The sequence below is a fragment of the Orcinus orca genome, chromosome 12 (assembly GCF_937001465.1).
Source record: "Orcinus orca chromosome 12, mOrcOrc1.1, whole genome shotgun sequence".
NCBI lineage: Eukaryota > Metazoa > Chordata > Mammalia > Artiodactyla > Delphinidae > Orcinus > Orcinus orca.
The window spans coordinates 70,268,800-70,845,515 of NC_064570.1; the positions used below are offsets into that span (position 1 = coordinate 70,268,800).

A 576,716-nucleotide genomic window follows, 5' to 3' on the forward strand; every position below is an offset into this window, starting at 1 on the left:
CAGTGCTTGGAATTTCAAAGCCATCTGAGAATTCTTAGAATGGGTTTTGAAAGATCTAGGTAGTAACTACTTAAAGGTATTTGGTGACTAGAAAAATTAACTTGTGTGGGGAGGAAGCTAGGGTGATTGGTAGGGCAAGACTCTTCCCTGAACCTTACAAGAAACATGTAACATTTCAGCTCCTATAGATAACAGTGGTTAGTTGAAAAATCTACTCTGAACCAACTGCTCTACTGGCTGGCTTATGTACATCATCCCATAGTAATTAATGGGCTGTTCCTCTGTTGTCATGTGTATCACCTAGCAAGAGTCAAAGCTCAGATTTGACCCACATGTCCCTGATTCTAAATTCAGAGCAGTTTACATTGTGGTATACTACCCTCCAAACCATAAATGAATGAAATTCATGATAATGTTTCCCCTGAATATTTCTATTTCTGTTCCCACTCCTCACTTGTGAAGTAGGTACGCAAAGAGACTCTCAAACACAGCCAGACAGAGAAAGATCTGGATGGTGCACAGGGAAGAACCTACTTCTGTCAAGTTTCTGATTTCTGGAATGAATTTTGTGATTCTTCCTCAAACTTTTTGTATTTAGCATTCTGACACTTGGAACTGGAGGATGCCCAGAATATCAGTATTTGATGTGCTGTTTAAGATCTTAACACATCTTTACACAAGAACCTCAGAATCACTGAAGGAACAACATGTGGCTAGGAATTACTGATGAGGATTTCAGACAGTTTTCACATCAAAACACTAAGTCTTCAGAGTCTCCTACCCTATGAGGAAGTTGCAATAGGTACCAAGATCTAATTAAAAGCAGTAAGAGGTTATTTCACTGGTCACTACACAAACAGGGTTGTTTCCTTCCTATTGAGTTCTTGCAATGCAAAGCAAACTTCTAAGGACCCTGTCTGGGCCACAGATTTGGCTTTACCACAATCCTGCCTCTTCAATATGCACAATAACTTCGCCCACTTAGCCCTCATCATACACACCTAATAACTTCTCCTCTCTGAGTGTTGAGTATGCTTCAATTTTTCAGAAAGTTACATAATAATACAGCAGAGGACCTTTAATAATGTTACTGAGCTTGGGCCTTGACAGAGGTCCTTCTGCCTCCAAGTGTAAACTTTGAAGGCCATTCTGAGGATGTTGCCTGGCAACACGGTGTGGTGGTGGTAATGGTGGATTACACATCCTGAAGCTGTGAGGAGCAAGACTCGAGGTAGAGTGGCATCGATTGGGGTTCAAACCCAGATTTCCTTCTCTCTAGTGTCTATAACCCTTGGAGTGAGGGAGAGGGAGCATGAAAATGAACCATAAAACATGGATAACCATGATGACTTCAAGTATGGAGATTATTTTACAAAGAAAGAAGAAAGCCATATCCGAAATGATGCAAAATTATTTCTGAAGGATAAAGTGAAACTTCCATTTCAATCACAGGATTTGCAAGAACAAATGGTTTGTATTTAACACGCATCATATATTTGACATAACTATTGGTCCTCGCTTCATCTAATAACTCAAGGTGTATTTTCCCATGAAAATTTACTAGGTTTCTCTCTGTATTCCCCACCAGGAAATTAGCTGACTACTATAAACCAAGAAGGTATTCCCAAACAAAAATTTACATGAACTTGGGGAGAGTGTGTTCCACCCCTTCAAGTTCAAGACCAGTGCTGCTGTGAAATCAGGACTGTGTCTTAAATCCAGACTCAGGGGCATATGACTGGGAGTGGAAAAGAAGACTGTATTTAGCATAATTGGACCAATGGAAACATTGGTTCTTGCCCTAAGTCTAGCTGGTCGCGATGTGCAACTCACAGCCTTGATCCTTCCCTGAAACCAGTGTTCCTTTGTTGCTGTCCTTCTTCCAAAAGCCAACTCTTCTGCCCTATTGGTTCCAAATTCTGGCAATTTCTTGCTGATTTTCCCTAGTCACCTTTGCTCCTGGGCCCCAGCTATGTGAGGGTGAGCCCTTCCTGGATGTTAACATTGATATATTCAATAAGCAAGAGTATATGACTTGAGAAGACAGGGTCTTAACTGAATCCTGAAGAAAACCGGAGCAAACCACATCCACTGCTTAGTATGTCATGTGCACTTCCCTCCAACAATAATGAACACGATGATTTTGAGAATGTATTATTCTTGTGATATACATTCTAGTGTTCATTTAATATACATCTTGTTTTGATTCTAATCTTACAGAACGCTGCAATTAGTTCCATTTCACAGATAGGGAAGCTCAAAGAGCTTAAGTGGCATATCAAAGGTCACACAGCTAGTAAATACAATAACTGAACTAAACTCAGCCCTGACTGCAACCCTTGTGTTTTTTTCTCTGACAAAAGCAATACAAATTCTGTATTGTTTGGTTGTTGTTGTTTTTAGCAGACTGAGACAAACATTTCTAAGGAGTATCTCCATATTCATCGAGTATCGACTTCACTGAAATCTCTAGCATGGTTGAACAGTGAACAGGAACCTCTTATAGAGGTCTTCTAGAATAATTCTCTCACCTCAAAATAGAAATAAATCTATGGAAGACTTCAGATGGATGGAGCAAGCTGTGTGAATACCAGTTTTAACGTTGGCTCAAAAACTAAAATGTGTCTCACGCTTTTGTTCAATTGGTGTTTAAGCAAATTGTGTTGAATATCCACGTTTAAGTCAATAGTGATTTTTGAAACATTTTGGTATTCTTATATAAAGTCTTAACTCCATATTATTATAATATATCAGGGTTGGTCACCAAATGCATAAATACTGAGTGCAGCTGTAGAATTTAATAAAACCCAAAGTTTGAGCTAGCAAATGAAAAATTATATATTATGGAAACTTGTGCTCAAAGTTGAAACCTGAAGGAAATATTTTAGCACTATCACAATATTACATTGCAATCATTATTTAATTTATCTCCTCTGAAATGACTTAGGAGAAGTACTCGCAAAGCCCTATTTACCTCAGCCAGGAAGTAAAGCAATGGTCAGTGAGTGAATGAAGTCATGGAAAGCTGACAATGCCACCATTGTAAGAGCACCTCAGGGTATTGTTTGACGTTGACCAAGTGAGGAATAAGTGTTGGGAAGTTTTTGTTTCATCTTAACAAAAGTTTAGGGCCCGAGCAATAATATAAAACTAGCTTTTTCTTAAATTCTGTTTTTTTCCTTTTAACTGAAAAGTATCAACTTAAGTGCACCTGGAAGAAAGGAATGTCTTAGTAAATTATGAAGACTTTGGGAAAGAGGTTTACATTTTTAAAACATACCTTAAATAAATAGCATTTAAGACTTATCTATAAGTATATTCTACAAAAATATTCATAAATGCTATGTATCATTCATATATATTTAGATACACATATATATAATTTATATATTCACCAATTTTTCCAGGAGAAACTTCAAGAACTCCTAAGCAACCTGTGCATTTCAATTGTCACTTTGAACTTTGGAACAAAGGAGAGATTGTAAAACCAGTTTATAAAAAGTATTATGAGATACCACAACTGGCATTTTTACCACCTTATTAAACTACATTCAAGTGGCATAAATTATACGTAATGAAAGGGAAAAGGATCTCTGACCCGATTTTAATATTGGATGCATGCTTATTAGTTTGAGTTTTTTTCTGAATAGAAACCTTTTTTCAAACTTTAGCAGTTGATATTATGTGGAAGTCATAAATGTCAGGTTACATTACACTATTTTAGTTCATAGAACAACACAGCCATTAAGTTACTAGAGAGTAATGAACAGGTCTTCTCACAAAGTAAAGCCAAAGGTGTTAATTTAGATTTGAAACATTCCACCTCATTATAAAAGCCAAATTAATCTGCCATGTGTAGAAGCAGGAAAAGCCAATATTTGAAATATGAAAGACCTCCTTTTTGCAGGAGAATGATAGAAATGAGCATTACAGAGTTTCTATTTTTGAAGAGTAGGCATACTGGTCCCTCAGAGGTTAATTATTAGGTGTTATAGAGTCTCTCATTAAGAATTTCTATTCGAAAAGTTGAATTGATAGAATTAGTTAAATGTTAATGATGAAAGGAAGTCTGGGCACTTCCTAGTTTGAAAATGTGTAGACAAACATAAATGCAAAGTGAACCTATTTTATCTCCTCCAATTCTTATAATGTATTATGAAGAATGTATTTTCATCTGGTTGTAGAAATTTTGTTTAGGCATTAGTCACAAGATCTGAAAAAGATAAAAGGAAAAGCCCCACTAATTTGGAGGACTATAGAAACAAATCATAGAGGATCTTCAAGTGTGCATTTATTAAGGCCAGGCCAAATGAATAATACCTAAAACATAAAGAAATGAAGATGCTTCACAGAAAGTGTCAAAACAACAGCCTTTACAAACCTAGACAACATATTGAACAATGGTAAAGTGATAAGAAGAATAATGTTGAATTAGCTTATCATTTTTAAAATGTGAGGAAAACCAAAATACAAAAGCCAATTATGAAAAAAAAAAAAAGGCTAGTTCATAGTAGCCAAGCCCAGAGACGGACAAAAATACCAATCATCGTGTCTCCAGGATCAGGCATACAGAATGCCTGAACCTAAATGAAGTTGTTCTGGTCAGGATAGCAGGCATTACTGAGGCATCAGTAAAGACCCCACAGGGATTCCTAGAATCTCCACTCTGTTCTTAGCAGTAAAGGTATCAGGCAGTGGTATTAGATCCTGAGAAACTGGGAAAGGGAGGTCATGCAGAATCATTTAAATTTAGAGTAAAAAGTAACTGTAATACCTTTTGTTTGTATTTTGCTTTCTAGCTCAGAAAGTGCTTTATATCATCACCGCAACCATGCCAAATGACCAATATTTATATTTTATTTTCCATACGAGGACACAGATTCAGAGAATGTAGATCACCTACCCAAGATTACTCAGCTCGTTAATATCTGAGACATTTATAGATTATCTGGCCAATGGCCATATCATATTGATTTAAGTGTCTCCAGCAAGAATATTTCATGATTTCCTGGGAAAACTCACTTCACTGATAAAAAATCTTGTACAACAAACTTCTTATAATATTTTTTTAATATCTAGCCTTTTCCATCTCTAACACAACATTCTGGATCAATAATAATGTACTAACATTTACGTGTCATTTTACAGTTTGCAAATTGTTTTAATACCTGTTACCTAAGTTAAAACATGTAAGAATGCAGCTTCTGCTTTCACGCTGCAAACGTTTTTCAAAAACATACAGGCATCTTGTATTTCTCCCTTAACTTTCTCACGTATTCAGACTCTTCACTCTTCTCTAGGTGGGCTCCAGTTTGCCCATCCTTTAAAATGTGGTTTCAGCTATAGGGATAATATTCCAGAAGCACTCTGAGCAGAATGGAAATGAAAGAAGAAGAGGGACAGAGATGGTTGATCCGATACCAACCATCAGGGAGGGAGGAAAGGATGTAGAGGATTAACGGATCATCTGTGTTTGCCTTAACAGATTACTGCCAACTGGTGTCTTATGACAACAAAATTTATTTTTAAATGAAATAAAGAATTCTTTTTAATAAAATAAAGGAATTGGTTTATTTCTGAAGAAAAGGATAATCATCTTAAAATAGTACCTCAAAGGCGTGTCAATCAATTTATTCAAATAGCTTCTTAAGGTAGGCTGGTATAATCGGGATTATAATAATGACTAATGACATTTAAAGAGGGCTTAGTAATTTACAAAATAATATGATGTTGTAAGCCAGCAGTTTGCAGTTCTGGAGTCCAGAAGGCTGAAACCAAGGCATCATTTCTTTCTAGAATTTCGTTCCTTCTAGATGCCATGCCTCCCTCCTAGAGTCTGGTGGTTGCAAGGCAATCCTTGGTGTCCCTCGGCTTATAGACACATCACTCCAATCTCTGCCCCATCTTTACATCACCTTTTTCTCTGTGTCTCTGTGGGTCCTTTTTTGTCTCTTAGAAGGATACTCATTGGACTTGAGGGCCACCCTAATTCAGTACGATATCATCTTGATTCTTAACTAATTACGTCTGTAATAACCCTATTTCCAAATAAGGTCATATTCTGAAGTTCCAGGTAGACATGAATTTGGAGGGGACACTGTTGAACCCACTACAAGGAGGAAAAGGTTTTGAGAGCTTCATGCCTGCCCTCATTCTCAGACACTAGGTGATTTTAAAAACTACTGATTGAGGGGGATTCCCAGGGGCTTCCCTTCCCTGGTGGCGCAGTGGTTGAGAGTCCGCCTGCCGATGCAGGGGACGCGGGTTCGTGCCCCGGTCCGGGAGGATCCCACGTGCCGCGGAGCGGATGGGCCCGTGATCCGTGGCTGCTGGGCCTGTGCTTCCGGAGCCTGTGCTCCACAACGGGAGAGGACGCAATGGTGGGAAGCCCGCGTACCGCAAAATAAAAACAAAAAAAAACAAACTACTGATTGAAATGAGCAAATTGACTACATTGATTTTTCGGTGTCTTGAAGACAAGAGAGAGAGAGAGATTAGAGATATCATGTTTCTATCCAGTAAAGTGATTTTTATTAGTAGAGGTGGTACAGTCTCAACGGTAAGGAACCTGGTGTACAATGTGGCAATTTTCAGTGAGGTGCCCATCATTCCATTGGACAGTCACTAGATACTCAGTCACAGCACATGGAGAAGGGCCAAAATGAAATGGAGGAAGGGCAACAACTGAACATATGGAAGCAATGCAGTGATTATATTAAGAAGTGACAGATAAAGGCCATGGGGATTGCAAATCCATCACCCAGTTTTCAATAATATATAAAGAACAGAGACCCTAAAACACCACTCATTTATAAATGATGTTTTTCCCCCTTGTCTAGATTCCCTGAGGACCTTGGCTAACAGTACAGAATGTCAATGGAGATTGAACGTGGGATCTCAGAAAATTCAACAAATTTAGAAAATAGAGAAAGGGAAAATTGGTGCTCAGGACACTGATTGAGAAAAGTGTGGGTGTCAAACAGCTAAACATTTTCTGGACAGATCTTACCAGGGAGATTGGTTATAAGTTTGGAATCTAGACAATACATGAAGGTGAATATGGTTGGGATTACTTGTCAATGGAAGAAGAAATGAACTCAGTGGATGTCTGTCTTTCATAAGACGTAAGTGGTGGAGTGAGAGAAGTGCTAGTAGTTATAACAGAAGTGCTAAAAGTCAGTGTCTAGTGGAGGAATGGCATTTATTGGCCTCTGTACTTCCTCATTGTGGAGCTGGCTAACCTCAAGTTTGGCCTGAACTTCTCTAGAGAGGTAGCATTGCTATAAAATGAAAATCATTTAAGCCTGGGATGATGGTGGAACACAGGCATTAAAACCACCAATTTTCTCTTTCATTTTACTTCAAATCATTGTTGTTGTACAACTAGAGTTCAGTGAAAACAACATGACAAATTAGAGAACTTACAAGAAACCACGTTCTTTATTTTATTTAAAAATGTGACCTGTAGCATGTTTGTGTTCTATACACCTAGAAAAAATATATATCATAAGAGCTCCTTCTTTGTCCTCAAATGGAAAGTCACCAGAGTCCGTCCATCCCTTAATAACTGGTTTTTCAATGACCATTGCTCAAGCCCAAGTGGTCACATGTTCATGAACAGCCCAAGTATCATGGAACTCTAATGGATGCTTCAGAATCACTCAAGGCAAAAGCTTTTTTTTTTTTCTTTCAAGAAAGGAAGACAGGTTTGCAACCTCACTATTTTCAGAAATGTCTTCATTCTGTTCTTGTGTGCACTAAACACAACCAAGGTTTTATGATGCCTTTCTTAAAAGTATGGAAGTATGTTATGTATTTTAATAATATATGTTAAATCACCCCCCCAAGTCTTACCTAGAAGCAAAATAAACAGTCTTCTGATCTATAGTATCTGCCATAGCATAAAAATGTATTAAAGATACAGCTGACCCTTCTGAATACTTGCAAGAATAAGAGGTGAAACGCTGTGAACGCAAAGCAGATTGAGTGACTGGCTCAAGATAGAGAATAAGTCAAGAGCAGAACAGGCCTGTATGTTCTATTACCCCAGAGATTTAGTTACCTGCAGATTGAAACTTTGTTTCCTACTACCTGCTATGCTTTTGATGTTATCACCCACTGGTCTTAGCGTGGTGAGCCTTCCCAGAATGCTCTGCATCTCTAGCATATAAAAGCAAAATGACTACACCTGGTTTTTCATTCATTTATTCCATAATAAAGGGTAAGCTTCTCATATCTCTTAAGGACAATGTTAGTTTCTGTGATTGCAGCAAGGAGTAAAAGGGAAATAGCACCTGACCTCACAGAGCTTATTCTTTTGTCCAGCTATCCAACACATACCCACTGAGTACCCACCAGGCACCATTCTAGGTGCTTGGGATATGGCAATGAACAAAACTAAGATCCCTGCCAACCTAGAGCTTACATTCCATTAGAATACAATAAACAATAGATGTATAATAAATATGTGAATTTTACAGTATGTTCGAATGTGATGCTGTATGAGAAAAGTAGACCAGGACAAAGGGAGATCTGGAAGAGTTAGGACCAAGAGAGGGGGTAGGACCATGTGAGTTGCAGTTTCAAGATAGGATGGTCAGGGTAGACTTCACTGAAAAGGTAGATTTGGGTAAATACTTGGAAGAAGAGAGTTCTTGTAGCTATCTGGAGTATGAGGATTCCAAGCAGACAAAATAGCTGGTACAAAGACTCTAAGGCAGAAGCATGCCTGGAGTGCTGGAGAAAGAGCAGAGTCTAGCTTAGCTTACTACCTTGGAAATGAGAGAGAAAATGTACTCTGGATGCATTTTTGCATTTTTGCAAACTGTCCCAATAAGTACCAGATCATTTCTCCTCAATTGTTTGAGATGTATGTAAGTTTCACTTATTTTAGAAGGTGAAATTATTTCTTTGGGAAATCTGGAATTAATATGCTACTATAATCAGAAACCTCTTTTTCTTGAGTTTTATCATATGAGTCTTCCAATGCAGTTAGAAGAAGCATCCTTGGCTATTAATAGTAATGTCCCATACTTTCTATAGTTCCTTTTAGTAATTTTCTTTATCATCAATATAAATAAACATCTCAGCCTATTCCTTCCCATGGCAAGGTTCAGGCATTTGGATTCAGCTATAAAAGCAATTCTCCACCCCCGATGTTAATCTAGACAGGAATTGACATCAAAACAGGGAACTCACAGAGGTTATATTAATGAACAGATATAGCTCTGGTCAGGACTCTTATCACCACCATACAATGACCATTTTACATGCATAATGATTTAACATAAAGCTGACTTGTGTTAGAACCCAGTTCTTCTTTCAACCACATGTAGACTTTTAGCAATGTGTCTGATTCTTCAATGAAAAGCATATTTTGAAGAAAGAAAGTGGATTAGTCAAGATACCCATCATACCCTTGTTGGGCATCTTTCACTGCTGCTTATAAAATACCCACCTAGTGTTAAGATGAGACTCTTAAACCTGGAAACTATAGCAAAACACGCAATCTGTCAAGGAAAGATTAAGATTTATACTTCCTTTCGAAGTAAAATTTCTTCACTTTTACCACCAGGAAAATCTAGATCCTGGGCCACTTTTGCTCTGTGAGAAATTTTCACAAGGGTATGATTTCAAGTTCCTCTAAATTCAAGGACAATTGAGTCATTGAGATTCTACTGTTTTTCTGTAGAATGCAAGGCAGTGGGAACTGAGATCTTTGCTTTACTGTCACAGCTCAGCAGTTGTGTAAATCTTGAGGGGAAAATGAATTCCAAGTGCCTGTCAGCCACTTTTTCAGTCCAGAATGGAAGGTAGAAGAGACACGTCTCTAAAGCGAAGAGCTGATGGCTTCCCTCACGCACCTGTGTGGAAGGAGGCTCTTGCATGGCGGTGGTTCACTCTCAACATCTGCTCCTTTCATTGAACAGAGCTGTAAATTGAAATTCCATTGCAATGTTTTTAGAACGAGTTGAAGTAAGGAGACTGTCAGAAATCCTCTTTAAACTCACCCTTATCCAAACAGGAAACTGACCCTTGGCCCCTGGACGTAACAGTACACCAGTGGAAATTTCATTATCCTGTTTCAGATGAACTAAGTGAAAATTAATTGTGTAATTATCTGAATGAGCGCATGTGTAAAATTTTACAATGTGCCAGTTAGATTAAGTAACGTGTTAGTGGCATGGTTTAGTGCAGAGTCAAAGCTGTCATATAAAAATGGAATAAAAAAATCCAACAAGGTTGAAGGAAGGAAAAAAAACCATATCTCAGAACAAATGCTTCACATGAGAAAGTCAGGTTAGGCTTAATTCCATAACCTGATGAAAATCTTACTCTTCCGACCCTAGGTAAATCTGGCAGGGTTGGACAGGGTGTGTGCGTGTGTGTGTGTGTGTGTGCGTGTGTGTGTGTGTGTGTGTGTGCGTGTGTGTGTGTGTGTGTACACATGCACATGCCCACACATGGGACATTTTGTAAATGACTTCTCCATTTATTGTCATTTTTAAGTGAAGTTATTACTAAAATACTTAACCTGCCGACTATTGTATTTTTCATATTTAGTTTCCTTTACCAACCACATAAGAAAATGCAAGCTATATTCAGTAGATGGGATCATTTGTTTCAGATATACTTCATTCCCCTGTTCAATGAGCCTCTCTGACTTTCCTTCTGGAATTAATTCTTCAAATGACGAGATAAACGCTGCATCCTGACTTAAGATCATTTCATTAAAATATACAGGCAAAGCATGAACCGGCTTTAACATCAAATGCATGGGGAATTTGGATTTGAAGTTTTATTCGCTTTGATAAAGATTTTAAGGAACATTTTTCCATGAGAGTTTGGCCTCCCCCCTAAAAAAATATTGCTTTATGGAGACAATTTCCATTTCAAAGTCTCCGAAATGTTTAGATAGTAGAATTTCTGGATGAAAGATACAACTTGGGTAGACACTCTTTGAAAGTGAGGACCATCTTTAAACAACATTTGAGTAGTGCCTTGAAATCCTAGCAATTCTGATTGTCAGATTTCACGATGTCTGTGTTGTCTTGGCAAATCCAGATACTCAGTTATGTATCTTGCCAATGAAACGGTTCTCCTGTTTTTCTCATTCCTTGTACCACACATTGTCTCCATAAAGCTATGTTTATGGTAAAATTCTACTGAGATTTTTTTTCCACTACTCCCCTCAAAAATGAAAGTTCCACTAGACAAAAATAGTAACATTCTCAAAGAAAATACACTCAAAATGTGTTTCAACATTTTTTAACCTTGGTTTAATATAATGCCATTAGATATTTGTACTTTGGCTTCCCAGCGCTTTAAGAGAGTGTTAGTACTTTAAGAAAGCTGTAACAAATATGTCTACATTTAGTGGAAAACATTCTAATGTATATAAACATGATTAAAAGAAAGCACCGGTGTGATTTATAGAACAGGACAAAGGGCATTTAAAAATAATCAAGACTATTCAAAGGGAAAAGGAGAACCTCAGATCAGGGAACATTAGCCTCAAAATGAAAATGAGACTCTGGTATGAAACCTGCATTTTACCATAAATTAATGATCAGGAAGGCTTTGGGACTGGCCGTTTTACTCTGGAACAGTGCCCTTCTCACCAGTTTTAACACGTCAGGAGTTGGTGGGGAGGGGCGGTTGTTGGTCAAACCTTGGAGAACAAAATGGCAACCAGGAGGTGGCCTTGGGGACCGCCCCAGAGCCCAGGGTGGAGCTGGTGTCTGGGGATGCCCTGGTCACATGCTCTATCAGGAACCACGGGCCCCTTCACTGAAGCCACAGTGTTTGCTGCCTTTTCTAAAGCCTGGCCTGGGAATTACTTTGTGCCTTTCAAGTAACAGTTTTAAAAGATATATATATATATATGTAAAATATTAACTAATAAATATGAAGTTTTTTCAGTCATAACTGTCCTGACTTGAGAAGAATTAAATTTTTAAATATATTTCAATCCATATTTAACTTTACAGCTATACTTGATATGAACACATTTTAAAATGTAATGTTTTTGTATATTCCTTCTTTTTGAATAATGGAAAAGCTTGGAATATAGCTTCCAGCACTGAACCACTTATATTTTTAAATTATATTTTATTCTTATTGGTTCCAATTAAGATCATTTTATTACCACAGAATTTCAGAACTGAAAGAAGTCTTAAAACTCCCTTTGTCCATTCTGCAGGTAAGAAAACCAGGCCCTAAGGAATACCTTCTCTCTTAGAACAGTGTTGTTTTAACTAATCGACATTTTCTGGTTGTGTGAGTGTTCCCCCACCCCAAAAAAGGACAAGAAATAAATATGTGACTATGTAGACAGTCAGATGATAGGTTTAATAGACAAGAGGAGGAGCATGGGATTTAAAGCCAAGAAGACCTAGGTTCGAATCCTTGTTCCCTGTCTTGCCTTCTGTGCGACTTTGAGTGTGTAACTTAACCTCTCTGAACTTTACAATCTCTCGTTTGGTAAGTGGCATCTACTTCACGAGTTAGTTGTGAGCATAAAATTAAACAGTGTATTATGGTTTTCTCGGGGTATATGGAGCTGCCCAGCACTTGATGGAGAACCAATAAAATTCAAATATTTTAGAAGAAGTTTTCAAAGTGACAATCTATTAAATTTATGGTCAAAAGCATATGAAAAAATCTTTGAGAGCAATCGGGGAGGAAATCAGTTTAGCAGAAATTTCCTTTCTAATAAGATTTACTATACGTATCCCCTATAGAACATGTTTATTCAGTGCGCAAGTAAATTTTTCATTTGGATATATGGAGAACAGAGTTGGAGCGGAGAGAGAATACCTGATAACTCAGGAGAGAAATGTGTGTGAAAAATATGTATATGTTACTTTTATTATGACTCATTATTTGTACCCACATTTGCTTCCCCAATGAATTCAACGTGGCAATGTCATTGTGTTTTTATTTCTCATTTTGCAAACGTTCATAAAATTTTTAATTTCACAAGTGGTAGACAGCTTTGGATTCTCTTTTTGTCAAATGCTGATATACTTCGCAAGACCAGATACTTCTGCAGAATTTCAGGAAAACCCAGGGAAACAAGACTAGGATATACAAAGTCCAGAGAACCAAGTCCTTTGAGTGAGGAACAAACACTAGAGCTCCCTACTCAGGAGACAGAAGGGGAGAGGGAGGGAAGGAGGAAGAGAGGGAGGGAGAGAGAGGGAGAGGGAGGATACTTTCACTTCAGTCATAAAAGTGAGTATACAGATTTGCTCTCATTGCTTGTGGAATTTGTGGAAGATTTTAATGCAAAGCAGAGCCAGAATTATTTAAGGTGAGAACTTAAGAAATTGAATAATAGCTTTGAAGCTGATTTCAAGTCAGCATTCAGTTTTCTTTAAATATACAAATAGGCTACTCCTCCCTACTGTGGGGTCATTCATTCATTCATCAATTTTTATGCACCAGAAGTGCAGCAGAGGTAAAATCCTTTCATTTATGGAGATTTCATTCTAGTGGACAGAGACAGACAATAAATAAACAAATACGATGCTAGGTGTTGAGTGCTATGAAGAAAACTTAAGCCGACCAAAGGTGACAGAGGCAGGGGGCGTACCATGTTATAAAGTCAGGGAAGCACTTTCTCATAAACTCTCAAGCAGATAGTCTCAAACTTATTCTGACAGTCCACACCTCAAAAACTTCTACTATGAACTATTTTAGGGTATACTAGAAAGGTTAATTACTTCATTAGTTTTTAACTGATTATAATTTCTACTTACGATGGACCTGTGTCCTTCATTTCTACATCAGTCAATAAGCCTATGATGTGTGAAAGGCACTATACCTGTATTTTAGCCAGAAGTGGAATCCCATGAAAAGATCCAAAACAGGAAGAAGCAGAGGGGGAGATATTCCTTTGAAAAAAATGGGGACTGGGGGATGTAAAATAATACAGTTACCAATGCTAAAAATAAACGACAGAGTATCTGATCTTAGAAAACATAACATATTTTCCTGGAGAACAGAAATCTAAGACAGCAAAGGGAATTCTTTTCCTTACTGTCCCACTTTTATCCCAAAGATCTGAGGGAGCCAAATGAAAATTTCCTGGCATCCTGGGGCAATAAAATAATCTTGGTCTTCTTGTGAAACCACATTAGTATGGAGAGGGAACAGAGGCTCTTTGAGCGCTCCTAAGTGCTGTGTAAGCTGCATTTTTCTCCAGGAACTCAAAGCTTTGTTTATTTGCAGAGTTGTGCTACGAATACATGGAGGCCTGAATGGCCCAGGTGACAGGCTCGCATCTGAACACTTATCAAAAAGAAGCTCTCAATTAAATGCTTGTTCAAGAGCTGGGAGAGATGCATCAGTTATTATTGGTTTTTTCAGAGATGTTGATGAGAAGGAAAATGGCATTTCTTTGGGGAAGGTCGACTCAAGATAAAATGTCTTTGGAAAGATACAGCTTATGGGAGCCCTGGGTGATCTGAACCAAGGTTTTCTTCACCTTTACCAGCTTCAAGCACTTAGATCCATTGACTTTCCCATTAAAAAGGACGTTAAGTTTAACTTTTAAGTGACTGAGCTTGTGAGTGCGTGCATGAGCATGTAACTGAGAGAGAGAGAGAGAGAGAGAGAGAGAGAGAGAGAGAGAGATGGGGTTCTTTGGCCAATAATAGAACTTTGTGAGAGGGAGAAAAGTTCCTTTTACTTTAAAGTTGCCCTATAGAGCAACACTACTTATATACCAAATGTTGTAAGATCAAGTGCTCAGCTGCAGGAAGTATGTGGATTACTTACCTCCTCAGAAACATAGATACACACAGAGTCGCTGGTATTACTTAAAATCTGGTCTCTATTATTTAGGGCCTGGGTTACCTCCCATCATTCGTTTCTAGCTATAACGTTTGAGTTGAAGGTCTAACTAACATTTTGCTGATGAATTTAGTGCCTGTAACAAAGCTAAATTGATAGCCCACAGAGCAGGTCCCTGTTTATGGAAGTTGGTGTTCTCTCCTCCAGTCCTGTTGCTCAAATTCATCCGTGAAGATATAAGGATCCCACATCGTCTGCTGGGCCACTGGAGGTACGGGTTGTGGGAAAAAGGGGTGGATTCAGTCCCAAGTCAACTCATGATGGCTTTTCCTTTGTTCAAGGCACTGTATCTTCCAAGGAGGGCCAGGGGAATGCCTGCCAAATGTCCTAGATTTTCTAGCACAGTTGTGGCTTTGAACATTTTGCCCTGACTCAGACCTGTGTCCCGACCTTGGTTTAGAAAACCTAGTCACCACGGTATTACGTTGCTAACCTTAGTTTCCCCACTGATTTCAGATGCACTTCAGACTCTCCTAACTTTGCAAAGTAACTCCATTCCCAGCATTTGATCCTTCCTGAGTTCTTGCATCTTCACTTTCCAGACCTGGCTTTCTCATTTCTTGGCTGGGCTGTCAGTCTTGCTTCCTGAGCTCTACCTACACCACTTATTATATAATATTGCATTTCCTTTATCTACTAATTTCTCTTACTGAAATCATTACGGGAATAAAATTCAGATTTGGAAATAACCTCCCGTTGAGACCCCCAAATCTTCTAGAAAGAAAAGAACATGTATAGCCAGGGATAAGAAGCAGTCTTTCTTAATGATTGTGTATGGTGTCCACCCATTCCCAATGTATTCCCAAAGGATACTAAGGAATCTTGGAGGAATCTCTGAACCATCCTTGGTCTACTCTCACTCTCCACATATTTCCTGAGGAATTCTATCCACACTCCTATCTGATTTTCTCTCTCTTTTAACTTTCTTATTGTGGTTAAAAAGAAAAAAAAACACTAATATTGAATTTACAATCGTAACCATTTGTAAGTGTACAGTTCAATAGTGTTAAGTATCTTTATATTGTTGTGCAACAGGTTTTTAGAACTTTTTCATCCTGTAACACTGCATCTCTAAACACACTACACAATAATTTCCCCTCCTCCCAGCCCTTGGTAACCACCTTTCTACTTTCTGTTTCTATGACTTTGATTTCGTTGGATGCTTCATGTGAGTGTAGAATCCTACAGTATTTGTCCTTTTGTGACTGGCTTATTTTGCTTAGCATAATGTCCTTGAGGGTCATCCATGTTGGAGGATGTGACAGGATTTCCTTCTCTTTTAAGGCTCACCATATTCTGTTGTCTGTATATACCACATTTTATGTACCCATTCATCTGCCAATGGACATTTAGGTTGCTTCAACCTCTTGGCTCTTGTGTAGCCAAGACATGGAAGCAACCTGAACGTCCATCAACAGATGAATGGATAAAGAATGCGTGGTACATATATACAATGGAATATTACTCAGTCATAAAAGAGAATTAAAAAATGCCATTTTCAGCAACATGGATGGACCTAGAGATTATCATACTGAGTGAAGTAAGCCAGATGGAGAAAGACAAATATCGTATGATATCACATACATGTGGAATCTAAGAAGTATGATACAAATGAACTCCTTATAGGTTATGTGATTTGCCAGTATTTTCTCCCATTCCATAGGTCGCCTTTTCGTTCTGTTAATTGTTTCCTTTGACATGCAGAAGTTTTTGTTTGGGGTAGTCCCATTTGTCTCTTTGTTATTTTGCTGCCTCTGCTTTTGGTGTCATATGCAAGAAATCATTGCCAAATCCAGCATCATGGAGATTTTACCTGATGCTTTCTTCTAGGAGTTTAATAGTTTTAGGACTTATATTTTGGTCTTTAATCCATTTTGAGTTAAAGTTTGTAAACACTGTAAAGCAAGGGTCCAACTTCATCCTTTTGCATGTGGATATCCAGTTTTCTCAGCACCATTTGTTGAAGAGATTGTGCCTTCCTTATTGCATAGTCTTAACATCCTTGTCCAAAACATTTGGCCACATATGCTAGCATTTATTTCTGAGCTCTCTATTCTCTTCCATTGGCCTATATATCTATCATTATGCCAATACTATACTGTCTTAATTACTGTTGCTTTGTAGTATGTTTTGAAATCAGACAGTGTGAGGCCTCCAACTTCGTTCTTCTGTGTCAAGAGTGTTTTGGCTATTCAGGGCCCTTTAAGATTCCATGTGAATTTTAGGATGTTTGTTTCTTTCTTTTTTAATTGAAGTATGGTTGATTTACATATTGTGTTTGTTTCAGGTGTACAGCATAGTGATTCAGTATTTTTGCAGATTATATTCCATTATCGGTTATTACAAGACAGGGGTAAAATTCCCTGTGCTATATAGTAAATCCTTTTTGCTTATTTATTTTGTGTATAGTAGTTTGTATCTATTAATCCCATACTCCTAATTTGTTCCTTCCCCCCACCTTCCCTCTCCCGTTTAGTAACCACAAGTTTGTTTTCTATGTCTGTGAGTCTGTTTCACTTTTGTTTTTTTTTTAACTTGGGAAATGATTTTTTTTATATATATAGAAGTATAGTTGATTTACAATATTGTGTTAGTTTCAGGTGTACAGCAAAGTGATTCAGTTATATACATATATATATATATATATATATATATATATATATATATATTTCAGATTCTTTTCCCTTATAGGTTATTACAAAATATTGTGTATATTTCCCTCTGCTATACAGTAAGTCCTTGTTGGTTGTCTATTTTATATATAGTACTGTGTATATGTTAATCCCATGTTTTGGTTTTGTGTATACATTCATTTGTATTATTTTTTAGATTCCACATATAAGTTATATCATATAGTATTTGTCTGAATTATTTTGGTAAGCATAATATTCTCTAGGTCCATCCACATTGCTGCAACTAATAGTATTTCATTCATTTTTACAGCTGTTTAATATTCCACTGTATATATGTACCACATCTTCTTCATCCATTCATCTGTTGATGGGTACCTGGGTTGCTTCCATGTTTTGACTATCAGAAATAGTGCTGCTTGGAACCTTAGGGTGCATGTTATCTTTTCAAATTCGTGTTTTTGTTTTTTCTGGTTATATAGCCAGGAGTAGAATTGCTGAATCATATGGTAGTTCTATTTTTACTTTTTTAAGGAAGCTCCATACTGTTTTCCATAGTGGCTGCACCCCAGGACATGGAAGCAACCTAAATGTCCATCAACAGATGAATGGATAAAGAAGATGTGGCACATATATACAATGGAATATTACTCAGCCATAAAAAGGAATGAAATTGAGTTATTTGTAGTGAGGTGGATGGACCTAGAGACTGTCATACAGAGTGAAGTAAGTCAGAAAGAGAAAAACCAAATACTGTATGCTAACACATATATATATGGAATCTAGAAAAATGGTACTGATGAACCTTGTGACAGGGCAGGAATAAAGACATAGATGTAGAGAATGGACTTGAGGACAAAGCGGGGGAAGGGGAGGCTGGGATGTAGTGAGAGAGTAGCATTGACATATATACACGACCAAATGTAAAAAAGATAGCTAGTGGGAAGCTGCTGCATAGCGCAGGGAGATAAGCTCAGTGCTCTGGGACAACCTAGAGGGATGGAATAGGGAGGGTGGGAGGGAGGCTCAAGAGAGAGGAGATATGGGGATATATGTATACATATAGCTGATCCACTTTGTTGTACAGCGGAAACTAACACACAATGTAAAGCAGTTATACTCTAATAAAGATGTATTAAAAATTAATAAAAGCAAAAAAATAAAAGAACTTAGCTCTGACTTTGCTGAATGGCTGATTTAAAGTAAATTTAAAGTTAAAAAAAAAAAAACCATAATGGCTGCACCAATTTACACTCCCATCAACAGTGTATGAGGGTTTCTTCACATCCTCTCCAATATTTGCTATTTGTGGAATTTTTTTTTTATGATAGCCATTTTGACAGGTGCAGGGTTATACCTCATTGTGGTTTTGATTTGCATTTCTAGGACTTTTTTTCTATTTATGCAATATATGCTGTCACAATTTTGTTAGGGATTTCATTGAATCAGTAGATCATTTTGGGTAGTATGAAAGTTTCAACAGTATTAAGTCTTTCAATCCACAAACACAGGATGTCTTTCTATTTTTTTATATCTTCTTTTATTTCTTTTAGCTAGTAATATTTTATAGTTTTCAGTGTATGAGTCTTTCATCTGATTGTTTAAGTTTATTCTTAAGTATTTTATCCTTTTTGGTGCTATAGTAAATTGGATTGTTTCCTTTTCAGATTGGCTATTTTTAGTGTATAGAAACACAATTTATTTTGAGTATTGTTTTTTATCCGGCAACTTTATTGAATTCATTTATTATTTTGTTGACTGTACTTTAAGTTTGCTTTTTTAACAGCTTTTTGGTGGACTCTTTAGGGTTTTCTACATATAAAATAATGTCAGCTGTGAACTGAGGTAGTTTTACTTCTTCTTTTCCAATTTATATGCCTTGTTTTTTTTTTTTTCTGCCTAATTGCTCTGGCTAGAACTTTCAGTACTATGTTGAATAGTTGTGGTACAAGTGGGCATCCTTGCCTTGTTCCTGACCTTAGAGGAAAAGCTTTCAATCTTTCTGCATTCAGTATGATGCTTGCTGTGGGGTTTTCATATATGGCTTTTATTATGTTGAGGTAGTTTCCTTCTATGCCTAATTTGTTGGCTATTTTTATCAAGAAAGTGTATTGAATTTTGTCAAATGCTTCTGCATTGATTGAGATGATCATATGGTTTTTGTCCTTCCTTTATTTTGTTAATGTAGTGTATTACATTGACTGATTTTCATGTTGGATCATCCTTGCATCTCAGGTATAAATTCCACTTGGTTATGATATATGACCCTTTTAATGTGCTGTTCAATTTGGTTTGCTAGAATTTCGTTTAAGATTTTTACATGAGTATTCATCAGGGATATTGGTTTGTAGTTTTCTTGTTTTGTCTTCATCTGGTTTTGTTATCAGGTTAATGCTGGCTGCATGGAATGAATTTGGGAGTGTTCCGTCTTCTTTGATACTTTGGAAGAGTTTGAGAAGGATTGGTGTTAATTCTTCTTTAAATATTTGGTAGAATTCCCCAGTGAAGCCATCTGGTCCTTGGCTTTTATTTGTTGGAAGATTTTTTTTTAATTGCTTCAATCTCCTCACTACTTACAGGTCTGTTCAGATTTTTTATTTCTTCATGATTCAGCCTTGGTAAATTGCATGTTTCTACAAATTTATTCATTTATTCTGGATTATCCAATTTGTTGGCATATAATTGTTCTTAGTAGTCTCTTACAATCTTTTTTATTCTGTGACATCAGTTGTAATGTCTCCTCTTTCATTCTTAATTTTAGCTAGTTGAGCCTTCTCTTTTTTTATCTCAGTCTAGCCAAGAGGTTCTCAGTTTTGTTGATCCTTCTGAGAAACTTTTCTTGGTTTTGTTCATTTTTTTCTATTATTTTCCTATTCTCTATTTCATTTATCTCTGCTCTAATCTTTATTATTTCCTTCCTTCTGCTGACTCGACCCTCATGTTTTTATTAAGACATTCATATGCTGAAATTTTAAAATATCTTTACATCCAGCCAAGCCCTTTCTCTGGAACTTCAGATGAACATATCAAACTAAATACTGGATGTCTTCACATGGATTCTCAGTACCAAAATGTCTGAGGCTGAACTCAGCCTCTTGCCCTTTAAAACTGTTCCTTTCCCATGATGAAAGTGGTAATTACTTCTATAGTACTTGCTGTGTGCCACCGTAATTTTAAGTCCATTACACCTATTTATTAATTTAATCCTTACAAGAATCTTAAGAAATAAATATTATTAATACCAACCCCACTTTACAGATGAAGAAACTGAGTCATAGAGAGATTAGGTCACCTCCTCAAGGCCACACAGTTAGCAGTGGCAAAGCTGAGATTTGAACTCAGGTCACGTGGCTCCAGAGACAATGTTTTGAACTACTATGCTGTCTCATTCTTACACCAGTTACCCAATCACCAAGGTTGTATACCCAGGGACCAGCTTCATTATCTCTCCCCCTCACCTCTATATCTAAGCAATTTTGTCTTCCTCAAATCCATCCTCCTCCTCTCAGATACAGTATTCCATTTTTGCAAATCTACTCAAAATTCTTCAATAACTCCTCAACAAAGAGAGAACAAAGCATGATTTCTTTGTATGATCTGAGCCTGCCCTGCTCCTCCAGCTTCACCCTTTCCCATTCCCCACCTGAAACAAGATGCTCTAACAACACTCAGCTGCTTCTCTTTGCCCTTGAACACAAAATTGTTCTTGTCTTACAGATTTTCTCATGTTGTCCTTTTGCCTGAAATGCCCTTCCCATTTTCAACTACTTACCTCCGAATTCCTGTTCATTCTATAAGCTTTAGCTCAGAGTTCCTTTTCCAGCAAACCTTCCCTAACATCTCTACCACTGCTGTCTGCCCAAGTTGGTTGTTTAGCTCAATCTCCTTCATGCTTCCATAACAACTGATGCATGTTCCCCTCATTGACTTTTCTGATTTCACAATTCTTCTGTTCATTTCTCTGCCCTTCCCACCAGAAACATTTGCTCCTTGAGGGCTGTGACAGTACTCGATCAATCTGAGATCCAGTATGGTGACTGGAAAAATTATAAATTTAATGAATTTTTCATGTGTGAATAGACATGAAGAGAAGCTGAAAATTAAAAATAGATTAAATGTGCATATGTCTATAAGGAAAAGAATGGATAAAGCTTGCTGGATTATTTAACAAATATTTATTAAATACCTGCTTTGCAGCCAGCCCTGGTCACTTGCAGTGACTGACAACATGACAAACCATTGAAATATTTGAATTGAAAATAAGGTCATTCCAAATTAAAGCCAATACAGCAATTCATAAGAGGGTTTCCCAGAGCCTAAGTCACTCTCCAGATATCAACCATCCTCTTGGGAAGTGTCAGGACGCCTCTTGAATTTCTAGAGCTGCAGGTAATACTAGAAAAGAAGAGCCATTGCATCCGTGTCTTCCTCCTCAAGGTGGATGAGAAGCCAGAAACCTGCCTGCCCTGGTGCTTTTCTTCTGGAGTCTTTCCTTGCTTGGCATGTGTGCTCTGGACTGGACTTCCTTGAAGGTGAAGCAGTGAAAGCTCAGATGCAAAAACAAAAGAGGCTAAAGCCAAATTAGATTTTTCACCATGCTAATGACATATCCTAGATGATGGGATAACCTTTTAGTTCACCAGAGTGCCACTTTGAGATATAACCAAGAGCATAGCTGTTAGTACTTAATACTTCATAGAGTTATTTGCATGTAAAAATTAAGTCATCCATCCCAGATGACAGAGTGAGTGAGGCTTCCTTTTCATTTTTCAAAGAACATATGTGCCCTACAAGGCGGCCATTACTGGATGCCCAACCAGAGAGACTAAGGGGGTGGAAAGGCTAATGTCTGAGACAGAGAATGTGGACAAGACCTCAAATTTAGATTGGAAGTGAAAATAGAAAGAGGCATGACCAGAACAGTTTCTTGGGTCAATAACCATAAAGATTACACATATTATGCATCTGCCATATGCCAGGAAATGATGGTGCAAAGAGGGTCTTTAGTCCACCCCACTTTCACCTCAATCATATGGTTTAGGTAAGAAGAGTGGGATTCATCTGCCAACACAACTTCAAGGCAAATCCTTTAGCTATCACCCTCCTTACAATGAGAAGGTGGCCCGAAGATCTCTCCTGTATGTAGGTAACAGTCTTTGTTTATACCTGTCTTCCAGGAAAATTATTAATAGCACCTTCTTTAATTCTCAAAAACAGTTCTAATTTGGACTATAAATTATCACCTATACCAAGATTCTGGAGCCCAACTGTGCCAGGAACTGGGCTCAACACATTGCTTCCACTATGTTATTAAATTTTCACTATTATCATCTCTATTTTTACAGATGAGGACTTGAGGTTTGGAAAGTTTAAGGAGTTTTCTCAAAATCCTGCATCATTAAATAGAAATAATAGGAATTAAACTCAAGCCTATCTGAAGCCAAAATGTGGGCTATAGTTTACTTATGTTTCTGCAGTGAAATATGTCTCCCTTGCCAAGAGCATGAAGAACTACATTCCGGATGAAACTAAATAAAGAAGTACCTAAGGATTTAGTCATTCAAAATCAGTGTATGTTTGCCATGTTTCAAGCAACCATGTTCTAACTTACTTTAGTTGGGTCTCAGAGGATGACTAGTTTGACAGTAAAAGGAGGCTAGCATGGGGGATTGTATTTCAGGAAGAGGAAACAGAGATGAGGAAGAATGTGGCCTAACAAAGAACTTCTGCGTGTTCAGTAAAATGAGAATAGAAGGTTTAGGTTTGCAGAATAAGCAGAAAACAATTATTAAGCCAAACAATTCACAAGGGCCAGAACTAAAACTGTAACAGTGGTAAATGAGGGGAGAGTTATGGTGTAAGAGATACTTGGTAGATACAGTGGACAGATCCCAGTGACCAAATGGGTTGTGTAGGAGCGAAGCAGATGGAAAGGGCAAGAATGATGCCCCATCCTATCTATGCTTTCCAAGCTACCCACCGCAGTCAACTGAATCAGAATTTCTAGGTGGGAGGCCTTGTAATCTGGTCAACAGGTGTTGCCAGTGATGCTTATCATCTGGGAAGTTGGGGAAACACTGGAGAGTGGATAGTGGTTCCATTAATAGAGTCAAGGATAGAAAGAAGAGCTTTCATAAAAAATATAATAAATTCATTTTGCAAATAATAAATTTGATCCAAGTGGAAATGTTTAACAGGTAACTGCATATCTGAAACTAAAGAGAGGATCATGCTGGAAATTTTTTTACTTTAATTTAGGAAATTACCCATGAGTGAGTGATAACGGTTAAAATCATCCCATGAGAACAGATATTGTGATAACAGTGAGGAACCAAGTACCAAACCTCAAATAATGGTAACATTTAAAGAGCAGAGGTAGAAAAAGGAACCAATTAGAGAGAATGAAAAGTTCTGGAGTTTCAGAAAAAAATCAAGAAGGGTTGATGGTAGAAGGCAAAGAAATATGTTTCTCAATGAAAAGGGAGTGGTCAGCAGTGTGAAATGCCACAAAGATAAGGAATTTGAATTTTCCCTTGAAACTGGCACTTAGGAAATCACTTGTAACCTTCCTAAGGCCATTAGATTACAGTGAAATAGAAAGTAAATGGGAATGAGGAAGTGCAGACAAGCAGCCTCAGCTACACTTTATAAAACCCTGGCGAAGAAGGAAAGGATAGGAGAGTGAGAAGATGATAACTACAGAGGGATTTGGGGTGGAAGGAGAGCTTTTCTTTTTCCAAGTCCCCATCAAGGCTGTCAGGACTGGTCAAGGAAGCAAGGGATAGAGACTCCGGCAGAAGAGAAAAAACAGGAGAAGACCATGGCTTGAAACCTTCCATGGCTTGAAGACCATGGCTTGAAATCATGTTTTTAGGCCAAGAGAAAGGAATCATGAGGAATGAGAAGATTAACATGTAAGAAAGAGCAGATGACTAATGGGTGAATGGCTATGAGGAGGAAACAAGACTAAGTTATAGATAGTTTTAAGAGAAGAATGCATTGTTCTCTAAAAGAGGGGTAAAGAGAAAAGAATGGATGAAATCAAGGAGAACTTTTTGAAGGACAAAGAAGAATTCAAGGAATATACATGCCTGGTGGCCTGGTCCGAGGAAAGTAGGAAATCAGGTCATCCATTGAGAGGGGGAGAGGTAAGGATTGGATCGAGAGCCTAGGGTGACAGCTCCGGAGAGAAACATTTGGAAGACTATGGCAAATTGACACTTTGAACCCCTTGGCTCAAAACGCTTGCCTTGCTGCGTCCACCAAACCAATATTATGACCCTTACCCAACTGTATCCCAGCCCCACTTCACACACTAAACCAGATTTCAAAACGTCTGTAAAGATCCCAGCTTCATCCTCACTTCTCTGAGATGCTGGTGAGTGACCCTCTTGGGATATGCTATCCCAATATGGTATGCAGTAAACTTAGCTTTTCCTTATCCACAGACTGTTCTGGCAACGTTTTGGGGAGCCAGCATTCAACAGTTGTTTATTTTTAAAAAAAGTAGAAGATAATTAGACCTTTTTTTATTGAGGTAACATTGGTTTACAACATTATGTATGGTCATGTGTACAACAGTATAATTTGACTTCTGTATCCCCTACAGCATGCAGCCACCAAAAGTAATTAGACCTTTTCTTGATGACTAAAATACAACCATTCATGCAATAACACTAGGTTTCTAAAAATCGATTTTCAGAAACGTAAATGTTGAATAGTTTAGAGATTTCCTGATCAAAAGTATCCATTTTACAGATGAAGTAATTGAGACTCAGGGAATGCAAATATGATACAAAGAGATGAATAAATATAAACCTAAGAAGTGGCTTCACAGGGCTTCTCTTAGTAAGGGATCTTTGTAATCAAGGAAGCTGTTTTCCCTCCTCTTCGTCCCTGGCTCTCTGCTACCCTACTCACTGTACAACGGTTCCCATTAACAAGTCCACCAGCTGCCCCTGCTTCTGCTCCCTCCCCTAAAAGGCAAGCACCTGGGAGATGGGGAGAGTCCTTTACTAGCAGGCACAGTGCTTAAGGCTGAGAACAAACTTTGAAATATGTCAGAGAGAATTCTAAACTCAAGCCAAAGAAGTATATCCAAACCAGACTCTCCATCTACAGGGCATTCCCTTCACCCCAGATTTCTTTGTTGTATGTTGTTCTTCTATCTCTCTGACATTTTGCCTTTCTTCAAAATAGCTCACCTTCTCTAGTACCAATCAGAGTACTGTTTTTGTTCATATCACTGAACTAACCGATGACAGCATTATGAACATAATCTTTATTTCATTTCTTTCACTCTTTAGGATAAATTAGTTGATTTTTTTTTTTGCTCACAAAGACACTTTTTTCCATTTGTTCTGTTTCTTTGTTTTCTTCTTTATTTGCTATTCATTAAATCTATGCATGCCTAAAGTTTGGTTTAATTTCTAGGTAAATCAGTTATCCATCTCTCTGTCTTACAGCACTAAAATCATAGTTGGAGTTCAGCAAATGCTTTTTGGTTGAGAATAGAAATTTTTTTTAGCTGGACTGATATAGAAGTCCATTAATCCCTAACCTACATAACCCCTGTACCAGATTGATAAATGCTTTAACTATAACCACTAATGACAGCTTACAATGACAGAAAACTCCCTGTGCCAGACATTGTTCTAAGATGTTAACCTGTGTTAACAAATTTCATCCTTAAGCCAACCCTATAAGGTAAGTACTGTTATTATCAGCTGCATTTTCAGAAAAGGAAACGGAGGGCGAGAAAGGTTGAATAATTTGTCCAAAGTCAAGCATGTGAGAAGTGACTGAGCTAGGATTTGAACCTAGGTCATCTGGCTTCGGTCTCTTAACCACTGCACCATGATAAAGACCAATATAATTTTTTTGTGATTAGAAAATGTAAAAAAAAAAAAATTACAGGATTAAATTTGGAATTAATAGTTAATTTTAATTTTTTCTTTTGGAATAGATTTGTCCACATGACTTTTTACAAATGAATGGCCATTTTCTGTTTAACAACTTTTAAAGAAATATTATTTGATTTTGAATAATAAGAAATTAATGACTTTTAAATTCTATGAAATATATTTATGCAACTCTATCTTGTTTGCACAAAAGAATCAAAGTTCTTTCCTTACTTATGATTAAACTTGACTTTTGGGGTAATATACAAGGAGAGAGAGAATTTGATTTATTCTTTTAATTGCGAGAGCTAAAATAAAAATAAGATTGCAAACCTTACAACTAGTGGCAGAAACATTTGGAGATTAGTATCTCTGCATTCTCAAAAAAATAAGTGCTAACCCAGGAAAGTTCCTGGGCTCTATTTCTCCTCAAATGTTGGGCTGTGTTTTCTCTACCCCCATTCTATTTCCACCTGGGGAAATAGGGAAACCTGGGTGAGTGGCTGTGAAATTCCACTTTATTTTTCTTGAAATAAAATGTGTCTTCTTTGTTCTTTAAGGCACTGCCTCTGTACTTGTAATTCTTAATAATCTTTCCTTTACAGAGACTCTAAGTGGCACAGAAAATGGTTGCCAAGAATTCAAAACCATCACAAGTCATAAGGGATTATGTTTGAGTGAGAAGCTGCTAAAATTGTTTCAAATCACCCAATTTCGCGTAGTTGAAATGTGAACAGGGGAACAGAGGTGAAATGTAAGCTTTTAAAGGAATGTTAACTGCTATCATCAGGGAAAGATATCAAAAAAAAAAAAAAAACCTACTGTCAGTAAAAATATGGATATATTCACTAGGATATGGGGGAAAAAAGCCAGATGGGGGAAATGATGGAACAGAAAACAAAAGGGCAGACAATGTGAAATCTGTTTAATAAACACAGCTGGGATGCAGCTGAAGTTGAGGAGACATGGAAGCTACCTTTTTACTCACAAAGAAAATCTGCTAATGGTGGAAGTGAAATTGAATATTTGGTGAATGAATGGACATTTTCATGCCAAGAAATAGGCATGATTATTTATTCCCAACAGCTTGTAGGACTTAACATTAAAGAGAAATTGCAAGAATTGATGACTGCCAGCAGAGGATGTCTGCTGGCTTGCATGGGAAGCACATTGACTGTAAAAAGAAGAAATGTGCAAATCTTTGCAGCCATAAATGTGCTCAGAAAGGCAGCTATTGAGAATATCCTGATGCCCTTGGACATTATAATGTATGCATGATATTTTAATTAAGGAAGAGAAGAATTTTTTATTCCATAAAGGATTTCTTTTATGACCAAATTATTTTATCTATGAGATAAATCAACCAAAAGTAGTGCTTTATTGAAATATAGCTGTTAAAATATAGCCTCCTAGACATGAAAGTTGTAACTTTAGTAGATTTGCAGATCTTAATTTAGATTAATTTTAGTTATGAAAATGTCAACTGGCATGCGTGATATGAGAACTCTTTCTAACCCTAACTGTTATTCTGAGACATGAATTTGATTTTCACCTACCTGGATAATTTCATATGATAAGCTTTGTAGCAGCATGAATTCAAAGAGTCATCATCAACAATTATGAGATATTTTTATTCTTCAGCAAGAGTACACACCTCCTTCACCCAAATTACCTCCCTACCTTGGACAATACTAAGGCTAAAGCAATGCAAATTTGCTCATCATGCAAGATGAGAGTTGGATTTTGCATTAGCCTCAAACTGATTTAATCTTTTAGGAAACCTCAACTAAAAATTTCTTTATTCAGTTAGTATAGGTCATGAACGACCTGAATAAAAATATTGCTATACTAGTCCTTTAAATACTACCTTATGATAAAAATGTCCACTCTATAGAGTCCTTACAAATTGAGAGCAGAAAATAAGGAAATTATGAATTTTTCTTAGAGAGTAAGCTATGTATGTTAATAACAAATATTTGTTGGGTATCTACTATATATAAAACACTATTGTAGGCCCCTGGTGGATTCAAAGATGAATAAGGTGCAGTCCCTGCCCTCAAGGGACTTATAATTAGTAATGGTACACGGACCAGACAAGGCATATGGAAGGGGATGAGGGTGGAGACCAGAGGCTAGAAGAGTTTGTTGTTGAATATCATAGTAACCAGCCTCAAAATCCTAAATTTTGCTGTTTTGCTGTTTTGCTGCGGCAGTATTGGTTTTGTTTTGCTATGAGTTGTTGTAAATTCCTGTTCCATGCTCAGTATTAAAAGCCATCTCCAGAAAAGCAAAAAACAAACAAACAAAAGGAACGAAATAAAACAGGCTACATATCCTTGCAAAGGGGTGCTCATAAGAGTACAGGTGGAAATAAATGCCACAACCTGGGTGTCCGGAGATTAGGACATTAGTAGTCTGCTTCTGACTTCCTGTTTAACTTTGAACTAACCATTTAAACTCCTTGGACCACAATTTCTCCATCTTTGAGGTGGTGTTAATAACATCTACTAACAGAAGTTTGGGATGACAAAAATGATATTTGTTTATTTAATGAATTCTACTGGCTAGGTTTAAGTGATCTAAAAAAGCTCTCCAGGCATCATCTGAGGCTGTGTCCTATGTGAATGGCATCCCTGAAGTTGCATGTTTCAGCATCTTGCAGGAAATCCTTTCCCGAGGGAGTAAATGGGAATTCAAACCCACCAGCCTGGCTTGAGGATTTATGGTCTTTACCACTGAGCAACACTGCCTCTCTGAGGCTAAAGAGGAGATGATGCAAATAGGAATGTTGAAAGTGCTGAAAATACCGGAAGTGTTGAGATTAAAGCCCACTTACTTCCTAATTTTGCATGACAGAGAAAAGCCGTCCCATGTAAGGGCTTCTTTCAAGACTTCGAATATTTTTTTCAAGACTTAGTCCCCCAAATCCACAGTGCTTGGAGAAAAACCTCCTCACTAATAAAAGCATTGCCAAGTCACCGCTGAACGTAACTGTATAGGAGCGGGGATGCCGGGATATTGCATCTCAGGTAGGATGGATATGGTGGGTTTCCCTGTCCATAGGACCATGAAAGGATAAACTGCCTCTGACCGGGTCATTCAATGAACTGTAAGTGCACTAAAATTTTAACACAGCCCTTTATTATTTATGTGATGAAATAAAAAACACATAAGAAGACACATAGCTGCTCCATTTTAATAATCTCTACATTGATGTCATGGGGTGGTTAGGGAAAATAATGGCTGTTCATCCCTTCATCCATCCACCGTTCGCTCAAAAGGTCATATTTACCACATGCCAAGCACATTCTAAGTTCCAGACTTCAAAGATGATTGAGAAATGTCCTTGCCCTCAGGGAGCTATAATCTGACGGGGGGGTGACGGCAGGGTAGGGACAAATCAAAATGTAACTAAGATTTTGTGGCAAGGGCCAAAATAAAAGAAGGAATCATGTGCGATGAGAACACAGAGGACAAAACATATAAGCTAGTGGAGGCATAAAAGGCTTCATAGAAGCAGGGACATCTGACCTGGGTCTTAAAGGCTGTGTACAGCCTGTTTAGACAGGCCATTCTTTACAGGGGAAAAGCTCCTTCCACCTACACGTCCCACTCCCATCACCCCGCCAGATTAAGGAAAGCAAAATGGCTCTATCTGCAGCTGCTTTTAAAGAACAGGTGAATCCTTTTTTAGATTCTACGATGCTAAATGAACAGCTTAGATTAGTTATCATTAGTTAATAAGATTATTAGCCCAAGCCAGAATAAATATGACACTCTGAGATAATGAAGACAGAGTGGACCCGGCACGGGAGACCCTTTTCGAATCCCAGTCTGTACCAGCTTTCAGTGCAATCCTGGGCAATACAACTGATAGAATGAGAATAAAATTTTTTTTTAGTTGCCGTTTGAGCTGGAGCCCTAGAATGTATTAAGAATGACTCTTTGGAAAGAAACGCTCCCTCATTTTAAAAGGAAAGAAGGGAGGAACGAAGGGTAGGAGAGAGGGAGGGAACCATATTTGTTGTTATGTTCTTATTGAAAGGAGGTCCCCTGGGTGGGTTCTGAAAGGAAAGCCATGAACAGAGAGAAAGGTAAATCGTCCTTCATTTGGAAAGTCAGTCGTTCCCTGGAGACTCATGAGGTGGGAGGTCCTGGAGATGCCGCGGAGGAGTCTTGGGAGAGGGAAGATTTTACAGGCAGCAGCATGGAAGGCCAGGGCAGGGTAAGAACTGAGATATCTTGCACTCAACGTTAGATTGTTTCCTGCAGTGTGCTCTCTGTTGTGTTATGTCGTGGTGCTTTTGGGAAATTGAGAAGGGGGCTGGGGGGTGGCGGTGTCCATCCTGTGTGAGCCAAATGTGCCGCCACTTGAGAACAGGAACAGGGTCTGCTGTGTCCACCGTCGCATCCCGGAGCTGGGAACAGTGCTGGGCACACTGTGTGTCTTCACTGAGAAAGAAAGAGTGAAAGGAGGGTTTGTGAGAGAGCTTCATATGTGGGAGTATTATTTAGTATACACAATGCAGAAAATAATCTGGTAGTATCTATTAAAATGAAATCACTGCACCCTTAGACACAGCATTTACCACTTATGAGAAACTGTTTGCCAGAAATAAAATGACCAGCAGGAAAGAATTTGTGTACAGAAATGTTAATAGCAGCAATGCTGGGTAGAAGTCAGGAGATAAGAACAACCTGAATGCCTATCACAAGGAGAATGACTCATTAAATTATGTTTTACTATGCCGTCCAGTACTACACAGCTATCTGACATGCGGATGTATCTAAAAAGTGATGTATCCGTGTGTATTAAGATAGAAGAACATAAGTGAAAGAAGGTAGGCTTTAAAGCCGTGTATATAGGATAAGCCAGAGGAGGAGGAAGAAGGGGAAAGGAAGAAGCCAAAGGATGAGGCAGAACTCAGACTCTAGATCCAGCCTGCCTGGCTTTGAAGCCAGTGCCACCACTTACTATGTGACTTGAGCAAATTATTTAGACATCTCCTGACTCAGCTTACTCATCTGTATATCGAGGGTGATAATATCTACCTCATACATTTGTTATAATAAACAAATGAAATAATTCAGGTAGAGTGCTTAAAACAACGCTTTGCACTTAATAGACATTTCATTATTATTATTTATGATTACTGTTTTGTCATAAGAACACAGACCGAAGTGCAAAACGTTATTCATCAAACTCTAAGCCTTGTTTTCTCAGGAGAGTAAGACTATAGAAGGAGGAGGGGAAAGTCATTAGCTTAATCTTTACACCATGCTCTGTTGTTTAATTTGGTATAAGAGCATGTGTTCATGTAGTAATTTAAAAATCAAAACCAATGCAATATTTTAAAAGAGTGAAAACAAAAAGAGGTAAAATGTTGAGGTCCACCGGTATGACAATATATTGAGGAGTATTACTGAATCCAAGTGGCTCTAGTAATTAAACGTATTTTAATGGGATGTAATAGAAAGGTCTGAAACAGACCGAAGTAGATATCAGATTTCATTATAGGCTAAGGTTGGTATTTCTAATCATTACAGAAAAGTGGGATTACTTAAAAATGGTACAGAAAGAATTTGTTAGCTCTTTGGAAAAGATAATGTTAGATTTCTCCTGACCTCTTACATTGAAATAAATACCAGATGTATCAGAGATTTAATATAAAAAAAAAAAGAAAAGAAAAAGTAGAGGAATATTTTTCTGATATTGAGGTGAAGAGGGCCTTTTAAAGCATAAACAAACTAATTATAAGAAATAAAAAGAGAAATGGCTATAGAAGCATTAAAACTTCTGTATCTCTCCCCTTTCCTTTATCCAATTAAAAAACTATACATTAGAAGGCAAATGAATACCTGGAATGATTTTTAAATAATATGAAAAAAGTGAACACCACAGTAGAAAAAGAATTAGCAAAAGAAGTGACAAGACAATTTACAGAAGAAATACATGTGGACATACGAAAATCTGTTCAGTTTTCTTAATACCCAAAGAAATCTAAATCTAGACAACAGCATACCACTTCTGCTTATCAAATTGATAATGATTTTTAAAGGTTAACTTCTAAAAGACTTCTTTAAATGAATCCATTCCTAAATGCCCATGACATCATCCAAGTGGCAGCCGACGCCATCTGTTGGTGGCAAGCAGAGGTGACCTGCCTTTGGTCTGAGGCATCCTCTTCATGAAAGCTTGTAAATCAAAAGTTTGGAAGTATAGCAATGCCTGTACCTGTGTGGTTTGGTGTGTGGGGAAATGGCTTTCTCATTCTTTGCTGCGAGGGGGATAAAATGGTACAATCTATGGAGGGCATTTAGCACTAGGTATAAAAATCATTTTAAAAAATGTATCTACAATTATATATTCATGTGTACACATACTGTTTTTTTAAAACAATTCGAAGGGACTATTTGGATTAGTAGAAATCTTGTATAATCCATTTTATGTTCATATTAGTACAAAAGAGTTCATGCCATTCTTTAGGTAGAAGATAATTGAGCTAATATTGGTCACCGACTCTCTTCTAGAATTGGATCCAGTTTACGCATTTCTATAACCAGAAAATTTCCCATTTATATATCACTATAACACAGCCAATGTTGTGAACATTCAAATCCATTAGAACTACCAGAATTTATATAAGCTCCATATGTAAAACTAAAATGTACGCATACTGTTTTAATGAGTCAGTTAATATGAAATTATAATAAAGAAATAATCTCAAATGGGGAAATATTAATTGGAAAGTATTTCCATTGAAGCATTGTAAGGAAAAGCAAAAAAATGGGAAGAATCTACCTGTTAGCAATAGCAGATCCGTTAAATAAATAAATTCAATTTGTTGCACTCCCTAAGATGGTGATGTACACACCTCTGGAAGGTGGAATTATAAATGTGTTTATTTTCTTATTTCTGTGTGTGTGTTTTATATGTTTCATATTTTCTACAATAAGTACATACTACTTTGTAACCAGAAAGGAAAATTCTTGAAAAATAGCTGGAGTGGCAGGCAGGGAAGAAAGAGTCTACTGATTGCCAAGTTCTTTTAATCAATGTAATAGGTGAAAGTGACGAAATCAAGTTGCTAAAAGCCAGAAGCTCCCCCATGGCTGCTCATGGCTGCCTTCAGCTGCCTTGGGGCACTCAGTCCCCAGCTGCCCTCCTGCTCTCTTTCCTCCCCTGCCCCAGGCTGGGTCTCTGCTTCCCTCCAATAGATTTTACAAAAGTCTCCAGCATCTATGCTCCTTGTGCGTCTGCCTCTGTGGAACTACAAACCCTCTCCTACCTGCCTTTCATTCCCATTTCAAAGGCTGTTTCCTCTAAAAAGTTTTCTGGAGTTCCCCTAACTATTCGCTAATACACTAGAACAACCTGTGATCTTGGGTGAATTAATTAACCCGTGAATCAGTTTTGCTACAAAATGGGAATAATAAGAGTACCTATATCATAGGGTTGTTATGGTGTTTAAATGAGTTAATACATGTAAAATGTTTAAAATAATGCCTGGTAAATAAGTTAGCCACAAGAAGTGCTGGTTATTATTTAGCAATTGTTCTTATTTTACTATTTTTCCAGAGTCTATTCTATAGCATCCTTGTTCTATAAGATATTAATAGGTATAAGATTGCAAAAGTAAGTCCAAGCATATGAGGGTAACACTGGCTAAACAAAATTAATAAGGTTCTTTATTGCAAAATTAATAGAACGTGTGTTAAGTATGAATGAAAGAGTGTGTGGTGAGTTTTCCAAATTTTCATTTAAAAAAAGTCTCTGGACCCCTTTTCTTAAAGCATCTCAAGGAATGGTTCTTTTGGAAAGGCTAATTTGTTTGTTTATCCTTTATCATAGATTTGTCTTTCTCTCCCTATTCACTTCTGCTCAGTAAATTGAGGGCAAGGACCTGGTTGCTTTTATTTTTAAATTTTAAATTGATTCATTAGTTCTTTTGAAAGCACTTTGAAGTAAGAACCCCGTAAATGCAAGGTAATGGCTCCTTTCTAAAGGGTTTGCATTTCTGAGACATGAAAACTTTCTTTCCTGCCTCATATGAGTTTGCAATAAATTTTTACTGAATGGAAGAATGAACAGATGAATACAAGAAAAACTATTCCACAGTCTTAAATAATGAATTAAACTAGTTTTGAAGAGCTGACTAATGTGGTGGTTCTGGGAAGGGAGACTACATTCTAACATGAAATGTGTGTATTACACGTATAATTGACATTTACATCACACTACACGTTTTCAGAAATTTAACTTAAGAAACGCTTGGAAATAACTTGGAAACACAGCAGCACAATTGTGTCATAAAGAGAATCCCCAAAACCCATACAAGTGCAGATACAAGAGCTGGTTTAGGCAGTGATCTTGGCCGTCTGCTCTGTTTGGGTTCTTGGCATATTGAGATCAATGAAACAGAACCTTCTACTGATTCGAAGTTGTTCCAGTGGGACACGTGCAGCTGATCTGGGCTTGTAAGCTTGGAGGCTCACCCAGTCCTCAGCTTACAGTTCACACTCTTGTTTCACCCACAGGTAGGCTCTCTGGTCCTCTGACTCTTGGTCACCCAAAGAATTGTGTTTATACCCAGGATAGGAGTTTTATCTAAATCACAGGATGCTTGGGACTGCCTGCCCTTTGCAGATGATGGATGTAGATTAGCCGATCTAAACAATTAGTTAAGGAACAATCTGATCCCTGGTGACAATTAGGGTGTTTAAGGCATCTTGCTGACAGCTGTGGTGACAGCAGACGGACAGTAAAACTCCCCGTCACTGAAATCAAGAAACTGGGTCTTTCTGATTTACAAGCAGTTTCTTTGTGTTTGGTTTGGGGGTTTTCCTTTGTATGGGCTCTTAAAGGACTTAAAAATGACTGAAAAGATGGCTAAGTAGTGGAAATGTCTGCTACATAGTGGAAAATGTAGAAATGGTAACTTATAATTCTAGCTGAATCATTTCTCAGATCTGACTCTTCGAAGGATTAAGCTGATAAGAGAAAATGAAGAAAACTGACACCTTATACTTTCCCTGAAATAAGTCAAATTTAAAATTTAAGTCAAGATATTTTCAGAGACAGTACATGTGGGGATCCCCCCCGCCGTCTTTTAGCTTCCCTAAGTATGAAAGTGATCTGCAGCGTACAGAGCTATACACTTTTAACCTTCACTAAATAAGTTTTAGAAAAACAGTGTTTAGAGAAAATACTTTATTTCAGGAATCTAGAAATCCTAAGATGTCAACAGAGTACTACTTTTTTTGCTACCACTCTCAAAAAGGAAACATTTTAATTATAAATGCTCTGAAGGATGAATTAATTTTTAAAATTTAAACATTTTGGTATGTTTACATAGGATCTTTTCCCAATTCCCCCATCAGTTGAATAAGCCTGTGGATGTTCTCCAAGCTGGCTCCTTCCCTACAGAAAAGAACACATTTCTCCAGAAAGAATTTTGAGGAATGTGTCCAAATCTTAAATCCCTTCTTCCCCATGAGAAAAAATGGGGAGGGAATCAGGACATGGATTTCTATTTCAACTCTTCTTTCTTAGATCTTTGAATTACAGGATAATAAAAATAAACCTAGAAGACATTGCAGTGAATTTTTGGAGCAGCTGGAAAAGAAACCATAAAATGAGTGATTACAATCAGCAAAGTGTGATAACAGCTGAACGCATTAGACCCATCCTTAAAAAGCCAGACCCCACCCCCTTCCCCTCTTGGACCTTTTTGATAGAGAAGGGGGTGTCACAGTACAATCCAAACATGTTCTCTGTCCATATTGGGTTAAGAAAATATAGCGCTGGTCGTTGTCTCCAAATGACAGACATCCACAGATGGAGAGTGCAGGATTTTACTGTGCTGCTTATTCCACCAGGCAGATTCTGTTAGGAAAGCACCCACCTGCACCAGGGTCTGGCCTGGGTACTATAAAAAACAAATCCTTCACCGTGGTCACTGCTCTCTAGAAGCATAGGTAATTTCTCTTTGCCTGTCTTCCTTTGGCTATGATAGTAAAAGGAAAGTCCTAAAAGTATATAGCTTTTCTTGCCTTTTGGAGAGTTCTCAGTTAAAAGGGTCTTGTCTTCTTTACTATAGACATTTTAAACATTGCCCCGTAGAAGAAATGCCTTTTTTTGATGTGTGAATATAAAAATCACAATTTCCCAAGTTGTTATCTGAATGCATGTAAAAGTTATTTAAATAATGGGAAAAAAGTTAAAGGTGAAATTTGGTCTGATGAAAATAGTTGTAAGATTTTGAAATATCTGCTCTAAACTGTATTTGGTAATTATAACAGCCTAAGTGAAAAAATTTCGTTTTATGTTAGGAAAAGTCTCTTTTATTTTCTCACTGGCAAATATTTTTAAAAGGAAAAGTTTTTCTTCAGTGGGAAATTATAACTACAATGGGTGTAAACAGAAAGTCAAAGACAAGACTATGCTTGAATACCTCTGAAGAAATTCATGCCTAAATATAGAGAGAATTTCAAAGCAGATACCGTAGGCTTAACTCCATATTCAAACATAACCCTGTATATCTTCAGGTTTTTTCCCATTATTTTGAGATCATAGACAAATGTCTTCTGTATTTAGCAGCCTGCATGTGGGGAACTCATTTTCATGCACAAAATTAAACACGTGATCCTCTCAAAAAGAATGGCACTCTCCTAGAGTCGGGGCAAAAGTTTTTCCCAGCATAGCTCTTGGATTCCCTTTCAAATCCAAAAACTTCTGTAAAAAGTAACATAAAACATCAATATTTAAATACTAAACTAGGTTTCATATTTCAGATCTGTTGAGTATGAAACCTGACATAAACTGAGATATTAACAGATAGTTCCAGAGGTAGCTTTTATATTTCTAGAAATGCAGCATATCAAAATTCATCCAGGTCGTTTGGGTACCAGTTTACTCTCATTAGGGAATTTAACATCCAGACAAAAAGGAAAAAAGTGTCCATAGCCCATCAATTTTATTTTATTTATTTTTATTATTAATTATTATTTATGGGGTACGTGGGCCTCTCACTGTTGTGGCCTCTCCCGTTGCAGAGCACAGGCTACGGACACGCAGGCTTGGTGGCCATGGCTTATGGGCCCAGCCGCTCCACGGCATGTGGGATCGTCCCGGACCGGGGCACGGACCCGTGTCCCCTGCATCGGCAGGCGGACTCTCAACCACTGCGCCACCAGGGAAGCCCAGCCCATCAATTTTATATCATATAAGCTTATATGGATCTAATTCTGCATAAAGAATGGTTTCTTTAAAAAAAAAAAAAAACCTTTTTAAAAGATCAGATATATTATTTTTCTACTCAAAGAAAACTTCCTTTGAAATTTAAAGACAGTTGCTTGACAAGAATTTATGTAACTATCTCCATGAAAATTTTATTTACAGTAGTTATTAAGCCATTATTTAGAAAAATAGAAGATAGCTGGCCAAATGATTAATAAGCAAATTGTTAAAACAATTATGATATGACCATCAACAATCAGATTTTTTAGAGCATTTAATAATTTGGGGAAGTGCCCATGATACGATATTAAGTAAAACAGGGACTTCCCAGGTAATTCGGTGGTAAAGCATCCGCCTTACAATGCAGGGGACGCGGGTTTAATCCCTCGTCAGGGAACTAAGACCCTACATGCTGCGGGGCAACTCAGCCCGTGTGCCACAGCTACTGAGCTCCTCAACTAGAGAGCCTGCGTGCTGCAAACGACAGAGCCCATGCGCCCTGGAGCCTGTGCACCACAATTAGAGAAGAGAAAACCCACACGCCGCAACCAGAGAGAAGCCCACGCTGCAACGAAAGATCCTGCATGCCTCAGTGAAGATCCTGCGTGCCGCAACGAAGACCTGTCGCAGCCAAAAATAAACAAACAAAAATAAGACGAAAAATGGTAGAGCACAATACAAACTACGTATATGGGAGAAAATTTTCCTCTTGGTGATGGAAGTTGTTGGTGGCTGACCAGAGCACTGTCTTTAAGAAGGCTCCATTTTGAAATGAATCATATGTATTTTTGTAGCTGTGAACCTTATCCTCTATGCTTCTTTCCCTTTGAAAATGGAGCACTCTTTTTTCCCTCTGCATAGAGCAAAATATCTGCCCCGTTAAACAATAAAAATGATTGAGATTATTAGGGGAACAGAGTTTAAGTTGTAGTTTATTCTAAGACTTTACATGTTTCTTTAATACTTCTCATAGGGCGTAGTCCAAGGTGCTTAAAAAAAAAAAAAAAAAAAAGATGCTGCCCTGAAATCTTTATTTAAAATGTGGTCCCTTTTCTTGTTTTATCATGAAAAAAATACACACCATAACTCTGACTTCAATAACTTTGGGTCGCTTTGCGTCATTGGTTTTTAAAACTGTGTTGTATGGCATAATTTATTAAAAAGTTTAAAGTGGATCCCTGGGAATTTAGGTATGAAAGTTTTTTTTAATCTACTAAAATATTTTCAGGAAAAAAATTAATTCTAACTTTGAAATTATAGCTACTATTCATTTTATCCAAAACCTTCATTTCTATCACCTGTATAAACATAGTTGGGATAACTAAGTATACAGATGTCCAACCGATTTCTAATTACTTTGTTATTTTCATCAGTGCTGGACGGTCAGTGAGTTTTTCCTGTCAATATTTTACATGCACAGTGCGAAAGAGCTACGAGAGAGCTTAAGAAGTTTCGTTCTCTGCTGCCTACAATAGCTCAGAGGAGAGGGTGGGCAAATCTGGGCCTTAGAGCGCCACCCCATGGTAAACTGGGCGAAGGGCACCCCGGGGTGTGCTCTGCTCTTTCACTCATTCTCTCCTCAGTCACGGGAAACGGAAAAGGAGCGTCAGTTCACTGGATTTATTCAAAACGTCAGCAATTCTAAATAACTTGCTTTCTCTGCACTGGTGGCTGAGCAGTTGCTGAATTTAGGAAACTCTTTGAATACTCTGCAGTATAACTTAAAGGGCAGCCTTTCTTTTTTTCAGGTAGAATAGAAAATGTGTGAGGATCTGAGTAAATAAATATTGCTACAACAAAGAAAGCCTTGTGAGCCTGTGCCACCAGATTCACTCTCACAACAATTCTAGTTTAATTATCAACTTCGATACCTAAAATCAATATTCATAATGCTTCTTACTGTGCAAAGGAATCATAAGCTTTGCTAAAATTGCCAAAACCAATAAACAAGACTACAGGCAGTTGTACCTTTTGGGGTATTAGAATAGAATTTGAATGTGTAAGTCGCTAGATTTATGGATAAGAAACTTAGGAACACAAAGCAAGATATTGTGAAATGACAATTAAATTCTTGCATGGATTAAAAACATTTTTTTACAGCTACAGATCACCTTCATTTTCACCCCAGTGATCTCTTTTATATACAGTAAAGAGAACATTACCTTTCCTGTGTTCATTCCTAAATTACTTTTTTTTAGAGTAAAAGGGAAGAATACAATTGAAATTCTACTTGCCACTTTTAAAATCCACATTAGCAGAATAAAAATGTGTTAATCACCCTGACTCAAAGGCTATTTGTGTGTTTTAACTATATTAAATGTTTTTCTGTTGTTACAGTTTGAGATTAATAAATCCTCAAGAATTCCTCACACACAATGGAAAGAATCCATTTGCAAATGTAACAAGTCCTGGCAGAGGCATTTCTTCAGGCAATTCCCAAGGAAGGGAATTTGGGACAAGGGGCCAGATTCAGGAGTCTAGTATGTCTTTTCTGGAGCCATGCTCCATACTTTTTTCCAAAGTATCTTCCAGTTGACTTCACAAATGGCTTTTGCAGGCATAATTGGGGTGAAAACCAGCAGCAGTTGGGAGAAAAGACATAAACTCTGTAAGAAAAGAAAAAGTTAAGTTTTTGGAAAATTGGACAGGAAGACTAACTAGTTAAATGGCATTTTTCTGTCCATATGCCAAACCTCTCTTCTAACTGCCACTTTACTTATCTCTCAGGATTTCTTTTTCAGAAATGCTAATGATAATAAAGCATGTTTAATGAGCAGAGCTATTGTTTACCATGCTCTGTCCTCACCCCTGATGAGAACTTCCTTTGTGTTCTAAAGATGGGGGTATGACAGTTTTCAACTTAAAGATAATACCTGTTAAGGGAACTGTTGTTTACTGATTGACAAATAAATGTACAAATCAGGAAATAAAAGATTATATTAAATAAATGGAAGAAAAAAATAATATTTTTTATACTTCATAGTCCAAGTTAACCCAGTTATCTTTTCTTTAATTGTAGAGTACATCTTACATAGAAAAGAATATTACTGTATGAAACATTTAAAGAATTAATTAATTATTAATTAATAATAAAACACACATGGAACTATCAATTGACTAAGAAATAGAGCACTGCTCTACGTTAGAAGGCCTCTACAGCCACTTCTTCATTATATTACTCCCTTTCCAAAGAAATAGCCTTTATCCTGACTTCTGTGATATTCATTCTCTTGGGGTTTTTTTTAAATATAATTTTACTATCTATGTAAGTATAAACTGAATGATTTTGCATGTTTTTATCCATCTCCTCCAGGATGGAAATTTTAGAGAGTTCATATACTTCTCACCTCTTTCGCCTGGCCAAAAGACTCAAGTTTCCCAGGATCCGCGGCCCCTTCCCAAGCAGGCGTCAGTCTCCTTAATTCTAGTTTATTCTATGAGATTCTTAGGCTGTAGATGACAGAGTGCATGTACATAGCTAATAACCAGTGCATTCTGTGGATGCTCCAAAATTGCTAGTCCTGGGTGTAGGCTAATGTGTAGGAAGAGTGGGGGGATAGCTATGTTGTGTGATTTCAAGGCACCAAACCCCTTCATTCTGTTATTTCAACATAGGTCTCAAAATCAGGTCAATGCCTTAATGCGACAATTCGGGGCTTTATTGCTTTGACATAAGGCTGTGTTTTGAAAGCAAATAACCCTGGGATGTGCACCCTAATCTGCTTTATCAGTTATGCATTCTTCATAGTGAAAGAAGATCTTAGGCTGGTTTCTGGGATCATGTTTTCAGAGAGGACAAGGTGAGGTCATCAGGACCGATAGGATCATTGATGGGACCTCTTGAAGGCTTGCATTTGATGACAATAGCCAAGCCAAGTAGAAAAGAGCAGTGCATTGAATATTATGTGCATGTCAGCAGGAGCCCATTGTGTTTAAGCTTTGGATGGTGGTAGTACGCATTTGACTGTGATGTATGCTGGCTTCCTGAGGCAGGTGGCACTATACTGAGTTTCCTTCCCAAATTTCTTCTGGAGTTTTGCTGAGAAAGGAAATCTGTAACCCACGGAGAAGTTCAGTGTGTGAAACACCATTGAAAGAAAATAACTGAAAGAAGAGTTTGCTAACACTTCGGACAGCCCAACCCAGCAAACTTCACCTACACTAATTAACATCCCAAGAGCTCTTGCAAAAAACAGCGGGTTTTTTTATTAACATGATGTGCTTAGGAACTTTAGGAAGGGATTCTTCCAGCAATACTGTGCTCCCAACACTGCCTAAAGCCTTGGCTTAATTTAGATTTGGAGACAAAAGATTATGTCTAGATCCAGCCCCGTTGCAGAGTGCTCTTGTATCAACAAGGTCACGAGGCTGGAGCTTGATTTATCTTGTAACTTTCCATCAAATACCACTTTAAACCCTTCTATTAAACTCTACTCCTGCAGATGAGAGCCGGCACAAAGCACAGGCAGAAATGGTGTGTAGGGTGAAGCACCTTGATTTGCATGGGTGAGCTGATGAAACAATAAATTCAAACAATGTGTTCCTATTGGAGCCAAATCCAGCTTCTGTGCCTCAACACCAAATTAATTCTCAGAGACAGAGTTTTGGGTGAAGTAAAAAAGAATAGCTTTATTGCTTTGCCAGGCAAAGGGGACCACAGATGGCTAATGCCCTTAAAATTGTGTGTCCTGAAATGGAGGGAGTAGTGAGAAGTTTTATAGTAATGGTTCAAAGAGGGCATGATCAGCTCATGGACACTCTTCTGATTGGTTGGTGGTCTGGTTCCAACCGGTCTGAGGTCTAGTGCTTGTGGGCAGCATACTGTTAATTTCTCCCACCTGGTAGCGGTTTCAGTATCTGCAAAACAGCTCAAAGATATTGTTATGTATATCCCTTGAGGGAGAACCAGACCCCTGCCCCAAGGCTGTACTATTGTTTCTTTTGACTATTCCTCCCGAGTAGCCTCATCCCCTCCCTTCCCTAATTAGCAACTGTTTCAATCTGCTCAGAACTCAGGGAAAGTCACAGAGGCTGAATGAAGCCTATTTCCTGTAATCGAGAAATGGGGGACACAGAAAGGCTTTTGGCCCCAGGAGTCCCATAGGGTCCTGCTCGGTATCACTATATCCCAGAGTACTAGAGTTGCTAATAGATAAAACCCAAAGTTTCTGGATTAATTCAGAAAACCCAGGGTCTCTATGAATAGTCTCCAATTGTGCCCTTATCCAGCAGTTCCTAACTTTGCACTTTGGAATCACCTGGAGGACTTTGAAAACTACAGATGCTTGTGTTCTAATCCCAGGGATTCTGACTTAATTGGTCTATATTGCAGTCCAGGTATTGGAATTTTAAAAGATGCCCCCTGGTGATTTTGATGTAAAGTCAAGACTAGGACCACTGGGCTAGTCAGTCTAGAATTGACCACATTTTATGGTCTGAATCAAGGAGAATAGAAGTGGTAGACACAAGGGTTTGTTCCCAGCACTGTGCATAATGGATTGAACGGTGACCACCCAAGAAGATATGTCTACCTCTTAATTCCCAGAACCTGTGGATGTGACCTTATTTGGAAAAGGGTCTTTGCAGATGTAATTAAGTTAAGGATCTCAAGATGAGATCATCTTGGATTCTCTGTGTGGGCCCTACATTAGGACAAGTGTCCTTACAAGTGAAAGGCAGAGGGAGATTTGACATGGAGACAAGGGAAAGCCATCTGAAGAAAGAGGCAGAGATTGGAGTTATGTAGCCACAAGCCAAGGAACGCCTGGGACACCAGAAGAGTCTCTGAGGGAGTGTGACCCTACTTTCAGACTTCTGGTCTTCAGAACTGTGAGAGAACAATGCTTTATTTATTTATTTATTTATTGCCTCGCCACATGGCTTGTGGAATCTTAGTTCCCCAACCAGGGATTGAACCCGCGCCCTTGGCAGTGAAAGCTCGGAGTTCTAACCATTGGACCACCAGGGAATTACCAACAATGCTATTTTAGTTCACCCAGTTGGGTGCCATAACATGTTATGGCAGCCCTGGAAAATTAATACACAATTCAATTGCTTTACTCACATTATCTCATTTCATTCTCACAAAAATCCCTACAAGTGAGGTACTATTGTCCCCATTTTAGAGATGAAGAAACTAAGACTGAGAAAGACTGAAGAGCCTTCCCCAGATGCAGAGCTACCAGTGGTGCAACAAGCATTTAAAGTTGACCAGAGTCATGCTTGGTGGGCTAAAGCTCAGAACATGAGACTTCCAGAATGTTGTTGGCCACTGTGACTTGGACCCAGTGAGTCCAAACATACCCTGGTTCCAGCTCCATCTCTCACCCCCAAGGACAATATGCTTCATTTTAAAAAAATTTAGACACATTTTGTGTGAATGATTCTTCAATGTTCATACACATTACAATATGCAGTTGGAATTAGATACCTGGGAGGAAGGATATTAAAATACATTTATATTATTGCTGCTATGAAGGTTTTCCAGGCCTTGGGAAGCTCACACAACTATGCATGTTTAATGGTCTTTAAAATCACTAAATCTAGGCTAGGTGTCTTAAAACTTGAATTGTTTTTCCAATTCAGTTACTGAGATCTGGGACCTAGTGGAGATTACTCAACTCTTCTGTATCTCAGTGTTCTCATCTGTAAAACAGCGTGGAAACTCTGCCAACCTCTCAAGGTTTTGTGTGTGAAAACGCTTTGAAAATGATAAAGCTCTCTACAGATTTATGTTGTGACTGTGTTTGCCATGATACTTCTGAAAGCCATACAGGCTCTGTGATTTAACTATGGAGAATGGAGAAATCAAATGTCTTTTTTTAATTAAGAACTGGGTGTTGAAATAGTGAAGAACACTTAGCAATGTGCAGAGTCATTCATTCGTTATAAGGCTCAGATCTCTAGAGAGACTCACACAGTTGCCTTAATATGATTAACAATAAAAATAAACTTGTTGGAGAAGAAATTGTCATGATTCTGGTGGTTTGTGTAAGAAATTTATTTTTATTGTTTGTCTTTCTTCAATACCCCAAATCATTCTTCATTCTCATCTATTTTGAACTTAAAGCCAACAAATATGTTGAATTCTTAGATAAATTAAATGGAATGCTTTTTCCTCACATACAGAAGACAGAGAAATGGATCTTTTAAATAATCTTTAATAATTTTAATAGTACCCACTGTAATCATAAAGATCAATAGACAACACATAATTTTATAGAAAACTAATTAAAATTTTGTCAAATTTTCACATAATTTAGTTAAGAAGAGAAGAGATGGTAGTACATAATTTTATTTATAAAGTTACTGCCTAAAATAGGATTGGCTTAATATGCTATTGCTTTAAGTGAAGCTCGTTTTAATTGGAGATAACATAACATCTATACTTCTATACAATGGAGATCCAACCTCCCATTAGAATTACCTAACATGCTATTTAACAGTGTGAGAAAGGAAGGGATGGAAGTAAGATCTATGAACATATGTAGCAGCTCACATTTCTTTACGACACTTTTGAAGCACCTGCATGGACTTAAAACTAGAAATAATCTCCCACATTTTGACCATTTAAAATTTAAAAAATAAGCATCATTGTAAAACAACTGTTTTTATTTGTTTCAAATGACATTTTCATTTGTGTGCAATTCATTTCTTTATCAGATGTAGCCCATATTATACAATTTGATGATATTTTGTCATAATAAGATTATAAGAAAAAATGATTTTTCTTGTCAAGTGAGAACGAATGCAATAACTTCTTAGGCTTAATTTGATGTAGCAAAATAGGAAACTCTATAGTCACTTTCTCAAGAAACATGGTATTTTTTTTCCCTTATGCAATCACTCCACTTGTGCAATATCAGACCTCAGTTCTCTATAGAGTAATCCTTCTTGGGGAAATATCCAAATATTTGGTAATCTGAAATCCCTGGAGTGCAGTATCTTCAACCTTCATTACATATAGGGACTTTTTTCAGAAAGTTATCACAACACAGTAGAAAATAAATAAAAAAGAATAAGTTCAGAAACAAACACCGATCACAGTATTACGAAATAAATACACTCTGATGTTTCTATTTAGTTTTAGCCAATAAAAACACGGGAGAACACAATGATGAGTATGGATCAGAACGTATTCTTTTCTTAGATAACGCTAGGATTGCTAAATAGAAATTCTCAGATCCCTGAAGCGATCTAGGTTTTATCACTCCCTGATTCCCATCCAGGAAGTTACAAAACTACTTCTCTCGTTGTTTTACGAAATACACTATTTAGAAGTCTGAAAGGTTCTGTTATTTAATAATCAATGTTTTAGTTAGCTGTGAAATTGCCTGCTTGCATTTTTGAGGTCTGGCTGGATGGTGGATGAAGCGTGAGCTGTGAACCACGGGGTGAAAAAATTTCATGGTCACGTTTCAGCCTCCTTCATGTGGCACAGGCATTAATTTATGAAACCATATTTTACTTAAAATCAGGAAAAAATCCAAATTTTATGAGAGAATAAATTTGCCTTTGGATAATACTCTCTTTCCTGTGATCTGCCTAGGATTTGCTCTCTGGCGTCTTCTCTTTTAGCCGGTTTAAAACTTCAAAGCCCCGCAGTCCTGCTGCAGAATCCCGCGGTCCTCTACGCGGGGCTACCGCACACCTCCACCACCTCCAGAGCTTTCTCTTCTGCGGATCGCTGGTCCACTTGCCCCCAGGCATCTTTCAACAGTAGTATCAGATTTGCTTGTAGTTCTGAGTTAAATGTTTTCATGGTCTGTCACCTTGATTTTATTAAAGGTGTTGGGACTAAAGCGTTAAGCAAGGGTAAAAATAACTCATATAAAGGTTCTGAAATGTTTGGAATTTATATAATCACCAATCTTTCTCAGCCTTGTATCAATCGTTTTCACGTGGGGCGTATCTATAATTAATCAGAAGTTAAATAAGACCACAGATGTTTTCAAGTAGGTAGCATTTCATTTTTGTGCCTATAAGGCTTAGATCTTTAGGCAACTCAGCTAGATTTGGGATACTTTCAGTCATTTTAGGTGGAGCTTTGCCTCCCATGCTCTGGTTAGGATCAAGAGTTTTCAGGATATATAATCTGAGTATAGAAAGTCCTTCCAGTTGACTCCAGCCCTGGTTTCACAATCTCTTTAAAAGATTCTATTTCCAGAAAACAGCAGAATTAGAAACTGATTTTATTAAATTTGTATTGACTTTCCAGGCTTTTGCAATAGAGAGGTCTTGCTTTAGTCTTACTTTAGCGCTCTGTTCTTTTAAACGATGTGCACATATATTTCTTTTAAAAAAAGAGAAACTGCCCTGTACTTCAATTAAAAAAAAACAACTGCTCTAATACACATTACTATATATAAAATAAACAGCAAGGACCTACTGTATGGCACAGGGAACTATATTAAATTTCCTGTAATAAACTGTAATGGAAAAGAATCTGAAAACATATATATATATATATATATATATATAAAACCGTATCACTTTGCTGTACAGCAGAAACTAACACAACATTGTAAATCAACTATACTTCAATTAAAAAAATAATTTTAAAAAACTGGTCTAAAATAAAAAATTTTAAGATGAAAATGCAAGTTTTGCACAGATATATACAACCCTGTGGAATTTCAGAGCATAAATGTACCTCTCTATTTGCACACTGCCCCTGCTTCCCACCCCCCTTTATTTTTTCTTAAAGGAAACATCCCTTGAAAACTGACCTGCTTGGAAGAAATATAAACTTTTTAACAACACAGATTCTGAGTCTCTAAGTGCAAAATTTAATTAAGTGGCAGGAGCCATCCAGTCCCCACGTGAAGCGCTCCAGGCTGCTGATAGGTGGGCGAAACAAAACAAGTGTATGTTGCAGGACCCCTGTGCAATGCGGCTGAGTTGTGTGTGGTCCGGGTGGACATTTTTGTCATCCTGTTTGGGAACCAATTCAGGATCTGTTTCTGTTGGCACTTTCCTCCTGTTGTGAATGTATTAGTACATTTCTCAAAGTCTCTGCAGACCCAAAAAGCTGGTAATTTAAGCCCCGCAGCTATGACAGACAGTTCTTCTCCATCAGTTCATGCATGGGTGATAGGATTTCTCAGAAAAGAGGAGAGGATGGTTCGAAGCAGAAGGAAGTACTGGCCCAGTGCTATACAGTAGGACCTTGTTTATCCGTCCTATGTATAATAGTTTGCATCTGCTATTCCCAAACTCCTATTCCTTTAATCAGCTATACTTCAATTAAAAAAAGAAAAAAAAAAAAGAGTACTGGCCCAGCTTTAGCCGAGGGTTCTTATCAGCCTTTTAGTTTTTACCATAAATGTTCAAGAATGCTTTATCTCTGGTCTGGAAAAGTTATGAGAAAACCATGCCTTGTGCTCGGGTCCATCAGCTGATTTCTGAGCCACAGCTTGAAAAATGAGACGAGTTTTCCATAGGCCATAAAACTTCAGATCATTGTGAAAGTCGTATTTACGCCTACCCTGATGAACTGGTTTTTGCTCTCTTCATTCTGTGTTCTTTGCTAGAGCCATTTGAAGATTTCATCACCACCCTATCCTACGGAGTGCACTAATGTGCAGTTACGTGGAAAGATTCACTTTCATTAAACTCACATTTGTGCATAACTGTTTTCCTCAGCAGTAAGAAGAAAAGAAAAACTATGCAGCTATTCAGCTGTTTACAAACATGTCTACCGTATTTAATATAAAAATCAAAATTTTAAATGCGCTAAAGTTTCCTTCTATATCCTACAGACCCCCAAAATCCTGGGATCAAGTGAATGCCAACTATTCCATCTTGCGATGTTTTTGTAGATTTTTGAATATGTGAATGTTGACTTACTTTGTGCACAATGATTTATACATGTAGAGGCATAATTCTTTGTGTTTCCAAGAGTGAACAGCAGCAGTGAAAAGATACCATGTGGGTATGTGGGGAGATTTTTTTTTTTTTTTTCCAAAATGCCTAAGTAAAGGCAGCATGGAACATTCATGTGTCAGTCCTGGGGGTTCTCTGTATGTTCATTTATGTGAAATTTCGCACTCATTGAAATTAACTATCCACCTGACACCATAAAACAGTACAACCACGACATAAGCCATTCACACCAGCCACATCTGCAAATATTTCTTTCCTCTGAATTTTAGTCCCATTAATGAAGATGTGATTGCTTCTCCGTGACCTTTAGCACACTCCAAATCCTAGGAGACGAGCTGCTTCTCTTCCTGACCGACTGAGCCACAGATGTTCCCGTTCACACTGAGTATCTCTTATCTCACCAGTTAAGGGAAAGTTGCCCCCTCCTCCAGATTCAGGATTGAAAATGAAGCGTAAATCTTACGGGCTAATAAGCACGGCAGTTACTTCAATAAAATGTTACTTAAAAGTCAATAGGCTGCACATGTTAAAGACATTAGAGCTGTTAACAGACCGTTGTAAAGTAAGCAGAATCTTTAATAACCTGCAGGCAACATTGAACCATTCCATTTTCATCTCAGGGCAGGCTTAGCTCTGGCACTGAGGTACCACATTTGTGGTATTGAAGCTCTCTTGCACTCTCAGAATTAACAATCCAATGAGGCTGGATCCAGGACGAAAATCCCAGGCCTCCAGGAAAGCTTAAAATCTGGAGAGTCTTGCCTTACCCCCATCGTGAGCAAGAAGACAGCCAAACAGCTCAATGCTCAGATCACAACCAGTGTCTCTAATGCCAAGAGGCAAGAGACGCAGATCTGAAGGAAGTGAGACCCCGTTAACTAGGGCCAGCTGTGGTCTTCACTGGACCAAACCCAAGGGACACCCTTGGAGGGCACTCCAGAAACCCAACTGCAGGGTCAGAGAAGGGTCATATTGGGAAGCATATGACAAGAGCAAAAGAACAATTAGACAAAACTAGCTCTGAAGCATGTATGCCACTTTTCTCCCTAAGGAAAACAAGGTGCTTGTTCTTTTGCGTAAGGAACCTTCTTTCATGCTCTCTTAAACGGCAGCTACTTTGAAAGACACCTAATCCCACAGATAGAGAAGAAATAAAACGTAAGGGTTGAACATCTTATTCCTTAGAGAGCATTCCTGACTGCCTTTCTGATGATTCTGGGCTGTCCTTCATTTACAGAGTATGTCATTTTCTAGATGGAGAAAAAGGCAATGAAGAGAAACAGATTTTCTTTATAGTTCAAGTAACTTTTAAAAGTGACAAACTAAAAAATTTAAAGTCAGTTATTAAAAGAATGAGAACCGATTAGAAATTCTATCCATAAATTTAACCTAAGTGATAACTTTTTCCTTATGGCAATTCATTTTGTATCCCGATCATCATTTCCATTTGGAGATGGAATTTCTGGATCTTCCAAATTGTGAACTGAAAGCGAGTGATCTCAGTCTAACGTCGAAAAAGCCATGTTACTAAGGGTACTAATCACTTGGGTTGGGGAGAAAAGGGATAAATCAGAGACTGGGACAAAACTGAGGATTATTATCAAAAGAGCATGACAACTTTACAGAAATGTTTTACAGTTGAAAGTTCTGGTAATCTCATCATCTATATCATCTATATTCTTGTTTTACATATTCTATTTCAGGCTTCATCCATAGGCATACAGATTAATTGAATCATAATAAACCTAACATTTTGCATTGTATTTTTTTCACTTAACATTTTATCAAAACTATTTTTTTTCATATTTCTCTATTACCTTTATCGTGATCACTTAAAATTGTCCACTGAATTGAAGTATCCTAAATTTAGCCAGTCTTTAATTGTGGCATTTAGGTTTCATGTCAATTTTTGTGATATCTGAAGTACTTATTCTGAGATCAGTTTTTCCGATGGTTAATGACAAAAGGTTGAGCTAAATGGATGCAAAAGAGTGTGTCTGAAATAGCCTCCGGATAGGTCCTCCAAAACCACTGATGAGTTCTGAGAAGAGAGGCAAGGGAGACAGATGGTTGGATATGATCATTAAGAAGAGATATAGCAAGTAATGATGAGGCAATATGGCAGAAAGGGAGCATAGAGGATAAAAGATGAGGATATTCCCATGGTTCCCCAAAGGTAGGATCGGGGGGAAGGAAGAGAAATCAGCAACAACAACAAAACAAGGATAAGCAAAGAATCTTGGCATCCACCCAGGGAACAGAGCCAGATACAGCAGTGAGAGATGAGGCGTTCCCTGGAAATTTCACAAGGACCAACTCCATGCAACGGCTGGGAGAGGCTCCAGCAAGCGTTTGGGGAGGGAGTTGGATGAGAGAAAGAAGTGAAGGCCAGCTCTCCCTGTGAGCATTTAAGTATTTATTTAGTTGTCTAAAGCCTTTGGTCTCAGTTCCTGAGTAAGTACAACTAGTTAGTTCCGCTTCTACCTTTGACAGAGAGGGTGGCCGCGAGTAACCTCTTTCCTATTTAGTTTCTCCTCAACTATCTCATGAGGGTAACAGCTCCCTTGGTCTACTGTGCGGGGGTTAATGAGTGGCTGTAAAGATGGTGTAAAAGATTTAACACCTCTCTTGAGAAAGAAAATCCTAATTGTCCACCTGAAACTGTCTCCTACTCCAATTAATTCCAGTTTAGGAGATTCACCCGGTGGGTTCCACCAAAGCAAGTGCATGCCAAGGATGGGCTTAGACAGGTGAGGGAGTGAAACTACCCCTCTCAACAAAGTTATAAGGCCCTTTGGAGGAATTACTGCCTGCAACAGACCAGCCAACCTGACCTTGTGCTTTGCAGGTAATATTTTCAGAAAAGAGGTTTATTTTTGCCCAGTTTGCCTGGTCAGAACATTTAGGGAATACTGAATAGCTACTGAAGCTAACCAGGGACGTTTTTCCACCCAGGGAATTTTCCTTATGTTCAACATTTGAAAATTTTGGCTAAAGATAATTGCAGGTAAGTGTTCACCAACAGATGTATTCATTTTCCATTGTAGTTTCTTAAATGGGTACTTGTACACAAAAGACCTTCTTCCTGTATCTTTTCAGTTCTCCAGGGTACAATTACATGAAATTATTCAGCAGTGGCGTTTGCTTTGTATCACTTAACTGGGTAAGGACACAGAGAAAGCTGCTCTCTATGGCATGGAAAGCTGCAAATCTTTTTTACCTAAATGTTTAACAGCCACATTCATCACAGTCTAATAACAAGGCCTCCCACAGACAATGTACTTCACTTGTTTTCACCCTCCTGTTAAAAGAGTTTACCAGAAAGACCAACACGGGTCTTGATGTTGATTTGATATTCCAAGTAACTGTGTATTGGCTAAAATGGACTGGTCTAACACAAATTGGTTTTTCTTACCATTTGCAATTTTCCAATACCAGCTACAATTTAAACGTTCTTGCATAATATTTACATTTTTGAATAGCAACATCTTATATAAGCTACAATAAATTTAAAAACTGTAACACATCTTACACTTGAAAAGTGTTTTACTAGTTATAAAGCACACTGATATGTTGTACATTATTTCATTGGTTCCTTAGAAGAACCCCGTAGATATTATTCTTAGTTTAATGATAAGACCAGAAAATGTCTTATTTGCTTCTGGTCTCTGAAACCAGTAAGCAAAGTTAGGGAAAGAATTTATCCCTTTAACCTTCAAATCCCTGCTGGTGGTTCGTGTTTACTTATTTGTATTTTGTTTTTGTTTCCTTTTTCAGTTTGACATTGACTAAACACTATGTACCAGAAGCAAAGCCCTTTACATATATCATCACATTTAAGCATGAGACAAGTGAAGAATTTGATTGGAATTTATAGAAGTCCTTTAGTTATTTCCCTCCAGAGAATAGCAAATGTGATTTTCTATATGGATGACACGTGAAGGTAATAATACCCCCATCTCCACAAAGATCTTGGCTATGAAGGAGGGAGGTCTAGTTGCCTTCTGAGAGTTAAACAGTAAAACAAAAGAATAACAGAAGAACTTAGCAATATTAAAAAACAAAGCAAAACAGAAAAACAACTTTAAGGAGGACAGACTGCCTTCCAGACCAGAGCCAGAGCAAGACTGTTACCGAGTCCAAGCTTGTACTGCTTGTACTGCACAACAGGCCAACAGATCAAGAGACAAGGTGTTGGGGCCAGGAATAGCAACTTTATTCCGGAAGCCAGAAGACCAAGAAGATGGTGGACTAGTGTCCCAAAGAACCATCTTAGAATTCGGGTTTCTTTTATACTAAAAGGGGAGGGGGTGTGGCTGGTAGTTGAAAACTTTTTGTTGCTGGCCAGACCCCAGAGAGGATGTGATAATCTCGTTCTTGCAGCTGTCCGCATAGGTTTGGTCACCTGTTCCTATAAACCTCCAACAAGACAAATGTTATTCTCTGTTCTGCAACTTTTTACACCTATATGAACGAAAAGCGTTATACCTTTAAACATCAAGCCTGGGAGGCAGAGCCTTGAGAGCAGGCTATCCTGTGTATTTCAGGCTATAGGCAATGTGCTCTTACAAAAGGCGCAGAGCCAGTATGACAAAGCATAGGCAACAGAGCACAAAGGTTAGAGACAAAAGAATAGATCCAATATGGAATCAGATTTGTTTTTCTCTGTTACAAGACCTCATTGCAAAGACTTACGTGCATACATTTTAAAAAGGAGGGTCAACAAAGACATTGGTCAGCCATGGAAACTCAGTAGATGAGACTTACAGAGGCACATATTCAGGGGTGCTCCAGGATGTGACTTAGTTAGTCTCAAGACTAAGTTACTCTGAGGCAATCATGGTTCCTTGCTACCAAACATTTGAATTACAAACAAACCCCATGCCTTCTGATTCCATGGATTCCAAGACCCATTCATGAAGACATGGCTTCCCTCCCAGATGCTGTCAGGAAAGAACTCACTAACAGAGCTGCTAGCGGTGCTTATAGATCTCGTAAAATAAAGTTAGTGCTGTACTTATACACCCACCCCTGTAGGGTCTGTGAATTTGAGCATGCTCCTGAAAGGAGACTCACTAGCAATTTTCTAGGGCTGCAAACTTGAGGACTACAATCTGGACTGTGATAAAGTCACTAAGGGAAATGTCAGCACTGTGCTTTCCCAAGGTGCCTTTTTGGTTTTTTGAAATTTCAACATGATAAAAATATTTTTTAATCCATGAGAGCCTTACCTACTTCCATATAAGACTAAAGGTCATACTAAGGCCATTACAACAAATTTAAGATGCTTTCAACTATCTCAACTATCTTTTTGAAAAAACCTTCCAGAAATAAGAATAAAACCTTATTTTATTTAAAGATGAGGAAAGGGAATCCCAGAGAGATTAAATGATTTACTCAATGCCATGCAATTAATGTGTCAGAGTCAAAAGTAGACTTCATATCTCCTCCCTGTGCAAGACATTCATATTCTCCAAGGAAATACTAGTTGCTTTAAGTATTTTCTAACATGGATGTATTTCAGTTAAGTATCTGCATTTCCCTTGCATCTGCCTGTCATTTAAAGCATAATCAGCAGGACTTCCCTGGAAGTCCAGTGGTTAAGACCCTGAGCCCCCAATGCAGGGGGCATGGGTTTGATCCCTGGTCGAGGAACCTGCATGATGCATGGTGTGGCCAAAAAAAAAAAGAAAAAATTAAAGAATAATCATCATCTACCCTACTATACTCTATTCCTTCCCGCTTCTCCATTTTTCTTAAACCCCTTCATCCCTCTCCTGAAATCCCAACTTTAAGTGAAAAGAGACCCATGCTGTAGAAATACTCAGAGCCTTTATATTTTCACTAATAAAAAAGTTATTGAGATATTTCACATTACTTTGCTCATACCAGGTCTTTGAAATCTGGTGCATGTTGCCCCCCGACAGCACATCTCTACTCGGATGTCAAGTGTTGAGCAGCCACGTGAGGCTGGCGGCCAAGTACTGTACAGTGCAGGTGTGGAAGACTGGCTGTGGGTGCCGGAGTGGAGGCAGGAAGGCCAGTGGAGACTGCTGTCCAGGGCAGAGTTGTGGTGAGCTCTGGGCCCCCTCCTCAGATGTCAGTTCAGGTGGGACACACAGAAGGGACTCAGAATAACCGGTCCCAGCTTGCACAGAAGGCAGGACTGGGAGTGTCCAGTGAGCAAGTCGCAGAGCAGCAGAAATACCCAGAGCCTTTCATACGGTCATGTTAGTTATAAATCCACAAGGAGGATATAGGATGCCTTATCCTCAAGCTCATCTGACAAATTTTTGCACAGAGCATCTCATTATACTGTGAACACATTTTTCAGAAATGCTGCATCCGAATGTCATACTGCATGTGCTTTTTTCTTTTGACATTAGATACTCAGCCTCAGGAAGCACATGAGGTGGGAGCAATGGAGAGAGTTGAAAGATAACAAGAGTGGTGAGTGGAGAAAGTTAGCAGAGTCATTTAACACGCCTGCCTGTAAAACCAACCAACTCAAGTGCTATAGTATTTCTTCACACAGGTCCAGAGAGGATTCATTAATTAGTGTTTGAAAAACAGATCATTGGGGAAGGTACCATGTGAACGTGGTAATCATCAGCACCACTCACAATCACGTCAATAACATGTGGTGATGGCATGTTGACTCTGATTATGAACAGTTGTTGGTGTTGATAAAGCTGTGAACTTTGAATCATTAAATGTGCTTGCTTTGTGGTTTTGAAACCCCAAGGCAGATGTTATGTAGTAGAGTTAAGTTATATCTTGAATATGTGCCTGGAGTCCAAAGCTGAGAAAGAAAACCATCAAAAAGCCCAGAGCACATGACAAACAGGCTTTGACAAAGCATCTCCCAGGAGAGCCGCCACGGAGAAGTGATGTGATAGGTTAGTTCCATTGTCCTATTTCTCTTTCCTGTTAAAGAGTATTTTGCCAGCTCGGCTTGCTGTACATGGAAGTTCACAGTGCACTGTCAACCTTAATACATTTTCCATTAACTTTTATTCATTCTAAACACAAAGCACCAGGAAGAAAATCTTGTTGATCAAATACATTCCCAAATGACTCTTCACTCCTTAAAATGGAGAGAGCAATTTGAGAATCATTTTTGAAAATGGATAATCTTCTGAAAAGTCCCTGTGAGATGTTGCCTGCCCACTCCCACTTGCCAACTATATCGTCCTACAGAAGACTTATTTTTCATGCCAGAAAAGGGGGAGCAAGTAGGGGAGAGAAGCAAAGCACAGAAATGTAACTATCAGCCATTGAAATGAGGTATTTGGCTGGTTGAAAGAGAAAGACCAGCTATATTGCTTTGACCTCTAACTTCTATTTGTCCTTTGGCTATTAACCTAATTTTGGTTCACTCCTTGGCTTTTCCAACTAGTAACTGAATTGCCCCCAAATTAGGTTTTCATCGGTTTCCACACCCTGAAAACCCGTGTGTTCAATTTCTGGACCATTCACCTAACCTTTGATACTGGATTGTATTGTAACACCCTCCTAATAGACACTTACATGGACAGGAATATTCTAGCAGGACATGCCCCAATTTAGAGCACCCAGTTTTGCCTTGGCCTTCTTGGTTCTGCTGCCCACTGTGTTTTAGCAAACCACTGCTAACTGCACTCCAGACCTACTAAAAATGATTTCTGAGCGTTCCTCCATGCACTTGAAAAAACAGTGGCTAAACATGTGGCTGAGAATATAGGAGGTAGTATTCTTAATATATTTCTGGAGAAGAGAGACAGTTGTAATAACACACTGCAACATAAAAGTCCTTTATAATGAACATGTTGAAGGTTTCTGTGAATCCTCAATTTTTTTTTTCGACTTTCACATGATCATAGAAGATGCATTCTCGTTTTAAGAGAGATAAGCGCCCATGTCATCAGCAGTCTTTGAAAAATTGATCACTTCTGTGTCCCAGCAAGAAGGGCACTTTACAAATGGTGTTGCCTATAAACTGTGGGAAAAAACATTTAGGGAATAACAGTGGCAATCCCTGGGGACAAGATGGCTATCTCTGGTTGCTATGCTCCTTGCTCCTGCTTTAGCCCCACTCTCTTATCCCACCTTCTAAAAATGACTTAGTGGAAATGAGGGTGGGTGAGGTTAAGGTAGAATATGGGGTATGGAGTGGAAACTTGTTGATAACTGACTTCAGTAGTTTCCAAACCAAAAAGCCACCCTGAACGTCCCACAAAATGCAAAATGTCCTTCCATTAAAACAGTTAGCTTTATTGAGAGTGTTATAAGAGATCTCTCCACTCTTCCCCATGTTTTATTATTGGTAGGTATAGTTTGGTATATGCATAACAATGTCTGCAAAGATCCCAACCAAATTATGGAAGGTGTTTCTGAAGTCTCTAATAATGTCTACATGAAAGCCTCATATATTCATAACGCATGTGGTATGATTTGTGTCTAGATGAAGGGTCTGTCCTCTTTGTGCTTAATGCATTCATTTGTCTGCCTATTTAAGCAAATAATTTTAACTACACTCAACTTTTTAAAAGAATTTAGACTTAGTTATTTGAATATCAGTTAATGTGCTTTAGAGTAAGACAGTAGTCCATTCCAGGGATGTGGAACTGTTTGCACCAGCACAGTTGTGCTTTCAGAGTTTCACCTGTTTTTGCTTTTTGTTATTTTTCTTTGTCAACACTTGCTGTCAGTCTTTTTTTATGCTGTCAGTTTAGACTGTAACGGCCTCCTCCCCAACCCCATCCTTTATTGCCAGACCTAATATGTTGTGGGTTGGGAAACCTCTCTGTTTTGTCAGAGTTATCTGGAAGATAAAATCAATGGATTCTCTTTAGGATAAGCATGACATATTCATGTTTATTTTATGGACTCTGGGGTTCCTATCACTGCTTTTCAACAACTTTCGGGAAGGGAGCTGAGTTCCTAGTTCTCAGCTGAGTTTTGGGTGGATGATTTTATCATAAGATGAGTTCTGATTGGTAAAGGGTTCATCCAGTACAGTCCTCATATATTCTTTAAAACTTGTCATTTTACCATTTCTCTCTTCCATAGCCCTATGATATAAAATACTCAGTGCGGGAGAATTTAAAATTTTTATAGTTTAGTAATTTCCCTTTCACTCTTGTTGGTCTCAGTTTCCATTTTCTCTTCTTCTCTCCTTTCATGTTTTGCCCTGCCATTTCCCACTGTATTCTCTCTCTGTGTGTGTGTGTGTGTGTGTGTGTGTGTGTGTGTGTGTGTGGGTATCAGGAGCCTTAATTAGGGGGATCTAAAAATACGGGGTTCAAAAGAAATTGGTATGTTTTTAGGGAGTGAATCTGCTTCTACGTTTTTCCTGATTTCAGTTTATACCTCCTCATCATGCTTTGTCCTCTAATCTGCTTGATTTTTCTTCCTGGCATTCACCACCTGATGTATTATGTATGTATTTGTTTTGTTTACTGCTATAGGCTCTATATCTAGCATATAGCTTTCTTTTTTTTTTACAGTGAGGCCCTCAGATTCCTGAAGTCACTTTTAAGATGAGTTGTCATGCTCTGCTTTAGAGAAATTCAGAACATGCTTTTAATATCCATTCTTTCATTGGTGTTTGGGTTACTTGTAAGATTTCTATATAAATAAGATATAATGCTTACCATGTATATAAGCTCTTTATAAGTATTTACCCATTTAAGCCTCACAACATCTCTCTAAGGAGGAGCTTTTATTATCCCGTTTATAGATGAAGAAAATGAAGCACAAAGATGTCAAGTATCTTGCCCAAGGTCACACTGCTCTTACATGGCAGAGGCGGGAATTGAACGGGCAATCTGTTTTCAGTGTCCTTGCACTTAATCACTAAGCAGCACAGCCTAAAACTTCATGCTGGACTGCATAATAATTTATTATATACATCTTCAATTGAGCCAGTTTATTACGTTTCTGATGATCTCTCTTATGTTGGTGGACCTATTAGAATTATCACCACTCAAGGTGAAGATTTGTAACAGGCAAAGCTTTGCCAATTAATCTCAACGTTCATAATTTATTGAACAAGGGAAGCAAATGATTTCCTATTTTAGTTTCCTGATCAAAGTACTGAAGCCAAAGGAGGAAAATGTGACTTTATAATCTTAAAAACATTTCCCAAAGAAATTAGTGTCATATCTTCTTTTGTATAGGGGTATATTCTACCAACATTTTCCCAAAAATCCGAGAACCAATACTGAACAAAATTCTACTACAATTCTCAGCAAATTCTAGGCAGGGCTCAGCAGCAAGTATATACATAACTACATACATATGTATGTAGAAATTTACAAGCTACAATATCCAGACATCATGAGGTGAGGCTCATAATTTTCTCAACCTTGCCAGACTGTAGCAACATTTATGATCTGGAGGAGATTTATTGATTTTAGTTTTTATCCTCTCATAATAGGAAACCACGCTTTAGACCATTGACCTCCTCTTGTTATAATGAGAGTAGAGTAAAGAAATATATTTATAATACCATTCATGGAAACAGGCAAGCTTTTTAAGGCATTATGAAGAAGTGCTGGTACTATAATGGTGGTGCTTATAACAAAGGTTATAAAATAGCCATTTAACACTTGAAAATAGGAGAGCTTATTATATTGATTGGATTTTCCCTTGTCTTATTACTTGAGTAACTTCACCGTGTTTCATTTTGTGACTGGTTATTTAAATAACTGAGTGAGCACATTTCAGAACATTGTACTCTAGGAAGCAAATACTCTTCAGAGAAAATCAGATGTCAAAACAGGTCACTATCTAGTCTTGAGTATGGATTATTCTAGAAGGGATTTTATTAAAGAAATAGAGACAAACAGAGAAGGAGAAAGTATTCACCTCCACATAATGAAGATATAGAAACAACAATCTTTTAAACTTTTGTAGTGACCTTGAGAAGTAGGCAAGGAAAACAAGTACTACACAATGTTTGAATTCTCTTGAGTTAATGTTACAGTTTCTAGCTGAGGGATCTAGGCATATATAAATCAGTGAATCTCTCCATGGCTAAATTCTTCTATAAAAGTAGTCAAGGGTATCCCCTGTCTCACAAAAATATTTTGATTAAAAATAAATTCATTATAAATATAAGTTGCTATCATTAAGAAAATTTTGAAGCTATTAAATACCATCTGTTGCTATTAAATACCATCTGTTGCTAAATTAGTGGACTGATAATTTAAGATATGCGTGTCTACTTTCAGACCCCCAAACGAACGCAAGTACAACTTGCTTTTATCAAATTAGTGTGTGTAAAATAAGAGGAGAATCAAAGGAACTCTGAGATGGGTCTGATAGAAGAGGGAAATCTTATATCCACAGGAGGGTGAGGCTGCTGGATCTCTCAGCTCCCCTCAGCCATATCCTCCTAACTCATAAACCCATCTCAGCCCCAGATTTCGGGGGCCTCTCCTGACCCTGTACAGAGGGACCAGATCCAGACCTGCACAACCTCCATTTGAGCATACACCTGATGGAAGAGGTGAAAGCCAGGCAGGATATCTTACAAACATTCCACTAGCTGAGATTGCTGACCAGCATCCTCTCAGATCAGAGGGGACTCGAATACATTCAGAACAGCTGGCATGGCATCAAAGCAGTCCAGATACCAGGAAAAATCCTTGGAGATCTCTACCGGCTTTCTACTAACCTTATATAATAATTCAATAGAACTATATGACCTAGCTCTTTCGATTATTCATTTTGGCAAAGCCAAGTGGTTTGCTAGTATTACATCATGATCGCTCAGTTAGAAGTGCTAACATGCAAACATAGTGAAAGAGACCTCCTATTTTACCTCATTTGTAAATCAAATTACAAAGAAACATTTGAACATGTGATACCCTCTTAGAAGCTTAAAACTACAGCCTCTATCAAAGTTCTAAAATAATTCAGCGTTCACTGAGTAATTTTAATCGCTCTTGTCTATTGAGTTTACTTCATTCCAGGGACTGGGCTAAGTTTTTCCCATGTATCATCTTACTTAATCCCTACAACAACCTACTGCGATAGGGATCAATTTTATCTCCATTTATAAAATGGGAAATATGGCTCAGAGAAGTGGAGTCATTTACCCTTGATGCTAAGACAGTAAGTAGTGGAGCTGGAGTTCTAATTTGAGGTAATTGGGCTCCAGAGCCAGTGCAAAGAACAACTTCCCTCACCAACAGAAATACTCCTGGAAGGAATATATGCAGATTGTGTGTCATGCTGTAAGCTAATGATTGACATATTTAATGAGATTTGGATTTCTAATATTATTACTTACATCTGGAATGCCACATCTAGGATTTGCAAGCTTAATCCTTGTGGAGACCCAGCATTTGAACTGGGGAGAAAGCAGCATTTTTTTTTTTTTCAATTTTGCTCCACCCTCAGGAGCTTTAATTAAATCATTCTTTTGCCCAGGGCTTCAGAGAGAGGGTCTGTCTCTGTGCTTTTGTAACTCTTACCGTTTCTTCTGAGGAATGGAATATTGCCTGCCATATCAGTAAACAAAGGATGTTACAGTCATCAGCAATCGCAGCCACTGTCCACGGTGAGCTGGTGAGCCCTGAGGAAACTCAGTATGTGAAAGCACAGGGTACCAGATAGCTGAGGTGCATATCAAACGAATGATTTCAGTGAGCCCAGACTCTTGCATCTTCCCATACATAGAAAAGCACTAAATTCCTTAACTTGAGATCTCTGGTTTTCCTTTATTAACAGTAATCTTCTGTTCCTACTGCCTGCCCTTTGTTGCAAAACTCCTGTGTATCCTGGCTCCCCGCTTACCTCCTGGGAATTCTCTCAGGGTTACTTGAGATACTGCCTCCAGTGCATGAAGTCCTAAAAATTTCCGCCGAATAAAACATAACTCTCAACTTGTAGGTTGTGCATTTACTTTCTTAGTCGACACTTCTTACTTGATATTTGTTAGTCTAGAGGTGGGGAGCTTGCTCTGATGACCTGATTTTTGGGGGTATTTTTTTGGCTGTGTTGGGTTTTCATTGCTGAGCGTGGGCTTTTCTCTAGTGTGGCGAGCGGGGGCTACTCTTTGTTGTGGTGCGCAGGCTGCTCCTTGTGGTGACTTCTGTTGCGGAGCACGGGCTCTAGGCACGCGGGCTTCAGTAGTTGTGGTACGCCGGCTCGGTAGTTGTGGTGCGCAGGCTCAGTAGTGGTGGCACATGGGCTTAGTTGCTCTGCGGCATGTGGCTTCCTGGATCAGGGATCCACCCATGTCCCCTGCATTGGCAGGCAGATTCTTAACCACTGTGCCACCAGGGACATCCCTCTGCTGATTAATCCTCACTCTTATTTAGTGAGGCACCGTGTCCCTATTTCTTGGGGGTGTGGCCTTCTCAGAACTCCATCCCTCTCCCAGCTGTAGTTCTGGGTCCAGCACTTTATTCCTGCCCTTTGCTTAGGGCAAGAGGTGGTTGTTGTTGTTTATTTGTTCTCTGTTCACTTCTCTCTAACTGCAGTGGATTTTCAGCAGCATCCTAAAAGTGGCTGTGCTTCTGCACTATATACTTTTCCCCGCGTGCACACATAGTTTAAAGATTTTTTCCCATAGGGAAGGATTTGGGTGAGGTTGTGTGCCTTTCCCACAGTGGTTGCTCTTCCCTGCCCCTGGCTTGGGCCATGAGGGACCCTTTCTCAGGCCCCTTGCCAACCTGCGAGCTGTGTGGTGAACAGGCTGCAAGTGGGTGAAAACTCCCTTTATAACAGCCTCCCCAGAGGTTTCTGTATTTATCCCTCATTTTGCCTTTACTGATTTAATAACTTTAGCTAATTTCTTCTTACGGTGTCTGTCCCAGATAAACAGTGTTTCCGTCTTATCTCTCCTTGAAGTCTCTGTGAACTCAGTTTTCTGATGGGTCAATAAAACTTGTGAATTTGCAGTTTGTCAGGCTTATTTATTTTTTTGTCATTGTATGTGTTGGACCTATGCTCTTTCTGGCTTTCTACATCCCAAGGAGAAATTTAAAAGCAATACAAGTTTATTGCAAAAACCTGGGAAAAGGCACAAGAATATTAAAGAGAAAATAAAAATCACCCACAGCCTCCCTATGTAGGGATGAATGTTTTGGCATGTTTTTCATACAATAATATGTACCTTATAAAGAAAGTTTTGAACAGACCATGTATATTGCTTTGACATCTACTTTTTTTCCTGCTTGAGTGTCCTTGACTCTATGGACAACAGTTGATACGGGCTCAGGATAGATCCCTAGATCTACAGATGCTTTCTTAACTATTCACCTTAATACAACTATCAAAGCCAAAACTCTGGATTGCCAGAATTTGGCATAAACTCTTCGGACAACAGCCCGTGTTAAGGGTTTTGTTGTTGTTATTGTTGTTGTTTTCATTTCAGGGTTTCTACTTTCTCTTTATTTGGAGACTCTGCCCATTTCTTCCTTTTGCGCCAGCTTGGTGATATATTTTAAAAGATGAGTTTTAATATTTTAGCCACAATTTTTTTGTTCCTTTGAGTAGGATCCTTTGGATGATCTCTTTGGGAATAGAAGTCAAAAGTCAATTTTAGTCTTCCTGTGTTCCTCTTCAATCCAGCTTATTTGGCCTTACTAAATAAAAATACCTGATTATATTGTTAGCCTTTAGGTATGGATGGATTTTTTCCACAACTTGATTATAAATTGTTTGAAAGAAGGAATAGTTCATGTTTTTGGTTGTTTATAGTCTCTGAAGGCTCCAGCAGAAGATACTGAATGTAAAAGTGGTTAATAAACAGTTTTTTAAAAATAAGGCTTCATTGATGCAAGTACCATTTTTTTCTCTAGGTTGGAACGTGGACCATCAATATGAGCAATGTGGGGACTTCCCCGGTGGTCCAGTGGTAAAGAATCCCCCTTCCAATGCAGGGGACGCGGGTTCGATCCCTGGTTAGGGAAATAAGATCCCAAATGCCACGGGGCAACTAAGCCCGCGTGCCCTGGAGCCTGTGCGCCACAACTAGAGAGAAACTCGCGCACCACAACGAAGAGCCCGCGCGCTGCAGCGAAAGATCCCGCATGCCTCAGTGAAGATCCCGCGTGCTGCAACTAAGACCTGATGCAGCCAAAAATAAATTAAACAAATAAATAAATAATAAATAAATCTTTTTTAAGAATGTGAACAAACATGAGAAAACTCATGACAATGCATTTGCTATTTAGAGTAGAAAAGTCATGTTTCTTTCTTGTTGAATATGAAATTAATTTCTTACTTTGTAACACAGCTCTTCAAAATTTATCTTAAGGCTAGATACAGCATTATTTAATGGAAATTCCACAATGCTGAAGTTTGACCAACTTGGGTTTTGAATTCCAGTACTACACTAACTAGTTAAATGACTTTAAGTGAACAGTTGTTCATTATTCAATCACTCATTCAGCAATACATATTGAACATGTGTCATATGTCAGACATTAGTGCTAGGCATGTAGTTACCGGCGGCACAGACAAGACGCTCGTCCTCATGATGCCTACAAACTAGCAGGGACATGCACATTAACTAAGCGAACACATGAGCTAATATTACATAAACACACAATTAGTTTTTGTTTTTATTTATTTCATTCTATTCTTTCTTGCTCTCTTAAAACAGATCTTTTCCATCAACATTTTAAAAAGTGTTGGGCTTTCCTAGTGGCGCAGTGGTTGAGAGTCCGCCTGCCGATGCAGGGGACATGGGTTCGTGCCCCGGTCCGGGAAGATCCAACATGCCGCGGAGCGGCTGGGCCCGTGAGCCATGGCCGCTGGACCTGCGCGGCCGGAGCCTGTGCTCCGCAACTGGAGAGGTCGCAGCAGTGGGAGGCCCGTGTACCACAAAAAAAAAAAAAAAAAAAAAAACCAAAACATTTTAAAAAGTGTAAATGACTACGTTCCAATATGTAGCCAATGCCTCTCACTGGTCACACACGGAAGACGTGGGAGCGTGGAAAAGGCAGCCTGTGAGGATCAGTTCTCCTGTAAAACACAAGGTCATCCGTCCCCGTTAAAGTGGAGGATGGGTGAGAACTGGATATGACAGTAAAAAGTCCAAAACTGGCACAAGGTCCACTACTATTATAGTCACAATGGACCATAAACTTTCACTGATTAATTATATCTAAAGTTACTTATCTGAAAATAAAAGCTTCCTAAACAAGAGTTTCAGAACAATAACATTCTAGACAATAAAAGGAAGCATGTTTCCACATATAATTTTTAGGTAGTGACCACTTCACAAAATCCCACTTTTAAAGTCTGGTAGTATTGTTTTGGGGATTTTTTGAAATGCTATTTTAAACCATTTATTAGACTGGAAAATATGACATTTGACAATAAGTTCATCCTTACTCGAGGTTTGTTTATATTGCTTTGGGGAAAATCGTTTGCTCAAGACATTTTCTATGACTTGAATATATCAATTTATGTGATTCAGTGACTCAAACTTTTCAAAATAGTGATAGATTTCCATTTAGCAAACACTCTGTGTATTAACAGCCATTGGTCTATATGAAGAATTGGTTAAATTTCCCTTTTCTCCCAAGTTTTAAATAGAATTTTTCAATAGACTGATGACTTTTTTCCCAAACTGAAAATGGCATTTTGGAATCCTTAAAACATAGACTGCTACATCCAGGTTGCTCAGTCACACAAACAGACAATCAAAATGGACTTATTATACAACTTTAAACTGTTTTTGTCTCATAAATGATGGAGAGAGAGATCAGCCATTACCATAGAGGGGCAGACTCAGGAAATCCACAAACTTTCAAGGTCAGACATACTCATCAGTAGCTGCCTAACCCCAGGTCAGCCTAAGGAGTAAATTGTTTTGACAGATCTAGAAAAACAAGGACACTTGCTCCTCTGTGAAGCCTGCAAAGCCACAGGGACTGATAGCGGTGAAGTTCTTAATACCCTGTTTCTCCCTTAATTCAGAACTCCCCACAAGGTGTGTAGATATATGCTAAAATCATGATATAGAGACCATAGATACCAGCCTGAGAGAAGCATACAACCCTTAGAACCAAAATAGTGACAGATAACATTTATGCTAAATGCTTACACGTGTGCATGATATCATTTAATTTTTACAACGATCCTCTAAAGTAAATGTTATAATTTTTTACAGTTATAAGGATATTGAGTCAAAAAGAAGGTAGGTTACTTGCCCAAGGTCTCAGAACTAGTAAGATACAGAACCAGATTTTAATCCATTGTCTAAACTGAAGAGGATGAAGCTAAATGTAGTAGGTGTTAGTGCCTTTCCTATACTTCATCACTTCAAGTACGTAACACATATTTATTGTATTAGTCATTGTGTTACAGGCTGTGTCAGAGAGAGACAGGTTATCTGTCACTAAATTCTAAACTTCAGTGCATAATGTATATCATTTAGAGCACTACTCTAATAATAGTGGGAGTAATTTTGATATTACTTGATATTATTTGGCCACAGGACACAGGAAATTCTGAACCTTTCCCAGAAAATCCCTTCCTTCCACAAGGTTCCCAAAGGAGTTATACACACAAGGAGAGAAGAATCAAAGTATCACTTTCTTGTGATACTCATGCCCCAAATCCTACAGTACTGAATTCTGGTAAAGTTGGGTCAGAACATGCAGCTTAAACTTTAATTCTAAACAAAGCTTCTGTCTCCTTTAAACCAGAACTTCAACCTTGGGTTCTCAGACCCTCTGGCCAGCCACATGGCACGAAATCCAAAGCAAGGATCTAGTGTGCATGAGAAGGGAGAAAGATGCATGGCCTGCCTCAAGCTAAAACACACCTAATGATCATTCATGAAGAGAAAAGGAATCAAAAGATATTGAGACATGGCAGCACATGACCACTTAGCACACTGTGACTCCCACCCATCAAAACAAGGTCGAAGAAGTTCTCTGTGATCTGAACAATTGGATGATAATCCCCTCTTCTTGGGTAGAAGAAAGAAAAAGGAAGAAGGAGCAGGGACATTCCCTTGTTAGAAGGAGAGTGTTGAACGTTCTTCTCTCCCTGTGACTAATATAAAAAAAGTGATGCCCTCACAGTCATCACTGATAAGAAACAAATACTAGGGTAACAAAAACCCAGTGAGTAGCAGTGGGCAGATTAAAATCAATAGCGTAGAATCAAGTTTCCTGCCCAGTTTCCTATCCTTCTGGGACAAATCAGTTCTAGGTCTTGAGCAAGTTAAATAACTTTGGGGCTTAAGAATCTCATTTTTGAAACTAAAGAATTTTGTAAGCTAATAATGAAGCTCTAGAGAGAGTATGATTTCCCAACTATAAATAAGATAATACCTTGACAACCCATGAACTATAGAGACCCTGAAGTTACACAATAAGCAGGAACCTAGTGCCTCTTTATAGGAAGTTGTTATTGGATCCAAGTTAAGGAAAATGGAAACAGTCTTCCAAGATTTACAAACAGACAAAAGTAATGTAACTAAATGTACATAGACAAAGTCTCAGAGACATCACCATTCTTCGTGTTAAAACTAACTTGACAACTGGCAAAGCGTATTGTTATTCTGTATTGCCAGAGAGATCCTCTGCAGAAGCCTTTGGATCTAAATGCTGAACACATTCTCTAAGCCCAGGGGATAGTTCAAAATTCCCCTTCCCCCCAGCCCTACCCCCAAGAAGGAGAAACACTGAGACAGGTCAAGCATGTTCCATTGCAAAAGGCAGAGCTTCGGGTATTAGAGTAACTTTGCGATTTCTTGCTTCTCTCTCTCTTTCCCATCTATTGTGGGTGTTGTTCGTACCCTGCCAAGATTCCCTTGAGGTTGGTGTACCCATGCCCTAGCGGCTGTGAGTACTGACTGCAAAGGCTTCACAGCTGCCCTCTGCTCCAGAGAACTGCCCTTGGCCAAACAGAAGTGGGAGTTTCCCTACCCCTCTTTAGGGACAGCCAGGGGCCAATGACTGACCGACCTGGGGTACAAAAGACCAGACCCACCCACTTGCCTCACATTGACAACAACTCTGCAGTGCTCTTCTGTCTCAGGGCTTCCCCATGGAACGAGGTGGAAGCTAGTTTCCAGGCTAAACAACTTCCTCGCGTTGCTTTCTTTCTTAACCTACACTGCTTCCCTCACCCCTCTTCTTCTGAGGGGGTACCCCATCAATAAATCACTAAAAAGAATCCTCATCTCAGGCTCTGTGTGTAGGGAACCCAACCTAAGACACATCTATGAGGCTGGTGATATAAGACAGGCTTGGAACCATCTCTAAGATGGGAGTGGAGGCTTCCTTGCTTCTGAAATGTCACCGGACCAGGGTTGTCCAAGGATAGGATGCCTGAGGTTCTGCACCTCTGTGGGGAGGGGTTTGTTTCTGGTCAATTCTCAGGCTTCTTCTCATAATCAGAGTGAAAAGATCAAGAAGGCTGAGATCAGGATATGAACTAAAAGAAACAGAGTCAAAAGAGCCACTTGATCTTATGCAAAAAAAAAAAAGGCTTTTATGTGGTCCACCTTAGTTCAACATAAGACACATAGAGATTTGTGGTTCAAATTCTGTCCAGTAGGAAGTAACGTGAATTTATCCACAGGATCTTTGAGTATTAACTCTCCTTGTAATTACTGAACGGAAGAAGTGGCCAAAGTTTGTTATTCAGAGATCAACTGAAGATCAACTAATACAAAATACTGCTCGACACCAGGCTGCATACGGTGTAACGTGACTTTACACACACGATGCTTGGACCAACTCAGAATGGTTTCTTCTGTTTCAAGCTTGTGATTGGTCTAGTGATATGAAATTAGGCGAGAAAAATCTCATGATTAGAATCCACAGAGAAGCTTAGACTAGGAACAGATAGAGTTAATCTGTGTCCATCTGTTTTTATTTTTCTCCAACCCATTCTGTCAGCCACTACAAAATATTCCCATGTGTTCCAGGGTACTGCTGAACAAGACATCTGGAAACAAGCATCCTTGTTTTTAAACCATGATAACAATAGAGGAATTAGAAAAATTAGGTTAAATGCTTCATTATTCTGTTGGGAAAAATCTCTAGCCAGGGAAACTATGTTAATGTCCAGATTGGAAAGTGTTGTTCTCCTATGTGTCTTGTCCCAGTTCACAGGTCTGATGGGCAAACTTACAAAGGAGGTGGGATGGATGGTAAAAAAGGCAGGACCAGTCAGGTGGCTGTTAGAATCAAAACAGCCGAGCAATGTTCTGAGTTAGGAAAAAGAATCAAGTCAGTGGTTAAGGACCTCCAGGCTGTTGCCAATAAATAGCAAACACTAAAGGAATAAAAAATACCAAAGAGAGAACAATTAAACAAATAAAAACACTCTAATAGAGCACACTTGCATGTACTTAGTTATACATGCAAGATAATTATTCCCTAATCTCAGTTTAAACATAATCATGGAGTCATAGAATTTTAACCAGGGTAGGACTTTTGTGCTTACCGAGGATAACCCTCTCATTTTACATTGAGACCCAGAATGGTGAAGGAATAGCAGCTGATATGAGCACTCAGGGCTCCACCACCCAAGTCAGTACACTGTCCTGTGCTGCAGAATATGACAACTCCCAAAAGAATAGGACAAACCCCCAGAGTTAGCTGTGGTCACCAAAGCTGAATTTTAAAACTTTACAAAGGGACTTCCCTGGTGGTCCAGTGGTTAAGACTCTGCACCCTCAATGCAGGGGGCCCAGGTTCGATCCCTAGTCAGGGAACTAGATCCTGCATGCTGCAACTAAGACCTGGCACAGCCAAATAAATAAATATTTAAAAAAATAAAAACTTTATAAAACTGTGTTAACAATATCCTTTCTCAATAAAAATTAGTTCGGCACAGAGGTATTAGCTCTGTCTCTGTCATTTCTTCCTTGCAGATTGAGTGGTACTATCATTTTTCTCTGTTGTAACAAAAACTCGTAACAAAAAATGCAATGATATTTAAGAAAAGTTTTTTATTGAATTAAAAGAAATATCACTGTATTGTGAATGCATTGGTATAAATTATCTCCAGATCAAAGCCAGGACACTATGAGACTGGCTACGGCCTGTGAGGACAGGGTACAATTAAAGAGAGCCGTAAAGCAAGTTACCAGCCTGATAATTCTGCTCTCCTTCAGGCCAAGACCAGAAGGGTAACCTAACACTGAACTCCTTAATCTTCACAAGCTTCCAACTGGGAAACAGAGCTCGGCTGGCCCACCTCACTAACATTCTGTGAGGATTCATGTGTTAGAATAATTGCTCCAAATAAAGGCCCACCGTGGAGTCGATGCAGTGCAATTTTGTGCTGGGGGGATGACTGCCAAATACAGAGATGAGGGTGAAATTAAAATTAAACAAAATCCCCCAACTCCGCCAGAGCATCAGCAGCTTTAATTCCGTCCCAACCAAGTGGAAGGCTTGGGCCACCCTGCTGACATCGAATAGAGATGGATTAATTTGTACTTACCCAGGGTTGCCAGGTAACCACCCCTTTTCTCCCCACTCATTAAAAGCCCTCCAGATGTGTAAATTCCACCTTACAGCTATAGTCTTTCTGCGGCACATTAAGAGTCTCCTTTGTGGATTTTAATGGGGATGAAAGACAAGGCTGCACCTGGGCACCGCTAATGCTCAAAGTACGAGCTTTGGGATTTTCGAAATGGCCAGACACTCACAAGAAGAAAAAGGGCAGATTCCATCATCTTCTGCTTTGGAGACTTGTTCCTGACAACTCCCACTGAAAAGGGTGCATTCCCCTCAAGCTGAAGTCAGCCTGCCACCCTTTGTGAGCAGCATTCCTGAGGTCAAATAAAGGCCAGAAAGAGCCTTTGGGAAACCAATGGTGACATTCCCCCCAACCCCGCACCTTGCCACCCCTTGCCAAGCCACCTTAAGAAGGTGTTAGATTTAAAATCTAGCTTAGACTATTCTGTGGTCATACCAGGAAGGCAGTGTCTGCACAGTAAGGAACTCCTACCTTGCTGGCACTGGAACATGGCTTTCATTCATTCCAGAGACATTTACAGTGTGCTTATGAGATGCCAGGCTGTGCTAGGTGCCAGGGATTTAGAGGAGAATCAGAAAGTCTATGCCCACCCAGAGCTCAGCCTGTGGCACTGTAACAGTGTTCACTGGCCATTCTGGGTTTCATTTGTTCATTTATTTCGGTTTGCAGCCTTGGAGTAAGAACGTTTCCATCTTTTTGCCAGTGTAGGTCTACTTTTAGGACTCCTTGTCCCTTTTCTGAGGTTTTATTAGATCTGAATATCCCTATCTTTATGACTAAAAACCTTACTGAGGCTGAGAATCATGCAAGTTAGCAGACAAAGCAGGAGCTGGTGCCCTGAGAGGTGGTCAGGCTGAGGCACATGGACAGTGGGGAGGAAGTAGGGCAGCCATGTTTTCTGCAATGCCCCATGCATAGGGCTTGATTTCAGAAATCTACCTGGACACTTGCTAGATTAGTCATCACGTTAATACATGGAAGATAGCAAAAAACAATGCAATCATAAAAGGCTACATTTAAAAGGGCCTTAGGTTTGATCTAGCACACACCTCTTTTTATAGAGATGAAAAAACTGGATCATAGAGAAAGAGTTTTACAAGGTCACACTGACTGCAGTGAGACCCTGGGTTATTGGGTTGTTTGTGTTTTAATGGCATGCTCAGGCCTCCAGCCCAAAGGAGAGATGACGGGAGGATGCCAGAAGCCTGGCGGGCTGGAAGGGGAGAAGGGTGTCTGGATGCTTCTCGGATTGAACCAAATAGATGCTGCCCATTCCAAACACGCTGCCCTAGCAGCCGCCCTTGCTGGAACACCTTCTGTATCTGTATTATGGTTTTTCCAGAGAAATAGAACCCATAAGATTGACTGATTGATGGATTGCTTATTCGCTCATACAATTGTGGAGGCTAAGAAGTCCCACGATCTGCAAGCTGGAGACCCAGGGAAGCTGCTGATGTAATTTGAAGGCCTGATTGCTAGGGAGCTAATGGTGTAGACTCCAGTCTGGGCATGAAGGCCTGACAACCAGAAGCACCAGGACAGGAGAAGATCCATGTCCCAGCTCAAGAGTCAGTCTGAGAGCCAGCAATCCTCCCTTCCTTCACTTTTTTGTTACATGCAGACCCTCAGTGTCTTGTGATACCAAGCAGGGCCCTGTGGGTCTCCTGTGCACGAAAGCCTTTCTGTATCCCGCATTTCTTTGATTACAGGAAATAGACTTCAGTCAGCCTCCATGAACTTCCCTGAGTTCCAACGGGCAGATTCAAGTGGTCGTTAATTAGGGAAGGGAAGGGATGCGAGACCAGGGAGAAACAAACAGTCAAGAGAAACAGTAGTGCAGCCTTGGGGCAGGGTCCTGGTTCCCCCTCAAGGGATACACACAACAATATCTTTGAGCTGTTTTGCAGATACTGAAACCCCCTCCAGGTGGGAGAAGTTAAGTTATTGAGGACAGTACACTGCCCACAAGCACGTAGACCCCAGGCCAGTTGGAACCAGAAGGTTGACGATGTTGACTCCCACTTACCTCACCACCAACCCATCAGAAGAATGTCCACGTGCTAATCACGCCCTCTCTGAACCAGTATTACGGAACTCCTCACTACCCACTCCAGGTTGGGACACACAGTTTTGAGGGCATTAGCCCGCTGTGCCCCCCTTCGCCTGGCAAAGTAATAAAGCTGTCCTTCTCTACTTCACACAAAACTCTGTCTCCTAGATTCAGTTCGGCACAAGTGTACAGAGAAGCTGAGCTTTCTGCATCAGTTGTGTGATGCCCACGCACTCTGGGGCGGATAATCTGCTTTCTACCAATTCATATGCTAATCTCTTCCAGAAACACCCTCACAGACATACCCAGAAATGATGTTTAACTACTTATGTGGGCATCCTGTAATACAGTCGACACATAAAATCGACTATCACAGTGGCATAACTCATATCCCCTCTTGCTACAGAAGAAGAAAATGTAACAGATGGTGATGGTCTGTGCTCTACTTTTTTTTTTTTTTTTTTTGCGGTACGCGGGCCTCTCACTGTTGTGGCCTCTCCCGTTGCGGAGCACAGGCTCCGGACGCGCAGGCTCAGTGGCTACGGCTCACGGGCCCAGCCGCTCCGCGGCATGTGGGATCTTCCCAGACCGGGGCACGAACCCGTGTCCCCTGCATCAGCAGGCGGACTCTCAACCACTGCGCCACCAGGGAAGCCCAGCAAATCAAATTTTGAAAAGTCACTCCAATTGCTTTCCCAGTAGTAAAATCCCAAGATTCCATGGCATTACTGTCATCCCTTTGAATGCCTAGGTTAACATTTAAATTGAAAATCAATACAGATTTAAAGTGGTTTCACCACAGACTCCTAAAAAGTTGATCTGTTGTTGAGATCACACTCACATTAGCTGTGGTAAGTGGGAGGGAGAAAACACCTAAAAGGGGGGGTGAAGAGGATATTGGTTTAAGTGGGCAGAGCCTATGCATTTGATGAGGCCAAAGTTTGTGGAAAAAGTTAAACATAATTTGAACTTGTCTGCTAGGCAGCTTTAAGACAACACGAACTTTTAAAATATTTAATTTAGGTGAGTTGTTTAAAGCTGCTACATATGAGGCTACATCATAAGTAGTTGAGAAAAAAAGTATACCTATGACAGAGGTATAAAAGCTAAGATGAGACTTCTCAAAAGAGAATTGTAGTTTCGAGCCCTACAGATGGGACAGAAGGAAAGGATCTGGGCACAAGGTAATTCTTAATTTATCCATCTTTTTATTTTACACAGTTGAGAAGGATCCCATTTGACATATGTTTTCCCTGGCTTGTCCATCTGGCTTTGCTTCATCCTCCTGCGCTTTTTCTTTGATTCCCTGGAATGTACCAAACTCCTAGTTGACTTTGGCCCACATACACACGTCTTCCTTTTTCCTGAAGACTCTTTTCTAGTATCTTCACTGGCTGACTGCTGTATATCTTTCAGGTCTGATCTTACACAAGTTTGCCAGAGTTCCCACCACTTCTTTTACATCCTCCACACCTTTACTCATCTATATCACCCACCAGGATCCTAAAGGCTTTTGAATGTGAAGCTGAAACTAACCTAGGGGCTAACTCAATGATGTCCAATTGTTCTTTCATTTGCAATTTAGGGAAGATGTGACAGAACCTTTGCTGTATGGTGCTCATCTGATGTGGCGTTTTGACTGAGGCAAAGAAATCCAGAAGCTAGTTTTTTGGCTCTATAGGGATAGTGATCAGCTCCATTTAAACCCAGGAAAACGCTGGGTTCTTCTCCGTCCTTTGGGTTCTGAATAATACAGATATGTACTTAGCATTTTCTGCTTTACCAGTTTCCTCTTAAAGGCTTTTATTAAGTCCTTGTTTGTAGATGACATAGTCCTGGGCACCACTCAAAGAGAACAGATTGGAAATGGCAAAAAAGTTCAGACATGGAAACCTATCTATCTATCTATCTATCTATCATCCATCTTTACTATACACACACACTTTAATTATATCTATATAAAATAAATGTCTACTTCAGCATAATTCCTGCCCCTAAGTGTAGCAGGTATAATTTTCAGGCCACAGACTCAGGCGCACACACAAAAATTTTTTTGTTTTCCCGTAATTCAACTTCTATTCCCAACTCCATTCTCACAGACGGAAGAAACTCAAATTCTGGTGACTCCATTTACTTCAGTTCCGAGTTTTTCAGTTGTCCTAGGTCTGCATCTAAGTTCTAGGTGTCCACAGAGAGCCAAGGTGCCAGGAGAGTGGTGAAGAGAACCTCAGGTCTGATCGTCACCCCTTCGAGTGGGCACCTGCGGAGTCATCTGTATGCTGATGAGTCTCCTCCATTGCCTTGCACATCACTGTTGCCTTTTCCTCGTGCTGCCCTCGATGGGCCCATCAGCTTCCCCTGCCAAGTCTGGCCCCTCTCAGCCACTCTGCCCCACTTCCTCCTTCCCCACACAGAGTGTGAAGGAGCTCTCTCAGGCTGTCACAGGCTATTCTGCCTGCAGATGCCACCCACAGCCTTTTTTATCCATTTCCCATGACAGCTGGGCTAGAGGCAGGGTGAACTGCTACACTAACATCTGATAGCTGAAGAACAGTGGAAACAGCCATGAAGTGTCTGAATATATTCTTAAAGGACAGGAAAGATGGCATGTGACATGGGTTGGGTGCAGGTTCTGAGGCTGACAGGAGATAAACCAATAGAAGTGTTGCTGAACGAGGAAAGGACTAAAGTGGGATGTTGAAGGAATGGAAGAGATGGGCTCTGCTGAAGAATTTTGACAGAGAGGCTAAAAATGCTGTCCAGTGTCCTACAGAGAGAGGAGGAAATATAGCACGTGCTATTGTTTCTAGAAATGTTGAAACTTAAATGGACTTGAATATCGTCAAATCATCTGCTGGTCTCAAACACAAGAAAGGGTCCTAGAACTCGGAACGTTTGACTCATTTGCTACCCGTAATATGGAATTCCCATCAGCTCCTTGGTTTAGAGGTTCTAAACCATCCTAGCTACCCAGTTTTTACGTTTGTATTTAGATAAATATTTTGGAATAAAAAAGATAAGCACCACTTCTTAAGTATTTTTGCTCATTTTCTAAAGTGGTATCTTTTCTGGCTACTAAAATAAAATAACTTCATTGTAGAATATTTGAAAAATACAGAAAAAGCTTAAAGAAGAAAATAAAACCATCTATAATTCCATCACTCAGAGATAACCACCATTAACATTTTGATGTATGTACTTAGTCTTTTTCTCTATATAAAGATGTGAATTTCTTATCACAAAAATGTAGTGGTACCTCATACTATTTTCTAACCCACTCTTCCCCTTTAATTTATTGTGACCATTTTCCAAATCACTATTCTTCTAAAATAATTCTTAATGTTTGCTCCAGATTTAATTATGTACATACACCATAATCCATTAATCTAATTCCCTATGGTTCAACATTTAAGTTGTTTTCAATTTTTTGCTATTACCAAGAGTACAACTTTCCTTTAAAATAGTAAAGAAGAAATTGCTTTGTTATTACTACTACTTTTTTTCTTTTTTTTTTTATAACAGTACACAAATTGAAATCACGTTTACAGTTCAGGGAATGAAAGAACCAGAAAGAGAGGCTTACTTTGGTAAAAGTGATGAGAATTTTTAGAGTCTGTTTAACTTAGGATGAGAAGTTCTAATCATCAGTGGGGGAGATAACTAGCAGTTGGGCTACGGCTGTAAGAGGAGGGATTATCACAAACAGAAACATAAAGGCAAGTAAGAAGGATTGGAGAACAAGATCACGTAGAATCCAAAGCAGAGGTTTTTAAATGGTTTTTTAAGGAGCAAACTTTTGTTGACTTTAACGGCAAACAAATCAGGTGCTAAAGTCGATGAAAGGGCAGCAAGGCAACGTGATGCAGACAGCTTCCTGACAAGGACTGTGGCTTCCGTGCTCGCAGCTGTGCGTTGGGTCTTAGCCTCAAGCCAGTCCAGTGAACATACTGACCTGTGGTATTTACAACATGAAACTGCAGCTAAGCTAAGTATGATAAAAAAGAGTACAATTCTTCAAAATATCGTCTACATCCAAAGTATCTTTGTAAAGTCCAATCCTTTGTGACTCATTCGTCCTGCCCCACAAGGAACATTATTTTGAAATGATTTTTAGCACAAAGGATTTTCTCCAACTTGAAATGGGAACATGAAAGAATGTAAAGTAAAAAAAAAAAAAAAAATGAGGCAGGAAGTGTTTACTCCATGTTCAGGACATACAGAATTGCTTAGAGAGACCACGGATACCTTCAAAGAAAAGGAACTGGATATGATTCCCCAAGACTCTTCCCTCCTTCTGAGTACAGCCCAAGCAACAGCCCATTATGGAGAGCTCTGACTCTGACTTTCAATTTGTGTCATGATGTTGGAAAAGGCAGTGCCAAGATTTTTTCACTCTTTAGATCTTTGCAGAGAGATGTTTGCAGTTGGGCGAATGAAAGTGTTTGTGACATTAAAAGGCAGTGGTGACCTGTCCTGGACTACAGTTTGTATGGCAAGTGACTGGTCTGAATTGACTTCTACTCAGGCAAGCAAAAGAGAAAGTTGAAAAAGAAGTTCGAGGATTAAGTTTCCATGTGTGTCCCCATTCACAACAGATGGCCTCCACACGGACAAACTTTACGCATTTGGTGATCTCCAGATGGGCAAATAAAATGCCATTTTTGATCTTATTGTAAATTGGGGAGGAGGGTTTATTACATTCTCTCAATCAAACCGAAAAGGAAAATGAATTTTCTCCAGGCAGAGGCTTTAAGCTAAAAGAATAAACATTAAGGCTATGAAGGATCCTCCGTATCAATGTATTAGTTTTCACTGAAGCATAAGGTTTAATTCGCTGTAAGCCTTAAAGAAAAAAATATGAATAACTGTCAAACATTTTTGATAGGTCATACATACGGCATATTCAAGAAAAAAATTAGTATTCAACTTTTGGCAAATCCTATGAGACTCAACATGTATTGTGGAAATAAGCCCTTTTAATAGTTTCACTGAATATTTGATTTTGTAATTATCTTCACGATTATTTAAAACACACACTTTTAAGATTATCTTTTTCTTCTTCTCTCTCGAAGCAGTCAATTTTCCTCTTTATTCCTAAAATACTTCCTTTCCATACAACTAAACCACATTTTACAACTAAAACCACTGCCATATCATCTGGCGCCTCTCTGATTTACACAGTACAATAACAATGGACATCTTGTCTTTGATTTGGTGTTTCATTCTGCTTCCCCACCTGAGCCAGTCTCTCCAATATTCTTCTCAATTACGTGACACCCCCCATCACCCACCCACCCACACACACACACCCACACACACACACACACACACACGCACCTGAAAGCATCTGATTTTAGTAGCCACCCCATGACTGAAGTCCAGGATCTTGACGGCAGCAATGAAGCTTAAATCACAATTGAGTAAAATAATGTTCTGTACAAACTTCAATTCCAAAAACCAATTGCTCTGCTTTAAAAAATAGTACGATAATAACGCGCACATGTTTTGATTCTATAATTATGTTTAAATGTCACAGACTTTATATTTCACGCTAGGACACCCAACAGCCAACACACTTATATGGAAATATTTGATGAATGCTTACATCTTTAATGAAACCAAAATACCTAGCCCCGTGTCAAGCTTAAGGTCAATTTTCAGTGAATAATGATTAAAAAATATTTTTACTGCCTATTAAAATCTTAATTTAAAAAAATGCAGTCACGTCTGACAGCTACAGTGCAGCGTGTAGAAGTGAGGCCCAGATACATTTACCCATGGACAGCCAAGTGAGAAGCAGCGCCACCTACTGGTAATGACTATAGTCTCTGGAATCCAATAGATGGGTTCCCATCCTGGCTCTTAAACATTAGCTTTTACCCTGGGAAGTTCCTAACTCTCCAAGTCTGAGTTTCTAAAGGGATCAAATAGAGAAAATAATAGAAATAATAAAAAATAAACATCAGGTTGTGTGAGGATTAAATAATATGGCACATGTAAAGCCCTTTGTGCATTTTAGCAATACCCCCTCGCACACACACACAATTATGATTATGTTCAGGATCTACAAAATCCTAGAAGAGAGGGGCTCTGTTTCTGTCATGTTGGACAATGTTGAGCAAAACATCTCTTGGGTACTTTATTATGCCTTTGTTTTACCGTAATGATGAAAATTCTGTTGCCATATTCCCTCATTAACCCTCTACTTCAACTTCATTAAAAGTATAATCTTTCCAATAAATTTCTTTTTTTTCCGCACCTCCACGATTTCACCCCATTCTCTCACCTACAACACCATTCTCTTTCCTAAAGGTTCTGGGAAGCAGCAAGTCACACAATGGTTTTCTAGTTAGCACCCATTGTGTTAACGGTCACCTGGCTTTAGCATCTGTTACCTTGTCCATCACCAGGACTGATGGGGCTGCTTTGGGTTATCTGTGCCTATATCTCCTTACTTTTTCACCTGGTGGTCTCCTTTCCAGAAGTCACAGCTTCAGCCAAAGAGACCAAGGGTTCCTGGGAGACAAGAAGCATCCTTGATTCTAGGGTGTGGGAAGGAGCATAACCATATATGGCCCTTGCCCATAAGTAGGGAAAGCACTGGAATTTCACCCAGCTGGGTGCCTACCATTACAGCCATGTCACAGGTCACATCCTTGGCACATGATTGGATCTGCAGGCCCTAAGAAACTCAGAATTTCTGCTCTAATTTACTGAGAAGCTACTCTTCTAACTGGTTGTGGGGTATATATCACTACCTGCCTTATCTCCCCCACAAGCTCTATGTTCATCTGAATCTTTTCATTGGCTCTTGCTCTACCATATGCTGGCCACTCTTTACTCCAGCAGAAGAGTTGTCCGATCATCTGCTAGAAAAAAAGGGCTTTAATTTTAACTTTTAAAACCTTCATTAGTTGAATGCAGAACATCTCAAAGAGTCTTGAGAATATTTTAGAAGAAAAATCCCATGGGCGCTCATGGCAGAATGCAGTAGTGGAAGAGGCACAAATTTGGAGTCTTATAAACTCTGTGAGATCTGCACCTATTCCGTCACCTGTGAAAGGAAGGTTAGCATACTTAGGGTGCAGGGAGTGAAACAATGCAAGTATGTAAAGTACACGGGTTCGTGCCCCGGTCCGGGAGGATCCCACATGCTGCGGAGTGGCTAGGCCTGTGAGCCATGGCCGCTGAGCCTGTGCGTCCAGAGCCTGTGCTCTGCAATGGGAGAGGCCACAGCAGTGAGAGGCCCGTGTACCGCAAAAAAAAAACAAACAAACAACAAAAAAAAAAACTTGCAGTGTGTCTCTCTCTGTCACTGTCTCATTTCTCCCTAGTTATGGATGTTCATAGTGATTGACAGTTCTGCAAACTCTTGCTTTGTGCCAAACTTGCTCCTGATTCTCTAGAAGTCTCAGATGGAGAAACAATCAACTTCTCATAGGTGTATCTGAACACTTCACCCTGTGGCCTAGAATTTCTATATTTAAAAAGGAGCAAACTTTTTTTAAATGAAATTGGATTACAAACTCAAAATATTGTCCTCTAGTGGTAACCTCTACTATTCCCTGATACCCACAGGTAACACTCAAATGGGTTTCCCTGTAAGTTAAATATATTAGGTTTAATATATTTAAATATATAGTGCAGACCTTTAGGTTTTGGAAGGAAAAAACTTATGGTTCTTGGCAATTGTTCTTTTTCTTTCTCTGCAAAAATGACTGTGGAACCATCTTTGGATTCCTTAGTCTTAGAGACATACATATGCTAAGTTTATAATCTCATGATGTCTCCATATAACACGCGATTTGTTCTAGAACCTTAGCTCTGAATGCATGCTTCTGTGAATTAAAATGCCAAACTATTAATCAGCTTTTATGATCAAGAGAAAAACAAATAGATTATTATTATATTTTTAACAGTATACTAAAAGTGAAAGATGATCTTGTAGACTCTGTGGTCTGGTCTCAGCCAATGCAATCATGCCAGGAGTTCCCTGTAAAAGTAATTAGGGAGGTTGAAAAAGTGAGCGCTTCCCAGATGTGATCTTACCAGTGGCCTTAATATATGACATCAATGAGTTAAATGAGGAAACTACCAGAGGCTGAACAGCTAGGTTTTAAGTTTCAGATGAAGTTTTTGCTTGTGCTCACCTCAGGAAATGAATATTGCATTCATAAATTGTCGTTCTTATCCAGGAGATGAACCATAGCGGTTTCATTTAGCCCTAGAGTATTAAATTTCTCTAACACTTTGCCACATTAGACTATGTTTTCCAACTGAATGTGATGATGCTGTACTGGAAGGAAAAAATCGTTAGCCAAGTGACATTCCATAAAAAGCCATAAAAGTTTATGATGCCCATAGTAGGATAATTGCCACGACAGGAATTGAATACTTCCTTATGGATAATATTTGATAAGAAATGGCATGTATAACAATCATAACATTTCAATCGATCAATGATGGCTACTTCAGAATGCATTTATGTTACTGTTTCCACGATGGACTTTACAGTGCCAGAATTGTTTCTACTCCACTAGATAGATGAGGAAAAGGACCATATTCCTTTTCTTCCTGCATTTATTTTCTATCGTAATCATTTGTCTGTGCATTTTTATCCTCCCCCCAGCGACTAGAATGTTTCAGCACAAGCTGTTGACAAATGATTTGTTGAAAGCCAAAGCTAGTAGACAGCAATGTTTTCTTTTTCTTCTTGAGCTGGCATTCTTCTGCCTCAAGTCCTTTTGCAATATTAATTAAATAATTCATAGACAGTGTCCTTTCTCCCAGTTTCCAGATACTCTAAACCTCACACCTGTTTTTCTTTGGGTTTGTGCTCTCTCAGCTTATAAATCTTCCCATATTTCCCAGTATAGTTTCTTATGAAATGACACTTTTCTCCCCACAGCACAAACTTTGACCCAACTGTTTTCAATAGTGGCAGTCAAGCCTGAAGCTGTCAGTCAAAGAACAGCTTATCAGTCTGAGCTTTTCCTTTTTAAGCTTTTACTCAGTGACTTTGGAGACCCGTCAACACCCAGTTGATTTTAGCCCTAACAATAAAGTCACACTCTGTCTCCCACATAGAAGCTTTAAGATTAAATTCTGATGTCATAGACATCGTATTTACATAGTTAAAACTCATAACGAGCAACCCACAGGCAATAGGATGTAATAACCGTGCAACAGAGCCATTTCCTGTCCCCCTTTTTTCTCTCACTCTATGTTTTTTGCAGTTTATTGGATGTGAATGTTATGAAAATGAAAATCGTCTGGGAGAAACCTGCTGGCCAGGTCTGAGGTTTAGAAGAATTCCACTGGACGAGTACATTGAGTTGTAAAGGCGTGGCCACCTCTTACATTATAAAACAGAAACCCTTTCAACATTCTTTCATTTCCAGGAAAAGGAGAGATGGGAAGCCACCGTTACAGGCTCGAACAGCAGACTTTTAACAGCTTTAATTCTTCTACTATTAAAGGAAAACAACCAACTTAGAGTCAAAAACTGTGAAACACCAGGAGTTTTACAGTTTTCATTTTTAAACACAAAGCACCTCCTTCAAATGCCCTGCGAGGTGAACTTCCACCGTGGATGAGCTGTCACGGTGAAATCTGCCCTGGCACTTGAAATGGCTGATTTAGAGGAGTTAAGCATTTTCCTGGCAATCACTTTAGAGCGAGAAATGTGCGTATCATGTTAAAGTGGGAAAATGAAAGACACTGTCCCTGATTGAAGTCTCCATCCCATCAAAAGATTAGGCTCCAAGTAGAAATACCGACAAGAAAATAAGGCTCTGATGGAAGCATATGATAAACCATGATGTGGACACTTTTTGTAGTTTCATTATTTAAAGAGAAGCAGAATGAAATCGTTCTCTTAATAGTGTTACTTTGGAAAACCTTCTGTCTAAATAAAGCCTAGGGACTTCCCTGGCAGGCCAGTGGTTAAGACTTTGCCTTCCAATGCACCCCCAATGCAGGGGGTGCAGGTTCAATCCCTGGTCAGGGAGCTAAGATCCCACATGCCTCGGAGCCAAAAAAACAAAACATAAAGCAGCAGCAATGGTGTAACAGATTCAATAAGGACTTTAAAAATGGTCCACATCAAAAAATAAATAAATAAATAAACAAATAAAGCCTAAAATACCATTTTGAAATAAGGTCTTATTCTTTCTGGGGCTGATCTTTCCTACCAGTCATGTGAAAAGATGTTCGCTGAAATTTAAGTTAGGTTTGACTAATACGTTAGAACACATCTGCCTTGACTTTCTGTAATACATGAAAAGCACAGTCATATTCCCATATGAAATAATATTAAGAAAAATTCAATGGAATTAATATTCTCTCATGGTTATAATTCTATCTGAAAACAAATAGAGAAAAGGACTGTAACAGCGTTTTTCTTAAAGTCCCAAATTCCATAGCCTCCATACAAAAACTAGGTTCTTTCAATAGTTTTTTCTTGCTCAAATTATGTAGGAAGATAATTTTTGGACTCACAGGTATTGTTTCAGCAAATAAAATAGAATTCCTAGAAGTACGTAAGTCTTTTGTACGTTCCCAGAAATAGAAATCGTTTGTCAGTAAAAGATGTATTTACACACTTCCCCATCCCCTCTGTCTCATGCACACACATGCACATGTCTACACCACATAGTCATGGAATGACTGAGAAAATTCAGGAGAGGACTCCCGCATCCGGACCTAAGTGCTTTCTCCTCCCTGGCCCACCCCTAGGCCTGAGGTTCTGCTAACAGAATCCATCTCTCCTTGTTAGGCATTTTGCCTTTAATAATTCTCAGTTCAAAAGAAAATACTCCTAAAGTAGGAGTTTGTGGAGCCCCTGAACACCCCCCCCACCCTAAAGACCTAACACACTGGGCTCATGTTGGTTGCTGGTGCCATTGAGAACGAGTTTACATTTCACTGGAGAAACAGTCATCGCACACCCTTGAGTGTGCTGTTTTAGGCACTGTGGGGAATGCCGGGATGACTTTCTCTTACCTTCTGGGAAGCAAAACACAGGTAGATGCTGTCAAGGAGAAGGAGAGAGAGAGAAAGGAAGTTTACAGTACAAGGGGCAGAGGAGGAGAAACCAAGAAGGGAATTAAAATGGGAAACCAGAAAATGCCAAAAGCATATTTCCCCTTTTACAGTTTTGTGTAGTGTAACCAAAGAGCTAAAACATTGCAATAATTTGTCACGTCTGTATTCTAGGTCCCCTTTTGCAGGCCAGAGAGACTTTCAGAATAAGAAAAAAATCAGTTGTGCCCATGAATTTTTTAATTGCAAAATATCTGACATTTTAACCCAACTATTTGTCTACATGAGTAAAAGAATACTATTAAGGATTCTATAGAATTGTAAACTTTTGCATAAGGTTTTATGAAACTTCAGTTATTAATAAAATTGCTATGGAAACATGAAACCAAGACATACCTCCGTATGAAAAAACATAACCCCTTTGTCTCTGCCTGATTCTTCCACTTGTGTGTGAAAGTGAACTACCGCTGGAAGAAGTGCAAAACAGCTTCTCAGAACTGTAAACCCTGTTGAGGGTAAGACACTTAGAAAAAGGATGACTTGTCAAAGATTACTGGTCTCTTTCAGCTGGTATCAAATGTAAGGGCTAGATTCAACTCCTGGAGTCTTCGATAGCAATTACAGATGGAATGACTTTCAAACAATTTGGAGTTTGTGTTTAATTCAGAACAGCACGTGACATCTTGGACAGATCCCAATATGCTCATGAAATTTCAAACGGAGGTGGAAATCTCATGAAATAAGTCAAAGATATCACGCTTTACGAGGTATGACTGACTATAAAGTAATAGAACTGCTTTTGAAACCAATATTGCAGAACCTACACGTGCACGTTGAGTGTTGGCCCCTTTAAAAACAATCATGTGGGAGTCTCTGCATCCCTTCAGTTCTTGATGTCAGAACCTGAGCCACCTTCTTTCCCATCTTCCCTCTGCCTCTTCTTTGGAGTGTAAATTTGAACTCTGAAAATGGATGAAGCTGTGCAGCCTCAGTTCTTGTGATTAGAGTGAGTAATTAAACTGAGGGCTAGAATTCAATGGGGCCGTAAATAAATGAAACTCGTTAGGAAACGTTGCATCGTAATATGTAATACAAATAGCTAACACTTGCATTCTTACTATGTACCAGACTCTGTTCTAAGCATGTGACACCCATGATTTGTTTTCATGTTTATTTAAAAAAAATTTTATTGATGACACCTATGACTTTATAGCATGCCCACACTAATCCCATGATACAGGTCATACCATCACCATTTTAAAGTGATGGAAACTGAAGCACAGAGAGGGAAAATAAAAAGCCCAAGCCCACACAGCTAGTAAGTGGCAGAGTCAAGGATTCCAGCCTAGGAACTCAGTATCTCCAAAGCCCTTGCTTTTAACCACCATGCTCTGCAGCAGCGGTCCCCAACCTTTTTGGCACCAGGGACCGGTTTCGTGGAAGACAATTTTTCCACGGACGGGGGTAGGCAGGCGGTTCAGGCGGTAATGCCAGCGATGGGGGGCGGGGGAGCGGCAGATGAAGCTTCGCTTGCTTGCCCACCGCTCACCTCCTGCTGTGCAGCCTGGCTCTCAACAGGCCGGTACTGGTCCACGGCCCGGGGGACTGGGGACCCCTGCTCTATAGTCTTCCCTCAGTATCCGAGGGGGATTGGTCCCAGGGGTCCCCGCAGATACCAAAATTCACAGATGCTCAACTCCCTTATATAAAATGGCATAGGATAGTCTGCCCTTTCTATCTGTGGATGTGAACTGCACGGATAAGAAGGCAAATAGAGTGGTACTAAAGAGAAGCCCTGATTGAGTTCTGGTGCAGTGCCATGGGCTGTTGGACTTATTAAGAACATTTCCTCATTATCAACTCTAAACATTCATGATGTAATAACGTGCAGTTATTCCTCGGCTTGGGTTTGAATGTTTTTGGCCAGCTTGCAGGATCCTATCACACAACGAGTGACTGCGCCTCACTGACCTCCCGCAAGTCCATTTCAGTACAACTTTGCATCAGTTGTGGAGAAAAGTTTACACCATGATGCACTCTGAATTTGGGGATCTGAAAATTCTCAAGATACAGTGTTTGCAAATGCCAGACTCTCTTACAGGTATAAACTTCCGTAATGGCTACTTTCAAGGACGGCACTGACTCGGATGTCATAAATTCAGGGTGCTTGGACATATTCAAGAGAACGAGGGATCTTGGCACCGGCAAGCACATTTGTGAGGTGCCTCAGGTCTTAGGCCAGGCGAGCAGCGGAACAGTATGATATGCCAGTGGGACTGCAGACTTCGTAATCAACCAGACCTAGGCACAGATCTAGAATTTTCCACTTATCAGATATGTGACTTTGGGTAACTTGGTTAACTTCTCTGAGCCTCAGTTTCTGGGAGCATTGGGCGCCAATGCTCACAGGTGTGAGGATTAAATAAAATACAATCAGTCTAATTTTGCATGGCACAATCTGTAGCAATACACCTTCCATGAATAATGTTTTCTGCCTTTTTCAGGACTATACTTGGACTCTCCAATTGAAAACAAATTACCTTCCATATCACTGACTCCGCTTTCTGAGTGTTTAGGACTGTCCTTGCCATACTATAATTTAGCGGCATTGGGGAAGGTTTTTTTATGGGTCTTGTTCGATTCACCCCTGCTATTTTATTTGTCTTGAGTTTAGTGCCTGTTGCAGGCACCAACTGGGTTCCAACTGATAGAGACAGCACGTGGGGGGGGAGGAGGGGCTGACAAAGGGCTTGCAGCTGTTGAGAGAGCAAATGGATTAGGCAGCCAAGTCCGCAAGCATCTGGTAAAACTGACACTTTTTTTTCACAATATTGACGTTTCTATCATAAATGATAATTCCCAGCTTTCTTTTAACTATATTTGGAAACAGTTTTGTTTTTCTTTGGTTTTGGCTTTTTTTTGTGTGTGGTGGGAGTGAGGGTGGTGCGAAGATAGGGGTAGTTCTCTGTCTGATTATCCCCTTCTTCAGAGGAAGAGCCTTTCTCTGGGCACAGTAGAGGTCACGGAAGTCATGTGTGTGTGTGTCTGTGTGTCTGTGTCTGTAGCACAGAGAGGGCATGAGGGAAGACAGGGGCCCAGGGAGACTGGGAAAGCTCACTAGGGTGAATCCTGGGGAGAACAACAGAAATTTTACTAGTGAGAGGTGTGCATCATCAATCAGATATCATGGCTCATCAAACATCATCAACAGATGTCCTAGGATGTCCCTGAATTTGCACCGTCAAACGTTGCCTGGTTCTCCTTTCCTCATATACACCAAGTACCATCTTGGCCTTGAGGGGTGATTCCAGGTAGAGAGACATGGAAGGAAGTGGTCCCTCCAACAAGGATCATCCCACTTCTAAAGATCCCTTAGGAGGTGTTTGCAGGGACAACAGAGGGGTAATCTTGTCCACCCCAAAGATACCCAAAGGTTCAAAACCCAGGACCATCTGAAAGCAAAGCAAGACTTAGGCCTGGCCCAGGATTTATCTGGTCTAATGATGCTCCCCATTCCAGAAATAGCCCAGTGATGGCTTACTATTGCTCACAATAATTCATTCAGTAAACATTTACTAAACACCTGTGGTCTGCTATTAGTGTGGTTAGAAATTAGGAAATAATCACAAAACAAACAAATACCTCTGCCCTCCTGGAGGTGCTACCGGCTGTGCAGATATCATGCCTTTAGATGTTGCTTTGAAAACCTAAATTTAAAAGAGAGCAATAAAGGAAATGAGCCTCCTCTTTGATGGCATCCCAATTCGCAATGTCCTCTGGGCTGCTTTTGCCAATGAAAGTGCATAACAACTATCTTGGGTTTGTTTGGTGACTGTAATTTCATGTTTGTCACTTGTTTTATTGTGTACATTCAAAAGGAAGAGAGAAGATATACATGATAATCATTTCCATGTAACTGATTTTTACTTCCAGCTGGTAAATGCAGGGAGCAGTGCAGGGGTGATCTCTGCTTCCTGTATCTTGACATGCAAAAGGCTCCCCTGATACTCTACATTCAAACTGATGAGGAAAATGGAAATCTCTGATGAAGTTTAATTAATGAATAAAAACTGCTTGGGTGGTTTACTTTAAAAAACAAACAAAAAACCCTTGTGGTAGAGAGAGAAATAATAAACAAGCTAAATAAATAAAATATATAGCATAATAGATGATAGTAAGTGCAAGAAAGGGGAATGAAAGTGAGTGAAAGAAGCAGTTTCAACAAAAAGTAGGGAAGGAAGCCGCAGGCAGCTGGGGGAAGAGGCTCGTCCAGGTGCAGGGCTGGGGCAGGACAGCAGAGAGAAGGGGACAGTGGTAAATGAGGTCGGGAGAATGGCGGCAGGGACACAAGCTAAGAAAGGCCCTCCGGACTTTTACTCTGTATGATGGAAACAGAGCACCTACGGCTATTCCAGGCACTGAACGGGCTCTTTTCTTACCGCTATTCTCTCTAGTGCTATTGAACAGACAGAATTCGCTCCTTACTCAGACAAGGCAAGAGGAGCGGACAACTAACAATTAGGCCAAGGTCAGACTGCTACAAAACGGGAGAGCCAAGGACACAAACCTGAGGCCACGCCGGCGGAGCTTGAAGCCACGCCTCCTGCACGTAAGAATTGGAAGGCCTTCCAATAGGGTGCCACCTGCCGTATTGCAGGGCGGCCGAAAAGCAGTCCTGTGTGGAAGAGTTGTCAGAAAGTGTTGTCGTAAAATATTTACATCCCTCTTAGACCCCAGTGCCAGCTGCTCTGAAGCTCCCTGAAGTATTCATGGTTTCTGAGTCGGTATGTGTGTGAAACGCTTGAAGCATTTTTAAAAATACTTGATTTCAGAGCCCCACCCCCAGTCAACTGAACTAGAAAATTACAGTTCCCAAATCTTCTGATGCTGAAACTGTTTTTTTCCTAGAACACCTCGTAGATATGTGAAGAGGAGGCATTCTGGAAATGAAACCACAACTACAAATCTTGGGATTTGCAGACTTAGATACCAACAAATTAAAGGACAAAAAAAAAGCCTGACTTGTGGCTTGGTTGGTTGCAAACATAATTGACTCACTTTTTATTTTTACATTTTGGGGTCATAGCTATTGAGTCCTCAGTAAATGTGCTTGGCCGACAGGTTTTGAAATAACCTTTTTTGTGCTCCACTTACTATTTTAATAAATACAACACTCTACCTGTTAGAAACAAAAATCTGACGCCAAAGAAAACAATTGATATAAACTGCTAGAAAGTTTTCAGTTTCTTCCGTGCCTGTAATCTCACCATATTTATAACAGAGAAGTAAATTCTGCTTTCTCAAGAATAGAATAATCTCCAGCAATTGTTTTAAAAATCCAGACCAACAGACGTCTCTACGTTTCCTGACCAAAAATGTCTCATTTTTATAGTGACCGTGAGTTGGTTTTGCTTTCTGGATTACTGAAATGTTTGTTTGCTTCAAGTGGAATTATTTAAAAGATTATGCTACCACATGTAAGTAACTTGCTATTATTGTTCAGATGGGGGGAGGGGGTATGAGCAGAGCTTTGATTGTTGATGTTGTGGAAGATCCTGAGGATGTGTGTGCCCTGGAGCTGTCATAACTCTCAGGTCCCTCCTTCTACTTGTTCTGCTGCTCAGTGGCCCAAGGATAAATGAATATCTCTAAAAATAGACCGAGTGGTACCAATCCACTATGGCAAAAGAGCAGTTCTTTTGTTTTTATTTTGTTTGCTTGTTGTACATGTTTGTTGCTGTCAGATCACACTGCAATGCTTGAAACAGAGCAAACATTACAAAAATCCCTGCTCATTAAAGATCAATGAATATTCACTTTTAAAAAATCACTTCCAGAGAACATCACCCACTTAAAATTGTTTTAAGTACTTTAATGCAGAAATGGTTGAAATTAAAGTGACACTTTTTTGCTAGCTGAAGGAGTGTTAGTTTATAGAAATTATTTTAGTAAAGTAGTCATAAAAGCCACGGTCTGAAACACCAACAATCTTAAGTATGTGTTACAGATTAGTGGCACTCACAATGCACAGCCCTTCTTCCCTTGCAGTGAGGCAGGGCATATGCCTGGTTCTGGTAGATGAATTGGGAGTGGAAGAGTTGAATTGTCCAGGAAAGTGCTCCAGCATTTTCTCTCGCTCTGCAGCAATCACAGAGCAGTTAGAGGTGATGAAGCCCTGAGACTGAGATAACTAGATCCCTGGGTGACCACATGGAGGACAATTGCCCTGACAAGGCAATCAGACTTGCAGTAGACTTTACACAAATGAAAAATAAAACTTGTGTTGTATTAAGCAAGTGAGATTTGGGTGCTATTTGTTATTGCACCATAACCTAACCCAGCCTGACTAATACAGTGTGGACTAGATAAATATGCTTAACAATGGTAGCATGCCAACATCACAATAACTTCATTAGAGAGAATTCACCAACAGACATTCTGTGCATTTGGGCCCTACCCACTCCCCCTTTTTTGGGTAACTTTTGTTTGTATCCATGTATTATGGCCAAACATTTACAGTATTTTTTTTTAATTGTCATCTCCAAATGGGGTTCAAGATACCTGTATTAGAGCTACAAAAATGTTAAATCCTTCCAGTCTCTTACTGCTGATCCCCCACATCATTACTATTCTATTTCTTCTCCATGTTCATAGAGCAGTCTCATTCCACAGCATTTTCAGTGGTTAAGAGCACAGGCTTTAGAATCAAGTAGACCCGGGTTAAAGCCACTTACTAGCTATTTCAGTGCTTCCATTTCCTCAGTGCAGAACTATGATGATTGGAGAAACTTCCTCATGAGTTTTCAGTTTTGTTTTTCTTTTAAGATAAACAAGACAAATGCAAATAAAGCATTAGCATAGTGCCTGAATAAATGGTTCTTTGAGTTATTTAAAGAGGAAGAAAACTAATATTTTCTGGACAGATTTTACTGTTTTTACATGAATTATCTCACCTAAAACTCACAACAGGCCCTGCAAGGCTGGTATCATCCCCACTTTATAAATAAGGCAATGAAGACTCTGAGAAGTTAAGGAATTTGTCCAAGCTCACAAAACCAGTCACTGAACGAGCTGTGAGTGGGGTCACGTCTGTCAGGGGCCAGGCTGACTGCTCCTTTCACTGCCAGGCTGTCTTTCCTCACAGTGACATGGAGTTGGAAAGGAACATTTTCTGGGCACATGTTTTTAAAAAGCATTAAGAGGCAACAAACTAAAAAGTGTTAAAAATCTACCCACAATGACTAGACAGTTGTTTAAAACAAATATTTATATTATCCACTAAAAATATTTTTAATTATTTTCAAAAATAAATTGTTTATATAATCAAGTCAAGTTTACTGGTGTTTCCTGTTCCTTTAATTCCTTAGCTCCTCAATCAAGATCCTGTCAGTAAAGACTGTACCTTTTGTCATAAAAGTGGTTAAAGCCATTGGGGAAATTAATTAAATCAGTGGAACTGACATTTTTCTCTTTAGGCATATCACTTATTAAATACAATCTTTAAAAAAAATTTCTAGTAAAAGTCTTTTATTGGAAATATGAAGCAGTTACAAAGAAGTACCTCCTTTATTTGTATTTCTTCCTTCTGTAGGTGTTATAGTTTGTTTTTCTAGGTTTCTTAGGGGGCCTCTCCCATCATCTAGAGAACCCATTTAATAATGAACTATAACCTTCAAAGATTTCCCCATGTAGATCGCCAGCAACCAATATATAAGAAAAATCAACTACCTAAGGGAAGGATGTTACTTTGAATTTTGAATGTGTTTGGTTTTGAATTACCTCCGCCTCCGCCTGTGCCCTCATTTTTAAAACGCACCTGATCAGAGTGAATTATTCCTGAAATGGCAAAACAAACAGCACCTCCACGTACGTATTCCAACTGCAACTAAAGAGCTGCTAATTGTGATTTGAGGTAATTTTTTTAATGGCCAGTCCTGGCAATTTTTTATGAGTCCCAAATGAATTTCAGTCTGAAAGCGTTTGGAAATCAAGGTGATAAACAATATGTCTAATTGCCATGTTCATATTTTACACACCCTTAAATTTGGGGTTTCGTATAATAAAAATTTTATTTTTAAATAAATAATTGACCCCAAGGCCACTGCCAGTGCCAATGACATCCTTCTTGGAAGAAAAGCATAGTACCTGGGCTGCCGAAGTGGCGCCTGTGCATCGTTCTCAACTTCTTGCTGAGACCTGCTCCTTTCTCTGAACCAGGAAGATAAATACAGAATGTACCTGAGCAACAAAGCTTTACTTTGTTTCTTTCCATAAGTGGTACATATATTTTAGCTTTCAAAATAATCTCGTTTTTGGAGCAAAAACCATCTCCCTTTGAACTTTATGACCTCCTTTAAAAGGCTTGATTGTCAAACTAAAGGTTAGTTAATGTCTTGGCTTCAATAAAACTTGATTAAAGCTGAAAGACATAATAGTTACGAAATCATATGAAATAGAAAAATGACATTGGATTTTTTAACCTAAATCTCAGCAAATATCTGGAAAGTAGGATTTTCTAGAAAAAGCCATATAGTAGTTATTCTTTATGCAATATATTTAAATTGTTTTGTAATTTCCCTGCCCCAGAAGAAAAATTACTTTTAAGTTAAAAAAAATAGGGGCTAAAGGATATAGTATATGTGCGTTATTGATAAAAAACTTAAGGGATCAACTTTTGTAAAAAATTTCTGTTAACTAAACCATTTTGAACTTATCCCTAAAAAGGTATTATAAATGCCTATACTGTACAAGTAAGTGCTATATTATCTTGGAAGTTAAAACCCAAAATTTAATTGGGAACTAAATAAAGAGCTGAGACTATTTTTTTTTTTTTTTTTGGTTTAATGAACCTACTTAAAGTTTAGAAAAATGCATCCAATGAAAAACAACCCTCAATTTAAGCTGCAACACGAAACACCCACAGACCTCAGGAAATCACCAAGCTCTTTCACCTTGACCTCTGGCCTCTCACACATTCTAACATTTAGCTTTCTTCCTTCTGCCCATCTGCTTGAACCATTAGTAAAGTTCTTTTGCAACAGCTTGCACAAGTAAGCCAGCTGTCATCGAGCACATTTAAATTCTGCCTCTTAGTTTCCACCGAGTCATGCGTTTGCCCACAGGTCTCATTAAATACAAGGAAGGGCAGTCGTGCAGTTTCCAAATGCTGTGAGGGAACAGACTGTCTACATAACAGGGTGGTCCAAAGGCCCTTAGACTACTTTGCTTGCTTCCTTTTTTTTCTTTTCAATCTATAGCCGAGTTGTCTCTAGAGATACAAGGTAAATGGAAAATATATGCAAGGTGATCTCTAGCCAAAATGTTGGACAGGTACATTAACAAAAGAAAAAAAAAGGAATCTTTCCTTTAAGAATTGGCTCTTATAAAAAGAAAGAATTAAAAACCTCTTGCACAAACTCCCATTGTTTGATTTGATTTAGGAAATAAATGACTCATTCATGATAATTTCCTGATCTCACCACCAAGGGCCCAATAGAGGAGGAAATTCAAGAAAATGGTTAGATGTAAAGTCGGAATTGTCACACCTACTGTTCAAAGGTTAACTGAGCTGTCTTTAGTAAAGCCCCCAAATGCATCCACTTTCATACTGTGGAAATTGTTCAAATACTGGACTTCCAAGTGAACAGGATACGAAATAGAAAGGTCCATTCTAAGGGTAAGACCAGGAAGCAATTAACACCAGGTAAATCAGGCAGATTAGAATGGATATCAGGGTATTCGGGGTTCCATTTTTCATAGGTGCGGCATAGATATTTTGACTGGTCTCCTAAACGCCTTCCATTTTCACTGCCATCAGTCTGCTGAGACCTAGGTCAGACTGCACAATCAGTCGTGATGAATACTAACCAGGGCACACTCTGCTAAAGCCAGCCCATCAACAGAATGATCAGAAGCACAAATTAAGTAACCAGCCTAAGAGGTCTCACTTGTGCATCACTGGAATGGCTTTTCATCTGAACCAATATTGTCTAGTCCAAAGGTGAAATTAACAGGGGTGTTTCCCAGGTCTCTCCGAATTAGATACAGCTCTGATGGTTCGAGTCACATATCTTGAGCTTTCTCTGCTTTTGCTCTCCCCCCTGCCCATTCTTGTCAGGCACACTCATGCACATACTGCCCACCTGATCACCAGGTACTACAGCATAATGTGTCATTAGTGTTTTCATAGGGAAAGTTATTTCACCTAGAAATCCCCTCTGTGCTAGACACACATTTTAATTCAAACTTGGTTTGCAGTTGTTTATTTTTGTATATTATTTTTCTGGATTGCTTTGGAGACAACTTCTCAAGGGGAATTTTTTAGAATATTCAAGATTCGTGGGCAAGGGGGACCGCCTCTCTATGCTCTTTTCCTCACATTTAAACTTCTGCCCTTAAAAACTGCCCTTTCTCTGGGAGTGTGAGGTAGCAAAATATGGCATTTCCTCCTCTCTCCCTGGCCTTCCCTTACTTCTGAGAGACTGAGGATACAAAGGGACAATGCTCAGAAATGGAACTCTGACCCACAGCCTGCGGCAACCTTCCCAGGAACCCAACCCCTTTATCTACACCGTTAAGACCCCTACCTACGAACCTTCAAGTTGCAAACTTTCAAAGATGTGAACGTGCGTTCCATCAACGTCAGGCGTGAGTGAAATTGCAGCTTGCCCTCCCTCTCCTACTGCTGACGATCCTTCAGCTCTACCATGTCCCACCTCCTCTCCCTCCTCCAGTCAGTAACTCTTCTTGCCTGTTCACTCGATGCCAGCCCCTGGATGTCAGCTATTGTACTGTACTTTTCAAGGTACTGTACAATAAGATTAAAAACGTTTTCTTTATTGTTTGTGTTTGTTTGTTTTTTATGTATTATTTGTGTGAAAAGTATTATAAACCTATTACGGTCCAGTACTATACAGCCACTTGTGTTAGTTGGGTACCTAGGCTAACTTTGTTGGACTTAAGAACAAAACTGGACTTACGAACACGCTGTCGTTCCTAGGGTATTTACTGGAATATCCAGCTAGGAGGTCAGTCGAATGTAAGTCAGACTTGTAGGAAGTCAGACTGTTATCTCTAGTAACAATCCAGGAAGCGAAATAATCTGCCCCAAATGGTCAGGCCTTGATTAATAATTTTTGTTTGCACTTCCAGCTTAGGACCAACCAGAGAAAGCCAAATACGCGCCCTAACAAATCACACAGAATTTCCCACTACTAGTTACCCCACCTCCAGCTTCCCCAGGCTGCAGAGAGGGGGAGCCCTGGTCTGAAACTGAGCAGAATATAAAATCGGAGACGGAAGAAGCTGCAAAATACAAAATTGTGGAGGGGGGCATTTTGGGTGATGATTTATAGCAATGGGTATTTCATTTTAGGGAATTATTTCATTCATTGTGTTATTTGAGCTTGTTGCAAGGTCTCTGAAGAGTTTTGCCGGGTATTTTGACAGTGCGTAATTTGAAAGAAGTGTCATAGAGGGTGAATTTTGGGTTCAGCGTTCAGGAGGATAACATAAAAGTCCCCTCTGACCCACCTCAAAGGCTTTGGGACAGCAGCTGAATTGCCCGTCTCACCGACTTAGAACATAAGGGGCAAAGCTGGAGTCGGTGGAATTGAACCACATACATGGGCCAGGACTCACCTCATAAACTGCTGTCCTCTTCTTTAAGAGGACAGCTGCGCCCATGGTTTATAGTATACTTGGCCAGGAAAAAAAATATTTGGGCAGTGTAGAGAAACTGGGGAAATATTTATGATCTTCTTCTTGTGTTCTGCCTCTGCCCATAGAGGACAGTATTTTTATCCTCCTTTTTTAATACAGGGAAGAGTCTGGATAAAGCTCCCTTTCTTCTATGCCCACCTATACTCACTGCTGCCCCAGAGGTGTCTTATCTGATGTCCATGGGGCCCCATTTCAGTGTCACGATAGGTACATAAATGCATCCCATTCTTTCTCTTTATCTATCTGCAGCTGAGGAGTAAGTTCGAGGGGCTTATACCAAGCTTTCTCTTGCCTTCAGTTCAGAAGCTTCACTTAGGCCTCCTGGGTTCTACCAAAGCTTTGTACTGGAGTAGTAGGCAGTTGTCCAAATTCATATAATTGATCATTTCCCCCCCTTTGGTTAATTATGTTTACTTGTGAGCTCCATCGACCAATGTGCCAAAGTGGGGAATCCTTAAGTTCTATACTGAGGGATTCAATGATAATTTTTCAGAATAAAGATAAATTAAAAATATTAGAAGTGGAAAGTATCTTCAAAATCATCTCTTCCAAATTCCTCACTTTATGAAGAATTGAGGTCCAGAGAGATTATGTGCTTTCGCAAGGCACAGAGTTGATAAATGGCAGGTATGAAATCAGTGGTCATTATATGAAGGGATTTTACTATTGGACAGACCTGAATTTGCAAGCTGTCTTTATCCTTTAGTAGCTGTGGAATCTTGGGTGAGTTGCCTAACATCTGACAATAATTTTTCTTTTTTTTTTTTTTAAAAGGAAAAGGGAATTATAAATACTTACCTCACAGGGACATTGGGAGGAATAAATGAGATACTATTCAAAGCTTTTAGGCAACGTTTGATGCATAGTAATTTATCACCTCAAGGTAGTTATTAAGACTTAAAACAGCACCATCATTATCATCACCACCATATCCTGATTCTTATCACAAGTCCCAGTACGTGCCACCATGCTGATTCCCAGGAAACTCACACCATCTATAATTTTTAGAGGAGGGGTCGGCTCACACTAACCCAGGTAAAAGAAAGCAAATTGTTTTATTTGCAATTAATTGATTTGAATTTTGACTTTTTATGCCCACGGGTAGGAAATAAAAGGGAACTTAGATCTAATATTGTTGTGTCTTTCCATAGGATACATTAGAAATATTAGTTTGAGTGATTTATTTAAAGTCATTAAGCCTGATTAACTGCATGCCAAAATTACAACTCCATATTCCCAAGTTAATTTTTTTGCTTTTCCCTTTTTTATAATAAATATTTTATTTAAGAATACTTTTAGATTATGGAAAATTATAAAGAGAGTACAGAAAGTTTCCATATACCACATACCCAGGTTCCCTTATTATTAACATCTAACATTTGTATGGTACATGTGTCATAATCCAAGAGCCAATATTGATGCATTATTATTAATCAAAGTCCATCCACACTTTATTCAGACTTCCTTTATCTTTACCTAATGCCCTCTTTCTATCCCAGCATCCCATCCAGGGTACCACATTGCTTGTAGTAGTCATGTCTCCTGAGACTCCTCTTGGTCATGACAGTTTCTCAGACTTTCCTTGTGGTTTTTTTTTTTTTTTACGGTACGCGGGCCTCGCACTGCTGTGGCCTCTCCCGTTGCGGAGCACAGGCTCCGGACGCGCAGGCTCAGCGGCCATGGCTCACGGGCCCAGCCGCTCCGCGGCATGTGAGGTCCTCCCGGACCGGAGCACGAACCCGCGTCCCCTGCATCGGCAGGCGGACTCTCAACCACTGCGCCACCAGGGAAGCCCAGACTTTCCTTGTTTTGATAACCTTGATAGTTTTGAGGAATACTTGTCAGGCATTTTGCAGAAAATCCTTCCTTTGGGATTCATCCGATGTTTTCCTCATAATTTGACTGGGGTTAAGGGTTTGAGGAAGGAAGGACACAGAATCAAAGTACCATTTTCATCACATCATTTCCAGGGCACACACTGTACACATACCTTCCCACTGTTGATGTTAACCCTGACCACCTGGCTGAGGTGGTGACTGTCAGATTTCTTCACTGTAAAGTTACTCTTTTCCCCCCTTTTCACACTGTACTCCTTTGAAAGAAGTCACTATGCGCAAGCCCACGCTTAAGGAGTGGGAAGTTATGTCCCACCACATTGAAGGCGTAGTATCTACAGAGATTATTTAGAATTATTTTGTCTACTCTTTCCCATTTCTTTGCCTATTTGATAATTTCTTTATATCAGTGTGGACACACAAGTATATATTTTATACTTTGGGTTCTCATTCAAAGCTGCCATATATATATATATATATATATATATATATACACAAACATACATATATTGCTCTAATTATTCTAGTATTGGCCATTGGGAGCTTCTTCAGTTGGTTCGTGTGTCTTTTTGACGTGCCCCCATCCTTGTGGATTTCCTGAGCACTTCCATACTTCCTGGCACTACAAGATAATTCAGGCTCATCTTGCATATTCCCCAGCTAGTTCTCCTCCCACATTCCTGCAACAATAATAATGTATCTGGATACAACATTATGTCCCAGCGGACATCAAACAAGTTACCAAAATAAGGCATGTATTCAAATTCCCAAGAAAATTATAACTTCACATCTGGTAACTAATAGGACAAATCAAAAACACCAAAAAATGACAAAAATCACAAACATACTCCAAAGATATGCCAAGCATTGTGCAATTGTGCAAGTATCCAGAAGATATGAGATACAGAGAGCATCCTTCCTAAAAAATGGATCCTGGAAATTCTGTTTCCATATGGTTGACTAGAGATCCTGACAGAGCTTTCTGCTAACAATAACTTAAATTGCTGGGTAATTTTTAAAGTATCTTTTTGGATGCTTCTATAATTTGTCAAGGAAATAAGAAATTTTCAGACTCCAATAACCAAGGGAAAGAAGGAACCTGGAGCTGTTAGCCAAGAACTAAGAACAACTTGCATTCTGAAGACTGATCCCTGGTTAACTTGAGCTTCTGTTTTCAAGGTTTATCAAGCTTTGAAGACAAGAGATAAAGGCCAGGGCCCACCCACCATGTGCATTGTGTATTCCCTAAAGGCATCACCCATGTTACAGTGAGCTATAAATAAACACATCTTTCTTCTGTTCCCCAAGAAACAGCAAGAAAATTGTCTCAGACATTGGTGCTGGGGGAGGAGAGAAAATAAACTCCCTTGAAAATTTGTAACCACAAACTTGCCTTACATATGTTATAGCCCAAATTCACTCAACCTGGAAGATATGAAGAACCTCAAATCCAGAGTTCAGTTTAAAGTGATTCCAAGTTGGAGGTAACCCCAGTTGACTAGCAGAACAAATATACATCATTCCTGGAGAAATCCACCTTCAATCTAGTCCTCAAAGAATTTACTCAGATGAAATTCCAAAGAATTAGAATTCAAGATTTAATAAAATTCCTAACAGGTACTAGGAAATAAGGTACTGTTGTTAAAGAGAAAAACCGCAGGCCCAAAATGGTGTCACTTGTGCTAAATCCCATGATACTGTTGTAGGAAGGGGGACCCCTTCCAGGGCCCGAGAGTGGGCTCTTGTCTAACACTCAGAAATGAATTGTCTGAGGAGACACATGTGCTGACAAAACAAGAGACTATATTGGGAAAGGGCACCCGGGTGGAAAGCAGGAGGGTAAGGGAATTCAGGAGGACAGCTCTGCCACGTGGCTTGAAGTCTCAGGTTTTATGGTAATGTGGTTAGTTTCCGGGCTATCTCTGGCCAATCACTCAGACTCAGGGTCCTTCCTGGTGGCACGCACATCACTCAGCCAAGATGGATTCCAGCTAGAAGGACTCTGGGAGGTTGGTAGGACATAAGGACTGGAGTCTCCTCTCTCCTCTTGACCTTTCCCGAATTCTTCCGGTTGGTGGTAGCTTGTTAGTTCCGCATTCCTTACCAGGACCTCCTGCTTAAGGTAACTCATGCAAGTGGTCACTGTGGAGCCTGGCCAGGGCGGGTGGTTTCAGTCAGTGGTTCCCCTAACAATACCGAGCCTAGATTCAATACCTAACCTAACTGCAGTTTCCACCTTCCCCAGAAATGTAATCTTCATCAACAGTTTGAAATTTTCTTGTCAGCACCAATGAAGTGATCTGTCCATCCCCCAGAGGAAGAAGAGATGACCCATCTGGTAAAACACTTGCCATTCCCTCCCCTCCCCCCCCCCCCAAAAAGATGTCCTAGCCCGATATAACCCTTTCTTTTTTTGCTAATGACTTCCTTGCCCCACCCTCCTTTCTATAAAAGCCTTCCATGTTTTATTTCTCCTCCCAACACCCTTCTAGTTGCTAGATAGGATGCTACCTGATTCATGACTCATTGAATAAAGCAAATTAGATCTTCAAACTTACTCTGTTGAATTTTGTTTTTTGACACCATGAACAACCCAAAAAACCATCAGCTATTGGTATCATCAGGCAAATTATAAATTAAGGATGTTTTATATATTTAACCAAATAAAGTGAGAAGTTTTTAAAATAGAAATAAGGTGAAGGAGACTTTTCAAAGGGTCAAATAGATGCTTAAAAACTTTAAGAACTTCAAGAAAGTAAAAATATAATTATTAGAATTAAAACTCAGTGGAAAAGTTCAATAGAGCTGAAGAATGAATGAATAGAAAGACAAATCTAAAAAATTGTCTATAATGCAGCACAGAATGACAGAGTCAGAGAGAGTTGAGAGTCAGGAAAGACAGGAAAAAGTTAACACAGTTTCCAAAGGGAAGTGAGTGAGAACAGGAAACAGCTACATTTGAATAGATAATGACTGAGAATTTTCCACAATTGATCTTCTTACCCAATCTTCTTATTTAGGTGACCCAGAAATCCAAGACAGGATGAATATAAAGAAACCCACTCATATGAAAGTACACAATACCAAAGGCAAAAAAAAAAAAAAGAAAAAGTGTAAAAGTAGCCAGAAAGAAAAGTCAGTTCACCTAAAATGAAACGACAATCTGTGAAATGACCTCCCAAAAACAACAGAAGGAGAAAGATAGTGGAATTGTATCAACAACATGTTGAGAAAAAAATATAGACTGAGAGTTGTACACTCAACGAAATATATTTCAAGAATAATATACAAAGACATTTTCAGACAATATAAATTGAGAGAGTCTGCCACCAACAGACACTCAACAGGGAATTTCTAAATGATGCACCTCAGGCAGAGAGAAAGCAATTACAAATGGAAGGTCTGAGATGGAAGAAAAAAGAATGATGTGCAAAGAAAATGATAACTAGGTGGATAAATCACTGATTGTTGAGTAATAATCTCTTGCAAGGATGTGGTGAAAAATATACCTAAAATACCTGCCACCAATAGCATGTAAGTCTGCAATGAGGTGTCTGGAGTTCCAGTGATCTAAGGGGGCTGGGAGTGTTCAGAGGTAGATACAGATATAGATTAGATGTAGAGTTTGATAAGTTAGGTATGCAAGCTAAAATGATTAGGGTAACCAATTAGAATACCAATATCAAGTTTAATTTCCCAATAAATGGGAGACATGGAATAAGAGAAAATATTCTGTCAATCCAAAAGAAAGCAAGAAAAAATTACAAAAGAGACACAGAAAAGGTGGGAGAAAAGAGTACAGAATAAGATGATAGTACTAATCCAAATTTATCAGTAATAACAATAAGCACAAAAAGACCAAATATTCCAGTTAATTCATTTTTTAAGAAAGACTCAATATATAATAGCATCAAACATATAAATTTCCTAGGAATATATGTAGCAAAATCTGTATAAGAGCTTTATGGAGTCACAAAATTTTATCAAAATACATTAAATAAGACTCTGTAAATGGAGAGATATGTCTTGTTCATGGAATAAATTGAGTATATATATATATATATATACACACACACACACACAAAATGGGAAAAATAAATATGGAATACAGCAGCTGAAAGTGATAATTTTTAATTCCATACAAAACCATAGATGAATCTCATGAATCTCAAATAATACACACCATCAGTTGAAAATAATTCCATGCCTGCTACTTTTTTGAGGTAGTGCCCTAGTAATTAGAATTTTCTTCATAGTTGGTGGTCTATTCAAATATTCAACTTTTATAATTATTTAGAGTTCTAGAATAAGAACACTTATTTTATCAAGATTTTCAAATTCCTAAGTATATCAAAGAAGTGAGTATAGTATACTCTTATTTTGTAAATATTTATTTGTCTCCCATTCCTTGATTATATTTGTCATATATTTTTACTACGTTATTTCTGGCTTGTTTGTCTGTCTCTATTGTCAAAAAATCAATACTTGAACTTTTTCAACAGTTAGTCAGTGTAGAAATCAGTTCCCCAAAATTTTTCTACGCTGAAATATTTTTTAGTATCTGGATAGTTAACAGCTCAGGATGGTAAAATTGCTGAGATGTTTTAATCGCTCAACTGGTATAACTTGTTATTAACCTAAGTTTACAAACAGTTATTAGCAAACCAATCTGGATTAGCTGTAATCTCTAGGACAGTTAATCCACTGCTCTTTATAAACAACATATTCTTTAACTTTATAACAGCCTAGAGACCAACTAACCTGTCAGATGCCATAGATCAATATTTCAGATTGTGAAAAATAAAAGCAATAGCTGGAAACACCGATACTAAAACAGACAGTGAGAATTTAGGTATAATTTTAAAACAATCAAAATTCTTCACTATGTAAACCACATATACAACACATCGGGTCTGAAATGATTGTCCTATCATAAATTGCTCTGAAAGAAGCCACAGGTGGCCCAGAGCTAGCAACCACAAGCAGCTAACATTTTATAAATGCTTATTATCTGCCAGGCTTTTCACTAAGCACTCTTTAACTGCAACAAAAACTCTGTGAGAAAGATACTATTAGTATAGATGAAGAGACCCAGGCTCAGGTTAATTAACATATCCAAGAACAGAAAGTTCTAAGTGACAGAATTTAGATTTGAACCCAGATATATCTTTCAATAATATCCATTGAGTACCTGCTGTGTGCCAAGATTTATGCTAGGTACAGGGGATCCAGAGGGGAATAAGGCAGACAAGGCATCTATTATTATGTAGTTTTTGTTCTAATAGAGGGAAACAGATACTAAGTAACAGGTAAATATTTATATATATTACACACACATATTCTTTCAGAAAATGAGAGAGCTATGAATAACTATCTCAGACATATTCAGTTAATATGTAGGGAGTGAACAGGAATGCAAATCCTTGATTAAACTAACCCTTCCGAAGAGTTCAAAGGAACAGAGCTACTGAGCAAAGAGGTTTTATTGCTTAAAAGAAGAGACCGAAAATATTTTAAGGTAGCAATGTTAATTTAAATCATCTCCCAGAAACTGCTAGTATTGTTACCAAAGAAAAAAGAAAAAGATAACAGGATAGCCTCTTGAAATTCTTTCAACCCAAGGCCTGAGCGGCTTAGGAAAACCTCTATAGTCTGTTCTGCTCATTCCCCTTCCACCTCCCCACCCCTGTCTCTACACCCCATTCATCACTTTACAATAGTTCATCCAAGAGATACTGAGCACAAAGATGGCTCTGGCAGACTTTCCTGGCCAGAGGGTGAGGGTGGAAAAATAATTTAGCCATCGATGTCAACGAAAGTCAGGAGCTGGGAATGACTCTGGTAAGAACTTAAAGGACTTAAGACTTCCATCTCAGCCTCATGATTTGGGGGTAAACTTCCTCAGTCCACAATAAAGTCCTATTTCTTGCCAGTTGCTGAAGTTCTTTCCCCTGTCAATCAACATCATTTTGGTTGAATGTAAGACATGTGGATTTCATCAGGATCTCTTTTTTAAACAGAATCTCAAGGAAACTGTTCTGTTTGGATTTAGAACATATACACTTTATGCTCTTGTATAGAGTAACCCTACTCTAGAGGTATGTATAAGAGAAATTTATGATCTCTAGTTCTTCCATTGTTAAAAGTGAAATGGTACAATTGCAGTAATAAACTTTACACTTAATGTGAGAATGATTTCTGATCGTGACGTTCCTTTCACACCACAAAGACAGTGGTCACCGTTGGCAGTGTCAGGTAAGAAGAGTGTGTTTTCCCCTCAGAGTAACTCAGTTTCTAGTGAAAGGTTGAATTTTACCATATTTGATTTTGAGATTCCTTTCTTTCTTGCTTGCTTGCTTGCTTTCTTTCTCTCTCTCTCTCTTTCTTTCTTTCTTTCTCTCTTCCTTCCTTCCTTTCTTTCTAAATTTATTTATTTATTACTTTTATTTTTGGCTGCATTGAGTCTTTGTTGCTGTGCGCAGGCTTTCTCTGGTTGTGGCCAGCGGGGGCTACTCTTGTGGTGCGCGGGCTTCTCATTGCGGTGGCTTCTCTTGTTGCAGAGCACAGGCTCTAGGCACGCGGGCTTCAGTAGTTGTGGCTCGCGGGCTCTAGAGCACAGGCTCAGTGGCTGTGGCTCACGGGCTTAGTTGCTCCGTGTCATGTGGGATCTTCCTGGGCCAGGGCTCGAACCCGTGTCCCCTGCATTGGCAGGCGTATTCTTAACCACTGCACCACCAGGGAAGCCCCTCTTTTCTTTTTTAAAAAAATTTTATTGAAGTACAGTTGATTGGGAATGTTGTGTTAATTTATGCTGTACAGCAAAGTGACTCATTTATACATATCTATATTCTGCTTCCTATTCTTTTCCATTATGGTTTATCCCAGGATATTGCATACAGTTCCCTGTGCTCTACAGTAGGACCTTGTTGTTTATCCAACCTATAGATTCTTCTCTTGCTGTATGGAATGCCAGAATGCCTCCCATCACTCTTTCAGCACACAGACCCCCAGTGAACATCTCTCAAGAGAGGGTACCAATTAGACCAATGAGTCTCTGCATAATTCTGAGGTAACACCCACCTCCTAACTTAAAGGAATTGTTGGTCTGTCTAGATAAGTCAAGACTGATCAACAAATGTTAGCATAAACATACACATTTGTTTATTTGTCTGTTCTCTATTTCCTAAACTGATTTAAGGCAGCTTAAAATAAAAAGAACAGAAAACTTTGTGACACTAGCCTTGGTATCCTTCCAGTGCATTTTTTTTTTTCTTCTTGCGGTACGTGGGCTTCTCACTGTTGTGGCCTCTCCCATTGCGGAGCACAGGCTCCGGACGCGCAGGCTCAGAGGCCATGGCTCACGGGCCCAGCCACTCCGCGGCATGTGGGATCTTCCCGGACCAGGGCACGAACCCGTGTCCCCTGCATCGGCAGGCGGACTCTCAACCACTGCGCCACCAGGGAAGCCCTTTCCAGTGCATTTTTATTCAATCCAAAGTACTTGATTTCATAGAATGAGCGGTTTCCTTTGTTCTGGGCAATGTCATTATTTTTCTTCTTAAATCCAATTCATTTACTTAATTCATTAAGTGTGTATTACCTTAACATCTTTCAGAAATAAAATAAACAATAAGAAGTCATACAATGAAAAGTCCCTTACCTCTGTCCCATATTCGCCTACTTCCCTCTTCCTACTTTCAACCCATCCTAACTGGAACCACGCTTGTGAATTTTCTTATGTATTGCTTGTGAGTTCCCTTAGGCATATTCATTGTACAGACAAACCTCAGTGATATTGTGGGTTTGGTTTCAGACCACTGCAATAAAGCAAATATTGCAATTAAGTGAGTCACATGATTTTTTTGTTTTCCCAGTGCATGTAAAAGTCAGGTGTACACTATACTATAGTCCACTAAGTGTGCAGTACATTATATCTAAAAAAACAATATACATACCTTAATTAAAAATACTTTGGGGCTTCCCTGGTGGCGCAGTGGTTGGGAATCTGCCTGCCAGTGCAGGGGATGCGTGTTCGAGCCCTGGTCAGGGAGGATCTCACATGCCGCAGAGCAGCTAGGCCCATGCGCCACAGCTACTGAGCCTGAGCTCTGGAGCCTGTGAGCCACAAGTGCTGAGCCTGTGTGCCACAACTACTGAGACCGTGTGCCATGACTACTGAGGCCCGCATGCCTAGAGCCCGTGCTCTGTAACAAGATAAGCCACCGTGACGGGAATCCAGCACACTGCAGCAAGGAGTGGCCCCTGCTCACCACAACCGGAGAAAAGCCTGTGCACAGAAACAAAGGCCCAACACAACCAAAAAAAAAGAAAAAATAATAAATAAATAACTAAATTTTAAAAATACCTTCTTGTTTAAAAATGATAATCATCATTGAGTCTTCAGTGAGTCATAATATTTTTGCGACAGTAACATCAAAGATCACTGACCACAGATCACCATAACAAGTATAATGATAATGAAAATTTTGAAATACTGTGAGAATTACCAAAAAATGACACAGAGACACGAAGTGAGCAATTGTTGTTGGAAAAATGGTGCCGATAGGCACCACTCTAGGTATCCTGGGAAATGGAGCCAAGAGTCAGGAGTTACTGATAAGGTAGAAGATGAAGAGATGCACAGAAGGGAACTAGATACCAGCTGGTTTCGAAAGCAGATCAGGAACCAGGCTGGTCAGCACAGAGAGCCTCTGGGGTGTGGGGATTACCTACAGCAAGCAGGCAGTATTTTCTACGAAGCCTGGAATGGGCCTGTTCTGGGAAAAACAAATTCAGATCACCTGGGTAAAACTGGCCTTAATTATGAAAAAGTCTGAATTAGGGGCTTCCCTGGTGGCGCAGTGGTTGAGAGTCCGCCTGCCGATGCAGGGGATGCGGGTTCGTGCCCCGGTCCGGGAAGATCCCACATGCCACGGAGCGGCTGGGCCCGTGAGCCATGGCCGCTGAGCCTGCGCGTCCGGAGCCTGTGCTCCGCAATGGGAGAGGCCACAACAGTGAGAGGCCCGCATACCATAAAAAAAAAAAAGTCTGAATTAAAGAACATTTTAAATAAAATGCAATTTTTATGTTCTCAGTTATATTCAATAACATGGGTTTCTCTGTGCAAAGCAATTTGTTCTCTTACGCAGCATGATCTTATTTGTCCTCCTAATTTACCTACAATTCTTCATAGATAGTACAGAAATGAACTGAAGTCCCTGCCTTGTCCAAATGATGAAAGGTATTTTATGAATGAATTGCCATTAATGAGGTTTTCCCTGCTGTCTGGCTCCCTCGTGCTTCCTCTTTTATTCTGAAAGGCAGCTCTAGCCTGTTTTGCTACTTCTCAGCTTACTATCCTCTTCTGTAAACTCAGGTTGTTGTGGCAGGGACATCTCAGGACAGAGTTATACCCAGAGTCCTTCCAAGAGTGGAGAGAAGCGGTGATGCTTAGTTAAACAAGAAGTCAGAGCCCTCCGTGATAGCAGCGTCTATCAGATTCTCATGCTGGTTGCCTTCTCCTGGCTACTTGGAACTGGAATTCCCTATGGCTGGAAATGACTTCCCCAGATGTTATTCTTGCAGAATCCCTAAAGCCAGGTGCTGCTTTGATTCAGGAGGCTCAGGAAATAAGTATTTTTGAAGTACCTTCCAGCCGGGGGAATCCCTGTTCACCTCCTTCCATCCTGAAGAACCAGATTCGGCAACTCTGCAGAGACTGACAAGAAACACTGGAGCCAAAGGCTGGCAAAAAAGAGTCCTTTCATGTACCAGTTCTGATTGGTAGTAGCTGTCTGGAGCATGCCACTGAGAAAGATTCTGAAGGACACTCAAATCTATGGGAAGGCATATGCCACAATGGGTTAGTAATGTCTGCCGTGGACAGTGACGGCAAGTGGCAGCACGTGGGCTGGATCTGTGCTATTACAAGTCACAGTTGCCCCACAAATTACCTTCTGAAAAATCCGTAACGAGCATCTAAGACTCTTCTGGTTGTGAAAATAATCACGAGAATCGACGATTCACACAGAAACAGAAAATAGTAAGGAGCTACAGCCTGTTGAGAAGGTATCTGCCCACCCTGGAAAAGGGCCCTGATTCTGAGAGGAATGTTTGATTAAAAGAGGAAAAAAAATCCTTGTCTACAGATTCCTGGTGAAAAGAAGAGGAAAAGAAAACCAAGGGAAGGGTGATGTTTTCTAGTTGTTAAAGTTAAAGTTAAAGGAAGCTCGTGGCAAAAGCCAAAAACTCCACAAAGAAAAAAGTAAGGAATTCCCTAGTGTCCTACGTGCTTACCTCCCTCCTTTGCCACCATTTGGAGAACAGTACAAATGTTTAGGCGATGATTTTTCACCTCTGTGGTATTTCCATTCCTCTAGGTGTTGGTCCTTTTTCATATAACTCATATTACTTAATAAAAGTATGAATAAAATATTGAAAAAATGTTTAACTTTATTTATTTTTGGCTGCTGCATTGGGTCTTCATTGCTGCACATGGACTTTCTCTAGTTGCGGTGAGTGGGAGCTTCTCTTGTTGTGGAGCACAGGCTCCAGGCGCACGGGTTTCAGTAGTTGCGGCCTGTGGGCTCAGTAGTTGTGGCGCACGGGCTTAGTTGCTCTGCGGCATGTAGGATCTTCCTGGACCAGGGATCGAACACTGGCAGGCAGATTCTTAACCACTGCGCCACCAGGGAAGTCCCTGAAAAAATTTTAACACTGGCAAACCTTAACAAAGATGGGTATTTCATCTCTGAGGACAGCGAACTTTGCAATGAGGAACTGGGCCTTAGGTTTAGGAAGGATTCTATTTAAGTTCTGCACCGCAATTTCAACAAAAAGTGGCTGCACAGATCCAGTTGGTGTGGCTCGTACTCCAACACCACCACCAGAGTACCAGAGGCTTGGCCCGAATGTTCCCATCACAGGGCATCAGTGGCCAGAGGCAGTTCTCTTGGCCAGTCAGGACGACTGAGAAATCATGGATCTTTTTCCACTACAGGGTGCCGAACTGTGCACTCAGTGACTCAGAAATCAGGTCCGCTTCAACACACCGTGCTATGAAAGGAAAACAAAGTCTATCAAGTAACTCTTTTCATTTTAAGTTCCCATTTGTTCTTTTGCATTCTTTTAGCATTTCAACATGTTTTGGAGTGCGCGGCAGGAGACGGAAGCAAGAGTAAGGGGCAGAGACTTCCCTTAGATGCTGGAATCCATTTTTGCTGGGTCAGCTACACGATGCCAAAGTGGGTCACACCAATCATGGTATGGTACCCTAGAGCCGGGACTGCGCCTGAAGACTTGGACAGTGGTAATGCCAGATTCACTGCAGAGCAAGAGGGCTCTTCTGAGATCCACCAAGTAGGCTTGAGAGAGATGGATGGAAACATCACAAGGTACAAGAAAGGATAAGCAAGAGATACGGTCACAAATCCTGCATGGCGTGTTTGTTTCACTGGGATGTTCCAAGTGTGTTAAGTGATTATGGGTGTTTGGGTTTTGCTGGTTACTTCTAAGGTTTTGTCTTTATCCAGCAACTTGAAAGCACAATCTTCCAAGCTTACAGGAAAAAAAATGCTTAAATACTTTATGTTTGTCTCAACTCTGGTCTTCTTTAGGCTTCTAAATTAAATGTCTAACAGTGTCAAATGCTGATTCTCCATAAAAAAGCATGGGGGCGTTATCCTAATAGCCACCACTCTCTTCACAGCCATACCCTTGTATATGTGCTGTGGTGTTTGATTCATCAACTACTCCCCAGACCTTCAAACAAGATACATAATCCTGAAGTTGACCTCATTGAATGGAAAACTTTTCGGCAGCTTCATAGATTTACCAAAGGTTTTATTCAACCCCTGCTCCCAGATTTTGCTTGCAAATTTAGCAAGTGCATTGCATAGCTCCTCTCCAAATCAAATCAGAGTAAGAAGGTAGCTATCATAGTGTCTGCCCTAAAGAAATGCTGAATATGCCTGTTACAATATTAATTATCATAAGGCTGATTATTTTGTGAAAATGCTGCTATAGCTTGACAAGTCACCAATACATCAGTTTCTTTAAGACTGTTTTTGTTTTTTTTATTTTTAAACAGTCTGTCGTTATAGTCTTGGCTCAAAAACAAATATCCGCCTACGTGGCAGGCTGATCAATTCAGTGCTATTCAAGCTCAGCAATCAAAATTCATGCCATATTGTATGTAGCTGACTGTTCCCATTGAACCAGAATCAAGGTCTGAAAATCACAAGGAAGTGGTAAGTGACTACACCAGCCCCACCCACAGTGGCCCTCTCCCTAACCGATTGTATCAGAATTGCTCAGGAATGAGATACCTCTTGGGAAAAACACAAACTAAACAGAATCAGAACAGTGTCAATGGCTGCATCTATACAGACATGTCAGCTGAATTTAAGAAGACAGTTGAGAGCCAAATAGCAATGGAGGTGGGGGGAGTCAGGGTGCCTGAGGCTTGTCCCCTTATAGGGGAAGGAAACTTGCACATGAGCTGCGCTCTAGTGGAGCCCGAAGTTACAGGGAAGAGGGCCCCAAATATGGAGCCTGGCTCAGGCTCTCTGAACGTGGGTGAATGTGGCCACTGACAGCACGGTCGCCACTCTACTTAGTCACGCCTCGGGCTCACCTTGCTTTGGGATTTCTAAATGAAAACATAGATGGAGGCTTCTTTACATTCAGCAACTGCCCGGAACAGTCAGCAGGAATTCTCAGCCTGTGAAGGGGACTCTGCTCTGCAGAGACAATGACACACTGGCTGGCAGATTTCAGGCTTAGCTCACTCTGGGAGTAGCAGAACCTCTTCTGAGCCACGGCTGAAAATGTGGCAACAGAGAGGGAAAACCCAGACCAATTCTAGAGGCATGTGAGACCCCTCCTGGGACTCCCAGAAACACTCTGGGGAAAGTTCAGAGAGGGCAAGAGTTGTCATGCAATAGGATTTTTTGGTGATGGAACTTGCAACTCAAGTTCCAATTCAAACTGGTTTAAGCAGGAAATTTATTAGCTCACATAATGAGTAATCCAAGGGGGCAGTGCTGACCTCCAGCATGGCTGGATTCAAGGTTTCAATGTCATTAGTCTGTCTCTGTCTGTATGTTTGTCTCTGTTCCTGTCTCTGTTTCTTTCTCCTTCCGTGTGTCTCTTTCCCTCTGGTTCTCCCTTCTCAGTTCCGCTTTTCATTAAGAAGACTTTCCAAGTCAGGAAAACATCTACCAGGCTCATAACATATTTGTAGCCAGTGTTCCTAAAAAGGAGTGTAATCTCCCAGTATCCACATCATTTCTCAGAAGAACCCAAATCTGTCTGGATCGTGTAACTTGCCCATCCCAGAACCAACTGCTGTGGCCAAGAGTTTGAAATACTCTGATTCTCAGCCTGACCCATGGCCCCTACTCCAGGGTTAGAGGTAGTTGAGGCCTGTTGGCTGATGTGCTCACAATGGGAAGAGCCTGTCATCAGAAGGAAGGGGGAAAAAAAGAAGAGGGACAAAAAGTTACAAAGGACCTCTATACTGCAGAGGCAGACAGGGGCTTGGACCAAACAACTATACGATTAACAACTCATTGTACAGCAGAAACTAACATGATATTGTAAAGCAATTATACTCCAATGAAAAGAAGAGAAAAGAAAAGAAAACTTTTAGCCAGAATTCACTGTAAAAAAAAAGAGAGAGAGAGATTAACTACTAAGATAGTATCAATAACAAATCTGAGTACATTTGAGAAATATCTTATTGGCATCTTGGAGCCATTTTTACTATTTCGTTGCTGATAGCCATCCTACCTCATTCCCCCCAGGCAACAGCTACTTGGATTTCTTGCTTTTGCTCCTAGATGAAAATACCTCTCTTTTTTCTAAAATTTATGGACTTACTGAAGCACACCTGGATTGAACGTATACATGTCTATTTTCTTTTTCTGATTATGAGTAATGAAACAGTATGCTGGTCACCTTGCTGTCCTTAACACAAAAAGCAGTTTCTGCCTGAAGACCTTAGCATTGGCTATTCCCTCTGCTGAGATCACTCTTCCCTCAAAGATCCACGTGGTTAGCTCCCCCATCTTCTTCAAGTCTTTGCTTATCTTAATCATCCTATTTAAAATCGTAAACTACCCCCTTCACCCCCTGCCTATCCACACTTCTGTTCTACTTTTTCTTTTTTTCTATAGCACTTCTTACTTTATAAAACTTTATAAAAATTACCTATTTATTATTTTCCTTTTATACTGTTTGATCCTTATCCAAAAGCAAGCTCCAAAGGACAGGGATCTCTGTTGTATCCCAAGTACCCAGAATGCCAGAATGGTACCTGGCACAGAGTAGAGGCTCAGAAAATATCTGGTGAAGGAATAAATTCCCCCAAAGCACCGAAAGCGTAAGCAGACTGTGGTTAAAATTTTAGAAATGTTGGCACAAAACAAATAGCAATGACTAAATATTAGATATATATTCTAAAAATTCATTAAACAATTTCTGGCCACAGGAAATTTCTCTCCTTAGACCACCGTTTATTACCTTCATCATAGGCTTCTTTTTTTTAAAGCCTTCTATTTTCTCTTCCTCTTCTCCACTTTCCTCTGGAACACCACAGATTTGCCTTTTTATTAGGAAGAAAAATTCAGTCCTCTCTTTTCTCACCTACTTGCCTATGACATGCTCATGAGACCTCATCAGAAAATTCCACCGAGAAACATGATGGTGTTTCCCAATAAAAGAATCCCCTAGCTCTGAGATGGCATTGCTCCTCCCCAAACTGGAGTGAGTAGTAAGTTTTTGTTCTAAATAGAACTCTCTTTTGCTGCATATGTCAGTCTATCAGGAAATGTCAATGTCAGAATAATAACCTCAATGTAGAAGACTTAAAGGTGATTTTTGCTTATTTTCTACTTTTTTCCAAATAAACATGTAGTACTTGTATAATAAGAAGAACATTTTTTTAAAGTATTCTGCTTATAATATGAGTGTGTACATCTAAAAAGTAAGCAGGTAGCTCTTAAGACATCTTAGTCAGTCACAGATAAAGTAAGTAGGAAAGGACCATAGACAGGAAAGGATGGAAGGAAGGAGCAAATGACTACCCAAGATTAATGAAGCAACTACCACTTCTGGTCAAGATGAAGGAACAGAGACCTTCCTCTTTAAGCAATTAGAAAACTGAACATAACTTACATATTAATGGTTTTCAGACACTGGACAGCAGGCAGTACATGACAGTGATCTTTGGTGAAAAGAAAACAAATGTGGTGAGCCCTGCACTGGATGGAATAACAGGAGACTGAAAGAGAGTTTATGGAGAGTTTCCAGGCCATAGGGAAGGGAGGGGAGACTCAGACAGAGCCCATCAGATTCCCCGAGCTAAAGATACAGGCTTGAGAATTCAGGGACACAAAACAGCTAGGATTTGAAGAGTAGAGTACTAGCAAGGACAGAGCTTCATGGAAAGGAGTGAATACATTTCATGGAAAGGAGAGAGCTGCAGAGAGGGAGAGAGATAAAGTTAGAGATAGAGATGGAGAGAGAGAGAGAGAAAGAGAGAGAGAAACTACACAGAGTTCCCCAGGGCTCTCAGCTGAACTCTGGTCAGCATATGTGTGAGAAAGCTGCCTGATACTGGGGAAAGACTTGCAGGAAAGAAACAGGCAGAACAATACTTAGAGCTCATCCAAGATTGGGAAGAGTTTATGTTCCCATCAGCCATGGAAAAATCTTCAGAATATATAAGGACTCAGGTAGAGTACTCAGAAAGGTATTGCCTCAGTAGTGGGGAAAAATTAGCTCTAGACTAAATGCTACTTTTCCCCCAGCTAACAAAGCCTAACAGCATGCCTTGAAAGGATCAAATTGTTGCCAAGGAACTTAATTGCATTCTAGAACAAAGCTCAAGCATATTTAAAGAAATAGAAAAATATCCAGCACCCAACTAGGTCACAATATCTGGCATGCAATAAAAAATTACCAAACATGAAAAGAAGCCAAAGAATGTAACTCATAATTCAAAGAAAAATCAGTCAATAGAAATAGACTCAGAAATTATATAGATGACATAATTAGTAGGCAAAGACATTAAAATGTTTATTATAAATATATTCCATATGTCCAAGAAAGTGGAGGAAAACATAAGCATGATAAGGAGAGACATGAAAGATTAGAAAAAAAAAACCCACCCAAAATTGAAATTCTGAGCTGAAAATGACTGGATGGGACTAAAAGCAGATTAGACAGTGTAGAAGAAAAGGTTAGTAAACTTGAAGACAGGGCAATAGAAACTATCCAAATTGAAACACACAGAGAAGAAACTAAAAAAAGGAAAAAGAGAAAGAATAGAGAAACAGGAAACTGTGAGACAGCAGCTTGAAGCAGCCTAATAATGATGATAATAAGCAGCCTGGGTTCTAATCTAACCTCTTCTCTTGTTCCAATTATTAAAGGTCTCTGGGCTTCCCTGGCGGCACAGTGGTTGAGTGTCTGCCTGCCGATGCAGGGGACGTGGTTTCGTGCCCCGGTCCAGGAAGATCCCACATGCCGCGGAGCGGCTGGGCCCGTGAGCCACGGCCGCTGAGCCTGTGCGTCCGGAGCCTGTGCTCCGCAACGGGAGAGGCCACAACAGTGAGAGGTCCGCGCACCACAAAAAAAATAAATAAATAGAGGTCTCCAAAATTCATTATTTGTAAATCTATTAGAAATCTAGACTCCTCAGATATGGAAATCTATGGAATGGGAATGAAAACTCCCTTTCTTGTCAAGTTTTGTAATGGTTCAATGACTTATCTTTCTAGTGCCTGCGATGGAGCTTAACACAAAATAAGTAATCTTCAAATGTTCACTATGTTTTCTTCTTTCCCTTCCCCCTGCCTTTGCAACATTTCTGCTGAGTGGCTTTCCCTCTCTTTCATTTCAGCAGCCCTGGCCTGCATGCCATGTGCATCATCTTCTGTCTCCAGTTAGATGCCTTCTCCCCTCTGAGATGCTCCCATCGGTGGCTCCACCCTCCGCACCCTCTACCCAGGCAGGATGCTGTTTTTGTGGTCCATACCCTCGTTTTCTAAGAGCACTAAGAAAGTGCCCCGGCCCAGCCTCTCTGCTGGCTTCATTCTCATCCTCCTCTCCCTCTACTACTAAACCAGTTACAACTTGCATAAGGCAGGAATCAAAGGTCTGTTACAGGCCCAGCCCAGAGGAACAACTATAGGAAAAGGAGTAATAGTTAAGGACCCTGCAGTTAGTTCTTTCAGCATCACTGTGAGGTGATTTTCTCATAGATTCCCTAAAACTTCAGGTACCCTGGCTGCACCCATCTAATTTCCAGCCTCGAAACTTCCTGCCCTGTTTCTACTGAAGTGAAAGACTTATAGGAGGTGTTGTAACCCTAACCATGGCTGAGAGAAGGTAAGAGCCACCTTGTGATTCAATGATCCAAAACCCAAATTCAAGAAGGCTTTCCCCCATTTCCCTAATTGGACTTGTCACCTCTCATGTGTCCTTTATCTTCTCATTACCTAGTTCCACTCTTGCTTCTCCACATAATTGCCTCTTATTTTAACAATTGTTCTCCTGATTCAATGAGGGAAAGAGCTCATTTGAATTGATTTTTATGTTGAAGTCCTGCATTTCTGTCACTGTATTCTTGTACACTTGCTGTTTATATTTTGTAGGATAGTCATAAGTAAGCAGACTTATGATGTGTGACTGTCAAAAGTGAGAGATAAAGAAACTGAAGGAGGAGAATGAGAAGTAGGAGAAAGTGGAGGAGGAGGGCAGAGGGAGAAGAAGAGGAAATAGGAAATATATATGTAGGGAATCCATTGCCTTTGGAAGTTGGAAAAGCACATTATCAAGTTCTTTGGGAATTCTTTTAAATTCCCAGGATTCCTTTGGAAAGTTCAACCCTCAAAGGCAGTAACTGCACACATAACTAGCGTGCAACTAAAGAGCCATGTCCTTACTGTTATTTTCACTCATTGGCTGAATCAGTTACCTGAGCGTCTAGACTCAAAGCAAAAGGTTCTAGGTACTCCAGACATGACCAATCCAGTTCAGGTTGTGTATTGGAGTATTTCTTGAATACACACACACACACACACACACACACACACACACACACACAAACACAAACATTTTTCTATGTGGAAAATGACAGGTTCCCCAAACTATCCAGTTTCTGATTAAAAACCTGAGCAAAAGTTGGAAGTACAAAAATTGACATAACCTCATCTCTCTAAATGCTTTCCTGACTATATTAATTTAAATCAAAGCCAGAAAAATAGCAGAATACATTATAAAAGAATTCTGTAAAACCTGAGCTTCATATTTTTAACTTGTGGGGAATAAAGTGGTTTTACTTAATTTAACCTGACGTTGTCCTTCCAGATGAGCTGTGCAATATCTTTGGCAATTAGTTCTCAGATTAGGAAATCTGAATTTTTTCTCGCTTTTCCCATCTTTTTCTTTCTTTTCAAATAAGACTGTTTTGTGAGCCACATTTCAGGATAGACTAAGTTGCCTCTGGCGTGGGAGTTAGATAAACTAGGAATCCATTCAGATCTAAAGAGGTCTGCAGTGGATATTCAGTTTCATATATTGGTGATACAGTATAGAGGACGATGCTCCTGGGCTTAATTCCCCTCAGTCCCTCTGTACCTTTCCAGCTCTCTCTGTCCTTCCTTTCCTGAGCAGAGAGAAGGCAGGGTCACAGTATGAAAACAAAGATGAGACAAAGCAGGGACCTGTGATAACTGTCTTTCTCCACCCTAATGGAGACATAGGACTCAGAGTTTGGTAAACCAGACTGCATCAGTTAGCTGTAGAATCAGATTATTATTTTGGCAAACTGAATCGTTTCAATTCCCGCCACCGATTTTGGACAGTCAGCAACAGATGTCATGGCAAGTCTGACGTTGCTATTTGAAGTTTAGCCCATTAGAACTGGTATCTGTATGGGTTTTTTATTTTTGTTTGTTTGTTTTTGATAGAGACTGAAATTTTTAAACTTAAAAAGTAATATAATAAAGGACAACAAAGTATTTTACGATAAAAATGTGAGAAGACAAATGAAAAACTGTAATAAACCTGAGAAAAAGTAATTATTTGAACAAGATAATTCAAAGGTTGAAACATACGTGGCTCAAGGATTTCCTTTTTCTTCTTCAAAGAAATTTTGTTTTTCTTAATTCCCTTGACATCTGAATAAAATTCTCAAAGCCAAGAGGGACTTAGGGACAAAACCTGGAAAATTATATGAAATGTGCATTCTGGCTGCTTGGAGGGATTTCATGGAAAAATTGAAAACATAAGTCTTTTTTCAACATATTGATTTTTATTTAGTATGTTTCTATATTACTTTTCAATACAAATGAAAGTACGATTATGCTTTATCTTTTCTTTGAGGTAATTGACAGTTTTTAACACTTTCAACTTGTGTCTAGGCTTATTTTGTATTAAAGCTTACTTTATATAAATGTTTTAGAGGCTTTTAAAGGTTAAATCTTTTAAAGGTGTTCATTCTTACAAACAATATTGATGAGAAAAATAATTTTCGCAAAATACAGTTAATCTAAGACTTCTTTTGAGCACTTGAGAAAAAAGCACAACTTTGTAATAGGCTTGACAAATTTTTATTATTTCCAGCCACTTTTCGGGTCTTATACACCTGGTAGTATTTGTTCTTTCTAAACTCTTCCATCTAATTTTAGAAGAATTTTTATTTGGAATCCAAGGCACATTTCCTGAGGAAAGGATATCATTTTGAGTGACTTCACCTTACCACACCACACAGCCCCTCCATGTTTCAGCCTACACTTCCCTGGGTGACTTCCCTCTATTGGGAGCCATGCCTTGGTCATTCTGATTACCCAGGGAGCATCTTAAGTGGACTTCTCTTTAAGTAAATGTATACTTCTTCAAGTTTAAAGGAAAGTCAAATTCAAGGTTTCAAATTCTATTGTGATATTTCATTTTAAAAGATAAAACATGGTATTTCTTTGCTTTTAATGAGAAAAAAAGCTTTCAAAAAAGTAAGTGTATAACTAAAAGCAATACAATTATAGCCACTTAAAAATACTAAACTACACATCTATAACCAACAGAATGTCAGCTGTACTTGTGTTTGTGGGTAGATTTTCATTTTTTAACTTGATTCTGCATTCCAAATTGTTTTTAATACACTTGTATTACTTTTGTGATGAAAAAACACCCATAAAGATTCAAATAAATATTAACCTAATGAGATAACTTAACACTTCAAGTTCTTGCTATAATCTTTTTTTTTAACATCTTTATTGGAGTATAATTGCTTTACAATGGTGTGTTAGTTTCTGCTTTATAACAAAGTGAATCAGTTATACATATACATATGTCCCCATATTTCCTTCCTCTTGCATCTCCCTCCCTCCCACCCTCCCAATCCCACCCCTCTAGGTGGTCACAAACCACCGAGCTGATCTCCCTGTGCTATGTGGCTGCTTCCCATTAGCTATTGGTTTTACATTTGGTAGTGTATATATGTCCATGCCACTCTCTCACTTTGTCCCAACTTACCCTTCCCCCTCCCCATATCCTCAAGTCCATTCTCTAGTAGGTCTGCATCTTTATTCCCGTCTTGCCCCTAGGAGTTTTTGCTATAATCTTTTGTTCATAATTCAGATGCAGTAAACCATACCAATTTATACTAATGAATGTGAAAAAGCCTTCTCTAAAGGTTTTCCGGGTATTCTTCAATTTAACTAAGACTTTTGAGGATAAAATCTGTATCTTACAAACAGGAATACTAGTTTCTTAACATCGTTAAGGAAAGGAAGAGCTGTGCTTGGAAGAAAATATCCAGTGGCACCTAAAGAGCAGAGCTGGAGCCTGTAAATGCTCCCTAGTTTCCACAGGAAATGCATTCTGCCAAGAACACAGGCTGGACAAGAGAGGGAGGGAGGCTGCAAGTCATCCCCGCTGCCTCCTTACCTTCTGTCACTGTTGGAAATATCAGAAGCAACCCAGGAATTTTGCCCATTTCCCCCATTTCTGCTCTAAGGGGTGGGGGATGAAATACAATAACCGTTATCCATGAGGATACAAGCTCCAGGACTGCTCTCACTAATGAGCAGGCGAGAGCCTGACATCAGTAGATACCTTATAAAAGTGTGTTGAATGAATAAATGACATGGAAGAAACATGCAGTATTTCATTTAGCGTTTTTGGTTTTTGTTTTGTTTGTTTATTTTGTTTTGTTTTTGTCTATGTGTGCCCATTACAGAATAAACCCTCTTAGGGGCAAGAACATGACCTTCTCAGTATCTAGTACAGTATTGGTACATAACTAATTTTAAGGAGTGTCCAAAATTCTTAAGTCACAGGGTAACACTATGGAAACAGGAAGTACAGTATAGTGGTTAAATGTTTAGACACAGGGGCCCAGCCTGCCTGGTTTCAAATCCAGCTCCACCCCTATGAGCTGTGTAAGTCTGGGGCAGGTGACATAACTTCTTTTTTAAAATAGAGATAGTAACAGCACCCACCATACATGGTAGTTGCAAGAATTAAATAAATTGAAACACCAAAAATGCTTAGAACGAACCAAGCGCCTAGTGAGTATGATATGTGTCTCCTGTTTTATTAATTTTAACTTTTAGCCTAGGTTTAAAGTCTTCTAACCAACTCTAGCCTCTAGGATTTTTTAGTTCGTTTACTCTCAGAAAAACACAACTTCCTGTTTCTAAGGAGGGAGAAAAGCTTTTAAAAGTTATAAAAAGACTCAAAGCCTCTTGGACATCAAATAGCTCTTACAAAACAACATTTTGATGAGTTAAGTGTAAAGGAATCAAAAACATACGGATTAAATTTCCTTTATAATACACATGGGCTTAAAATGAAGAGAAAAGTGCTTAGCAAAACACACTTTGGGTCTGTCAAACCCAAAACATTGAAAACCACTTCAAGACATTCTGCAGACCCACAGCAGAACGAGATCCCCTGCCATCCACATTTAAAATCCCCTCCTCTGGACTCCTGAGCTCCCAACTGGTCCACAGCTTGTCATCTCTTGATCCATCTTCTCAAAGGATAAACTTCCCCCGATTTATGAGAAAGTATGCTGCACCTCAGAAGCAGGACATAAGCAATTTATAGATTAGATTTAGGCACAAATAGGCCATCATTGGCAGATGATTTTCATTTCAATATTTTATTGAAGATCTCTACCGCATGTGAATGCAACGATATGTGTTGCATATGCGAAAACTAAGATGTAGCCAAACGTCTTGTAATTTTTCTTTTTGCAGCATAACCATGAGTAAAAGGTAATTTGGACATCTGAAAGTATTATTCAGGATGAAATAATATTCTAAAAATTGTTTTCTGCATAAAAATAAGTTTTTCTAAGGTAATTTTCACATTGAGAGTCTTGATACCACTCTGCATGTTATCAGGATTGGAAAACATGCAGTTGCCTGACCTGGACACTCTTTTCCTCATGTATTAAGTCTATGAGGTGTGCTGTAGCTCTAATTTAAGGAAGTAAAAAAGTTTCAGGTTTTAGATTTCTTTTGAATAGTTTCCTACACTGAATCCCTTTACCCGCTTTCATAAAGGAGCAAAGAAAAGCAGCCTGCAAAACTAACTGATACCCCGGAAAAGCAGCCAGGAATACAAAAAAACCAATGTTAATATTAATGAGCTGGTCACATTTAAAGAAGCAATTTTTTAAATAACACAGGTAGCTATGATCATCTGTTATTTTTTCCTGCTAAGTCCTACTACCTCAGAGTCTTTCCTGTAGTAACCTGGATCCAATATCATAAGACTTTATGTATCAGTTAGTAAGTCTCTTTGAAAATAAAATATTAAGTTAAAATAGAAAAGAAGTTAATGTTTCTGAAAATATCTTAAGTTGAGATTGGAGGGTGGCAAAACTAACTTAAAACATATTTCTCTATTTTGAAATGTATTACTTTATTTTTTTCTTTTTTTGTTTCTTAATGATTTACATAAAAAGATACTGGCCTTGAAAGTATGTTTCCCTGTTTAAGAGAAATGTGGGTGACCCTTTCCTTTAGGGACTGTTGGATTCTCTTTGAGTGGGAAGTTTACCACTAAAAGAACTACTGTCAGCACAAAACGTTGGCCTGATATGCACATATATTGTCTCATTTTTAGAACTAATTAAAAATTTGATGACTAGAGACACTAGTTTGCATTTCATTCATTTTGTTGAAATATCACAGAACTCAGTACAGGGCCTATTATGATCTCCACCAATTCCCTATCCACTGCTCCAGTTTGCCTAAGAAATTTCTCTTTGATGAATTCATAACCAGATTTTCTGCAGACAGTTTATCTTGGCTCACTAGAGACTGGGAAGCACTTGATCAGTCATGGAAAGTGTTTCAGTTATAAAATACAAATAACCACTCTGAAAGTAAAATTTTATGATAACCATTGCACTTTATCTATATTTTGATTTCTTTTTTTAAAATAAATTTATTTATTTATTTTAGGCTGCGTTGGGTCTTAGTTGCTGTGCGCAGGCTTTCTCTAGTTGTGGAGGGAGCGGGGGCTACTCTTCATTGTGGTGTGCAGGCTTCTCATTGCAGTGGCTTCTCTTGTTGCGGAGCACAGGCTCTAGGCGTGCAGGCTTCAGTAGTTGTGGCATATGGGCTCAGTAGCTGTGGCTCGTGGGCTCTAGAGTGCAGGCTCAGTAGTTGTGGCTCACGGGCTTAGTTGCTCCACAGCATGTGGGATCTTCCCGGACCAGGGCTCAATCCCGTGTCCCCTGCTTTGGCAGGCAGATTCTTAACCACTGCGCCACCAGGGAAGCCCTGCATTTTGATTTCTTATAACCATAAAGGATAACCTATCTCAGATATCTACAATTTTTGCCATAGTAAAACATGTCAAAATGTTCAGATTTCACCTTTAGACAGGAGAACCAGTCAAAATTAGTGAAAAGACTATATTATGGATTATTTTCAAGAATATGCATTTGAATTAGTTTAAATTTTTTAAGTGACTCAAAATAATCTAATAAAGTTACCTTATACTTCAGTGATTACTTTGTCTGTGTTTATTATTATTCATATGTAAATAAGAATTTCTGGAATAACTAATAATGTATAATGCAAAATGAATAATTAATAAAGCAGGCTATTCTTTAATAGTATAAACATTTCCCAGAAATCTTGATTATGACATCAATCACTTAAGAAAGAAGTAAAAAAAAAAAAATTCAGTCCAGCCAAAACCATCAAACCATCAAAAATATCAAATGAATGAAAATCAAATTAATGAAGGTTTAGTACAACTAACATACATTATGCAAAGAAAGTGACCCCAGGCGCTCACTACTTGACCTATTTCAAATCTCATGAACTGGACTGACTTTTAAAATCAACAGCTATAAGAACAACTGTGGTCTCTGACTACTTGTAGTCACTCAAATATGGAAGTATAATGGCTATTTGATCACATAGAGATATTAAAATAGCATAATAGCAGTCATCAAAATAAAGTCTGTAGGTCTATCATGTCTTTTTTTTTTTGCGGTATGCAGGCCTCTCACTGTTGTGGCCTCTCTCGCTGTGGAGCACAGGCTCCGGACGCGCAGGCTCAGCAGCCATGGCTCACGGGCCCAGCCGCTCCGCTGCATGTGGGATCTTCCCGGACCAGGGCACGAACCCATGTCCCCTGCATCGGCAGGCGGACTCTCAACCACTACACCACCAGGTAAGCCCTGTCATGTCTATTGAGAAATACTGTAATTAACCTCCTTTCTCTTATGGAAGCTAATGAAAAGGACTCTAGGTTCACTTATTCATCAACTTTGTACTGAAGATCTAGTATATACTAGCCATTGAGGAACCTAAGAGAAATAAGATGTCATAGTTTAACCATAGGTTATAATTTATTTAAAATTAAGACTTAAAGCCTGAAAAAATATAGAGTTGAAGGAGACCTCAGAGGTCATCTAATTCTAACCTCTCATTTTAATCCCCAGAGCAGTCAAAAGATTTGTCCAAATTAAGTGCCATTTGGTGTGTTTAAAAGTTAGAAAAGAATGATGCATAATTTATGCTCTTTTGACATATATGTAAAGTCTAGTGCATTAATTTATGTAGCAACCATTTATCACTTCACAACCTCATAATTGTCTATGCCATTCTTTGGCTCAAAATAGGTTTGTTTGCAGTTTCCTTGAAGTAAAATCTCTGACTGAACATCCACTTTGCTAATTAATAGCTAATTTAATCAAGGCTATATGCTGATTCTTCTTAGGACCTGTTAATTTGGTTATGTGTCATGGTCTTAAATCTGACTAGGCATCTCATAAATACACTTGAAGTAATCTAGGCAAGACATCACAGCTAAATCAAACAAAATCCATTAGCCTTGCTAGAAGAACTACTCAGCCTTAATATCCTACTGAAAATGAATCTGTAGGTAGAACATGGACCTTGTTGATAGCTATGCAGAATTATTCCATGATTGTTCAAGGATCATTCAATTTTTTTTCTCTCTCTCTCTAATTATCTCCATATCAGCTTGCCCTGCATCAGCAGCTAAAGTCCATTCTCTGCTCATGTTCAGCCGAGTATAACTATTTTGAAAAAGACATTATCTATGGTGACTAGAAGATCTTGTTAATCTTCTTCCAGAGAACCTCAGTTTCATTCAGATATTCATTACTCAGGCAGGGTGATCCTGTAAGCAGCTGAAAGATAAATCTGCATTAGTTTAAGTCAGTCATGGTTTTCCCATTCTCCTCCCCAATGATAAGTGTGCCCATAGCTGTGTAAGAGGAAGTCTACAGGCATCTCTCTGGGAAAGGTTTCTATAGCTAGATGGTTAGCTGACCCCTAAAGTTTAATTTTCCCCTTTCATAGCAGGTTTCTAGGAAACAGCTGACTATCCAGGCACCATATTTCCAATCCCCCTTTTCATACATAGAATTATGTGGTTAGTTCTAGCCAATGGAATGTGATCAGAAGATACTCACATATGCAGCCTGCATTCCCCACCAACTCTTCCCCATTCTGCAGCAACCTTGGATGTCATGTCTGAAGAAGGCAGCATCATATAACTCTCCAGTCTGAGGTTTGACCAGAAATATCTGCACTGGAATTTGCATGAGTGAGAAATATTATGTGAAGATACTTCTCAAAATCCTACTTCTTATTCAAGGAACAGAGGCAAGATGTGGTACAGAAGAAAGAGTAAAGGTATCTAGTCTTCATCTACATATGCAAGCACTGTAGATGTTTTAGTCTGGATACTTTTTTACTCCAGGCTTTGGTTTCTTCATCAGTAATATTACAGGGTTGGGACCAATGGTCTTTAAACGTTTTATAGGCATTACATTCTATGATCTAGGATGCCAATGTATCAGTTATCCATTGCCATGATATTCATCAGTATTGAATATAATCTACTCCTATCCTTGTGAACTCTCAAAAGTGATGAAGCAGATCCTTTTTAGGACAGGGCTTTACAGTGAGCAAAAACTGCTGGAAGTGGAACGAAAATCAAGCAGGATGGGACAATGGAGGCAAAGAAAAGAAAACATCCAGATAAAGTGCAGGAGAGAAAAAGAATCAAGAAATCTCAAAAACCAAGGCACCATATTTTTTAATACCACGTGAAAACAATCGAAGAGCGTGCTCAGTAAAGTTAGAAAATCCATCTAAGCCAAGTCTCCTTCTGAAGCTCTGGAAAACTAACTCACATAAACTAAACTTCACAGAAAATTATGAAGGTCAAATCCCATGGTAAGTTACTGTAAGAAAAAAAAAAGAGAAGAAGTAGAATCACAGTCCCATAAATAATTACCATATTCCAGTAACACACTCAAAAACACAGATCAAAATTATAATGTAGCATTTCAAAATGAGCTAAAAGACATTAAGAAAATTATGGTACAAGACATGAACAACAGACCTAAATAAGAATTAGAAAAATTTGGAAATGAGATGATATATTTAAAGAAAAGTTGAAAATAAAGGAAAAAAATCATTTTAGAAATGAATACTCACAAAATAGAAGGATCACAAAAGTAAATAAACCCAACAAAAAATGCCTAAAGAAATTGGTGAAAAGAATGAAACATTTGACGCAAGAGGGAAGAGATATGGGAACATATGTATATGTATAACTGATTCACTTTGTTATAAAGCAGAAACTAACACACCATTGTAAAGCAATTATACTCCAATAAAGATGTTTTAAAAAAAAGAATGAAACATTTGAAAAGCAAAAGTAAATGAAGAGAGAGGAGGGAATGGAGAGTTACTGTTGAATGGTCAGAGTGTTTCAGTTTGGAAGATGAAAAAGTTCTGGAGTTGGATAGTGGTGATGACTGCACAACATTGTGAATGTGCTTAATGCCACTGGGTTGTTCACTTAAAAATGGTTAAATGGTATGTTTTACCTTGTGTATATTTTACCTCAATTTATAAAAACAAATGAAGAAAGAGGTTGAAAAATAAAAGGGAAAAAGAAGTGACAAATATTATTGATAGTCAAAAATTTTCTGAAAAAGAAAAAAGACTAGAAAATAAACATAACACTAAGATTCAAGAAAACTTTCCTGAAACTGAAAAAAAAATTTGAAACAACATGTTAGAAGAATGCACGTACCTGAGAATATTGACTCAGAACAACCAGTATCTACACATAATTTAGTAAAACCAATGGGCTTTTGAAAACAGAAAAAAAATCCTTTTTGCATCTATGCTGAAATAGCACATGATTTATAAGGGGAAATAAAGAGACTTTTTTGACAGGAGCATATAATACCAGGAAAAAAATGAGGAACACATTGAAGACACTCAAGGGAATGTAAAATGTATAAAGATCATTGACAAATTGCTGTCAACATGTAGGAACTCAGGGAATTTCATTCCCATAGGTCTTCCCTTTAGAATTTACGAGAGAGTGAGCTTCAGACAGTTAAAAGGACTAGAAGGACATGGACATAAGGACTGGGGTTGAACACTAAATATGTCATTACTTACAGAACTAAAATTTAATGAGAAAGTTGTTCTAGATGGTAAAGAGCATAGGAGCTGATAATATAGATACAACAATCATGAAAAAGGTAGGGGAAGAATAGGGTGAGAAGATGGAAACAAACCTAACTGCTTTCAGTAATCATGACGGTGATCTCAATAGACGCTTTGTTATTCTGAGACTGTCCATGTGTAACATGATATAAAGGAAGTGAGTAATTCTGGGACATTCTAATTTGTTCATCCCCTAAGTCCTTGAGAACTAAGATTCTCATTATAGACAGAAGAAAATACAGATGGAATATAGACAAGGTAAAGGATAAACCCTGTAGTCCTGTGTTTGAATTGGAAATATTGGAGAGAATTCTCTGAAAAAGCCTAGAAACAATGATAAGCCTAGTTCCATTGAGTGATCCTAAAGCATACATCCTATTAAAAAACTATTTCTTTTAAAAAACACCTGTGCTTCTTGGAGAAATGGCTGATTCTAAGTCAGGAGCAAGAAATATACAAGATGACCTGAAATATCTTGACGTACCAGAGAGCAAGGAAAGACCATTCTATAATGTCAGAAGACTTTGGAGCCAACTTGAAAGAAGCGCCCATTGGCCAAAAGCAGGACAAAGAATGTCGAGAAGGATAAAAATAATAATCAATAGAAACCCAACCAATATATTTATATTTTGTAATGATATTTAAGATAATCTAATTGGTCATAGGCACAGAATAACAGAGAACTGCTTCATTATCTTGAAAATTGGGTAAATAGAAAAAGAATCATATGCTTATGCTTCCACTCCTATCTGAATTGGGTAGCCAATTAGTAGATGAGAGAAAGCATCTCCTTATAAAATTATGCCAACTAATAAATGAAAAAGAAGTGATAGAATTAAGTATTACATTTTTTGCAACCTCAGTGAATTAATATACCTAAACTTCGAACATCAACTGCTATAAACATTACAAAAGAGCAAAAATCAAATATAAGGAACCTCTTGATGGAAACCATAGTATTGTCAAAGAGATTGAACCTGAGTCTTATTGTCAGGATCCAATCTCCAGGAAATACAAAGGACAGAGGAGCATGTTGAACTGTACTATGAGTATGAGTCAGCAAAATCGGGACTGTACTATAAGTATGAGTCAGCAAAATCGGGACTGTTGCCTCTGGACAGGTCAAATGCTCCGGCTTCTTCACAGATATATTATAAGAAGAAGAAAGAAATGGCTGAGGAAGATATAGATTAAAAGAGGCATAAAAGAGGGGTAGGGGAGAGAAAGATTGGGAGTTTGGGATTAGCAGAGGCAAACTATTATGTATAGAATGGATAAACAACAAGGTCCTACTGTATAGCACAGGGAACTATATTCAATATCCTGTGACAAACCACAATGCAAAAGATGATGAAAAAGAATATGTGTGTGTGTGTGTGTGTGTGTGTGTGTGTGTGTGTGTGTGTGTGTATGTAACTGAGTCACTTAGCTGTGCCGGAGAATAACACAACATTGTAAATCAACTATACGTCAATAAAATTTAAATAAAGAGGCATAAAAGATGTATCAAGTTTTATAAAATGGGCAAGGCTGAACTAAAGATGCTCACCTGGGTGATAAAACTATAAAGAAATGCAAGGAAATGCTCACTATACACAACAGGATTGTGGTTACTTTTGCAGGGAGGAAAATGCTGTGATTGGAACATGTTCCTGGAGGTATATCTAGAAAGGATGCTGTACTAGTCAGGGTTCTCTAGAGAAACAGAACCAGTAGGATATATAGAGAGACAGAGATAGAGCTAGAGATGAAGATGGAGAGACAGAGATAAAGATATAAGTTCATGCAAGTCTGGAGTCTGAGAAGTCACACAATCTGATCTGTGGTCTTAAGCTGGAGACGCAGGAGAGCTGATGGTGTAAATCGCAGTCTGAGGGCCGGGAGAACATACAATATGTTCCAGCTCAACAGCGAGGCAGGAGCAAAGGGTCAAGTACCTCCTTTCTCCGCTTTTTGTTCTATCCACACCCTCAGTGGATTGGATGGTGCTCACCCACACTGAAGAGGGCAATCTACCTTACTGAGTCCACAGATTCAAATGTAATCTTGTCTGGAAACATCCTCACAGACATGCCCAGAAAGCAATGTTTAATCTGGGCATTCTATGGCCTGTCAAGTTAACACATAAAATTAGCCATCACAACTGGCAATATTCTATTTCTTAAAATGAGTGGTGTTTCAAGGCTGTTGCCTTATAATAATTTCCTAAACTATACATTTTTGTGTATGTTTTTCTGTACCTGTGTTTTATCTTACAATAAAAGGTAATAAAACAAATAAAATACAAGCATATCCCATATCAAATATAATTTATATACCTATATGAAAGATACATTGTGTAGGCAAGAATATTTTTTAAATGAATCATTTTTTAAATGTTCCAACCTGCTGTGCAGAGCCCAGGATTCTTAATATAATAGAGAAAGTATTATTAATAATGTAGCCTCTTTTTTTTCTTTTTTTGGCCATGCCACATGGCTTGTGGGATCTTAGTTACCTGACCAGGGATGGAACCCGTGCCCCTGCAGCAGAAGTGCGGAGTCCTAAGGACCACCAGTGAATTCCCAATAGCGTAGCCTCTTTAAACATAGGCAGTATCTCGAATATCTCTTATGTTATCCCGTGGGCCTAGAACAATGGAGAGAATCTAACAGGTACCATTTACTGAGAGATCACAGTGTTGTCGGCCCTATGCCAATTGCTCTACGTGAATTAGCTCATTTAATCCTCCTACAACCTTAAAAATAGTGATTGTAATTACTTTAAAGAATATTCCAGATAAGGAGACTGAGGCTTAGAGAGGTAAAGTCCCATGCCTAAGTTCCTCCGACTTAAGTGGCACAGCTGGAATTGGAACCCCTATACTCTAGAGCAGGTTCTACCTCTGAAGTCAATGTTCAACAAATACTTGTCTAATTGAATTTTTTTCAGTGAAAAACATTTTGTCCACCTACTTTCTGTTCACTGCAACACACTAGACACACAAAAAGTCAGATAATTATATTTGTGTTGGACTTAAAATTTTATACGAAATTAATGTAAATAATATATCAAGTTAATGAAACACAATGTACCAAACAACATTTTGTAATTTTTACTGTCAAGATGAATCTTTGACTCAGGTGATTTTCATAATTTTAACTGCTTATTTAGGTAAATATAGGAAGTCGATACTGTACAGAAAAAATAGATAATTATTTTTATCAAATTAATAAGCATGAACCTTTTGAGTGGGGGTATCTTAAAAAGTTGTTCTTGGGCTTCCCTGGTGGAGCAGTGGTTAAGAGTCTGCGTGCCACTGCAGGGAACACGGGTTCAAGCCCTGGTTTGGGAAGATCCCACATGCCGCGGAGCAACTAAGCCTGTGCACCACAACTACTGAGCCTGTACTATAGAGCCCGCGAGCCACACTACTGAGCCCGCAAGTCACAACTACTGAGCCCGTGTGCCACAGCTACTGAAGCCCGCGCACATACACCCCATGGCCCGCAACAAGAGAAGCCACCACAATGAGAAGCCCGTGCACCACAGCGAAGAGTAGCCCCCCGCTCATCACAGCTAGAGAAAGCCCACGTGCAGCAACAAAGACCCAATGCAGCCCAAAGTAAATAAATAAAATAAAATAAATTAATTAAAAAAAAAGTTGTTCTACTCAAAACAGCATTTATATCATCCAGTTTAACCTTAGGTGTTCTAAGAACAATTCATATAGACTAGACTATTGGATAATGAACTATCCAGAAGAATGAAGACTCTCAAAATACCCTTACGTGTAGTTGCTTGAGGATAAGGAAAGTTCACAGTATTACTGGGAAAGGTAACCCAAGGAATTATGAATGTGAATACCTGAACTAACCTCCTCAATTAATAATTTTCTGGTGCTTTATTAAGAGAGGGAGCTATAAGAAAAATTCCACTCAAATAAGAGCCACAGTGGGAATTATGAGTTGACTGTTCAATATCTCAATTTCAGTAAGATGAATGATTTTAATAAAATTGTACATGGAATACTACATTCTAGAACCTCACTATATTTAAGGATACTTTTACATTATGCAATTAAACTTTGGAATCTATTATACATAAATATCAAATGGTCTTTATTTCACAGTGAGGTAGTTATGGTCACATTCTATATTTGCTATTACAAATATTATTACTAACCTCATTAGAAACCATTTGCTTTCTGTTTTTATCATTTGTATTGGGTTACACCCAGTAATATTTTGTGTGTTTTGTTACTGTTGTTATTTCCAGATTCTGGATCAGTTTAAAAATTCACTTACCTTATGATATCAATCTACCACCCTGTGACACCTTTTTCTTTCCTCCTTTCCTTCTACCTGTCTTCCTTTCTTTCTGTCATCTATCGATCAAATAATTATTAACTGCCTATAGTATAACAAACCCTATGCTAGACGAATACAACATGATTCTGCCTTCACGTATCTTAACGTAGAGGGGATACAGCAAATACACAGGTGCATATCACAAAATGTGATACTTGCAAAGTAGAAATAAACTCTGGATGGTTTGGGAGCATAAGAAAGAAGCTCCCAAGCATAAGGAAGAAGCGTTGAGCTCAGCCTGGTAGGGGGGGTGGAGAGTGGCACACTTCTTTGACATCACCACCCTCAACAATGAGGGCAACTGTTCCAAAGCCAGTAGAGAGAATCAAAATTCTCTCAAATGTCTGCAACCAGACCTGTTTCCTTCCATAGCCTCCAACTCATTGCTCTCCTGAGCTCGGCTACCCTATTTAAAGCACCACTTTAAAAATGTTGCCCTTAAAGGACTAAGATCAGGAAACTGACAGCTCACAAAGTAGTCTGCTGGCACCAGGGCTCAAAAGAACAGCCCCTAAAAGCAGAGGCTCCACTCGTTAGCCCAAACACAAGTTGTTATAATCCCTTGCAGCCTCCTGTGCTTATATAATACAGGCCTTCTTCGATTACAAGACACTTTGAAGATCTCACCTTCTCCCATTACTTGTCTTCTACGTAAAATGCCCACAGATGTGAGTCTGTTAGAATGTGTGAGAACTGCAGTTGATAATTTATAAACCAGTACTTCCTAAGGTTTGAAATTTGGGGGAATTCAGTGGCACTGAAAGAGGGCCTGTTGCTGCGGGAGCGCCCCCTACTGACCATAAGGAGAAGTGTTATAAAACTGGAGGTAGAAGCTGACAGGCCTGGAAAAAATATTCAACACTTCCTGTCTAATAACAAGTATTTATTGAGTGTTATTTTGCGATACAAGAGGACTGACATTATATGTGCAAATGGCCAAAGCAATTACATATCTATTTTTTAATTTTAAAAACTAACACATTTCGGGACTTCCCTGGCAGTCCAGTGGTTAAGGCTTCACCTTCCAGTGCAGGGGGTGCAGGTTCGATCCCTGGTCAGGGAGCTAAGATCCCACAGGCTTCCCAGGTAAAAAACAAAACAAAACATAAAACAGAAGCAATATTGTAACAAATTCAATAAAGACTTTAAAAATGGTCCACATCAAAAAAAATCTTTAAGAAAAAACAAAAAAACTAACACATTTAATCATTTGACCCCTTCTAGAACAACAATCAGTCACAAAAGGAACTTGTGGTTTGGCTGAATTCAAGCATCATGGGAGTGCTTTGTTTCTGTTTTGCTTCGTCTCTAAATGTAATCAGGTTATGTACTAACTGAACAAGAAGAGAAAGACACAGGAGGGCACCTAAATAGACCATGTTCTTGCATGGGGACATTCAATAATATGAAATTGCCAACTGCCCCAGATACTTCTATAAATGTAACATATTCTTAATCAGAACCTAAATTGAATTCTTTAATAAATATGACAAGTTGACTCTATAGCTCATCTCTAAAAGAATAGGCAAGGCAGTTTTTAGTTGATAAACCAAGTATTAGAACACAATAGAAAGCTATAGTAACTAAAACATCATGGTACTGGCAAAGTCAATACACCAGAAGCAGACCCAGGTGTTTGGGGGAATTTAGAATTTGATATAAGTATCTTTTAAATTAATTGGAAAAGGATTCAATAACTGATGTTGAGACAATCAAACATAATGCCTATCTTAAGACATGTATCAAAATATATTACAGCTGGGTTAAAAATCAAAGCCAAAAAAATGTCATAAAAGAAATAGAAGAAAATGTAGAACGACACTTGTACAATACTAGGAGGAAGTAGGTTTTCCTAAACCAAACATAAGTAAGCCATAGTTTCTGGCTCCAAGAAATATGTATTATCTTACGATGTGCCACAGCATTTAACTATATGAATAGTTTTAGGGTTTGTTTTTCCCTGTTCAGTTCTGATCTCTCTATCCTTACTCTTAACACATATTTTGCTATTGTTACTGATTGGCCACCTCTTTTTTTGAGATAGATAAAATAAAGCACAAGGAAATGAATTTGCTTGGCTAATAAGTGTGGAGCCATGGACAGAGTTTGAGGAATTCAAAGGCATAAATTGTCCTTTTAGATACTTGGACTTCCTCAAAGTAGTTCAAAACCCACAGACGCTAGCTGGAGTATCTAGGTGTCTGGGACTTGTTTTGAATATGTTATTTTTCCCAAAAAACTTTTATCCCAGTCCAGAAGACCAACCCCCCACCCCACAAAAGAGCCAGGAGTAGAGACTAAATCCTCTTCATTTCTAGAGAGAGAACAGGTAAGAGGTAAAAGGCTTCAGCTGACAGAAAACTCACTTTAAAGCTAATGTGTATGGGCACATTAACAACCACACTAATCTGCGGAAGAAGGCCACTTACAACGCCACTGTCAGAACTGGGTAAGGAATCAGCTGAAGAAGCCACTACCTGAAATTTAACATCCAGTAATCGCTCCATCAAAAGACCCTCGAGCCACGGTGTGAAGGAAACGGGTCTAGACAGCCACTCTCCAAGAATGTGCCATTGTGTGTGTAGCAGATTGAGTTCACACTCCACTCCTGGTTCACAGAGGAGGGCCAGTGTCCCAGGGGGCCACCAGCCAGGATGTGGGTGGTAAAGTAAGTGCTTTTGGAGGGAGCAGTGTTCCTCTGGGAACTGCATCAGCACACCAGCTGAGCAATGCACGCAGAAGTTTCGAATGAAGTTAGACAAGAAGATAAATTGGACGTGATTTTTCCAATGTGTAAAGGGTGGGCATCCACCACATTTCCGGACTGTCATATTTCTAGGCAATTCTGCATAATGATCAATGTTTCTCTGTGAGATTCACATGAGGAAGACTTGTCTGTGCCAGTTACATAGGGGAATTCTGTGACTATGCCTACGTTACTATATTTTCAACACTACCTGCATGATTTGATTGCACTTGTATATCTATGACTCCATTCCATTTATATTCAGATGGGAGGATAAAAAATAGGGACAGGAATTAATCTAGATGTTTCTAAGTGGATTTGAAATACATTAGGGGGAAAAAAAACCACCTCCTGCCAAAACAAATTTTTTTCTTAATTCATTACCAAAGAAACTTAAATCCCACCTCTTTCATGAAGAATTTCATTGCTTAAAAGAAAAAAAAAAAAAAAAGTCAGTAATTTCACCCAAACCCCAAGCTGTGCAAATTCATTTCTCATGATTATACATTTACTTAATACTTAAGGGGATATGTTATTTGCCTATGACTAATACAAGTACATTCATATTCGAGGTGTTTAATCTAAAGGATAGTTTTCTTATTTTTTCATATTGCTGCCTGGATTTTAAGGACAAAAATCATGAAAAAGTGTTTAAAATAAAAATTTCCCCACAATTTACCTTTTTCCAGCTTTGACAGAAATAATGCTGCTGTCATGGGCTTCACTAATGCAAAGTTCTTTTCCCCATCAGAAAAAACATGGGATTGAATAAAAGACCTTGATTTTATGCCAGTGAGTTGCATGACAGATGTCTAACCTACAGAACTGTAAGATAAGAAACGTTTTGTTGTGTTTTTGTTTTGGCCGCGCCGTGCAGCGTGCAGGATCTTATATCCCCAACCAGGGATTGAACCCAGGCCCCCTGAAGTGGATATGCAGAGTTCTAACCACTGGACCACCAGGGAATTCCCAAGAAATTGTTTTAAGGTACCATGTTTGTGATCATTTGTTTCAGCAACAATAGAAAATGAATACTAATAGTTGCAGAAACCAGGGCCATTAGTCATAGAGCTAAAGCAACACACCAGGCCCAAGACTCAGAGAAGCTAAGGAAAACCCAAGCGGAGGTAGGGCAGTTGAAGCCCAGCCACTGCTTTGTTCCAGGGTGAGTCAGGACATCAGCAGTCCTGTGTGTGTGAGTGTGAGAGTGTGTGTGTGTGTGTGTGCGTGTGTGTGTGTGTGTGTGTGTGTGTGTGTGAGCTACAAAATAGCTGCTGCTTCCTTTTGCTTCCAAATCTCCCAAGAAGCTCCCGTGTGGTTCATGCCATACAAGAAAGAGGATTCTGGGAAGTTTAGTTCAAGCCAGCCAAACTGACACATCACAAAGCCATTTAATAGGTTTTTCATGCCATACACTTCTCTGATTTTCCTTCCTTTCTTCCTTTTGAGAAAATTAATATCAAACTGATTTCAAAATGTTTATCTTAAAATGTTTAAATGAATTCAAGGTGTTTTATTTAGGAAGAGAAAAAAAATACTCCCCATGAGTCTAGAGTACTATGCATACGTATTAATGTACGTTTTACATACTAATTTACTTAGTTATTGACTTGCAAAAGGTGAGCTTCATCTAAGCTAACAACAGGTTCCTCACTGAGATCTAGGCAGTTTCCAAATGAGTGTTTTACGAAGATGCATGGTTTCCTGAAAATTGTCACTACCATAAAAAATTGTCTTCAAAGATGCAATGCATAGAACCTGGAAAATTAATAAAGTTACAAAAGGCAGAAAGAATATTTAGGTTCTAGCCCCCTCTCCACTCTGTCTGAGGTGGGCAGGCATATTAAAAAAATCACCTGTTTCTCTGAAATTTAATTTTCTCATCCACAAAACAAGAATGAACTCTTCAGCTACCTTCAATTCCAGGAAACATAACTTTGAGTTACCTACAATTTTCTGAAGTTGAAGGTATGTAATGGAAAGAATGGTTACTACGAGGTGGTTGTTCCGAACATGTTTCTTAACTGCTTGATATAATCAGCCACTATCTATAAAGAAAACAGCCAGAAGAGTGACTAGATAGATAGTAGCCATCAAGGTCTGTTTTTCAAAAAACTTAACTAAATAGAACAGTGAGATCTCTGGACACACTGAAGTTGTAGTCCCTCTCTGAGGGGCAATCACAAGCCTTTGAAACACGTGAAAGGAAACTGACCTTACCCTGAAAAGTAACATAGCCATGTTAAAAGAACCACAAGTATGTAGTAGATCAAGAGAGTAAACTCTTTGAATCTCTACTGTTTTACAATGAGCTGTAGTGACCTCAATCAGGTATGTGCTTTTCTGATCCACAACTCTAAAAAAGCAAATTTTGACTGTAAAATGTATTAAGAATTTAACTTATGTGCCATATATGTTATCTGAAAGGGGGCGGTGGGGAAACCTGCTGTGAAAACATTAAAAAAGAAAAAAAAGTTTGACCACATTCAAAGAGTAAGTAAGGCACACAAGGACAAAAGGATAATGATTTTTTTCTCCTATACTCCTGGCCTGAACATAAGTCCGCCTAAAGCCCCCCTTACCAGATGGCTAACCAGCGAGGGAAGACAGCCAACTAGATTTCAAATGTGAGGGTGATTTTTTTATTTAAAGGAAAGATAGAAACTGCCTCAACTCCATTATATCTAAGAGGAGAGCTCAAGTGTTCAGCATGTGGGTCTGGTCTGAGTAGGGAGTTTGTCTTTTTTTGAATAGAAATCATATGTAAACCCAGGCAGTGGCCTGAACCATTTACTAAAACTAATTGTTGGTGGTGGAAAGCAGAGTAGGAGATTGTTAGTCTTCCCTGGCAGAAACCTGATCTGTGGAAATGGACTTCACAGGAACTGTGATGAGGTTTGCAGCTGGCAGGAGAGGACGAGAATGTGGACACCTGCGTCCCCATCTTCCCTTTGGCAGCGCAGTCGAGACACTGAAACAGCTCTGGGAGGTGGCCAATGGCCCAGAATGCAGATTTGGCATTCTTTTCCTCCCCAGCCCCTCCTCAGCCCAGGATATGACAACAAAAACTGAAGCGGGTGTATTTCTAAGAACCTATATTCTCAAAAAATTATTTAAGGATGTGGCTATTTTGAACTATGATGAATATAAGTACATTTAAGATATACCATTGACAAGTTAGAAAACCACCAAGTAAGGCCAGATGTATAAACTGACTTGATGTTTTAATTTAAAACACCAGCATCCAGTTGAAAGGTCTACTGAGATATGAATCAACTCACAGAGAATTCATACACAAATGAGGCTGACCTCTTATTCCTGGAACCTAGAAATGATTGCCTTTTTTTTTTTTTTTTTTGGCGGTACGGGGGCCTCTCACTGTTGTGGCCTCTCCCGTTGCGGAGCACAGGCTCCGGACGCGCAGGCTCAGCGGCCATGGCTGACGGGCCCAGCCGCTCCGCGGCATGTGGGATCCTCCCGGACCGGGGCACAAACCCGTGTCCCCTGCATTGGCAGGCGGACTCTCAACCACTGAGCCACCAGGGGAGCCCATGATTGCCTTTTTAAATGATCATTAACTGGGACTTCCCTGGTGGTCCAGTGGGTAAGACTTCATGCTCCCAACGTAGGGGGCCAAGTTTCGATCCCTGGTCGGGGAACTAGATCCCACATGCATGCCGCAACTAAGAAGCCTGCCTGCCACAACTAAAGATCCGCATGCCTCAAGGAAGATCCTGCATGCTGCAACGAAGACCCGGAGCAGCCAAATAAATAAATAAATAATAAATAAATATTTTTTAAAATAAATAAAATAAAATGATTATTAACTAATCTATACATCATGAAGATAAGAGGACTTCATTAGTTAAGACATTGTATTATAAAAGTAAACTTTTGGTTTTATGTTAGTTATGACAATATTTGAGAATCCAGTTGTGTTCTATAAGCTGTAACATAAAGTATCTTATGTTTTAAATTGTTGTGCAACATGTAAAATTTTTGCTAAACTACTGTTACATTCTTTTCTAATTTAGCTTTTGTACACTAATACCTAGAAATTCCTCCCCCCCGGCCCCGCCCCAATCAGCACTGCAGATTCTGTATGAATCTACTGTTTCAGTGTTAGTGGACATTACCATGGCTTCTTCCAGATGATGGCGAAAGATACCTGAGCACAGCTGATTAGGGAGAACACATAATAATATCAAGTGGATATTCTAAATGTACTTTCAAGAATAAGGAGTGACGTCCCCACTACTCATACATTTATCAGCTGTTATTTAATAAGTATAAAAACCTGCATATGGTTCTTTCACACTTGTTAGAGTTAATACTCTAGCTTTTCAACCAAACACTTACTGTCACTGTTTTACAGACAAGGAAACACAGTCCCAGAGTCCTGAGCAGAACCGGGGCTCAACAGAACCATGCTCTTTCCATGATTTACTCATCTAAAAAAAGAGAAAAAAAGTGAAATTACAGATACTACTTTGGGAAAGGTGTAGAGTGGTCCACCCCATGAAAAAAAAGTAAAAAAATTAAAAATGGGACTTCCTTGGTGGCGCAGTGGTTAAGAATCCACCTGCCAATGCAGGGGACACGGGTTCGAGCCCTGGTCCTGGAAGATCCCACATGCCACAGAACAACTAAGCCCGTGTGCCACAACTACTGAGTCTGCTCTCTAGAGCCTGCGAGCCACAACTACTGAAGCCTGTGCACCTAGAGCCTATGCTCCACAACAAGAGAAACCACCGCAATGAGAAACCTGTGCACCGCAACAAAGAGTAGCCCTTGCTCACCACAACTAGAGAAAGCCTGCATGCAGCAACGAAGACCCAACACAGCCAAAAATCAATCAATCAATCAATCAATCAATAAGAATCAGTGTGGTTTATCAGTCATTTATCAGATATCGATCAAAAAATGTCAATATCTTTGTAATATTACAGATTACAACCCTATGAGAATGCTGCCATTGGCTTATAAAAGAAAATCCCGTCTGCTGTCTGGCAGAGCTCTTTAGTTCAAAACATTTAAGAGAAAAACGTTGTTTTTTCAAGTGAGTGTTCTTTTTATAGTATATTTTAAACAAATTATGTTAGCTAGAAACACATTGTTGTTTATAAGCAATTTTTTAAAAAGCCTCCTTGATTTGCTTTTGGATTTTGTTCTCCTTTAAAATGCTTAGCAGAGGCCAGAGTAGATAGGCTAAAGTAACGGGGTGCTGTACACAAGGAGGAAGCCAGTTTCCTGGCTTCTCATCCCCATCTAAGAAAAAATGTTTCCTCTAGTGCATGCTTCTAGATTTATGTTCCAGTTTCTCCAGCTACAACACATGACTATTATCGAATAGTTACCAGGACGTTGGCCTCTTCCTTTCACTGGTGCGCGTTTGAACCAACATCCGTACCCAGTCTCCAACCCCTCACCTCCCGCATCCTCCAGGCTTCTCCTACAATGTGACACACTTGAAGGCAGGGCCTGTGTCTTAGCCTGCAGGACCAAGCACAGTGTCTGGCATGTGATCGAAATGAATTGAGTTAATTAATTGGAACTTGCTGTTTCCATATACCAGGTAATCCTGTCTAATAGACCAGCGCTTCTCAAACTGGGCTGTGAATTGAAATCACGTGGGGAGCCTTAAAAACTGCTACTGCATGGCTCCCACTTCCTGAGATCCTGATTTAATTTGCCCAGGGTGTGACCTGAGCATCAAAATGGTTTAAAACTCTGCACGTGGTTCTAACGAGAAGCCAAGAGTGGGAATAGCTGTAACGATTAGATGCTTCCCGAAGTGACAGATTCTAATCCCATGTTTATTCCGTAACTGCAAAGTCTTAGGTTATACTGGACAATTATTTTCCCTCCCTTTATGATCCCATTCCCTGCTCTTTGGGAATAAGCAAAGTGACTGCTTTTTAGTTATTGGCTGCTAAACCAGTATTTAAATCAATGCAATATGAAATGCCCCCAAACTTCCAGTGGAATGTGTTTTGATTGTATTTTAAGTTGGTTTTGAGCAGTTTTTCTTTTAGAAAAAAGAAATCATTTTACAAGTCTAGGCCCAGGGAACACACAGAACATAATTTGTAACTCTCACTTACTCCCCCTGATATATAGATGTTTTCCATGCCAGTAATCTGAAAGATGTTTGTATGCTCTGGAAGACACACACACACACACACATTTTGCTAATATAATTTTATAGAGTAAGACCACACAGAGATGTTTGGGGAAGCCATTTTTGCAAATAAATTGGCATGATTCTTAAATCAATAGACAATGTTCCTCTGAGCTCACTGGGCTTGCACACCAGAGTGAAATTAACTCCCAGTCAACTATAGGATAACATGGCTTACAAGATCCTTTGTGTTCTGGCTCCCTCCTACCCTCATCTCTGCTGCTAGGCAACCCCTCACTTTCCCCTTCTCTCCTCGCCCTCCACTCTCAGCACTTCTTACTCTGTGGAGCCATCAGCCCATGAACGTGCTGCGAGTGCCGCACTAATCTCACTTATATTCTTGTCCCCATCACTAGACTGTAAGCTCCTCGTGGGGCCATCCTGTGTCTTATCTCTAACACCTGGAACAGAGCAGCGGCCAGGAATACCTTTGACCTGTTAAATGATTAAACTGCAAAGTCCATGCTCTTTCTGGGACCTTTTACAAGAGCAGTCAGAGAAGGTTAGAAGGTAGATAACTTGTTCTAATCAACCACAGCTCTGGGTGTGACTTGAATACACAGAACTTGGGTCAGCGTGTTAAGTCATTCAGAGAAAGGAAAGAACAACATGAAAAGTGGCTGTGTGTTTTCAGACAGCACCAGTAGACTGAAATAGCAGGCGTTCATTTTTATTATTAAGTTTGCCATTGTTTTCAACACTTTCTTGGTGGAGGAACTTCAAAGAATCATCATCTCTCCATTTTCATCTCCTTTGAAAACTGGTTGGTATTCATCTGTTTCATCTCCTTCATTTCTGCCAGAGAAGGAAAACTAGCAAACGTGTCAGGGTTTACCCACAGAGTACTAAGGCCATTTATCTGAGTGTGGATTCTCTGGTATGCATTCAGGTTGACTTGTTTACCTTGCATTGCCCTCAGGTGTTGTTGTTTTTTTTCATTTATAATTACTCACTTGCAATCAATCTGTAGCAACAAGAAGATACTCAGGACCCGGCTCTCATCTGTGGCAGACACTGCCAGCTGACCACCAAAGCTATTTCCTTGTCTTCCTGGGCAAAACAGCAAGACTACGCTTTCCAATCCTTTGCGATCCTGTGTGGTCACCTGACACTAGCCAATGATATATGTGGAAGTGATGTGAGCCCCTCCTTTTTCTTTCCTCTACCACCAGCTTGATGCCAAGTGGTGAAGACCGGCAGAACCACCAGGTGGAAAGAATCTGCATCACTGAAACAGCGCGGAGGAAAACTGCCTGCAGGAGGACTTCACGTGAGCGTGAGTAAGCACTAAACTTCCACTGCGATAATCAACTGAGATTTGGGGGTATATCAGTTACACTGATAATACACAATCCAGCCCTGGTTCCCCGTGTGACGGGGATTCTGCACAATATTGATGCAGAAATGAGCACTGCAGCTGCCGCCGGTGTCTGGGAAACTCGGCACCCTGGAACCCTCACTGCTCCCCCTCTGGGAACTGGACCCACCTGGGCAACACGCCCCAGAGCCTCTCCCTAGTTCCTATCACCTTGCTCATCAGCGGATAGGATCACCGCAGGAGCCCCTCTTCACCCACTCCGCTTCAGAGTTTAGTGGCGGGTGGGCAGGTGGGGAAAAGAATAAAGAGAACGTTCTTGAGCGTCCATTATGTATCAGGTATTGTTCACACATTATCTCATCTTCAACATCACAGACCCCACAAGGGAGGCATCCTTATCCCCACTCTCCATCCAGGGAAACTAAACACTCACACAGGGTTACCAGATGGTTGTGGCAGAATCTAGATACCGAGGGGCTCTTCTGTCTAGAGGGCCAGCGATGACTCCACCCACCATGAGCCCCATACAGATACACACCCATCCTGCTTCCCTGTCACGGGCTCTCCCTTGGAGCGCGCCCCTCTTGGAAGGGCAGTGTGGGAGCCTCTCCTTGCAAGCCAAGTCGTTTCACAGAGTCCAGAGTGGGTGGAGGATGTGTTACTAGCCTCCTCATTTAAAACTTGGAACACATTTTTCCATGGAAAAGAATATTATGCAGAGACATTCCATTTCTTTAAATGTATGCAAAAGCACTCTGCAAACCATGAAGAAGTATGCAGTATGCCTATAAGGAATTACTACTCTACAGTTCATTAGCACTCTAATTTTGATACTTTGTGGATTAAAGAGGCTTTTGTGAAGTAGTTGGAGAATTTAACCACTGTTACATTGTCTCAAAGGAAAAACACATTCCATAGCCAAACAGCTGACTTACAACAGACATTTGGAACCGAACCCATTCATAAACTGAGAGCCGCCTGGATTAACATGAAGAGGACACATCATCACCATCTTCATCAAGTATTATTTATTAAGAACAGTGCATAGGGTGAAGGCTTCGGGGTAGAGGAAAAAAAGAAGTGTTAATCTAATTTTTTAATGGCTAAAATTCCATATCCCCAGTTGTGAATGAACTCAAGCTGTCCCCAAACATCCCTCTCATCTTTCTCTTTATTTCCTTCCCTTCATTTTGCACTTATCTTTGACTTTCCTTTCTTTTTCTTTTCCTCTTGCCATTACATTTTTGGTCTGTCTTCCCCATTTACTCACATTTATTCTTGCAAGAAACAAACGTTTTTCTAAGGCTGACATCTCCTCAGACTTTGTGATAAAGTCTAGAAATACCAAGATGAGTAAAATGCAGTTCTCTGCAAACTCCCCAACCAGTAGGGGAGGCGAGCCCGTAAACAAATAAAATTCTGTCTAGTGTGATCAACACAGAGACCTGTCGGGGGAAGTGAGGGTTTTGTCTAGGCAGGAGTTAAGGGGCAATTCAAGTTCCCTTCATGCTCATCTTACACTTGCATGCCCTTTCTCCTGCCACGGCAGTTTAAACCTTTATTACTTCTCTTCTGAACCACTTTACAGTGGTCCTAACCCGTCTCCTGGCCTCTGCCTCTCTCAACTATAATCTAATGCATATATTGCTGCCAGAAATGTTTCATTGGGACAACTTCAATTGTACAGTGCCCCCTACTTATCTCACTGATACGTTTTGCTCTCAGAGTTTTATAATAATTCCTCACATTGCATTTGGAGGCCCTCCATGGCTATATCTGTAGCCCATCCCTATACAGAGCTCCCTTATTAGTTAATCAAATTGAACCACATGTTATTCCCCAGACATGCTTCCTTCCGTATGCTATTCTGTCTTCCTGAACAGTACTCTGCAAACCACTAGCATGAACTTCTATATATCCATCAACACCCTGCCCAAAGCCCACTTACTTGCAGAGCATTCCCTAATCCCCTCAGCTATGGATCCTTTATTCCTTGTTTGGAGGAATGAACCAATGTTTGTTGAGCATCTTTTATGTATCTAGTGTGGTCCAGGGTAGTTTTCATGGAATGTCCTATTCAGCATTCATGACATCCCTATGAAGTCACAGTGTCAGTTTCCCCACTTCTCAGGTAAAGAAAGCAAGGCTCTGAGAGGTAAAGTGGTGTGCTCTAGGTAAGGAAGTGACAGACCCAGAATCTGAACTGCTGTACAACCAGAGTTCAAAGCCCATGTTTGTCTCTTTCTGTCAAGCCTCATTGCCTCCTTCTCTTAGAAAAACAGATTGAAAAGTGGTGTGTGTACTCACCAATGTCTTTATAATCTTGTGGATACTTTCATGTCAGAAACTTGGTCTTAAACATCTTTGCATACCAGAGTACCAACTGCTGTGTGTGGGATAGTATTGATAGAAACTTAAATAACGTGACATTGATGAAAGTGCTCCATCAGCATAACATTGGGGAGGTGGGGTGGAATCAACAAGCCCTATCTTGTTGCCATATGCAACTTAACTCATTAAGTTATATTATTACATTACATCATTAACTGAACCACAGAATCGTATGTCCACAGACTCATCAATGCAAGGAATCAGATATGGGATTCTCACTGGTGTAATTCTCTAAAGAGATTCTAAACAGAACAGAAACTAGAGAAATGGGCCCTTGGTGTTTGCATCTGGCAAAGTTTGAGGAGGAAAGGATAGTGAGTGTCAGAAGATACTGAAAATGCTTTGTTTATTTGCTTAGATATTCAAAGTGAGCTATTTGCCAGATTTAGGGACCCAAGTACAAGACTGAGAAACAAACAAGTGTTTCTTCTCAGCCAATAATAGCTTATAATACCATCTGGAAACCTACACCAGTTAAGAAAGAAATAGGCCTTCTTTTCGCTTTCCTTCTAAGACCTCAAAGCTTGTAAATCTGGGATCTGTTGGGTAGGGAAAAGGAGAGAGTTCCAAAAATGGAGGCCCTCCATAAAACGCCAGCCCCCTGGCAACCAAGACTTCAGATCATAGAGGCAGTCAGAGACGATGTTTGTTCTGATCTCAGTGGTTCAGGAACAAAATAGAGGTTGCTGCTATCTCATTCCACCCTGAAAGAGCGTCATTGTGACCCAATTTAGAGTTCAGTCCAACCCTGTAAATTACTATGATATTTTTATTGATACCATGAAAATGTACCCTCATTTCTCTATTGTCACTAAAGCGTGTTGTTGAAACACTTAAAATATCTTGGCACACTTTAAAAGTGATTTTTACAAAAGAGACATGAAATTCATGGTGCATTTCAGTCAACATGTCCCTCACAGCGCTTTCTCTCCCCGTCCTCAAAGCCACAGGATAAAACAAAGTGGGTCCAAACAAGACCTCTGAACATTTTCTGATGGTAAGAACATCTGGGTACCCAGGAATGGCAATCAGTGTTACAATCTTCTCTCATATCCTAATGTACACAGGAACAGCATTAAGCTAGTTTTATCATCAGATTTCACTTTTCAGTGAAGTTTTAATTACCAACCCTTACCATTTCATTTCTGCGGGGAGTCTTCTAGTTCACCTCCCATTTTCTTGCTTTCCAAATCTTTCTCTTGGCGGGTCCCAGCCTACTCCTTTTCCTGCCTCCTCCTTTCACGCCCCATTCAGAAAGCTTCAGATCCGATGTGACTGCTCTCCATTCCCTCGGCAGGAGTTTTTTTTTGAATCCTGTATTATCCTAACCACACAACAGTTTCCAGCCATCAGGCACATAATCTGAGTTGCACATTAGCCTGGAAATGGACTTTTCCCCCATTTGGTTATCTTATCCACAACATGTGCAACAATTACCTCATTCATGCTTGTGCTGGTTCCAGAGATTAACCCCCAAACTGTCACGATAAATGTACAAATTAAAAAATAGTCAGTTTCCTCAAACTTTATTTTGTCAGCACTGTTTTAAATTTCATCCCCTGTTATGACGTTGCTACTAGAACTTGTCATCTTTCATACACTCTCATTTCCAAATGCTGGAGCCAAAGATGATGTCATATGTCCTAGTAGCACTGCACTTATCTAAAGGAAAAAGCATACCAAGAACTTTTTCTAATGTTTTTATTTGTTATAATAACACACACAGCACAAGTTGGAAAACATATTTTTAAGGGAAACCAATGAGACAAGCTTTAACCTTTAACCGTGAAAAGGATTCCTTGAGGATTTCAAAGGAAAGACAAATTCTATTCCTGAGACCGATTAGGCACTGACCGGCAGAGGTTTTTGTTTCCTTCATGAGTGTTCGGTACAAGCAAAATCACTCCATTTATTAGTCGAGCAACAATTTTGTCATAAGCATCATGCAGGTATTATGGAGGGTGTTAAGAAGTGAGGGATTGTGTTCATATCCAAAAGAATTTAACATTTTATCTTTTTAAAGAAAAGAAAATAAAAGAATACGAAGATTCTTCCATTTTCTAATTAACACTGGTAGCATCATATTTAATCAGCATAAATGGAAGGTGGTGTCATGGGAAACAGAAGACCAGGGCATGGTCTTGGGAATGTGATACTGGACAAGTCTCTTGCTTTTCCTCATTTATTAGAGATAATCTGTTTTATCTCAAAGTGCTTGAGGAAGATTAAACAAGTAACTCATGCAAAAGTGCTCTGAAACTATAAAGTACTGCTATGCAAATATATGGTATCATCTCTGCCAAGTTTCAACCCCGCTCTTAATTTTTAAAATTATCAATAAAGATGTTAAAAAAAAATGATCAGAGTTGGCACTCTACCCCATTTACAGCTTGTACACCCTTCTCTCCCAGCAGTGACCACCCTGTCCTGTAATCACATCTATCTGATTGTTCCTCCTACTAGCCTGCAAGATCCTTCAATTCATCTTTATAGCTCCAGTGCCCAGGGCAGTCTTGGTACATGTCTGTTGAATGATTTACTTGCCAAGTGAATCCTTATATGGAGCCCGCAATTTTCATTAACTCATTTCTCATTTTCCATCTTTCCATTACAGCCTAAGGCTCTTGTCTTTGCCTCACTACTATACTGTCTACAAGAATAATGCTAATTTTTGTTCTACCTCCCAAACCGCCTCTTCTTCTTCCGTACTTTTCTATGGAATTTTACTTTTGGCCAAGAAGAGAGAATTGTTACCATAACTGAAGCCACCACATGTTGGAAATTTCACTGAAGTCTTAGGAATTGCTCTTTCAAATTTCATGGAAATTTTGAATGGAAACTCATGATATAACTGAATTTATCTTAATAAAAATAGTATTTTTTCTCCTAAGTATTTGAGTAAAATGGGGGTTTCAGAAAAATGAGCCCGCATATTCAAAGACCCAATATCTTGGCTATACAAAGCACAAGAATAATCTATATTAAAAGTTTTATTAATGTATAAAGATTAAGGAGGAAATTTGACCTCAAAAGTAAATGTAATTTAACTGTATATTCTGAGCATATACCATTACCACCAAACAAATTAAAAAGTCTGGAGAACGTAAGTAAGCCTTTTTTTTTTTTTTAAATCACCTGGGAAGGCGTTTGTTTAATAGAATGAACAAGCCTACTCCTGCATTCTCATTTAATTGGTCTGTTAGACCTCACGGAAGCATTTTTTAAGCTTCCAGTGTGCCTCTACTGCACGGTCAGGGTGGAGAATTTCTGAAGCACACCCAGAACTGAGAAGCACAGAGGAAAATGTAACCTAAGAACCTGGGAATAAGAAACAAATGCCTCCTACGAGTTAAACTCCAAAATAGGAATCCAAAGTTGCAGAGTACAGATACCTAACTTAGAGAGAGAGAATGGCTCTCAGATGCAGGATTTATGATTAGGGTGTTGATAGGGCTAAAGAAAGGATATTTCAGTCAGAAGAGGCACTGATCACCCGTGGAAGCATGGGGAAAAGAATCAGAAAGATCAATATTGACAGAATGAGGACAGCATTGTTCTAGGGAGAGGAACTCTGACCTCCAGGTACACCCTCCGTGGAGGAGGCAACCCCATCCTTGGGTGAGGCACAGGGGTCTTCGATTCAAAATGACCTCGGGCTAAATCCTGGCTTTAATCACTTATCAGCTGTGTGATCTTATGTAAATCACCTAACCTCTCTAATCTTCAGATCCTCCTCTGAAAAATAGTTTTATCATATTCAAATGTAAATCCATGTGAATTAGCACAATGTCTCCTATATAGTAGAAGCTCAATACTGATGGCTATTATTATTATTATTAGCTATTGTAAGTTGATGACACAGTTATTGAAATCACTCAGTTAACACTCTCCTTTGTTTTCACACTTACTAAGCAACTATCTAATTGTAACTTTGCTTTCCATAAAGGTTTATCTATTGGAAAAGAATGTAAGGATCAGTGATCAGAAGTGGCTGATCTACCGAATAGCTCTATTTCTCATCAGAAATTAATAAATTAGAACTTTTGTTTTTATATATCAGTCTTTTGTGACTGTGGTTACTGAGTTTCCTGGGATAAAGTTACTTATACTTAATTTTAACATCAAATGTTTTAGCTTTAGCCTAATGTTAAGAATTAGCCCCTGGGCTGTAAAAACTGACCAGAGACCTCCTTGGATAACACTGGGCCTAACCTAGACAAGGGCCCTTCTCATTCTAGTTGCCTACTGCTCCAAACTGCGACACATGTGCTTAAAGAAAAAATATATATATATATTTTAAATTTTATAATTTTTATATTTTAATTTTATTGGACTACAGTTGATTTACAATATTGTGTTATTTCAGGTATACAGCAAAGTGATCCAATTATACATATTCATTTCTTTTTTAGATTCTTTTGTCATGTAGGTTATCACAGAATATTGAGTAGAGTTCCCTGTGCTATATAGTAGGTCCTTGTTGGTTATCTATAAAAAATTTTTTTCAATTAGATTCTCAGGATTCTCCCTTATAAAATGAAGATAACTTCTTTTCCATTTAGAAAAGACCCTTTACCATTTCTTTTAGGGTAGGTTTAGTATCGATGAACTCTTTATTTCTGCTTCTCTAAGATGTTCTTTCTCTCTCCTTAGATTCTATTGACAAATGACAGTCTTGCTGGGTAGAGTATCCTAGGTGTTAGTGGTCTCAAGCAGCAGGGAAGGAGGGAAGGGACAGCACGAGAAGGAAATGTCAGCTGGTTGTCACAGAGGGAAAAGAGAATTCAGGCTCCAGGGTTGCTGTTTCTGGAGCGGGCATTCATCTTTAACGCATATACTGTGCAGACTGTCTGCATTATGATTTTTGAGGTTTTTTTCTGTAATATTGGGGGGAGAGGAAATTTCTTACAAATTAATCTTTAATTCTGTTTTGGTATATTTTTTCTCTCTGTCCTAAAGAGTACAAACAGCATTTTCTTATTCCCATATGAAAAAATCACTGCGAATGTAAGTTGGTACAGCCACTGTGGAAAACATTGTGGAGGTTCCTCAGAAAACAAAAAAATAGAATTACCATATGATCCAGCAATCCCACTCCTGGACATATATCAAGACAAAACCATAATTCAAAAAGATACATGCACCCTGATGTTCATAGCAGCACTATTCACAATAGCCAAGACATGGAAACAACCTAAATGTCCATTGACAGAAGAATGGATAAAGAAGGTGTGGTACATATATACAATGGAATATTACTCAGCCACAAAAAGAATGAAATAATGCCATTTGCAGCAATATGGGTGCAACTAGAGATTATCATACTAAGTTAAGTGAGTCAGAAAGAGAAAGGCAAATACCATATGATATCACATGTGGAATCTAAAATATGACACGAATGAACATATCTATGAAACAGAATCACAGACATAGAGAACAGACTGGTAGTTGCCAAGGGGGAGAGTGTTGGAGGAAGGATGGAGTGGGAGGTTGGGTTAGCAGCTGTAAGCTTTTATATATAGAATAAATAAACAACAAGGTCCTACTGCATAACACAGGGAACTATATTCAATAGCCTATGATGAGCCATAATGGAAAAGGATATAATAAAAAGAATGTATTTTATGTATAACCGAATCACTTTGCTGTACAGCAGAAATTAATACAACATTGTAAATCAACTATACTTCAATTTTAAAAAAATGAAAAAAAGGAAAAGAAAAATCACTCCCAGAATTTGATTTCATTTTGTGACCTCCAGTAGCTATTTATGAATGATGTGTGAATCATCTGAAATATTTTTTCTAGAAATGTCATTGAATGTTTCATTTCCAGTTGAGAAACAGCTGAAGGATTCTGTGCATACAGCATACTTATTATATGTATTACAGAATTTTATGTCAACCTTTGCATAGCAAAAAGAAGTGGACATCTTCGTACTGATACACAACACACTACATGCAAAAAGAATAACCTTATCCGTGAGGAAACAGTAAAACAAAAGGAAGTGTGTATATGTGTAATTTCATTGTTGTGTTGTTGTTTTCATCATATTTGTCGCTGATCGAGAGACAGAAGGCAGTGTTGGTGGAATTTCCATGTATCTCTCAGTCATCCTTTCTGTGGGTCATAGGGCCTTTACAGACTCTGATGAATGTCATGGTCCCTTCCTCCCACAAGTAACAGACACAAAATTTTGCATTCAGTTTCTGGGGCTTATGGATCTACTGAAGTCTATCTATGTCCTAAAGGCCCAAGGTTAGAACTTCTGCTCTAAGAAATTTCAGAATCTGCCCACAGTGGGGTCATGGTCTCTACTACAATGGATCCAGATTCACTTAATTTATTTGTGTTTGTTGGATTCAATTTGTAGATAAAACTACGTTAATCTCTACCTTGTAAAAGAGGAAAGGCTAGACACCCAGTACCTGAGCTGTTTCCTCCTAAGAAAGACAGTTGAGAGCACACACCTTATGATGTCCATGAATCTGGAAAATAATGTAAGCGAGCAGAAGCCATATTGACGATGTACTCACAAAACAATGTGGACAGTAGCTCTAATGTGTATTTTATTATGTTTGATCATTTTAATCTCCCAAATTGAAAGGAAGCCCCATAATATAAAAATATGCATCTACATAGGCAATTATTGAAAATTTATTTCTATATGACTTGAACATGGGGAGCCTGAAATACACTGCCTTTTCTCTTTAATCCATTGCCATGGGAACAGGGTGATGCTTTCTGCACTGGCCCCTACTTGTGGCCTCTTATAAGTATTTAGGTCTGAAGAGATACAGTTAGAACTAAATAGAATATTTCTGAGAGTATGGATTTTTACTTCCTGCCAAGCATTCTATTCTCATATACCCTTGTGACCCTATGGAAATGGGAATGATGAAAATATTTTCTGGCTTGGAGGTTAATCTATAGTTCACTTTCTCCAATGTACTCCACCAAAGACCAGATGGGATACTAAAATGAACTAGATTCTAACTACAAAGCACCCTTGTAGCCTGAGGCAGGGGAAGGCATTACAAATATGTGTGCTATGTGGAAGTCCCAGCGGGATTTCCACAAAGAGCCTGTCTGAAGGCACATGTCCACTCTGGGAAGCAAACCACTCTGAAATTCCCAATTCACTCTCAGCACTGATCCTGCAGCCTGGGTACGAAGGCCAATTGGAACCATGTGTATGGACTACAGCTCTAGGCAGATTGCCGTGCCCTGGCCACACCGCCTTGTGGTTCTGGTCCCAGAGCCTTCCCAGTTCCACGCTTGCAGGACAAACTCTCTAAAGCCATTGACTTTGCCTTCCAGAAAAAGTGTACCTCTTGTGATGGGGAAACACAAGCTTTGGCATCATTCAGGCCCAGGTTGAATTCTGGGTCTCCCGTGTTTTAGCTATATGATTTGGAGCAAGCGACAATCTCTGGGGTTTATAACCTCATATGTAAAAGGGCTAATTACACCTGTCTTGCAGAATATTACAAAGATTAAGAAAATAGAGTAGCAAAGTGGTTAAGCGTTTTAAAGCTCTACATTGTCAGCTTCAGTTTCCTCATCAGCAAAGTGGAAATAAAAAAACACTTACCTAATAGGGTTCCTGGTAGGGATTCAGTGACTTAATATATTTAAAGGGCTTCAGCCAGAGTTTGACATGTATTAAACACTCAGTAAATGTTCATATTATTGAATGATGCCCCTACAATATTTAGCAGAATGCTGTGGTAAAGTAGGAGCTCAAAAAATGGCAATATTATTATCATTTTATTTCTTCCTAAACATAGTATGAAAGGAAACTGTAATGTTTATTTCCGTGATCCTACAAATTCAATGTTTAGTGTCCTCAAAAGCATCTCGTTTAAAATGTCCTAAAACGTCATATACCATATCCAGATTGTCTGTACCAAACTCAGCTTGTGTCTGTTCCCCAAATTTTCTAAGGATATAAAGCATAGGCTGAATTAAACAGATTCAGTGAAAGCTAAAGAAAAGTGCACAAGGGGAGAATGTTGGTCCAAGATAATAGGTATGTGACAGAAGAATTTAGTAATCTCTACCCAAAATACTCTGGTCCTTCTTGAAAATCTCAACAAGAAAAAGAAAATATTTTCAAAAAAGAATCTTTTCTTAGTGGCCAAATGAAAGATTTGTATAGTATTTTACTCAAAACAGCAATTTTTATTCTGCTTCGAGGATACTTTAAAGAGGAGAAAGCACAGTTGTGTGCACGGTCATGAAAATGATTCCAGGTGCAACGAGCCCTCAAGATTTATATAACTCAGCTCTTAATTTATTTCCTTTAATCCACACGATATTTCCCGGCTTCTCAATTGTCAGCCACATGTTTCTCAATAAAGACCATGGTGGCACCAAACTTCCAAGTTAGATGCTCTGAGTGCGTTTCTTGAGTGGCCAAAATGAAAAGTAGTTACTCTTTTTAATAATTATTTCTCTTGTGATATTTCCAGAGGAAAAAGTCAAAGGTTTAATGCCAAAACTTGTAATTCTGCATAGAACCCGTCAATGGACACAGGGGGGTACCAGAAAGCCGGATTGGCAAATTCTGATGGTAATGCCAGCACAGAGCAGCCCTGGAATTGATAAGAAACTATCTCACCAGTGTAATGCATGGAGCATGTAATGCATGGGGAGAAGGCAGCTAATTAAAATCGAAGTCCATTGCAATTTCAAAATAGAAGCATTCTTTGAAAAGAACTATAATACAGGAATATTAACCAATGGGCAACATGCTCTTATTATCCAAGTAACAAGGGAAAATATAAATCTGTGTAGATAACTGCAAGAACTATAAAACTATAATACAAGTTTTAGTGAATGAAAGTTCAAACTCAGTTATTAAAAATCAATCTTTTGAGAGATAGAAAAAAGCTTTTATCTAGAAGAAGTTCACTTTTACACCTGCCTGCTTGTACTTTACCTGCAAGAACAATTTCTTGCAGCCAATTAAATAAGCAAAGGTCATTATGCAAACAAAAATTTTATTACACTTGTTTAAAAATCATATCCATAAAAAAAAACTATGTAAAATTAAAATTTCAACCAGAGTGACACTATTAACACTTTCCTCTAAGAGGTCTGAGTAAGAATTCATTAGAATAGAAAGGTAATTTGTGAAAGTTTTATATGAAAAATGCTATAAATCCCCCCTTTTAATATTAAACATTAATTTATTACATCCCCACTTAAAATTAGTGAAATCTATTCTATACCATCAGCTACCATTCAAAATTCCAGGAGAAGCCCTTTTGTTACCTTCCTCGTGGTATTCCAAAGCCTTTGTTAATATAAGGAGCAGTCATTTCTAGTTGTGCAACTTGTGATGAGAATTTATTTTTTAGGATAAACGTCCAAATGAGCAATTTTCACATGCTCTGAGTGTGGTGTTCATGTCGACATCATGGCTTATGAGCAGAGGTTAAATGATAGATAAATCATTTCATGAGCAACATACTTAAAACTCTTTCTACTCTCCATGGCTATCAGTGCCTTGGTGCTGTCTTTATCTTTGCTACAGCCTGTGTTCTTTTTTTTTTTCTTTTTAATATGATTCCCAGCGTTTTGATGTCATATGTTTTGCCTTATTCAGCCATTTGGAGTACAGGTGTGCCACTGTGTTTCTGATGGAGTGTTGCTATTCCAGAAAGCTCCATTCCAAAACACAACCCCACACATGTAATCCAAACCCGAAGATGAGTCAGCCACGGTGCCTTTGCTCCAGTTCTTAAGAGAACGCCTCACATAGCTCCACAGAATATAGAATTAGTAACACACGCGATAGTTAAGGAATGATCCTGAACTTGAAAAGATCTCCATCTTCCTCTATGAATTTTCAAGGAAGAAATTTGGTTATAAATTCTGTGTGCATTCTACTAGAATTAGAGTCAGTGCTTTCAGATTACAAGAGTCTTTCCTTGGCGAATAAACCCCCATATACGTGCCTTATACCAGCTCCGAAATGGGGACATTCCACAATACTGGTTCAATTATTTTTTCAATAAGAACAAGAAGCTTAAGAGAATTTCTCGCCATGGAAATATTCCCTCAAGTGCCGGTCAAGACTCTATGGATCCTGACAAACACGTCACCCAATTCTTAGGTCTTTGAAAATGTTTCAGTTTCTTATCACATTAAGGAAACGACCACTTTCCCAAAGCAGGCAGCAACAAAGAGCACAGCCTGGGTTTTAGGTTAATCTGGGTATTATTTTCCAGGCACGCTTTGGAGAGAGCCTTTGAGTGCTCTGTTGGAGGCTTGTCTCTGCCAGTGTTTATTTCTTGTACTGATGCAGTTCAGAGGTGATTAGTGAAAAGGATGCTGAAAGAAAGGGAATAAACGAGTGGACGGGCGTCATAGTCTTTTTGCTCTTGTTCAGAGCCTGCACGGCCGATTCCATGGGGGCAGATTTGGCACTAGGTGGGTGGCTGCCTGACTTCAGATGCTCAGCTGCTCACGCTGCCTGGACACTGACAGACTGTCTCCTCCCTTTGGGACCCCCAGGTGATGAGTCTCTGACCCTTTAAACACGAAGGCTGAGTACCACATGGTGACTCGAAAAAGTGCTATCTCAAGATGCAGGACTTTATGAAGAACATTCGCATGCCGCTTCGCTGCCCGGGGTCGGTTTGTTACATTGTTTTTGTTGGTAGAAACTACCTTCCAGTCTGCATCCTATAATAAAATATAGCCATGGACGAATAGAAGTTTCAAGCTGGGAGAAACTGATAAACCATCTAGCCCACACTTCTTCAAGGATTCAAAAGATAACATGTGGGAAAATACTTTGTAAACTGAAAAACTCTCCCTAAGAAGAATGTATTTTATTTTGAAGATGGGGGCAACCAATGACAAGAGAATTATGTCTTGTCTACTATACTTTAGGCTGATTGATAATGGCATAATTAATTTTAGCATTTTCATACGAAGTTTTAATGACAAAGTTCATTTAAAGTTTAAAATTAGACCATCGGTTCTGTGACTTCTGTTTTGAATGTATATTTTTGGATGAGGAATTCAGGTCGTTTTCGTGCAAAAAGTCTGTCTTACAAAAATACGTGAAACGCCAAACAAAGAAGTTGTCAACACAGCCAGAACACTTCTGTAGAGGTGACCATACAATCTGACCTAATGGAAAAAAGTACAAGTGAGGAGTGAATTATTTCACAGGACAGACAGAAACACTTTGCCAAGGCATGTTCTTTGGGTAAAAATAAAAGAGTGATATAAACTCTTGTGTAATATTTTAATACTAGAAGTCTTCCCATGCCTTTGTCTAGGGGTATCTGCAATCCAAAAAGCAGAAAGGTGTAGGTGGCTGTCCAGAGACAGGCCATCAGATTTCCATTTTTGACTAGGATCCCTAAACTAACAGAGCCACAGTGGTATGGAGAAGCAAGTTCCAGGCCCTGTTCCCACACAGCATCACACAGGGAGGCACAGGAAAGAGACAGAACTGCCAGACAGGCTCACACCTGGTTGATCTCAGCCGAGGTGCTGGATGCCATGGTGGCCAGGAAGCCAGGTGTTTCTTTACCGCTACACTTTGGGCCCATCAGTGATGCTCTCGGGTTTGAAGGAGTGAGGGTGAAATAATTGTTCATTGACTTCTGTGGATGTCCCCCAGCACCCACAGCTGTCATGGAACCTGCACATCCACAGCGAGCAGCTCGAAGAGGCCTGGCTAACAGGTGGAATCTGGTGGACTCACGTCCCTGCTGGGATGTCGGCTGAGCCCACCATCCTGTTTCCTCATCCTCTTTGTCTTTTGTTTTTTTTTTTGGCCGCGCCTTGCGGCTTGTGGGATCTTAGCTCCCCAACCAGGGATGGAACCTGGGCCCTTGGCAGTGAGATCACAGAGTCCTAACCACCGGATCACCAGAGAATTCCCTCCTCATTCTTTTCTATGAATGCCTTCCGGCCCTCTGCACGGACCTCAGGATTCCCTGGCCCAAGCTTTCTCCAGTTCCTCCACTAAAAGCCTCTCCCACCTCCGGCACGGTGCCTCTTAGCTGCTCATAATGTGTTAAAGAAGAATCAGGGTATTGATCCACGAAGTGAGAAGTTGAGAATTCAGAGAGAAAAAAGGAAGGAAGTGTAGCAGTGCTGACTTTACTCAAAGCTAAGACATTAAATGCCTTATTAGAATTTGACTCATTTTAGCTTCTTCTTAACCGTGGGCATCAGCAAATTGGGAGGAAATGGGTTAAGAATTTGGAGTGATTTTCATGTTATTAACTAAAAGTGACACGTAAGACGATCTTGAACGGCGAGATTAAAATCCAGGGCACTTCAGTGACATCCCAAGCCCAGAAGGTGCCAGATGTCCATCCACCCTCTTGTGTTTCAGTACCAGGCCCCCTTTTATTTGTTTTCTTTTACAAAGTGGTGATACTGGGAACGGGGATGTATAGTGTCGTTTATCCAAGTAGCCCTGTCAAAGCTCTTGATGACAACTGTCAACACATCAACCACCCCCGCCTCCCTGGTTAGAGGCTGTCTCCTATTCACCAGGCCCAAATCTGGCAAACCCAGGAATCCGGTGGCAGAACTGAAACAGACTTCATTTCTCAACTCCGCCTGGGGGGAGAATTTCCACCCACCCTGACTCCCGTGATCCTCTTCCATTCCCATAATGGAGGGAAAAGACCGCATTCAATTCCTCCAATATCATATTGGGAAATTTAAAACAAATATCCACTTTTATAGCTTAAATTTGGTCCTGATTTACCTTCTAAGCTAATAAGAGGGATGAAAACTGGTTATGATGTTGAGCATGAATCTCTCATGTCTAGAGAGGGAATCTCTCTCAGTGTGGTGCTTAGGATAAACATACATTCACATACTGTTTGTTATACTTCAAAAATTAAAAAAAAAAAGTTCAGTGCAGGGAAAATTTTTCTAGCTGTATTTAGAGAGTGACCTGAGATGTGGGAAAGTTGTCTATTGCTTATGTTATTTTTTTCACCCACTTTTGAATTCTTTGAGGCTACATTTCCCCTGAGTTAAGCAGAGATTGCCACCCACCTTGGCTCTTCCTGCCTCTGCCCCAACAGAACCTCTTTGTTGTTTTATCTAATCAGATTCAGAGGCCCTGCTATGGTTGGCTCGCTTGGATTTTTCAAGGAGGTTATATTTCTTATTTCCCAGGCTTCAGAAGAACTAAAAATAACTGGGTGAAAAATCTGAAAGGCAAAGCTGCTCTATCTGCCAGCATTATAAGGAGATAGGATCCGGCTCAACCAGAAGAGAGCGTATCTCTGTCCGTCTGGGATGATTAAAGCAAACTGGTATCTGATACCAGTTTGGTAGCTACAGACTCTGGTTGTTTGAATGCTCATATTCAATAGGCTTATATTTTTCTTATTTGTCGGTTAACACTATTCATGTGAACACTCTGCTTCTGTGTAAAACTGAAATTGCCGTTGAGTCATGCTTGGCCTTCACCTTTCTGTATCTAATATTGAAAAAAAAATAAAAAAAAAAAAAACAGCTAGTGGAGCAAATTTAAAATAGCACCAATGGAAAGTGTTCCGAGTGGCCACTGTCACCATTAGTCCACTTCCAGCCACCTTCTACATTGTAGTCTCATGCTGATTCTTTACCACTCCCTGTCGAATCTCACCCAGAAACCTGAATAGTGTGTAGCCCTAAGGCTCATTATGAAGGATTTGCTAATCAAGACAAGCAGTCCTCTTTTCAGGAGGCTGTGCTGGCAGAAACATCCACCTCTGTGTTTTTGAAAGACGGATTATGCCCATGAAACACAGGTGAGAGAACATCTGTCACACGTGAAAGATAAAATATATCTGGCTTTGCCTTTTCATGTGTTATTTTTCAGAGCCATAAAACATTAAGAGACTAAGTCAGGGGAAAAAGTTCAAAAAAGGAGTTTGTACCATTAACTCTGCTAGGGCGTAAGAGGAGATATAGGATTTCAGTTTTGAACTTACAAATATGTGAAACTAGAGATTATGAAAATAAATATTTAGCCATATTCCTAGTTGTCTTTTTGTAAAGGTTAACGGTTTCATACTGAACTAAAAGTAAACGAACAGTGGTGAATTAAGAACTTTGTTCAAACTGCTTTCTTTGCCGTGTTCACAGTGATAATCTCGCCTGACAAAGCTAGGCAATAAAAAAAGTTAGACTCTCCAAGATAACACTGAAAAGTGACATTGTTATCAGAAAGCATTTACGTACGACATAGAAATTTTAATAAATAATCCATCTTAAGTGTATATAATAACATATAAATGAGTTCAATCATCAGATTTGCCAAATTGTTTCCTATAGCTGAGCTAAGTCCCAATTGATAAGTCAGAATAATAAAACTGACTTAAATGGGTTGTAGGGGAGTGATGAGTAGGACCCGAAGCATATGGGAACAGGATTATTCCCAATGTCTTTTGCGTTTTCCATACTGGATCACAAAAATGGTCGGCGGAGATTCTGGGTTCTCTGTGTGGTTTTTGCAAACCTTTTTCTACTTCTGACTCTATTTAAGTTCTATTCAGGGCAAGAACATCGCTACCCTATTCACAGCTCTTCTCCAGAGCTTATCAGTCACTGGTGCTCACAAAATATTTGTTGAATAAATAAATGAAGGAATGAATGTTTGAACAGCCTGGGTAGAATTGGTCTCTTTTGGGATGATAGATTTTAAATGGGAAATACAGTGTAAGAAACACAAAACTTTTTGTTAGTGTTGATGATAACATTTTCTTTTCCCTCTCACTCTAAAATTGTTTTCCAATCTAAAACTTTGCAAATAAAGAAGTAGAAAATTTAAGCCATTATCTGCAAAACGGAAGGCTTCTTTTACTAGCTATTCCATGCAAAGTTTTGTTTAAGAGGAAGGAAGGATGAGTGGATGCGCAAGGAGCAGGAAATCTCTGAGGAATTTTGTGTCTGTTATAAAGGGACGAAGAGAAGAGAATATGGTACAAAAAGGGCACAAGCAGCTGACAAAACGCTATTTAAAAAAAATGAAAACGGTCAATATCTGCATTATTTTGCCTTGTCCAGTAGCCCTAGTGCTTATTTTCATCCCCAAAGCTTGTTTTGCTGGAAAATGCTTTCAAATCATCACATTTTGTTTCAACCCTGCTAGGCATTTGGAGGCAAAAGGCACCAACACTTTTGCACAATATTTCCGTAGGTCTACCCTTGCTCACAGATTATAAGCTGGGAATATCATGACAATATCTATGCAGTTCAAGCCATTTTGAAATGGGATGTTGTACATACAAAGTTTTAAAAAATACATATCTCCATAATAAAGAAAAGACATAGTTCCCCATATACGTTAAATGACTTCACATACTCAATGTCTCTCTCATCTGTGTATAAGCACATATCTCTTCTGTAATACATATGTGCACGCATATAGGAGAAGTCGGTTTTGAATGAAAAAGTCAAAGAGAACAAAGTGGAATCCCACTTCAAAGGGCGTATGATAAGTACGCCCCTGTTAAATGTCTAGGAAAATAGATCAGACCCATTTCTCTTAATTATTTGCCAAGCGCCTAGCAGAGCCAAGTCTATTACCAACACTATCTTGTATTTTAACAGCCCTGAGAAATAAGTATTACTGTTATTCCCATCTTACTGATAGAAAAAAGAATTCTCAAGGAGGTGAAGTAACTTAAAGCCCAAGCCACGCAGCTCTAAATAGCTTAAATGAGGAGGCCTCGTTCTACTGACAAAGCCATTGCTCTTTCCAAAACAGTCTAGTTGTTTGTTAGATGTGTTCCATGTGTAGCCGGGCATTTTTGACTGGATACTGATGGTTTAGATACCATCCCACTCTCCCCACACACATTCATACCTATGCATACACACACAAGCACACACCTTGACAAACATATGTTTGACTTCATTTATTTGCTTTTTTTTTTTTTTTTTTTTATGAGGGTGAGAGACAGTAAAAGAAGTTATAGGTGGATGGGATGGGATGGTTATCTGTTCTCATCTGGATCAGTAGACTGGATTTTTAAAAAAGGCAATAGCTCTAAGCAGATGGAAATGTTCAGATGTGCTTTGGGTTGTGGAGAAAGGTATGTCAGAGCATGAGAGAGAAGACCCTTATGCCCCTCTGTTGGACACCCCACACTGTTCTGGGGCCCAGCTTAGGGAGCTTGGGGAATGCCCTGAGACAGTGCCCCTGGGGTGGACATTCGTGATTTCCTGGTAGCAGTGGCAGGTACAACTCCCCATCTGGCACTGCCAGCAGCTACCAGAGGTAACAGGAGCCGGGGAGGCAAAAGAGAAACAAGGCAAACCCACTGGGGAGTACAAGTAAGGAACTGGGGGACACTTTGGAGAGAGGCTGTGGATCTATGGTTACAGACCCACATATGTCTACATACAGATGTCCATTATACCCGGAGCCTTGGGATTCTCAGGAGGGGCCTCAAGGCCCATCTTGGGAATTGAGGAGGAGACCCAACAGGTGGGACTTCTGGCCTCTATGCCTATTTCAGCCAGAGCCTCTCTATTTTCTAATGTTTTATAAACTGGTATTCCACACAATATGTCATTTGAAAAAATACTCTGCTGTTTTAAACATGTAAATTACAAATCTAAACCATAGTACCTCTCTTTTTTCCAATTAAAATTGAGTTTGATTTCCCTTCCGCAAGTTATCCGACAAAATGACAGGAAATGGATGCAAGAGAGAGTGGTTGCTGTTGATATTCCCAAGCATATTTTCTTGAGCCAGCTCTTTACTTACCTATAACTCTCAAAGGTACTTCATCTACTCTGAACACCTAAAACTCATCCATATCATTCCATCCCTCACTTCTCTGCTCAGATTCAGTTTCTACATATGCGACTGCCTACTGGATATCTCCAACTGCACCTTACATTCCATAATTCAACATATATCCAGCCCTCTTTAGCTTACCTAGTCAATGGCCCCAGCACCTATGTACCCATCCATTCATCCAAGTTAGAAGCCTCAAAGCCATCATCAACTTCTCCCTCCACCCGACTCCGCAAGTCGGGAAACCAATACATTTAGCTTCTGGAAAATCTCTCAAATTCTCTTTCCCTCTGTCTTCTTCACTGCCCCTTTCTTTTAAAGCCCTTATTATCTCTCACCTGACCATTACAATAGTCTTCTACCTGGACTCCTTGTCTCCATCCTTCCTACCAATCTCGAGACAGACAACAGAACTATCTTTTTAAAATACAAATATGGTCATAACATTCCCTGTTTTAAAGGCTTCGATGTGAAAAAAAATATTTGGCATGACATATGAGACCCTTCACACTCTACCCTAACTTCTTAACTCAAACACGAGTGCTATTGACCTAAACAGGGTCATTTAGTTGCAAGAATTATGGCCAATAAAACAGGAAAGGAATTTATTACAGGATACATTGAGGAGCTCACAGAAATTTTGGAAGGGTTGAAGAACCAAATTCAGAAAAGGCAGAAAGAAAGGGAGGCAAAGCAGAAAAACCACAGCCCAAAGCAAACTACACAACCAAGAGAGGAGAGACCACCACTACTGCCAGCACAGAACAGGGGTCCTGGGCTTTGAAACTCCACTGCAGCGCTCTCTAGACCCTGGGCGTGGCACTGCCCCACAGCCACTGCCTCTGGAACCTGGAACCCCCGTGATGCTGTTAAGACCAGAATGATTCTCCATGCAATGTGTTTTTCTGCTTCGGTTGCTCCATCCGACTGGCAGCGCCTAAGTTAGCTATCCGTTCCTTGCCAAGAAAGGCGGAAGTGGGAAAGGCTGCAAAAGCAAGAGGCAGATTTTTCAGTGTCATAGGGAGAGGCTGGCCACAAAGAGTGGAATCAGATGCTAGACAACAAAAAAATCGACAGAAGTACAATCCATGCTTCAGCGAGTTGGGCTGTGCAACCTTCTCCAAAGGAGACCTGCTCCTTTTGCCTCTTTAAAAATGCTGTTCTCAATGTTTGAAAAGATGATTTCCTGTTTTCTAATAAGGGAGTACCTATCTACCCCTGGTCTAATGTCACCTCCTCTGTGAAGCACTGGCTGGTGTCTTCAGGCAGAGCTGGCATCTCTTTTGTTTGTGGTCATCACACTTAATTGGAGCACTTCTCACAGGGTGTTGTCATTATTATGTCATTTCACAATTCACATTATTATGTCATTTCACAATTCAATGTCCCATCTCAACAGTGAGTTCCTCATGGCAGGGACTGTGTCTTGATGTCTGTGCCTTCAGAGCCAGGCATTGTGCCTGGGACGAAATATGTTCTCAGTAAAGTTTGTTGAATAATTGTTGTGGCTCCCCTAAGGAGAATGTTTTGGAGTCTATGCGTGATCCCTAGGAGACACTGGCCTTGACTGCCAATAGTAGAGGCACCATCTTCCCCTTGCTGAGAAACTGACAGTTCCCAGAACTTTACAAGACAATTGCAAGCTGGAAGGCACTCCTGGCATGAACATTGCCCGTCAGCCTCATAATCAGCACTTCTCAACTCAGTTCTCAGCTCTAACATTCATTACGGTGTGGTTTTTGGCATAATACTAAGGTTACAGCTGTACCAAAACTTATATGCAGTTGTTTTATTGCCTAAACAAGTTATAATCTGGGTAGTATAGAAACTGTGAAAAGTTTTCTATTACTTCATAGGTGAAGGGTAGAGTAATTTCAAAAGTAATCAAATCCTGTTGGGTAGGACTCATACACACTAAAATTTATATTGTCTTCCCTCTGTTATAAAGACTGTAAAGAAACCATTTTCTCTGCCTAGATTTCAGATTTCAAATGAGATAAAATTCTTCTAACTTTTTTTTTTTTTATAGAAGGCATTGGGTCTTTTTTTCTAGTTGCGGCGAGCGGGGGCTACTCTTCCTTGTGGTGCACGGGCTTCTCATTGTGGTGACTTCTCTTGCTGCAGAGCACGGGCTCTAGGCGCGAGGGCTCAGTAGTTGTGACTCACGGGCTCTAGAGCACAGGCTCAGTAGTTGTGGTGCACGGGCTTAGTTGCTCCATGGCATGTGGGATCTTCCTGGACCAGGGCTTGAACCCATGTCCCCAACATTGGCAGGAGGATTCTAAACCACTGTGCCACCAGGGAAGCCCTCTTTTAACTCTTTAATGTTGCACAGTATGTCAGTATAACAATATAAAATTTGATAAATTTCAGCATATAGTATAACTATTAAATTTCTAAAGGCAATAAACTTCATACTAAGTATTAAATTTTTTGATCAATAATATAACTAGAAGATAACATATTCTTTATACTATTAATATTATCTGAAAGGTAACAGAAAGCATTTGTGAATAATGTACATTATTTTTAGGAATGAGATATTCTACTTGGTATCCACTAAGATGATGGCCTGAAAGTAACATGTTTCTTCAACAAGCTGGATGTCATTTATCAGCTGAATGTCTCTTGGAGGAACAGAGAACTATTGTTCTTCAGGCATTTGAGAGATAGGGGTCAAAAACCATGGTAATTATTCCACCAACATGCACCATTTTCCTTTGCCAAAAGGAAATTAACCTAAATAGCTAACTGGAAAAAGAAATGATACCATAGTTGAAATGGGAAAATTGTGTGAGGAATAAGTATACATAAATTTGGAGGGAATGTAATTATTCTCTTGTCGTGAGACTGGGTGCGATACTGTTTTTACACATCTGTAAACTTATTTTTTTCATTTCACAGCTTATGGCTTTCATCAGTGTGCTTGGGAAGATTTGACACTCCAGCAGTCCTCTGAAATTTATTTTGATAGAATTTCTTGACCTTGGTTTTTGAGAACCTTTTTATTCCCAATGATCTTGCTTGGGTTCTGTCATAATATGTTGGGCCAATGTAGGTGTGAGCAGTATTCTTATGAAACTATTAACATGTATTGTTTGTCCTTTCCCTACCTCTGTCTATAAACTGCATTTGCTTCTTTACCCTGGGGTCCCGTCTTTGGTCCAGGACGCCAAGAAATCAAATAATACGCGAGTCTCCAGCTTTAAGAGCAAATGCTTAGATTCACCGTGACCTAGATAAACAACAATGGTAGGAGGAAATCTGTTACAAGTCTCAACCCTCATACCCACCAGTCCTAGTTTAATATTTATTTATTTTGCTATTAGAGCATTATTAATTTGGACCCCTTGCACAACATGAAATCTTTATTACAAACATACAATAACTTACTTTATTTTCATTTAAACTATAAATACCCTTAAAAGTTTACTGATTGTTCAGTCTCCTGTGGATTTTTTAAAATATAAAACTCTCACATTAGGAACTGCTCATGGAAGAGGCATAAACATGGGAAATGCAACCATGTTTACAGTAACTTCTCAGAAAATTAAAGCTTTGATGGTTTTTTTAATGAAAAATGTATTTTTAAATATAAATTAAACAGGAACTTTAATTTTATCTGATAATTTTTCTTACCAAAAAATCTCAATCAAAACATTCACAAAATATAAACAAGAGTAATGCATACTTGCATGTTTCTTATTTTACTTTGTACTTTCCCTCTTTTTGCAAACTTGAAAAAAAAAAGACTACACTTCCAATACAGATAATTAGAAAAATATAATAAAATACCTAGAAAATTAATCAAATATGTCCCCCAGCCCAGAAAACTTTCATGAATGGCCTATGCATATTTTCTATGAGGTTATATGTGTATGTATTTAACAAAATTCAAATTATAAGTTCTAAATTTGATATTTGAAATACTATCCTATCTTCTGATTTCAGTCTTTAAAGATTAGAGAACTTTTCAAAATTTAAAAAGAAATGGAAAAGAAAATAGTCTTTTGTTCTTGAAGAGTTGCCAGAACTGAAAATGTAAAACAAATTCAGCTTAGTAGTATATTCTAGTTGTGTTACCCAGACTTTAAATGACTGTTGATCTGAGCCAAAAATATATACTTCTCTTCTAATGTCAGATGCTACCTTCTCAGTAGCCTGCCCGTAATTGGTTTTCACTCCATTTCCTGCTCACCCTGCCAGCCCTGCCTCTCTACCCCTGTGATTCACCAGGCTTTGGCTGTGCTGCATGGGGCTGGGAGTCCTCAACCGTCCAGTTTCATCCATCGTCCATTGATGGTAGATGTCTTGTCCATCTGTCTGCCGGATGTTTGGGTTCAAACAAAGTGTATTTGTGATGGTGACATTTCCAAGGTCTATACAGGGTCTACCTCCACAGTTAAAATCATATCTCGGCGGGCTTCCCTGGTGGCACAGTGGTTGAGAGTCCACCTGCCGATGCAGGGGACACGGGTTCATGTCCCGGTTGGGGAAGAGCCCACATGCCGCGGAGTGGCTGGGCCTGTGAGCCATGGCCGCTGAGCCTGTGCGTCCAGAGCCTGTGCTCCGCAAAAGGAGAGGCCACAACAGTGAGAGGCCCACATACTGCAAAAAAAAAAAAAAAAAAAATCATATCTGGGACTCTCATGAGAGGCCTTCCCCCCTAGTCAGCCTAGGGCCTCTTCTTAGATTTACACACAAAGTATGTTTTTGTGAATATGTGACTTTATTTCTTCTTTATTTCTTGCAGTGTCCGTGTTACATATTTTGAAATAAAAAAACTCAATTTCAACTAAAATGAACTCAAATGTGTCTCCTTTTGAAATAGTATCAAGAAATCAGAAACAACCTTGAAATGGTCATCACCTCATGAGTTTTACTCTTTTTTGTTTTAAAGAAAAATAAAGCATTAACACCCCTCTTCCCAGTGGAGAAAAAGGAAGGGGAGCATATATGCTGCATCTTTACCGATGTATTAGAAAATAGCTTCTCAGAGTAGGTGAACAGCCTAAATGCATTTACAGTAACCCTACATATGAACCTTCAAGTCGTGGACTTTCAAAGATGTGAACATGCCCCTGTATGCCAGCTGTCGTACTGTACTGCTGTACTTTTCAAGGTACTGTACTGTAAGATTAAAAATGTTTTCTGTATTTTGTGTTTGTTTGTTTTTTATGTATTATTTGTGTGAAAAGTATTATAAACCTATTACAGTACAGTACTCTATAGCTGATTGTGTTAGTTGGGTACCTAGGCTAACGTTGTAGGACTTAACGAACAAACTGGACTTATGAATGTGCTCTCGGAACAGAACTTGTTCGTATGTAGGTGACTTACTGTATTTTTATAAGAGGAAGGAAATAAAACTGCTGAAGTTACTTTAACTTTTTACGTTAACTAATGAGAAAAATGTGGCAAAAAATAGCAAAGCTTATTCAGACTTTTCAAAGACATTGGGACCGGGTACCTTATTCCAAAGGTCATCTCCAATGGTCATCCTCACTCTAAGGACTCTGAGGGACCCTCTTATGGAGCAGTAAGCAATTAGTCCAGGTTTTTCATTTATTCCAAGTCTCTCAGAATTAAGACACAAAACGAAAGAATTTTTCCACTGATGCGATATTTATCCAGATTAAGAGAAGCAACTTATTCATCCACTTACTAGACCCTGGGAGGGTACAGAACATGTGGGATGACTCTTAGCAACTGCTGAGCTGATAGAAGAGATTTTGCAGTTCCCACATCTCTCATTGTGCCTGGACATTTGGTTTTCATTGCTCTCTCTGAAATTAGAGAAAGTAATAATGGATCACCACATTTACAGTGTAATTGTAATTACTCCTACCTAGAAATAATGTGCTTACCCACGCTCAGGCCAAAGGACAGTCTCTCTGTCTAATACACAAAAGTGGGCTAGAAGGGTGGGGGCAGCACTACCTCCATACATATGACAGTGATTTTAGAAAAGTTTTAAGTTACAACTTAAACCATTAGACAATAGAATGGAACAAGAGACAATAAATCCAATAGTTTCAACAACTAGCTATTCTACGCCTACTTGTGCAAAACATTGGTATGATACAAAAATTCGTAACACAACAGCCACCCTCAATGAATTTATGATCTGGTAGGAGAGAGAGAAAGAGCAAGTATTCAATAAGTAAGTAAATAAATATTTTAAAACATAAATAACTTTTCTACTAGAAATATAAGCAAAGCAGAACTATTGTTTCCAACTTGAAGTATCAGAAGGTCACTGAAGGCTTGAGTGTGAGCATGAAATAAAGCTAAATTGGATGTTCTTTTCCTCCATATGCAGTTTTCTCAAAGTTAAACGGATTCCTTTAATAAGGTAGTGGTGTTATAGAACTAATGCTATTCTCAATATAGTTGATTATGGAATATGGAACAATGCAGATGGTGGGTTATTCAGGATTTGTCTTCCTTTGGCTTTCACCATGAGAACCAGTTCATTGCTCATAAAACTCCTGCAGAAAGCAAACAAGGGAGGGGATGGAGATGAAATTCATTTTGGAACTTGTTAGAAGCATTGGTGAAAGGTTTGGTGGAATTGTAGAAACAGACTCTTTATATATATTCTTTCTTTCACAGAAATCTTGTGAGATTTATATGGTGACCAGAAAGTGGTACGTGTGCTTTGGCTTTCTGGACAAAGGAGTTCTTCAAAGAAGGACTTCAAGAAAAAAATCAAAAATTTCCCCCATTTCATATCAAATATTGTTATATTTTTCCTCTTAAGATTGATTATATAACCCAAACAAACAAGAAACATAGTAAAATATTTTTCAACTAACAGAACACATCAGTATTCACACAAGTAGCAGAATCTATTTTCATGTTAAAATTGATGGATGCTAAATTTAATAATGAAGCAAGTGTGAGCATCAAAAAAATCTAAACACAAAAAATTTTTTTAAACCCAAAGAATGACTTTAAAATAATTATTATTACCAAGAAAGGAGTGTGAGTTAAAATAATAAAATCTGAGGTGAATATTTCTGAAGCTCCAGGTTCTAATCGGCCTCCCCCGGCCACCACACACAGATGGTCATCGTATGTAAAGATGATTTCAGATATAAGCAGCATGGAGGCTTCCAGGATTTGAGAGCCACTGGAAGATCAGAGATGAAACCCAGTAAGATAGAACTGACTCAAAAAAGAGGACAAAAATGAGGGGAGGAACAATTGTATGGACATTAGTTAAGACTAAAGTTTGGTTGTTTAAACAAATAATTCACAAAAATGAATTCCTCTGTTAGTCACAGACTTGTGGTTTTATTACTTTTAAGGCTTTTTGATGGTTCTGATGCCTCTGGGGCTCCAAGAGACAAATGAAAAGTGTCTTTTTATACACTAGGTTGGAAAAATGGAACAAATAATAATGGTGATAATCATAGGTATCAAATCATCGTTGACCGCATACACCGTACGATGTGCTTCATGCAAAACAACATGACAGTTAACGTGCATTGAGCATTATGACGTACAATCACTGATGAAAATTTTTATATGTTTTAACTCATTTATTCCCCACAATGCTATGGTGTAGATTCTATTGTTGTATTTGTTGGGTGAATGAGGAATTTGGGATGGATGGTGTCATGCTTTAATCCAAATTTCTTGTGTAAGTCAAATACAATTTCTCTCAACCAGGATTTTGATTGTCCAATGTCAACTCATGTGCCACAGTATTTTTTAGTCCCCATTTTTTAATAGTGGTAAAATACACATGAAATTTGCCATCTTAACCATTTGAAGTGTACAGTTCAGTAGTAAGTACATGAATATTGTTGTACAACCTTCAGAACTCTTCAAATCTTGCAAAACTGAAATCCCATACCCATGAAATAATCCACAGACCCACCATTTTACATTCTGTCTGTATGAACTTGTCTACTCTAGATATTTCATAGAAATGGATTCACACAGTATTTGTCTTTTTGTGATTCACTTATTTCATGTGCCACAGAATTTTTGAAAACATATAAAACTATGCCAATGCAAAAATATTAACAATCATTTTACAAGAAGGTTTTTCATTATTATTACTCCCCAAAAAGGGCAATGACAACTGATGACTTGTGTGTTTTATAATGCCAATGAAACTTATTGGTTTTTTGCATTTCTAATAGAGCAAGAAAGGTTTTAGGGACTTCCCTGGTGGTCCAGTGGTTAAGACTCCATGCTTCCAATGCAAGGGGCACAGGTTCAATACCTGGTTGGGGAACTAAGATACCACCGGCTGTTCAGCACCACCAAAAAAAAAAAAAAAGATCCATCCACCTCATTACAAATAACTCAATTTCGTTTCTTTTTATGGCTGAGTAATATTCCATTGTATATATGTGCCACATCTTCTTTATCCATTCATCTGTCCATCACACTTAGGTTGCTTCCATGTCCTGGCTATTGTAAATAAAGCTGCAATGAACATTGTGGTACATGATTCTTTTTGAATTATGGTTTTCTCAGGGTATAGAGTTTGTCATACAGAGTGAAGTAAGTCAGAAAGAGAAAAACAAATACCATATGCTAACACATATATATGGAATCTAAAAAACAAACCAAAAAATGGTCATGAAGAACCTAGGGGCAAGATGGGAATAAAGACGCAGACCTACTAGAGAATGGACTTGAGGACATGGGGAGGGGGAAGGGTAAGACAGGACAAAGTGAGAGAGTGGCATGGATATATATACACTACCAAATGTAAAATAGATAGCTAGTGGGAAGCAGCCGCATAGCACAGGGAGATCAGCTCGGTGCTTTGTGACCACTTAGAGGGGTGGGATAGGGAGGGTGGGAGGGAGGGAGACACAAGAAGGAAGAGATATGGGGATATATGTATATGTATAACTGATTCACTTTGTTATAAAGCAGAAACTAACGCACCATTGTAAAGCAGTTATACTCCAATAAAGATGCTAAAAAAAAACCAGACAAACAAACAAAAAGAAACATTTTAAATCAATGTGTGCTACCTATGACAGACAAAACACATATCGATAGTAGATATTTAAAATAAAATTTATTATCACTAAGATATTTGATACATTTTGCATTGTCAGTTTCTCAGGTGAAAAGTTTGTGCGACACACTTTACTATGCTTTATGAAGTAGATGCTATGTGCACTAAGAAATGTATTCCTTAACACTTCTAAGTTTTAATTTTATTTCCTTTCTTTTTTTAATAAGTGGAATACTTTTTGTCAATTATAGACCCCACAAACCAGATGAGATTAAAAATTATATATTCCCAAGACAAGTAGTCACCAACATTTTGCATTTAAAATTTTATTCTTAAACTAAAAATCGAGACCACCAAAGGCAACTAGAGCCTCATGTTTTTGTAACCTAGTGGATAATTTTATTGTTAAAAAATATTTTTCTTCCTTCAGAAATGACATTAAGTAGATTGTGGTTTTTTCTTTGTAAAAAGCCTCCTAAGAATGTTACAGGTCAGATTTCAAACTTAAGTTTTTTTCAACAAAGCTCAACTTTTCTGTTCAACATTGTTCTTTCATGACCTCTGATGGTGAAAATGTAAACTGACATTACAAATACTAACAGAAATAATACCACAAATTCCATTTACCTTTTAGTGAAGATCCTTTCCCTTCTTTTCATATTTATTTACTTTGAGAATGTAATGGTATCAATTATTCAACAATACAGAAAGAGTGTTAGACAATTTCCTACCACTTCAAAGCATAAGAAAGCCCTCTTCTTCGGTCTATAAATCTCTGAATGTATGTGTGCATAGAAAGAACATTTTAATGATATAAAAACTTACTACTGTGACTACTAGCTCTCAAATGGAAATGGAATAAAGTTTCAATAAAATTGAAACAATTATTTTAATTTACAAAATCATCACTCTTCCTAAATCTCTGTATATATGAATAAGGCAGCATAATTGCATATTAAGACCTGAATTATTTGGACTTATTTATTACTTCAAGTTCATTAATAAGATTACTCTCTAGACCTGAGCTCCTCCCTAAAAAGCTTCTACACAGGTAATTTATCTGGCAATATGACCCCAGAGAGCAGGAATAATGAACAGGGGAATAAAAAGAGGAAAGAAGGAAGAGCTGAAATAAGGATGCATTATCAAAATGATTATGGCCAACCTATGCCGGATTCCACAGGCCTTTTAAGAGGCCGCAATGAAATCCATGAAATAAATAGGAGAAGGGAGAATTCCCTGGAGGTCTAGTGGTTAAGACTCTGCACTTCCACTGTAGGGGGCCCAGGTTCGATCCCTGATTGGGGAACTAATCCTGTAAGTTGAGTGGCACAGCCAAAAAAAAAAAGAAAGAAAAAAAAGGACAAGGATTTTTCAATGGGCTTCCATCCCCCATGGATTTAGTGGCCCTTGGACTTTGACTACCACATACCCACTTGTAGGTTGCACATGTGTGGCACTTCAGTGGGCATTCCACACCTGCACTTGTTGCCAGAAAATGTCCAGGGAAGGAAGCGGAGGCTCACACCTTGGTCAGAGGTGAGGCACTCCCCAGTTGCACCTGCAGAAAGTCTACGAGAACTGATTGTAGAAACTGACTTCAGTTGAATGCAGGGCCAAGAGAATTTTAAGTGATGAACAAAGTGGTCACTGATGCACTAGAACCTTTGCACTACTCAGATTCATGTTTTCTCTCCATTAACTCCTATCTGTCACTGCAAGGTGCTAGCCAGCCACAACTTGTGCAAGAGGGTTTGTGAACTAGCTACCATCCCTGCTGCCACAGCTGGTCCCAAAGCCTTGTTGATAGTCATCAGCTCTCTTCTCCACCAGCGATTCTAAATTTTTCTCACCCGTGGCCAGCATCTCAGCTGATCTAAGGTTGTTTGCCTGGCAGAGGGATCCAGACCTTCTTCCTCTGGGTTGATTTGCTTTGCCTTCATCAGGGAATAGTTGCTGTAAATGCTGATTCACCATTATCACCTGGCACAAAACACCAGGAGATGCTTCAATCAAGCCGATGGCTATTCCTCCCTGCTTCCATCATAGGGCAGTGACCCAGGCTCTTCGCGTCAATAAGGGTAGGTTAGTCTTGCAAATATGCTAACATATGAATTATCTTTTGCTTAATGATCCAGGAACGAGGAGCCCAAAGAGGTGGTAGTTAAGCTCTGTGGAACTCTTTTACTTTGTCCTCTGGTGGCCCTGGTGAACGGCCATAAGGCCCTTTGTGGAAAGATAGGGAGAATGTTTGTAACTATTCTTATGACATTACAGAGTCCTTCCTCAAGGGCACTCACCCTCCCTTTGAACACTTGGTATCTGGGTCTGTTGAAATTAAATAAATCCAGAAATTGGATGAAGGATCTGATTTTCCATTGTGATAGCTAATGTCAGTATTCCACTCACTAGATCACTTTGTTATACACACACACACACAATCAAGTAATCACTCAATCAGCTGTCCATTTATCTCATCCCTCAAAACACCATGATTTATTAGCTATTGGCACATATCCCTACAGGTCAAGGCACCTGATTGCTACTAAAGACTTCTGCCCATTTCAGTAATTACAACCATCTTGCCTTTGATAGTTTTGTATTGCTACATGGGCTCTGCCATTGAGAAATCTCATAACTGCACTGATACTGGGGAGACTAGTTCCACAACAACATCTCCTGTTAATAACTCTGACCTGTGGAGGACAGACATCACCAAGTTTTTTCACAGATGCTGGCCTCTTCCTCACCAGTGAATTCCTTCTTGCCTTACTGAAGGGAATGTCCTATGAATCCTCCTGGGGAGCAAAGTCAGATGCTAGGTTCTAGATATCACAGATATCTACTCTAACATTCCCATCTCTGTGAGCCTTCTGACATCTTCCTTAGTACTCTGCCAAAGCAATTTTAGCATCTCTACCTCATTTTCCTATTGGCCATTATCACATTCAGGCTTCAAGGAAACATCCCAGCAGTGGACGAGGACCAACGCCAGGTGTTCTCACTAGCATGTTGAACCTCAAGACATGAGTGAGTGTTGCCATGTCAATAAATCCTTATGCAGCCTTATTTTATTCTCCCTACCAGTTCAACACTCTCAAGATTCACTCCTACATGTGTTCCCCTGGTTCCTTTTCGTATATATAACATGGGACCTGCACTTTCTGTAAACTATTTCCTCCCAGAGCAAGGATTATAGTTCTGCGCTCAGAAGATGTCTGAGACCTGACCTGATCACTGGCATGGAGATGGTTAATGGTGGCAGGGCTGGATCCTGAGGAGGACAAGTGTCATCTTGTGAGTTGCCTTCCTTATATGAGGGTCTCTAAGTCTTTGCAGGCTCTTCAGGCAATAGGAGGATGCTCTCTTTTAGCAAAGGGAATGGGACTGCTTCTGCCAGTGAGGAGAGTTCAGGGAAATTGAGAGTTCAAGATTCCCAGAATCATTTACCCAAATGTCTCTATTGCTGGTTTCAGGATTTAACTGTTTTCAACCAGGGCCCTAACTCAGGACAACCAAAGAGGCTGTGTCTTCATTCTCCTTTGCACCTATGCTGCAGAAAATGATGATCTCCTCAAATGCTGATAGAGGCCCTTGGCATTTACCATGTGCCTTGAATCGATTTTGGCTGACCTGAGCCAGTCATTTTCCTTATTTCAAAGAATTCAAAGAAATCAATAAAAATCCAACCATCCTTATAATTACCACTGCCACCATACCATTCAAGTATAACAGTAAGTATATGAGTCAACCCTTCACTTTCCACCTGTACCTACGGCCAATGAACCTCATATAAGAATCGTAGAGCTGTGCTCCATTGGTTATCACCACCCCATTTCCCATTAGCAGTGGGATCTTCATTGCCATCTGACTGTTGAGTTACTCAGTTCCTAAATCCCATCCTAATGGTCCATTTTCCAGGGCTAATCCTGATCTATCTATCTTTCCTAGTGTTTGCCTGAAAGCAGAACATGAGACAGAGCTCTGCATGAGAGTAATTTACTCAGGAGTGGGTTGCCAAGTAGCAGTAGCCATGAACAAGGAGACTGACGTAGAGAAGGATGGAAAGCCAATACCAGAATGTGCTATCAGGTTGGTCTCTGTTGTGAACAACTGGCTCTGGATCACAGAGGACATCATGATTAGTCTTATGAAACGAGTATCAACACTGTCCAGGGCCAGCAAGGGGAATCGTTTGTTCATCAGCTCCAGCCCCCACTGATCAAGCTTGGGCCTGTAGAGATTAAATCCCCCACTTCTAAGTTGCAAATGTTGAGTGCTGAATGGTTACCCTCAAGGATCAGAGAAGTCCCACGGATCAGAAAGCAAGCAGTTCACACTGCAAGCTCCAGGCAGGCACACGGACGAGCTACACCTGTGTGTAGCTAGTGACAGCCTGAATGGCAGTGGTCCCAGTAGCTGTGGCGAGAGTAAAAAACGAGGCCAAGAAGATCTGAGGCTACTACGTATGTGTGAATTAGTGGGAAGGAGGCTGAATTTGCAAAATGCTTCCTACTAGGGATGGGTGGAGAAAGCTTCCTAGAGGAAATGAGGGCTAAATTGAAACCTAAACCACCTAAAGGATGAGTAGAAGTCAGCAAGGGTTGATAAAGAGGAGACAGGCCATTTTCAGTGAGAAAGAAGCTTCCTCCGTCTTCTCAGAGGTTGAGGTGGCTTCTGATGTTTTCCAACCACACCCTACTTCTTCTACAATAGCAGTGGTCATACAGAATTGCAATTGTCCGATCACTTATCTGCTCCACTAGACCAAAGACTCTGTTAGGGCAGGGATTATGACTGTCTTCGCCCATGCAGCACATATTAGAAACAAAAGTATAAACTTAATTGAATTGTCTTGTAGATTGTAAAGATTAAGTGAAGTAATGCATGCACAGCTCCTAACAACTAAAGTGCTCAGTAAATAGTAGCTTTTAAAAATCTCTATTATTATTCAAATCTTTATCATAGGGCACAGTTCTGGCATGTACACATTTGTATCGCAATAAACACTTGCTGAAAGAAAAGTTCAGGCCGGACATGATGAGGTCCTTAACTATGTCTGCCAGCAGCAACGCTTTCAACTGCTGTCGCTTTTACATTTTGTATCCTAAATGCTGTCCTCTGAAACTCCAACGTGCGTTGTGTTCTTATTTTTTTTAGAGGAAGGAATAGCAAAAATAAAATAAAAATCCAAGAAAGTAATTGTAAGATGCCGCTGTAGAATGGGGGGAAAGGAGGGGTAATGGGAAACCATAGCGATGTTCTGATATGGGTAGGACTTGGAGTGTGTCTGTGTATTTTCAATTTCTTGTCCACTAGATGGTGGAACAGAGTCCCTATCCTGGCAACAGAGTTCTTCATAAAAGGTTACAGGTTCTCTTACAACGCCCACGCAGGGCTTTGCACGTGAAGGAAATCACCCAATAAGTTAATTTTTTTCAAGGCTTCCGCTTGTAAAGCAGAAAGCCGAAACGACACAGGAGGCAACTGTTAGGGAGAGGTGAGAAGGGATGAGAAATGCGGAAAGACAAGGAGCAGGGGAGCTAAACTACATTTCCCAGGAAGCCACGGGCGCACCTGCCACACCCACCACGCCTGTTACGGCGCTCGCGACCCTGTCGTCCATCCACCACCCCAAGAAGCACAGAGAAGGGCACGGAGTCTCCACTGGTGCAGCAGCGGCGGCGGCTCCAACCCGCCAGATCGTCCTGCTGAGCCACGACCACTCCACCCTGCGCTTGTAGAGCCGAAGAGACACTCACCGCTGCCCCTCTGTTCCCGCGAGCCACGTGACCAGCTCGGGTCATGTGACTCCGGAGCCTGGCGGCTGACGTCAGTTACCCCGGCAACTGCTGGGCCCCCTCAGACCGTCCGGGAAAGCGGGGAATTCAGAAGCAAAGGTAGGTGAGGCGTGGATACTTGCTTTCTACTCGGTTCAGCAGGGCCCAGACTGTGCTCAGACCCGCTGCTCAGGGCTTTAGTTTCGGGTCACTCCCTTCCTCCACCCCGGCTCCGCTGCGGGCGCGTCTTTGTCTTCCCGCCGACTCCGGAGCCCGCGCTTCCTGGGGCCTGGGACCCTCTGAGTGGGACCCGCATTTGACCCACAATTTGGGGCTAAGACCTTAACCGCCCACACACTGAACTGAACAGAAATGAAAATGAGGGGGAGGAGGTGTTACCGCGCAGGCTGAGCAACGTATTGACCAGATCTCCACACCTCCCGCCTCCACAAAAGGAAGCTGAGGTCGGAGCTGCCTCATGGAGTTACGGTCCAGAAGCTGACGCAGATCCGAAGTTGGGTTCTTTAGGGAGACTGGGGAGAGTTGAGCATTGCAAGTCACCATTGCGTAGTTTTTGTTGACCTTCCCTCCGTCCAAGAGAAACATAATTTGTTTTAATTTGCTCCATTAACTTTGTTATAGGTAGATTCTGAGTCTTAAGGTATTAATCCAGAAATTTGTATCTGGAAACGCCCCCATATCAGGAAACAGTCTATTTTTCAAAACTTTTTAATATGGATTGTTAAATAACTAGTGGAATGATAAGATGGCACAAACTCTGTCCTGCGCTTTGCAAAAGGGAAACAGTCTTTTGGATTTGCTAGTTTTTACTTTTTAAAAGTTTCCTTGAGAAGCCCTGGTTTATTTAAGGGATGTTAAATAACACACACACACACACACACACACACACACACGCTAATATGCATAGATTTAGGAAATATTCTCGAGGCCACTTTTTAACAACTATGTTAAGAATGAAAATGTAATTCTCAACTCTAAGTCAAACTGTGAAAGCTGCTTTTTCAAATCAGTTTTATTAATGAATTAAAAATCTCTTGTCCAATTTACTGGTAAGTAATTGTGTGTATATGCTAAATCATAAGAGAAATGTCTGAAGTTCAAGGCTGACGGTTTTTATGATGTGATTTGGATTTCCTTAAAGGATGTTTATTATCTCTTGCCATTTAGTGTTTCCAGTGTTGTAAATACTTTGGAATGTTTACTTTGGGAAGGGAAAATTATTGATAATGGCCCACTATTCCAAAGAAGAGCTGGATGAAGAGTTTGAACAGTTCATGAAAGAGGTAAGTTTATATTTTTAAAAGCTATATTGTAAATAGTCCTACAAGAAACTCAGTCTTCTAGGATGCAATCAGCCTATCATCAAGCTCTGTCACCTGTTTCCAAAATATATCTATCATCCCTCTAGTTCTCTCCCTTTTCACTGCAACTTACCTAATCCAGGACACCATCATCTCACTAGGCTACTGCAACAGTTCCCTCTGCCAATAATGCTGTCTATTCCTCTATCCTTTACCTGGATGGTGAAGATCTCTTTTTAAAATTACTACCTAAGAGAGGTTTTTTTCTGTTGATCCAGTAAAAAAGTAACTACCAAGTTCCTTCTTATACCATGTTCTTAATTTTCCATGTAGCTCATTCTCCATGTAGCTCTTAGAACCATTCATTATTTCACTTGTTTAGCTCTCTTTTCTGCCTCCCTTAAGAATGAATGGTTTTTGACATGACAGCTGTATTTTTTTTATTTAAGTAGAGTTCATGTACAATATTATATTAGTTCAAACAGTGATTCATTTTTAATAGATTATACTCCATTTAAAGTTATTATAAAATACTGGCTGTACTCCCTGTGCTGCATGATATATACTTGTAGCTTATTTATTTTATTCATAGTAGTTTGTGCATTTTAATCCCTACTCCTACCCCTATTTTGCCCCTCCTCCTTTCTCTCTTCCCACTGGTACCCACTAGTTTGTTGTCTATATCTGAGTCTGTTTTCTGCTTTGTTATATTCATTTGTTTTATTTTTGAGATTCCACATATAAGTGATAACATACAGTGTTTGTTCTTCTCTGACTTATTTCACTAAGCATAGTACCCTCCAGGTCCATCCATGCTGTTTCAAATGACAAAATTTCATTCTTTTTATGGTTAAGTAACATTCCATCATATATCTGTATACCACACCTTCTTTATCCATTCATCTATTGACGAACACTTCCATATCTTTGATAGTGTAAATAATGCTGCTATGAACATTGGGATGCATTTATCTTTTCCAATTAGTGTTTTTGTGTTCTTAGGATATATACGCAGGAGTGGAATCACTGGATCATATAGTAGTTCTGTTTTTAGTTTTTTGAGGAACCTCCATACTGTTTCCATAGTGGCTGTACCAATTCACATTCCCACTAACGGTGTACAAGGGTTCCATTTTCTCTACATCCTCACCAGCATTTGCTATTTGTAGCCATTCTGACAGGTGTGAGGTGATATCTATTTGTGGTTTTGATTTGCATTTCCCTGATGATTAGCAATGCTGAGCATCTTTTCATGTGCCTTTTGGCCATGTGTATACCTTGTGCCCATTTTTTAATCAGGTTGGGTTTTTTTGTTTGTTTGTTTTTTGATATTAACCCCTTATTGGTCATATGATATGCAATTGTTTTCTCCCTTACTATAGGTTCTTTTCATTTTATCGATGGTTTCCTTTACTGTGCAAAAGCTTTTAAGTTTGATTAGGTCCCATATGTTTAGTTTTGCTTTTGTTTCCTTTGCCTTAGGAGACAGATCCAAAAAAATATTGCTACAATTTATGTCAGAGTGTTCTGCCTATGTTTTCTTCTAGGAGTTTTGTGGTTTCAGGTTTTTTTTTTTTTTTTTTTTGCGGTACGCGGGCCTCTCACTGTTGTGGCCTCTCCCATTACGGAGCGCAGGCTCAGCGGCCATGACTCACGGGCCCAGCCACTCTGCGGCATGTGGGATCTTCCCAGACCTGGGCACGAACCCGTGTCCCCTGCATCAGCAGGTGGACTCTCAACCACTGCGCCACCAGGGAAGCCCAGGTTCAGATTTTATACTTAGGTCTTTACTCCATTTTGAGTTTTTTTTTGTATTGATATATGGTGTGCGAAAATGTTCTAATTTCATTCTTTTACATGTAGCTGTCCAGTGTTCCCAGCACCACTTACTTCAATAAGAGACTGTCTTTTTTCCAATGTAAATTCTTGCCTTCTTTGTTGTAGATTAATTGACCATAAGTGCACGGGTTTATTTCTGGGCTCTCTGTTCTGTTGATGGATGTGTTGGTTTTTGTGTTGTGATTACTGGAGCTTCCTAGTATAGTCTGAAGTCAGGGAGCTGAAGTCAGGGAGCTTAATACCTTTAGCTTTGTTCTTTTTTCTCAACATTGCTTTGGCTTTTCAGGGTCTTTAGTTGTTCCGTATAAATTTTAGGATTATTTGTTCTAGTTCTGTGAAAAATGTCATACATGTTTTGACAGGTATTGCATTAAATCCGTAGCTTGCTTTGGGTAGCATGGACATTTTAACAATATCAATTCTTCCAATCCATGAACACGAGCTATCTTGCCATTTCATTGTATCATCCTCAGTTTCCTTCATCGATGTTTTATAGTTTTCAGACTATGAGTTTTTCACCTCCTTGATTAAGTTTATTCCTATGTATTTTATTCTTTTGGATGTGATTTTAAAAAGGATGGTTTTCTTACTCTTTCTGATAGTTCATTATTAGTGTATAGAAAAGCAACAGATTTCTGTATATTAATCTTGTATCCTACAAAGCTGCTGAATCCATTTATTAATTCTGAGAGTTTTTTGGTGAAGACTTTAGGGTTTTCTATATGTAGTATCATGCCATCTGCAAATACTGACAGCTTTACATCTTCCCTTTCAATTTGGAAGCCTTTTATTTCTTTTCATGTCTGATTGCTCTGACTAGGACTTCCAATACTTTATTAAATAGAAGTGGTGAGAGTGGGCATCCTTATCTTGTTCCTGATTTTAGAGGAAGCGCTTTCAGTTTTTCACCAATGAATATGATGTTAGCTGTGGGTTTGTCATAAATGACCTTTTTTACGTTGCGATATGAGTTTAGATACCAACTTTGATGAGAGTTTTTGTCATGAATGGATATTGAATTTTGTCAAATGCTTTCTCTGTATTTATTGAGATGATCATGTGACTTGTTAATGTGGTGTATCACATTGATTGACTTGCAAATATTGAACCATCTTTGCATCCCTAGAGTAAGTCCTACTTGATCATGGTGTATGATTCTTTTTATATATTGTTGAATTAAGTTTGTTGAGGATTTCTGCATCTATATTCATCAGAGATATCAGCCTGCAGTTTTCTTTTTTTGTAGTGTCTTTGTCTGTTTCTAATATCAGGGTAATGTGACCTTGTAGAATGAATTTGGGAGTGTCCTCTCTTCTGTTTTTTGGAATAGGTTGAGAAGGATATTAGCTTTTTATATGTTTGGTGGAATTCTCCTGTGAAGCTATCCTGGACTTTGGTTTGCTGGAAGTTTCTGATTACTAATTCAGTTATACTACTAGTGATTGGTCTGTTCACATTGTCTGTGTCTTCCTGATTCTGTTTTGGAAGATTGTATGTTTTTAGAAATTAATCCATTTCTTAGGTTGTCCAATTTGTTGATATGTAACTGTTTGTAGTATTGTCTTATGATTTTATTATCTGTGATATTGGTTGTTAGTTCTCCTCTTTCTTTTTTATTTTGTTTGTTTGGGTCCTCTTTTTTCTTGTTGAACCCCTGGCTTAAGGCTTATCAATTTTCTTAATTTTGCGGGGGACTTCCCTGCCTGGTGGAGCAGTGGATAAGACTCCACACTCCCAATGTGGAGGGCTCGGGTTTGATCCCTGTTCAGGGAACTAGATACCACATGCATGCTGCAACTAGGGATTCACATGCCATAACTAGGGAGCCTGCATGCTGTGACTAAGGAGCCTGTGAGCCACAACTAAGGAGCCCATGAGCTGCACCTAAGGAGCTGGCAAGCTGAAACTAAGGACCCCTGGAGCCACAGCTGAGGAGCCCGCATGCTTCAACTAAGGAGCCTGTGACTACAACTGGGGAGCCTGCCTGCTACAACTAAGATGCCATGCAACCAAAAAAAAAAAAAAAATTCTTTATTATTTCAAAAAACCAGCTCTTGGTTTCATTGATTTTTAAAATTTATTTTATTTTATTTTTTTGGTCTCTATTTATTTCCTCTCTGGTATTTATTATTTCCTTTCTTCTGCTGACACTGAACTTTGTTCTTCTTTTTCTAATTCCTTTGGATGGTAGGTTATGTTGTTTGTTTGAGATTTTTCTTGTTTCTTAAAGTAGGCCTGTATCACTGTAAACATTCCTCTTAGAACTGCTTTTGCTACATCCCATAATTTCAGAAAGTTGTGTTTTTATTTTCATTTGTCTTAAGGTATTTTCTGATTTCCTCTTTGATTTCTTCATTGACCCATTGTGTTTTTAGTAGCATGTCATTTAGTCTCCACATGTTTGTGTTTTTCCCATTTTTCTTCCTATAATTGATATCTAGTTTATACCATGGTGATCGGAAAAAATGCTTGATATAATTTCTGTCCTCTTAAATTCGTTGAGACTTTTTTGTGGCCTAGAATGTGGTCTGCCCTAGAGAATGTTCTATGTTCACTTGAAAATAATGTGTATTCTGCTGGTTTTGGATGGAATATCCTGTAGATATCTATTAGTCCATCTGGTCTAATTTGTCATTTAAGGCCAGTGTTACCTTACTGATTTTCTGTCTGGATGATCTGTCCATCTGTCCAATTGGGTATTAACATTCCCTACTACTTTTGTATTATTGCCAGTTTCTCCATTTATAGCTGTTAACATTTGCTTTATATATTTAGATGCTCCTATATTAGTTGCATATATTTTAATGAATGTTATATCCTCTTTTGTATTGATCCCTGTATCATTATACAATGCCCTACTTGCCTTTTGTTATAGACTTTGTTTTAAAGTCTGTTTCGTCTGATATGAGTATTGCTACCCCAGCTGTCTTGTTTCCATTTGCATGAAATAACTTCTTCTAGCCCCTCACTTTCAGTCTGTGTGTGTCTTTATCTCTGAAGCGAGTCTCTTGTAAGCAGCATATAGATGGGTCTTGTTTTTTTGTCCAATCAGCCACCCTATGTCTTTTGAGTGGAGCATTTAGTCCATTCACATTTAAAGCAATTATTGATAGGTATGTTCGTACTGCCATTTTGTTACTCTTTCCTGGTTTTTGTACTTACTCTCTGTTCTTTTCTCCTTCTTTTTGTTTCTACCCCTGTGATTTGATGATTTTCTTTAGTGGTATGCTTGTGCTCCTTTCTCTCCAGTTTTTGTGTGTCCATTATTGGGTTTGTATTTCTGGTTACCATGGGGTTCATATATGTTGATCTATGGTTATATCCACTTGTTTTAAACTTGTTTCATTTAAGTTCAAACACATTCTAAAAGTTCTACATTTTTTTCTCCCTTCCCCAACATTTTGTGTTTTTGTGTCATATTTTACATCTTCATGTTTATCCCTTACCTTTTTATTATAGTTATAGCTGATTATACAATTTTTGTCTTTGAATCTTTGTACTAGCTTATTTAAGTGGTTGATCCACAGCCTTTACTATATATTTGTCATTATTAGTGGGGTTTTTCTTTTCCTATACATGTCTACTTCTTGTTGTAGCATTTTCTTTTCCACTGAGAGAAGACCCTTTAACATTTCCTTTAGGGTCAATTTAGTATTGATGAACTCTTCTAGTCTTTGCTTGTTTCAGAAGTTTTTCATCTGTCCTTTAATTCCAAATTATAATTTTGCTGGGTAGAGTATCCTAGGTTTTAGGTTTTTCCCTTTTGCACCTTAAATATATCATGCTGTTCCCTTCTGGCCTGCAAAGTTTCTGCAGAAAAATCAGCTGATAGCTTTTGGGGGGTGGGGTTCACTTGTATGCGACTCTTTGTTTTTCTCTTGCTGCCTTTAGAATAATCTCTTTAACTTTTAATGTTTTAATAACACTTTAATCGTGATATGTCTTGGTGTGGGTCTATTTGGGTTCATTTTATTTGGGACTCTCTGTGCCTCCTGTACCTGGATATCTGATTACTTACTCAGGTTCAAGAAGTTTTCAGCCATAATTTCATCAAATAAATTTTCAACTCCTTTCTCTCTGGGTTCTCCATCTGGGACACCTATAGTATGAATGTTGGTACACTTGATGGTATCTCAGAGTTCCCTTAAATTGTTTTCATTTTTTAAATTGGTTTTTTTTTCATGTCTGATTGGGTGATTTCCATTATTCTGTCTTCCAGATCACTTATGCATTCTTCTGTATCACCTAGTCTGCTGTTAATTCGTTCTAGTGTGTTTTTCATTACAGTTGTATTCTTCACTTCTGGCTGGTTCTTTTATATTTTCTAATTTTGTTAAAATACTCACTGTGTTCATCTATTCCTTTTTCAGCATTCTTATTAGTAATGCTTTGAACTTCTTATCTGGTAAATTATTTATCTCTGTTTCATTAGTTGTTTTTCTTGTTCTTTTGTTTGAAACAAGTTCTTCTGTCCTCTCATTTTGTTTAACTTTCTCTGTCTCTATGAAATTAAGTGAAACAGTTACCTATCCCCATCTTGAAGGGGTGCCCCTTTGTGGGAGTGTCCCTGTGCAGTCTGCACGTGCCTGGTGGCTTTGATGGGAGAGCTGGATCTGATGTAAGCCGGAGCTGTGTCTTTCTCCAGGGTGTGCTGGCAGCTATCACTTTGGTAAGAGGTGGGACTGGAGACGAAGGGGCTCAAGGCAGAGCCAGGTGTGAGCCAGGGCTTCTCCTCACTCAGTGGCCAGCACCACCCTATGAGGGGTGGGAGTGAGTCCCAAGGTGCTGGAGCAGAAGCCCTGAGGGTTGGGTGCCAGCTGGTTCTGTTCCCTATAAGCATGTACTCTTTCCTCTCCTAGCATTGTCACATTGTCATCTTTGCCCCAGAGAGGAGTAGTGCTGGAGCAAGAGGGGCTGGAGTAGGGGTTTGGCTTGGGCCAGGCCTTGTGCCAGGGTGGTCATAGGAAACCAGCCAGAGTCCCGTGCAGTTTCATTCTGCTTCTTCCACCTTGTTTCGGGAGTAAGGAAATATGTGCACACTCTTCACGAGCAGAGTCTCGGTTTCTTACAGCCCCACTGTTGGTCCCACTGGTTTTATAACCAGCTATGGGGACTCATCTTCCCAGTGGCAGACCCCAGGGCTGTGGCCCCCAATATGTGGTTCTAGCCACCTACTACCCAGAGTGGGTTTCCAAGCCTTTTAATCCCCTTCCTTTTCTGTGTCCCTTCCCTGGGGAACAGGTCCTGACCTGATCACTTTTCTTCCCTTCCTACCCGATTCCATATGTCTTTCTTACAGCTTGTTCTACTTAACGTAACAATTTCAAGGTTCATTTATGTTGTCATATCTATCAGCACCTCATTCCTTTTTATAGCTGAATAATATTCCGTCGTATGGATTTACCACATTTTGTTTACCTACTTATCAGCTGATGGACATTTGAGTTCTTTCCACTTTCTAGCAATTATGAATAGTGCCGCTATGACAATTGTATATAAGTTTTTGTGTGGTTGTATGTTTTCACTTCTCTTGTGTGTATACCTAGGAGTGGGAATGCTGGGTCATATGGTAGCTCTATGTTTAACCTTTGGAGGAACTGTCAGACTGTTTCCTAAACGGCTGTGCCATTTTACTCTCACCAGCAGTGTATTAGTAATATTAGTTCCAGTTTCTCCATATCCTCACGAGCACTGTTGTTAACTGAGCGGCCAGCTGTTTTGTTTTGTTTCGTGTTTAATGATAGTAGCCTAGAAAGCACTGTGGAAGATTGTCAGAAGTTAGAATACCTACTATGTATTAGACAGTAGGATGGGCATTCTCTGTTTCTTTGCTGATCTTTGCCACAGCCCTGCAAGGTCAGTGTCGCCATGCTTGTTTTATATATGTATAAACTGAAAAGAGGCGTAATTTTCCCTAAGCAACAGAACTAGCTTATTTTGAAGTTAAAAGTTTGAACTCAGATCTGTCTGGCTCCAAAAACTTATAGTCCTTATTTCACACTTTTACATAGCCATGGGTTTAGGAGGAAAAAACTGAATCTGAGGCAGATTGTCAGAGTTTGGTAAACAGCGAGAGATAGAAAGAGAGAAATGGAACATTTCAGCGTGACAGTGAAGTATAAGACTGTGTGGAAGGTGATGCAACTAAAATTCAGATGGAGTAAAGAATACTCTTTCTTTTCTCCTCCCCTCATCCTGCCTGGTGGTCAAGGAAGACAGTGAGTTCTTTTCGAAGATTTAAAAATGGCATTCTTACAAGTCACTGGGGTAGAGTTGTTTGGTTGGCAGGTGGAAATGTGTGTGTAGTCATCTCAGAAGTTTAAGAAGTGCCCCAGGTACCAATGTCCTAGTTGGGGACATAGAGTATTTGAAAGTGGACAGGCCTTAGTTAGAGAAACCCAAGTTTGAATCCCAGCTCTGTATCACTTACTGATAGTCACAACCTGGACAAGTTGCTTAACTTCTCTGAACTTACTTCCCCATCAGTAAATCTCTGCTGGATTATTTAAAGACTAAAATAACCTGAGTATAGATCCTGACATAGAGCAGGCAAGTAATTAATAAACGTTGATTTCTTCTCCAGAAAAAGCGTGTAGAATAAGGATAAAAAGGACCAAGAGCAGAGTCCTGGGGAAGTCTCGTGTTAAAGAAAAGGGCAAAAGGGCCAAGAGCTATTAGAGTTGGTTAGGAAAGGTCACAGAGGTGAAGTATAACCTGGAGGAGGTGGTGCTATGAGGTCAAAGGGCGAGATTTGCTCGAAGTGAGAGTTGGTCACCATGTCAAACTCCATGGTATGATCAGGGAGGTGACTGACAGTCATCCTTTATTTGTGGCATGTAGGAGGCCTGTGGTGACTGAGGAGAGCTCTTTTGGATGGGGACCAGATTTTAAGGGGTTTAACAGTGACCTGGAGAAGTTAGAATGTACATAAAGGAAAGATGATAGATAGAATGAAAGGGAGGTAGGAGTAAGGAACTTTGCCTGTTTGCTTTGTTTTGTTTGTTTGTTTTGGTTTTTTTAAGTAGGGTAGAGTTAAGTGTTCATTCTTTTTTTTTTTTTTTTGCGGTACACGGGCCTCTCACTGTTGTGGCCTCTCTCGTTGCGGAGTGCAGGCTCAGCGGCCATGGCTCACGGGCCCAGCCGCTCCGCGGTATGTGGGATCTTCCCGGACTGGGGCACGAACCCGTGTCCCCTGCATTGGCAGGCAGACTCTCAACCACTGCGCCACCAGGGAAGCCCAAGTGTTCATTCTTATACTATACAATTATGCCAGGTGCTGTGCTAGGCCCTGGGGATGCAGTGATGAGCAAGTTTATAACCTGAGGGGAGGAGGGCAAGGAGATTGCGGAGGGAGTGAGGTGCAGAGATGCATTAGGATAACCCAGCAAGCGAGAACTTGGTGAGGCGGGAGGTGGCCCCTCTGCAGGTTCTCCTGGGAGTGGAGGAAAGAATTGCTCTTCTGAGAGAGGAAAGCAGTGTCTTAACGGGTGAGTTTAGTGGTGGAGTGAGGGGAAGGAGAAGGAAGGTGGTTTTTGACCTAAGGTCTTTATTTTCTCTGTGAAGAGAGAGCCCAAGTTATTGGCTGAGAGTAAGGGTGGTAGATCGGGGTTAGAGTAGGGGTTTAGGATTGTAGTAAGATTTGAACCTGAAGAGTAGAAAAGGACAAATAAAAGTTTATTAAAGTTTATTATCATTGTGACAAATGCAAATTTCTCTGGTAAACACCTCACACTCAGTTCTTCCTGGTCTTAGAATTTTGTGTTCCTCTAGAGTGATGCTAGGTGATTTTGCACAATCATTATTTATTCTTAGACCCGAGATAGTGTCTAAAAAAGGATTATATCCTTTTATTCCTTCCTGATTAGGTTTCTTGATCAAGTTTTTTATTTCTTTGTTTTTATTGTTGATGTTTTTCTCCTTGTTTCGTCTGCTTGTTTAGTTCTGGGTATGAAATCAGTGTTCAGAGATGTATTCTTGATGTTTAAGTTATTTTGACCCTATAAGTCTAGAAATATATGAATTTATACATAATTGCTGAGAATGTTTAGGTGATAACTGAAATATCAGAGAACAAAGAAACATTTTCAGTGATAAATCTGGGATTCTTGAATTTAAAATTCACTAGCTTGTATATGATTTAGCTTTCAGATGATTCTTTTGAAAATTCAAATAAAACACCTAGACAACCTAAAGAAGTGAAGAAGAATGATACAGTGCCATGGTGGATAACTGAAGATGAATTTGAAGATGGTGGTAAATATTGCTGATTTTTAATTTTAAGTTATTTGACCACAGGGGGGCAGTCAAGACTTTTTTTTTTTTTTTAAACCCCACATTTGTTTGTTTATTTTTGGCTGTGTTGGGTCTTCGTTTCTGTGCGAGGGCTTTCTCTAGTTGTGGCAAGCGGGGACCACTCTTCATCGCAGTGCACGGGCCTCTCACTGTTGTGGCCTTTCTTGTTGCAGAGCACAGGCTCCATACGTGCAGGCTCAGTAGTTGTGGCTCACGGGCCTAGTTGCTCCGCGGCATGTGGGATCTTCCCAGACCAGGGCTCGAACCCATGTCCCCTGCATTAGCAGGCAGATTCTCAACCACTGCGCCACCAGGGAAGCCCAGACAAGACTTTTAATTCTGGATTTTCTTACCATGCTTTTAATAAATATATAAGGAAAATAATACTAATAGTGTGAATTTTTGAAGTTTGACTTGATTTTCATATTACTTTATGATATATTTTTTATATAATAGGGAATCTGTGTTTCTGCATTATCAGATTATTTTACATTGAAATAATTTATCGTTCCTCAATTTAAGCTGGTGAATACTGTTAGGTATATTTATATATTATCATGTTTAATGGTAAATTGATTTAAAGTGATTTAATAAAATATTCTGACAATGTATTAATGTCACTGCATTGGGAAGATTTTAACAAATATATAGATTTTGGTATTGCTCTCTGTTAATGACAGTAGAAAAAAATAATTTTATTACCTTAATAGTAAATAACTCATTATTGATCCTGTCTAGCACATGCGTATATCTTTTTTGGAACTATTCCTACTCACATCTTTACAAATAGAAAATTACTCTCTGGGTGTTTTCTTCAGTATAGCTACTATATATGATACTGCTGTATTCGCAAGGATCCTCAGACTACCTCTGTTAAGTACCTATGTTCACAATATTTGTGTATCACTAAGCACCATTTTATGAACTGATAGGATTTCTATATCTCTTCTTTTTCCTTGTGCTCCTTGACCCTCAACAGTAAATAATAAATGTGTTTAATAAATGTTACTGTGAATTTGATAGTCACTTCTCTGTTCTTCTTAATACTTTACAGTAAGGAATTGCCTTATTGAAAAGTACAATGTGTTTTCATAAATCCATAAACGACGCACAGTGCTAAAGTTTGCATGTGAAGAATTATGTTTTAGAATCTTTCCCCCTATTGATGCTTGAAAAGGATATTATATGATTAAGTACTATTGAAATAATTGACAATGATTTGTGACTTATTTAGCATTAAAATCTTTATCTAGAAAGTAATGAATCAGAGATGGAGTATGCAAACTCACCCTAAAGGGAAAGAATAGGTCCTAGACCAACACTTAAATGTAACCTGACTAAAGATACTAAATTGTTTTTAAAAAGAATGTATCGGGGGCTTCCCTGGTGGCGTAGTGGTTGAGAGTCCGCCTGCCGATGCAGGGGATGCGGGTTTGTGCCCCGGTCCGGGAGGATCCCGCATGCCGCGGAGCGGCTGGGCCCGTGGGCCATGGCCACTGGGCCTGCGCGTCCGGAGCCTGTGCTCTGCGGCGGGAGAGACCACAGCAGTGAGAGGCCCGCGTGCCGCAAAAAAAAAAAAAGAAGAAGAAGAAGAAAAGAATGTATCAATCAGAGTGGATTTGATTAGTAAAGGATGCAAAGGATACTTAGGAAGGAGACTTTGACAGTGTCCATTTAAACACAGCGGAAGAAGGTTCCTCCGCTTAGGGGTATAACCTGGTCCCTGGTTCAGTCACAAATGTTTATTGAGTTCATGTTATGTTCTGAGTACTTGGCACTAGTATGCAAAAACTAAATATGATTCCTGCCATCAAGAGTATAGAAGCTTCTAAGGGAGAATTGAACACCCCTTTTGAGAGGAATGCATTCCCAATCTTACATAGATGCCATTAAACATCAACATTGAGCTTCTTCAACCTTATAATTTTGCTTTCTCTTTCAGTTGCCATAAGGACAATATGTTCTGTCTAGTTAGTGAAACCGTCTAATTCTCCTACTGGTTATACTCTTCATTATAAATAACTGAATTGGATCTTGGTTTCAGTTATATTAGTCTCAAATGAGGTTGGTTAGTGTGGGTCACATCCCTGAGTCCATCTTCAGAGCCGGGCTGAGACCCTGGACAGATGCCCCGACGGCACCCTGACCTTGGCGTGTATGTTTTCATTTGAAGTGCCTATAGATATATCTCCTGATTTTCTCCAGCTGTTACTGGATCAGTTAAAACCATTATTCACACAGAGCCATAAAATAATTTGTTTCTAAAGCCTCTCCAATAGGATGCTAAGTAGGAAATTGAAATCACAATTTGTAACTTCTCAATAAGGCTTCCTTCTAAGCAAAAGTGGTATTTTTCTAATCTTATTATTTGTATCATATAATATAGTTATTTTTTCCCATATATCAGTTTTTTACAACAAATATATACTGCTAGGATAAAGAAATTTTGATATTGTATAATTTTTCCAGTGTTTTCTAGTGCTTTTAGAATGAAGAGCAAAACCCTACCCCCGGCCTATGTAGATGAGAGTGGTCTGACCGTTGACTCCTGCCCTGGGATTACTTCCCCAAGTGGCATGGTATACTGTATTAAGTACTTGTGCTTCAAAATCATTTTTAAAAAATCTCGTCTCATTATGCAAGTTGTTGAAATATTCCACTTAATAAGATGCACTGCAGTCAAATAGAATTATAATTTTTGTTTTGTGAATTTTGGGTCTGGTGGATTTTTATTTCATAGACCAGATTTATTTCATAGCTACGGTCTACTAGTATAACTAATATAACAGTACAACTAGTCTAAGCTAGTATAACAGTGCTACTGTGTTGGCATAGTAGTCAAAACAATTCTCTTAACATAAATATCCAACTATATTAAATCCCATCCCAGGACTACTTGGAACAAATGTAAGCTATTTGAAAACAAAGAAGACTCCTCAGCCTATTATGGAAATAGAAGAGGAATCTGCTGAAAGGATTCAGTTTCTTAAGAGCAGTGGAACCTCTATCTTAAGTATTGACAGCTTAGAGGCCAATGGTAAGAATTGTGAGGGATGTGAGTTGACAGGTTAATTACTATGCTTATAATCAGGACTTTTAGGAAAGTTAACTCATAACTATCTTGGAGCTTCCTTTACTGAAGCGTGTAGACAGATTTAATATCTTCCTAGAAGGTTTAGAATTATACCCCTGGAGAAGCTTCATAGCCTTACGTATTATAATGAATTTAAAGCTATATTTGAGTAAGAGATTAAGTGAAATATGTTTCAAATTTTTTGAAGTCTGACTATGTAATGTCAATAAATGCATCATTAAAATTAATTTTTTCAAAATTCTATGTGTTAATGAAATATATTTGTGCTTTCCATTTAGAGATAGTAGTTCCTGAGCTCAATCAGAGCATTCTTGGATTGGGATTGGACACATTAGCAGAGCAAGAGGAAAAAGAGCAATTTTTTGCCAGGCTTGAGAAAGGCTTCACATCTTCCATTGATTACTCCAGATTAAATAAAGAATTGGATTCTAATGACTCCACACATTTTAAAGCTTTACATAGGTAATGTAAATACAATATAAACTAATCATTGAGTGATTTTTGTGTCTTTATATTTTTGAAAGGCTGGTAGATGTATGGAATTGAAGGGGTAAACATATATAACAGGCAAAATTTAAATCTTAATTTTAATTCTATTTTCTCTTCATTATTTTGGTCAGGGGTAGCTTACGTGTGTGTGTGTAGAATATGATTTATATATACATATATATATATAGGCTGGAAAATGTTGATGTGTATTTGAGAACCTCTAGAGATCTGAAATTTCATGCATGAGGTACTTTTGAAATGAATAGCACATTGCCAAATAGACCTAACTAGGAAGATAATTTATTAAGTGATTTTCCAGAGGTAAGATCAGTAAGAGAGTCCAGCCTGGTAGCTATTATAAACTCAGGGGAAACAGGAACAAAAAGGGAAGGAGGAAACAGGGAGCAAAGACCGATTTGGTTTGTGTCCTCCCTTTGTGTATGGTTGACCCTAATGATTATTAGGGGACCTCATTTATCCTGGAAATTCTACTAATTGACTAAGCTGGTGCCTTGTAAGTGCCGCAGACCTTTGGCATTCTCAAGACTTCTTTGAAACCTTATATCTTTAATTTCCTCAGTTTCAGTTTTCCATTTAATTTTTTAAGTTATAAATGGAAGCCAGATTACAATTTTAAGATTTTAAGAACATCAAACTATATTTAAATTAAGGGTCAGGAGACTCATAGCCTCTGGTCATTAGAGTGCCTGGTCTCCTCAAGATGCTTATTTTCTTGGACAGCGGACAAAGCAGTGACCCTTATGAACTGTGTCTGAGATTTTTACCCTACTTGCAAGCTGACAAGTCAGCCTGCCAGTTTTATGAATGCTGACAATAGACACAAGATTCCTGGGTCAGAAACAAATGGACTTTATTTCTCATCACAAAAGCAGGACCTGAGGGTCACGTTTATTTGCCTTAGTTTCCCATGCCCCACAAGGTTCACGGGGTCCATGATGGCTGTTTGCCAGTGCAATGGGTTGCTTTACAGGAGAGGGTCACTGAGCTTGGGGAATCTTTGCTTTAGAGTAAGCGGAAACAAGCCTGCTTTGGGGGCAGAAACATTGCCTCATCTCTCAAAGTTACTCAGTGCACACAACCCTGAGAAATGACCTAGGAGGGGGAGGGTCTGTGCCTTGCGTTCTTGGCATACCCAGCAAGAACACCTAGGGACCATCAGGGCCCATGGTGGTTGCCTGTCCTAACAGTGACACAGATTAAACATACACAGGTTTGCTGGCCACAAGTTTTTGCCCCTTTGCAATATTTCTTAACATTTCTTTGTTGTTAACGATATTCTTAACTACTGGTATTTCTACGCAAGAACAGCCTAGTCAGAGTGCAGTAGTGTATTGAGTATGCAATGGTATTTTCTGCTAATTAGAGTTTATAGTTTCTTGATCTGCTAATGATCTCACTAAAGCCATGGTTGGGGGACTGAAAAAGGTAGAACTGATTCTTTGGTTTGAAGGAAGGCAGTATATGAACTAATATATCCAATATAATTAAAAGTAGCTCTCGTCACCTTGCTGAGTATTTACTGGCTCAAGGCTCTCTCTTTCAGCTTCCATTTCAGGATGAAATTGCTTCTTAGCATGTAAATGCTGATTCTGGCGGTTTTTTTCTGGTCTCCACATAGACTTCACTGATTCTTACAGCTTGTGGTCAGTTCCTAATCTTTAGCGTAGAAAGGCTGGCTGGGCCCTGAGAAATGTAAATGCACATATTTATGTATAAAATTGTGTATATTTGTGTATAAAATTAAGAAAATGGAATTTTTCCCCCTTTGTATTACTTTGGCAACTACAATTAGTCTTAGATCCTTTATTTTCAAAACATTTCCCTCATAGCTTCCAGATTTTTAGCTTTTGCTAGAACAAAAGTACTTGAGAAGAAATATGTAATGTTAGAGGTTTTTAAAAATATACACAAAATATTGCATGGTAATGTATTATTAACATGTAATACTAAATTAAGTAAATATTTTTCCAGTAATCAAGCTAATGTGGAACTGACTGAAGATAAACATGAGGATGAATCAAAACATGAAGAACTGGCAGGTAATTTCAATGGTTCTAAAATTTACAGTATTTGAAAAGATAATATAGCTTTTAATAAAGATATTGATAAGAGAAAAATAAAAGGAAAATCATATTATCTTGGAAAGAGCTTGAACAGGTAGAGTGAGTTGCCTACAGCACAATTAGAGCTACTAAAATTGTTGTAAGTGCAGGACTGCTTCATTTGTTGGGAGTGGGTAGTGGACCCATTTGGAAGACAGAAAAAGGACTTTTGTGCTAGGACCAGAAGAATGTGTGCAGTCAGGACAAATACCTCCAAAGCATGGTGAGGGAGGTGTGTCTTTTTCCATCGTTTGACTTTTAATGTGTCTGTGTTTCTGTATTTTAAATGGTTTTCTTTTGGTAGCGTATAGCTGAGTTTTGCTTTTATAGCCAATCTGACAGTCTCAGACTTTTAATTGAAATGTTTCTACCCTTTGCAAAAATATATTCATTGGTATGGTTATTTACTGTTTTGCCATTCATTTTTTTTATCTTCCCATCTTTTTTTGGTTATTGCTTTTGTGCTACATTTTATTGGATTGAGTATTTATACCATTCCATCTTAACCCTTCTTTTGGGTTGTTAGTTGTACTTCTTTGCTGTATTTTTTTCTTAGTTGCCCTGTGATTCACAATATGCATCTTTATCTTACTAGAGTCTACTTTCAAATAACATTATACCACATTACATGAATCTTAACAGTAAACTTCCCCCAACCTTTTTGCTATTTTTGGCATACATTTTTCTTCTACATGTCTTAAAAACCCCACAATACAGCAGTATTATTACTATTATCATTATTATTATTGCTTTTAACAATCTGTTAATCAAAATTTAAAGGAAGGTAAAAAAATGTATACATATGTAAAAATTTATATTTATCCATGTATTTACCGTTCCCAATGACTTGTATTTCTTTGCATAGATTTGAGTTTCTTTTTTTTTAACTTTTTATTTTGAAATGAATTTTAAAAGTTTATTTTAAAATTAAGATATAATCGACATATATAACATATTAATTTCAGGTGTACAACATAATGATTTAATATCTATACATTGTGAAATGAGCACCATAATAAGTCTAGTTAACATCTGTCACTTTACATAATTACAAAAAATTATTTTTTCTTGTGATGAGAACTTTTAAGACTTCTTCTCTTACCAACTTCCAAATAGTTGCTATCTAGTATTATTTTGAGTTTCTATCTAGTATTATTTTTGTTCAGCATGAAAAACCTCCTTAAATTTTCTTGCAGTGCAGGTCTACTAGGGATAATTTCTCTGAGGTTTTGTTTATCTGAAAGTATATTTTGCCTTTGTTTTTGAAGAACACTTTTGCTTGATATAAAATTGTAGGTAGTTTTTATTTCTTTGAGCACTTTAATGATTTCATTCTATTGTCCTCTGACATTATTTCTCATGAGCAGTCAGTGGTAATTCCTGTTATTGTGATTTTGTATATATATTGTCTTCTTTTCCCTCTGTTTTCAAATTTTTCTCTTTAGGCCAGTTTTGTGGCAATTTGATGAGGATGATCTTGGTGTACTTTTCTTGTATTTATCCTGTTTGTTTCTTGTATTTATCCTGTTTGGAGCTGGTTCAGCATCAATTGATTTGTGAATTCATAGTTTCCATCAAAATCAAAAAATGTTTTTGCCATTAATTATTCAAATATCATTTCTGCCACCCCTTGCTTTCTGATCCTAATTACAAGTATGTTAGAAAGTTAAATTTTGTCCCACAGGTCACTAAGACTATCTCATTTTTTAAACCTTTTCTCCTCTCTGCTTCAGTTTTTATTGCAGTGTCTTAAGTTCACTGATTTTTTTTCTTCTTTTCTTTAATGTTTTGTTAATTCATTGAATGATCCTTTTTTCCTTTGACTCTAGAAGTTTCTTTTGGATTTGTTTTTTCATCTCTTTAGTATGTTTACAAGTCCCCAACATTGAGTATATTCTGCTGATCCCAGTATTTGTTCATTTCTGGGTCTCGTTCTGTTGGCTGCTGCTTCTCCTAGTTGTGGTCACTTTTTCCTCCTTGTAATTCTAGTAATTTTTTAACTGAGTGTTGAATATATTATAGATTTTTTACATTGTTGAGTGTCTGGATCTTGTTTTCTTCTTTTAAGGAGTATTGAGCTTTGTTCTGGCAGATAGCTTGATCCTTTCAAGCCTTTTCTTCTGCTTTGTTAGGAGACGTCAAGAGGATCCTTACTTAGTCTAGCAGAGTTTGACCCTGCTACTCACACACAGCCCTCCTGAGATTTCCACTGAATGCCCCTACTGGACAATGAGGATTTTTTCCACTTAAGCTGGTTAGAGCTTCAGAATCTCCTTACCCTGTGCGAACTCTGGGAACTGTCTGTCTAGCCTGCAGCTTCCCAGTTATTCTCTGCTCCAGCTGCACATACATGACTCAGTATTCAGGAAAGACTCCAGGAAAGATTCAGAAATCTACTCCATGTAGATTTCTAGTGCTCTATTTCTGCATCAGTACCTTCTCTATCACTCCCCTGCAGCTTCTAATCACCTTGTCTTTTCTGTACTCTTATCTCTGTATCCTTAACACAGTGAGACCTTCCTGATCTCCTCCTCCCTGCTCAGCGCTCCAGGATGTACATACCTTCTAGTGAACGTAGGGCTCAGCTCACTTGTTATCTTTCTTGGGAATCATATTTTTGTGCTATCGATTGTCCAGTGTCTGAAAACAATTGTTTCATATATTTTGTCCATTTTACTCATTATTTACAAAGTCCTTGATATCCAAGATGGTAGAGGAGAAAGTCCTCTAGATTGCATCATACTTAAATTAAAATTCACAGCCAAATTTTCCAACAGAGAATGAAAAATGTCTCTAAAATGTATCTTTTAGATCTTTTACATTGAGAATTGTTTACCTATTTTCTGTTTACGCAAATAATCTTTTCAAAGTTACAAGGGTATGGAATATAATAGTAGAAACATATAACATGTGTAACATCTTCCTGTCAAAAGGTCAGAATGATAAAAATTAATATTCTCATTGTTTCCCAAACAGTGTGAAAGAGCTGGATATTATTGTCTCTGATATTTTTCATATGAGAACCACCTTTTCAATTGGGTTTTATTCTTCCATTTTTATATAAACTTAATCTCCCTTGGTGTTTCTTTCAGAAGTCTCTGATATGCTGTTTTCCTTCCTGTTATTTCTTGTCCTGTCTCATTTCTCTCTGTGACTACCAGTGGCATTTCCTTCTTGCTTCAAACCTAGTTTAATCATGACAAATTCATGAGGAGGAGGTTGGTCTTTTATATGTTGGACAATAGTATTTGCCTACAGACTATTCAGTTAGTAAGTGCAACTAACAAAATGTAGTTTTGAAAAATGCACATTAGATTAGGAGTTTTCTTAATCAGAAATAATATTTGGCTTTATTAACTTTCAATTCAGATTAAGTGCAACACAAGCTATAATAATACTAACAAAGATAATTACTACTGCTAAACATAATGGCTAACACTGATATATACTACATATTATATAACACTTTAACTGTTAATCTCCTCAGCAACCCTCTGAAATAAGTACTATTATCATCCCTACTTTACAGATGGGAAAAATGAGGCAAAGAGGGTTTGTGACCTGCTTTTGGTTCTGCAGCTGAGAACAGTAGAACCAGGAATTGAATCCAAGTCTTCTGGCTCCTGGTCATGCTCTAAGCACTATGCCACACTACCCAAACTGTTTCTTATACTGCTTCTTTGCAGTGACACAAACGCTGCATCCCCCTCCATTGATTTCACATAGTTCCCAAATCCCAAGTAGTTGTCTGAGTTCATTGTCATACCCTCCCTTGTCTCCTCTCTCCTTGTTTTATCATCTTTACTTAAGAAAGACTAATCACTGAGGTACTTAAAATTCAGTGATTCCCACTAGAATATTAGGATCTTAATCATCTGATATTGGTCCTAGCATCTAGAATTTGTCTAATACAAGGTAATTTCTCAGTAACTGTTTTGTGAATTGAATTATGTCTACTGATATTTAGAAAATCCCAGGCAGTGTTCTTTCTTATATAGAAGAGAAGGAAAGGTGTGCTTCTCGTCCTCAGAATGTAGATATTGATGTAGTTAACCAACTCACCTAGCTTATCTACCTAAGTCACAATACCCATGCTGTTCCACCATTGTATTCCTTATGAACTAACATGGAGATGTTTCTGTAAGTAGATCTCACTGAAAGCACCTCTGTTTAACTTAATTATTTTCAGACTTCCATCGTTAATCACATTCAAGTTGTCCCCTCTCTTCTAAGAGAAGACTGAAGGATGGCCATTCCAGAAGCAGACTCTCTTGTACCTCGTGCAGTCTTTCTCCCATCAGGCCATCCTGTCTCTGAATGTGATCTGACTTTTGAAATACAAATAAGATTATGAATGATCAGTTCCACTCTGAAAAGGCTATTCCTGTTCTATAGCCCACAAATCTCAGTCAGTCCTTTGATTTAACGGCTGTAAACAACGAATTAAAAATTGATGAAGAGATCCTGGCAGATAGTGCCTGCCCACCTTTGCCATAAGTAGCTTGATGGCATCATATTAACATGGACACACCTTTCCCTTCTGCTACAAAGCCATTGAGATATAATGTGGGACTTTAGCTGAGAAGTGCCCAGGATTAAGAAACAGTGGAGGTCATATAAGGCTAGTATTTACCTGAGGGAGGGGTCAGAGATAGACCTTTCATAAGAACTGCTTAAGGGTTACAGAAGAGATACCTATAAAGACAAAAAAAATCAACTTAAAAAAATAAGCAAAATCCAACCTTTTGTTTAAGAGTGTCAAGATTTCACAAAAGTGTTCCCTTTTATAAGTAAGCAATTTTGAGATTTTTGTCTTTAAAAAATCAAGTAATTGAAGTTTTCTTTAAAGATATAAAATTTCTTGAACAGCTCTAGAAATTTTCAGTTGGTTAATTATACAAAATATTAAAAATGTAAAACTGATAACTGTTTGAAAGTACAAAAATAAAACCCAAGTCTTACGAATTGAATTCTCTTTAAATCTTTGCCCAAAAAAGTATGTTCTTCAAGGTATCTTTATGTTAACATTTAAATAAATTACTCTTATGCAGACTTCTTTTGGAAATCAGTAATATTTTCATGTAAGTTGACTTTTTTGACAGTATGATCCTTGTATTTTTAAAACTATTTTCTTCAGAAAATTATAGTGATGATTTTGAAGATGAGGATATTGATGTACCTTTGACTCCTAAAGAAGAGACTAATTCCAAAGAAAATTCCAAATCAGAAAAAATAAATGTACCTAAACAGGTATGTATCAATTATATGTTTGACAGTTTGGAAACTTCTTTCATCACCTTAGCTGACTGCTGCTGTATAAAGAGCTCAAAATACAGAGTTCTTTATAATCTAGCTCGTTGTAAAGTTATAGGTCTCTTAATACTCAGACGTTTTCTTAACTCAGGTGTAAATTTAAATCTTAATGAAATACATGGCAGTTGATGATTTTCTGAAAGATTTCTTTTGGCAAGTTTCCTTAAGCTTTAGAAATGGAAAACTTCATTAAAATCTCAAATCTAATTTTTAAACAGGTATATTAAACTATACTTTTCTTTGGTAGGTCTTGTCCTTGTGAAGTGCAATACATAGCTGCCTCAGTATTTATGCTAATAGTGACATTACTGCCGGAAACTTACTGGGCTAAGATTGTAAACTAAACTATTCCATTCACATTAAGTGTTGTTGTACTCTAATTCTCTTGTTTCTCAGTTCTTACCAAGAATTGGCTACCAAGACTGGCTAAGGGTACTACTCCATATTGCCTGCCAGACAGAACTTATCCTTGAAGCTACCTAATAGTAACCAGTAGGACAATTACTATTTGTTATATTGGTTTTGATCTGGATACAGTCTCTTTTGCAACTGTATGTTAGGACTAGATGTTTTGAACATATTTGAAACCATAGACTCTAAATAAAAGCAGGGATCACTTTCTGGGTATTAAGAAATACTCTTATTTTTTAGTTTACCTAGTACTTTTCCTTGGTATCATTATGTCACTCAGTTTGTGGGAGAAAAGAATATGACCTTAGAAATACATGAAGGTTAAAGCGATCTGATAATTATGCTTAGAAAGTTAATGGGATTCATACTTGGAATATGGCAATTACAATACTTTGTATTACAGTAATTTCTACTAGAAAAACAAATAGGTCAGTAGAGGGCACAATAGTTTGGTATATTAAGAAAGTATAGTCTGTATAAAAAAGTGTCCACCTAAATGTGGAAGCCTAGTAGAGAGCCGTCTGAGTAAGGGTCAAAATAGGAAGGAATGAAAGCTCTGCTCTTATGGGTGGATCCTATACACTGCCTATCCAAGTGGAGAATACAGGTGACACAATTAGAAAACTTACTCTAAGGGAACCTATAATTTTGACAAATTTCAACTATCTTGCCATTTGATGGCCTGCCTTTTTTGAAGATTTTGTCTCAAAATGTAGATGAAATGATGAGTGCAACTTATATTTGATCATTAATTTTGATCAATAGGGAAAATGGTGATATTATAATAGCAGGAATCTTACGTGAACTAGCCATGTTATCTTGGAGTTCGAAAAGTAGGAGAATTTCTGAGCAAGGTGGATGAACAAGTGGCATTGAGATATTTTAAACAAGGCTTATAAAGGCCTGAATTAATTGCTGGTAATCACCAAGGTTCTGAAGAGACTTCTAGACATTCTCTCACAGCTACATTCTCTAGTCTTATAGAATTGTCGGTGAATGAGTGTGATGAAAGAAATCCAGAAAGCACGTTTCTTGATCTTTTCATCATGGAGTAAAGCACTGGCTTTCAAGTTTTGTTATTCTTTTGCATTGCAGTCATTTTGTGTAACTTCAGTTTCAAATCATGTAACTATTTTCTTTTTTTAATTTAGGAAGAAGAGAAAACTGGCATGCTGGCTAATGGTAAATATTATATATATTCATAAATTTTCATTGGCGAAAAATTGGTCTGTTCAGAATTACATCTAAATAATTCTGAATAAATTACTATTTTTGTTTTTAAATATTTTCTGATGAATTAAACTTTACACATTTTCTCAATAATACTTTCCTTATGCCTACCTTAAATTCTTCCTGTTGTATTTAAGAGTACTTATTTTTTAAAAGCCCAGCATGCCTTTATGGATAAATTGTACCAGACATTCAAAGATGTATTGATATCAGTCCTTGTTAAACTCTTCCAAAAAATACAGGAAGAGGGAATTTTTGCAGACTCATTCTGTAAGGCCAGCATCACCTTGATACCAAAACCAGACAAATATTCCTCAGGAAAACTACAGAAAAGCAATTCTATTTACAGTGACATCAAAAAGAATATAATGCTTAGGAATAAATTTTATCAACGAGGTAAATTATGCTTAAAACTATAAAACATTGAGGAAAGAAGTTGAAAACACACAGATAAGTGGAAAGATATTCTGTGCTCATGGATTGGAAGAATTAATACTGTTAAAACATTCATACTACCCAAAGTGACCTACAGATTGAGTGAAATCCCTATCAAATTCCAATGATATTTTTCACAGAAATAGAAAAAACAATCCTAAAATTTGTATGGAACCACAAAAGACCTCACATAGCCAAAGCAAACTTGAGAAAGAGCAAAGCATGGAGGCATCACACCCCTTGATTTCAAAATGTATTACAAACCTATAGTAACCAAAGCAGTATGGTACTGGCATAAAAACAGACATATAAAACCAATGAAGCAAAAACAAAAGCAATGAAACAGAATAGCCCAGAAATAAATCCATACATCTGTGTCACCTGATCTTCAACAAGGGTGCCAAGAATATACAATGAGGAAAGATAGTCTCTTCAATACATTGTGTTCAGAAAACTAGACATCCACGTGCAGAAGAATGAAATTGGATCCTTATCTCACACCACATACAAAAATCAACTCAAAATGGATCAAAGACTTAAATATAAGACCAGAAACTGCAAAACTATGAGAAGAAAACATAGGAAAAAAGCTTCTTGATGTTGCACTAGGCAATAATTTTTTGGATATGACCCCAAAAGCACAGACAACAAAAGCAAAAATAGATAAATGGTATTACATTAAACTAAAAAAAGCTTCTGCATAGCAACGGAAACAACAGAGTGAAAAGGCAACCTATAAAGTGGGACAGAATATTTGTAAACCATGTATCTGGTAAAGGGTTAATATCCAAAATATGCAAAAAACTCATGCAACTCAGTAACAACAACAACAAAAAATTAAAAGTGAGCAGAGGACCCAGATAGACATTTCTCAAAAGAAGATATATAAATGGGCAAACAGGTGTATGGAAAGATACTGAAGTTCACTAATCATCGGGGAAATGCAGATCAAAACCACAATGAGATATCACCTCACACCTGTAAGAATGACTGTTACCAGAAAGAGGAAAAAATAAGTTTTGGCGAGGATGTGGAGAAAAGGGAACTCTAGTGTACTGTTGGTAGGGATGTAAATTGGCACAGCCTTTATGGAAAACAATATAGAAGTTCCTGAAAAAAATTAAAAGTGGAACTACCTTATTATTCAGAATCCCACTTCTAGATATATATCTGGAAGAGATATCTGTACTCCCATGTTTATTGCAGCATTATTCATAGTAGCCAAGGTATGGATACAACCTAAATGTCCATCAACAGACAAATGAATAAAGAAGATGTAGTATATATAATATTACACATGTATATGTAATATGTATTTACATGCGTAATATTTCACTTTAAAAAAAGAAAGAAATCCTGCCATTTGCAACAACATGGATGAATGTGGAGGACATTTACATGAAGTGAAATAGGCCACATGAAGAAAGACATACTGCATATTCTCACATATGTGGAATCTAAAAATGTCAATCTCCTAGAAACAGAGTAGAATGTTGGTTACCAGAGGCTGGGGTTGGGGGATATAGGAAGATGTTGGTTAAGGTGTACAAAGTTTCAGTTATACGAGGTAAATAATGCACAACAATGTGCGAGGTCTAATGCACAACAATGTGACTATAGTTAATGTTGTATACTACTTGAAACTTGCTGAGAGGGGAGATATTAGGTGTTCTCACCACATACACAAAAAAGGGTAAATGGATATGTTAATTATCTTGATTTTGGTGATTATTTCACAATGTGTATGTTTATCAAATCAAGTCATAGATCTCAAATATATACAATTTTTAATTGGCGATTATACGTCAATAAAATTGGAGGAAGAAAAAATTTTTGTTATTTTTTGCAGACCTTTGCCTTTTTTACATATAAACATAAATTAGACTTGTATATAAGCATAGATATGTGTTGACGTAAGCCTACTCTGTTGTATATAGGAATAAAATGCTTCTTTTAGATCTATGGTTATGTATTCTTTATATGTAAACATTTATCTTTGTTTTTATACAGATTGCATACAATTTAAATATTTTGTTTATGGAACCATACAAGCTTCTCTATATTCCTAATATTTTTTTCTTTTATGTTATTCCAGTAGTGCTGCTTGATTCATTAGACTCTGTTGCAGAGGTCAACCTTGATGACCAGGAGAGAGCAACAACTAATCCAGAAGCACTGCCAGATATGACTGATAATGAAATGACAGGAACAGGTAAGAGGGACAAAGTAGCTGTTCTCTAAATATGTAATATTCTATGACTAATTGACTTCATTTCTAGGGAAATGTATGTGATATAATATATGTCATAGTTATACCAATAAAATTTTACATTTTTTATTGAAGTATAGTTGATTTATAGTGTTGTATTGTGTCACTGCTATATTCACTGAATACAGCAGTGATTAAATTATGTGTGTGTGTGTGTATACACATACATACGTATGTGTGTATATAACTTTTTCAGATTCATTTCCATTATAGGTTATTACAAGATCTGAATATAGTTCCCTGTGCTATACAGAAGGTCCTTGTTATTTGTCTATTTTACATACAGTAGTGTGTATCTGTTAATCCCAAACTCCTAATTTATCCCTCTCCCCCCTTTCCCATTTGGTAACCAAAAGTTTGTTTTCTATGTCTGTAAGTCTGTTTCTGGTTTGCTAATAAGTTCATTTGTATCAGTTTTTTAGATTCTCCATATAAGTGGTATCATACGGTATTTGTCTTCTCTTTGTGACTTAATTCACTTAGTATGATAATCTCTAATTTCATCTATACTGCTGCAAATGATGTTATTTTATTCTTTTTTTGGCTGAGTAGTATTCCATTGTGTGTGTGTGTATACATCTTCTTTATCCATTCATCTGTTGATGGACACTTAGGTTGCTTCCATGTTTTGACTATTGTAAGTAGTGCTGCTATGAACGTTGGGGTGCATGTGTCTTTTTGAGTTAGAGTTTTCATCTTTTCCAGATATATGCCCAGGAATGGGATTGCTGGATCATATGGTAACTCTATTTTTAGTTTTTTAAGCAACCTCTCTGCTGTTCTCCATAGTGGCTGGACCAGCTTACATTCCCACCAACAGTGTAGGAGGGTTCCCTTTTCTCCACACCCTCTCCAGCACTTATTATTTGTAGGCTTTTTGATGATGGCCTCATTTTAGTTTTGACTTGCCTTTCTCTAATTAGCAATATTGTGCATCTTTTCATGTGCCTTTTGGCCATCTGTATGGCTTCTTTGGAGAAATGTCTGTTTAGGTCTTCTGCCCATTTTTGATTGTGTTGTTTGTTTTTTTGATATTGAGCTGTATGAACTGTTTGTATATTTTGGAAATTAAGCCCTTGTCAGTTGCATCATTTGCAGATATTTTCTCCCATTCTGTGGGTTGCTTTTAGTTTTGTTTATGGTTTCCTTTGTGTACAAAAGCTTATAAGTTTGATTTGGTCCCATTTGCTTATTTTTGCTTTTATTTCTTTTGCCTTGAGAGCCTGACCTAAGAAAACATTGCTGTGATTTATATCAGAGAATGTTTTGCCTATGTTCTCTTCTAGGAGTTTTAAGGTGTCATGTCTTATAAGTCTTTAAGCCATTTTGAGTTTATTTTTGTTTATGGTGTGAGGGTGTGTTCTAACTTCATTGATTTACATGAGGCTCTCCAGCTTTCCCAATACCACTTGCTGAAGAGACTGTTTTTTTCTCCATTGTATATTCTTGCCTCCTTTATTGAAGATTAATTGAACATAGGTGTGCGGATTTATTTCTGGGCTCTCTGTTCTGTTCCACTGATCCATATGTCTGTTTTTATGCCAATACCATGTTGTTTTGGTTACTGTAGTTTTGTAGTATTGTCTGAAGTCTGGAAGGTATGCCTTCAATTTTGTTTTTTTCCATCAGATTTGCTTTGGCAACTCTGAGCCTGTTGTGTTTCCATATAAATTTTAGGATTATTTGTTCTAGTTCTGTGAAAATGTCATGGGTAATTTGATAGGGATCACATTAAATGTATAAATTGCTTTCAGTTACTAGTATGGCCATTTTAACAATATTATTTCTTCCAGTCCAAGAACATGAGATAGCTTTCCATTTCTTTGAATCATCTTTAATTTCCTTCATCAACGTTTTATAGTTCTCAGCATATGTCTTTCACTTCCTTGGTAAGATTTATTCCTAGGTATTTTTTTAATACATTTTTAAAACATTGTTTTTTCATTTTCTCTTTCTGATATTTCATTGTTAGTGTAAAGAAATGCAACAGATTTCTGTATACTAATCTTGTATCCTGCTACCTTGCTGAATTCATTTATTAATTCTAATAGTTTTGGTGTGGAGTCTTTAGGGTTTTCTATATAGAGTGTCATGTCATCTGCCTGTAATGACAGTTTTATCTCTTTCCTTCAATTTGGATCCCTTTTGTTTCTTTTTCTTGTCTGATTGATGTGGCTAGGACTTCCAAAACTATGTTGAATAGAAGAGGTGAGAGTGAACATCCTTATCGTGTTCAGATTTCAGTGGGAAGGCTTTCAGCTTTTCACTGTTGAGTATTATTTTGGCTGTGGGTTTGTCATAAATAGCTTTTATTATATTGAGATATGTTGCCTCTGTACCCACTTTGGTGAGAGTTTTTATCCTGAATGGATGTTGAGTTTTATCAAATGCTTTTTCTGCAGCAGTTGAGATGATCATATCATTTGTCTTTTCTTCTGTTGATGTGGTGTATCACATTGCTTGATTTGCATATGTTGAACCATCCTTGTGGCCCTGGGGTGAATCCAACTTGATCATTGTGTCTGATTCTTTTTATGTATTGTTGGATTCGGTTTGCTAATATTTTGTTGAGGATTTTCGCATCTATATTCATCAGAGATACTGGCCTCTAATTTTCCTTTTTGGTAGTGTCTTTGTCTGGTTTTGGAATCAGTGATGGTGGCATCATAGAATGACTGTGGGAGTGTTTCCTCCTCTTCAGTCTTTTAGAAGATCTTGAGAAGGATCAGTATAAGTTCTTTTTTGTATGTTTGGTAGTATTCCCTAGTGAAGGCATCCAGTCCTGGACTTTTGTTTGCAGGGCGTTTTTTTTGTTTTGGTTTGGTTTTTCGTTTGTTTGTTTTTTTTTGCAGTACACGGGCCTCTCACTGTTGTGGCCTCTCCCGTTGCGGAGCACAGGCTCCAGACGCGCAGGCTCAGTGGCCATGTCTCACGGGCCCAGCCGCTCCGTGGCATGTGGGATCTTCCTGGACCGGGGCACAAACCCGTGTCCCCTGCATCAGCAGGTGGACTCTCAACCACTGCGCCACCAAGGAAGCCTGGGAGTTTTTTTATTGCAAATTTTATTTCAGTTCTAGTGATTGGTCTGATCAAATTATCTATTTATTCTTGATTCAGTTTTGGTGGACTGTGTCAACAATTAAATTTTCAGTCTCATATTTGCTACTATATTTAACAACTTAAATAATCTGAACTTGCTAATTGTGACACATAATGCTAGTAGGCTGAGTAAAGTGTGTTTTAAGATATATACTTGTTAATAAATGAATGAATGCTGTTGTTACAAAGTATAGTACTGTAGATGAATATTGACTCATTTTCTGCACCACCCCCCCCCAAGTGTTCCATTAAATTTGCCATGCATCAGAGAATTGAGGCTTCGGTCTTGTGCGTTTCCATAGTTCCCTCTGTGTAGGCAAAAGCTAGATCACATCCTAAAATTCTGAAATGTCTAGGACCATCTAGACTTGACTAAAGGTTGTAAAGACCTTTAAGATAGTGCCTTTTCAAACTTTTTTTAAAGCAGTGGAACTCTTACCTCTAAATGGAATCTTAGGTAGTACCTCTATATAGATTAAAAATGTATTTTATCAGTATAAATATAAATGTTTACATATGTGACATTTACTTATAAAGTTAGAGTAGTAATGGTCCTTTAAAATTTTTAAAATTAAAAGTTCTAGATATTTGTTACATTCTTATATCATCAGACTTCCAATATGTTTGTATATTTTGTTTTTGTTGTATAATATGAACGTTTTCTTGGTTTACCAGATAAACAAGTGCAAATGGGAACTTTTCAACTTGCTTTTTTGCAAGTCTCAGTTGACCAGTATGGTCAACTAAACCAACCCAGACACTTGGAAAAAAAGAACAATAGAAATGATAAATCACTAACCAACTCTGAACATCTGCTTGCATTTTATTTTATTTCTTATTTTTTTCTACTTTTCTATGGAAGTATAATATACTTGTATAATAATTCACCTATCATCATAGCTTGATGAATTTTCAAATACTGAACACATCCATGTAACCAGCAACCAGATGAGAAAACCAAACATGATCAAAACCACAAAGTCCACTCAGATCTTTTATTTCTAGTCAGTGCCGTTCCAAGAGTCACCACTATCTTGTTTCATCCACTTCCATTTTAAAACGTAAAAAAAATTAGAACAGAATTTTTCCATCAAGACATGTTACTCATTTACTTGTTACTACCCAAGTGAATATTCCGCCATGCTGAAAGCATGTGCTGAGCACATGTTCCTCATTCTTACTGCTGTTTTTATTTAAGTACTTGTCACATATGTGCTGTGATGGTCAATCCACTTGCACTTCTTTCAGTAAGCAGATATGGATTCTTTTAAAAGACCAGTGTAGAGCTACAGCTTTTCTAATCAGTGATGCATAGTAGAGGGTTCTTTTATGTACAGGATGGCCAGAGAAGCTTTATTCTAAGATACACATGAAAACAAAGCCAGAGGCAAGAGTTATCACTCTGATGCTCTTTATAGTTACATAAATGGCACATTTGAGTGTGCAGATTATTTTTTATTACAGTTTTGTGTTTTAAAATGAAATTTCAGTCAAATGTCTGTGGAACCCGTGATTTTCTCTGAAAACTGTTTTGTAAAACTCAGTATGAAAACCGCTGCTGTAGGTTATAAGAAAAACTCAGAAATAAAAAATTATTGCTGGAAGCAAAAATTCTATTAAGATGATCCAGGTCAGTTATATAAAGCTAAATTTTCTTGGTCTTATTTCTTAAATGTTCTTGACTCTGAAATAATTTGGTAAGTCAATTACTAGAAGAGTGTAAGTATAATCTTACTGTCTTGTGGCCTTGGATTCATATTCCCAGCCTTGCCAGTTACCAGCTGCATGACACTGGACAATTAATGCCTCTAAGCCTGTTTCCTCTTCTTTAAAATGAGCTCTTGTGATGATCAACTGAGTTAATATATAGTGCCTAGTATATTGTTAAGATTCAACAAGCAGTGGCAACTGTGTGGTTCTCATCATTATTATTTATATCAACACTCTGTTAAGAGTACAGATTATAATAAAGAACCTGAAGGCATAGAGTATAAATACCTTTTGGTTGTGAGGTATTGAATTTACCTAGCATTTCAAAAAATACACTTGAAAATTTTCAAATCAGCACCTGAACTTGGTTTAAAAACTGAAAAGATCAGTGGCTTGTTTTTTGTTTACCAGGTGTCTTCCAGTATTAAGCAGGCTCCGTTTAGGTAATATGTTGTCAAAGATGATCTCTTTTTTGATAATACTATTCATGAAACTTGTGCTTTATTGTCTTAAAATGGTTGGTAACTGTAAAATGAGGGCCAGATCTGGCCTTTTGCTTGTTTTCATTTGTCTCAAGGGCAGGTACCATTTTGTGCTGTGGCTGCATGACCAGAGCAGTCACAGGAGGACAGTGTGGCTCCACAACGGGACCCTTGCCTCTGCCCAGCAGGATTTGACCCTTTTCAACCTCCTAAAGTGGAAAAAAATAGGGCGTTTTTGACTTGTGGTGATATATAAAATACATGCAGAGAAGTCAGCCCTTTTCTCTATAAAATGCATGAAAAAAGTTAACATATATGACCCTGGAATTATTTTTAACATCAGTTGGGTTAATGACTCAAATTAGGAGAAAAGTGCCTTTCCCTTGCTCTGTTTTCTGAGCAGCCCATGATACCACTCGATCTTCCATTTCTGTTTTCTAACTTTTACATCGTTGCTTTTCTGCATGTTTGCTCAGCTGTTGCTTTAAGCCAGAGCCTCTTCTTTCTGACACCTCACACGTGTTAAATTTGGTATGAGCATTCAGTGCTGCTGTGCCATTTGCCACTGGGATCATTTCTTTTATACATACTCTGAAGATAATTAAGCATCCTGGTATTTCTGTAGAGGAGACGAAACACCTTGTGCCTTTTCCCTTTCTTCATAAAAATTCATTCTCTCTCTCAGTCATGCTGCTCTGAATCTGACAGGTGGTTTAGGGCAGCGGTCCCCGACCTTTTTGGAACCAGGGACCGGTTTCATGGAAGATAGTTTTTCCATAGGCGGGGGGCAGGGGAGTATGGTTTCGGGATGATTCAAACACATTACATTTGTTGTGCACTTTATTTCTATTATTATTACATTATAGTATATAATGAAATAATTATACAACTCATCATAATGCAGAATCAGTGGGAGCCCTGACCTTGTTTTCCTGCAACTAGATGGTCCCATCTGGGGGTGATGGTAGACAGTGACACCCAAAGTGTGTTGCTTACGTCCAGCCTACTCTGTAATCTCATTTTGGTTGCTGTCCGGTAGTGGACAGCTAATGTCGCCGCTGATCTGACAGGAGGCGGAGCTCAGGCGGTAATGCCAGCGATGGGGAGCGGCTATAAATACAGATGAAACTTCACTCACCCGCCTGCTGCTCACCTCCTGCTGTGTGGCCCGGTTCCTAACAGGCCATGCACGGCATGGCCCGGGGGTTGGGGACCATTAGGCTTAGCTTAGCAGGCAAGGTCTTTTTCCTCAAGTCCTACTGAATATCCCTGCCGCTAAAACTGTCAGTGATTCTGATCTCACGGTATCCTCCACTTTTTTGTTTTTAATGTATTTAATCAAATCTATTCCTTTATTGGGCATGCTCCAAATAACAGTGGTGACCTGAAGCAGTAGATAGAAAGATATCCCATTGTGAGGCATCCTTACACAATCATATGTGGCACTTGGCTCCCTCTTATGTTTAGAGTTGAAAGTAGTTCCTCAGAATTTTATACTGTGCAACTTACACATCACATAGAGGAAGAGGAGGCTGTATATGCTCTTGTAAATATTTTTAGGCATTAATTGATTAGTTCATGGGTATCAAGGGAAAAGGAGACTGGTCACCATATTTCTCTCTTTTTGTTTTTTCCACTCTTCTATAGCACTTTTTTCTTTTCTCTAATTTTGAAAATTCCACTGTTAGTAGTGAAGAGTACAAAATTAGTAAGAAAATACTCATAAAAGTCTTAGATCATTGTTGTCATTAGATCCTTTGAATTATTTCCTCTAGAGTGTATTCATCAGTTGGTGGGAAGAGGAGGAGGTTAATAGGGAAGGAAGAGTGAACAGTGACATCACGTCTCCTATTTTGGATGACTGGGTGACTGATCATACCACAGCCAGAATAGCAGGTACTAGTAGCAGAACAGATGTTGTTGGGGAATATAATTAATTCACTCGAGGATGTATTAGATATGATTTGCTTATAGAACAGTCTCCTTGTCAGGAAGTTTAATGTTCAAAAAAGAGATAAAGACAAAAGACATAGATTTGGGAGTCACGTGCACATGGGCAGTTATTAAGTGAAGGGTCTTGATGAAGTTATCCACTCCACTGCCACCGCCCCCCCCCCCAGAAAAAAAGAGAGGTTTTAAAAAGAGATGGAGGAGCCCTGAGATGAGTCATTTACCATACAAGATGGAAAAGCAGCCGTCAGAGCAGTGGGAAGAACAAGAAGGCGCTATGCAGAGGAAACAGTCCCCAGGAAAATGGCAGGGTCACACGTCTCACAGGGTGAAGAAAATTTTTAAAAGTTGAAGAAAATTAAAGGCTGGGTTTGGCTACTAGGAAATCACTTTCTATTATAGCAGCTTTGGCAGGCTGTTGGAACATATTGGTTTGCAAAGCTAGAGGATTGAATTTCAGTTGAAGAAATGCAGAGTACAAGATGCTTGGTGGCCCCATGAGGCAGAGAGAGAGAGATGAGAGACAGAATCCTTGAAAAATTGTGTCAATTTGAGAAATTTAGGAATAGTTTTATCCAATGCAGAGAGGTCGATTAAGGGTAGTAGGAAGAGACGATAACTAGTAGAGTCATATTTTACAGTTAGCACGTCAGGACACATCTCAGCCCGCTACAGGAGTTCCTGAGCCTGCTGTGGTTCATGCTGGTAGGCTGTGGCCATGCATGACCCAGGTTTGTATTTCACTCTATTTTGATCATGTCAGTATTGTCCTATAGGCTTGTACACCATTCCTAATAGATTAAGGGACAATGTTAGTGTTCCATATTTCTTAGGTATTTGTGTGAATATACTAGAGATTACATTTAATTCAACAGGTGTTTCTTATGGACAGAGCAGTAGTGACATTGAAGCACTACATCAGGCTTATTGTCATATTGCCCATTCTTTGGGAGATGCAGATGAACAAAGACCTGAGAGTAATGCAGTGGAAAATACCAAGAACTCAGCAAAAGATCATCCTCAAGAAAATGAAGCGTCCTCTAAAAACGTCTCTACCACAGAATCTGGTAAAAGCTTCTTTGTTTGAGACCCTCTCTGGACAGTTTCCAGTGTGGTATAATTTAAATGCAGTTTGCTCTAGTGATTGTTTCTCAGTATCTGAATTTAAAGCGTTTGTTTAAATCTGGGAATCACTGGTTTAGCTATAAAGTTAGAGCTGAACATAGGATGAAATTTCAGTTCCTCCTCTAATATGCCTTGACCGAATTAAGAAATCAGTTGCATATTTTCACATTTTTTACACTTTTCCATGAACATATACTAAAGTTACTTTTTAAATAGAGAACAGTATTTTGGGATTAACTAAATATATAATTAACGTGTGTATGTGTGTGTGTATTTGTGGATACACCCATACACATATATTTGATGTGTGTATGTATATATATATAGAAAGAGAGAGAGAGATAAAATATGTAAATATATATATCAAATATAAATATCAAAGAAGATTTTCTTATGGGGGAAACTGGGATTATTGTATGTGCTGTTCTGTTAACTACGTCAATCAGAGAAAATGTGATTTTGGTGGTATTAGACACTAAGTTAAGCAATTTACATAAGATTTTTGGTTGCTGTTTTAACTTTTCTCCCCTCTCAGATCTGCCCACAGTAGAGGAGCTGATGAAGCCCATCAGAATAGATTCCTTTGGGGTCAGTGGTTTCGATTTACAACCTCTCAGGTATGACTTTTTTGGAATGGATTGAACAGGTTGTTTGTTTGTTTATTGTTTTGTCACTGGGGACTTTTAGAATCATTTGTTCTACAAAACCATTCCTAATGAATGATTAACGTGTAGCTGGTATGTGTCTACCTGTGAGTCACTCCTGTTTTTTTTTTTCACATTAGTCTTACTCAATTAGTTTATCAAAATTCTTCTCATGGTAAAATTTAAAAATAAATGCTACTAAAAAGTTGCTGCTACTAGGTAGGTAGTCTTAAAGCTTTCCACTGAAAAATAAAATCCCTTCAGCTCTAAATAGCTCAGGGACAGTTGATTTGAATGCTGAGAGGGAAATTAATTTTATTCTGTGCTGAGTCATCCATTCACTTCTTTATAAGCCAGTTAGTTTTACACTTAGTCACAGACCAGCTGTTGTCTTTCAGGGTGAGTTCTTGGATCACAAGAAAAATGGGCTTCATGAAAATGTTCCAGCTCTGGTACATTTTAATGACAGCTTGTGGGACATGGCTGTCATTCACCAACACAGAGAAGCATATCACAGTAGCCTCGTCGTAAGGCTGCACTTTGCATTCGTGAAGCACTTAGAGTGTCACACCCGTTATCTCATGAGATCCTCAGAATAAGTAGGTCAGGCATCTTTATCGATGAAACTGAGGTAAACCAACTTAGTGGTGGAGCTCTCACAGGAGCCAGTAATGACGACGATGATGGTGATGATAACAGCTAGCATTTTAATCACATGCTTACCGTGGGCCAGGTACTGTGCAGAGTTCTTTACATACTAGATTTTATTTAATCTTAAAGCACTTCTATGAGGTCTCTTCCATTATTATCCCCATTTCATAGATAAGAAACTGAGCTTAAAGAGGTTAAGTAAATTGTTCAAGATCATGTGGCCATAACCCAGGAATGCACTTGGGTTGTCAGGTCTTTGATCTCCATGAAATATTTCTGTGAAAAGCCTGTCATCCATGCATGTATTCATTTGTTCATTTGTGTTATCAACAGACAACTTTTTGAGCCTCCCTTGAACCCCATCCTCATCCTGTAAATCCACTTGCAGTGATTTCTTGGCCTTGTTCCTCCCTTTGTGCTAATTGAGAGAAAATGATGCAGCGTAGCTTACACTAAACCCCGTCGACTTGAATACTAAGCCTAGTATTCTTCCACTGGTCTGCAGTGCTAGTTAGTATTTTTAAAGCTCAGTTATGCTTCCTTACCATTGCTGTTTGGGGCTGTGCTAGTGTTACTGAAGAGATTTTTCACACATCCTGTGTCTTTGTTGGCATAGGTAGCACCATTTTAATAATGTGAGTTCTAAATAAGGATTTTCACATTGTGTTTTAAAAGCTGAGAGCCAAGTGTACTTACATTAAAGGCATAACAATAATTATAGAAATGTCAGTAGTATAAACTTTAGTACACATATCAAAAAACTTTTTAGTAAATTAGGATAAGTAATTCTAGCTGCTGTAACAAAAATATCCTTGAAATTTTAGTAGTTTAACATCATCAAAAATGTATTTCTTGCTCGCATCATAACCCCATGTGTCTCAGTGGAGTTGAGGCGGGACTCTACTCCACATGGTCATTTAGGGACCTAGGCTGCTTCTGTCATCAACACACAGTTTCAAGGTTCTCATGGCCTCATCTAAACAGTCGCTAAGGAGAGAAAAAAGATGGTTTACCATAATTCCTTTTAACTGCCTTAACACAGAAATGTTACATCACTTCAGTCCACATTCTATCGGTAAGAACCAGCACATCTAGCTAACAGAGTCCAAGAGGGCTGGGAAATATGGTTTGCTTGTGTGCCCAGAAAGAAAAGTTAAATGCGTTTGGTAGGCATCTAGCTAGTCTCCACAAGAATCTCCTCTTTTTTTTTTTTTTTTTTTTTTTTTGTGGTACGTGGGCCTCTCACTGTTGTGGCCTCTCCCGTTGCGGAGCACAGGCTCCGGACGTGCAGGCTCAGCGGCCATGGCTCACGGGCCCAGCCGCTCCACGGCATGTGGGATCCTCCCAGATCGGGGCACGAACCCGCGTCCCCTGCATCGGCAGGCAGACTCCCAACCACTGCACCACCAGGGAAGCCCAGAATCTCCTCTTTTAATAGCCAAATATCCATTCTACTCTTATGAATACAAAGACCTACTCAGCCCCTCCTCAAAGCGAACAGCTCAAGTCCCATTCAGGACTCTGTCCATCTGAAAGGCCAGGATTTCCAGGTGAAGCACAGTTCTCTTTATCAGGTTTGAATATAGCTCCTCATTGTCTACTAATCAGTGAATTAAAGAGACAAGTTACATACTTCATTACCCACACCTTCTCATTCAGAAAGGAAAAGTATGAAGAAAATACAGCCATCAGTAATGCAACTTTGAAATCCAGTGAAAGACCTTGTAAAGACCCCCTACCTTGAAGATGGGAATTTTCCTTAATTACGCCATTGTTCTGCTCTTAAGGAGAAACTACCATATATATGTGTGTGTGTGTGTGTGTGTGTGTGTGTATATATATATATATGTATATATATATATGTATATATATGTGTGTATATATATATATATATAGGGGGTGTGTGTGTGTGTGTATGTATGTATGTAGGTATGTGTGTGTGTATATATATATATATATATATATATATATATATATATATATATATGGTTCCATATAGCTCCTGGTTCCAATCCTTGAAGGATTTGTCTTGTATTTCATCACCATTGGCTTCAACTGAAGGGGGTTTCGGGGGGGAAGCTATGCCCATCTTGGAGGATGCACTGGTTTCTCTGTCCACTTTCTGCCTACAGGTGGTTTTAAGGCTCCCAAACAAGTCTCTAGTCTTTTTTTTTTTTTTTTTAATAGTAGGGTTGTGGTTTCTTTGTAATTAGTTACTTCAGAAAGTTTATTAGGCTTCTGATCTATTTGGTTCCAGTTAGTCCCATGTGCCAGCAACTACACTAAACACTCTTTGCTACACAAAGGTTTTAAATCTGCTTTATGTCTTTGCTTCCTTGTTCTTTTGTTTTGTTTTTTCTCTCTCAATTTAATTGCAGCTGTCTGGATATTATTAGGAACAATAACCTTGTGTTTGAAAATGACACTTACAATGTGATATTTGCCAAGGGACTGAGTCACTCTTTTCAACCACGAAGTCCCATGATGTCTTGCTTTTTCATAGCATTTTTCAGTGCTGAATCTTATTGTTTGAGTTCAGACACAGAGAGTGAACCTAAGAGGCCCTGAGTTTCTCGACTCTGTTTCCTTTGATTTCTTCTTAAAAAAATAGCCCATTCTATCTTGAGCTCATCTTTTTCTCATAATATCTTGTCAAAAGTAGCCAGTAGTAGCTAGCACCTAAAAACTGCCTGTTCTCTCCTACCATTTCCTTAGTACCCCACACTCGGTAGCCATGTGGTCTGCCTTATAAACTGTTATAGGTGACAGTTTAGCAAATGTTTTGTCGCTATAAAACATGGGTTGTCACCTCTCCAGCCTCTACTATCAGTTTCCTTGCCACCCAAAACCCAAGCACTAAGCCACTGCCTCATATTTTAGGTTCTTGTCGCCACAGCACTCACATTCTAAAGGCCAGAACTAGTGAATGGCCCCGTCTACATTGAAGGCGTTGAGGAAATGTAGTTTTGTTGGTTCACAGCAAGAACAGGGAACAGTTTTGATGAGCAGCTAGCCAGGTTCTGCTACCATTAAGAAGGAAAGAACTATTATATTTTCTGATGATTCCAGCTACTTCTGTTATTTCTAACAATTATCAAGAAGCCAATCTATCTTATATGAAAATGGTAGCTTCTTAAATTTTCTTTAATCTTATTTTATAAATTACAAAATTAAATGACCTAATTGACCATGATTTAGTAATTTGACAATGACAATATCCATATTTTGGGAGCTCCCATAATATGCTGATATTTAACCACATTTATAACATTTCCTTAAGGGACAGTTTCCATATTTTGAAAATCTAATGGTCTGAAATGTGACATTGCATTTAAGTGTTTTAAACCACAGAGATGATTTTATTTCAAAATCCTAGTGATTTTTCTTATTTTACTTAAAAATTTTCCTATACTGTGATGAAATTATGCATTTTAATATTTATATTTTATGGCTCATTGATGTAAATTATGGTTACTTACTTGGTTTCTTCTAGAAATGTGTAAAATGTTTTTAACCTTCAAATGCATGTTGACTTTATGAGATACTATAGATAAAAGATATATTACAAAAAGGCCACTTAGAAATTCATTTTTAAATTTTTCTTAGACAAAAGCAATCTCAGCCTTGTTTGGTTTGGCTTTCCTTTGAAGTAGGTCTCAGAGTCAACCATGAAGTCCTGTATATTATACTGCATTACAATTATCACCTGAAATTTAAAACAATTATGTGATGCTATGTGAGTATACTCTGTTAACCAGAATTATAAATAATATATTTAACATTAATGACCTAATTTGAATAGTTACAAATATTAGATATATTTAATACTCTCATATATTAATCATGTAAATGTATTTTATATGTATCACGTGTATGTGTATATTAATAAAACTGATATTTGAGGAGTTACATAGGGTTCATTCTCTGTGTCCTGTCTTGTTTTATAGCTATAAGAAACTGGCTGAGAATAAAGAATCTGAATTTGTTAGACCTTTACCCCTTAATAGGAACCAAAATGTTATGTCTCAAGAACCACAAACTGTGAACCAATTTTTGGACAGAAATGAAGAGAATGTAGTTTTAGAAAAGGCAACAAATGAAGGTACAGAAACTAACCATCCAAGAGTAAATGCTGTGGAAGAACAAATAGATAAAATGTACCTTGATATTTTGAAGAAAAAAATGTCTGTTGGTCCTTCATTATTACCTCAGGATGACAAAATAAATAAGGTAAGTTTTTGTAATGCAAATTGATTTGACATATTGATAAATGAAGTTATACAAATACTATTGATAAGTATGTACTTCTTAAACTAGTGGGATTGGTTACATACTAACCTCCACGTAGATCCTGGATATCTGTGAGCAGTCTATAACAACACCCTGTAGTCCCCAAATTTAAAAATAGCACTGTAGCATTAGCTTTCTTCTTGAAGCCATTCTTCATATTTTTCATTTTTTTAGTAAAGGTAGTCCAGAGTTTGAGTAACATAAGAAAATAAAGTGTATTCGTCATTCTAGTGCTTTTCAATCTTTCTAGTAGTGTTCTGCAAAAGTAGGTAAGTTGACATTTCCTGTAAATGCTATTAGCAGCTCTTAAGAAACATATATTTCATTGTTCCTTTTTTCTCTGTTCTTGATTTATTCTGATTATATAGGCTCCATGACCACAGTATTCCGTTTTTATTTTACAGTTCTGAGCTATGTGTTTACCATAAACTATCTCCTTGTATCAATAGAATAAGGCAGGGTACTAATAAATTTTTACCTTGAGAAATCTGGAGAAAAAAGAAGCTAAGACTTTTGTCGTTTCAAAACATGTTCTTCCCTGCTCTCCTCCATGTTGATTCTAGTAATTACATGTCTTGCTTTCTGGCAAGCTTATTTTGTTTTATTATTTTGCTTTGTCTTACTCCTGACTTTGAAGATGTGCTTCCAAATACTAAAATTCGGATGAATTAGAGAACTTTAATATAATGATTTGCCTTCTATGAACTATGTTCTTTAGTAATCAGTATGGTTTTGCTATCTGTTAAATCTTATTTGCAACTGTAGTCGAAGTTTAAGTACTAAAGAGCTTGTACTTGTACGCAGACTTTTAGATCTCAACTCAGTTCTGGAGAAGAAGGGGCTGGGATTGGTAAACAGCTACCATACAAGAAGGCCAGAAGTGCACCTCCTCTATTTAAAAGAAAACCCCAGAGTGGATTATATGCATCAGTTAGGAGCTCAGGGTATGGCAAGCCCAGTTCACCCTTCAAGACATTTTCTAATCTTGAAAAGAAAACTTCAAAGGACATTATGAAGAGCAAAAGCTTGAGATCCATTCCTCCCTCAAATCAGGCTAGGAAAAAAGGTAATCATACACTCTTTTCATGATAGAATTCTGTACATATAGTGTATTATTTTATTTTCTTTGTTCTCTACTTTCCCTGTTTCCTTCCTCCTTCCATGAACTTTCCTTATTCATAGAAAAAAATTATTCATAAGGTACTGCATTCCATCTTTGAAAGATTCAATTCAATTGAGTTCAGGAGGTTTTTCGTCATAAGTTCTAGGTTTTCCTGAACGAGACCCAGAAAGTATGGGAAGTGAATATAAAATAGGAGAGTCAAACCCCTCTTCATCTGGTTGGCTATGTAATATCCAAAATATTTGCCAGAGAAGAGCTATGAATTCAAAATGCAAATGGCAACGTATAAATGAGGGTCAACCATCTGGGTATTAGTTCAGTATAGACTTGGAGAGTAAGGATGTTTTATAGATCAAAGAATGCATACTTTTATACTCAGTGTCTCTGTTAGTTATTTCCTAATGTAGTTGCTTATCGCTATATTGGCAGAAGGAAAGGGTAATTTTCCTCTTAGAAGCCCATGCAACTAGTAAAAGAAATAGAAATGCTCAAGTCAAACCAACATTTCTGTTGCCTTAAGACTCCAGTGGGGAAGGGAGAGCAGTAGAACCAGAAGCGTTTTGTTCTTTTCTTTGTGATTAAATCAAATAGGTTACCAATTCCATCATTGTTTTCTGGTGATAGTTGTCGGAGGAGAACTAACCTCACTGGAAAATTCACTTCTAGCTTAAAAAGTAGGGAAGTGCCTTTCCCTACTACTGTCAATTCCAGGACCACTTTGTCTATATTTAAAATTCTTTCAGCATTAAAGACTCTCTTCTTCTGTCTGTTTTGGTGTGTCTTCACTGCAGCGATCTGTGTGTGTAAGATGGACAGGCTAGGGCTGATCTGTATGAGAGTGCAGGAGAACAGCAGTGGGGGATGGCTATTCTGGAGAGACAGGAATATGATTGTTGGCTTAATGCAAGCTTCCTTTCCTCCTGTTCTTAACCTACGGACCTCTGACCCCTTTTCCTAAGAAGTCTCTTGTGTTCTCTTATTTTCTCGTTTCTGTGGGACATCTGCTTGTGATGTTGTCATCTACTCATTGTTATTAATAATTAACTGCCCATTGGATCTAGTGCTTAATGTTAAGGAAAAACACTTGGAACATTTCCCAAATTTTAGAATCATCAAGAGGAGTGTGAAAATTTTTCATTAATGTTTTAGGAGTATTCATTCTGTACTTTCGGGATCAAGAAAATGAAATTTTGTTTTTAATATTATTTATTATATGTATTTTAGATAAACTAACCACCAACATTTTTGAAGTTTACTTTATCCAGATCCATTCACATAACAAATATTTTTTGAGCACCGACCTTGGTCCAGGCAATATTAGAGGCCCTTGAGATACATTAGTAAACAAAGTAGGCAAAGATATCTCCCCTCCCTCATTTTGTGAAACTTTCATCTGATGAGGAGAGATAAACTTTTAGCAATATGCATAATAAATCAGTAAATGAGGTTATATGCTAAGGAAAACTAAAGGTAGAGCAAGAACGTCAGTGGGGGAGGTCACAGTTTTCAATAAGATAGAGTAGGCCTCCTTGAGAGAGAGCCATTTGAACAAAGACTTGGAGGAGGCAAAGGAATTGGCCGTGTGGATAGCTGGGGGAAGCGTATTCCAGAAAAATGAAATGACTAAATAGTGCAAAAGTCCTGAAGTAGGGAGCGATGCCTGGCATGTTCAGGGAACAGCATGGAAGCCCATACGGCGTGGGCAGAGAGAGTAGGAGATGAGACCGGAGAGTCAAGGGAGAGGCACATGTAGGCTTTTCTAGGGCATTTTAAAGACTTAGGCTTTCACTCTTAGTGTGAAAACATGAGCCAACGAAAAGTTTGGAGCATGAGAGTGATTCATCTAATTATTCTTTAGACAGATTTCTTTGGCTGATACCTTATAGACCATATACATACAAACATATACACACACTGTAGAGGACACAGGAAGAAGCTCAGAGCCCAGTTAGAAGGTGATGTTAGGAGTGCAGGCTAGAAGTGATGGGGCTGAAACCAGTGTGGCAGCAGTGGTGGTGATGAGAAGCAGTTGGGTAAGGGTATATTTAGAAGACAGAACCAAGAGTCTAAAAGATCAGTTTGGGGTTGTGAGAGAGGAATCGAGGATGATGGCAACTGGGAGAATGAAGTTACTCTTTCGCTGGGATGGGGAAGGCTGAGGGGGAGTAGATCTGGGGGTGGAGAGAAGACCAAGAGTTCAGCTGTCGAGGTGATAGTTTTGAGGTGTCTGTTCTACACACAAGTAGAGAAAACAAGGAGGCAGTTAGGTAGAAAAGTGTAGAGTTAAGAGGGTGGTGTGGACTGTAGGTTTCAGACGTTAAAGATGAATATTTTTGAAGCCATGTTTGTCTGGGTTTTTTTAATTGAAGTATAGTTGATTTACAATATTGTGTTAGTTTCAGATGTACAGCATAGTGAAATTTTTTTTTTGCAGATTATATTCCATTGTAGGTGATTACAGGATATTGGGTATAATTCTCTTTGCTGTAGAGTGAATACTTGTTGCTTATCAATTCTATGTGTAGTAGTTTGTGCCTGTTAATCCCACACTTCTAGTTTGTCCCTCCCACCCCTCTCTCCCCTTGGTAACGACGAGTTTGTTGTCTATGTCTGTGAGTCTTTCTGTTTTGTATGTACATTCATTTGTATTAGTTTTTAGGTTCCACATAGAAGTTTTATATAGTATTTGTCTTTCTCAGTCTGACTTAACTTCACTAAGCATAATGTTCTCTGCAACTGATGAAGATTATCAAGAGAGCATATCTAGAGAAAAAGGAGCCAGGGCCTGAACCCTGGGCATGCTAACCTTAAGAGGTCAGGCGGAAGAGGAGTCGCCTGCAAAGAAGACAGAGCAAGGTTGCAGGAAACCTGAGTATGCGGGGTCCTGAAAGCCAGGTGAAGACAGTGTGTAAAGGAGAATTGATCTGCTCTATCAGTTGCTGCTGAGGGATAAAGAGAGATGGGGACTGACAGCTGGCCTTTGGGTTTAGCAGAAAGGAAGCCATCAGTATTGGACAAGCAGTTTCCGTGGATATGTGGCTGTGAAAGGCAAGCTGAGTGAGAATAGGAGGAGTGGAGTTGGGTACTTTGAGCTCTAGATGCCCCTGGAGGAAAGCATGTAAAAGGTAGGAAGAAAAAAATGGGGCAGTAGCTGACATGGAAGTGGAGTTAGGAGAAGCCTTTTATTTTGCCTTGTTTTGATTTAATGGGAGAAATAATAGTTGTGAATGAATAATAGTATGTTTATGCACTTTGGAAAGATGCAGTGGACAGGCAGAAATGCATGATGGAGGGGAGAATTGCTAGAGCAGTGTCCTTGAGTAGAGGAGCTGTCTTGGGATCCAGTGCACATGGGAAGAGTTGGCTTCAGAGAGGACCATGGACAGCTCGCCTGTGGGCAAGCCGATAGGAAGGGGGGAGATGTGGGTGCAGACTGGTGGGTGGGTAGAAGTGGTGAGAGGTTGCTTCCATTTACTCTGAGAAGTAAAGTACAATGTGATGAGGTGGCAGTGAAGTTGGGGCAGGGGTGTTGGAGGAGGGAAGATGTGAAAAGGCAATCCTGGAGGGTTAGACTGCAGCAGGAAGCGTCGGCGTGTAAGTTGAGACCAGGCAGGGTGTGTGTGTATTTGTATATGTGTGTGCACAGCCACATTCTACTGCACGATTGCAGGTGTTGGGTAGTTGTATAGTTGGGGTTGTCAAGAGGTGTGGCTTTTGCCAAATGAGTACAGTGAACTGAGAGAGAGCAAGAAGGGAGAGACCAACGTATGTGGAATGTAAGTTGAGTCGTGAAGGAAGAAAAGACATCAGGGGGGTGATACAGCATGACACAGGCAGGACCACAAAGTGAGTCCCAGGGGGTCCCAAGGATCGTGGGAATCCAGGTGGGAGGAAGGATTGATGGAGAGTAAAAATGCGTTACTGGTGATAGAAAAAGATCTAGAGCACCAGTGGGAGAGAGCAGCTGGGGCGGAGAGGCACGTATATACAGGGGTTGAAAGGATCCCCTGTGCGTGTATGTATGAGAGTGAAGAGAAGTAATGTCATGGGGTGGGAAGGAAACGAGGGGGTTGGTATAGAGGTTGATAGATTAAAGTAATATTTTTATGGATATTTTTCCCTATTTCACAATTTCATAGTGCTTGTGACTACCGAAATAAAAAAGAAACACATCAGTAAAATTCATATTAAAGTACAATGGTAAACTGTGACTGTCTATTTTTATACTGAGCTACTTTTTCTCATTAGACTATCCATTAAGTATGATTTTTTAATCTCTGTCTTTTTATTGGAAAATTTCCCAGAGTGACTTTAGTTTCATTTCCAAAGAACTGGAATTCCTTTGGGGTGGTTGTTACTTGTCACAGGTTGGGTCTTCAAGAAGCAGACCCTGAGGCAAAGATGAGTGTCCAGAAAGTCTAGAGACTGTGCTTGGGATCCACATTGGGTATGATGAAGAAGAAGCCCAATGACTGGGGCTTACGCAGTTAGAAGGCTTCTTTTTTTTCACGTAACCAAGAAACCAGGGCTCGTCAGTTCATAGCTGGTGCAACTGTGCAAGGACCCTTCTTTCCTGCTGCAAAATCCTTAGTCGGTGACTTTTGTCTTCCTTGTCACAAGATGGCTACACAACCTCCAGGCCTGTCAGGAGGAGAGGTGAAAGGTAAAAGGTCCCTGCCTGTTAACTCAGCAGCTTCTTAATCAGAAAAGTAGTCACTTTCTTGGAAGTGCCATGTAGGAAACTTCTGCTTTCATCTTATTGGCCAGAACTTTGATCCTGTGTTTCCTTCCCACCCCTCTCCCCAGTTGCATGGAGTCCAGGGAGATGGGTGTTTTTAACTGGCACACTGCTGCCCAGGGCAAAATTAGGTTTCTGTTATTAGGGAGGAAAAGGAGATTGGCGGCTAGTGGTGTCTGCACGTGGCAGTTTTCCTTTTTATTCTAAATTAATTTTCTTGGGCTATTGCCTCTTATATTTTTATCTTTAGACTGATACGTTTACTGTCACAGAAGGAATAATTGCTCATTCTTTAAATTTAAAAAACACAGAGAAGTAAAAAGAAAGCAGTAATTAGCCAGGAACAACTGAGGTCACACTGGGTGAGCCTCTTTCCATGCTTCTTGTATGTATGTCCTTGTCCAGGTCGAAGGAAGCGGGGATGGGAGCTGGAAGGAAGGAGACAGGCAGGACAAACAGACAAAGCATTTTATAAGAAACAGATCACACTTCATAAGTTCTTTTTAAATAAAATATTAGATTGAGTTTCACTTAAATCTGTAAGACGAGAAAGAAACTTCATCCTAAGAAATACTACATCTCAAAAGATCCCTTTAAGAAAATAGACTGTGGAAACCTCTGAAAGGTTGGCAAAACCATGTTGTTGTTTTTACCTACATTTTGTACATTATCTGTTTTCCCTTCTATGAAATATGAGGCAGTAAAACCCCCAGTCACATGCCTGCTACCCATTTTTGTTGGATTTATTTTTACTTGTTCAGGATATATTTAGTTTATTCGCTCCAGCGACTGTAATTCTCCTCAGCTTTTGAATGAGGGTCTTGGTTCTGGCTATGAAAGGGCCAGAATGCTTTTCACCAGTCCCTTATCCATCGCTTCTCCATTCTGGAATTATTTTGATTGGTTTCTTATTTGACTGAATTTTCTTAATCCATTGTTTTTTCAAGAAGGGTTCATGGGTTCCAAATTCTGCAGTGTTTTTTCACGTTTGAATTTTATATCCAAGCAAATTTTCTTTCAGGTATAAAGGGAAAAGATACTGTCCATGTACTATTATTGAAAATAATTACTTAGAGAAACCAAAGTTAAGAATCCAGGAAGGGAGAATTGTGGTATAAAAGCACTGGCTGACTGCAGCTTGAGCAAGAACCACCTGCCGCTCTTGGCCCCCACATCCTAGGGAGAATCACAATGCTAGCAGAATCACACCCCATTCGTTGGCCATGTTGATGCACCTCCAGTGTCTTGGAAGGATTGATGCCTGTTTTTACAGTGATTCAAACAGTTCCTTTCATTTCTCGAGAAAAACCTTCCACGTCAAACAATCCAATTAAATATGATTACTACTCTATAAGGAAAATCCTGTGTGCCCGGAAAAGATTAGAAGGATATCTCGGGCTGAGGTACTATTGGGGACGTGTTTCTTCTTTTGACTTTCCTGTATTTTCCAAATCTTTTAATGACCATGTATTTCACTTTAATGAAAAAGTAAACTCTGCATTTGAAAAGTTAGCATCTTGAAAAAATTATATTAAAAATATAAATATCAAATGCTTCATTTACATCTAAAGCAATCAAATAAATATTTACTCAGTGTGCAGTTCAGAATCTGTAATAATTGAACATGGGCCTCAAGACCTCTCTAGGTATTTCCCTTAAATGTTTATTTTTATTATTAACTGAATAACTTACTGGCCTTAGAATTATTTCCACTGTTTGAGGATTTACGAGGTACCTTTTAAAAGCTGAAAATCTCACCAGAATATATATACATTAATCACATTTTTTCTAATTTAATAAACAGGATATTATAGCAGTATTATCATTTGTTTTTTAATCAGATTTAAACTACTTGTTATAAAGTTTCCATGTAATCTATATTATTCCAGTGATACTATATCTTGATATACGTTACTTATAAAAAATGTGCTCTGAAAGCACACTTAATCTGAAGTAAAATGCTTCATAAAGTTATCAGCTGCTCTTTGATTCATTGTTTAGATATTTTTATTTGTTACTGCTGTGAACATTTGACAGAATAATTATTGAAAAATAATAAAACCTGAAATTATCCCAATCTACATTCTCCTCACGTTTATTCAGCTCCAGCTGTCATTTGACGTGAATCTTGTGTCATTACCCTTCTGTGTCAAATTGAGCAGAATGAGCAGGATTACGGGCAGGAGTTCGGAGTGCAGTGGAACAGATGCGTTGCAGGTGTCAGCCTGCTTCGTGATCCTCGTTTGTCTTAGTGTTCTCATTGTATTAGTACTTATTTGTTACATAATTGCTGAATACACACTCAACTTAGTTTGTATTTGTGGTGCTTTTATCCATTGCTTACAATCTTCAGAAATCTTATCTGGAACGAGACTCATCAGGCCTGCAGCTTTGGGTAGAGCAGCACCCCAAACGGAAAGTTGCCTGGCTACTCCTAAGGAGTCTGAAGGCCCTACAGAAGCAGATTCCTGTGCTCAGGTTCAGAATGTAGGTATTGGATTTCAAAATAATATTCATAATGTTTTTATGTTCTGTAATTATATATTGAAAGTAAATTATAAATAATGAAATATATGTAATTTCTTTTATGTTGCCTGATATTCTTGTCACGCAAGAATTTATTGATCTTCTTATACAGTAGAACATTGTTAACCATGTCATTTTTATTCTTTGTGGGTTTTTTCCCCCTAACCACCTGTGTTCAAACCTAATAGTATAACTCTACATAATGAAGTAATGCTTTTCCTTTAAAGGATTCTTCAGGATACCATGGTGGGAACAAGGAGACAGAATTGATTATGTTTAAAAGGGTTCAGGAAGCAGAGGAAAAATGGAGGGGTGCCCAAGCCCTAATTGAGCAGATTAAAGTCACATTCTCAGAAAAGGAGAGAGAGCTGGAAAACAAGGTGGAGGAACTAAAGAGACAACAGGAAAAGGAACTCTTCAGGCTGAATCAAGACAATTATATTCTACAAGCCAAGGTACTAGACACATTGTCCTACTTCTCCTTTTATTTAATTAAAAAAGAACTGGTACTCCCCGCTAAATGCATTGTCATTTGCTTGTCGCTGGGGCTGCTTCACTTGATATATTTGCTGTATAAAACATGAACATGGTTCCTGAGAGTGCCTCCTTACAGAAGAGCCTACATGGAACCCCTGGGGGGGAAATTGAAATTGAAATTGGCTCATTTTGATAGTTTTCTTGTTAGCAGTCCTTTCTGAAAACAAATCCCTTGGTTCGCTGTGACCTTCACGGAAGACAGAGTTTCAGAAAGAAAGCTATGGAAGGTCTAGGTTCAGAAAGTGACACTGTGTAGCATTTCTGAGTTACTTCCATCCTCAGAACTATCAGCACGAAGCACACTGAAGTGGTTTAACTGTAGTTGGTGTTACGATCATTCCACTGTGGTTATAAGGCAGTCTTAGGTTTATGTACCTTGAATTTTCTGTTATTCTCCCTCACTGCTCACTGTATCATTTCCTTCTCCAAACAAAACAATACCTGCATGTTCTCAAAGTTAAGTGGCTTTGAAGAATCAAACAAAAAACAAAGGTGGTTGCATTTTGGAGAAACAGCTGATCCTGTCACTGAAGAAAAATTGAAGCAAATCCAAAAAGAAATACAAGAACAAGAGACACTTCTGCAAGGATATCAACAGGTATGGCTCTTCAGCACATAGTGAGTTTGTCTTGAGATTCTTTGATTATAAAAATAAGGCATTTAAAAATATTTGTGTCCATTTAACAGGTAATGGGAATTCTGGCAATGCAAGGAAGTAATAATTTGACTAGTCTGTACATTTCTCATGGGCAGAATTAAAGTGGTGAAGGGCATGGGCTCTGGATTCAAAAAATCTGGTTTTAGACTTTGCTTCACTACCTGCTGTGCAGCCTTAGGCAGATCATTTCACCTCTCAGCCAGTTTCCTCATCTGTGAAGTGGGAATGAGGATAATAGTACCTGTCTCATAAGGTGGTTGTGAAATTAAAATAAGACAGTACAGATCAACCACTTCGTGCCTTCCACGCAGTAACCAGTTACTGCCTGTTGCCTGTTACTAATTGTAATAGCCATATTTCCTTAGAAACTGTCCTCTTTTTCTTTAATTTTCTGTAATTTTTTCAGTAGATAATATTGGCTAGTTTTGAGATTATATTGAGAAATATAAATCTGAAATCAATTGCCAATGCCCTGAGAGTGAAAAACAATTGAATTAAATGGGAGAAAATGTGTGTGTCCTATAGAAGCCATACATTTGTTCTCTGGGATGATGGAGTGTTGGTGGTGTTGACCTGACAGTCAGCCAGGGCAGGTTTGGTGATCCCCAGAATGAGACTTGTCTTAGTTTCTTTCCCATCACTCCTTTTTCTTAACTTCCCTCCCCTTCTTCTTCTGTCTCATTACCTTTTTCTTTTGTGACAACAATAGCCTAAGCATCCAGCCTACCGATAACCAGCATTTTCATTCCAGGGACATCCAGAGAAAGCATCACCACATCAGAGACTACAGCTTTTGCTGTAAATGAAATTGTACTGATTTTGCAGGACACCCCACCATAGAGTTAGTGAGAACCGTCCAAAAACCCTTCCTGCCATTCTGAGCTTGCTGTATAGGACATGGGTTTTAAGGAGGATTTCACAGACCTTTGAGTATGCCAACCACCCACTCTCACAAAGATAATACAAAATTTATGTGTCTGTGTATGTATGTATTTTTCGGAGTTTCATTAATTCTGCAGATAATCAAGCACAGACTGTGTGCCAGGCACTAGGCCAGACGTGGTGAGACAGTTCATAGTTTTCATTAGATCCTCAGAGGTCCGTGGTTTTCATCAGATTCTTGATTTTAAAGAGGTTACTAAGCCAGAGCATCTAAGCACAGATGGGTACTTTCTCCCCCTGATCTCACTGTTTGAGTCCCCCTTCAGCTCAAGTCAGGTGCTGTACTGGGTCTAGTCTCTGCTCTGCTCTGTCCTGATCTTCCACAAACACCCAGTCTCTAACTCCCTGCTCACAGAAATTTCCAGAAACAAACATGGATACCCACCGTGGGTACATCCAATTACCTCACGGCAGAAAGACGGGCCAAAAATAGGAAAAAAGAAGGTGCAAACAGTCCCACTGGCCTTTCCATCCCTGGTGCCTGAAGTCAGGATGTGGTTATTCCTGCAGTCTCTCCCCCATTTACTCCTGTGAAATGCGGTACATTATACTGACAGGCTCTTTGGCTTTGGGAATTTTTTTGCAACTTTTTTTTCAAGTAAGCGTTTTGATCATTTTAGAAAGAATTGTTTTCAGGTAACAGATTTTCTTCTGAGACAAATCAAAGAGTTTGAAAAAGATTTTGCTTACTCAAAAACTGAAGAAATTTAAAAGCTATTAAAAATGTTTAAAGGATGTATCTTTTAGAAGCAGATACACTTATGTAAGCACTACTGATTTTTAACTAAAACATAATTTCCCGTGTATAAAAAGGAAAACGAAAAATTGTATAATCAAGTGAAAGATCTCCAAGAACAAAACAAGAAAAATGAGGAGCGAATGTTCAAGGAAAACCAAAGTTTATTCAGCGAGTTAGCTGCCTTAAAGTAAGTCCTTTTAAAATTCTTAAAATCAAATATACTTGGACTATTTCTAAGCATTTTATTGTTATATTAATAAAACATTTAGGATACTTAGAAATTTTTAAAAATTGTACACTGATTTACAGTTCTGTAACTTTTGTATTTTTAATATTTAGTGGATTTTCCTTTGATATTAGATGACTAGTACATACTTTCAGTATTTTCAGTATATTCGTATTTGAGTTTGACATCTATTTCAGGAAACTGAATATTCCTTTTAAGCCTGAGATACTTGGGTAATACATCTTAGTAATAATGCTGTTAGTAATAATAGTAAAGAGAAAATACAGTATTATTTACTGTCTTAGGTCAGGTTCCATACAAGTAGAGCCTGAGGTGGGGATCGTCGTGGAGGTGATCTCCCGGAGGATTAGTCTCAGGAGATGGGGAGCCAGAGAAGCGAGATGGGGGCGGGTAGCAGGAGGGCAAGCAAGTAAGAATGTGGTCTCGGCTGGAGGCTGGCTTCATTCTGCTCTCGCCAGGAGGCTCAGGAGAACACATTGCATTGCAGAGTTGGCCCCTACTTGAGGCACGTGGGGGGCAACCTTTTGTACCCCCCAAGGCAGCCAGTCCCTGGCTGAGGTGGGCCCCAGGGAGCGAGTGGGGGTATCCTCTGGGCCAGGGGTCAGGGGTTGCTATTTGGCAAGGGCATTTCTCCAGAGAAGGAGAACCTGCGAGTTATTACAACCAGCGCTCACCGTGGCAGGCTGACGGGGCACCAGCACCCACTTAAGAATCAATCATACTTCAGACTATATGGCCTTTGGGATGTTACCACATCCGTCTTTAACACACTAAGTGAAAGAGCTGAACCAACACATGTGGGCAAGCTAGGGTACTGTCTTCTTTTGGGAAATGACTGCCAGCTATGCATCATTTCACCTAAACACCTAAAACCTCAGATAGGACCGCTATCAGAAGAAATTTCTTTGACTCTGAATGTCATGTATGTTTTATTTATTTACATACTTCTTCCATTTTTTTTGTAAGGTAACTTAGGGCATGTGAGGCAGGGCTGCTGTTAGCTCACATTCATCTTTCTTGCAAAATAGAAAAAAGCATATCTTGTAGCAGACAAAGCTGGAAAGTACACAGGTTGGCTAGTGAGGGCACTTTTGTGTAAATTAGGAAGGGGAAAATGCCCCTTTCTCCTGGTAAGTGTGACCCCAAGCCAAGGCTGATAATCTGCACAGTTCTGAGGCATGAAGGCATTTACATCTGCTTTCTTCCCAGATGCTTCAATAAAGTATTTTAAAATTTCATATCTGATAATGTTGCCTGGCTTTTTTTTTTTTTTTTTTTTTGTGGTATGCGGACCTCTCACTGCTGTGGCCTCTCCCGTTGCGGAGCACAGGCTCCGGACGCGCAGGCTCAGCAGCCCTGGCTCACGGGCCCAGCTGCTCCGCGGCATGTGGGATCTTCCCGGATCAGGGCACGAACCCGCCGTGTCCCCTGCATTGGCAGGCGGACTCTCAACCACTGCACCACCAGGGAAGCCCTGTTGCCTGGCTTTTAAGAGAGAAGATCTATTCCAAGATCCAAACCTGAAGCTCTGAATGAATTTTCACAATGGAATAAATGGTTTCTCTAGAAAGTAGGGTTAGGTAATCATATGTGTACTCCTAAACTTGTATAATATCTCTGGAAAAAAACAGAAAAATTGATTCTAAGGTACCAGTAGTAGACTGTGTTTGTTTTTGTTTGTTAGTTTCCATGGGTATGATTGGCAATTTGTGTTTCTCAGGAGTCTAGAATGATGTGACAAGGAGTACAGAACACCACAGGGGAAATACAGCAAGTCTTTCCGGGCGATTGATTTTTTTTTTTTTCTGAGAATTGGCAGGAAATATTTTTATATTACAAATAAACCAGTACTCTTAGGGTTTTGGTTCTTTTAGATTATACATAAAAATTTCACATGAAGTATACTTCTCTTTTAGTATTTTAGTATTGTAATCTTTAGTTTAAATAAACTTTCTCTTCAGTGACTCACATAGTTTCAACGTGCAAAGTGTTTTTAATTTTTAAGAATTGAATATTTTGTATTGAAAGGAGTACCTTGTAAAAAATATATTTTTTTTTATTTTCAAAATAAATCAGAGAACAGATGCATAAAAGTCGTTTCCTGTCTCAAGTAGTTGAAGATTCAGAGCCCACCAGAAACGAGAATTTTACAGATCTGTTAGCAGAACTACGGGTGGCACAGGTAAGTTGCATAAGGATTTTAACCATTAGCAATAGGAAAGATTGTTATAAAAATCTCTACATGTGTAAAAAAAAAATCTGCTTTTGTAATTTATGAAAAAATAAACTCTGCTTATAAATTTCATACCAATTAAAAATTAGGAAATATCTAAGGTTAGCACTGGGACACATGTGACCTTACTATAGAGGAGACAATGTGATGCTGGTTTTAGGTGGCATCCTCTTTATAATCCAACCTCTCATCAGGCATTTTTCACGTGGAGCCATGGTTGGACACATAACCTTATTTAGGGCATGTATACCTAACTTCAAATTCCTCATTGGAAATGTACAGCTAAAATAGGAAAATAATTTGAAGATAATCATTCACCTTAACAAGTTAGCTGGCTTTTCCTCTGTCTTCCCAAGTGGACTGTGCAGTTCTAGGGGCCAGAGGCTATATCTGCAAATATGTGTGTCTGATGTGCCTAACACAGAGGTGAAATGCAATAGCTACTGTATAACTTTTTTCTTTATTTGTATTGAATTGTTATAAAGAATATGGCCTAGAATTTTCTAAAGCAGTATTTATCAATAGGAGAAGTTTGGGAATTTAGGGCAGATTAATTCTGTCTTAAGCAGAACAGTTCTAGGCATTGCATGATTTTTATCACTCCTGTCGCCAGGAACTATGCTCATAGCACCCACCAGTCGCTGCAACACTCAAAAGCACTGCCACGTTTCCAGACATCTCCTGTGGGAGGGCAGTCAACTCTCCCCACTCCCTCCCATTAAGAACCACAGCACTAAACTAAAAAGTCCTTCCAGTCTATTTGAATGATTATGTAAATTAGAAAAATTCCAATTACATATCACTTTTTAATTAGAAATTTATTATATAAAGTTAAGTTATATAGCACTTTAAACATGCCTTAGTTCAATAATTGATGCTTAACAGACTTGTATGTAAAATACATCTTCAAATATGAATCCATTAGAGAACTTTCTTAAGATGCATGTATGTACAGAATGATTAGATAGGTAGGCAGATAAGTAGAAAGAAGGAATAAATGATTGGACACCCGCACTTATCAGTGGGCCTCAAAAACTAGCAAGTTAGGAGAGCAATTAACATTGCTGAAGTTTATGAAGACTTGGGAAAACATGGTAAGGTTTCAAGCACAGCATTAGCTTCATTTGAAGGCTGTTATTAGTGACCTTTTAAAAGTGCTACTTTGAACACACTTTTTTCTGACAAACGGGAAACTAAAACTGCCACTGAAATCACTGGAAAGTGCTGGCTAAAATATAAGAAACATCTTGTAAATGCATAACCCAGCTCTCAAGAAAGTAAGGGGAATCTCTAGGGGTCAGAAATGAACAGGGAACCTAGCAGTAAACATTGCTCCTAGGCTACCAGTTCAGTAACCACGAGCCTTGAGCTTTAACAACAAAGTAGAGATAGGACCCCAGGATTTCAAAGGGCCACATCCTTCAGTAAAACAGTGGTCCATGAAAAAATCCACCCACCTTCAGAAGGGGCTGAGATATCAAGAAAGCTTATCTGTCTTAACTTGATTTCTTTATAGAGAGGGGGGAAAAAAATCTCTGCTCAGTGTCTTACTAGTTGTTCAGTATAAATGTCATCCCTACTGCCTTCATTTGTGTTTTAGTATTTGAATTGACACTACTTTCAAGGTTTGGTCATACTCAAACTGGAAAAGGAAAATAGCATAAAAGGTGGTCCTGAGTTAGTGATCATCTTAAGTGTGTCTTAAGAAACACATGCAAAACACTCTTAGAGGTATCCATCCTTAACCCAGCTCACATGGTATTCCTTCAGATAAAATCCTGCTGACGGTACGCCCAGAATGCAGAATTACAAAACCCGGGGAAACAACCCACCGGGAGCAGGCATGGGATGGTTTAATAAACAGCAGGATTAGAACCCCAATCAAATTACTGAGTAGACTATGAAATAAATAGACTTTAAATGATTCAATATACAAAATAAGTGAGAAATTCAGTGTGAGGAAAGAACAAAACAGACTAGGCAAATTCAGAGAAAAATAAACAGAATAAGTAGAAAAATTAAATAGATCATACATAACTAAGAAGAAATTGGTAAACTAGAAGATAGATCTAAGGAGCTTAGAGTGAAACACAAAAAATAGAGAAATGAAAAATATCAGAGATGTGAGATACTCTAGTATGTAATTAAATTTTTTTAAAAGTAATGGCTAAGAATTGTCTAGAAATTAATAAAAGAGATGAATTCTCAAATTCAGGAAATACAGTGAGTCCTACGCAGGATACGTAATTTAAAATCTACATCTAAACCCATCATGGTGAAAGTACCAAAGGCAGGGAACACCTTAAAAGAAATCAGAAAGGGACTTCCCTGGTGGCGCAGCAGTTAAAAATCCACCTGCCACTGCAGGGGACACGGGTTCTATCCCTGGTCCGGGAAGATCCCACATGCTGTGGAACAGCTAAGCCAGTGCGCCACAACTACTGAAGCCCACGCGCCTAGAGCCCATGTTCTGCAACAAGAGAAGCCACCGCAAGGAGAAGCGGGTGCACTGCAACGAAGAGTAGCTCCTTCTCGCTGCAACTAGAGAAAGCCTGCGCGCAGCAATGAAGACCCAACACAGCCAAAAAAACAAAAAAGATTAAAAAAAAAAGAAATCAAAAAAAGAAGTGTTAAAGATAAAAATTACTTAGGGTTGTGTTTATTTGTGCAAATATTGAAAGATGGAATGTCATGCGTTAACTTTCATTCACTTTGGTTTTCTGAGTTTAAATAGTTTAAGAGCAAAAAATTCATACTGAGATAAATCTGTAATACAATACTCATATCAAACCTACTTACGTATAGTCTCATTTGTACCTTAAAAATTAATACCAGTTAGTGTAGTCTTAAAATGTGAATTGTTGTTTTGTAAACTATGGATGGACACATACTAAAAGCGAAGGTCCTGAGCCCTGTCCTTCTAGATTCCCAGGGTGGAGAGGAGGATGAGGCTGACTGCAGTTCGGCCAGTCAGTCAGGCAATCGTCCTGGAGTTGGAAAAAGAGTAGGTAAACAAGACAGACATGGGCCTTGCTCACTAGGAACCTATATTCTACCAGGGAAGACAGATAATAAGTGAACAAGAAATAGTTACAAATAGAGGTAAGTTCTTTGAGGAAAATAAGAATAGAGACTAACGGTAGGCAGGGCAGGGGTAAGGCAGCTGTCAGCCGTGTGGGCAAGGAGGTGCTCTCTGAGAAAGTGGTGTCTGCATCGAGAATGGAGGAGAAGCAGCAGCTCACTGTGCAAAGACCGAGCCTTCCAGCCAGGGGCAAGCACAGGCCGAGTCAGGGTTGGGCTTGGTACCTTCCAGATACAGGGGCACCTGAGGCAGAAGTGGGTGAGTAAGGACAAGAGTGATGGAAGAAAAGGTCGGAGAGACAGGCAGAGGCCTCTGAGTGTCCACACGGTGGGTTCTTGTAGAAATTCAATGCTCTCCTGAAAAGACACCCACAGAAGATCGCACAGAAGATTAAACAACGAAATGATACAGCTAGAACCACGATTATTCAAGCCCTTATGAATGGCTTTATTTTCTTCATAAGACTGTATTTTAGATTCTAAGGTAGGGTGATAGAAAGTTTCTAAGAATTTTCATTTTGAAAGTAAAATATACCAACTGTGCCCCAGGAGTTTGTTCAGCAGGTATGAGTTCAGCTCAGTATACATTTACTGAGTACCTGCCATGTGCTTGGTGCCAGAAAGCAAGCAGTAAAATCAGTCTTGGTCCCCAAAGAGCTCTCAGCCTAACAAAGAGAAAACGCTTGTATGCAAATAAGTGTTGTATGAAACAAAGTAGTAAATGCTGTGCTAGAGGTACACTGAAAGTTTGTGGTAATGCCGGGGCAGGTATTATCAGGAATAGCCTCATTTGAACTGTGCTCTGAAGGATAAGTATGACTTTGGCAAGGCGAGGAATGAGGGCAGTTGAGAGAGTGCGGCATATGAACACATGGAGAATTTAACTTTTTTAAAAATGTGCCAAGCATTTTTTTGCATTTGTGATATAGGGATGAGCAAAGTCAAGTTCTGCTTTCAAGTAAACGTCTATGTCAGGCGGTGATGAGTGTGTGAGAAGAAAAAATAGCAGCACCCCTGGGGGCCAGGATGAGGGTTGCCGTTTTAGAATGATCAGGGAAGGCCTTCCTGGGGCCTCGTTTGAACAGAAATCCTGATAAAGTGAAGGAACGAACCACCTGGCTGTGTGAGGGCAGAGGAGACAGTAAGTGCAAAAACACCGTGGGGTTGGAACGTGCTGGGCGGGTTCAGAGAACAGCCAGGAGGTCTCTGCAGCTGGCGTGGAACGCGAGGGGGAGATTTGCAGGAGGTGCGTCAGAGGAGCGGGCACGACTGGGTTCTGTGACACTGAAGGTCATGGTAAGAACTGTCGGCTTCCCCCAAGAGGGGTGGGAGCCACCAGAGAGCTTCAGACAGAAGACTGACATTAACTGACTCTTGAAGACAGTTCCTCTGGCTGCTGTGAGGAGAAAAGACTAGGTGCTGAGAGTGGAAGAGGCAGACTGGTTAGAAGGGTATTGGAGTAACCGAGAAGTGAGAACGGCAGAGTGGAAGGGCTTGGAAGCTGTGTTGAGTTACGTGATTAGAACTGATTCTAGTAGGCTCTGGGGAGCTCGTGATCGTTTGGAGGGGAATGGTGATGAGATCAAGCTAAAATTTAGAAAAATAGTTAGCAGTGTTTATGATGACGTGGGTGAAGGAGACTCTACCACAGTTTATTGTGGTTGGAAATAATTTGCTTTTGTATTTTTATGAATATCAAGAAAGAAAAAAACAGTTTATTGGAAGACATCAAAAGACTGAAGCAGGACAAACAGGCTCTTGAAGTAGACTTGGAAAAAGTAAAGAAAGAGAGAGACCAAGCCAAAGACCAGATTGCTTATGCCACAGGTAAAAGTCTGAGCTGAAATGGTTTACCTTTATACTCCTAACTGTTCGAATCTTGAGTTAAGTAATAGCAATTGGCTAGTATAATTAAAATGCTATTCCTTGAAGTGTATTGTAATTTTAGAAACTTAAAAAAATTAGTTAATAGGTATGTGCATTTGATTGGTTTTAGCAGCAATAATTGCGAGACCAAAGAAAGTCACAGATTGTTTTGAATTCATGGCATAGTAAGCTTAGTTGTTTACAGTCATCCCAGCTAAACTGTGACTTTCCAGGGCACGGTCTCCCTTTTTGTACCTGGGTCTGAAACATAAGCTCTCAAATATTTACCGAATGAACAAATGTTTGTAGAAACTATGTTTGTAGGAACACAAGGATGGATATGGTATACCCCACCAGGGAAAACACAGGAGAGTAAGATAAGAACACAGAAGGAGAGTAAGATAAGAAAGTTTAATATTAAAAAAATTAGAAATAAACATGAGGGTGCTAATAAGGGTTTCAGAGAGGAATGGCATTTGAGGGTCCTGACAGATGGAGAGATTCAGGAGTAAACGAGTGGAGGGGGCCGCTCAAGGGTGTTTCATTAGCGTGTTTTTGGATACACCTGGGGATTGCGGCTTAGGACGGCAGAACACAGGGCTAGAAAGGTTCATCAGAGAACCCCTTGTTTGCCAAAGTAAGGATCTTTCCTCTGCGATATTATGATCTTCAGTGTAAGATGTGTATAGTAAAATCCACTTACTGTTTGTAAGAAATTGACTTTCTTCATCTGTAAAATAGAATAACAACAATAGTTCCCATCATATGTTTGTTGTATTAAATAATGTTTGCCATTGTTACTTTTTAATATAATTATAGGAATTCTTCATTTTTATTATCTCCTGAATCCAACATTTATTTTCATAGAAAAGACTTTACTTTTATAATGAAAGTCAGTGGGAAAACAAGTGATTTATCAAAAATTTCTATATGCCAACTTTGCTACAAGTTTGAGGATTTGGACTCAACACAGTCTTCATCCTCCTTTACTAATACACTAAACTAGACACAGACTTACGTACATTAGTTGTTTTTGGCCTCTTTATTTTTTTCTTAATGCTTTCATTAGAGAGACATTGGTTTTCATTTAAAATCTTTCAATGTAGTTTATTTCCATATTTTGAAAAGTTACAGTGGAGTTATTGTATTACTTTATCTTATAGGTGAAAAATTATATGAAATAAAAATTTTAGAAGAAACACATAAACAAGAAATAAGTCGCCTGCAAAAAAGATTACAGTGGTACGCCGAAAATCAGGAACTTCTGGATAAAGATGCAGTTCGGCTTAAAGAAGCAAATGAAGAAATTGAGAAGCTGAAACTTGAGGTAATGATCATTTCAGAATGTATTTCTATAGATGAACTCTATTATCTTCAACACTCCTTCATAGCTTTGTGTCATCAAATCAGTATACTCAAAATTCTGTTCATTAAAATGGCCAGTTTGACTTTGGTTTGTGTTTATTTGTGTAGTCTATTTTAGATTAGCCTGAGAATACAGTCAGCCATCTGTATCCATAAGTTCCCTATCCAGCAGATTCAACCAACTGTGGATTGAAAATATTTGGAAGAAAAACAGAGTTTCAAAAAGCAGAACTTGAATTTGCTGTTCACTGGCAGCTGTTTTCATAGCATTTATTACATTGTTTTAGGTATTATAAGTAATCTAGAGATGATTTAAAGTATATGGGAGTTATAGGCAAATACTACACCATTTTATACAAGGGACTTGAGCATCCCTGGGGCTTCGGCATGCCCGGATCTTATTATCTGCAGGGGTCTGGGAACCGGTGCTCCATGGTTACCAAGGGGCAACTGTAAATCCAAGCTCCTTAGCACAGCCTGTGAGGTCCCCATGTGGTCTGAACCCTGCCTGTCTCTCCAGCCCCATCCATACTGCACTTCCCGGTCACTCTCCTCCCAACCACACGGGCCTCCCTCTGGTTCTTGAACATGCCGAGCTCGTTCCACTTGTTGCTTTGGCCTAGAGTGTGCCCTGACCTAGCTTCTTCCTGTGTCTCACTCCTTGTTCAAGTCTCAGCTCCGCTTTCTACTTCCCAGAAAGATCTTCCTGACCTCTTAATCTAATGTAGCTACCAGTCTCACCTCCTCTGACTCTTTCTTCTCATTCCTTGAGTTTATTTTCTTCATAGTACTTGTCACTCTCTGAAGTTATTTAATTTACTTAATGATTTTGTTTATTAGCTTTTCAACTGTCTCCTTCCATTAAGATCTAAGCACCATGAAAGCAGGGAACTGGCTTGTCTTGTTTGCTCTCCATATCTCCAGCTCAGTGCCCTATCTGGGATCTAATAAGTGAATTAATGAACTGCCATTACGCTTCCCTCTTGGTGTTTCTCTGCTGTGTTTTAAATATGCTTCTTAACATGGTCTTTCCTTTTTGGTAGGTTGAGAAACTGAAAGCTGAATCTGGAAATCCATCCATCCAGCAGAAGATACGTTTAAAAGAAAAAGCAACTGATGCCAAAAAAATTCAGGATCTAGAGCGACAAGTACGTGTTCAGGGTAAATTTTCATTAAGATATTTTATATACAGAGCATTTTTGTTTTCTCTTTTGTTTCAGGAGTTCCTACAGGATGTAGTCAACCTGGAAATTTTTGGGTTTATTCATTCATTTTAATACAGAACTGCCTCTGCATTAAACTTTGAATACAGTATTTAAAGTAACAATAAAAACACAGTAAACAACATCATTTTATGTACTCTGTGGCTTTCTGCATAAAGAATTTTTAAGAGTAGTGTGTCTCATTAGGTGGTAGACCTATTGATGAAAGGTTATTTGCATCCCAGCTCTATTTGACATCCAGGAAGAAGGAAACAGAACTTTGCCACTCTGGGTGTAGAGCTAGGATCCCTTCTCCTGATCACCTGTAGAGCTAGGATCCCTGAAACCAGGTGAGAGAGGAGGGCACAGAAGGAGACCCTCCAGTTGGGAACATGTTAGTAGCGCTAGGGAAGTCCAGCAGAACACCCTGGAAACCGAACATCCCCTCCCAGAGAGCTGGCCATAATTTTGAGCTCTGGCTCACTGGTTAGGCTTAGAAATACTCATTTCATGGTCATTGTGGCTGGAAGACTTTTTTCAAAACCCATGTAGTAACACTTACTAGGATAAAGGTTTTTTTTCATTGAAATAGTTGTTTTGTAGGCTGGAATATTAATTGTACCTTATGTTTTTAAAGCCTTCTATAACGTAGTATTTGTATTCATAACTAAATATTAAAACAAAATTAGAATTTCCAGTCCTGTTCATAAGAGAACATGATCCTGTAGTCAAGTCATGACCCTTAGACATACAGATATTATTCCATCACAAACCTGAGATTGTGAGGTCATCACTGGGCTGCATATCATCCCAGTTTTATGAGAAGGAGGAAAACTAAGCAAAAAATTAACTTTGTTACTTTACAGGACCTGATATATTAAAAGGTATGATTTGGTAGTTTGGTTTAGTGGCCAGGAAAGGAACAGGACTGAAGTGGTTTGAAGAGCGAGAAATATTCTGAAATAACTATAGTCTAGGTCGCTTGGCTTTTTTTTTTTTTTTTTCCAGTGCCTAAGACTAAGATTAGCCTATGTAGAAGAAGCTATCCAGAATTGTGAGAGAGGAAAGAACAAAGGAACCACTTCTCCACTAGATGATTTTATTTTAAGAGAATAATGTAGAAGTGAACGTATGAGAGTAAAGAGATTTTGAAATTTCTTTGAAACGGTGATCCATATGGATCAGAAATATAACGTTTTATCAAAGTAACCTCCCTCTTTTACTAACACTTTCATTAAAAATTTATTGGTTTACTGTCTTAGATTATATCTTTCTAAAATATTGTTAATATTTTGTATAGTTTGCTCACATACATTTCAGATCTTGTTCTGTTCCCTTGAACAGAACATTTCTATCCTAATAATTTTAAATCTTAATACATATTTTATAATCAAGGTATATCACAATATATTCAGAATCAGTTTGAGCCATATCCTGAAATAGATTAATTGTAGAATAAAACATCTTTTTTTCTAAATAGCACATAAGTAAAAGTGGGGCTAATTTATATGCATGTTATAGTGAAAATTTCCAATTATGTGTGTTCATTCATGCTTTTATTTAACGGAATATTCCATAGTTTAATTTCCAGTGAGATTTAAAAAACAACAACAACAAGAGCCACACTGGTATCAGAGACCAAAGAATAAATTCAAAAGCAAAATGAAAGAAGATAGAAATAAAATTAATTTTCTGCCAAAAATGTAGTATACTTTGCAAGATATCAAAGTCAGATTGAAAATATTGTTTAGCATTTTTAATTAATATGTTAATTGTAAATATGTTAAAACAAATTCATTTTTAAAAATCTAGTCTCTTTTTAATATACATCGTGTCTCTGTGTGTGTGTGTGTGTGTGTGTGTGATATATATACCTTTATATGCTTACATCTAATCTAGATTTTTAATACCAGGGGAAGCAAAATGAAAAAGTTTATAGATGAAATGATCCATTTTTGTATCTGGATGTATTCCACTTCATGGTATATCTATGAATGTGCAAGCAGTCTTCAGGAATGGAAATATTTGCTGTTAACTTTGCAAACGATGTGACCCTTAAGTACCTACTAGGAACAATATTCAGTCTATAAACAGGATTTTGAGCAACCCATCTTGCCTTAGGAAAGGTAGTTTTTGGGACCAGATCATATATAGTAAAAACCATTATCAGGCCCTCACCACATGCTGGGCACTCGGCTAAGCACTTCACCAAGATAAATGTCATCTGATCCTCACTTAAATATATGAACACCATGAAATCAGTATTGTTACCTCCCCATTTTACCGATGAGGCGAAAGAGATATATAGATTGAGGAGTTGACACGCTGCTAACACAGTCTTAACTCCAGACACGCTCTAACCTCTGCACTAGACCACCTCTTAGGTGCTATTTTATTTATTTTATTGCATACTCGGGGGTTAGAAGACTGTTCAACGAAGTTTTAGTCTCTTACTCTATGTTTTTCAAAGTATCTTAACATAACACCTTAAACAAAAGGAGGTATACACACGTATGTGTATATAATACCAAGCTCTAATTTCTGTGGACCCAGGTGCAGTTTTTCCTTACAGAAAGACTGTGTAGTATGTTATTGTTTTTAATAGACTAAATGAAAAGTTGTTTTTATGAGGACTTCATTAAATGTCATCTAATCTTTGCTTCCTGATTGAAAGAAGTCATTTTAAAGTAGATTAAACTTTATTTGGAGGAGGACTGGGGTAGCGGGGAGATGGTTGCAGGCAGGGGCAGGCACTTAGGAAGCTGTATGTTTATTATAAAAACTTTGCACATTCATGTGCAGATAAGTAATTTTTCAATCAGTAGACAGTATAAACACTTATCTGAGGGGTGTCTAGAAAAAAGGGAGGGGGAAAGAGCTTTGTCCTCACAAAGATTGGTTGTTACTAGTATAATAGGAAGACCCAAGATCTATTTCAAATAAACATAAGAGGATTTCTGTAAATTAACCAGTATTAGATTAGACATTATACTATAGTGTGTTTTAATCAGGATATAAAATTTGAAATTAATTTGTGCTGCTGTGCATTTGATTCAGTCTTGAGATGTGATATGAACATCTCTTTGAAACCTAGACATGACTGATAGAGCATAATCTAAATTTTTACATTAAGCTGCTTAATTTTAATATATTTGTGACCTTAACATACAAAAATATTTTAATAGGTTAAGGAAATGGAAGGAATTCTAAAGAGACGATATCCCAATTCTTTGCCTGCTTTAATATTGGCTGCATCAGCAGCTGGTGATACAGTGGATAGAAATACAGTGGAATTTATGGAAAAAAGGATAAAAAAACTAGAAGCTGACCTGGAGGGCAAAGATGAAGAAGCAAAGAAAAGCCTTCGGACCATGGAACAGCAGTTTCAGAAAATGAAGGTAAGTGCCAGGTAGCCATGGAGATGGGGCTCAGAGGTGTACCATGGGGGCTGGGGGCTTCTTAGAATGAGACTGAAGAGTATGTCTTTGGAGGGCAGAGACCAAATAGAGGAATGAATTCCAACCCCACCCCCCTTCTAATCTATCTAAACGTACCTAACTTTTCCCTTTTTCCAGTCCCTATCCCACCCCCCTCTCCTGCCCCTGCTCACTTCCAGCCACTTCCTCCTTTCATTTCTGATTCCCAGTGCACACCAAGCATTTCAGTTGCCTTCGCATGTGCTCTTCCTACTTCCAAAATACCCCTGCTTCCACTTATCCCCAAATTTACACACATCCCTCAAAGCTGAACTTGAATGTGCTCCCTCTGTGCCATCTTCCCTCCTCCCTTCCCTCAGGCCTCCAGACACACCCAGGTGCCCCTCTGCGCCGTGTTCATAGGCCCGTTATCGCAGTTATCATAGGACATTGAAATTTGCCATGTCACTCAGCTCACTGGGCTGTGGACTGTCTGAAGGCAGGAGCTGAATTTATCTCTAGGATCTGGAACGGTGCCTGGCATGCAGTTGTAGCGCAATAAATACATTCAGTGATTGAATGAACAAAGCTCTTTCGTGCCTCCCTCCACAGAGTAGACTATTAGGTTATTTTGTTAATAATAATAATAATAAAGCTCCAATATGCAGATTCTAAGCTGACTTATTACTCCTACGAGATTTCTAAATTGATGTTAGAAAGTTGACAATGTGCTATTTCTTACAGATATCAGTAACCCCAACTGCTTTCCCTATTTATTCTCAGGGAGTATAGTGTGTCAGTTTGCATAGAGAAGGGTACACAGTAATAGGTTTGCTTGTGAGGTTAAAGTAAGTTTTGGTGTATAAAAACTTGTAACGTTATGAAGCAACATATAATTATAAATTACATAACATATATTGAGAATATATAATGGTATGCCCTTCAAAGATAGGACTTCAATACATTTGACTGACTCAAGGAACATGGGCTTGGAGGCATCAGAATACACGGTGAGTCCCTGAATGAAGGAAAAGGCAGGACCTGGGAGAGTGCAGGGCTTCGGTGACTAATGAAATGTTTAGCAGTGGTTTGTCGTTACATGGATTCTTTTCTACAGATTCAGTATGAGCAGAGACTGGATGAGCAGGAACAGCTACTTGCCTGCAAGTTGAAGGAGGCGTCCCAGAACCAACATGACAGCTCCTCCAGAGTTAAAGCACTAGAGAAGGAACTGGATGACGTTAAGGAAGCCCATCAAATCACTGTAGGAAATCTTGAAGCTGAAATAGATGTTCTTAAACATCAGAATGCTGAATGGGAGCTCAAGAAAGATGATAAGGATGATCAAGATTTCCAGTCTATAGAATTCCAGGTGGAACAGGCTCATTCTAAAGCTAAACTGGTCAGACTCAACGAGGAGCTGGCCGCAAAGGGGAGAGAGATACAGGACCTTTCACAAACTGTGGAGAGGCTTCAGAAGGAGAGGAGAAAGATGCTCTCTAATCAGCACTCTAAGGCTAGGGAGGAAATGGCTGCCAAAAGGGTGAAGAAACATGTTCTGCACCCGGGTAAAAGAAATGCTAACTCCTCTGGAACCCTGGAGGGCAAGCTTTACCAACCACATACTTTTACTGATTCCGATATTTCAGAGGTTGTACAAGAAAACTGCAGATTGAAAAATGAACGGGAGAGATTAACTGTGGAGAGGAATGAGCTGAAGATGAAATCTGAAGTAGCAGTGAACCAATTTGAAAACTCCATGAAAAGGTAAAAATGTGACTTTGTCAGTATATGGAGACATAAAAAGATAAAAATTTAAAAATCATAGATGTATTTCCCCTGGATAATTAGCTTGACCCTGAACTAAGTTCATTACCAAATTTTAAGAACCTATATTACATTGCTAAGCACAGATCTGTTTCAGAGTTGGATCTTCTACCTATTGGAAGCTCAGATTCTAATGAACTTGAATCTTCATGTCAACCCAGTTCTTGGGCCGAGCAGTCTTACCTTTCTGCACTTATCCAAATGGTGTTGATAAGCTGACCCACTGGGCCTTCCTGCAAATGAATACCATCGTTTATGGTTGCTGTAGGCAGATAGCTATCAGAAAACAGCTCTTAGTGAAACTAGTTGACATTCTAAGAGGAAAAGGTCCTCTTCCAAAATAACTCTTCAGATTAGTCTTGTGATTACATCTCTTCATGCCTTGAAGAACTTCTGTACTCATCCCTTTCCTACTCAGAATCTCCAAGTACCATCTCCTGTCTCTTTCCTCTGAGCCTTCTTACATGCTCAGATCTTTTTCACCCGATCAAACCAAGTTCTGGTCCTCTGCCTTTCAGTAGCAGTTTTCCACAAGTAGCCTCTCCTTTTACTTCCCCCTGACTTCCTCTAAGCGTGGCTCTCATCCTCACACTCTTTTGAACCTGGTCTCTCAATAGCGTTTCTCAGCCAGTGGAGTTTTCTCCATCCTCATTTTCTGTGACGTTGTTGACTACACTGCCTTTTCTGAAAGGGTTTCTTCCTTAACGTCCATGAGTTGGCACTCTGACTAAAGCTCCTTTTCTGCTCCTTTTGACAGACTCCTGACTCCTTTTCCTTCTCCCTCCTCAAAAATCTGACTTTCTACCAAAGTTCAGGTTTTGGCTTTCTCTCTGTTCTCTGCTTTTTCTCCCTTGCTGAACTCATCTGTTCTCTATGGCTTCTATGAACCACGACTCCTAGATTTACTTTTCAAGGCTTGTTCTCTTCCCTGAGCTCAGGTGTTAAATCTAAAAATGTGTTGGATTATTCCTCTTGGATCAGTAGTATCACAGATTTTCTCTCTTTTTTTAACATAAACTGGCTCCACCTCCCAACTTCCCCATCTCTGTCTATGACCATATTTTCAGTTGCCAGGCCCAGCTTTACCACCTTTATTCCTTGGGTTGACAGTCTATGGGGTGCTTCCTTATAAGTATTAATTTTGCTTTTTTCCTTTTTATAGTGTGGTCTACTTGGTTTACTAGACTGTTTTCCCACCCCACTCTCCCTGATTTCAGTTTCCGTCTCCCCCAGTCATCTAGCTTAAAAACCATTAAAATTCTTTAAGTACTCCTGTATCTGAGTCACTCTGTTCTCCAGTGACTCCCAACTTCCTAAAGTATCAAGACTGAATTTCTCTACCTGGCATCTCAAGTCCCATCACCATTCTGATCCTGCGCCCTCAGAGTAGTGTTAGTTGCCAAATTTCTTTCCTGCCTTTTGCTCACTCATGTTTCATTTTCTAGGAAAAATATTACCTAGAATTTCTTAGAAATTTCTTGCTCCCATCTTCAACTCCTGTATAACTTATGTACCAAGAAGCACTAATTACACACCACCTAATAGCTCCTTGAGAACTGATGTATGATTATACTTCTTTTGCAACCTGTAGACAATAATAGGTTTGATTATGAAGTTTAAAATAAGGTTTGGGGCGTACAGAACATGTGTAGTTTAATGTTTGTGAAGCAACATATGAATTGTGAAGTTATATAACATATATTGAGAATATGTAACGTCATGCCCTTCAGAGATTAGGATTTCAGTACACTTGACTGACTTACGGAACCCAGAGTTGGAAGCATCAGAATACGTAATGAGTGCCTGAGTGAAGGAAGAGGTAGGACTTGGGAGAGTGCAGGGCTTCTACCAGAGAATGAGGATAGGAAGCACCTAACAAATGCTTATCGACTGCTTAGCAGCCGCATCTAATTGAGTCATCATGGCAGTCAGACTGCTTCCAAATTGAAACCTTGTGTCTTTAGTCCTGAATATGATAGTAGTAATGAAGCTGTTTGGAAAGAATCATATTCTTTCCTAGAAATAATTTAAAATTCAGGTTCTATAAATTTTCCTATACATAATTTTTTTAGTATTGTTAATCTGTTTTTCAGACAGCTCTGGGCCTGAGAAGTGAAAAGTGTTTCCTAGGCCCAGATTTAGGCTGCTTTTTACTATAGTTCAGTTATATCACGGGTGCTTTAGATTTTTATGCTTTTCCGAGGGTCCTGATCACACTGTTTCCATGAAGAAATGTAGTCAAGTAAGCAACTGATATGTTTGTAGTTTGGGGATTGCCATATTAATAAGTATCAACAGTGATTTACTAAATATCTGCTTTCAGTAAAATTGTCATTTTTTAATAATTTTTCCAATAAGGGGAAATGTTTATAAGAAATGTATCAGCTTTTTGGTATAACTTTACCATTTACTGAACTGCCACTGAATGCATAAATTTTGTCATAGAGACAAACGAGTAGTCTCAGGTTCAAGTAGTCTCAGGTTCAGCCTACCCTATGTCCTAAGAATTACCGTAAAGATCATTTTATTCTTGCAACCAGCAGCCAGCCCTGGAGTCATATGCATGGACCAAAAACTGGTGAGTGTTGCCTAGAAACAAAGCATTGGAGAGTCGAAATAATTGGGGCAAGAAATCTGAGTTTATCTTAAAAGATAAAATGACAAGCTCTTTGCCTTAAATCCAAACAGAACATTTAGAACCTTTGTTTCTCTCAGAAAGTGCCCCAGGCTGGGGGGTGTCCAGCTCTGCAACTTACTGATCTGGGACCCTAGATACATCACTCTTTCCTACACTCAAGTTTGCCTTTATAAAATTGAGTAAATAAGAGCAAGCTCATGGAGTGGTTGTAAGAACTCATAGGCAGTAATGTATAAAGCACCAAGCACAGTACAGTAGATATTGGTGCCTTCTCTCCCTTTGCTTCTTTAATTTCCAGGCTTCTTACACTATTTTTGTGCTGACTCTGAATTAGAGGTTGAAGAGCAACTTTTACGTGTGGTGTTCTTTCATTTGCTCTAAAGGTTCAAGGAAGAAACTGCAGCACACATCACATCCCTCAAAGCATCTCATGAGAGGGAAGTAGAGAAACTCCTTTGCCAAAACGCAGTCGAAAATTCTTCTTCTAAAGTAGCCGAACTAAATCGTAAAATAGCAACTCAAGAGGTAGGTGACTTTAATAAACTTTGAGTGTAATGCAATTTTTTTTTTCAAGACTGTTGACAAAGTATCTGGAAATATTTTAACTTCAATTCTTGAGGTTGGTGATAGGAATGGGAAATTACTGTCACTTTCTTTTTTTTAATAGAAGACAACACTCTTACCATATATGTGTTTAACTATTCTACTTTACAGTTATACTTTAAGTAAGTGTTTTTGCAATTTTGTCCCTATATTTCTCAAATATATCTTCCTGTAGATGGTTGAGGGATACATCCAATGTGATGGGGACCTTGTACTTAAACCTGAATGCTGAACCACCTCCTTCCACCCCAAGTCCCAGCTGCCAAGTCACTCTTCTTTCCCCATGACCTGTTGTTCATAAAATAATGTTTTGTGGTCATTCAGCCACTGGGGATAAAATAATGAACAGAGAAGTGTACACAACTACAGCCATTATGAAGCATAGTCTCCTGAGAATTTTTACAGGGCACGGTGACAGCTCATCTGCATTTCCTCAAGTGTGTCTTCCTTCTTGGATAGCATGTTTGTCAACTTGGAATAGTTATAAATATCTACTGTGTGGCCCATCTTCTGTGGTTTTTGCCAGTTGAAAAAACAGCATTAAAATAGAATTTGCAACTTACTTTCAAATGGTGTATCCAAGAAAAAAAGAAAAGAAAGCAAATATGGCAAAATGTTAGCAGTCGGTAATTCAAATTGAAGAATAGATGAATGTTCATTGTGCTCTTCATCTTTCTGTAGGTTTTAATACCAAACTGAGGGGGAAAAACTTCAAGAAATAATTATCTCATGATCACCTCTCCCACCCATAATTATTTAATAGGATTTTAATTAAAAACAAGTCCGTCAGTTGGGGAAGTTTGAGTGTGGACAAGACAGGAGATATTATGAAATTACTGCAAATTTTCTTAGGTGTAAAAATGTTATTGTGGATTTGTAAGAAAATGCATGTTGAAATATTTGGTGTATCTAAGGGTGAGATGTAATGAGGTCAGTAATTTAATTTCAGATAGCTCAGAAATAAAGAACTTTGACTGTTTTAATACTTGACTGAAAAAGATTTAAAGTGCTTTTTTGAAGTAACCATTATACAGCGTTGCAGAGAGCTTCTCTAGCTTTCTTACCCCCAAAGGAATGGGGTGTCAGTGGGCGGCAAACATCATATCAAGTGATTATATGATAAGGAGAGGTCTGGGAGGGATGGGGAAAGTAGTGTCATTAGGCCATAGTGCCGTAAGTATCAATATGTAATTTTCCCAGAGTTCTAAGTGTAATATTTTAAATTGAGAGGTAAATGAAGTCAGCATAGTCCAATTGTAGAAACAGTAAAAGTAAATCATTAGAGAAAAGAAACATGAATTTTTCCTGTTTTTGCAGCTTCTTGATGGAAGTATTTACTTACGTACTTCAGTTTCTTTGTCTAAAAATGAGACTTTTCACAGATGTTAGGTTTTATTATTTTAGTCACTAGCTCTTTAATAAAAACTATCTTAATTACAAAGTATAAAGATAATATTGGCCACTTTCTTCAAAATGTTTAAACTTTATAGAAGTTGATTTTAAGTGGTATTTTTCAGATCTTCAAAAGAAAAGTATTAGAGATAAAGAAGCCAAGTAGTTACATAGTTATTAATGTGTGTGGTGTTATATATTAAACTTTGAAAGAAACAAAATGATGAATTTATTCAATGAGTTTAATTTATTCAATGAATTTAATTTCTGTGGCAATGATGTTAGATTTTGGCAATTATAAAATATCAGGATCCTTTTTATTTTTTAATACAAACAAGTCATTAGTTCACTTTCATTTTTCAAATAATGTTCAAGGAAAAGCTTTATTAACTCAGTACTTCTAACATAATTTCCTAGGTACTTATAAAATATTTCCAAAATCAAGTTAACGAGCTGCAGGGTAAACAAGAGTCTCTTGTAGTTTCTCACGTTCGAGAAGAAATCCTACAGAAGGAGGTAAGAAATAACCAAAATATTCTGCTAATATAAGCTTTTCTTAACCATTTCAATCATATTCATATTTCTATATAATTCTTTAAATTTAAATGTACAGAGATAACCCAGAAATATCTTTCCCATCAAGAAAATATTAATAAAAGCCAGCTTTCCCCAGATGAAGCTCAAATGTTAGTTGATTAAGTTATTTATATGTTTGTATTTGTCATTGAGATTTTCTGGGCAGTAGGGAAATGGGGCGAGTTTGGTTTGGCTGTTTTGAGTTTTTAGGAGGTAAAATTGGATGGTTAAGGCCATTTCTGCATTAAGTACTAAGACTATTTAATTTGGTTAAGAAATAGGTAAAGAAATTATGACAGTGATGCTGGATCACTAAGAAGAAAACCATTATTGGAAATAGATCTTTCTAGAAACTCACCTTTTTTTTTTTTTTTTTGCGGTACACGGGCCTCTCACTGTTGTGGCCTCTCCCGCTGCGGAGCACAGGCTCCAGACGCGCAGGCTCAGTGGCCATGGCTCACAGGCCCAGCCGCTCCACGGCATGTGGGATCTTCCCGGACCGGGGCATGAACCCGTGTCCCATGCATCGGCAGGCGGACTGTCAATCGCTGCGCCACCAGGGAAGCCCCAAAACTCACCATTTTTATTACTCTGAGATTCTTTTGATTCTAGGAAGTATGAAAAACCAGATAAGCTGTGTATTCTGTTTGAAGCATATACATCTTTTTTTGTTATTCAAGGACTTACTAAATCACATGATAAAAGCAAAACATACAACTAATTGCATTATGGAAAGATTAATGTAAAAATACTCCACAATTATGCAACTATCTGTTTTAAAAATCTTGTTCTAGGAGTTGAAAGGCTATATAGTTCAGCACCGTGCATTCTTTTCAGTGTTCAAGAGGTACGTAAACTTTGTTGTAATAAGCAGTAAACGTACAGAACCTCACAGACCTCAAGTAAAATTTTTAGGAAAACAGTAAAAGGAAGTATGTGTTCATGTTTGCAAGATATAGAGCAAGGTCAATTTTGGTCAAGTTACAGTGTTCTTTGTTTGAGAATAGCTAAATATTTTGAAAATAGAAAAGCTATAACACATGATTTTCAAGCCTATTTACTGGAAAACTAAGTAAAGCACTCCGTCTCTTGAATAAAGCTAATGACAGTCTGCCTTTTGATATGACCCATATTTATCATAGCTGTTTTACCAGGGCTAATTTATTCCCTCTCTGGTGCCCTGTGTGTTACGAGGCATTCCGTCTCAGGCCAGTGGGAATATAAACCATTCCCAGCCTGTATGAGCTCCAAGAATCGTTCACGCTACTGTTTCCACTGGCTTCGAAACCACCTCTGGACAACAGACTAGGCAGTTATAGAGCTCATCTTGTTTGTTTCCTTCCTCTCATGAATTACAGCCCTGCAGTGCTATTAGCCAGTTTTGGGAAATAGTTGTTTCGTATATTGTCTGTTTTTTCTGGTTGTTTAAGAAATCCCTGTTGCTTACTCCACCATGGCCTCAGGTGAAAGCATAACAAACAGTGGTGAATTCTGTTTTATGACTGCTTTTTTTTTCTTTTAATTTATTTATTTTTATTTTTGGCTGCATTGGGTCTTCCTTGCTGCGCACAGTCTTTCTCTAGTTGTGGCAAGCAGGGGCTACTCTTCGTTGTGGTGCTCAGGCGTCTCATTGTGGTAGCTTCTCTTGTTGCGGAGCACAAGGTCTAGGCGCACGGGCTTCGGTAGTTATGGCACGTGGACTCTAGAGCACAGGCTCAGTAGTTGTGGCGCACGGGGGTAGTTGCTCCGTGGCATGTGGGACATTCCCGGACCAGGGATTGAACCCTTGTCCCCTGCACTGGCAGGCGGATTCTTAACCACTGCACCACCAGGGAAGTCCCTGACTGCTTGTTTTTAAAGTAATTTTATAGAGCTACAAGAACACTGAGTGATTTCAAAGTTTTCAGCATAGCTCAAGTTAGCTATTAGAGATTTTTAGTTCTCTTTGATGGTGTCATACTTAACCTGATTTTTTTTGATCCTTGATTCCTGCATTGGTTATCTGTGCATTCGAGTAATTGGTGTCCTCTTCCAGACTTTGCAGGTTTGCTATGGCAGAGACAGTTCTTTACCAGTCAGCTCAGTTTGGGTTTCTGGATGTGTCTGCCGGTCACATCCTTGGGCTTGCTTTCATGGCCTATTTTTGGGCAAGGCCACTGCCTGAGTTCTGAAGTTGGAGGAAGAGGGATGCCACTAGCTGAGTACAGTTGGACAGGACTCCTGGTTTGGTTCCCTACCCAAGTGAAGCTGTTGCCTAGCCTGTATCCAGAGTGCCAACTGTGGCTTATGATCACTGTATGACTCTAAATGTTTACTTGAACCTACATTTTATAATAGAGGAGTCAAAATAGTAATAATAATAGTTACCGTTTATTAAGTGTTTACTAGGCACTGAAGTGTTCTATGTGGTTCTCACAATAACCCAAAAGAGTAGGTACTACTATTCCCATTTTATAGATGAAGAAACTGATGCTAAGTAAAATGAAATAGCTTACCTGAGGTCACCAAGCAGAATATAGAAATGCAAGCATTAGGACTCAGGGCCTCTGGCTCCAGGTCCAAGGCTCTCAGTTACTTCTTTTTTTTTTAATTAATTTATTTTTGGCTGCGTTGGGTCTTTGTTGCCACATGCAGGCTCTCTCTAGTTCTAGTGGGGGGGGGGCTACGCTTCATTGCAGTGTGCGGGCTTCTCATTGCAGTGGCTTCTCTTGTTGCGGAGCACGGGTTCTAGGCGTGCAGGCTTAGTAGTTGTGGCTCGTGAGCTTAGTTGCTCCGTGGCATGTGGGATCTTCCCAGACCAGGGCTCAAACCCGTGTCCCCTACATTAGCAGGTGGATTCTTAACCACTGCGCCACCAGGGAAGTCCCATCAGTTAGTTACTTTTTTACGAATCCCCTATCAATGGACATTCAGGTTGTTACCAGTTTTTTTCTATAGCATTCAAGTAGCAGGAAGCATTTTTGATCATACATCTTTGCTTGTGTATCCAGTTGCCTCCAATGGATAAATTCACTAAAATATAATAATTTTTTAAAAGTAAAGATTCAACCTTAATTTATAGTCTTAAAGGTGCTTTTAAGTAGGTACAAATGAAGGGACGTTATCTCTATTCTTTGTCTAGAACCAAATTTCTGAACTTAGGTAGTTTACAAATGAATGTTTAGCCTCTGAAAGGTGACTCCGTTGATTTATTCATGGATAATTGTTAAACACCTACTCTCTGCTGTGCATGGCTCTAGGTGCTAGGAATACTGAGGAGAACAAAGTTAGACAAAAATCCCTGCTCTCATGGAGCTTACGTTTTATTTGGGGAATCAGACAATAAACAAATGTAACTTTTGATAAATCAGATCAACTGAGACAACATCTGTTAAGTACTTAGCCTAGCTCATGATACTGCCATAACTCACTACTGCCTGTCCTTTAAGAGTCAGTTCAGCCACAGCTGCCTCAGGTTGAGAATCCTGCAGCCCACCTCTCCTTCAGGTTCAGGACTCCCTCACTTACCACCTCACTGCTTCTTGGGCATCTCTCCATGGCAGCACATCATGTTAGAATTCTCATTCTCTCAAGTGCGCCTTCCACTAGACCAGAACTTCCCAGCTGGTGGACCTGGAATGGGTTACCTGTGGTCACAAGATGATGATGGCTGGAAAGGTCGTCTAATGACAAACTCAGTCATTTTTCAATTATTAAAAAGTTTATAGAAGATGAAGTGATATTTGACCATTACAAGTATGACAATGCCTCTGACAGCTTTCTTAGTTCAGTATCATTTTTTTTGTTTTGTTTCGGTGGGGGGTGGGGGTTGGTTTTGTTTGGTTTTTTGTTTTGTTTTACAATTTTTAGCAATCATAGTTTTGACATACTGCCCAGCACCCATCACCACAGCATGGTATGTATGGCATCTCCCCAGCCTTTCTGCAAATCATTCTAATTAAGGTCTGCTTATTTCTTTGGTCACTGATGATATCAAGGATGTCCCACACTTAAAATATTTAGATTTGCCTCTGATTTAATTTGCTTGTATTTTCACATTTTTTAAACTAACTTCAGAAGAGTATATGGGTTTTTTTTTTTTTGTATTAGTGTTATTAAGTACTTGGGTGTTTCCATGTAAAGCATAATTGAATTGTTAATTTTATCCATTTTCATTTGCTTGTTAATTATTTTGCCTTTTGATATTAACAGTTGGCAAAGTTATAATTTTATGGTATAAATAAAATACAATTAATTTTTTTTATGAAGTCCAATTTAAAGATCCCTCATGTCACCTCCATTTCACTCCCTGGTGCCATAAAAGTTTTACCATTTTCTCTGGGTCATGATATGAAAAAGGAGGTACTGCACTAAACTGTCATCTCCATGAGGACAGCGACTGTGTCTTTCATCTCTGCATCCTCAGATGACCTAAGAGACAGCCAGCACAGAAAGAGTTCGGTACTTCCTTATGTCTGTTTTATATGCATACATTCACATGTGGAATGAATTATTACAAGTGACAAAGTGATATGAACCAGAAGATAATTACAAATAGAATTATAGGGAGTTGACAAAAGAGGATCCATATTTATTGAACTCTTTCTTTGTATTGGGTGCTTTAAATGTATTATTTAATCCCAACAGTAATCACACTATTAACAAATACTTTGTAACAAGGCTGAATACATCAAAGAAAGTGCCCAACTTCATTTTCTGCACCACAACCAGCCTGGCATACCTGGAAGGGAGAAAGTGGTCCAATCATCTGGAACCTTTTGGAATGTGAGGTCACTTCAGAACAAGGATGAGCCTTTACTTTCTGGACCAAGGGAATGAAAGCTGTTATTTTAACAACTCCAGATACCTTTGATGTTAACAAAAAGCCTCTTATCTAGAGAAATTTTATACAAAGAATATGTAGTGACTGTTCTTACTTCTTATGACTGCCTGTTAAAAATGAATTATTTCCTTGTTATCATAATTTCCCATTTATTTCATATCTCAATTTTAGATTACAAAACTCTTGGAAGAATTGAGAGAAGCCAAAGAAAACCATACACCAGAGATGAAACATTTCATGGTCTTAGAAAAGAAAATTAAACAGATGGAAATGAGACATGAGCAAAGAGAGCAGGAGCTTCAACAGGTGAAGTAGTAAATCACTTTTACATATTTGTACAGTTCTTCATATTTAAGTACCTCCCGTTTGCTATCGTTTTGTCATCCCTAGCAAATTACTTAAAAAGTGTTTCCATTGTATACTGATTCTATTAAAAATAAATGTATAGCTTTTAAGAGAAAATAAGACTTTAATTCTTAAATACCTGAAGATTGGTTTGCCTTATATCTACAGAAATAGAGTAACAGCTTTTGTATTCTGTTCTTTATTGTTGATGGATGCCTGAAAGTTAGGCATTTTACCTTGGGAACAGGGCTCTTGGGAACCGTGTTCCATATTTAAGTCATTTCAATAAATGTTAGTAAGAAACAGGCTTATATTAAAATGCGATCACTTAAAATCTTATTTGCCTAGCACCAGTAACATTGGGGTTACTACATGTAGCTACAAACAGGTAAATTAACAGAAATTAAAATGGGCAGAAGGGCTTGATGTGTTTTTAGGCACTAGCCTTGGTCTTGATATTTAGCTTTGCTTGAACAGTGTATTAGTCTGCTTGGACTGCCACAACAAAATATCATAAACTGAGTGGCTTACAAAACAGAAATCTTCTCACAGCTCTGGAGGCTAAAATTTACAATCAAGGTTTCCAACTGGTTCAGTTTCTGGTGAGAGCTCTTTCTGACTTGCAGATGAACTTTTTTCTCCATGTGTGCTCTGTGGGGTGGAGAGGGGGAGTAGAGAGAGAAAGAGCTCTCTAATGCCTCTTCTTATGAGGACACTAATCCAGTCTAACTGGGGCTCCACCCTTATGACTTATGACGAGATGGACTTTATAACATATATAATATATAGTATCCAAAAGGAACAAAATACATTTTCGAGCACACATTCTTCTCAAGCACACATGTAAAACTCTCCAGGATAGATCATATATTGGGCCACAAAACAAGTCTTAATAAATTTAAGAGGAGATTAAAATCAATCATCAAGCATCTTCCCTGACCACAGTGGAATGAAACTGAGAATCAGTTGCAAGAAGAAAACTAGAAAATTCACAAATATGTTGAGTTAAATCACATGCTGCTAAACAACCCACGGGTTAAAGAAGAAATCAAAAGATAAATTTAAAAATATCTTGAGACAATTGAAAATGGAAACACAGCATACCAAAATTTATAGGATGCAGCAAATCAGTCCTGAGAGGGAAGATAATTGCAATAAATGCCTACATCAAGAAACAAGCCAAAGACAAAGAAAATTTTTAAAACAGCAACAGAAAAGCAATGTGTCACATACAAGGGAACCCCCATTAGAGGATATGTAGATTTCTCAGTGGAGAGTTTGCAGGTGAGGAAACAATGGATTGATACATTCAAAATACTGAAAGAAAAGACTGTCAATCAAGAATACTATAGCTGGCAAAGCTCTCCTTCAGAAACAAATTAAAAATCGTCAGGGAGTTCATCACCACTAGACCTGCCTTACAAGACTCCTAAAGGGAATTCATCAAATGGAAATAAAAAGATGCTAATTAACATCATAAAAATACATGAATGTAGTTGAAAAACTCACTGGTAATGCTAAATATATAGTCAAAGTCAGATTCTGTAATATTGTAATGGTGGTGAATAATTCTCTTACAATTCTAGTATAAAAGTTGAAAAAGCAAATGTATTAAAAATAACCATAACTACATTAGTTATTGCACACAGTATTAAAATATGTAAATTGTAACATCAATAACCTAAAATTTAGGTGGGAAGCAGTAAAAGTGTCAAGTTTAGTATGCTATTGAAGTTTTTATCAACTTAAAATAGGATGTTATAAATATATCACATTTTATGTAGGCCTCACATTAACCACAAAGGAAAAAAATCCTGTAATAGTTATCCAAAAGATTATGCTAATGGAGTCAAAGCATACCACAACAAATCATTAATTCACAAAAGTAGACTGGAAATGTAAGAAGCAAGGATCTACAAGACAGAAAACAAATAACAATAGTAAATTCTTATCAATAATTCTCTTTAATTTAAATGGATTAAATGTTTCATTCAAAACAGTAGAATTGCTGAATGGATGAACAACAAGATCCAAACAATATGCTACCTACAAGAGACACACTTTAGCTTTAAAAACACACGTAGACTGAGAATGAAGAGATGGAAAAAGATATTTCAAGCAAATGGTAACCAAAAGAAAGCAGGAGTAGCTGTAGCTATATCAGATAAAATAGAGTTTAAGCTAAAAATCACCAAAAGAGACAGTGAAGGTAATTATATAATGATAGAGGGCTCAATCCATCAGTACGATATAACATGTAAATATTTATGCATCCTACATCAGAGCACCTAAATATATAAAACAAACAGTAACAGAACTCAAAGTAGAAACAAACAGCAATACAGTAATAGTTGGGGACTTTAATATTCCACTCTCAACAATGGATATTTCATCCAGAAAATCAATAAGGAAACAGCAGGGTTTGAGTGCTACTATAGAAAAAATAGATCCAACAGATATATACAATACCTCCCCCCCCCCCAACAACAGCAGAATATACATTCTTATCAAGCACACAAGGAACACTTTCTAGGATAGATCACATGTTAGGCCACAAAACAATTATTGGTAAACTTAAGAAGACTGAAATCATAGCAAGTATCTTTTCTGACCTAAATGATGTGAAACTAAATATCAACAGGAGGAAAACTGGAAATGTGACATATACATAGAAACTAAACAGCACACTCCTAAATAAACAATGGACCAGAGAAGAAATTGAAAGAAAAAAGAAGTATCTTGAGATAAATGAAACGTGAAACACAACATACCAGAACTAATGCAGTGCAGCAAAAGCATTTCTAAGAGGGAAGGTTATAGAAATAAATGCATGTTTCAAGAAAAAAGGTATCAAATTTTAAAACCTAACTTTATACCTCAAGGGACTAGAAAAAGAACAAACTAAGCCCGAAGCTAAAAGAAGGAAGGAAGTAAAGATTAGAGCAGAAATAAAGAATAGAAAAGATTAACAGAACAAAGAGTTGGTTGTATTAAAAGATAAACAAAATTGACAAACCTTTACCTAGACCGAGGAAAGAAAAAGGGAGAGAACTCAAAATTATAAATGAAAGAGGGGACATTACAAATAATACCACAGAAGTACAACAGATCATAGGAGACTACTATAAAAATTAAATGCCGGGCTTCCCTGGTGGTGCAGTGGTTGAGAGTCTGCCTGCCGATGCAGGGGACATGTGTCCGTGCCCTGGTCCGGGAAGATCCCACATGCCGTGGAGTGGCTGGGCCCGTGAGCCATGGCAGCTGAGCCTGCGCGTCCGGAGCCTGTGCTCCGCAACGGGAGAGGCCAGAACAGTGAGAGGCCCGCGTACTGCAAAAAAAAAAAAAAAAAAAAGCCCACAAACTGAACAACTTAGAGGAAATCGATAAATTGCTAGAAACGTACGATCTATTAAGACTGAATCATTAAGAAATAGAAAATCCTGAAAAGAGCATGCTAGTAAGGAGATGGTATCAGTAATCAAAAGTCTCCCAACAAAGAAAATTCCAGGAACAGATGGCTTCACAGGTAAATTCTATAAAATTTTTAAAGAATTAATATCAGTCCTTCTCAAACTTCCAAAAAGTAGAAGAGGAAGGAATACTCTCAAACTTATTTTACAGGCCAGCATTACCCTGATAACAAAGCCAGATAAGGACACTACAAGAAAATAAAACAATAGACCAATTTCCCTGATGAATATAGATGCAACAATTCTCAAAAACAAACAAAAAAATAGAGACCCGCAAGCAGGCAGCAAGCACTGCCCCCTGTCCTGGGAGTGCACGGGCTGCAGCCACCCCTAGGGGACCCCTGAGCAGGCACCAAGGGCTGCCCCCACTGTCCAAGAAGCACGCAAGGGGCCGTGCATGCGCACCCCACATCAAGGGGATAATGGCCAGCATGCACTGAGGAAAGAGGCAGCAAGCGTCCAAACTAAAGACAGCCCCTCAATTCTGGACAAGGTGGCAGAGTAGAAGGACTTGAGCTCACTTCCTCTCACGAAAACACCAAAATCATAACTAACTGCTGAACAACCATCAACAAAAAAGACTGGAACTTATCATAAAGATGTTTTTACATTCAAAGACAAAGAAGAAGCCACAACGAGACAGGAGGAGGGGCACTTTCATGACATAATAAAATCCCATACATACCAAGTGGATAACCCACAAACTGGAAGATAATTATTATCACAGAGGTTCTCCCACAGGAGTGAGAGTTCTGAGCCCCACGTCAGTCTCCCAAGCCTGAGGGTCTGGCATTGGGAGGAGGAACCCCCAGAGTATTTGGCTTTGAAGGCCAGTGGGACGTGACTGCGGGAGCTCCACAGGACTGGGGGAAACAGACTCCACTCTCTGAGGGTGCACACAAGTTTTCCCAGCACAAAGCAGTAACTCCATAGAATCCTGGGCTAGACCTACCTGTGGGTCTTGTAGAGTCTCCTGGGGAGGCGGGGGTTGGCTGTGGCTCACTGGGGGGCAAGGACACTGGTGGCAGAGGCCCCAGGAACACTGATCAGCATGAGCTATCCCAGGGCTGCCATTTTGGCACCAATTCCCGGCCCTAGCCAACACGCCACAGCCTGCAGGCTCCAGTGCTGAAATACCTCAGGGCAAAAAAAACAGCAGATAGGAGCTTAGCCCCACCCATCAGCAGACAGGCTGCCTAAAGCCATACTGAGCTCACAGCCACCTCTAAAGGAACAACTTGACGTGGCCCTGCCCACCAGAGGGACAAGATTGAGCTCCACCCACAAGTAGGCAGTCACCAGTCCCTCCCACCAGGAAGCCTGCACAAGCCCCTGGACCAGCCTCACCCAGCAGGGGCAGACACCCAAAGCAAGAGGAACTACGATCCTGCAACCTGCAGAAAGGAGACCATAAACACAGAAAGTTATGCAAAATGAGATGACAGAGAAATATGTTCCAGACAAAGGAACAAGATAAATCACAAGAACAACTAAGTGAAGTGGAGATAGGCAATCTACCTGAAAAAGAATTCAGAGTAATGATAGTAAACATGATCCAAGATCTCAGAAAAAGAATGGTGGCACAGACCGAGAAGATACAAGAAATGTTTAACAAAGAGCTAGAAGATTTAAAGAACAAACAGAGATGAACAGTACAATAAGCGAAATGAAAAAATACACTAGTAGGAATCAACAGCAGAATAAATGAGGGAGAAGAACAAATAAGTGAGCTGGAAGACAGGATGGTGGAAATCACTGCTGTGGAACAGAATAAAGAAAGAAGAATGAAAAGAAATGAGGACAGTGTCAGAGACCTCTGGCACAACATTAAACACACCAACATTTACATTATAGGGGTCTCAGAAGGAGGAGAGAGAGAAAGGGCCTGAGAAAATATTCAAAGAGATTATAGCCAAAAACTTCCCTAACATGAGAAAGGAAACACTCAAGTCCAGGAAGTACAGTAGAGTCCCATGCAGGATAAGCCCAAGGAGGAACACACCAAGACACATATTAATCAAACTGACAAAAATTAAAGACAATGAAAAATTATTAAAAGCAACAAGGGAAAAGCAACAAATAACATACAAGGGAACTCCCATAAGGTTATCAGCTGATTTTTCAGCAGAAACTCTGCAGGCCACAAGGGAGTGGCACTATATATATATATATATATATTTTTTTTTTTTTTTTTTTGCGGTACGCCAGCCTCCCACTGCTGTGGCTTCTCCTGCCGTGGAGTACAGGCTCTGGACACACAGGCCCAGCAGCCATGGCTCACAGGCCCAGCCGCTCCGCGGCACGTGGGATCCTCCCAGACCACGGCACGAACCCGTGTCCCCTGCATCGGCAGGCGGACTCCCAACCACTGCGCCACCAGGGAAGCCCAGGAGTGGCACTATATATTTAAAGTGATGAAAGGGAGAAACCTACAACCAAGAATACTCTACCCAGCAGGGCTCTCATTTAGAGTCAACAGAGAAATCAATAGTTTTACAGACAAGCAAAAGCTAAGAGAATTCAGCACCACCAAACCAGCTTTACAACAAATACTAAAGGAACTTATCTAGGCAGAAAAGAAAAGGCCCCAACTAGAGACAAGAAAATTACGAATGGGAAAGCTCACCAGTAAAGGCAAATATAAGTAAAGGTAGGAAATCATCCACACACAAATATGATATCAGAACCAGCAGTTGCTGAGAAGAGGAGAGTACAAATTCAGGATATTAGAAATGTATTTGCAATTAAGAGACCAGCAACTTAAAACAATCTTGTATATATATAGACTGCGATATCAAAACCTCATAGTAACTGCAAACCAAAAGTCTACAAAAGAAATTGAAGATGACTAAACCCGTTGGAAAGATATACCATGTTCTTGGATTGGAAGAATCAATACTGTCAAAACAACTATACTACCCAAGGTAATCTACAGATTCATTGCAATCCCTGTCAAATAAATGCATTATCAAAATGCGTTTTTCACAGAACTAGAACGAAAACTTTTAAAATTTGTATGGAAACACAGAAGACCTCAAATAGCCAAAACAATCTTGAGAAAGAATAACAGAGCTAGCGGAATCATGCTCCCTGACTTCAGACTATACAACAAAGCCACAGTCATCAAAACAAGGTGGTACTGGCACAAAAACAGACATAGGTCAGTGGAACAGGATGGAGAGCCCAGAAATAAGCCCACACACATGTGGTCAATTAATCTATGACAACAGAGGCAAGAATATACAATGGAGAAAAGAAAGTCTCTTCAATAAGTGGTGCTGGGAAAACCGGACAGCTACATGTAAAAGAATGAAATTAGACCATTCTCTAACATCATATACAAAAATAAACTCAAAATGAATTAAAGACCAGATACTATAAACCTCTTAGAGGAAAACATAGGCAGAACACTCTTTGACATGAATTGCAGCAATGCCTTTTTGAATCTGTTTCCTAGAATAATGGAAATAAAAACAAACGTAAACAAATAGGACCTAATTAAACTTAAAAGCTTTTGCACAGCCAAGGAAACCATAAACTAAACAAAAAGACAACCCACAGAATGGGAGAAAATATTTGCAAACGAAGTGACTGGCAAGGGATTAATCTCCAAAATATACAAACAGGTTATGCAGATCTATATCCAAAAACCCAACAACCCAATAAAAAAAATGGACAGAAAATCTAAATAGACAAAGAAGACATACAGATGGCCAAAAAGCACATGAAAATATGCTCAACATGAGAAATGCCAATCAAAACCACAATGAGGTATCACCTCATACCAGTCAGAAAGGCCATCATCAAAAAGTCTATGAACAATAAATGCTGGGGAGGGTGTGGAGAAAAGGGGACAGGACCCTCCTACACTGTCGGTGGGAATGTAAATTGGTACAACCACTCTGGAGAACAGTATGGAGGTTCCTTAAAAAACTAAAAATAGAGTTATCATAATGACCCAGCAATCCCACTGCTGGGCATATATCCAGAGGAAACTAATTTGAAAAGATACATGCAGCCCAGTGTTCATAGCAGCACTATTTACAATAGCCAAGACATGGAAGCAACCTTAATCTCCATTGACAGCGGAATGGATAAAGAAGTCGTGGCATCTATATATATCCACTATATATAGTGGAATATTACTTAGCCATAAAAAAGAACAAAATAATACCATTTGTAGCAACATGGATGGACCTAGAGATTATCAGACTAAGTGAAATGAGTCAGACAAAGACAAATATCATATATCACTCATGTGGAATCTAATTTTTTAAAAATTTTTTTTAAAAAATGATACAAATGAACTTACTTACAAAACAGAAACAGACTCACAGATTTCAAAAAACAAACTTATGGTTACCAAAGGGGAAATGTGTTGGGGAGGGATAAATTAGGAGTTTGGGATTAACATATATACACTACTATATATAAAATAGATAACAACAAGGACCTACTGTATAGCACAGGGAATGCTACTCAATATTCTGTAATAACCTATATGGGAAAAGAATCTGAAAAAAAAGAATATATGTATAAATATATAAATGAATCACTTTGCTGTACACCTGAAACTGACACAACATTGTAAATCAACTATACTCCAATAAAGTTAAAAAAATAAAAAAGGAACAGTGAAGTCAAAAGGCTGCTCTAGCAGCACATATAGTGAAACCTTTGCATCTTCTGGAGAGACTTATTTCCTAGATTAACAGTACAGATGCTTGTAAGAAGCTACAGGGTAATGTTTTTTGGTTTTGTGGGGTTTTTTCAGAATTGAAATTACAGAACAAATTTAATGCTTGTAGCACTTGTGAAAGGGACCTTTTAAACCTGTGTTTTTCCTTTCTATTTGGAAGCTGCTCTCAGCTCTGAGTTCTATTATAGTGAATATGAGGGGAAGCCTTCATGACCCACCTGCACCAAGGCATACTTATACTACCAGTATTACCACTGTCAGTGTATAGAAGATGACCGTATCAGGATATAATTATTTCCCAAAAGGCATATATTCCTTGTTTAAAAAAAAATTAGCAAACCAAATTCAACAGCACATTAAAAGGATCATACACCATGATCAAGTGAGATTCATTCCTGGGATGCTTTAGCATATGCAGGTCAATAAATGTGATACACCACATTAACTGAAAGATAAAAATCATATGATCATCTCAATAAGTGTAGAAAGAACATTTGACAATATTAAACACTCATTCGTGGTAAAAAAAAAAAAAAAGTCTTAACAGATTAGGTATAAAATGAATGTACCTCAACATAATAAAGTCCATAGATAACAAGACCACAGCTAACATCATACTCAGTGGTGAGAGACTGGAAGCTTTTCTGCTAAGATCAGGAACAAGAAAAGAATGCTCACTCTCACCACTTTTATTCAGCATAGTACTAGAAGCCTTAGCCAGAGCAATCAGTCAAGAAAAATAAAGGCATTAGAATTGGAAAGGGTGAAATAAAATTGTCTCTGTGAATGACATTATTTTATATATAAAAAATCCTAAAGACTCCACCTAAAAACCGCTGGTCAACAAATACAGTAAAGTTGCAGGATACCAAAATCAGTATACAAAAATCAGTAATGTTTCTATATACTAGCAACAAATTATCTGAAAAATAAAACAATTGTATTTATAATAATATCAAAAACAATAAAATACTTGGAAATAAATTTATCTAAGGAGATAAAAGATCTGTACAGTGATAACTATAAGACATTGATAAAAGAAATTGAAGAAGACACAAATAGAAAGGTATTCAATGTTCATGGATTAGAAGAATTGATATTGTTAAAATGTCCAAAGCCATCTATAGATTCACTACAATCCCTATCAAGATTCCAATGGCATTTTTTACAGTAATAGAAAAAACAATCTGAAATTTGTATGGAACCACAAAAGACCACAAATAGCCAAAGTAATCCTAAGAAAGAAGAACAAAGCTGGAAGCATCTCATTTCCTAGTTTCAAACTATATTATACAAATATATAACTGTAGTAATCAAAACAGTATGGTCCTGGCCTTAAAAATAGACACATAGACCAATGGAATCAAATCAAGAACCCAGAAATAAATCCATGCATACGTATTTGATAAGGGAGCCAAGAATACTCTTTGGACAAAAGACAGTTTCTTCTATAAATGGTTGTGGGAAAATTTGATATTCACGTGCAAAAGACTGAAACTAGACCGTTACCTTACACCACACACAAATATTAATCCTAAATGGATTAGAGAAGTAAGACCAGAAACCATAAAATTCCTAGAATAAAATATAGGGGGAACATTCCCTGACATGTCTTGGCATACATCCTTTGTGGATATGACACCTGAAACACAAGCAGTGAAATAAACAAATGGGACCACATCAAACTAAAAAACCCTGCACAACCAAAGAAATAATTAACGTGATGAAAAGGCAACCTATGAAGTGGGAGAAAATATTTGTAAACCACACATCTGATAAGGAGCGAATATCCAAAATATTCAAGGGACTCACACAACTCAAGAGCAAAAAAAAAAAAAAAAAAAAAAATTAAAAATGGGCAAAGGACCTGAATATACGTTATTACAAAGAAGATATTTAAATGGCCAACAGCTACATCAAAAGGTGTTCAACATAACTAATCATTAGGGAAATGCAAGTCAAACCCACAGTGAGCTATATCCAAAAGAAGGGCTATTATCCAAAACACAGAAGTAACAAGTATTGATGAGGATGTGGAGAAAAAGGAACCCATGTGCACTGTTGGTGGGACTGTAAATTGGTGCAGCCAGTGCTCATTGAAGCATTATTTACATCAGCCAAGACATGGAAATAATGTTAAGTGTCCATCAGTGGGTGAATGGGTAAAGAAAATGTGATACATTATATATACATACAATGGAATGGTATTCAGCCATTAAAAAAAAAAAAAAAAAAAAGGAAACCCTGGCACTCGCAACAACATGGATGGACCTTGAGGGCTTTATGTTAAGTCAGACAGAGAAATACAGATTCTATGTAATCTTACATGTGTACTCTAAACAACCCCAAACACGCTGAAACAAAGATCAGATTGGCAGTTGCCAGAGGCAGGGTGTGGGGGAATTGGGGGAAGGTGGTCAGAAGGTTAAAACTTCCAGTACAAGATTTTGAAACTTACGTGAGGTGACAGATGTTAACTAAACTTACTGTGGTAGTCATTTCACAGCCTTTACATATGTCATGTCACTACACTGTATACCTTAAACTTATACAGTTATGTTAGTTATGGTTAAATGCTGTATTTCAATATATAATAGACATCCAAAATTTTCAAAGTTTAAAACTTAGAATTGAAAATTCATACAGCATTTTGTATTCCACTTAACTCAAGCACGTGTTTATACAGTACTTCTGAAATTCTTTCATTTTAGAATTATGAAGTTACTCTGTAGCCAGGCAGAATTATAAACGAAAATTTTATTGGGCTTCCCTGATGGCACAGTGGTTAAGAATCCGCCTGCCAATGCAGGGGACATGGGTTCGAGCCCTGGTCTGGGAAGATCCCACATGCTGTGGAGCAACTAAGCCTGTGCGCCACAACTACTGAGCCTGCGTGCCACAACTAGAAGCCACCGCAGTGAGAAGCCCGCACACTGCACAGCAACGAAGACCCAATGCAACCAAAAATAAATAAATTTAAAAAAAAATTTTATTGCAGAGGTTTAGCGGGTGTAATGTTTGGCGACATTATTGGCTTTGTTGCCCTAACTAATTGTTTTTGTATGTCTATAGCTTTCTGTGGTTTGAAGTGCCTGTGACTAACGATTCCCTTATGATGACGTATTTTGAAATTATAAGAACAGTATTGTAAGCTACTGGACAAGGTACACTCATTTCACAGTTGAAAAAAATTGACCCACATAAGCAAGGCAGTCTAGTGTGGTAGTTAAGAGCAGGGACTCTGGGGCCACCCTGCCTGGGTGTGAATCGTGACTCTGCCTGCAATGGGTTCTGTGTGAATCTAGGGCAGATTAATTTTTTGTTTATTTGTGCGTCTCTTTCCCTACCTGTTAAATGGGGATGAATATGTAGAATATCTCCTAGTGTGTTGGCAAGATGAAATGTTAACATATGTAAAATGCTTAAAGCCAAGCCTGGCACGTGATAGATGTATGTGCTTTTATCCTATATAATTCCTGCCGCTACAATGTATGGTTCATTAATGACATGTGTTGCATTAAAACTGTCTTGATTGCATCCCAAGTACTGTTCTTAAGAACAGCATTTTAGGGACTTAGCTGGTGGCGCAGTGGTTAAGAATCCACCTGCCAATTCAGGGGACACGGGTTCGAGCCCTGGTCCGGGAAGATCCCACATGCTGCGGAGCAACTAAGCCCATGCGCCACAACTACTGAGCCTGCGCTCTAAAGCCTGCAAGCCACAACTACCGAGCCCACATGCCGCAACTAGAGAAAGCCTGCGCACAGCAACGAAGACCCAATGCAGCCAAAAATTAAATTAAATTTAAAAAAAGTTTCTTAGAAAAAAACAAAAACAGCATTTGGGGGATGTTTGGATTCATTCCAAGGTATTGGATGCTTTAAAGGTACCCTTCCCCCCTCCCCCCACCATGGCTTAAAAGAAAAAGACTAAACTCCATAACTCCCTATCAGAATTAGATACTAAAATTCCCACTTACTCTTTACTTACAAGCCTGTTTATTGACCCAGCGGGGCCCGTTAGGTAATGCTCCCCTCCCTCTGCCTCCCTCCCCTCTGATATATAGGTCACAGGTTTACCGTCATCAGCATCGTCCCACTTGAGCTCTTTGAGGCTATTAGAGGTTCTTCACCCACACTATGAACTCTAAAAGTAATTCGGCATTTTTTAATTTGCAGATAATACAGCAGACACACCAAGTAGTAGAAACCGAGCAAAACAAAGAAATTGAGAAATGGAAAAGACTTGCACAGTTGAAGAATCGTGAGCTGGACAAGTTCCGCACGGAGTTAGACTCGATTTTGGATGTTCTCCGAGAGCTGCACCGGCAGGGGTTGGTCATGCCAGTTGCTTTGGCAGAAGAAGTGAAGGCACCAGAGCATTACTAGAAACTCGCATTTCATGTGCCCTCACAGAAAGGCCTGAAGATGGACGGTGGATGGGGTCTCTGTCAGAAGGATGCTTTTGAAAAAAGTGTTAACAGTATGTTGCCAGAACACAAAAGCAACATTTCAAAATAAATTACCCTTTACCGATTAGGAGGGAAAAAAAAGAGCAGCATTAATGGTGTATTTTACTGAAAATCATTAACCAGTCACATTTTAAATAATTTATGGACAAGTCCCTTTCTGTCAGGTGACTAGAACTAGTGAGATTTATTGCAAAAGGTCTCACTTTCGCGCTAGATATGCAAAGAAAACAAAGTTGCAAATACCTTGCCGTCATTGACTAAGTGTGTATTCTTAATTCCTGGCCAGAAGGACAGCTCCTCTTTCCCACAGAGACACAGAGGAATGTGAGCACAGGCTCGGACAGGCACTAGAGTAGTGGCGCTTCCGTGATCACTCTGAGAGTTGTAACTTCTGTACAAGTAGATGGGGAGTGAACTCTCGTGTTCTCCCAGATTTCCACTCCTACCTCTAGGTGCCTCATTTTGCACCTGATATAAAAGTGCAAAATATATTTCCCAAGTAATAGGGGAATTTGATTTATTCACTGTTTTAATCTTTCATGCTACATGTCTTAAATGTCAGTCCCTTTTTTGTAACTTTAAGGTTATAAACAGAATATAACATTTTTACTTCATTTAAAAAGTAAATATATGTTCACTAGAAAAAATTAAGAGCATGCATAAAGGTAGCCAGATTATTCTTTTGTTTTACAATTTCATTTCCAAAAGCAGATAGTGGGCATCCAAGATAACTGGTAAGTTAAAGCTGCAGCGACTTTGTTTTCACATGTTCTGGCCCAGTGCTGTCCAGTAGAAGGATCGTGCGAGCCACATGTGATTTTAAATTTTCTAGTAGCCACATTTAAAAAGATGAAGTTAATTTTGGTAATTTATGTAATATATCTAAAATAACAATATAAAAATTGGGTTCTTACATTCTTTATTTCATACTAAGTCCCCCAAATCTGGCAAGTTTTCCATTTATAGCACATCTCAGTTTGGACCAGCACATTCCAAGTGCTCAGTAACTACATGCCAGCAAGTGCAGTTCTAGAATAATCATTACAAAGTGAAATGCTTTATAAAGGACAGTTGAAATAAATCTTAGTGAAATTATAGGTAGCAAATGTGAAATGTGGAAATTAAAGGAATGCAATTTATGTCCAGAATTTTTAATGTCCTTTTCCTAAGAGGGTAGAACGCATTAATTATAGTTTGTTGTTTTTTATGTGAAAGAATTTTAAGTTATAAACTATTTTGTTATTATTTGAGTGTGCTTTTGTCGATTTTTTTATTTGCAAACCTGCTCATTTATAACTACACCCTGCCCCCGTTTGTTTTTTTTGACTATCCATGGGCCGTTCATTCTAAGCACAAACACAGCTGATTCTGAAACACAAGAAGTACAGACACTAGATTATCACTTACAGAGAAGGTGCATCCTACATTGATGAGGACTCCATATTCTGTTTTGGAATAAGCTGTGCACATGGCACAGCTTCAGTTTTACTTACAGAGTAAAGGTCCATACGTACTATCAGAACTATTAGTTACAACTAGAAACCTTGGGGACCATACCCCATCCCTTAGTTATTGCACTGAGGGTCTAGGATGAGAACACAGAAGGTGGGCACATTTAGGCTATCTTGAAAAGGAAAGCTTTTATGAAGATTCAGACTCCAGAAATTATCAGTCCTCTTCTACCACTTCCATCTCCCTCACAATGTCGTAGGACACCTGCACCCACAGGCCTTCCCTTCGGGAACCTGGTCAAGAGACATGGTTGCTGCTCTCACCGCTGCTTTTGTGCAGAGATTTCTGATTGGATCTATTGTGAGCCCACAGCGTTCCATAACTAGTATCTACCCATCAACCCTCAGAAATCCAGGCTTTAGTATTAGGGTCCCATTCTATATTAGAAAAATCCTAAATTTGTGACTAAATGCCAAGAAGATGGAAACATCTATTCCTCTTTCCCACTCATACTTCCTAAGGGCTCTAACTGGGTAGGTCTAATATCTGCAGGCATGTTATATAACAGGTAAGCTTACTTGGAATTGGACATTTTGTAGTTACATAACTATTCAATGGCCTCCTACTTTGAAGAGCCCCTTAGCAATGGTTGGAATAGTGAAGTTTGAAAGTTTTCTAATCCAAGTTGCGGATAATTCTACTTTAGTATTTGAACCTGTTAATTGTAGCCTTTTTCAGTTTCTATCGAAGAGTCTTTAATGAAAAGCACATGTATTCCTTCTCAGCACCTGTCCAGCTTGGTAAGGGATTAGTTCCTAGCATAAATTAACCTATTTCCTTCCCTCTAAACCAAAGTACGTCCAGTTTTCTCTCCAGGTTTGCTGAAAGCTTCCATCACCACTACTTAAATAGTGCAAACGGGGAAACATTTTTTCCCACCAACACCTACTCTCTAGGATTGTTGTAAGAAATCAGTTTGAAGGGCAGTATTAATCTCAGAGGAAAGGGGGAGAGGCACCAAGTTCCATTAGTAGAATAAAATGGGTTGTTAGTAAATTCAGTAACAAGAGACGAGACTTTGTGGAAAAGGGGACAAAAAACGGGGGGGGGGGTGCGATAATTGTACCAGGTGTGCATCCTTGGAGCACAAAAGCGAAGAGGCAGGAACACGGCAGGAGTCTGGTCCAGTGCAGCTAGTCTCAGTAAGCTTGGCCTGCTCTTGAACTCCTGGTGGCCTGCCAGTGGTCCCCACCTTAGGGTATTGATATTACAATGAGAAAGTCCTGATGCAGAGGACAGATCATAGAACTGTACGTGGTCTGTGTTAACTCCTTGGAGAAGGATCTAGAAGCTACTTGGGGGAAGGATCTGTGAGGCAGGCAAAAGTGAAGTCATTAGAGAAGGACTGTTGACAAAAGGGTTACATTGAGCCTGCTCATTGGAGAAGCCTGAGTGGAATGAAGCAGATTGGTTTTTTCTCCCACCGGATCCAGGCAGTGTCAGCGATCAAAGATATTTGCATGCCCATGTCTTACCTGTTTTGCTCATTATCAAGGCCACGTGCAAGGAACCCTAATGAGATCAGGCAGGTGCTCACTCCCCTGGCTTGGGGTCAGAGCCTCATAGCAGCCTAGTCCCTCATATATAGCAGGGGCTTAATAAATTTATCACCTTCTCTTGTCCTTTCACCTCCATCTGCATACAACCCTCTGCTCCCTCCAATCCCCAGAGATCACATCTACTCTCATACTCATGGTACAGCCACCACTACCAGCAGGGTAACATTGGGTCTGATCCCTACCTTTCATTTCTCCTGAGTGCCAGCCCCTGTTCCTAATTCCTGCCAGAATTACCCACTGTTCTCATAAAAGTCTGCATGTTTGAAAGCAGCTGCCCACTCCCCTGAGTTGCAGCATTCTCCAATGAGTTCCAAGCTCTAAGGCATTCTTGACCCTTTTCGTCAATCTGGGATGCTGTAACAAATTACCATAGATTGGGTGGCTTAGACAAGGAATTCTGGAGGCTGAGAAGTCTGAGATCAAGGTTATCTGGGTGGGGGTTTGCTTCCTGGCTGTCTCCTCATTGTATTCTCACATGGCAGAGAGGAGAGAGAAGCAAGATCTCTTGGGACCTTTATAAAGGCACTAATCCCATTCGGGAGGGCTCTACTCTCACAACCACATTGAAACCTAATTTCCTCCCAGAGGCCCCGCCTCTTAATACCATCACACTGGGGAATAGGTTTCAACAGATGAATTTTGAGGGGACACATTCAGTCCATACATTGAGTAACTTTTCCCAACATGGAGTCATCAAACCTGTAGCCAATTTCTTCAGAATAATGCTTATATCAATGTCCTTTTCCATTCCCATGTCCACCACCACTGAAGCCCTGTCACCATTTTACTCCTTATTTTTCTGGTAGAGGTTTAATTGATTCCTCTGCTCCAGTGTTCTCCTCACTCCAAATAGTCCGCCAAACAGCACTGCCAGCTCTGCTTGAGCATTTCCCCTTCCCACTTCACTCTGTTGTTTTTTAGGTGTAAATGTCCGAATCCTTACCCCGGCCTCCCTCTCCAGCAGACTTCTAATCTCTTACACAAATCCTCCCTATGTTACTAGTATTTGTACTACTGTAATAAACTTCCACAAACTTAATGGCTTAAACCAGCACAGATTTATCACCTTACAGTTCTGGAGGTCAGAGGTCCAACACAGTTCTCACCGGGCTAAAAGCAGGGTGCGTTCCTTCTGGAGGCTCTAGGAGAGAATGTTTCCTTGCCGTTTCCAGTTTCCAGAGCCCACCCGTATCCCTCGGCTTTTGCCCTCCGCTTCATCCTCACCGCCAGCAAGCTTGCATCTGAACGTTCTTCTGCGGTTACATCCCCTTCTGACTCTAAAAGCAGCTGGGAAGTGTTCTCTTTTAAGGACCCATGTGATTAGATTGGGCCCACCTGGATAATCCAGGCTACTCTTCCCATGGCCTCCTCTCAGGATCCTCTTTTCCCATCACACTCAGGTATTATGTTGATGTGACGCTCACCTTGGGTAATGTTTCCTCTTGTGAGCAATGTAAGGGTTGAGACACTTAAGAATGGCTTTTTTGTTTTTCTCCCTTAGCCTTTCCACATTCGTTACAGCTGGTGAGATTATATGACTTCTGTTTATTTGCAGCCGAACACTGATCTTCTTTTAAAGGATCACGTGTTTAAAAGGCTAATAGACAAGTTATTAGAAGGTATAAATCCTCTTAGATTTTTGTCCTAAAATATCTGTAGTCCCTTTTGCCATGTACAGGAACATTTTCACAGCTGGCCACCTTGGGGAGGAGGGAGGGGCATTATTTTGCCCACCATACTCCCCTCATTCACATCAATGTGCAGATCTTCTAACCGAGCCACCTATACTCCCACCTCTGCTCACTTCCTCCTCCTTTCCACGGGCCATCTCACTCCCACCACTTCCTTTGTTCACATCCATATCAGGATTTCATGATCAAATCTTCTCTAAATGGAACTTGTATCCTGCATCTAACGTCTGATCACTGTTCTCATTACATATGCACACAATCACACACACACATCCCCTACCCATCTCTTTATTTTCCTAGAATCTCCTAGAGGAATCAGTTCCATCATGATGATCATGATGATATTGACAATGATGGCAGGGGCCTCTCAAGGACTCTGATAAGGAGGGAATCATTTTAAGGCTGCCACAGAAACAGGCTTAACTGCTATAGTGTTTAATGGAATCAACTAAGAGTTCAGCATTTTTAAAAATGTTTATATCACTGTATTTAAGATTTTAATGTGAATTTTCTTTAGCCACTAACCAAGATTTTACCTTAGGACAAAACTCTAAGAGGATTTCTATCTTCCAACTAATTGTCTGCTAGCCTTTTAAACATGGGATCCTTTAAAAAATGATTAGTGCTGGGCGGCATATAAACAGGAGCCATGTGATCTCACCAGATGTAACGAATGTGGAAAGACCAAGGAAGAAAACAAAAAGCCATTCTTAAGTGTCTTGAACCTTACATTGCTCACAGGAGAAAACATTACCCAAGGTAAGTGACACATCAACGTAAGGCCTGAGCGTGATGGGAAAGCTGATTTCCGCGATCATACAGTTATGCCGCTAATTTGTTAGGTGCTAAAACAATTTCCTCATTGTACTTGTTCCTAATAAGTATGGAACAGTTTAGTCTCTACAAAAAGCAGGCTAAACATTTTCCCCTGCTGCCGGATCTCTGGGTTGAATGTCCGCATAAGAAGGACATGATTATACTTCATACAGAAACTCTTCCTGAGAAATAATAAGCTTTTAGAGGGCATAACTGCTGTTCCCCCAGTGGAGGGCTAGAGTAGGGTTGGAGGGAACTATCAGAAATACAGTAGGTCTGAGTTGAGGTACTGCTGCCCTGACAGCCAAAGATATCACTGATATCTTTAAGGATAGACATTTTCCCAAAAGTTCAATGAGTGAGGGAGTATGTGAACAATAAGTAGCTTGTTAAGACACAGCTGCATGTAGTTAGCACCACAAGTCAATTATACTATGTTTTGATATTTGGAAAATAATTATCCCATTTTTCTTTGAAAGTGCAGTAGTAGTAATAGAAATGATAAAGAAAGAGCCATCTTGGAGATAAACAATAGAATAAGCAATTCTAAATCTGTTGGATTCCTTGACAATATGCAGGAAATGAGCTGTTAATGCAGGGCTTACACCTGCAACGTATAAAACTAGTTTTTTCAGCAGACAAAGGGAACAAAGTCAAGATTCCTGATCTTGAAAGGTTTACTATATGGCAGGAAAGATCAGAAAATTACATCTAGCCAAATACGAATAAATGCAATAAAAGTATTATGAAGTGTGAATGGAGCACAGAAGAAAGAGAAATTCCTTTCACCTGGGTTCTGGAGAGCCTTTTCTGGAAAAGAGATGGCCAAAGAAATGGGTGGAATTTGGGCAGAACAGGATGTAAGGAAGTGAATTTAAAAACTGATTCTAAAATTCATATAAAAATGCAAAGGACCCCAAGTACCCAGAACAACTTTGAATAAGAAAAATGAAGTTGGAGGACTTACACTATCTGATTTTAAGACTTTTTGAAGCTACAGTAATCTAGAAGTATGATAGTGGTGTAAAACTGGCAAATAAAATAATGCAACAGAATAGAATGTCCAGAACTAAACCAACACATATACGGACAACTGATTTTCAATAACGGTGCAAAGGCAAATCAGTGGAGAAAGGATCTCTTCAACAAATAGTGCTGGAAGAATTAGATATCCATATGCAAAAAAAAAAATGAACTTTGCTCCATACCTCACAGCATACACAAAAATTAACTCAGAATGGATTATAGATCTAAATAGGAAATCTAAAACTGTAAAACTTCTAGAAAAAAACGCATCAGATTAAACATTTATGACTTGGGTTTGGCAAATATTTCTTTGCTATAATGCCAAAAGTATGATCCACTTAAAAGAGAAATTGATATACTGAACTTTATCAAAATGAAGACAGTCTTCAAAACTCTTCAAAAACATTGTTAAGCAAATGAAAAGACAAGCCGTAGAAACTATTTGCAGATCATATATCTGATAAAGAATTTATATCCAGAATAAAGGACTCCCAAAACTCAATAATAAAGCAAACTCCCCAATATGACAATGAGCCAGACTTGAAAACACACCTCACAAAGATATCCAGATGGATGATAAGCATATGAAAAGATGCTGAATGCCATTAGCCATTAGTGAAATGCAATCGAAAACCACAATGAGATAGTACTACACACATACTAGAATGAATTAAAAAGACTGACCTTACATAGCATTGGCAAGGAAGTAGAGCAATAAGAATTCATATACACTGTGAGGAATTTACAGTAATACACTTATTTTAGAAAACTGTTAAGCAGTTTCTTTAAAAAGGTAAACACCTTACCGAAAAAAAAAAAAAGGTAAACACCTATCTACCATATGACCCAGACATTCCTCTTCTAGGTGCTTTAGAAAATAAAAGCATGTGTCCATACGAAGAATTGTAACCAAATATTCACTGCAGTTTTATTTATAGTAGCCAAGATTGTAAATAACCCAAAGATCCATCAGCAAGTAAACGGATAAACAAATTAGGGTCTAAACAAGTAGGGTCTAAACACTACTCACAATGAACTACTCAGCAATAACTCAGCACTAAACACTACTCAGCAAAAAAATAATAAACATTAATACACACAACATGGATGAATCTCAAAATAATTATGCTGAATGAAAGAAGTCAGACAAAATAGAATAGATACTGCATGAATCCATTCATACAAGTATCTTGAAAACGCAAAGCAATATACGGTGATAGAAAGCAGATCAATGGTTCCAGGGGAAGAGATGGGGAGGGAGGGATTACAAAAGGGCAGGAGAAAACTTTTGTGGGTGATGGGTGTGTTCATTGTCTTGACTGTGGTGATGGTTTCTTGGAGAAACACTTAGGTCAAATGTATTAAATTGTATACTTTAAAAGTGTTAAAAATTATTTTGCCAAGTATACCCCAAAACTATTTTAAGAAAAAGCAATTCAGTCCTGACCCACCTCAATGCCTCACTGGAGTGAGATGATAGCCCCTCATTCTGTCTGCCTAACAGGAAGGGGCAGGGGAATTTCTCTCATGGAAGATAACATACGTAGCATCAATGGATTTTCACTCACAATGTCTGCCAAGTAATAAAAAATTTCTAGACATGAAAAGTGTCAAGACTGCATGATTGATAATATGAGAATAAGAAACATTAGACAACAGATGCAAACCCACAGATGATGTAAAGAGTTAAAAATAAAGACTATACAATAATTACCTTCAATATATTAAAGAAAATAGAGGCAATTATGGGAAAATAGATGACAGTATAAAGATGTTCACCAGAGAAATACACTGGCATCTATTTTTAAGAAAAATCAAACTGATACTCTAGAACTGAAGCTTTCAGTTCTGGAAAACATGGTGAATTGAGCTGATTTGGATCTCTTTTAAGTAAAACTTTTAGTAATGCTGGATAAAATACAACAACAACTAAAATAATATAGGGCTAACTATGAAGGAGAGAGAAGTTCCCAGGTAACATATAAAGAGGACACTTAAAGCCAGAATGGCAAGTTTGTAAGCTGATGCCACAACACTCTGGAGGGAAGGGGTTTTAATCTGCAGTGAATAGGGCTATAATGTCTATTTAGAAAAAAATAGGGTTCATACCAGATGTAGAGACTTCCTTTATAGAAACCTCCCTCATAAAAGTTATTGGATGAGCTGCCCCTTCATTGAAAGGGAGACTGAATGAACTACACACACACACACACACACACACACACACACACACACAGGAAAGGGATGAAGAAACTGGTGCTTCCAGGGTCTCTAGGAAAAAAGTCTCCCATAAAAAATCTAAACTCCAAGCCCACGTTTCATGTGGATATGGAATCCAAATGTATACTCTATTTATGATTCAGGAATTCCCAAGCAAAAAACATAACAATTCCAGATTGATCAAATTACTTGGGTCCTTAGGATAAGCAATACAAAATTGTTCTCTAGGGAAACTTTTATAAAGCAGAATGTATGGGACAATCATAGGAAAAAATAATGCTTGTGGAGAGCTCACACTACAGTACACATGCATACATGCACACATACATACACACACACACACACACACACACACACACACACGACAAAAAATAGAAGTAAATAACTGGCCATGAGGGAGAAGTAGCTTACCCCAACAACCAGGATGATTAGTATTCTGGAGCCTAAAATTATGAAACAATCTAAAAGAGAGCATAAAAGAAATATGAATGAGTCATTAAAAAAATAAAATACATCATAGAAAACATGAAAAATCAGGACATCATAAAAAAAAGATCAATTTTTTAAAAGAACTAAACAGAACTTATGTAAATAAAATATATATAACATCTGATATATAAAATGCAATGGTTATTGCAGAATATTGAGTAGAGTTCCCTGTACTACACAGTAGGTCCTTGTGGCTTATCTATTATATATCTAGTAGTGTGCATATGTTAATCCCAAACTCCTACTTTATCCCTCTCCCCACCTTTCCCCTTTGGTAACCATAAGTTTGTTTTCTATGTCTGTGAGTCTGTTTTGTAAATTTGTAAAGTTCTTTTTTATCTTTTTTTTTAGATTCAACATATAAGCGATATCATATGATATTTGTCATTCTCTGCCTGACTTACTTCACTTAGTACGATAATCTCTAGGTCCATCTATGTTGCTACAAATGGCATTATTTCATTCTTTTTTATGGCAGAGTACTATTCCATTGTATGTATGTACCACGTCTTCTTTACCCATTCCTCTGTTGATGGATATTTAGGTTGCTTCCATGTCTTGGCTACTGTAAATAGTGCTGCAGTGAACATTGGGGTGCATGTATATTTTCAAATTATTTTTTTTCTGGATATATGCCCAGGAGTTGGATTACTGGATCATATGGTAATTCTATTTTTAGTTTTTTAAGGAACATCCATACTGTTCTCCATAGTGGCTGCACCAATTTACATTCCCACCAACAGTGTAGGAGAGTTCCTTTTTCACCACACCCTCTCCAGAATTATTGTTTGTAGACTTTTTAATGATGGCCATTCTGACGGGTGTGAGGTGATACCTCATTGTAGCTTTGATTTGCATTTCTCTAATAATTAGTGTTGTTGAGCATCTTTTCATGTGCTTTTTGGCCATCTGTCTATCTTCTTTGGAGAAATGTCTATTTAGGTCTTCTGCCAATTTTTGATTGGGTCATTTGTTTTTTTGATATTGAGCTGCATGAGCTGTTTGTGTATTTTGTAATAACCTATATGGGGAAAGAATCTGAAAAAGAATGGATATATGTATATGCATAACTGAATCACTTTGCTGTATTCCTGAACCAACACAACACTGTAAATCAACTATACTCCAATATAAAATAAAAATTAAATTAAAAAATAAATAAAATACACTAATAATAAAACAATTCACAGGGTGGGTTAAACAACATTTTAACTTGCAATATCTAGTAAGTTCATTAAAATTCAAGGGTAATCTCTAAAATAATTGTTTAAAAAGAGAATAAAAATAAAGGGGCCAAAATAAAGCCTTCAGAGTAGGCCAGTCACTATTCTAAAAGTTCTTTATATATTTCATCACTTAAGGCTCACAAGCTTTGAGGTGGATAGTATCCCTTTTTATATATGAAGGAAGTGAATCTCAGAGAGATTAGGTATCCTGGTGAAGACTGCACAGTTAGCAAGTGATGGAACCAAGCCCAGACAGGCTATCTCTAGACCCCATGCTCTTAACCACAGCTGCAAGGTATAAAGCAGGAAAGGAGAAAAGCAAAGTAAATAGAAATCACAAAATAAAATGCTAGAAATAAAACATCATTGGTAATCACAGTATATTTAGATGAAATAAACTCACAAATTAAAATTTATAAATTTCATTTGTTAATCTGAAACAAAGCAACATTTAAACTTAAAACAGATTGAAAGTTTAAAAGAATAACAGAGAGAGGTCAAAAGTTAGAGATAGAACAAAAGATATACCAGAGGAATATTAACCAACAGAACGGGAATCATTCAAGCCTTCCCCACATTCACTATTTACTTGACACCCAGCTTGACTGGCCATTTACTGGTTCTGTGCCCGAGCAAAATACTGAATTTCCCAGAGCCTTAGTTCTCTGACCTGTAAATACAAGAAACAGTCTCTCCCTCCATCCAGCCAATTTTTATTGACCACTGACTGTGTTCCAGGCACCGGTCAAGCCACTTGGGACCTATCAGTGAACAAAATAAAGATCGCTGTCCTTGCAGAATTTATATTCTAGTAGAAGGAGCAGAAAATAAACAACAGACAGAATAGTCACGTGAACTGTAGAGTATGATAGGTGATAAGCGCTGTAGAGAAAGAGCAATAGAATATGGTCTGGGAAATGGGGGTGCCGGGGCAGAGATAAGGGAAATGCAGTCCCCAGTTTACAGTGAGATGGCCAGAGTTGGCCTCATTAAGAACATCGAGAAGGGGGTATTTGTTGCTAGGGCTTCTGTAACAAAGAACCACAAACTGGGTGCCTTAAACAACAGAAATTTATTGTCTCACAGTTCTGGAGGCTGCAATCTGTAATCAAGGTGTCAGCAGTGTTGGTTCCTTCTGAGGACTGGAATCGACACTGGGAGGGAGAATCTGTTCCAGGTCTCTCTCCTTGGCTTGTAGATGGCCATCTTCTCTCTACATCTTCCCATCCATCATCTCCCTTCTATGCATGTCTCTGTGTCCACATTTCCCCTTTTTATAAGGATACAAGTCCTATTGGATTAGGGCCCACCCTAATGAACTCATCTTAACCAGTTACATCTGCAACAATCCTATTTCCCAATAAGATCACATTCTGAAGTATTGGGGGTTGGGACTTCAGCATATGAATTTGGCGGGGGGGAGACACGATCTGACCCACAACAAAAGGCATTTGAGGAAAGACTTGAAATAAGTGAGGGAGGAGCCATGTGAATATCTAGGGCAAGAGTGTTCCAGACAGAGAGACCGGCCAGGGCAAGAGCCCTATGGGTACATGTCTGCTGTCTTCACGGGACAGCAGGGAGGCCATTGTGTCTGGAGCAGAGTGAGCCGGGGTGGGGGGACAGGAGATGAGATCAGCCGAGGGGGTGGGGGGAGGAAAGCTTTGAGGTTATTGCAAGGACTCCAGCTTCTTCACTGAGTGAAATGAGAAGCCATTGCAGGATTTTGAGCAGAGAAATATCCTGACTTAACTCCTATTTAAAAGGATTCTTTAAGCCTCTGTGTTGAGAGTTCTCACTGTAAGTTTACAAAAAATTAACTTAACACAGAGGCCACTTAGTGCCCAATAAATGTCACCTGTTATTGTTTATAAGGGTGCTGGTGGTGTCCTACCCAGATTTTACTATCCAGTGTGTTATTCCCAGCTGCTGGGGATGCTGGCCTACTAGTGCCTCCTTCTCTAGACAATTGCCCTTTGGTCAAAGTAGAAGTTGCCTTACCCTGACTGGCTTGGTTTACCAAAGGTCATGCCCCTGCCTCAAGAAAGAATGACTCTGTGATGCAATTTACGCCTCTTGTCTGATGGAATGAGCACATGTGACATATTGAGGAGACTCACAATGTTCTTGAGAATGTTATACCAGCAGAAACACTGCCAACTTGGGGACAGAGACAGAACAAGAGGAAAGAAGGCTGGCAGACTCCCCCAAATTTTACATTCAGGGAACAGGTTGATAAACTACTCAGTTACAAATACATTCTACCCTTCAAGAAAAAGGAAGGACAATTTCAAGGGTAGAGCTGCAGGCCCAGAGGGCAGCCATGCGCCACAGAAGATTATTTACGGGCCTTGCAACCTAATGGAATTAGCACGGTTGAATTCTGAAATTGCTTGGAACTGGTGACTCCTTTCTCCTTTCCAGTTTCTCCCTTTTTGGACAGGAATGTCTAGAACTGGTAACCTATGCTTGTCCCACCATTGCATTTTATGAACAGATAACTTGTTTCTAGTTTTACTGGTCCACAGATGGAGACTTTTTCCCCAGGATGGATCATACAAAGGGTCTCACCCATACCTGACTTAGATGAATAAGGTGATGTCATTTGGGACTTCTGAGCTGATACTATTTTGACTATATATTGGCCTTTGATTTCATGGTGTAATATTTGAGACTTTGAAGGATGTTGGGATAAGATGGATGTATTTTGCATGTGGGATGGACATGAATCTTTGGGGCCAAAGAGAAGAATGTGGTAGGATAATTCACGCCCCCCCCCCCAAACAAAATGTCCTTTCCTAATCCCTAAAACCTGTGCATATGTTACCTTGCATGGCAAAAGGGACTTTGCAGGTGTGATTAAGTTAAGGATCTTGAGATGGGAGATTACTGTAGATAATCCAATGTTATCACAAATGTCCTTATAGGAGAGAAGCAGGATGGTCAGAGACAGAGATGTAAAGTGGAAGCAGAGGTGACAGTGATACAGGGCCTTGAGCCAAGGAGTGTGAGCAGCCTCGGGAAGCTGAAAAAGGCAAGAAAATGGGTCTTTCCCTGGAGCCTCTGCATGGGGCACAGCCCTGAGGACACCTTGATTTTGGCCCACTGACACCGATCTTAGACTTCCGCACTCTAGAGCTGTAAGAGAATAAACGCAGGTTGCTTTAAGCCACTGAGTTTGTGGTCCTTTGTTACAACAGCAACAGGAAATGATTCAGGAACCGATGAACATGTTGCATGTGTTGCCTGCTGTGTGGTCATAAAGTTCTTTGTATCTGACCCAGGAGTCTTGTGTCTCCTGCCAGCTTCCACAGAACTGTGTCATGCTAACTTGCTAGCTTTCGAAAGGGGTCAAATCTTAGACCTGTCACAGTTCTTGACATTTAATTAACAAAAATGATGGTATCATCATGGGTATTTTTCTATCTTTTGAATATCCTTCAGTCTTCTAATAAATCTATTTCTAAATAAGATACCACTTAAATAGTTTTGAATCTTAATAATAAATAACCCATGGTTTAAATTTTGTTACTTAAGTTATTAATAATATTTGCATTAGTAAAAGTTATTAAAATCAACATTTTAATGAATGAAAATAGCAAGTTTAATGAAAATAGCAAGTTTCTTTTTGCAAGACTGTGTGTTAACTACAAGAAATGTTCCATGCTTTGTCCTACTGTTTAGTGTTAGATTCTTAAAGAATAATATTTTCCTCAAAAGACATTATGGGAAAGGGGTTTCTTTTGGTGGAATAATTCCTAAATGAAATCTGGTGCATGACTCAGACCACTGGGATCCTAGAGATGATAGAAATTGAGACACTATAAACATGGAATCATTTTTAAATGAAATTGGATGTGAAAGCAAAGAAGCTGAGAAAATTCTGGTGCAGTATATGGATTTATTTTTCAGCTTAAGCAAGACAGGTGGTAAACAAATCCATAATGAAAATGCCACCCAGAGATTAGCAGCTGGCCATGCATGCAGCATGACTGTGCAAAACCAAGTCGTTTCCAAAACAGTGTGCAGGTTTGATTCCTTCACGAAATTAACTCTGGGTTGCCCCAGGCCACCTTGAATATCTGTTGATGGGGTATTTATAACCCATTCACCATTCCAGCTCAAAGCCCACACACTAGCCACATGACCATCACTGCCACATCTGCCAGGTAAACAGACAGCCTAGCAAATAGCACTCTTCTTGTTCACTAGCCAATGGCACAGTAGTGTGACCAGACACAGTTACACCAACACAGAGACACAGGGGGCACCTCCCCTCACCCAGCTGACAACCTTCCATACATTTCTGGGGACAGGATTGTCCTACAATGTACCATGCATTGGTACTCATCCCAGGAGAGGAGGGGCAGGGCTGTCTCCAGGTTTGAGCGTGGGTGGCTGTAGGGTCTCAGAACTGCTGTTTCAGCACAAGCAATAGAAATGCTAGCCACAGTGACCATGAGAAACGAGACTCCTGACGTCCCGGTAGATGCTCAGGCCCCTGACAAAAGCTGGGCTCAGTTAAGGGTTGAGTGGGAGTTACAGACCTGGGGGATGCTACAACAAGAGCTAAGAGGCAGCGCCCTGGTTTATACTGCTTTGGGTATATCCAGCCTCATCCGAATACAAAACAATAAATTCACAAAATATTAGAACTGGAATGGATCATCTACCGCAGACCTTACAGTTAAAAAGGTGGCAGCCCAGAGAGGCAAAGCAACTTGCTGAAGGTAGAGCGTGGTAGTGGCAGGTAGGAATGCAATATGCCAAACCCCATTCAAGAACACTGACACTGAATACGTGGCCAAGTTTTTCAATGACAAGGAGGATGAGACAGTGTAAATACTCGGTTCCTCAAAAAGCCCCAAATGTGTTTAAAGGTATAAACACTCAGCTTAATCAACATTCTTCCGAGGGGGCTCTCTTCTCTCTCTTTCTGTCTCTCTGTCTCTCTCTCTGTATCTCATACACAACCACACATAATCTTGGTGAATGAAGATTTCTTGCTATACAAAGACAGACCCAACATCTTCAGGAAGACACTTTACAATACATGCCTCTCAATCCAAGTCTTTGTGTGAGGTCTGGGCAACTGGCTTATTTTCTAGAACAATAGGTGGTTCTGAAATAAGGAGATCATCTTCCCCAAAGGAGGAGTTCTGGTCCGTGTGGACGAAGTTGGGGATGTCAAATTTCATGAGCCTGTTCAGCTCCTCCTCTGGCTGCCCACTGCATCTGATGGCTTCCTGAAGTTGAACTTCACTGTCAAGGGCTGTGGTCTGGAGACCACCTTTGGCCTTGTCCAAGTGGTCCATTTCATTGATGTAGCAGTGAAAGAGGGACCTGGATTCCTCATTGCCCTGTCGAGAAAAGACCTTATCTGGTTCCATTGGCCTTCCAAAGTCTGACACAAAGCTGTTCATTCTGAATCTCTTCTCCGAAGACTCTGCATTGCTGTAAAGCAAAGCAAAAAAAAAGACTGCTTACACTCCAGCTTAGTTATCTGCAGAATCATGGTTTTCGGCATCTATGGAATGCAAGTCCCCGTACACAGCATGCAGACAAACATCAGAACTGTGAGACGTCACTTCTGAACATGCACAAATAAACCCAAGGCAAAAGTCACAAGGTGAGGGCCCTTGGACCATCCTGCAAAGAGACCTTTTGCTGAGGGATCCTTGATATGCTTCATCACACACCAGTGTTTCTCAGCGGGACCCTTGGATCATCTGCATCAGAATTACTTGAAGTGCTTCTTAAAATGCAGAATTCTGGGTTACAGTCCCTCAGGATCTCCGGAGGTGGGGACGGGTAGTCTGTAGTTTCATAGAATCCCCAAGGATCACTACTCGTGGTCAGGTTTAGAACCACTGGCCGACATCAGGCCAGACTGAACAACAATACTGTCTCACAGGGGTGAGTTTCATGTTTGTCAAAGCACTGTCATATCCATTTATCTCACCCCATTCTCAAAACTGACCCATGCTGGGCTTCCCTGGTGGCGCAGTGGTTGAGAGTCCGCCTGCTGATGCAGGGGATGCGGGTTCGTGCCCCGATCCGGGAAGATCCCACATGCCGCGGAGCGGCTGGGCCCGTGAGCCATGGCCGCTGAGCCTGCGCGTCCGGAGTCTGTTGCTCCGCAATGGGAGAGGCCACAACAGTGAGAGGCCCACGTACCGGAAAAAAAAAAAAAAAAAAAAAACAAAAAAAACTGACCCATGCTGTCACTTAGGCCAAGAATTATTATACCCATTTCACAAAGGCATAAGCTAAGGTAAGGAGGGGTCAGATTTCCTGCTTGATTGACACAATCAATTATAAGAGTGCAAAAATACTCCAGTTCCTGATTCCTTGTTTCATTTAGTGTGGAACAAATTAGCAATTCAATGGTAATAAATCGGTGAATGGATGAATAAAATAACTCTCAATGAGTCCCATGAGTGCCTGACAGAAAGAGCAGGGGCAAACTGAATAACCTGATAGCCCACCTACTTTAATCACCATTCTTTCCAGGTTTATAGAAAGGTGACTCCCACACAGGTAGTGACTCCATAAGGTCAAGAATCATGTCCGAACACTTGCAAATCCAGAATAGAACCTGACAACAATTAGGCTCTGGAGTGTGTAATCTCAGTGATTTCAGTACTTAAATCTCTTCTTTCCCATCCCATCACTCAAGATACAGCACTTATGACCAAGTTCTCATGGGGCAGGGGACATGGAATCAAGTTACAGGTATGAAAAATCTGATCTTAAAAACTAACCGCCATACTGTCTTGATTACTGTCGCTTTGTAGTATAGTCTGAAGTCAGGGAGCCTGATTCCTCCAGTTCCGTTTTTCGTTCTCAAGATTGCTTTGGCTATTCGGGGTCTTTTGCGTTTCCATACAAATTGTGAAATTTTTTGTTCTAGTTCTGTGAAAAACGCTAGTGGTAGTTTGATAGGGACGGCATTGAATCTGTAGATTGCTTTGGGTAGTAGAGTCATTTTCACAATGTTGATTCTTCCAATCCAAGAACATGGTATATCTCTTCATCTATTTGTATCATCTTTAATTTCTTTCATCAGTGTCTTATAATTTTCTGCATACAGGTCTTTTGTCTCCTTAGGTAGGTTTATTCCTAGATATTTTATTCTTTTTGTTGCAATGGTAAATGGGAGTGTTTTCTTAATTTCACTTTCAGATTTTTCATCATTAGTGTATAGGAATGCCAGAGATTTCTGTGCATTAATTTTGTATCCTGCTACTTTACCAAATTCATTGATTAGCTCTAATAGTTTTCTGGTAGCATCTTTAGGATTCTCTATGTATAGTATCATGTCATCTGCAAACAGTGACAGCATATACCCTGAGAAAACCATAATTCAAAAAGAGTCATGTACCAAAATGTTCACTGCAGCTCTATTTACAATAGCCAGGACATGGAGGCAACTTAAGTGTCCATCAACAAATGAATGGATAAAGAAGATGTGGCACATATATACAATGGAATATTACTCAGCCATAAAAAGAAACGAAATTGAGTTATTTGTAGTGAGGTGGATGGACCTGGAGTCTGTCATACAGAGTGAAGTAAGTCAGAAAGAGAAAAACAAATACTGTATACTAACACATATATATGGAATCTAAGAAAAAAAAAAAGTCATGAAGAACCTAGGGGTAAGATGGGAATAAAGACACAGACCTACTAGAGAATGGACTTGAGGATATGGGGAGGGGGAAGGGTAAGCTGTGACAAAGCGAGAGAGAGGCATGGACATATATACACTACCAAACGTAAGGTAGATAGCTAGTGGGAAGCAGCCGCATAGCACAGGGAGATCAGCTCGGTGCTCTGTGACCACCTAGAGGGGTGGGATAGGGAGGGTGGATGGGAGGGAGACACAAGAGGGAAGAGATATGAGAACATATGTATATATATAACTGATTCATTTTGTTGTAAAGCAGAAATTAACACACCATTGTAAAGCAATTATACTCCAATAAAGATGTTTAAAAAAAAAAAAGACAAGAAAAAAAAGTGTTTGAGAACAGCGATGAATGTGCCAGCAACCTGTGACCTAAGAAGCTAAAATGTCACCTAGGAAAAGAGGGAACTAACATGTTTGGAAAAAGTATTGTTAGGACTGCTGGGGTCACACCATCCCCCAATTCCAGGCTAAGAAGCTCTGAGTACTAGCTTTCCAGCTTGCCCGGAGCATCAGCTGAGTGTGAAGGCCGACCCAGAAACCCAGCTGTGTACAGCAGCTCTTCTATAACCCAGGCTACATGTTCTCAGGATTAAATTGAGTCCACTGACCACCATCCCCGCCGCTTGCTGAAGAATGAAGGTACAGAAGACTAGGAGTGTTTTTACCCTCCCCAGGGCAGAGCCCAGGCGATAGACACTAAGATGCCTTCCCTGTTTCACCCCCGCTCTTTTCTCTCCCCATGACCTCTGGGTGTGGTAACGGTGCAATCTGTCTGATTCTCCCTCCCTGAGAACAAGGGAAAAGCCCATCTTTGTTCTCTTAGAGTCTGGTAAACATTAAATACTCAACAGACCACCCTGTTCTTCCTCTTTTGTTTCCCTGATAAATTAAAAAACCTGTGTGTGAAAAATTGTGATCACGGACACGCCTTGCTTCTATTTCGTTACTATTCATCTCATCGTCGGGCAATATTTACGTACTGAAATCCATAGATCTTAAATGTAAACTTCAGTGTGTTTCTATTGATATATACAGCCATGTAACCACCCTCCCAGTCAAGACATAGAATATTTCCTTTCTTCTGGAAAGTTTCCTCCCGTTCAATTTCCAGCCCCTTCAGGTAACACTGCTCTGATTTCTATTTCCATTGATTAGCTTTGCCTGTTCTTGAACTTCCAGTCAATTTCCACCTCCCAGAGGCAATCTGTTTTGATTTTTATCACCGCAGATTAGTTTAGCCTGTTCTTGAAATTCATACAAATGGAAGCGTGCAATATAGAGGCTTTTGTGCCTGTATTCCTTTGCCCAGCATTATGCTTTTGAGGTTCGTCCATGATGTCGCATGCAGCAGTAGTCTGTCCTTTTTCTTGCTCAGTAATATTCTGTTGTACAAACACACTACAATTTGTTTATTCATTCTTCTGTTAAAGGGCATTTGGGTTGTTTCCAGTTTGGGGCTGTTATGAACATTCTTGAAAAGTCTCTTTGTAGATACACATTTTTATTGTTCTTGAGCAAATACTAAGAGTAGAATTACTGGGTCGTATAGTAGATGTTTCTTAACTTTATAAGAAACTGTGGAGTTTTCCAAAGTGGTTGTACCATCTTACACTCTCTCCACAACGCATGAGAATTACAGCTGTTCCACATCCTTTTCAGCACTGGGTGCTCTCCATCTTTGTAATGTCGGTCATTCTCGTGGGAGTGACGTGACACTCAGTGTGATTTTAATGAGCATTTCTCTGATGTCTAATAATATTGAGCATCTTTTCATGCCCTTATTGGCTATTGGTTTATCTTCTTTTGTGAGGAGCCTGTGTGTGAGAATTTTGCCCGTTTTAAAATTGAGGTTACCTTTTGTTATTGATCTGTAGAAGTTCTGTCATATATTCTGAATACAAGTCTTTTGGTAGATGTATGTGTTCCAAACATTCTCTTGACCTATGACTTGCATTTTCATTTTCTTAAAGATGTCTTTTGATAAGCAGAAGCTTTATATTTCAGTTAACTTCAAATTATTAACTTTTATCTTCTATGTTAGTGCTTTTTATATCCTCTCTAAGAAATAATTGTTGACCCCCAAATCACAAACCCTTTGCTTTCTTCTAGAACCAATACAATAGCCATGAACCACAGATGGCTATCTATTTAAATTTAAATTAAGTAAAATTTAAATTTTGGTTTCTCAGTCATATTACCCACATTTCAAGTGCTCCATGGCCACATGTGGCCAGTGGCCACCTACTTACTCAGCACAGAGAACAGTTCTGTCATCATAGAAAGTTCTATTGGACAGAGCTGTTCTAGGAGCTTCTACTTTGGGTTTATGGTCTATGTTGAGATAGGGGTCAAGGTTCATTTTTTCCCATATGTTTACCCTGTTGTTCCAGGACTGTTAAAAAAAAAAAAAAAAAGAAGAAGAACTTTCCTTTCAATTGACCTTATACAAAAATCATTGTATTCTACACATAGGTAATGAAGGATAAGAAAATGAAAAAAAAATTCCATTCACAACAGCATCAAAAAAAAAATAGTATACTTAGGAATAAATTTAACAAAGGATGTGAAAGACCCGTCCACTGAAAATTTCAATGTTGCAAAGGGAAATTAAGGAAGACCTTAATATATGAAGAGATATACCAGGTTTGTGGATTGGCAGATTTCAGGTTAAAAGCCATATTACCATAGACTTAAACTACTGAAGTGTCCTTCCTTCAAGGGCCAAAATCCCTTCTCCCTTCTGTTTTTGTATGCTAACGTTCACTCTCCAATACCTTCCAATAGTCATTCATTATATTTTGTCCAGATTTTATTTTATTTATTTTTTAATTTATTTTATTTTTGCTTGCATTGGGTCTTCGTTGCTGTGCATGGGCTTTCTCTAGTTGTGGTGAGCAGGGGCTGCTCTTCATTGCGGTGTGCGGGCTTCTCATTGCAGTACATGGGCTTCTCATCACGGTGGCTTCTCTTGTTGCGGAGCACGGGCTCTAGGCACACGGGCTCAGTAGTTGTGGCTTGTGGGCTCAGTACTTGTGGCTCACGGGCTCAGTAGTTGTGGCTTGCGGGCTCTAGAGAGCAGGCTCAGTAGTTGTGGTGCACAGGCTTAGTTGCTCCGTGGCATGTGGGATCTTCCCGGACCAGGGATCGAACCCATGTCCCCTACATTGGCAGATGGATTCTTAACCACTGTGCCATCAGGGAAGTCCTTTGTCCAGATTTTAAATTGTTATCTGCAAGGTTATACTGAAACATGCTACTCTGCCATTACTGAAACTGGAACCCACCTGCCTAATTCCTCTTGGCCCTTCCTGAATCATCTTAGGTGCCACCTTCTTCCCTGACTCCTCCAGTCTGAGTTGGGATGTTCTCCCAGAGGACTGGGTGCTTCTCTCCATCTGCCATCTCACTCTGTATTGAGCCCATTTCTTTACTTGTCTAGCACCTTCCTTAAGACGATCAGCTCTTGCTGCAGGTATTGTGTGTTTCTTGTCTATGTCCTCAGTACCCAGCACGGTACTAGGCATAGAGTAGGTGCTCATTAACTTTTTGTTAAATGAGTGAATGCATCAATCATGAAGAGATCACAAAACTAAAGCAACTCTTGCCTTGGCAGGAGGCCTCTCCTACAGTTGCAGAAATCAATTCGAGGGCGTAGCCAGGGTTGGCAATCAATTTGAGGGCATACCCAGGTAAGGCTGAAAATAGGACTGGTGAGCCTTAATAGACAGATGGTCTGTTACTAGAGATCCTGAGTGTGACTCCAGCTCCAGAGATACAAGAGATTCAGCAAACTAGCCACATCTAGGACTGCCCTGCACCTGTTTCTGGCCAAGGGAAGCACTGTCTCTGACTGTACCCTGCAGTGCTCCCCGCATCCCCAAGCTCTGTCCTAGAGTCTTCTATGGCACCAATGCCTTGCATTGCTGGAGCTCACAGACCACAGAGCTACTGCAAGGGCATCTTGCACCTTCCATAACTGGCCCACTTTGGAGGCTGCAGGAGACTCAGGTTCCACTGGGGAGACTTCCCACCATTTATTGGTAAGAATGGCTTCAATATAGCCCAGTGAACTCTCTCCCCGCCCAGTGGTTACCCAGTCTTTAAAGCAGACTAGCCCTCATGAGTCACACCTGAAAATGTTCTTGTACACTTAATGTTGGAATAGCAAAGGATGCTCACTAATTAGGCAGGGGGGATTCTGCTGCTGGATGTTGCCTTAATTCAGTTTTCAGGAAACATGTGCCATATTGTTAAGGCTGTCTTTCCAACCTTATAAAACATGTCCTGGTAGATAACCTGGGTGCCATGACGGAGAGAAGAAGGCTAGTTGCGAGTTTCCCATCCTCTGAAACTCAGTTGGCATATGGAAAAGTGATGCTCACTGGCACCTATCAGAGCAGTTAAAACAGCTGAAAATCAACTTGTTCTTCCACAACCTTGGTTACACCTGTGAAAATTTAAAATTACAAGGGCTAACCTCTTAAATACCATCTTGATTAAAATGATAATTAAAACCAGAAGGCATAAACTTCAATAACTGGAACACTGAAAGAACGAGAAACTGTGAGATGTTGACTGAGCTAGCAATTAATATCATGTTATAAGTATCATAAAGAAAAGAAAGGATACTGAAGAATATTTGTACTATAGACTGAATGTTTGTGTTCCTCCAAAATTCCCATGTTGAAACCTAACCCTCCAAGTGAGGCCCCAGTGAGATCCCTCTCTCCTTCCTCCATATGAGGACACAGTGAAAAGTCCATCATCTATGAACCAGGAAACAAGTCCTCACCAGACAGTGAACCCGCCAGCACCTCAACCTTGGACTTCTCAGCCTCCAGAACTGTGAGAAATAAACTTCTGTTACTTACAAGCCATCTAGTAAATATCTATGGTATTTATAGGAGCCTGAACATACGAAGACAATTAGAAAATTCAGAATCACCAAGAATTTTAGTGTCTTTCATTATTTTTGTCACATTCCTACCTATTCTAAATTTTGTCATCATGAAACTGAGATCTAGCTAGCATGTTTGCAAGAAGTTCTCCCGTGTCATCCTAACTTTTGAAAGATGACAACTGTTTATTTTGATAGAATCTTGAAATCACTTGTTTTACTTATTTAAGAATCTCTAGTCCTCATTTTCAGCTTGTTATAAGAAATGCAATTTGGACTTAACCTATTGATTGTGACATCCCCAAGCTCCACCAGCCAGAGTAAAAAGACTGTTCAGACTGTTCTGATTCTTGGTCTTTTCTCCTTCTCACTCTGGGTTGTGTCATGTATTGTCTGAACCTGTGGGATTTTCTGTACCAGAATAGAGATCCTCCGTCGTGAGCACCCATCCAGTCCTCTGGCATTTGCAGTGCATGTCATTTGCTTCCATGACACTCCCCTGCTCACAAAACTTTCATTGATTCCCCAAACTCTTCTCCCTGAGCTTTCAGACCATCCTCTCCCACATCACATGGCCTTTCCAGTGTCAGCTCCCACCAGTCCCCTCGCCAACCCTACCGTCCGGCCATATGGGACCTGACTGTCCCCCTCTGAGCCTTTGCTTGTGCTGTTCCTCCTACCCCTTCTCTGTCAAAATCAAATACGTCCTTTTCTGTCCAACTCAAATGTCCCTGCCTCCATGGAGACTCTCTGATCTCCCAGCAGGAAGGAATCTGCCCCCCTCTGTGCTCCTTTCGATTTTACTGACCTTGCCTTACAGGATGCAGCCCTTCCTGTCTCATGTCAGAGCTATTTGGTATGCTCTTTTCTCTCCCATATACTGCTGTGCTGTACGCTATTCATCTTTGCATCTCTCAAAGGGCCTTGCCATCATTCGACGCTCAATCAATGCACCGGACGGCTGTATCTGCAGGTAGTCCAGAGCCCTGATTCCTGTGAAAGGCACAGCCCCCTCCAGTGTTTAGGGATGTGCTCCTTCCTCTGGGACCCTACGAGAAGTTAGGTCAGGAGGGCAGACTTCTCCCACCTTCGCTTGGCAGAGGGAAAACACCCGTAAGATTCTGGGTTATTCCCTTAGGAATTTTCCAGATTTATGATGAGTTTTTACAAATGGAGCGCCTGCTGCTGTACTGAGTCTTAGCATGCCTCAGGTTCGCCCCAGTCATGAAAAGTGGGGGGCAGTCCAGCCTGTGGGAACCTAGTGTTTCCAGCAGTCACTTTCAGTGGACTTTTAGAGATGCGTAAGCCAAAGACCTACTGAACTCTGTGATGAACCACCAGTGGGAAAATAATAATAACCATTTCACAGGAGCCATAGCCTGTGCTGAGAGCCTTATCTCATGCAACAAGCCCTAACAGTGGCACCAACCAAATCCTTGCGTGTGTGTGAAAGTGCCTTTTGGTTGCTTTCGTTGGTAGTTCCAACTTGCCAGGCAGATGTCAGTCTCTCTGAGGCAAGAAGGATTCTGCTACCTTAGGATGGCCCTCAGCACACCCACAGCTGTGCACTCAGGATACACCTTGTAACTGATGGGGAATTAAAAGTGACTCCTGAACAGAGGTGTATAACTTGGATCAGATACATAAAGCAGTTGGATTTTTTACCTGTTGATATATGGAGACCTCTCAGAATGGCGGCTCTACCTCGGGAACCACTCTGCACTACATCTGCACTTAGCTGGTTCCTGTGACCTTGGTCATTAGCAAAGGCCTTGAGCACAGACATTCTCTTGCTATTAGCTTTTAGGTGCGCTGTACCCCTCCTTTAGTGAGTGTCATATTCAGGAAAATTGCAACTCAAGGTAAAATGTAAGTTCCATTTTTACAAGGTCACCTGTCCTCACCCCTAAACGAAGACCATCCCCACCTGGACAAAATGCACTTAGCAAAGGCTACAAAAGAGGGTATTTGAGGTGTATGATGTCTGGGGCTTGATCTTTTTTTTAAAAAAAAGTCCAAAATATTCAACATAAAAATGTGGTACAAGCCTTTCCCGTACTCTTTCTCTCTGGCAGATTTATGATAATGGGGTTATAATACTTTAACAAGACGGTAAAGAGAATAAATAGCTCCTTAGCAGAAAAAGCACAGGAAAAATGGTTCTTTTATCTTCATTGTCTTTAAAGGATCCAGGTAAGAGGGTTTTTTTCCCCACACACAACAGCAGATATTCCATGAGAAAAATAATCCCCGTTAAAGCTGCTTCTTGGACCTAGAAGCTTTTAAGAAAGGCGATGTCAGCTTTATAAGAGTCTTTCTCCCTCTTTGGTCTGCTTTACTAGTGCTCACTCATATCTGGTTCTTCTCTCCTCCTGGAAACACAGATTACCCTGCCCAGCCTGGTGGTCAGGTGGCTGTGGCTGGTTCTGGCCAATGATCTGTGAGAGGAAGGGGTGTGTGCCGCTTCCTGGCTGAAGGACAGAAGGGCAGGTGTGAGATCTCTTCATGCCCCCTTCCCTGTCACAGGAACCCGGGAGGCTGAGCCTTGGAGATGCTGCAGCTACAGTGGAGAAGCTTCTGTCCACCCCTTGCTGACCCTCAGAAGATGTGTAACTTGAACACAATGAAAACCCATGTTGTGTTTTACTGAGATTTGCGGAGCTGTTTGTTATTGTCTCATAGTCTGATTATGACACATCCTCTCCTGAACAGAAGCCAATGAGTAGGCAGTGACTCTAGAACTGAAGTTCTTATGCTAATATGATCCCAAGTTGGAAACTTCAGGGAAGAAGCCTATCTGTCATCCTTGTATCTTACTCCTTTCAAGGGAACGTTTGTGCTCTTCCCACGCATCAGCAATGATGAGCTCCTAGGGAGACGCTCGGCCTGCCCGGGACACCTCCATGGAGGAGGAGATAGAACTGAGTGGTAGATTCAACACTAGTCCATTTTGAGCTTGCAGACCTGATTGGGGATCTTAACCAGAATGTCGGAGTCATATTCCAAAAAGATACTTACTGCCTGATATCCTACTTGAGGAAGTTCTTTGTGACCAACTGCCCAGGGAGCCTGTTATATAAAGCAGTCAGAATTCAGACATCCTTCCGAGCCATCACCAAGATTCTCTGCTTAGTCTCCTTTCTAAAATCATCTTACTCTCAATAAGAGACACACCCAAGGTGAAGCTAGGGTAGAAGGCAGCCACACTTTGGCATGTGTAGCTCCAACGTGAATGCGTAGGGCCTGGCTGTCTCGCGGGAGGATGGGTGTCCTCTTCTCCCTCCTGCTCTTTACCTGCACCCCTCAGCTCTCCCCAGGATTCCACCAGCCACGCAGGGGTGGACTGATCTTCGCTGAGAGCTGCCCGCTGTGAGCCCAGCGTGTACCAGCAGCTCCACAGGCATCAGCTCACTTAACCTTTACAGTACTCCTAGGAAGCAGATACTATTTTATTTTTACAAATGAGGAATCTCAAGCAGAGAGGTTAAGAATCTAGTAAACTGTTCCAGTACATCTGGAAATGTTTGACTCCAGAGCCCATGCTTGATCCAATATGTGATCAAAGAAAACAAATCTGATTGCTTGCTAATATCTTTGTTGTAATACAAGAAGGAGATTTAAAATTACTGACATGAGATAATTTAATGTAGTGTTAATAACAGGAGCTTTAGAGTCAAAGAGACTTTAGTTTGAGGCCTGGCTCCGAAGGTTTTGTTTGTTTTGGTTTGGTTTTTTAACCTGTGAATCATCACATGAGTTGTTCAGCCTCATTTTTCTCATCTGTAAAGTGGGAAACTTTATAAGTTGAACACTTATAGGATTTACTTCATCTTTTTGTGAAGCTTGGTGAGGTTACACATATAAAATGATCAGCAGACCCTGGCATGTGGCAAATGTTAAAAAAAACTGCTTTTATTATTAGTCTCAATGATTTATCATTCTTTCCTCCATGCCTAATTATCACAGGCACACTTAAAATTGATTGTTTTATATTAAATTTGGCTGAATGGAAAAAATAATGTCTATTTTAGAAAAAATTCCTGTCAAGTAAATGTCAAGTTTACTAAGGTCTAAAATCCTTTTTAACTGCTCCATTTAGGGATTTTTCCACATGTCTGTTTCTTTCAGTTTGCTTATGATATACTACAGCCAAATGCCATGTCTCACACTGCCTCAGACTCAAGAAAGCATTTAAAATGCGGTCCTGAGGGCTGATCCCTTATTGTACTAAAAATAAAAAAAGGTTAGACTTTCTCCTTAGCCTCATTAAAAGCATGTAGAGTTACAATGACCCCTGTTTGAGATGACTCAGAATCACCATCAAGAGAGAAACCATCTACTAGAAGGATGAACTGCCTATTGGAAGACTGGAAACTCAAGTCTCAGCTACCCAGGGTCGATGTGAAATGTTAAGGAAATGTATAAGTCAGCGTTCTCCAGAGAAACAGAACCGACAGGGGGTGGGTGGGTGTGGGTGTGTGTGTGTGTGTGTGTGTGTGGGGGTGTGTGTGTGTGTGTGTGTGTGTGTGTGTGTGTGTGGGTGTGGGTGTGTGGGTGTGGGTGTGTGTGGGTGTGTGTATTTCTATATCTATCTATCCATCCATCCATTCATCCATCCATCTGGGGGAGGGGAGGGGGACAGATTTATTTTAAGGAATTGGGTCATGTGATGGTGGAGGCTGGCAAGTTCAAAATCTGTAGGGTAGGCTGGCAGGCTGGAGACCCAGGGAAGAGTTTGAAGGCGGGCCTCTGCCAGAATTCCGTTTTGCTCAAGGGAGGTCCATGTGTTTCTAGGAGCGCCTTCCTGTGACTGGATGAGGCCCACCCACATTATGGAGATGATCAGTTTTATTCAGAAATGGTATCTTATCTAAAAAAAACACCTTCACAGAAACATCTAGAATAACGTTTGATTAAATATCTGGGTGCCGTGGCCTAGACAAATTGACAAATAAAATTAATCATTACAGGAAGTCATGTTCCCTTTTGGGCTAGGGTGTTCCCATCTGTAAACTCACCTGCATCCTACATCAAACAAATAGATCTCAATAACCCTGCAAAAATCCATCTGTCCCTCCGAGGAGAAGGAAGATAAAGGGGGTTATTATTCCCTGGCCGCTCTACAAGATGTACCCTAATCTGAGTTTGTCCTTGGCTTCTCTTACTACTGCTGTAATCCACACCATATTTTTAAAGCGAGGTAAAGGCATGTTCAGATGTTTACGAGAACAGGAGATAGAAAAGGGAAAGTTCATATTATTTTAGTGGCTTTTTAGTGACTATTATAGAGATTCTCAACCATGCATCTCCATGTGCTTCAATAAAATGATCTTTTCTTTTCATTTAACATGTGTTTACATTTTTTTTCCAGACCTCAATGTCTGAAAATAGGTGCGTGATGGGCTGAACTCTTCTCTCTACCTACAACTAGTTGTTATAGCTCAAGTGCAGGCTGAAGACTGAACAGCAGATGCCGCAGACTGTGTGATGAGACACAACAATGAGAACGCCGCTGCCAGGCTGTGAGGATGAAGGGAGATGCCGATGGAAACGTGAGGATTTGTGCTCAGTTTCTTCCACTTACTCGCTCAGGTCGCTCTCTACCCATCCCCATCTTGCTCTGTGCCCCAGGAAACTGACCTTTGATGGAGGCTCTGGCCACCGGTTGTGGTGTGGGCTTCACCAGTGGGGAGCAAAGGTAAGAAAGGGGTAGGAGAGGGGAAGAAAGGTCTGGATATTTATTGGAGGCTCCCTCCCTGAGAGGTCACACTGGACTAGCTGTGACTCTTGACCATTGTTCCTCTCAGCCAGCCTCTCTGCAGGACTCCTGGTTGCCAGTCATGACCCCTTCAGATCTAGTGCATCTACTCCTCAGTGTTCTGAGCCCTGGCATCCTGCACTATCCTGGGGGCCACCCTCTTCCTGGGCCACAACTTGTGACTAGTCCCTTTATTAAAAGCTCTTCTATATATCCAGGCAAAACTCTAATTCAAAAAGATACATGCACCCCTATGTTCATAGCAGCACCATTCACAATAGCCAAGACATGGAAACAACCTAAATGTCCATCAACAGATGAATGGATAAAGAAGATGTGGTACATATATACAATGGAATATTACTCAGCCATAAAAAAGAATGAAATAATGCCATCTGCAACAACATGGATGGACCTAAAGATTATCATACTAAGTGAAGTAAGTCAGAAAGAGAAAGAGAAATACCATATGATATCACTTATATGTGGAATCTCAAATATGGCACAAATAAACTTATCTACAGAACAGAAACTGACTCACAGACAGAGATCTGACATGTGGTTGCCAAGAGTCAGGGAGGGATGGGCTGAGAGTTTGGGGTTAGTAGATGCAAACTATTACATATAGATTGGATAAACAACAAGGTCCTATCGTATAGCACAGGGAACTATATTCAATATCCTGGGATAAACCATTATGGAAAAGAATATTAAAAAAATGGATATATGTGTATAGCTGAGTCACTTTGCTGTACAGCAGAAATTAACACAACATTGTAAATCAACTATACTTCAATAAAAAATAAATTTAAAAAAAAGCTCTTCTAATTATCTAATTTGAGCGTGCTATCTGTTGCCTGCTGGGACTGACTGATAAGGTATCCAACATAAGTTATTATTTTTCCCTTTTTTGGAAGAGTTTGGATAAAAGAAAATCCTCTAAAACAGTTCTGAGTGTTTTGCAAACCATAACTGACCAAATACATTGTGACATTACTCAGCGTTCTTTAAGCATCCACGTAATCATTTCCTCCATAAATTCAAAGCCCAACATGGATGTCCTTTACCACGCCATGAAAATTATATAATCCTTAATGTTTCCGTTTTATTTCGTTTCAAGGAAACTTAATGCTGAATTCAGTGACTATTGTTAATAATTAATTCAGTCGTGTATCCAGTAACAACTATTTCTCTGCTCCTCAAAACGTTTTCTAAGCTAGTTTTCATCCTATTTTTGCTATTGTCTTTTTTCACTGTTTTCAGTCTGGTGAGTCATCTAAATTCTTTTGGGAATAAGGAGAAAATACATCCCAATTAATAATACTTTCAAAATAAAAATTGAGGCTGGATCAGCAGTTAGACTACTGGAAAGGACCAAGAAACCCAGGTGCACAAGGGTTCACTTGAAAATGAGCCCCAGAGGCAAGAGGCAAAGTACCAGGAGGAAGGCGGGTCCCACACAACAGGCACTGGGTCCAGACAGCACATCCATAACCAGGGCCATCTTTCCACCCACTGGAAGCAACCCCAGCCCCGGATCCCATTTCTGTTTTTTCTGGTCCCTGTGGAGCTTAACGGACATTTAGGAACAGCCCAAACTTACTCTTGGTGTGGGGCTCCTGTCTTGGTCAGCAGAGTCAGCACGAAAAACATGAAAATCACAAAGACTGCGAGACCAATCCAAAATCCAATCACAATGGAATCTACAAGACAGTTAATACTGGGATTAGAATTTCATAGCAGCATAAAACTTAAATAATTGAGGAACCTATGCTTTTTGATACATGAAATGAGAAAAGATGTCAACAATCTTCTGAGACAATCTTGACCCATCAGTCAAAGATGCAGGGATGAGGGAAGAGTCTGTGCCTCCGGATTTCTGTCTCAGGTACTACTAAGAGATGTCAGCCCTCCAGACTCTTGGTTTCCACATCCCAGTGGAGGAATCTAAGACAGAAAATGGGCTGTCTAGGTCCTCAAGATTCCACTGAAGTGTTTTGAGTTAGAAAATCCAATTTTAGCAGAAACTGCAATATGAAGTTTAAAATGACTTCTGATTCAAACCAACCCAATTTTGTATTTTCACACATGCTTCTGCTGGCATAACTCAGCTCTTCATTACATCTTGCAGAGAACATACCAATGACCTCCTGAGCGCTCTTCCTAACTTTGGCCTTTCCCTGTGCCTCATCTCTGTACAAATCTGCTTTATCAGAGCTCTGATAATATTGCTCTTTTATGAAAAACCCTTCAACGAAAATAGACCTGACCTTTTCAGATTAGAAGACATTCCATATACAAAGAACTTGTACAACGTCTGGCATCTGAGAAAAAGGTAACAAACATTTGCAGGCTATTATTGTTAAAATGATCATTTTCTCCCAGTTTACCCCTACTTTAAAACTCATGTTTCCAAGTGGACTAGGGGACACTGTGTCCCTGTACTTATCTGAACTCTTAGGCACAGCTTCCTAATACCCACACCTTTTCAGGGGCCTGTACCTTCACCAGCTGGAACAACTGTCCCCAGACTGGAGCTAATGGAAGTCTGTCTATCCTTCAAAGCCCATTCCTTACACCATCTCCTTCACAAAGCCTAATCTCCCCAACAGATGTGCTTGCTCCCTCCTGTGAACCCCATGACATTTTTGTCTGTGCTTCTCTACATGGGTCTCTCCTTGACCCTATCATGGGTAATAGTCACTAGCGTACGTCTCTCGGATGGGGATGAGACCAGGCTGTCTACCAGAACCTGGTACCTTCCTAACAGGGTCTTAAGTCTGGGAGAGGCGACAGAGTTGAAGTATTTTACATTTTCTGATCTATTCTAAGAAGTTTACCTATGTGGCAATACAATGAGGATACTTAGCAATTAAAAAAAAAAGAGGTAAACAGAACTTATGCACTAAATGTGTTTAAAATACAAAGCATTATTCTAACTAAATTATAAGTATATAGCACTCTAACATGAAGAAATCAGATTAGTAATTTACTTCACATAATTCATACTTTCATTCTACATATACTATAGCCTAGAGGTTAACAACTTTTATTCAACAGCATTTATTCAGCACTCTGGATGCAAAGCTAATTTATCTTTCCCGGGGTTAAGAGTGCCAAAGAAACAGGAATTGTAGATTTTGCCTTACGATCTAATGGAAATGAGGCCTAAACAAGACATAAGGACAAGTACCCAAAAAAACACATGTACACAAGTGCAGCATGTAACAATAGCATCTCAGTTATGGGGGCACAGACTGAAAAGCATCATTGTGCAGATAAACAACAGCTCAATACCCTACACTTCATCAACTGCCTGCACAGCAAAAGGAAATTCTACAGTGACCCACCAGAATCATAAAATCCTCAGCTGAGAATTTAATCTAGTCGTGTTGATTCATTTTCAAATCTCTTTCCTAGGAAGGGGTTCTCATGAGGACAGCTTTCACACCGCCAGTGGTGGCTGGACCCCTATGAGTCCTCCAGTCCCCTATCCCAGAGTGGGCAGGGATGGAGGAGGGTGCCTTTGACCCAGCCTAGTCCCTTGCCCCCGTCCTTCTAGTGAACCCAGGGAGCGGATCACAAAGCAACAATAACGTGGGACCTGGGAGGGTCTCAGCCCTCAGCAAAGTCATGAGGGAACAGAGTGGGAATGAAGAGAGCTTTGGTTAGAATTTGAAAATCCCCATGATCCAATGGCATTTTCAGATGTTTTCTTGATAATGTGGTATCCACGTTTCTCATCACAATATGCTTTAAGCAGCTTTGCTTATTCACTTTCTTCTCCAAAGGAAATTCTGCTTCCTCAGATTATTTCCATTAATTCTCCTCTACCTCATCCTCTGTCACATGGCCCAATCCCAGGGCACTTTCTCACCCTGAGCCCCTTTCAGAGAATATCAGAGATCTCCATCTCATCTCAGGAATAACCAAACCCTCTTGAAGTTTTATTTATATGCCAAGTTTCACAGACGTTAGCATTGCAGTAAAAGGAGGAATGCAGAGCCTCTGGTCTTCCCCAAAGCACCCTTTCTTGGAAGGAAGTCAGAACAGAGGTTTACATAGAGTGAGCGAGGCTCCAAGGAGCCCGGTTCGTTAAGGAAGCCAAGAAAGCCTTCCACAGGGGGTTCTAATAGAGCCGAACAGCTACTTCTGTCCTGCCTAGAGACTGAGCTACTTGGAGACCATTATAGTAAGAGGGTAGAGCAAATTGCCCAGAGGAATCCCAAATAGGATGTGTCATAATAAAATGACTTTCCCTTAGCCTAAGCTCTAATGAATGGAATGAAACGGAGCTGAAAGCTGACAGCTGCACGGTTTCCACTGGTATGATATGTTTCTCCATGTTTTCCACTATAGGGGAGGACGAGAGCAACTATCCCATCCTATTTCCCCTCCCCTCCACCTCTCACACCAGGCAGAATGGCCATCATCAAAAAGTCTACAAACAATACGTACTGGAGAGGATGTGGAGAAAAGGGAACTCTCCTACACTGCTGGTGGGAATGTAAATTAGTGCAGCCACTATGGAGAACAGTATGGAGGTTCCTTAAAAAACCAAAAATAGAATCACCATATGATCCACTAATCCCACTCCTGGGCATATATCCAGAGAAAACCATGGTTCGAAAGGATACATGCACCCCAATGTTCATTGCATCGCTTTTTACGATAGCCAAGACGTGGAAGCAACCTAAATGTCCTTCGACAGAGGAATGGATAAAGAAGATGTGGTATATATATATATAATGGAATACTACTCAGCCATAAAAAAAGAATGAAATAATGCCATTTGCAGCACCATGGATGGACCTAGAGATGATCATATTAAGTGAAGTAAGTCAGAGAAAAACAAATATAATATGATATCACTTACATGCGTAATCTAAAATAATGATACAAATGAACTTATTTACAAAACAGAAACAGACTCACAGACTTAGAAAACAAACTTATGGTTACCAAAGGGGAAGGGTGGGGGGGGAGGGATAAATTGGGAGTTTGGGATTGACATATACGCACGACTATATTTAAAATAGACAACCAACAAGGACCTACTATATAGCACAGGGAACTCTGCTCAATATCTTGTAATAACCTAAATGGGAAAAGATTTTGAAGAAGAATAGATATATGTATATGTATAACTGAATCAGTTTGCTGTACACCTGAAACTAACACAACATTGTAAATCAACTATAGTCCAATATCAAATAAATTTTTTATTTTATTTATTTATTTAATTTTTCTAAATTTTTGGCTGCACCATGCAGCATGTGGGATGTTAGCTCCCCAACCAGGGATTGAACCCACACCCCCTGCATTGGAAGGTGGAGCCTTAACCACTGGACTGTCAGGGAAGTCCCTAAAATAAAATTTAAAAAAGAAAAAAAAATTGTGACCTTTCCATCTCGTGGTTGTATGAAAAATGAGGGTTAATGCTTAAAGAGAGGGTTCAGGACACCAGAGCCAGCACTGTCTTCACACCACTTCTGGTTCCTACGGTGTTAGGGTCAGTTCTGTGGTATGAATTCCTGGCAAGGAGCCAACAGTGGGGCTCTAGTATTTGCCTCTACTGTGCTCCCCATCACACGTCTTACTCTAAGCCCTCACTAGCTCTAGCTCTGTTTCCTATCTTGATGAGTCAGCTTCCTGCTGGCTCATCCACGCATGTATCTGGCATTATCTGCAAGTGGGCACGTGACAAAAGTACAGACTGTGGCCACAACTGATGGTTCAGAATCAGAGGATGCTCCTTTAGTCTCACCTCAACACAGCTGCCAGAGTGGTCCTGCTAAAATGTAAACTCATTGACTCATAGGCTTCTGCTTCTGCTTATCTAAATGTCTCACCTAGCCAAGCCCTTCATAAATGCCCCATTTCTCTTCCTCCCTAAATTTATAACACAATTCTTGAGAGATCTGCCTGTACATACTGTCTCCAGTTCCTCTCCTCTCATTTTTTATTGAACCAATTCTAGCAGTGTTTACTCCTAACACTCTACTGAAACTGCTTTTAAGGTCATTGCCATTAATTTCTACACTGTAAATCCAAGAGTCAAGTCTCAGCCCTCGACTTACTTGACCATAATAGCAGCATGTGACACATTCCACGGTCTCATCTTTGAAACCCTTTCTTCACTTGGCTTCCAGGAAACCACAATCACACAATTTTCTTCTTACCTTTCTATAAATTCAATTCAAACTCCTTTGCTGCTTTCTTCTGAACATCCCCCAATTTCTAAACGCTAGGGTGTCCCAGGGCTCAATTCTGGGACCTCTTTAGTTTTCTAATCAATACTCATTCAACCAGCCTCTTGGGTTTGAATAGGCTGATGACTCTCAAATTTATACCTTCACTGTACACCTACCTCTCCCCTCATGTCCTCTTGGAGGTCTGACGGGTCTCAGTGGAACAAGTCCAAAAATGAGCTCCTGGTGGTGCTGTTTCTCCCAGTCTTCCCCATCTCAGTCAATGGCAATTCATACTGCCAGTTACTCAGATCACAAGTTTCAAATCATCCTTGGCCCTTCTCCTTCTCTTGCACCCTACTGCCAATCCACTGACAAGTCCTGTCAGATCTACCTTCAAAAAGATCCAGAGTATATGTACTTCTTACCACTCCACTGCCCCCACCATGGTCCAAGTCACCTCAGCAGCTGCCTGGATTTTGGCAATAGCCCCCTGCCTGGCCTCTGCTTCCAATCTCATCCCCTTCCTTCCCCAGCTGCAGAGTGATCTTACTGAAACCCAAGCTAGGTACCACGCTTCTGCTCCAAACCCTCAAATGACTTCTCAGAGAAAATGTCGTAAGTCATAAGTCCTTAGCTTGACCTCTAAGGCCCAGTGCCCTCTTCCCCATCACCTGACTTTGTCTCCTGATGTTCTGCCTCTTATTCACCCCTCTGGCACCAGGCTGACCTCCTCATTGTTCCTTGTGTGTTCCATTTTGCTCTTGCCATGGAGCACTTTCTGGAATGTTCTTCCCAAAGTATCTTATAGCTCAATCTCTCACTTCCTTTAGGTCTTTTATCATTTTTCTCCTTCTCAGGAAGGCCTTCCATGGCCATTCTAGCTATACTTTCACCTCGACTCTCCACATCTCCTTTCCCTACTCTATCTTTTATCACCATCTGGCATAGTTCATCTATTTAACTTACTTATTATCTCTCTCCCAGTAAAATGCAAGATCCATATGAGAAAGTGTTTTGTCTTTTCTGTTCACTGTTGTATCTCCAGTGCTTACAATAGTGCTGCACATAACAGGTACTCAACAAATACATGCAGAATGAATGAATGTCCATTCTGCTGGTACCCAGTGTATGTCAGATATATGTCCACTTCTGATAGATACAAGGTTTAATACCAGATCCAAAACTGAAGGCAAAAGGAGAATTTACAATGACCATCAGAGGTTGTTTCTCAGATGAAAGACCCTTTGGAGGTAGGAATCTTAATTTCAGCAGGCAGGAGAACTTAGTCTCACTAGAGATGTAGCTATTGCTATGAAGATCCATTACAGGTCAAATAAATGAAGGTAATTGCTATGGTCATTCCTATCTTCATAAGTGCTTCCCATTGAAATGACTCGCTTTTATTCTTTTGAAACTGCACCTAACTGGCTTTGAATTTTGCTCAGCCAAACAAGGAGACGCACTTGAACGCCAGAATTACAGCATTTTAAAGTGGAAGAGACTATACCAAGGTACACAGTACAATAGTTCACTTACTTTCCTGTATGTCTTGGGGTTTGTTCCTGAAGCTAAGGGCCTCTACTTTAATCAGATCTCTTAATCAAAACAGCAAGGACCCACCCAGGAATTTTTGGGTTTTCCTAATGGGAATGTTAAAAACAAAAGCACTCCTTATTAATGATATAGTGAGTAAAGGAAGTATGTAGTGTATCATACTTCTCCCTACATTTTGTAGGAATTTTTTTCCAGCTATAATCATTTCTAAATGTAATATGCCCCAAAGAGATTTTCAACTGTTTCTGGAAATGCACCAACCAAAACTAAAGCAGCAGGCTGTTTTCTCTGCCCCTTAAACTAAGAAAAAGAGACAGGCGCAAAATGACACAAAAATAAAATCTGTGTCACCAAGCTGTAAAAGCTTATATTACAGGGAAATATATGGCAATTTGCCCAGTCATTTTGATTTCTGCTAAAATTCTTAAGTATCCTTACCTACAGATTTTCCCAGAAAATAACAGATTAAAGAATCAAAGTAAGTTAAAGGGGGTGATTTCACACCCTGACGGCAACAGCCCTCCATCAGATAACTGATGACAGCACATCCTAATGGATTCCATGTACTTTTTTTTTTTTTTTTACTTCCACAAAGAACTACTGAGAAGACATCAATACAGGAATGAGCAAAAGCATTTAATTATTACTATTCACTTCAGGGGTAAATGATATGTGGTTTAGTTAATGATTTTTAAGGAACAAAAATAGAAAGCCCTTGATCCAGGAAATTAGTAACTCCGAAGCCCTTTACAGTCCCATCGCTGGAGACCAGAGGGCAGGAACCAGCCAGGGTATCACTGCTCCTGTCCCTCTAATTGCCCAGCCAGATGGTCTGCCGCAGCCATCAGCAATCAGTAGCATCCAGGCCCCAGGACCTATACATGAAGCCCCGGCTCTTGTGGTCCTTCCTGCAATGAGGGAGTGGGAACAAAGGCTAAGCACTTTATTAGCTGGAATGGGGAGTTGACCACGATGGGGACTCAGGAGGCTCCTGAGCTCCCCTCCTCCCACAGACACATGGAATATACAGCTACATATGGAGCAATTCCCTCTGAAAGAGATCCAGAAACTATCTGAGCAACTCCTACACATCTGACAAATGATTTCCTACTCACATCCAAATGAGTAGGAAAGGCTGAGACACACTCTTGCCATTAACCCCACCCCCAGCACAGCAACATAGCCATCTGAGGTAACCCCCAACTCCCACATTCTCTCTGAGGAAGGGTTTAGACCACACATCTAGAGCCCCACTGGAGGCAGTTCAAGACGGTGGTGTAGGAAGATCCTGAATTCACCTCCTCCCACGGACACAACAAATCTACAACTACATAGGGAATACTTCCTTCTAAAAAAGACCTGAAAACTGGACAAACAGAGCCTCCACAACAAAGGATAAAAAGACAGCATTGAGACAGTTAGGAGATGCAGAAACACAGTCTCACCAAAAAAAAAAACTTCACCCTGGTGCAGTGACCCACAATTGGGAGGGATCTCAAAAATACAGAACTGTTCTCTAAGGAGTGAGGTGGTCTGTGCTCTATAGCAAGCACCCCAAATCTTAGATCCTGCATAGGAGAGACAAGCCCCCAAAATGCCTGGCTTTGAAAACCAATGAGGATTACATCCAGGAAAAACATAGATCTGTAGGGAATGGAGAACCTGCTTTTTAAAGGGCTCACAGACTCCCTTGCCCCAGAATCCAGCACAAAAACACCCGTTTGAAAAGCACCTGGACTATTCATGAAGGAGACCCATTAACTAATCTTCAAGAATCTGCTGGAAAGGCAGGAACCTGCTGGGACTCTTTCTGGTGATGGACACACTGGCAGATGACATTCTTGTGATTTCATTCTACCTTGCTAATGCCAGCACTGGTGGGTGCCATTTTGGAAGTCTCCCTCTAACCTGCTAGTGCCAGTAGGTGTGCCTCAATGAGAGCTCCACCTACCCTTGTGCTACAGCTGCATGCCACAGCTGGGTTGGGCAAGACCCCTGCCCACCCCTGCACTGCAGCAGGCTGGCACATGCAGCCCATACAGGGGATGCCCCTTGAGTGCCCAGCTCTAGTGACCAGGGCATCTGGGGCCCACAGGATTTCCTACACAAGGCCACTCCTTCAAGACTGGAGGAGGCAGCTTTTTGGCCCAATACACAGAAACAAACACAGAGAGTTACTCAAAATGAGGAGACAGAGGAATATGTCCCAAATGAAAGAACAAGACAAAACCTCAGAAAAAGACCTTAATGAAATGGAGATAAGCAATCTACCTGATAAAAAGTTCAAAGTAATGGTCATAAAGATGTTCACTGAACTTGGGAGAAGAATGGAGCAACACAGTAAGAGCTTCAACAAAGAAAGAGAAAATATAAGAAAGTACTAAACAGAAGTTAAAGAGCTGAAGAATATAATAACTGAACTGAAAAACAAACTAGAGGGGTTCAACAGCAGACTGGATGAAGCAGAACACACCAGGAAGACAAAGCAATGGAACTCACTAAGACACAGGAGCAAAAACAAAAAAAAGAATTTTAAAAAGTAAAGATATCTCAAGGGACTTTTGGAATAATGTCAAGCAGAATAACATTCACATTATAGGGGTCCAAAAGGAGGAGAAAGGGCCAGAAAGCTTATATGAAGAAATATTAGCTGAAAACTTTCCTAGTCTGAAGAAGGAAATAGACATCCAGGTCCAGTAAGTCTAGAGAGTTCCAAATAAGATGAACCCAAAGAGATCCACACCAAGACACACCATAATTAAAATGATAAAAGGCAAAGATAAAGAGAGAATCTTAAAAGTAGCTAAAACAAAAACAAAAAAAACTTTACATATACAAGAGAAACCCCATAAGGCTATCAGTAAATTTTTCAGCAGAAACTTAGCAGGTGAAGGGAGTGGCATGACATATTCAAAGTGCTGAAAGGAAAAAATTCCAACCAAAAGTTCTCTACCTGACAAGGTTATCATTCAGAATTGAAGAGTTTAAGAGTTTCCCAGATAAGCAAAACCTAGAGGAGTTCATCACCGTTAAACTGGACTTACAAAAAATGATAAAGAGACTTCTTTAAGCTAAAAAGAAATGGCATTGATTAATAACATAAAAACATTGAGTAAAAATCTCACTAGAATAGGTAAGTCAGTAGTAAAGGTAATGGATCAATCACTTATAAAGCAAGAATGAAGATTAAAAGACAAAAAAATAGAAAAATTAACTAAAACTAAAATAATTAAAGTATGCATAAAATAAAAAATGTAAAAGATGTCATAAATATAGATATATAGATGTATATATACATCTATATAGATGTCATAAAGATGCCAAAAAATATAAAACATGAGGGAGGGAGTAAAAAAAAAAGTAACCTTCTGGAATGTGTTCAAATTTAAGTTGTTATCAACCTAAAACAGACCATTATATGCATAGGGTGTCATATGTAAACCATGGTAGCCACAAACAACAACTTATAGTAAATACACAAAAGAAAGAGGAATTAACCTAAACATAACACTAAAGATAGCCATGAAACCACAAGGGAAGAGAGAAAGAGAAAAAGAAACAGAGAGGAACTACAAAAACAATCCGAAAATAATTAACAAAATGGCAATAAGTACATATCTATCAGTAATTACTTTAAATGTAAGTGGACTAAATTGTCCAATCAAAAGACACAGAGTGACTGAATGGCTAAAAAAACAAGACCCATCTGGATGCTGCCTACAAGAGATCCACTTCAGAAGTAAGGACACACACAAATTAAAAGTGAAAGGATGAGGAAAGATAGTCCATGCAAATGGAAACTAAAAGAAAGCTGGTGTAGCTATACTCATATCATACAAAATAGACTTTAAAACAAAGAATGTAATAAAAGACAAAGAGGATATATATAATGATAAAGAGGTCAATGCAGCAAGAAGACGTAACACTTAAAAAATACATATGCACCCAATATAGGAGCTCCACAATACATAAAGCAAATATTAACAGGCCTAAGGAGTGAAATTAACATCAACAAACTAACAGTAGGGGACTTTAACACCCCACTTACATCAGTGGATACATCATTCAAACAGAAAATCAATAAAGAAACATTAGGCTTAAACGACACATTAGAGCAGACAGATTTAATAGATACATACAAAGCGTTTCATCCAAAAGCAGCAGAGTACCCATTCTCAGGTGCACATGGAACACTCTCCAGGCTAGATAACATGTTAAACAAGCCAAAAAACAAGTCTCAATAAATTCAAGAAGTTTGAAATCATATTAAGCATCTTTCTCAACCACAATGGTATAAAACTAGAAATCAAATATGGGAAGAAAATTGTAAAAACCACAAAAATGTGAAGATTAAACAACATTTAATCTGAACAACCAATGAATCTTTGAAGAAATCAAAGGAGAAATTAAAAAATACCTAAAGACAAATGAAAACAAAAATATGACATACTAAAATCTATAAGAGGCAGCAAAAGTGATTCTAAGAGGGAAGTTCATAGCAATACAGGCCTACCACGAGAAACAAGAAAAATCTCAAATAAACAATCTAACATTACACCTAAAGGATCTAGAAAACAAAGAACAAAGTTCAAAGTTGGCATTAGGAAGGAAATAATAAAGATCAGACCCAAAATAAATGAAAAAAATAGAAAGGATTAATGAAACTAAGAGCTGGTTCTTTGAAAAGATAAACAAAATCAACAAGCCAACAGCTAGACTAACCAAGAAAAAAAACAGAGAAGAATCAAATAAAGTCAGAAATGAAAGAGGAGAAATTACAACTGATACCACAGAAATAGGAAAGATTATAAGAGACTCCTAAGAACAACTATATACCAACAAATTCAACAACCTAGAAGAAATGGATAAGTTTCTAGAAACACACAATCTTCTAAGACTGAATTATGGAGAAATAGAAAATCTGAATAGACCAATTACTAATAAGGAGATTGAATCAGTGATTTCACAAAACTTCCAAACAAACAAAAGTATAGGACCAGGCGACTTCACTGGTGAATTCTACGAAACATTCAAAGAAGATTTAATACCTATGCTTTTCAAACTGTTCCAAAAAAATTAAGAGGAGGAAATGTTTCCAACTCATTTTATAAGGCCATATTATCCTGATACCAAAACCAGACAAGAATATCAAGGGAAAAAAAATCACACGCCAATATCTTTGACGAAAATAGATGCAAAAATCTTCAACAAAACATTAGCAAACTGAATTTAACATACATTAAAAAGATCATACACCATGAACAAGAGGGATTTATTTCAGGGATGCAAAAATGGTTCAGTATCTGCAAATTAATCAACATGATACACCACATTAACAGGATGAAAGATAAAAATCACATGATCATATCAATCGTTGCATAAAAAGCATTTGACAAAAGTCAATGTCCATTTACAAGAACTCTCAACAAAGTGACTATATTAATAGACATTTCTCCAAAAAGACATACAAATGACCAATAGGCACATGAAAAGATGCTCAACATCACTAATTATTAGAGAAATGCAAATCAAAACTACAATGAGGTACCACCTCACACCAGTCAAAATGACCATCATTAAAAAGCCTACAAATAACAAGTGTTGAAGACGGTGTGGAGAAAAGGGAACCCTCCTACACTGTTGGTGGGAATGTAAGTTGGTGCAGCTGCTATGGAAAACAGCACAGAGGTTCCTCAGAAAACTAAAAATAGACCTACCATATGATTCAGCAACCCCACTCCTACCCAGACAAAACTATAATTCAAAAAGATACATGCACCCCTATGTTCATAGCAGCACTATTCACAATAGCCAAGACATGGAAACAACCTAAATGTCCATTGACAGATGAATGGATAAAGAAGATGGGGTACATATATACAATGGAATATGACTCAGCCATAAAAAAGAATGAAATAATGCCATTTGCAGCAACATGGATGCAGCTAGAGATGATCACACTAAGTGAAATAAGTCAGAAAGAGAAAGACAAATACTATATGATATCACATATGTGTGGAATCTAAAATATGGCACGAATGAACTTATCTACAAAGTAGAAATAGACTCACAGCTATAGAGAACAGACTTGTGGTTGCCAAGGGGGAGGGGGGAGGGGGGAGGGGGGAGGGAGAGGGATCAAGTTAGAGTTTGAGGTTGGTAGATGCAAACTATTACATTTTGAATGGATAAACAACAAAGTCCTACTGTATAGCACAGGGAACTATATCCAATCTCCTGGGATAAACCATAATGGCAAAGAATGCATGTATGTGTATAACTGAGTCATTTTGCCATACAGCAGAGATTGGCACAACATTGTAAATCAACTATACTTTAATTTTTTTTTAAAGTATCATCTAAGTACCAAATAGAAACACCATGTTTTTCAGGGCTGTTTATAGGAGAGCAAAGCTTTTTTGGTACAACTTAATATGGCTTATAAACTTATATAATGTTCTCTTGAATGAGTTCTTGGATGCAAGTTGCTGAGATTAAATGTAACAGGATAGCATGGGGGAAAAAAGTGGGTATGGAGGAAATATACCTCAACTTAATAAAAGCCATGTATCAATATAACAAACCCACAGCTAACATCATACTCAACAGGGAAAAACTGAAAGCTCTTCCTCTAAGACCAGGAACAAGACTAGGATGCCCACACTCGTCACTTTTATTCAACATAGTATTGGAAGTCTTAGCAATTAGACAAGAAAAAGAAATAAAAAGCATCCAAACTGAAAAGGAACAAGTAAAACTTTCACTATTTGCAGCTGACATGGTACTATATGTAGAAAACCCTGAAGACTCCACCAAAAAACTGTTACAACTATAAAAATGAATTCAGTAAACTTTCAGGATACAAACTCAATATACAGAAACTCTGGTATTTCTATACACTGATAATGAACTATCATAAGTAGAAATTAAGAAAACAATTCCATTTACAATTGTATCAAAAAGAATAATATACCTAAGAATAAATTCAACCAAGGAGGTGAAAATCTCTATGCTGAAAACTGTCAGACTCTGACAAAAAAAAACCTGAAGAAGACACAAATAAATGGAAAGATATTCTGCATTCAAGGATTGGAAAAATTAACATTGCTAAAATGTCCATACTATGCAAAGCAATCTACAGATTCAATGCCATCCCTAATGAAATACCAATGACATATTTCACAGAACTAGAACAAATAATTCTAAAATTTGTATGGAAACACAAAAGATCCTGAATAGTCAAAGCAATCTTGAGAAAGAACAAACCTGGAGGAATCATACTCCCTGATTTCAAAATATACTATGAAGCTATAGTATCAAAACAGTATGATATTGGCATAAAAACAGACACACAGATCAATGAAGAAAAGAAAGAGCCCAGAAATAAACCCACACATATATGGACAATTAATCTATGACAGTGGAGCCAAGGACATAGTATGGGGAAAGGACAGTCTCTTCAACAAATGGTGTTGGGAAAACTGGACAGCCACATGCAAAAGAATAAAACTAGATCACTATCTTATACCATACACAAAAATTAACTCAAAATGGATTAAAGGCTTGACTATAAGACCTGAAACCATAAAATTTCTAGAAGAAAACATAGGTGATAACCTTATTGACATCATTCTTAGTGATGTTTTTAGAGATCTGACTCCAAAGGCAAGGGAAACAAAAGCAAAATAAATAAATGGGACTACATCAAACTAAAAAGCTTCTGCACAGTGAAAGAAACCATCATCAAAACAAAAAGGCAGCCTACTGAATGGGAGAAATCTGTAAATCATATATGCAAAAGGGGTTAATATAAAAAATATAGAGAACACAGACAATACAACAACAACACACACAACTCTACTAAAAAATGGGCAGAGGATCTGAATAGACATCTTTCCAAAGAAGAATACAGATGGCCAAAAGGCACATGAAAAGATGTTCAATATCACTAACTATTAGAGAAATTCAAATCAAAACCACTATGAGATATCACCTTACAACTGTTAGAATGGCTCTCAAGACAAGAAATAGCAAGTGTTTGAGAGGATGAGAAGAAAAGGGAACACTTGAGCGCTATTGGTAGGAATGTAAATTGGTGCAGCCACTATACAAAACAGTATGGAGATTCCTCAAAAAATTAAGAATAGAACTACCATATGATCCAACTATTCTACTTCTAGGTATTTATCTGAAGAATATGAAAACACTGATTTGCAAAGATGTATAAACACCTATGTTCATTGCAGCATTATTTTTTTAATTTAATTTTTTTTAAACAGCAGGTTCTTATTAGTTATCCATTTTATACATATTGGTGTATATATGTCAATCCCAGTCTCCCAGTTCGTCCCACCTCTCCCCCCCTGCCCCGCCACTTTCCCCCCTTGGCTCTTCCACATTTTTCATCATTAGTGTATAGGAATGCAAGAGATTTCTGTGCATTAATTTTGTATCCTGCTACTTTACCAAATTTATTGAGTAGCTCTAGCAGTTTTTTTAGTGGCATCTTTAGGATTCTCTATGTATAGTATCATGTCATCTGCAAACAGTGACAGTTTTACTCTTCTTTTCCAATTTGTATTCCTTTTATTTCACTTTCTTCTCTGACTGCCGTGGCTAGGACTTCCAAAATTTTGTTGAATAATAGTGATGAGAGTGGATATGCTTGTCTTGTTCCTGATCTTAGAGGAAATGCTTTCAGTTTTTCACCATTGAGAATGATGTTTACTGTGGGTTTGTCATATATGGCTTTTAATATGTTGAGGCAGGTTCCCCCTATGCCCACCTTCTGAAGAGTTTTTATCATAAATGGGTGCTGAATTTTGTCAAAAGCTTTTTATGCATCTATTGAGATGATCATATGGTTTTTCTCCTTCAGTTTGTTAATATGGTGTATCACATTGATTGATTTGTGTATATTGAAGAATCCTTGCATCCCTGGGATAAATCCTACTTGATCATGGTGTATGATCCTTTAAAGTGTCGTTGGATCCTGTTTGCTAGTATTTTGTTGAGGATTTTTGCATCTATATTCATGAGTGATATTGGTCTGTCATTTTCTTTTTTTGTAGTATCTTTGTCTGGTTTTGGTATCAAGGGGATGGTGGCCTCATAGAATGAGTTTGGGAGTGTTCCTTCCTCTGCAATTTTTTGCAAGAGTCTGAGAAGGATGGGTGTTAGCTCTTCTCTAAATGTTTGATAGAATTCACCTGTGAAGCCATCTGGTCCTGGGCTTTTGTTTGTTGGAAGATTTTTAATCACAATTTCAATACTTGTGATTGATCTGTTCATATTTTCTATTTCTTCCTGGTTCAGTCTTGGAAGGTTATACTTTTCTAAGAATTTGTCCATTTCTTCCAGATTGTCCATTTTATTGGCATAGAGTTGCCTGTGGTAGTCTCTTAGGATGCTTTGTATTTCTGTGGTGTCTGTTGTAACTTCTCTTTTTTCATTTCTAATTTTAATGATTTGAGTCCTCTCCCTCTTTTTCTTGATGAGTCTGGCTAATGGTTTATCAATTTTGTTTATCTTCTCAAAGAACCAGCTCTTAGTTTTATTGATCTTTGCTTTGTTTTCTTTGTTTCTTTTTCATTTATTTCAGCTCTGATCTTTCTTTCTTTCTTTCTTTCTACTAACTTTGGGTTTTGTTTGTTCTTCTTTCTCTAGTTCTTTTAGGTGTAAGGTTAGATTGTTTATTTGAGATGTTTGTTTTCTTTTTTTTTTTTTTTTTTGTGGTACATGGGCTTCTCACTGTTGTGGCCTCTCCCGTTGCAGAGCACAGGCTCCGGACACGCAGGCTCAGTGGTCATGCTCATGGGCCCAGCCACTCCGCGGCATGTGGGATATTCCTGAACCAAGGCACGAACCCATGTCCCCTGCATCGGCAGGCAGACTCTCAACCGCTGCGCCACCAGGGAAGCCCATTTGTTGTTTCTTGAGGTAGGATTGTATTGCTACAAACTTCCCTCTTAGAACTGCTTTTGCCACACCCCATAGGTTTTGGATCATCGTGTTTTCATCGTTATTTGTCTCTAGGTATTTGATTTCCTCTTTGATTTCTTCAGTGGTCTCTTGGTTATTCAGGAACGTATTGTTTAGCCTCCATGTGTTTGTGTTTTTTACGTTTTTTCCCCTGTAATTGATATCTAATCTCATAACGTTGTGGTCAGAAAAGATGCTTGATATGATTTCAATTTCCTTAAATTTACTGAGGCTTGATTTGTGACCCAAGATGTGATCTATCCTGGAGAATGTTCTGTGCGCACTTGAGAAGAAAGTGTAATCTGCTGTTTTTGGATGGAATGTCCTATAAATATCAATTAAATCTATCTGGTCTATTGTGTCATTTAAAGCTTGTGTTTCCTTATTAACTTTCTGTTTGGATGGTCTGTGCTTTGGTGTAAGTGAGGTGTTAAAGTCCCCCACTATTATTGTGTTACTGTTGATTTCCTCTTTTATAGCTGTTAGCAGTTGTCTTATGTATTGAGGTGCTCCTATGCTGGGTGCATGTATATTTATAATTGTTATATCTTCTTCTTGGATTGATCCCTTGATCATTATGTAGTGTCCTTCCTTGTCTCTTGTAACATTCTTTATTTTAAAGTCTATTTTATCTGATATTGAGTATTGTTACTCCAGCTTTCTTTGGATTTCCATTTGCATGGAATATCTTTTTCCATCCCCTCACTTTCAGTCTGTATGTGTCCCTAGGTCTGAAGTGGGTCTCTTGTAGGCAGAATATACATGGGTCTTGTTTTTGTATCCATTCAGTGAGGCTGTGTCTTTTGGTTGGAGCATTTAATCCATTCACGTTTAAGGTAATTATCGATATGTATGTTCCTATGACCACTTTCTTAATTGTTTTGGCTTTGTTTTTTGTAGGTCCTTTTCTTCTCTTGTGTTTCCCACTTACAGAAGTTCCTTTAGCATTTGCTGTAGAGCTGGTTTGGTGGTGCTGAATTCTCTTAGCTTTTGCTTGTCTGTAGAGCTTTTGATTTCTCCATCGAATCTGAATGAGATCCTTGCCAGGGAGAGTAACCTTGGTTGTAGGTTCCTCCCTTTCATCACTTTAAATGTCATTCCCCTCCCTTCTGGCTTGTAGAGTGTCCACTGAGAAATCAGCTGTTAACCGTATGGGAGTTCCCTTGTATGTTATTTGTTGTTTTTCCCTTGCTGCTTTCAATACTTTGTCTTTAATTTTCGCCAATTTGATTACTATGTGTCTTGGCGTGTTTCTCCTTGGGTTTATCCTGTGTGGGACTCTCTGTGCTTCCTGGACTTGGGTGGTTATCTCCTTTCCCAGGTTAGGGAATTTTTTGACTATAATCTCTTCAAATATTTTCTTGGGTCCTTTCTCTCTTTCTTCTCCTTCTGGGACCCCTAAAATGCGAATGTTGTTGCATTTAATGTTGTCCCAGAGGTCTCTTAGTCTGTCTTCATTTCTTTTTATTCTTTCTTCTTTATTCTGTTCTGCAGCAGTGAATTTCACTATTCTGTCTTCCAGGTCACTTATCCATTCTTCTGCCTCAGTTATTCTGCTATTGATTCCTTCTAGTGTAGTTTTCATTTCAGTTACTGTATTGTTCATCTCTGTTTGTTTGTTCTTTAATTCTTCTAGGTCTTTGTTAATCATTTCTTGCATTTTCTGGATCTTTGCCTCCATTCTTTTTCCGAGGTCCTGGATCATCTTCACTATCATTATTCTGAATTCTTTTTCTGGAATGTTGCTTATCTCCACTTCATTTAGTTGTTTTTCTGGGGTTTCATCTTGTTCCTTCATCTGGTACATAGCCCTCTGTCTTTTCATCTTGTCTATCTTTCTGTGAATGTGGTTTTTGTTCCACAGGCTGCAGGATTGTAGTTCTTCTTGCTTCTGCTGTCTGCCATCTAGTGGATGAGGCTATCTAAGAGGCTTGTGCAAGTTTCCTGATGGGAGGGACTGGTGGTGGGTAGAGCTGGCTGTTGCTCTGGTGGGCAGAGCTCAGTAAAACTTTAATCCACTTGTCTGCTGATGTGTGGGGCTGGGTTCCCTCCCTGTTGCTTGTTTGGCCTGAGGCAACCCAACACTGGAGCCTACCGGGGCTCTTTGGTGGGGCTAATAGCGGACTCTGGGAGCACTCACGCCAGAAGTACTTCCCAGAATTTCTGCTGCCAGTGTCCTTGTCCTCATGGTGAGACACAGCCACCCCCTGCCTCTGTAGGAGATGCTCCAACACTAGCAGGCATGTCTGGTTCAGTCTCTATGGGGCCACTGCTCCTTCCCCTGTGTCCCGATGAACACACTACTTTGTGTGTGCCCTCCAAGAGTGGAGTCTCTGTTTCCCCCAGTCCTGTCGAAGTCCTGCAATCAAATCCCACCAGGCTTCAAAGTCTGATTCTCTAGTAATTCCTCCTCCCGTTGCCGGACCCCCAGGTTGGGAAGCCTGACATGGGGCTCAGAACCTTCACTCCAGTGGGTGGACTTCTGTGGTGTAAGTGTTCTCCAGTTTGTGAGTCACCCACCCAGCAGTTACGGGATTTGATTTCACTGTGTTGCGCCCCTCCTACCATCTCATTGTGGCTTCTCCTTTGTCTTTGGATGTGGGGTATCTTTTTTGGTGAGTTCCAGCATCTTCCTGTCGATGACTGTTCAGCAGTTAGTTGTGATTCCAGTGCTCTCACAAGAGGAAGCGAGAACACGTCCTTCTACTCTGCCATCTTGAACCAATCCACAGCATTATTTATAATAGCAAAGATTTGGAAACAACCTAAGTGTCCATCAATGGATGAATGGATAATGAAGATGGTACAAACACACAGAGAAAATGGAATATTACTCAGTCATAAAAAAGAACGCAATGTTGCCATTTGAGACAATATAGATAGACCATGAGGGTATTATGTTAAGTGAAATACACTAGAGAAAGACAAATACTGTATAATTTCACTCATATGTGGAATCTAAAACAAACAAACAAAACAAACAAAAAATTGATAGACACAGAAAACAGATCAGTGGTTATCAGAGGGGAAGGGAGTTAGGGGACAGGTGAAATGGGTAAAAGGGGTCAACTGTATGGTGATGGTGGATAACTAGACCTTTGGTGATGATCACTTTGTAGTGTACACAGATGTTAAATATAATTTTGTACACCTGACACTTACATAATGTTATGTACCAATTTTACCTCAATTAAAAGTAAAAGACTCCCACTAGAGAGACAAGCCTCCTAAACATCTAGCTCTGAAAGCAGACAGGGCTTTTGTCCATGAGAATCCAAGTTTATAGCAAACAAAGGAGCAGTTCTTCATGAGCACACATGACTACCTCCCCAGGGCTCAGTGCAGGGGGAGCAGGCAAAAACACCCATTTCCCAGTCTTTCTCTGAAAGGGGTTTATCTGCTTACTTTAGAAGATGATGCCTGAGGGCCAGACTTCTAATTTATCAGGCATCTAGGGGCCAGCTGTGATCCTTCCCAGGGACCAGTGAAGCCAACAGATACTTCCCTGCCTTCTTCCTCTAGCCCACTCCAATAATAAAAAACCAAGTTGTCAGTATCTCGCTGGAAGGAGCTTTTATACAAGTCTGGTGCCCCAGCCTTTGCAGCTGCTGTCCAAGGGACTGCCTGATATCCCAGCTCTGATAGCCATGAGTCCGACAGGACTGTAGTTCTTAAAAAGCCTGACAGCACCCTTCCATGGCTCTCCACCAGGCTCAGCACAGTAGAGGCAGACAAAATGCCCATTTCCCAGTTTCTCCCTGGAAAGAATTTAACTATTTACTCTGCAGCTGCTGCCTGAGGTTCTGCTTCTAATCAAACTGCATCTAGGCACTGACCACAATCCTCTCCTTCCAGACACAGACAGGTCTCGACACACCCTCAGTTACGAGGAGCTACTGATACAAAGAAGTTTGCTTGAACAATCATACAAGTTTGAGAGAAAACTAAGATCTCAGGCCTGGCTGAATGACAAGGTTCATTTCCTATATAAGACTCTGCTAGACTGGGAGTGGTGGCTCTTTTATCTAATGCACAGAAACCAAAACAGAGAGTCAAGGAGACTGAAGAAATAGAGGAATATATTCCAAACAAAAGAATAAGATAAATCTCCAGAAACAGACCTTAGTGAGAATTCAAAATAACGGTCATAAACATAGGGGTAAGCTCCTTGACATCACTCTTGGTAATGAGTTTTTGGATTTAACACCAAAAGCAAAGGGAACAAAGGCAAAAATAAACAAGTGGGAGTACATCAAACTAAAAAGCCTCTGCACAGCAAAGGAAACCATCGACAAAATGAAGAGGCAAATTATGGAATATGAGAAAACATTTGCAAATCACATATCTGGTAAGGGGTTAATATCCAAAATATACAAGGAACGCATACAACTCAATAGCAAAAAAACAATGCAATTTAAAAATGGGCAAAGGGCCTGAATAGACATTTTTCCAAAGAAGATATCCAAATGGTCCACAGGTACATGAAAATGTGGTCAACACTGCTAATCTTTAGAAAAATGCAATTCAAAACCTCAAGGAGATATCATCTCACCACTGTTAGAATGTCTGTTACCAAAAAGCCAAGAGATAACAACCGTTGGTGAGGATGTGGAGAAAAGGGAGCCCTTGTGCATTGTGGGTAGGGATGTAACTGGTGCAGCCACTATGAAAAACAGCATGAAATTTCCCCAAGAAATTAAAAGTAGAACTACCGTATCATCCAGCTTTCCCATTTCTGGATATATATCCAACGGAAATGAAAGCGTTATCTTGAAGAGGTTATCTATACTCCCGTGTTCACTGTAACATTATTCACAATAGCCAAGGTACGGAAACAACCTAAATGTCTATTCATGGATGAATGGATTAATTAAATGTTATAGATAGGTAGATAGCTAAATAGATATTTGAGTATCATTTGGCCTTTAAGAAGAAGGAAATACTGTCATTTATGACAAGATTTGTGAAACTGGAGGGCATTATATGAAGCAAAATAAGCTAGACAGAGAAAGACAAACAGTGCGTGGCATCACTTACATGTGGCCTCTAAAAAAAAGAAAAGAAGTCGAACTCATAGAAATAGAGCAGAAAAGTGGTTGCCAGGGGCTGGGGGATTGGGGAAATCAGGAGAGGCTGGTAAAAGAGTATAAACTTTCAGCTATAAGCTGAATAAGATCTAAGGATCTAATGTATAACATGGAAAGTATAGTTGATAACACTGTTTTGTACAATTGAAATTTGCAAGGGAATAGAACTTAAATGTTCTCACCAATGAATAAACAATCAAACAAATACATACCTGAGGTGATGGATGTGTTAACTAACTCGACGGGGGGAATCTTTTCACAATATATAAAATATATCAAATTATCACTTTGTATACTTTAAATATATTACAATTTTATTTGTCAAGTATACCTCAATGAAGCTGAAAAAAACAGAAAGCCCACTTTGCAAGTAGGAGTGAGGAACCATGAATGCCAAGACAGCTTAGAGTGGCAGCGGCCAGGAAACACAAAAGAAGTGAAAGCATTTCCTTTGCCACATTTGCATCTTCAATTCTAGTCTCTCTTGTATTTCCTAACATGTTCCATTAAGCTGAGCCAGATAAGAACCTACGACTTTTATGGTGCTGCGGACATTCATTCTGAAACAAGCAAACATCTCTGGACCATTTATGGGGTAACCACGACAGGACCCGGTAGTGAGCAGCACTTTCTGCTTATCATGTCAACTCTGTTTAAGTAAACCGAGCTGCTTCCTGCTGGCCAGTCAGCAGGCAGTTATGACTGGAGGTGGACGGTAACCTTTCATAGAGTTATATTTCCTTGCTCTGTGCTGGATCATTAATCGCTCCAATAACACAAAGCACAACGCATGCCTATAACACAGAGCTGGGAATGACTGCGGGCTATTCTGGTCCATCACTACGAACACACACAGACAGACTGCTTTCCACAGCCCCAGAAACCCAGTGGGGCTGAAAGGATGTTGCGGACTGTTACAAGAGAAGGTTCTTCAAATTAGAGTTCCAGATTCTATTTGTGTACACATTTTTGATGGTCCAAATGTTCACATGGTTTCGGAGAGCTGGCATCATTAATTTTTTAAAAATCTCAATTTGAAAGTGACATTGATTCATGTTCCGCCACTAAGGGAATCTTTCAAGTTCTTCGTCACTCATATTATACATCCTTGAGCAATAAGCCTATATTTGGAGGGGTGTTTTCCAGGGATTTGGGGGTAGAGGACAGATTTCTATAAAAAGAATGTTCAGGAAAAGTAAACACTGGGGATTTCACAGGTTAAAGCGAACACACATCATGGTTACAATGGGGAATTGCACAAGACTTACATTTGTGAGCCTTCAGTCCTTCAAAGGAAACTGGTCCAATCTCATAATACTCATATTCCCAGGTGTAATCAGAATTAGATGCAGATTGATGGGACGTCCCATTAGAAACTAACCTCTGGGCAGACATCTCCACCTGCAGAAATGGAGAAAGGCGAGTGTAGAGTCTGTTAACGCATCCACATTGTCCTTGACCCCGTTCAGGAGGTCAGCAGGCAACAGCCTCAGGGAGGTCCTATCCACCAGGTCAGGGAAAGCCCTCCCTGGCTGCCTGCATTCCCAGTGGCCATTACTTCCTTTTATCTCTCCACGAGACTGGTATGCATTATTTGCAACCAGAGGCCATGCCTTCTTTCATGGTTGTTCCCCCAGAACTTAACCCAGTGCCTGGCACATAACCAACTTCCAATAACTGATGAAAGAAGGAAGTAAGAAGGGGGAGAGTGTATCAAAATCTCTGAGCTCACGACTTCAGCCACATCACCTATCACCACCTATGCGGAGCCTACAGAGAATAAATAAAATCAGTATCAGAAGAGAAGAAGTCCAGTAGACGTCTACTGGGCACCTACCATGCAAAAATAAAGACATGGGACCTATGTCTTATGAAATAGGGGTGGAGAAAAAAGAAGGGGACAACAAAAGTCACATCATTGGAGAAGATCCTCAGTGGAATCCCTATCTTGGTCACTGCTAACTCCTGAAATCTGTCCTATTTTCAGGATGTCCCAATGCCTTGTTTGTTATCATTTGAGATTTTAAAATGCTGACTTCTTTGTGAGACGAGGTTGTACTGTGCAGCACGGATACCAAAGGCAACAAGTGCACAGAGCCAATATTCAGTACTGAGCATCTGCTGTGTGTGAGGCACCATACATTGTGGGCTAGGAGGAGATGCTAGACCAGGACTCCAGAGACCTCCCCTAATAATGGGGAAAGAACACTAAGTGACAACAGTAATATAAGGGGGAATCTGAATAAAGTACCAGCCAAAACCAAGATCCACTGAGCAGTATAACCACTAGATCCCACTCCACAAGAGCTTTCTGAAGCTCCCCTTCTCCCACCCGCCATGGGGCAGTACCACCCACCACTGCCATTAGGGCACAACCCCCAGAGAAACTGAGGCAAAATCACCACCACCCCTCTGGCCCAAGGCACGAGTCTCACCTTTGCCTCTTCCGTTCTTCCCCAGGCCAGTCCTGGACTCCATAGGAACAGACTCCAACCCCTCACATTCTATTGTTCAAAAGATGGTGTGCTATGACCCAGAGACGCATGCCAGTATCAGAATTAGAGGGTGACTCTGAGTGCCCCCCCAGGCGAATCACTCCTCCAAAGGTAGAAGAGAATGTACCAATGATCCTTTGGGAAAGAAAGCTACACAAATTTTAAGAAAAGCTGACCTTTGAGTAAGGATTCAGTTACCTTCCTAATACCAGCACAAAAATAACATAAAATCATTACCACCATATCTTCTTTGGCATTTCTAGTATTTGAACAAGAGTTGATTTCCCTCGACGATGAAATAGATGAGGGTCTTCATCATTGATTTTCTCTCCATTTGCTATGCTGCCAGGGAAGACACTTCAGCTCTCCCAGCCACATTTTCCTCAACTGCAAAACCGACCATCCTGACTTCCTGTTGTTGGCAGGAAGTGGTCTGGCTACAGTCACTAATTGACACCATCACCATCCACCTGGCTCACTTCTTGAGACCCCTGCTTTTTCTGCTTCTACTCTTACGGATCCGTTGCAATCCATTCTCCACACATCAGCCAAAGATCTTTTAAAAAGACAAATTACCCTGTCACTCTTTTGCTTAGTACTTTTAAATGGCTTCCCATTGCTCCAAGGACAAAGTCTAAAATCCTTAAAATGTCTTACAAGGTCATGGCTTGAGCCCTGCTGTCTCCTCTCATCTTGCCTCCTTCCCTATACCAAGCCGCACTTGGATTTCTTGCAGTTCCTCAAATACTTCATGCTCCCTGGAATGGGCACACATACTGTTCCCTCCGGCAGGAGTATTCCTGCCTACCACTACCACTCCTACCACTTCATCCTAACCCACCCCTCCTTCTCTGCATACTCTTGTCATCTACACCGGAATCATCAAATCCAGCCCACTACCTGTTTTTGTATAGCCTGCAAGTGAAAAATATTTTAATACATTTAACGGTTGGGGAAAAAAATCAAAACAATGATATTATTTCATGACCTGAGAGAATTATGTGAAATTCAAATATCAGAGTCCATAAATAAGGCTTTATTGGAACACAGCTACCCTCGTTTGTTTTTGTATCTTTTGTCTTCTCTAGCACTATAACAGCTGAGTAGTAGTGACAGAGATAGTAGAGCCGCAAAAACCTAAAATATTTACTTTCTGATATTTTATAGAAAAAGTTTACCAACCCCTCCCCGCCTTGAGAGCCATGGGAAAAAAATGATCTGAGCTTCTGTTTTCCCATCAGGAGAATGAAGGTGATAACAGTACCTACATCATGGAGTTGCTGTACAGATTAAGTGTGATGTTGCATGAAATGTGCACAGCCAGGACCCAGGTTGAGGTCAATCAAGAGTAGCCAGCACTATTATTATAAGCTAAGAAGTGCTAGTCTGGGATAGAAAAGCCTAGGTTTATTCTTTAGACAACACCAACTCCCCTGTCAGCCAGTTCCTATCAACTTCACCATGTGGTTAATTGATCTGTGTGGTCTAGACAAATGAATAAAATGACTATAATAAAACATAAGTCAAAAGGCATTCGTTTCAATGGTTTAAAAATCATAATGAGAAACGTACATCATGGGATTCATGATGTTTCATCAAGTCAAAAATAAGGTAATAATGTCTCTTTTTTTAAGGAAAATAAGATGAAGTCTGGTTTGAGCATATCATTTTTATTGGAAATCAGCATTACAGCCAATGTAATAAGCAGATGGGCTTCATCTGGTGTCAAAAATAGAAAAAAGTACATGAAACAATGGAGAAAATAAAGATGAGAGAGTGTTTTCCATGCTCTGAGCATCACTCCCCATGGCTATGCTCTTCTCCACATCCGTGCACAGTGGTTCCCCATCCGTGGCCGCCCAGGCCCATGGGACCAGAGGGTCTTCCTGTCGGCTCAGGAAGAAGCATTAGCACCACCTGCACAGGGCCAGCCAGGAACTAGCAAGCAAATATCTGTATAAGAGTCAGATACCAAGAAGCATCAACCACTTACCTACCACAGAGAGAGTGTCTTTTCATTCCTCTTTTTCTCTCCCTTACATCATTCCTGTTCTTCTAAGTGAACTATTTAAGGATGGAGGGAGACCATAGGTGAAAAGGTCCTGAGAGTGCAAAGGCTGCCCTTTAAGAGAGGACACCTGACAGATGCCTGGAGACAAGAGGTTCTCTGGGGAAGCAGAATAGGATGCCGGCCACCCCGCTCCCACCCAAGCAGACACCGTTGTGGAGGACTTCAGATAAAAGGAGCTGCTTGTGTTTTCACTGGCTATTTCCTCTCAGTTCTTGAATTCCAGAGATAGATCTGGAGGACAGAACCTCTGGCTTCTGCTTTCACCTCGCACCCTTGAAAAAGTCCATGAGGTAATGTTTTCATGCAAGTCTCAGATCAACCAGCTTGGGCCATCACATGCACAAGGACGAACAACAAACAGAAGGCAGGGTTTTGTATAATGTCCATTGTCATAGTCCAGGGTTGCCTGTCTGAGCTTTGCAGACACAGAAGCTAGCACTGTTTCACCATTTGGAAACTGCCAGCATGTCTGGGTATCAGCCTCCAGAGGGTGATATTCTCATCACAGTGAGGAATGTCTGGGCCTTAACACACACTGAGGGAGAGGCAGGGGGTTGCGCACTGAGGCTTACTCACAGGGTGCTGGAATCAGACAGGTGCTCTCTTCAGAAAGCGGCAAACAGGAAACGCAGACCTCGGTGTGCGGCTGCCCTCTGCACCCACTCTGCTCCTGCACACCCCCTCCTGAGAGTCTCTTAATGTCAGCTTTCTTCATAATATTAGCATCACTAAAAATAACTTCTTCCAGAGGAAACAGATCCCAAACAAGCCTCCGGGAGCTGCATGGAGACTAATTGATCTTCTGAGCGTCTTGCCAACAACAATAATGAAAAATTATGACTGCACCTCACAGCCCCACCTGCAAAGGAAGTTTACCTTTTCCAGGTGTGCACAGGGTAGCTTAGGCCAGCTTATGGGGGTGGGAGAGGGAGGGAAGACCTCAAATACAAACAGAGAGGGCTATTAGCAGGTCCCAGACACCTCTCACGGCAGTCTAAATAGCCCTCTTCTCCCACCCACCTTCCCAACACTTTCATCTCTCCTTTCAATTATCCAGTCTTTCCTCCTCCAACCCAGATTCCCACACCACTCCTGGGCACCCTCTTGCCTTCTTAAAGACAGGTCAAGCAATTCTCTCCACCTCCCTGAATTTGGGAAGATGTATATGGACATGGGACTAAAAACTCTTCATCAATAGCCTTGGTGGGTCATGTTGGGTACACGGGCCAGGGGAGCTGTTTCCTTAGACCTGGACCTTTATTTCCATGTTAAGGGGTAGACATCAGCATGTGAGTTTTCCAAGTGGCCACCAACTCAGGCAGGGGATTAGCACATTAAAGAGAGAACCAAAAGATGCCTATAAACCCTAAAAAATGAGCACATATGCACGCACGCACACAAAACTGACAACACAGCCAGGAAGATACTCCAAGCAGCTGTTGGCCAGGCCACAGACCCAAAGACCCAAGGTGATCAGCTTGTATGGAGGCAGACCTAATGACCCATTTGGATTTGAGATCAACATTCCCAATTGCAGTCATTCTATCTTCTTTCTGTTCAATTCCCAAATTCCAAAAGTGGGCATGCCACCCAGGATGCCAACCTCCATTCTGACCTGGGCCATGAAGGTCTCAGTAATTACTTATTCTTATCTCTTTCTTCCTTCTATTCCTAGGAACAACTATCCCCATCACAACAGAGAAGTCACACTCTTGACCCATCACCCTTTCTCTCTCCCAGCCAAGACATCCAAAAGACCAAAGGTCAAGTGTGGCCAGGCTACATTCTGGTCACTGAGGAGCCCAAGGTCAGAACTTCAGAAGCACAGCTTTAGAAGCTTAATTCCCTCATTGCGCAGAGGTCTGACCAGGCACCCAATCAGAACTGACGGTGCACTCAGCTTACCTGCATCTATGTGGGGAGGACCAAACAGAGAAAATGAGAGTCTGCAAGGTTATGAGTCGGGCTCATGGTTAGACCAGAGCCAGCTGGATATGCCTAAAGCATTTCTAAAAGGCACTACATCCCAGCAAGGAATCACGTTTGACCCCTAAAATCAGAACCTCCAAGGTCCCCTCCCAGGGCAGTGCTTAACAAACGCTGACATGGTCTTCTTCCCAGCACACTGCTCTTTTCTATTGACTCCGTGCAAACCACATTCTACCTGCACTCGTCACTTTAATTCTCAAGTTTGCAGATTCCTTTTCTGTGAATCCATTTTAAGTCAGCAACTTCTTTTGAAGGTGTGGATTATTACTTTCTTCAGTTAAAGAGGCAATGCTTCCAGGACTTTAGACTTTAGTCCTCCTAACTATTTTTTTTTTTTTTTCCTCCTAACTATTATCTTTTGACTTGAGCCTGCATCTTACCTTTGAAGTCTGAGATTCTGGCCACTCACTTCAGGCTAGAGATGTTACACACACACACACACACACACACACACACACACACACACACACACAGGGTTCCTCCTCCCTTCTGAAAAGGACATACCTCCCAAATTTCTCTACATTATCAAGGTTTATGCCTTCCTGGGTATTTCCTAGAAAGTACTCAGTTACTCAGCAGACTTCAAAAACGTGGTGGCTGACAGCTGGCAGAGAAATTCTGGATGCATCTGCCCCCTGCCTCTCCCTACTTCTCCACTGCCCAGCAGCAACTTATTTCTAGGAACAAAACATGGAACAAAAAGTGTTTGCAAGCCTTAAGATTTCCTGCCTGAATATCAGAATCAATGCCAATAGAAGAACAACTTCTACAACTAGAGACGAAACTTAATATTTTGTACAGCTAGATATTCAGCCAATGCCTGAAATGCAGAGATGCTGAATTAACGAGCAGGCATCCTTCCTCCACCAGCTATTGCCTCAAAGAGGATAAGAAGATAAGGGGTGGGTCCTACACCCACCTCCTCCAGCTATATTCTGGGCACCTACATAGTCGTAAGTAGGCTGAAAAGTACTTTTTAAAATTGGTGCTTCCCGGCTCTGCGGTACTCCCTGGGTCAGCCCAGCAAACGGTTATTGCATGACCTACTGGAGGGGTGGGGGACACAATGGCTGTCCTCGAGCCCTTTGGAGGGGCCTCTGGCAATGGTAACAGACCTCTGCAATACACCACAGTACAGGCTATGCTAGGAGTGCACGAACCAATCCTCTGGTGGCATTCTCTTCCCTCTGGTCTCTTTTCCATCAGGGCAGGGGCCTCCCCTGCTTGCTCACCGCTGTATTTCCAGCAACCCACCCAAGACCTGGCTCATATCAGACATGAAGTAAGTACTTATCGAGTCAGTTTCTCATGATGTGGAAAAGCCACAACATTATTTTCTTTCACCCTTTCTCAACCCTAAACCCGAGAGCAGAGCTCTCCCATTCTAACAGAGACTTCAGCTGGACAGAGAGAAGAACATCAGGCCCACACAGGGAAAAACACCCAAGAGAGAGGCTGCAAAGGCTCCACCTGGGAAGGATTTCCCGAGAAGTGACAAGGCGCGGCTCTGAGATGCAGGTGGAGGTGGCAGGCACACTGCCCTCAGCTCTGCAGATGTAGGGGGCTGGGTTTCCGCAGTCCTCCAGGGCTGAGGCGGTCACGCTGACCAAGCAAAGGAGAATGATTTATAACCAGAGCATCCATTTGTGGAAATACAATAACCAACAAAACGGTCAAGCAGATCAGAGCACAAGTTTTACACCGTCTGGGAAACAAAATTGAAGATTACATTCACCACGTTAGCTGGTGAATGTGGAATTAGGGCAAAGGACTCATGTTACGTAATATACCCCACCGCACACAAGACAGGATGCTCCGCTGTTTGTCTTGTATCCCAACGTGGATGCCCTGTTGCAGCCACAAAGTGAGGACACTCTCACTGGTGGTGGGGTTGGTGTCCCCACCATGGAAATGTCATCCGGTTAGGGAACTCCTGTCTCTTTCTGGACTTGCTTTTCTTGGTCTGGACTTCAAAATAGTCTAGGCATGTTGAGGACACCAGTAGAATCCCAAGTTGACCACTCTCTTATAATTAGGTTTTTTTGGGTTCCTATTACTATTTATTTTTGCTTTACTCCTGAGCCTTCCAGAAAAGTACGGCAGAAGATCTAAATAGACGTTTCTCCAAAGAAGACATACAGATGGCCAAAAAGCATGTGAAAAGATGCTCAACATCACTAAATATCAGAGAAATGCAAATCAAAACTACAATGCTGGAGAGGGTGTGGAGAGAAGGGAACCCTCCTGCACTGTTGGTGGGAATGTAAATTGGTGCAGCCACTATGGAGAACAGTATGGAGGTTCCTTAGAAAACTGAAAATAGAGCTACCATATGATCCAGCAATCCCACTCCTGGGCATGTATCCGGAGAAAACCATAATTGGAAAAGAGTCACGTACCACAATGTTCATTGCAGCACTACAATGAAAAAGAATGAATATATGTATATGTATAACTGAATCACTTTGCTGTACACCTGAAACTAACACAACATTGTAAATCAACTATACTCCAATGAAATTAATTTAAAAATAAATTAATTTTTTTAAATTACTTGAGTCAAGTCAAAGAACCAGCTATCAAAAAGCAGTGCTTCAGGGCTTCCCTGGTGGCGCAGTGATTGGGAGTCCGCCTGCCAATGCAGAGGACATGGGTTCGAGCCCTGGTCTGGGAAGATCCCACATGCCATGGAGCAACTAAGCCCATGCGCCACAACTACTGAGCCTGTGCTCTAGAGCCCATGCACCACAGCTACTGAGCCCGCGTGCCTAGAGCCCGTGCTCCACAACAAGAGAAGCCACTGCAATGAGAATCCTGTGCACCGCAACGAAGAGTAGCCCCCACTCGCTGCAACTAGAGAAAGCCCACACGCAGCAACGAAGACCCAATGCAGCCAAAAATAAATAAATAGATTTTTTTTTAAAAATTGGTGCTTCATCATGAAATAACACTTCACACCCATTTGAATATGGCTATCATCAAACAAACAAAAAACCCAAAACCAGAAAACAGTTAAGTGTTAGCAAGGATGCAGAGAAATTGGAACGCTTGTGTGTTGTTGTTAGGAAGATAAAATGGTGCGGCTGCTATGAAAGATAGCATAGTGGTTCCTCAAAAATGTAAATATGGAATACCTTATGACCCAGCATTTCCACCTCAGGGTATATACCCCAAAGAACAGAAAGCAGGAGTTCCAAGAGATATTGGTACCTCGCCATTGCAGCATTATTCACAACAGCCAGAAGGAGGAAGCAATCCAAATGTACACTGCTGGATGAACAGATAAACAAAATGTAGTACGTACGTGCAACGGAATATTATTCAGCCTTAGAAAAGAAGGAAATTCAGACATATGCTACAACATGGATGAACCTTCCAAATATTATGCTAAGTGAAGTAAACCAGACACACAAGAACAGATATTGCATGATTCTACTTACACGGGGTATCTACAACACTCAGATTCATAGAGACAGAAAGTAGAATGGTGGTTGCCAAAGGCTGGGAGAAGTGGGGAATGGAGAGTTTTTGTTTAATGGATACAGAGTTTCAGTTTCGGAAGATGAAAAACTTCTAGAGATGAATGGTGGTGCTGGCTGCACAACACTGTGAACGCACCTAATGCCACTGACTTGTACGCTTAAAGATGGTACATTTATGTTATGTATATTTCACTCACAAAATGTTCTAAAATTTTTTAAATAAGAAAAGAATAAAAATCAACATTTCCTGACCAATGTACTAGGGCTGGGGGAGGGTAACTGCGAGCTCCCCAAAGTAAAAGACCACCCCAGGGGACAAAAGATGGTGCTGGGACATCCAGGCACCCTCCCCGTGTGGGTCCTTCCTCCACGGCCAACCTTCAAGGATCCAGCTTTGCTCTGTTCAAGAGCCCTTGTGGCACCTTCTTGCCAAGTAAAAGGAATACTCTGTCCAGGCTGTGAGGAATCACGCTTCCCTATGCCAGGGGAGGCTGGCAGAATATTTATGCTGTGCCAGCCGTGGTCTGCCAACGGCTAGTCCTGGAAATAGACTAGTCCTGCTTCCCAGTCTCTCCTTTCTGTAAGTTTCACCTCCTATGGTCCCTGTCATTAGCCCACTGCATTTCAGCATAAGTCCACCACCAGCTATTCTTCCGAAGCTTCCAGGGCCTTCTCATGGATTACATTTAAAGTCTGTTGCTTCCCCAGGACAAAAAGGAAGTGCCTCAATGTCATAAAACCGGCTCCAGTCTCTGGGAAATGCTTCCTGGAGACCAGCTGGATTTCACGGACCCGGAAAATTGGAATGCTGACGTTTATATTTTGCCAAGTAAGGAAATGTGTAAAAAACAACTATCATTAACAATTATTAATTCATAGACAAAAAGTTATTTTAAGCACCCTCCAAGTATGAGAGCTATAATCTCACAATAAAAATAGTCCTCTGCAAGAAAGGAAAGTCGGCTGTCTGGCATCAGTATTTTCACAGCAAGCAGACAGTTCCAGGCAGGTGTGCACTACATTGCCTCTGGCCACTGCACTCATGTGATAGCTACCTGGAATGGCTTAAATATTCACTCTCTCTGACAGCAAAGAGAAAGGACTAAAAGAGCTGTAATGAAATTCCCTTCCAGACCTATGACTCTAGGGCTTAATAAAAGACTAAGTTGCTTTCCACTTGCATCACAAACTCAATGATGTGTGTGTGTTTGTGACAACTGTGTGTGTGTGTATGTATGTATGTGTGTGTGTGTGTGTGTGTGTGTGTGTGTGTGTGCAGTACAATATGGATAAGGTTCTACTATGGGCTGAGTTGTGTCCCCCCAAATTTATAGGTTGAAATCCTAGCTCCCAATACCTTTGGATGTGACTATATTTGGAAACAGAGTCTTTAAAGAGGTACTTAAGTTAAAATGAGGCTGTTGGGATGAGCCCTCATGCCAGCTGACTAGTGTCCTTATAAGAAGAGGCGATTAGGACACACAGAGAGACACCAGGAGCATTCATGCACAGGGACAAGCTGGTGAAGAGGCAGCAGAAAGACGGTCATCTATAAGCTAAACAGAGAGGACCAGAACAGACCCTTCCCTTACGGTCCTCAGAGGAAACCAACCCTGCTGACACCTTGATCTTGGACTTCCAGTCTCCAGAGCTGTGAGACAATGAATTTCTGTTGTTGAAGCCACTCAGATTCAGGTATTTTGTTACAGTGGTCCTAGCATACTAATACAGCTGCTGAAAGTAATTTTTTAAAACCAATGTTCTCTTTGATGAGTTAGTTAGACAAACTCTCCTAGAAAAGCCATTAAAAATAACTTACTTTATGCCAATCCCTCTCACCAAATAACAAATACATTTTTGGAAAGAAAACCAAACGCCATTAATCTATCCCACTATATGCCATCTTTAGCCACTACATTTATCACGGCCTCATCACCATGTCCTTCAAGGAGAAAGAACATGAACATGTTAAAATTAGTATATGAGCCAATTCAGCCCAACAAGGATATTCTCAACACTGTGAGCTTGACTTTGAGTGATTTAGTGGCGGTTGAAAAGTCAAGGCCTGTACCCTCAAAGAATTCGGAGAATTCAGGCTTGAATTTAGAACCATGCTTTCCCCTGCTGAATTTCACCCTCTTAAACACACACAAACACACACAGGTTGGGAAGCATCAGGAAAGCCTGATGACACAAACAGATAGCAGGTGCCAACAGTCATTAAGAAAGGAAGGGCTCATTATGGCAGAGGAGCCCGGGGTGGGGGGACCCTCAGAGATGGCCCTCTGAGTCTCTGCCCACTCTGTCCCACCTGCCAGCCTGCACTGCCATCTCCCACTCTCCAGACTCCTGCCTACCTTTGAGGGTAGGGCTCAGTCACAGTTTCCCCCATGGAATTCTGTCCAACTATCTCAGCCTCCGAGGACTCTCTCCCTTTTCTCAAATCCCATCACATGGATTACTTAAATCTGTCATTTTAATAATGAGACGGTATAAATCAGACTCCCTTAGTGCCTCTTACTGAACCCTCATACTGATTTATATAGATGCTAGTATAAAGCATGACGGCCAGATGAATTAACATTTTAATGGCACTAGGGAAACAACTGCCCTTTCCATTTTAATTAGTGGAAGTTTTGAAACACCTGGCAGGAATAAGACTAAGGAGAGCGAGATTGGCCATCTCTTAAATCACTTTGAGGACGATTTGGCAAACAAGCTTACTTTGTATTTCTTGCTGATGGACTCTATCTCCAAGCAGCACACACTGTTCCTTACAGTCCTGAGCTGAATCATTCCTTTGACAAACAAGCAAGAACGGAAGGGGACCAGGTATTTCAATCTCTGCTCTACAGAAAAGGAAATTTAAACTAAAGCAGTGGTTTAAGAGCTGGAGACAGAGCAGCAGGAAAGCTACACCTTCTAATGATCATTTTCTAACGATCTAATCCCTCCTAGGTCTCCCCTCTGCTTGCCTAGGACTGAGGGTGTCAAACAGCCCCCAAATCTTGGGTCATACCTGGTTCAACCTCCTGGAGCATCAATTTTAAGAGAAAACTTGGAAGACATTTTTATATTAAAAAAGTACAGACACATTACAAAGTAAACTGCAAGTATCAAATGGAAGCTCATGGATAAACATCTACTTGCTTCTGGCAGCCTTGGCCTCCGCTTTGGACTCCCAGAAAAACGGGATAACTCTCCTCGCCTGTTGAGGTAATTTAGTGGAAATTTTAAAGAAGCTCTGGTAGGAATATACGTAGGTTTACATGATATAGTTTCTAGTAGTTTCCAGATTTTCAGATCTTCATCATAAATTTCTGTTTTTTTCCTTTTTTTTTTAACAGAAAATTATATTTGCTGGAAAAATCTACACAAAGGTTAGGAGAAAGACAGGTAATGTTTATAACCAATACCCTCACTCATCTCCTAATTATTTTTTTTTTCTTATTCAACCAGGCAAATTCAGAGCCAATCCTTAAGGAAGCAGCTCCCTCAGCTGCCCCACCTTTGCCTTTAATTGCTGTTTTTGCTGTTCCCAAGTACACGCATGAGGAAAACAAGCGCACCTTTAGGGAGAATAATTACTGGAGCCTTATAAATTATTTTCACTTGAAGGGTTATGAAATGTACCAATGTTCTCTAGGCAGGGGAAAATTACATAGATCTGGGTAACACAGACACTAGCAATAATTAAACCGAGACTTTTAAAAAAACATCCATCATTTTAGCATCTCATAGATCCTCTACGTAATCTTGGACCAAATACTTAATCCCTCTGTGCCTTAGTTTCATCATCTGTTCAATGGGAATGGTGATAATTATATTCCCTGCTTCATGGGGGTGCTACAGGATTGAGAAAAAATTACAAAACACTTAGAACTCTGCCTGGCACGTAATAAGCTCCATGAGAATATCTATTTTTTAAAAAGGCCCGTCCTTATCACTGCTATCACAACCCACGTTTGCTATTGAGCAGCTACTTCACACGATGGTTCATTCCGGCCTGGTGGGCCATTAAGACCCTCAGGTTTCTTCTCTCACATGAACTGCTGCTTAACGGGGCCACCCCATCCTTTACTTTTTTTATTGCGTCTTTGAACCCAAATGCAGAACAGGACCTTCAACCCTACTGTGAGCCAAAACATTCTAGTATTATTATCTCTTGTCCAGAGATAAAATGGGTCTCGGAGAGTATCCTCCCAGATCTGTAATTGCCACAGCTCTGATAAATGTCCCCTCTATGTCTCTCTCCTGATGAGTGACACCAGGAGATGCAGACTCAGGGACGACGCCTTGTGGTGTGTCCACTCTTCCCACACCTTATCCTTAGGGATAGTATGATATTTCGTAAAACGCCTCTGCAAAGGCAGGACACACTTTAGATCATCCATGATGGGGAGGGGGGAGGGGACTGAGAATTCCGATTGGCAAAATATCTCAACACCTGGGGGCCTAGAGAAATGGGAAGGAGGAAGGTTACATTTTCCAGAAGGTGTTGATGATATTATTTGCAAGGTAAAAGACAGCCCCCCAGTGTGAGCAGATGAAGTTAGCCTGGAAGAAACAATGGGGCAGCCGGGGTTAGGTAAGCACGCCCACGCAGAGGCAGTAAGATAAAGGACACACACTGCACACGCGCGCGCGCGCGCGCGCACACACACACACACACACACACGATTCATAAAACAATACCTGCCCTTGCACATACAATGCACTCTGATGCTTTCTCTTCCCTTCTATTGAATTTCATGTTTTAAAAAATGCTGGTGCAACTCACTGCACTGATAGCATTTCACTAGAGTCACAGCCCACAGTGGCTATGGCAGGCACCAATCTACAGCCCCAGTAGGTTGACAGAAAAGAGAAAGAAGTCCCTTTGGCATAAATTGAATTTGTAAATTCTCCTTTTCTAGGCGGTCTTGAGCTAGCTTCTCTAAGAATTTGCTCTGGAGGGCTGCCAGGATTCAGTGTTTCCTTCTTTTGAAGTCTGCTGGCTCTGCTCTCATTTCTCAAGCCTGCTCTGAGGGACTGTGAACGCTTTCCCTGCTCTAGGATGCCTGCTATTTGGGCCTTGAACAATCCAGCCTGGTTTCAGGGTTTCCAGATCCTCTTAAAGGGATTTGGGCTGCTCTTCTCACAATGAAAAGAAGGAAATCTATTGGTAGCAACTCAGCCTTCCCCTGTCACCTGTTAATATCGCCTCATCTTCCATAAACACTGGATGATATTCCCGATTCGAACAAAACTCTTTATGGCTGGGCACCCCAGCTCCCGGCAGCCTCTCCTGCAGGCTGGACCCAATCGTTACAGCCGGGGGCCTTTCCTGCCTGCGTTCTCAGTGATGCGCCCCCAAGCGATGTACCTAAGGGCCACTGGCTCACAGTCCTAGTTTCCAGTCCTCCCCACTATTAACTGGGGGATTCAACTGGGAAAACTTAATATCTCAACCTAATTTTCTTCACATGTAAACTGGAAATACGGCCACTTACCTCTAGGCTTTTCATGAGAATTAATTTACACGTGGGAGTTCCCTTCTCCTCCCTGGAGTAGCAGGGACATTTCCCCCCAAGCTCCCTTTGCTTTCTGAACACCACAGAAGGTTTCGTTTTCGTCAGATGAAATCCACAGTATTATCTGGGATTGCCCATGTCATCTAAACCGCGGCGGAAACCACAAAGCCTCCGAACAAGTTTCTAATGAGGCGACTCTTTGTCTTCCTCAATTGATTACGCAGAAAGGATGGAAACAGGGAGAAAAACGAAACCGATATTTCCCTCTAATCAGTAAAATGACCTGCAGGCAGGCGCCCCAGCGCAAACGAAATGAATTAACCAACCGTCAAGCCGGCATCATTCCCAGAGCCCGGCCCAAGGCAGGGGGCCCGCACCCGAGGGCTGCGGGCAGCGCGCTCCTCCTGGACCAGCAGGTCCCCCGCGCCCGGGTCGGGGGGCTCTCTCGCTTGCCAGGCACATCGGGGCTGGCCGTTCTCCCCCCGGGCGGGAGAAGGTGTGACTGGTCAGTAAGCGGGAGCGAGCGGAGGAAGCCCACCCTAGCCCCAAGCGCCGCGCTTTCAGCCTTTTCCGACGCCCTAGGGCAGGACACGCACATCATTCCGCTGCGAAGAAGGCTTTGAACTTGGGTGCTCTCCACGGGCCCGCACTCTTGCCCTGGGCACCCTCGAGCCCCAGATCTCCCCTCCCCGCTCCCACTCCCCAATTCCGCCAAACTAAAAACCACCCCCAAACCCCAGCGAGCCCGACCGTGGGAGCTGAAGGCGCACGCCCGCGGCGCCCCGTCCCGCCGGCGGTTACCGGCTCCTGCAAGGTGCGTGAGCGCCGCCGCCGCCGCCGCCGCCGCCTCCAGCCGCCTGGCCGGTGGGTGGCTCCCAGCGCCGCGGTGCGGCGGGGACGCGCGCTCCCGACCTACGGCGGAGGCTTCGCGGGGCGCGGGGCGCGGGGCCGCCCCCGGCCCCACCCCACGAGCCCGAGGGCGCCGGGCCGGGAGGAGCGAGCTCTGCGGAACCCTCTGCGCCCGGGAGCGCTCTCGCACCGTCTGGATGAGAGCCTGCCGCGAGGAAGGGAAAGGGACCGGAGAGAATTGTTCGCCCTCCCGGCTGGGCAGTGCGTCCCCTTGGCCAACTTTGAGTGACAGGAGCCCAAGAGCTGAGCGAGAAGGAGTGATGCAGGATGGATGAGGGTTAGGAAAAATCCTCAGCAGTAGGGTTCAAGTTCAGTTATGCTGGGACCCTCCATCATGTGCTACTTTAATTACTACCTCAAATTTATCTCCTCCTGCCTCCTGGTACTGGCGCCCACCCTGTCAAATATCCCCCAAACGGGGCCCCCAAAGGATGGGACTGGGCCGGGCGTAGTTTCAAATTAGCTACGTGGCTCACTCCTCCCTTACAGTAAATATTTATCGAGTCCGTATTCCATGCCGGACACTGATCTGGGCGCTGAGAAAATAGCCTCCTGGAGCCTATATTCTAGTGTGGAGACAGGCAGTCAACAGAACCAATAAGTACATGTCCCATATGGATAGCGACACGTGCTGTAGAGAAGAACTAACTCAGGAAGGGCACAGAAAATGTTGATGGTGGGGGGGGGGTGTAGTTTTAAACCAGGTGATCGGAGATGGCCTCACCGTGGAGATGGCTTTTGAGTAAAGATCTAAAGATGAGGGATCAAATCCTGCTGGGATCTGGGGCGAAAGCACTTGCTGTGGAACTCTTACTGGGTGCTGTGTAAGATCACTTCCAGCCCTGAGGTGCGGTGACCCTAGAAGTTATATAAAATGAGTTTTTCCTTTTATACAATAGAATAGAATCAATTACCATAATTTGGAATAGTTAAAAGCCAAGTTCTTTTATTATGGAGTGCGTTCATTTAATAAATATGCATCGTGCATCTATCATGATTTGGGCATTGTTTTAGATGCTAGGGATGCAAGAGTGAGCAAAACAGGAAGAAAAAAAAATGCCTTCGTGGAGGTCACAGATACCTGACACAGTCTTCAAAATGTTTTTGTGTGTTTTTTTCATATATGACCTCACGATGATGGCACGAGGTGAGCGGATCAGGGATTCTCCCTGCTACACACAGGAAGCAAAGGCTTAGAGTGTCCAGTGAGTGGCCCAGGAGCACACCTTGAGTCATGGGAAGGAGGAAAATCCAGCCTCGTGAGCCCCTGCCCCAGGGCTCCGTGCAAGCCACGTCCTGACCTGTGGGCCTGGATTTCTGCTGTCCCAACTCAGACTTCCCGAGTGGGCAACACATCCTGAATTCCCTGAAAATTACTGCATTTTTAACATAGCAAAGAGGTTAAACCTCAGAAGCAGTGCTCATTACAAGCGTCATATATTTTCTTTTCTAAGCTGTGAAGTTCTCAAAGGCTGATTGTATTTTATCCATGTTTTTAAACTCCATGCCCAGCACATAGCAAGTGCTTTATCCACATTTGTTCATAGAGAAGCGTACCTCATAAATATCAAATGCTGTTCTTACATTGTGTTTCTAAAGTATGCTGTTTTCATGAAATTACAGTACCTCAGAAATGGAAACTTATGCCATTTCATATGACTTCAAAGAAACTAGAAGAGTAACATAAGGATCTGAGTATGGATAACAAAAATGCTTGGTACAACAGAAATGCTGGTCCATGTGTAGGAGTGATGTCTGGATAAAACAGGGGTCTGACCTCATCTCCACCTTCAAGCATTGGTTATTTTGAGAATTGAATGATTATTTTTTTCAGTGATTTCAGTATGTTATGATTAATGAAATGCTGCCCTTTTGCTTTCCAATAGTTTAACTGGATTGTATAATCCATTATGACCACTGGATTTTATTTACCCAGAAGTGCAGTCATCTTCGGGCATCACAGGCATTCTCTGCACTTGGAAATTAAGAAAAGTAAACACATCTTTCCCTGGCAGGTTTCTAGCAGGTCTCTTTTTAGAGGGAGAAGTTAATGAAAAGATGGTAGCATGCTCCCTCTTCAAGTCCTCATTACCTGAGGGCAAAGCCAGATTAGACCTAGAATAGGAGAGGAGATATGTATATATGTATGTATATGTGTGTGTGTGTGTATATATATATATAAATGCACACACATATGTATATACACACATATACATATGCATATGTATGCATACATATATAAACATAAATGTATCATATTTATAAAAATATAGACTATATATTTATAAACTACATGTAATATACTATATGTAATAGATGACAAAGAGGGAATATTCAGTGGAAGGGAAAGGATGTCAGGTGAAAACAATGTGAAACTCACATCTATCTAGGCAGATGGGAAACCCTGCAAAAGCCCAGTCCTGAAGAGAGCTTGAAATTCACAGTGTATGTGCCCTAGCAAAATAATTGCTCACCCTTGTTCATTTGAGGGAAAAAAAAAAGTTAAAAATCAATGAATGGAATGAAGTTGTTTGGTGGGATCCGAGCAGTGAAGGAGAAGAATTGCAGCAGGCAGTGAGGAGGCAGGGGCCGAGTTAGAGAGACCCTAGGGTCGAATCTCTGTTCTGCCACTCACTTTTCTGTGCCTCAGTTTCCTCATCTGCAAAATGGGGATAAACACTGTCTCCAGGATTGTTGCAACTAGAAGGAGGTCGCTTATGTGAAGAGTTTAGGATGGTGTCTGACACAGGTAAATACTCATCAGGGGCAGCAGCGGTTACACCTCGCTGTGCATGATGTTGGCAGTAATCACATGGCCACAGTCTTGGCCTTGTGGAGAGAAGACGAAGTTTTGAGTCTGAGTCCAAAAGTAAGTAATTTTGTGCTCTGGGCAAGTCAACGAATCTGTCCATGCTCCTCTTGGTGACAAGGCATCAGCCATCCAATCCTCACAAGTAACAACTAATTTTGTTTCAATTCCAGAGTCATATGAAAAGTGGAATCAAGGATGGCCTACTTCAAAGCAGCCTCATCCCCAGAAAAGGGAACCCTCCTATACTGTTGGTGGGAATGTAAGTTGGTACAACCACTATAGGGAACAGTATGGAGGTTCCTTAAAAAACTAAAAATAGAACTACCATATGATCCAGCAAGTCCACTCCTGGGCATATATCCAGAGAAAACTCTAATTCAAAACGATACCTGGGACTTCCCTGGTGGTGCGGTGGTTAAGAATCCGTCTGCCACTGCAGGGAACACGGGTTCAAGCCCTGGTCCGGGAAGATTCCACATGCCGCGGAGCAACTAAGCCCATGCGCCACAACTACTGAGCCTGTGTTCTAGAGCCCACAAGCCACAACTACTGAAGCCTGCGCCTAGAGCCCGTGCTCCACAACAAGAGAAGCCACGCAATGAGAAGCCCGCTCACCACAACAAAGAGTAGCCCCTGCTAGCGGCAACTAGAGAAAGCCCATGTGTAGCAATGAAGCCCAACACAGCCAAAAATAAATTTATTTAAAAAAAAAGAAAGAAAAGAAACCTGCACCCCAATGTTCGTAGCAGCACTATTTACAATAGCCAAGATATGGAAGCAACCTGAATGTCCATCAACAGATGAATGGATAAGGAAGATGTGGTACATATATACATACAACAGAATATTATTCAGCCATAAAAAAGAACAAAATAATGCCATTTGCAGCAATATGGATGGACCCAGAGATTATCATACTAAGTGAAGTAAATCAGACAAATATCATATGACATCCCTTGTACGTGGAAATTAAAAAAAAAAGATACAAATGAACTTATTTACAAAACAGAGGCAGACTCACAGATGTAGAAAACAAATTTATGGTTACTAAAGGGGAAAGTGGGGGGCAGGGGGATAAAATTAGGATTTAGGGATTAAAATATACACACAACTATATATAAAATAGATAATCAACAAGGACCTACTACATAGCACAGAGAATTATATTCAATGTCTTGCTATATCCTGTATCTTTTCCATCATATATGTATACATGTACATATATCTATATCTGCATCACTTTGCTGTATACCAAAAGCTAACACAACATGGTAAATCAACTATGCTTCAATTTTAAAAAATTAAAAATAAAAAAAACAGCCTCACCCCAAGATCTGAGTGGGTTTTGCTTCCAATAGGCTTTCCATGAAACTAGAACCTCTCCCAGGGAGACAATGCAGCCGCTTGCTGTAGTTCATGTCCATGTTGTGGTTTTTCTCTGTGCCCAAGAACATTTTCTAGAGCTGGGTTGCTTCCTTTTCACAAGATGTGATAATGGCTTAGGGAACTCAAAGTCTGGCACATAAGCAAAACCTAATGAGGGGGGGAAAATCCCCAGGCAGTAGTTTTCAAACAGAAAAGAAGGTTTTCACTGCTGTTTTGGGAGATCTCAGAACATGGCTTTCCTTTGCTGAGAAAAATGGACTCTGTGACATTTGATCTCAGCATGGATTCCCCAGTGCAGGGCTCCCTCAGCTTTCCAAGGGAGGAGGCACTTTATCTCTGGGAGGACAAGATTCAACAGCAGGTCTGCAACCCACTCTCCTCATTAAAGGGACAGAGGTGCCCCTAGGAAACAAAGAAGGTAGCTTGGTCTAATCTCCTTGTAAAGATGCTAATGACAGGTCCCCTGCCAAGCAAAGTAATTGAATTCCTGGTGGGAGAGTTCTTCCCTAAGGAAAGGTTTAGCCTTGGGTACTAGGTTGCCTAGGATTGCTTCTGGTAAACAAACATGGGCTTTGTGAACTTCTGGGGCAGGGCTCCCTGTCACAGGCATTTAAGCTCTGTAACCAGCTAAGTATAAAAAGGAGAGATTGCAAGACTAAAACGGTCCTCTTCTGTATGTGATATGACCTGGGCACATCCCTTAGAGACCTCATGTATTCCCCTGAGCTAGAGTGGGTCCAGTACTTCAAGAAGGGGCCTGAAGACCTGTGTTGACAGTCTTAGGCTGGTCCCTGCTTACGCTGTGCCTTTTGATTAGTTGTCTCCTTGAAATTATCAGGAAAGCTTGACCCCCCCCCAACCCCCGGATAAAATCTGATTCCTTTGAGTCTGATTGGACAGTCTCATCTTGTGATCAGTCAGGAGTCTGGCAAAGGAAGAGGGAGGGGTTTGTTCAAGTGTCAAGTAGCAGGCATCAGTCTGCTAAGTGAGCTTCATGCCTTCTCAAGAGGTCCACAAACCCTTCGCAAAATGGGCAGGTGCCCATTTTGAATCACCTTTGAGATCTGCCAGAGGTAAGGACCTGGGACTTGGTCCACCAAGATAGGCTAGATGAGTATCAAAAGGAGAAAGGGATGGAACTGAGAAACCAAGGTGGAGATGTCATTCCCATCAGACCGGAGATCAGTTTTGCGATTACCTAGAGATGTGGGATAGGGAGGGTGGGAGGGAGGCTCAAGAGGGAGGGGATATGGGGATATATGTGTGCATATGGCTGATTCACTTTGTTGTACAACAGAAACTAACACAGTATTGTGAAGCAATTATACTCCAATAAAGAGCTATTAAAAATAAATAAATAAAGGGCTTTCATTATAAACTGCTCTTGGAATCTGAATTTAGCTAAACTCATAACATCAGAGCAGAACAGTTATACCAAACCGTGTCAAATCTAGACAGATGGATGGAATATTTGAATAAAAGCAGTCAATCAAGCAAGACAACCATGCCAAGTGGTAAGAGAGGTATTTTCCAGGTAGCACGCAGATCAGTGGGTCACTGGGCACCCATCCCTTCATCCCGCCTCCAGCTCTGCCTCTTACCGACCCCACCACCTGAGTCCACCTTTGTCCCTGGACTTCCCAATTATTTTAATTTTCTACCCATGTCCTCTTTCATTTTTAGCCCTGTGGGTTCAGCCTTGGTAAGTTATTTGCCCTATAAGAAAAAACCAGAAGTTTACAAAGCACTTTCTTCCTCATCATGGCGGGAAAATCAGTGCCCTTTAATCTTCTGGAGAGGATTAAGCTGTATACTGCTTAAGTGAATCCATAAGCAGCATGTCACCTTAAATTCAGACTATGAATGTGCCTGTAGTTCCTTTAGTCACCAGAAACAGTTATCCATAGAGGTTGGATGAGACACTGAGCTGTCAGTTCCCTCCCAGGACAGGTGAAATCATTTAACTCAAAAATCTGACAAATGGGACAAGCTCTGGCTTTAGATAGCAATTACATTCTTTGAAAACCAGTTTTTCCCTTCAGCTTCTGAGGAAAACTCAGGGCTTGTACTGCTGATTAGAGAGCACAGTTTTTGCCAAACTCTAATGGATGTCCCCCCAGATTTTGGAAGCAGAATGAACACCAAATCATCAAAGAGCAATCAACTGTGGGCTCCAATTCAGACGTCTCTTTGGGTGGGAGAGGTTTAGCTCTATACAAGATGGAAGGTTTAAATCAATAACTCATGCTTCCTTATTCAGCACCACCAAACCAGCTTTACAACAAATGTTAAAGGAACTTCTCTAGGTAGGAAACACAAGAGAAGGAAAAGAACTACAAAAACAAACCCAAAACAATTAAGAAAATGGTAATAAGAACATACATATAAATAATTACCTTAAATGTAAATGGATTAAATGCTCCAACCAAAAGACATAGACTGGCTGAATGGATACAAAAACAAGACCCGTATATATGCTGTCTACAAGAGACCCACTTCAGACCTAGGGACACATACAGACTGAAAGTGAGGGGATGGAAAAAGATATTACATGCAAATGGAAATCAAAAGAAAGCTGGAGTAGCAATTCTAACATCAGACAAAATAGACTTTAAAATAAAGACTATTACAAGAGACAAAGAAAGACACTGCATAATGATCATGGAATCAATCCAAGAAGAAGATTTAACAATTATAAATATTTATGTACCAACAGAGGAGCACCTCAATACATAAGGCAAATGCTAAGAGTCATAAAAGGGGAAATCAACAGTAACACAAAATAATATGGGACTTTGACACCCCACTTTCACTAATGGACAGACCATCTAAAATGAAAAAAAATAAGGAAACACAAGCTCTAAATGACACATTAGACAAGATGGACTTCATTGATATTTATAGGACATTCCATCCAAAAACAAGAGATTACACTTTCTTCTCAAGTGCTCATGGAACATTCTCCAGGATAGATCATATCTTGGGTCACAAATCAAGTCTTGGTAAATTTAAGAAAACTGAAATCGTATCAAGTATCTTTTCCGACCAAAACACTATGAGACTAGATAACAATTACAGGGAAAAAACTGTAAAAACAATACAAACACATGGAGGCTAAACAATATGCTACTAAATAACCAAGAGATCACTGAAGAAATCAGAGGAAATCAAGAACTACCTAGAAACAAGTGACAATGAAAACACGACAACCCAAAACCTTGGGATGCAGCAAAAGCAGTTCTAAGAGGGAAGTTTATAGCAATACAAATCTACTCAAGAAACAAGAAAAATCTCAAATAAACAACCTAAACTTACACCTAAAGCAAGCAGAGAAAGAAGAACCAAAAAACCCCAAAGTTAGCAGAAGGAAAGGAATCATAAAGATCAGATCAGAAATAAGTGAAAAAGAAATGAAGGAAACAATAGCAAAAATCAATAAAACTAAAAGTTGGTTCTTTGAGAAGATAAACAAAATTGATAAACCATTAGCCACACTCATCAAGAAAGAAAGGAAGAAGACATAAATCAATAGAATTAGAAATGAAAAAGGAGAAGTAACAACTGACACTGCAGAAATACAAAGGATCATGAGAGATTACTACAAGCAACTCTACGCCGATAAAATGGACAACCTGGAAGAAATGGACAAATTCTTAGAAAAGCACAACCTTCTGAGACTGAATCAGAAAGAAACAGAAAATATAAACAGACCAATCACAAGCACTGAAATTGAAACTGTGATTAAATATCTTCCAACAGACAAAAGCCCAGGACCAGATGGCTTCACAGGTGAATTCTATCAAACATTTAGAGAAGAACTAAAATCTATCTTTCTCAGACTCTTCTGTTCCAGACTTCTCTCCCAGCCTGTGGTGGTTGTCAGTAATCTTGGCATTCCTTGGGTTGTAGATGCATCACTCTGAAATCTGCCTCCACTGTCATCTTACAAGGATGCTAGTCATATTGAACAAGAGCTCCGTCTACTGTGGCATGACTTCATCTTAATTTATACCTTAATTACATGTGCAAAGACTCTATTTCCAAATAAGAAGCTAGGACTTCAACATATGTTTTTGTGGGACACTATTCAATTCACAACAGTCAGAAAAAAATTTTCCTGATTTTAACAAAAATGACTAAGGGGAAAGAAACAATTTTGTGTAAACTATTTTGTGGACCTATTCACCCCTAAAAATGTAAACCTTTGACTTAACCTATGAAACTTCAATATCAGAAAGTTACGTTTTATATAGAAGGCCAAAACAGATGGGTGGCTTTTAACTCATCAGGTCAGTGCCCTTTGGCCTCATTAAAATAATCCATTTGAGTTGCTACACTTGGGCAATATCTAGAAATTTCCTGTTTGAAGTTGACTTCTAGCAACGGACTTATCATGTATGATGAGACCAAAATTTAGGGTGTTGGAGTTTAGGCAACTCAGACATTAGAAGCTCAAGGAAAGAATCAAAGCTGGGTATCCACTTTGGATGTTTCCTACATGACCCACCAAACTTGGAGTGCTTCTGGTGGACTTCCAGAACAAGAATGCTTGGAAAGTAGTTTTTCTGATTTCAGAACAGTAACACGAGAGTTGCTCTAGCAGCAATTCCAGTGAAACGGGCTCCATCGGGTGTTGTTCCTGTCATCCTTGGAGGGATCCTGGCCAGAAGTACGTTGCCATGGACATTCAAGTTAAGCCAACCCAAACTGAACAAAGCCAGCCAATCAGGCAGCTTTGAGAAAAAGGCAGAGTAGAGACAAATCATCAGTCATTTGTGACTGACTCTTCCATTTTTACCTGTTGAAATTAAATGTATAAAGCCCTTAATTTGGGAACATTATAAGTACCATGAAATCAACAACTATATAGTAATTGCTTTGACTTCCACAATTTTCCCCAACATTTTACAGTGAAAATTTTCAAGCATACAGCAAAGTTGAAAGAATTTTATGGTGAACATCACCTGGATTCTATTATTAACTCTTCACTACACTTGCTTTCTCATATGTCTATCCATTGGTCCAACCTTCTATCTACCTATCAATTTATCTTATTTGTATGCATTTCAAAGTAAATTACAGACATTAGTTCATAACCTCCTAAATACTTCATGCATATCATTAACTGGGGATTTCCACAGCTTAAAGAGCTGTGGAACAGGCCACATAAATCATGAGACATTTATAGCATAGCACCTCCATAATGATAATTTGTTTCATGGTAAGTGTCTTAGATAGCATTCCCCAAGCACTTGAGTGAATATCTAAAATATAAGGCAAGAATGGTTATAAGGTTTATATTAAGATATTTCATCAAAAAATACTTAAGGGACTTCCCTGGTGGTCCAGTGGTTAAGACTTCACCTTCCAATGCAGGGGGTGCGGGTTTGATCCCTGGTTGGGAAGCTAAGATCCCACGTGCCGCATGGCCAAAATTGTAACAAATTCAATAAAGATTTAAAAAATGGTCCACATCAAAAAAAATCTTTAAAAAAAACCCCAAAATATTTAAAAACTCGTTGAGACATCTTACTCGCAAATATTGGTACTATATCCCTTCCTGGGTGTATATATAAGAACTTGGGTTGGTATTACTTCAGAATTCAGGCCTCACAAGTTCCCAGCTGTCCTATAACTACACTGAATGTGCTGACTTAAGTCCTCTCCAAAGACCAGAATCATTCTCTCTCTACCAGGGCATCTCTTACAATGTTTCTTCTACTACAATCCTCTCAAATACAAGTTTAAACTCTAGGTCTCACCAATAAAAATTTCATAAAGCATTACCTTCTATTTTATTAATATTTGTCAAACACTATCTTTCCATTAAAAAGAAAGCACTCTTGCCCCCTCTGTTCTCATGGGTTGCTGACATTGCAGGGATTGCCTGGATAACATAGCCCCATTCTGACAGAAAAAGATTCAAGTAAGACATAGAATTTCATCGATTAATTGGAGAGAGAGAACAAGGACAGGGAGACATTCATAAACTTAAAAATTGAATGAAGCAATTCCCTCTTTTTAAGAAGATCAATAAACAGAAATGTTATAGAAAACAAACTTACGGTTACCAAAGGGGAAATGGCAGGGAGGGATAAATTAGGAGTTTGGGGTTAGCAGATACAGATAAACAACAAGGTCATCCTATACATAAATCTATACCTATATTTTTATTATTATGCTGTACACCAGAAACTAACACATTATAAATCAACTATACTTCAATAAACAAATAAATATTCAAAAATTTAAGCGATCCCCCCATCCCGCCAAAAAAAGAAAACAGAAATGCTAGAACTCAGGGAAGAGATGGCAAAGCAATGGGAGGAGATGAAACAAGAGCTGGTGGAAATCGGCAAAGAACTGGAAAAGAAAAATCATAGAAATAAGACAAAATTGGAGGGAGCACAAATCAAATCAAACAGACACTTAAAGTAATCAGAACAGAAAAGAAACTTACTTCTTTAGAAGTTGAAAAGAATTAGAAAGAAAATGAGAAAGAAACAGGCAAAGGAAATCCAACACATTGTTAAAATTACCAAATAAGCAAAGAAAAAAAGACTTAAACAATATGAGGATTAGAGGGACAGAAACAAAATGATAAACATGACACACCCCCTGCAGTAGAGAAACTGTAAATGGTATGTGTCTGGCAATATAAAAGGGATTTAACTATCACAGAGTGGAATGGGAAGATGGGGGAAAAAAAGGTGGGAAGAAAAGCACAATGATCTGTAATATACCTGAGTCAAAGGATGTCATTTAAGGCTGTAAAATGAAGTAATATAAATACTAGCATATACAAATCATACAAAGATAAATTTTAAAAATTGTTTCTTACCAAAATTAGGAGGTGTGGGGCAGCAAGTTGAAGGGAGAACAGGAAAATAAGCTTGTTTTATTATTGCACATAGTAAGGAAAAACAGATATCGTCTCTAAAGAAATAAAGGGCTAAGGGTATTACATATGTATAATTACACAGTAACCACAAAACAAAAACACTAAACTTCCTAAATATCAGATGAATCATCCACAGTGTAAAATAAAGATCACAGACTGAAATACATTTTAAAAACGATAAAGGGAATTCCTTGGCAGTCTAGTGGTTAGGACTCTGTGCTTTCACTGTCGAGGGGACAGGTTCAATCCCTGGTCAGGGAACTAAGATCCTGCAAGCCATGCAGCACAGCAAATAAATAAATACTATGAAAACTGCATATATAAAAAAAATAACAGAATTAAGACTACATACGTCTTTTAAATCAATAAATATAAACGGACTGAACACGTCTATTAAAAGAAAAAGAATTGTAGACAAGTTCAAAAAGTAAAACACAACTCCAAGCTGTGTGTAAAATACTTATTTAAAACAAAGTGATTCAGAAAGACTGAAAATAAAAGCATGGGAAAAGTTATACCAGATAGATATAAACCGAAAGAAAGCAGGGGTTCCAATCATAAAATCAGAATAGATGGAGTATCAGAAAAAGAATATTAAATGAAACACTAAAAGGACATTTTATAATCCCAAAACTTGCAGTTAATGGTGACTGTATAAGAGCTATAAATATTTACTTGAGCATGAAAAAACATAGCATCAATTTTCATAATTCAGAAAGTAGGAAATACCAGAAAGGTTGACAAAAACATGTTTCTAGTAGAAGCTTAATTTTTCTCTCAGTCCATGAGTGAGAGTGAGAATTTAGAAGATTTGAAATTAATAAGGGAGATAAATTAATAAAAATTCAATACCCAGAAAATAGAGAATACGTCTCTTTTTCAAGCAGCCATGGTACAGTCAACCAAAATTGACCAGACTAAGCTATGAAGAAAGTCTCAATAAATTCTTTATGATAGTGAGTTTTGTCATCGAGAAAATGAATGCCTTTCCACTTGCCCAAGTATTTTTTCCTTCAGGAGTATTCTATCATTTACTTCACCTAATTAGGTCTTTGCCTAATTATTGGTACACTTATTTCTTGATAGTTTATCTTACTTGTCACTCTTGTTAATAGACCCATTCCATTAAATTGTTATACTAACTATACATACGGATACATAGAGAAATATATACGTGTGTGTGACTATATATACATTTCTGAATATTAGTGCTATACTATGCTCCTTTACTGAACTGTAGATTTTTCAGCTGATTTTTGTTGCCAAATAACCAGAAACTGCAGTCAACTCCCCAGCAGCCCTATAGTCCTGAGGAGGGTGGCCGGCAGGGGAATCTGGAGGTTTCTGCAGACTCAAAGCAGCTGAAGCCCACTCAACTGCCTTCACTGCTGGAAGAGAACATGATTCCTGCCTTCTTTCCACCTTCCAAACTCTTATAATGTGCATTTTATTCATACAGTATAAACTGCACCCATAGGGGCAAAGGGAGTCTAGTAAAAGTACTTTCTGGCTTCAAATTCACCTGATATAGGAGAGGGCATACCAGGGGGTGGGAATGAATGCTGGTTGCCCAAAAAAAAAAAAAAAAAAGAAGTATCCAGCACGAATATAAAATATATGAAAAGTTATTGAGATGTCAATAAGATATAGAAAAATGGTGGAAGGACATAAACAGTTTCCCAAAAAGTTGGTATAGGTATGAATAACAGTTCACAGAAAAGGATGCCTATTTAATGCCTCTCAAATATATGAAAAGGATGTCTATACTCACTCACAAGAAGAGGAAAGCAAACTGAAAGTATCCCTAGATACCAGTGTCCATTGTTTGGAAACACCATAAAGTCGGTAACACACTGTATTGGTGAGTGTATGAGGAAACAGGAACTCTCCATGTATGTGATGGGAGACTGTGATTTGGTATTACCTACCAAAATTACAATTGCACACAAATATTTCACTTCACTTAGAAATTCCACTTCAAAGAACTTATCCTCTAGATATACTTACACATGTGAAATTGAAATAGCAAACACCTGCATACAACCTAGCTGTCCATCAATAGGGGATTGGTTAAATAAATTATGGTACAGTCTTCAGTGGATGATTATGTATATTTAAAAATGGAGAAAAACTTTGTGTACCACTTTAGAAATAGTTTCAAGACATTAAGTGACAAAATCAAGGTGCAGGACTTTACGAAGAGAAATCTAACTTTTGTTTTAAAAAACAGAGGAAAAATCACATATTATTGCATTGGCTTTTAGATGCTAAAAATTCTGGAGTGGCATATAGGAAACTAACAGTAGTGATTATCTTTGGGAGAGGACAATAAGAAATGGGCAGATGGAGGACAGAGCGGGGAAGATACTATTGGGATTTATGGTTGAATTATATAAATGTGTTGCCTAGTCAAAAGTAAATAAATGATTTTTTTTTAATGAAGAAGACTGAAGAAGGAAAAGAACTTGGCAGAAGTTCAGTGGAATGCTAGAAGGGCAACATCAAAAGACCTGAGAATAAGCCCCATGAGGAGTGAGTGTGATTCAGCCTAGAAAAGGGAAAGCTGAGAGGTGATGGAACAGAACTCCGACATACAAGACGGCTGCTGGCCATTTGCCATCTTCCCTGAAAACACCAAGCTAAAATGCTTTAGCTTGAGTATCCAAATTAGACTCTGAAAACAGAACTAGGTTAGCAAAAGAATATATGGACTTGCTTTCACTAAAGCCAACCAGTCCTTGAAATATAGAGCTCTCGGTTCACTTGCTTAAATACCCTGAACTGGCTTTTGGTCCAACTGCTTTAGAACAGAATACAAAGCCCTTCATAATCCGCACCAGGCTACCTTTGAAACTAGGGCTATGGCCAGACACCTTCTGCATTCCTCCTTTCACATGATATACCCTCACCTCTGGTGTGTTTATACCTTCCTGTTTTTAAAATCTCCTATGCTTTTTCATGCCTCCATGCCCTTCCTGATACTGATCTCACTTTCTGGAATATCCTACTTATCTTCCTAAAGTTCCCCTACTCACTCTTGAGACCCAAGAAGTAACCCCTTTGTGAAACTGTTTCGGAGCCCTCCCAAATCATGGCATAATTTGCTGGGCCCTCCTGTGCCTTCCCAAGTCAAATGGTCATGTCTCTATTTCATTGTTCACGAGGCTACATGATGATTAGTGGAAGAGAGGTTTGGTGCCCCACTAAAGTTGGCAGATATCAGATGTTATATTTTTATCCTTAGAAACCAATATGGTGGCCCATGGTTAGCACAGGACCTGGCCTCAAATCATGCTTACTGTTTGGAGAGTGAGGTGTAAAAAAAAATGTATTTGAAAATAAGAAAATTTAGGCACTCACTCTGTGCTTATATATTTCAAACACTTTGATGGAATGATTACTGGTCTGCTCTCCTATGTTTACAACTTCAGAAACAGAATCCAAGGCAATCTGTGGGATGTACTAAACAGATCCTGAGCATACTGGAATATATTCCATTTCAAAAGATGCACAGTGGGTTTGACATCGATGGGGAACATAAATGTGCAAAAACGTGCTCTGAAAGTGAAGCTCCATCTGTTGTATGTCATTACTTGAAAAGGATGATCATTTGGGTGTGTATTTTCTGATAACATGTGTACTTAAAACTTCCAAACTTAATGTACCACTAATTTACTTTAGCATTTTAGTTCTTTTCCTTAAGGAGAAAAAGAAAAAAAAGCCCACAAATGCTTCTGCCTTGACCTTACCAGCACCCGTTTCCCCATCACCCATCACAAAATAAACAGAAATAAGTCCTCTTTAAGAAGCCTTGGTTTTAAAAATGGGTTTCTTACATGTCAGAAAAATACATTTTAATTTATAAGAAGGTTCCAATCAGCAAGTTCAATCTCAGGTTCATATTTTACATCCAAAGTCTTATTCAAACACCCGAGTCCCTGTGCAATCATTTTATCGTAATTGAGTAAATTACCCATAATTATTGTACGTGATCATATCATTTATCAGGAAATTGAATCAAGCAGAACTACCTATGCCTTATTTCAGTCCTATTTTATACTGAATCTACACAAAAGAAGTGGAAACACTCTCCCCTGAAGTTAGGCTGAGTTGGGTTGGACTTGTCATTCCAACACTATGGTTGGACCGTGGGCAAGTACTCACCCTCATTAAACCTTTGTTTCCTCCCTTATAAAAGAGGAACAATAATAACAACATGTCTTAGAGAGCTTTGTATTAGAAATGTGTTGCATGTAGTACCTGGCAATTAATAGGTTCTCAATTAAGTTTTGGTTTTTTTTCTAAATCATGGTTCCATGTGCTAATCAGTATTTTCTTTGACTTATTGTAGTTTCCTCAGTCTGGAGCACCTGTGCCATCCCCCTACCTTACCCTAATCAGGCAAATTCATCTTGGTGCTTAAATACCAGTGTCAACTTCCCTGAGAAAACTTCCTGATTCCTTCCAACTTTTCTAGGCCAGGTTAGTCATCCTTGAATATTCTGCTTACTTCTGCATTACCCTTATTATACCATTATGTATTATTTATTTACTCATCTGTCCCCCACTTTAGTGTAGGTTCCTTGGGAAGAGAGATTGTGTCTTGATCTGTGGTATCTTTGTACCCTCTAACACCATGTCTGCATTTAGAAGGGAAATAAAAATAAGCGCTCTTAAAATGCTTTTATTCAGACAGCTGGAATTAAAGACCCTGTAGGTATTAATGAGATTTTGATTAAGAACTCAAGGTGAAATTTCCTATTATGGTAAATATTTAAAATGTTCTAAGTCCTGAATTAGTCATTACTCTTCTTAAAAAATAAAATAGTGGTACCTTTTTTTGTTAATCTAGAGAATCTTAGGTTTTGAATCTAGTGTTTTCTTTGCCATATAAGTAAAATAAAAAGGCAACTCTGCTGAAGCAAATTCAAGCACAACATGGACAATGTCCACAATGTATGTCCATAATGTCCAAAGTCCATAATAATGTCTCAACAAACCTAAAACACAGGGTCTTTCATTTTAACCTTTGGGAGAAAGGTTAAAAAGTTTCAGTGATGAGTGCTTACCAGCTGTTTTATGTATTTAATTCCCTGATGAACTATGTTTCAGGGTGGAGTAATACTGGTTTCAGGACAGGGCAGGAAATATGTAAGAATCCTCAATATTTCCTTCAAATCCCTCTCCACACGGATATGTTTCATCAGTTAAGATTAATTTAATTAACAAGATCATTTTTCAAGATGGAAAATACCACTATTGAAAGTGAAGCAATCATTTGAATGCTATAATCAAGCACTCAATTAAAATTAGAACCACACCTTGCTAATTAAGTTGGAGGAATCTTACACTAGGAGTCTGAAAGCCTCAGACTCTTACTCTCTATACTTTTGGTGCAGGACAGTATATCCAGATTTTATTATTGTTGGAATCTGCAGAGATACTCTACTTCAAAAGCCAAGAAACCTGGTTTTTCAAACCAAAAGCATGCAGAAATCTAAAATAACTCACAGAATTTTTAACACAAACAGAGAAAAAGAAAGATTTTTTATTTATAAGTACCCCTTATTATCTAAAGAAGAAGGATTCCACCATGGGGAGGAGGTGAAAGGGTCTGAGCTCTGTAATATAAACCAGCTTCCCGACCAAGCCTTCATTAAAATGTCCATTTCTCACCAATGCTTGAGGGAGGGGCTTTTTATTGGAGAATGAGGAGACCCTCTGAGTTCTGCTCCCAGACAGTCACGGAGTGAGGACAAAAGCTGTCCCCAGGATCCAGCCACATCTGTCTCACACAATTATTTTAGTCTTTTGGTTTGATTCAAAACCCCAAAGTGAGCAACTAATTTCATCACTGACAGACAGAGCTGAAAGAAAAAGATAAACTAACTCCAACCAGCATAGGGATTATACATCCTACAGGAGTTTGCTCCTGGGAACTGATGAAAAACAGTGATGTTACCTGGAGTCAATAACGGAAAAACTCTTTAGAAATCATTGAAATCGAGTTTAATGGGCCACGCGGTCACAGTCTCAACTGGAACAGCTCTACCGACAGAGCTGTAAATATTTCCCTTCTAAATCACAACAGTCCAATATAGCATGGCTCTGTAGTAAAATCCTCCCTCCTGGCTGATGAAATCCGTTGCCGTGGTAACAGGGGAAAGCAGCAAGTGGCAGAAAATCATGATGCCTTCCCCTTTCACAAAATAACACCAGCACTCAGGCAAAGTAACAAAAAAGAAAAGCCCTAACTGTGAACACTCTAGAATGCACAGATACTGTCTCTTCCTTGCTCCACTCCACCCATCTCCCTACCCCACCCCATCACCTGATCCCTACCGAAAAATTTTTTTTTGATTCATCCTTCCCCTTATCACAACTCTCCCTTCTCTTTGGACGGATTTGATAGTGATAGTGTCATTTTGTAGTTTTTCACAAACGTTCACAGGCAGCCAGGAGCCAGGACAGACCCAGTAACATTCCCAGTTCCCAATTCATCCACCCTCCGAGTCCAAACAAGCCCTGCTAGATCCTTACCTGTGAAAGTGAATGCATCCCCTCCCCCTCCAAACTGATCTACTTTCCCAAGTTCCTCATTTCTTATCAAGGTGTGGCCACTTTTCCCTGGTCTCAGATTCATAATTCTGGTGTCACGTTTTACTTCCGATCTTCAGGCCACACCAGCTGCTAAGTTTTTCAGATACTTCTTTGTGGTGTCGCTGGACTTCATCCCTTCTTCCGCCCTCCGCAGCAACTTTCCAAATGCGAAACTTCGTGACTTACACTTCGTGTGCTAACCTCTCTCCTGGCATCATATTCTTTCTCTCTGACCTATTTCCTAACCCTTGTATTATAATGTAGAAGTCCAAAAAGATTTTTCTTTTCTCAGCCTTCAAAAATCAGAGAAATGCTTGGAAAGCAAGACCTGCCCTTGTTGAGGAAATGATCTGAATCAGAATCAGCTACTTTTGGCTAGAAGCTCAGTCTACAGGGCCTGAAAGTGGGTGGAACTATTGTGGTTGAGGTGAGGGGAAGGATTTGTCTGTTACTCAGTAGAAGAGGAAGGACATGGGAACCAGGGAGATGGCAGAGGCTTTGTACCCCACGGTCCCCGAAAACTTTAGGGAAGTGATCAAAGTCACAAAATGCCTGATCTTACTTAGATTTTGGTTTTGTTTATTTTGTGGGGTTTGTAACTGTGTGGGGCAATTGGTGAAAGTGCTGTGCTTGTCATCCAGGTTGACATGGCAGGCCTTAGGCAGCCAGTTTGTCTTCCTGAGACAGGGAGCTGAGGGAAAAACTATGAATATATGAGTAGTAAGAAATTCTCAAAAACATAGAAGGGCTCTGGACTCTCATTTGTCATGTTTGACTATCTGAAGGAGGCCCTGGGTGATGCCTAGCATAGATTTTAGTAAATTTATGTAATTTTATAACCTGCCTTTAACACTTCCTGGCCCGAGGGCATAAAAACAAACAAACAAATAAAAATTTTTAAATGTGAATAAGACACTTTATACATTGTGACTATAACTTTGTAAAAACTATTTATATGAAAAAAATTAAATCTACCAAAAGATCAACTGTTTGGTAGTGGAATTATGTATAAATTTTCTCTTTTTCAAATGTTCTGTAATATGGTTATATTACTTTTGCTTTACATTTTAAATAAGTAATTATGAAGGCTATATAATAACGTGAGGAACTGTTCATGATAGAGTGTATTTTTTAAATAGAATAAAAGTAGTACTGTGGTATGTCTGCAATAATGTAAAATAAAAATACAGTGCAGGTATCCTCCACTCTTTGAAAGCTCACTTTACACCACTTCACGTTTATGAAAGGCTTACATTAGCACCTGTTTTTGCTAATGGAAGGAAATCCTAAAAGGATTTTTGTTTTTGTGAAGGAAGGTGAAAAGCAACAATAGTGTTCAGCGTTTGTTTTGCAGTGAGCTGTTAGAGGCAGCGGGCACCCTGAGCAGAGAGAGTGGCACCACCAGCTCCTTCCCTGGAACTACACTCAGCATCTCACCATCAAGTTGCCTTAGCTTTAACTGTGTCTGTGAGCATCTGCGCTTTAATCTCAATTTGTTTTGTGCATCCCTTAGCTAGATGTGTTCTAGGGTAACTGCTTCTTCACTTTACGCCGTTTTGATTTACAAAAGGTTTTGTAGGAATGCTCGATTTTGTTTCTTTTTTAAAATTAATTAATTAATTAATTTTTGGCCGCGTTGGGTCTTCGTTGCTGCGTGCGGGCTTTCTCTAGTTAGGGCAAGTAGGGGCTACTCTTCGTTGTGGTGCACGGGCTTCTCATTGCAGTGGCTTCTCTTGTTGCAGAGCACAGGCTTTAGGCGTGCGGGCTTCAGTAGTTGTGGCTTGTGGGCTCTAGAGCTCAGACTCAGTAGTAGTTGTGGTGCATGGGTTTAGTTGATCTGAGGCACGTGGGATATTCCCGGACAAGGGCTCGAACCCGTGTTCCCTGCATTGGCAGGAGGATTCTTAACCACTACACCACCAGGGAAGCCCCTTTATTTTGGCTATGGAGGAAACCCGTGTATGGAGACAAGGGGTGGAAAAGTGTTAAAAATGGTCCCAGTTTGATTTTTATGGGAAGCAGACTCTGAGACAGAGTTGGGTTCGATATGTTTATCAGGGAGCCCTTAGGATCAAGATCTGTGGGAAGGAGGAGGCGGAAGCAGGGAGGGCAGGGAGAAGTGTAGCTGAACTGGTTCCTGGCAGTTGTCCCCGCTGGGCCAGAATCCCTGTCCTGCATTGTCCCTCCGCACCAGTCACTGGATGTGGGCCACTCCAGGGAGTGGCGGCCTCGGGAGAGGCACTTCTCTGCTGCATGGACCTCCATCTGAAGGCTGTCTGCTGACAACACTTCTAGCAGCTGAGCCAACAATTTCTTCCTTGAAGGGGGCTCTGAGCCACACATACACACATATATATGAATTCATATGTACAGCAAAGTGATTCAGTTATACATATATATCCATCATTCGAAAACATTTTTTGTGTGTAAAAATCCCTTTTAATTTTGCTACGTCAAATGTTTATTTCTATAGAATGGGGCTTTTAATAGTATCCATCTCATAGCGTTGCTGTGAGAATTAAGTAAGATAAGAAATGCAAACCACAAGGCCTGGCACAGAGTGCCCAATATTATTATTGTTCTTTGTTTCTAACTTTTCCTAAATTATACCCTGCTGAGAGGCTAGTCTTCTCCTTTGCCTTCCTTGTGTCACTAATCAGGGCCTAACTACACTTTTTTTGCACCTGCCTCTTCTCTTTCTGCTTTCTGGTATTGAAAATGACGTAAGGAGTTTGGGATTAACATACACACACTATATAAAATAGATAATCAACAAGGACCTACTGTATAGCACAGGGAACTCTACTCAATATCTTGTTATAACCTATAAGGGAAAAAAATCTGAAAAAGAATACATATACGTATACATATATGAACATATATATGTATGTATAACTGAATCACTTTGCTATACATATGTATTCATATATATGAATATATATGTATGTATTATATGTATTTATATATTGTATATAAATTTATGTGTTCATATATATGTATACATATGCATATATATATATGAATAACTGAATCATTTTGCTGTATACCTGAAACTAACACAACATTGTAAATCAACTCTACTTCAGTAAAAAAAATAAAAGTGAAAAATAATTTTCAAAAATTAAAAAAAGAAAAAGAAAATGACATAAGAATGTGATGCTGGAGTCACGCCAGCCTTCTTACGAGCACTGGAAAACAGGCAAGAGGAAAACAGGCCCACACTCTAAGGACGGTGAAGCAGAGAAATGAATGGTCTGGGTCCTTAATGGCGTTGTTGAGATGCCAAGCAACCCTGAGTTGTTTCACTCAGTAAACCATAAATATCCTCATGGTATTTAAGCTACTCATAGCTGGGCTTTACTACTTGCAGCTAAAAACATTTCTAACAAATATTTAGGTCAGTAGCGATAGATGGAAAGTTGGGAGGAAAGAAACACATGAGGTTTACAAACTGGCTTGAGTTCTGTGAATATGGGAAATTCATACGTAGAACTTCATGATGAGATCCCTTCTGACTGTGTCTGCTTCAGATTGATCCATGGTTTAATTTTCTGAATACCTCCCTGCTCATGACACAAACAAATTAAGCCCTCCTTTGCCTCTAGGCTATATGGAGCAGGTATGTGGGGAAAGAAAGGATACTGATGAGATTTTCTGTTATTGGTGGATACCAGTGTGGCCATTAAAAAACAAACTAGAGACCTGCTTCAATCAGTACACTGAGATTCCTAGAACTTTAGTAAGAAGACCTGCATTCTGACAATTTCCAACATCACCTATAATTTTAAGCTATTCATTCTCTTTATTATTCAGCAGGCAGGATCCCTGAGGAGCTGTGGAAAGACACTTTCATCTCCATCCTTAGGAGAGCTGTGTGAGCATGGCTCAGCTAGTGACTGACTGTGGACCTAGGGGGAAGAAATTCAGGAGCCAGGAGTTTAACACACTTGCCAGAATTCTCCCAGCAAACAAGGAATGGAGAGAGGAATAGACTTTACTGCTTCCCCAGTTTTTATGCTTCACGCTAACTCTCTAAATGATGCTGCTTATCAGAGGCAAATTTCAAGCTTTTGTATTGTCATAGATAAAAGAGACAGCTACAGAAATAAAAACGCCCTGAATGATTACTTTAAATGAATTTCAAGAACTGTAGAGTTTGGAATTGAAACATTATGAAAAATAAGACTGACTTCCTGGGTTGGCTTCTAAGAATAGAGTGAATCCATTTCCAAAGGAGGTGGATGAAATGACCCAAGCCCCAGGTCCACTGATCCCACACGCTCATACACACTTAGAAACGTCAGTTATTTAGCAAGATGCTCCCTCGTGTTAGTGACACACTTGGTTATGCGTATGCCCTAAATCCTGTTTTGTCTTGGCTCTTAACTTTGTGTGGGCGACTGCACACTTGTCCCAATGAAATGATTTCTTTGTGCATGGTTGAGGTCTATGGGATTAGCAGAGCAGCTCCCTGCTCTCCTCTGCTTGGGCTGTGCTTCTCTTCCAGCCCTCCACACATCCCAGCCCAGACATCCTGGCACGTCTTTCCAGACCTTTCTTTCAGCTGCTTACATGAGTGTGTGTTTATCTTTGACCCATCAAGTGCTGTACAATCAAGTCTATACATATAATGTCCATGTATCCTGACTCTACTGTAAGGATCTGTCTGCTGCTTCTCTCAGCACATTGGGTGAATCCAGAACCCTGAGGAGGGGCACACTGGAGCAGCTGGTAAGTGCAGCACTACAGAGCCTCACTCTGACCTGAGTGCTTCTACGAGCAGGCCAGCTTTCAGCTCCTTTGTTCATGCTCCCCTTGGGCCCTCTGCTCATCAGCAATGCCTCAGCAGTGCTCAGCATCACACACAAGTTAAGCAAGTACATCCTGCCCTTCAGGGTGCCTACAAGGCATGAAATCAGATTCGGTGATGAGAGCAGATAAAAAGGCCTGTATAAGCACAACCGTGCAAACCCTGAACAGACACATCAAATGCATAATAGACTGTTACTTTTTAACCCCAAGCCAAAGAACTTGGCACAGAAGGGACCAATTTTAATCTGTGAGAAAGAACAATAGTCGGCAAAGTGATTCCCTCTAATTCCTATATTCCGTGAACTGGTAGCAGAAGTAAAGCTATAGGACACTCCCCCAGATAACAGACTCTTCTTAGAGTTCTCTTTTTGGTCTAAATGTGGGTATGACAACATTGGGCAGTGTTTCCCCCAGTGTGGGCTGAGAGCCCGTTTCCCCATAAATCACCAGGGCGGATTATTTAAAAACATAATTTGGTAGACTCCATCTCAGAGCCAAATCAGAAGCTCTGGAGGGTGGGGATGCTGGCAGTGTGTATTTTAACCGGATCCCCAAATTTGAGACCCACCCACATAGAGAATATGGGGTTTTACTAACATATCAATGTTTCCCAAATGTGCCTGGAGCCATGATGATCTTTTTAAACAGACTCCCAGGCCCCTTCCTTGGAGATGCAGGTTCAGCAGGTCTGGGGCAGGGCCCTGGAATCCATATGCTTAATAAGTATTCCAAGTGATTCCTCTGGTGGGGCAAGTTTGGGGAACTCTGATAGGAGGCGATTGCAAAGCACATCCCAGTTAAACTATAAGAGTAAATCTGCCAGTTATTGCATCCTTACCACTAAACACTCTGCTGAATGTTTTCCAATGATAGCTCATCTCAAGACAATCTTAGGAGGTAAGTGGTATTCTGACTGCTATTTTATGCAGGAGGAAAATGAGACTTAGCAAAGTAATTTGAGGTCATAGAGCTCGTAAGTACTGAACTCAAGTCCTAGGAGTTAAAGGTCCCTGTTCTTTCCCAGGGGACCAGCCTGTCTCTCTTTACACACCAGGCAAGCACCAGAATGGAGTGCCTTCCCTCCTGTACTACACTGGAGAAATTCTCTTCTATGTGGTTTTGTGATGTTTGGAATCAGGACTTAGTATTCAAGGTCATAAAATACATTCCTCTTCATTTTGTAAAATGTTTTTTTGACCAAAACCTTTTTAGGTTTTCATTTTTAAAATTCTTGGTCTGATGCTCACACTTTATTCAAAATTCACTTCTTCATCAGAACACCTGAAGTTTCATACCATCAGGTTCAACCCCAGTGACCTTGTGGAATTCACCTCTATGTCATAACGCAGAACTCGGAATTATTTATTACTGCCAAGAGGCTAGAATGAACATCACAGACTCTCCCTCTGAGCAGCTTCAACAAAGATGCTTTGGTCTTAGGTGTTCTTGATCTTTTTTTTTTCCTAACTATATCTAATGTTCACATGAAAATTCCAGGTCAGGCTGAACTCCTGAGCTTGTAAGCTAATTTTGAAATTTGCTGGAGAAAATTTGTAAAAAAACAATCTTCAGAAAGCTACTTTCTGTGTGTACATATTGCCTGGGGCTGCAGTACATCAAAGAAAGGATTGTGCCATGGTTAGAAAAGGACATGGGGAGGTCTGGGTGAGGTGGGAGTGGGGAGGAGATGAAGTTGGTCTTATCCTAAATTAATGGACATTATATGTCATTTCTCATTCAAATTCAAAGGTGGAAAAAAGAACTTGATGGTGGGCAAGCCAAGCCTGATTTTCAGTGTGGCCACCATCCTAAAGGGTTATTTGGTTCTGGGCAGTCTCTGAGCTCCAGAGCAATGGATCATGAGTAGTTCAAATGGACAGGGAAAACAAATCAGGAACTGTTCTTAAAAAGTAATTGCATTTTTGATATACCATGTTGTTGAATTGGAAAAAATCAGTATTATTAAAATGACCATACTACCCAAGGCAATCCACAGATTCAATGCAATTCCTATTCACAGATTCAATGCAATTCCTATTCACAGATTCAATGCAATTCCTATTCACAGATTCAATGCAAATGCCTATTCACCAATGGCATTTTTAACAGAACTAGAACAAATTTTTTTAAATTTGTATGGAAACACAAAAGACCTCGAATAGCCAAAACAACCTTGAGAAAGAAGAACAGAGCTGGAAGAATCATGCTCCCTGACTTCAGACTATACTACAAAGTTACAGTAATCAAAACAATATGGTACTGGCACAAAAACAGACACATAGAACAATGGAGCCCAGAAATAAACTCACACACTTATGGTCAATTAACCTACAACAAAGGAGGCAAGAATATATGGTGGAGAATAGATAGTCTCTTCAATAAGTGGTGCTGGGAAAACTGGACAACTACATGTAAACGATGAAATTAGAACATTCTCTAATGCCATATACAAAAATAAACTCAAAATGGATTAAAGACCTAAATATAAGACCAGATACTATAAAACTCCTAGAGAAAAACATAGGCATAACACTCTTTGACATAGATCTCAGCAATAATTTTTTTTGGATTCATCTCCTAGAGTAATGGAAAAAATAAACAAATGGAACCTAATTAAACTTAAAAGCTTTTTTACAACAAAGGAAACCATAAACAAAACAAAAAACAACCTATGGGATGGGAGAAACTATTTGCAAACAATGTGACCAACAAGGGATTAGACTTATTTAAAAATGAAGGCTAATTTAAATTGAGATAGAAAGGAATAAGTTTGCCCATGAGTCAACAGTAGTACACATTTAATGTGGATCCTAGTCATTGAACCATTTTGGTCAAATGAATCCATTTTCCCCCTTTGGCTAAGCTAATACTAAAATTAAAGAAAGGGTAATAGGAGGTGAAAATATAAGTTTTGACTTCAAATTCACTAAAAAGAAAAAAAAACTATAGGTACTATTGAATCATACATTTAAATGCTAAATCAATGTTATTGTTTGAGCAGCTGTTCTTTTACGAACAATTTTATAAGGCATAAGCTAAATTTTATTTCATTAGCAGAGTATAGCTTTTCAATAAACAATGTAAATATAATAGGCCATTTCAATTAAGGCATTAATTAAATAAATTGGGTGAACTAGGGTTTACTTTAGACCACTGGTTCTCAAGTATTTTGTCCTCAGAATTCCTTTATGCTCTTAAAAATCATTGAAGACCCTAAAGAGCTTTTGTTTTTATGGATAGTTATCAATATTTATCATTTTAGAAATTAAAGCTAAGAATTAAAATATATATTAATTGATTTAAAGATAACAATAAACCCATTTCCTATTAACATATTTATGAAAAATATATTTTCTACAGTAATGTTTAGGGACAAGAGTGGCATTGTTTTACATTTTTTGCACATCTCTACTGTCTAGCTTAAGAGATTCTCATATTTTCTTTTGCATTCAATCTGTTGCAATACACAGTTTTGGTAGAAAAAAAATCAAACTTCACAGAGATATTTAGTTGGAAAGGAGAGGAGCATTTTTTTTTTTTTTTTAACATCTTTATTGGGGTATAATTGCTTTACAATGGTGTGTTAGTTTCTGCTTTATAACAAAGTGAATCAGTCATACATAAACATATGTTCCCATGAGAGGAGCATTTTTAAAAGCTTTACTATTGAGGTATAATTGACAAACAGAATTTTAAAATATTTAAAGTGTACATCCTGGTGATCAGATACATGAATAGATTGTGAAAGATTCTTCCCATCTAGTTAATTAACTTAGTATAATGTCCTCAAATTCCATTCCCATTGTTAAAACAGCAGGATTTCCTTCTTTCTCATGGCTGAATAATATTCCACTGTGTGTGTATACGTGTGTGTGTGTGTGTGTGTGTGCGTATATGACACATCTTTATCTGCTGACACTTAGGTTGTTTCGTATCTTGGCTCTTGTGCATAATACTACAATAAATATGAGAATGCAGATATCTCTTCAACATCCAGTTTTTTGTTTCCTTTGGATATATATACTCTGAAATGGTGCTCATGGATCATATGGTAGTTCTATTTTTAAATTTTTGAGGACCCTCCATACTATTTTCCACAATGGCTGTACCAATTTCCATTCCTACCAGCAATGCACAAGGATTCCCTTTTCTCCACATGAGAGGAACATTTAAATAGCCTTTAAATAACTGTGGATAACCTTCTTTGGTACAATACCAAAACTCAAGAGCAGTACTTTCTTACAGGTAAACTGCATTGTGGAACCTGAAATATCAATGAACCTTTTGTACTTTGTAACATTAAAATCCACTGGCCTATCTTGTACTTCAAGTCGATCTCTTACTTATGCATATATTGCACATTTTGGTAAATAGCCGCTCGTAACACTGTGCAGATCTTCCAAATGTTGATATCAACAAATTGTACAATATCCAAAAAAATCACATTTATCAATATCTCCATCAATCTCATCAAAAATTATCTTTTTTTAATTTTTTAAAATTTGGCTGCACCGGGTCTTAATTGCAGCATGTGGACTTCTTAGTTGCAGCATGCAGGATCTAGTTCCCTGACCAGGGATTGGATCCGGGCCCCCTGCATTGGAAGGGTGGAGTCTTACCCACTGGACCACCAGGAAAGTCCCCAAAATATCTTTAAGTATTGGGAAGCTGTCAAGCTCACAGTAGAAGACACAGGTTTTCCAAAATTCTAATCTCTTGAAAGTCAAAACTTTATCATTAGCAAAAAATACAAAATTAGCCAAAAATGTCAGTCCTGGCAGTGACAGTCTACTTTGTTAGTTTTCCAAAAAAAATGCCCGCCAGATCCACCCGTCTGAATAATCATGGTTTGTATGTCATTTGTTCTATCAAGTAAAAATGGTCTCCTACATATAAAGCAGTCAGCTCAGCTTGCAATTCAAAGAGCTTTTCCTTGAAACAACTATCTTCAGTCTACAGCAGAAATGTCTTAGGTGTCCTCACCGTTTTGTCTCACATAATATTTTCCTGTTGCATCAAGGTCATTGTTAAGTGAAACTGGCATTTGTTTTTTCAGGGCGTGAGTGATGTTGGAAAAATACAAACACCACTGGTGCAGTGCAATTGCCTTAATTTGTATTATGGCACCAGCGTTTTTACCCACCACTGCTTTTGCGTCTTCAATAAAATGTCAACACATTTGTCCCAAGGATAAACCATAAGATTCAGAAAGAGTGATTCAACGCTTTGAATTTTCCCAGTGCGGCTGGAGCTTATTGCAGTACATGCATGTATAGGAACCTCTTCTTTGTGCTGAGTTAGTGCTGATATGAGATGAACGTCAGCAAAAAGTCAGTCCAGCCATGTCTATAGACCAATCCATTTGTATGGTGAAAGTGCAATTCTGCAGAAGAGATGTGAACTCCATCTTCACATTTGTAGCTAAATCTTGAATTCACTGAGTTGCTGTAACCTTGGAAAGTGATACTGCTGGGATTTCCTTTACTTACTCTCTGTCCAGCAGGCAGTGAGCAACGTCTGATTACAAAATCGTTACAGGATTTGTCTCTGAGTTGTTTGTGCTCCTTCAATCATGTAACTTATCCTAGAAGATGCTTCATGGAGTTTTCATTTTTAGTTCAAAAAGTTGGAACAAATCATTTTTGGCATTTAAAGAGCTCATCAAGTCTATGTTTAAAATACTCGATTATTTATTCTTTAAACTCTGAGTTATTGGTCTCAAAATTGGCAAATCTAAAGTGGCAACATAGAATGACAATTTAACGGATACTCTATATTATCTGAAAATTTTCTATTGCATAAGACCCAGTTGGCAAATTATCAACACCCACAAAGTGAAGGAAACAGAACTTTTGTCATTTGTTTCATTTAGAGTTTTGCACAGTCTCTTTTGAGAGTCACAGAATTCTGTTGTGTCAGTTTCCACATTCTTCAGCATCTTTAGACATGGATGGTACAACTGTGGGTTGAGAAAGCAAATCCTCTAATCTTTCCTTTTTATGCCAAGATCCCTTCTTTAAATGTAAGAAAAATATATTATAATTTTAAATTTTACAATAAAATTGTTGAACTCAAAATTTTCAAATATGTTTTCAATAAACTTTTAAAAGCATTGCAAAATTGTGTATACAGTATGATCTCACTTAAACAAAAATACATATGTGAGTATATCTAAATATAAAAAGTACATGCAAGAATGGCCACAGACATGTTAATGGCGATCATCTCTGAGTGGTGGGATTTTAGCCATTTTTGCTTTTTCCTTTATATTTTCACGTATTGCCTAAATTTTTGCTGTGTTTTTAAAAGCTGTTTTCCTTGTTTGTTACTGGGAGGGTACCCGTTCCCAACCTTAGGATGCTGCTGTGTGACGTGCTGTGGAAGGATGAGTGGGACTAGTCAGACGGTTTGATTGATGAATCTGATGAACCTGCCCAGAATTAATCTGGGAAAGGGAACTTGTCCATGCTAATCAGAGCTTGCAAAGTTGTATTTGAATACCAAAACATGAATACATTTTGATTTACCGAGAGAACTATAGCTGTCAAATTCCACCAGAATATCATCTCATTCTTTTCCAAATCACAGTGCCGATGGGAGAAAACAAATTATGGAGTCATAGAAGGCCAGAACAAGAAAGACATTTTAGAGATCATCTGGCCCAACCGTGTCACGTTACAGACAAGAATATTAGCCTCCAAGAGGAGGAAGTACGTCTTCCAGGTCACGGAGAAATCTCGGAGTGTGTGTGTGGTGAGGACCAGTGCCACTTGGGAGGCCTGAGATTATGTCCTCATAGAGCCCTGATTTATCAGCCCTGGACAAAGTGTGTCCCAGCCCTGACTCTCCATCTCTCCCTTATCAACATCACCAAGACTTCCCATAAGCGTCTTGTCATGGCTCCAAGATGTCTTCTTATCATGGTTTAATTACATTTACTCTACATTCTTCCTGCTTTCTTCAGAGATGCCACCTCATCCTCATAAACATATGATACTGAAGTCTTAAGGCAGAATGAGCAGTCTTAGTGCATTAATGAGTCAGCTGTTAGTGTTTACTACTATCAATTGCTGACTGAATCCTATTTCCAGATTCCAGAGTTCAGTCTCTGCTGAACCCATCATTTTTATTCTTTAATGCATGTGCTGTAAACATCATCAGCCAGCAGGGCAATGGTCTGGAACAGTGAGCAAGGGATTGAGAGGAAATAAAGGATATGCTCCAAAAGCTACTGCAGGCACATTCCTTGCCCTAAAAAATTGCTTAAACCTACAAAATGTAAAGCCAGCTTGCACTGAATGTGGCTGCCTTGCCATCTGGAAACACTTCTGGGAAAAGGTGGGGTAGGTATTATGGTTCTCCAGAGAAACAGAACCAACAGAAGATATATATAACAGATAGGTAGGTAGTTAGATACATCGATCTATATATAGGAATATATATAGAGAGAGGATTAATTGATTGACTGACAGAGAGAGAGATTTATTGTCAAGCAGAGTATGCTGTATTGATTACCAACCTCAGGAAAGGACTCCACACACTTATGCCCATTGCATCTTGGTATTGGAGTGACCAAGGAAGACACTACGCAGTCAAGCACTAGATAGAACAAGTCTTTACTCACATAGAGAAGGGGCAGAGCAGGATTAGCTCCAATAGTATGCCGTGGTCCTCACGGCTGGCGGGTCCACGTCCACCATGGCCAATGCAAGGCAATTGGCCTATGAACCCCCAAGCTCCTGAGCACCCCTCCCCAGCAGCAATAGAAGGACCCTGACTGGGTCTGAAATACCGAAAGCTGGGGTTGTGCCTGAGGGCCGCTGACATACCTGCTTAAACAGAACAAAGGGACAACTCATGTGGGAAAAATATTCCCACACTAGGTGATAACCTGCACAGGCTCTATGGGTTCTTTATCTCTAAGGCCCAAGGCCCATTCTTATTCCGCCAGATTGGGGTGAAAATACTGTGCACGTGACACTGTCTTTGCCAACATTTATTTTAAGGAACTCGCTCACGTGACTGTTGGGGACTTCTAAGTCCAAAATCAGTGGCTAGAAAGTCAGGTGAGAGTTGATGCCGTGACTTGAGTCCAAAAGCTGCAGGACAGGGCAGTTGGCAGGCTGGACACTCAGCAGGGTTTTTATGTCTTGAGGCAGAGTTCCTTCCTCAGGAAACCTCAGTCTTTACTCTTAAGGCCTTGAACTGACTGGATGAGGCCCATGCACATTATGGAAGGTCATCTGCATTGCTTACAGTCTACTGATTAGTCACGTCTTAGAAATACCTTCACAGCAACATCTGCATCACTGTTTGATCAAACAGCTGGGCATCATACTCTAGCAAACTTGATTTTTTTTAATGCATTGATTACCTTCCTTATGCCCTGAATCACTGGTTCCTCTCTGGAAGAGTATCACTAATTCTTCATTATCCTCTCACTGTGCCATTTCCCTGGGGGAAAATGTTCAGAGGGTCTCCACTACCACTATAGTTACATACAAACTCCTTATTCTGACACATAAAACCTATGACCTGGCCACACACATCACCCGCCATCACTCACCCCCATGCAGGCAGCCAACCTGTACCCCTGGCTCTTCCAGGCTCTGGTACTTGCTCCCTAGGCTGCCCCCAGCCCTGCCCATCAAAATCCTACTGCCTGAGAAAGGTCAGCTCAAAGACCAAATCCATTCAAAAATCTTATTTGTTGCTCAATTGAAAAAATCTCCCTCTTCTATGTTTTCAAAATATAGGTCCTGTTTTTTCTTTCTTTTTTTTTTTGGCCATGTGGCATATGGGAGTTTAGTTCCCCGACCAGGGATGGAACCACGCCCCCTGCAGTGGAAGCGTGGAGCCTTAACCACTGGACCACAAGGGAGGTCCCCCAGAATAGGTACTTTAAAACTTTTATTTTTAATGTTCTGCCTTCTACAGAGACCTTTCAAATTCACTATAACCCTTTGGAATGTAAGCATCCTGAGGACAAGGATGACCTTGACATCCTCACAGAACAGGCGTTCAGAGACCCAAATAATTTCGGAGTCTGAGAGATAAGGGAGTAGAACAATGTTCTCAAGGTTACCGAGCAGCATGAGAATAATCTTTACTTTGAGGTGAAAAAAGCAAAGTCCTGCTGTAACTACCTGGCCCCTCCCTCCTCCGGAACACTGCCCTCTGAGGCCACTTCAGCCCCACCTGTACACTCCAGCTGCCCCGACCATGGTCTTGGAGGAAGGAGTGTAAGGCGTACGAGATCAATTCCTCTAATCGCTGACCCTGCTCTCACTTCAGACTCCCACTGTGCTTCCCCAGGACTGAGACCCACTCAGTCCACCAGACCTTAAAGGACTAGACTCCTGCCCACGTCCATCCTCTCATAACTAACCAAGAGTTACCCAAGGCTGCAGCTGTGGTTAAGGAGAGGAGCGTGGGCTGAGTCTAAAGACCTGGGTGTGAGTCCTGAATGTTCCACTCACCAGCTTGGTTAGTTATGTAACTTCCCCCAGCACCTCTTCCCCATCTGCAGAGTGAGCATTATTGATACAGTGCAATGCGCAGGGCACAGGGTTTGGTGAGAAATAGATGAGATGCAGCTCATGAAAATGCTCTGCAACATTTGCTACAGATCTCAGTTATTCCCTTGATTGGGGGTCATCACAGCCCCTCTGCCCCGGAAACACTTTGGATCAGGGACTTAGCCCAATTTACCACCCTTTCATGTGGGGTCATGTGGGAGGACAGAGGGAAGGAAAAATGCTCACTGAATTGAGAAGACCTCTTAAGACAGAAGAGCGAGAGGGGCAGCTCCCTATAATCAATGAATCAGTTTATTATAGGGTAACTTACTCAGAGGGTGGGATTGGGTTGGGAGGTGGGGGGGAAGAAAATGATCTGGAAGAATGTGGCATTTGCAGCTGCATTCTGCACCGCCAAGGGGCCATTGGGACAATTTTATAGTTAACCTAGGGTATGGGGGGGCGGGGGTAGGTGCTTAGAAACAGGAAGTACATTCTTAAGTCAAGATTCATGAATGGGTAACTAGTTTCATGGGCACTGGGAATAGTCACCAAAGCTTTTCATCATTGTTTGGGGACTAACTCAGCATACAGGTTACCTGGTCCTAATGACTATTAAATAATACCTATTAATTACAAAGCCCTTGATGACAGAGAAGTGATTTACTGCACAGTATAGTCCTGGGTAGGGTCAGCAGAAGGACAGGCGAAACAGTAAGGGCCCAAGATCGTGTCAGTTATGCGCATTCCACCCCTAACAACTTGATGGCCCCTACAGTCTTATCTGACATTCTTCCATGTAGACCCAAGAGCCGGATATAAAGATTAAGATCTTTATGTCAACTGATGTAAGTGTAAGAAATTCGAACACAATTTTCTCATGTTTCTTATGGCAATAACTTTGAAGTTGTTTTTGAAATAGAACATTCTCTAAGAATGTTTAGGTCCTCTATTTGCTGCCCCTTCCCACATGGTGGGGTCAGCCTGCTGGTCAACCAGCATGGTCTTCATCCAGCTTCCATGTCTTAAGGCATGGCTTTTATTGACTAGATCAAGCTGGGCCCCGATTCCTGACCACCCTGGCTTAGCTGATACTCTCTTCTAGAAATGACAAGGTAGGAGAAAAGGTCAGCAAGTGGCAGGGTCTAGTCATCTGAGGGCACATGCAGGTGGCAGACCAGCCAGGTGAGACGGGAGCCCATAGCTCAGCCTTGGAGGGGCTCTAGTTGAGTGAGTGGCACCGTCCTCCTTTAGGTGAAACCAGAGAGTTGGTACCCATCTTCTGTGCTGGACAGCACCACCGCCGATCCAATAAGAAAGGGATGCTCCACCACTCCGTCCTCCACTCCTCCCTCCTTTCTTATTCCTGGAGCGTTTCAGAAGATGCGACACTGGCTCCTCTGTGGCCTGGCCTCACTGCCTTTATACGGTCCACCAATCCCTTCATCCCTCTGGCCTTAACTGCTCTTACCCCTCCATGCCCATTCTGAAAGGGATTCCACCAGCCTTCCTCCAGGAAACCTGTTATGATTCCTTAAGACTAGGGAAGGATTCTGTCTCTAGCTCTCGTGGTACCCTTTGCACATTTCTAATGCAGCATTTATTGTAATGCACCACAGTTGTTTGTTTACTTATTTGTACCCAATAAATTAGGAGCATCTGGATTAAAAAAAAAATTCTGTTATATTGAGAGATGGAAGTGTCCGCCCAAAGTGGGCTCAGAGGATATAAGAAATTCTGAGTTAACAAAGGGACAAGATGGGTGGGTGACAATAATGATCTAGACGAACAAACTTCCTAACAATTGCGTATCACTTGGGTGCTTGCAGATGCTGGGAGTATAGGGAAACTCCTGCCGTTTGTGTGGGCCTTGGTTCCGTGTGGGTAGGCATGCATCAGCAAGGCAAAATGCCAGAGCTTAGCCTGGGAACTCTGACTTAGAAATAAATTATATAGATAGTCATCGCTTTCTTATATTCCCCTCCCTTTCCTATCATGCTGTAACGTATCATTTATGAGCTTTGCAATGAATCACAACAAGAAAGAAAATAGTGATCCTTTTCAGTTTGCCTCTAAGATTGCATAGAAATTTGTTATGCAATAAAAAGAGCACTAACATTCTCTGAAAATGTTCCCCTAGAACATACCTTCTAGGGCTTTCCAAATAGCTCAGAAGAAGGGTTTCAAAACTTTTCCTGTAAAGAACAGCTTGAGTCTAGCACTTCTCAGAAGAAATGCCAGTCTCAGTTTTTCTCGGCTTAATTTCATTTCAAGAATAGTACATTTTCTTCTTCCTCCAATTAAGCTCCACTGCCTAGTCCCAGGAAGAAAAGGAGTCATGGTAAAGCAGCCACAGTTAATAGATGAAGAAAGGAAGAGCAAAGCAATGAGACTGACAACAAAAATACATTTGGGAGGATGGACAAAACCAGAAATTCATTATTTAAAAACACTAATAAAATAGCTAAAGCTTTGAAAAGATTGGTGAGAGAGATAACTAGCTAATAACAGGAATGAAGAGACTGCCTTTAACTACAAATGAATATTCAATACCCAAAACAAGAAAATACTATGAACAATTTTTTCCCAGTGAATTAGAAAAGTTAGATAAAACAAACCATTTTCTAGATGAATATGTTAGCAAACTGACTCAAAGGGGAAAAAAAGCACAGACTCCCTGCTGTAGTCTAAATGTTTACGTCCCCTCAAACTCATATATTGAAATCCTAACCCTTAAAGGTGATGGTACTAGTAGGTGGGGACTTTGGGGGATGCTTAAGCCATGGGAGTGGAGCCCTCATGAATTACATTAGTGCCCTATGAAAGCAAGATCTCTAGCCCCTGGCACCATGTGAGGACACGGAAAGAAAGTGCCGTGTCCTCTGTTCTGTCCTCTGTAAAGCCCTCTGTTGTTTATAAGCTACCCAGTCTGTGGCATTTTGTTACAGCAACTCAAACTGACTAAGACAACTCCAAATAGACTTTAAAATATTAAAGACGATCAAGAATATAAAAATCTGCCCATGGGATCAGGGGAAAAGTGATGAAACAGTTTTACAAATGAGATCTACCAACAATTGAAGGAACAGATCCCTGTCATGTAGGAATTTTACCATAAAATAGAAAAAGAGGAAGAATTGTCCACCCCAAAACACATATTACATGACCAGTATTACTCCAAGGTTAGAATGATTTAAAGAATGAAAATAACAACACTAATCTCACTCACAAACACTGATAAAATCCTGATAAAATCCTCCTTAATAAAATATTAGCAAAGAAGATTCAGTAATTAGAAAACAACAAAAATTATGACTCAAATGGGTAACTGGTTTTATCCCAAGAATATGAGTTAAGTTTAGAAAAACCTATTGTTTTTTAAATCTATATTTTATCTATTATCACATTAGCTGAATAAAAGAGAAAAACAAAATCATCTCAGTAGATGGAGAAAAACTTTTTTTTAATTTATGATTTTAAAAACATAGCATATTTGTTTGCAAAATTAGAAGGAAATTTCCTCAACTTAATAAAAATTTTAACACAACAAAAGATTGTACTTAATATAGAAAATAGAATAAGAAAAACATTTGATAAAATTAACACCATTAAAAATTAAAAACACAAATTCACAGATATAGAGAACAAACTAGTGGTTACCAGTGGGGAGAGGGAAGCGGGGAGGGGCAAGAGAGAAGTAGAGGATTAAAAGGTACAAACTATTAGGTATAAAATAAGTTACAAGGATATATCATACAACACAGGGAATATAGCCAATATTGTATAATAACTATGAATGGAGTATAACCTTTAAAAGTTGTGAATCACCATATCGTACACCTGTAACTTATATAATATTGTACGGAAACTATACTTCAATTAAAAAAAATTAAAAACAAATGCCATGCACATATATTTGGAGAAAACTGTAATTCGAAAAGATATACAGACCCCAGTGTTCACTGCAGCACAGTTTACAATAGCCAAGACATGGAAACAACCTGTGTCCATCAACAGATGAATGGATAAAGAAGATGTGGTGTATATATATATATATATATATATATATATATACACACACACACACACACAATGAAATACTACTCAGCCACAAAAAAGAATGAAATGCCATTTGCAGCAACATGGATGCAACTAGAGATTATCATATTAAGTGAAGTAAGTCAAAAAAAGGAAGACAAATACCATATGCTATCACTGATATGTGGAATCTAAAATATGACACAAATGAACTTATCTATGAAACAGAAGCAGACTCACAGACATAGAGAACAGACTTGCGGTTGCCAAGGAGGAGGGTGGGTGGGGGAGAAATGGATTGGGAGGTTGGGGTTAGCAGATGCAAACTATTATATAGAGAATGGATAAACAACAAGGTCCTACCGTAGAGCACAGGGAACTATATTCAATATCCTGTGATAAACCACAATGGAAAAGAATATGAAAAAGAGTGTGTGTATATATATATATATATATATATATATATATACACACACATATATATATAACTGAATCACTTTGCTGTACAGCAGAAATTAACACAACATTGTAAATCAACTATAATTCAGTAAATTAAAAAAAACAACAAAACAAAAGTGCTGTGCAAACTAGGAATAAAAAGGCACTTCCTTAACCTGGTAAAATTTGTAAAACTATAGCAAATATCCTATTTAATGGTGAAATATTAGTTTTAAATAATTTAAAAATTATTTTAAAGGAAGAAATAAAACAATCATTCACAGATAGTGTTCATTATCTAAATCAAACTTAAGAAAACTCAAGAGAAAAACAGACCAATTATTAGAATTACAAATTGAGGTCAGAATAAGACAAATATATATAAATAGATTGCATTCCTACACACAAAAATAACATATGCATACAATTTTAAAGCATATTGTATATGATAGCAACAAAATGTAAGGTACTAGAAGTAAATCTAATGAAAATGTGCATATCTTTATGAAGGAAATTATAAACATTTATTGAAAGACATTAAAGAAGTTCTATGTCAGTGGAGATATATCCCCTTCAAGGATAAGAGTGAATATGATAAGGTTGTTAATCTCCCCCAAATAAGCTATAAAGCTTCAGTTATAATCCCAACAGTATTGTTCATGGACTTTGACAACTTTGTCTTAAAATTTATGTAGAAGAGCAAAGAACCAAGAACAGACATGACAATTCTGAAGAACTTCAAGGTGGGTGAAGACCCTCATCCTGGCAGCTATGAAGATCTCCCTAAAGCTTGAAGAATGAAGCAACCTGGTACAGGGAAGGGCCAAAGAAACCTACGAACAGATGGGAAACTCAGGCATTGGCATATTCATAGACAAAAACCTGACACAGGACAGAAGTGGCTTTGGAAATCAGAAAGGAAAGGACAGAATAGTCCAGTGTTTTTCACATTTTGTTTTACCAATTACCCACAGTGAGAAATGCATTTAACACTGCAACCCAAACCATACAGTCATGTAGGTAAATATATACATAAAACGAAAACAGAAGAGTCAAGGAAAATAGTTACAATTACTATGTGCAATGCATTCTGGTATTTTTCTATTCAGCCCTGTTTTATTTAAAACACACACACATACACAATTGTTGCAACCCATACAGTTGATTCCATAAGCGCTACAGAGTCGTAACCTTCAATTTGAAAAACTGCACTGTGCAACAAGGTTCTTGATAGAGAGTTCTGCGCAGTGGGCATGCTAGTATGGTTCCCCAGGGGTTAGAGAGGGAGTTGATTTGTAGCGTTTGCCCATAACTGTGGTATAAAAATTCCTGCTGTGGCCCATATGAGCTAGCAATGTGTTTAACAACCAGCTAACGCGATGCCTGAGAATTAATAATGAACCTTCATGAGCTGGTACGAGGTAGCTGCAGCACGCTGCTGATTCTAGGATAACTGGTTACCCATGTGAAAGAAATAAATAATCAGACCTGTACACCACACCATATATGAACATTAATTTCAGGTGAACTAAATACCTGACACATGAAGAACAAAGATGTGAATGCGAAATGTGAAAAGCAAAAGTTAGAAAAGTGCAAAACAAAAAACAGTAGTATGTCTTTTTAACTCCTGGGTAGGAAAGGATTCTTAAATGTTATGAAAATCGCAAGCCACAAAGGGAAACTTGATACATCTGATTACATTTAGAATAGACATTCCTGAGCATTAAAATTCATCACTTAAAAAGTGAAAAAACAAGCCACAGCCCAGGATACAACATTTGCAACTCATATACATTCAGAATTTTATAGGAATTCTTATAAATCAATAAGAAAAAAAACCTATAGAAAAATACACAAAGACACGTGCAAATAATTTACAGCAGAGATGATCTAAATGGCAGAAGAAAAAGGAAGAGAGGGAAAGAGGAATGGAGGGAAGAAGAAAGAAAAAGAAAAGCTCAACACCATTGTAAAGCAATTATACTCCAATAAACGTGTTAAAAAAAATTCTCACTTGGGTTAGATGTATCAGCTGGGTTCAGACTGGAAAACAACATTCACACCCAGTCTTTCAATTCAGAGGAAATTTAATTCAGAGACTTTGGAAACCCAAAAGTCGAGGCAACCAAGAGATATAACTGCAGGAACCCCTAGGCTGGGAAGGAAAGAGAAGACATGGTGTTTTCGGAATCCAGGACCTGGGGCTGCCCAGCAGGCCCTGAGTGGAGAAGGGGCCATCCAGCTGAGCCATGGCAGGAGCTGGCCAAGGTGAGCTGGGGCCATGGAGACCCCATTGGGGGCAGAGTGGATGGGGAAAAAGACCTTGGCTTCTCCCGTTTAACCTTCCACCAGTGCTTCACATTAGCTGAATGAAAATGGAAGCCAGCAGGCAAGGGACGCTGGGAACTGTCCTTTTAGAGACGGGCTCCCTCCAGGATAGGAGAAAGGAAAGATCTGAGAGAAAACTTATAAGTGCCCAACACATCAGGGGATGCACTGAGACCACTCCGTATCCATCAGATCTGGAATATTTCTAAAGTCAAACAATAAAAAGCATTTTAAGGATATGACTGTATGAGAAATCTAATACACTGGTAGTGAACGAGGAAACTGACACAACAAGTTTGAAAATAGAGGTTTTTTTCTCTAGTAAAATGGAAGGTACACACATCTGTGACCTAAAAATTCTACTCCTAGATAAAAATTCCAGAGAAAATTCTCACATGTATGTACAAGGTAACATGTACAAGAATATTAACCATTTGGGGATGGTTTAGAAAGTGGAAATAATTTCAATGTCCATCAATAGGATAATTAATTTTCTAATGTTATATATTCATATAATAATGGAATACTAAACCACAGTTAAAATGAAGGAACTAGTGCCACATGTTTAACATGGATTTATCCCTCAAACAATGCCATTAAAACAAAGCAAGGAGCAGAAGACCATATACAATATCATTCATATAAAGTTTAAAAACATAAAAGACAATTCTGTATTTTGCATGAGGTTATTGCTTAGGACCACATACAGAGGATAAAGTATAAGAAACATGCAAGAGAAAGGTAAACACAAAATGCAGGATAATGGTAACCCTGGGAGTGATCTCGAGGAAAATGGCATCATGGAAGGGTCCCTAGGAGGCTTCATCAATATATAAGTGCTTTGCTCCTCAGGTTAGGTGGGCAATACTTGCCTGTTCCTGACAGTTTCTCTCCACCTTTTTATATGTCTGAAATATTTGATTTTTATTAAAAAGATATGGAAGGACTGGCATCAAATTACTTTATTACTCACCTATATATATCAGTCCTCATATTGGTCAAAACTCTGAAATGTGTTTATAAGAATTCATAACACAAAGCTGGTGTGAGAAATAGAAATGGTTGGTAAATTGCCCATTAATTACTCCCTATGTTTTTGGACTTACAAAGAACTTGTGATCTTTCCTCCAAAAAACTAAGCTCCTTCGTTCCATCAAGTATATAAAAACCCAGAACATTTGGAGATAGTATTAGTGGCTAATATGTATTCAGTACGTCCTCTGCTTCAGGCACCTATCATCCCCACTGTATGTATGAGAAAAACAGAGCACCAAGAGACGAAGTCGATTTCCCAAAGCCACCTAGCGAATCGGGGATAGGGCCGTTTCCACACTCACTCTTCTGCCCCACCCAGGTCAGCCCTTGTTTTTCTGTCTTACCTCGGAGTAATTTTTAAACCAGGGTAGATGAAATAAGGGTGCTTCTGGCAATGTCTAGACCTGACCATAACGTGGAGCTTTCTAATGTCACGGAATAGAAAACAAAATCCAGAGAGCTCTCTGGGGAGAAGCGAACACGCCCTATTGGCACCCCTGGTTCTGAGGCCATGCGACAGCTCCCACCAGCGTGTGACTTTGGGCAAGTTAATCAAACCAACTGCATTCCAGTCCCGGTTCTACCACTTTCTGACCCCTCACTTAGCTTCTTTAAGCCTCATCCAGAAAACAGAGTATTTAATACCTTCCCCGTTGAGTTGGTCTGAGGGTGCTAAGTGAAAGCACGTCGGAAGTTCTTGCACCCTGCCTGCCCCGTAACCTAGATGGTTACCCACGGGACAGAGCCAACAGTGCCCATCCCTTCCCAACTCCACATTCAGTCACCTCACGTTGACATTGGCCATAGTGAGACAGGCTGGGACCTGGGACCCTTTGCTGCAGTGCTTGCAGCTGGGCAAACATCTCCCCAAGCAACAAAATACACAGAAACTCTAAGGGACTAAAAACAACTGTGTGCATGTGCGGTTGAGGCACATTATGGACAACAAGATACAAAAAGACCAAAAAAAAAAAAATCAACTGCCACTTCTGAAGAGCCAGGAACAATAGCAGGACACTGCGCAGGCCCCCTGCACACAGCACCACCAAAGAAGCGGGTAAAGCATCTAAGCCACTCCTCCGGCCAGACCCCTGGACACAGCCCTACCCTCGCCCCATAGAAGGAAGCAGCTCAGCCCCTGCCTCGGGGCTCAAGCCAGCGAAACTGTGGCTTGTTCTCGCTCCCTGCTGCTGCAGCAGGAACCCCAGTAAAACTTTGCCTGAATTTCTTGTCTGGCCTCTTATCAATTTCTACTGATTAAGGAGGCTGAGAATCCTGGTCGGTAACAGCAGCAAAAGGACTTAAACCACAAAAATGGACAAATTCTACAAATCAGGGCTTTATGTATTTATTTTTCTAAGAGCTGGTTGTTAAACGTTTTACCAGCAACCCCTGCAGCACTGTTGGAATTGGTTTGTCAACTATATAAATATTAGCTATTATTGTTTAAGATTTCATGACCAAGAGGACAAAATGGAGAATGTTTAGGGGCGAAAACAGCTCCCACAAGAACATGGTCCTCCATCTCACAGAACATCTGTGCAGTACACACAGGTAAGGCCTTCCTCTGTGCCCAAGCCGGGATGGTGGGGTGCCAGGGAAACAGCAGTTTTTCCACAGCTGGTCCAGCACAAAGGGGCTGAGCTCCACGGCTTCATTACTGAGTGAGCAGGTGGTATCTTCCCGTTTTACTTTCTAATCTGACCAGCATTGTGCTTTTCCTGAAACCCCAGTAAGTACCGGGAACCCTGTATTTGGTTGCCTTTGCCACTTCCTAACTGGGTGAGGGAGAATGCCCCTTCTTCTAATGGTTTACTGCACAGAACTCTCATCTCACTGCAGGTTTAGAACAATTAATTCAAGATTTTAAAATATGAAAGTATATATATTAAAATACACCAGACAATATGTGAAAGGCAATGAGGAAAATCTAGATGTATAATGATTCCTGTGAATTTTTTTCTCTAAACTGTGCAAGAATGTGGCTATCCTGAGAATTGCCTTGTGACAATTCTTATATTAGTAAAATATTAACTTGCTCAGAAAGTGAGAAATCCTCAGCATAACAAACACCTGAATGTATTTTACTAAGAATTTCAGTAGCTTCTCCCTTAGACATGTTTACAAGCCAGAGTTATTTGTACCAAACACAAATAACTGCGTTTCTCAGCATGTTCGAAATGAGAGGAAATAAGAATTGTAATGAAGTCAACACAGGCCACCTCAGCAAACACTACAATAAAAACACTTCCCTCACTATTCTGATCACCACTGGTTGAGATGATGGCTAATTAGAAAATCCTGAGTCAGAACATAAGCTCTTCAAATTCGAGGAAGAGAGTTGCCAGCATCATTTTCAGATCTACCTCCAAGTGTCCAGTTGCTAAGAGACATATGGACAAAATGTACTGTAACGTGGAAATGGTTGTTCCTCCCAAAGAGCCAAGCTTACACAAAGCCTGTGTGGTTTGTATTTGCCTCCACGGCTACAGTGATGATTTGCATTAATGAATGTGTTTGCCATTGTACCAGAATTAAAGATGTCTCATCATGGCCCTATTTGTCATTAGCTGCCTGCCTCTCAGACCTGTCCCTTCCAGAATGTTCTCCCCACGCTATCACCAGAGTTCTCTTCCTAGAATGTTAGTCATTCATTTATCAACTTCACAGCTGCCTTCTGCGCTGTTATTTAGTTTACCCTCTTAATTGAAATTGATTTATACCCAAGCTTATTCTTGCCCTAAGCACTCCATATGATTTGCTGTCACACAATGGAAGAAAATATTCGTGAAACATCTGAAAAAGGACTTGTATCTAGATGTATAAAGAATGCTTCCAATTTAATAACAATAAGAAAAACAATCCAATTAAAAATGGGCAAGGGCTTCCCTGGTGGCGCAGTGGTTGAGAATCTGCCTGCCGATGCAAGGGACACGGGTTTGAGCCCTGGTCTGGGAAGATCTCACATGCCGCGGAGCAACTAAGCCCGTGAGCCACAACTACTGAGCCTGCGCGTCTGGAGCCTGTGCTCCGCAACAGGAGAGGCCACGATAGCGAGAGGCCCGCGCACCGCGATGAAGAGTGGCACCCGCTTGCCCCAACTGGAGAAAGCCCTCACACAGAAACAAAGACCCAACACAGTCAAAAATAAATAAATAAACAAACCAATGAACCGGCATTAAAAAAAAAAAAGGCAAAAGATTAAAACCCTACAAAAGACAATATACCAGTGGCCAATAAGCATATGATAACAAGTTCAACGTCAACAGACATCAGACAAATGCAAATTAAAATCACAATAAGATACCACTACACACTAACTTTTAGAAGATTAATAATTCAAGGTTGTTGACGATGTGGAAGGTTGAAATTCTGATACAGTGCTTGCTGGTAGGAGTGTAAAATGGTACAACCAATTTGGCAAAAAAAAACAACCTGCTATTTTCTTAAAAGTTTGAAACTGTACATTCAAAAGCATGATTATCTAACTAGTATATGTCTCAGCATTAGATCTAGAAATATACACAGAATAAAATAGGGTTTAAAAAAAAGTTAAATGTACAGTTACCACATGACTCAGCAATTTCATTTGCAGGTATCTATCCAAGAGAAATGAAAAAATACGTCTACAGAAAGACCTGGGCATGAATGTTCTGCAGACAATAGAAGCTTCTCTCGGGGTGACACCCTTCCTAAGAGCTGAGCACTTGCTGGAGGGCCGGGGGCAGTGGCCTGAAGTCCCCTCGGCTTGCTCTCCGGGTGTGGAACCCGTGCCGCATTACCAGGGCCCCGAGCTCAGTGTGCTGCCCCCCAGGATGGAGCCTCCATTCCATGAGTGCGGACCCGGCAGCAGAAGAGAACTTTAACCAGGAGAGAAAACATGTTTTTTGTATTTCAGATAGGTGACTCTGGCATTCTGGCAGACAGAGAGAACAGACTTGGGATTGCCAAGGGGGAGGGAGGGTGTGGGAGGGAAGGATAAACAACTGTAGAGCACAGGGAACTATATTCAATATCCTGGGATAAACCATAATGGAAAAGAATATGAAAAGGAATGTATATATAACTGAATCACTCTGCTGGACAGCAGAAATTAACACAACACTGTAAATCAACTATACTTCAATTAAAAACACACAAAAAAACCCCAAAAAACCAAAGCAGAAAGACACCAAGAGACTGGGGCTTGCTGAGGTTTCACTTTTCCTTTTTAACCAATTAGCCGCCATTCTAAATATCGTAGACCAAACAGAGACTGGGTCATCTGCCCAAAGGTGGGAGTCTGCAGCTATCAACAGACACAGCCCCAAACTAGTTTAGGACAAGTTTATGTGGCAGAGAAGGTAGACCACAGAGGAAGCTGGAGTCAAGCCTTCGCCAGCATGTTGGAGTTAAGTGTTCTGGCGTGGAAAGCATCTCTCACTCCTCCATCACATTAAGGTGAAAATTGAGGGCCCATAGCGAGCTCTAGACAAAATACAATTATCTTACCTTGGACAAGTTTCTCTGTCCTCTTCAGACTGTGGTAGGCAGAATGGTCCCCCAAAGACGTCGACACCCTAATGCCTGAAGACTTTGAATATGCTACATTAAATGGCAAAAGGGACTCTGCAGCTGTAACACTACAGGTTTTAAGATCAGGAGATTATCCAGGTAGTCCTGGGCGGGCCCCGTCTAATTGCATGAGCGCCTACAAGCAGTGAACTTTCTCCAGCAGGGGGAAGAAAGACTGTAGCAGAAGGGAAATGCAGAGAGATCTAAAGCATGAGACGCGCTGGACCTACCAGTGCTGGGGCGAGCCACACAGATAGCATGAGAAGGGACATGGGCAGCTATACAAGCAAAGACTGGCCCCCAGCTGACTGCTAGCAAGGAAATGGGGAACTCCACCCTCAAGGAACTGAATTCTACGAACAACCTGAAGGAGCCTGGAAGCTAAACATTCTCCAGCACCTCCCGAGAAGAGTCCAGCCCAGCTGACAACCCGATTTCAGCCTTAGGAGGTCTTCAGCAGAGGACCCAGCTGAGCCCTATTGGGCCCAGACCTCTGAACCATGGAATAAATGTGTGTTGTTTTAAGCCTCGAAGTTCACAGTAATTTGTCCTTGCAGAACTATAAAACTGATACAAAACTGACATAGAAACACATTTTTAAAAAGGAAGTAAGCAAGCAGAATTCTCAAGGAAAAGTGACTTTGAGTATAATTCCAATTTTCTTATGGACGTAGGAGCCTTGGAGCTCTTTGCTCAAGAATAATAGTTACAATCCATACTCCCTTCTGCGCTCCTCAGTATACGGCTATATTAAATGGGAGACTGAGGCTCTATTTAGGGGAGTTTCTAAGGCCCTCTAGCAACACTGGAATAGAGAATGGATTTCAGTGAGGTCAAGACTGCAATAGGAATAAAAAAAAAACCCTGCAATAGGAAGACCAGTTGTCGGGCTATTGTACTGAGGTGACTGAGGGACCACAGGGCAGGGCTAGCTGGTATGGAGCAATCAGATTGGAGAGGGAGACACTGATCCCAAATAGTTCTAGAAGGGCTGGCTAGGTGGAAGGTAGCACCAGTAAATCAGAGAATTCAAGAGGAGGAATAGACCTGGGAGAGACTGAAACCATGGGTTTGCTTAAATCCACTTCAGCTGCCTTCACTGATCAAGGTGGTTTTGCATGTCCTCCAAGCGGCATGTAGCCTAAACAATAAGGTATGTATCTGCCCGAGTTATTTTCCAGGAACTTGGAGTCAGCTGTGTCTAGTTGGAGCTCAGCTGGTTAACACTGGATAGGACCACTTACCCTCCAAATGGGCACACATGAGTGGCCACGCAGGGACCTCCTGACGCCAGAGGGTCGAAAACTCCACCCTCAGCTCGTGCTAAGCGCCTCCACTCTTGAACGTGCAGAAGCCTGTAGCCTCGTTACGCCTGCGCAGAACAACAATCACCCCACCTTTTCCCGGTCACCTTTCCCCACGCTCCCCACGCCTCAGACGGCTCTGCTTCTTCGTTCATTGTCCCGTAATTCCCCTGAGCCCTTTGGCGGATCTGAGACTTGTCTTCCCGTCTTCTCACCCGGCTGCCTTTTAAATAAACCCTCTCTTAGCTGCAATCCTTGGCGTCTCAGCGTTTCGGCTTGCTGGACGTCAGCCAAACATTAACCTGGTTTGGTTACAAGATGGTCACGGCAAAAGCTTAGTTTGGGATCTATTGAATTTGAGGGGCTTGTGGAACACCCAGGTGGTAACTGGATATTGAAAACTGAAGCTCAGCTGATTCTCAAAGATGCCAATTTGGGAATTATTAACATACACCTTCAGAAGATGCTCCTGGGTTTTCCTTTGCTTTAAAATACAGTAAGAAGACTGAGGAAGAGAGACAAACAGGGAGTAACCTGGAGGTAATTAGAAATGGGTTTGGAGGAGAGAGGAAAAAGGAGGGTAGAAAAGATGAGAGAGCTGGCTGAGGTAGAATTAACAGATATATTACTAATAAACTACAAAAAAAGGTGTGCCTGGAAAGTTCATGATCTTAGGGGAGAAAAAAAGAGGTGGTAGGAAGGCAGAGGTAGAAAATGTTCCTGTTCGCCACAGGGAGCATTGCCACCTCCGGCCTGAGTGAATGACTATGCATGGAGGAGGGAGACGCAGGGAAAGAAGAAAGTGTTGATCCAGCCACTTGCACCTGGGGAGCTTCCTGGGCTGGGGGTTTGTAATTTGAGGAATGTTAATATTGTGTTCCTCCTGAGTACACCATTCATTCAGTGAAGACTTAGCTATTTACCAGATCGTTTACAGGGGAGTTGGAGACTCCCCACACCCCGATTTCTGTAAAAGCAAAAGCAATGCTGCCATCCTGAATACGGCTGTAAAATCTAAGTTGGCTTACACATAGCCACCTATGCATCCAACACAGTTTCCTCAGGAAAAGCTCACAATGGCTTTTCTTTTTTTTTTAACATCTTTATTGGAGTATAATTGCTTTACAATGGTGTGTCAGTTTCTGCTTTATAACAACGTGAATCAGTTATACATATACATATGTCCCCATATCTCTTCCCTCCTGCGTCTCCCTGCCTCCCACCCTCCCTATCCCACCCCTCTAGGTGGTCACAAAGCACTGAGCCGATCTCCCTGTGCCATGCGGCTGCTTCCCACTAGCTGTTTTACACTTGGTAGTATATACAATGGCTTTTCTTGATACCCTTTGCAGCATCCCAATCTGTGAAAGCTGTTGAAGGCTGCACACAGCAGCAGGGAGAGAATAAGATGCCCACACAGCAGAGCTTAGGGGGGCTCCCTGCTGAACCGCCAGCTGTGGGGCAAGCAGCCCGCCAGGGAAGGTACCGTTTAGGATGGAGTGTCCCTCATTTGCCCAGCTGGCCTAGATGGGCTCAAAAAGAATTTAAATTTAACCTATTCCAAAGCACCAAATGATTATTTTAGACCATGAGACCAGATGCTATACTTTCATTATCTTTCCTGATGCCTCTAGTTTTGGCTAAGAATCAGAATAGTTGTCAAGGTTGTCTTAAACTTTCTAAACACATATACTCCAAAGCTGCGTGTGTGAAGTGTCTCCAGAATCTTTTATTGCTGCTTTTAAACTTCCCCGCAGACACTCACCCACACTGTTGCACTCAAACACATTTCTACCACAAGGATTAAAAAGTACTTCAGAATATTTTTTATTCTACTCTGTATCAAGGCCATAGACACACAAAATGTTTGGGTCACTTAAGTTATAACATTCCATGTTTTCATAGTAAGAACAAGGACATAAATGATCATTTCCTGAGTTTACAGTGCAATGTAAAATTTAATCTGTATTGCTAATCAGACATCTTACAGCATAGAAATGTGATCAAAATGATCATTTGCTTTATCATGTCATAAAACACAAGAGCTTATTGTAGAACAGTGATACAGTTTAAATGGTAAGGAACTTTGTGATTCGTAACAAAGAATCCTCTATATACTTGTTGCCACGATTGACCTTCCAGGACAAATATCAGTAGTAAAATAAGTTATGGTACAAAATAAAGTCAACAAGGTATCTATAGTGAAGAAACATTTGATTTAATTTAAGAAACTAAAACCTGGATTCTAGTTAACCTATATACAAAAATGTTCTTTTAAAAAACCCTAAGTAATCACAAATTTAGCTAAAACAGTTGAATGACGGCTCTTCATTATGCTGTAAAACTATGGATCTCATCTTTGGAAAAGTTCAAATCATGCAGCAACCTGAAAAACAAATAAAAAGCACATGTTTCTTAGGGAAGATGTTTAAAAATAAACAAGATCAGAGTTTACCATCGTAACCATAGTATTTTTTCATTTTCCCCATTTAGCATGTGTTTTCTAAAAAACACAATTATCACTTCTAAAAAATTAACAATAATTCCTTAATGTCATCTAGTATCTAGTAAGTGTTCACATTTTCAATTGTCTCATAAATGCCATAATTTTTTAAAGTTTGTTTGAATCAAGATCCAATTAAAGTCTACTCACTGTGATTGGTTTATATGTCTTTTGGGTTTTTTTTTTTTGTTTTTTTTTTTTTGCGGTACGCGGGCCTCTCACTGCTGTGGCCTCTCCCGTTGCGGAGCACAGGCTACGGACGCGCAGGCTCAGCGGCCATGGCTCACAGGCCCAGTCGCTCCGCGGCATCTGGGACCTTCCCGGACCGGGGCATGAACCCGTGTCCCCTGCAACGGCAGGCGGACTCTCTACCACTGTGCCACCAGGGAAGCCCCTCTTTTGGGTATTTTTTGATCTATAACATCCCCTCCATCTCTCTCTCTCTGTCCTTCAATTTATTTGTTGACAAAATCAGATTTTTAAGTGTTGAGTCTCCCACAGTTCTCATTTTGCTGCATCCCTGTGGTTTACTTTAATAATGTTCCTTTTTCCTTTTATCTCCCAAAATTTAATAATTGGATCGAGAGGCTTAATCAGATACAGGTTCAATTCTTTTTGACAAGACTACTTCATAGTGCTCTTTCATCAGGAGGCACATAATACCGGGTTGCCTCTCTTTTTGGATGCTAACCACCACTGGTGATCTATGTGCATATCTACTAGTTTCATTAGGGACCGAAGTTGGTGATATTCTACTCCTATCATTCTTTATTCGTTTATCAGCCGAGGAATTCTATAAAGAATAACTTCTGCTCATCTATTATGTGGTTATCCAGTAGTATAACTCATACAGAAAAGGCAGAATAAATGCCGGTTTTCTTCCTCTTTATTCACCAGTTTTTGAAGTAAGGACTTGATCCCCTAGCATTCTATCGTAATTTTCCCCCACTGAACAGGAGAAGCAGAAATACTGCTTAAGTATAATTCAACTTGGAGAATACTGTAAATGGAGACTGAAATCTTAAAAGTAGCTCTGTTTAAAATAGTGCTGAAGGGGACTTCCCTGGCGGTCCAGTGGTTAGGACTCCACGTTTCCACTGCAGGGAGCATGGGTTCGACCCCTGGTTGGGGAACTAAGATCCCGCAAGCCATGTGGCATGGCCAAAAAAAAAAAAAAGGAGGTGAAAAAAAAAAATGCTGCTGAAAATAATAAACATTTCCTTCGTGCTCACTCTTTGTAGTCACTGTGCTAAGCATTTCACATGCATCAATATTATCATCTATTCCCTCGGACAGGTGAGTGCACGAAAGCTTAGATGGTTTGGCCCTAGGACACTTAGCTGATGACTGTAGCATGAGCCTAAGTGGTGGAGCTGGGATACCAACCCAAAGTGGCAGCTTCCAGAGCTGACACGCACATTCAGACAAAACGACAGGACGGCACAGGAGTTACGAGGGCCAACGTGGTGCGGCAGGCAAGCCTCTCACTATCTGAACCCAACCTACCTTTCCGGACTTACCGCCTGTCTTTTTCATAATTAAAATTAAAAATAAAATAGCAAGAGAGAAAATTACCTAGCAAATGTTAGGTTCAGTCATATACCAAACAAGGAAATGCAGGGCATTTAAGGCAGTCATATTTTAAAGTCATCTAGAAACCCAGTAGTGGCTATATGTAACCAAATATTTTAAAGTGTCATTTTAGAGTTAAATAAGATCAAGGCGATTTTTAAATAAGATGGTCACTACCACTGGTTGTTCTCTGTGCGGAGTTCAACTCTTGGTCTTGGCTTATTTATGTTCTAGTCTCTGGTTTTTGTCTTGCTGTTTGGCTTTCTCTCACTGTGTTATCGATTAATGCTCACCCAGTTGCAGAGAATGATGGAAGATCAAAAGCTACAATGAGATGAACACTGCTTATTATGATATATTTTTAAAAAATTATTATATATTATGAAGCTTTGGTGGAAGAGGAGGTTGAATCTAGTGTCCCCAAAACCATCTGGCACCAATCTTGTGAAAGCGTCCACACTACCAGCCACTGCCAGAGGCCATCAAGAGCTGGCTATGTCTGACTTTTGTGTTCACGTCTAACTCTGTGCATAATCCAGGCCTCCGACGCTTCACCTGCATGCAGATTAAACACTTTGTTATTATTTTCTTATGCTGTGACAGACTACTGAAGTACGTGTTCATGTGAATAGGAAGAAATGAGAGCCATGTCAACTGCTGTTCATAGGAGGTCGTCATTTCACGGTGCTGGGATTCTCTCTCCTACCACGTTGCTACTCACTTCATTCCTTGTTCTGTAAATGGCACTGGTCCACAAATGCAGATGAGGACTTTGGACGTGTCTAAACTTCTTTTCAAAAATTCAGAAAGCAGAGCTGGTGAAATGTATCCCCGTTTGCCATTCCATTCAGAAGTAGGTACTGAGAGAACAAATTCAAGGTCAAATCTGGAGAAAAGAAACATTTTTTTAAAGTCTATTACATTAAATACATTATGAACATGTTTCCAGTTCACTAACGCATCTTTTTCTCCCCTGGAGAACAAATGAATATATGAAGGTTGACACGCTTGCTAGCAAAGCACTAGAACAGAATGTAAACATTTTGCAAATACAGGTAAATCCACATTTACTAAAGATAAACTTTTGCTACAGATAAGAGAATAATTTGAAATTTTCTATTGAACTCATTAGAAAGAGAGCTCTGAAGGATCTCAGAGAACTCCACATTTTTATTAATAATTCACTTGTATAAAGCACAGTAAAGAGCAACGACCAGTGACATGTGCATTTTCATCTGACTCAAACCCCTCCAATGAGTCCTTGACCCCGATAACCAACGGCCTATCTGACTTCTTACTGTTACTGTCTTCGTGGCTTCAACCTTGACTTACAGTATCCCTGTGCCACACCCGATGTCACTGCTGTGAATGGCACCACAGTCCGTTTGGTTGCACAAACCAGAAACCCAGGACTGATCTGCCTCACCCTCCACGTCCAAATTCTCCCCAATCCTAGCTCCTAACTCTGTGCTCTGCTTCTCTCAGCCTTCACTGCCACACCCTGCCTGTTCTCTTTCTCCTTCTGTAATGTTTCTACCACACCCCACTGTTCAGTTTCTTAGCTCAAGCATCATTTCCAGGGAAGCACTGCAGCCCCACCAGTCTGGAGTCCTTTCGTAATTACATGTGTTGTAGAAATGTTTCCCTTTTCCTCTTCTTTATAGCCTTTCTATCAGGCTGTAAATATGTGGTCACCAAGGTGATTTTTCTAGTAATGTCTCCCTTCCCCATTAGACCAGAAACTCCGTGAGAGCAGGGACCATGTTTGCTTGGGTTATCACTGCACCCCTAGTGGCCATCACACAGGAGGCACTCAAACACTATGGAGTGAAACATTTCAAAGAAAAGAAAGGGTACAGAATTACGATCAGAAAGAAGCACATCAAACCAAGCCTAACAAGGGAACAACAGACCACTTCTTCCCACAGCTCTGCAATCTGTTAAGTGAACTGCTGATGAACAGCCATAGCACATTAAAAATTCTAAGCTCTACCTGCTCCCTTTGCTCCATTTCTGCAAACACAGTTAGTTCTTATCATTTTCAGTAGCATCAGATCGAATGTGTTTCTACATTTTCCACTTGAGTAATATGTTAATCTCAATCTTAAGAAAACGCTGAAGCGAATAATTTCTCTCGTGAGGTGGCCCCGGGAGCCAAACATCAGAACAGAAGCAAGACATGGCTGGAGCTGTGGTCCTCGCCTGGCTGGGGTGCAGCTGGGTGAACGCTCCCAAGAGCGGACGGGCCAGCACAAGCATACAGACCAGCTCAGGGCGCCAGCCAGGGCTACAGAACCCGTCCCAGCTCTCACCAGACCCAGCCTCTAGGGCTTATAGGTCCATCTGTGGAACAAGGTGGGAAAACTATATGCTCTCTTACAATTCTAATATTCTGATTTTATATTTAAAATCCCAACAGAGACGTGTTTTATTTCTTGCCTTCAAGGTTCCCATTTCACTTTAGCAGCAATAGGAATCCACCCTATACAAAACAGTACCCCGAACACTCTCTTTTACTAGCATGTTTTCCTTCCCAGCACTTATCATTAAGATAGCGTTACATAATTCTGGAACGTGATGTTTGTTTGCTGCTCCATGAGGCCAGAGTCCTGGCCTGTCTTGTTCATACTGTATCCAGACCTGGCTTGAGGCAAGTGTGCAAAAAATACTTGATGAATGAAAAAAGGAATTTATTTAACAAGAAGCCATATTGGTTAAAAATAAACACTATACTCAGAAGAACAAAGCCATATGCTGGCATCTATGAAATTACATATAAAAATGTACGTGAATTTGTAAGGGCATTTTTCTGGGAAGAAGGTCTATAACCTTTCATCAGATTATCAGAGGGGACCCAAAAGCAGCTGTGGAACCACTATCTTAAGACATTTCTAATCATACATAGACAACGCAATAAAATATAGCAACTGCCTTGTTAAATTACAAATAAAAGATAGTCTCCTCTGCCTCTATTTCCAATCAGCCTGTCACTGGAATAAAACTGCTAAGATATATAAATCAATACTGGCGTCCTTTGTCATCTGAATAAAAATCTTAATTTTCCTTTAGTGAGATGCTTTAAAAAGAAAACAAAGAAAAAAAAAAGCCTAATCAGTGGCATGCTTGCTGCAGGCATCTACTAAAGGGTGAAAAATAACTGTGATCCTTACATAAATGGTATAAATTCCTCATGTATTTTGTATTTATTCACATATTGGTCCCCCGGGTATACCTTTGGGTCTCTCAGTGGAAAACGTGACCAGGTGGCATGGATGCAATTTTCAGGGGATTGTAAGGAGGATGCTCTAGTGTTTCTCTTCTCCTTCACAGCCCTGGAAAAGAGCTTTCACTGGAGCGGGAGCAATCCCAAGGTAAGACTCAAGAATACATGAATGAAGGGCTTTTTATACCATATCAGGATACAGATGGTTACTGTGGATGGTTGCTTCTGAATTTTTCTGAAGGGCAACTTACTGTCTGAAGCATTTATAGCCTTGAGGCATGAGGGGACGCACTGGCAAAGTCCTGAAACTCCTTTCTGCCCTATGATTTCAGAAGTGCCAGAAAGGACTGGGACTCTTGAAAAGGTTACTTGAAAGTAAATTTCGAGAATCCATAAAGTGCAAACCAACATGAGAGAGAGAGACAGAGAGAGAGAGACAGACAGAGAGAGAGAGAGGGAGGGAGAGGGAGAGAGAGGGAGAGAGAGAGACAGAGAGACAGAGAGACAGAGAGAGACAGAGAGGCCTGCTTCTGATGAATGCCTATGAGGTCTAAATGTCAATGGAAGTAAACAAGCTTGTCCAAAACAAATTACTTTAAAGTAGGCTGATAAATGACCTGAGATTAAAAAATCTTGAAATATAAACGTATGCATTCAGTCTAAACCATATGCAGAGGCTGAAGTCATTCAACAGCGTACTCCCTCCTCCTCCAGGCAATCAGCTTCCCAGACCCACTCCTTCCTGTTTCTTAAACAAACATACATAGCCCTGCCTTCCCAATTTTACTGCCACAACTCCAGGTCCGGCCCTTCTATCTCTTGTCTAAGATGCTGCTCTAATAAGCTTACCCTCATCTCTCTGGCATATCCTTGTTATACTAGTTCTCCTAAAAGCCCAGATCCAATCTCACAACTTCTTTGCTAAAGCTTCAGTGGCTTGTCACTGCCCACAAGTAGTACTTCAGAGTATTTGGGGCCCCAGCTTTTCCTGGTTTCTCTAGCTAAAGAAAAATACTAGAATCTGCAGAAAAACTTGCTGTTTGCTCATGGGAAAAACAGCTCACAAAATAAACAGCTAGGGGTTAAAAATATTTCTCAAAACGAATCTGATTAAACACGTGTGCTCCTCCAAATGTTAGTGGTTGTCCATGAAAACAAAAGGCTAACCTGGCAAATAAGTTTGGGACTACTGGGTTAAGAGAAGTTAAATAGATTTGTTTAGAATTTCTCAAAGCCTTGAATATGCTAAGTTCATATTAAACTTCAAGAAGATAACATAGTATACATTATTTCTCAAACTTATTTAATCATAGAGCCCTTTAGGGGGAACACATAAATATTTCAAGGAACACATTCCAAGAAACACACCCCTGGGACTTCCCTGGTGGCACAGTAGTTAAGAATCCGCCTGCCAATGCAGGGGACATGGGTTCAATCCCTGGTCCGGGAAGATCCCACATGCCACGGAGCAACTAAGCCCGTGTGACACAACTACTGGGCCTGCGCTCTAGAGCCCGCGAGCCACAAGTGCTGAAGCCCACGTGCCCTAGGGCCTCTGTGCCGCAACTACTGAGCCTGCATGCTACAACTACCGAAGCCCACGCGCCTACAGCCCATGTTCCGCAACAAGAGAAGCCACCGCAATGAGAAGCCCATGCACCACAATGAAGAGTAGCCTCTGCTCGCCGCAACTAGAGAAAGGTCACACGCAGCAACGAAGACCCAATGCAGACAAAACATAAATAAATTTAAAAAAAAAAAACAAAAATCATTGGGAACTGTATTCAATACCTTGTAATAACCTATAATGGAAAATAATCTAAAAAATATATATCTCAATCAATTTGCTGTTCATCTGAAACTAACACAATATTGTAAATCAACTATACTTCAGTAAAAAAGAAAATCCAAAAAAACACCACCCCTGGAGGAACATCTGGGAGGAACAGAGACTGGTATAGGGTCCAGATTAGGGGCCCACATATCTGAGTTGCCTCACAGGCTGGGGAAAAAGAAAGGCGTTCAACCACCTTGTTTAACTTACTTGTGCTTCTGGAATCACTGGATTTTGCTGTCTTAAATGGGACTTACACATTGCTGGTCCCCAAACTGACACCAGAATATAGAAAAACCTTTACCTTCGAGAGGCTACTGTCAAAGTGGATCAATAGGCTTTGGTACACTTTGACTTAGTGATTCTTCTGGTGAACCTTTATCCTGCATAGTTAGAGAGGTACAGAAAAATTTGTACTCACTATGTCGAACAGTAGAGGGTTGGTTAAACAAATTACGGTATGAACTCAATGACCAAATACAATGCAGCTATTAAAAATCATGGTGTAGTGTGAGTTTTCCCAACTAGCGCTACTGGCAGTTTGGGCAGGATAATTCTTTGCTGTCCTGTGCTGTCTTGTGCACTGGAGGCTCTTAACAGCATTCTTGTAGGCTCTTAGCAGTCTCTACCCACCAGGTGCCAGGGGAACCCCTTCCATCAGTTGTTACGATCAAAAACGTTTCAAGACATAAATGTCCCCCTAGGGTGTCAGGGTGTCAGGCGGGGAGAAACAGAATCACTCCAGGTCGAGAGCCACAGGTTGAAAGTGTTCTATACATAGAATACACACAATTCACTAAAAATGTAGTTATAAAAAGTATGGTCAGTATGGCTACATTATTTAAAAATACAAAAAAATAATGTGCGCATTTAAGTGTGTAAGTGCGTGCATGTGTGTATGTATGTGTATGTCTGTGAGAGGGAGAGGGAGAGAAAGAGAGAGAAGGAGAATGGAAAGATACAAACCATAATGTTGTTCCTTGGGTGGTAAGATTATGGGTGATCTTTTCCCTTATATATTTTTCTATACAAATATGTATTAATTTTATAAACAGGGGAAAATCAGCAAATCATCAAATTCTACTATTTATAGAAAAGAATATGCTACTAACTTTACTAAAATAAGGTTATTATCTTCAAACATGACTGCTTTGAAAGGGAAGGAAAATACTTATTCTATTTATATATTACAAAATGCCATCCAGAAGTCAATCTCACTGTCAAACTGTCCTGCACCTCAAAAAGAATTCTGCAAAAGCAGAGACCTCAGAGCGGGCGCATTCTACTGGGGGGGGGGGGGTACCAGCGTGTAAGACTGAGTCAACCAGGCCTCATAACACTGCTCAGTAGTCGAGACAGAGATAAGGGAAATTTAATTTGGATTTCCGTTTACATAGTAATTACCTACACCTGCTGCTGTACATATTTACCTTCTACTGGAGTTAACAGTCAAGTGTAATAAAATATTTGGATAAAATTCAGGCAAGCTAACTTTTTTTTTTTCCGTTGAAATTTTATGCTTAATGACATGAAAACTGAATTGAAACAGAAACATCCTGAAAGAGTACAAATCGTCTACCTATTTTCGGCAATTCTAAGATTAAGTTTAGCAACATGGGAAAATGAAGAGATCCATTCCCTGGATTGCATGAGAAGATAAGCCAACACAATATCCTGTTCCCCGTTATACCCCCATACAGGCACCTGGGAGATGCTCACAGGAAATTGATGAGTAAATGAATGTTACAAATATGCTAATTCTGGGCGAGGCACCCACATCCGCTATCTCATGGCCCCCACTCCCAAACAACCCTATGATGGAGATATCGATGTCCCTGTTCTACAGATGGAAAAACTGAAGCTCCCTCAGATCAAGTGACTTGCCTGAGGTCACAGGTTAATAAGTTTCCATCATACAACAATATTTCGAAGAATTTCCTTTGCTAACTATATTATTTGGATAAACTCTGAGGACAAGCACAGCATGCTTGCTGAAAATGAAAATATTAGATAATACACCAGTCTCAGTATACATTTTTCCTATCCCTCCTTGTTCCCCAAAGGATTGAATGGAAAGCTGTGTCCTAATCCTACAGAGAGTAAGGTATTTCATTTGTTTTAACTATAGAACTTATTTTTTTAATAGTCACAATCCAATAATAATTTAACCAAGGAGATGTGTTCAAGTTTCACATTCTGCCATCAGAAACTTTATTACTAAAACGAGCAGTGACATTGGAGAGTCAAGATGTAGGAAAGGGTGGTTTAACAGATAAAAAAAATTAAGCCTTAAATGTTAATTAAATGACAGATGTGACAAAGTAAAACTACCTTATATTAATTTGAACTTTCACTTTCCTTCTGTGTATGGGACTCAACAATTATGCTCTGAATGAACAGTACTACCGAGAGCCATCAGTAAACCTTTAAGGCTAGGTTTCTCCTCTATCTGCATAAAACCTGAGAATATGGAAGGTTCCTGACAAATGTTTCAAAGCCACGTACATACACAAGGCCTCTGTGTTTCCCACTGAGGGTCTGACCCCAAGGCCTTTGTGTTTTCCAGTGAGGGTCTGACCCCAAGTCTCCAGGGGGGCACAGATCATTCGAGGCTGGAAGTCAGTGCCAGTAGAGGGCCCCCAGCAAGGAGAGTGTACCCCCAGAAAGTGGAAGGAAAGGGAGGGAGCAGAGAGCACACAGTAGCGGGAGCAGGCAGGTGAGAGCAGGGAGAGCGCGAGCGAGCAGAAGAGAGAGGATAAAGGCAGGCCAGAGGCAAAACACTCACTCCTCCCAGCACACTGGAGCGTCTCACTCACTTAGAGCCAGTCATCCAGAAGTGAAAAAAAGGGGCCTTTCCTCATCCTCAGTCCTGCAGCCTATGCAATTCCACCAACCCAAATTATGTGGACCAAGCAAGACAAAACAAAATACACAGGGGACGTTGTTAAAGGTCACTTCATGTTCAGAAGCTGTAACACATGCCTTTCTACCAATTCTTTCTTTTTTTTTAAATTTTTTTTAACTTTTTATTTTATATTGGAGTGTAGTTGATTAACAACGTTGTATTAGTTTCAGGTGTAAAACAAAGTGATTCAGTTATACGTATACACATTACTTCTTACGTCGAGTTTAACATCAATGGATAGACTAAGAGTACAATGTCTGTTTGCTGAAATAATAGTAAATGAATTTTTCTTGTACAAGCAAACTATCTTGAAGAATACCATGTTCCAAAACTGCCAGAAATACTTTTTTAAAAAAACCTAGCTAAAAAAGTGTAGCTACGTCTGCTTAAAGTCTTTTAAATGCTCATTTAGGAAACAGGAGCTCAAACAGTCAATACAGGAACACATGTATACAGAGGTCCTTCATAACAGCAACCCAAATATCTGAGGCAGGGCTTCACAATTTCTAAGCATTTGCACTATCTTCTCTAGTCCTCACAACAGGCTTATGAAGTAAATAGGAAAGATGTCATTATTCTATTTTGAAAATAAAGGGACAGGCCCACAGAGCTACGTAATTTTTGAATACAGTTTCAAGCTAGTAAAGGGTAGACTGAAAACTAGAATTTAGGTCTTTAGGCTTTTTGATAAATGCTGCTTCTGATATTCCACTTTGAAAATTAGTGAAAAAGACACTTGAAAAACCCAGGAATTTCTATTTCTTTAAATTATGCTCTAAATTGCTGTGCAACTACTTAAGTATAGTACATATTCTTAGGTTTATGTTTTAAGTATGTGAGAAAACACTTCGGTGATTAAATTCAGGTCGTCCTTCATTTGTGCAAATTATTTACTAAAAGAGAAAGAGGGGGAGGATGGGAGACAACAGAAAGGAAAAGACTAGAAGGAACCACGGCATCACCTTAGTGAGGATATTCAGAAAATATTCAGAAGAACCTGGAGCCCCAGGGACAGCTGGATTTCTGAGGTCTTTAACTATTAAAATGTCAAGAACTTTATCTCCACCATACTGTCATAAACATAAATACTTACGTCAGATATTTTGTATGACTTACGAAGTTCTGCAATTCTTAGAAATAGTTTTTAATGATTACAAAAATGCTTCAGAAATATGACAGCTTGTCCAATTCATTCTTCTTCTGATAATTTTGTTTTGAATTTCCAACTGCTTTCATACCTCTTTAGGGGAGATGGGGCGTATGCGTGGTTAAATTATCTCACTTCCTTGGACTGTGCTAGGGCTCTTTTTTCAAGGAAACAAATTGCCACCTTGCTGTCCTTGCTGCCTCATTTTACCACTGAATTCAGCCTGACTCAGACTTTTTTCTATTACCTATACCAGCATTTCCCAAAGTGTGTACTGAGGACCACTAATGATATTTAATATGTGTTAATGTGAACGAAAAAAATGAAGAGAATCTTGCTAAACAATGCAGAAGGAATCCCCTTCTTGGAAAGTCACAATGGACATTGGCATAGTAAACGCTCTAAGAAATCCTGTAGTAAAAAAACATGTTTATTTTTGCTTAACCTACCTCACCAGATTTATCTGATCTGTCCCCATTATAACAAGAAAATCTTGAATTACCAAATTGGCTACACTGGATCATTTTCAATGAAACCTAACTCAGTATACACAACATAACATAAACATAAAGCCCAGTATATATTGTAGTGATACATATCTGATGTCACATTGACTTTATCAAACTATTTCTTTGGGAGAGGTGTACTAACATTACTTACATTTAGTGTTTTTTTTTTTTTTTTTTTAAGAGAATTAGTGATTATTTTTGTTTGAAGGAGTTTCCTGGTCAGTTAAAAACTCCAACCAAAGGAGGCAGGGTATCAACTGACTAAACCTGTATGAATATTTAAAAACAGAGCTAATACCACTTTTATACCTTTTATCCTTAAATGCTAATTTCTCCAATTGGCTTCTCCAAATTATGTCATCCTCTGTTTTATTGAAGAACATCAGCTTCACTTTCCTTAAAAGAAAAAACAACAACAACTCAAAAGGTACCATTTCGATTATAGAATTAAAAAATATGCATGAATGGAAAGTCTAAAAGTGAACTAGCATGAATGTTTTTTTAGTGCCAATTAGGTAACCAAAAATATCAAAAATAAAGGAATCAAGTAAATAAAACAGCTTGGAGTGGAGGAAGAAGAGTGAGAAACGACGACTGAGGGATAACATGTCTGTTGAGGTCCACTAAGTATTTAATCGATTTAGAATACCTTCTACTAATCTAGCAGTCTTACAAGGGGTAGTAATTAAAGACAAAATGACATACCTGAGACTGGGTATATTAGTCAAAGCATAACTCAGTACTTTAACCATTGGTGTGAAGCCTGTTCCCGCTGCCAATAAAAAGAGATCTTCCAAGTCTTGGAACTGGGATATTTTAAAATTGCCCTCGGGATTGCTTACAGAAACATAATCTCCTAAACAATGAAATATACATAAAATCAGGAAAAAAAAATGAGACCGTTAACCTAGCTGAATTAAGAACACGAGGAGAAACAGGATGCATAATTATCAGACTACATCTCAGTTTTTAAGGAATGTAAGGGGTTTTGAGAATACTCATTAGGCTCCCAAGTATGTCATTATACTCAAATTATCATTATAATCAAATTAATAATGAGATTTCATTATACTCGTTTCCCAATATTATTTTCCCAAATCAACTGGAGTCTCTAACATACAAACTATTGCCAAATACATAACTACAAATTATCAATAAAGGCTTGATTGCTAAACTAAAACTAGGCACTTCAAAAGCAGAGTCCGAGTATACCTGTCTTGCACAGTATAGGGCGGAAAATACACATTCACTACTTACATACTGATTCTTAACCACAGTAATAAGCGTAGTAGGAGAGAAAATTGAAATGGAAATGTATTCTAATATCTTATGTTGTTAGTAAAAGTGCTAACTTTGCCTCCATCAAATCTCTGAAAATACCTATCAATTAAAACAAGAGCTGTTCTGCATTTAATTCCCATAAAGACAAAGCACGATCAGAAACCGTACTTGGGGCATGCTACTTCCAAATTTTCAATCAAAACAGTTGAATAAACCCTTTTCTGCTATGCAGTTGATATAATCGCTATGTACCACTCATGTAAGAGAACTGTCTTTAGGACATTTCAGAAATTTTCAATGTAACTTTAAAAATACAAAATAAAGCTGACCATATTTTAAAAACAATTTCAAATGCTCTGGTTTATTTTTAAATGTTTGGATGCTCATAATTTTTCCCTTTTTTGTCCATGGCAGGAGAGTAAGAATGTTGTAGTAATTGATGAGTTAAACATTAGAAAGTAACAGAAGCTCCTTGTTATAGTTTGAAAGGGACCATAAGATCAGACATCCTCAGGAAAAAGTCAGCTGGCTGTTTACTAAAGCAGCCTCACAGAATGATATTAACTTGATAACTTTTGTCCACAGTCCAGTCCTTCCAATGTCATAAAATTGATTAGACTCAGGCAAGGACTCGATGCTAATGAAGTTCACAAGAGATTAAAGCACACATGCCAGAATGGCAATGGATTTTCAGCCTGACTACCTGCATCTAGTGACCTGAGCATTACATGCCCCATCCAGGGCATCTCATTCCCAGTATTGGAAGACCAAACATTTGGAACATTTGGAAGGGCAAAATAATCATTTAAAAGTTGCTTGATGAACATGGAATTGAAACAAAGAAGTGGATAATTTTATAGGGTAGCTCACATAGGCCATATTGAGACTTCATGAGTTACCACTGCCATGCCAGTGTACAACCCTCTAAGTGGCACCAGTATCTGTGTCATGACTAGTTCCCCTAGATGAAGTTGAAAAAACACTAATCTTGCTATTTTGGCTTTCCTTTCCCATGCTCTATGCTGACTCTCCACCCTGCTCTCTGCTACACAATCTCTATGGATAGGTTATAATACCATCAGTTAAGTTTCCAGCTGCTATATTACAATCATGTTGTCAGTCCTTCGCAAGGTGATATCACCTTCACTAGATATGTAGGTATTCCAAAATTCGTTAGGTTCATATTTATGTCCAATATTTTGATTTATGTAACCAAAGATGACTCATCACATCTATTGTATGTAGACTACTGAGCTTAACTTTCAGAGAGCAGCAAATTTTCTCTATTTCCAAATTTTAGTGATCTACTTCACTCGATATTACTGCTAATACTGTCTTAAAAGGGGAAGAGCTCTTTTATTGTTACGCAAAAGGCAGTCAAAAGTTGAAGACACAGAAAAAGGAGTAGAAACAGGAAGGGGGGCGGTCTCTAAATATTAGTAGATTTCCTTATAGTCCCTTTATTAATTCTCTCATAGTACTTTTATTGAGAGCCTGTTATGCGCTAACTGCCCTGCTGGGTACGGAAAATACAAAGATAAGACATCTCTATCCTTAAACTCAAAATCCTGTAAAGAAGGAATATTATTTATTCTTATCCTAGATCAATGAACAAAGTGTTAGTTACCGAGGGGTTCAGAAGAGGAGGGAGGCTTCATAAAGTAAGTGATATTTTTAAAAAATATTTTTAAAAAGGTACTTGACAGGTAGAGAGAGGCATTCTAAAAAACTCAAGCACCTAAGAATGAGGATGACAAACCTCTGGACTAACTGATTAAGTCCTCTTCGTGACCTGCAAAGACTTGGATGCTTTTTCCAGCTTCACCTCTCACCATACAAAATACTTGTGCTACTCAGGTTATGGAGACCCATCCAAGGCGTCAAAGCTGCAGAGCAACATGATTAAATCTATCATCAAGGCAGTATGGAAAAAGAACTGGAAAATGCAGATTAATAGAAAGATACCAGTTAGAGGCAACTGAGAGAGACCAATTACAGATTAAGAGAGAAATGATGAAGGCTTGATCTAAGAAGGTGGCAGAAGGGATAGAAAAGAAAGATTAAAAAGTCACTGAGAGGTAGACTCAATAAAACTTAGTGACTGACTGGATTAGGAGGGAGAAAATGGGAAGACGCAGCGATGACTCGAGTCTCCAGATTGGGTCAAGGATGAACAGTGATGCTGCAAATAACAGATGAGGAATATGGAAGCAAGGATAGGTTGGTGGGACTGAAAGAACACGACTTTGGCTGCAGACATGATGAGTTTAAGATATCTGACAGACTCCCACAGGGAAATAACTAAAAGAAACTGTAACATGTGATCCAATCCAGAACACAATCTAGGTTAAAAAATATATATACTAACCAATCTGAAGATGATCAAGCTCTGGTGTGAAGAGTCCAGCAGGGTAGATTTTGATCAAAAAGTAGATGTATTTATTGTTGGGAAGAACTGGTTCCTTGAACTCTGAGAATAAGGAATCAGATACGGGTGTATATGGCTTCACAATTTCAGTACCTGGAAAAAGTCACAACAAAGAAATTCAATTCTAAAAATCTAAATGAAGATGAAGCATACAAATTTTATGATGCTATCAGTATATATTTAAAACTGTACACTTAATGTGAACTTAATTCTATGTTCTATATATATGTAGTACATGTATATATACCCTAAACCTATGTGTGCTGAGATAATGTTAACAAATCAGTAATCTACCCATAATATAAATAATCTGTTTTTATTAAGCGTGGCATAAGGTGATGGGGTTTTATGTTAATAAACTTAGACAACCATCTACACCATCAACATGTAAGCTTTGTAATAGGCTACAACAAAAATGGCATTAAAAGTTTACACAGAGATGCGAGAAGGTACTTACATAATAATTTTAATTATACACCAAATTTTTTAAAGATTTTATTTTATTTTATTTATTTATTTTTGGCCTCACCACACGGCATGTGGGATCTTAGTTCTCCGATCAGGGATCAAACCCGTGCCCCCTGAAGTGGAAGCATGCAGTCTTAACCACTGGACCACCAGGGAAGTCCCCATATACCAAATTTTTAACAATGGATACCAATGGCCAGTGGGATCATTTGCATTCCAGGAAGGGAAGAATTTCACTTTTTACTTTATATATTTTGAATTGTTTTAACAATTTAATATTTTATATATTACTTTGGTAACTGAGAGGAATGTTAATCCAACTACTTCTAAGAATATAATAATAAAAAACAGGGTAAAATTAATAAGAAGTCATACTTTAGCCAGCCAAATTCCAAAGAAAGAGGACTCACCACATATTTGAAAGACCAAAATTTTATACATGGTTCCATCACATATACAAAAATTAATCTATATGTAAATCATAATACACTGACAATAACCACACTGGGGAAGATACCAGCTATTGAATGATAACTTGGCATTAGTGATGATGAAGAGAAAAACTGAACAGTGTCATCATAATAAACCAGTCACCAAATCCTGGCTGGTAGTCCGTGAGGCTGATTGCTGGAAAGGCTAGGAGTGTTATCTTCTGCAGTTTCAAAAGACTAAGAAGATGTCAGACATCGCTAAGAAAGGTATTTAAAACAAGTAAATGAGGTAATTTCAGGACGAAAATGAGGGAAAAAGAATTTACACAGTAAGGAGTATGTTTACAGAGCTTCTAATACTAGTGGCACATGCGAGGAAATCATTTATAATCATCCACTCGTTTTCAGTTTTATAAATTCAACTTCATAAATGACAGACCCGTAAGTGGTTAAATAAGAGACGTTAGTGTGTGTTTCTGGCAGTTGTCTTCACGGAAGACCATTTGTGTGCTCCCTCACCTCTTTCCTTTAAGGCTTTGTTAGTAATAAATTACAATGCTGGTGGCACTACCTCTGTGACTAGTGATAATTTCTTTGTTCATACAGTGATGCAGCACAGCTATAGTTCCCACATGTAGGATCACTGCATCCACAAACCTAGAATCTGGCTATCACTAAGTCTAGCTGCCCAGAAACATTTTATTTATAACCTAAATGGACGCTTCCTCGAGAGATTAGTACTGATTCCGAACTGCTTATAAAAGAAGAAAATGTTTCCGCAAAGCCTCTGCTTGCCTTACCTGTGATAGTTAGCTTGAAGTAAACATGTAGCCCAGTTGGCACCTGAAGATGTGTGCTTGGCGGCAGCATCAAGCAGAAAAGCTTCGTATCATGAGTCACATCTTCCTTGGAAATTAACTGGCACTTTCTGTAGTACAAACCTAGAAAGTGATTCATTTTCTCTTAGTGAGGAATAAATTAAATAAGCAGTACTCTCAGACCTACCACGCAAAAACACAGGCTCAGCTTTCGCTCTTTAGTGAGCTTGAGTTTCACTAACAGGCCTGTGACGTTTAAAAAATTCGTCAGTATTTTGAAAATCTTATAGTGTTAGTTTTCTCCATTTTATTTCCTGTGATATCCATTTTCTAAAACCTGTAAGTACTTCTGTAATTTGAAAAATAAGCTCTATAAAATGAGTGTTATTTCCTCACGTCTGTTGTTATAGCATGTTAAAACCATTATAGCCTAAGAAATTAAAGTCTAGTTTATTTCTTCTTAAATTTACTTTTTAAAGTAATTCCATCCTTTAAGCCTATAACAGCTATATAATTAAACTGTAGATGTGAAAGATATTTGATAATCAACAAAGCTCATTCTAAATTCTTTTCTTACAGAATGGAAAAGTCCTGAAACTCAAATATTTAAGGTTTAACAATACCAGCACTATTCAATAACTTAGAAATATTTCTTTGATAAAGGCAGGAAAAATACATTCTTGTGTCTCTGTATATGTGTATTATATATACACAAACAAAATTCATATGTATATGAATTATAGAACATTTCAATGGTCAAAAAATGATTAAAACAAAAAATAAACTTAGGTTTAAGGGTGTAAGTTCTGATTATCTGGAAAATTAATTTAAGTGAAAAACTGAAGATGCCAAGTTTGTGGTACTAAAATACAAATAAACGAAAGGAATCAAGTATTTCTATAAATAGGGGAAATATTTGAAATTAATACCCTAAGCTCAGGAAATATTATTTGTATACAGAGCAAAATAATACCACTTGGATTGGAAGATCTTGTTACAGAAGTTCTGAAAGCATGAATATTTTCACTTGTAAATTTTCTTTCGGATGTAAACAGCATGCCAGAGTAGACTTTGTTTCATAATTTCCTCTCTTTTATAAAATAGCGTTTACAGAGATGTCAGGAATTAATCCTAATAAAGCATCTTATTATCCTAATTATGCTCTTTTTTTTTTTTTTTTTTTTTTTTTTTTTGCCGTACACAGGCCTCTCACTGTTGTGGCCTCTCCCGTTGCGGAGCACAGGCTCCAGATGCACAGGCTCGGCGGCCATGGCTCACGGGCCCAGCCACTCTGTGGCATGTGGGATCTTCCCGGACCAGGGCACAAACCCATGTCCCCTGCATCGGCAGGCGGACTCTCAACCACTGCACCACCAGGGAAGCCCCTATGCTCTTTTTTTTAACCTAAAAATATTTAAGTAGGTGCAGAAAGATTTACTCCAGACCTTAGGATGTGAAGGTCCTACATCAAATAATGAATGGTTAGTGGAAAACTAAAATTCACATAGAATCCTAAGAAATCATTTTGGCCACAGTTTCATCCAATTCTTTTCTTCCCTTGTCCCTTTTGCTCCCAAAGAACCTGGTCACTAAATCTTTCCATCTGTCACCATGGTAGCTCGGTATGCACATAAACTTTAGAGTGCATCGTTGCCAGGGCAAAGCTTAGACCAGATTACAGCTAAGGGTACCGCCCCAGAGTCATCCCGGAAGGCCTAATCCAGTACTGGACCGACGAAGGATCAGAGGACCTAGGCTCACCCCCAAGAAGAAATGAAGGTTCAAACGATCTCCTTATCCCTTCCTCTAGACCTTCCTGGGACCCGGAGTGGTAATACAATATGAGACCCCCATCTATATGTCTAAATATGTGAAAGTTATAAATCAGACAAATAACTGCTAAATAAAATATGTTCTACACTACACCTTGAAATAGACTTTCATAATGACCTAGAAGGCTAGGTTCGAATTCAGGATTCTTCAGCTCCTCAGAGTTCCATACAGGAAGATGGCGGAGGGGTGACAGCAGCACCCCCTTGACTGCCTATGGCCTGACGCCCCTCTTCTCAGCCCCACCGTCTGACCCTGAGTGGAGCCTTGTGCAGGTGTAGGTGCACCAGCCCATATGTTAAGGCTCATCTACTTGCTCTCTGCATAAACAGCCTTGGCCACTTCCTGGATAGAAGCGGATTTGGGGCCATTTGGGCAGGGAATTCTGGGGTTCCAGATACCTGGAGGGCAGTGGTGAAGGAAAGCGCCTGAACTCCAGGTGGATAATTCTTCACCTTGCACACTCCTCATCCTGTGGGAGCCGTGCGGCTGGAAGAGAGGCCTTGTGTTTTCCTCTAAGCACGGAGTCCAGGGCAGGTGCCCCTCCTGACAGTTTCACCTCTAGCCTTTACCAGAAAGGATTTGCTAGAGTGAGTATGCACCTCTTTGACTATACTTAAAACACAAGGAAACTCTGGGTTCCAGTGACTGACTGGCTTTCCTTGTTAGAGAATTAACACAGTATTCCTGCTATTTAACACCACTGAGATAATTTCAACATCTTACCGATAAAATAATAAAACTGCCATAATTTCACAAGGACGTGCTAACAATAGGTTCTAAAAGTCTTACGGAAAACTTAAGAATGTTTTCATCTTTCAGTTGCACTGAGAAGTATCACAGGCATGGACCTGAAAAATGGGGGAAAAGGAGTATAAAGCAGATGCACTGACGACTTCAGTCTGGATAATGCCTGTATTGAAGTGTCAGGTTTCTGGTTTTATAAGCATAATTATACAAGAAAATGAGAAACTGAAAATAAATATGAGATGGTGAAACAAAAACATAAGACAGAAAACTGTCTGCCCAGAAACCTCACTTCTTTTTTTTTAATCTTTATTTTTTTATTGAAGTATAGTTGATCTTCAATATTTCAGGCGTACAGCAAAGTGATTCAGTTATATATATATATATATATATATATATATATATATATATACACACACACACACACACACACACACACACACTCAAACACACATTCTTTTTCAGGTTCTTTTCCATTATAGATTATTACACGATATTGAATATATTTCCCTATGCTATGTAGTAGAGGTCCTTGATGTTTACCTATTTTATATACAGTGGTGTGTATCTGTTAATCCCACATTAACTTCTTTTAATAACATACATATAATATTGAGACATTCAGCATAACACTGAAATGCTGAGGATAATATGATAATTTGGGTATCCTTTTTTCTTCCTGTTGAAAAGAAACTATAGCTTTCCTTCTAAAGAGTAGACTTTCACAGGCTAAAATAAAGACAAAGCTCAGTGGGAGAGAGACGTGGAAGAGAGCACTGGACTGGGAGTCCATACTGCCTTCAACCTGTCCTTCAGCTCCTTCCTGCTCCTAGTACACTTTCTGTTTTTCTGGCCATACTACACGGCATGCGGGACCTCGGTTCCCACACCAGGGATGGAATCTGTGCCCGCTGCAGTGGAAGTGCAGAGTCCTAACCACCGGAATTCCCCCTAGTACACTTTTAAAGCACCTATCCACTCTCATTTTCCCTGCTGGAAGCAGGGGCTTACAGAAGTTAAACGGCTTGCCCAAGATCACAGAGTCGCTTGAGAAGATGTGGATGGGGCAACAAGTTATGAGAGTTTCTCGCCCCAACTCACAGGCCTTGTTCAAAGAGTTTGAGAATCATCGTTCTAGAATAGTACATCGTTCTTTAGCATCTTCCTCCTTATTTCGACTACATCGGTTCAAGCATAAATGTTTATAGATTATCCCTCCACCCTTTACAACTCCCTACTAACTATTTAATGTCCAAATTAGGGAACCAGTTCAGCAAGTCACCATCCATCCCAGGTACATCTCTTCTTCAACATCCCCAATTCCTACAGTTCTGATCAACCACAGGTTTTCTTAGCACTCTTTACTACTTTCAATTACCTAAATACAGGTGTCCCCCGCTTTTCGAAATTTCCCTTTACGCCACTTATCTTTTATGAAAAATCTACATTAGTACCTGTTTTTCCTAACTGAAAGAAATCCAAAGAGGATTTTCACTTTTATGAAAAACGGTGAAAAGGGAAAATAGCATTCAGCGTTTGTTTTGCAGTGAGCTGTTACGGAGGCAGCGTGCACCCCGAGCAGAGAGAGTAGCGCCCCAAGCTCCTTCCCCGGGAACTACACTCAGCATCTCGGCATCAAGCCGCCATGACTTTGAACTGTGCCTGTGAGCATCTGCACTTTGTCTCAGTTTACCTTGTGCATCCGTGAGCTAGGTGTGTCCTAGGGTAACTGCTTCTTCCCTTTACACCATTTCCACTTACGAAAGATTCCACAGGAAGGCTCTACTTTTGGATAGTGGGGAAACCTGTATGATTTATTTACCTCCTAATTTGCAATCTACCTTTACTCATGTCTTCCTCTAAGATCTTCCTGAACCAACATAGGGCAACCAGTTAGTGGAACTACACACTTAAAAAATGCTCCAATGGAAAATAAATAACCCCAAACATCAATACTAACATCTACAATATTTAAAAATATATTGATATACATACCTAGATATGTCCACGCAGAAAAACCCACAACCTACAGCCATTCAATTCAATAGACATTCCATTTAGAAACTGGGTTATGTAAGGAGGGAAATCCAATATTACATTAACACCTTGGAAGAGGCTCAGAGCAAGACATGGTATTGTCTCTTAACTCAATTTTATCAGATGCCTGAAAGGGTGAAGCCATATGTTGCTGAGACCACTCTGGTTTCTGGAACCTATTAAGGTTGAATAGAAAGTCTGCACACTTGAGGGGTCTTGCCCTGGGAGACATTTTTCATATGATGTGGTGATGGACTGGAGAGCTATTAATGACTGAATGAGATTCTAGTAAAGCGCCGGTTTCTTCTTAGCTGTGTATCATTTGATATAAATGGTTCACGGCCAGAGACCAGGGGCTGGGCTGTGAGATAAGAGAAAATCCATATATTGGCCTCTGCCCCCGGTTCCTGGCACAGAGTTCCTAAAACTCTTATAATATCCTAAGTGATAAGAACAGTAGGAGCATCTCTTGTCCTTTACACCGTAGTTCCCCCTTATCCATGGGGGATACATCCCAAGGCCCCCAGTGGACGCCTGAAACTTCTGGGTTTTTCCCATATATATGTACATATTATACAGTTGTAATTTATAAATTAGGCACAGTAAGAGATTAACAACAATAACTGATAATAAAATAGAACAATTATAACAATATGCCATAATAAAAGTTATGTGAATGTGGTCTGTCTCCCTCAAAATATCTTACTGTACAAACTTAATGCCGTTTTCACCTTAACTAAGTACTTATCATGAACTGTGGCAGTAACTTTTGCAGTTTAAAGTACAACAGCAAAACTAGCACGGATTCCTATTTCCTTCTTCACAATTTCACAGAGAAGATTTGTTCTCATGGTAGAACATGATGTAGAACAACCTCATAATTTGATTTTTTTTTTCCTTTCCTTGTTAAGACAAGAACTTTCACTTAAAGGAAGCACTTCACGGCTTCTCTTTGGCATACTGGAATTGCCAGCATCACCTCCCTTGCGCTTTGGGGCCATAACTAAGTAAAATAAGGGTGACCTGAACACAAGCACTGTGATCCTGCGAGAGCTGATCTGATAACCCAGAAGGCTACCAAGTGACTAATGGGTGGGATGTGCTGGACAAAGGGATGATTCACGTCCCCAGCGGGACGCCTTGAGATTTCATCACACTACTCAGAACAGTGCACAATTTAAAATTTATGAATTGTTTATTTCCGGTATTTTTCATTTAATATTTCTGGACCACGATTGACTGCGGTAAGTGAAACCTCAGAAAGCAACACCACAAATAAAGGGGGAACCACTGTATTTGTCTTTGACCCTCATCTCTAACACGGGATTCCTAATACCCTTGTAAATTCCTATGTAATAAGAGAACCAGGAACATTTTTGTTCTCATGAGGTGACTCTGGGTGGGCTCCTGGATGAGCGTCGGTCACCAGAAAGACGCAGCTATGATAGGAATTTCCAGCCCCACGTCCCACCCTCTGGAGAGGGGAGAGGGGCTGGAACTGAAGTTAATAACTGATCATGCCTACGTGAGGAACCTCCATAAAATCCCAATAGCAGGGGATTTAAAGAGCTTCCAGGTGGGCAAACACATCAACACTGGGAGGGTGACAGACCTCAACTCCCCACGGACAGACGTTCCTGTGCTCAGGACCCTCCCAGACCTTCTCTCACCTTCTGCATGTCTTCCATCTGGATATTCATCTGTATCCTTTATCATATGTGATCTACTCTAGCAAATTGATCAAGCCCAGGGAAGGGGTCTTTGGAACCTCCCATCTATAGCCAGTTGGTCAGAAGGACAGGTGGTAACCTGGGCTTGCCACTGGCATCTGAAGTGTGTGTGTGTTGGGGGACGGGGGGAGGGATCACATGGGACTGAGCCCTTAACCTGTGGGATCCGATGGTGTCTCCAGGTAGACAGTGTCAGAACTGAGTTAACTTGTAAGACACCAGCTGGTACTGCAAAGAACTGCTTGCTGTGGAGGAAAATCTCCATGTATTTGGGACCAGAAGTGTCAGAAGTGAAGCGTTCTGTGTGAACAGTAAAGGAGACACATAGGAGAGAAAGACAATAGGGAGGGAGGGAGTTTTCTTCCTACACAGGAAAGAAAAATCTGAGTTTTTCCTTTACAGAATCTGTCACAGTTCATACAGCAGGGGTCAGCCTGATTTAGCCTTGCTGGCTGTCTGTTTCTGCCAAGACAGTGACCTTGATGAGCAATGAACTTGTGTGCAGGGATGATGTTCAGAACCCCTGAGAACAAGCGGAGACTTCCATAGCTCAGCTGGCAGAGCAGAGGTCTGCAGAACACTTGAGAACAAACTATTTTCAAGAACTGTACAAATATCTAACATTTTTGACTATGGATAAAATAACTCAAACCCATGAAGTCACTAGAATACCTTCCTATGCTGAAGAAGCAACAAACTTTTAGTTATTATATACTTTTAAAAGTATTGTATAATTGCATTTATTTTACTGTTTTTAAAAATTATTCAGCCTTTTCACTAACTCTGGTAAGACTTCCACTTAACCTCTAGTAGTATAGTTTTATCATCCTCACCCAAACCACTCTTGAATATATGAATAAGAATACGTTCATAACACAGCTTCAAACACTAGGATGATAAACGTGTATGGGCACACATTTTTCCATATACTGGGGTAAAACCTAATGAAGCAGTATTAGTAAACTGACAATAAAGCATAGATTCCTTTCTGTTTTAACTATTACTGTTAAAAATATACCTAAAGTGGGCTTCCCTGGTGGCACAGTGGTTAGTAATCCGCCTGCCAATGAAGGGGACACGGGTTTGAGCCCTGGTCCGGGAAGGTCCCACATGCCACGGAGCAGCTAAGCCCGTGTGCCACAACTACTGAGCCTGTACTCTAGAGCCCACGAGCCACAACTACTGAGCCCGTGTGCCACAACTACTGAAGCCTGCATGCCTAGAGCCCATGCTCTGCAACAAGAGAAGCCACCGCAATGAGAAGCCTGTGCACCTCAACGAAGAGTGGCCCCCACTCGCCGCAACTAGAGAAAGCCCAGACGCAGCAACAAAGACCCAATGCAGCCAAAAATAAATAAATAAAATAAATAAATTTATTTAAAAAGACATAAAAAATTATTTTAAAAAAACATATATACCTAAAGTGTATTCAGGTCTTTTACTACCTCACCTAGACTGATGTGAGTTGAATCCTTCTTTCAAAGTGAGGATTTTATAGACTTAAATATTAGCATTAAGTTAGGAGAAAGGAAGCTCTTTCTCCAAGACTAGATTCAATGGGGCCCTTAGACAATGAGGTCCACATCATAGCAAGGTTGTCACTAGATTTGAACATTTCTGTGCTTATCACTTTTCCTCAGTTCCATAACTAATAATTCAGCCAATATTATACACTGAAGTGCCTGAACTGCCTGAATTCTAAGTTTTTAAACTTCTTCTATTCTACCTTTTAATATAGTAAATAATTTCTTACTCATTTACAGCCTGCCCCATCTATTCTGTGTTTCTTCATATTCAGGCCATTCCGCTAGAAATAAGAAGACAGCAAAATGCCAAAGCATCTTATAGTTACTGTGCAAGCAACAACTTTACACCTGCTGGGCTGAGCAGACAATTGAAGAGAACAAAGCACAATGAAGTTTCTATTTGCTATCCACAATATTTTCTTCTTTTCCAGTAATTCTGAATACTTGTTTTAGGCAGCAAAGAAACACGGATGTGCAGGCAAGGAAGGGGAGGGGAGGGGTGAGGGCGGTTCTTTCTACCCCTGCAACAAGAGCTGTGGTTCACTGTGGTGGCGAACAGCTTGCCTGCAGAGTCACAGGCTCCACAGAAAGCCTCCATTAAGTGACTGCTCACAGAGTGCTGACAAGCACATTTACACCTACAGACAGTACTTCAGTGTGTGTGCATGCGCGCGTGTGGTGTGAGCAGTTAGGAAGCCCTGAGGAAAGTATAGTTCAAATAATGAGAAACTGCCATTTTTTTAGGTTAAAAGATAAATATCAGTGATTTCATACAGTTCAACTTGAATTGTAAAGACAGTTATAGATTCTATATATATTTAACCTAGAGGTTTATAAACAGCTGCTGACATACCACAATTATGACACAATTTTTCTAAATCTTGTTTATAATTTTGTATCCCAATATTCATTTACTGAGTTGTTTGTTGGCAAATCTGTATAACTGCCTTTGTCTGGTGATCTAAGTTCCCATATTAAAGGCAATCACAATTAAAATAAACTTTAGGTTGGATACAGAAATAGCAATCCAATTATCTATTGTTCTTGACTCTTAATAGACACAAGTTTGTTAGTCATCACACAGACACACACACACACACACACACACACAACTACTCACTCATAATCTTCATCTATTCATCTTTGGGAAGAAGAAAATAATTGGAAGCGCCCAAGTTACAAATGGTAGTTTAGTTCTAGTCATATAATTTAATTTACTAACTATTACAGCTGGATTAAATGTAAAAACGAAGTAGTTTCTCTTCTCTGATTATGTTCTTTGTTATATTTGAATCTTTTGTGTAAGTAAATTCTAGATGTGACATGAGAAGGCAGTGCACTAAGTCTTCAACTTACATGCTTATTTTTTAAACTACGAAATTTCAGTAAGAGGAAGCCAGCATGAAAACCTCCTTGAAAACCAAGGAGCCATGTGATGGACTGAACATTTGAAGCTACTGACAGCAAGTTAATCATAATACTCTGATCATGTAAGTATTCAGCTTTGCTAGTGTGGAAAATAACCTATAGTTTTTGTCATGATTTAAGGAAGAGAAAGGACGAAGAAGGAATTATCTATGCTAATTCTGTCAAACAAATTAAAATAAAAAATCCCCTGAACTCTGAGTCATTTTCCAAAGTGGAAAATCTAATTCACTGAAAAATACATGCATGGCTCTAATTTCAGACAAGAAAGCTAAAGCGAACTATGATGGTTCATGATTCAAGCCAAAATTTATGGCAGGGATGAAAGAGTTCATGGAAAGCCTCAGGAAATTATAGAAGAGAATACTTGAGCAATGTTCATTCTATTTCCAAATGGAGGTCAGCCTGGGTTCTCAGTCTCATTTATTTCTAGGACTTAGCTTTTACTTGGTTTGCTATGATTTTCCAATCACTAGAGAGTCAGATAATTTCAGCGCAACAGATTTCACTTTAATAATATCTCTTTTCATTTTCACTGTCTTTTACCTATTCTCTTCTGATCTGCTACATCACTCTATGTTCTCTCTCCCTACCTTATACCACACAATTGAGACCTCCTGCTCTGGGAAAATGGCTCTATTTGAATTTTCCCACATGTGGCTTACATTTCCTTTCTCTACCACCTGCAAAAGGTCTGGCACAGTAAGTACCCAGTAATGATACCTGGAAAGCCCTTCATAGTTTTTTTGGGTTTTTTTAAAGCCACTTTCAAAACATTGCTTGATATTCACCTCCTTCATTCATGGAGAGTCATTTAAGGTCAAATTCATCTGCATCTGTTAGTTCACTTAAGGTAAACTTACAATACATTCAAGTCTGCACTATGTAACTTGCTCTTACTGGCCTATTTCTTGATACAAGTATTCTTCAGTCTCATGTTTGTGTATGTTCTTTCTTCCACCTGGGAAAATAATTTCTGATGCCTTTTATTTGTTTCGTACCACAATACCTAAAATAGCCTTCTACACACAGTATGTACTCAAAATACAGCTACATGATACTTTTCTGAAAATTAAAATACTATCCACAAATATATTTTTATAATTTTAAATATTTAAAGATGCTAAACTGAATATATACAGTTAGTTTCTTCTAACCCCTCCCTAAAATAACAGCAAAGATGTTTTTTTTTCTCTGTGTGTGTGGTTTTTTTTTTTAAGGCCTAGCCTGCAAGGACAATAAGAACAGAAATAGAAAAGCAACAGAAGTTTGGGAGCTGACAAAGCAAAGAAACGACTGGTAACTGACTCAGTAGACTCCGTAAAGCTAAATCCTAAGCTAGACAAACAAAAAGCCAAGAATCAACCCATCTGTAACATGAGCCTTTGAGGCTCAGAAATTGGCAGGACCAAGTATCTAGAATCAGAATGAAGGCAGAGCTAAAACCACTTTCTGGAAGAAAGTTCATTGAAGAAGCCTAGATGCTGCCTCCCCTGCTTTCTGAAGTCCTCCCCTACTTCACACGGCCACATGACTGATTCTCTCCTATTCTAGCAAAATATCAGGATTTTGCTCTCTCCGTAGAGGGCAAAACAAAGGGTCTCTAGATTGGGTATATGTTATAGGCTGAACTGTGTCCCCCTCAATTTTCAACGTTAAAGTCATAACCCCCAGTACCCCAGAAAGTGACTATATTTGGCGACAGCATATTTCAAAAAGTAAGTTAAAATGAGGTCATTAGGGTGGTCCCTAATCCGATGTGACTGACGTCCTTATAAGAAGAGGCAATAGGGACACAGACGGAAGACCATGTGAACACAGCCATCTGTAAGCCAAGGAGGGGCCTCAGGAGAAGTCAACCCTGGCAGCACCTTAGTCTCAGACTTTTGGCCTTCAGACTGTGAGAAAATAACTTTCTGTTGTTAGGCCACCAAGTCTGTGGTACTTTTTCACAGCAGCCTTAGTAGACTAATATAGTATACTAGGCAAAAAAAAAAAAGGAAATTAAGTTTACAGATATCCCAGCCTTCTTTTCCCATATAACTTCTGAAATGCTGGATGCGAGGTAGAAGACTGTTTACCCTAGAGCCTCTGACAAAATACTGGCATCAGACTTTTCCCGAAGAAACCATCCAGCCACATAGTAAATATTACTGTCAACAAGCCACACCCACAGGCACAGAGTTTCCAATCAGCTTTTAGAGTTCCACCCTGAAGTATGAGCAGATGGTCAAGGATCAGCAGACATTCAAAGAAAGCATCTAATATGAAAGACGGACCAAAATAAACAAACTGTAGGAATAGAGGCTACACAGGGAGACAAAAACTCTCAAACACTATAATTCTTAAAAACAGAAGATAGAAAACAGGATGCTAAAACAAAGGAACAAAAATCTAAAGAGTTCTCCAAAGTTAAAAATATGAGAGTAGAAATGAGTAACACAACAGCAGAGCTAGAAGACACAGCTGAAGAAATCTCCCAAAAAGTAGAAGAAAAGGACAAAATTGAAAATGAGAGAGAAAAGACAAGATAATCAGAGAACTGGTTAAGAAGGCTTAAAGCAAGACTATTTCTAGAAAGTAAGCACAGACCATGGAGGGAAGAAATATCAGTATTCCCCAGGCCCGAGGGTCTTAAGTTTCTGTAATGGAAATATTAGCAAAGAGGATGAATACTCGGCACAGAAGTTGAAAGCAGACCCCCCCATTAAGGTATATCAAAGTGAAATTTCAAAACACTTGGAAGAGGCAAATCCTACCAGTTTTCAGAGAGAAAATATGGAGTGCATTCACTTTGTGAAAATTCATCAAGTAGAACACTTGTAATATGCACCTTTGCCTATAAATGTTATAGTTACATAAAAAGCTTTAAAAAATAAAGAAAGGAAGGAAATGAATGGTGTCATCCTTTAGGAATAAACTCAGAAACTGGTTTAGGTAAGCAGAGAGACAGTAAATGAGCCTTCTCTAACAGAAAAAAACTAGATGTGCCTACAAGGCATAAACTTAACTTGTTTCTGTACCTTTTATAAAAAAAAAAAAAAACCTCAAGGAGTGAATGGTTGGACAAGAGTTTGAGTGGGTTTCTACATTTAGGTATCATTACCTAATGACCTTTGTTATGTCTAAACATTAGATAGCAGAGTCATAAATTTAATTTCTGCTTTAAAAAAAAAAGAAGGATAACAGACACAATGTCCCTTTCAACTCCACAGAGAGAGATACAAGGACCCTTTGGCTCACTGCAAGTGGCCTTCCAAACTCGGATACAACTGAGCCACTGACACAACATTTTCATTAAGCCAGGACTCAAAATAATAGCACAGCCTACCTGTATCTTTCTTTGGAATAAGTGAATTATGATTCTCCAGGGGATGACCAAGGCATTTCCAAGAAGTATTCTCTTTTTTCTTCAGGACAATCTCTATTTTTCCCACATTCTCAACAACTCGCACTGAAAAGAAGATAAATTGCATTTGTATTCATTGATACTAAATATAAGGTTTTACTTTTAAACCAATCTTTCTCAAACAACCCAAATGTCCCAATCAGATATGAATGACACTGAGCATTTGTGAGATAAATAAAATTTTGTGTACATGTTCATCAAAATTGTTTATGCCTTATATGGTGTTAAATCCAGTTTATGTTAGATTCAGATTAACTTCTTTCAAATTAATTTATCAAGGGCCAAACTAATACATAATGCTAGTTTTCATACAAGCTCAAATAGAGCCATGGCAACTAATTAACACATAGCTTAAAAAAAAACTTAAATATACAAATTAGCCATTGAATGGATCCACAAAAGCAAATTTAATTTATACTCTTTTAACATTTCTTGGGATCTGAGGGGTTCTTACGAGTGAATTCAGTAAACCAATAGTGAGTCTAATAAACATAGAAAAAGCTTCAGGAGAATAAATCCCAATAAAGTGCATGTCAATCTTTGATAATTAAAAATCTTTTAGATTCTCTTTTTATTTTTGAATGTTTAAAATAGTTTAGAATACATGAGTACAATAATAAAATAAACTTTTAAAATTGATTAAATTTTATGAATTGAATGTGCTTTTAAAGATCTAAAGTATATTTCTTTTCGTCTTTAGAAACAATCTGTCCTTCCTCACTGTAAACACATAATTCAGTAGCAATTTAACAACTTTTAAACACAGATTATTCAAATAAATTCAATTCAGTAAGCACTGATTTGAAGCTTAACAAACGTAAGAAGTCCTTGACTTTAAAGAGCTTAATTTATACAATTTGCAGAACTTACTATGGTATAAAGAAAAGGGAAGGTATAGAACTGGTGTAAGGTACTCTGACAGTACTTTAAAACAAGAAACCACATGTATATATGAATATAGAACGGAATATTATTCAGCCTTAAAAAAGGAAGGAAATCCTACCACTTGCGACAACGTATGATAAATCTAGAGGGCATTATATTAAGTGAAATAAATAAGACAGAGAAGACAAATAGTGCATGGTATCACTTATATGTGGAATTAAAAAAAAATTCACACCCATAGAAACAGAGAGTAGCAAAATAGTGCCAGGAGTTGGGGCAGGGGGAGGGGGGAATAGAGAGAGCTTGATAAAAGGGTACCAACTTTTAGCTACAAGATGAATAAGGTCTGAGGATCTAATGTATAACATGGTGACAACAGTTGATGACACTGTCTTGTATACCTGAAATTTGCTAAGACAACAGAACTTGTGTTCATATGCATAGACACACACACACAAAGGTAAATATGTGAGGTGATGGATGTGTTAATTAATTTGATTCTGTGAATCTTTTCACAGCATATACCTTTATCAAATCATAATATTGTACACTTTAAATCTTTAAATATATTCTAATTTTGTCAATTATATTTCAATAAAGCTAAAGAAAAACACGAAAAACAAGAAACCACCATTCTTTGATGAGTCTTCTATTGCTAAACAGCTGTGTAAAATCCACGTTGTGTATTTGCATGCAGAAATAGTCATAATTTAATGTGCTCTGTCAATATTAAATATTTGAATATATACACCTAAGAAAAATTTGTCTGGTGTGGTTAAGTATATTTCTACAAGCTGCATGTCAGGAGTAGGGCCGGAAGGAAGAATGGGGACAGGAATTTTTTTTCTAAGGAGAGGAAAAGGAAAGGGAAAAGAGATGAAAAAGGGGAAAGAAAAAAGGCGTGGGGGGAACTGAAACCAGAGGGAAAAGAGTACATTTAAAAATTAATGTACTTGCTTATATAGAAAACATCATGTCCTTGTCTGCAACATGAAAATATACAAACGAATAATAAGACAAATGCTGTCCACGCCCCCGTGTGTGTGTATATGTACATAGATAAATTATTTTTGGTAGCTTACCAGAAAAATCTTCCTGAATCTCATGACTTAGGGCTGGAGAAAAAAAAATTTCAGTTAAGATCCAACTTCAGTTCCTATGGTCTACAAACACCATATAAGATCATTAAAATGGTTCTTTCATGCACCATTCCACATCTCTCAAACATATCCTGAGAAATCAAAAGAAAGAAACTGAACACAACCAAATTACTGTATACAATGTTTTGAGACAAATTACTTAAATATGTGTCTTCAATTTTTCCATTTCTCTCCCTATTAATTAAGGAGTAAATACTCAGTTGCCCACAGGTGGATAACCCACACTGGTGCAAGGACAGTCCCAGATTGACAATGCTACAAACCAAGACAGGAGCAAGGCAGGGAGAGATAGCAAGTGAAACACACATACTCCAGGGTGTGCACGTGCGTGTGTGAATACAGGCCAGGACTGGGTCTAGCTCAGCGTTTCCTTTCTTACTGTTCTCTAAGTTGAATATTCATTCAGTTATTGAAAAAGAAAATTATTGGGCATCTATGCGTGTTATGCACTTTCCAGGTGTTACAGTTATCACAGTTAGTAAAAGAGAAAAATCCCTGCTCTTATGGAACTTACATTCCAGAAGGGGGTGATGCAAGAAGTATTTTTACAAACAACTGCTCTAAAGTTCACTGTGTTAATAGTTATGTGGAACTTAAGATTCTGCATTATTTTAGTCCTTCTGATCTAATATTAGCAACCAGGAGTTTCACATTTTTGACTGTGGAAGTTTTGTTTGTTGTTTATATGTGTGCAAGATAGTTAGCTACAGTGTGAACAGAACTAGCCATAAAGTATTTGAAACATAGTAAATGCTGACACAGAGGTCTTCCTTAAAGAAAAATCATGACAGAGCTAATGAATAATGTATACTTTTCTAGACATCTGAGTTTTTGATTAAAACTCTCCCTAAGAGGCAATATATATTTGATTTTATGCTAGCAAAAAACAGGGTAGCATGTATTTCTAGAAGAAATGTTTAAGATTTGAGGTTGATTAATGAGTGGGGGGAAAATAAGAAAGAAAAAACATTTATCAACTCCAATCAAATTCAGGACTAAAGGTCCTTCATTAATATGGTAAAGCCATGAGCTGAATCGCGAGTCATCTGAGGCCTGGAGAATTTCAGCCTCTGTTTTGCAAAAGTAAATGAAACGTTCTTTACATAAGAATGTGTGCTTAAACATATGGTCACCTTATCTTTGACAAAGGAGGCAGAAATGTACAGTGGAGAAAGGACAGCCTATTCAATAAGTGGTGCTGGGAAAACTGGACAGCTACATGTAAAAGTATGAGATTAGATCACTCCCTAACACCATACACAAAAATAAGCTCAAAATGGATTAAAGACCTAAATGTAAGGCCAGAAACTATCCAACTCTTAGAGGAAAACATAGGCAGAACACTCTATGACATAAATCACAGCAAGGTCCTTTTTGACCCACCTCCTAGAGAAATGGAAATAAAAACAAAAGTAAACAAATGGGACCTAATGAAACTTAAAAGCTTTTGCACAGCAAAGGAAACCACAAAGAAGACAAAAAGACAACCCTCAGAATGGGAGAAAATATTTGCAAATGAAGCAACTGACAAAGGATTAATCTCCAAAATTTATAAGCAGCTCATGCAGCTTAATAACAAAAAAACAAACAACCCAATCCAAAAATGGGCAGAAGACCTAAATAGACATTTCTCCAAAGAAGATATACAGAGTGCCAACAAACACATGAAAGAATGCTCAACATCACTAATCATTAGAGAAATGCAAATCAAAACGACAATGAGATATCATCTCACACCAGTCAGAATGGCCATCATCAAAAAATCTAGAAACAATAAATGCTGGAGAGGGTGTGGAGAAAAGGGAACCCTCTTACACTGTTGGTGGGAATGTAAATTGATACAGCCACTGTGGAGAACAGTATGGAGGTTCCTTAAAAAGCTACAAATAGAACTACCATATGACCCAGCAATCCCACTACTGGGCATATACCCTGAGAAAACCATAATTCAAAAAGAGTCATGTACCAAAATGTTCATTGCAGCTCTATTTACAATAGCCCAGAGATGGAAACAACCTAAGTGTCCATCATCGGATGAATGGATAAAGAAGATGTGGCACATATATACAATGGAATATTACTCAGCCATAAAAAGAGACGAAATTGAGCTATTTGTAATGAGGTGGATAGACCTAGAGTCTGTCATACAGAGTGAAGTAAGTCAGAAAGAGAGAGACAAATACCGTATGCTAACACATATATATGGAATTTAAGAAAAAAAAAATGTCATGAAAAACCTAGGGGTAAGACAGGAATAAAGACACAGACCTACTGGAGAATGGACTTGAGGATATGGGGAGGGGGAAGGGTGAGCTGTGACAGGGCGAGAGAGAGTCATGGACATATACACACTACCAAATGTAAGGTAGATAGCTAGTGGGAAGCAGCCGCATAGCACAGGGAGATCAGCTCGGTGCTTTGTGACCGCCTGGAGGGGTGGGATAGGGAGGGTGGGAGGGAGGGAGACGCAAGCGGGAAGAGATATGGGAACATATGTGTATATATAACTGATTCATTTTGTTGTGAAGCTGAAACTAACATACCATTGTAAAGCAATTATACTCCAATAAAGATGTTTAAAAAATAAAAAAAATAAAAAAAAAAAAAAAAAAAAAAAGAATGTGTGCTTAAAATACAGTTTTCTTCTTGCTGTTTTGGTTTGTTTCATTTCTACTTTCTAACTAGAATAACATTACCTTCTTTAAAGGAGAAAATGATGAACTCCTAGAGTCATTATGGGTGAGAAATGGATTAAGAATCTGCTACCTTGATTCTAGATTTTAGTCCTGATTTCTTTCCCCTGATAGATCTGTAACCTCTCAAAACAGACAGAAGTGAACTGTATGGTAGGTCTTTGCCCATGAAGGGACAGGCAGCTGAAGGGTATAGTATAACCTTGCGGCTGGCAAGAGACAGGCCAATAGAACAGTGCCTGGTGATGTCTACTCAGCGGAAGCACATGACAGGCAGGCCTCCGGAGATTTATTTGTAGGTAAAGTTACAGAGTCTTACAAAGCTGGGCCAACAAGTATTTCATATGATTATTGATTTTGATCGCACCTAATTGTTTAAACTTGGGAAAAGTGAGGTTGTACTGCCATTTGCTAGCACTTTCCTTAGTATAAAGAAATAACAGAAAAAAAAGATCAAAAATGAAAAACCAAAATGACAATGGCACATAAAATATTATAGGTACCGAGACTCTACACCAGTAACTACTATACCTAAAGGAAACAAAAGTTGTTTCCATTAATACAGAATAAGGTACTTACCAATATGTATAAGATACGAATAATCCTTGATAACTGTTTCTGCTCTAAAGGAATCATCCCGGTGATCAGCTATTACTGAGTCTAAATTGATATCCTTAAATGGAAATCGAAAAGAGAAAGATTAAAAAGTAAACTTTTCACCAAACTCCTATTACTATACTTTTAAGCTGATCGGTGAAAGTTCATATGGTACTTATTTACAGAACCCACAAGCTAAATACACATTATTCCTGTTTTTTCCTCTCATACAACCCAGTTCTTCTCCTTCAAAGTATATATCACAATTTTAACTATGCATTTGTCTATGCTTAATGTCTACCTTACACACTCGTCTTTAAGCTCTAAGTGTAAGGGCAGAATACTGTCTTCAGAATATTGCTCAGCACCGAGTGGGTGCTCAAATATTTGTTGAATAAATAATTTGGAAAAAAAATTAGAATCAGACAAGAAGCCAAGATATCTGTGTTCATTTTTATCTTTCCACTATTATGTGACACTGTGCAAATAACACAACCTCTTAGGCTCAGCTTATCAAAAATAATAAATTCACTAACAAATTTTTAGATGTCTCTAATTTCTACATAGCTTTGGTGCAAGTTATTTTGGTGCCTATCGTTTACACCATACACTGAATACATTATTCCACGTAGAAACCTTCCCCCTTCCATTAATCATCCATCCTCTGCGCTTCACTGATATCACCAATGAGAGCACACAGACCCCAACCCTGCCAGGCCCTGTCCTCTTGGTTCAGGACTGCTTGGTTAGGAGACAATACCAAGAGGGAGTGGAAGGCGGGACAAGCAGTGCCTCTCTGGGCCTCTTGGCTCTTTCAGGCAGAGGCTGGTCACTCCTGTGGAGCCATCAGATCCTGCTGCAGGAGTAGGAGGCACTCACCAGCTCAGATGTGGTTCTGCTACTACAGAAGTAGCATGAGTTCTCAGAAATTCCTAGCTGCCAGAACTTGTCTTTAAATCTCCACAGTTCCTCAAGTGTGGGAACCTTGCCAGTTGCTGGAGGATGTGTCTGGAGATGTTGTAAGTTGCCTGCTTATTTATCTGATTTCCCAGCTGGACTGTAAGCCTGGTGAGAGTTCAGTCTCTATGAAACTGGCCCATCATTAGATTCCTGAATTCTACGATGGTGTTGAAAATGAAGCAGGGATTCAATAAACACTTAGTGAATGAATTAACTCCTTAATTTTAGTTTTCAGAGGGCATTAACTGAACCCCGTTAGTGGCTTAAGCATACTAAGCTCCAGCAGTACAGCCTCTCCTGGCTCTTGAATTCCAATTTAAGTGCAGGAAATTAGTTCGTATGGTGAAGTTAAACGGGGACTCTCACTGCTGTTATCCATGCTTAAACACGAAAACAATCACAGAAGAGCACATAAAATATGCTTCTTCCTCGTCTATTTTTTCCCTAAGGTGCTACGGCATGGTTGTTAAGGGCACATACTATGGAGCCAGCCTGCCTGGGTTCAAAGTGCTAGAGCTGCCGCTTACTGTGTGACTTTGGGTAAATTACTTAATTTCTGTTTCCTCATCTGTAAGATAGGGGTAACGAAAGGATCTACCTCACAGAGTTGCTGTCAGTTAATACAAGAAGAGCTCTTAGAAAAGTACACCTGCGCATAGCTCACATTTATTATTTACTTTTTTGTTTTTTTCTGATCTTAAAAATGTGTTTACCTTCTGTTTAGTATATATGACAATGGTGACTAAAGCGTCTGTTTGGAACCAGTCGTAGCTGTAAAATATTTTAAAAAGAATAAATAATCATGTGCAGTAACATATATTAAATCATTAAATATATAATTTTAAAATATATACAATTTAAAAATATAAAATATGACACAATAAATACATGATTTAAAACATAGTTCAAAATCTACAGTGAGAAATATATTTCTCTAGGTAAAGGTTTTTTTCTAAATAATCAGTGGTGTTACCATGAAATAAATAATAAAGCAATTATTTCTCAATTTAAAATACTTACACATCCATGTATTCTAACTTGGATAAAAACAAACAAGATCCTTGACAAGGCACTTTTTATAAAGGTTACACATCTAAAATTCCTTTTATCAGAGCAGTAGCACAACATGTTTTCTGAAGGAGCACGACAAAATCTACATGCTTATTACCTTCACTCCTCCCTGTCACAAATATGTTATTACTCCTCAAGAAATTAACTCACCAAGGATGCTTAATGGTCAACAGTAAAAACTTAAGGAAAAACTAAGTCTTCGGTTTTGTAATAGCTATTGATCAAATTGATTCTGTTTTTGTACTTACTACCTGTATACAGGCCCCCAATGTGAATGCTAGGAGGTATCCTCAGGCCCTTAACTTAAAATTGAATATGAAATAATTTAACAGGTATAGCAAGTAGAGCCAGAAGCTGCTGTTATAGACTCATGATAGGGGGAAAGGGGGTAAGAGAAGACTACAAGTAACACACATAACACTAAGGGCATCTGAAATATCATTAACAAAAATATACATGGATTGCTTAATTTACTAAGACAGGGTACAATACATTCTGAAGGATTTCCATTAAAAACTGATAAAGCAAACTAGACACACAAAAAATAGAATAGTTGAATAAATTATGGATATTCTATGATCAATTTCCATCACATGCTAGAATACAGACAAAAAATGCTTTTGAAGAATCTTTCATGACATAGGAAATTGATCATAGAATATACTGTAATACTGTATTATCAAAATAGAATAGTATGGAAATAGGTATCACATGAATAAACTGTGTGGAATAAACCAAATATTAAGAGTCTATATCCAGGGTTGGTGGGATTACAACTGATTCTATCACTTTCTTTTGTATTTCTATTTTCCAAGTTTTCTACCATGAATGTATATTTTATAATCACAAAAAATAGTTCTTTTTTAAAGTTGTGGTGTTTAAAATGGGTTAAACTTCAGTTATGTTAAAAATTCATATTTACGGAACAGCTCATTCTCCAACAATGCCTGATAAATGAGGCACTACAGTTGTTGTGTCAAAGAAGCATAATTAATAAAATAAGCAATAAATCAAACTTAGAGCCATTTTTTTAACGTGTATATTTTGGTGTAGAACTGATTACGCTTTAAAAAAGTAAAACAAGGATGCATACCTTGGAGAACTAGGCCCTTCTTTGGCAAGTGGATCTGTCACTTGGCTCTTGGGAAGCATGCCTTCACAAAGAAAAACAAACAAAATAGCTACAGTTCATCCATGTATAATTTTTCTTTTTTTTTTTTCCCCATCTTTTCAGTAAACTTCTTATTGAAATATTATAAAAGGACACAAGTCATAAATGTACTACTCAATGGATTTTCATAAGTAAAACAAACTCTTGTAGCCAGCACCTCCCTGTGCCCCCTTCCACTCAGCACCCCTCCCCCAAGGGTAACCACTATTCTTTTAACATCATGATTAGTTTTTGCCTGCATTTGGCCTTTATAAAAAATGGAATAATAAAATATGTTCTCTTTTGGTCTGGCTTTTTTGGTCCAGCTCTATAGACATTTCAGTTAATGTCAAATCAGCATGATTAATAGTAAACAATAAATCAGGTCTGGAGCTTTCTGAGATTTTATCCAGGATGCTGAATACATCAGTAGTTTGTTCCTTTTTATTACTGAGTATTACTATACTGTATGAACATACCATATACCGGAACCTATTCATTCTCCTGTTGATGGACATTTGGGCAGTTTTTAGCTGTTACGTATAGTGCTGTTATAAATGTTCTTGTACATGTACATATACATTCTTAAAGAACATCCATCTACATTTCTGGTAGGTATATAGGACATGTATATGTTTAGCTTTAGTAAATACTGCTAAACAGTTTTCCAAAGTGGTAATACCAATTTACACTTTCTACCAGAAGTGTATGGGAGCCCTGTTGCTCCACCACCTTGCTGACACGTGGTATTCTGTCTTTTTTCATTTTAGACATTCTTGTGGATGTGCCCCAGCATCAAATTTTATTTTTTATTTTGATTTTTTTAAAGATTTAATTTTTAATTTATTTTTGGCTGCATTGGGTCTTCATTGCTACACGCGGGCTTTCTCTAGTTGTGGCGAGCTGGGGTTACTCTTCGTCGTTGTGGTGCATGGGCTTCTCATTGGGGTGGCTTCTCTTGTTGCGGAGCACGGGCTCTAGGCACACAGGCTTCAGTAGCTGTGGCTCATGAGTTCTAGAGCACAGGCTCAGTAGTTGTGGCTCACGGGCTTAGTTGCTCCGCGGCATGTGGGATCTTCCCGGACCAGGGCTCGAACCACTGTCCCCTGCATTGGCAGGCGGATTCTTAATCACTGAGCCACCAGGGAAGTCCTCAACATCACATTTTCAAGGCTCTGGTTTTCTCACTGTTTTTGAAAACTCTGAGAACACGCAAGAGCTCCAAAGATACTATCAGTGATACTGTCAGACAAACAACTTCAGGTGTTACATCACAAATTGCATAAAGTAGTCTACAATAAGGCAATCTTTTCTAGTTAAAAAAGAAAAGGTAATTCATCTGGCAATCCAGCTTATTAGCTGAATTTCTATAACTTTCTTATGCAAATAGGGAGGGAAAAAAAACCAATTTTTAAACATACATTAGTAATACGGTTCAGTCAGAGTAGCCCCGTGCATTTCATAAGTGTCATACCGAACTTTTTTGGGGGGTTAGTGGCAGTGCCAGTCATAATTCCAAGTCATACTGAATGGCTGAGGAAGCCAGAACTGCCGAGCCCAGAGGAGGGGAGACTAATAGGCTGGCTGCTCAGCATCTGTGTAGACACTGGAAGAGCACCCCGTGCCTGAGGGAGGGACACATTCAGCCTGGCCTCTGAGGGTGGAACTCCTAGTCACCATGAGTATTCAAGCTAAGGGCAGATGAACACATGTTCAGGGATGTTATAGAAGGGATTATGGTAAGAGTCAGAGCTGTTCGATGCTTTGTGACCCCCTAGAGAGGTGGGAAAGGGAGGGTGGGAGGGAGGCTCAAGAGGGAGGGCATATGGGGAGATATATGTATGCATATGGCTGATTCACTTTGTTGTACAGTGGAAACTAACAACATTGTAAAGCAATTATACTCTGATAAAGATATGTATATATAAAAGAATGTAAACAGTAATTACACTCCTGAAAAAAATCTATCCTATAAAATAAAAACATCAATATATAAAGATAAAAAAAAAGGAGGGCTGCAATAAGGGATCTACAAAGTTCTCTGCCAAATCCTCTAAGCTTAGGCAAGTAAACACATCCTTTGTATAAAAAATATCTAAATACCCCAAATAATTCTGTGAGGCAATACTGTACACAGTCATGCGAATATGATTCATTTTTTACTATAAATGTATATGGCTTACCGTTTAAGAGTCTCTTTTCCTCATGATAGTCTGTACAGTGGTTTAGAAAAAAAGTTAGGTAAGAATATTGTAACATCAGAGAGAAGATCGGTTAATATTATTGAGTTAAAGGTAACAGCCCTCTTCTTGAAGGGCTTTCTTCCGAGGCCTGAGGAGAGAAATAAGGCTGATAAACAGATGGCCTATGCTTTAAGTAAGAAATTTCATCTCTGAAGACAGCAGGCCATTTCTGCAGGCATTTGTCTCCAATTTCACTGGGCTTTTTCCTCCTTCTTTGGACATTTTTGCTCTAATACCTTGATTAATTTCTTTAGAAAGCACATAAAGACCCAAGTTTTGTCCTGGTCATCATATTCTAAATTAGTCAAAACTATCCAAAGTTTATTAGATTATACTTTATATATGAAACATACATATTAACCCAAAGAAAGACACCTTATTATCTTTCCTATCTAAGTGAGCAGTTAAAATGATTATTATTACTCCAAATTTAAACGGCCAAAATGCTGAAAATATGTTAAGACTTTCACTTGTATATCAGTGCAATCAATCATTAGGGGTGCAAGCCAGAAAAAAATTTAATGGGTGTTTCCTTTCAGGATGGCAGCCAGCTCACAAATCTATATTATATTTTGATCACCACAAGTTTTATAACCATATGTCAAAATAAAACCCTCAGCAAGTTGCCAGAGTTTTAAAAAAAAAAAGAATGCCAAGCTAACACAAAATATTCAAGTAGTAAACTAAATTGATAGACATTACTTGTTAAGGTGACATCACCTTGTTTTGTAGAAAAATAAACCAAAGTACGTATATCAAAGCTTTCAAATTTTTTTATGTTCTGATTTTCAATCAGCCAGAGATCCCATAATTACTACCACTTCACTCACATGCCATAAAATACCCATGATTAAGGAGGTCAGATAACCATTCTTTTTATTTTCCCCTTTTTACTGAAATAAGTTCATAGCTGAAAGGGATCTTAACAACATACACCAAATTTATCATCTGCTCCCCTCATTAAAGGCTGAAAATCAGAGGTCAGGACTTGAATGAACCCCACAGCTCTTTAGCAGCAAAGCCAAGATTAAACTTCATCTCCCCTGAAACTAAGCGCCATTTTTCTTAACATGCCATTGTGAGAGATAATACTTTCTGAAAAGACACAGGACCTGAAAACCATTTAAATTATGCCTCAAAATGAGCTTTGTTTTTCAACTGCCAGATGAAAATCTAGTCATTAGTTTGCAAGGGATCACTGATGTCCCTGCTTGCTGACTTACTTTCATACAGTTTCATCTGTTTTTGCTACTGCAGTTGTGATCATTTGTTTTATCAATATCTTAGAACAAATAGCAAACTCACAGTAACATAAGTAAATTAAACCCAGTTTCAGTGTACAACATAGTTGGCAGTTTGATGAATCTCATTTATCATGTAAAACAACTTGTTTCTATCTAAGAGGCTCAGATTTTGAAAACTTGTCCCCAGGGAATTTGTTTCTAGGGAAAAAATATGTCATCTCATATGATTACTTCCTGTCTCATGTGAATTGATTTGAACCTGTCAGAACTTTATGGATCCTGCTAAGTTATTCATTTTTTTCTGAGTCTTTTTTTTCTTTAATAAAAGAAGTATCAATAGGAAGAGAACATCTAGCTAAATGATCTAAAATATCTTTAAAACTCCACTAGTGGGCTTCCCTGGTGGCACAGTGGTTGGGAGTCCGCCTGCCGATGCAGGGGACATGGGTTCTTGCCCCGGTCCGGGAGGATCCCACGTGCCGCGGAGCAGCTGGGCCCGTGAGCCATGGCCACTGAGCCTGCGCGTCCGGAGCCTGTGCTCCGCAACGGGAGAGGCCCACGTACCACAAAAAAAAAAAAAAAACAAAAAAACCTCCACTAGTGTACTTTTGCAACTCTTTTTGAAAACTGAGTCACAGAAATACGAGAGGCTATTTGTTTTTACTGCTAAGCACATTTACATCAGAGTTACTCTAGGCACATGAGATACTTTCCTCTCTAACAAGAAATCTAACATTCTGTCTTGATACCTAATTCCATCATTTGGTTGGCTCCATGGCCAAGAAAATTTGCATCTTCTTATAATATTGGTTAGACTGCATTACTCTGATCAGAGCCTCTGCTTTCTGGAAAGGTCTGAGTCCTTTAGAAGACTGGAGCTGTGATCTATCAGCACTCAACTCTTCTTTGGTAAGAGGGCTGGCGACAATTTTTAATTGTGAACCCAATCTAGTTTACCTCTTCTAAGTGGAGCCACAGAAGGATCCCCTGGGATGGGGAAAGTTAAAAAACAAGCAAACAAATAAACCCTGTCTTACTAGTATACTGATTCATTTAACAAATACCTGTTGACCATCATCTTAATAGGGATAGTGACACAATATGAAACCCTTTGGATAAAAAGTTAGGAAAATACGACTGTATGTTCAGTTTGCTTATACATGCGTAAAGATGATTTGGAAGGATACACAATAACACAGTTACCTGCATCTGTGCACAGGAGGGAAAAGGGTAGGTGGGAGACAAAGGTATGACCATGGCACTTCTCATTCTGGAATCGTGAATGTATTACTGAAAAAATTAAATAAACTAAATTGGAAACTTCAATATGGTCTTTTCAATATGATATGATAAATGTTTTAAAAGAGAAATATAGAAGGTGGCATGGAAGCACAGGGATGAGGGAGGGCACTGCTACTTGAAATCTGAAAGGATTTCATTGAGGAAATAATATTTTAGCTACATTTTGAAAATATGTAAGCATTTTTCAGGAGGCCCTGAACAAAAAACATTCTAGGAAGACAAACGCCGCACTTTTACATCTGAATGTCATATTTATCCGTAGCTACATACCCCACCTTCCTTTCTCACTCCAAAAGGCTGATGTCACGTAACTATCAGATAGGAGCTCTGTCTTATTACCAGGGATCTTAGTCACAAAATCCAAAGTGTACCATTCCATGTTCCCTTTACTGCTTTGCCTGGCCAGAAGACTCCCTGGTTCTCTACAATGTGTTTAATAACCATTTTTCTCTAGAAATTCTTCCTCATCTCTAAAGAGAACTAACTCTTCATAACACAACTGAGGCCTAATTCTTGGTTTTGTTTCCGAAGTCATAAACTCATTTCTCAAATTCTATAAAATTTAATAATTTATGTATTTCTAAACTATCCTTCTCTTTTACTCTCCTTAATTTATCTTTGTGAATATCCTCTGAATCATCTTCAAATTTTGTACATCTCTCAAACTTCAAGGCCCAGAAGTTTACTCCTTATCCTAGAAGTAGTCTACTAGCAGAATTAAAATAAAGGTTCAATAGTTCAAACACATATTCTGAAAAATTCCAGGATTAAAAAGTTCTAAAAGTACCAGACTATATAGTTACTTATTCCTGGTCAGTTTTTCTCTCCACGATTCATTTAACTAATCACAGCAAATACTGCATTTTTAGAAGTTTGTATTTTCTGCTTTCAAGGCTATACTTGTCATTTTTTATTCAATTCTCCAATTTATTAGTTATTTTCTACTCTTGTCCTATCCTCAGAGGGATTAACCACTCCTTTCTTATTTGGTATTACCTATACACAAATATACATGTTCAAAAATCATTTTTCAGGACTTCCCTGGTGGTCCAGTGGCTAAGATTCCACGCTCCCAGTGCAGGGGGCCCGGGTTCGATCCCACATGCCGCAACTAAAGATCCCGCGTGCTGCAACTAAGACCCGACACGGCCAAATAAATAAATAAATATTTTTTAAAAAGCACGTTAAAAACAATCATTTCTCTCTGAAAACAAAACAAATACTAACTTAAACCAAACACTGGCCAGTCACAATCATACAGCAAAACCCACTTCCTGCTCAGGCCTGCATCTGCCCCCTGACCGGGGACTTCTCACCCCCCATTTTTAATTACCTGTCCCTTATATCTTTCTGGCAGGAATCACTGAGACAGTGGGACCTATAGCACAAAAGTAAATGAAGGTAGCCTGGCTGAGAAAGCAAATCTGCTCAGCCAGTAAAGTCCACTTCATCATGACACCCACCCCTTTCTCTCCACTAGTAACTGTCTTGCTTGCCCCGTACTGAGCCTCTGAGCTTGTGCTCTGTCCACCCACTTGAGCCCTGAACTGTCCCCATTTTATCAATGAGGAAACGGTAGCTCCTAGAAGAGGGAACTTTGACTGACTATACAGAAGCTGACCTCCCAGCTGGCAGCCAGCCCACCCAATTAGTGATGCCACTAATACCATCATTTTTAAGAATAAAAAACTAATTCATATATGAGGGTTTCTCCATGTCAGCACTAGGAACAGTTGGGGCCGGACGATTCTTCATCGTGGGAGTGTATCCTGTGTCTTGTAGGGGATTTAGCAGCACCCCTGACCTCTCCTCTACCCACGGGAATGCCAGTAGCATCTAGTTCAGCTGTGACAACCAAACCATCTCCAGACATTGCCAAATGTCCACTGGGGAGCAAACTCAACCCAGGTTGAACCACTGGCATATACCAAAGAGAAATAAATTAGTTGAAAGAGGATAACTTTAATGAGGTGATTTTCTGCCTCACAAAAGGAAGCACCCAGGACTTCTCTCAATGGTGGGCTTCTCCTATTAAATAACTGTAGCCTTTAAGGAAAGTACATATACCTACAAGCCTCAGGAGCTTCCCTTTTAAACTGACGGTGTTAGAACAGCTCTAAATCCCTCTTCCACCTCAAAAGTATTCTACTGATCTATGGTTCTAAGTGCTTTATAGTCAGCAAGCGCTTGTGAAAACTAAAAACATAAAGTATTAGAAAGCATGATAAAACAATGAGAAATTAAAAAGAAACATTCCTGACACTGGGCTATGCCATTAGAAAATGTGACTATTTTACAGAATGGCCATCATTAAAAACTCTACAAATAACGAATGCTGGAGAGGAGACGATGTGGAGAAAAGGGAACCCTCCTACACTGTGGGTAGGAATGTAAACTGGTGCAGCCACTATGGAAAACAGTATGGAGGTTCCTCAGAAAACTAACAGTAGAGCTACCATATGATCCAGCAATCCCACTCCTGGGCATATATGTGGAAAAAACTCTAATTCAAAAAGATACATGCACCCCTATGTTCACAGCAGCACTATTCACAATAGCCAAGACATGGAAACAACCTAGATATCCATCGAGAGATGAGTGGATAAAGAAGATGTGGTGTATATACAATGGAATATTACTCAGCCATAAAAATGAATGAAATAATGCCATTTGCAGCAACATGGATGGACCTAGAGATTACCATACTAAGTAAGCCAGAACAAGAAAGACAAATACCATATGATATCACTTATGTGTGGAATCTCAAATATGACGCAAATGAACCTATCTATGAAACAGAAAAAGACTCATAGAGAACGGACTGGTGGTTGCCAAGGGGGAGGGGGTGGGGGAGGGATGGAGTGGGAGGTTGGGTTTAGCAGATGGAAGCTTTTATATATAGAACTGGATAAACAACAAGCTCCTACTGTACAGCACAGAGAACTATATTCAATATCCTATGATAAATCATAATGGAAAAGAATATTAAAAAAAGAATGTGTGTGTGTGTGTGTGTATATACATAACTAAATCACTTTTCTGTATAGCAGAAATTAACACAATATTGTAAATCAACTATATTTCAATAAAAAATATATATATAAAGAAAATGTGACTATTTAAAAAATTTAATATATTAAAATTTTAAGAGTGCATTTATGATCTGGTACAGTGCTGTCCAGAAGAAATATAATGCAAGCCACAAATATAATTTAAAATTTTCTAATAACCATATTAACTATGTACAAAGAAACAGGTCAAATTAATTTTAATAATATATTTTCTCTTAATGCAACATATCCAGAATCTTGTCATTTCAACATGTAATCAATGTAAAGTTGTTAGATATTTTACATTCTTTTTTTCATCCTAAGTCTTGAAATGCGGTATTTTACGCTTGTAGCACATCTCAATTTGGAGAGCATTTCCATACTCAATAGCAACCACATGTGGCCAGTGGCTATAATAATGACAGCAAAGGACTCAAAAAAGGGCAAAAAGAACACTTGTCATCTTTGCCAGAGAATGAAGTGTTCCACATAAATAATCAGTAACTGAAGCTCACCTTTTCAAGCAAAGTTTCTCCCTTTATTCATTATTGATATCTTTCTAAAGCACAATACAAACCACAATACTTTTTAAACAAAGGATTATAAAAAACCCACTGATTCTTCTCTTGATAAGGACCCACTAGTATTATGTGGTTTATATTCTGACACTGTTAGCTCTTCTGTGTTCTTCCCAGATATCACTCCTACCCCAGAAGCCAGCAGATAAATGGAAAACTGTCCTCCCGGGACTGCTCAGCTGTGGGGATGCCTACAAAATGCTACTTCTGGCTCCTCCCTGCACTGGGGTCTGGCAGGTCACCCCACCTAAAAGATGGTGTCAAGGATCTCGTATTGAAAGAAGCCCATATATAACATTTCTCTTCAGTATATCCATCCCCCCCCCCAAACCCCTATAAATCCTCATGTCAGCAAGTCTCCACCTACTGTTTCCACTTCGTCTCTGTTTTCATCCTCTATTCCTACTTAATCTGTTTTCATCCTCTATTCCCACTTCATCTCTGTTTACACCTCTGTTCCCATTTCATCTAGAAGCTGTAGTTGTGGAGCGAACATAGTCTCTAGTTTGCTACAGTTACAGTTTACTGCCTGCCCCCTGTTGTCTCAGTATAACTACTAATAGAGGCTCCATTCATTCTCCAATCTGCCCCAGTTTGGACAATTACACGGTCACCCCATCTAATAGTCTCTATCCTTAAGTCTCACGCCAGCAGACTTCAAGGATCAATCTCTGCCTGTCGATGAAAGGCATAGGAGGTAGTTAAAACAACATTCACTTTAATTATCATGAACATTCTTGACACATTAAACTTTTCTCTTTAGTTACTTTGTCCCTTTTATATGATCTACTAGTTCTGGTTAGCTTGGAGTTCAGACTGTTATCTTGCTGGATCTTAAGTCTCTACTGTTCCAAAAACCCGATCCATTTACTTGCAGTCAACAACTTTCCTGATTGTAAAGTTCTTGTCTTTGCTTCCTAGTCTTAACTACCTTTATTTCATCCTTGTTACTGAATGACTTTAGGTTGTCAGTTGTTTTCCCTCAGAACTTCCAAGATACTGATCTCTTTGTCTCCTATTGACGTTCTACTAAATTAGCAGTAACAGCTAGTAAATTACACTGGTAAATTAGCTGTCAATTTACTAATCACTGGTTTGTTAGTAAACCTATCTCTCTCTGGCTGTTGTCTTTGGTATTCTGCAGTTTTACCATGAATAGTCTATGTGTGGATTTCTTTTTATTTATCTTGATTGGGGATTTGCTGAACTTGCTAAATCTGAGATTTGTGATTTACCAACTCTGGAAAAGTCTCAGCCATTCAGATGTTGCCTCCTCCTCATTCTCACTACTACTTCCTTCTGGAAATCTGATGACAAGTGTTAGATCTTATTGCTCTATCCTCTGCGTCTCTTGCATATTTTTCTATCATTTTGTTTCTATGCACCATGTTCTGTTCAACGTCTGCTGCTCAGTCTGGCAGTTCACTCAACTCTTCTACTACGTCTAAACTCTAACTATTCGTGCTATGCACTTTTTAATCTCACCAGCTCCATTTTTCATTTCTAGGAGTTCTATTTTTTTTCAATTTTACATGATTATTTTAGCAGTCTCTTGCTTTACTCATGTTACCAATTCATTCTTATTTTCCTAATCACTTCAAACATAATTATTTTTATTCATAATTATTTTTATAATTACTTGTATACAAATAATAAAGTCCAAGGGGTGAAATTCTGCTTTTGTTTCTGCTGACTTGCTTCCTCAAGTGTTGTTTAATTTTTCTACTGTACACTAATAACTGGTGATGTGTCCCTGTGGGCGTTTTAAGGGTTTTAGCTTGAAAGTTTGTTCCACCATTAAAAACGTGTACATAAATCTGCCAAGCAGGCAGGGAAACCAGTAATGGGAGACCATTTTATTTCTCGGTTTGAGGTTTCTAAGACCACACAGGTGGTATATATATTTGAATTCCCAACTCTTACGTGCGCAAGACTGTGGTTACAAATTCTCAAAGGAGATTTCTCTTTCCTCTCCTCCATCACCTCATAAACAAGGTGAAGGCAGACCATCCTGACATCTCCCTTTGTTGTTGCACAGATTTCTTTTCAAGCCTTCCCATTTCACTGATCATATAGACTTCAAGAGTCAAGCCATAGGCAGGGATCTCAGCTCCAACTCCCTGCCTTTACAGACCCAAGACCCGGTCTCCCATTTCCTATGTGACCATTAAAATTCCCATGTGGCTCTACGTTCCAAGTATCTGATAAGTGCTTTGGGGAAATGGAGGCATCAGAACTAGCTTATCATCCTGGACTGCCGCTTCTAGCACCGCCCCCCCCCTTTTTTTTAATTAAATATCTGGGGACTTCCTTGTGGAATCTGCTCATTTTAAACGGTGTTTGCCGTATCTGATGAAACATTCTGAAGATTATCTTTCATTTCCAGGGAGGAAGGAAGGAAACCAGAAAGATCCTTTTATTAATTTCATGTCTCCTATGACACAGAAGCCTAAGGAGCTGGCACACCTTCTGACCACACTGAACGGTATTACAGAGAAGCACATGACCTTTAGTACCGGACTGTGTAAACAAGATATGTAATGTCCAGGATGAGGTAAAACTAGTCAGTTAGAAGCCTTCCTTAAGAACATGGCCCCCGCTGGCAGTGAATAGGTGAACTCAGGAGCAATTAAGAGAAGAAAGGGATTTGTTTACAAAAGTAAACTGGTTTGGAAGAACTGCCAGACACTAAAGTTCAAACTAGTTTGCTTTTGGTATACACGCAGACCTCGTTTTATTGTGCTTTGCTTTACTGTACTTCACAGATACTGCGTTTTTAGAAACTGATGGTTTGGGGCAACCCGGCATTGAGCAAGTCTATTGGTGCCATTTTTCCAACCGCATTTTCTCGCTTCATGATTCTAGGGCATGTTTTGGTAATTCTGGCAATATTTCAAACCTTTTTATCATTATTGTATTTGTTACGGTGATCTGTGAGCAGTGATCTGATGTTACCATTGTAATTATTTTGAGGCACCACAAACTGCACCCACATAAGACTGCAAGTTCAATCTATAAATATGTGTGATCTGACTGCTCCATCGACTGGCCATTTCTCCATCTCTCTTCCTCTCCTTGGGCCTCCCTATTCCCTGTGACACAACAATCTGAAATTAGGCCCATTAATATAACCCTACAATGGCCTCTAAGTGTTCAAGTGAATGGAAGAGTCCCACGACTCTCCCTTTAAATAAAAAACTAGAAATGATTAGGCTTAGTGAGGAAGGCATGTCAAAAGCCAAGACAGTCTGAAAGCTAGGCCTCTTATACCAGACAGTCGGCCAAAGTGTGAATGCAAAGGGAAAATTCTTGAAGGAAATCAAAAGTGCTACTCCAGGAAAGCAAAACAGCCTTACTGCTGACATGGAGAAAGTTTTAGTGACCTGGATAGAAGATTAAACCAGCCATGACATTCCCTTCAGCCAAAGCCTAACTCAGAGCAAGACCCTAATCTCTTCAATTCTATGAAGGTCAAGAGAGGAGAGGAAGATACAGAAGAAAAGTGTGAAGCTAGCAGAGGTTGGTTCATGAAGTTTAAGGAGAGAAGCCATCTCTATAACATAAAAGTTCACAGGGAAGCAGCAAGAGCTGATGTAGAAGCCGTAGCATGTTATCCAGAAGATCTAGCTAAGATAATTAATGAAGGTGGCTACACTAAACAACAGATTTTCAGTGTAGATGAAACAGCCTTCTACTGGAAGAAGATGCCATCTAGGACCTTGATAGCTAGAGAGGAGAAGTCAATGCCTGGCTTCAATGCTTCAAAGGACAGGCTGAAGCCAGGGCTCACTTAACCATTCTGAAAATCTTAGGGCCCTTAAGAACTATGCTAAATCTACCCGGCCTGTGCTCTATAAATGGAATAATAAAGCACATCTGTTTATAATATGGTTTACTGAATATTTTAACCCCACTGTTGAAAACTACTGCTCATAAAAGAAAGATTCCTTTCAAAATATTACTGCTCACTGACAATGCACCTGGTCACCCAGGATGTCTGATGGAGATGTTCAATGAGATTCATGTTGTTTTCACACCTGCTGACATAACATCCATTCTGCGCCCTGTGGATCAAAAAGTCATTTAGACTTTCAAGTCTTATTATTTAAAAAATACATTTTGTAAGGCTATAGCCCCCACAGATAGTGACTCCTCTGATGGATCTGGGCAAAGTCAATTGAAAACCTTCTGGAAAGAGTCACTATTCTAGATGCCATCAAGAACATTCCTGATTCGTGGGAACAGGTGAAAATATCAACATTAACAGGAGATTGGAAGAAGTTGATTCTAACCCTCCTGGATGACTTTGAGGGGTTCAAGACTTCAGTGGAGGAAATAACTGCAGTCATGGTAGAAACAGGAAGAGAACTGGAATTAGAGGTGGAGCCTGAAGATGTGACTGACTTGCTACAATTTCATGATAAAACTTGAACAGATGAGGGGTTGCTTCTTATGGATGAGAAAAGAAAGTGGTTCCTGAGATGGAATCTACTCCTGGTGCAGATGCTGTTAAGATTGTTGAAATGACAACAAAGAATTCAGAATAGTACAGAAACTTAGCTGATAAAGCAGCAGCAGTGTTTGAGAGGACTGACTGATTTTGAAAGAAGTTCTACTGTGGGTAAAATGCTACCAAACAGGTCTGCATTCTACAGAAGAATCGTCATGAAAGGAAGAATCAATCAACGTGGCAAACTTCACTGCTGTCTTATCTTAAGAAGTTGCCACGGCTACCCCAATTTCAGCAGCCACCACCCTGCTCAGTCAGCAGCCATCAGCATCAAGGCAAGACCCTCCACCAGCAGAAAGACTGACTCTCTGAAGGCTCAGATGATGGTTAGCTTTTCTCAGTAACAAAGTGTCTTTAAATTAAGGTATGTATGTTGTTTTTTCAGACATACTGCTATTGCACATTTAATAGACTGGAATAGAGTGTAAACGTAACTTTTATGTGCACTGGGAAACCAAAAAATTCACGTGAGTTGCTTTATTGCAATATTTGCTTTATAGCAGTGGTCTGGAACTGAATCTGCAATACTTCCGAAGTATGCCTGTATGCGTGTACTGCTTATTTGTTTTATAGCAATAGAAAGAAAAAATCCTTTTTGAGCCTCTGTTAAATTCATGCTAATTTACTCACATTAATTCTTAGCCCTATGAGTAATGTGTACAGATGAAAAAACTTGAGGCTCAGAGACAGAAACTGCCATCTTTATGGCACAGCCAATAGGCCATGGAGCTAGGGTTCAAAGCTAGGTACGCCTGTGCTATTTCTATACAGCTGACACAGGCCTCTAACAGTAAGGCCTTGAAATACAAAACTCACTGAACTAAATAAATAGTAGCGGAGTCAGCTCAAACAAGCCAATGCATTCCGAATTTGGATGTCAAAATCAGGAGTTGTTCAAAAGAAACGACTCAGTTCCATCTACAGTAAAGGATTTAAGCAAAGTACTCCTGCTACTCCAATTGCCTGTCTAAACTTTTCAAAGGGCGCTCTTCCAAAAGAAGCTTAGGAGGAAACAGATGATCTCCAACACCATGCCGATTGTTGAGTGGCAGTTTGGAAGGTAAGGGAAAGAAATCGTTTTTTTGTTTGTTTGTTTTTTTAACATTTATTTATTTATTTGGCTGCACCAGGTCTTAGTTGCAGCACGTGGGATCTTCGTTCCAGTGTATGGGATCTTTAGTTGCGGCATGTGGGATCTCAGTTGCGGCATGCGTGTGGGATCTAGTTCCCTGACCAGGGATCAAACCCAGGCCCCCTGCATTGGGAGCACAGAGTCTTAATTGCTGGACCACCAGGGAAGTCCCAAGCAATTGGTTTCTTTAAAAGTACTTTAAAATCAGTTTTTATGGTAAAGAGTCAAGGAGTGGAAAAGTTCAAGGCAAATGGGAGACAAAGCTGAGAGGGGAAACTTTACTGTATAACTTTTTATATTTTCTGATTTTTGAGTCATGTGAATACAATTACATATTCAAAAAATTAAATTTTAGGAAACTAGTCTAAAAGTCACTTCCAACCAACTGTTCGAGCTACTCTATGTAACAAGAGAATAAAAGACTAATGAAAACTAAGTAAATAAAGTTCTTTCACTTCCATTATGCTTATTCTCCACACTATGAATGTTCTCTCAAAACATGCCAAATTTTTAAGGTAAAGTCATTGTTTCATTCTAAAGAACTAAAGTAAAATCTTTACAGTGGCTAGAACAGGGCGCCAGTGAAATGAGAACAATTTAGTGATTTCTTTAAATCTATTTGCTGAAATCCACCTAAAAGACAGTCCATGTGTATCACACATCAATGCCAGTTTAGCCCTGGCTTCACGTACCTTTAGGAAAAGCAGGTTTAACGGCCATCCTGCCAACCAGGCATTCTTTCAGCATGGATTCATAGTTGACCCAACGATGAACCTGGTGTGGGAGAAAAATAGCAGAAAAGCAACATGACTCTAACTCCATGAGATGCCCTAATTTTTTTCTGATGAAAACTAAATATTCTTACAGGGCTCTGAAAAACTAAGAAGCAGATTCAATTAGCCAACAAGGAAGTGACAAAATGGGAGCATATATAGGGACTTTAGAACAATGTTCTCAAAGTGTTGTGTACAGACCTCTGGAGGTTACTGACGCCCTTTCAGATACCCACGAGGTCTTGATTAGTTTCATAATACTAAGATGTTATTTGCCTTTTTCTTGTACTGACATTTGCAGTGATGTTGAAATAGCAATGGTGGGTAAACCAGTTTGCATCTTAGCACAAATCAAGGCAGTGGTCTCAATCATTACACTGCTTACCACCACAGACCCATGGGGCTGGAGGGAGTTGGTTTCACTTAAGAATATCCTTCATGAAGTAGAAAAAACAATTAATTTTCTTAAACCTCAACCCTTGGTTACAGGTCTTTTTTATATGCTGTGTGACAAAATGGGAAGTTCTCAAAAACACTTCTGCTGCTAAGTAAGATGGTTGCTGCAAGGAAAAACACTTAGGCAACTGTTTGATTTGCCTATTAAACTGTGTTTTTTCTTGAAAGGCTATTTACCCATAAAAGAAAAAGAATGACCTATAAACCAGTTACTCAGACTTGGGTATCTGATAGACATTTTCTTCTAAATGAACAAAGTGAGACTGTCACTTCAAGGGAAACAACTGACAGTATTTGTTGCCAGAATTACTAGTGGGAATTAAATTTAAACCACCTTTCTGGAAGGCATCTTCTCAATATATATTAAGAGCCTTAAAATATGCAGCTCTTCCCTTCAGTAATTCAGGAATTTACCTGAGAAAATATTTGCATATACACAAAGATGCAGGCACCAGGATACTCATCATAGCACTAGTTATATTAGCAAAATATTGGGAACAACCTAAAAGTCCAATTGTAAAAGACCAGTAAAGGAAAATCATAATATATTATTCCATGCTATATAATCACTAAATAATCAGGTCAAATAATACTGATACCAGAATCTTTATGTATGTTCCTGAGTAAATAAATATACACGAAAATATGTAAAAAATATATATGTACTTATAAATGCACACTAATTAATATAACTTGAAATTTTATTTACCAAATAGTTATGGAGTCTCCAGTAATGTGTAAAGCACCATCTCTGGGGTTATGGGGTTGGGTAGAATTTTAACAGATAGATGAAGGAGAAGGATAGTCAAAGAGACAAAGGTATGGGGTTTGTCTATCATGGAACTGGTGATTTGCTCAAAGCACTTCAGTTCCAAAGCAAGTTGCATGTTGAGAATATTTACCTTGATACATTATTTTTAGGCCCTCAAGTGCCAGAATAATGACTTTGAATTTATTACACTGTCATTGGTGAGCCTCTGAAACTTGTTGAACAAGATGCTAAGACGATTGTCTTTAAGAATACTATTCTAGCTGTCATGTTATCTAAATTGGTACTGAAGGTAAAGATACCGGGACAGTATTAAAATATTAGGGCTAGAGAGGGTGATGACGACTTGACCTAAGACAGTGGGAAGACAGAAAAGGTGCAATGTTTAAAGACAGCATCATAGAAGTTCGCCAGTGATTAGATGTTGAGGCACATTTGTTACCAAGACTGTTGCCCCAGAACCATACTCCTGCCCCTCCCTCAGATGGAAACTAACTGCCCTTATCGAGTTTCAGGCCTAAATACAAAAGGAGGAAGCTGCTCCTAGAGAAATTTCTAAACAACTGGTTAGAACTAACGAGGCCCAAAATGGCAGAAGACCTAAACTCCGGTGGACCTTGAGCCTCATTATACACTCACTGTAACACATTAGCATGCTATAAGTGACACACCCACCAGCGCCATGACAGCTGACAACTGCCATGACAACAACCAGAAGAGCCCAAAAAGGGACTGAAGAGGAGTGTGGCCTCAGCTCCTGGTCCAAACACACCCCCAGTTCTCGGATAAGTCATGAATATTCCTCCCACCCTCTACTCAATTCCCTCCATTTTACCTCAACCTTCCTATACATATGGTGTCTCAGCCTGAGTCAGGTTGAGAAGTTGATCTGCAAACTAGTTCTTGCTTCTCCATTCTTTGGCCACCGAAGAAAGCTTGTGCTGTTCCAGTCTCAGCACTGGTTTTGTTATTGGCTATACGAATCCAAGCAGAAAAAGAACCTCCCAGGCTGAGACAAGGGATCTCGACCTGGGCCAAGACCCTGGCACAGGTCCAGGTGACCACTTCAATAATACAATGAGAGAAGGTAAAGATTACTCAAGTGGTTTCAAGTTCCCATTTCCAGAAACAGGAAACAGTAGAAAAAACAAAGGGAAGAAGATGAGTTGATATTATCTGAGGGCACACTGAGTTCAATTGCCAATAGGTTTTCAAATCGCCCATCAGCCAACTGGAAATACGAAACGAGAAGTCAGAAGTGAGATCAAAACTAGAGACAGAAGTCTGACGATAAAGAGATTACTTAATATTCTTTGTACAACTCAAATACTAGATATTAGAGATATAAGACACTTCACCACTGTTTCTAGAATTTTATCAAGTTGTTTACTTCTATGGTGAGTAAAAGTCATAAATAAACATCACTGGTCTTATTAAAGACAAGGGGAATGCAGCAATCTGGTAACTAAAGTGTGGACAAAGGGTGTAGCCTGACATTTCAGTAATCAAAGGATGTCGCAGCCATAAAGCCATCAAGCCACTGCAGCCGTCCCCAGTGGTGTGGCCTAAGAGGAGTTCAGCATGGAGAAAAAGAGGATACTGGCCCTAGAGAGTTAAGGTGCATATTAAAGGAACAATTTCAACAAGCCCAGACTCTTGCATCTTCCCATACACAGAAAAGCACTAAAATAATTAACTGAGATGCCTGCTTTTTGTGATTAGTAGTAATGTTTCGATGTTCTACTACAAGTTTTTTCCCAGCAAAAGCTCCTATATATCCTGGTTTCTCCCTTACCTCTTTGGAACAGTTTCTCAGAGCTATCTGAGAGGCTGTTTCCAGACTACAGTCCTCAGTAACGCCTCAAATAAAACATAATTCTCAACTTTTAGGTTGTGCATTTTTTTTTGGTCAACAAAAGTACTGTTGAAACTGCTAAAGAATTTAACAATATAGCAGTTCTTGTGACTTCCCCAAAACAAGCTTATTTCAATAAGGTCCATATAATCGCACAACACTAAGAAATATGAACAGGGCTAGATGTTACCGGAAACTCGTCTTGTGGAAGAGTACATTCAGCATCAAGAGGTTACAGGTGCCAGCTAAAAACTGGTACTTGCCATCTTGCCTCTTCAAGGACTAAGTCACTAGCCACTGCAGCTGCTGACCTTCAACACCCCCCGAAAGGAGTGCAGGGTGGAGAGCAGGAATGACGCACTCTGTACTCTGGGAAAAACTGGCAGAACAGGCCTTCGGAGAGTTAGATATTTTCAGGAGATGGTTTCATGACCCCAAATTCCTGCATCTTCTCATGTCTAGAAAAGCACTAAGCTCATTTAAGGTGACATCTGCTCCTCGTAACTAGCCGTAAGCATCTGCCAAAATGTGTGCCTGACTCCACGCACCCCGCTTCACTAAAATCATACAATACTGACCTCTCCCTCTACCTCTTGGGAGCAGTTTCTCAGAGCTCCCTGAAATGCTGTCTCCCAGGCTACAGTCCTCATTTCGCCCCAAATAAAACTTAACCCACAACTCTCACATTGTGAATTTTTTTTTCAGTTGACACAGGACAGATAAAAGTATGGTAGACAAGTTTTCCGGCAAATATTCCCAAACTTTCTATTTGGCTTGCACGGCTAGCCAATAACAAATATCAAATGACAACGGGAATTTAAATCAGCAATGAGGACCTCCCAAGGAGAATCCTATTATCACCAACGGGTAAAAATGACTTTTCTCCAACCCAGGAAAAATATTAACAGCAAATGAGATTCGGTTATTTAAGCAGATGCACGTAAGTACATTAAAATACAAAACAAATTGTATTTCTGGTATCCTGGTCAAAAAATAAATCCTACAACGGATGAGAAGGTAAGAGGAACAGAAATCAAATTTCATTTGTTCAGAACGCAACTCTAAAAATAAGCCAATCTGATTCAAGTATCTCAGATGGTAAAAATCCAGTACTACAACATGGTTAATCATCGCTAAAATACAAAATAAAGCATTTGTGAGACAAAGGCAAATTTCTATTCTTCTCAAGATAGTTGTTTCAAAATAGCAGTGCAGCCAATTGATAGTAATTAGCATATTCTACATGATTTTTAAACAGTATAAGAGCTAATCATTGTTTTTAATAAATATAAGGGGGAAAAGTGACTAATTTAAATATCTTTTGACACATACTACAGAATCTCTGCTATCTCTAGGAAAAATATGTTTTCTATTCATTAATGATCTTTCTACATAATATGCAGACTTAGTACAGCAAGACAGGCTGATTATGTAACAATCCCCAAATGAGCAAAGAAGCTAAGGGACTTGTTATTTCCTCTAATGGTCACTGCCTCCTATAAGTCAGTCATCACCATTATCAAAATTGATCAAAACTGAGTAAACAGTTGCCAGCAGAGAAGCAGCAAACACTTAAGAGTAAACTCCCAGATACAGATCTGAGAGCAACTCTAAACTGTTAGTAAAATAATTCAAATTAAATGAACAGTTGTTACTTATGAGCATCTTCCCACACTTCAAAATTTAAGCCACACGTCTGAAATTTATGCCACTATTTTCTTTCTTTCTACCACTGTCTCACTGCTGAACCTAAGAGCACTCTTCCACTGTGAGGGAATGGTCACTTTCAGCACCTTACCTGGTCAAAAAGGTCAGTACCATCTGATCCCGCTGCACTCATAAGTTCCTCTTCTCCACCAGGGTGATACTCCATGTACGGGCTGACATTATAAACAAACCCTACATCAAATAAGGAGAAATAACACCCTAAATGAACTTCTAACAAACTGCACAAATTAGAAATCGATGTTTCAATAAATTTTTCCAAATACATTCCATTTAACAAACCATTATTTAGAAGTATTAAGAATATGAGGGGTCTGAGATTTCACCATACTTGCAAGCTAAAAAGTTAGCCTGCCAGTTTCATGGGTCCTGACAGAAAACACGAGACTCCCAGGTTAGAAACAAAGGAGAGCTTAGTACTTACATCAGTAGAGGTAACTAGAATATCAGCATCTGCATGAGTTCCCTGAACCCCAATTCCCACAGAGCTATGTGAAGAGGGCCAGATAACACCTGTAAACTCAATGTGCTTCATGACGGAAGAGCAACCTTGAGCTTAGGAAGCTCGAACATTTTCCGAAGGGCAGTAAATACACCTGGCCCTTTGCTCTGGAGGGAGACATGATCGCTATTATACTGAACAGTAAGCAAAGCTGTCCTTTGCTCTAGAGGGAGACACTCGCTCTACCATCTAAGGTTGTGCACTACACAAACATCCCTGAAAAGACTGCCTAGAACAATGACAGTCTGCGCGTCTGCTCGCAAGCTATGCAGGTGCGCAAAGACCTATAGAGAACTGCCTCCTAAGGCAAAGAAATAATGAAACACCATATATAATATTTAACAGTTCTCTCTGCCCCCACCTCTCTCTCTCATATTACCACTTCATCGTCCTCTACTGCCCTGGCAGGAGAATCTGATGAAAAAGAATGGAGCTGTCACCCATATGTTGATCATCTCAGCAAAGGCCGAGATGGTGACTGGGCCACTGAGGCACAGTCTGCGAAAGCAAGCACAATTCTTCTCTGCAGTTGCCCAAGGAACCAAGATTATTATTTAGATCTTAATAATCCTTTCATCTTCCCCAATATTTACTTTATCTGTTCATATATTTAACTATGTTTTTATTTTTTAAGAAGAAGGAACAGGGAACAAGAAATATAGGAGAATAGCTCAATGAATAGTCTACCCAAGGAAGTGAATTCTTTTAATCCTTCACTTGTAGTAAACTAGACAGCAGACAAATCCAGCCCTCAAGACTCCTCAAGAGTGCAAGGAGGACAACTGGTTTTCTTATATCCAGGACTATTCCTTATGTAATGACTTCCATGAATTTAAATAACCTCAGATAATTTAAAATGTTCATCCTATATAATAATCTTGGAAGGAAAGTAGTCGAATTTCAGACTCAAGAAAGGTACTGTAATTTTTCCACCAGTTTAATTTTGGAAAATAATCAAGCAGTCCAGGTTTCTTTATAAAATTGCTTAAAGGCAATTCACAAAAAGAAGTAAATTCACAAAATCTTCCAGCAGGCCTCCAAAAAAGTCAGGAAAAGAAAAAAAAAAAAAAACAACTGGCAGAGTTCCCCTGTCTCTCCTTCCCCATTCACCTTTCCCCACCAAATTTAGAAGGAATTTTTGCTATTGTTTAATGCTCCAAATTCCACAGACCACAAATGTCTGAAGTAATGATTAGGATCAGAATTATTCCCAATAGGCTTTTAAAGATACAACGTCTAGTTTACTGTTTAAAACTGCTCGTTGAAAAGCTTAGTTCAAGGATCAATATCATTCCAGGTATAACCTGAAAACTAACGTTGCCATTTTACACACAAAGAACTCTTCCATCTTGGCAAACGCTGCCTCTGGTTTTTCACGTATATTTTTATTTGTTGTAATTTAAATCCCAACTGCTACTGATAAAGACTATGGGCACCTTACAGTAATATATTAACTTTAAGTTTGTGTAAGTTTGTGCGTACAGATTTTAAAAACACACACTGAAACATGTAAAAGAAAAGAAAATATACCAGTTGCCTAGCCTAGCTAACAGTTTTACTATGATTGAGCAATTAAATGTGGTCCTGAACTTCCTAGCAGCTAAGGCCAAAGGAGATACTAGTTACAGTGGTCTCATTACCAGATCTTAAAAAGTACTAAAATGGAACAAACAAACAGAGACTCATTAGTTATTTAAAGGCAGAAGTCTCCCTTCGAGTTTTTGATATTGATATTGCAAAGATCTGAGTCCCTATACAGAGGCCGTGGACCACATAACATATAGTACAATTTAACAACATGCAGAAACATTCTTCAGGTAGCATTCCTCCCATCCTCTCCAGCCTCAGGTAACCACAAAGGTACTTTCTGTCTCTTTAGATTTAAATATTTCGGGCATTTCACATAAATGGAATCACACAATTTGTGGTCTCTTGTGTTTGCCTTCTCTCACTTAGTATACTATTTTCAAGGTTCATCCACGGTGTTGCATGTGTCAGTACTTCAGTCCTTTTTCCAGCTGAATAATATTTCATGTATGGATGGGCTACATTTTAGTTATCCATCCATCAGCTCGGGGACATTTCGGTTGTTTCCACTTTTTAGCTTTTATGAATAATGCTGCTATGAACATTTGTGCACATGGCTTTGTGTGGGCATATATTTGTATTTCTGTTGAGTATATACCAAGGAGTGAACTTCCTGGGTCACACAGCAATCTATGTTTAACCTTTTGAGGAACTGTTTTCCATTCTCTGCAGCAATATGTGAAGGTTCCAATTCCAGACCGCTCTTTTTTTAGTCACTACTCCAACTCCCCTTAGAGAGGAAAAGCCTTTTGCCACCTGTGGAACCTGAACCACACCTCATATCTCAGATAACTGAACTCAGAACTGGATTGCTGCATGACCCAAACTATTCTCAACCCCTAGCTCTAGATGACACAGCACAATGGAAGACTCAAGTGGACCTTTTATATCTATTAATCTAGCTCCCAGATGGGGCTCCCACAATTTTTCAGGTTAGGTACCCACATATGTGAACCCTGACAGCCCACTAATAAGGAGGGAAGGGCATCCCCATGGTTCAGGCCACACACCCACTAAGTAGTAATTTTTCACTTTTTCTTTGTTCTATGTTGTAAGTCAGAGAGTTTCAAAGTATGGTCCAGGGGCTCCTGCAAAGCTCAAGACTCTTTTGGTGGTCCAAGGCCAAAACTTTTTCACAGCAATACTAAGATCCTGCCTGCCTTTTTTAAAAAATTCTTTCACAAGTATACAAGATTAAATGCAGAAGGTGATATGAGAATATGGTTGTTATCTATTAAGCCACACATTAAAGATATTTGCCAACACGTAAAACAATGTCACTTTCTCACTATATTTTGTTTTGGAAAATATGGTTATTTTTCATGAAAATATTATTACTTATAACAACATACAGTGAGTTTATTTTTAAATCAATTTTTTAAATTCTTTCAATTTCTCAATTTTAATTTCTGAAGGGTAAACATCAATAGATATGACCATCATAAATAGAAGTTCTTTGGGGTCCTCAGTAATTTTTAAAGGAGTAAAGGGATCTTAAAACCAAAAAGTTTGAGAACTACTGCTATAAGTAAAAGTGGTAATTTTATAATTAGCTTTTAAAATAATTTGTTTTAAAATTCAAACACAAATGTAACTCCAAAGCCCCACATTACATTAATTCAACAAAAGTTTATTTAACGTCTATCATGTATATACAAAGTATTATGCTACTATACTGCAGTATTCCTGTTTATTTCACTAATCACCACTGTTCATTTTGTTGGCTCTACAATAAATGAAGGAAAAGGGTGTGCTCACGTAGTAAAATCATGGCATATTTCACTGTATTCAAATATACGGATCCATTTTTGCAAGTACTGTGACTACTTTGCCATCTTGTGTTTAGTAAAGAAACTGCATATTGTTTTCATTATTTTACGGCTGATGTTTATCTAGTTCTAACAACTGCTGAGAAGAGGGTGTTAAAATACACAACAATGGTAATGGATTTGAATTTTTTCTTTCAATTCTATTAATGTTTGCTTCATGTATTTTGAAGCTTTGTTATCAGGCATAAAGTCTTCCTAACAACCCTTTCAACATTATAAAATGTCTTTATCTCTAGTAAGAGTCTTTTCTTTGGTAATAGTTTTTTATCTGCTATTAATCTAGACCCATATTACTATATTTACCGTTGTTTTTTTTTGGCCATGCCACACACCTTGCGGGATCTTAGTTCCCCGACCAAGGATTGAACCCAGGCCCAGGGCAGGGAAAGCACCAAGTCCTAACTACTGGACCACCAGGGAATTCCCTATATTTACTACTTAGATAGTATACTTTTTCCTACACATTTATTTTCAACCTGTGTCTTTATACTTAAAGTGTATCTCTCACAGATATCACGTAGTTAGGTCTTGATACATATACACACACAGAAAATCTCTTATCTTTCAATTAGAATAACTGGTCCATTTACACTTAAATTAGTTACTGATGTGATTGAATGCAGAGCTACCATCTTATTAGTCTCCCTCCTCAGCCCCAAGTTTTCTTCTTTCCTTTTTTTTCTTCCAAGTTATCTGTTTTTGTCTCTATTCCTCTTTCCCTGACTTCTTTTGGGCTAACCAAATGTTTTTTGAGAATTTCATTTTATCTATTGGCTTTTTAGTACACCTATCTGCATTATATTTTAAGTGACTGTTCTAGGGGTTACAATATATATCCCTAAGTTTAACCAGTTTGAGTTAATGTTGTACCCCTTCACATGTAAGAACAATTTACCACCCTCCATCCCTGATACTTTATGTAACCCCACAATACAATGTTATAGTTTTGCTTTAACAAGTCATGTATTTTTTAAAAGATAAGAGAAAAAAAAGTAATCCTGTCTCTTTCCTCACAAATTTACTATTTCCTAAAGATCTGAGTTTCCATCTGGTATCATTACCCTTTAACCTGATGGATTTCCTTTAGAGCTCCTTGTAGTATAGGTCTGCTGATACTAAATTCGTAGTTTTTGTTTATCCAAAAAAGTCTTTATTTCATCTGCATCCTTAGAGTATCTTTAATGATATAGAATTCAGAGTTGATGGTGTTATTTTATTCTCTTCAGCAGTCCTTCTTATAGCGTCCAGGTGTTTTTCTTCTGGCTGTTCTCAAGATTTTATCTTTGGCTTTCAGCAGTCTGAAAATCAAGTCCCTATGTGATTTTCTTTGCATTGATCATGTGTGGTTTTGCTAAGCTTCTGAATTGACAATTTTATGTCTTTCACCAAATTTGGAAAATTTTTGGCCAATATTTCTTCAAATATTTTTCTGTTCCATTCTGCCATTCCTCTCCTTCTGGAATTCCAAATAAATATATATTAGACATTTCTATTTTATCCCAGAGGTCCCTGAGCCTCCATTCATTTTACTTTGGGTCATTTTCCTCTCTGTTCTACAGATAATTTCTATTAATCTATCTTCCAGTTCACTAAGCTTCCTTTTTGTTAGGTCCAGTTTGCTATTAGGCCCATTTGGTAAAATGTTTTACTTCAAATATTGTATTTCTCAGTTCTACATTCCCATTTTTATAGTCTCCTATTTGTTCATTCATTATATATCTATGTTTCCCTACTTCCTTGAGTATTGCTGTAATAGGTGCTTTAAAATCCTTGTGAACTAAATTCAACATCCGGATCATCTCCGGGTCAGTCTCTGATAACTGCCTTTTCTCTTGAGCATGTCTAGAAACTTTGGATTATATTCTGGCCACTGTAAATAGTATGTTGTAGAAATTCTGGATTCTGTTACATTCCTCCAAAGAGTACTGACTGTTTTAGTAGGCAATTAACTTGACTGGACTCAAACTCTCAACTCTGTTTCCCCTTTGGGGGAATGGAAACTAAAACCTCTGTTCAATCCTTTTAGCCTTAGTTAGGCTGCCTAGAGTTTGTCCGTATGCAAGATTTAGACAGTTTATATCCCTCTCTGGATCTCTTTTTCTGGATTTTCTTCCTCATTTTTCAGTTAGTACAAATGCCCCAAACTCTGTCATCTAGTTCTTCAGGCCAGCCAAATTCTTCAACTCAAGACTGGGAGTTCTCCATCTGAATTTTAGCCACCCTTCACAGTACCAACTTGGGCATGACCTCAAGTCAAATGCCACAGGAAACGGCAATTCACCCAGTGACAGTTCCTTCTTCTAAATATAGATGACCCTTACCCTCTAGTTTCTGTCTGCTTTTGGTTGCTCACCAGTGTTTTTAGATAGTTGGTTGTTTTTTTTTAAATATGTTGTCCTCAATTTATAGTCAGTATTTGCTGGAGTTTTAGTCCAAAAGGAGTTAATCAGTTACACCTAAGAGCAGAATTCTGCCTAATATTTTAGAAAACTAGGCAATTATCTTGCTAATTTCAATAGAGACAAATGGAAAAGATATTAATGAAAGATAAATGGATTTTATAATGATTGATTTAAAGTAAATGTGGCCTTGGTATTTGAGAATAATATAATAGAATGTAGGCTTACAAGGTGTTAGATAATAGACTATCTCAGGACTTTGGGATTAAAAGCACACATTTGCCTCTCACATTCCTGCAATCTTCCTAATGACTACAAAGAATAAGTAAGACATAAAACCACAGAGACACAGAAATCAGAAGAGGACATGAGAGCAGTAAAGTTTTGGAAGACTGAAAGCCAAATGATAAGCAATAATTTACTTAGCAGAGTTAAGAAAGGTAAAATAAGGCCTATGTGTAAATCGGAGGGGAACCTATAAAAAAAGCCAATATGTGCAGCAGAACCCCGAAAAGGTGCAGTAATCAGTAATCCAGGTAGTTCTGAAAGTGAGGGTGCAGGAGGCAACCAAGTAATAAGCCCCTTTCCCAACCCACAAGAAGTGTAGGTTTACTCTCTAGAGACAAGGAACCAGAGATACATTACACTCAGGGAAGCGGCAATTAGTGGAGGAGGGGCTTGAACTAAAAATGAGAAGTAAAACTCTATGTGTCAAAACACTAAGATCCACCTCCTACCACCCATCGCAGCAGAAGTTATTTGCAGATGATTAGAAGATTGTAGCCTAAAAGAAAAGATTTACATATAGTAGGGTGGGGATCCCTGCCACTGCCCCCAGTCAATTCATAAAAAAATGTTCTGCCCATACACGTGGAACTTCCATTCACCTTTCTGGGCTATCAACCTCACTATGAAGAGGCAGAACATTTGACAAAAGTCTCTAAAATTAAAATTAGTATCTTAAGTACTTATTAACTGCCAAGCTCTGGTGCACAGTTTTTAAGAGGAAAAAAAAAAAAAGACTAGAAATGAGACTAGCGCTACCTCAGAGAAATGAGCACGAGACAGCAACTGTCCTGAATATAACTTAGAGCTTCAAACTGCACCAAACGACTTCAACGATGGCCAGTCTAATTAACAAAAGAGCTAAAAGAATCTGGTCTGAATGCCTCATTTTGCCCAGGAAAATTTAAATGGAATGTAATAAAGGCCTCCAAGCACTTCAGAAGGTTGACTGGCCATAATTATCAAAGGTCATCTTATGTTACATTATTAGTATTAGGAAAAAGAGCCCTGACATTTAAGTTTCATTAAAAGTAAACTGACCTGTGAAAGCATGAAAAATTAACCAACAGTCTGAGCAGTCAGTTACACTCTGAGTATTTTGAAAAAAATCCACAAACTTCTCCTAGAAAGAATAATGACCAAACATTACTAGCACCGGACACGTTTACTATTCTTAAACTGGGTTTACAACTTACACCAGTAATAAACAAGACACCCTATCTCTAAAAGATCAGTTTTCCGACTACCCCACTCTTTCCTATTCCGTGGGATCATTTCCCTCTCTTTGCCTGTGCCTTAGGGCTACCAATGGCAGCTACCAACACTGAACTGCCTTGCTATTAGTTACCCGGAAAAAAAACCCAAATATGTCCTTATGCTTTGAGTTACTTCCTATTTTCCGAAACAAGCCAGCTGCAAAGATTAATTAAGATGTAATGACGGGGAATTCCCTGTCAGTCCAGTGGTTAGGACTCCGCGATTTCACTGCTGAGGGCCCAGGTTCATTCTCTGGTCGGGGAACTAAGATCTGCAAGCTGAGCGGCATGGCTGGGAAAAGAAAAAAAAAACAGGTATAATGATGAACTTAAGAAGTAGAAAGCCACAAGAAAAAATTGCTCCCACCCTTAACAAAAAGAAAAAAGCCAGATAATCCAAAAACACTGTAAGGTTTTTTCGAGGATTTTTTTTATATATAAATTTATTTATTTTATTTATTTATTTTTGGCTGTGTTGGGTCTTCCTTGCTGCGCGCAGACTTTCTCCAGTTGCCGCGAGCTGGGGCTACTCTTCTTTGTGGTGCGCGGGCTCCTCATCGCGGTGGCTTCTCTTGTTGCGGAGCATGGGCTCTAGGCACGCAGGCTTCTGTAGTTGCATGGCATGTGGGGTCTTCCCGGACCAGGGCTCGAACCTGTGTCCCCTGCATTGGCAGGCAGATTCTTAACCACTGCGCCACCAGCGAAGTCCCAAAACGCTGAAAGTTTCTGAGTCCATCAGTGAGGTGACATGGTAAGGCAACCAAATATCTAAATTCCACAGAGTGACAAGCCCCTCTGAGGAAATGGGACATATGAACCACTTCACCTTTGACAGAGCACAGGCAAAAGAGATGTTGCTATAAAACAACAGAAATTTTAACAAACTCTTTTAGGGCCCAGTGTGCACTAGTGCCAATTTAGAACACTGAGAAGCTCAGATACAAAGGGATTCTGCATGCAGTCAATTCTTTTTTCATAGTCTTGCACCTCATGAGATGCTCATGGGAAATAGCGTGAGCAGGGCAGACCTGAGAAAGGTCCATAGGTGGTCCAGGTGTGTAGTACCTGCTCCAAGACTTGAGGGTAGAGCGGGAGAACCGAGAAAAGGCCATCTATACTTTGGGCCTGCAGGAGTACAAGGTGGGGATCAGCTACTGCTGAGGAAGGAGCAAGAAATTCACGCATGTTGCAGATCAACCCTGACACGCGGCAAACGCAGTCTGTTGCTGGGAAGGGCTAGTAAAGCCTCCCACCCTCAAGTCCCTGCACTGATATCAAGCAAAGGTTAACTGCTGCTGGATAGGGCAGGAAACACACATCCTCCTTCACTCTGCATTGACATTAGGCAAATGTAAGCTAAACACTAGAGGAGGGACAGAAAGCCCACTCAGGCCGAGATCCTACGCTGATATGAAACAGATGACTTCTAGGACTGGAAGGCAGGCAGAGTAATTGCTCACACCCCATGCCCTCTGCCCCATCCTCCTCCTCCCCTCCTGATATAAGGCAAAGTTCAGCTGCCACGGGCAAGAAATCTGCCTGCATTCTAAACCCTGCACTGAGTAAGAGGCAGTGTGAAAGTGACAGGATCACTGAGAAAGCTCAGCCCATGGGGCTCAGGTAACAGGACCTGCCTAAGACTGAGGCTGAAACAGGAAAACTGCAAAACCCCTTCTACCACCACAAGTCTTACATCAAACAACAAGTAAGAGCAGTCTGCCACTGGGAGAGGGGCAAGAACATGGTGAGAGACCCTATGCAAGTATATAGGGCAAGCTGTCAGTTAAGAAGAGTGGAACAGGGACAATGAAAAAATCCTCCAACACTAAGGCCCCGCATCAAAAACAAGGTAGCAGTAACCTACTGCTGGAGGAATCTGAAGTCAGTGGTGCACCAATGATAACAATAACAACCACCCCAAACCCAGATCAACTACTAACTAAGCTGACTCAACCTAATTGCCAGAAAAAGTGTACCATTTCTTTTTTTTTTTCCTTCTGTTAAAGAAAGGCAGACTGCCACATGCAGCAGCTCATTTGGATGTGTGTGGAGTATTGGAAGCTTGACTACCCTACGTTCTCCTACAAATGACCCTGAGAGCTTGTTTGCAGGTTCTAGCAGGGGAGCGCAGCTACTCATATACCCTTGACGGAAGAACAGTCCCCCTCTATCGGGCAAGGTCATCCTCTTCAACCAAGCATGCAGCTTCAAGAGGGATGCACATGGAGTGGTGAGGGAGGAAGGGGAGACCTGCCTAGCCATCCAGATCAGCCGAATCAACCCTGGTGATCAATGGGGTGACAGATGTCGCAGCCAGATCACCCTCACATCCAAAAGTGTACCACCTCTGAGTATAAATACCTCAAGTTCTACTGTTCATCTATATTCAATGTGTAACACACAATCAAAAAATTGAAAGACACATTTTTCAAAATGTTAAAACCCACTGTCAACAGAGAAAAACAGCAATACAACCAGACTTAGAGATGGTGCATATACTGGAACTTATAGGACAGATACATTAAAATAACTCTAATTAATATATTAAAAGATCTAGTAGAAAATAAGGTTGACACTTAATAAACGGGAAATTTCAGCACAGAGATGAAAGCTATACAAAGAAGCCTAATGAAAACACAAAAAATGAAAAACATGATATCAGAATGAAGAATTCCTCTGATGAGTTAATCAGCAGGCTAGACACAATAGAGGAAAAAATAAGTAAACTTGTAGAAAAGTCAACAAAAATGATCAAACTGAAACACAAAGAAAAAATGAGTGAAAAACCAGAATGGTGCATCTAAGAGCTGTGCAACAATACAGGCTAACATATATGGAACTGGAATCCCAAAAGAAGAGTAGAAGTATTTGAAGAGATAATGGCCCAAGACTTCCTAAAGTTAATTTAGAGAACCCCAAGCAGAAAAAATAAAAGGAAAACCACATCATAGTCAAACTGCTGAAAAGCAAAGTAAAATTTTAAAGGCAGTCAGAGAAGAAAGAAGCCTTACATTCTACAGGAAAACAATTAAGAATGACAACAAGGGCTTCCCTGGTGGTGCAGCTGTTGAGAGTCCGCCTGCCAATGCAGGGGACACGGGTTCGTGCCCCGGTCCAGGAGGATCCCACATGCCGCGGAGCGGCTGGGCCTGTGAGCCATGGCTACTGAGCTTGCGCATCCGGAGCCTGTGCTCCGCAACGGGAGAGGCCACAACAGTGAGAGGCCCGCGTACCGCAAAAAAAAAAATGACAACAGAGTTCTCATCTATGCAAACTAGAAGATGGGGTGACATTTTTAAAGCGCTGAGGAAAATAAACTGTCAACCTAGAATTTTATACCCAATTATAATGTATACTCAAAATGAAGGCAAAATAAAGATGTTTTCAGATGAACAAAAGCTGAGAATTCATTGCCAGCAAATCTGTAGTGCAAGAAATGTTCTTTAAGGGAAATCTGGATCAACACAAAAATATACCAAGCACTGAATATGGTAAAAATGTGGGTAATTTTTTTCATTTTCTTAATCTCTTTAAAAGATAAGTGACTGTCTAAAGCAAAAACAGTAACATGTCGCAGGATTTATAGCATATGCGGAATGAATAATAGCACAAAACGCTGGAGAAGGAAATGGAAGTATATTCTTACACTGTATGTAAAATGGTATAATATTATTTGAAGGTAGACTGTGATAAATTTAAATTGTGTATCATAAACCCTTACAGCAATGACTAAAACAAAGATAACAAAAAGGTATAAAGAATAAGTTAGTAGTGAAGATAAAATGGATTCATTAAAATATAATGATGACTATGTCAACAATGGGTGAATCTAGCCATGTGAAGTGTTTCTAGAGTTCACGGCATCACTTTTGCAACTTTTTTTGAAAGTCTGAAGCTTTTTCAAAATAAAAGGTTTAATTGAAAATATTAATGGCAAAAAATGGCCCTGAAGAAATCTCCAATATTTACTTAACCCCTACAGTGTGCAAAGTCTGCAAAAGGAAATATGAAGCTGTACAAAGGAGAGAGAACATAGGATCCCCATCAGGCTGCAGCTCACATTCTATGAGCTCAAAAATGAGTAACTGACCATGAGTATATATCAGAAAACTGTCCAGAAATAACAAACTTTTTGATTAAGGAATTGATATATTCCTTAACTCTAAGAGCAACTCTAAGAGCAATGTAACCTGGAAACAGCAAAAATGAAAGTCCCTCAACTGGTCACTATTTTGTGAAAACATTAAAATATCCCTACAATATGTGGTTTAAAAGTCCTACATGTGATTCAAAGGATATTTACTGAACACTGCCCATGAGCCATGCCCTGTACTAGATGCTAGGGGTAGGGAGAGAAGCTGCATATTAATACCCTGAAACTCAATTTAAATAAAAAGACAAAAATAGAAGAAATGGCCCAAAAACATTACAGATGTTCTAACAGAGGACATACATCAAATACTGAGGAAGAAAGTCCAGGGGAAGAAGCAAAGTCCAAGAGGACCAGAAAAAATGAGGAGACTGAAAGGAAGAAGCTGTTGGAAGAAAGAAAGGAAAGAACTGAGGGTGTTTCAACAATGTAGGATAAACAACTACCTGAGGTCACAGAAGACGCTGGAGAGGACTGATAAGACCACATAAAGGGTCAAGCCTTAGAAAAGAGTGTGCCTTAGAAAGAATGATGTCTTTGACTTTCCAATACAAGAAATTGAGAAGAAAGAATACAGGTATCACTAACTTGAAGTTCCTCATATTCACAGTGAACACCTATGCGTTGCACTTGCGCTCTTTCTCTCACACAATCACACCACCTAGACTTTGCACGTGCTTTTTCCGGAAACTGTAATATAGTTCCCCTTCCTCTCTGCCTGGTTAATGCCCATTTACCTTTCATCTCTATTCAATCTCCTGGAATCTTCACTCTTAGCACAGCAGACCTCTCCTTCACAATAGTCCTCAGATTTGAGTAACACTTTGTGTTCCCTGCCAGATTGTGAATTCCATGAGCAGGGGCCAGCTCTGTTTTAAATTTCCATGTCACTCCCCAGAACCTGGTATCATGCATGAAACATAGTAGACCCCAAGAAATACTGATTAAACGAGTGAACCAATATAGAGAAAGAGAAAGTTAAAACCTATAGTCTCTATTTTTTATGAATGACAACTACACACAAAGTCACACAGAAAGCAAAAGCTATATTTCATTAAATTACTAAAAATAAAAATTGTCTTGGAAGGCTATCCTGTATGACTGCTAATTAGCAATGCTATTTAGCACAAGGGAAGAGCTACAAGTAACAGGCACTCCATTGTAATTTCATAATAAATTAATTCATGAATGGCACTCAAAGTGAGTTACGCATAAAGGCTAGGCCAGGATCCAATCTAGAGTTGAATATGATAAAACAGGAAGCAGTACAGTGTAGTTTAAGCATAACAGCTTAGAATCAGGTTGCCTAGGTTAAAATCCTGGCTCTACTCTCATCAGCTATGGCTTTGGCAAGTTACTCTATGCTCTGTAGCAGGCATTAATGTTTTCCCTACCCAGCGGCCACTCCCCTTCCAGCAACAGCAGCAGTTTTTCTTCAAGGAGTCACATCCTCCTCCCTGACTCTTCACTGTGGCCCCTCTCTAGGCTACAGGATGAACTTGTGACCTAGGTTTAAGTGATTAAGTACACCATTTCCCCCTAAATAGAACTACAATTCCAGCAACGAGAACATGATCAAAACTGTGCCAATCGGAGCCAATTCCAAGGCTTTTCTTTTAGCTATTAGATAAAAGGAAGAGAACCTGAAAAGAACTGGGGTTACAGTTGCTGTGGTCATCTTGCTGCTGTGAAGAGTTAGTCCTAAAATGGAGCAAGCCCAGAAGGGAACCTGACAGACAGTGTGAAAGCAGATCCTGAGGACACCACCTGAGCCCCTGTACCAATCCTCACCTCAGGTCAGCTCCACCTGTAACTTTTTAGCCTTCTGCTTAATCCAAGTTAGGCTGGAGTTTCTGCCACTTACATCCATGAGTCCCCAGTAATATACTTTCTCAGCTGCAGTTTCATCATTTGGAAAATGAGGATTCGCTAAGCTTCCGTGCCGTCATCTGTGAAGCAGAATACCTACTTCATAGGTTTGTCGGGAAAAGTAAACACTTAGCACATAGCACAGATCTCACACATCATCAACCTGCTGTTTAAAAACAGAAAACACTTCTTATAAAGAATACTGAGCTATATATGTGATTTTAATTAAAAATCTGAGAATTATGTGACTGGATAATAAGTTTAAGTGAGCAAAAACCTCTGGTAAAAAGATAATGGCAACAGCTAAATGTAAATTGGGATAAAAATCCCAACACTGAGTTTCCTGCTACCAAGTAATTCAGACATTAACTAAGACTATAACAAGAGTTATTGCAAGCAAATTATCACCACAGAAGTATAGATGCCAATGTTGAAGAAGAGAAATTAAAACAGTCACCTCCCCAGTAACAAGAGTAGAAATCAGTGAATAGAAAATGGACAAGGAACAGAGAAAATCAAAGCCAAAAGTTAAGACTGATAAACTTCTGGTAAGACTGATAAAGAAAAAAAAAACAAAAAAACCAAAGACTATCAATATTAGGAATGAAAAAGGGTCTATCACTATAGAACCTAAAGACATTAAAGAGATAATAAGAGCATGTTATAAACAACTTTATGCCAATATGGTAAATAACAGATGAAATTAACAAATATACTGAGAAACGTAACTTATAAAAACTGACACAAGAGAAAATTTGAATTGCCCTAAAAATTTCTTTAAAATTGAATTTGTAGGGCTTCCCTGGCGGTGCAGTGGTTGAGAGTCCGCCTGCCGATGCAGGGGACACGGGTTTGTGCCCCGGTCCGGGAAGATCCCACATGCCGTGGAGCGGCTGGGCCCGTGAGCCATGGCCGCTGAGCCTGTGCATCCGGAGCCTGTGCTCCGCAACAGGAGAGGCCACAACAGTGAGAGGCCCACATACTGCAAAAAAAAAAAAAAAATTGAATTTGTAATCAAAAACTTTCTTATAAAGGAAATTTCTAAATGTTGGCTGAAGTCTGTAAACCACTGTGTCAATCAAGCAAAACACCTGAGGGTTAGATGAGGCCCTCCCCCACTCGCCCAGAACACCAGTTTTTTCCCCCTCTAGTGGATTTTTAGTGAATGGAAAGGGTGGTACAGAGAGAGGAAGAGTCAAAAAAAAGAAAGAAGAGATTGAATAACAATTAAGGAGATAAAGACAGAGTAAAAGTAAAAGAAATGGAATGGTCTCATATGTCAGTAGGACAGAATAAAATCAACAGACTAGATTACCTGCATTAATGGTGTATAATAGGCAACCTGAGAACCTACAGATTAGATTAGAAATGGATGAATAAAGGGAAATAGACCTGAAAAAATGTTGGTTTGTATTTCCTAAACAAGCAAGTGATAGCAGAAGGGAGTTGTTCGAGAATCTGCAAACTGTCAAGAAGCAAGTAAGGAGGCTGTTACACAAAGCAGACGATGTACAGAACAGTTGAGCTAACTGGAATAACAATACAGTATTGTTTAGAGGCACTCTACATTACTGTGATAATACCTTCTACTATATATTAAAGCATTAGTTCCAAACTTGAAAAACTGCTTCTAGAAGAAAATTTTCAGACAGAAAAAGTTCCTCAGCTAGAGATAGAAATACTAGTTTCTCAAAACAGCATTGAAGCAGGGAGCTAAGGAAACCTGGAGAGAAGAACTTGGTGTTAAAAAAAGTCAGCTCTCTTCTTGGTGGGTTTGAATCTAACCTAAAAAGTATAAAACTTATTTTACTTTATTATTACTGAAGTATAAATAAAAGATAACCTAAAGAACCACAGTCAATTCTCATTACTCTAGGCAGTTACGTTCTACAAACTCACTTCAAACACTGAATTAGCCAACACTGAACCACTGCTCCTAAGGGAAAATATTAATACAAGGTGAGGTTCCTGCAAGCCCCTGGTCACATTTTTGTCAACCAATCAAAACAAAACCTTGTTTAATGTATGTTCTGCTTGACATATTATTCAATACATACTGTAGATTCGTGAACGCTGAATTCACAGCCAACAGCACTATGACTCATGGCTGAACAAAGCTCATCTAACATATATTTTCTCCGGAAGGCACATGACCGCATTCTTGGGACAGCACTTCAGCACTCTCCTTGTGGGGCGGGGGGCATGTATACAGTGAAATCACCAACGAAAAGCACAGAATGTGAAAAATGTCGCACTAAAAAAATGGCAAAAAAGACACTTGTAAGAGAGCTGGAACAAGAAGGCAGAACATTGCCTTGTCTGACCTCGGCTAGGAACGTGTGCTCGGGCAGCAACAATTTTTCACTGCACTGTGCACGTCTTCAAATTACTATGAAAGCACTATGAGTGCTGATTTGGGGGTTACAAATAAATTTTAGTGAGTAGGCAAATTTGAAACCCAGCAATAATGAGGATTGATGCACTCATAAAAATTTACACTACTGTCATACAAGTAAATTTTTTAAAAGTTTACTGTAAATGAACCTAGAAATCTAGGAAACAGTAATGGAAAAATACCATTTCTTGGAATCAGTCTGCCAAGATTTTTTAGTTATTGAAACATGAAAAATACAAATCCATTAAAAGTCACTTTTACAATGGTCTCAAGCAGGCCTCTTCAATTTACTAGCATATGACAATCAGCATTAGGAGAAATCAAAGTATGTTCATTTCTAAGTTATAAATGAAATCCATTAAATCCCACTTGGGGAACTGCATTCACTAAATTTTTTTTTTTTTTTTTTTTTTTGCGGTACGCGGGCCTCTCACTGTTGTGGCCTCTCCCGTTGCAGAGCACAGGCTCCGGATGCACAGGCTCAGCGGCCATGGCTCATGGGCCTAGTCGCTCCACGGCATGTGGAATCTTCCCAGACCGGGCCACGAACCCGTCTCCCCTGCATCGGCAGGCGGACTCTCAACTACTGCGCCACCAGGGAAGCCCTTCACTAAATTTTTAACAGCAGAATGGCCAATATATTTACTGTAATCAACTTTTTAGAAATACCATTTATTTAAACAGACTGTTATTGAGTATCAGGCCACACTTCCCCTCACCCTAAGATTAAAATGATGCCAAAAGATGATTTCATGACTTAATACATCATTACCCACACTGATTACATACTACAGTAAAATATACTACAGAAAAAACAAAGTCTGATCTAGGCTCTACAGAGCTCTCACAGATGAGTGATTTAGATTTTTATTCAAACTCCTAAATGTTCATGTTCAAAGCTTCACATATTTGTAAATCACCTTTAGTTCTTGAGAGAGAGACAGAGAGAAATAGCAATAAAAGAGAAAACTACAATTGCATGAATTAACGGGAAATTCAACAAAATTTTTGAAAAAGCTATCTCTCTCCCATCCAGTCCCTCAATGTCCCAATTAACTCCTATTGCATTATAGGAATTACATACTTTACACAGAAAGGTGAGAATTAAGTGAACAAATCAGAAAGTCCATAAACCTGCCTTTGAGATCATTCCAGACCAATGCCCACATTTTACTGTCAGCTGCCAGCCAAGTGCTCTTTTTACACCATCATTTTTACGAACATGACTAGATTTAGCACACCTGAACATTAAGCAGAACAGCTATGTACTCAAAAAAAAAAAAAGTCCCCCAAATATTAGCTATAAAAACCCATGCCAAAGTGTATATTTTCTAAAGAGACACTGTGTCTCCCTTGGTCTGATCAAGCTGAAATTTGAACTGATCTAAAAATGGGGCAATTGTTAGAAAATGAAGAATCCAATACTTTAAAAAAAGAAAAAAATATATACCTTGATACCATGCTTCCCTGTGGTAGAGCTTTGATTAAAACTTGGGTCCAAACATTAGCACTGACCTTCAAAGCTAAATTGGCATACACTCCCTTTAAGAAGGTATCACTAACATTTTAAATTAGAACAGCTAAGAAGAAAAAGACAATTACATTCAGTCCTGTGCTTTCTTCTACTTTCATAGAGGATTGTGTTAGAAATTACAGGGAATTTGTCTGTCATCCTACTTTGTCTGTCATCCTCATTCATCCTACTTTGCTGCCTTTGTCAACATCCTGGTTCACCTATTACCACCTGAACTTCTGTAAGAGCTAAATGCTTTCCTAGTCTCATTTCAATTCACTATGCCCACCACCAGACTACCTTTTCCAAGGCCTTCTCTGTCCCCACATTCAAGCACCTCCAACAGTTCACACTGCCATCAAAATTAAGAACACATTTCTCAGCTTGGCTTTCAAGGTCCTCCATAATCTGCCCTAACATGCCTTCAGAGTTTTCTTTCTTATAATTCTCCAACAGGCAGCCTACGCTCCAGAACATACCTCCAGCTTTTCTGTGTCTAGACCCTTGGTTAGCATTTCCCTCCGCTTGGGTGTACTTCCCCCTCCCTTCTGGTTGAAATCCTGTCCACCCTTTCAAGGCTTATCTCTATCACAAAAGCATCTCTGATTTTCCTAACCCACACGGCTCCCTCCCTGCAATCTGACATCACTTTCTTCATAGCCCTCGTAGGACACTTCACTCAGACTTGTCTACCAGTTATTTATCTTCTCCTCCTAGAGTGGAGGGTCCCAGGGCAGGGCCTAAATCAAATGTTTCTTTATTAAAATTAAAAACCAAACTCTGTCAAAAGGGAAAAAAAAAAAAGACACATCTTACTTTGCAATCCGGGAGGAAAAGCCCAATTATTAGTAGGGTAGAATACATTCTCCAACAGAAACCTTAAAAGAATTTATCCTTAAATCAACAACCTTACCGGAAGAGTGTCATCCATTCAAATCATTACGGGAGATATGTAACTGGGAGCAACATGTATTACTTTTTAAACATAGCAAACCCGTCCCTGACCTCCATCAGTACATCAAATGAATAAAAAAGTATGACTGCATTGTAACGATGCCTCATTTATCTAATAGCGCTAGGATGTGAAGGGTTCACATGAGAGAGTTTTCTGAAAAAGTGGCTTCCTACTGCAGAAACAGCTCAGACACGCCCATAGCCTGGACCAGCTGAGAAATCCTCATGGGAAACTGACCTCCACTTCACCCAGGCCAGCAGAAGACACTTGGGCACAGTGGGGAGGTCATTTTGTGCCAGTTACCTGCACCTGGTAAACAGGTATGCAGCACGAAGAGAAAGCAAGGAGGGTATTAAAAACCCTATCAATTGGCAAAAGGAGCTTTTTGTGTCTGGCAGAATCCTCATTCCAAGTTACTGGTCTATCCACAGTGTATTTCCCTGAGAAACTTTGAAAAGTTGAGCATCTGCTCTTCTGTCTCAGAACAAGCTAAGTCATCCCCTCCTGGAAGATTCCATACCCTCTGCCACTGAAAAACATTCCACACTCTAATTATATCTGTTATGGATTGAATTGTGTACCCCCAAATCCATACATTGAAATCCTAACTTGCAATACTTCAGAACATGACCTTATGTGGATACAGGGTCAATGCAGATGTAATTAGATGGGGTCATATTAGAGTAGGGCAGGCCCCTCCTCCAATATGACCCATGTCCTTATAAAAACAGCAAGTTTGGACCCAGACAATCACACAGGAAGAATGCCATATAAAGATGAAGTCAGGGATCAGAGTGATGCCACCACAAGCCAAGCAACTCCAAGATTGCCAGCAAACCACCAGGAGAGAGGCGAGAGGCATGGGACAGCTTCCTCTTCAAGCCCAAAGAAGATATCCTGATCTTAAAGCTTAGCCTCCAGAACTGTGCGATAATAAATTTCTGTTGTTTACGCCACCCAGTTTGTTGAATTCTGTTTGGGCATCCCTAGCAAACTAATAGTGCTACTGGTGTCTTTCCATTTACTATACCACTGATCTACTGTGACAACCACCTCTTCAAGTAACCAAATTTCTTAAGAATGGTAAGTGTTGCACTAGCTCAACAAACACATACTGATGACCTCTATGTGCCAGGCACCAAGGACACAGCAGGGGACTGACATGGTCCCTGCCCTCATACAGGGGACAGTATCATCAGGATAACTGACAACAAACCAAAATTATACAATGATAAAATTACAACTGCGATAACAGCAATAAATGACACACTTCCTTTCTTCTTTAAACTGAGGATAGTGGATATACTGAACCCTGTCTAGATGACTCAAGGACATTGCTGTGGAGACCCAGTGCACAGCTGCAAGCCCTTAATTGTTTTTGCTTCTCTCCCAGATACCAGGCTGTAGGACACCATGAGATCTACTTCCATCAACTATCATTCTTTCTCTGCTCACTCTCTCCCAATCTATCCATTTCTAGCCTGGGGCTTCTAATTTGCTGTGGGCTAGAAAAATCAGGTAACTCATATTGCTAACAAGTGTGGATTAAGTAATAAAAAGTGCTGCAAGTGAGAACTAAGGATTTGGCTTTAATGTGGGTTTTCTGATTTACTTTAGATTCTCAGAGACCTTTTTTCCTACAGAATTCTGTTACACGGCACAAAGGTGGAACATTATTCCATGTAAACTAGGTGTTACTGAATAATTTTATTACTTTGGTATTAAATTACCTGGTAAACACTTGTTTTCTTTCAAAGGGAATACAGTACAGGGATGCTATGTGAACAGTGACTTAGGGAAGAAATACTGCCCTAATTCAGACCCAAATTCCGAATTAGAGAATTTATTGCCCAGTGTAAGGCATATTTTTGTTATCTAATTGCAAATCATATCACCAAATAACAGGACCAAGGGGCTGTACAGCATTACAACTGGAAACCCTAGCCAAAACGTTTTGCAGTACATAATAAATACCACCTACCTCTTATGCATATCCAACAATCATCTTTTTTGTTGTGTTTTTTAAGTTCTTCTTCAGTTACTTCAATTAATCTTCCTTTTAATCCTGTTAGGTCCTTTCCACTTTTGGTCAGTCGAATCCAATCCATAAGACTTCTGCCCTGTTTCAGAGGGACCTCAAAAAGGAACAGGGAAGAATTCAGTGTGGCTTTTTCGAGTCAGCTGCTTTCCCTTCCCCTTCCTGCTGCTGGTCCTCAGGCCACTTCATTATTGATTCCCACTCCAAAAGATAAGAAAACTCAAATATAACGATTCTAAAAGTCTTCTTCAGCTTTAGGACATGGTATCAGAATTATAAATGGAACCCTATATAAAGTACCTGGGCCATGAGGTGGGGCTTAGAAATTCTGGCACACAAATGTCCATCCAAATGGTATCATAGTACAAGGATAGTACTGAACCCAGAGTCAGAAAACAAATTTTGGTCCTGGCTCTACCGCTAATATGTTCTAGTCGCTTACCAATTTGGACCAAAATTTCTTTGCCTTAAAAATCAAGGGATTTGATAGAAGAAAACAGAAACTGGCTGAAGTTGATTTTCTGGATTTTCAACATACACAGAATATTAGAAATCACATGAGATGGTAATATGTTTTCTAAGAATCCACTGAGAAACAAAGGTTATCAAATAATGGAAAATAATAAAACGGTGGCTCCCCATATTCCTTATAATAATGTCTCTAAACTCACACTCTAGGGAAGGGGTTGGCAAACTGGCCTATGCCCGTTTCTGTATAGCCCTTGAGCTACGAGTAATTTCCACCCATGGTGGTGGTGCTGGTGGTGAAGAGACTGAATCCTTATGACGCCCTCAAAGCCTAAATTATTTATTACCTGGGCTTTGCACAAAACTTTGCTTTCTCCTGCCTAGAGGATTTAATAACAGGATGTTTGGGATTTTGTGGGTTTGGGGTTTTTTTACAAAATACATTTTCAAAGCTTTTGGATAAGAGGTACAATTAGTGTTTTAACCAGTTGAGACACCCTAGTGGAAATTTTTCAAGACATCTAACCTATATAACTAGTTTGTAACATAGTACCAGATAATTGTTTAACATAAAAGCAGTCATATTCAAGGAAGTTTATTGCTCTTTGCGTCCCCCCAAAACAGACTGAAATCCTAATCCTCAATGTGATGGTACTAGGAAATAGGGCCTCTGGTAGGTGATAAAGTTGTTGGGATTAGTGCCCTTATAAAACAGGCATTAGAGAGTTCCCTCACCCCTTCCGCCAAGTAAGGACACTAAAAAGATGGCTACAAACCAGGAATCGGGGTCTCACCAGACACAGAATTGGCCAGGGCATTGATCTTGACTTCCCAGTCGCCAGAAGTGTGAGAAAGAAGTTTCTGTTGTTTATAAGCCACCTACGATATTCGGTTAGAGCGGCCCGAAAGCACTAAAACGCACATCTCACTTTCCTGAATCGTATCTGTTGTAGATATTCAATTGCCCCCCAAATAACCAAGTTAATAGGTCTGTGGTGCCTTTCCAGCTTCACATTCCTTCTTACCAATCCACATCATCCCAATCTTACCATCGCTAAAACTCTCTAGGTCTCTTGGTCTTCATAAATGAAGTAAAGTGGGAGAATACATATGATCTTTCCCATCCCAAACCACTTCTTTCACCATTCTATCACCTGCAGGGTAGTTAAAGTAATCTTTTGGAAATGCAAATCTAATCTAGGACCCTCCCTCCTTCAGTGGCTCCTCAAAATCCTTATAGTAGTGTCTCTAAATGCCCTCGAGTGGTTTACTAGGCCCTTCCTTATCTGGTCATAGTTTACCTCACTAGCTCCACGTTTTAACTTTTGCCCCTTCCCATTCTATGCTTTTAGGTAAATGGAAACTGATTCCGCTCTCTCCCCCACAGACATTACTTCCTCCAGAAGCCTTTTCTGACCCCGACTCCTTCAAGGTCATAACAGACTGTTACAGTCCCTATGGTATTTATAACTGCCTCTTTACTAGTCTGTGAAGCCTGCTGGACTAAACTCTTTGACAACAGAGATGTTGGGGCCCAGGGCAGGCCATGCAAGAGGAACACTTTGACTGTCCTCTTTATCTCCCTGAAAGCAGGAAATAAATCTCCCATGTGAAAGGTGCCCTCCCTCTACTGGGAGGTAGAAACACATCCTTCTCACCAGAGATAGGAAATTCAGGGCCAAGAAGCCTGTAAACAAATCTTGTTATTTGTTTACTAATTTACCACCCAAGCCCAAACTTTGCTCAAATTCCTTACCAATTCAGTATCCAGACCTAAGTTTCTTTGTCCCATCAATTCCTCTCAAATGTACTGTCTGTCTGAAAAGTATAAAAGTGCCAGCTTTGGCCACTCCTTAGTGTAATAGGGAAGAATCTATTACAAGTTAATCACTAAAGGGATGTCGCCTATAAGTTTAAATTATACCTAATGGCCCATCTCTGGGAACCCGGCTATCCGGGCAATGAGCATTAAGCTAAAATACCTTTGTTTAGCTCACAGGAAACATCCTGACCAGGCCCACCTGCGAATGACTGCAGAGACGAAGAAATTAACACATCCTCTCTGGAGGCTGATGGGAAACAGGGAATGTTTGACTTTACTCCCTCCCCTTCTAGTATAAAAGAAGCCTGAATTCTAACTCAGGCAAGATGGTTCTTTGGGGGATGAGCCCACCAGCTTCTCCGTTTGCCGGCTTTTCAAATAAAGTCATGATTCCTTGCCCCAGCAATCTGTCTCCCCCTTATTGGCCTGTCGTGCTGCGAGCAGTACGAGCTTAGACTCATAACATTAGATCCCATTTCTACAAGACTTCTGTGCATGCCAATTATGTTTGTTTCTTTTTCTCCTGCTAATCTGTCTTGTGTCAATTCTGTAGAAATTTCCCCCTCCCCAACAGAGATCACATCTTCAGCATACGGTAGGGTCTCAATAAATACGGTACTGAGACCCAAATATGGTAGGGTCTCCATGTCTCTGCTTCTTATTTGTAGAAAAAGCTTCAGTCTCCTAGGCCTTCGCAGAGTTCCAAAGAGCAGAATCAAACAGCTAATGACTACAGAAGTGAGAAAATGCAGAAACCAAGGAAAAGTAGTCAAGCAAGAAAACTACTAAGAGCTTGAACAACAGTCACAGGACTCCTAGTCCCTCCTGAAGAGATACACACAACAACATGATGCATATCCTTGAGTTCTTTTACAGCAACCAGGACCCCAAGGGATAGAAACTGCTGACCACAAACACAAAGGCCCCAGCCTGGCTGGAACAAGAATGTTGTGGATTGAGATTTCTAAAATATCACCATGTTACCTCACCACCAACCAAACAGAAGAATGTCCGCAAGCTAATCATGCTCCCTGGACCCTCACCCCAAATGTTGCCTTTGATAACGCTTGCCTGAAAGCCATCGGGGAATCTGGGTGTTCTGGGCACTAGCTGCCCGTTCTCCTTGCTTGGCGCCCTGCAAATAAACGCTGCACTTTCCTCCACCACAACCCAGTATCAGGAGACGGCCTTCGCTGCGCGTCGGGAAAACGAACTCAAGTTCAGTTCAGCAACAATTTCACAAAGGGGGAAAAAATCGTCTGAGTTTTCTCTTGAATTGCAGAATAATCGCATTTTATTCTCTTTCTGGACCCAAAGACTCACCTTTTCCATCACCACCTGAGGAAACGTTTGTCTTTGCCTCTAAGTTTTCTCCTTTAAATGATACTGAGAACATGGCTGGTAGTTTTAATGGAGAAGGGCAGCAACTCTCATATTCTAATCCAGAGATGCTTTCTTTGAAAAGGCTCTACTATTCAGCCAAGCACTTAGCTTAAGGAGAGAAGCAGGTCAAACACCAAGGAGACGAGGACACACGACTGGATGGCTGCATAATATATGCAGCAATAAGTGAAAAGTCACAGTCAGAGTCACATCACATCAAGCCTACTGGGTCCAAGGCAGCATTTCTTAACCAGTTTTCTTTTCTGTGAAATGGAGATAACGAAAGCACCCACTTCATAGGATCATTAGAAAGATTAAACAAGTTAATACATGTAAAGCACTGAGGTCTTCAGTAAGCACTAAATAAATCTCAGTTTTATTATTATTACAGTTGGGGTGATAGACTTCTGAAAATCTAATGAAAGCTACAGATCCCTGAACCCATAATTGTGATCTAGAGTCAAACTCCAGGTCCATGTGGAGAACATAGAGAAAGTTGGTGAAGTTCCCAAATGATGTCAATGCTAAGGCTCAAGAGTCCAGAAATAAAAAAGGAGCGGCCCGAGTAGGTGGAAGTCTTGCAAACAAAACATGAAGATGTGGTTATTGAATGAGGAACTAACAATCAACAGAAACAAGCAGCATTCATGTTGCAATGAACACAGGAAACAATTCTATTAAATTCTGCAAATATAAAACACATTTGTGTTCCACCTGTTGGTAACAGAAGCTACGTGCAACAAAAAGTTAAAGAGTATTATATTAGCTTCAGAGTCAGCAAATGACATCAGTAGAAAAGGCAGTGATAAAACAATCAGGTACCAGAGGAAGACAGAAAGGCAGTGTGACTTGGAGAAGCGTCCGTAAACCTAACTGGAGGTTTGCAGACACTTGTTCTCGCTTCTCCAATCTTCCCTAGCTCCCGGAGTCCCCACCCTTGGCGGGATGATCACTGGTCTCTGTCGCTAGTGCTCAGCCTTTCCTCTCTTCTAGGGAACTCACATCGCTCACAACCCCTTCGGAAAGTGAACAAAAGAACGGAGAGGAGATTATGTTTAAGGAAGGAAGCTAATACTGAATCCCTACAATATAGGACGCACAGAGCCTGGCCCTATCATATATCTGAATTTAATTAATGGGGAAAGAGTTGGAAGAAGGGAACTGACAGAACGGGATAATGGGATGGGAAAGAAAAGGGGCCAGTACGTAACAGGGAGGGAGGTTAGTAGAGTTCGAGGACTGGAAACGGCATGGGATCTGAAAGAGATCGCCAGCAAGGGCGGGAGGGAACGAAAGCTAGAGGTGGGGACAGGAGGTGGGAGAGGGTACGGAAGGAGAGAAAGGACTGTGCCGGAGCATGAAACGCTGGCGAGAAGGGAGGGCTGCGGCACGAGACCGCCGGAGTCACCCGCTTACCTTGCTACGCCCCCCGGAGGAGACGCGCTGCTGCGAGCTGGGGCCCGGGAAAGACTGGGAAGGGACGTTCAGCATCCTGGAGTCTTAGCCCGGGCCCTGCCCGGGGTACGCCGCCCGACGGAATAGCTCGGTGCGACCCCTCCAGGTAACACCTCCGGCTCCGGCTCCGAGGCCGGGCAGAGGCCAAGCCCCCGACCCACTTCCGGGGTCGCCCGGGGTGAGGCGCGCCATGACGCAGAACGTCGAGGACGCGAGGGGCGGAGCCAACGAGACCAACGGAGAGCCGGCGGGGGTGGAATCAGGGCAAAGTACGCATGCTCCGTTCGTTCCGCACCCTGAATTTCAGCACCGCAAAGAGGTGACAGCTGTTCCGTGGAAAGATTAAAGGGTGAAGCTGTTCCTAAGCCTTGGTGCTGACTGAATCTGAGAATAAATTCTTGGAGACGCCTGTTAACCCAGAACACAAGTGTCTGCCCATTGTTGAAGCACTACCATCACACTGCTTGAATATGGAATAAGGCATTTTGATTTCTCAGAAACTCTCTCTTCTAAGGCACCACGCTGTACAGGAAAGAGAACCTTTAAGAGTTAAGATGTCAAATGCAAACAGTCACTCCTGCTAGGTGAAAAGAACACTTCACCTTTAAGAACTCTCGCTAATGATTAACGAATGAGTCGCAGAGGTTAGTAAAGTCTCTTTCTGCTCCATTCACCCACTCACAAGATCTTCCTCCTCATCTAACTTCCTCTCTTCCCTGAAAGATAAAGGGGACTGAGAACTGATGCAGCCTTTGTCCAAATGTAGCGCTGAACAGCTAGCCACGTTCAAGAGTCAGATAGGTTTCGTTTGGATGCCACCGCTGCAGCTACTAAATGAGCATCCTTCTGCAGGTTACTTTAGTATCTCAATGCCTCATTTCCCATCTGCATAATGGATTTAGGTTTTAGTAAGAATTAAGTGAGACGTCAAGTGCAAATTACCTAGCACAGTGCCTGGCTAATAGTAGGCACTCAATAAATGTGACTGTGGCTTTTCATACTATTCCACCCTATTAATGACAGCAGCACAAATACTGTGCAGGTAAACACCAGTCCCTAATACTCAAGGTCCAGATTGGTGACCTGGTGGTTTTTTTGCATATCTCTTGGGGAACACACATATCCTGAGAGCAGAACCCAGTAAAAGAAGAAGTTTTCAGGAAAGGAAATATAGTTCTAAGTAACTCTCCAACCTCCTGCCATTACTAACTTTTCCTGACTCTGAAACATGGTTTGAACTTGCTCTATTTCAATTCCTTTGTCCTTAAAGTGCCTGGAAATCAATGCTTATATTTCAATTGCTTGCCACTGCAAAGATTGTATTTGAGCTAAAAGAACTTCATGATCATAGTTTACTATGTTACCTCTCCCATGCAAAGTGCTCCTGTTTTCTCTTTCATTAAAAGATGATGTATTCTTCTATAAGTCTATGTTTAACAAAAAAAAAAAACTAATCTCTAAGAATTTCTTATTTCACTTCCTATGTGAAAATCGTTACATGAGTATCAGGAGCAGGGAACCACAGCAGCGATGGAAGGTGATGCAGTTGGAGAATGTCTCCTATCTGCCAAATTTCCTAGCTCCCTCGTGGACAGAAATGGAAAAAAAAATACTATCAAATTCTGGCCTTTTGTGTCCCCTTTTTTAGACTCCATGTAAGTCACATCCATTTAAATGTTTTGTTTTAATTCTGGGGATCCCTCAATGTAGTGCCATAAGTACTAAACACCCATGCTATTTTACTACTGGATTTGAGGACAGCAGAAGGGTATTAAAGTAAGAATTACTTGACTCATCATTCATTAAAATCCCTACAATTTAATAGCCCTAACATTGATTCCCAATCTCAATTATAGACAATGATTTACAACATTTTCACCATCTACTAGCTAATACATAATAATAATGTGTGATTGGAAACATAAGAGGATTGTCCTCATTATCTAGTAAGATAATATTCATCTGTAACTACAACATCCAATGGGGCTCGGTAGGAAATACCAGATGTCACAAGATTCAGTCTTGAAAATTAAATATTGTCTTTCTTTGAAAAGTTTTATTTTCAAAATTATAACTGAAGATAAATTTGTAATTTGATGAAGAGAACCAAATTATCTTTTATAAGCCCCAAATGTTTATAATACAATCAAGGTTCCATTATAAATAAAACCTATTTTTAAATTCCAACATTGAATTATAGTGTAGGGATAAAAAAGGCCAAACTACCATAGTAATTACTAAATAGTTCATTTTATTAATAATTTATATACAAATAAGTTAATTTAAAAGGATTATGATACATTTGTACACTAATCTAATTTGTACCTACAAGCTTTGAATGTCATCAAAAGTAATCAGATTAATTTTCACAGATCAGCTCCTCAATTTCTTCTTCGCTATCAGAATCTTCATAAAATGAAATTGTGGCTTGAATTGGAAATTTTTTCAGAAGAACTTCTGCTTCTTGATATAAGTAATCGTAACACTTTGATTTTGGCCAAAATAGTCTGAAAGAAGCAGACAACATAATATGCTTTATTTTTTTCACATTCAGAATCCTTCTACTCATGAAACGTTCAAATTTCAAAATCTCCATATATTTAACAACTGATTTATGCATTTAGATAGTTTAAAATGCTACTATCACAGCTTTCATGGAGTCTACTTGACAAAGTATCAATAACTGGTTAATTACTTTAAATCTTTATCCAAGCTATAAATTGGACCAAACAAATTGACACTAAACCCTTCATGAGCATAAGATCAATCTTTAACTTACTTCAGGCATTATGGATATATTTGTTCTTACAAAATACAGAAGAAGGTTTGTCTTCCAAATTCCTTTGGGGAAAAAAATGAATCCTACCATGACATTAAAAATTGTGATGATAGCCAACTTTATAAAGACATCAAAGTATTATGCATCTTACACATAGGCATAAATTACCTAGTATTTTGCTTGAAACTCAGACTTAGCTCTTAGTTACAGATGGAACCAAATCAAGTTTAGAAAAGTACAAAAAGCAACCTTTTCAAAAGGCTACCTCTGACCCCAACCTCGAGCCCATCTCTCTCCCCTTTGCCCACCCAACTAAATTTTGGAACACCATATTAAGATGTTGAGAATTAGACTGGTTTTATACAAATAATTTGTATGTAAACGTGATTACCTCAAAACTTCAAATTTCCAACAAATATTAATCTTGCCATCTGATCTTCTATTATTTTTCATCCAAGTAAAATAAAAGGACAAGGCTGAATCACCAGCTACAGTACACAGTATTTTAGTATACAATAAATAGCCCCACATACCCATATAATAGACTGATTCTAACAAAGAGAAAGTTACATATGTTCACTATACTCTATTTTAAAAGGCAAAAAAGTAGGCCGTGTAGTTTATAAACGTTTCTAGCCAAATAGTTTTTTTTTAAGCTTATCAACTGGGTGCCTAAATAAACAACCATCAGTAATTCAGTCATTCAATAAATATTTTAGTGATCTCTTGCGTCAAGCATAATTCAAAGATGAATAAATCATGGTCCCTACCTTCATGAAGTTGACAACTGAGTAAAAAGAATCAGAAACACACATTACTACTCAAGATAGAACTTAATAAAAATACAATAAACTTAAGAGAAATACAAAGAAACTGCTACAGTAGTTCAAAAACGGAAGTGTTTATATAGGAAGCAGTTGATTTTCTAATGTGTAAAACTGCCAAACCCAAAGAACGTTGTTTAATTGTTGTCACACTCTCTCTCCCCCGGAATCTCTCACTGGCCATTTTTCTTCCAGGAACTTCATACTTTACTGAATTCTCCCCTGTTCTGAGTGATTCTTCCCAGTCACCTTTGTGGACCTCTCTTTCTCTATAGACAGGTTAGATGCTGGCCTTCCCCCACCATTTTATCAAGAGTGATCATTTCTCCTCTCTCACTCCTCCAGATGACCTGACCCACTGCCATGATTTCCCCAATTTACCAAAGGTTCCCAAGTCTGTCTGTATTTCCACTTAAGAACTTGACTTTGGACCACGAACCTGTATATGCTGCTCTCTACTGGAATATCTACTTGGAGGCACCATAGGCACATTAAATATGACAAATGGAAAATTCGACTCAGTATCTTGATCTACAGTTCCACCAACTTGCGCGTCATTCTGTCTTTTTACTTCTACTTTACCTACCCTATCCAATACATCATAAGCCTAATCTACTGTGTCACCTAAGTATTCCCCAGATTCACCCAGTCCCATCCTCGCTTCCAATGCCTGAACTGCAATAACTTCCAATTTCACTTTTGGTGTTCTAACTAAAGCTATATACCATTTCCTTAGTGATTTTTCTGAAACATAAATCTGATCACATTACTCTTTTGGTTAAAATGCTTTGAGTAATCCCCAATACCATCTACAGAATAAAGTCGATGAGTTCCCAATGCCACATACAGGATCAGGACAAAACTCTTGTACCAAGGTGTACAAGACCTGGCCTCTGGCTTCCCTGGTGAAATGACCACAGCTTCACACACCCAAATGCCAGTTCCTTGATGCTCCCAGAAGGAACCATGCTGTTCTCTTTTTCTATGCTATTTCTTCTGCTCCCACGTTCCCGACCTACCATCCATCTGGTTAACTTCAAGACTCAACCAGGTAATCACACCTATGATACACACTTCCCTGACCCTTCTCCACCCCCTCTGACAGAGTTAGTTATAAAATTGACCAAGCTAAACTATTAAAACACTTCCAAAGGGCTGTGATTATTTTTTTCTCTGTCCTTCACAAGTTCTAGCAAAGGGTGGAAATTAATTAACATGTATCGACTACTATGTGCTATTATAAACATATACACATTCTACAAACATTATATAGCTCTTCATCTAACAGCTCTCTAAGGCAGGCAAACTGCAGAATTAACTTTCCACCTGATTAAAAGCTACAAAGAATCTTGCAGGAAGGCTGACTTCCCAGTAGCTAGGAACAGTAAACTAGCTCCTAATTGTTAGGTCAAATAACTGTTGGTCCCTTTTGTGATCCTTAGTAGTCTTTAGGATTTTCATCATATTTCCTTTTTGTCTTACACGTCAAGCTCGATTTGTTCAGTTTGCTGTAAACCATGATTGTGAATACCATTCTTCCTTCTGGTTTGCAAGAGAAAAAGAATATACACACTCTGCCTGGTGTGAAGTCAATTTCACTTGAACCCTTTGGCATTAAAAAGAAATTGTTTTGCAGGCACAAGATGTCACCTTTCTACTTTTACTAACACCGCCCGCTTTCCCTCTTCATAATATATTTTTTAAGTGTTTACTAAGTGTGCACTGATTAACAGTTCTTTCAGGGGAGAGCGTGAGCTCCTACATTTTCCAGTTCCATGAGTAAAGGACCTCTGGGACGAGGAAGATTAAAGAAACGTTAAAGATAGGTTTTCCAAAAGAGAAAAACTTCAGGACCAGCTGCTGAGCAGGGCCGGACGAGGCCCCCGGCTCTTCCCTGTGGCTGCAGACAGACCTTCGATGAGGCCTGTCACTCACCTGACTGGGTGTCTGTAGCGGGAAAGCTTTTCTGAGGCGTCCGTTATTCCGGGGCCATCTGGCATCTGGGGGTGTAAGGAAATGGATCGAAGTTAGCACTCACCTTCTAAAAAAACTGCAAACCCTGGCGACCAGGCTTTCCTCTCGTCTGCGGGGAATGTGACCGCGGGGCTCTCAGTAGCCTCGCTCCCGGCCCGATCTGTTCGTGCCAGTAGCTCTGGAGGACGCACTCGTCGCTTCAGCACCGACAGGGCCACCGGTATGGCCACCAGCAGGCGCGATCTTAAGCGAGGGGAAGGCCTGGCGCGCGTCTCCCTGGGGCCCGGCGTAGCCTGCGTTGATCGATCAACAGCGCCCCCGGGATGCGCGGCTCACTCACCGCCTCCGCGGCGTGGTGCGGCGCCTCTTCCTCCTCGCCACTGTCTTCCACCCACGGTCTCCAGAAGCCTGCGGATCTGCGAGGTGGGCAGCGGAAGGCGCGCAGAGGAGCAGTGAGCCCCGACCCGGGAGAACCGACCGCATCTGAGCGAGGGCCTAGAGGGTGCGGGGGTGAGAGAGAGGAGGGGAGGAGCTGGGGAGGCGCAGGCGGGAGGGATGGAGCGGGGGAGGCGCAGGGCGGGACAGAGACGCGGTACCCGGGGTCCGCGCCCCCGCGCCGCGTCTGGCGTTCGGTAGCGGCTGGCAGCTGGAGGCGGCAGCGCGCGCGCTGGCCGCCTGGGATCTCCGTGGTCTCCGCGATCTCCATGGGCAGGCTGGCCCCTGGCACCCACCCGGCCCGAGCCCGAAGCCTTATATAGCCCCCGCGGCCCGCTACATCTTTACACGTCCTCTCCCTCTCCTCCCCTCTCTCCGCGTAAACAAAAAGGCTGCGCGTCAAGGCGCAGCGGCCCGAACCCCGGGGGCGAACGCGTGCAACTCCCAAATGGCCCGGGGAGCGGGTTTGTCAAGCGAGTGTTAATCGCTCTTCCACACTTGTCTGCGGGGGGTGGAAAACAACATTCGCCCGAGCGACCAGTTTCCTAGTGAAGAGGCTAGGACGGGTCAAACTTAAGCGATTCTACACGTTTTGTGTATTACTGCAAAAAAAGGCCGAGTGGCGGGTCATTACTGCTCGACAGTCTCACGGCTTTTCGCCTTCAGCAAATGCCACTGGTTCTGCACTCCTTACGAAAGGAATATCGGTTTGAGGAGGATTTGTTTGTTTTTTAATGTATTGACAGACTAGGTTCCTCCATCTGCCTATTATTATTTGAAGATTAAAGATTCACAAGAGTTTAATTGTAAAAGACTGAATGTTCCAACCTAGAGGACCAGAGCCTGGAGTCATAGGATTTTGGCATAGAGTTCTACTCTGTCTTCTCGTCTTTGCCATTTTCCCCAACATCTTATCAGTGTCCTCCAAAGATAAGTCTTGAGTGTCATCTATACAATTCTGTCACTCTTGGCATTTTGTCACTCAGTGATAATTAGCAAGTTCTTTTGTGGGTGTTGGGTATGTGTGGAATAATAATGAAATCCTGGAAAGTTATGATGTGGAATAACTTAGTCAACCTCTCTGTGCCTGTTTCTCTTACTTAAGTTACCCCTTACTTATCACAGAGGTCCATGAATCTTGGTTAAAAAAAAAAAAGTTATGCTTCCAAGAAAAGATGATATATAAATGTCATGATTTTTGTCCAAAATGTTTTAAATAATAGAGCTGAACTTCCTCTTGAAAGTTGTAGAGAAGAACCCCAAATGTAGGCTATAATGTCTCTGCTATCCATTCAATTACTGTGTAGGAAAGAAATCCATCTAATTAATACCCAAGGGCCTATAATGATCTACCTGTCAGGAAGGTGAGAAAGGGTTTGCTTCAGATAGTGAAATCAGTGAGGATAGGTATCTAATGCATGTCTCAGTGCCCTAGAAGTATTGTTAGGCTAAATAAAATAAAACTTATAGAATGTTTGCTACAGTGCCTGACACATAGTAAACTCTCAATAAATTTTGTTATATAAAAAAATCTAAACACTTAACAGATGCTAAGCTATCTGATGAAATGGTTTATCGTATCCATTTTGTAAACATCTTTTAGGGTATCTGTAATGTGCTAAGGTCTGCACTTTCCAGATATAATTGTGAATAAGATATCCCCCTGGGCTTCCCTGGTGGTGCAGTGGTTGAGAGTCCGCCTGCCGATGCAGGGGACACGGGTTCATGCCCCGGTGCGGGAAGATCCCACATGCCACGGAGCGGCTGGGTCCGTGAGCTATGGCCGCTGAGACTGCGCGTCCGGAGCCTGTGCTCGGCAACGGGAGAGGCCACAACAGTGAGAGGCCCACGTATCGCAAAAAAAAAAAAAAAAAAAAGATATCCCCCTATTCTCAAGAGGATCGCAGTCATTGCCATCTATGGCCATCACAGTGGCCACATGAGCAAAGATTTTTTTTAATTGCCACGTTCAATAACAAAAGCACATTTTAAGCAAAGAAGTAGTACAAGGGAGGGAAGTGATAAGTCTGTTTTTTGCAACCAGGAAAGCCTTCTTAAAGCGAAAGAAACCAAAATTGGGATTTCTAGAAGAATCAGTCAAGAAATAGTGGAGTCTGTGTGTGTGTGTGGTGCAGGAGTGGGAGAAGGGGCAGTGCATCTAGGGAGTAGGTGTTGCTGGAGCAGAGATGTGGCTGAGAAGGCAGAAAAGGCTTGGACTATTTAGAATCTAATATACCATGATAAAGCACTTAAGCTTTATTCTGTAAGCCCTGGTGAGAGATTTTAAGCAGGAGGGTGGAATAACCAAAGTTTTCTTTTTATAGAAATTACTCTGGCAGCCATATGGATTTAGGGAAGTCTGACACTAGAGACTAGGAAATCATTTACAAACTCATTGCAATAGTTCAGGCAACAGATAATGAGAAGATGTATACTAAGGATGGGAATGAAAGAATATATTTGATGGATACTTAGAAATAGAATCTGCAGAACTACCTGAATCATAAAATGTGGGTGGACATGAACATGAAGTTTAGATATGCTTCTAGGTTTCTAGGCTGCTTAAGTGGGTTGATGTTGATGGCTCAAAAAAGATGAGGAGAACGGAATATAGGAGGAAGAGCAAGTGAGATGCTTTTATGTTCTTTCACTCTGTTAATAGTGCTCAAGGAAGCAACAGTGAATTTGGTTTTAGATCTTGAATCAGTCAGGTCGGGCTGGGCTAGACCGCAATAACAAATAACTCCAAACTCTCATAGGCTTAAAATAATAGACATTTACTTCTCACTCAGGTCATATATTCACTTTTGTTTGGTGGGGGATCTACTGCACATCATCTTCACTTAAGGATAAAAGGTGATGGAGCCTCTTTCCTCTAGAACGTGGCTGGTTGTCATAACACAGAGAAGGGAATAAAATTAATAGATTTTAGAAGGCTTAGGAACACATATATTGAGAAGATATCCAGAGGACAACCAGAAATATGAGATCTGGAGTTTGGCAGAGAGTTTACAGCTAAAGATTTAAATGTGGGAATCATAAAAAAAAAAAGAAGTAGAAATTAAAACGATAGGAGTTGATAATTTTCCCATAGAAATTTTGTAAGCTTGAGAACTGGAGCAAGGACAGAGCTCTGGAAAGCAACATTTGCTTGTAAAATGAGAGGGTATGCAAAAAATAAAATAAAACAAAAACAAAACAAATGAAAAACCCTCACTTTAAAGGAATGGGGAAGGTGGTAGAAGGTGCATTTATAGAGCAGGGGTGGTGGAAACACGGGATGAAGGAATTCTAACAAGGAAGGAAAGGTCCAAGGTATTAAGTGCTACCAAGGGGTCAAACAAGATAAGGACATGTGTTAATTGAATTTGGCAGTTAAGTGGTTATAAGTGACTTTAAAACACCATCTTGAGTGAATGGGAGTGAAAGATTTTTTACAGTTAGTTGAGCTATAGAGGTAAAGAAATAAAAACAGTGAGATGATGCTACCATTTTACAGGAAAAGAGAGAGAAGGGGAAGCCTGGGTCAGTAGAGGGGTTTTGTTTTTAGTGTGCAAGAGACAGGAGAATTTTTTTTAAAGGGAAGTTAATGGTCTTCCAGAGCTCAAAATAGTTCTTTTAAATATGGCTGTGCCAGGTCTTAGTTGCAGCTGGCAGCCTCCTTAGTTGTGGCATGCGAACTCTTAGTTGCAGCATACATGTGGAATCTAGTTCCCTGGCCAGGGATCAAACCCAGGCCTGCTGCATTGGGAGCTCAGAGTCTTAACCACTGCACCATCAGGGAAGTCCTGAGACAGGAGAATGTTGATAAGATGAAGAGAGGAAGCAGGGGAGGAGAAGCGTCTAGAGAGAGGGCACCGGACCTGGACGATGGCTCATGGTCCTGTAGGGGGAAGGAAGCAATGAGATCAATAGCCCTGGGGAGGATTCTCATTGCGACTGGAGAGTGTGTCTCAGTGATGATAGTAATCCAGGTCTGGGAACACTCAAGAAACAAGTTTAATCAAGGGGACTAGAAATGGTGCGGGGAAGGATGGGTGTATTGTGATGATGACACGTAAATCCAAGAGAACATCAGTTGTCTTAAAATTGTGAAGGAAAAAAAAAAAGAAGAATGAATTCCTAGAAGGAAAAAAGGGAGAACCAATGAATGAAAATAGGGCAAGATTTATACTTGATCGAACTCAGGCAAACTGAGAAATAGAAATATGGACTCTTAGAGATAGAAGATCCTAAATCTTCCATTTATACATTTATTCCACTTCTGCCACCTATTTATACAGACGTTGAAGCTGATTTCCAGTGTGGCAAAAGCCAATCAATATTCTTATTACATTTTAAGTTTATTTTAGAAGTCTGTATGAGATCACCGGTACATTTAAATTATGTGCTTTTTAAATTGAGATATAATTGACATATTCATTTCAGGCGTATGTAATGATTCAATGTATGTATATATTGTGAAATGAGCATCACAATAAGTCTAGTTAACATCCATCATCACACGTAGTTACACATTTTTGTCTTGTGATAATAACTTTTAAGATTTATTCTCTTAGAAACTTTCAAATATACAATACAGTGTTATTAACTGTAGTCACCAGACCATACATTACATTCCCAGGACTTATTTATTTTATAACTGGAAACGTGTACCTTTCCACCACCTTCACCCATTTCAACCTCCCTCCCCAATCCCTACCTCTGGCAACCACCAATCTCTTCTCTGTATCTATGAGTTTGGTTTTTCTGTCTTCTGGGTTTTTTTTCAGATTCCACATATAAGTGAGATTATACAGTACTTTCATCTTTCTCTGTCTGACTTATTTCACTTAGCATAACATCCTCAAGGTCCATTCATGTTGTTGCAACTGGCAGGATTTCCTTTATTTTTATAGCTGTTCATTGGGAGGTTTTTGGATTACTGATTCATCCTCCTTACCAGTAGCTGGTCTGCTCAGATTTTCTATTTCTTCATGATTCAGTCTTGGTAGGTTGTATGTTTCTAGGAAATTATCCATTCCTAAAATATGTGCTGTATATAACATATCAATATGTTTTCCATAGCACAACAATGAGGGTTAAAATTAGATTACAAATGTAAAAACCTTAATTCCTTCAACAGGTACTTATTGAACACCCACTGTGTGCCAGGCACTGTTCTAGGAGCTTGGGATATATCAGTGAACAAAACAGACAGAACTCCCTACCTTCATGGAGCTTACATTCTATCAGACATTGAAGCCACCAGCTTTTATATTTTACTAAAAAGAAAGGATTATAAATTCACCTTACACGTGGTGCATGTGTACCCAACATGCTTTATTTTTAATCTTTGGATTTTTGAATGACTACAGGATGAAAGAAAGGGAGCATATCCTGGAGAGAGGGTGCTAGGTGAACGTCCCTGAGGAGGAAGCATGGAAAAAATCAAGACCACATAAAAACAATGGAAAAGGGCTTCTATCTTATCCAGAAAATAATAACCAATGAAAAGAAAAATTAGAGCTTCAACTAGTTTCCCATTTTGAATGTGACCTGATGTTTCCCTGCTCTTTTCCACGGACAGGATGACCTCAGCTCGGGCATGACTTATTCTCCACTTAGAGACTGAGGTGAGAAGCAGCAGTGTGAAGGGATGCGGGGAAGACAGTGACTCACAGCTGCTGTTGCCACCATGTGCCTCCGGAATAAGGCCGGTTTTGCTCGTACAAAAGCAGGGCCAGTCTCAGTTCCTGTACATCCCCTCTTATCCGTGATCTTATAAATATTATTATTTTTAATTGATAATGGCTGCCTACCTAGCTAGACTCCTTTTTAAAAGATTGTACATATAAAATGTGTTCCTTTCTGGGAAAAGGATTCATTTGTGTCTGAATGCCAACAGAATCAAACTTATTAACATTTTGGGTATTTTATTTCAATGACATAATTATGTTTTCACACAGAAAAGCTGTGAAAAAGGCAATATAAAACCCTGAACATAATACATATGAGGGATCTTTTTGAAGGGGTGTTAATGTTTTAAAACTGGATTGTAGTGATGGTTGCACAACTCCGTAATTTACTAATATTATTAACTTGCGCAGTTAAAATGGGTGAATTTTATGGTGTACAAATACAACAGAAAATGGAAATGCCTATGTCATGGCATATTAGATCATTCTAAAGGTTAAACTAAAACTAAGATTTAAGGAAGGCAATTACATTTTCAGAATTTGATTTTCGGTTGCTTAATTTATAATAAAAGTTGAACTTTTGGAATTGAAGCAGAGGGAAGTGTGTTTGATAGACTCTTCTTATTCTACCATTCCACAGTCATTTGTGCAGATTTTGATGGGTTTGCAGAGATGGGTTTGAAGCAACATATATTATGATGGAAATGCCATCATTATGGCATATGCTTAAACTTCTGCTGAGAAATAAATACCTTGAAATGCCTTAAAAAAAAAACCCACTTTAAATATGACCTTAAAGGACAGATTCCTAACCATACTCAGTCTAGGCTTGAAGAACTAAATACCGCGGTCAGAATGAAGCCTATTTTAGATGTTTCTGATTGGCTGGTTTTTAAAAACATGCATCTTTGGTAGAAAAAGTGATTGCTATAATGTCTATGATCACTTTAGAATTTGTTTGAAAGCAGACATTGTATTTACACCGGTCTCTGGACAGTTCTAGGTAGTTTTATTGCGGTGCAGTCTCCCTGAGGCTCCATGTGGATGGATCCTCCATGGCAGCGGTCCCCAACCTTTTTGGCACCAGGGACCGGTTTCGTAGAAGACAATTTTTCCTCGAGGGGCGGGGATGATGGGTCAGATGGTAATGCGATGGGGAACGGCAGATGAAGCTCCGCTCGCCCACCAGCACCAGTCCGTGGCCCGGGGGTTGAGGACTCCTGCTCCATGGCGATCAGAGCAAGTTTTTTAGAAAAGATTGTATTGGGTCTGCAGTAAGGACCTCAGCCTCCAAAGCATCGAGTGCAGTGACAAATTATCTGCCAGACCTTTGTCAGCAATGTCTCCACTACTGCTGATTTGCCAGAACCTAGGACCTCACACTGAGGCCATTAAAAAAGGAGCATTTGAATCCCCCTAACTTGAGATGGAACCAAAGAACAAGCCAGGGTACTCAAGTGACCAGGAATTTTATTTTGCATTATTAGGAAGTTAAACACATAAATGTCTTCTAAACCTAATAGGAAGCTAAAATTCTCTTTTCTTCCCCTTACCGTTGGACTGGCACTTCTGTGGTCAACATTTTAGGCCAATAAAATCTCATTTGAGATAGTTGACTTTGATTGAGGTCTTTTTTCAGTCTGAGGGTCAGATTCTTAGTGAAAGGTGGTGTTTCCAAACTTCAGGCATTTGAGAATCTTCCCAGGTGTAAGATAAAGATAACAGTTGTGGCAAAAACTAAGAAGTGAGCAGAGCAAGTGTGTGTTGTTTTAAACCAAGAAGGTGCTCACAGATGGCTCAGAGAGAGATTTAGCAAGTCCGTGCTAATCACACTCATACATGGGAATATCTCCATTGAAAACAGCCAGATTCCATTGTACCCCTTCAGTAACCTGCTTACTTCATTAATAACAATAAAGTATAATATTTAATGGCCTAAAATATTCCATGCTTTGTATTATAGTTACAGCTGGATGTATATTATTAAAACCACAATGAGAGTTCATGAGAGGTGGTCCCCAAAGTATACTGAAGATACAAAATATTTGCTGAAGTTTAGATTTGGACAAATAGAGTATTGTGAGTTCAGGATGGCCTCATTTCCTGACATTTCTAAACTTCTGTGTCAGCCCCAAATAGGTTAATTTCTCATACTTAAATAAATTTTTATTTAAATACTTAAATAAATTGTATGAAATAAAAATACAGTCTATAAAAAAAGTATCCATTTGACATAAAGAGATTGATTTGTCCCATTATATAACTATGTATTACAATGTTTCACCACATCTGACACCTTATGTTAAATATCCATTAACTATACAATTTTAATAACCTATGTTATTACATATCAATGGCCAAAATATGATAAGCACCAAGATTTAATTTTAAATTTTGCTTTCAGAATATAACATAAAATAGATGATTCAGGAAAGAAAACTAGATTCAATTAAATATCTATTGATCAGCCACTATGTGTCAGGAACTGTATTACGCTTTGAGCATACAGTGTAAAGTAAGGCCAACATATTTTCCAGCTCTCATAGGGCTTATATTCTAATTGGGAAACAGAAAATAAACAAATGCATGCACAAGATAATTACAGATATTTGCAAGAGTGCTATAGGTGGAATTAGAAGAGTGATTTAATACAAAGTAGTTGGATGAGGCCTCTTTTAAACAGGGTGGTCAGGGAAGGCCTCTGAAGAGATGACATGTAAGCTGAGGCTTGAAGGAGAAATGACAGAGGACTATTTCCTAAATGATCTATAAGTCATTCCTGCTATGGCCATACCATACAGAATCATAGCAGAAAATATCTACCTGCTCTTGTTGGTTCATACTATTAGTGGGAGACCAGACAGCTGGTGTGTGGGTTGCTCTAGAAAAGGAAGGACATGTTGAATAGTATTTTCTCTGTATTTGTTTCTGAATTTTACTAATTACTTAGAGAATTACTTGGCTTATGGAATGAAATTTACATTCTTTAAATATATAAATGTTCTCGGCTTAATGGGGAGCCAAATTTTAACTGAAAACATTAAGTGTAAAAGATATGATACTATAATGTTATCAGCAGCGACACATGTATAATAATTTAAGTAAGGAAACAAAAATGTTGTAGTATTAAATTGAGTAGAATTGACTTTTTGTTATTATTGAATAAATTATAGACTACAAGCTAAGAATGAACTATCAATAAAAATTTATGAAATCGAGACTCTATCTTTAACGCTGCTAGGCATTCATTAAGCTCCAATGACGACTGATTAATTAAAAGAAGGAAAACAGGCAACTACGATCTTTATAAAACGTCTCTGAATTTATCTATTATCTCATAACAGTCTTGGTTACCACAATGAGACATTTCAGTTGTCATGATTTTGCAGGAACCTACTGGTTCCCTAGTCCATAGCTATTCTCCATCCCCACCCTCACTCTTGCTAAAAGAACTCCAATTTTGTGCAGATATCAAGAAGTCAAATGATTTTGGAAAAGCTAAGCCCTTCTTCACCCACAAAGAGAAAAGCATGATTGGTCTAAGTTAATCATGGTAACCTCCATCCCACTTGCCAGGGATTGGTTTGAGCAGTCATGTGATCCAATTCTGACCAATGATATGAGAAAAGGAGTCAGTGTTATGGTGGCAGGGTGCTTCCAGGAAAAGTCTTTCTTCCTGCCTAAAAGAAAAGCATGGGAATAAGCATGCCACTCCTCCATTTTCTACCTCTTGATCTTGTATAATATTTACCTTTGATGTTAGGATTTGGGGCTCATAAGAACTGATATGAACCAGGATCCTGAAACTAGCAGGTTGGAAGGATGTAAAGATCCTGGGAACATTTTAATGCTGTTGAGGTTATCAAATAATCATCTGTGGAAATATCCAACATCTGGAGTTCTTATATGAAAATAGGAATTTTCTTATTTTAATTTTAGCCTCTTTTAGATGAGTTTTAGTTATTTGCAGTGGTGTGTATCTTCATTCAGTGACTAGTTCTATTCTCAGGTCGTATTTAGTAGATTAACAGAATATACTCTTTTGTAATCCAGATATACAGTTGACTTGGTATTTCAATACAGACAGGTCAAACTATGCTTCCCAGCAATGGGATGAGTATTCACCATGCAATTGCTCCTTTTGTAGGTAAATTCAAATTGTTACTATTATCTCATTGATCCTTAAAATCTTCACTGTAGAGAGAATGCTGTTTAGTAGTTCTCTCTTTTGAAAGATTAAATCGAAATTTTCCAAGCAGGGTATTTTCTAAGGCAGTGGTTCTTAAGTCTTTTAGTCTCAGGACCCCTTTAAACTCTTAAAAATTATTGAGGATAATTATTTCAAAATAAAAAGTTAAAATAAAAATTCTTGAGGGCCCCAAAGACCTTTAGTTTGTGTGGATTATATCTATCAACATTTACTATATTAAAAATCAAAAGTGAGAAAATTTTAAACTATATATATATTTATTAATTCCTTTAGAATAACCATTACCTGTTGCATATTAATGTAAAAATATGTATTTTTATAAAAATAACTATATTTTCCAGAACTAATTTCTTTGGCAAATCTCTTTAATGTCTGACTTAATGAAAAATGATTGGATTCTCATGTCTGCTCTGTATTCAATCTGTTGCAATATGTTGTCTTGGTCAAAGTGCATGAAGAAAATCTGGTCCCAAACAGATATGCTTGGAAAAGAAGGCATTTTTTGAACCCTTAACTGCATTCTAGAGATTCCACAGAAGTCCTGCACACTTTGTGACCCACTGATCTATCATGGTCAGACTATACTGACAAGACTTTGAGAATCCATGTTGTTTTGTTTTCCATCATCAGGTAGTCACAAGCAAACACAGTAGATTAGAATTAGATCCAATCCTCTGTCTTTTCAGGAAAATTTCACTCTCCATAATCATGATAAATGGCTCGTTTTATTAACCAACCAAATCTGTTTTAACTTTAAAAATTATTGAAAGAAAATTCAGGAGAAGACTGAGATGAGAACCTAACCCCCCCACCCCGGGGTTAGGACTTCATCATATGAATTATCAGAGGACATAAACATTCACTTCATAACATAAAAGTCTTGAAATTCTGTCTTTGAGCTCAGAATCAATTGTGAAATGCTTTATCTGGTAGTCATTCGTGTCCTCCAGTAATTCTGGGATGCTCACCCTAGGTACATGGCAAGGTGCCCTTTCTGCCTATCCCCTGAAGTCAGGTGTGGCCTTGTGATATATGGGTGGAAGTGATATGTCTCATTTCTGAATGGAAGCCTCAAGAACCAATGGGCACTTTGTCATGTTCCTTTCCCCCTTGTCTGGATGGAGGAGATTCCATTGGTCTCAATAAGGAAGATATGGAGCAGGACCTCCCACTGACCAGAAGTAAACCTTTGTGGTTTTAAACTAGTAAGATTTTGGAGTTGTTTGTTCCTGTGATGTAACACAGCCTGTGCTGCCCGATTCACTTTACTTTTTGATCCATTAATGAAGAATGCCAAGGAAGCAAACAGTATAATCATAGCAGTCTCTCTAGTTTTAAGAAGCTGCAAGACCAGATAAGAACTGTATTGCTTTTGACCAAAGGTTTACCGGGAAAGAAATATATTTAATGTGACCTTTGAAGCAAATTATAATAACCAAAACAATACCAAATTGAGATGAATTTCTAATGTTGTAGACAACATTTTGGAGTTGATTTCATTAAAAAACTCTTCATTCATTCTAAAAATATTCATATGCTAGGCTCTAGAGAGATACATCAATGGAATCCACCCTCATGGAGTAAATTATTCCTGAAAACTTCATAGAAATTATGAGTCTAAGTCAGAATTCTGTTTGATATTTAAGTCTATAGGCATGGAAAAGAACAAAGCAATTTATGGTTTTGTAAATGAAGTATCTTAGTTTAGGCTTCTATAGCAAATTGCCACAGACTGAGTGGCTTGGAAAAGATAAGAATTTATTTCTCACAGTTCTGGAGATTAGAAGACCAAGATCAGGGTGCCAGCATGGTCAGTTTCTAATGAGGGCTCTCTTCCTAGCATGTGTACAACTGTCTTCTTGCTGTGTTCTCACATGGAGGAGAGAGCTAGGGATCTCTCTGGGGTCTTTTTTATAAGGACACTAATCCCATTCATGAGAGCCCCACCCTCATGACCTATTCACCTCCCAAAGCCCCACTTCCCATAAAGATCACACCGGGATTAGGACTTCAACATATGAATTTTCAGAGGACATAAACATTCACTTCATAACATGAAAGTCTTGAAATTCTGTCTTTGAGCACAATGTAATTTTGATGGATGGTTTTTTATAGGTGAACAAGGTAAGTCGTAGGCGTATTATAACTATCATTATATAACTAAAAATGTATTTTAGATAAAGAAACTGAGGCACTGGGAAGTGACTTGTCTAAAGTCACCTAGCAGGTAACTGACAGAGCTAAAGTTTGAACCCAAGCAACACAACGCCAGAGATTGTGCTCTATAACCCCTGTGTTATAAAGAATCAGAGATCAGAGCTTACCACTGGAAGTACTCACTAGAAGAATGCACAGGCTGGGTGGCTGGTCTATGAAGAGTAGGTTTCCTTTCCTGGGCTGGGGTCTATGGTCATGGACTCATCATGTTTGCAGAGCAGAGGATTATCAGGAGCAAGGCAGGCCTCAGTCCTAGGAGGGCCTGAAGTTTTATTTCTACATGATAGCTAAGAAAGGTTACATTAAAATAGACACCTAGCTTACCCTTCCCCCTCCCCGTGTCCTCAAGTCCATTCTCTACATCTGTGTCTTTATTCCTGTCCTGCCCTTAGGTTCTTCATAACCTTCTTTTTTTTTAGATTCCATATATATGTCTTAGCATACGGTATTTGTTTTTCTCTTTCTGACTTACTTTACTCTGTATGACAGACTCTAGGTCCATCCACCTCACTACAAATAACTCAATTTCGTTTCTTTTTATGGCTGAGTAATATTCCATTGTATATATGTGCCACATCTTCTTTATCCATTCATCTGTCGATGGACACTAAGGTTGCTTCCATGTCCTGGCTATAAGCTGGGACGAAGTGAGAGAGTGGCATGGACATATACACACTACCAAATGTAAAACAGATAGCTAGTGGGAAGCAGCCACATAGCACAGGGAGATCAGCTCAGTGCTTTGTGACCGCCTGGAGGGGTGGGATAGGGAGGGTGGGAGGGAGACGCAAGAGGGAGGGGATATGGGGATATATGTATATGTATAGCAGATTCACTTTGTTATAAAGCAGAAACTAACACACCATTGTAAAGCAATGATACTCCAATAAAGATGTAAAAAAATAAAATAAAATAGACACCTTGGTATTAAAACTTTTGGAACTTATATGGCAATAGATTATTTACAGTCTACCTAAAGTTTTTAGAGTGTCAGGCATTTCTTTGTAACAGGTCCATTTAATCCCCCGTCGTTTCAGTATAGTGCCCCCTCACTCATGCTTCAGCTGTGTCTGTTGTCCTCAGATCCAACACTTGTCGGGGTTGACCTTTCCAGTCTTCAGCTGTGGCAGGGCAGAGGTGTTTGCCTGGTGCATGTGCTGGGGAAGGGGGTGTCTGGCTGCTGCGAATCCAGACTTTCAACTAATTCTTCTGTGTTCAGCATCTCTTTACATTCCCATCTTCACAGGGACCTGGTACCTCCAATGCTCGATGCCTCTGGGGTTCGGTAGTGTGAATCAGCTTTTTGGTTGTCAGGTTGTTGCTCTCTCCCACTGCTGGTTTAGGTGTCAGCTTTCTTTTGACTGATGAGTCAGTTACTAATCCTCCTTTCACTCCCCTTCTCTTTGCCCTTGAGCATGGATGCCTTTTTTTTGGTTCCTTTACCATCATTTTGAGTAGGGTTTTAGGAGAGAACTGAGATAAATGTGTATATTCAATCCACATTTCCAGATATCTCTTTAATTATGTCATTAAAGGTAAGTGGGATTGAAACAGAACCAGGAACAATCTCTAGGTCAGTATAAATTCAGAAGGATATGCTCTTATTCTGATAAGACTATTACTGACAAGCTGCTGTATGCATGTTAATTTCTGACTGAATGTTAATTTCCTACTGAATGTGAATTCTAAGGAGATTGTTCCAGAGCTGGTTTCTATAAACAATTTAAGTCTATTTAAAAATGTGCCATGATGCATACTCGATGTTGAATCCAGTAGTTTATTACACAAATTAGTGGAGGGTCGCACGATGAGTTCACATTGACTGCGTTTTTTTGGGGGGGGATGGTACTACTTCCGCAGCCCACCCACTCCCCACCTTGTCTTCTGTCTCATTCAGTGATCGTTCTGACTGTGGCTAACTTAAGGAAAAGGGAATTTACTGGAAGATTACTAGGGATTCATAGACGCAAAAGGAGGCTGAAATTCAAGAGAGGGAATGACAGGGACAAGGAAACTCAGAGGAACTATCACCCACAGAGAACAGTCAGGTCAGAATGTTGCTGTTGAGGCTGCCACTGTATAAAAATGATTGTCAAAGAGCCCCATCCTTGCTACACCCTCTCAGGATTTAAGGTCTGGGAACGGCCTCTGTCCAACCCCAGCCACTACAAGGGGATGATATCAAGTTGCTCGCAGCCATGGGAAACTGAACTTGATCCTGCTAGGACCTTCCAGGGCATGTACAGCCTGCCTCCCAGAGCTGTCCACTCACCCATGAGTGGAACTGAATATCTAGCTCTCTCTGGTCTTTTAGCCTAGTAACGCTATTAGAATAGTATTGCTGTCATGTTGGACTCTGATAAGGGCCACTCCTAAGGATGACAGAATGGGGAACTGGAAGGAAGCTGGTTCCCAACGACTTTGTGGAACTGCCATTCCTGCCCTGGGCTGCCTATTGCCAGATTTCTTTTAACTGAGAGAGAAATAAACTTTTTGGTTTAAAGAAAAAAGCGGGGAAGGGGGTATTACTCTAATGGATTGAAGTGATCCTAAAACCAAGAACTCAAGCCTCGAGAGAATGAAGCAGGCCAAACTACACAGTATTTTTTTTTCCAAACAAATTTAATTTTGTTCCAGCCCCAAAGAAGGGGAAGAACCTAAATTTTAAAAATAAAAATTGCTCAAAAACTAAGTCATTAAAAAAATGAAGCCCCCTCCCTTAGCAATAAATACTGAAATGATATACACACATGAGGCTCAGGAAGGAGGCAAGAACAGGAACCTTGGGGACTCTGTCCCATGACAAGGTCCCAACACTTCTCCCAACTCTATGCTCTTTGCCTAAAACATAGAAGAGCAATGAAAGAGGCAGAAGATATACCAGGGACGTGTGTGGCCCCAGAGAGAGCTGGAACATAACAGGAGAGAAAGAAGACACAAAGTGTCTTACAGGGCAGAGGAAAGGAAAGTTGTCATCTAAAACATCCCTCCAATTCCAGTTGCGTCGCTGGATCTGCTGGTGCAGTTGCCAGGTGCCCTTGAGCTTTTCTCCTCGCCTCCACTCCCTCTTTAGCATGCCATCCAAGGAAGGTCATTCACACTTAGGGCAGGCAGAGGACAGATCAGGACTCTTGGCTTTCAGCTTCTAGGAAACGGGAGGTGAGAGCCAGGAGTTCCTGCCCCCAAGAATTCCCCATAAGAGATCACGGTGGTGGCAGGAAGGGGGTTGTGTATCAGACACCCACTGGGCCCTGCATCACAGCCCCTGAGCCTCAGCACTGTTCACAGCCATGACTTTGGCAAATTACTGTGTGGCTTCACACTGACAGCCCCTTGCCTGCAGCACACTCTGAGCGTCCTTTGCTGCCTGCCCCCCGGGGCCACTGTTCCAGGACCAGGGCAGACGGCTCAGCCCTGAAGACAGGAGGGTCGTTTCCTCCTGGGGCCAACCTCAACCAATGGGTGATGGAGAAATATTTCTCCTGGTCAAATTGTTCAGTAGACAGTTCTGACGCTATCTATGTACTCCTCAGCCGGCCCTGATGGGATCAAGCCCCAGTTGCCCACCGGGGTGAATAACTTGATGAAATAGCCTTGTAGTAGTTTTTCCTTCTTCCCTGTTTTACCCTTTCTGGTTCCTACCGCTGGCCCCTCAAGATCACATGCTAAATAAACAGCCTGCACACAAGCCTTTGTTTCAGTCTCTGCTCTCAGGGGAGCCAGGCTGAGACACAGCAAGTGCTAAGGAGCCGAAACAAAGCTGGCTTCAGGGATTATATCCATGAAAACAGCAAGCAGCATTTGTGTGGGTCCTAGTCACTCTAATTTTAAATATTAGAAAAATAACTGTACGGTGTATCCAAGGTGTCGGTAACTGTGGTCCCATCTCAGAGGTCCCTGGTGTGGACAGACCTTGCATGTACAGTTCAGTACCCCTAGTACAAGCCAGACCTTTTCACCACCGCTCTTATTAGGTGTCCAGGATATGACACCTCTTGGACTCACAGGCATCCTGAGGTGCAGTGGGGAGGTAGGTAACCAGGGAACAATCAGAGGGAACCCCAGAAAAGTCTTTCTTTCTAATATATCCCTCCTACTATACACTCCCTGGGTCTGGTGCCAGTGCCCCCTAAGTGATGTTCTCTTGGGGACTAAAAGCAAAATCAATTGGTGTTTTAGTCGTGACAGTGCTGCATTAACACACATACCCCAGATTTCAGTGGCTCAGCACAATGAAAGTTTATTTCTTACTTTTGCAAAGTCCAACGCACATACTCCAGCAGCTTTCCAGGACGGGTGTCCTCCAAATTCCTGCCATCCTGTCGATTCACAGGGTGTAGTGAAAGGGAAAGCAGGATCCGGCGTAGATGATGTCTTACATCCCAGGCCTGGAAGTGGTACGTGCTGCTTCCATCCAGTCCCATTGGCCAGAACCAGTCACATGGTCCCACCCAGATGCTGTGGGCTGGAGAGTGGAGACTCCTGTGTGCCCAGGAGGGAAACAAAATGACTTGGTGAGCGAAGGAGTGTCTCTGTCTCCTGTGGCTGGAGGGTCTTGTGATTGCTGGGCCATCATGGAAGAGGACTCAGATCCCTCCTCAGGCCCATTCTCATGGCACCGGGCTTTTCCCCTTCTTGGGCCACTTGCCCCAGTTTAACTCCCAGACTTCTGGGGTCCCAGCTGGTATTGCTCATCTCTTGCCCCTCTCTTCCGTTTCCCCATCCCCACAACCTCTATTCCTCTCCATACCCCATGTTCTTTTACAACAGACTTCAAAGACTTTTAAATCTAGAGCCTAAATCAAAAGTAGTCAAATCTGTTTCTCCAAGAGAACAGAAGCCTCAGTCTTTGAACCCTCCCAGGGGTGAGAAATAATTACATTCCATCTCTCTCATTCAGCAAAGGAAAGGCTGAAAAAGAACAAAGCAGTCAAATTTTCACCTTCAGCGTAACTGAATATTTGTATTCCGCTATGACTCTTTCATGTCCCCTTTTCTCCTTCCGCATCACCCCCTTCCCCATTCAGGCCTCACCATCTCCCACCTGGGCCTGTCCTGAGTCTTGGCATCTACGCTACACCGTCACTGATATCTTCTAACATGAAAATCTGTCCAAGTCATTCTACAGAGTAGAAACTTACAATAGTCCTCAATATCTCATAGATATGCTTGCACTCAACAGCATGATACCCATGGTAGGAAGAGTAATGCATCCTCCCACCCTGTAAAGGTGTCTACATCCTAATTCCCAGGACCTGTGAATCTGTTTTGGTAAAATGGACTTTGCAGATGTGATGAAGGATCTTGAGATGGGAGATTATCCTGGATTATTCGGGTGGGCCCGGGATCATCGCAAGCATTTTTGTAAGAGGAAAGCAGAAGGATAGCAGTAGTAGGAGACGTGGTGATGGAAGCAAGAGGTCGGAGTGCTATAAAGAAGGGGCCATGAGACAAGGAAAGCAGGAGGCCTCTAGGAGTGGATGAGCCAACGAATGGATCCTCTCCTGGAGCCTCTGAAAGGAGCCTGCCCTGAGACACCTTGATTTTAGCCCCACAAGACTTATTTTGGACTTCTGGCCTTCGGAAGTGTAAGCAAATAAATGTGTTGTTTTGAGCCACTAAGCATGTGGTAATTTATTACAGCAGCAATAGGAAACTGTTACAGTTCCCAAAGCTCTTTCCGTCTTCAGCTTCAACCCGTTCCTCTTCTATCCCCTCCAACCACAGTGTAAGAATCACTGTGGAAGGTCTGACCACAAGTTCTAGGGGCTCCAGGCCCCTCAGGAATGTCTCTCTTCCTCCAGTGCTGACTTTACAATGGGAGGTTTGTGTCCCCAGATGAATGAGTGGTGTGTGGGTGTGCTCTTTCTGTGAGAAATAATACGCACCACACTCTGCTCTCTGCACTCCATAATATTAGATTCAATTATTTAAAGTTAATTTGTTAATAAATTGAATTTTCTTTCTTTATTTTTTATCCATGCTTCATGGCTTGAGGGATCTTAGTTCCCCGACCAGGGATCGAACCCGTGCCCCCTGCAGTGGAAGCACAGAGTTCTAACCACTGGACCGCCAGGGAAGTACCTGAAGTTTAATTTTAAACACAGGATGAATTTTATTAGTGAGCACCCAACTTCTTTAAATTCTTAATAACTGTAATTTCCTCATAAAATGAAACAGTAAACTACTACCTCTGAGAAATTCCTTAACTTCACTGGGTTCTTGTCCTAAACCACTTTGCTGGTTCTCTCTTTACTATTAGCCTTGACAGTGGTACCCAGGCCTTTTGAATCCACAGCTGGGTATGGATCCTGATCTCCCCACTTGTACCCCTGACCCGGGAGGAACTGGAGGTAATGATGTCACAAAATTATATACAAGAAATCTGCTTTTCATCCTGCCTTTGCAGAAAATTCAGCTTTGTCTCAGGGTCTTCTTATGGGAAATGTAAACAAAGACAAAGGTCAAAGGAATCTCCACTGTGGGTTCAATCCATGGCCTTTCTGAGCGTCTGGTTTTCAACCCTAAGACATCACACTATGTTCCTAGGCTTGCCTCGTTGTCTCATGGTTAAGAAGCCTTCTGCATAGGCTGGAGGCCTACCCGCAATCCTGGGCACTAGGCTGGCCATGCTCAGCTCTTGGACACTAGCTGTGACTGCTAGGACCTGCTCTGGAGTCAGACAGAGCTCCAGGGATGCAAAGGAAGTCAGTGTTTGGAAAGACCAGCAGACTTGGCTCCAACAGCACGTGCTCCATGAAGACTTCCCTAGTACCCTCACCCCCCAAGTAGGAATAACCTACCTCCTCCGTCATGCCAGCCCCACTCTGGACACACTTCTGGTCTGGCACCTAACATAGTGAAATGTTACCATAATCACTTGCTCACATCTGTGTCTTTATAATAAACAGCGAGCTCCCTGAGGGAGAAGACCATGTTTTCTTCATCACTGTGTCCCTCCTCCCCAACAAGATGCCACAAACCAGTATTATGGAGGCACTTAATAAATGTCTGATTGATGAATGAATGAATGGATTTTCTAGGATCCCCTGCCGGGATCTCCGGGAGTAAGAGATTGTGAACAATGGGTCTGCATAACAGCATCCCTCTATTGTGCCCATCTGAGATGGGTCAGGCAGATGGCTGTGCGGTGCTACCGGCAGTCCAGGCAGAACGCTCTGAGCCAGGAGTGAAATCAGGCTGAGCCTGGCAGCTTCTCCCTCCTCCGGCCTCTTGAGGTATTTGGCCCCTTGGGCTATTTCCTGGAAGAAGGAACCAAGAGCCTACTGGCTGCACAGGCTTTGGGGGCTGTCCTTGGAGTTCTCTATCCTAGGTACCTAGGGGTCAGCCTGGCCTCTAGGTGTGGCCAGTGGCAACCTGCTCAACAGCTCCAAGCATGAAGCCACCAGTTCAGCGGAGGACAGGCTGCAACATGGTGACTCACCCCTCTCCTCCCTGCTGGAGCCATGAATAGCTGCGCTCCTGTTCTCTGATTTTGGAATAGGGATTTGAAAATTCTGTCAGACATCTTCCGCAGTTTTTTCAGGAATCCTGTGCTGTCATTTCTGAGCACAAAGAAGGGCCTATCAGAGCACTTTATTTTGCCCTTGTCTCTTCTGACTAGTTGATGAGAACTATGTTCTCAGCTGTTGGACAGAAGTCTCTTCCCTGAGCAAAAGACATATGGAAAAATCATATCCCTATTTTGCATTCATTTAGAGGGAAGATGCATAGAAAAGGCCAGAGCCTCATTCACAGTAAGCATAAAAATATATGCACAAGGGTGTACAGAAATAATGAAACGATGAGATAAATTATGCGATACAGCCCCCAAATTTCAGAATACTATAGAGTTTTTTAAAATGGGTATCTATTAACACTGATAAATAACTCTATAATACACTTTTAAGTGAAAAAGCAAATGATCTAATTTATGTTTAAAAAAAACATCCTATAGATGTATATGTATGCCTGTGTATTCTGTAAAAGCAAATTTCTATAAGAAATATATAAATAAACTATACTGGTGAGAGGTGGGTAGAAGGTAATTTTCATATTTTTATTCATAATTCTATTTTGTTTAAATTTTTATAACCAGCATCTACTTTTTATTTAAAGACCAAAACTGAAGAGGAAATTAAATTAATAGAAAAAGGAAAATGGGCAAAGAAAATGAACAGTTTTTAAAAGAAAACATACAAATTACAACTTACCAAAATGTTTAAATGTCTATTTTAACTAGCTTGAAAGAAAAGCAAATTAAAGCAACATAGAAGTGCTATTTTGGGCACATCAAACTAGAAACTATTCTTTTTTAATACTAGTAAGTAGTCTGGATGAGAATATGGTGAGATAGATAATCACATTCTTTTCCACTGGTGGTGGGAGTTTATAAAATTTACATTGGTATATTAATTTTGAAGAATACAGGCAAAATATATTTGAACCTTAAGAAAGTTTTACTTTTATATTTTCTCACCAATTCCAATTCTAGAAACTATATAAAGGAAATAATCAGAGATATGATAAAAAAATTGTATATCAAAATACTCATTACTGTGTCATTCATAAAAAACAAAAAAGTAAAAACAACCTACACATTCAACAGTAATGAAATTGTTAAAGGATAATATTATGCAGCAGTTTAGAATCTTGTGCTCAGAGAATATTTAAAGGCATGTTAAAATCTCATTGTATAATTCAGTGAAATCAGGGACAAAACTTATTTAAGGTATGAATTCAATTTGGTAAGCAAACAGAAATCTAGATATGCATATGTATTCACACAATCATAGATAAAAGACTAGAAAAAATAGATGAAAATATTAAAATTTGTTAGAGCTGGGGGTTGCAATCACAGGTGATTTTTATTTCTTTATAATGTTCTACATTTTCCATTTTTTCAGCAATGTTCTTTCTTTCCGCTAATAATCAAGAAAAATAGTAAATTTAAACTAAAATAATATCAAAAGTAGAAGGGGAAAACTTCCTAGAGTTCTTTTTGACTAGCATCAAACAAATAAACCATTGGCTATCCGTATGTGATGTACTCTAAGTGAAATATATTTTAAGACAGAGAAAATTTAAAAAGCCAGTAATGTCTACTTGTAATTTTCCATAAGCTTTTAATGTTGAATATATTGGCTTTTTGAATTTGGAATCACATAGTTCAAATAAACATACAGCTGCTTTGAAAAGTCCGTAAGTATTTTTACACCAACCAGGGAATTCACATAGATTCAGCTGGGTTGCACCCACTCAGTACAGCCAGTCATATACATAAAGACCTTGTTACAAAGGATCTGTGGTTTCACGGTCCAACTCCAGCTCTGATTCAGCTCTGCACTGAAACAGGATTTAAGGCATTTGTATTTTGGATGCAGAGGATAAAAGAGCTCACTTTATCTCACCACCCTCTCCAGGAAACAAATGCTCCAGATAGCAGCCTGGCACCAGCAAATGCTCCCCGGTTGCTTCACTAATGCCTCATCTTTACATACATGTTACTTTTGCTGAGATGTTTTCTTTTTTTCAAATGAGCATAGAGAATTCTTGGGGAAAAAAATTTTTTTTTAATGACTACCCTTAAAAAGTATTTCTTAAAAAAATAACTCTATATACTTTATATGGGTGATATTACACAGTCACCATCCTTGATAAGAAAATTCCTGCCAATTTCTTCATCTTTCCTTGGAAAGTCCAGATCATAAGAGAAAAAGTATTCAAGTGAATCTCATTATTTTCTGTCCAAAATTGCTCTCTTCCATATTCAAACACATTTAAGAAACCACAATCAAACACTCTGGAGACTAGGCAGTCTAGTCCAGATTTGATAAACATTTATACTTTGCACTTCGTTTAAAGTAAACAGAAAGGGCTGATGTTGGCTGGAGATTGGTCTGTATGTGCTAATGCAAACACTCCACATGGTCCAGGTGGTATGTGACAGGCAAGTGTTATTCACACACATACCTGGGAAAAGACAATGCTCCCACATAGCAGGGGCAGCAAGCTTTGTCCCGTTCAAGTGATTTGTCGATACTTTAAAGGTACCGATATTCAAACTTGGGTTTCTCTAACTAGTCCCAGTGTCTATTTGACTCTCTTTGCTTCTGACTTACAAAGTCATGCCATACTGTAATACCCTCTCACGGAGAATGAAAGATTATCCAGTATTTGGGATAAAATAGACTGTAACTTGAAATTCTCCCTCATTTGGCTCAATTTCCAGGTACACTGGCTTTTTTTTTTTTTTCTTTTTTTTTTTTTTACCATGGAGTGTTCTTCCCAGAAACTACTATATCAAAGGGACTTTGTAGGAACTCTCATTCCTATTTGTGCATTATTTATCTTAATTTCCAAATTATGTAATCAATTCCAGAATAATCTAAGGAGGAGGCAGGGTAGCTAACCAAGATGTGTATAAAGTCTAACCAGTTGCCAGTGGCCTGTGGCCCATCCACATATGTGGCCTGTGTGACACGTCAGCATAGACACTCTTCTCTGGGGCTGTCGAGTCAGTCCGAGGGTCAGCAGAGCACAGGTTCCTTACTCCCCTGGCCTATTCCAAAGCTCTTTGAATATCCTGGGTGCTCTTTGAAATACAGTCTGGCTTCTGTTGCTATTGGGTTATGTAAGTCTAACTTCTTCATCTTGCACCTTCTGACTGCAATGTTGTAGTGAATCAAATAAAATGGCATTTTGTGAAAGAAATTGGATTTTGGTGCAGTTATGACAGGCCACTGCTTTTTTCTCTAATAATGAGAAACAAGATGGAAATAAAACTTTCCAATGACCTTCAGAGGTTCCCCAGAACTTCCACTGTGAACGCTGATTGCCTCGGGCCTCACGCGCAGCCACTGGCTCAGTAACCCACTGCGTGTGGTTATTCTCTAGAACTGACCTCCCTTGCAGGGGAGCTGCTTCAGCGTTACTTGATTCTTAACTGCGCTGTCCTTGGAAGTTTTTTGTAACCTGGGAGGTCCAGATGCTCTTCAGTTACCCAAGACCATTATTTGCCAGGTTCGTTACCCCTAGTTCCAGACTGCCAAAATCGATTTAAACCTGATTCTGCCAGGACTTTGGACAATATATTAAATTCACTTACAAAGCCTCAGTTTACAGTTTACCTGCAAAATAGCTGTTAGGTCTAGGGTAAGAGTTAACTGAGATAACGTTTTTAAAATGCTATCACAGAGACATACAAATGGCCAACAAGCACAGGAAAAGATGCTCTGTATCATTAGTCATTAGGGAGATGCAAATCAAAAACCACAGCAAGACATCACTTCACACCACCTAGGACGGCTAGAATCAAAAAAAAAGAAAAACAGCAAGTGTTGGTGACGATGTGGAAAAATTAGAACCCTTGCATATTGCTGGTGGTAATGGAAAATAGAAACTGAAAAACAGTCTGGCAATTCCTCAGTAAGTTAAACTTAGAATTACCATATGACCCAGTAATTCAACACCTGAGTATATGCCCAAAAGAACTGAAAACAGGTGCCCAAATAAAGACTTGAACATAAATATGTAAAGCGGTACTATTCCCAATAGGCAAAACGGAACAGCCCAAATGTCCATCGCCTGATGAATGGATAAACAAAATGTGGCATATCCAAAAAGTGGAATATTACTCAGCCACAAAAAAGGAACGAAGTGCTGATACATGCTACAACATGGATGAAATCTTGAAAATACTATGCTAAGAAAAAGAAGCTAGATCCAAAAGGTTACATATTAAATGAATCAATTTATATGAACTATTGAGAACAGGCAAATCGATAGAGACAGAAAGCCCATTAGTTGCCAGGGACTGGTGGAAGGGGAGATTAGGGAGTATAATGGGTATGGGGTTCCATTGTGGGTGAGGAAAATGTTCTGAAACTAGATAATGGTGATGGTTGCACAACACTGTGAATATCAAAATGTTACTAATGATAAGTTTTATGTTACATGTATTTTACCACATGAAACTTTGTTATCACATAGTAAGCATTCCACAAACATTAGTTATTATTACTAAATAACTTTTGGCATTTTTATGTATTCTCAGAACAATATTACTTGACGGTTATTATCTAGCAATATTATGCATTGGGTTTTATTCTATTGTTGTCTAACTGATAAATTTTTCCTCTCTCCAGCTAAACTGCTTACACCATCAGATCGGAATAGGACCTCATTATCTCTCACTAAGCCATCCCTGTACACAGACAGAACTTCCTGTGTAAACTGATCTGGGAGATGCTGAGCAGCTTATCTGCCCCAAGGTCTTTACCCCACGGGCCCACTCTGAGCTCTGAAATTCCATATGAGAAGGACTCCGATGTGTAAGGCACTGTGTCTCTACCGTTGAACTGCAGGGTTATTATCTGGAAGAGGTAATCCAATGTACCACCAGACCAGAAAATTTAACATCGTAGCGTGAATTAAGTCGGTCACCAAAGAAAACATCTGAGGAAATGAGACTTCGGTGGGGGATGACTGAGGTGACCGTTTGGCCTATTAAGGTGATCTTCAGTGAGTGGTTCTGAACCACCAGGGCCTTGGGAGAAAATAGTACTGTGGAGGAGGGCAGCTGAAAGGGAGGAAAGAAATTTCAGAAGCAATTTTCACCTAGTTGAGATTTTACCAAGATCTTGTGTTGTATCCAATGCCATTACTTCTACCCCGATAGAGTGAGTACCCAATATGACAACCAAGGGGCTTCTTTTGAATGAAGAAATGAGTGAATGAATGATGTCTGGAATAGGTTTTAAAAGACCTCCTTCCTCTACCCCTCTCTTTTATCACCAATATAACTAAAGTAATAATAATAGGAGTTAACCTTTATAGGGCTTATCATGGGCTAAACCATTTATATGATTATTTCATTCAATCTGCCCATAATCTTATGAGATACTTACTCTTATTATCTCCAATTCACACACACACACAAAAGGACACTGAAACTTAGAAAGGTTAAGCATTTTGCCCAAGTTAGAGCCTCGTAGAGTTGGGTCTCTATCCATCCAGAACCTCCACTCTAACCACTCTGCTGACTATTCTAGTCAGTCTTTCACTCTTAATGGGAACGTCAATCAGCATGAGCTAAATGGGTGTCAGAGTATGAGTCAGAGACAACAGAAGCAAAAAGCAATCACGGGCACTGTGGGTCGGAGGGCCGTTTTGGTCATTTCCCTCTCTGCCCTTGCCAGTCACCCATACCTCCCACCCAAGCCTGGCAGCTGGAATAGTTAATATCAAGGCAAGATCACGGTAGCCCCTATGAGGAGAGCATATCAAGCGCTAATTCCAGGTGCGCTGGCATTCTCCCTTTGTAGAAAACAAAATTAAACAAAAAGGCGTATTGAAATAATGGATGCAACTTACAACTCTTATTGGCCGTTCATTAGGTGATGTTCGTTGCAAGTGCAATGTTTAGCTTGTGTGGAATATCCACAGCCCATTTTGTTTCTTTTATTTTGTCTCAGCATATTTACCAAATGGCCATTCATGAGTTTTAGTAACACATCTGCTATGTCAGCTATATTTATTCAGTGACTTCTCAGGATAGCCCCTGACCAGCAACTTCAGACAATTCAGATCCCTGGGTTGGATATTTCTTATCATTGGCACTAACCATTGTATAAATTGGGCCAGTTCTCCTTATAGTTGTGCACATTTATCGCATTTATGTGCTTCAAAGTCAAGCAAGACTTCGGATCTAAAACATCTGGGTGTGGAGTGTCATATAACCAAATCATCTGGTGATATTTGGAATTTTTCACTCTCCGAGTCTATTTAACAATCACTTTTCTTTTTCTATATCTCATTCTCTCCAAGGGCTCAAAATCTCAGCGTGGCTTTTATCTAGAATTGCCATTGTTTCCTTGACCTGTAGAATTTTCCTTTCACAGCTAAGGAATTGCTAGGCTCTAGCGTTTCATCCAGGTAATTGTAAAACCTTTATCTCTTCCATGCCGTGATGCTCTCCAGAGGCAGTGAGCAGGGAATGTTTTAGGATTTAAGTGCAAGAGTGGTGTGACCAGGAGCAGCTGTCCCTTTCTGACTTGAGCAGAGGCACACAGTGACTGGGGACACGTTACAACCCTGTCTATGCACATGTGGTAACGTGTTACTCCAAACACCCGACAATCCTCTGCTCCCCCCTCACTACACACACAAACCCACATGCTGGCAAATGGCTAAATCGATGCAACCAGATGGGTAAGTGGCCTGAGAGTTGCTGAGACCATATGATGCAATTAGAGATTTGATTTGATGGAGATGTTAATTACTTTGCGTTCAGATAAACACTATAATGTGTCCGGGAGGGAACTGTTATTTGGAGTTGACTCCTGTTTTAGAGCACAGAATGGCAGGAGGCTACTCTGGTTGGTTGCTTTAGGATCTACCCTCTCAACAAGGCTTCCTGAAAAGATAATTAAAGGACTCCCAGCTCAGCTAAGCACATAATGTTTACATCAAGCAGACAGTACCGACAACAACAAAAAAATACTTCTCAATATTTGTATTTTGGTTTCTGAGCTTCTGCAGGAATCATATAAAGCACGTTAAACGTATGTGTCTGTTAGCTCACAGTGTGCGTGTTGAACCTCTCTTCCTTACAAAGTAGGTAGCTATCTGGATAACGATTCAACAATGTTACTTACTGAATGGCTGCTACGTTTTCAAGACTGTGCTGTGTGCTCTGGCAATAAAGATGTTATTTCTCCCTTCAAGGAAACTACAGTCAAGAGTGAAAATGCAAGAGAGGGAGGGTCAGACTCTAACCAAGAGGCCAACTCAAGAGTCATTTCTTTCTTTTTTCCCAGCAGAATTCCAATTTTGTTTGGGTAGCAATGTGCCCTGCCCCAAGTGATGAATTATCTAAGCCAATCATGGCATCCCTCTTCTCCTTTCCCAGACACTCCTTTTGCTAGCCTCTCCAACTAGGGTTGACATATTTTCCATTGATACTTTCTTCCACTTGGGACACTGAAGTGAGGATGTAATGACTGGAGCTATAGCAGCCATCTTGTGATGGTGAGGTAAAAAGCACAGAGATGAACATCCAACAGGCTGAGAATGGTGAAACCAAAGGGTAGAAAGACATTTATAGGTTGTTGATGAAACTTTGAAAGCAGATAATAAATATCCCTAGGGTTTAACTTTCCATTAATGTGGTCTTCTATGACATGTAACTGAAGGCTTTCTAAACTGTTATAACATATATCCATAAACTATTAATCAAGCAATAGATAGTTCTAAAATCTGTGATGTTGACTACTAGAGAAAGGATAATTAAAACTGAAATATTTATCAAACACTTACTATGTGTCAGATATTCTGCTTGATGTCATTAGACACACACATTAAAAAAGCACAACAGACACTACCTCTGCTGCAGTGGAAGAGGTAGAATGTGAGCTGGGCCCTGAAGAGTGGTTAGAATTGAGACAGGTAGAAGATAAGAAAGGGGATCTTTCCAGGGAAGAAAAGCAACCCAAACAAAGGTAAGGTGGTATGAAAAGTCTTGACTTCCTCCGGAGACAGTAAGTAGGTCTCTGAAAGGAGAGCTGAAGCATTGGAGAGCAAAGAGAAGTCAAGTTGGGTGGGTGGGGCTTGATTACTGAAGGTCATGATAGTCAGACAGAGGAGTTTGGGTCTGATCATCAGGTAATTGGGGAACCACTGAAGGCCAGAGAAGGACCATGAAGAAAATGATTGCAAAATTAAATGCAGAATGGAATGGAGGGGATAGAGTCTGGGAATAGATGGGCCAGTTAAAAAACTGTTACAGAGATAATAATATTAATATAACACTACAAGAACATCAGCTAATGTTTATAGAGCATTTGTTATGTGCCAGACTCTCTTCTAAGTGCTCTCCATACAGTAACACATCTAATCCGCAAATGACTCTATGAGATAGGCATGAACACTTTTACTAATAAGGATCTGAGGCCCTGAGAGTTTGCCTAGCTTGCCAAAAGTAATAATTAAGGCAGAGCAGTAGTACAGTAATTAAGTAGTAATATAGATATGAGGGCTTAGACTAGGGTGATGTACCAGGGAAAAGAAAAAAGCCAGTCTAGTAAGCTCTGTAATCTTAGCAGCGCCCTTCCTGCCCCCAGAGTCATCAACAGATGCTCATAAAAGTTCCTTTGCCCTACATCCTTACTTCTAGAACCCTTTGTAGACTTTGCTTCTCAGACTTGCTTGTTCCATCTTGCAGGTTATATGCTATAAAACCTTCCCCATATTTCTCACTGTTGTTCTCAGTCCTCTCCAATGGACTTTCTGCTTTGACCTCTCATTGATTCATGGATCATGAACCCCAAGTGCCCGGTGCTCTGATCACACAGGGCATGGCCAACCCCCTTCCCATTCCCAGGCCCAAGCTGCCTTCATTCTTAGAACCCCAGGCCTCCAGCTTGCCCTGCAGGAAGAGCAGGCAGGATGAATATGAGGGACATTTATTGAGGAAGAATTGGTCTTCTGAAGGTTGGGTTGTTGACTAATTGAATGAAAGGATAATGTTCTAGACACCAATATCTCCAGTCTCAAGAGGAGAAGAATAGTGTTATCACCCACAGAAGATAAGACGTGAAAGAGGTCCATGATAAGATCAATCTGGATATAAAATGATAGACCTGTAGCCTAATAGTGTCAGAAGGTATCGATATTAGAGGGTTACTGAGCCAAAGCCTCTGATGTTGGGTTTGTGTGGAACATTCAGGCAGAAGGGTCCTGGGGAGTTAGTAGCTAGGATGAAGCAGCCCAATATGAAGTCTGAAGCTCAAGATGCTGGTTTGGGAGTCAAAACATAGTCATGGGAGTGTCAAGTGAACAGAGACTGGGTAGAGCAAGCAGATATCAAGAGAAGAGTCTTAAGGGCTCAGGGGACAAAAGCCCAAATAGGAGGCATGAAAGTAAACAGGAACCAAAGGACCAAAAGTGGACACTGAGAAGGAACAGAAGAGTAGAGGGAGAAGCTGGACACCAGGGCCAAAGAATTCAAGAAGAGAAGAGAGTTTCTAGGAGTTTTTTACCTGATTCAAAGTCTCAGAGGACTCAAAGTGCAACTGAAAAACGTATTTTCTTAGAAGGGTCTCCAAACCTTTTGAGTTAGATCCTGCTTTAAAATCGATATATTTTCAGATTATGCCCATTGATTTTTATCCATTTGCTTTCTAAAGGACATCTTGGTTGCTTCCAAGTTTTGGCAATTACAAATAAAGCTGCTATAAATATCAATGTGAGATTTTTGCATGGACGTAAGTTTTCAACTCCTTTGGGTAAATACCAAGGAGCACAGTTGCTGGACCATATGGTAAGAGTATGTTTAGTTTTGTAAGAAACCACTAATCTGTCTTCCAAAACGACTGTACCATTTTGCAATCTCATGAGCAATGAATGAGCGTTCCTGTTGCTCCACATCCTCACCAGCATTTGGTGTTATCAGTGTTCTGGGTTTTGGACCATTCTAATAGATGTGTAGTGGCATCCCATTATTGTTTTGATTTGCATTTCCCTCATGATATATGATGTAGAGTATCTTTTCATATGCTTACTTGGATATATACATCTTTATATTTTATTTGGTGGGGTATCAATTAAGATCTTCGGACTTTTTTAGTCTGTGTGTTCTTTTGTTGAGTTTTAAGAGTTCTTCATATACTTTGGATAACAGTTCCTTATCAGGTACATCTTTTACAAATATTTTCTCCATGTCCCGTTGTTCAGAATCTCCAATTTTATCTCATCCCTGCCATACTCTATTATAATTTTTCTTTGACGATCAAAAATGATTTTTTCCCTAGAACTATGTTATGCAATATAGTAGCCACTAGCCACCTGTAGGTATTTTAATTTAAATTAAATAAAATTTTAAATTAAGTTCCTCCATTGCACCAGCTATACTTCAAATGCCATGTGTAGCTAGTGGCTACTGCATTGGGCAGAGCAGATATAGAACATTTCCATCATCACAGATAGTTCCATTGGACAGTTATGTTCTGTAGATTCAAGGGATTATAGTTTTACAGGATAAGAACATGCTACATTTTCTATCTGCAGATCATAAAGTCTCTACATAATGCCAGAACAATCTGATACTTTTGTTCTTTTGCTCCTGTCATTAATTAAAATTTCTGCCTAAATGGATCATTGTTAGACATAGTTAAGGTAATTTGCCACTATTCCCAGATGCTTCCGGCAATTACGAATGTCTATCAAGTTGCTATTACCTTTCAGAATTTTTAATTCATATTTAAGGATCTGGATTTCCTATGTATTCCTTGAGTCTCAAGGTCCAGTTGAGGATGTAAAAGGAGAACCTGAGTTCACTAGGAAATCAAGACTTGGTGCTCATCCTTTTGTCTGACTTGGATATCAGAGCATTTCATAGGGACAGTATGCCTGAGTATAAATAGTCTACAGTCTCTGTGTTAAGTACATACCTAAGAGCCATTGTCTACTAGACCATAGCCTAAGACATGTGGAGCAGATCAAATTAACAAGAGCATTAAATAAATAATTGATGTAGCTTCAACTAAATAACCAAGCATAGTAAATAAATAAACCCTAAATTGGCAGGATGTTCTTGTCTATTCTAAATCCAATCAATGTTGGCTGAATACCAGTCTTGATGCAATTAAAACACAGTAGTGGAGCTTCCCTGGTGGTGCAGTGGTTGAGAGTCCGCCTGCCGATGCAGGGGACACGGGTTCGTGCCCCGGTCTGAACACAGTAGTGTGCATATGTTGCCCTCTAAGTAATATTTTTTTTTACAGGAATGCATGCTATTCCGCCAAGGATGAGTCAATGTCATGCTTGAATTGTGCAGGGTTGTAACCGCAACTTTGATAACTTTGCTGTATTTTGCTTTTCCATCGTAATCGTAATCTATATGTTTAACTACTTCAGACCTTTATGATGTTTTCTCCAAAGATATAGAAGAGACATGCATAGGAAGCCTAGGGATAAATATTTACAAGTTTCATTTTCCTGGTCCTATGCTCATGCCTTTCTCTTTTACACGCACACGCACACACACACACACACACACATGCACACACACACACACATGCACGCGCACACACACACACACACACACACACACATCCACAGGTGCACTCACACCCTGGAGTTTTAGCTGGGAAGAAAACCTTACAATAAATCCACTTCCAATGTAACAGCAGCTTTTCATACTTCCCATTGCATAGACCAGAGAAAAATCTCAGTGTTTCTGCTCTCTTCTGAACTTGGTGAGGATTACTGAGCCATGAGTGTAGGAAGACATTTTCCATCCTTCTTCTCTTATCCACCTGTCTTCCAGAATGCTCAGAAAAGGAGTGTTACGCTTATTTTTCTGTTTAAAAATCATCCAGTGTTTCCTGTGAGTCATCAGCCGGAGGAGTAATATGACTCCACCTTATGGCTCAGTAAACACACAGAGATCTGATTTCAGGCTAGGGACAAATTTCAAAATGCACATATAAATCACAGAGCTGATCCGTTTTTTTCCTCTTCTAAGCAATCCTACCAGGCATCCAACAAGAGAGTGAAAATCACACTTCTTACTTGAGTACATGATTCCCCACTTTTCATCACCTTTTTTTTTTTGTTAAAAGCATTTCTTTCTTGAATGTTTTTTCTCCCAACTTGGGTCATCTTTATAATTGATTTTTCAAGGTTAAGTAATTTTGATTATTACTGTTTGGGTAATGAATGAGGGAGTTTCAGGACAAACCATCAAGGAACAGTTCTAAGAAACAGTTTAACACGGGAAGAACTGGGGGCAAACCAGAAGACATGCAAAAAAATCCATATTTCTAACTATGTGGGCATATGGCTCAGAGGTAGGTGACTAGAAACAGGATACAAGGGCAGGAAGAAATGGTCAAAATGTTCTTTTCACCATCTAATCCCATGAGGGTTTATTTCATTACCTGGTATTTTTCATTCCTGAGAAAGGGGTACAGGTCATAACCTATGGCCACAATGCAGCAAGAACACTAGAAAAGAGAAACACCTATCTACTCATTTGGCCATTTGGCCAAGTGAGGAACTTTTATGTGAAAGGAAGGAAAGAATGAGACAATTAGAAGGGGGGTAAGAATGGAAACACATACAACTTAGAGGAGAGTGGGTGACCTGGAACAGACTTCTTATCCCAAATCCTGCCATCTCCTTGATGATGTGGAATCAGTGCTGCCCCTTGTTGAACAACTGACTCAGTTTATGACCAAGGATAAGCCACTTGATCTCTCTCTGGACTGCAAATCTCCTTGCCTCATAAATTAAGGATTTGGAGACCCACAGAACTTCAGGGTTTTGTGAAGATAGAGTAAGAAGAATGACCATCAGGTCCAATAATAACAACAATTTTACTTCGAGGGCTGAAAGAGACTTCCCAGAAGGCATCTTGATATCCTGGATCAATGATATATACTCAGTGCACTTGGCTTCTTGCACACACTCTTTCCCACTAACTCATAATCCACTACTCTGTGCAAGACCTTGTGATGACCCTGATCATCAGAGCAGCTTGAAACAGGGAGCCTGGATTCTCTTCCTGGGCATTTGCTGCTGTGGAACCCTCATAATAACCAATGTGATGAAGTCTATTTGTAGGATAATTTGATCTTTCCTTTTATTATTATCAAGAGGAAATGATGTTTGGATGTAAAGATTTAGAGACAAACTAATGTCCTTTAGAGTGAAAGGTAGGATGGGGGAGAGGTGTAGCAGATGCCGGTGCCCGCACACTGGCTGGGCTTCCAGCTGCCAGCGACTGCACCAAGGACTTTCTCTTGCTACTGGAGCCCACTCTGCCTCACAGAGGGCAGGCTTGACCCATGGCAGAATCGTTGCCCTTCCCCAAAGCAGCCCTCATTTGATGACTAAAGCAACAACTGATGGGAGTTGATGTGTCAATGTCCCAACTCCCTCACCCTTCTTGGATGCATGGTCTCCACTGGCTTTCAGGGTTTCCCCAGAGAAATTAGACTCCACTCATACGAGGTGATAACTGGCTTCTTAATGTGCCCTTTATTGGTTGCCCCCTTCCTGTCTCTCTTCCCCACTCTCTTCTGGTCACATCCTTCTCCTCCCAAACAAACTATTTGCTTTTCAAGTCTTATCTCAGTGCCTGCTTCTATGGGACGCCAAAGTAAGATACAAGGTCACTGGAAATTTGACTTATTATATGTTAGTTTTATCTTAAAGGAAGCATTTTAAAAATACCTGTGCTGGGTGTTCTTAAGTACTTCACAGGTTTAAATCTCATCAACCCTTTCAAAACTTTCCGAGTTGAGATACTCAATAAAATTTGTGTATTTGAATTTTCTGCAAGAGTAGAAGATAAATGCTTTCAATCTTTTCTTTCCTTTTTATTTTAAATGAGTTAAACTTTAAAGTGGATAAATCCCTAACAATATTTAGGTTTTTAACTTAGTTGTAAAACTCTATATAATCTGAGATCACCAGGGAGACAAAAATGATATATAATTATCTCATTATTTCACATTGATTCTCAGTTCTAATTCATTTATGCATGGGTTTCTCTTATTAAAACTGAAGTACTGGTAATAGCTACCACCTACTTCTATGGAATTTTCAGCTTTACTGATATTTTCATAATACAACTCATCTCTATTATTCTGTTTTTATGATAACAAAATGACCTAAAATACATTAAAATGCACCGTGATATAACAGCATAGGATAAAAACGAAGTTTCTTCATGAAGACATGAAATTTAAAATCAGATTGCCTGGGTTTAGATCCTGGTTAATGATACTTTCAAACTGTGTAATCTTGAGCTATTTACTTAACCTTTCTGTGCCTTGGTTTCTTTATCTGCGAAATCAGGGTCATAACTGTTCCAAATATATAAGGTTTCTGTGTGGATCGATGAAATTGTAATTTCAGAGCACTTCCGGATGCCTGGCACGTGGTAAGAACTCAATACGTGGCAGCAATTTACCCTCATTGTTATCACTCCTCCGTCTGGATCATGTGAGGTCAGTCTCCAGCTCCTTTCAAGAGCATTTTTCTTATTCAGAGCTGGGTTATCCCCTGAGAAAATGTGAACAACTGTGGCTCAAAATGCTTCTGTTAGAGTGTAACTGTGTTTTTGTGAGTAAATTGGAGGTTCTCTATCCTTTCCCTTCTTCCCCCACCACCGATCACAGATTTGACCAAGAAATGAAAGACAATCACATGATTAAAGGACAAGACATCTTCCTGAAATTAAAGACATCTTTCCTGAGTCTCTGCAGGAATGGTGCGGGATGAGAATAGTTAATTTAGTTAGTCATCTTCCCCCCACTACATATCCTTTTCTTGTAGCTCAGCAGTGACATGGCAACTGGATAATCACCGTCAGACCTCCCCCTCCTCCTCCCCTCCCCCCAACTGCTTTGCCATTGTTTTAGACTTTGTTACTCATTATGTAATGTGTTGCCTTTCAAATGGGTACCCCTTTTGTGAGTCATCTATTGACTTGATTTGCCTGTGTTTTTTCATCTTTTGATTCTTTGGATGGCAGAGGGTAGTGTTTGACAGATTTTCTCATTTTAATGAAGGACCACACAATTAGAGTGTTGTACATATGTCATTATCTTATACATCTTAGTGTTTTCCCCCTTATTTCCCCATGTTTCAAGATTTCCTGGAAACGTCACAGGTATTAGGCTTGTAAACTCAATTTAGGCAAACAAGGTTGAACTTGAGAAACATGTATAGAATTTTCCTCAATGTTCTAAAAATAATCCTTTAATTTTTTCATCTGCACATATTAAATAAGTAGCCATTATGTAACCAGCGCTGTCTGAGAATTCAAAGGAGAAGGAGAAAGAGAAGAAGGAGGAGGAAAAGCAGGAGAAGAAGAAGAAGAGCAGATGTTTCTAACCCTCCATAAATTTATAGTCTTTGGGGGGAGATGATACCTAATTAGAAGTCAATAAATAATTATATAGCACAAGTGCATAGTACACTAACAATCCCTGCCCCCCACGGAGGCTTGGACTCAACTCGTGACAGAGTTTCTCCCTTCTCTCAGTCTGTGGGCTGATGTGTGAGACCTCCATAAAGAAATCATTTCTAAAAATTCTGATTCTGGTACTGAATCTCTGGGAAATATGAGGAGTCATTATTTCTCCCACATTCCCTTCTCCCTCTTCCCCAAGATACGGACTAGTAGTGAAGTAGAAATCCAGAAAAGAGTGACAGAACTGCATTCTGGAGGACCCGTGCTCAAATTCTCCTGCGTGGGCCTGTAACCTTGTCAATCACACAAGCGACAATTTTTCCTCACTGCTGGGAAATGAATGGGATTAGCCAATGTGATTGTTCTTTATTGCAATGAGGAATGGTGAGTGCCTTTTCAGGAAGATAAATTTCACAGACTGTAACAAGTGGAACAAGCTGTTTCTCTTTGCTGTTTTTTTTTTTTTGGTCACTTTTAGAAACCTGATTGGGGCCTACCGACTGAACTGTCCTCAAATGAAGACATGGAGCTAGTGTGTAGCACAGTAACCTGCCATTTTTGTCACAAAAGAGGCAAAAAACATAGAACGCCACCTCTCCCTGTGAGGCAATAGCCTGTATGTGCAGAGAACTCTGGGTCCTCATCTCCCAAAACAGAGGTTCAGATTTGCTTGGGCATTTGGGGGGAAAAAAAAAATCTCACCAACAGAGGACCAAAAACCTGTATGGGTAATGCCAAAATGTTGTATACTATTGTTCTCAGTAGAGAATAAACAAAGGAGCGGTAGAGAAATTAACTGGCCTCAAAGTGTCTTGGAATCCTCAAACTTCTGTCTCCATTACTTAACTTAGAAGAACCAAAATTAGGCCCAGTTCAGAGAAGGGAGTTGTTGCTGATTTGACCAGGTGATTAAAATAAATGTTGATTGGCCTATTTAGGGACACTTTAAAGGAAGATATATTTATGAACTAAACTCTGAAAGATGGGTAAGATTTGAATACTCAAAATACACTATTGGGGTTAAGTTCAAAGCTTATAAACAGATGGAAATGGGAATTTATACTGAGAGGGAGTTAAGGAAGCCTTTTCAATGAATTGCCTTGGTGATAGCCTGAGGTCTAAAATGTGACAGAGGATCTCATCAAAATCACTCCAAAATTTATATCCTTGAGAGCAACGTGGAGTCAGTTGAGAAGGGTGAGGATGAAGTAGGTTTTGAACATCTCATTTTAAGGTGCTGATGTGACTTTGAAGCAGCCTGTCCTTCAGATGGGTGGAAAAATGAAATTGGAGCAAACTGAAAGGGTAAGATGGGAATCAGAGATTAAGAGATCACCCCTGTGGAGGTACCAGCTGCAACCGTAAGAGATGAGGGTTCTCTTTGGAGTTCACAGAGCAATGAGTACGGAGGGCAGATAAAAGGATGGTAGGGATCCATACGATGTGGGAGGTGAAGGAAGAGACAAGCCAGAACAGGGCAGAAAAAGAAGACTGCAGGGCTGAAGGACAAATGGGGAACCAAGGAGTCACCAAAAACTAAAAGGGAAGGGGGAGATTCAAGGAGCATGTGATAATAGCCTAAAGGGTTATAAGATCAAGTCGAATGGAAACCAAGGAAAAGCTACTGAATGTTATCACATTTGTGGGAGCAATTTCAGTACTGATAGAGCAGAAAGTCAGAACATGGGGAACTGAAGCAATGAGAGGATATACAGAAAGGGGTGACCAGATGTTGGGCAGGAAAGGAAGGGAAAAGATGAAAAGAAAAGGTGAACTTTAGGTGAAGCTAATACAGCTTGAGCTTCACTGCCCCTTACTTACAAGGATCCCTTCCAAGGCCCTGGGAGGAACGCTAGCAATGGACCCATATGGTTGTATGTTTTGTAAATCTTGCAAGAGCAAGATATTTTTACTGCAATTTGTTGTAAGACCATTTTCTTTCCTCTTTAACTTCTCCTCCTCAGTACGGGATGCAAATTAAGGGGAAGCTGAATTGGAGATCCATTTAGTTTGGATTTGTCGAAATTTATTACAAAGTCACAACTGAGTATAGTTAAATTACTGCTGGTTGACCAGATATAAGAATAGCTTTCAGAAATAGCTTCTGCCCACACTATGCAACATCATGACAGGAGGACATCAACACAAAAATAGGTCAAGTGTTGCCAGTATCCTTTCAAAATGATATTTAAAAGTTGTCACTTAGAGAAAACTTGAAATTCCCCCAAATCTTGTAACTCACGTAGGAAAGAAACTTGATAAATACTCCTCTAAAATTGGCAACAATTCTACAATTTAATATGCCCTTCCCAAGAACAAGTTATGACCCCCCCAAAAAAGTTTTCCCAGACTAAACAGAATTATAAACCAAAGTTCCATCAACGTACTAGAAGAAAATCTGAATTATTTTCTTTTTCTCAATATAGAAAAATGCTATTACAAAATTTGTTGTCATATGAGGAGGCTAACAAAAAGTATGTTGTTTCACCTGGATTTTTAAATCAGCTTTTTAAAAAATGTGTAACTTGTTATGATTTATTTTCTCCTTCCAAATATATATTTACTTTTAAAACTAATTTTGTATTCTTAAGCTTCGTACCACCCCAAACCACAATACCCTCATGATGTACCCAGGTTTTGTTGTTTTGAGGGTAGAGGGTGGATTTGAAGTGAAATAATAGCCTACTTACTAACTGTGACAAGCAGTATTTCCTGATTTCATTTTTGTAACAACCATTCAAATTAAATATTATTACACCTGTTGTATAAGTGATGGAACTGAGCTTTAGGTTCCAAGGTCATTCTGCTAGTAAGTGGGAGAGCTGGATTTAAAGGCAGATCAGTCCAATTTAAGAGCTTATGCCCTTTCCATTATAACTACGAGGTAAAATGGAAATGTGGATAACTAGAACAAAAATGGGGACTTTAAGCACCATGATTCACTAATAAAATGTAGTGTTGACTATTTGCAAAAAACTCTTTTGTTTCTTATTTTCTTTTTTTTCCCTACTAATTGGTAATTCCCATGCAAGTACACAGGCTCCTCATGCCATCTCAAAACAACAGTGTATTCCTCTAATATTTAAATATTCTACGATTCTGGCCACATACCATATTGCAGTACACTTATCGGTCTATAATAAATACAACACCATCACACTGATAAAAGCAAATATAGGAATTGCTATTAAGAAGAAGGAGGCAATAAATGTGCTAATAAAGTCAAAAACTGGAAAACTCGTTGAAAATCTTTCATTATAGCAAATGTTTTGTTCATAGTCAATATGAAGTATGCTAATTTGGATTCCCTGGCTTGTTTCCATCTTAGTCAGTAGGCATCTGTCAATTCTCCGAGGCAAGATGTCCACTGGCTGACTCCCAGGTGCTTATGTAACAGGAAGAAAACAGCTCAAGCATATACATGCCCTTCCCGAATGAGAATTTCTATTGTATGCAATATATTCCCTCCAAGATCTTCCATTATATTAAATGCTTCCACCTTACAATGGTACTTTTAGTACTTCATGAGTTTGATATTAGAATATTTCATGAAAGTGGATGTGATTATTCTTTGGGGGTTGTTTAGCATCTATAGAAAGGACAGGTTAAAAATCTGTGATTAAATTTTATTGGTTTATTCAAATGGCAACCAGGACACCATAGTGTGATATTTTTAATCATGGTTTTATTTGTAGAGTCTGAACACACCTAGTTGATGGGAAATGGCCTATGACAGACAGGCAAGAACTTTGTAGGAGGTAATTGTTACTGGATTACAACCAATTCTTTCCTGAGATGGACTACATGTGAATTTCTGGGGAACTGAATCATCTTACAGTATTTTATGTTTCCTGTGCTAATCGATATAATATCCATTTTTAGCATGAATTTGTCATTAGGGTGTTTCTGAAAGCTTATCGGCTTTTAAAATAATTCATTTCCACTAATATCTTTTACAAGATAGAGATATTACCGAAGTGCTGCTCTGAGAAATGATCTAAACACAGTGTCTATTTGTAGCTGATTAAATGCAGAAACTTGATCTGGGTGTCTATATGGCAAATTCGTCAACTGCTCTTGGCTTATACCTTAATATAGAATCGTGATGCAGATGATTAAAGCTTTTGTAGTAAGCGGTATGCTATATGTCTTGATTTTGATGTATTTCATTAGCATAAGGGAGAGGTACCTTACTAATATTATTTTGATGATTTTTAAAAATTTGTTTTCTGTGTATACAAGAAACTAATAAAACTTAGATTATGCTATAGCAGTGTACTTGGTTTGGTGTGAATCCAAATATAGTTTTGACAGTGTTGTTTCCTTTTTTCTCAACTGACTTTGTTCTTGAGTTGAATTTTATTTAAATTGTGATTACACGTTGTCAGGCACTATTCTGACCAAATCAACTGTTTAGCTTGGTATCAACTAGGTACCCACAGAGCTCATTTTGTGACGTTAGGGACTTTAATAAAACCAAAAAACGGCAAGCTTAAAATATTCACTAGGCTGTAACCCTAGCATTTACATATTGCCCAGAGCCTACTAGGTACTAATAACTATTATTTAAACAAATGACTTAAGGGTGAAGTTATAATTCAACTACATCTACTTGATAATCATGGTGAGGTAAAAGCAAATCCAGAGAACCAATGGAAATATGTGTGTATGGAATGGAGATTAATTTGTAGAATAACGTATGAACCCTGTTTCTTAATTTTTCATCCTTCAATAGTGTTTTTTAATATTGCATCCTGGAGAGCAGGATGGGGTCTGAAGACACAGTTGAACACAGAAATGTGAGCATTACTAGGAGGACTGAGGAACCTACCAGAAAGCGGAATTTTAAAATAGATCAATATTTTCTTTCTGCCCAGGTAATGTAGCACATAGGTTTAGCTGTGGTCAAAGAGATGGACTTAATCATCTTTCAAGGAAGCTTTCATGTCACTGATTCTTACCCTAGCTTTTCTTCACTTAGCAGAGTATGTCTCTTGTATTAATTTTAAGGAAGAACTGGAAATAGTTACTCAGAATCCACAACCATTTTAGTATAGCTTAATAAAAAAACCTTAGGCATATAGAGATATTTAAATCCATATATAAATATTATACTTTTATATTATATAATATAAATTTAATATTAACAATGAGAAAAATGTGAATCATGACTTCCTGTGCCAAACTGAAGGATATAGTAAAGATTCTGATAGAGTCTATTTGTAACTGCATTGTCTTATCAGAAACAAGAAGTGCCTATCTTGCAATTAGGCATTCCTTCCTGTTTTGAGGACCAGAAACCTGCTATCACGTACTGAGTTCCAGTAAGCCAAGAGAATGTAAACATCATAAACAAAAGGTAATGTTTGAAGAGCATTCTGCTATGGCCCTTATTTGTCTGAATTATGTGAACAAGTATCTAGTGCTCGGAGTTTTTTGTTTTTTGAAGTATAGTTGATTTAAAATGCCATGTTAGTTTCAGGTGTACAGATTCAGTTGTACATACATATATATATATATTCTTGTTCAGATTCTTTTCTCTTATAGGTTATAACAAAATATTGAGTATAGTTCCCTGTGCTATACAGTAGGTCCTTGCTGGCTATCTATTTTATATATAGTAGTGCTTATGTGTTAATCCCAACTCCTAATTTATTCACCCTGCCCTTTCCCCTTTGGTAACCATAAGTTTGTTTTCTTTGTCTGTGGGTCCATTTTTTTTGTAAATAAGTTCATTTGTATCTTTTCTTTTAGATTCCACATAAAAGTGGTATCATATGATATTTGCCTTTGTCTGGTTTACTCCTTTTAGTGTGATAATCTCTAGGTCTATCCATGTCGTTGCAAATGGCATTATTTCATTTTTTTTTTAGGGCTGAGTATTACATCTTCTTTATCCATTCATCTGTCAATGGACATTTAGGTTGCTTCCATGTGTTGGCTATTGTAAATAGTGCTGCTATGAACATAGGGGTGCATGTATCTCTTCAAATTAGAGTTTTCTCTGAATCTATGCCCAGGAGTAGGATTGCTGGGTCATATGGTAACTCTATTTTTAGCTTTTTAAGGAACCTCCGTACTGTTTTCCATAGTGGCTACACCAATTTACATTCTCACCAACAGTGTAGGAGGGTTCCTTTCTAGTGCTCAGTTTTAACAGGCTTAAAATGATCTACTGAGATGAGGACAGAACTTTAACATAAATAATAAATGTTATTATTTAAAATAACATAAATGTTAAAGTACCCTAAGTTTGTCACAGATTTTCAAGAACCTTGAAAAATAGTTTTTCTACTTGTGAACAATACAATTTCATAAATAACATCAACTCATGAACCAACCAACGAAGAAATATTTGGCCAACCTCCCAAGTTGACAGGTGAACAAGTGACCTTTCTGGAGGTCCAGACTGTCATTGGCTTGCCCAGTCTCTCAGCTGGCTGGTGAAAGAGCACAGACTAGAATCAGATCTCTCACCTTTCAGTCCTCTCTGCTTTGCAAAATTGTATAACCTCATACCTGCACTGGTGTTTTCTTTCTTAAAAAACTGACAGAAATAAATATGTGCTATCTTAAAGGTGAATGGACTAGAAATTTCCCATGCTGGCCTGTTTCTGACCCCTGAACATTATTGGCAGAACATGGGTATTTCCCACAATGGCGGGATATTGCCCCCTCCTAGAAGAGATCTATTTAGGTTTCTAATTAAATGATTTGACCTGTAAAGGAACAGTTGTGTGTAGCAGCTTGTTAGCATTCATAATGTGCATAGTGGCTCAGGAAAAACTAATCATAACATCTAGTACAAGTTCAGGTACACAGGCCATGCTCTGTAAATATTTCACTATAAGGGTGTTTAACATCTATTTGAAACGTTCTCAAAGTGAACACAAACACGGTTATGCTACATGATTCACACCTTCTCTCCTTCAGACAAACGCTTACTGTAGAAATCTATCTTCTGGGTTGTCTTGGGTGAAGTGCTCATTAGAAGCAATGGCATGAGTTGTACATCTCCTTGCCCTTTCCAGACCTATGCTTCTTTTACTCAAAAAATTATCCAGTTTTTTTTTTATCGTGACTATTGTGTCATAGTATATTTTAAACTAATTTCTGCCGCTCCTTGTCATGCCCCACCCTCCCCAAAATGGTGGGAGAGTTGGAAACAGGACTGTCTGTAATTCAAGTAGACCCCACTAGAGTGCACCAAATGATCCAAAAAGCTAATTTAACAAGTCTTTAAAGTCTCAGAATGGAATCAGAACTCTAATCATCCAGGAACAATTTCTGAACACTTAAGTAAATATGTGCTTTGAAAAATAGTAGCTTGGAAAACTATTAAGAACAAGACCATAGAATTTATATTTACTACATTTATAACTTCTGCACCACGTGAGTTGGCTCCAGGGAATGCTAATGTTACATTTTTCAAAGGTAAAAATCATTTTAACATTTCTGTGTCAATAATAAACAAGCACAGACTACTTTCTTGAATGTGGCATATGACAGAATCTTACACTAAGAGTTTGACGGGCATCTACTTTATGTTCTGGTAAAGTGATGAGAAGAGGTTACCGGTTTTAAAACAAAGAGAAAACAAAAGCAAGTGCCAGAAAACCTGGGCGTTGGAACAGAAATGGTGGAAGGAGACAGCATCTGATGGAACACAGCATTAAAACTTGGTCTGTGGATACAGATGGTCTTGAATGAGAAGACAAATGCTCCTAGAGCCCTTGAGGGAAAAGGTAATGAAAATGAAAAATCCAGCTGTGTGGACAATAGAGGGTTGTGAGCGATGGGCGGGGCCCAGGAGGAGCAGAGGCTGGGACCACCCTGGAACACAGGATCATTGCGTGGGCTCCTAGAAACCTGGGGTCACTCTAATTGTCAACAACGACAAGTTGATATTGGGGAATACGTCAGGACAGGAAAAAGGAGACAGCCATTTGACATTTGAACTTATAATGCAAGACAAGGACTGGCTGCTATAAAGCCCAACCCAAGAGGGCTTTACATTGCTGGCGCTTCCATCAAATCACTGAAAGGCTGCCCAGGAGGCCAATCACATGCCTGGAAGCTGCTGCTGGGGAACAGGCAGAGTGTGGTCAAGACACGAAAGGAAATGAAATTAAGTTGGGAAGAACAGCTCCGTGGTCATGTAATTCTGAGAAGTGTTATTGAACACCCCCGATGACTCCGTAAAAAATGCTTCTCCAGTTACATGGATTCCACAGGTAAATATTTCAGGTGTGGAGAAAAATAACAAGAATTTACAAAGAGACTCCAAGAAATTGGAAGGATGAACATCAAAAGCATAAGCCAATTTATGGTTACCAAAGGGGAAAGGTGGGCAGAGATAAATTATGAGTTTGGAATTAATAGATACACACTAGTGTATATAAAATAGATAAACAAGGATCTACTGTATAGCACAGGGAACTCTATTCAATATCTTGTAATAACCTGGAAAAGAATATATATATATGTATATTACTCTAACACAACATTGTAAATCAACTATACTTTAATTAAAAAATATTTTTTAAATGAAGCATTAAAAAAAAAAAAGCATAGGCCATTCAAGAGGAAGTTGTGCAAAGGCAGCAGCCATAAACTCCCCCACAAGTTTTAGGGTTATTGTTATTTAAAAAAATTCTCTTTGAATGGCTAAGCCACAGAATCCACAGGTCCAAAAGTAATGACTGATCATCAAATCTTTGTGTTTATTTTAAGCACCATACAGTACTTCACTGCAAGGGGCTTCAGATCAGCCATGTACACAACTCTTGTAAAGGCAGGAAAGTGGTACAGCACAGCTGCTGAACGTGGTAAAATGGCCAGATGAGTATGGAAATATTGAAACCAAGATTATAGTATGGAAGGAAAACATTTATGATCTGATAATTGAAGAACACCTCCCTGGATGAGAAGAAAAAGATAATTTAGACAAGAATTTAAATGTTCCAGCAAGATTTAGGAAGGTGCTAATGGAATTGACTGAGAGACCATTGACACCTGCCTGAGCTTTGTGGTCTATTGAGAAAAGCAATGATTCCACAATGGATGGTGGGAAGTGGCATGGTCAGGACAGACATCTCCAGGTAATGGACAAAAAACAAAACAACTCAAGAGGCCTTCTGTGTGGGCACATCTGCAGAGAAATCTAGCAGTAGTGCATGCAACAGACTGGCACTGACCACATTCAGTGGGCTTCCCTGCCCTGGAAAAAACATGAAATTTAGAATTACCATTGATTCTGAGAATCATTCTGGGTTCCATTCCTTGGGCCTCTATTTTCACAGAATAATTGCCTTTTCGATATTTACTGCATGTTTCACCCAAAGGAGTCCAATTACAATAGCAATTTATGAATAATTGAAGTTGAGAACTTCTGAGAACTCTGAGACAAGTTGGGAATTGGACTGATTTGTTTCTATTTAAAAATCAGGAAAAATTTTTCAAAAACTATTATTTTTGTTTCTAGTTAACACTTCTCCAGTCTTAGTCATTTTGCTTGTGCTTTCTTTGACTGCTTGGACACTTTCTCAGTTAAAATTCTTCATAAACCAACTGAACTTAGTATGAGGCTGTTCAAAAAGACACTTTTTAAAAAACCATATCAGATCATTCAAAATAAATAAACGTAAAGTATTCAAGAGCTATCATATCATTCTATGAAAGGGAAAGGGGGAAAAGAAAAGAACTACCTGAAAGTAATTCTGTTGAAGATATCTATGACATACTGTTGGATGAAGAAAAGAAAACCGCCAGCAGTATGTATAGTCTGACCTCCTCATCTAAAAAGAGATAGAGAGACATAGATGGACCTAGAGACTGTCATACAGAGTGAAGTAAATCAGAATGGGGAAAACAAATATTGTATATTAACACACACATGTGGAATCTAGAAAAATGGTACAGATGAACCGGTTTGCAAGGCAGAAATAGAGACACAGATGTAGAGAACAAACGTATGGACACCACGGGGGGAAATCGGTGGGGTGTGGTGGTGGGATGAACTGGGAGATTGGGATTGACATATATACACTAATATGTATAAAATAGATAAGTAATAAAAAATAATAAAGTAAAAATTAAATAAAAAGAGATAGACGCTAGATAGACAGGTAGGTAGATAGGTTACACATGTACACAGTTTAGAGTATAAAAGGACACACCGAAATTATTTTATATTAAAAAATATATATAAGTGGTATATTTGTAGCCGATTCTTGTTTCTTCCTTTTACTTATTTGCATTTTCCTAATTTTCTGTAATTACTGTATGTTCCTTTGAAATAAGAAAATAATTTAAAAACTTATTTAAAACTAAAACGACTCATTTTCATATAAATGCCCCTGGTATGGTTAAGAATGCCAGAACTGGTGACTCAGTGGACTACTGCTGGATCTGACTGCTGTATTTTGGGAATTTTTTTTTTTTTTTCTTTTTAGTGAGTCATGCATGGCAGTTTACTCAGAGTGAAGTAAGTCAGAAGGCGAAGGGCAGGCATGAGTGGAGCTCATCACTTTAAGCTCTTTCCTCACCCTATCCAGATCCTTAGAATTACACCAAATCTGGTTAAAAGAGGCCTATCGGCCTGAGTGTTCCATCAGCATGATGTATTGTGTACAGACCCTGCTTGGCGGCCAGGCCTTGCTCCACCTCTGCCTAATTTGTCTTGACAGCTCCCAACCCTCACTTTGCCTAACTATTTTGTTTCTTCAGTCTTAGCTCTAGCCTTGACACCTGCACCTTTGCCTCGACACCTGCACCTTCGCCTCTCAGGTCACAACTGGTGTCTTTCCAGCTGCCTCGGCTGTGTTCCAACTGTACATTGCATTTGCCATCTCTCTCTTTCTGGAAATTTCTTGAGGGGTCTCTTTCATGTAGCAAAGGATTAGCGGGTACAGCTCCTGGCCTGGCTGACCTGTTTAAACAGCTCAATTCAGGATTCAAGCACACAGTCAGCACAAGGTTAGAGGAAGTCCCAGCTGTAATGAGATTTCTCAGCAGGACGATGAATCTGGCATGGTGATGGGAAAGTGCAGGGGTGTAATACCAGGTGTGGGCAGTGGTTCCTGGGCAGATCTGTCCACAGGATCAAAGCTCCAGCTTCTAGATTGGGTTTATAGGACAACTGCCAATCTTGAGGAAGAACCAAACAAGAGAGAAGCAGAGCCCTGGTACTTATTTTATAGAACTGGTGAACTGAGCAGGTTAATGCAAGAACGTCTCAGAATTGGGATCAAGGCAGATAGGTGCTCAGGGCTAAGAAGCAGAGCCACAGGAGAGCGCAAATACTGGAGCCCCACTCTCAGAATGCAGATACTACAAGAGGCAAGTTACAACTCTAAGGTGAGGACAAGAGCTTAGGGCTTGAGTACCAAATCTCACCAGAGGGGGAATGACACAGAGAGTATTGGCTTAGGAGCTGGGAGAACTCAAAGAAGCTTGGAGAAACAGTAGGGAGCCCACATTGAGACTCCAAAGGGAAAATGGACAAAGGAAAATTAAAGCGGACCAAAATCAGAGAATTCTGGATGACACTGGAAGTTATTCAACCATATGAACTCATTTGAAAATAATTTTTAAGTACCCAAGTAAATTATAAATATGTATTCGTTGTAAAAATTCTAAGTTATTACAGGTAAGGTTAAAATTCGTTTTTGAAACCATCCCAACCTGGTCCACTCCCCTCTCCTCTCCAGTGATATCCCAAATGTATCACTTTTACTATCCTTCCTGGTTTTGTATGCATTTATGTGCAGATTTTAAGGATAATTATCCCCAAAGAAGAGCTTTCCAAATATGTAGCAATTGGAAAAATGACTAAGAAGAAGTAAGCATTTTGCACCCATGATGAATGGCCTTTGATGAGGCTGTCTTGCTGTTACTTTTCCCGGAAAGCTAGCTTCTCATCTTAGCCACGCAGGCTGTGCTGGATCTCCAAAGGCAGCACTAAGTATCTGGGCTATGGCTTCAGACATGAGCAGCGGCCCAAAGATAATGACAAAACAAAGATGTTTGAAAGTATTTCATACTGATGTTAAAACCAATTCAAGTACACATTATTAGAAAAGCCAAAACTTTGTTGAACTCCTTGTATTTATGTCATATTTTAATATTGGTTTGCTTTTAAATTACAAATGGAGAAAGGGCAGTATAATCTCATTGTTTAGTGTCTTGGAGATTCAAATGCACCCACATTAAACAGGTCATGGAGTGTGATGCTGTGATATCATATGATCACTTGCCCCTCCTTTTTGTATGTGCGAGGGTGCACACGCATGTGCACACCCACACACGCCTCCCCCACACCCAGCCAAACTGTTAACAGTAACAGTTCTTCATTTACTAGAATGAGGCTTTCTGTACATGCCTAGAGTTGCAGACTCCATCTCCCTGTGTGTCATGAGTCTTCCATCTTGTCCATCCAACTGGACACAGTGGGGGATACTTAACCACATCACTTCTGTTTTCTTCTGTTTTTCTCTCTCCTTTTCTCTTCACTTCAATGCCCTTCACACTTTCAACCCTTTTTACTTCATGAACAAGAATCATATATAGGAGAAAATGTAACGATTGAGATAGTGATTTCAACGCTTAAAGCTCTCTCTGAATCTTTATTACAATCTCACCACGTGAACCAGGGTGGGCAGAAAAGCCTTTCTGGCATTATGCTGTTTCTTTAAATTGACATAAGGGCTTCCCTGGTGGCGCAGTGGTTAAGAATCCTCCTGCCAGTGCAAGCGACACGGGTTCGAGCCCTGGTCCAGGAAGATCCCACATGCTGTGGAGCAACTAAGCCCGTGTGCCACAAATACTGAACCTGTGCTCTAGAGTCCACGAGCCACAACTACTAAGTCTGCGTGCCACAACTACTGAAGCCCGTGTGCCTAGAGCGCATGCTCAACAGGAGAAGCCACCGCAATGAGAAGCCCACGCACCACAATGAAGAGTAGCCCCTGCTCACCACAACTATAGAAAGCCCACGTGCAGCAACAAAGACCCAATGCAGCCAAAAATAAATAAATTTATTATTATTATTTTTTAAAGACATAAAACAGGTTGTTACCCTGGCCCCTCTCACTTTTTTCAAAGCGTGCTTCATAACTGGGTCAGTTTTCAGAAGACAAGGCTACTTCCTTCCTGTGGTCGGTTTTGCCAGCCACCCAGCTGGACTCTGCATCTGTAGCAGACACACCTCCTCTGCCCACACCTGCTGGCCCACAAAGGTCAGCCACTGTCATCCAGTGGTGGGCATGCCCATCCTCTCAGGCCTTCCTCCCTTGTTCCCATCTGCTCCTCTTCTGACTCAGTCTGGTTTCTGGCCCTGGCCTCCACCAGTTGTGTGTGATTGTACTCCTGACCTTGACATTTGTGAGCTTCTGGTCCACACCTTGATCTCCCTCCAAGACTCTGGCCAGCATCTGTATTAACAGCCCCCTTCAGTTGGTGTTTTCTTAGTAGCAAAATTCACACCATGTGGGCCTTCATTCACTCCATCTAATGTGTGTCAAGCTAATATGGCACAGCTGATATCAGCTAATATGTGTCAAGGTTCCTTATTCCCCCAAACAGAGACTTAGCTCTTTTCCCAGCCCCTTCCATAAGTAGTTTCAATGATGGCTTCCACCTGTCACTAGGTGGAAGTTCACACCCAGCTCTTGAGCCAACACTGACAGTTACGAGACACAGCACTAATGGGGGACTGAATCTGTGGTCTTTCTGTTGTGGACCCAGAACGAACCCACCACATTGCAGCTCTCTCTTACTTCCAGCTGTACAGACCAATACATACAGGAAAGTCTATGCCTGAGTTTTCTCAGCTAGCAATCTAGTTTCCTTCCCAGGTCTGGGTCATGGCCTCTGCCTAAGCCAGTCCACTTCGGAGAGCCCTGACAAGCCCAGCTCCTGCCAGTATGCCTCCGCCATCACCACCACAGCTGACTGCTCCATGCACACTCCCTCACACGGAGTCTTCTCCTAAGCAGATCTGGACCGTATGCCTGGTTTTGACCACTGCCTATTGCTGGTCACATCCACCAGATTGGATTTTGTGTAACATCCTCTGAAGCAAAATACACCACTTTGGACCTGTTCAGTGTGTTACAGTTTCTTGAGATTCTTTACTCTTCCTTCCATTCCCATCCTGTTGATTTTTCTTCTGGACACCACTTCAGCCATGTTGCTCAGTCACTGCATGTCTCAGGTCTGAGCTTGTGTGAGTTACAATATGTGATGATGCTCAGGTAATCACATAATGTGTAATCCAAACCAGGACAATTCTGAAAGTAAAATGGAGTCCTAATAATAACTACAGCAGGACAGCAACATGGATGGACCTAGAGATTATCATACTAAGTGAAGTAAGTCACATGGAGAAAGACAAATGCCATATATCACTTATATGTGGAATCTAAAATATGACATAGGGGAGGACCTTCAAGATGGCGGAAGAGTAAGACACGGAGATCACCTTCCTCCCCACAAATACATCAGAAATACATCTACATGAGGAACAACTCCTACAGAACACCTACTGAATGCTGGCAGAAGACCCCAGACCTCCCAAAAGGCAAGAAACTCCCCACGTACCTGGGTAGGGCAAAAGAAAAAAGAATAAACAGAGACAAAAGAATAGGGACGGGCCCTGCACCAGTGGGAGAGAGCTGTGAAGGAGGAAAGGTTTCCACACTAGGAAGCCCCTTCACGGGCGGAGACTGCGGGTGGCGGAGGGGGGAAGCTTCGGAGCTGCGGAGGAGAGCGCAGCCACAGGGGTGCGGAGGGCAAAGCGGGGAGATTCTCGCACAAAGGATTGGTGCCGACCAGCACTCACCAGCCCGAGAGGTTTGTCTGCTCACCTGCCGGGGTGGGTGGGGCTGTGGCTGAGGCTCGGGCTTCGGTTGGAGCACAGGAAGAGGACAGGGGTTGGCAGTGTGAACACAGCCTGAAGGGGGCCAGTGCGCCACAGCTAGCCGGGAGGGAGTCCGGGAAAAGGTCTGGAGCTGCCGAAGAGACTTTTTCTTCCCTCTTTCTTCCCTGGTGCGCAAGGAGAGGGGATTAAGAGCGCTGCTTAAAGGAGCTCCAGAGACGGGCGCGAGCCGCAGCTAAAAGCGCAAACCCCAGAGACAGGCATGAGATGCTAAGGCTGCTGCTGCCGCCACTAAGAAGCCTGTGTGCGAGCACAGGTCACTAACCACAACCCCCTTCCGGGGAGCCTGTGCAGCCCGCCACTGCCAGGGTCCCAGGATCCAGGGACAACTTCCCCGGGAGAACGCACGGCGCGCCTCAGGCTGGTGCAACGTCCCGCCGGCCTCTGCCACCGCAGGCCCGCCCCTCACGCCGTGCCCCTCGCTCCCCCCGGCCTGAGTGAGCCAGAGCCCCCGAATCAGCGGCTCCTTTAACCCCATCCTGTCTGAGCGAAGAACAGACACCCTCTGCGACCTACACTCAGAGGTGGGGCCACATCCAAAGCTGAACCACAGGATCTGTGTGAACAAAGAAGAGGAAGGGAAATCTCTCCCAGCAGCCTCAGGAGCAGCGGATTAAAGCTCCACAATCAACTTGATGTACCTGTATCTTTGGAATACCTGAATAGACAACGAATCATCCCAAAATTGAGGCAGTGGACTTAGGGAGCAACAGTAGACTTGGGGTTTGTTGTATGAGATTGACTAGTTTCTGACTTTTATGTTTATCTTAGTATAGTTTTTAGTGCTTGTTATAATTGGTGGATTTGTTTATTGGTTTGGTTTCTCTCTTTTTAAAAAAATCTTTTTAATTACTTTTTTAAAATATTTTTTTTATTTTTTATTTTAATATCTTTGTTTTATTATTTTTCTTTTCTCTCTTTTCTTCTGAGCCATGTGGCTAACAGGGTCTTGGTGCACTGGCCGGGTGTTGGTCGTGACTCTCTGAGGTGGCAGAACTGAGTTCAGGACATTGGACCAAAAGAGACCTCCTGGCCCCACGTAATATCAATTGGCGAGAGCTCTCCCAGAGATGTCCATCTTAACGCTAAACCTACCTAAGGAGATAAAAGACCTGTAGGCAGAAAACTATAAGACACTGATGAAAGAAATTAAAGATGATACAAATAGATGGAGAGATATACCACGTTCTTGGATTGGAAGAATCAACATTGTGAAAATGACTATGCTACCCAAAGCAATCTACAGATTCAATGCAATCCCTATCAAACTACCAATGTCATTTTTCACAGAAATAGAACAAAAAATTTCACAACTTGTATGGAGACACAAAGGACCCCGAATAGCCAAAGCAATCTTGAGAAAGAAAAACAGAGCTGGAGGAATCAGGCTTCCTGACTTCAGACTATACTACAAAGCTACAGGAAGCAAAACAGTATGGTACTGGCACAAAAACAGAAATATAGATCAGCGGAACAGGATAGAAAGCCCAGAGATAAACCCATGCACCTATGGTCAACTTATCTATGACAAAGGAGACAAGGATATACAATGGAGAAAAGACAGCCTCTTTAATAAGGGGTGCTGGGAAAACTGGACAGCTACATGGAAAAGAATGATATTAGAACACTCTCTAACACCATACACAAAAATAAACTCAAAATGGATTAAAGACCTAAATGTAAGGCCAGACACTATAAAATTCTTACAGGAAACCATAGGCAGAACACTCTTTGACATAAATCACAGCAAGATCCTTTTTGACCCACCTCCTAGAGGAATAGAAATAAAAATAAACAAATGGGACCTAATGAAACTTAAAAGCTTATGCACAGCAAAGGAAACCATAAACAAGACCAAAAGACAACCCTCAGAATGGGAGAAAGTATTTGCAAATGAAGCAACTGACAAAGGATTAATCTCAAAAATTTACAAGCAGCTCATGCAGCTCAATATCAGAAAAACAAACAACCCAATCCAAAAATGGGCAGAAGACCTAAAGACACATTTCTCCAAAGAAGATATACAGATTGCCAACAAACACATGAAAGGATGCTCAACATCCCTAATCATTAGAGAAATGCAAATCAAAACTACAATGAGGTATCACCTCACACCAGTCAGAATGGCCACTGTCAAAAATTCTACAAACAATAAATGCTGGAGAGGGTGTGGAGAAAAGGGAACCCTCTCGCACTGTTGGTGGGAAGGTAAATTGTTACAGCCACTATGGAGAACATTATGGAGGTTCCTTAAAAAACTAAAAATAGAAGTACCATACGACCCAGCAATCCCATTACTGGGCATATAGCCTGAGAAAACCATAATTCAAAAAGAGTCGTGTACCACAGTGTTAATTGCAGCACTATTTACAACAGCCAGGACATGGAAGCAACCTAAGTGTCCATCGACAGATGAATGGATAAAGAAGATGTGGCACATATATACAATGGAATATTACTCAGCCATAAAAAGAAATGAAATTGAGTTATTTGTAGTGAGATGGATGACACATACTATGGAATGAAAAAAAAATGGTTCTGATGAACCTAGGGGCAGGACAGGAATAAAGACACAGACGTAGAGAATGGACTTGAGGACATGGGGAGTGGGAAGGGTAAGCTGGGACGAAGTGAGAGAGTGGCATGGACATATATACACTAGCAAATGTAAAATAGATAGCTAGTGGGAAGCAGATGCATAGCACAGGGAGATCAGCTTAGTGCTCTGTGACCACCTAGAGGGGTGGGATAGGGAGGATGCGAGGGAGACACAAGAGGGAGGGGATAAGGGGATGTATGTATACGTATAGCTGATTCACTTTGTTATACAGCAGAAACTAACAGAATATTGTAAAGCAATTATACTCCAATAAAGATGTTAAAAATAAATAAATAAATAAATAAAATGTGACATAAATGAACTTATCTACGAAACAGAAACACTTTGCTGTACACCAGAAACTAACACAACATTGTAAATCAACTATACTTCAATAAAATAAAGCAGGCAACAGGTATCAACATGAGCTAAACCAGGCAAACCAGTTGACTCTAGTCCATAACAAATAGGATGATAAATACCCTCTATACTGATTTTTATGACTTCCTCTTTCAGCACTAAGAATGGCCTTAGGAGAAGCTCATTGTATCTTTAAAAATCTAAATATTAATTTTACCAACACGTAAACTGTTTTTTGGTCAAATATGCCTTAGCATATTAATGAATGTTATCAAACAATTATACTTAACAGATCAACTCATTTAGTTGTTCAGTGTCTATTTCCGGTTAATGTTATCTGTCAGATGCTAGCACACAGTAGTTGCTCAAAAATTATCTTTTGAATATGACAGGTTTGTAAATTTACATTTCTGCACAAATAAATGAGTGAGGAGAGCTCTATTAAGATCTTATCATCGTCATCATAGTAAGCCCTGTGGGGATCCATGGGAATGAGGGTATTTCACAACTCCAATCATCAAAATCCTATACACCAAAGCCTTTTCTCCTACATTTTATGACTGGAACCTTGGGCTCAAAATGGGTACCAATTTGTGCCTGTAAATAGACATGGGATTTGGAGGTGTGGCCTGAGAAAAAAATTTTATTGAAGTATAGTTCATTTCCAATGTTGTGTTAGTGTCAAGTGTACAGCAAAGTGATTCAGTTATACATATATATATATATTATTTTTCAGATTCTTTTCCATTATAGGTTATTACAGGATATTGAGTATAGTTCCCTGGACTGAGAAAATTTCATCCTTATGCAAAGATAAGGATATCTTCTTCTTCTTGTGGAGGTTAGAATTCACCTATATTAATACAAAACTATCCATGAATATCGTTCTTAAATGTTACCATAGAACAATACTTTTCCAACCCAATGGGCATCTTCTCTTCAATAACATACCTACTTATCAAACATGAAGGTTCTTACATTTTATTAATGTCCTGATGAACTTTGTCACAAGAGAGATCAGGTATTTCAATGCAATATGGAGCTAATTTAGAGGGAAATCATTAGTTTTCTTCATTGCATGAGGCTACCCCTTCTCAGAAAAGATCTGGAAACAGAATCCATGCTGTACACACACACACACACACACACACACACACAAACATTGCCCACAGCCTAATATAATCATATCTGAGGTATGCACTTCATTTGAAAAACTTTCCATTTTTCTCCTTATGATAGCATTTGGTTGTGTTCCAAACACTAAGTCAAATCCAACTACGTACCTTCCCACAAGGTCTTGAGAGGTGCTAATGTTCTGTTGTCGGGTTAATAAAACGTAGGCCACCTGATTCAGCCTTTTACTAAAGAAGCAAGTATATTCAAAGCAAAATCATTTGTTAGGTAATATCATAGCTTGTGTCTTTACTGGGAAAGAAGTGGAAAAACACCAATGAAAGCATAAGCCCACAGTCTCATGAAACTTCTCAGTTGATGCATTTTAAAGACTCGTATGTCCGAGACATGCTATTTCAAGTCCTCTTATAAGGAGGACTTGGAGTCTCCCTGCCCGTGGCCATCAGTTTGTCCCTTTAAGGAAAGGCCATGGCGGATGGCAGAGGTCTTCAGAGACTTCATAGTCTCATAAATTTTGGTGTCTTTGTTAGAGAGTAGATAAGATACTTCTTATCAAATAAGTCTGGACATTGAATAAGTCTGGACAAGCCCTGGAAAATGACCACCCGTGTTTAAATCATGGACCAGCTGCTGAATAGATATGCCATCTTGAACAAATTACTCAACACCTCAGGGCACCCATTTCCTCATCTGTAAAATGGTAATAATAATTTGTACATTCCTCAGAAGATTACTGAAAGGATTAAAGGAACTAAGAGTAGTAAAGTGCTTTACAGGAGCGCCTGGCATAGTGTTTAATAAATATTAGACATTATTAATATCAGACATACCCAACAGAGAGGGCAAACAGTTGGCCTATGTACTGCCACATCCTGTGACAAGGGCACACTTTTCTATTGAACCCAGACAGAAGCTCAGAATCCTTCTAAACATGGTGCCCCAACCGGGCACTACTCTATCACCCAGGTAAAACCTACATCACAAGGAATGGACAGATAGAAAGAGTGCTCACTCAAGAGCACACCCCAAAAACGCATTACGAAAATAGTGTGTTCAGGCATGTGTGGTGGTTTTCCCGCTGTGGGAGGTGAGTTGCCTGACAGAAGGAGAGAAGGCAGGCTCCATTTGGCAGGCTCTGACTTGCGGAACTCCCATTTCAATGGGAGATCCACGTGCATACGTTTAAACCTTGACAGCTGTGGTGTAAAACACCTCCCCCGAATAAGTCTGCAACTGATACTCCACAGGGGTTTTGCCTGTAACATGATCCCCTGCACTTTGCATCCTCCATCTCCTTTCATTACACAAATCTTATTTCAAATCAGATGTGGAAAAACAGGCACCAGGCTTTGTACCCAGGGCCTTAAACAAGTCAGGACAGGAATTCCCTGGTGGTCCAGTGGTTAGGGCTCGCTGCTTTCACTGCTGCATGCCTGGGTTCCAAGCCGCATGGTGCAGCTAAAAAATCAAAATCAGAAACACGTCAGGAAGGCCTCAGGAGAATTAGGGGCTACCCAGAAGATAGTAGAAGCCCAGACTGGTGAAATATAGTTATCAGCTGAAGTTCCTTTAGCATTTATCGATACTTTGTAACAGTAATAGGGTTATGCATGAGTAGTGGAGACATTCATATGATGTGGTCCTTTTATCTTTGAGAACAAAACTTTAATAGGTGAGAAAGAGCCATAGGCAAGCAATTATAATACGTTTTACTAAAAACATGATAGGTTGGATGTTGGACTAATTTTCAAATAGATACAAAGAGAAAAGGATTCAGTGTGTTTTCCAGAATCACCTAAGAGGTTAGTGTCAGGGCTGAGGCTGGAGATAAATGCTTCTGCCTCCCGGTTGACTGCCCTTGCTTCAACAAGACCTAATAATCATCGAATATCTTGGATTTACATTTATGCTATCTTATGCTGCAAACACAAATCACTCTACATAAATTACCTCACTTTTCATAAGACTACTGTGCCCCTCCTTCCTGCTTTGGTTTGCTGGGTCTGTATATGAGTTCTGTATATAATATTGACGTACAATAACTGCTTTGGTAAAGCATTAGCTTTGTTAGTGATAAGGAGAAGCAGGAGGATAACCAAGAGTGTCTGGAAGGAGAAATTATACATTTTAAGAATAGCTAGGGCTTCCCTGGTGGTGCAGTGGTTGAGAGTCCGCCTGCCGATGCAGGGGACACGGGTTCGTGTCCCGGTCCGGGAAGATCCCATATGCCGCAGAGCGGCTGGGCCCGTGAGCCATGGCCGCTGGGCCTGCGTGTCTGGAGCCTGTGCTCCGCAACGGGAGAGGCCACAACAGTGAGAGGCCTGCGTACCGCAAAAAAAAAAAAAAAAAGATACACAATTTCTGCCACCTAATGGCTTTTCAAAGCTATTTGAATGGCTGGCGTCAATGCTTTACACCTACATGTGAAGAGGACAAATGATGGAAATGAACAAATGCTCAGGGAACAGCCTGATAGTTCAGCAATATAAGGAACTATGACACAGGAAAAGAATGTTACGTTTCCTTGAATATGACAAAAGGAACGTTTACAATTAGCACTGAATTTTAAAATTTTTATTGGGGTATAGTTGAATTACAATGTTGTATTAATTTCTGCTGTACAGCAAAGTGAGTCAGTTATACATATACATTCTTTTTCATATTATTTTCCATTATACCTTATCACAGGATATTGAGTATAGTTCCCTGTGCTATACAGTAGGGCCTTGTTGTTTATCCATCCTATATATAATAGTTTGTGTCTAGCACTGAATTTTTGATGTGTGATAATACACTTTCAAAATGCCAATATTATCTTACATAGAAGCAAGGAATAGAGGGGAAAAAAATCAATACACTGCCTGCTTGAGCTATACCATAGTGAGTATTGGTTCTAAAATCAAAGTGCTTTCTATAGAAGAGCTTTCAGGGGAAAAGTTAAAATTAGAATAGCTGGGGCTTCCCTGGTGGCGCAGTGGTTGGGGGTCTGCCTGTTGATGCAGGGGACACGGGTGCATGCCCCGGTCCGGGAGGATCCCTCATGCCATGGAGCGGCTGGGCCTGTGGGCCATGGCCGCTGGGTCTGCGTGTCCGGAGCCTGTGCTCCACAGCAGGAGAGGCCACAGCAGTGGGAGGCCCGCGTACCGCAAAAAAAAAAAAAAAAAAATTAGAATAACTGTTTGAGGACTGAGCAAGAAATGTCGTGCAGGTAGATTCAAAATATTTGAATAAAGTTCAAGGTGGGAAGCCTTCGACCCTGTTTTCCAATAGAAATCTAAAAACATCTTAACAGAAGTTCTTGAATCCTCTTTATTATAGATGGGGGGGGCATGCTAAATCAATGAATTGAATGATGGGAAAGAAATAAACACATTCTTTAACTTGAAGGAAGAGTCATCTTAGGGAAAGGATGCATTGGAAATCTCAAATAAGGGGAATAATTTCTTATTTGCTTGTTTCTGGCGAAGATGCATTCTATCTGTGAAAATTGATTTACCCACTGATAAAAAAAATCATTTCTCTTCTCTAGGACCACAAACAACTACATTTTTGTTGTGTTCCTCCTTTCACGTCATTAAGGATTTTGACATGGTATATTGTTACATACCAAATGGAACATAATGCACCAAGTAGAATCATCACTCAAGACAAACAAATACTACCTGCACATTGTGGTTTAGGAGAAAACACAAAACAGCATGTTATTAACTATTCAGCAGATTTCCTCACTTCTCTTTGTCAGGAACTAAGTACGGCATTGGAGGATACTCAGAGTGTAAAGTTGGTGTGTTTACCCTAATAACACACCTGTTCTCTAAATAGAGCTGGCTTCTATTTAAGGAGAGACCAAACTGAAGTCATACCCTGCTATAAATTCCTTGTTTCTCTGAGTTGTGTTACAGTGCATTGCTACTGCAAGCAAATGATACCAAGTCCAAGAAAGTCAGAGTCGGTGCATTAACTCTATTTGGTCAGATTAGTCATTCATATTGCTCAAAATGTTAATTGGTAAAAGCATAAGTCTGCAAATATTCTCTGATTTCTTTTTTGAGGCCAACACTTTGCATTCTGTGAACTCAGAGCTCTTTATTTATGGAGAACTGAGTTCTAGCCTCAGCTTTGCTGCTAATTAGCTATGATAAGTTTACTGGTCAGGTCACTAAGTTTACTGTCACTCAATTTCCCAACCTGTAAATGGAGATATTTTATGAGATGGTTCCTAACATCTTTCCTACTTCTGAAATCCTCACTCAGTTCATGAAATTATAACAAACACATTCTCTCAGCGTTTCTGTGACTAATAATAATAATCAAATTTTAGTAAGTTAGGGATATTTGCAGGCCTTGTAGGACATGTAAATCAACAAGTAAATCAAGATTTAGGACTGGGCCTGGGTCAAATTATTTAAAGGCCTCTGTCAGTTTCAGGAGAAAATAAATTTTGACTAGATTCAAAGACCACAATGATGTTTTAACATTAACTCATGATTTGGTTTGCTGAGTAGCTGAATTTCATCTGGTCCTGTGGAGGTTTTCTAGTTAAGTCTCTAAAGGACAAGTTTCTTGTCATTAAAATCAGAAGAACTACTGTGTCTATTGAAAAATTGTTTTTCTAAAATTTCTCAGGGTTTTCTTCGAATTCCCTCTGTTAGACCTAGGAAAAGAATAGATAGTTTTGGAAGTTGGGGCCTTTATATGGAGCCAGAAAGAATCTAAAAAAGAGGGGATAAATGTATACATATAACTGATTCACTTTGCTGTACACCTGAAACTAACACAACATTGTAAATCAACTCTACTCCAATAGAAATTTAAAAAAATAAATAAATGGAGCAAGAAGGAGGAGCTAGTAATAGTGACAGTGTCGCTTCTCCCTGAACTGGTTAAAGCATGTAACAGAAACAATGTACTATTTCTTATGCTTATTGAATAAAGTTCTCTAGTCCGTGTTTTGAAATGATAAACTTTATTTTTTAGAGCAGTTTTAGGTTCACAGCGAAATCGAGTGAAAAATACAGAGAATTCCCACATACTCCATGCCCCCAACACACACAGCCTTCCCAACTACGAACATCCCATACCTGAGTAACGTGTTTGTTACATTTGATGAACCTACATTGGCACATCATTATCACCCAAAGTCCACAGTTTACATTAGGGCTCATTCTTGGTATTGTACAATCGATGGGTTTTGAGAAACGTATAATGACACATTCCCACCATTGCAGGATCATACAGAATAGTTTCATCGCATTAAAAATCCCCTGTGCTCTGCCTATTCTTTCATCCCTCCCCGCTAACCCTTGGCAACCACTAATCTTTATACTGTCTTTGTAGTTTTGCCTTTTCCAGAATATAGTTGGAATCATATAGTACCTACATTTTCGGGTTGGCTTCTTTCAATTAGTAATAGGCATTTAAGTTTCCTCCATGTCTTTTCATGGCTTAATAACTCATATCTTCTTAAAGCTGAATAATATCCATTGTCTGGAGGTACCACAGTTTATCCATTCACCTATTGAAGGACACCTTGGCTGCTTCCAAGTTTTGGCAATTATGAATAAAGCTACTATAAACATCCATGTGTAGACTTTTGCGTGGATATAAGATTTCAATTCATTTGGGTAAACACCAAGGAGTGCAATTACTCTATCTTAAGAGTATGTTTAGTTTTGTAAGAAACTTCTAAACCGTCTTTCAAAGTCATTGCGACATTTCACAATCTCACAAGCAATGAGTGAGAGTCTCTGTTGCTCCAGATCCACACCAGCACTTGTCAGTATTTTGGATTTTGGTCATTCTAATACATATGTAGTGATATCTCAATGTTGTGTTAATTTGTATTTCCCTAATGACATATGTTGTTGAGCATCTTTTCATATGATTACTTGCCATCTGTGTATCTTCTTTGGTGAGATGTCTGTTCAATTCTTTTGATCATTTTTTTACTCAGCTTTTTCATTTCATTTTTCATTTTCTTATTGTTGAGCTTTAACTGTTCTTTGTATATTTTGGATAACAGTTCTTTATCAGATGTGTTGTTTGCAAATATTTTCTCCCAGTCTATGGTTTTTTTTCTCATTCTCTTGATATTGTTTTTCACAGCACAGAAGTTTTTAATTTAATGAATTCTAGCTTATCAATTTTTCCTTCATGGAAGGTGCCTTTGGTGTTGTATATAAATGTCATCGCCATACCCGTCATCTACATTTTCTCCTAGTTAACTTCTAGAAGTTTAATAGTTTTGCACTTTACATTTAGGTCCATGATCTATTTTGAGTTAATTTTTGTGAAGGGTGTAAGTTCTGTGTCTACACTTAATTTTTTCCATGTGGCTGTCCAGTTGTTCCAGCACCATTTGTTGAAAAGACCATCTTCGTTCCATTGCATTGCCTTTTTCAAAGGTCAGTTGACTATATATATGTGGGCCTATTTCTGGGCTCTGTCTTCTGTACCATTTATCTATTTGTCCATAGTTTTGCAAATACCACAGTCTTGTTTACTATAGCTTTATAGTACATTTTGAAGTCAGATAATGTTAGTCCTTGAATTTTGTTGTTCTTCTTCATTATTTTTTTGCCACTCTATATAACTTTAAAATCAGTTTTTTGGTAATTACAAAATAATTTACTGGAATTTTGATTGGATTGCATTGAATCTGTAGGTCAAGTTGGGAAGGACTGACATCTTGACAATATTGAGTCTTGTTCTCCATAAATATGGAATATCTTTCCATTTATTTAGTTCTTCTTCAATATCTTTCATCAGAGTTTTGTCATTTTCCTTATATAGTTCTTGCACATATTTTGTTAGATTTATTCCAATGTATTTGGGGGAGGTTAATGTAAATGGTAATGTGTTTTTAATTTAAAATTCCACTCATTCGTTGCTTCTATGTAGAGAAGCAATTGACTTTTGTATATTAACAGTGTGTCCTGCAATCTTGCTATAATCACTTATTAGTTTTAGTTTCAGGAGTTTTTGGTCAATTTTTTCAGATTTTCTACATAGATGATCATGTCATCTGCAAACAAGCCAGTTTTATTTGTTCTTTCCCAATCTGTATACCTTTTAGTTTATTTTCTTGTCTTAATATGTTAGCTAAGACTTCCAGTAACATGTTGAAAAGCAGTGGTGAGAGGGAATATACTTTCCTTGTTTCTGATCTTAGCAGAAAAGCTTTGTGTGTCTCACTATAAAGTATGATGCTGGCTATACAGGGTTGTTTGTTTGTAGATTTTCTTTATGAAGTTGAGAAAGTTCCCTTCCATTCCTAGACTACTGAGAATGTTTATCTTAATTGGTGTTGGATTTTGTCAAATGCTTTTTCTGCATCTATTGATACAATGATGTGATATTTCTTCTTTAGCCTGTTAATGTGGTGAATTACATTAACTCATTCTAGAATGTTTAACCAGCCTTACTTACCTGAGATAAATCCCACTTGGTGTATAATTCTTTATATACATTGTTGGATTTGACTTGCTAATATTTTGTTGAGGATTTTTGCATCTATGTTCATGAGAGATGTTGATCTGTAGTTTCCTTATAGCATCTTTGTCTCATTTTTTTGTATTAGGGTAATGCTGGCCTCATAGAATGGGTTAGGAAGTATCCCCTTTTATTTTATCTTCTGGAAGAATTTACCAGCGAACACATATATGACTGGTGCTTTTTGTTTTGGAAGGTTATTAATTATTGGTTCAATTTCTTTAATAGATATAGGCCTATTCAGATTGTCTATTTCTTCTTGTGTGAGTTTTGACAGATTGTGTCTTTCAAAACATTAGTCCATTTCATCTAGGTTATCAAATTTGTGGGCATAGAGTTGTTCATAATATTCTTTTATTATCTTTGTGTGTGTGTGTGTGTGTGTGTGTGTGTGTGTGTGTTACGCGGGCCTCTCACTGCTGTGGCCTCTCCCGTTACGGAGCACAGGCTCCGGACACACAGGCTCAGCGGCCATGGCTCAGGGGCCTAGCCGCTCTGAGGCATGTGGGATTCTCCCGGACTGGGGCACGAACCTGCGTCCCCTGCATCGGCAGGCAGACTCTCAACCACCAGGGAAGCCCCTTTATTATCCTCTTAATGTCCGTGGGATCTGTAGTGATGTTCACTCTTCCTAGTCAGTTTTTAAATAAGTGATTCAAACATTTCTTGTACCTCTCAAAAGAGATCAAGTAATTGTTTTTTATTTATTTTTAATTTTATATGGCACATGACTGATTAGGATTTAGAAATTAATGGCATTTGGTACAAAAATGGGTCCTCTACTCACTTTCTATAAGAAAGAATAGCAAATATAATTTGGTTTCTGTACGTTAGCCATAAACTACTTAATAAAGAATAATACAGCTAAAACGCTCCTGTAGAAAAGAACGTATCCCCTTAATGTGTTTCTTTGTTAATAAAATAAACCCATGTATTTTAAAAATATATTGAATTTCCAGCATCTTACAGAATGGGAGAAAATATTTGCAAATCATCTATTTGATAAGGGGTGAATATCCAAAATATACAAAGAACCTTACAACTCAATAAGAAAATATTCAATTAAAAGATGTGCAAAGGAACTCAATAGACATTTTTCCTAAGAAGACGCACAAATAAAAAACAGATACATTGGGCTTCCCTGGTGGCGCAGTGGTTGAGAGTCCGCCTGCCGATGCAGGGGACACGGGTTTGTGCCCCGGTCCGGGAAGATCCCACATGGCGCGGAGCGGCTGGGCCCGTGAGCCATGGCCGCTGAGCCTACGCGTCCGGAGCCTGTGCTCCACAACGGAAGAGGCCACAACAGTGAGAGGCCCGCGTACCGCAAAAAAAAACAAACAACAAAAAAAAAAACAGGTACATGAAAAGGTATTCAACATCACTAATCATCAGGGAAATGCAAATCAAAACCACACTGGATATCAATTCACACCTAATTAAAAAGGTAATCATTAAGAAGACAAGAGATAACAAGTATTGGAGAAGACATGGAGAGAAGGGAATCCTTGTGCACTATTGGTGGGAATTTACATTGGTGCAGCCACGATGAAAAACAGTATGAAGAGTCCTCAAAAAATTAAAAATAGAACTACCATATGATCCAGCCAGTCCACTTCTGGTTATATATTCAAAGGAAATGAAAACAGGATATCAAAGAGCTATATGCACCCCCATGTTCACTGCAACATTATTCACAATAGCCAACATTTGGGAACAACCTAAGTGTTCATCAACAGATGAATAGGTAAAGAAGATGCAATGTATAATAATATACAAGTATTATTCAGCCATGAGAAAGAAGGAAATCCTGCCATTTGGGACAACATGGATGGGCCCTGAGGGTATTATACTAAGTGAAATACGCTAGACAGAGAAAGACAAATGCTGCCTGGTATCACTTATTTGTGGAATCTTTTTTTTAAAAAAGTCAGACTCATAGAAACAGAGTAGAAATTTGTTGTCAGGGGCTGGGAGGTGGGGGAAATAGGGAGAGGTCAGTAAAAGGGTACAAACTTTCAGCTATAAGATGAATAAGTCCTGAGGATCTAATGTAAAACGTGCTGACTATAGTTGATAACACTGTATTGTATAATTGAAATTTGTTGAGAGTAAAAGTTAAATGTTCTTACACCCCCCCCCACCCCGCAAAAAACAGAGAGATAGCTATGTGAGGTGATGATGTGTTAACTAGGTGGTGTAAATCCTTTCACAATGTGTATGTATATCAAATCACCAGGATGAACACTTTAAATCTTATAATTTTTTGGTCAATTATACCTCAGTAAAGCTGAAAATATATATATATGGAATTCCCCAAAGGATCTGTTAGATTTTGCATGGCACACCCATCATTCTAGTTAGCATTTTTCCAGCTTCTGCTTTTCATAAGGAAGTAATTCAAGAATTAAATGTGAGCCTTCCTCTCATTAAACAAGTCAAAAACCACCCTTCTTGGAAATTTTGGTCTTCTCCATACAAACATTCTTTAGGGACTTTTTTCCCCACAAGACAGTCTCTCAATGGCAGCTATCACATAGCTAATGAATGAGTTTGTGCCAACATCTAACATTTTATCATAAATTCTTAATTATTTCCTAAAAATATTATTAAAATATTAGTCATTTTTTTCAACTACAAGTAAATCACTCTTCTTTCAGTTTTTGGAGTTTAACATAATCATATTAATTCTTGTTTTACCAACTGGTATCTGAAAATGTTTTGAAAGTCTTTGTAAGACATACTTTCAACATATTCCTTTAAATAAATCCATAAAGTAGTTAAAAAAACAGTTCTATTCCTTGGCATTATGGCATTAGATCATAATGTCAATTCTGCAACAATAAAACAATTGTTCAGGTACAGAATCAGAAAAAAGTAATCTTTGCCTTTCATTTATTATTTTACAGATTTTCTCTGAAAGCATTTATATTTAATCCTTGCACATTTAAAAAACATTGAGTAATCAATTTCCTAAAGCCAAATGTATTTCTTGACTGCATTTATTTTTTGCTATTGAAGTTCTGCTGTTATGAATTACATCTGAAGTTCAGTAGAGTGTTTAACATATTTAACTTCCCTGATTAATTTCATGTTAGCACCAGGGATTTACAGTGTTCCCTCAAACCTCTGTTCATCTGCATGCAATTCACAATGACAATGCAACAGAGCAGTGACCTGGGTGAGCCCACAGAGGAAGAAAATAGTGGTGATCAGAACCCCCAGGGTCGGGGCTTGTGGAAGGGGGAGGGGTTTCTTTGATCCTTTCTGGTGTGGAGTAAATCCTGACGCAAGCAGAAAAGCCTAGGGAAAAGGGAAGTTGACGGTCTAAACAAGTCTTATTTCCTCTTTTCCTTTCTTTCCCTCCTATATTTCTGGTCACCAATTCCAATGTGTGGGAGTTTTTCCCACACCACCAAGCAATTCTCTGACACCAGCTGGGTGTCCTACAATTCAACTCAATTCTGACACTATCCACCTGGAAACAGCATCAGATCCCACAGGTTAGGGGCTCAGTCCCTCAAAAATGCCCCACCCAACCCCACTCACCACTTCAGTCCATGTTGTCACCAGTGCCTCTGACCAACCAACCATAGATCAGAGGTCCCAATGACCCCTCCTTTGATTAATTTGCTAGAGTGGATCACAGACCCAGAGAACTATTTTACTTACTAGATTATCAGTTTCTTATAAAAGGATATAACTCAGGAAGAGCCAGATGGAAGATAAGTAGGGCAAGGTATGGGGAAAGGGCACAGAGATTCTACGCCTTCTCTAAGCATGCCACTCACCTTGAATCTACAAGTATTCACCAACCTGGAACTCTTCAAACCCCTTCCTTCTGGGTTTTTATGGAGGCTTCATTACTCAGGCATGATGGATTAAATCATTAGCCACTGGTGACAGATTCCATCTGAAGTTCCTTTCCCCTCCCCCAGAAGTCAGGGGTGTGGGACGCAGGTTCTAACCCTCTTTACACAGGGTTGGTCCTCCTGGCAACCAGCCCCCAACCTTAGGTGCAGTCCAGAAGTTGCCTCACTAACACAACAAAAGACACTTTTATTGCTCTCATCACTTAGAAAATTCCAAGGGTTTTAGGAGCTCTGTGCCCAAAATACAATGAAGACCAAATATATATTTCTTATTAAAAATCACAGTGCCACGCCTCCTTTCCTCTCCTGTTCTCTCCTCTCTCCCTGTTTCAGTTTAGACTCTTTTATTTACAAGGAGCAGAAATTCATTCAGATTCATTCCCATAAAGATTTAATGTTAGAATACAGCAGACACCAGAAGTAAGAGAAACCACAGCAGTCTGTCTGTCTCCCCCTCTCTCTGGTTGTATGACTTCTCTCTCATAGTCTGTTTTTCTTTGTGCACCTGTTCTGTTTGCACCCCTCTATTAACTGACTTCTCATTACTATTCATTTGTGCTTGCACCATGCCCATTTCTTGACTCTACATCATGCCTTCAGCTCGTTTCCTTTCCTAATTCACTCGGTTTCTCATTCCCCAACTCTGAAGCCCCAAGAAATGAATCTGACTGGCTCAGCCTTTACGAGCCATAGCACTGAGGGTTCTAATCCCCTGGGGCTGAGGAATAGGACCCCGTGGTGCAGAGGGGCTATGAGCCAGGTAGGCAGTGATCAACTCTCTAGTATAATCTTCTTTTAACTTCCTCTGTGTCTTTATTTTTTTCAAGTAGTTGCTGAATACTCATGATGTGCCCATCACTGTTGTAGGCAACAGGGATTGAAAGACTCATTCTCTGCTTTCAAGAAGCTATGTGTCCATGAGGAGAGAAAAGCAAGCTAGCAACAGCTGTCAGGTATTGTCATAACAGCTGTAGTAAATGATGCTAAAGAAGCACTCGGAAAGGGCACCCCAGCAGACAGGGAGTCCAAGGAGTGCCTCAGGTGAGATGATGCCTGAGCTAATTTTAAGAGAATAAGTAGGAGTGATAGGAGTGGGAGGTTGGTGAAGAGGAGAACACAGGGGATTCCCAGCAGAGGGAGGCATTTGTGCAAAGGCACTGGGGTCAGTGACACACTGCAAACTCCTGGAACTGCAAGTGGTTTGGTGGTCCTGGGCACCTGGCAGGAGTCAGGCTGAAGAGGTAGGCAGGGGCTAGACCATGAAGTGTCTTGTGGGTCCTGAGTTTGGGAGACAATGGACCATGGAAGAATTTTTAATTCAGTAGTAATACAATCAGATATGTGTTTTATAAAGATATGTCTGCTAGGGCTTCCCTGGTGGTGCAGTGGTTGAGAATCTGCCTGCTAATGCAGGGGACACGGGTTCGAGCCCTGGTCTGGGAAGATCCCATGTGCCACGGAGCAACTAGGCCCGTGAGCCACAACTACTGAGCCTGCGCGTCCGGAACCTGTGCTCCGCAACAAGAGAGGCCACGACAGAGTGGCCCGCGCACCGCGATGAAGAGGCCCCCGCTTGCCACAACTAGAGAAAGCCCTCACACAGAAACGAAGACCCAACACAGCCAAAAATAAAAAATAAATAAATTAAAAGAAGGCTCAACATTAAAAAAAAAAAAAGATATGTCTGCTAGCAACATTGGCAGTGGATTGCACTATTGGAACCTGGGGAACAAGTTAGAAGGTCACTATAGGCTTCAAGATAGGAAACGATGTGAGGGCCAGAATTAAGGAACACGGACGGCGTGGAAAGAAGGGAAGGATTTAGAAAACAGAATCAACACACACACACAAAGGATCTAAAAGAAAAAGGGGTCAGGGGTCTGGTAGGTTTACCTCCCCAAACACTCTCCAAACCCACTAACAGAGGTCCTAGTCAAACGCCCAGGTCTTTCTTCCATGTCTGACCATTGGTTCCCACAGCGGGTGAGAAGAGTCAGGGACGGAATAAGGGTTCCTATTTAACATCGAGGAAGAACTATTTTAAGCTCTCTCCCACCCCCTTTACAAAACTTACCTACTTTCATCCCTCAAGCCCCTTTTCCGTCAGCTCTCTCTGCCTTCTAGCCTTTTCTGCCACGCTCTATTTTCCTACCTTGGCTGCTCTACTCTCCCCACTTCCTTTGATATTGACCAGAAATTCCTCACTCATCTAGTCAGTCAACATTTACTCACTTCCTGCTGTGGTCAGAGAGGAGAGAGTGATCAGAGAGCAAAAGATCGGAGTAGGAGTTTATGAGCGCACAGGGATAAGCAAAAAATGCACATCAGCAAGGCTTTCATGAACTCAATGTTGTCCCAGACGTTTACTGGATCTCATGCTTTAGAAACCAGAGGAGTGTTGATATAGGTTTCCATATCTTACTATCTGTGGTCAGTAACAAGGGTAGAGACAAATATTATTTGGGACTACTTCCTTTGGATACCCCTCTGGCCTGTCTCACCTGCATCATCTCCTCCATCTGCAATAAATAAAATTACCGTTCAGGGCTGATAAACATGTAACTCTTCCTCAGAATCATTAGCAGTCTCCCCCCACCGCCAGAAAACCAGTTACTGTATTCTTCAAGCATAACTTGGTGTTCAGCCATGACTCCCTGCCAACAGACTTCTTGTCTCTAAAATGGATGAGGGTGGGGGGCAGAGTTGAGCCCTTGTTTTGAGTTTTATCCTAGGATGGTTTCAAGGAGCATATGCAACACCGGGATCAAGCTATACCCCTCTGACTCCTAAGGCATTTCACCTTAAAAGTCTGAGCAATGTATGCCTGGTTTATTTCTGGAAAAGAAGCGAAGCTGTGTGTGAATTCAGGTCATCCAGTGAGGAAGGCTCACAAGAAAGATCAATGGCAGAGCATGCCCTCCTCTGCTTCACAGTGACTGGCAAGCAGGGCGGGGTATCCATACATCTAAGGGACTGATGAAAGCTTCAAGGTTCCACTGAAGTGCAGTTGGGAACAATTTAACAGTGTAGCAGCTGAGATACATAGTATCTGACAGAAAATTCCTGATAGCAATCAGGGCCTGGGGTATTCTGTTTGGGCTGAAGCAATTCATAGACTACCAAGAAGGCAAAGTTGCAAATCTTGCCCTAGAGGTCAGGACACTGACATGAAATTGCACGTGGAATTCTTGCAGCCAATCACAGTAGACTCCCCTAGATGCTTGGTAAACAATCTCTGTCCTGGCTGCTATGTCAGGGCAATATTCAGTGGCCAAGGACAGCTACAAAAAGGCTTTCTGCAGTTTTACCTAGGTTGCCTTCTGCCTCCAACTTCCAGAAGATCAGATGTTTCCCCTGAAGAGACTGTGCGCCTTGGACCATGAGCTCTCAGGCTCTCCCGTTGTGCTTTCCGCCCATTGTTCTGTGAGCGCTATAGAATACGCAATCCACAGAAGGCAGGTGGGTGACAGCTGCATCCATTTGTAGCACTGCATTCCTTTTGACATAAGTTGACACCTATGATGGCATTTTAGGGTAGTTTTGGAGGCCCTCTCCTAATTCACTTGTACAACCACCTTCCTTGCAAACCAGAGCTACTTTTCCCAGCTTCCTTGGTTAATGAGAAACTGAAATCCCTTCTCTCTGAGCTAGTTTCACCTCTGTTTCCAGGTCACACCCATTTCATTGCTTGAACCCACTCGAACTGTAACTTAATTTGCTTATAAAATATTCACTAATTATATATCCCTGGGTCAGACACTCAATGTCGTCCATGATGTAACCACTTCTGCCTGTTCTAAAACCTCCTCTAAAAGCTCCCGTGTTTTCCTCCAATTTTTCCAATGATTCTTTTCCACATCTTAGGGTCCCCTCGGTCCCCATGCAGCCCCCTCTCCAAGTACTACATCTGGTCTGTACTTTCCCCTCAACCATACAGGAAGCATCATCATAGCACCTCTTCGGACTGACTCTGTTGGTTTATTCTCTGCCCATTTGAATTGTTTTACTATCTAGTCTTCCTTTGATTTTGGTGGAAGATGGGAATTTATTTTGTACCATGTACTTAGGCTGTATTGACAGAACAGATGGGAGTCAGGGAGGTCAAAGGAGCTGAAATATATGTATAGAAGGTCAAAGCTGTCAGGGAGAGAGAGAGAGAGACAGAGACAGAGACAAACAGAGAGAGACAGAGAGAGAGACAGATTCTCTGTAGAAAATTACCGCCTGCTGTTTTAGTTAATGCTTTTCAAGTCACTTACTATATCACTAAGTTAATGTACACAGTGATTTTCCCCTCTTCTTCCTACAGCAGATAGTGATGATATTTTCTGACAAACCTGGGCAATCTACTTATTTATTCTCTACTCCTCCCCTAAGCAGGACTGCAGTCATCTCCGTCTGAAACAAAACTCTCACGGTTCAACAGCCATGCCATTTCGTTTGTTTAATTACAATGCTTATTTTTACCAATACCCAGCAGCCTGTTACTGAAGGCACATTTTTAGAAATCTAACAAATAAGCAAATACATCCTTAGATCACAGACACGGCTATCCAAATTTGTACACAAGGGAAAGAGCACTTATCACACCTACACACTGGTTTGGTTGGTTGTTTGTTTTTCCTATTTCATCTACTTAAAGGCATTTTCTGGAGAAATGACACATGATTTCTAGTTTTTTAAACCATAACTAAGCTGCCTTCTTGGGTATTTATGTGAATACTTTCTGAAAATCTTCTGTAACTATATTCAACTCTTCTTTCATGCTTTAAGATGGCTTTATAACAGAGCAAATAAGCAAATGAAATCATGTGGGCACAGGCAGGCTAGAGAATAATTAGAAAACTATAATGGTAACCCAGCAGGACTTTCATTTGGGAAGTGCCCAGATGGCTTCCTTGGTGAATTCTTCTCACATGTAAGGAAAAAAATAATACTAATTTATCCAAACTTTTTAAGAATATAGAAAAACAGGAAACATTTCCCCATTTGTTTGTGATGCCAGCACAACCCAGATAATAAAACCTACAAGGACATCTTCAGAGTAAATGAGAGCCCAAGCTATCTCATGAACACAGATGCAAGACATCTTTTAAATAAGTGGTTGAATACCCAGATGGGAAAAAAATGAACCTTGACCCTTAACTCACACTCATTTCAAATAGATTATAGACTTACATGTAAAAACTTTTAAAGTAATAAATCTGGGAGAAGAAAACATGGAATATTTAATAGCCGTGAGGTAGGCAGGCGAAGAATTCTTAAACAGGACACAAAACATTTCTAATCATAAAGAGCAAGAATGATAAATTAGACTTCATTAAATTAAGAAATTGTCCTTATCACAGGACAACAAAGTAAATGAAATGGCAGTTCACAGAGGAGTTTTTCCATACATATATCCAACACAGCACTTGTATCCAAAGTGTATAAAGAACTACTATAGCTCAATAAGGAAAAGGCAGCCAACCTAATTTTTAAATGAGGAAAATCTTGAACAGGCACTTCATGAAAGAGGATAACTAATAATGGAAAAGAATCTGAAAAAGAACTATATATATATATATATATATATATCATTTTGCTGTACACACACTGAAATTATACTTCAATTTAAGAAATGGTTAATTAAAAAGCAAAACAAAACAAAAAAAGGGCTTACCTAAATATCCAATAAGAATTTGAACAAAGCTCTCAATATCAATAGCCAGTAGGAAAGTGTAAGTTAAAGTCACAATGAAATACCGTGACACAGCTGCCAGAATGGCTAAATGTTTTTTAATGATACAGTAGGTCAGAGAGGGTGGGAAACAACTGAAACTCTCATACACTGCTGTTTGGAACAACTGTTTTGGAAAGTTGATTGGCAGTATCTACTAAAATGAAACATGCAATATCTCTATGGCTCAGCAATTCTACATATCTACCCCAAAGAAATGAGTACACATGTTTACTCTAAGACACAGATCAGAACTGTCATAGCACTATTAGGTATAATAGCCCCCAACTAGAAACAATGTAAATGTCTATCAACAGTTAATGGATGAATAATTTATAACATGTTTATACTATGGAATGTTTTACAGCAGTAATAAAGGATGAACTAGTGGTATGCAATGACAAGGATAATTTCACAGAAATAGTGCTGAACTTAAAAAGCTGGTACAAAAGTGTACATTCTGTATTCTTCCATTTTACAAAGTTCAAAGAAAGGCAAAACTAATGTATGATGATAGAATTTTCTTTTTAAAAGGCTCCTGAATGATTCTAATGTGCATCTAGGTTTGAGAACTACTTACATGCCAGGGAGGTAACTGAGGTCCCAGGAAGTGAGGAGACTTGGCCGGGTTTTCTTGATTCCCAGCTTTGTTTTACGTGTATGAACAACGCTGCCGCCTCCATTACAAAAAAATGATCCCACCAGAACCTGATTCTATGTGCAACACATGGATCCCAGACCCTAAGCTGTTTTTACTGTCCTCAACAAACTCACTCAGTGTAGATTGATTCCATGTGCGCCTGAGAGATGGCTTTCATTCAGGAGTGAGTGAACATTTCTGATTCTTTTTCCACAAAAACTTTTTTAGATAATTTCTGTTATTTTATTTTTATTGAAGTATAGTTGATTTACAATGTTGTGTTAGTTTCAGGTGTACAGCCCAGTGACTCAGTTATATATATACGTATATATTATTTTTCAGATTCTTTTCCCTTATAGGTTATTACAAAACATTGAGTATAGTTCCCTGTGCTATACCGTAGGTCCTTGTTGGTTATCTGTTAATTTCTGTTATTTTTAAATGGCAAGCACATAAGAGTATCCGTAAACATGAAGGAAGCAGAAGCAATACATATTTCCCTCAGGTGTCATTTTACATCTCTACCTGATACTAGTTAAACCAATGTTCTGATATCGGTGTTCACCTTCTTTTTCTTTTGGCTTTTTGTTCATTTTTTAATAAATTGAAATATAGTTGATGTAGAATATCATGTTAGTTTCAGGTGTACTACATAATGATTTGACATTTGCTTTCATTATGAAACGATCATCATAATAAGTCTAGTAACTATCCATCCGCATACAAAATTATTACAATATTATCGACCGTATCCCTTATGCTGTGTATTACACCCTGTGACTTATTTATTGTATAACTGGAGATTTGTACCTCTTTCTGTTCATTTTAAAAGTCATTTAGAAAGATTCTGAAAGGCTTAGGAAAAGGAGAATTTCAATCTCCATCGGGGAATTGAGAAAGTTTTTGGTCTATTAAAAATGCTTATTATGTATATTCGGTGCCTTAATTCTACGTGACAAAATGATAAATGCAGAAAAATGCTCATATTCTCTGCTTCTGGCATTAGCAAGCATTGAATGCATTCAGATTAATAAAATTCAAGTGTTGCCAATATAAAGGAAAGAGGCTGTTATCACTGTGCACCCTTAGTTATTAGCAATCATGACAGCTCAAGGAAAGTCAACTGACATTTATTTATGAAAGGATTTGAACAGTCACAGCTGAAATTCACAAATGTAGATGCAGATAACTGTGGAAAGTCACAAGAAATGGTAGGAAAGAAAAACTAGTAAGGAGAGTAAGCAACCGTAATCAGCTTTGTTGAAACAAGGAGTATTAATGGAGGTAACTCCTCAGTTTTTTACTCTTCTGAAATCTTTCTTCTCTTCTAAATTTCTCCTTCTCCTCTCTTCCTCCTCCTTCTTTGTCTTCCAGAGTGTTGTCACCTATACAAAATGCTCTGTGGGGCTTGAAATGTGTTTCCTTATTAGTTTATCTGAATCTCAACTTAATTTTTCTATTGGTGAGAACACTGGTTCTTAACCTGTAGCTTTTTTTTTTTTGGGGGGGGGGGTATGCGGGCCTCTCGCTGTTGTGGCCTCTCCCGTTGCGGAGTGCTCCGGATGCACAGGCTCAGTAGCCATGGCTCACGGGCCCAGCAGCTCCGTGGCATGTGGGATCTTCCCAGACCAGGGCATGAACCCGTGTCCCCTGCATCGGCAGGTGGACTCTCAACCACTGCGCCACCAGGGAAGCCCAACCTGTAGCTTTTTTTATCTCCAAGTATATCAATGGTGTTAATACCCATCCAATGCCATTTTCTTCATAGTTACCATTTCCTCATACTTCGCAACGTGCCTGATACGTCACACCTGCTTGTGAGTTCCCTTCCACCCACCAGTCAACCATCCTAATTCACGGCCAGAGCCAAGGGCTCTCTGCTCCACCCGCCACCAGTATTGCAGTCCTCATTGCTAGCTGGGCAGCGAGTCATCCAGCTCCGAAGCCCCATCGTATTATCTGTGTTCTTGGACCACTGCTGGTACTGTCTCAGGTTGGCTTCTCTTGATGAAACAATCAACACACGTGTAAAGGAGGGGCTGACGTAGATTGGGCACAGGGAAACGTCAGACCGTGATACAGGATGACGAAGCCTCAGCCACGGCCCCAAGGAGCTAGAGCACATCCTGTTCATCATTGTGGTGCCCACTGAACCCTTATTCGCCCGCCAGCATCAGTCACTGTATGTGGGCCTCTGGGAAGGGCTTGCCTGGAAGAAGGAGTCTGTCTGCTGCTGAGGCAAACCCAGAAGGTGCTGACAGCTCCGGCATTGAGTCCTTCCTGGAAGGGGGATTGTTTCCATCACAGAGATGCATGAGGACAGAATGCAGACTAGGTCAGGTCTGAAAAGGATCCAATCCTCCAAAATGACCCCAGATTTCACTTGAAAGACTATAGGTTTCATTCAGGTCTGATCTTAATTTACAGCCCAGAGTGTGGGCCAAAACGTCTCCATTTACTTTGGGAAATACTCCCAAATCTCACTTACCTAAATACTTGGTACACTGTAAGGTCACTAAGAGGGCTTTTTAAAATGTACTTTTGAAAGAGATTTCTAGTTTGGTTTTCAAGAAAGATTATGTATGAAAAAAAGTTTTGGAGGGAAATGATATAACTCTAAAAGAGATTTAATATCAGCGGGGGAAAAGGATTAGGGAAAAAGGGAACTCATGGCATCTCACTGAAGTACGTTTGATCTTAGGCCCTGCTTTAGATATTAATTTCTGAGCTAATGAGGCTCGGCCAGACTCTTGGGATGTAGGAACCATTTTCCAAAAACATCTTTAGCTTTATCCTATTTCCCTGAATCCAGACCAGGATCCTATAAATCTGTAATTTAAATTCTGTCCTGGCCATGTAAAAGGTTTAACCACTACGTTAAATCCAGTAGACAATTTAAAAATCCTAATTTAGGGGCGTTAATCCCTTTTTTTTTTTTTTTCCGGTACACGGGCCTGTCACTGGTGTGGCCTCTCCCGTTGCGGAGCACAGGCTCCGGACGCGCAGGCTCAGCGGCCATGGCTCACGGGCCCAGCCGCTCCGCGGCATGTGGGATCTTCCCGGACCGGGGCACGAACCCCTGTGCCCTGCATCGGCAGGCGGACTCTTAACCACTGCGCCACCAGGGAAGCCCCCTTTCTCTCTTGAGAGTGTTCCATGTTTGGCCTCATCACAAAAGCGAGCACCCTGTTACCACCAAGCTTTCCGTCCTTGAAACAGCTCCCATTAACCAGCAGAGCAGCCTAAAGAAGAAAAATGTCCACTAAGCAGAGTATGGATGTTCTCTCAGGACACCAGAGCTTTGCTGGGAACTAATTTGAAACCAGTTTCCCATACATTAGGCTTCACAAGGTCACACTGTGCACTTTTGGTATCTGGCCGATAAGGGTATTTTCAGTAACAGTTTCAAGAACAGGAATGCTAGAATGCTAAACCATTGTTTTCAATTGTCTTACCAACTGTCAAATCAAATTCCTTTGTTTCTCTGGTGGCCAATAAGAATTGTATCAAATATTTTGTGTGTGTGTGATTTTAAAAATTGAAGTATAATTGACATAGAACATTATATTAGCTTCAGGTGTACAACATAATGATTCAATAGTTGTATATATCGTGAAATGATCATCACAGTAAGTGTAGTTAACATCCCTCACCATCCACAGTTACAGAACATTTTTTTCTTGTGATGAGACCTTTTCAGATCTATTCTCTTAGCACTGTTCAAGTACACTAATACATTATTATTAACTATGGTCGCCATGGTACATTACATCCCCATAGCTTATTTATTTCATAACTGGAAGTTTGTTCCTCAAAAATATTTCTTGAAATAAAAACAAAAAATACTTTAGAATTATAAATTTGGAGCTTGTGTCATTGATCAGTCCACATACTATGGGTTGATCCTATCAATTATGTAAAAATAGAGCATCCACCTTATTGTCAGATTCACATTTCATTCAAGAAAGGTTTGGAGAGTTTATTGGGGTCTATGTCTGGCGATGAAAATAAATATTCTACTTCAGTACTAAAGGTATTCCTGGAACTCTTCCCTTTGTTCAATTAATTGATTAGGAGCAATTCAGATGCAATGTTTCCTCTTATTAAATTCATACCACCCCAAACTTTCTTCAAACAAAGCAAGGTTAACATTTTGTTCTCAGTCCTTCAGAGTAAGTGACAGTATCCAAGTTCTTCTCACTTTCTCCTATTGCTTCTTCTCCCTCTGTTTTCCTCCTCAACCAGAGTGTAAGCTCCTCCAGAGCAAAAAAAAAAAAAAAAACAAGCCTTGTTTTCTATCGCCTTCATTGCCTGGCACGAGTCCAGTAGATAAAACAGTCCCCAAGGCCTGGACAAGTGGGACTATTAAATGTAATTTTACAGTTTGGTGGGGTTGAAGCTGTAGCACATATCAGCCTGACGGGCCTATGTAATTAGTTCCTGTGAGAAGTCAGGAAAAGGAGGCGATGTCAATAAACTAGAACTCAGTCAGCAAAAGTGACCCATGTCAGCATGTAATTCCCCTTCCTCGCCCTCCACTGTCACCATTCAGCCATCTTTTCCACACTGATGGTCACCATCTGGCAGTCATCTCTTCCCACCTCTGCCCTCCAGCCAAAGGACTCAGGTTGATCAAATTGTCAGTGGGGAGAGAATGAAGGAATGGCCCTTTACAGCATAACCAGCCCTGAGTCCCACACCTCTGTGGGAATCACCTTCATAGTAACAGATGAAACCACAGGCCTCTGAAGCTGCTGGGGGCCTCAGAGTTCTCCAGAAGCCTGCTGCTAAAAATAAGTGTTAGACAGACATGCAGACTCTCAAGCCCTGCTCCCTTCCTACTGAACCAGAATCGGAGGTTTAACAAGATCCCCAAGTCATCTGCGTACACAATAAAGTCTGAAAAGCACTAGAGTATGCTTCATTATGTGTACCAGAAAACTGAGCCCGGGAGAAGCTACGTATCTAAATAAAATGCATCAGGACAGATTTGTAGATCAATTCATTCATTGATCCTGGAGAAACAATAACAGGAAAGTGTACAACACATTAGTAAAAGCAGGGCTTTGGCTCCTTACAAAAGACTTTACCATCAACTGAACGAGAAATCCAATTGCATGACAATACTTCGGAGTGTATCACAGCAGTTCATTAATATTTCTAAGCACCATCATAAGGACTATACAGTAAATACTTGCATTAAATTAAATTAAAAATTGTTTTCTTTTTTAACTTTTTATTTTATACTGGAGTATAGCCGATTAACAATGTTGTGATAGTTTCAGGTGCACAGACATACATATACATGTATCCATTCTTCCCCCAAATCCCCTCCCATCCAGGCTGCCATATAACACTGGGCAGAGTTCCCTGTTCTATACGATAGGTCCTTGTTGGTTATCCATTATAAGTATAACCGTGTTTATTTATTTGTTTGTTGCTTTGTTTTGTTTTTACCTGAGCTGGGTCATACAAGTGCTAAAAGACAGTTCTTTGTCTTCAGGCAAGATTTTTGTAGTTTCTAGGATTCCTAAGGTTGTTACTCTCTTCATCCTTGACTTTTCTACCTGGTCTATTATTTCACCTCCAGCCACGTGCAGATCCCTATTTTTTAATTACTTGTTAATAAAAGGTAATATATGCCCTACATGGAGAATACAAGAGAATATCTCAAAGACTAGAAATTACCTAGAGTTCCAACCCAAGAGAAACACAGTTAACATGTGAAATGTATTTTCTTCCAAGTTTTTAATGTAGTTAAAATGATACTGTATTTATAGGTTGGTATGCTGATTTATTTTAAATTAAGAAAAAGAGTATTATCAGGTTATTACCTGGAACGTAATCAAAACTTCATATAGGAGACCTTCAAGATGTTGGAAGAGTAAGACGCGGAGATCACCTTCCTCCCCACAAATACATCAGAAATACATCTACACGCGAAACTGCTCCTATAGAACACCCACTGAACGCTGGCAGAAGACTTTAGACCTCTCAAAAGGCAAGAAACCCCCCACGTACCTGGGTAGGGCAAAAGAATAAACAGAGACAAAAGAATAGGGACGGGACCTGCACCAGTGGGAGGGAGCTGTGAAGGAGGAAAAGTTTCCACACACTAGAAGCCCCTTCGCGGGCTCTGCGGGTGGCGGAGGCGGAAAGCTTCGGAGCCGCGGAGGAGAGCGCAGCAACAGGGGTGCGGAGGGCAAAGCGGGGAGATTCCCACACAGGATCCGTGCCGACCGGCACTCACCAGCCCGAGAGGTTTGTCTGCTCACCCGCCGGGGCGGGCGGGGCTGGGAGCTGAGGCTCGGGCTTCGGTCGGAGCGCAGGGACAGGACTGGGGTTGGCGGCGTGAACACAGCCTGAAAGGGGTTAGTGCGCCATGGCTAGCTGGGAGGGAGTCCGGGGAAAAGTCTGGACCTGCCGAAGAGGCAAGAGACTTTTTCTTACCTCTTTGTTTCCTGGTGCGCGAGGAGAGGGGATTAAGAGCGCTGCTTAAAGGAGCTCCAGAGACTGGCGCGAGCCGCAGCTAAAAGCGCGAACCACAGAGACAGGCATGAGACGCTAAGGCTGCTGCCGCCACCAAGAAGCCTGTGTGCGAGCACAGGTCACTATCCACACCCCCCTTCCGGGGAGCCTATGCAGCCCGCCACTGCCAGGGTCCCGGGATCCAGGGACAACTTCCCCAGGAGAACGCACGCGCGCCTCAGGCTGGTGCAACGTCAAGCCGGCCTCTGCCGCCGCAGGCCCGCCCCTCACGCCGTGCCCCTCCCTCACGCCGGCCTGAGTGAGCCAGAGCCCCCGAATCAGCTGCTCCTTTAACCCCGTCCTGTCTGAGTGAAGAACAGACGCCCTCGGGCGACCTACACGCAGAGGCGGGGCCAAATCCAAAGCTGAGCCCCGGGAGCTGTGCGAACAAAAGAAGAGAAAGGGAAATCTCTCCCAGCAGCCTCAGAAGCAGCGGATTAAAGCTCCACAATCAACTTGATGTACCTGCATCTGTGGAATACCTGAATAGACAATGAATCATCCCAAATTGAGGAGGTGGACTTTGGGAGCAAGATTTATGATTTTTTTCCCCTTTTCCTCTTTTTGTGAGTGTGTATGTGTATGCTTCTGTGTGTGATTTTGTCTGTATAGCTTTGCTATTACCATTGGTCCTAGGGTTCTGTCGGCTTTTTTTTTTTTTTAGTATAGTTTTTAGTGCTTGTTATCATTGGAGGATTTGTTTTTTGGTTTGGTTGCTCTCTTCTTTGTTTTCTTATTACTTTTTTATTTCTAATAATTATTTTTTATTTTAATAACCTTATTTTGTTTTATTTTATTTACTTTTTTTCTTTCTTTTTTTTCTCCCTTTTATTCTGAGCCGTGTGGATAACAAGGTCATGGTGCTCCAGCTGGGTGTCAGGCCTGTGCCTCTGAGGTGGGAGAACTGAGATCAGAACACTGGTCCACCAAAGACCTCGCAGCTCCACGTAATATCAAACAGCGAAAATCTCCCAGAGATCTGCATCTCAACACCAACACCCAACTCCACTCAACAACCAGCAAGCTACAGTGCTGGACACCATATGCCAAACAACTAGCAAGACAGGAACACAGCCATACCCATTAACAGAGAGGCTGCCTAAAATCATAATAAGATCAAAGACACCCCAAAACACACCACCGGACTTGGACCTGCACACCAGAAAGACAAGATCCAGTCTCATCCACCAGAACACAGGCACTAGTTAACTCCACCAGGAAGCCTACACAACCCACTGATCCAAACTTAGCCACTGGGGGCAGACACCAAAAACAATGGGAAATACGAACCTACAGCCTGCAAAAAGGAGACCCCAAACATAGTAAGTTAAGCAAAATGACAAAGCAGAGAAACACAGAGCAGATGAAAGAGCAAGGTAAAAACCCACCAGACCAAACAAATGAAGAGGAAATAGGCAGTCTACCTGAAAAAGAATTCAGAGTAATGATAGTAAACATGATCCAAAATCTGGGAAATAGAATGGAGAAAATACAAGAAATGTTTAACAAGGACCTAGAAGAACTAAAGAGCAAACAAACATTGGTGAAAAACACAGGAAATGAAATTTAAAATGCTCTAGAAGGAATCAATAGCAGAATAACTGAGGGAAAAGAATGGATAAGTGACCTGGAAGATAAAATAGTGGAAATAACTACTGCAGAGCAGAATAAAGAAAGAAGAATGAAAAGAATTCAGGACAGTCTCAGAGACCTCTGAGACAACATTAAACGCACCAACATTCAAATTATAAGGTTCCCAGAAGAAGAGGACAAAAAGAAAGGGACTAAGAAAATATTTGAAGAGATTATAGTTGAAAACTTCCCTAATATGGAAAACAAAATAGTTAATCAAGTCCAGGAAGCACAGAGTGTCCCATACAGGATAAATCCAAGGAGAAACATGCCAAGACACATATTAATCAAGCTATCAAAAATTAAATACAAAGAAAAAATATTAAAAACCGCAAGGGAAAAACAACAAAAAACATACAAGGAAATCCCCATAAGGATAACAGCTGATCTTTCAGCAGAAACTCTACAAGCCAGAAGGGAGTGGTAGGACATATTAAAAGCGATGAAAGGGAAAAACCTACACCCAAGATTACTCTACCCAGCAAGGATCTCATTCAGATTTGACGGAGAAATTAAAACCTTTACAGACAAGCGAAAGCTAAGAGAATTCAGCACCACCAAACCAGATTTACAACAAATGCTAAACGAACTTCTCTAGGCAGGAAACACAAGAGAAGGACCTACAATAACAAACCCAAAACAATGAAGAAAATGGTAATAGGAACATACATATCGATAATTACCTTAAATGTAAATGGATTAAATGCTCCAACCAAAAGACATAGACTGGCTGAATCAATACAAAAACAAGACCCATATATATGCTGTCTACAAGAGACCCACTGCAAACCTAGGGACACATACAGACTGAAAGTGAGGGGATGTAAAAAGATATTCCATGCAAATGGAAATCAAAAGAAAGCTGGAGTAGCAATTCTCACATCAGACAAAATAGACTTTAAAATAAAAACTATTACAAGAGACAAAGAAGGACACTACATAATGATCAAGGGATCAATCCAAGAAGAAGATATAACAATTGTAAATATTTATGCACCCAACATAGGAGCACCTCAATATATAAGGCAAATGCTTTATGTATAAACAGCCATAAAAGGGGAAATCGACAGTAGCACAGTCATAGTAGGGGACTTTAACACACCACTTTCACCAATGGACAGATCATCCAAATTGAAAATAAGGAAACACAAGCTTTAAATGATATATTAAACAAGATGGACTTAATTGATACTTATAGGACATTCCATCCAAAAACAACAGAATACACTTTCTTCTCAAGTCCTCATGGAACACTTAATTGATACTTATAGGGCATTCCATCCAAAAACAACAGAATACACTTTCTTCTCAAGTCCTCATGGAACACTCTCCAGGAAAGATCATAACTTGGGTCACAAATCAAGCCTTGGTAAATTTAAGAAAATTGAAATTGTATCAAGTATCTTTTCCAACCACAACGCTATGAGAGAGATATCAATTACAGGAAAATATCTGTAACAAATACAAACACATGGAGGCTAAACAATACACTACTTAATAACCAAGAGATCACTGAAGAAATCAAACAGCAACTCAAAAAATACCTAGAAACAAATGACAATGAAAACACGATGACCCAAAACCTATGGGATGCAGCAAAAGCAGTTCTAAGAGGGAAGTTTATAGCAATAAAATCCTACCTTGAATCAAGAAACATCTCAAATAAGCAACTGAACCTTACACCTAAAGCAATTAGAGAAAGAAGAACAACAAACCCCCAAAGTTAGCAGAAGGAAAGTAATCATAAAGATCAGATCAGAAATAAATGAAAAAGAAATGAAGGAAATGATAGCAAAGATCAATAAAACTAAAAGCTGGATCTTTGAGATGATAAACAAAATTGATAAACCACTAGCCAGACTCATCAAGAAAAAAAAGGGAGAAGACTCAAATCAATAGAATTAGAAATGAAAAAGGAGAAGTAACAACTGACACTGCAGAAATACAAAGGATCATGAGAGATTACTACAAACAACTCTATGCCAATAAAATGAAAACCTGGAAGAAATGGACAAATTCTTAGAAAAGCACAACCTTCTGAGACTGAATCAGGAAGAAATAGAAAATATAAACAGACAAATCACAAGCACTGAAATTTAAACTGTGATTAAAAACCTTCCAACAAACAAAAGCCCAGGACCAGATGGCTTCACAGGTGAATTCTATTGAACATTTAGAGAAGAGCTAACACTTATGCTTCTCAAACTCTTCCAAAATGTAGCAGAGAGAGGAACACTCCCAAACTCATTCTACGAGGCCACCATCACTATGATACCAAAACCAGACAAAGATGTCACAAAGAAAGAAAACTACAGGCCAATATCACTGATGAACATAGATGCAAAACTCTTCAACAAAATACTAGCAAACAGAATCCAACAGCATATTAAAAGGATCATATAACATGATCAAGTGGGGTTTATCCCAGGAATGCAAGGATTCTTCAATATATGCAAATCAATCAATGTGATACACCATATTAAGATACTGAAGAATAAAAACCATATGTTCATCTCAATAGATGCAGAAAAAGCTTTCAACAAAATTCAACACCCATTTATGATAAAAACCCTCCAGAAAGTGGGCATAGAACGAACTTATTTCAACATAATAAAGGCCATATATGACAAACCCTCAGCCAACATCATCCTCAATGGTGAAAAACTGAAACCATTTCCACTAAGATCAGGAGCAAGACAAAGTTGCCCACTCTCACCACTATTATTCAACACTGTTTTGGAAGTTTTAGCCACAGCAATCAGAGAATAAAAAGAAATAAAAGGAATCCAAATCGGAAAAGAAGAAGTAAAACTGTCACTGTTTGCAGATGACATGATACTATAAAGAGAGAATCCTAAAGACTCTACCAGAAAACTAGTAGAGCTAATCAATGAATTTGGTAAACTTCCAGGATACAAAATTAATGCACAGAAATCTCTTGCATTCCTATACACTAATGATGAAAAATCTGAAAGAGAAATTAAGGAAACACTCCCATTTACCATTGCAACCAAAAGAATAAAATACCTAGGAATAAACCTACCTAAGGAGACAAAACACCTCTATGCAGAAAATATAAGACACTGACGAAAGAAATTAAAGAGGATACAAACAGATGGAGAGATATACCATGTTCTTGGATTGGAAGAATCAACATTGTGAAAATGACTATACTACCTAAAGCAATCTACAGATTCAGTGCAATCCCTATCAAACTACCACTGGCATTTTTCACATAACCAGAACAAAAAATTTCACAATTTGTGTGGAGACACAAAAGACCCCAAATAGCCAAAGCAATCTTGAGAAAGAAAAATGGAGCTGGAGGAATCAGGCTCCCAGAATTCAGACTCTACTATAAAGCTACAGTAATCAAGACAGCCTGGTACTGGCACAAAAACAGAAATATAGATCAATGGAACAGGATAAAAGCCCAGAGACAAACCTCACATATGGTCACCTTATCTTTGATAAAGGAGGCAAGAATATATAATGGAGAAAAGACACCTCTTCAATAAGTGGTGCTGGGAAAACTGGACACCTACATGTAAAAGAATGAAATTAGAACACTCCCTAACACCATACACAAAAATAAACTCAAAGTGGATTAAAGACCTAAATGTAAGGCCAGACACTATAAAACTCCTAGAGGAAAACATAGGCAGAACACTTTATGAGATAAATCACAGCAAGACCCTTTTTGACCCACCTCATAGAGAAATGGAAATAAAAACAAAAATAAACAAATGGGACCTAATGAAACTTAAAAGCTTTTGTACAACAAACGAAACCATAAACAAGACGAAAAGACAACCCTCAGAATGGGAGAAAATATTGGCAAACGAAGCAACTAACAAAGGATTAACCTCCAAAATTTACAAGCAACTCATGCAGCTCAATATCAAAAAACAAACAACCCAATCCAAAAATGGGCAGAAGACCTAAAGACACATTTCTCCAAAGAAGATATACAGATTGCCAACAAACACATGAAAGGATGCTCAACATCACTAATCATTAGAGAAATGCAAATCAAAACTACAATTGGATATCACCTCACACCAGTCAGAATGGCCATCATCAAAAAATCTAGAAACAATAAATGCTGGAGAGGGTGTGGAGAAGAGGGAACCCTCTTGCACTGTTGGTGGAAAGGTAAATTGATACAGCCACCATGGAGTACAGTATGGAGGTTCTTTAAACAACTAAAAATAGAAGTACCATACGACCCAGAAATCCCACTACTGGGCATATACCCTGAGAAAACCATAATTCAAAAAGAGACATGTACCACAATGTTCATTGCAGCACTATTTACAATCGCCAGGACATGAAAGCAACCTAAGTGTCCATTGACAGATGAATAGTAAAGGAGACATGGCACATATATACAATGGAATATTACTCCGTCATAAAAAGAAACAAAATTGAGTTATGTGTAGTAAGGCTGATGTACCTAGAGTCTGTCATACAGAGTGAAGTAAGTCAGAAAGAGAAAAACAAATACGGTATGCTAACACATATATATATAATCTAAAAAAAAAAAAAAAGGTTATGAAGAACCTAGGGGCAGGACGGGAATAAAGATGCAGATCTACTAGAGAATCGACTTGAGGACACAGGGAGGGGGAAGGGTAAGCTGGGACAAAGTGGGAGAGTGGCATGGACATATATACACTACCAAATGTAAAATAGATAGCTAGTGGGAAGAAGCTGCATAGCACAGGGAGATCAGCTCGGTGTTTGCTTACCACCTAGAGGGGTGGGATAGGGAGGGTGGGAGGGAGATGCAAGAGGGAAGAGATATGGGGATATATGTATATGTATAGCTGTTTCACTTTGTTATACAGCAGAAGCTAACACATGATTGTAAAGCAATTATACTCCAATAAAGATGTTAAATAAATAAAGGCCACCTTGGACGCTGCCTACCAAAAAAAAACTACTTCATATAATCGTACTCTATAGTCATAAAGTAATAAGATCCTTCATAATCATAACCTTAATGATTACATAATGTTTTATTGGACACCATAATTTACTTAACCATTGTTTCATTACCAGACACTTAAATTATTGGCAATTTTTACTTTTCAGATAAAGAGGTGAAAATCATCATTGTGAATAAAATTTTGTTCATGCTTTGGCATAGAATCATTACAAAACTCTTGATACAGACTGCCAAACTGATTACCAATTCTTTACAAGACTGATCATCTCATCAGAACCTCACAGATACTTAAGGTATTTATTAATTTGATTGGGGAAGATCAAATTTCATAGTGTGAACAGAAAATTTTAAATTTATATTGTATTGGGTTGGCCAAAAATTTCATTTCGGTTTTTCCATAAGACCTTATTGTAAAACCCCAACGAAATTTTTGGCCAACCCAATATTTCTTCTTTGGTGAATAATTCATTTTTTCCAATGTTCATTTATCTACTGACGTTCATAACATTTTTCTCACTGATTTGTATGTGGTAGTTATAGATATTGTCTTTATTTGGATCTATGTTGCAAATTTTTTATTGTAGCCATTTTAATGTACAGGAATTTTTTAAACAAAATTTTATATAGCCAAATCTATCTTTTGCTTACTATATCTTTTGTTTGCTTCTAGGCTTAGAAAATATTCTCCTGCTCAGAGATACACTATTTATTTCTATTATTGTCTAGTTATCTTCTGTCTTGACTTTTAGATTCAACAGTTTATTCCGTCTGGAACTGATTTTGGTGTGTGTTATGAGATGAGAATATAAAGGAATTTTTCCAATATGAACCACTTGTTTCAATACAATTTACTGAATCTTTTTGTTTTGTACTCAATTATTATACCACACACATATAATATACATAATTATTTAATATATAAAAATATTCTATTGTCTGTTCTGAGCTATATATTCTTGAGTGGGAAACACTATTTTTACTATTGTGACTTTATGGTATGTTCACATACGTGATTGACAACTCTTTTCTTGCTGTTTTTCTAAGTTTTTCTATATATTTTCCTGTATTTTCAATATAGGATTTTAATTGTTAATTTCTAATATTCTATTATGGTGAGAGGATTTGGTGGATGTTGCAGTAATTTTTTTTTTGAAATTTACGGGAATTCCTTTTTGCCTTGTAAAGGGTCAATTTTGTAAATGTTTGATGTGGGCTTGTCTGATAGAAAGGTACAGAATTCTCTCTATACGTCCATTAAATCAAACTTGTTATTATATTTTTTAGATCTTCCATATTCTTACTAATTTTATGTCTGCTTGATTTACAAATTTTTGAAAGCTATGTTAAATAAACCACTATGACTGTGGAGTTATCAAATTGGCTTACTATTCCTTAGGGGTTTTTTTAATGTATTTCGTGGCTATGTGGTTAAATACAAGTTTATGATCAATGTTCGTGCTGGTTTTTTCTTTGTATTGTTATGCCATGTCTCTTGATTTCTATTAGTACTTCAGTTCATATTCACAGTTTCAATTTCATTAGTTGTGATTTGTCTGTTCATATTGTCTATTTCTTCCTGCTTCAGTCTTGGAAGTTTATACATTTCTAAGAGTTTGTCCATTTCTTCCAGGTTGTCCATTTTATTGGCATAGAGTTGCTTGTAGTAGTGTTTTATGATGCTTTGTATTTCTGCGGTGTCCATTGTAACTTCTCCTTTTTTATTCCTAATTTTACTGATTTGAGTCCTCTCCTTTTTCTTGATGAGTCTGGCTAAAGGTTTCTTAATTTTGTTTATCTTCTCAAGAAGCAGCTTTTAGTTTTATTGTTTCTATTTCATTTGTTTCTGCTCTGACCTTTATGATTTCTTTCCTTCTACTAACTTTGGGTTTTGTTTGTTCTTTTTTCTCTATTTCCTTCAGGTGTAAGGTTAGGTTGGTTATTTGAGATTTTTCTTGTTTCTTGAGGCAGAATTGTATTTCTATAAACTTCCCTCTTAGAACTGCTTTTGCTGCATCCCATAGGTTTTGGATCATCGTGTTTTCATTGTCATTTGTCTCTAGGTAATTTTTTATTTCCTCAGCGATCTCTTGGTTATTTAGTAACATGTTGTTTAGCCTCCATGTTTTTGTGTTTTTTACGGTTTTTTCCCTGTAATTGATTTCTAATCTCATAGCGTTGTGGTCAGAAAAGATGCTTGATATGATTTCAATTTTCTTAAATTTACTGACGCTTGATTTGTGACCCAAGATGTGATCTATCCTGGAGAATGTTCCATGTGCACTTGAGAAGAAAGTGTAATCTGCCATTTTCAGATGGAACGTCCTATAAATATCAATTAAATCTATCTTGTCATTTAAAGCTTGTGTTTCCTTACTAATTTTCTGTCTGGATGATCAGTCAGTTGGTGTAAATGAGGTGTTAAAGTCCCCCACTATTATTGTGTTACTGTCGATTTCCTCTTTTGCAGCTGTTAGCATTTGCTTTATGTATTGCGGTGCTTCTATGTTGGGTGCATATATATTTATAATTGTTATATCTTCTTCTTGGATTGATCCCTTGAGCATTATGTAGTGTCCTTCCTTGTCTCTTGTATCATTCTGTATTTTAAAGTCTATTTTACCTGGTATGAGTATTGCTACTTCAGCTTTTTTTGATGTCCATTTGCATGGAACATCTTTTTCCATCCTCTCACTTTCAGTCTGTATGTGTCCCTAGGTCTGAATTGGGTCTCTTGTAGACAGCATATACATGGGTATTGTTTCTGTATCCATGCAGCCAGCCTGTGTCTTTTGGTTGGAGCGTTTAATCCATTCACATTTAAGGTAATTATTGATATGTATGTTCCTATTACCATTTTCTTAATTGTTTGGGGTTTGTTTTTGTAGGCCCTTTTCTTCTCTTGTGTTTCCTGCCTAGAGAAGTTCCTTTAGCATTTGTTAGAGCTGTTTTGGTGGTGCTGAATTCTCTTAGCTTTTGCTTGTCTGTAAAGCTTTTGATTTCTGCATTGAATCTGAATGAGATCCTTGCTGGGTAGAGTAATCTTGGTTGTAGGTTCTTCCCTTTTGTCACTTTAAATATATCGTGCCACTCCCTTCTGGCTTGTAGAGTTTCTGCTGAGAAATCAGCTGTTAACCTTATGGGAGTTCCCTTGTATGTTATTTGTCATTTTTCCCTTGTTGCTTTGAATGATTTTTCTTTGTCTTTAATTTTGGTCAATTTGATTACTCTGTGTCTCAGTGTGTTTCTCCTTGGGTTTATCCTGCCTGTGTCTCTCTGCACTTCCTGGACTTGGATGGCTATTTCCTTTCCCATGTTAGGGAAGTTTTTGACTATAATCTCTTCAAATATTTTCTTGGGTCCTTTCTTTCTCTCTTCTTCTGGGACCTCTATAATGCGCATTTTGGTGCATTTAATGTTGTCCCAAAGGCCTCTTAGGTTGTCTTCATTTCTTTTCATTCTTTTTTCTTATGTTCTGCAGCAGTGAATTCCACCATTTGCTCTTCCAGGTCACTTATCTGTTCTTCTGCCTCAGTTATTGTGCTATTGATTCCTTCTAGTATATTTTTCATTTCAGTTATTGCATTATTCATCTCTGTTTGTTTGTTCTTTAATTCTTCTAGGTCTTTGTTAAACATTTCTTACATCTTCTCGATCTTTGCCTCCATTCTTTTTCTGAGGTCCTGAATCATCTTCACTGTCATTATTCTGAATACTTTTTCTGGAAGTTTGGGTATCTCCACTTCATTCAGTTGCTTTTCTGGGGTTTTATCTTGTTCCTTCATCTGGTATATAGTCCTCTGCCTTTTCATTTTGTCTGTCTTTCTGTGAATGTGTTTTTTGTTTCACAGGTTGCAGGATTGTAGTTCTTCTTCTTTAGTGCCCTTTTTGAATTGATATTCTTCATACCCCCTTTTTCCTCCTCTGCTGATTTGTAAGCTATAGATTGTATTTCTGCCTTTTTGGTGATTACTCGTAAATGTTTACATATATGCAAATAATTCTAACAAAGTCTACTTTTTTAGTACTTCTATCTTCCTCTCAAATATCAGATTCTCATTGTAACTTACCTATTCAGCCATCCCATCTACAATCATGTTACTGTTATCTAGAATTTTATTTTTCCTTCTTAAAGGCAAAATTATGATGTTTAAATAGTCAATTACATTTAAGAGGTCCTTTTATCATTTTCTGAGCTAACAATGGTTTTCTCATTCCACGTCTCCACTCTTTATTTATTTATTTTGTGGTACATGTGCCTGTCACTGTTGTGGCCTCTCCCGTTGTGGAGCACAGGCTCCCAATGCGCAGGCTCAGCGGCCATAGTTCACGGGCCCAGCTGCTCCGCGGCATGTGGGATCCTCCTGGACCGGGTCACAAACCCATGTCCCCTGCATCGGTAGGCGGACTCTCAACCACTGTGCCACCAGGGAAGCCCCATGTCTCCACTCTTAATCCAGTGTTATTAATACGTGTATAATTTAGAAAAAGTCTGAAGGGGGTAAACTCTTTCTGAGTATGTCTTTCTTCTTTTTGTTTTACCTCACTTTTTAATAATAGTTTTGCCACATAAACAATTTGAATTTGGCAGCTATGTTCTTTTAGCACTTTAATGATATTATCCTATCATTTTCTACCATCCATGGCTGCTGAGGAAAAATTTGTTACCAGTTACAAAGTATTTCCTTTCAATATAATTTACCTTTTTCCCTTGGTAGCTTTATTATAAATAAGTAATCTTATTTTTTCTTTGATGTTCAACAGTATTACCATGATACATCTCACTTCGAATTTATTTTACCTGCTTGCTATTCATAGTGTACTTTTGTTATGAGAACTCACTTTTTCTTTTTCAGTTCAGCTATTATTTCTTCAAATGTTATTTTTCCTCTATTCTCTTCTTCTGGAACTTCTATTAGACATGTGTTAGAGCTGCTATACATAAGCTACTGTCTCAACTGCTCTTTCGTATACCTCATCTCTCTTTCACTCTGAGCAAACTCTTCAGTACCATCTTTCAATATGCTAATTCTCTCTTTGACTAGGTCCAACCTAGAGAATATCCTACTTTTAGAGTTTTTCATTTCAATGACTATCCCTTATTTTCATAATTTTTGAATGTTTATTTTCTCATGTCTGTTTAATTTTTTAATTTTTGCCTTATCACTTTTTTTTTTTTTTTGCCATACGTGGGCCTCTCACTGTTGTGGCCTCTCCCATTGCGGAGCACAGGCTCTGGATGCGTAGGCTCAGTGGCCATGGCTCACGGGCCCAGCCACTCTGCAGCATGTGGGATCCTCCCAGACCGGGGCACGAACCCGTGTCCCCTGCATCGGCAGGCAGAATCTCAACCACTGCACCACCAGGGAAGCCCACCTTATCACACTTTGATTGTTTTTTTCATTGTTATTCAGATTCCTTCATTTAGCTCTTAGAGAATTCTACATATATTCATTTTGAAGTTGTTGTCTAACTGATACAAAATACTGTTTTACTCTGAGGTTAATCTGTGTCCCATTGTTGATTTTGTTAGATGGCCTTCTGAGATCAAATTTCTTGACGCACTGTAGAGGTTTGGCCATATTTCTGAAATTCAATTTCCTCATGTATGGTAAAATTTTGGTTTGTAGAATCATTTTGAATACAAAGTTTTTCAGTTTCATTTTTTCTCAATCTCTTAGCTATTTATTTGCTTTTTGTATTACATTTCATCTAGAATTTCTATATGTTTGAAATGGGTGGCATGGGGAAATAGGTTCTCACCAGTAAATTCTGTCATGTGTCATCTCTTTTTCTATATTAATACTAAGGTAAATTCCTCCAAACATCACAGAGATTGTGTTTAGAGATGTTAAAACTTTAAATTAATTTGGGAAGAATTGATACCATATTAGACTTTCCAACCAAGAACAAGGACCTTGTGAATTTCTATTTGGTCAGGTCTTCTTTTCCGTCTCTCAGTAAACTTTCATATTCTAATGCCTTCTGGAATAGTTAAATCTATAGTACTCAAAAAAGTTCTTTTTATTTATTTATTTTTTGATGAACAACAGAGCAATAGATTTTATTACACTTGTCTTAGTGATTAGTATTTTAACATTACAAAAATGTATGTCCCCTTTTAAAAAATTCAGATAATACAAATATACACAAACTAAAGGGCATACATTATTTCCTTCTTCTCCAGTCCCTTGTTCTTTCCTAGAATTAATTCTTTTATTTTATTTTTTAAAACATCTTTATTGGAGTATAATTTCTATACAATATTGTGTTAGTTTCTGCTGTATAACAAAGTGAATCAGCTATATGTATACATATATCCCCATATCCCCTCCCTCTTGTGCCACCCTCCCACCCTCCCTATCCCACCCCTCTAGGTGGTCACAAAGCACCGAGCTGATCTCCCTGTGCTATGTGGCTGCTTCCCACTAGCTATCTATTTTACATTTGCTAGTGTATCTATGTCCGCGCCACTCTCTCACTTTGTCCCAGCTTACCCTTCCCCCTCCCTGTGTCCTCAAGTCGATTCTCTACGTCTGCGTCTTTATTCCTGTACTGTCTCTAGGTTCTTCAGAACCATTTTTTTTAGATTCCACATATATGTGTTAGCATACGGTATTTGTTTTTCTCTTTCTGACTTACTTGATTCTGTATGACAGACTCTAGGTCCATCACCTCACTACAAATAACTCAATTTTGTTTCTTTTTATGGCTGAGCAATATTCCATTGTATATATGTGCCACATCTTTATCCATTCATCTGTCGTTAGACACTTAGGTTGCTTCCATGTCCTGGCTATTGTAAACAGTGCTGCAATGAACATTGTGGTACATGTCTTTTTTTGAATTGTGGTTTTCTCAGGGTATATGTCTAGTAGTAGGATTGCTGGGTCATATAGTAGTTCTACTTTTAGTTTTTTAAGGAACCTCCATACTGTTCTCCATATTGGCTGTATCAATTTACATTCTCACCAACAGTGCAAGAGGATTCCCTTTTCTCCACACCCTCTCTAGCATTTATTTTTTGTAGATTTTTTGATGATGGCCATTCTGACTGGTATGTGGTGATACCTCATTGTGGTTTCGATTTGCATTTTTCTAATGATTAGTGATATTGAGCATCCTTTCACATTTTGGTGGCAATCTGTATATCTTCTTTGGAGAGATGTCTGTTTAGGTCTTCTGCCCATTTTTGGGTTGGGTTGGGTTGTTTGTTTTTTTGATATTGAGCTGCATGAGCTGCTTGTATGTTTTGGAGATTAATCCTTTGTCAGTTGCTTCATTTGCACATATTTTCTCCCATTCTGAGGGTTGTCTTTTCATCTTGTTTATGGTTTCCTTTGCTGTGCAAAAGCTTTTAAGTTTCATTAGGTCCCATTTGTATATTTTTGTTTTTATTTCCATTTCACTAAGAGGTAGGTTAAAAAGGATCTTGCTGTGATTTATGTCATAGAACGTTCTGCCTATATTTTCCTCTAAGAGTCAAAACAGTTCTTGATCAATGTTGCTAACTTAAGATTCCTAGAATGTATCCAGTACGCAGGAACATTCAGACTTGAGGTGATATTTCTCCTCATTCCCTACAAGGTCTCTTCTATCAATTAATACCACTCGTTATTTGTTTTTTACTGTGTAAGGATGCTATCATCAGTGCTTCATGCTCTGTAAGGACATGAGTCCATTTCTCTCCCTGGGATTGCTAGCTGTTCTGATAATTTAGAGCTACATCTTCTTGGACTCATTTCCTACAGTCATCTGTTTCCTTTTTCAAGGACAATGTCAAGGCCCAAGGCCAGAAACACATGGCCATAAGCCAAGAACAGAAGTGCTCTATAAGCTAGAGCAGCAGAGGTAGTTGATGGAAGGTGTGTGTGGGTGTGAGTGTGTGTGTATTTGTCCATATTAAGGACACCTGCTTATAAGTCTCCAGAGAAAAGAATCGTTTCTCATAATTGTTGAGCTCTACTTCCCCTCTGTTGCATATTGTTGATTATAAAGTATTTGTTCTGAATACTAATTATCTGGTGGGGGGGGGGAACTATAGCAGTCCAAGAAATAAATATACCATTATGTTCATATTTAATCCATTTAAATTTGACTGTTTATTTATTTAGCAGTGGGAACTTCCAAATGTTTTTGAGTACCAGCATGTCATGCTTGAACCTAATTAACTCCTTTCATTTTAATTTACTTATGACATGTCTGCTATCTTCAAAAGAAGTATCACTTGGCCTACCACTCACCAAGGAAAAATAGATTTAAAATATAGATAGTTTGTTCTGAGATTTGCCCATAAAACGTTTACAAAATGGAATAATTTCTGAACTGCTGACAAACAATATATTCCTATATTTGATATATGTGTGTACATAAATAATGCTTTCTTTCCAAATAAAAATCCTAAACAAATATCGTATATTAACGTATATATGTGGAATCTAGAAAAATGGTACAGATGAACCAGTTTGCAAGGCAGAAATAGAGACACAGATGTAGAGAACAAACATATGCACACCAAGGGAGGAAAGTGGGGGTGGGGTGGGGGAATGAACTGGGAGATGGGGATTGACATACATACAGTAATATGTTTAAAATAGGTAACTAATAAGAACCTGCTGTAGAGCACAGGGAACTCCACTTTGCTGTACAGTAGAAACTAATACAACATTGTAAAACAACCATACCCCAATTAAAATAAAAATCTGGGGCAAAAAAAATAACAAAGGAAAGTCTAGTACTTCATAAATCCAAAAAAAAAAAAAATCCTAAACAGTATCAAAATTTCAAAATCTACAAAATTCCTGTTGACAACAATAACAACAATGAAAACCAAATCAAAACAAAACAAAATCTCATTAGATCGGAAGGACTAAACCATATTGTCTTGAAATGAAATGTGTGCTACGTGGGTCATCTCTTTAGGCACCAGAAAATCAATTTCCCATAAGATAAAATAGTTTCAATCAAGCATTTTTTTCTTTTTTAAAAAATTTATTTATTTATATTTATTTTTGCCTGCATTGAGCTTTCACTGCTGTGTGCAGGCTTTCTCTAGTCGCAGAGAACGGGAGCTACACTTTGTCACGGTGTGCGGGCTTCTCATTGCAGTGGCTTCTCTTGTTGCAGATCACGGGCTCTAGGTGCATGGGCTTCTGTAGTTGTGGTGCACAGGCTCAGTAGTTGTGGCTCACGGGCTCTAGAGCGCAGGCTCAGTAGTTGTGGTGCACGGGCTTAGGTACTCCGTGGTATGTGGGATCTTCCTGGACCAGAGCATGAACCTGTGTCCCCTGCATTGGCAGTCTGGTTCTTAACCACTGCACCACCAGGGAAGTCCCCAGTCAAGCATTTTTCATTAAACTAGTTTACAACAGAATCCCATTACCCCAATTAAAGGACTAAACATAGTATTTATAGACACTTCTTAATAACTTAAAAATAGATACCAACAATTACACTTAAAATTCCACATTAAAACAAAAATCCTAAGATCCAGTAGGCTAAAGCGAGTTATTATAAGTAGGAACTTCTGAAATGTTGGTCGTTCCTTGCTGATTACACCATGCAACTCTTTCAAGTGTCATGAGAAGACAAACCAAAATTTAGAACATTCCTTTGGCTGAATTATGTCCTTGTAATTTGCCACACATCACTCAATTAAAACAAAAAGCCTTGAGTTATTACAATAACAATCTGAATCTCTGACTTCAAGAAATGAATTCTGTCCTATGAAAATCATTAAAGCAAAAAGCAATAAATATAATATTTTTGAGACTAGCTCGTTAATAATCACCCACAGAAAATTCCCAGTTCAGAAACCAGCTTTTCAATACCCACTGCTATATTTAAAATGGATAACCAATAAGGACCTACTGTATAGCCCCGGGAACTCTGCTCAATGTTATGTGGCAGCCTGGATGGAAGGGGAGTTCAGGCGAGAATGAATACATGTATATGTATGGCTGAGTCACTTTGCCGTGCACCTGAAGCTATCACGACATTGTTAATTGGCTTTATTTTAATATAAAATTAAAAGTTTAAAAAAATAAACCAGCTTTTCAAGAATAAAAAGAATCCACTTTTAAATATATTTTAAGTGTATCTTTCATTCTCAAAAACCAGAAAATATGTGAGTCCATAGCTATTGCTCTAGGTTCTGCAATGTTCCTTCAACATTCCTTCAGAGGATTTAAAAGGATTTAATTTTTAATGGAATGAAATTTAATAAAACTGTTCTTCATTGCAAAATGCCAGTAATTGGAATTGCTACTGTAACACAAGCTTTCAGCTTTTCATCCAACTGTTCATTACTGAAGGATTTGATAGTAGCACCTTTTTCAAGTCACCACTTTCATCCTTAAATATCAACTTTCTTCATTTCAACTCATTCTAACATCTTACCCAGCTCTTTCTCATTCCTAATCATAGCAGCCCAGTTAATCATAAACATGATACAAAAGAGAAGTAACAAGTAGGTTCTGCAGATTCAAGAAAGCATGCCAAGTTGTGGATTTCTTCAGAAGACAATTTGAGTTATTGACTTCCAAACTCTCACCTCCTCTGTAATATCCCCCTCAGATTGTATCCATCATCTAGCTAACAAGTCTAATTCCAAGGAATTCATTACTTTTCATGGCTGACCATTTTATTTTGAACAGTACTAAAGTGACTATTCAAAGAGACTCCTGGATTTACATAAAGAAAGTCTATTCTGTCTTCTCCAAGACAGCACTTAACATTTTTGAACAAAACTATGACGTCTACCTACCCACAAGTTACCTTCCCCTGTGTTAAGAATTGGCACATTCTTCAATTCCATTCCCTCACCCTTTCTTATCTGAGTATAGGCCAATTTGCCTATATCTCTCTTACAGTGTGGCTTCCAGAACAAAATAAGTTTCAGACAGTCTGATCAGTGACAACGAAGATGGGGTTGCCACATCCCTATTGTAAATTCTATTCTTCTGGTTTAGCTCCTCAATATGGAATTTGCTTTTGGGGGAATGATATCAAATTGTTGTTTCATTTTGAATTTATAGTTAAAGTCTCTGGGCTTTTTTATCTGATGTGTTGTCAAGCTGGTCTCTTTAATACAATATTTATCTTTTTGGACCTATATGAAGACATTTTCATTGTTTTCTTTTGTACTAAAATTAACCCGCAAAAATAGAAACAGAAAAATACTTAAATAGCCACAGTTCCACTAATCTAAACATATCAAATCAACCATTTAAATTTTTCCCTTAAGTCTTTCCTATATGCTTAGTAGTACTCCTATCATACATACCATTTTGTTATTTCATTTTATATTATGTTGTATGTTTCCATATTTCTAATACATGGATTCCAAGATTTCTATTTAAATCTTCTGCAGAATTTTCCATTAAGTTAATATACCACGATTTCATTAAGCATTTCCAGTTATTATTATAAATAGTCCTACTTACTTCCCAGGATTTTAAGGTTAGATGAACTCCTCTATGAATCTACAGTAAAATGGTCAAACTGCTTCCAAAATGTAAGGAGATGCATGTGCTAGGTTTCCCCTAACTCTGTAGGAATGACCATCCCAAGGAATACCCTCTAAGTATTTAAGGATATCTTTGTTTCCCTCAAATTAATGCATGGATATTACAGATATTGGGTTTAACTTCTTAATTAGAAAATGAAGAGCAATTATTATCCTTTTCTACCTTAATGCAAAATTCCCTAGCAGTGTCATGCAAGCATCTGTTTAACCTGGTCTCACCTGACCTTTCCTACTCTCCTCTCTTCCTCCAGGCACAGTTAATAACCTCTACCTGTGTGTTCCAATGGCCTTTTGTACATGTGTCCAAGTAAGATATACAATTCATCACATTGTTTCATAATTGAACTCTACATCTTTGTCTCTTACCTAGACTGAGATTTTCAAGGGAAGGATGAGGTCTTCATTTTTCTATCACCAGTATGTACAAGTGTACCTGGCATAAAGAGTAAGTGTTTTGTGAAGGAACAGAGAAACATACCCATTCCATCTTGTCTGCAATGGTATTACCATTATAATGGTACCTTTTTTTTAAAGACACATCCCATTGATTATTATTAATGTTGAATATTTTTCTATGCTTATTCAATCGTTGAATCATCTGTTGTGTGATTGTCTATGTTCTTTGCCCATTTATATGTTGGGATAGGCCTTTATATTGCCATCATCAATCTGAATGTCCATTTTCATTTAGCAAATGCTTATATCGCATTTATGATTTCCCAAGTGTTGCTCTAAGTGCTTGGCAAATATTAACCCATTTAATCCTTGCAAAACCCCTTTGAGATAGGTGCTATTAGAGGCACAGAGAAATTAACTCACTTGTCCAAAGTCACACAGCTAATAAAGGGTAGAGCCGGGATTTGAAACCAGGGACTTCAGAGTCCAGGGTCCTAATCCCTATATTATGCTATCCCTATTGATATTTTAAAATTATATTTTGTAATATTTAATTTTGTAAAATTAAATTTTGTAATATTGATTATTGTAACGTAATCAATAACTAGTCTGTGGTTGTGCTATGTATTTTAGCTACTCTATTTTCAGTTGTACTAACATTCTGAAAATAACTTCAGTGTTTAGAGCTATCCAGACCAAAGCTGGCTTATAATCTGGAGCCCCGTTCCCTCAAATCGGTTGGTTGTTTTTAATGTTGACTTGCCTAGCCTGGCATCTGACACCTCAAAGTGGACCCCTCAAAGTGGTAGCCTCACACACTGATCCTTCCCTCCCCTGCCCCATGTGCAATCCTGATTGTGAAGATGTTATCTTTGTTTCCAGAATTTAATTCACTTTCCCTGCTAAGACTGAGACTCGTTTATCCATAGAACTGACTTTCTCCATAGCTTTTTTTTTTAATATAAATTTATTTATTTATTTTTGGCTGCGTTGGGTCTTCGTTGCTGTGCATGGGCTTTCTCTAGCTGCGGTGAGCGGGGGCTACTCTCCGTTGCAGTGCGCAGGCTTCTCATTGCGGTGGCTTTTTGCCAGCCTCCCCTGCTGGGAACTGTGCTGCTCCTCACCTGGACTTCCTGCTCACCACATTCCAGCCACCTAAACACTAGGAGGCAGATTGCCCCTTCCACTGAGAAACCCCCCACTGGCTCGTCCCAACTATCAGACAGAACCCTGCGTCAGACAGTAAAACGTTTCCCTCGAGACTAAGGCCACCTCCCCTTTTGGGTGTCATGATCTTAAACTGCTACTTATACCCACAGAAAGCATAGAGTCTCTTAGAGTGTGAATGCTGACCCCCAGCCTCCAAAGCACAGCACAGACACAAGCCAAACTCCCACCCACACCCACCCCACACCTCAGCATCTTCTGCCAATTCTTGGCTTATTTCCCATTAGCCACTGCCCCTCCCATTAGCCACTGTAGGGATTCCAGCTATCCTCACTGCATTGAGAGAATCTGTTAGTCTTCTTTACATTTTGTTCTCTCATTTCAAAGCTTAGAAAGTTGCCAAGCCTTGGAAGACGTTGGGACCGAAAGGCGAGTATCAGGCTCTTCCTTTAAAGCTTAATCTCATTCATTTAATTCATTAATCCACATTTCAGCATTCTTCTGAATATGAATTCTGTTTCTAATATATTCACATCAGCAAATTTATTATCTGAAACTTGTTAAAAAATGTCTCTTGGATTTCATTCCACTTACTCTCGTCATATACAAGACCACTCACATATACGCAGGGTCACCTGTCTCATTTGAACACCTAAGGATCCACACAGCTGTACTGTAATCCAGTCTACATTTCTCTCTCCTGTCCATTATGTTGCCATAAGAGACTGCAAAATGCCATCCTGAAATCCAGGTAGATTGTTTACACAGATTTGCCTGATAAAACAATGCATTTGTGTTAAGGAAGGAAAAGGTGTCCCTAGGGATTTTGTGATATGTGTTTGATTTTTTTATCTTAATTGTATTTCTCTTCCATATTCAGAAGTTGTAAAGTTGATGTGGTATATCCCTAAATGGCTATGAACTTCATTCCAACCTAATAGTCCCTGCAGGTTTCAGAAGTAAGGCTATCTACTACTAAGGTACCTTGTGTTATATTCTCTCAAAGTTCCCCTAAGTCTGGTAATTTTTCTCAGGAGAACCATAAATATTTCAGAAAGTAGAAGTGACAGGTACTTACTGGGTTCATCAGATATTTCTTGATCACTAGATTTGAGTAAAATAGCTTTCCAGTAAGTATTATAAGTAGACAGCTGATTTCTTTACAGTCATCAAGAAATAGTAGGAATTATTTTGAGAAGAATACAATGGAGGCCTTTTATAAAAAATAATTTTGTTGCTTTCACAATTGAGCTATTTCCATTGTTTATAAAGATAGAACTCTTCCCATTTTATCTCAGGTGGCTTCTGTCTTTATACAAAAGACCCTCACCACTTCTAGTCCATCATTTCATTAACCTATTTAACGTTGATTTCAAGTGACACAGAGTTCACTTGAAGCACAGAGTTCCAGACACCTTTAACTAACAGTTCAGTGTTCTAATCACTTACAAAATTCAACTTCTGTCTCAGATGTTATTTTGTATTACAAAATGATTTTTCAATGGCTCACTTATAAGAAAGTTGTTTCACAGCCATGATCTTAAAATTTGGAATGAAAGTCCTAAAATGATTGCATGTAAAAAATTCCATCCTGTCCAATGTTAACCCTAGCAACAGGGCAACCATAATAGAAATGAAAGCCTTATGAAATTCTTAACATTTTCTCATTGCTGTGGGGATTTTCTTAGCTGAATGCATATATATATATATATATATATATATATATATATATATACGTAATTTTAAATTAGTGCTTTCCCTTAGCAAGTTCTCATATATTTTTTAGTGTCCCAGAGCTAGAATTGTTAGTTTAACTCCTCACCATTCTGAAAAGAAAGTCTAATATAGGTTTCTATTTTTAGGCTTATGTGGTTTTAGGACAAATTTACCTTACTGGTCCTGACTTTTGGTGATCTCTCATTCCAGAGAACAAGAATGAAAAGAATGAACATTTTGTGATTAGGAAATTCAGTAAATACCCTCAATGAATACTAGAAAGTATAAAATGAAAAAACTACTACTAGTTTTGATTCCTTAAATGCAGTATTGTGTTTGTTTGGTTTTTTTCGTGATTTACTGGCAACACCAAGTGAGCAACTGTTTCCCACATGAAAGGCATCCTTTAACATGTCATCCAAAGTAACAGGTTCAAACCCTAATCTCTCTGCTTTAACTATCAAGTACTATTTTGTTTGTATGTTTTGTGTAGTATGTGGAATCCTAACCATTTTCCTTCAAAATCCAATCATAAAAATAAACAAGCAGCATATACGACTACCTCTGTAGTCACATATACTTGAGCTCAGTTTTGTAATGCTTATAAGTGGGCAATTAACACCTTTGCATACTTAGCTAGTTTAATTGTGATGTTAATCATCTATCTTTTGTCCTAATCCATTTTATTTTAATGTAGGCATTAAGCAAAGAAATAAAATTAAAACCTGTAGTCAAAAAGATATCTGTGGATACTTAGAAAACATTAATGTCTTCATTTATATGTATTACAGGGTGAGGCGTGCAATGGAAATGTTAAATTCCTATGTTGTGATGAGTCAGTTTTGCTCTGTGGCAATACAAATAACTGAATAAAGCAAATTTGTCCTTTGCTGTATGCTGACAGGATTACCACGTGATCATACACCATAATTAGTGACACTCCACACTCTCAGGAAGCTTAAAGTGTGGAAAGCAAATGGAAAAATAGTATTATCTAATGTACCAACAATTCAAACGCACATGTGATAAAATGGTTGCTTTTAGTACAGCATGCATGGAATGAGGTCTTCAGAATTTGTCAGTAGCAGGTGTTGGATATATAAATATACATCCAGAACTGTACGTTTGGCCTCTCTGTTTCCCCTTCTCTGTTACTTCTCTTTGTTAAGCCACTGACCTTATGGCTTATGGGAGAATAACTTACCAGAAGCGACTCACGTTCTTCAGATTAGAATAACAAATGTGTATTATTTTTTGCTACCATCTAGTCCACTTAGAGTACCTCTTTTAAGATGGATGAATTCGGAAATAGATGGCTTTTTCAGCTATAAGAGCTCCATCTATTTGATTATGTTGAACATAGAATTCATTGCCTAGTATACAATCTTCTAATTAAAAGCTCTATGGAAAAAATACATTGTGTGCAGTATACTTTTAAGAAATTTACTTATAGACACCTGAGGGTCATCATCTGCTCCTAAACGAGAGATTTTGCGAAGTTTGAGAAATGACATTTATTTAGTCAAATGTTCAGTCTTCTAGCTTCCAAGACCAACTTTAAGTCCCTGATATGGTGTTATATTTCAAGGTAACTGACCAGGCATTTAGGGACAAGTTGTTACTCTTGGACTTCTTCAGCTCTATAAGGGACATGATTCACCTTGCCTATAATTGACATATATTCTAGGTAGTGGCTTCTCTTTCTGATTGCAGACCTTAGCCAAATATGCAATACAAAGGCTTACAAAATGCTTGCCCCACGTACATAGACTACATAATAAAATAGACATTTCCGCATTTGGTTCATTTTGAAGAATTGGAGCATCGCTTTATAATCCATCCTGCTATACTACATGCTTAGTGATTGATGAGACTAACTTCAAAGATGTAACCCTGCAAAGAAACTTCCAAATAAATTTTGATTACCAAGCTCAAGCTAGGTTGCCAGTGCCCCAGAGCAAGAGCAGATCTACTTGCTTACGGCACATGCAACATCTAGGCTAGTCTGGCACATAGCAGGATGTCAGGAAAGGTATTTGGTTTGTCTACTAGGTGAAATTGATGGACTGGCCAGTTGTAGTTATGACTGAACCACTCAGCAATCCCATCATTAGAGGTTCTTCCAAGACTAATGAGAATCATCATTGGCCTAAAAAAGGCAAAATCCAAGGGTTCCACCTGAGATTCCACCTCAGATAGAAGAGAAACCGTATGATTTGCTCATGCCTTTAACTGGTTTCTGAATGGTCCAGTCTCCTACTAATGATATGGTAAATCAGACCAGATTATAACAGAACCTCTGGTTCTAACAAAATTACTTGTCCTGTATCAACCTGTACAAACATGGCTTATAACTAACCTCAGAAATTAAAAAGGTCTCCACAAGCTCAACAGTAACACTATTTTGTGATCATCACAATGCTATTTTAGGGCTTCCCTGGTGGCGCAGTGGTTGGGAGTCCGCCTGCCGATGCAGGGGACATGGGTTCATGCCCCGGTCCAGGAGGCTCCCACATGCCGCGGAGCAGCTGGGCCCGTGAGCCATGGCCGCTGGGCCTGCGCGTCCGGAGCCTGTGCTCCGCAACGGGAGAGGCCACAGCAGTGAGAGGCCCGCGTATTGCCAAAAAAAAAAAAATTTTATAGAAAAATACTTTTTTCATAGAAAAAATACTTTCTATAGAAAAATACTTTTATCTTTATAGAAGAATACTTTTATAGAAAAATACTTTTATTTCAACTCATAGGAAAATTAAGATATCATATGATCACAGTCATTTTTTTTAATGATTAGAAAACTATATCAGAAGGAAAGACACCAAAATAACAAGTGATTATCCCTGAGTGTTAGGATTATTGGTGAGTATTTTCTTATTTCTCCTTTCCTATATTGTCCAAATTTTCTACAATAAACAGGTACTATATGTGTAATTCTAAAACTTTTATGTTTAAACTGTTACCAAATTGCTATTCATGTTTCACTTATTTCATTTCCAGATAACTGTTCAGTTCACCTCTGCAGCTTAATTAAGACCTAAATTTTCACAAATGGCTGGGATAAGAACATAATTTTATTTGAATGAATGTTTGTCAATGCTTTTCTACAAACAGAAAGAAAAGCCTGAGCTAGAACTTGTCGTCACACACAAAAAAATGAATGCCACTTAGAAAAGTCAATCTATTTGTTATTCCTTTTTAAAAGAAAGGCGTATGGATATCTCATCTGTATTCTGTTTCCCCATGCTAACCTGAATTCATGGTGAACAGTAACTAAAACTTAGTGTGGTGTGTGCCTGGCGAAGAATCATAAGAATTGCTTTTATTATTATTTTTAGAAAAGGAATTTCCATTTGAGGTTGCTGAAAGTTTCAGTTCCTAGAGTTGAAAATATCAGTTAAATTTGGTAACAAATTCCCTTTGTTTTGGGAAATTCACCAGGAAGGAACTTTTAGTTACACATAAAATTACCTCCCATTGTTCCTGGAGAGACTTGGGAAGTCACCATAAATCTGAATGTAGTTTCTATGGAATAAATCCTTGTTCTGTCAGGTAAATGCAAATGGCTGCCTTTTCATGCAGACTGTGTCTTTGCAGGTTAGTGAACTGTTTTCCCCAAATATGGATTTACACTGGATATTAGTGCCCTCCACGAACCAAGACTGAACTACCCCAAATTTGGGAAATACATTTTCAACTAGTATTGTGATTGTACCATCTGAGCCTTCACTGTCAGCTATGCCCTGCTTCTTCTGCTAAAGGAATGGGAGTTTCCGATGTCGGTCTAGCTGGGGCAAGAATGGGCGGGCCTGGGCCTTGGGGAAGGAGAGATACTCCTTGAGATATGGAGCTAAACAAGTAGGGAGCCAGGGCTTCCCTGGTGGCTCAGTGGTTAAGAATCTGCCTGCCATGCAGGGGACACGGGTTCGAGCCCTGGGCTGGGAAGATGCCACATGCCGTGGAGCAACTAGGCCCGTGCGCCACGACTACCGAGCCTGTGCTCTAGAGCCCACAAACCCCAACCACTGAAGCCCGTGCGCCTACAGCCCGTGCTCCACAACAAGAGGAGCCACCGCAATGAGAAGCCCGCGCATCACAATGAAGAGTAGCCCCCGCTCCCCACAACTAGAGAAAGCTGCATGCAGCAACAAAGACCCAATGCAGCCAAAAATAAATAAATAAAATACATAAATTTATTTTTTTTAAAAAAAAGAAGAAGTAGGAAGCCTGAAGTGAAGGAACGTGGAGATTTCTACTTGGCTGGAGTAGTAGACTAGCTTCCAGACACACAAGAATCTGCAGGGGGCGGGGCTAGAACCCCAACACTGCGTTCAAACCTCCAGGTAAATCACTTCAGCACCAGAGAGTATTATTTCCCAAAGATTCAGTAAAGCCTTACTGAACATCATTGCCCTGCACCTCAAAGGGATTTTGAAGGGTTCAGAGAAAGATGTATCTGCACTTAGAGCAAATCGATCTTGCATGTGCAGTGTTAAGTCTTACCAGAAAAGGTCACAGGTGACTTGGAAAACTCTGGAGTTCTGAGTGGTCATCTGGGTGGGTTCGAGAGATGTGGAAGCATTCCTTAGTGATTCCCAGGACTACGTGAGGAGAGGAGTCCTAGGAAAGAGGTTGCAGACTTCAACATTCTGCGCAAGCAGGAAACACCAATCGTTATGGCTTGAATAGTCAAATAAACGTGACCCCAAGCTAGGGAAGAGAGGTGTGTTGCCTATGCACGTATAGTCCAGTCTTTATAATATATCAAAACACAGGGTTTGAGACTTTTAGTCAATCAGATGACCCCTTTTGAGTTCTCAGTTTCACCTGTTAAAATGTGTTGAGCAAATGCTTCACTTAAAAAAAAAAAAGTTTTCCATATTGTTTTCAGTTCTACCTAATTCCTGATACTTTCCTCTCTGGCTTCACTAAGAGATTGTCATTCCATTCTTATTGTTAGAAATTTCTTTCTTATACCTTCCTCTCCTCCAAGCTAACATTCCCCTCCTATGTATATGGAGAGAATTGTGCCCTCTACTGCAAAGAACAGATCAGATTGCTTCAGAAAAGAAGATAGAATAAGTCAACCTTACATTCCTGACGGGCTATCGGAGGAGTCCATAAATGACCCAAATCCTGTTAAAAGGCTCAGCACGCTTCCGAGGAAAGTGGCCTGAATCACTTCTCAGGATCCTGTATGAGCATTATGGCTCCTACTGCATGGTTTTCATGAAAACAGTCTTGTTTACCACCTCCAGGAGAGTCTAGCCCTGACGTGGAGGCAAGGTAAACAGCGGCAAGTGACTAAGAACCGCTGAGGCAGGAGAAGCATCCAGATTCCTTGTTCATGTTGTTGACCAGACTGGCTTCTCATACTTCTTGAAGAGCTGAGGCAGGCTCCTTCATTATCGTCCACCAACACCTGGGAGCCATTCCTCTGCATCACCTGTCAGGTGGGGACCGGAACAGTCTCAATTTCTCCACCGTATCCTCAAACTAGGTAGCTGGGAGAGTCCTACAAACTGCTAGTAATTGGGGGTAGGAGGCATACAGGGAAGTTGCTTTCTCCTTCAGGGCTTTATGCATGAGACAGGGGCAGTCATGGGTCTGTAGGAACCCTCCTCTGCTCTTGCCTTCTTGTCTCAGGGACAATGGCTTCCCTCACAGCACCTAGTCCATCCCCTTAAGGGCCTAAGGTTGGGATGCAAATAATCAGAGTGCAGTTCAGCAATGAGAGTTCCGGACCTGGGCCAAGACACAGAGGTCAGTGACCTCTTAGCAGCTCAACATTAGGAGAAATTCAAGTCCAAGCTGAGGACCAAGGCAGGTGAACTAAGAACCAGGAGCCATGTTGGGCAGGATGGCTGACTGGAAGGTGAGCAGGTAAGAGGGCAGAGGAGAGCAGGGAGGGTGAGACTGATGGGCACAAGGCAGCTTGGTGGGAAAGGAATGCAGCTCTGGGCCCCCGTGGCTTGGACCATTGCACCCGCAAGTCTTTAAAATGAATGATTGCACCTGACATTAATTATCCAATTGGAGGGGTAGTGACTGAATCTGTGAGCCTCTGAGGGCTTTCTAAGGCCCCCTCAGGCACAGACTGCCAGAAGTTAGCCCTCCTCCCCAGAACACAAGGATGGCTGCCACAGGAACACGTAACCTAAGGATGTACCTCCTTCTAGGGGCTGAGACAAGCACTGGTGCCTCCTAGTTAGGGACTGTCACTGCTTCCCGCTCTGTGAGGCCTGGAGCTCCGCTTCTTCAGGTATAAGGAGACTTCCTGTGTGGAAACAGCCGGTGTTTGTGTGTCACCCCAACAGTACGCTTTCTTTTCTCTTTCGAGACCCACTCATTCATCTCACACTCATTTTCCTTTCGCTCTGCCCTTCACCTCCACTTCCTGATAATTTTTTTCTCTATCTTTATGCTTTCCTTCTTGACTTGTTTCTTTCGTCTTGTCAAGATGCACTTTATTCCTCCTAATGAATGGAAGGATACTAGTCTGAATTAAGAGTACAAATAACCCCAAGCCCAGACGCAGGCCAGCGCACGCTCAGAGGATGCCTGTACCCTCAGCTCCACGGGCCCATGCTTCCTGAATCCCAGTCTCTGGGGATAGGATCGAGGCCTCTCCTTGGAAGCAAAACCAGCAGGTGAGCCTTGAGAAACCTTTGCATCAATGCCACCTCCTTCTAAGGCAGGGACTCTGTCCTTTTCATCTTTGTCACTCGGTCCCCAGAATAGTGTTTAATAAAAAGTAGGTGCTCAAGGGCTTCCCTGGTGGCGCAGTGGTTGAGAGTCCGTCTGCCGATGCAGGGGATGCGGGTTCGTGACCCGCTCTGGGAAGATCCCACATGCCGCGGAGCGGCTGGGTCCGTGAGCCATGGCCGCTGAGCCTGCGCGTCCGGAGCCTGTGCTCCGCAACGGGAGAGGCCACAACAGTCAGAGGCCCGCGTACCGCAAAAAAAAAAAAAAGTCGGTGCTCAGTAACTTCTTGTTGAAAGAACTAAACTAATGGCCAAATTGAATAAATAATGAAGTACCAGCCCTGGGAGAAACAGTAAAAATGTATTCAGTTTTTCTGCTTATCACGTTTATCAAATTTTGCCTGTCATCCCAAAGCACCAACACCTTCCATTATACCCTTGACCTCAGTGATCCTAATAAAAGGTTCCATTGAGTCCTTATCCCACAAACCAAACATGTTGATTCTGTAATTTGCTTTTCAAAAATTTTACTAAAACATAATTGCTCATTTTCTCTTCATCTAGGGTCTCTGTGCCTTTTATGATGACAGCTCCCTAATATGATACATAAATATGTATGTTTGGTAATTGTATAAGGGTAAAAGAGTTTCCTGAAAGCATTCTCCCTCTCCTTTTAGGTCTTGTGGATTCATTTGAATAGTGTTTTCAGAAAACATGGGTATCCAATGTCTTTGCCCTGATCCCCTGGTGAGACCCAGATAACAAAGGCTGCAGGCTTCCTGGGAGGAAACCTCAGCAAAAAAAATTGGGAAAATTTATTGGATAAAATAAAGTATTTGATTTGTAGCACCTGCTATAAATAAGAAAATGGCCTTTGCAACTTTTGTTGTTTTTTTTAAAGACGCGTACTACTATGGTTATTCTCAATATTTCTCATATATTTAAAACTAAGCATGCATTTCATGTTATGGTTTATAAAATAAATTT

General features: G+C 39.5%; 4 protein-coding genes, 1 long non-coding RNA gene and 1 other non-coding gene across 16 annotated transcripts; 2 read left to right on the forward strand and 4 right to left on the reverse strand.

Moving 5' to 3' along the window:
• The first annotated feature begins 69,125 nt into the window (after positions 1-69,125).
• Positions 69,126-69,198, forward strand: TRNAE-CUC (transfer RNA glutamic acid (anticodon CUC)). The gene has a single exon. It is a non-coding gene; the product is annotated as a tRNA-Glu (tRNA).
• A 38,587-nt stretch (positions 69,199-107,785) lies between these two features.
• On the forward strand, positions 107,786-264,738 carry CEP162 (centrosomal protein 162). 4 transcript variants are annotated; one of them, XM_049695336.1, is made up of 27 exons: positions 107,786-107,796; positions 174,398-174,513; positions 184,512-184,623; positions 187,553-187,699; positions 188,035-188,218; positions 190,238-190,305; positions 195,506-195,618; positions 197,244-197,274; positions 199,853-199,969; positions 208,143-208,334; positions 208,928-209,009; positions 213,635-213,917; positions 214,782-215,043; positions 222,192-222,325; positions 222,592-222,819; positions 223,359-223,499; positions 225,315-225,427; positions 227,564-227,669; positions 232,502-232,628; positions 233,831-233,994; positions 235,076-235,180; positions 238,420-238,632; positions 239,768-240,417; positions 243,499-243,640; positions 245,528-245,626; positions 250,680-250,814; positions 263,201-264,738. In XM_049695336.1, exons 2-27 carry the CDS (start codon positions 174,457-174,459, stop codon positions 263,408-263,410), a joined length of 4,215 nt encoding a protein of 1,404 aa, XP_049551293.1. In that variant the 5' UTR covers positions 107,786-107,796; positions 174,398-174,456; the 3' UTR covers positions 263,411-264,738. The 4 variants fall into 4 exon arrangements, with proteins under 4 accessions (XP_049551293.1, XP_033284400.1, XP_004270116.1 ...); XM_004270068.4 differs by lacking the exon at positions 107,786-107,796 and adding an exon at positions 173,090-173,329; XM_033428507.2 differs by lacking the exon at positions 107,786-107,796 and adding an exon at positions 173,090-173,329 and having other exon boundaries at positions 208,227-208,334.
• LOC125960653 (uncharacterized) lies at positions 245,620-250,684 on the reverse strand. The gene is made up of 3 exons (XR_007470541.1): positions 250,037-250,684; positions 249,194-249,312; positions 245,620-246,294 (listed from the first exon to the last, which is right to left on the reverse strand). It is a non-coding gene; the product is annotated as an uncharacterized LOC125960653 (long non-coding RNA).
• Positions 264,739-273,529: 8,791 nt separating the features above from the next.
• On the reverse strand, positions 273,530-376,173 carry MRAP2 (melanocortin 2 receptor accessory protein 2). Of its 3 annotated transcripts, none has more exons than XM_033428510.2 (4): positions 376,018-376,173; positions 316,465-316,597; positions 293,984-294,083; positions 273,530-279,486 (listed from the first exon to the last, which is right to left on the reverse strand). In XM_033428510.2, the coding sequence occupies exons 2-4, from the start codon at positions 316,589-316,591 to the stop codon at positions 279,093-279,095; spliced, it is 621 nt and encodes a 206-aa protein (XP_033284401.1). In that variant the 5' UTR covers positions 316,592-316,597; positions 376,018-376,173; the 3' UTR covers positions 273,530-279,092. The 3 variants fall into 3 exon arrangements, with proteins under 3 accessions (XP_033284401.1, XP_049551319.1, XP_004270117.1); XM_049695362.1 differs by lacking the exon at positions 376,018-376,173 and adding an exon at positions 349,295-349,660; XM_004270069.3 differs by lacking the exon at positions 376,018-376,173 and adding an exon at positions 331,497-331,749 and having other exon boundaries at positions 273,531-279,486.
• Positions 376,174-379,187: 3,014 nt separating this feature from the next.
• LOC101277426 (cytochrome b5 reductase 4) lies at positions 379,188-463,447 on the reverse strand. Of its 6 annotated transcripts, none has more exons than XM_049695357.1 (17): positions 463,228-463,447; positions 458,082-458,235; positions 437,434-437,534; positions 432,475-432,556; positions 422,414-422,500; positions 419,907-419,936; positions 417,667-417,727; positions 416,216-416,273; positions 414,525-414,618; positions 411,175-411,207; positions 409,130-409,252; positions 396,495-396,626; positions 394,727-394,888; positions 391,783-391,933; positions 391,387-391,473; positions 382,181-382,345; positions 379,188-379,770 (listed from the first exon to the last, which is right to left on the reverse strand). In XM_049695357.1, the coding sequence occupies exons 1-17, from the start codon at positions 463,300-463,302 to the stop codon at positions 379,716-379,718; spliced, it is 1,650 nt and encodes a 549-aa protein (XP_049551314.1). In that variant the 5' UTR covers positions 463,303-463,447; the 3' UTR covers positions 379,188-379,715. The 6 variants fall into 6 exon arrangements, with proteins under 6 accessions (XP_049551314.1, XP_033284403.1, XP_033284406.1 ...); XM_033428512.2 differs by having other exon boundaries at positions 394,727-394,879; positions 396,486-396,626; XM_033428515.2 differs by lacking the exon at positions 396,495-396,626 and having other exon boundaries at positions 394,727-394,879.
• A 2,030-nt stretch (positions 463,448-465,477) lies between these two features.
• On the reverse strand, positions 465,478-469,728 carry RIPPLY2 (ripply transcriptional repressor 2). Its single transcript, XM_033428517.2, has 3 exons — positions 469,184-469,728; positions 468,805-468,869; positions 465,478-465,773 (listed from the first exon to the last, which is right to left on the reverse strand). Exons 1-3 carry the CDS (start codon positions 469,547-469,549, stop codon positions 465,626-465,628), a joined length of 579 nt encoding a protein of 192 aa, XP_033284408.1. The 5' UTR covers positions 469,550-469,728; the 3' UTR covers positions 465,478-465,625.
• Positions 469,729-576,716: the final 106,988 nt, after the last annotated feature.

Coding starts and splice junctions, on each gene's coding strand:
- CEP162 (XM_049695336.1), top strand. CDS start 174,457: ATGGCCCACTATTCCAAAGAAGAGCTGGATGAAGAGTTTGAACAGTTC. Junction 184,624..187,552: donor AGATGAATTTGAAGATGGTG/GTAAATATTGCT, acceptor ATCCCATCCCAG/GACTACTTGGAACAAATGTA. Junction 187,700..188,034: donor TGACAGCTTAGAGGCCAATG/GTAAGAATTGTG, acceptor CTTTCCATTTAG/AGATAGTAGTTCCTGAGCTC.
- MRAP2 (XM_049695362.1), bottom strand. Junction 294,084..316,464: donor AGGACTGAAGGCTCACAAAT/GTAAGTCTTGTG, acceptor ACTGTCTTGTAG/ATTCCATTGTGATTGGATTT. Junction 279,487..293,983: donor ACAGGAGCCCCACACCAAGA/GTAAGTTTGGGC, acceptor TTTGCTTTACAG/CAATGCAGAGTCTTCGGAGA.
- LOC101277426 (XM_049695357.1), bottom strand. CDS start 463,302: ATGCTGAACGTCCCTTCCCAGTCTTTCCCGGGCCCCAGCTCGCAGCAG. Junction 409,253..411,174: donor GATTCAGGAAGATTTTTCTG/GTAAGCTACCAA, acceptor TCTTCTTTTCAG/TGCGAGTTGTTGAGAATGTG. Junction 391,474..391,782: donor ACTAATATACCCAGTCTCAG/GTATGTCATTTT, acceptor TTTTCTTTTAAG/GAAAGTGAAGCTGATGTTCT.
- RIPPLY2 (XM_033428517.2), bottom strand. CDS start 469,549: ATGGAGATCGCGGAGACCACGGAGATCCCAGGCGGCCAGCGCGCGCGC. Junction 468,870..469,183: donor CGCACCACGCCGCGGAGGCG/GTGAGTGAGCCG, acceptor TTACACCCCCAG/ATGCCAGATGGCCCCGGAAT. Junction 465,774..468,804: donor CGCTACAGACACCCAGTCAG/GTGAGTGACAGG, acceptor TGCTTCTTTCAG/ACTATTTTGGCCAAAATCAA.